The sequence below is a fragment of the Balaenoptera borealis genome (assembly GCF_965194805.1).
Source record: "Balaenoptera borealis genome assembly, chromosome: X".
NCBI classification, from domain to species: domain Eukaryota; kingdom Metazoa; phylum Chordata; class Mammalia; order Artiodactyla; family Balaenopteridae; genus Balaenoptera; species Balaenoptera borealis.
This window is the reverse complement of record NC_138881.1, coordinates 31,359,097-31,909,670: the sequence shown is the minus strand read 5'-3', so window position 1 is coordinate 31,909,670 and position 550,574 is coordinate 31,359,097. Positions and strand designations below refer to the sequence as shown.

General features: G+C 37.5%; 1 long non-coding RNA gene and 3 pseudogenes across 5 annotated transcripts; 2 read left to right on the top strand and 2 right to left on the bottom strand.

The window, feature by feature from the left end:
• Positions 1-18,638: 18,638 nt before the first annotated feature.
• On the bottom strand, positions 18,639-29,514 carry LOC309621170 (small integral membrane protein 12 pseudogene; annotated as a pseudogene). Its single transcript has one exon. The product of its transcript is annotated as a small integral membrane protein 12 pseudogene (transcript).
• Positions 29,515-120,586: 91,072 nt separating this feature from the next.
• LOC309621122 (melanoma-associated antigen B16 pseudogene) lies at positions 120,587-537,466 on the bottom strand (annotated as a pseudogene). 2 transcript variants are annotated; one of them, XR_014249875.1, is made up of 7 exons: positions 527,421-537,466; positions 513,021-513,123; positions 492,666-492,776; positions 328,746-328,814; positions 325,455-325,497; positions 165,437-165,555; positions 120,587-123,752 (listed from the first exon to the last, which is right to left on the bottom strand). The product of XR_014249875.1 is annotated as a melanoma-associated antigen B16 pseudogene (transcript). The 2 variants fall into 2 exon arrangements; XR_014249876.1 differs by lacking the exons at positions 120,587-123,752; positions 165,437-165,555; positions 325,455-325,497; positions 328,746-328,814; positions 527,421-537,466 and adding an exon at positions 527,243-527,413 and having other exon boundaries at positions 484,168-492,776.
• Positions 183,671-191,601, top strand: LOC309621155 (ubiquitin-conjugating enzyme E2 variant 1 pseudogene; annotated as a pseudogene). The gene has a single exon. The product of its transcript is annotated as a ubiquitin-conjugating enzyme E2 variant 1 pseudogene (transcript).
• On the top strand, positions 367,491-380,362 carry LOC309621211. Its single transcript, XR_014239825.1, has 2 exons — positions 367,491-370,122; positions 370,653-380,362. It is a non-coding gene; the product is annotated as an uncharacterized lncRNA (long non-coding RNA).
• Positions 537,467-550,574: the final 13,108 nt, after the last annotated feature.

Genomic DNA, 550,574 nt, shown 5'->3' with positions numbered 1-550,574 from the left:
TTCCCTAACTCTGATTCTTCTGCTTCTCTCTTACAAGGAAACTTGTGATCAAATTGGGTCCAGTCAGATAATTCAGGATAATCTTCCCATCTCAGAATCCTCTACTTAATCATATCTGAAAAATATGCCACATAAAGGAACATATTCACAGGTTTGGGGGATTAAGTCATAGGCATCTTTGGGGGAATATTACTCCACTTGCCACACCATCCAGGATAATAGTATTTGAATGGTTTTATAATCCATCTTTTCACTCATGTTTATATGCTTAAAATTATCAGAGTTTATGGTATGATAAGAGTAATAAATCTAAACTTTATAGTGTTTATAAACTTTGCATAACTGTTGGAGGGTAATATAGCATACAAAAAGATAGACGCTACCTTTAAATATATTTTAATGATGAAATATTTGGTAATCTTTCAAAGGAAAAATTATTGACTGGATGCAGCTAACACTGTGATCTTAATCATTACCATACGTCTTGAAGATACTTTTAAAATATGATATTTGTTATTTTTAAAAAATTAATATTTGATTTCCAGGTAAGTATTTACAATTTTGATCCCAAGTGTTTCACTTCTCTGTAATACCTTGAAATATACAACATGAATATTGAAATTAGACAAAGAAGACACTGGTCATCTATAATTCACCTTCAGTTTATTTAGTCACCAGCCAGATATCTCTTGTTTTTTATGAAACACGAAATAGCATCCCTGCTTTTATGTAGATGTCCACTAATAATTTCAACTAATGACTGTATTTTATTTAGTAATTTTCCAAATTTTAATTCTTTCTACACTTACATCATGAGTTTTATAACTTCAGAATATTTGTTTGAATATTTATCATGCCTTTTTAACAGAATATTGTGCTATGAAAATATTAAAAGAAGAAAAATATTCTCCATCTTCCTGCTAAAGGTCCCAGAGGTCTTTGTTTATTTAAAGAAATGAAGTTGTTGGCTGGGAATTTTAGCCAATATGTAAGAGCAGCTCTAACACTCCATTTATTTTGAATGGGCTATTTTGTGGGTAAAAAAGAACATAAAATCAAAGAGTATTTAGGAGATATATATATTTTTTTTCTTTTGGTATAAAGCAGAATTACTTAGAGTCCCATAGGTATTTTTCACAAAATAAAACTAGGACCATAGAAGACTATAGGTCGGTGAGGAACTTATTCAATCTTATTGGAAATTAAAGTAGACTGCATGTGTCAGGGTTCTCCAGAGGAACAGTACCTATAGAATGTGTGTGACTGCATTATTTTATTTTATTTTTTTTAAAGCAATTGGCTAACTTGATTATGGAAGCAGAGAAGTCCAGACCCAGAAGAGCTGATAGTGCAAATTCCAAGCTGAGTTCAAGACTGAGTCCCAAGGCAAGAGAAGATTGATATTACAGCTCAAAAACAGCCAGGCAGAGGGAGAGAATTCTTCCTTACTTAGCCTTTTATTCTATTCAGGCCTTAAAATGATTGGATGAGTCCCACCCACATTGGGGAGGGCAATCTGCTTTGCTCAGCCTACTGATTTAAATGTTAATCCCATCCAGAAACCCCCTCACAGACACACACAGAAATAATGTTTAATCTACTATCTGGGCACCTTGTGGCTCAGTTAAGTTGACAGCTAAAATTAACCACCACATAGATTTTTAAAATATTCTGAAGATTGTAGAAAATTTAGTTGTTTGCATTTAAAATTAATTGATACTGCTTTCTAATAGTTCACAGTCTAATATGGATCGAGGTTGGGAAAGAAAAAGTAGAAATTCAAATATCTTTCTACAGTAGAATATGATAAATATCATGAAAACAGAGGAAAGCTAGGTAAATACATAATGCCGAATCCCAGTTTTAATAATGGTGGCCAGGGCAAGGCAGATGCTAGCGGACGTGGACTTGTTAAATTCGGCGTCCTGCATGTGAGGGTGGAAGAATCTGTCTTGAGAAGTTAGAGGAATTAAAGGATCATAGAACTGATGAGGGACGCCTGGCCTTGCTCTGAAGAATAGAGTGGGTAAGTACTTTGTTGCAATACAACCCAGCAAACAAAAAGGCACTGATGGACCAGAGTGAATTATTACCCCCTATGCCATACCTCAAATTTAATTCTACTCACAAGGGCATAGTAATACACACTGTGGCAGATACTGTTACTGTCTGGACCACATCTCCTTTGCTCACCTCTCACCTCATCTAAAGCTATAGTGGACTACACTTTACAAACTCCCAGGATGCCAATTTAAGGGCACCATTGTCTCTCTGCTTTTCTGCCTCAAGGCTTCCTCCTGACTGATGATAAGTCCAATCAGGGTTTTAGTGCTCTCAAGGAAACACATCAACCAGTGTAGGATGGGAGTCTGTAGTGAAATGCTCCAGCCTCCTCTCCTATGCGGGAAGCCAATTCCATAGGGAATTCTATATAATTCCTCATAAGGTACACAGGGAGACAGCATATTTGTTCATGGGGAAAACCAGCTCCTTATTGGTTTTCCAGTCTGACATTACATTCCCTGCTCTTTCCTTTATCCTTCCATGGATAACCTGCCAAATAAATATCCTATTCCCTCAAATTGCTGCATGCTCTGCTGTTAGGAAGATCCAAACTAAGATACACACTCAATTTAATGCATGTAGTTCTACTGTATACAAAACTGTTTTATGCTCCTAATTGCCCTCTGAGAGATGTAGGATGTGGTGGGGATTGAGGGACAAGCTCTGGAGTTGTTGTCAACTCCATTTTACTGATGAAGAAAAAAGGACTTTAGATAATCTGAGTAATTCTCCCAAAGTCACACAGCTAATAATAATTGGCAAAGTCTTCTTTGATGTGCTAAATAGAACCTTGGCAACACACAAAAAAGAATGAATCATTTCCCAAAGGAGTTCTGCGTGCTTTAATTTTATGTATAATTTCAATTTAATGTGTCAGATCTTGCTAGCTTAAAGTATTTCAGCTAAACCTCATTAATTTGGACTCCATTAATTTATGCTTTGTGATAACTTGTAAATGTAGGAGTGAAATTTATGTTCTCTGTAAAAATATTATTATCTAATCTAAGATATAAATTTTTAATAAGACCAAATCATTTCCTCAATCCCCACCTTGCCATCATCATTTAATGTTCTATGATATCCAATAAAAAAACAACAGACATTAGGCACACTGAATTTTAGGATTCTTCATTGCTCTCATAATGCTCTCCAGGACCATGAAATCAAGCTCTGCCCCATTTCAAGTTATATTCAGAGAAGGAATATAACTTTGTATATTTTTTCCAATTTTTAGTTTTGTATATTTTTTCCAATTTATTTTGTATATTTGTATGTTTTTTCCAATTTTTAGTTTTTATCAATATTTAATATGTATTTATACAGCACTAACTATATGCCAAACACTATTCTAAATGTTTTACAAATAGTAACTCATTTAATTCTTACAATAACCCTTTGAGGTAATACCGTTATCCTCATTTTACAGATGAGAAAACTGGGGCACAGGGAAATTAAGTGATTTGACCAGTGTCACACAACTAGTAAATGGCTAAGCCTAGATTCAAACTCAGGGAACTTGGCTCTGAAGTCAGAAGTCAGTGCTCTTAGCTACTAACAATGCCTTGAAAATCTTTAAATCCTACCTCATTCAGTCACCATGACAACTCACATTCCACAATAAGCAGTCCTTTGTAAGGAAAAGCTGAAGAGGAGGGTTTTAAAGTACACTTTTCTGGGATGCTCTTGAGTCCTAATTCCACAAAAGTAGTTCAGTTATTTAGGTACCAGTTGCTTCTAGATGCCTTCATGTGCCTTTTAAGACTTTTTAAGTCCATGTCACAGCCCTCTGATGAGGAAACATCGTGACCAAGAAAGGCTTTTGTAACAACAAAGAGAATGGATAAGAACTACTAAGAGGTTTTGGAGTGTTCTTCATCTGAAAAATGAATGACAAAGAAGGGAAAGCCAGCAGATTCAATAGCATTTGCCCATTCAAATCATGTGTAAATATTAGGCCTTCATAGGTTAGTCAAAATTTCCACCAGTATAAGGATTTGGTAGAGCCAGTCAGAGAGAGAAGAATTTTGCAGTTGTTTCTAGAGCTGAGCTAGGAGAACTGTCAAACTGAAAGGAGTTATTTTCCAGACTAACTCCCCTTGCCCCAAAATGCTTCTGTGGATTTTATAACATGTGTTGGGGAGGAAATATTTTCCCTTCTTCCCTTCTAGGTTCATTGGCTGGTCTAATAATGAAATTGACATAAGAAAGGTTAACAGGAGAAAAATAAATTTAATTATGTACCTATGGGAGTCCCACAAAGATATAAGACCCCCAGGCAGTCTGGTAATTGAAGCCTACATACATCCTGAGCTAAGGAGAAGGGGGGTAGGGTTTTAGAACTTCAAAGGAGAGGCAGACAATTCACGAGAAGATGAGAGGAGTAAATGGTATACAAATATTTGCCATGCCATGCAGGTAAGTATTTCTAAAAAAAAAAAAAATTATCTCTGGTAATAGTTCTCTTTCTGGTATAGGCCACCTATTTAAATGCTTTTAGGATGTTAAAGGAGAGCTAAAAACCTCTTCATGAACCTGCAGTGTCTTGATTGCTTTCAGCTCAAAATAATCCCCATGCCAAAGTGGCACATTTTGGGGGTGGTGTATTCTGTTTCCCTTCACATGTCAGTGTTCTTATTTGCAAAAGTTCTTATTTTTTTCACAGTTTGTTTATTTATTATTTTATGGCTGTGTTGGGTCTTCGTTTCTGTGCGAGGGCTTTCTCTAATTGCGGCAAGTGGGGGCCACTCTTCATCGCGGTGCGCAGGCCTCTCACTATCGCGGCCTCTCTTATTGCGGAGCACAGGCTCCAGACGCGCAGGCTCAGTAATTGTGGCTCACGGGCCTAATTGCTCCGCGGCATGTGGGATCTTCCCAGACCAGGGCTCGAACCCGTGTCCCCTGCATTGGCAGGCAGACTCTCAACCACTGCGCCAGCAGGGAAACCCCAAAAAGTTCTTATTAAAAGGCTTAGATTTTCTAAAATAAATTATCTATCTATTTTATTGTTTTATCAACAGTTTTTCTATACGTTATTTTAAGAAAAAAAAATTGCTTTCCTCCTTAAATATTCTTGCTGTTTTCATAAGCCTCAATAACATTTCTCCACACTTAAAGAAATTTGATTGTACAAATTAAGGCCACTAGAATACCATTTACCCTTCTAGAACATTATTTTCCTGAATAAATGATTCCCTAGAGTTGTGAAAGAAGATTAACACACTGAACAGAACACCTTAGCTCACAAGGGAGTCTGATTATTTACTCATTAGGATTTACTTAGAAGATACTATAAAGACTAAAATCCTCAAGATGTAACAGAATTATGTGATGGTACAATAACACTCATTTTATTGATTTGACTTTGATTTGATTTTCTAACCCTGTGTCTTGTGATTGTCTCATTTTCTTATTAAGGATATAACATCATAATGTTAGAAGCTGTGACAAGAATAACAAAGCCCAGCTTCCTCATTTTACATCTAATGAAACAAAAGCCCTTGCTTCCAATCCAGTGCTCTGTCCAGTAAACATCTCTCATTAATCATGACATGTTTATCTTCAAACATAAACTCCTTGGTGAGAGGAAGTGTGTGTTTCAAAAATATATGCAGAAATAAAATATTCACAAATGTTAATTAATTATGGTGTTGATGGAATAAACATCAGTAAAGTAGTTTTATATTTGACTTATTAAGAAACACAGACTGTTGATCTTAGTTGAAATACCAGATCTCAAGGAAATTTTTCAGAAGTGTCTATTTTATAATTCGATACTGATTTTATAAATACATCCCTCTTTTGGGCAGCATTGACACTTTTATTATACTTTCCACTGGAGAAGTTATTTGGATATATGTGTATGTAGAGCAGAAGTGGAGGAGTTTTATAAGCAACCACGCATTCGTTCTGAGAGGTAGCATAAAGGCAACGTAAAACAAATTAGAGATAGAAAAAGTTCAATGAAAGAAAGATAATGTGTTTGTGGTGAAAACCAAAATAACAAAGTTGCTTGCACAGAGAAGGACTATTCCACTCAAAAGGCAGAGAATTCTGACGAGAATCAGATGGTCACAGTGTCTATCAAAGCACAAGGTGATGCCCCTCCCCGCCCCCTCCAGCAAGTGGATACAGAATCCCAACTGGCCTGGCTAAAGATGTGCATATTAATCTATCAGAGACTGATGTCATCAAATGCCTGTATCAAGCCACTATCTTCTCTTGAACTTGATCTTGTATTGATCAAGCAGACTTCAGACAATTTGCCTTCCATCTAAAGAAAGGGGATGTGCTAATCTTATCATTCCGTGCAAATCTCTGTTTCACTGGACAGGTTATTTTTCCTCATGATTTGTTGCTGGGGAGGAAAATTTTTCTTTTTACCTTTCCAGGTTCTGTGGCAGGTCAAACAGTTAAAATGTTATTAACAGGAAAAAAACAAATGTAATTTCACACACATGGGATTCCCATAAAAATAAGAGACCCAAAAGGCAGCCAGGTGATTGAAGCTTATATAACATCCTGAGCTAATAAGGAAAGGAGTGGGGTCTGGGGATACAAAGAAAAGAAGGCCATTCACAGGAAGGCAGAGGAGATGTCTGGAAAACAAAGGTTGCCCTGTTATGCAGATAAGTTTCGTAAGTCAAAAGGTATTTCTAATAATTCTCTTCCTGGTATAGGCCCCCTTTCCAATGCAAATTTTGGCAGTTCAGGATGGGGAGGTAAAGGATTTTTCCTGAATCTGCTGGGTTTTCATTGTCTTTAGCGCAAAATAATCTGTAACTGAGCAGGACCCTATGGGGCCTTCCCGAGACAGGGCTTCCGCCATATCCTCTGCTTTAGCTCCTCTCTGAAGTACCTAGATAACAGTATTTGATGCCCATTTCCTGAGTTGTTTTGCAGATGTGAAAACCCCACCACCAAATGGGAGATGTTAACTACTTGACAACCATGAGCACATAGCCCCAGGCCTCCTGGAACCTAAGGACTGGTAATGTTAACCCCTGTGACACCACCCTGTTACCGCACCATCAGCCAATCAGAGAACTGTGCACAAGCTGATCACATACCCTGCGACACGCCTCCTGGCCTTTAAAAATGTTTTGCTGAACCGCTTAGGGGAGCTTGAGGCTTTTCAGGGCATGAGCCATCCATCTCCTTGCATGGCCCTGAAATAAACCTTCCTCTGCTCTAAACTCCGACGTTTCAGTTTGTTTGGCCTCACTGTGCGTCGGGCACACGAACTTGCGTTAACAAATCTCATGCTGATGTGGGATGTGGCATATTTTGGAGTGGAAAAATTCTGTTCCCCTTCATTGCCATCAGAGTCTTGTGAGTTGACCTAGCAAATTTAGTCTTTGTGATTTTAAATATTTCTATAGTGAGTCTAAATATTTATATGTTGTAAAACCAGGGGGCATAGGTAATACTGTAGTTAATTCACCAAGATAAAGATATATCATGAGGCATTTTGGAAACTGGACATCTACCTTTCTTCATGGGCAAAGAAAGCTTTTCAACTATTTTACTTTCAGGTTTCCAGAATAGATACTTATTCTATTTTTAAGTATGCTTTTGTTCTTCAGATCTATATTACTAATTCATAAGTACACCACCACTATATTTATCACTATGGTTTTATGCCTACAATTGTGTAAAATCATCCAAATTAATGTTTGACACTATGTTACTTATAGCTGAAAGCTTTGGACTGTTGGAAAACTTCCAAGTTTGAGATTTACTAGTATCTTGGAGGTTCTGGTTACCTGAGATGTTGTCCTTGGTAGGTAGACACAGGACCTAAAAATGGATATAATACCTTTTTTTTTTTTTTTGATGGATCACAACTAGTTTCTTAAACTTCCTTTGGAGGAAAGAATCAATGTATTTATAAGAGTGAATATATTTTGTCAAGACTCTCGTATTATTTATAATAAAATCTGATGTCCAATTAAGAGCTTGTATAAAACTTTACTTGTAAAATTAAATTATGTTCCCAAGTAATGGAAATCTGTGTATTCTATACTCTACAACTGTAATATTGTGACTGATAAGAAATATATATTTGGTCATTCAGATGACCAAAATCTATTTCTCATATATATTTGGTCTTCATCCACAGTTCCTGCCTCACGGCTCTCAAAATCCTTGGAATTTCCTGAGAAAATAGCAATGGAATATCTTTTGTTATAATATTTGGTCTCTTGCCCTCAGTTCCTAAAATCCCTTCCGAGCCATAAAAGTGAAATAGGTGTGTTATCATTCATAACAAGTCCCTTTCTACCACAACTGGGTTTATATTAGTGAAATGACTTTTGGAAAGCACCTAAGGATGGAGGCTGGTTGCCAGAGGAACCAACCACAAATAGAGGGGTGGAACTTTCAGTCCCACCCCCTGATTTCTGGGGAGGGGAGAGGGGCTGGAGGTTGAATCAATTACCAATAGCCAATGATTTAATCATTCATGCCTATATAATGAAGCCTCCACAAAAACCCAGAAGGACTGAGCCCAGAGCTTCCAGTTAGTGAACACATGGAGATTTGAGGAGAGTGGTGCTCAGAGAGAGCATGGAAGCTTCGTGCTCTTTCCCTTACCTTGCTGTACTCCTCTCTTCCCCCTGGCTGTTTCTGAGTTATATCTTTTTATAATAAACCATAATAAATCAGTGATTTAGTGAGTACAAGGTTTCTGTGAGTTCTGTGAGCCACTCTAGCAAATTAATCAAACCCAAGGAGGGGGTTGTGGGAACCTCAGGTTTACAGCCAGTCAGAAGTACAGATAACAACCTGGATTTGCAAGTGTGTCTGAAGTGTGTGTGTGTGTGTGTGTGTGTGTTTGTATGCATGCAAATGCACGCGAGCGGAGGCAGTCTGCTGGGACTGAGCACTTAACCTGTGGAATCTGATGCTATCTCTGGGTAAACAGTGTCAGAATTGAGTTGTTTGGTGGTGTGAGGGCACCCCCCCCACACATCAGAATTGAGTACTGATCCAAACAGCAATACATCAGAAAAATCTTACATTGTTATTAATAGCTATAAACATGCATTAAAACGTATTGTTCATATGCCTAGATTATCACTAAATCAACTCTATAGCATCACTTTCTAACAGAAGTTTCTGTGACAATGAAAATGTTCACATAAAACATTGTATCACCTAAGGATGCTACCAGCGAACTACTAGGGCTCTTTAATGAATTTGGTACAGTCGCAGGATACAAAATTAATATACAGAAATCTGTTGCATTTCTATCACCAACAACAAAGTATTATAAGGAGAAATTAAGGAAACAATCCCATTTACCTTCACATCAAAAAGAATAAAATACCTAGGAATAAACCCACCTACAGAGGCAAAAGACCAGTACTCCAAAAAGTATAAGATGCTGATGAAAGAAATCGAAGATGACACAAACAGATGGAAAGATATATGGTGTTCTTGGATTGGAGGAATCAATATTGTTAAAATCACCATACTATCTAAGGCAATCAACAGATTCAACGCAATTCCTATCAAAATACCAATGGCATTTTTCAAAGAACTGGAAGAAATAATTTTAAAATTTATATGGAAACACAAAAGACACTGAATAACCAAAACAATCTTGAGAAAGAACAGAGCTGGAGGAATCAGGCTCCCTGACGTCAGACTATACTATAAAACTACAGTCATCAAAACAGTATGGTACTGGCACAAAAACAAACACACAGATCAATGGTACAGGACAGAGAGCCCAGATATAAGCCCACGCACATATGGTCACCTTATCTTTGACAAAGGAGGCAAAAATATACAATGGAGAAAAGACAGTCTCTTTGTTAAGTGGTGCTGGGAAAACTGGACAGCTACATGTAAAAGAATGAAATTACAACATTCTTTAACACCATATACAAAAATAAACTCAAAATGGATTAAAGACCTAAATGTAAGACCAAATACTAAAAAACTGCTAGAGGAAAACATATGCAGAATGCTCTCTGACATAAATCACAGCAATTACTTTTTGGATCCATCTCCTAAAGTAAAGGAAATGAAAACAAAAATAAACAAATGGGACTTAAAAGCTTCTGCACACGAAAGGAAACCATTGTCAAAATGAAAAGACAACCCACAGAATGGGAGGAAATATTTGCAAATAATATGACAGATAAGGTATTAATATCCAAAATATATAAACAGCTCATACAACTCAACATCAAAAAACCAAACAACCTGATTAAAAAATGGGCAGAAGAACTGAAGAGACATTTTTCCAAAGAGGAAATGCAGATGGCCAATAGGCACATGAAAAGATACTCAACATCACTAATGATCAGGGAAATGCAAATCAAAACCACAATGAGATATCACCTCACACCTGTCAGAATGGCTATCATCAAAAAGAACACAAATAGCAAATGCTGGTGAGGATGTGGAGAAAAGGGAACCCCTTGTATACTGTTGGTGGGAATATAAACTGGTACAGCCACTGTGGAAAACAGTATGGAGGTTTCTTAAAAAACTAAAAATAGAACTGTTATATGACCCAGCAATTCCACTTCTGGGCATACATCCGAAAAAAACCAAAAACACTGATTTGAAAAGATACACGCACCACGATGTTCATAGCAGCATTATTTACAATTGCCAAGATATGGAAGCAACCTAAGTGTCCATCAACAACAGATGAATGGATAAAGAAGTGGTATATATACACAATGGAATATTACTCAGTCATAAAAAAGAACAAAATTTTGCCATCTGCAGCACCATGGATGGACTTGGAGGGCATTATGCTAAGTGAAATAAGTCAGACAGAGAAAGACAAATACTGTATGATCTCACTTATATGTGGAATCTAAAAAGTACAACAAACTGGTGAATATAACACAAAACAAGCAGACTCACAGATATAGAGAACAAACTAGTGGTTATCAGTGGGGAGGGGAGGGAGGTGCAAGATAGGGTGGGGGAGTGGGAGGCACAAACTATTGGGTGTAAGATGGGCTACAAGGATGTATTATACAACATGGGGAATATAGCCAATATTTTGTAATAACTGTAAATGGAAAGTAACCTTTAAAATTGTATAAAAAATATAAAACAACAACAAAAATACAGTATCACCAAAATGGTTGCCCTAGCTACTTATCACTATTGAGCACCTGAAATGTGGCTAAGGCAACAGAATAACTGAATTTTAAATTTTACTTATTTTTATTAATTTAAATGTATAGTGTTATATGTGGCTAGGGGCTCCAGTATGAGACAGCACAGCTCTATAGTACATATAGGGAGACTAGAATTTTGTCTTATAAATGTACTGATTAATTTTAAGAAAAAAAAGTGAGCAAGTTAGAACTAATGTGCGTTTGTAAACAACTGAGTGAAATCCTTACAGATATCAAACTATATGTTTCATTAATTGAAACTGTCTTAAGTTTAAAAGTACTATAAATGTCTAGTTTTGGTACTCCTTTATTTTGAAAAGATAGCATTCATTACTTCTTATATTACTTTTCAATCATTTGTTATATTAATCATGGGGATCTCTGTCAACTAAAATTATGTTTTAAAACTTAAATTATATTTCCTAATCTCTTCATGGTGTATAGAATTTTTGTTAGGAATCTAGAAAACGTTGTTGATGATTACCAACTATATTAAGTGAAAGGGCTTCCCATTACCCAACGTAACATAATATCGAATAATATCTCCTTCTCTCTCTCTCTCTATATATATATGTTATAATCCTGATGATTTTTTAAAAAAACTATCTTCTACATGCTAAATGTCAATGTGTGTATTTATATATGGTAAATCCTAGCCATTTTTGCAAATGTTTTGATCCCACAGGCTTCTAAATAAAAATGTGAACAAAATAAACAGCAAAAGTGAGGAGACGGTAGGAAATTAGAAACTATATGTTTATTTCCCCTGCTTGTTTTTTCTTCCTAGTTAGATGAGCCAGGTATTAGAGGAGAGAAAAAATAGGCTAAACTTGAAAGGTTGGACTGAACTGGTATATACTAGATTGAGAGAACTGAGTTGCATAATATTGAAGCTTCCCAGAATATCACTGATTACTTAACTCTGGAATCTACATAGCAACTGCTATAGTGCCAATTACAAAAGTGCAAACCACGAGATGCAATGCCTAGATAGTACTGTAGTGGCTTCACTCAACCTTGAAATCCATTTTTCCTATTTTTGCAGGAGTACCCAGGAGGAGGGTAGGAAATTGTCAGTAAGAATACTGCATTACCTGTTCCCAGAGGAAAATTTTTCTGATAAATAAAATCCAGCTTCTGAAGGTTTATATAAAAAATGCATAGCTAAAATTGTCACCCTATAAACCAATTTATGATGCAATTTATGACAGGCTTGAAAAGAATGAGAAGGGAAAGTGAAACAGATTGCCCATCTAATTGGTACCATTCACTGGAGAGTATCTTAGGGCCTGAATAATCCTTCCTAAATCAGAAACAGGGTTCGAATTATACATTTTTTTCCCAGTGTTATTGAAAAATAAGTGGCACACCTCATCTATAAGTTTAAGGAATGACAGTTTGATCTACACATTGTGAAATGATTACCACAATAGGTGCAGCTAACATTCATTTTCTCACATAGATACAATAAAAAGAAAAGAAAAAAGAAGAGAAAAAAGGGAAAAAAATTCCCCTTGTGTTGAGAACCCAAGATTTACTCTCAACAACTTTCCTATATATTGTATAGCAGTGGTAGCTACAGTCATCATATTGTACATTGCATCCCTAGTACTTATTTATCTTACAACTGGAAGTTTGTATCTTTTGATCATCTTTCTCCAATTCCCCTTCCCCCCACCGTCCACCTCTAGTAACCACAAGTCTGGTCTTTTTTCTATGTTTGTTTGTTTTTTTTTAGATTCCACATATTAGTGAGATCATACAATATTTGTCTTTCTCTGTCTGACTTATTTCACTTAGCACAATACCTTAAAGGTCCATCCACGTTGTCACAAATGGTACGATTTTCTCAATTTTTTATGGCTGAATTACATATATCGATATCAATTTCTTGAAGAATTTATGCATCTATAGACACTTAGGTTTTTTGCACACCTTGCATTTTTTTTTCTTCTCTTAATTCATTCAACATTTATTGGAAATGACTCTGTGCAAGGCTTGGTCCCTGCCCTCAAGGAACTCACAGTCTAGGGAAACAGACACACGACCGTCATAGTGCCTTGTGTAAATGCTGCAGTAGGAGAGCGGACACAGGGTTAGAGAGGCAGAGGGAACGGCAGTCTCTGCTTAGCTACCTAGGCTGTCCTGTGGTGTAATGAGTTCACCAGGCAGCCAAGGAGGCCCGATGCATAGTGCACCCGGAGGCATCAGGACCTGAACGAGCGTAACACGTTCAGGAAATGGTATCAATACAAAGCATGTTCTGTCCTGGGGATGACGGGAGGGAGGCTAGGGCAAGATGATGAAAGAATCTGCATGGCACACAAGGGCCTTTGGTGAGAGAAGCCATGGAGGTCTTTAAGGAGCGACCTCATTAAAGATGTGTTTTAGAGAGAAAATGCTGCCAGAAACGGGAAGAATTTTCAGGAAGAGACCAAAAGTTTAGAAAAGAGATTATGAGGGCAGGGAAGTGAGATGGAGAAGAGAGGATGAATTCCAGATGAAGAAGTGGGTCACCACAGGTTGGGGGAAGGGGGAGTCAGAACCAAGTTGAGCAACAGGAGATAGGAGATGGAATCCATGCCAAACACCAGGCCAGGTGTTTTACAAACACTCTCCATCTTCACAAGAATCGTCCCCATTGTACAGATGACCGCTTAGAGAAGTTAAGTGACTTTTCTGATCACAAAACTAGGTTACAGAGTTAAGCTTCAAACCCAGGTCAACACCTTTTACTGTCATACAAATCTAGGCAGAGATGTATAGTGAGCTGTTTCAGAGAATGATCTAGAGCTTGGGGGGAAATTCACGACTACAGATAAGGCATCTGGGAGTCCTCAAGGTAGATCAGCAGGTGGTTGAAGCCACAGGTGAGGCTAAAACTGTGCAGCAAGAAAAAAGCCAAGGATGAAACTGGAAGAACACTCACAGTTAGGAGAACAGGAGGAGCCAGTGGCAGAGGAGACGGCTGGAAAAGGAAACTGAGGCGGTGGTGAAGTCAAGACAGAATTCACTGAAGAGTGTCGGACACTGCAAAGCATTAGTATGACTGGGAATGGACACCACAAGTGCAAATCACAAAGGCTTTTAGCCAAACTGGTTTCACCACTTTAGTGGTGGAAGCGGAGAGCAAGCAGCAAGGGCTAAGAGGAGTGCAGGGATGGGGCTGAGGGCTTGACAAGCTTGGTTGAAAAAAGAAATCAGGGACTTCCCTGGTGGTCCAGTGGTTAAGACTCCGCGCTCCCAATGCAGGAGGCACAGGTTTGATCCCTGGTTGGGGAACTAAGATCCCGCGTGCCGCACAGCACAGCCAAAAAAGACAAATAAGTAAGAAATCACCTTGAAGGTTGCATCTGAACCCATATATGGAGAGTGTCAGGCCACACGGTTATGCAAAATTCTCTAGCTGCACTGGACAGTTCAGGCCCAGAAGCAAACAGAAATGGACAGTGGACCTGGGGTTGGAAGTGAAGGAAAAGGGGCAGTGGAGAGGGAAATAAGGGTACAAGGGACTTTGGACTCTTCTAGAGAAAGAACTGCCCTTTCTGGGACACCAGTAAAGATGTTTAAAAATCTCAAAAAGATTTGGAGGACCCATTTGGAACTTTTAAACAAAAAAAAAACAAAGCCAAGGTTCATCTCTGCATTGTGTAAAAGGGATTTGATAAACAGATAACTAATGTTAACAAATTTAATTAAAAAAGAATAGACTGTTTTTAAGTACATCAAGGTACCACTGGAACAGGATGCAAAATGATACACACTAATTACTAATTACTCCTCTTTACTCTTAAAGCTGATTCCCCAAAGACTTCTACTTAGCAAATACTTTAAGAGACTGTTCAGAAAAAGAATAAAGGAGCATTTATGTCTATTCCATTATTCAGACTGGTTGCCATCCTGATTCGATAAAAGGGAGATTTTACTGGGATAGAACAGCACTTGCACGTTTTCGAAGCTCTAAGCTGGCTTCTCACTCTTTTTACACTACAGCAGGAAGGATATCAGCACCCCTATTCTTCCAAGGCCAGAAGAGGTGAAGGGGCATGTCCCAGGCCACCCCAGTCTCTTGCCTCTAAGTCTAGGGCTCTCACCTCTACCCATCCTGACGCATGCTACTCTCAGGCATTCCCCCACACCTCGCTCCGCCCGTCTTGACTCTGACCTTGAGACGGCACCGATGCGGCTACTACTTAGCAACACAGGTTGAAGCCTGCATCCCCGTGGCCAGCCTGGTTCTTGGACAAGGCAGTCTTTCCTGTAAGATACTCCTAAGAAGCCCTCAACCACCAGGCCTGAGAGGGTCCCTGTGAGGGTGGGTCCCTGTGATCACCCTCCCAACCAAGGCTGCTCTCCCCTCCAGATCCCTAGCTCACTAGGATCACAGGCTACATGGAACTGTTTTTCCTGCAATAAAACCACAGCAGCCAACATTTATTGAGCACCTACTTGTTGCCATGGACTCTGCTAAGAACTTTACATATGTTACCTTAACTTTGCAACAACCCAGCAAAAATTGGTACTCTTATCCCTCTTTTACAGATGACGATAACTGATACCTGAGGCTCAGAAAGGCTACGTGACTTGCCCAAGGTCATTCAGCTAGTGGTTGAGGCAGTACTCATAAGTCTGTCAGACTCGAGAATCCACTTTATTTTCACTGTACCACACCGCCCTGGCTCACCACTCTACAAGTGCCTAGAGACCCACACCAGAGTGGAAAAGGAAAAGTGAGGCAAGGCACGAGCCTTTTCATTTTCACTGTCTGGCTCCCAAGTGACTCTGGGGAGGCTAATCCCCTGGTGTTTCACTCGGCCGACGGCCTCACCAGCCCGGGGCCCTGGGAAGCTGACAGGAGTCAAAGGGCCCCCTGGCAGGCTTGTCCTGGCAGCTGCCCAGCTGACTTGAGCTAACACAGCAACAGGCACAGGAAAGGCTCGAGAGAGAGTGGAAAAGCACCAGACCCTGGGCCGCTGAGGGCAGAGAAGTGATCCCTGCCATGCTCAGACGGGATAACGCAGCTCTAAAGCCACCACTATCACCAGGCTGGGAAGAGACCCAGGGCGGGGGCCAGGAGGGGTGGGTAAAAGCCCCAAGCACATCTACTTACTACTGTGTTTCAGTGAATCGTGACTGCTGGGCCAATCCAAAAGAGGGTCACGCGCCTCCGAGGTGAATCAGCAAGAGTGGAAGAAAAGCAGTCCACGCCCTGGTTGGTCCCAGCAAGCCTGGCCCACCTTTGCCCCATCCACAGAAACCCCGCTGCCTGATGACACCTGAGCAGAGGCAAGAAAGCACGCACGATTTCACAGCCCCACGGTAGCAGCAGAGCTCAGCCAGCCCTGGGAAAGAAAGAGCCAGCTGAGAATACTAATAGACTTGCTGGAGGCAAAAATTCAGCGAGGGCAAGCCCGAGGAAATAAAATTATTTAAAAGGGGCACAAAGTGAGACTAGAAAAAGGGAGCAACTTGGACTTCCAAAGATAGTGCTTCTTCCATCAGGCACTGGGAGGACGTACATCAGTGGTGGCAGGGTTATTCCAAAATATCTGAAAACCCAAATATGTCTTAGTCTGTGGGAAAACTTTTTGTGTGTTATTTCTGTAGGTTTTCTGTCTTGTAATGTTTTGCTTAGGCTGATATTAAACTACATATGTGCAGGATGCCCAAAAGTGTTTCGAGGGAAACCAATCCTGGGATCTAATGTTTGCCACAGTTGTTAGATTGCTTAAAAACAAAGCGTATCTCTCAGATTTCATTAGAAGGCAAGGGGCAGCTTGACAGGTGGCATATTGGCCGCCACTGGGTCAAATTAACCCTATGGGTATGTTAGCATGCTTAGAATTTTTAAAAAAATAAATTGTCAACATTTAAAAATCAGAAGTTCAATCTGGTATCTCTGGGCAAGCAGCACAAACTGGAAGAAGCTGCACAGCCACTGCCCCCTTTAGGCAGGCCTGTGCTTTCTAGTACCTGGCCTGGCCACTCATTTAAGCCACCTGACTGACCCCTGTAGGCAAGAGAGTTTGCTACTGGTGGTTTAGCCCAGTGAAGGGATCCCAGGCTTGGTCGCCCTCAGGACTGCCACAGGGGGGCAGCACTGGTCTGCCCATGAGGCCTGCGTCAGCCTGAGCCTGTAACCAAGCTGAGCTTATTAGCACATCCTTTCAGAACCAGAAACGTCATCCTCACTTCAGCAGCAGACCCTGCTTCCCCACGCCCCCCATCGGATTTATGCCCTGAGAAGCAACAGCAACTCCACATTCCCACCAGGCCTCGGCGACGGACGGGGAGCCATGACTCGACCTGCCCCCTCCTTCTCTGCCTACCACGTTCCACATCCCCCCGCTCCTCCCACTCCACAGCCGGCATCTCTATCTGTTCAGGAATTCTACCTTCACCCCCTGTTAACACCACTGGACCTCAGATCCTGAGGTAAGAGGCAGGCAAACACCCTCCCCCTTTTAAAGCAGGTTCATTCTTCATCAAATGCTCATTACTTGCCTTTGCTCCCTCAGGTTAAAGGTCAGTTGACTTCGTGAGGCAACAGGTCTGCTCTCTGCTCTCACCCCTTCCAACCTCACCGACAACATCTTTAGTGGTAGCATTTAGTATAAGTTCCTACTGCCCTTCAGGAAAGACATTTAGTATTATGCATTGAAGCCCTTAAAACCGTTCGTCCCATTTCGTCCAAAATGCCATTTACTGTTCCTACCATTTAGTCCAAAAATGCAGGAAAATCCTTATATAAGATACTCTTTGCATTATTTCTCCTAGTGAAAAACCAGAAACAACCCAAATGTCCAGCAATAGGGAAACTGTTAAAAACAAACTATGCTATATTCCCACTTGATGGGCAATTATACAGCTAATGAAAACAAATCAGGATTATGAAGACCATGTGATAAGATAGGAAAGTGATTATGATATGAAACACTATGTAAAAAAAAGAATATAAAATTAAATGTACAGTAATAAATATCTAAAAAAACTAGTCCAAGAATTACTGAAAGATACCAAAATGTTAACATTTTATCTGTACTAGAGCCCTCAGAGTGTGGGTAACCTTTTTTAAACCCCTACCAAATTTAACGTACATATACTACTTTTATAGGGAAAAGTATGTGTGCATGTGTGTATGAAGTTGGAAAATTTGATAGCAATTGTTAAGCTCCCTGGTCTACTCTTAATGTAGACTTTGAAAGTATATAAGCCTCATGTCATCATGATAAAAAGGCCCTTGGGAACCTGCGCCTCCAGGACTCATGGCCTCCAGGATCCAATGCAGCCACGCTAGTAAAACAAAGCTTCCAGGGCCCCAGAGTCCTTAGTTAAAGGCCAATTTTATATACTACCCGGAGATGACTGCTTTGCCTAACTCCTAGGAGACCACAGCACCACCTGGAAGATAGGATTAGATCAAAATGGTTCTCAGACGCCACTTTAATCAAGTTTTGCACTACACAGTGACGGGGTGGGGGTGAAAGACGGTGATTGTTTTCAAGCAAATTCACCTGCCCCAAGGTGAACAGCCGGGGATCCCAAGAACAGAAGACTGCGTTCCTTCCCAGGGGAATCCCCTTCCTGAGCTGACAGGACAGGATTTCAGGGAAAATGAGCACAAAGGACAAAGCAAGCTAGTTAAGGGAGCCAGGTAGATTTCTGAACTCTTCCCAGTGCAAACTAGAACTAGGCATGTAGGTACCCCTCCTAAAGGTATCACCCCAATCCCAGCCACTCCCACCTGAGGCCAAACTGCCTCCCCACAGGGACTGACAGCCAATGTTCATTTCATCACTGTCCTCCCAGTGGTGCACCTAGCAGCACAGAAGCCTGAGCAGTTGTGGCCACCATCCAGCAGAGGCAGCTTTCAGGCCAGAATCCTCATGGGCCTTCTTCTTCACTGGCCCCTCAGCTAATAGTGTGTCTGCCTGGCCATAGCAGAGCAGCCAGTATGTGTGTGGCTGTGTGGGGCGGTAGGGGCCAGAAGAAACAATAAAGCAAATCAGATGTGGGTTCTGGTTGCTGAGTCGACATGGTGGCAGGACCAGTCTTGGCCCCCAGAAGGACCCATAGGGCCCTGTGTCCTCCATTAATTCTTCTCCGGGCGGTTTCTGTTCAGGACAGCTTTAGGGGCAAATTCCAGCTTGTCCTTAAGGCTCACGACCTGGATGTGGTCCTTGCCTAGCAGCTCATCCAGCTTGCGGTCCTCCCGGAGCTCCGAGATGCTCTTCTCCTCCTCCACAAGCTGGGGATCCTTCCCCCGGATGAACCATTCCAGGTGGTAGCCCACAGCCCCAACCACGAAGGCCACGGGAAAGGTGACATAGGGAGCATAGGTACGCACCACGGTCCAAAGCACAGGCCACATGACATGTGCGCCGCAGCTCACACCTCGCTGTCTGGCCCCCACCCGCCACCTGTGCTCCCACTCCCGGAGCACCGAAGCCGCCAGTCCCAGCGGCCCTCGGGGCCTCGCCCCAGACCCCGCCCACTGGCGCCCGGGATCTTGGCTATTGTAAATAATGCTGCTGTGAACATGGAGGTACAGATATCTTTTCCAGTTAGTGTTTTTGTTTCTTTTGGATATACTCCCAGAGGTGGAATTGCCGGATCATGTGACAGTGCTTTTAATTTACATTTTTATCTCTCAAAATGAATTAGTGTTTTGGAAATATCAGATAACATGATGAGGGATTATCACTTTTTTATTCTTCAGTTCATTCAACAAGTATTTACTGATCACATACTAAGAGCCGAGCATTGTGCTAGATGCTGGTCTGGAACGTCAAAAAAAAAAAAAAAAAAAAAAGCGAGACAGATACCTTACCTTCATGGAAGTTAAGGTTTAGTCAGAGAGAAATTCAATAAGTAAATAAATACAAAATAAATACAGAATCATAAATTGCAATAAGTGTTTTGAAAGAATATACAAAGATGCAATGGAAGAGGAGATCAGGAAAAAAATGGTTATATTTGGGGGCTAAGAAAAATGCCAATTTGAGAAAGTGACAACAGGTTGAGATCAGAAAGATGAGAAGGAGTTAAACTGGGGAAGAGTGAAACATATGGAACCTTCCAGAAAGAAAAAAAAGCAATTTGATAATAAGAGCAATTCAGAGGTATTATCCAAATATTTTTCATTACAGGGCATTAGAATTGTTTTAAATAATGGAAATCAGTAGTTTTTTTCAAGAATCTGTCAACATTTTTTTATTATTAAACCATCATATTATTTAAAGTATTCTTTATAAAATCTTTCAAGAATCAGGCCTTTTTTATTGTAATGAATTGACTGTATCATTTGCTCAATTTTGAGTTAGCATTTAATACTGAAATCTTCTTTTTTTAATATTTTTATTTATTTATTTATTATTTTAGTCTGTGTTGGGTCTTCGTTGCTGCGCGCGGGCTTTCTCTAGTTGCCACGAGCGGGGGCTACTCTTCATTGCGGTGTGCAGGCTTCTCATTGCAGTGGCTTCTCTTGTTGCGGAGCATAGGCTCTAGAGCAGACGGGCTTCAGTAGATGCAGCACATGGGCTCAGTAGTTGTGGCTCATGGGCTCTAGAGTGCAGGCTCAGTAGTTGTGGCGCACGGGCTTAGTTGCTCCGCAGCATGTGGGTCTTCCCAGACCAGGGCTCAAACCCATGTCTCCTGCATTGGCAGGTGGATTCTTAACCACTGCGCCACCAGGGAAGCCCTTGAAATCTTCTCTTCTAATTACTTCCTTGTCATTAGATTAGTAGAATGTTTTCCTAGCTACTCATTCAAAAAATTTTACAGACTTTTATAGTGTTAAGTGACCACTTATTTAAACTGGTTTACAGTAGAGAGTCCATCTGTTAGAAATTTTTAAATTCTATCAGATTACCTAGAAAAAAAGAAAATAGGCATTCCAGGCTGGAACGAAGCTGTTCTTTGTAGATAATCCTTTTGTTTTTTTCAAAGAGTTTTTCCTTAGCTAAAATTTTCTTAAAATTATTTTTTTCTAGGATCAGGAAACTAAAGCAAAGTCTACTTTTGATGTAGGGTGGAGGAGGTGGCATTTGGCCTTGCACAGCACTTTGTTAACCAGTTTTCTTCAAGCGGCATTTTCTTTTGTTCTGAGGTGGCAGATTTGTAGCAGAGTGGCATCCAGAAATCATTGTAATTGCAGCAGTATTTCGTGCAATTGCTGAAGAGTACTCTCTGTTCAAGGATTTCAAAACACTTTTCTAATGGTAAATTACCTTCACAGTATTCTTTTTTGTAAACTGCAAAAAAACTGAAGCACAGAGAGCAATAGTTTATCAAGGTCTAGTGCTGATTTTCTTAGGCAACATATTTGTTAGACATCTTCTGAATGCTGAACCCTTTGCTGGATGCAGTGAAGAGTTTCAAGGGAAATAAAAGATAAGTTTCCTGAAGTCAGTTGTTTGGCTTAATGAGAGAGATACAAGAACCAAAGAAAATTATGCATATGTAGAAAACATTTATACAGCCAATTATAGATGTTCCCATTAAGTGCTTAAGTGTTTAGACTGGTGAAAGGCTGGATAAAGAGGTTTCATTGTATAATTAGGATCACTGGCCTTGAGAAAGTTTTTAATGAGTGAGGCAGATGATTTGACACTGCAAAATGGGGACAACTTCTAGGCAAATTAAGTGGCATATTTAGTGATATAGAGGCCAAAGAGAGGACAGTTTATATGGGGGTTGGCTTGCAGTACTGCCAAATACAGTAAGAGCTGGATGGTCCCAAATCAAGTAGAATAAGAGGCCCTTTGGTTAAGGGAAGAGTTTCTGGCAACAGGAATACCTGGAGTAATTTTAAGTGAAAAGCTCAAAATGACATCAAGGTAAAGTCCTCACTACATTATATGTCAAAAATTGGACAATAGAAGGGGAAGGAGAAATACAGAGGAAGGGCCATCAGCAAGAATTCTCTGGAGACACTTTATGCATTGGGTAGCAATGGGAATGGAGAATCAAATCTTTAGAGAAAAATCTTAGAATCATAGTCATTAAAGAAATCTTGGAGATCATTCAATTCACTCTATCAAATTCTAACTGGAAATGAAATACAGGTTTAGGTACTGTTGTATTAATTCGGAGATATTTCTAAGAAACAGAGATGGAAACAGAAACATAAAATGTTACTGTATAGGTTCAACTGATTATATTTTAATAGAACTAGAAATTTTACTATGACATAATTCCCTCTGTCTCTGTTCAGCTCACCAAGTCCCTCTCTCTTGTCTCATTATATACTCATGGATCACCTGACTGACATTAAAAGCATTGGTCTGAAGCAAAAATCCTTAGAATTCAAACAAAAAAACAAGAATTACCATGACAAACTATTTTTATACTTGTCATTACTACAGTTTGATCTTATGTACAAATTATTCACACATTTACTAACTCAAACAATTCTCATACATACCCTATCATGGTACATCATGGCGTATTAGCAATAGCCTTGGGTAGTAGATTGAGTAAAACAGAACTACAGGATATGGATTTTCTTAAAAAAACTTCCTTGTCAACAACATTATTTTATGTTTAACAACTCTAGCAATAAATATTATTATCAGCAGTATTGGTGTATGCTATTATCAATGAACGATAATAATTCCTATACTTTTTTCATAAAATATATGCAGTTGAGAACTAGTGCTTTATATAAAGTTGCCTAAGTTTTACTTTCTTGTATCAAACTTTTGATGGGGGCTGAATAGCAGAGAATTTGAGATTGTACTTCTTGATGGGGGCTTCTACTGAAGAATTTTATGCCAGGTGTAGGGTTGACATTCTATTATGAAAATTGAGATGCCCAGATAACGTTACTACCTGCATGAAAAACTCCCTTACTTCTGCATAGGAGTGGGCCATATATACTCAAAGGTAGAGAAGTTACCAAGCTTAATGTATCAACATGTATCAGATGGTGAGATGAGCTGACCAAGGTCATTTTATTAATATGTGGTAAGATCATACATCTGTCAAAGGAGTTCTGATGTCAGGATCAGACTGTCTTCTCTACCATCACAGCAACATAGAGACAGCTATGTTACGAGATATAATTTCTACTATCACATTCTTTGTTAGAGTATTTACCCAACAGTCAGAATGAAAAGTACACAAAGTCTTCAGCATTGGGAAAGCTATGACAAAGTTTCCTAATTAAAATATCTGTGTGAACAATTTATTAACTAAAATATGCATTTTCTTCTGTTTGCACACATATTCTTCTCACCTCGAATCAAGGAGATATTTGAAGATAAGATGGTAAACTCTTGGGATTATTATCAGAATTAAAAAATACATAATTCTGAAGAGGACATATTCATGAAAAATATCTCTAGGTATTAACATAATTCATGTAGATGCATTTATTATGCTTCATGTATGTATATAAACATTGTAAGAGCATTAGTGTAAACCAACAATTGGGCATGATGGTGTATAAGGCACAGCTTGAAGAAAAGTAGGGGCCTCTTTTTTTATCCTTTGTGCCTTCTAGAACAGTATTACCCAATAAAAATATAATTTAATATGTAATTTTAAATTTTCTAGTAGCTACAATTAAAAAGTAAAAATTAACAAGTGAAATTAATTTCAAAAAACACTTTACCCCAACATAACCAAAATATTATAATTTCAATATAACACTGCAATAATTTCACTATAATATTAATATATATTAATAATATAATCCAATATGATGTTGATTACATTAAAATTATTCAGCAGATGGTTTACATTCCTATTTCATACTAAGTCTTTGAAATTCAGTGTGTATTTGGACTTATGATACATCTCAATTTAGTCATGTCTCAAATGCTAAGAATTAAAAGATAAACTGAGGCATATTAAAAATTTTAAGAGTTTATTTGAGCAAAAATCAATCCAAATTGGGCAGCAGCTAGTACAGCAGAAAGGAGCTCAGAGGAGCTATACAAAATGAAAAGCTTTTATAGACAGAAGGGAGCAAAAATAGGGAAGCTACACTAGGAAAAAAAGCAGGTCAGTTATTGCAAGCTTACTTTCCTTTAGGGGATGGCAGGTGTCTATGAGGCAGATTACCTAACTAGTGCTGATCAGGCTATTCCTGATTGACTGGTTTAAGATTCCATTTCTGGGAAAGCTGAAACTGTAATTAAGCTGTCTGGGTTTGGTTATATGGGGCTTAGCATAAGTGACTCCATTTTGTGCCTGTTGTCTCAATTTTAACAGAGCATATGGCTACAGTAGTGGATAGCACATCCTCAGAATTTATGATCTTTACCAACAATTTAAAAAAGGTAAAACAATCCCTGAATGTGTGTGTTTGTTTATTTTATTGGCTCTACTCTCTCTACCAATGTCCACATGCAAAAACTCAAAGTGATTTTTCTACTGTTCCAACTTGAACATGTAACTACCTTTTTTGAGGGCTATACAAGTTTCTGGGTAACAATTTGGAGTGGGAACAATGGTTCTTTGAGAGCTTAGTACTAACACCAGTAAATATAATTCCTTTCAATCATCTGGAGGGATAATAACAAAAATTAATATTCTGTAAAGATCTGTACAGCTTAATATCCCTTAAAGGTAGGTATTGTGTTCAAATCAGGAAACTGTGGTTCACATATACTGTGCAACTACTGTTACCCAGGCTTTCTGACTGTGATTTCTATGCTTTGAGTTCTATGTTGTTTTTATTAGAGGGAGAAAAAAATAGTATAAAAAACACATTTGCTTCATTTATTTGTTTGTCAAATGTTTATAGAGTACCAAATTGGCTATTTTAGGGATAACATGAATTCATCTGAACATACAATAGAATTTTTAAGGAAAACAAATGTTTAGAAAGGGAGAGAAAACTTCATGGAACTATAAGTGATATAATATTGGGATATTAATTTTTTAAAGCAAAGTATTTTGAAAATTTACTTTAACTTTTCTTTGGATCCTATGCTGTCATTTTTAAACTTGTAATTTTTCATCAGAAATGACTTCTTCAGTGACCTCTAAAGTCATTGTTAAACTCAGCGTTAATATGGCTTCATATAGCTTTGTTTAATTTTATAACAATAATAGACATAATATTTTTAGTGCAAAAATGATTAAGTTCTTTTTTAGGAAAAATATCCCCTCTCAAGAGGCTTAATTAGTTGAAGTGAATATTAAGCAAGCAGAAATTTTCAGAAAAAGGTTCTCCTTTTAAAAATAAGATTATTATGGAATATGGTTTATTCAGCCTTTCAGTGTCCTCCTTGATTGGAATTTTCATAGCAGAATGAATAAAGGGAAATCAGTTATACCTTTACTTTGTCTCTTTAACTTGCTTTTAAAATAGTCATTATTCTAAGCCTTACCTGTTTCTTCAAAATTATTCACACTATTCCCATCTCGGCAAGAGATACAGCTATGCACTGAAGTTCACCAGCCTGGTCTTATATCCAGGAGGTTCATACTTATGCTGCCATGATTATTGTTTATTGGTGACATCTGTTCTGATTGGTAGCACCCACGGACCAATCATTAAATATTTTGAATTGGACCCTTGTCCTGACCATCTACATCCAATCAAATCAGTCTTGCCTCCTTCCAACTCATCTTCCCTGTAGCATTCATTACACTGCTTCAAAATAATCCATCTAATGATGAGGGTCTCCTCCTTAAAACACTGCAATGACTTTGCATTGTTCTTGGGATAAACATCAAACTCTTTAATATATCCTAAAAGCCCCTGCCCATCTCACCAACATAAAATCTTGTGATCATTCCCCCTAGTCTCCAACTCTAGCCACAGCACCTTTACAGAGCTTCTCCTAGAAATGAATGTTCTTCTTACCTCTGCTCTAATTTTCCCTGCTCCCTACTACTTTTTTGTCTACTATTCATCCTCTAGAGGTCGGTTCCTCAAAGAGGCCGTTCCTAACTCTCCAGCTTATTCAGTGTCCCCTGTTGTATGCCATCATACCAGCCTGCACTTTTCCTTTGTAATTTATCACTGCTCTAGTTAAATAATTCCAATTATAATTAAACTAATCATTATATTTAATGTTTCCCTTGCTAGTATGTAAGTGCCACTAACACAGGGTCATTACTGTCCAGTTGATTTGCTCTATTCTGAGTGTCTATCACAACACCTTGCACAGAGCAGAATTCAATAAATATTTACTGACTAAACAAATGAATAAATGAAATATGATAATATATTTAAAATAACACAATTATAATTTATATGTCCACATAACCATGGTTATGTAACTATTTATCATCATGCATCAAAGAGCAATTACATGTAATTAGCAAAGTGATAAAATGGCAGAAAATAAAGGTGAAATACCAAAAGCAGTTTTGCCACAGATGAAAATTCCAATTTGCTCTTCTTTGTTAAAACTTTTAAACAATGTGGAGTAACAGGAAGATCCCTGGCCTGGGAATATAGGAACCTGGGTTTTAATCTGGCTGTGGTACAAAAAACCTGCATAATCAAGAAGTCACATTTACTTCTATTAAAATGAACTCAACTTAAAAAAAAAAAAAAATCCTAGCACAGGATTTCCTTAACTGTGTTCCCTGGAATTGTAGCTGGATAATTTAATTCAATATGTGTCTAGAGTCTACTACCTCTCAAATGTTTCTTGTCTTTAAGAAAATAATAACAAAAATTATACTATTTTAATTGCTGCAAATACCTTACATCTATTTAAAAATGTATTAAAGGTATTAAAGGTATTAAAATTTCTACTGAAAAGGTTTATAACTTGCAAAGTTTGATATATGTCTGTTCATATTTTAAAATAGTATCCCAATCTTTTCTGATTACTTGAATTTTTTTTCAATTTTCTAAATTTCAACATCTTTTGAATGTCCTTGTTTTAAAATCTGCCCTTCTATGCCACAAGATTGAATATACATGGTATAGTCCTTTAATAAAAGATTATGAGAAATGGAGGCAATTTCTTTGAACAAGCAGAAATTCTTTCGCATAGAATGTTAAGTCATTATGCTGGTTAATCTATTCTTTAAGTACATGTAAGAGAAAAACCGCTTTATAAAGGAATGTTCATGATGAGGAGCGGGAAATTTCCCCCTCTACTCCTCTTGAGTTCTTGTAGCTGGACTGATAATAAAATTGATACAAGACAGATTAACAGGAGAAAAAGAAACAAATTTTAATTCAAACTCATGGAGGTCTCATAGAAATAGGACTTAAGAAGTGGCCAAAGTAGACAGCTTTTATACTTATCAAACAAAGAAACAAAAAATTTATGAGGAATTGACAGGAAAAAGAAACTTAGGTTTTGGGTGTTCAATTAGTGAAGAATCTAAACAGAGTGTGAGCTTGGGGTAGTCAATTAAAGAAGTAGCAAGGTTTGTTTATACAGGCTTCTCTGCCTGAATTCCCCATCTCTGGCAATAAGGGTGTCCTTCTACCTCCAGATGCAGGGAGTGCACCTTTCACATGGAGATTTATTTCCTGCTTTCAGGGAGACAAAGGAGAATCAGCGTGCTCCTTCTGCACTGGCCATTTCTTAAGTAACTTTAATTCAAAATAATCAATATGTCATTGCAGCATATTTTGGGGCAGCCCACCCTGAGCCCCAACATTCTCTATCATTGAACCTAAAAGAGTCCATATGAAGATGAAATACACTTTCTGAAGTCACCATGTACAGTCATTATTATTTTACCTGTATTAAAAAAAATTGGTCTAACAGTCATAAACATAAATTAACAATAAAAGCCCACTCATCAAAGTGGAAGAATAAAAGCCCACTCATCAAAGTAAGCCAAGATACTAGCCAAATATCCAAACATATTAAACTTTTCACAGAAATTCAAAAGACTGTACTTGGTGTACTTCCTGTGTGAGACCCATTTCTCTTAAATGGGATGGGGGCAGGATACCTTAGACAACAAGATAAACTGCTTTTATATATGGAATTTTCTTTATAAATTTTATTTTGCATGGTGTTTGCTCAAGATACTTCTGCATTTCTGGAATGATATAGTTGACATAAGGGAGACGTTCCAAGAATGAATTTATATGTATTTTGGCCATCTCATAAAATGATGAATAACAAAATGTCATTCTCATTTACTTACTGAGTCTAATAAATACATTAAACTAAAGGGTCTATTTTTTTAGAATTAAAAATATTGTTGGTTAGGAAACTAACATTGCCTAAATTAGTTTTGATGTGACAACGTTTTGGCAGATGGATATTTATTATAAAAGTTATTAGTATAATAACATTGCTTAGAAGTGTGATTTAGATATGTTTATATATTCAAACTTGGAAGAAAATAATATTCAAACCATAATTAAATTTAGAAATTATTTTTATAATATTATAGTTAAGTTTGACTTTTTTTTTTAGCCTCATAGAGATTCATTGTGGTTAATTAGAAGGTATAAACTTTTTTTTTCCAATTGTAGAAAACGCATTACAAATTTACCATTGTCAAGAGTTTAGCTAAACTACGCCATGGTATTGCTGCTTCAGCATCCATTTTGTTTGGTCAAGAGGCCTACAATGGCCTTAAGCTGGCACTAGCCCCTCATGCAAGCACATGCCCTATGTAGCAGCCAGAAGAGTCACAAGTAAATATAAGTTTCTGATATGACTTCCCCAACAACCACTGTGATTGAGTCTCCCCAGCCTTCTAGCACCTATATGCCTTATGCATCCCTAAGATAAGAGCCCTGTGGGTCTTACCAAAACCCTGCTCTTTTGGTTTGAATTGACTAGTCCAGCCTTAGCCAAGAAACCTCAGAGCACTCCACCCATGGACCTTAATAAAAGCATATGCTCCAGGTCCTGCCTCTCTCTGTCTGCACTCTGTCTTGACTTCCCTGTGTGGGCCCTAGAGGTTGCCAGGTACTGTGAATAGTAAATTTCTTTATTTCAATTCCTCTTGTGGTCTATTACTGAACTACAGCTCACCATCTGGTACCCTATGCTCCACATAATAATAAGTGCTAATTTGACAAAATCACAACAACCATCTTAAACATTTTCAAGTGTACAGTTCAGTAGTGTTAAGTATATTCACATTGTTGTGCAACAGATCTCTAGAATTTTTCATCTTATAAAACTGAAGCTCTAATTGAACACTAATTCTCCTTTTCTCCCAGCCCTTGGCACCCACCCACCTTTCTACTTTCTGTTTCTATCATTTTGACTTTTAGATACTTCACATGAGTGGAATCATATAGTCTATGTCCTTTCATGACTGGCTTATTACTTCACTTAGCATAATGTCCTCGTGGTTCACTCATGTCGCAGCATGTAACATTATTTTCATCTTTTTTAAATGCTGCATAATATTTCATTGTATGTTTATACCACATTTTCTTTATCCATTTGTTCCTTGATGGACATCAAGGGTTGATGGGTTACTTTCGCCTCTTGGCCATGGTGAATAATGCTGCAGAAAACATGGGTGTGTAAACATCTTTTCGAGATCCTCCTTCAAATTCTTTTGGATATGTACCCAGAAGTAGGATTGCTGGATCATATGGTAATTCTAGTTTTAATTTTTTGAGGAAACTCCTTAATTTTTTCCATAGTGGCTGCACCATTTTACATTCCCAGGAACAGTACACACGGGTTCCAATTTCTCCACATCCTTGCCAATACTTGTTATTGTCTCTTCCTTTGATAGTAGCTATCCTAATGGGTATGAGGTGACATTCACTGCAGTTCTGATTTGCTTTCCTCATACAATTAGTCATGTTGAGCATCTTTTTATATGCTCTTTGGTCATTTGTATATCATCTTTGGAGAAATGTCTATTAAAATCATTTGTCAATTTTTTAATTGGGTTATTTAAATTTTTGTTGAGCTGTAGGAGTTCCTTACATACTCTGGTTATTAACCCCTTATCAGATTATGATTTGCAAATATTTTCTCCCATTCCACAGGGAGCCTTTTCATTTTATCAATTGTTCCTTTGATGCAATTCGGTTTTAAGTTCAATGTAGTCTTATTTGTCTATTTTTACTTTGGTTGCCTATGCTTTTGATGTCATATCCAAGAAATCCTTGCTAAATCCAATATTGTGAAGCTTCTTCCTTATGCTTTTTTTCTACGAATTTAACAGTTTGGGGTCTTCTGTTTAGGTTTTTAATTCATTTTGAGTTAACTTTTTGCATATGATGTAAAATTTTGAGTTAATTTTTGTATGTGGTGTAAGATAAGGGTCTATCTTCATTCTTTTGCATGTAGATATCCATTTTTCCTAACACCATTTGTCCTTCCCCATTGTGTAGCACCCCTGTTGAAGATCATTTAACCACATGGCACAAGGGTTTATTTCTGAACTGTTTTGTTCCATTGGCCTATCTGTGCCAGTAGCACACCATCTTGATTACTGTTATTTTGTAGTATGTTTTCAAAACAGGAAGTGTGAGGGCTCTGACTATCATCTTTTTCAAACTTGTTTTGGCTAGTGTGTGTCTGTGGTACTGCAGGCTCTCTGGTGCTAGTCTAAGGTGCAATGATCTTATTTCTCAGAAGCCTCCAACCAGTTGCATGTTCTTGTCAGCACTTAGGTTCAGGCAAGACTGAAACTAGTCCCTTAGGCAGCCACTCAAAAAGTAAGAATGTTGAATGTTGGATATATGTTCCACTCTTCTCTTTCCCTCTCCAGTGAGAAGCTGGGAATTGGGAATTTCTTCCCAATCATGTAGTGCTGTCCTTTGGTGAGGCACTATAGAGAGTAAATGCCACAACTTTTCCTACTGGACTCAATATGGTTCTTCTTGTCTAAGTGTCACCTGAGGTGCAGGAACTTCGTAACTGGTTTCTGGATTTCTCCTAAAGGCGATTAGCATTGTTGTTAAATTGTTGTTTCCATGGGGAGAGAGCTTCCTATTCTACCAAATGCTGATGTCACTGTAATTAGAAGCTTAAACATTTAATTATAATGAAAAATTTTCTTTCTAGTGAGTCTCTTTCTTATTTAGAAAACCTAGAGAATTAGATTCCAGGGATTCCCAAGAGATTGCTGTGCTGGCAGCTCTAATCAATCAACACTGGCTATCTGAAGGGTTGCTGTGTGAAGGATTTTGAAGGGGTAACCAGACCTACTGATTAGAGTGATCAGTTAGTGATGTTTGCCATGGATGTGGCAAGGATGCCAAGGAACAGCTGTGACATAAGCCCCACAGCTGCTATCCCCATTTCCTACTCTTAAGATTCAGCCAACCATAGAATGTTATAACATCTTTGTAACGTGAGGGCATGCTCCTATTAAATAGGTTGCAGCTCACACCTTTGTAACATGAGGGCATGCTCCTATTAAATAGGTTGCAGCTCACAGAGAAAAGAGTAGGTTTTAGTGGTTTTATTTTGTGTTCAAGGCTTATAAGTGACGATAAGACCTAAGTCAATTCTATATTCCAGTATTTTATTCCTCTTTCGACGAGGATTTTACAATATGCACGTGTCAATCCATGAGTGAATCAAAAGTAGCATTATTTTTGAAGAAATAGACTACAGTAAAAGAGAATAGAAAATATCAGAGAACATCACATGTGGTAAGGGTAGGAATTATTCTGTGATACTTCTGGGGTGAAAACATTTTGAAAATCATTGGCATTTTCACTTCCGTGAAGAAGCTGTAGCATTCTCTTGAACTGACACTGTTCTTCTCTAATAAATATCTGAATATTAGATCAGAACAAATGCCTAGGCACAAATATATCATTTTAATTTTCTCATTTTCTCTCTTAAACCCTAGGCAAAGTTTCTAGGGCAATATATGGTTGATGGTGTTTGTTATTCTGGCATATTCCTTTGCTTTAGTTGTTGATTTGCTTGACCATTGAAACATTCCTTGGAGGCCTAATCCTATACCAATTTTATAAAATATGCCATGTTGATGAGGAAATTAGTCATTGTCCAGTGTTTTGCCTTTTATAGTTTTATTTTTGCTTCTTTATAATTATAAGCATTGAATATTTTACTGTAGTTCTTTGAGCGCCCATTTATCTTATGAACCCATGATTCTAACATCACCTGTAACTATTGTAGAAAGCACTTTTCCATTGTTTTTACAATTAAAACTTATTTATAATAAATTATAATTGCTCAAGTTGAATTGTAAACTTGTGTATATTCTTGATTTCCATCTTTCCTCGCCAGATGTTATTCACTGCCCTAAATTTTGTCTCTAATCTCCTAAAACATATTATTCCCCCACTTATTTATTTGCAGAGGTAACCAAGCATACTTTCTGGGAGTTGGGCCTTCTGAAATGCCTACGGACCAAGCTGTAATGGTCATTTTGAAGATGTGCTTTGTGAATATCTCTTCTGTCACCGCCTTATTATCAAAGTTGTCTTGTCACCTCTGTAATGTTATTTGATAAATGTCAAAATATCTCTTTGTTCTAAATTATATCCATTACCACTTCTGATTTATATCCAAAGTGCCACTCTTCTTTATTTCTTACGTTAAAATGTTCTTTATGAACAACTGGTCTTTCTTAAAATTAAAATGATTTCTGCCTAATAATAGCCTCATGGAATACTGAATTAAATAATTCCTAAATTTCTCTTTATGCCCCCCCTCTTTTTTCCATTTCACTTTCTGAGAACAAAAAATAGAACCAAATGAAAATTATTATATGAGAAGGATCAGACTATTCAATTCCCTTAATAAAAATTAATTTCCACTTAAATTCTCCAGTAATCAGACAGTGCCCGTTTAGAGAACAAGAAAAAATTTAAATAAAAAATGTTAGCAGGTGATCTTTTAGCATTTAATTTGTTTGTGAAAAATTTACTTGTGAAAAGACACACACACACATATATATATGTGTGTATGTGTGTATATACACGTGAGTAATTCAATTACTTTAATAAAATCAATCTTATGATATGTGTTTCAAAATTAATCTCTAAATTATTTACTGCTATTTTAAAGTCCACAAGTGACTTAGGTATGATTTGTACATTGAATTTAATTTTATTCCATGAAAACACCCTTTGTTAGTTTATAAGCTCTTTCAGAGTAATAATAATTCATATCTATTCCCCTAGCACTGATCTGTCATATTATCAGAACGAAGTAATTACCACTTAAATGCACTAATAAATGACTTAATTTGCCAAGTTTTAAAGGCTAAAACTATCTTGTAATTTGAAGCAAAAAAAAAAAAAAGTATATAACTTATTATAATGGGCACTCTTTGATAAACTGCCACTAGAAATATATATAGCCTTGTCTCATCTCCCATATTAGTTTCCTAGAGCTGCTACAAACTGGGTGGCTCAAAAGAACTGAAATTCATTGTCTCCCAATGAGGGGTCCTCATGGTGATGGAATGTGGAATGATGAAATGGTCTATATTTTGACTGTATCAGTGTCAGTTTCCTGGTTGTGATATTATACTAAAGTTTTGCAACATGTTACCATCGGGGGAGATTGGGTGAAGGGTACATAGGATCCTTCTGTATTATTTCTTACAATTGCATGGAAATCAACAATTATCTCAAAATAAAAATTTTAATTAAAAAAATTATTTTCTCCCAGTTCTGGAGGCCAACAGTCTGAAATCAAGGTGTCAGCAGGGTCACACTCCCTCAGAAGGCACTATGGGAGAGTCTACTGCTTCTGGCTTCTGTTAGCTGCAGGCATTTCTTGGCTTGCATCTCCAGCACTCCAATCTGTCTCATGGTCACACTGCCTCAACCTCTTTTCTCTCTGTTTTCCCTTCTATCTCAAATATCCCTCTGCCTTTCTCTTATAAGGACTCTTATAGTATTAAAGGCCTAGAGGGATAATTCAAGAAGATCTCCTTATCTTAAGACCTTAAATTAATTACATCTGTAAATATCCTTTTTCCAAATAAGGTAACATTCACAGGTTCCAGGAATTTGACACAGATATATCATTTGGGGGGGGGTGGCTTTCAACTGCATCTCCCCAATGTGATTGTATGAACTTTGTGAGCAAAGACCAAATCTTGTATTTTCTTTATCAGCCTACATTAAGATATAGTTTTACCTAATACTTATTAACTGTCTACTCTGTTATCTTCATTGTGGCACGTATTTTACACATACACACAGAATATTCCCACAGCACTCATAAGAGGTATGAATGCATCATCCCATTTTATAGATGATGGAACTGAGGCTTGTAGATCTTAATTTACTTGTCCAAATTTGTACAAATAAATAGTGATGGAGCTGGGATACCAGCACAGTTAAGATATTAGTGTGTCACAGGCTCTCTCCACTGGAGCTGAACACATGTTGATTATAAACGGAGCCCTCCAGAAATATATGTCACTTGATAACATTCACATAAAAATATACATGCATTCAATTCAAGAAACCAAATTTGATTTAATTACATTTCCTGTGTTAGTTCAGACAATACATTAAAATTCCTTAAGTTTAACAAGTGTTAATGCCAAGTTCACTATTTTTCTTAAGTAAGAAATGATGAAGTAATCTCCTCACCATAAAAAAAAAAAAAAATGTTAAAAAATACATCACAATGAGCACCGTGTCACAGTGCATTTACCAACAGGGCACCTTAAACCATATAATTCTAACAATTTTGCACTTTTATATCAAAATTATTATGAAAACTACATGTAATGACAAGATTATATACATGTATCTCCTCTAGTTTTGTTTTCAGCCTGATAAAGGTTTAGAGTTGAGATATTTACTGAGATTGACTACTGAAATACCACAACCAACCACAATACCAGAAGTAACTTGTGACCTTGGAGAATAGTTTCTTTTCATGCCATAAAAAAAAAAAAAATAGGGCTCCCCTCGTGGTGCAGTGGTTGAGAATCTGGCTGCCAATGCAGGGGACACGGGTTTGGGCCCTGGTCTGGGAGGATCCCACATGCCGCGGAACAACTGGGCCCGTGAGCCACAACTACTGAGCCTGCGCGTCTGGAGCCTATGCTCCGCAACAAGAGAGGCCACGACAGTGAGAGGCCCACGCACCGCAATGAAGAGTGGCCCTCGCTTGCCGCAACTAGAGAAAGCCCTCGCACAGAAACGAAGACCCAACACAGCCAAAAATAAATAAATAAATTAATTAATTAAAAAAATAATAATAATGCAACAGAGCAATCAGCTAAGAGAGGTGAGCCAGCAGTCCAAATCACATAAATCCAATCAGGAATTGAGATGCTTGAAGTTTATACTGTTAATCTCAGAGGGGATTATTTCATGGTTCCAGTGGAAAGTCTGAAGTCTCTTCTAGGACTCATCCTCCATGATTGACCCTGAAATCATGCCTTCCCCTATGCTGCAGACTTATGAGTTAGCTTAGAGTTCCACTGAACTTCAGTCTTCCAGTTGCTACTTTCAGGATCAATAAAAACATGAAAAGGAAAAATGGCTTAAAATGTTACTTTCATTTCTTTAATCAAGTTTCTCAAAGAAATGTGAATAAAGGATTTTTCTTTATTTATTAGCCAATGAGACAATCAGTATTCTCTGAGCAAGTGACTTTTTACTTTCATTTTTTTTTTTTTATTGTGGTGGTAACACTTAAAATAAGGTCTACCCTCTTAAATTTTTAAGGGTACAATACACTATTGTTAACTATAGGCACAATGTGCTACAGCAGATTTCCAGAATTTACTCATCTTGTATAACTGAAACTGTATACACTTTGAGCAACAACTTCCCATTTTCCCTTTCCCTCAGCCCCTGGCAACCACCATTCTACTCTCTGCATCTATGAATTTGACTATTTTAGATTCCTCATATAAATGGAGTCAGGCAGTATTTGTCCTTCTGTCACTGGCTTATTTCGTTTAGCATAATGATTCAGCAATTCCACTTCTGGGTATATATCCACAAAAGCTGGGGCACCAGAGGCATGTATAAGCTCCTTTCAGGGAGAAAATGGTGACTTGGACCAGGCTAGATAGAGAGCGCAGGGGAGTATCACAGTGGGCCAGTAGATGTACGCTAAATTAGAAGCCAAGCCCTCAGTTAGCAGTTTTGATAGGGATAGAGTAGGATAATTAAATAGTCAGTTTAGAAATCACACTAGGGGATTAAAGACAAAAAGGGAATTTTAAGGGAGTTTGGGAGACTGTTGTAAGCTAATGACCACTCAAGAAAAGAATCCAGTAACCTAGCAACAATCTATACTACCTTGAAGGAAGACCAGGTGCATCCAAGTGCCAGACACATTCAAGCCACAAACCCTGACAGTTAAAACACAAGACAATAGATATGGGGTCTGATTCTTGTTACATGAAGTCAGGGAGTTAATAGCCCTTGAAGAGCAGCATATCTGCATGTAGCCAAGACAAAAATATAGGTGAAAGGGGAAAAAAATTAGGTGAAAGGGGACATTATACCAAAACCTGGGATGAATTACCATATTTTAGTATATGGTGCCACCCTTCTGCTAATATACATATGATTTAAATAGCGACAAGACAGTCCTGGCTAAACCATATAGGGTCAAAGGAGGAACTAACGATATAAGCCTTGACATTTACCCAAGAACAAGGAAGAAAGTGGTCTTCTCCCCCTCTCCATTTTTATTTTGTTTATAAAGTCCTCTCTCTACACAATGGAGGAAAGACAGTCTCTTCAATAAATGGTGCTGGGGAAACTGGTCAGCTACATGTAAGAAAATGAAATTAGAACACTCTTTTAACACCATACACAAAAATAAACTCAGAATGGATTAAAGACCTAAATGTAAGACCAGACACTATAAAACTCTTAGAGGAAAACATAGAACACTCTTTGACATAAATTGCAGCAATATCTTTTTCAAGCCGCTTCCTAGAGCAATGGAAATAAAAACAAAAATAAACAAATGGGACCTAATTAAACTCAAAAGCCTTTGCACAGCAAAGGAAACCATAGACAAAATGAAAAGACAGCCCTCAGAATGGGAGAAAATATTTGCAAACAATGCGACCGACAAGGGATTTAGTCTCCAAAATTTACAAATAGTTCATGCAGCTCAATATCAAAAAAACAAACAATGCAATCAAAAAATGGGCAGAAGACCTAAATAGACATTTCTCCAAAGAAGACATACAGATGGCCAAGAAGCACATGAAAAGATGCTCAACATCGCTAATTATTAGAGAAATACAAATCAAAACTATAATGAGATATCACCTCACACTCATCAGAATGGCCATCATCAAAAAAATCTACAAACAATAAATGTTGGAGAGGGTGTAGAGAAATGGGAACCCTCCTACACTGTTGGTGGGAATGTAAATTGGTACAGCCACTATGAAGAACAGTATGGAGGTTCCTTAAGAAACTAAAAATACAGCTACCATATGATCCAGCAATCCTACTCCTGGGCATATATCCAGAGAAAAACATGGTTCGAAAGGATACATGCACCCCAATGTTCATTGCAGTGCTGTTCACAATAGCTAAGATATGGAAGCAACCTAAATGTCCATTGACAGAGGAATGGATAAAAAAGATGTGATACATATATACAATGGAATATCAGTCATTAAAAAGAATGAAATAATGCCATTTGCAGCAACATGGATGAACCTGGAGATTATCATACTAAGCGAAGTAAGTCAGAGAAAGACAAATATCATATGATATTGCTTATATGCGAAATCTAAAAAAAAAAGATACAAAAAATAAAGTCCTCTCAGTCTTCAGGGCAGAGCTGTCCGTTTGTATCTCTCACTAGTGTCCTATGCTAATAAACTCACTCTTTGCCTGCCACTTTGCCTCATGCTGAATTCTTTCTGCAATTAGACAAAAAGTACCTGAGCTTCAGTAAGCCCTGACACCAGATGAGCAGTTTCCATTAAAAGACAGCGGGTTTCACATGCTGCAGAGCAACTAAGCCCATGTGCCACAACTACTGAGCCTGTGCTCTAGAGCCTGCAAGCCACAACTACTGAGCCTGTCTGCTACAACTACTGAAGTCCGTGCGCCTAGAGCCTGTGCTCCACAAGAGAAGCCACCACACTGAGAAGCCCGAGCACCGCAACCCAGGCACAGCAACAAGACCCAATGCAGCAATCAAGAAAGAAAGAAAGAAAGAAAGAAAGAAAGAAAGAAAGAAAGAAAGAAAGAAAGACAGTGGGTTTGAGTCCCCTCCTAAGTCAGGATCCTGGGTTCAAATCCCAATCTGAGGTGCAGGTGGGTTCAAGTCCCAGCCCCAAACTGAGTTTGGGCTAGGTTGAGTCCCGCCTTAGGAGTGAAGTTTCAGTTTAAGGTATGCAAATAGGCCTCTTTCAGGGAAAGACTGTCTGTTCCCTCTCCGGAGCCCTGTGAGGATAGCTGATTAAGAACTGTTTCTTTGTTTGCCATAGTCCTATGGGACTGGTGAATGCAAGCCCCATTGGCTATCAGAGCCAGGTGATCTAGGGGTCCATCCCTTGGGCAGCAGGTACAAAAGCTGGGCTGCCAGATGTGTGCAAGCTCCTTCCAGAAAGATATTGGAGACCTGGGGCAGGTTCAAGGGAGAAGGCAGAGGTGGAGTTCGCTGTCTTCCCCGGTTTCTTGGGAGAATCACACTTAGTCCCTAGATGCATATTAAAGTAGAAGTGTAACCGTCAGGCAGTAGCTGTTAAGGTATGTAAGCAGGCCTCTCTCAGGGAGACTGGGAGGCAGGCTTCTTTGCCTGCTCCTGCTGCTCCGAGCCTTGAGGTAATAGCCCCAGCAAGTCCTCATGAGCCTTGAGGTAATAGCCCCAGCAAGCCCTCATGAGCCCTTTTAGGAACTGTTTCTTTGTTTGCTATACCCTTGTGGGCCTCATGGACACAAGCCCTATGGGCTTTCAGAGCTAACTGTTTTGGGGTCCTGTCCCTAAGATGGGAGTTTTAAAAGTTGGGCCTCTCTAGATGTGGTGCCCAAAATTCTTCACTCCCTGGGGAGACACTTGGAGTTGGGAGTCTTCTGTCAATTGTATGGCACTATGCTGAGAAAGGGTTTTACGGTGAGTGTCTCAGGCTTTTTTCTCCATTTTGAGGTGGGTGATGTGGGTATTTTCTCATTTACCAGATGTATAAGAGTGAGTGAGTGAGTGTGTGTGTGTGTGTGGTCACCTTGGAGCTTACATAAAATACTTTACAGTTATAACAATCTACTTTAAGTTGAAAAAAACAAGTTCAAGTTCAATCTTGTATACAAATTCTGCATTTAACTTCTCCCCCCATCTATATTTTATCTTACTGTTGGCACCATTTACACTATTCATATTATCTTTTAATATATTTTTTTAGTTATAGTAATGTTTAATACTTTTGTGTTTTAACTTTAAATTCAAACTCATTTACTGATTACAGTTACAGTAGTACAGTATTATGTGTCTGTCTATATATTTACTTTTATCAGTGAGTTTTATACTCATTTACACTATCATGTTGCTGTTTGGCGCCCTTTCCTTTTCAACCTGAAGAACCTTTAGCATTTCATGTAAGGTAGGTCCATTGGTAGAGTTTTTGTTTGTCTGGGAAAGTCTTCATTTTTGGAGGACGCTTTTGCCAGGTATAGTATTTTTGTCTGGTAGGTTTTTTTTTCTTTAAGCACATTTAATATATCATCCCTCTACCTGGTGGCCTACAAGGTTTCTGATGAAAATTCAGCTCAGTTTTATGGGAGTTCCTTATGTATGACAAGTTGCCTTTCTCTTGCTGTTTTCACAAATTAAACTTTGTCTTTGACTTTTGAAAATTTGATTATAATGTGTCATGGTGTGGATTTCTTTAGAGTCATATAATTTAGTGGGTTTTTTTGAGATTCTTGGGTCTGGATGTCCATTTCCTTACCCAGATTTGGTAAGTTTTCAGCCATTACTTCTTTGAGTAAGCTTTCTGTCCTTTCTCTCTCTCTCTTCTCCTTCTGGGACTCCCATATGTGTATATTGGTCTGCTTTATTAGACCCCATAAGTCCTTTAAGTGTTCTTTACTCTTTCATTCTGTTTTGTTTTGGTGCTTCTGACTGAATTATTTCCAATGACCTGTCTTTGATTTCATTGATATTTTTTTTTCTGCTTGGTCTAGTCTTCTGCTCAACCCCTCTAGTAAATTTTTCAGTTCAATTATCGTGTTCAGCTCCATGGTTTCTGTTTGGTACCTTTTAATATTTTCTATATCTTTGCTGACATCTTTACAATGTTCATGCATTGTTCTCTTGACCTCAGTGAGCATCTTTATGACAGTTATTTTGAATTCTCTGCCAGGTACATCATAACTTTCATTGGATTGGTTTCTGGAGATTTATCTTGTTCCTTTGTTTGGAACATTTTTGCCTGATTCTTCAATTTCCTTGACTTTCTGTATTGATGTCTGCAAATTAGACAAAACAGGCACCTCTCCCAGCCGTCCTGGCCTCATACAGGAGAAGATCCTCACCAATCAGTCCAGCCAGAGATTCTGCCCACCCCCTCCAAAATCCTTCCCTCTCCAGGAGGAAGCAGGTAGCTGTGGTCATGTCTTATTCACTCTGTGCTGATCCAGTGGTTGGGGACCGATGGCATCTACCTGTCCAAACCATCATCTATGTTCTCCCCAGGTGTCTAGATTTTTCCATATTTATCAGAGTTCCAAGATGCCAGTTCAGATGCAAGCCAGCAGACAATTCTTTGGGCAGCTCTGGAGAAATTGGGACACAGGACATCTAGATCAACCCTTTCCCCCCCAAGGGAAAAGCTGAGAGCTGGGAGTTTTCATCTTTTCTTTCTTTGCTAAGCAGAGAGAGGGGTGATCTATGACACCTACCAGCCCTAGCCACCACCTATATTCTACCCTGAGTGGCTAGACTGTGCTGCACTCATCAGAGCTCCAAGACTGGCAAACCATAAGCCAGTCCTCTAGGGAGCCCTCTGGGAATAGCTGGGGTACTGGACATGTGAACCAACTCCCCTCCTCCCCTGGTGAATCTGGGAGATAGGGAGTCTCTTCCTGATTGTATGGTACTATGCCAGGGGAAAGGACTCCAGTGAATGGGTGTCCTGAATCTCTCTACTGGCTTTGAAGACTGGTTTTGCATTCACTTGGGATGCAGGGTCCTTTCAATTAGTTTCTGGATTTTTCCAGAAGGGAAAAAGTTCCAAAGGGAACTGTCCATGAATTGGTATGTTTGTGGGAGGAAGGAGGGTCCAGGTCTTCTTACTCTACCATCTTTTGATGTCACTTCTTGACACTTATTTTTAATAAAATATTTTTAAAGGTTTGAAAATTTCCTACATTTAGCATCTTAAATATAGCCCATTTCAATAATCCAGTAGTTTGCTGTCAATGGTATTTATCTTTCTTTCCTTGAAACCATGGAAGATATATTTTCAGTGAATTTCAATGAATTTTTAGCAAAAATAAAGGATTTTGATTGAACTACTGATTAGTTATTTACACTACTTCAGTTAATCTACACCATAGGCCTCTCACATACAGTTATAGAGGAGGCACTTGAGGCCATAGAGGGTAAAGTACTTAAACTGCATGGTTGACAAGTGGCAGAACGAGAATAAAATACAGGTTCATGTAGTAATTTATCTTCTTTGCAATGAAATAGATGGCTCCCTATAAGTAAATATAGATAGATATGGACAGAAAAACAAAGAGACAGAGATAGAGACAGAGAAAGATACCTACACACACCACTTTCTTTTTCATATTAGCTAAGCTGCAAGAATATATGGAGTGCAATTATTTTCTTATTTACTTTTTTTTGGCTAAGACTGATATAAAAATTAATTTATATTCCTGAAGTGTATACTAACTGATAACCCTGTAATATTTGAGGTGTCAGAGGGAGGCCAGCACGAGGTAAAAATACTTGCTGTAGATAAACCACTCATATACATAATGACACTGCTATAAATAAAAAATTTAGTTTTCTTTGTATTTCATGATAATTATCAAAGTTTCTTGAGTATCAAGTGCTATATTTTACAAAGACTGAATTATACTGCTAAATTGTAATTTTATTTTTTGAAACATTATCTGACAAAACACATTAGTGAAAAATAATTGGCTTACTTTTCAAACATGTATCACTCATTCTGTAAATGTTCATATTAAATATTACATTATGCCCACTGTAGCATTTTGATGACAGAAGATACTCTCGCTCTCATTATGTTGTGATGGAGTTGCTGGCTTCTTTCACAACTTCTAAAGTGGTAACTTAATTTAACACCATACAGTCTCAATTTATTCCAGCTGATCATATTTGTACCCTGAATGTGTATGTGATAGGAGAATAAGGAAAACTTCATTGCATAGTAAAAAAAAAAAAGTCATATCTATGCTTAGAATCTTTTGACTTCATCAAGCCTTTGGTTCCCAGTGCTTTGATATGTACCATTGGATGAATGATGCAGTCATCCCTTGGTATCCACAGGGGATTGGTTCCAGGACCCCCAAGGATACCAAAATCTGCAGATACTCAAATCCCTTATATAATATGCTGTAGCATTTGCATATAACCTATGCTCTTCTTTCTGTATACTTTAAATCATCTCTAGATAACTTAGAATACCTAATAAAATGTAAATGCTATGTAAATAGCTGTGAATACAATGTAACTGCTATATAAATAGCTGTAAACTCAAGTTTTGCTTTTTTGGAACTTTCTGGAATTTTTTTTTCTTAATAGTTTCAACCCACTGTTGATTGAATCCACAGACATAGAACCCATGGATATGAAGAACCAGCTGTGCACTATGGGCTTCAAAATAAAAGGTACATTTCTATTGGGGCCTCTGAATCAGCTTAAAAAATTAATCCTGACTTCCTTTTATATAGCCAGTAATTCCGGGTGGTCAGTGTGCTTCGAACACCACTAAACACTGTTTACCAAGGGCTGCTTTACCAATATCCTGAGCAGGCCTGCTGAGAATGAAGAATGTGTGCAAGGCAAGACATTAATCACATGAACATCAACCTTGCCTATACCTAGTACACAAAGATGCTGACTCAAACAATAGTATTGATTTTTGTTCTCTTTTGCTTCTCTCCATATTTGCACAGTTGCTCATACCTCTTCACTTCACTGTAGAGGTATCTGTTCAGTTTCATCCATCTGTACTCAGGAAGGTTATTCATCAGGCTCCAATCAACTTCCACTATGCTAAGATATGATAATGTATTCTTAGACCAAGTCAATTAATTAAATTTTAAAATCAATAAATATTTGTATCACTAGATTGCTTGAATCAACCAGAATCTATACTCAGATTTAAAAGATAGGTATTATAATGTAAATGCCAAATTGCTGGCATTTATGTTAATTTTCTGGCTTGGGTTTTTACTATTCAACTTTTTACGAACATAAATATAAAAATGTAGAGAGTGTGATTTTGCATATGTGTTATTTTTCACTCCATTTCATCTGCACAGTATGCTTGAATAATAATTTTTAAAAACAACAATAGTTAATCAGTTTTTGAGCATCTCTAAAGGTGCTACCTACCAGCCTAAGAATTTTCTCAGTGCATTCTCACTATAATCCTATACTGGAAGTATTGTTTTCAACCCCATTTTATGGATCAGGAAACTGAGACACAGAGAAATTAAGATCAGGCAGCAAGTAAGAGGCTGAGCCAAGACCTGAACCCAGGATATCTGACTTAAGTTTGTCTTCACGACTACTTTTCACAGGTACCTACAGTTTGCCAAGCGATTGTAACTCTCTTACTGCCAATGAAAAATGTAGACAGTACTTAAAGGTATTATTATTCATTTTTTTCTTTAAATCTTGATGGGGAAGAAAGTCAATGGAGGAATGCACTTTATATCTTGGAGAACACCAAAGAACTCTAATAACTCTGCCATCTGAGAGGCAGTGCAATCAAATATAATACAGGAGTCCTAAAATCAGTGCATAGCTTGTGGGTAATTGAAATGTTGCCTTTTCCAAATGTAATTATGTTTTAGAAGAATTGTTTTGAGACTAACAGGTAACTGATTTATACATGACCTCAACCAAATATTTTAGAAATATTCTTGATTGTCCAAAAAATAAATAAATAAATAAATAAAACAGTAATCCTCATACAGAAGGGAAAATATAGAAGAGATTACTTTTTTATACAAATAGATCAGCAGGGTGATTATCAGTTCTGAATATTAATAGCATTAGGAGATCCTAGTCTGGAAGCTGAAATTCTCTACCAAACACAAAAGAAATCAAACAAGTAAATAATCAACTCAAATCTTTTGTGGACCAGTTGAGTACTGGTACTTGATTTCATTCTGAGTATCTTCTCATGAGATGTAACAAATCTCCAACAATTCATCTGAAGCTAGACTTGAATCAATAACTCATCCTTTCAGCTGCTGGATCCAAACTCCTTCAACCTTTTCAATGTATTGCTCTAACCTTTGCAATCTGTCCTGCCCTTTTCATCCCTGAATCATTCTGGTCTTCTTCTTTTATTTAATTCATTTAGTTGGCATTCTTTTCAAACAAAAAGCAGTTCATTGCAAAGTGTTAACTGAATGAACTTTTGAAAATATAGTATATATCAGGTAAGTGCAGACATCTAATGGAGCTTTTTAAAATAAAATTTCAGGGTTTATTTTTCTAGATCTAAGAGTCTGAAATAACTTTTAGCCATCATGAAAAAAAACCTCATTCAGATTGTATTTCTTCTCTTGATTTCACTGATTAAATGTATCTGAACTGACACATACATCTGAATCGCTGACTAATCTAAAATCAACAAATGGCAGTGCTTATAGGATAAGCTTTAACTATTTCTGATCACGCCGCTTGCCTGAACTAGGGAAAATGGCTATGGATTACTATTCGCTTCATTTGTTTCTGGCTTGGATTCATGTAAAGATCTCTGCATTGCAAAATCTTTAGGCTAGAGTTGTTTTGTGTAGATTTTGAATCTTGAAATTAATTTGGTTAAGATATCACAAGTGCAAATATCATGAACTCCTATTATGCTACCAGAGTCTCTAAATGAGACTGCATTACTGCATAACAGGATAAAAGGAACAGTAATAAACAACAAATGTGGGAATTGGGGGCTCTCTTTGGTCTGAAACACTATATTCTGATATTTTCTTTCTTGGTCTTCAGTTGTTCCATTTTTAATTTTCAAAGAGTTGGCATTATTTATTTGATTCTTACTTGATTGTTTGACTCTCTTCACCTAAAGGTCAGAATAGCAAAAATGAGGGAAGAAGATATACAATCAAAGTGTTTTGATAACCCAGCTTGAGTCTATGGTCCTCACAGCCTGTGTCTATGCAAAGCTCTGTTGATTTTCAGCACGTTTTGACATCCTGGAGCTCTGCTCAATGTGTAAGCCAGATTTGCTCTCTCTGCCTCTACTTGTTTTATCTTTTAGAAACAATGGAATTGAAGCTTTAAAGATTTTACTGCCTCTCCTTTAGAAGACTGCAATTAAGATGGGCTAAAAATGTTACTTGTTTTTTTAAAAATGCACATGCTCACCAGGTTACTTTTTAATTTTCTTCTCTACACCCAAGTGGATAATTTAAGCAATGGCTAGGGCATTAGTGGATATTAGTGTTCCACTGCTTATTGTGTTCAATTGCAGAATGTGTCTTAGCAGAGAAGCACAGAAAAACTCCATTATACCAGGACACTTGGGGAAACAAGAAAACATGACTTTCTTCTTTTTGTAGCTTGTCATCGTGATGGTTTCAAGTTACGTGATTTCTGTTATACAGGATTTATTTCATAAAATACCCAAAAAGTAAGCAACCATTTGTTATCTAATTATACCTAAGCCTTTACATAATTATGCAGATACTCAGTGTGCTTCTAAAAATATCTTCACATATTTGTGAGTTAAGCTCCTTAACAAATAGAAGCTGCAGAGACAGACTGTTGGTATTGCAATAAAATAAAAATATGTCAAATATCTGCAATGACTGATTCCTCATGCCAGGGCTCAACAAACTTTATCTGTAAAGGGACAGATAGTAAATATTTTTGGCTTTGCAGCCCACATGGTCTCTGTTGCAACCACTCTGCTGTTTTAGTGCAAAAGCAGACATAGACAATATTTAAACAGATGATCATGGCTACATTCCAATAAAACTTTATTTACAAAAACAAGCAGTGGGCTGCATTTGACCCCTGGGCCCTAGTGTGCCAGCTCCTTCCTTATTCTCTTGATGGTGGACATCTCACTTATACATGTTACTTTATAAATGCACACTTAGCATCATATACACAAATAATTTAAACTATCTGATAGTAACCAAATATGATTTATTATCTTAAATGTTTTAGATGTTTTGTGGGGAAACTTTTAACAAAGAGATCAAATACTTAATAAAGCATTATATGAATATGAAATTTATGAAAATACAGTTGGATCAGTATGTTAACATTAAAAATAAATTGGGAAATAGTTTTTCTTTTTAATATCTCACAATTGGTTTAAACTGCTTTCTACTCCATAGCTAGAAAAAACAGTAAACTTGCCAATCAAAAGAATACCAATGTGTTTCAAGTTCAAAAGTTTCTTTCCAGTAAACTCACTATCTCTAGGGTAAATGTTCAGACTCTCAGAGTTTCTTCTCCCTTTTTCTTCATATAGTGGTGTGGGTAGGAATGAACAGTGTACTGCTGGAGTGCTTTTCTGGTGATGGGAGAGGTAGCTCTACATTCACAGCTGAATCCTCTTACTATTCTTGTGGTCCTTGGTGGTCTTCTCTCTTTAAATCCAAGGCTGGTGAAAGGTTTGAGTTATTCCCTTGTCATAGACAAGTTCTAAGGGCTGAGCAGGCTTTATCTTAGCATGAGAAATCCCACGAGGTTGACTGTAACGCCCATCGGAACCACTGAACAGTCATGAACTGGCCCAGTAGCTTTCAAACAGATGGGCTCTTTGACGCACTCTGTTGATCTCCTTGCACCTCTAGCCTACACCATCAGCTATTTTATATGACCTCAATAGGGCAATAAGGAACTCATGGATCAATTGCACACAGCTGCCACAGGAGACCCTTCGGTTCTATTTCATCTTCCTTCTGCCTGAAATTCTACTTTTCACACTTTACTTTCACTCTGATGTGGGTACCATGTGTTCACAGGCTGCTCACCGTCAGGTGCTCCTCACCTAGATTCGCAAACTCAATGTGGCACAAAATTGCCTCTGAAGTCTGTTTTTCTGCAACAATTATCTTTTTTTCTAATCTTCTCATTTGCCTTCCCCCTCTGAAATGCACTATAAGGAATGGGAGCAAAGAAAGACACCAACCTCCGATATCTTCTCTCTCTCTTCTATATGAAAAGGATCTTCCTTACCTTTTCTTGGTAATGATATCTCCCTCTCTCTAATAACTTACTGTCTTTCGTTTTTTCTTTAGGCACCAACTACATATCTTGTTGTATTCATATTCCTTGGTGACAAAGCCTCATAACGTGGCCTGCATTGTCAAAGGGCTATAGAGAAACATGATGCCAGGAAGAATAAACATGTTTAACATATATGCCAAATGTACTCATTACAAAAGGTACTAATCACTTCTCATTTAAGTACTTGTAAATGTCTTAACATTATTTCAAGAGAGGACTATGTTCTCTCTTGCTGTCTTTCAACAGACAATATGAATGTGCCTTTAGATGGTACAGAAATCACAGGATCTCTGTTAGTGGCAGGTTGAGAGTAAGGTTCATGATATATCAGCAAATGGGAAATTTGTGGATGTGAGTGATCTCACAGTATTTCAGATCCTGCATCTTGCCTGGCTGCCCCCCTTCTACACACACACACACACACACACACACACACACACACACCACTATTTTTCCAAGAAAATAATTTTTGGAGTTGCAAACTCATTATCAAACTTTTAGATTCCTTATTTCTCTAACATCTTTTTTCCTCCTGACATCTTGGCTATTTCCACTTTTACCACCTGTCCCAGAAATATTGCCCTTTGAAAATCAAGTAATCTTTTTCACTTTATTTCTATTTTGTTAACTCTAACTTCTAGATATTTATAATACTTTATTCATGGTCCAGTCATCCAGCAGAGAAGCACTGAAGGACTGCTCTCTCCCATTTGCTATACAAGTGCCTAATACACAAACCCTGCCTTCAAAAGATCTCACAATATGGTGGGAAAGACAAACATTAACTATAATAACAGTGACAAATATTGCAATAAAGGTGTGTATCAGCTGCCACATGATTCCAGTAAGGGAAGTAATCATTCCAGGCTTAGCAGATGCAGAGAAGATCTGGAGAGAGGTGTCATGTACCTTAAGACAGGATGGTACCTGAAGACAGGATGGTACCTGAAGACAGGGTGACTAAAGTTAGGCAGATGAAAATGTGGGGAAAAGAACTGAAGGCAGAAGAAGAGCATGCATAGGTATATGAGAAAGATGCACAGGTCATTTGGGGAAAAGAGAGAGAGAAAGAGAGAATTTACCATTCAATGGGGGAAGAGGTAGTCTTTTCAACAAATGGTGCTGAGAAAAAAGGATGTCCACATGCAATAGAATGAATTTGGAACTCTACCTTACAGTACTGTATGTACAAAAAAATAACTCAAAATGGACCAGTAACCTAAGTATTAGAGCTAAAAATATAAAAATATTAGAAGAAATCCTAGTGACTACAGATTTGGTGATGGATTATTAGATAAGACCTTAAAACATGAGCAAAAAAATAGATAAACTGGACCTTAACAAAAATGTTTAAAAATTGTATATCACAAGATATTATCAAGAAGGTGAAAAGGCAACCTAAAGAATAGAAGAAAATATCTGCAAATCATACATGTGATAAGATATACAAATGGCCAACAAGCACATGAAAAGATGACTGATGTCAACTGCCATTAGGGAAATGCAAATCAAAAACACAATGATACGCCACTTCATGTAATTTAAAAAGAACAGAATATAACAAGTATTGGTGAGGATGTGGAGAGATTGGAACCCTTGTAAATAGATGGTGGAAATGTAAAATGCAGCAGCCACTCTGGAAAACAGTTTAGCTGCTCTTATAAACCTAAACATAGAATGCCATATGACCCAAGAATTCCACTTCCAGGTTTAAATACAAAAGAATTGAAAAAGGATACACAAACAAATACTTGATACACATGTTCACATAGCACTATTCACAGTAGTCAAAAGGTAGAAACAGCCCAAATGCCCATCAATGGATAAATAAACTGTGGCATTACTTTGCAGCCATAGAAGGAAAAGAAGTACTGATAAATGCTACAACATAAACGTGCCTTGAAAACATTAAGTGAAGGAAGCCAGATATAAAAGATCAGATACTGTATGATTCCATTTATATGAAATGTCCAGCAGAGGTAAATCCATAGTACAGAAAGCATACTGGTGCTTGCCAGAAGCTGGAGGAGAGGACCTTAGGGAGTAACTGCTTAATGGGTACAAGATCTCCTTTTGTAGAAGTGACAGTTTTGGAGTTAGATAGAGATGGTGGTTGTACTACATTGTGAATGTGCTAAATACCAACCAGATGTACACTTTAAAAATTGTTAATTTTATGTTACATCAATTTCACCACAATTTAAAAAAAATATCCCAAGTTAAAAATTTTCCTGGCTGTGCTTTTGGAGCAGAAATTGGAGACCTTGGTTACACACTGGTCTGTGCATTAAAGCAGGCTCACAACTATGTCCTAAGGAGATTTTTGACCCCATTCACAAGAACTTCCTGAGTGGGGTGGGTTGTCTTCCACTTATGCATAAATCCTTATTATGCTCCTCAATTTCCACAGGAGGATGTGAACTCAACCTCTAACTCAACTGTTAGTTACGGTATATATTGTTTACTTGTAACTGAACGGCTGTAATTTAGGTGATATACAATAGCTGATATTTAAGATGGGAATTATGACAGGCACTCTACAGAGCCCTTCATTTTTATCCCAGGACATTTTTGGTTTCCTGCATGGAATTTATCTGGGCCATCTTCCAACTGCCAAGAACCACAACTCATTTCCTAGGAGCTTTCTCAGGATGTCAAAGCCTGCTCAGCCTACCCAGGGCACGAACCCTTTCAAATAGGCAATATCTCTGTTTTTACAGATAAGAAAACTGAGGCATAGCGAGGCTTAACAACTTGCTCAAGATCACAGAGGTATTAAGTGATGTTGCTGGCATAAAAACCCAAGACTGCAAAGCTGGGTCTCTGAATCACTTTGCACATGGTCTCTCAGTAAACAGACAGAACACTATCTCACTAACTGCTCACCTAGGTATACACAAAACCTAAAATCTCTACTGAAAAAGTAATACTAGTAAATGATTAGGGGAAAGTCTTGCAATCTATCTATTCCTCTAGGTGCTCTAAAATCTACTCAATGATTAAATCACTGAGCCAAGAGCCCTGTACCTAAAATCTACTATGTCTTCTCCCAACCACACTAAGATTTCATTCAGTGAATACTGTGTTGTGATGTCATCTACCCACAACTTCAGATGACACAGAAATATTCTAAGGGATTCATCTTGATGTTTAGGTAAGGATGTTATCAAAGGCTTTCCAGTCTTTTCAATGAAAACTTAGGGAGAAATGGCTTTCAGATGTTAGTATCAGGAAGAGTAGTTGACTCTTTGAAGCAATTAGTTGGTTTTTATCCCATGGAGCATGATTGTGCCACTCTTCATTTTTCCTCCATACACTGGCTGCTAGAAGAACATTTTGGCTTCTCCAGAGCAAGTGACATGACCATACTATATCTCATCCCTGACTGCACGTGATGTCTCTAATCTTGTTTCAACTTCCTAAAAAATTACTTGTAATTCATTTTTTCTTGTGTTTTGTATCTTTGTGATACCTTTAAAAGTTTTTGTAACAGATGAAGCATAAGTAAATGCACATATGAGCCAAGAAGCACCATAGTTTATTTCAAAACTTTTGATTGCTGCGGAAATATCCTACCCATGACGTGATAAACCAATAGGAGAGGACTGCAGCTTTCAACTTCTTTTGGATTTTTGCTGTCTTATTCACTTTAGGAACAGAAGACTCCAGGCAAGGACACGTACAAACTAAAGCAAAAGAAACATAGCAAGCTCTTGAAAGAAATTTCAGTTGAGCATTATGCAAGGCAATGTAGAGAAAAGATTATGTTTCAGGGGTCCACACATGTCTTAATGCCTACCAACTACAAAACGTGAATGGGGTGGGGTGCCTGGATGGAGATTCAAGGACGCATCAATAAGCCATAACCAAATATTTATCTTCTGGACTATCCATTTGGGGAATTTCGCTTCCAAGCTGGTTGTGGTGCTGAAGCATGACAGAATGCACGCAAAGCTTCTTGCTCTTGGATGGCCACTAGGTGTAATCATTTAAGTGCATAAACCTCATTTTATCTTATGTTATTGAAGTATGTTCTTAGTGCGGGGGGTGTGTGTGTGCATGTGCGTTTGTGTGGATACATCAAGTTATAAGGGTGTGCCTACTTACAGGCCCGAAAATAGGCTGGGTAGACAGCATAGAACTTTGTTTATAATAGCTGTATAATAATTTTTGATAATCTAGCTAGCTATAAGTGCTCAAAATACATTCTTATATTATTTATGGTAATCACTGATGTGCTTTATTAATCTCAGCAATTATCAAAATGCCAGGAAGTTACATATTGAGTCATCTGTGTAATCGGTGAGCATTTGGCTATGCTGTCAAACCTATTTTCTTAAATTCTAACTGCCAGTCTGATTTTAACAGATGTAATGTACAGGGTGCCTATCAGAGTAAAAGATATTACTTTTAAACTAGCTAATACTTCCATCACAACTTTATCACTTTACGTTTCTCTGTAATTGCCTTCCTGGGTTTTTAAATGTATCCCCATTTATGAAGTCAGCAGTATGCAGAAAAATATTTTGGTAAAAATGAATGACAGTTATTTGTCATATTTTGTGCTTAATTATGGCATGCCAATCATGCTGATTCACAGTGACATAGGCCCTTAGGGCCCACAGAAATAATCTGGCACTGGAAAAGTCAGGATTTGAACATCAATTAAAAGCCTAAGATAGCATTATTAGTCCTGGGCAACTTCAGAATTCCAACAGTATTGCTAACTAAAGTTCTGTCATTGAATCTGCTGAACTATTTTTGAAATCTGCATGAAGCACAAGGTGAAAAAAGTGATAACTGGACTTCATTAAAAGCTTTTGTCCCTCGAAAGACATTATTAAGGAAGTGAAAATACCCACAAAATGAGAGAAAATTCTTATAAATCATGTATTGGATAAAGTTTTAATATCTAGAACATATATTTTTGTGTGTGTATATCTATAGCTTTATAATATATATATACACAAACAATATTACAACTCAACAAAAAGACAAACAACTCAACTAAAAAAATGTGCAAAGGACTTGAATACTTAAAACGTAAACATAGTATTATTATACTACCTATAAATTCCACTTTTAGTTAATATACACAAAATCACTAAAAACACTCATACACTGTGTACCATTGTTCATTGTACCATCATTCATAATAGGCAAAGGTAGAAAAACCCTAAGTGTTCATCCACAGATGAAAGGATAAACAAATGTGGGATATACATACAATGGAATATTATTCAGCCCTAAATAATAAAAAAATGAAGTTCTGATACATGCTATAACATGGACAAATATTGAAAATATTATGCTAAGTGAAGCCAAACACAAAGGTATAAATATTATATGATTCATTTATATGAAATATCTGGAAAAGAAAAAAAATCATATAATCAGAATGTAGATTAGAGGTTACCAGGAGCTGGGTGGAGGGGGAATCAGAATTATTGATTAATGGTTACATAATTTATGTTTGAGGTGAAAATAGTGATAATAAATATGCAACATTGTGAATGTAATTAATGCCACTGAACTGTACATTAAAAATGGATAAAATGGCAAATTTCATGTTATATATATATTTCATGACAGTAAAATTAAATGTATAAAATGGTCTGCATATTTCAGTGTAACAGTTCACAACCCTTTTTCAACCAAGATGACCTTTATTTTGATTGTTCCTGGTGTTCTGAAAGATGCTGGCTTTCAAAAAAGTTGTGTTTACTGATTAATCCTCATTTACCTATTCTTATTAAAATATGAAATCATTCAATAGAGTTTCTCTCAAGAGTAAGGGAATAGCTATGTTCCTCACTGAGTTCCTGTAATTCCAGCTACCACACTTCACCTTTTCATTTACCCACATGGCCTTTTTATGGGGAAATGGATAACTGATTTCTACTTGAGCTTTTAAAATAATGCCCATATTTCTTCCTTCAAGTATCCCTAGACATCCAGGGTTCTAAGGATCCAGGGTTGGAAGCCACTGATAGAGTTACAAGGAGCACTTGACTAGGAGTCAAAAAAATGTTCAAATTCAACCCTGTCAGAAACACTATGGGCTTAACACATGTATTAAAAATAATATCCAATCTGACTTACAATCTAAGATACAAGTATATTCTGTATTAAACAAAGTGATTCATAAAGGCTAAAATAAAGGAATATGCCAAGACGTACTAGGCAAAAGGAAACAATAAGCAATCAAAGATTTAATACCTGATATCAAATAAAGTATAATTTGAGCCAAAAGCATTATTCATGGGAAAGAATGGCACTTTTTAATACTGAAGTCATAATCAAATTGTATATATAATAGTTACGAATAACTATGCACTAAAAACAGAGCAACCGGGCTTCCCTGGTGGCGCAGTGGTTGAGAATCTGCCTGCTAATGCAAGGGACACGGGTTCGAGCCCTGGTCTGGGAAGATCCCACATGCCGCGGAGCAACTGGGCCCGTGAGCCACAACTACTGAGCTTGCGCGTCTGGAACCTGTGCTCCGCAACAAGAGAGGCCGCGATAGTGAGAGGCCCGCGCACCGCGATGAAGAGTGGCCCCCGCTTGCCACAACTAGAGAAAGCCCTCACACAGAAATGAAGATCCAACACAGCCAAAAATAAATAAATAAATAAATAAAAACAGAGCAACCACAAGGGATACGAGGAGAAAATAAAAGATAAAAACACACTAATATTATGATACTTTAATACTTCAGTAAGGCTCTAGTACATGAAATACCAAATCAATAATGTAGATCATATGGATACATAGCAAAATTTACACTTTATAATAAAGAATATAACTTAAGCCACATGGAATATTCATTTGTAGCATTTTAAAAAATATTCTGATGTCATTACATTGGTTGTATTTTCATATTAAATTTTAAAATACAGGAATTGTATTCCACTAAGTTGAATGTCATACATATGGTGGTCTTGTTATATAGGCTTTAGTACCTGGATAAAGGCCATAGCAGGTATTATATAAATGAGTCAGATGGCTTATGTGCCTTGGCTCTACATTGTTTACTTCTTATAGTAGCCAAAAGCCTATCGGCACCAAACTTAAATTTTTATATATCTGATTATTTTTAAAATACCACAAATAAAGCAGATTGTTAGCCATTGAGAGCTTTCCCGTTTTGCATACCTCCACAAAACTGAACCCAACATCTGTTAAATCTAGATAAGCTCTGTAGCTCTAAAAGACCCTAGTCACTGCTGCCCTTCAGAGTTCTCTGACTGAAAGACTCCCCACCTTGCTGCTGAGCAATCAATATCACCTACACACATAAACCTCCTGATGCCCCATCTCCCCCAGGAGTTCCCATGTCCTTTTCCCCTTCTGGGGGCAGCCCGTGCGCTGCTGCCTCTGGAAGGTGGCCTGCAGTAAGGGACTTCCCCTTGAATCCAACCTATCCAAATGCTGCCTGAATACAGCTCCTTGTATGCTACTGCCACCTATTGATCAGATCCTTTTCGATCAGCCTCGAAATCCCTCAAACTCACTACCCCCGTGTAAAAAAGGGTAGTTAACAAAATACAGATTACTCTTGACCTGGTGTGATGTAAAGTGTTCTAAAAGATCATGGCTTAGGCCAATGCTACCCAAACTGTGTTTCCTATACCTGTGGAAGTTGTAGTGGAGGCTATTATGTACCACCCAGCAAACGCTTCAAAATGGAAACCCAGACAGTGGGAAGTACTATCTGTTGAGAGAGAACTTGCAGCTCTCAGCCCTTTTGGAGAATTGCCCTTGATTGAAGAGGGCAGCCTTGCACAAGGTTAGGCCTTTTTTCCGCTGGCAGACTGTATCCAAGGACTGGTTGAGGCAGGGATATAAAATCTTGATTCCAACACCTCAATTTAGGACTACTTTGAAGAGTCTTTCTACGTTCAGAGCTTCTTCACGTGAGGTCAGCTAAGACTTTTCTGCGTGTGACTGGATCACAGCCCACCTGCCTAATCGTGTTTCATTCTCTTCCCCAACAGGTGCTGCTCCTGAAAGCACTCCTTAATAAACTTCTTGGAAACTAATCTCCTTTTCAGTGCATGCTCCCTGACATTGAACAGTGTTAATTAAGATAATTCTGAGTGATATACAGACAAATGTTTTACATTTTTATTTTATTAGTTACTTATCTACTTTTACTGTTATATTTTATTTATAACGGTATTGTTTATTGGGTAAGAGCCCAGATCCTGAAGCCAGACTGCCTGTATTCAAACCCAGCTTCAATACTTAATATCTGATTACTTTAGACAAAATGCTTAAACTTATGAGCCTCAGTTTAATTATCTTTAGAATAAAAATGATAACAACACCTAACACAGACAATTCTATGAGGAGGAAATCAATATTTTTATGGTTACTTAGAAGAGTATCTAACATATAAGCTCAATATAAATGTTTATTAAATAAAACAAAAAATAAAGTTAGCCAGTAATATATGTACAAAACTATCAGATAAAAAAGGGTAACATTTTCTAACTCAGATACTTATATAATGGACATGAATAGTATTTAATTAAGGAACATTGTAGCTGGGGTACAATTCAAGGGCATTATTTATATTAGAGATGTGATTCCTGGAATCACAATTGGTGTTAGTTAAATGTGGAAGCTAAGTTTTAATTTTTTAATTGTTCATTCATTTAGTCATCAGGCCTCTACAGAAGTGTGTGGAATACTGTAGGTATCTCAATAGTAAGATCATGTCCCCCCAGTGGCTCCATCAGTTATTGCTACAAATGTGCTACAAAAAAATTTAAAAACACCTTAAAACTGTGATTTACAACGACAAGACTTTAACCCATATGTGTGGGTTAGCTGGGGTTTAGATAATAGAGGTTTGGCTTTTTGTGTCATATCTAAGAATTCACACAAATTAAAAATTCTACCATCACCAGCTCTGTGAGCAAGTCAATTTAGTCTTACAGAATGGATTAGTTTCACATTTTTTTAGCCATCTCATATAAGGGAAATAGTGAATACATTTTATTTTTTAAAAATCTATTCTCAGATTTCCCTCCTTTGGGCACAACGACTCATGACTTTTTGTTCCTGTTTATTCTTCCTTAATTATGGTAGCTAAAATAGATGTCCTTTCCTATAGAAACCGGGCAGGTACTGGGACCACTGCCTCCTTGTTAGAAGTAGACAGAGTAATCATTGAGTTATATTTATCTTTTTATCACATGTAAATGATGTGCTGATATTTACCACAAATTCTATCATAAGGAAAATTGATAGGAGGAAAAGGGCAAATGGTGAGACATTCATCTTGTACCAAGCACTCAATTCCTGGGTATATTAGCAAACTCTCCACATACATATATATATATATATATAATATAGAACCATTAATAATTACATAATATATAATTATATATATACATATTTCTCTATATGTATATAATTTTTATATAGACTTTTATATACATAATATATAGAAATCTATAAAGTATATAATATATATTTGTATATATTATATAATATATATCAGGTCCCATATGACACCTTACAATCATATCACATTTCCTGAGCTTTCTCCCTCTGACCATTTCACACCTTTTCCTCTCTCCTCATACAGCTAAAACCTCTTCCCACATCCTCAGTCTCAACAGTTGATAGTTCTAACTTACTGAGAATACAGAGGCAATCAAATGAGAACATCTAAAAACCCTCAACATCTCAGTAACTCAGACACGTGTACCTGTGACCATATGGTCTTTCTCCTTTTATGGTGGAGAAACTGTCAGAACTTCTGTTTAGGTCACTCTCTCGACCTGTCCACTAGATACCATCCTTACTGGCTCCAGTGATTCTCCTTTAACACTAGCTTCATCAATTTCCCCCCCTTCTAAATCATTCTTATTTGCATATAAAATGCTATAATTTCTCCTATCTTTAAAAAGAACTCATACCCACTGCATCTCCTTCAAGATACCTCCTCATTTCCTAACCCCTCATTTATAGCAAAGTTCCTCAAAAGAGCTGAAGAGACCTCAAGAGCTGAGAGCTCTAATTTCTCACCTCTCATTTCCTGTTGAGCCTGGATTCAGTCAAGATTTGTTACATTTCATCAAACCAACTATTGTTCAGGTCACTATGATTCCCATGTTGGCAAATTCAATTATTAAATCATACTTATCTTACTTCACAGATGATCATCTCTTTTACTCTGGAGCTACATTAGTGAAATGAAGGGGAAAAAATAACCCATGATGTTCTAGATTGATGCAGAAAGCGTATTTGACTAACTCCAACACTCTTTCTTGATAAAAACAGTCCACAAACTAGGAATAGAAGGGAACTTCCTCAAAATGATAAAGTGCATTTATGAAAAACATACAGCTAACATCATACTTAATGGTGAAAGCTTCTCCTCTAAGATCAAGATGAGGAAATTCACCTCATCACTTCTATTCAGTATTATACTGGAAGTTCAAGACAGAGCAATTAGGAAAGAAAAAGTAGTCAAAGGCATCCAAGTTGGAAAGGAAGTAGGAAAACTATTTCTATTCACAGATGATATGACCGTATATATAGAAAATCCTAAAGAATGCACACACACAAAAAAACCCGTTAGAGCTAATAAATAAATTCAGTGAAGTTGCAGGATATAAGAGTAGCATGTAAAAACTCAGTTGCATTTCTGTACACCGTCAATGAACTATCTGAAAAGGAAGGTAACAAAACAGTTCTATTTATAACAGTATGCAAAAAAATACAGTACTTAGAAATAAACTTAGCCAAGTAGATGTAAGACTTATACACTGAAAACTGCAAAAAATTGGGAAAGAAATTAAAGAAGACCTAAATAAACTGAAAGACACCCTGGGTTCACGGACTGAAAACTTAATATTGTTAAGATAGCAATACTCCTCACAGTTATCTTCAGATTCTTTGCAATTCCCATAAAATCCTAATGATCTTTTTTCAGAAACGGAAAACTTGATCCTAAAATTCATATGGAATTCATAAGGAATCCTAAATATCCAAAACTGTCTTGAAAAAGAAAAAATTTGGAGGGCTCACACTCCCAGACTTCTAAACTTACTACAAAGCTACAGTAACAAAAACAGCTTCATACTGTCATAAGGATAGACCTATTGACCAACAGAATAGAATTGAGTCCAGAAATAAATCCATACATACAATGATTTTTGACAATACTGCCAAGACCATTCAATGCGGGAAAAATAGTCTCTTCAACAAATGGCACTGGAACAACAGGATATCCACATGAAAAAGAATAAAGTGGGATCTCTAGCTCACACTATGTACAAACATTAATTCAAAATGGATCAAAGACCCAAATGAACTAGCTAAAGCTGCAAATGTCTTATAAGAAAATATAGGGGTAAATTTTCAAGACCTTAGATTTGGCAATAGATTCTTTTTTTTAAACAACTTTATTGGAGTATAATTGTTTTACAATGGTGTGTTAGTTTCTGCTGTATAACAAAGTGAATCAGCTATACATATACATATATCCCCACATCTCCTCTCTCTTGCATCTCCCTCCTACCCTCCCTATCCCACCCCTCTAGGTAGACACAAAGCACCAAGCTGACCTCCCTGTACTGTGCAGGTGCTTCCCACTAGCTATCTATTTTACATTTGGTAGTGTACATATGTCCACGCCACTCTCTCACTTCATCCCAGCTTACCCTTTCCCCTCCCTGTGTCCTCAAGTCCATTCTCTCTGTCTGCATCTTTATTCCTGTCCTGTGGCAACAGATTTTTAAAAAAATATCCAGCCTTCCTTTTCTCACATAAAATTAATACTCTTTAATTTATGATTTAATTTTATCCCACAAATTTTTTTTACTGTGGTAAAAAATACAATATAAAAGTTATCATCTTAACCATTTTTAAGTTCTTTAACATTAAATATATTCACAGTGTTATGAAACAGATCCTCAGAACTTTTTCATCTGGCAAATCTGAAACTCTATACCCAACTAAAAACAATTCCTCTTTTCGCTCTCCCTCTAGCCCCTGATAATCACCATTTGGAGATTTTTGCCTCTATTTTTGTTATTGATTCTTACTGCAATTGCACTGCAATCAGAAAATTACTCTGAGTTTTATCTCTTGAAATTGTTTGAGACTTGCTATATGGAGACATATATGACAAATTTTTGTTAATGCTGCCTATGTGCTTATAAAGTATGAATTCAGGAATTGTTGGGTATGGTATTCCATACAGATATATTAGGTTATATTTCTTAATACCATTGCTTATATCTTGTAAACACTTAGTAACTTAAAAAAAATTTTTATTTTATTATTTATTTTGGTTGCGCCAGTGGTCTTAGTTGCGGCAGGCGGGCTTCTTAGTTATGGCTCACCGGCTCTTTCATTTGCGGCTCACCGGCTCCTTTAGTTGTGGCTCGCCGGCTCCTTTACTTGTGACACATGTGCTTCTTAGTTGCAGCCGGTGGGCTCCTTAGTTGCGGCTCATGGGCTCCTTAGTTGTGGCATGCGAACTCTTAGTTGCGGCATGCATGTGGGATCTAGTTCCCTGACCAGGGATCAAACCCATGTCCCCTGCATTGGAAGGCAGATTCTTAACCACTGTGCTACGAGGGAAGTCCCAACCCTTAGTAATGTTTAACTTGCTGGTTGTATGTGCTACTGAGAGGGTTTTTTTTTTAATAAATTTATTTATTTATTTATTTATTTATTTATTTAATTTATTTTGGTTGCATTGGGTCTTCATTGCTGCACGTGGACTTTTCTCTAGTTGTGGTGAGAGGGGGCTACTCTTTGTTGTGGTGCACGGGCTTATTGCTGTGGCTTCTCTTGTTGCGGAGCATGGGCTCTAGGCACACAGGCTTCAGTAGTTGTGGCACGTGGGCTCAGTAGTTGTGAGTTGCGGGCTCTAGAGCGTAGGCTCAGTAGTTGTGGCCCACAGGCTTAGTTGCTCTGCGGCATGTGGGATCTTCCCAGACCAGGGCTCGAACCCGTGTCTCCTGCATTGGCAGGCGGATTCTTATCCACTGCGCCACCCGGGAAGCCCGCTGAGAGGGTTTTGTTAATATATTCCAACCTCATTATGTATGTATCTATGTATCCTGATGGTTTTGTTAAGTTTTTTATAGATATTGATTTTTTAATAAATTAGAATTATATCTTCCTCATCAATTTAATCTTTAATAACTATAAAATAGTCCCATTTATTTCCAGTAATCATTTTTCCTTAAAGTCTACTTTGTTTTCTATAAATTTAACTTTACAAACTCTTTTTGGTTCATATTTACAGAGAATTTTTTAACCTATACATTGACTTTCAACTTTTCTGTATCCATATATGTTAGATGTGTCTCTTGTAAACAGTATATACATTGTGTTTTTTTAAATCCCATCTGACAATCTTCATTTTGATTTGTTCATTTCATCTCTTTCCATTTAATTTCTTCATTCCGATTTCCACAGTTTGCATGCAGCATGCAGAATACTTTCCTATCCAATAGTACTTCCTCAATTCCCTGAAGTCTCCTTCCCAAGCCTGGAATTATAAAGCCAGGCATACAGTATTACTGTAGGTAGATTAATGTTCATTATCCCAAATGTAGGTGAGCCTCCCTTACTTCTGGTTGCTGTCTTCTCCACCGAAGGATTCTTTTTTTTTCTTCCAGTTTTATTGAGATTCTTAAGGTGAAACAACTTAAATACATTCATATTTAAAGTAAAAGTTAGAGGAGGAGACACTTTTCAGGATCTTCATTCACTCCTGTAATTCTCATTGTGACCCTGGTTTTCTGGAGATAATAACCATGCTCAACAGTGAGTTTATTTATTTTAGTGTGACTTTCAAGCCAGCTAGAATATAAACATCACTTATTATGAGAATTTTGCCTGTGTAATTACTGTGTGGTGATCTACATCCTCCATTCCCACGTTACATTAATACATATATATATATTTATAATTTAGGAAGTTTATTTGCTATTTTACCAGGTCTTAATTAGTTTTTATGCACCTGTCTTCTTAGGAGTACAATCTAAATGATGTTCATAATGATGAAGATGAGATAATGAAAGATCTCAAAAGCATTCTGAAATTTCCAAATACTATTCCAATTTCTTTCTCCAAACTCTGCCAGTATCAGGTTGCTCTCACATAGGCAGAGCTCTCATGAATTCATTCATCCATTTATTCTTTCAGGGCATACTATGTGCCATGCTCTGAACTGAAAGACTTTAAAACGGCTAAGAAGACATGCTTTCCCTTGAAAAAGCATATTTTACTTTGAAAAAAACTCATAACACTTCTCAGATTAATTCTTTCAACTCTTTTTTAGTTTGCAATCTCTTTGATTTACAATTTTCAATGTCTTTCAAATAGCATTTCAGGATCTCCATGTTGTCCTGTTGCTTTTTTTATTCACTGTTAGAACACATGCATGCCTACTGACTTCTTCCATTTATATTACATCAAAATTATCCCCATCTCCACTTTCCTGTTCAGAATGTTGCCAAGAAGAACAGAAAATACACAGATGTTATGGAATATTTATTATTAGTGAGATATTAAATGAATTTGATAAAATCTCAAAGTTATCTTCAATTTCAAGACTTTATTATTTCTCAGAAGTTGTGAACATTGCACTACAGTTTCACAGGTTAGCAAGAACACTGACTCTTACCCTTTAAGAGTATAATTAAAACTAAAGAAGTCTTATGGTAAATTCAGGGGAAAACTATGATTCTCCTTTTAGATGTGGCAAATAGATATAGGCACAAACATGTTACTGGATTTTTACTTAAATGAGCTTATTTGTCTTGACATCATCATATCCTGCTTTTTAATTAAAATATTATAAGCAAGCATGGTATAAAGAATGGATAACCTTATCTATGCTTTGTCTCCTTAGATTACATAAATGTCAAAGTATGTTTTTAGTGAAAAATAGCTCTTGTCAGTTTAAATGATATTTCCTAAACTTGATTATTTTGAGATGCATGGTTTATTTGAATCAGCTCTTGCTGTTTTGTGTTCCAAAAATATTTTTAAAAGAACCGATCTATTATTGTAGTATAATGAAAAAAGAAGAGGCAGATTTTTTCACAAACTATATACTTCATCAGATTTGTACTTGTGACCTTTGAAATATGAAGTCAACTACATTATTCTTTCATAACCCTGCAAGGGAATTTATAGACTTTAAATTATTAACAAAAGGTCTTTCTTATTTTGCTATGAATGATCAATAATCATAAGTAAAATGTTGATTAGAATGGAAAAAAAAGGTTTAAGAGTCAAGTGGGTCTTACAGATCTATACCAAGATTTTAGTGCATGTATAATTTAATGACAAACATAATATTTTATACTATGTTTATTTTTCAGAAAAAATGTTCCCTTTTTATTAACTGTATGGTATCTCACAAAACAATGATTCATGAAAAATATAGAGCTTATAAAGACAAATTGGAAGATAAAAAGCCTTATATAGATATGCTAGTTAACCTCATACTCTTTTATTGATATCTCTGAAAAAATATATAATTACTGTATCTTACAAGATTTGTGACATTATGCAAATGTTTTAATCTTACTATCTCAATTTCCTATTTATAAAATGGGAATAATTATAGCACTTAACTCATATGAAGTTTTCTGATGATTAAATGAGATGATATAAGCCAAATACCTAGAACAGAGACCAGCACATATTAAGGACTTAATAATTAGTTACTATTAATTACTCTCTGTGGTATATTTAGTAATAGTGAACTTGATAAATTCGCATTTATTAAGGAATAAAGTTAACATTTAGGGGGATTATAAGAATGTTAATTTGGGGAAAATTTCTCTTTCTTTTTTTGACTTTATTAATGGCTTAGTAAAAAGTATCACCTTTGGTGAAATGTCTCTGAATACCGTATGTCTTATTAGAAAGGATAAGAGAAAAATACAGCCAACAGTACTTTAGTATCATGAAGGAAGATGTCATTCTTTTTTAATTTCCCACTGTTACTGACAGTAAAAAAACTCCTAACTTCTGCAACCTCTAAATACCTGTCACAAACATGTTTTTCAAAGTATGCCCCCATGATCATTTGATTCTGAATCTCTTAGTGTGTAATTAAAGCTGTGCCTTAAAATGGCAGCTTCGGGACTTCCCTGGTGGCACAGTGGTTAAGAATCCGCCTGCCAATGCAGGGGACACAGGTTAGAGCCCTGGTCCGGGAAGATCCCACGTGCCACGGAGCAACTAAGTCCGTGCGCCACAACTACTGAGCCTGCGCTCTAGAGCCCACAAGCCACAACTACTGAGCCCGTGTGCCACAACTACTGAAACCTGCATGCCTAGAGCCCGTGCTCCACAACAAGAGAAGCCACCGCAATGAGAAGCTCCTGCTCTCTACAACTAGAGAAAGCCCGCGCGCAGCAAAACAAGACCCAACACAGCCAAAACCAAATAAGTAAATAAATTAAAAAAAAAAAAAAAGGCAGCTTCCTGGACACCAGCCAGGTTGAATGAATCGGAATCTCAGGAGGTGGGACTCATCAGGCTTTCTTTTTAGCAAGCTCCATAGGTGATTTTTATACATACTAAAGTTTAAGAAACCCTAATCTAGTATGACATAAGAAACTGCTATCAATCATTCTGCCTTCTGGCTTTCACAAGAGTGAGAATTTTCCTCTTTCTTTTACAAATAACCTTTGATCTCCATCTTGGATCAGTCAAGGAAATGAACAGTGATTACTGGCAGCAATTTTGAGGCTTCAAATGGAGACCCAGACCTGTTTTACAGTGGAAATACATACACCAGAAACGAAAGTTTTTTCTTTAACTAATGCATTTGGATGTAATTTCTCTTTCTGTGAAGCAAGATAGACTCATGAGTTTTACGGTTCCTTATCTCAGAAACCCCAGCCGTCCCTTATGACATTTCCCAGAGAAATAAGGGTTGACTGTTTTCTAATAGGGCTGATTGATATCTTTTGAGATAAAATGGTAACAGAACACCTGCAATTTATCATACTGTAATTTTTGTTTAAAACCAATTTCTTAAAAAATATTATTTTATTATTGTAAGGATACTTAATATGAGATCTACCTTCTTAACCAATTTTTAAGTGCACAACACATTATTATTGTTGACTATAGTTGCATTATTGTATGGAAAATCTCTAGAGCTTATTCATCTTTCTTAAGTGAAATTTTATGCCCATGGACTAGTAACTCCCCATTTCCCCCTTCTCCCAGCACCTGGCAACCATTTCACACTTTGGTTCTATGAATCTATTTTAGATACCTTATATAAGTGGAATTGTGCAGTATTTGTCTTTCTGTGACTGTCTCATTTTACTTAGCATAATGTCCTCAACGTTCCTCCATGTTGGTGCACATGGCATAATTTCCTACTTTTTTAAGGCTGAATAGTATTCCATTGTTGTATATAGCCCAGTTTCTCTATCCAATCATCCATCAATGGACATTTAGATTGTTTCTATACCTTGGCTACAGTGAATAGTGCCACAATGAACATAGTCATGCTAATATCTCTTCAAGATCCTGATTTCTATTCTTTTGAATAAATATCCAGATGAATCTAAAAGTGATTTTGATACATTGATAATCTCTAAAGGAAGTAGATTACTTACTACTGCTGCTAGATTTGTATTCTGCAAATATTTATCACATTAAAATTAATTTTTAATGCTTTACAGATGTAAATGTACTACCTCTAAGAATACAGGTACTCTGTTACTATTTAGCTCCAACTTTATGAAATTACACAAAACACTGGTAGTTATTCAGATGATGAGTGCAAATGGTAAATTTACGATTGTGATGAACTGGATATAGAGATAAAACATTTAAATAAGAATATCGAGGTGAAATTATTTTAACTAACACTGATCTGATTGGTTTCTTTTACATGCTATGCATATACAATATAAAATTCATGATTTTGTGGTGATGAATTTATTTCATGATGTCTTAAATGATGAGATTTATATTCTCAGAAGGGGAAAATATGTTATTTTGAGTATAGTATATTCCATTGCTGATTTGAAGTTTGAAGTGATGAACAAATTCAACTGTCAGTATCATTCCCAATAAATCATAGTCAGAGACATGCAAGAAGATTCCTTTTAAATTGGGATATTAGTGTCTACTAAGACAATAAATAATCAGTATCCAGAGAACAACCTCCAACAGGTATGTCTGGGAAAAGTATAAGACTTCTGATGCTGGCATTCACCAAGTGATGGAAATCCTAATGAAACACTGACATGACTAGGGGATACTGTGTCACTTTGTGACTCAGAGAAAGTTTCTTTGCACACTTATTCCTCTCCTGTCCTATTCCAGCTGTAGTCCGCTGTCACTTGTTACTTAAAATGTCTTACCGTGGCAATGGGGGTGGTGCTGTTGTGACTAAGGGTCAGAGGCATGTACAACTTACTCGAGTGCCAGGGATGTGGTTTCTTGGTTATCCTGCCTCTCTCCAAATTGCAGCCATAAGTTGAATGTGTAATCATTCCTCTTCTCCATGAGTAGGGTTTTTACACCTATTCAATTATCCCACATGTCATGACTGTCCTCCAGTTCTTTAAGATCAACAGTGCTTGTTGCCCTTCTCCTCACAGAGGCAGGCTACTGTTCTGTATAGGAGCTCCAGGAAAAGAACACTGGTAGAGTTTCTTGCCCCTCCCATATGGCTGTTGCTTCCCTCTAGGGCCTGCACTGCAGTGGCTATTCCTCAGGGCTCTTTCCAATCTTTTCTGCAAGCACCTGTTGGGGTTTGCTGAGAAAGGACATGCAAGGGGACATGGACTCCTCCGATTTCCAATGCTCTCAGGGGTTTCACACTGTCTCAACAGGCCACACTTGGTCTTCACCAATTGTCCTTGCTTGTAGCTGAACTCTTCTTATCGGGACCTGATTATGTCTCCCCCAGGTGAGCGCATGTGCATCTCTTATCTTTCCCTGCAGTCATGGTCTTTCCTTGGATTTGCGACCAGTGACCTCAGCTTTCTGGTAGCTCAAGAAATGCCATGCAATGTGAAGTTGTTCTGGCTCTTTTTTACTGTAAGGGTGGAAGCAGCACTCCTTTCAACTTCTCTAAAAGCCAGCGTGGATGGAAGCCCAAACCATTGCTTATATAGTTTTAATTTTAACAAATGGAGTGAAAATCCACATTTCTAGCAGTACTTTTGACAATAATATCACTTTTTTTACTTGTAGTACTCTTACTTTTGGGCTAAAAAAACATATAGCATATATAAATATTTCATAACTACTAGATTATTTTCAAGATGTTTCAGAAACAGGTCAAAATGTTTTATTTTTTTTTCTGTAGAAGATAACTGATTGTATAGTTTCCACAGAGAAGAAGTTTTAAATTTATAATACTGAGTCATCTAATCAAAGTGATATAATAGAGCCTAGCTATTGCTCTACTGGAATTTTAACAGTAATGTTGCTTGTGTCTTCTGCAGACACTGTTTTTCCCATATTAAAAATGAAAAGAGAAAATTTCCATCTAAAACAAGGCCAATGAGAACACAAAAGTATAAATTTCTTGCACATCATTTTACATGAAAGTTTCAGCACAAGGTCCAGAAAGTTATAGGTGATGTAGACATGTTCCCTTTACTCACTTGGCTTGGTAATTACTTGATTATAAAATTAAATGTGAGGTCTTTATCAAGGCTATGCTGGATTATAGTAGCAAAAACAAGCATTAATGGCAGTGTTGTGAAATAGATGGTATACTAGATACTAAATCATTTTATCAAAGAACTGAAAGATATATTAGTAATTTTTAATCTATAAATGTCCTTAAGAAGCACATTGATGAAATTGTACAGATATGTATCATAGACATTCTGTAGAGCCCAGTCCCCAGTATTTACTTAGTAGATCACTGGAGATTAGCTGTGTACTTTTCCTTTTCAACTGGATCATCTGTTGATATTTTACTTTTATTTATTTATTTATTTCTATGTATCTATCACCTATGTTATCTGCAAACACGGGGTCCAAGGTCCTTTTTTGGTTTTATTTTGTGAGCCACCTTTTCTCTTTGTGCACTCTTATCTTCTGCCCACTGGGAGAGATTATTGGAAAAGGACTTATTCCCTGTCACAGTGGAAATACAATGAAACATGAATTCATTATGACTGAGTGGGTGCTTCCACTGTCAGGGCACTAATTTCTTAAGGACTTATAGGAAAAGATCAGTGACATGATACTAACTGTAACTTTCATCACACTAATTTTCAATTTAATGCTTTAAAAGCCAGTGAAGCTAATTATAATCAGAAAAGCTTATACATATTCTCAGCCATTCCAATCCTCCCAAATTACATCTAACTGTATCTTTATTGTTTATTTCACATATTTAATCTAGGTCTAGAGTGTTCTATATCAACCTGTAAATTTTAGAATAAATATAAATTTTAGATATTATATTACAAATGTGCTACATATTATATTGCAAATACACATAAATTTGAGCACACTTAGCAATTTTGCAGTTTAGATGGATATATGATTATTTATGCCACAAAACATAGTATAATAAATTCAAAATCTCTTATCTGTATTATAATTCCCCTTTTCCCACAGAATGAATTTATATTTTCTGTGCATCTGACTTAATAAAAGTATAATACCTGACATATTGGTGAGGAACCATATTCGTATTTATTTGAACTCTAACATGGCTCCAGAATACTTGAGAGCTAAGGCACAAGGAAAATATTAATACCATGTCTTTGCGTAATTACTGTCTGTCCAGATAAATTATGTTTTTATTTCTCACAAGATCACTGACAATTTCTCCTCCATCTACATAGAAATATATATATGCATTCCATAAAAATGTAATCTTGTGGATCTCCCTGGAGGTCCAGTGGTTAAGACTCCGTGCCTCCACTGCAGGGGGTATGGGTTCAATCCCTGGTCAGGGAAGATCCCGCATGCTGCAAGGTACAGCCACAAAACAAGACAAATCAAAAAACAGAAAATGTGGGCTTCCCTGGTGGCGCGGTGGTTGAGAATCTGCCTGCTAATGCAGGGGACACGGGTTCGAGCCCTGGTCTGGGAAGATCCCACATGCCGCGGAGCAACTAGGCCCGTGAGCCACAACTACTGAGCCTGCGCGTCTGGAGCCTGTGCTCCGCAACAAGAGAGGCCACGATAGTGAGAGGTCCGCGCACCACGATGAAGAGTGGCCCCCACTTGCCACAACAAGAGGAAGCCCTCGCACAGAAATGAAGACCTAACACAACCAAAAATAAATAAATTAATTAATTAATTAAAAAAAAAATCCCATAAAAAAAAAAAAAAAAAAAAAAAAAAAAACAGAAAATGTAATCTTGTATGTAAGCTTATTTTTGAGATAATTAATTACAACTATATTTGTTTCTTCACAATTAAAAGCATAATAGTCTGTTAATTTTATAAATGGAAGAGCAATTCAAAAAATAAAAATTTAAAATATTTTACAAAATTAGTTTAAATAAACATTAATAAGGTACATTTGAATAAGTAGTTTGAGTAAGGAATTATTTGAATAAGAAAAATATTTAAAGCATAAAAACATAAAGCACATTTGTTATAGTGTCACACTAAGTAATACAAAGTTATTATAAAAATAGAGGTTATTACTGTCACAATGACAAAATTCATATGTTCACAGTGACCAGTTGAATTAGTCATATAATTATATTTTTGGAGATTTCCTATGTACTAATCTGGTCTTCTTTAATCTAGTCCATATCTTTCATACATATTTTTTGTAGTAGCATCTTTTTTATATATTATTTAGTATTCATCTCCATAATCCTTTATATTCTTCACCAGTTACCAGTTATCCCTTTTTCTGCAGGCAGAATGTGTGTGTGTGTTCATATATTTATATATAAATTTATATTTATATTTATATTGGGTGGGCCAAAAAGTGCCTTCGGTTTTGTTTTTTTTTTTTTTGCCTTCGGTTTTTAAGTAAAAATAAAAGACACATTTTTCATTTTCACCAAGAACTTTATTGAACAACACATTCACCCTTTTGTTCTACTACCTTCTGCCATTTTTCAGGCAACTTCATAATTCCATCTTCCCAAAACATTTTATCTTTTTGAGCAAAGAACTGTTCCAGGTGCTAAACAGTCTTCCAGGGAATTGAAATTTTTTCCATTAAGAGAATTTTGTTAAGACTAAAATAAATGGAAATCTGAAGGTGCAATATCTGATGAATACGGCAGATGAATCAGAACTTCACAGCCAAGCTGTAACAGTTTTTGCCTGGTCATCAAAGAAACATGCGGTCTTGCGTTATCCTGATGGAAGATTATGCGTTTTCTATGGATTAATTCTGGACGCTTTTTGTCGAGTGCTGCTTTCAGTTGGTCTAATTGGGAGCAGTGCTTGCTGGATTTAATCGTCTGGTTTTCTGGAAGGAGCTCATAATAGAGGACTCCCTTCCAATCCCACCATATACACAACATCACCTTCTTTGGATGAAGACGGGCCTTTGGTGTGGTTGGTGGTTGTTCATTTTGCTTGCCCCACGATCTCTTCCGTTCCACATTGTTGTACAGTATCCACTTTTCATCGCCCGTCACAATTTGTTTTAAAAATGGAACGTTTTCATTACGTTTAAGTGGAGAATCGCGTGCGGAAATACGAAGATTTTTTTCGCTTAACTTACGTGGAACCCAAACAACAAAGCGATTGACAGAACCAAGCTGGTGCAAATGATTTTCAGCACTTGATTTGGATATTTTGAGTATGTCAGCTGTCTCCCGCGTGGTATAATGTTGATTGTTGTCAATTAATGTCTTGATTTGATTGCTGTCAACTTCAACTGGTCTACCCGACCGTGGAGCATCGTCCAGCAGGAAATCTCCAGCACGAAACTTCGCAAACCACTTTTGACAGGTTTGATCAGTCACAGTACCTTCTCCATACACTGCACAAATCTTTTTTTTGCATTTCGGTTGCATTTTCACCTTTCTTGAAATAATAAAGCATAATATGCCAAAAATGTTGCTTTTTTTCTTCCAACTTCAATATTAAAATGGCTACACAAAGATTCACCAATTTTGATAAGTCTTTTTTTAAATGCATGCTGATATGACAGCTGTCACACACAATCTAACAAAATTGTTTTGAATGAAGTTAAAGACAACAAAGTACTACTGGAGCCATCTTACAGAAAACACTGAACGAAACTTTTGGCCCACTATTATACTTGTATAATAGTTATTTGTGTATTTATGTATAAATACCACAGGAAATGACCAGATAATACAAACCAAGGAAGTTTTATATTTCATGACATAGTTTATTTTCTGATATCTCAAGTATGATCATATAAACTAAGAGTCAAAGTAACTGGAAAAATTTCTCTCTAGGAATCAGGTGGAGAATACTGTAGAAGTCACACTGGTGAATTTTTTTTTGAACAATTTTATCTCAAACTGACAGACTGTGCAGTGTTTTATAAAGGAGTTCAGATAATTGTAATGAAGATGTCAAGGGTAAGAGAATCACAATCATGAATCTTCTTTTAAGCCATTAAAAACACAGTTTGCTTGAGTTGCAGAGTGCTGTCCATTTACTTTTTTAATATAATACATCATTTGAGTAGTGTTTAATGAGTGCTCAGTTCTTACATTTGCTGTCTTCACTTCATGGTAACACCCCCAAATGATGGCAATTAAAATTATTAACAGGTTTATAAGACACAGACTGTGATTCTGTCAGCAGTGAAAAGAGGAAAATCTAATAACTGCAATTTCTACTTCCAGCCTACTTTAATTTCTTCCTTTCTCTTTGTGATTTCCTTTTGATTTTAAGGAACATGATTGAGGCCATGTGTCGCAGCCTTAATTTTAGAAATACAAGCTTGGATAAAATGCCTCTTATTTAACGAAATAGAAAAATGAACACAAATTAGATATAATGCCCAAACATTTTTTATAATTAAGTATAAGGCATACATTACATTTAAATTACAGCTTTTTACTCATAAAGTTGATATCTAATTTTGACTCTAAATAATTTGAAATACTTTACCTAATTTTCCAAATATGAGATTTTTCACTTGAAATAAAAAAATATACCACCAACCACACGGAAGACACAGCATTTTGAACAAGCTACTGATTGCTCTTATAAGTTTTGTACTTTTGAATATATATCAAGATATTGATTTGGGGCACTTCATCTTTTCAGGTAAGCATTTTGGTAATGAAATGTTTTGACCCTGGTAGTAGTGGAGTGATTTATGTTTGTGGAAGTCATTATTGCTAGATGTATCTGATGCCTGCTAGGAAGTCAAGCTTAATACCATAATGTTTGTGTTTAGTATAATACCAGTAAAAAAGTAAATAAAAGTCAAAGTGCTAAGATACCAGCAAGGCAATCACTTTCTCCCTCTGGTATCTAAAGTGATCATTCTTCTGAGGTCTGTACAGTGCTCAGCAAGCAGCGTTTGTTTTTAAGCACAGATAGAAGCTACTAATTAGTGAAAGGTCTGTTTTAAACAAATTCAGCTTTAGGATTCAGGTTTTTTGGCCAAACTTGACTAAAAGTGAATTTAGTAAGGACAGAAACCACACACGAGTACAGAAAGACAAAACCATCTTGATTTGAATTTCAGACAGTGAACTTGGTCCCCCATAATCCCTCTGACATTTAGTCTTAAGACTTCTCAAAAAGTTAATATAATCATCTGGCAAAATCAAATCCCAATGATGCAAATTTTATTTTTCAATTGATTTCCAGATGAACTACATTGGAATGAGCCTAATCCACATCAAAAGGGATATTCCTATAGCAGTATTTCATTAAATTCAAGGGGAAAAAAATCTATGGTTATATATTATGTTAAAAGCAAGCGGACCACAAAATTGAACATACAATTCCTTGCAAGAACACAACTATCTTCCCTACTTTGCTTCACTTATATCTATTTTGTTTTACTTTGACCTTAGTTTTATTAACACTGTCTCTAAGTATTTCAATGATAAAAGAAAATAAATGAGACATAACTGAAGGAGTTATGAGAGAGAGATAGTAGTTTTAATATTTTATAATAATTGCTACTTCTATTACTTTACTAAAATTTTCATTTTTAACAATTCAAGAAGTTGCTGAAGTAATATGGATAGCTCCCTCCTCCCACAACTCAATCCAATCCAACTCAGATAATGTTATACCATAAACAATTAGGCACATGATCGTCCATGCTTCCATGAATACTTGAGAGGCAGGAACATTTTTTAAACAGAAAACAAATAAGTCACGGTACATGTTGGTTAGGAATGCACTTCAGCTATTTTACGTGACCAAAAACCAGTGACAAATAAGACAGGCTTATTTCTTTTTCACACGAAAGCCTGGACTTGTGCATGGGTTAGGGAATGTAGTGCCTATGCCCCTTGAGATTTTCAGGGATTCTAGTTCCTTTTTTCTTATTGCTCCACCACCTACTAAGTTGTCCTCATCCACATGGTCAATTGTACAGTCACATCTGCAGTGAAGAGCAAGCTGGTTCCCTTTAAACTATGACCTGAAGAAGCATACATCATTTCTACCTGCATCCCATTGGTCTGAACTCAGTCATATGGATGCTCCCAGCTGCAACTGAGGCTGGGAAATGTTGTCTCTCGGCATGCCCTCATAGAATTGAGGGACCCTCTATATTTAAAAAGGGGAAGGAAGGAAATAAATATTGGGGAAACATTTAGCAGAATCTGTCATACTTTATTTACTATGGATTTATAACATCTATATATCTATCCAAAAGTACTTATTAAGAAGCTATTATACATGAAGTATTTTTCTGTGCCTGGTGACATGATGGTGAGGGAAGCTTTTGCCTTCACAAACTCCCACCTCGTTCCAACCATCAAAGTTGGTGTCCCCATTCTTTAGGATAGAGCCCCAGTCAGTTTCTGGTCAGTATGTCAAATCCCCTACTGAGATGAGAAATCTTTTCTAAGCTCCAGTGTACTGGAATAGGAATAGGGTGACTAGTAATCCCAGTTTCCTCGTGACTAAAACGTTTCCCAGGACACAGAACTTTCAGTGGGTGCTGTCTCTTGCAAACTATAGTCTTGACAAAACACATGGTAGAGTTTAGGAACTATTAAATTTCATTAAGTAAATAAATGAAAAAAGTTGTCAGAATAATTCTCCTCCCATCTTTACTGAAACAGATAATTATTTTTTCTTAAAAGTAGAGAATTATGAAATGAAAATCTCCTATTATATGCACTCAATTATAACCCATAGGTTCTTAGAAATTTCACAAAAAGTTTGATAACTCACACAAATTACATTCTTTTTATTTACCAACTAGATAATAGTAATACACATTATGCAAAAGGAAACAGTATTGTTAGGCTGTACAATTAAATTTTAATAGCTGTTATTTCTTTTAATCTGTTTGAGTAAATAGGGCCAAATTAATCACATAGGGCTTAAATTTATAAATAAAATTGGACTATATCCAGATGGAAAGTACAGACTATTCTATTGCCAACTTTCTCACTTACTCTTTAATGTATGGAATTATTTCCTCAAATTAAAATTGGACAGATAGAAACCAATCCCTCCTATCTTGGAAATATTATAACCTGGATCCAGAACTGGCTTTAGTAAAATAATTAGAGAAATTTTAGAAATACAATATTTAATAAATGGAACCCTGTAAGCCTTCCTTTCTTCAACTAACAGCAAAAACGGATTAATAGGCAAATCAGGGAAGCAGATATTAGAGTGGATTGCCTCCGAGTTCAAATGTGTAACACTGGACTGCCAATTTTACGGGCTAAAACAAATTTAAGTATTTCATGATTAAAATGGAACAAATTTTAATAAGCAGACAAACGACATTTATAGTACCCCAGGAATGACCAGTCTCATTCAGATGTGAAAAGATTGTTTTGTGTCATCCTGTTACACCTAAGTGAAGTTTAATGGTTGATTAAATTTCATTGTAGAAACTTAACTGGGGTTAAGTGTTTAAGGCTTTATTTCTATTGGAAACCTATCCTGAGGAAGGAAAACAGTTCTATATATAAAGGAAGGTCGAATGAATGTTTTTACGTAGGAACCATTGTAACTCACTACTGCCTTGTACGCTTTCAGGTTGTAAACTAAAGAAATATTAAATCTGATAAATTGATTAAAAGATACTACCTAAAATATTTGAAAGTTGCTAAGAGAGTAGTAGGATCCTGAAAGTGCTCATCAAAAGGAAAAAAAAATTGTAACTATATAAGATGATAGATGTTAGCTAAAGTTACTGTGGTAATCATTTTGCAAATATATTTAACTCAAGTCATTATGCTGTGCACCTTAAACTTATACAGTACTGTATGTCAATTATATTCTGTTGGGGCCCATGGTAGGCCACCCCCGAATGTACCTCAAGGGCATATTTACTATTTTGAATTACAGTTACTGAAGAAACGGCCAATGCAAGAGGGACACTCTGACACTTCTGTCTCCCTGAAAGCAGGAAACAAAATCTCTCATGTGACGATGCACTCCCTGCATCTGCAGGTAAAAGAACATCCTTATCGCCAGAGATGGGGAATTCGGGCTGAGAAGTCTATATATACAAACCTTGTTACTTCTTTAATTGACTACCCCAAATCCAAACTCTGTTTAGATTCTTCACTAATTAAGCACCCAAAACCTAAGTTTCTTTGTCTGGTCAATTCATCACAAACTCTTTTGTCTAAAAAGTATAAAAACTGTTTGCTTTGGTCACTTCTTTGGTCCAATTTTTATCGGACCTCCATGCGCATGAGTTAAAATTTGTTTCTTTTTCTCCTGTTAATCTGTCTTGTGTCAATTTTATTATTAGTCCAACCACAAAAACTCAAGAGGGGAAATGGGGAAATTTTCTCCTCCCCAGCAATCTCAATAAAACTTAAACAAAAATTTTTTTTATGTTACTACCTAAAAAACGCTGTACTTTCTCCTAGATAACAGGATCTATAAGGAAAATTCCAATATCATTTTTGAAAATTTGAAAGGCAAAACAGAAAAATAATCTCTCTCAAATAGCTCTTGAAAATACATGTTTTGATATGGTCCTAATTTTACTGCTTCATTGCTTTTCATACTGAAAAATAATACTAAATGCTAAAAATAACTATATGGAAAGAGTACAGGCATATCTTCACCCATAATTCCCTCTGAAATACTTCTTTCTCTGCTTGGTGCTACCAAATTCAACAAGCTCATTATTTTATGGCTAAAGACACTTTAATTTGTGAACGTTTTTGTTCTCCGGAACTATGTCTTGCCATATGGAAGTAGATTTGATCAGTCCCCACCTGACTTTAATATTTTTCTCTGTCTTTATGGTACCTGAATATTTGATAAATCAGCTGACCTCTGCCTTGTCTGGGTTCCGTAAAGGCACTTGGCAATAATGTGATTCCTTTCCCTACCCTTATTCTAAGGGTGTGATCAACTTGCCTGCACTCTTAATAAGTCCCCCTGCTACCCTTCCCTTATGATCTCCCCCCCCCCCACCAACTGGTTTACTTTTTCTTTCTTTTTTTTTTATAGATTTATTTATTTATTTACTTTTGGCTGCATTGGGTCTTCGTTGCTGCGCGCAGGCTTTCTCGAGCAGGGGCTACTCTTTGTTGTGGTGCATGGGCTTCTCATTGTGGTGGCTTCTCTTGTTGTGGAGCACAGGCTCTAGGCACGCGGGCTTCAGTAGTTGTGGCTCCCGGGCTCTAGAGCACAGGCTCAGTAGCTGTGGTGCACAGGCTTAGTTGCTCCACGGTATGAGGGATCTTCCCGGACCAGGGCTTGAACCCATGTCCCCTGCATTAGCAGGCAGATTCTTAACCACTGTGCCACCAGGGAAGCCCTACTTTTTCTTTCAATTAAAGTATAGTTGACATACAATGTTATATTAGTTTCAGGTGTACAACAGAGTAATTTGATATTTTTATGGATTACACTCCATACAAAGTTATTATAAAATACTGACCATATTCCCTGTGCTGTGCATTACATCTTGTAAATTATTTATTTTGTAACTCGTAGTCTGTACCTCTTAATAATCCCCTTCACCTATTTCTCCCTTACCCCCCACTGCTCTCCCCTCTGGTAACCACTCTTTTGTTCTCTGTATCTGTGAGTCTGTTTCTATTTTGTCAAATTTTTTGTTTTTTAGATTCCACATATAAGTGGAAACATACAGTATTTATCTTTCTCTGTCTGCCTTATGTCACTAAGTATAATACCCTCCAGGTCCATTCACGTTGTCAGGGAAATGCCTATCAAAATACCAATCATATTTTTCACAGAACTAGAACAAATAATTTAAAAATTTGTATGGAAATACAAAAGACCCCAACTAGCCAAAACAATCTTGAGAAGGAAGAACAGAGCAGGAGGAATCATGCTCCCTGACTTCAGACTATTCTACAAAGCTACAGTAATCAGAACAGTATGGTACTGGCACAAAAACAGAGACATAGATCAATGGAACAGGAGAGAGCCTAGAAATAAACCCACGCACTTATGGTCAATTAATCTACAACAAAGGAGGCAAGAATATACGATGGAAAAAATACAGTCTCTTCAACAAGTGGTGCTGGGAAAACTGGACAGTTACATGTAAAAGAATGAAATTAGAACACTCCTTAACACCATACAGAAGAATAAACTCAAAATGGATTAAAGACCTAAATGTAAGACCAGACACTATAAAACTCCTAGAGGAAAACATAGGCAGAACACTCTTTGACATAAATCGCAGCAATATTTTTTTGGATCTGTCTCCTAGAATAATGGAAATAAAAGCAAAAATAAACAAATGGGACCTAATTAAACTTAAAAGCTTTTGCACAGCAAAGGAAACCATAAACAAAATGAAAAGACAACCTACAGAATGGGAGAAAATATTGGTAGATGATATGACTGATAAGGGGTTCACATCCAAAATATATAAACAGCTCATACAACTCAACATCAAAAAACCAAACAACCTGATTTAAAAATGGGTAAGAAGAACTGAATAAACATTTTTCCAAAGAGGAAATGCAGATGGCCAACAGGCACATGAAAAGATGCTCAACATCACTAACCATCAGGGAAATGCAAATCAAAACCACAGTGAGATATGACCTCACACCTGTCAGAATGGCTATTGCCAAAAAGAACACAAATAACAAACACTGCAAGGATGTGGAGAAAAGAGAACTCTCCTACACTATTGGTGGGAATGTAAATTGGTACAGCCACTGTGGAAAACACTATGGAGGTTCCTCAAAAAACTAAAAATAGAACTATCATATGACCCAGCAATTCCACTCCTGGGTATATATCAAAAAAAACCCCCCAAAAACCATAAACACTAATTAGAAAAGATATATGCACTCCAATATTCATAGCGTCATTATTTACTATAGCTAAGATATAGACGCAATCTCAGTGTGCATCAAGAGATGAATGTATCAAAGGAGATATGGTGTGTATGTATATATATATATACACACACACACACACACACAATGGAATAAACCCATGCACCATAAAAAGAATGAAATTTTGCCATTTGCAACAACACAGATGGACCTGGAGGATATTATGCTAAGAGAAATAAGTCAGACAGAGAAAGACAAATACTGTATATTTTTGCTTAGATGTGGAAACTAAAATACCTATTTTTTGTATGAAGGGACGAGTTTGGTCACAACTCTGAATAGGATTTTATTCTTTAGCATATGCAGAGGCAAACCAGCTATACTCCCCCTTGAGTATAACTTAATTACAGTTTACTCAGCACATTAAATAGTGTCCAAAAGGGTAATGTTGTCTGTGCAATTTTGTACTTTTTATAGTCTCTTAAATGCCTTATGGTAGAAATGAAAATACTTCACTCTGTGGCTTGGACTGTGATTAGGTGTTAGGACTAACTAATGACACCCTTACCTCATCTGAGTGTAAAACCAACTGAGAAGTAGATGTAGAAATAAGGCAGAGGAAGATTAAAATGTCAGCTAATTATTTATAAAGATGAATTGGATGGTGGTTTGGCACTTTGGACACAACTGGCTTATTAATACTTTCCACCAAAATTGAAAGTATTCACACCAAACTGGCCAGTTGTAGACTTCTTGCAGGAAAAAAAAAACAAAACCTGCACATGAAGGAGGAAGAGGAGAAAAGATGGATTCCTGGATTCAGGTTACTGCGAAAGAAAGAGAAGGCTCCAATCATCCGCTCATGTTTCATTCCTTCACCCAAATTCACTGAACTGATACGTTGCTTTTTCTCCCATGGGGAATCATGAGGGAGGAGGCAGGTTGAAGCTGGGATTTTTTTTTTCTCCTATACTTTTCCCCCTCCTGAGCGAACAGGCTCTTATATGTAAATGTGGTAAGTAGGAGATAAGAATCCTCACCACTCCTTTTCCATCAGCCTCCCTTTATCTTCATTATCTTTGTTCCATCTGTCCAGTAAAACTATCAAGCCTCATTTAATGAAAATGCTAGGACCCCTCTTCTCTCTCCATCCCCACTCCTCACACACATGTGCTCGCACTAACCAGGATAGATCATTTTAACACTGTTATCATTCAACAACAGTTGAGTGTGCATCTTTGCTGCCAGATAGTATGCTCAGTCTCAGGTGCTAAAATGAACAAAACACAGACTCCGTTGTCAAGAGGTTTGATGAACATCTTTCCAACATGTTTTATTTATGCGTCCATTCTATTTAAATCAGTTGGTATTTCCTTGCCAGGATATTATTCTCAGTAGACATTTAGACTTTGTTTCGCCATGTCACTTCTTTAAGATTACAAATCATTCTCTGCAGGCAAAATTTCCCCTATACTTGTATTTCTTCTTCCTAAGTAACTCTTGGTCCAGGTGTTCTTTGTGCCTCCCTGGGGATTAGTTCAGTTACTTTTCTCTGTGGGATGTTCTCTGTGGGAGTGGTTTTACTGTTTAACTGTATGTCAGATTCATGACTCTTCTTTCATTTCCCAGGTGTTCTGTAGCTCGAGGACGTTGTTCTTTGACTAATTTGTCTTTTTTTGCGTCTGATTTGCTGATTTATGAGTCATGCTGGTCTCATTTCACTCAAGGCCAGTCATCTTGTTGTGCTTTGTTTGCAAGCTGAATGTAATCTCCAACATCGGGTTTGGTCTGTAATCACAAACAGCTCCTGAGAAACCTGTCATTGGTCCTCCCATGACCCCACATTGGCTCCCAGACTGTGACCCTTTGCTCCACTCCCCCTCACGTTGTTTCCTCTCATCAATTCACTTTGTTAAGGCTCCCGTCCTCCTCATTTTAGTAGGACTGCCCTTGACAAGACTGCCAACTTTGTCTATTATGCCTCTAATCCAAGGGTCAGATTTGTGTTCTGAGCTCACTCAACCCATCAGCAGTATTTACTGTTTGACCAGCTGAAGTTCTTTCTGTTCTTGGCTTTCATGACTAGCTTTATTAATTATCACCCTGGCTGTCCCTTCTCCATTTCTATTCCTCTTCCTCTGATCTCTGACCTCTTCCTCTGATCTCTGACCCTGAGGGCCACCATACTCCATTGCACAGGTTACAGGTTACATCCTGCACATTTAATGATGCTGATGGCATCTTCTTAGTAGTTGTGCCATATGACAGGCCTGGTATCCTAGGTTGTGACATCTGAAGTCAGACGCCTTGGGTTCTTCCATTTGGTCTCTGTAGGACCTTGAGAAAATTTCTTCACTATAAACTCAGTTTCTTCAACTGTAACGGGGAGATGATGATAGTATCTGTTACAAAGATTAGTTTTGGATATTCAAGGTGCAAATGCATATGGAATCCTTAGCAAGTCCTGGTTCCCAGTGACTGTTCCATAAGTGTTACACATTACCATTATTATCATTTAAGCTCTAGTTTGGTATTCTGTGACAGTGATGTACTAGAGTGCCCATCTTCTAATTTTGGTAAGTTTTCTCAGAATTACACAAAAGAATACTCTATGAAAATAAAGTACAAAACATGAAGCCCAAGTCGTGGATAGAGTCTGAAATTGGATGCTAATCGCTAAAAGCTCAGATAAAATATTTATGTTTCAGAAGTCCCCGTATCTTTCATTTCTAGTATCATTTTTTAGAAGAAAACATGTAAGAAGAGCATTAGATGTGCAGCAACTTTTCTCTCTGAATTTTTATTTTGTTGTTTACTGTTCTTGCAGCCATAGCAGAGGAAAATGTAGTTATTTTAAGTTAATCAAAATGTCTGGTCTTTCAAATGACCTTATGAAAGTGAAGTAAAAACATGTAAATGAAATACCTCTTGAAAAAGATACACAACTTTGTAAAGATAATAAGAGTATATAGGTGGCATTACTTAATTATATATTCAAAGAAAATAACTTCTTGTAGTTCATCCATCATCCTCTATTTTCTCTGAGTACCTTGTAATCTTTATCTTATTTCAAATGTGCCTTCAGTGATTCCATTAATTTCTTATATGCCTATTAAGTTCTCCTGTTAAACAAATGTATATGCTTTATATTACAGCATAGAAAACAACAGAAATTCATGGAAATTACGTGGATAACAATTTCCATTATACCTTGACATTTATTTCTCCATCATTGAGATATTTTTGTTGTTTGCCATAAAAAATATTTCTTATAGATTAAAATGTTTAGTGATTTTGTAAATAATTTTTTATAATTCAGTAGAATTTTAAATTATTCATCACAGGGACTTCCCTGGTGGCGCAGTGGTTAAGAATCCGCCTGCCAGTGCAGGGGACACGGGTTTGATCCCTGGTCTGGGAAGATCCCACATGCTGCGGAGCAACTAAGCCTGTGCACCACAACTACTGAGCCCAGGTGCCACAACTACTGAAGCCCACGCACCTAGAGCCCATGCTCCACAACAAGAGAAGCCACCGCAATGAGAAGCCCACACACCACAACGAAGAGTAGCCCCCGCTCGCCACAACTAGAGCGCGCAGCAATGAAGATCCAAAGCAGCCAAAAATAAATTTAAAATAAATAAAGTTAACAAATTTATCATGTTTGATCAAGTACTCTGTTTTTTAAAATTACTAATATTTTACTGTATTGATTAAAACTCAATCACACTTCCTGAGTCACCCAAATAACAGGCACTCTTGGCCAATATAGCTCCTACTGCACGATATGCTGGCACTATAATATACACATTAGGTTGAATACTAATTATGCAGGGACAATACCTGGATAGGAGACTTACCCCTTTTGTGCAGTATAATGAGTTTGCTGGCACATCCAAATGATTATTACCATTATTGTTTTATGACACTATTTTGTTAGATAGATAGGTAGATAGATAACTCTGCAATTCTCTGAAACCTGTTTGATTAAATAAAAAAAATATATATATACATATATATATATAAAGGGTGTGAATTCAGTACTGAAGTGGTAAGTTCATGATGATTGATGATTCTAGTTACCGGTCATGACTGCTCACATAGCACCTGCTTCATACATAGCAGGGCATTACTTGATCTTAATTAACATGTTCCTTTCACCCTTGTGCAAGTCACTACCTGGCCTGAACTACTGTGGAAACCTCATTAACTTTTCTCCTTGAATCTCCTTTACTCAATTTACCATTAAAAGAACCTCTTATTTTCATATTTAAAACATTCTGTGGCCCCCACTATTATTAGAAGTCCCAAATCTTCACCATACCCTGCATGGTCTTGCCAACTTTGCCTACTTTATCTCTCTCTTTTTTAAAAAAATAAATTTATTTATTTATGGCTGCATTGGGTCTTTGTTGCTGTGTGCAGGCTTTCTCTCTAGTTGCGGCGAGCAGGGGCTACTGTTCGTTGCGGTGCACGGGCTTCTCATTGCAGTGGCTTCTCTTTGTTGTGGAGCACAGGCTCTAGGCAGGTGGGCTTCAGTAGTTGTGGTGCACAGGCTCAGTAGTTGTGGCGCACAGGCTTAGTTGCTCCGCGGCATGTGGGATCTTCCCAGACCAGGGCTTGAACCCGTGTGCCCTGCATTGGCAGGCGGATTCTTAACCACTACACCACCAGGGAAGTCCCTGCTTACTTTATCTCTTGACAAGTTCTTTCTATTCCCTCTGCTCCACCCACATAAGTTCTTGCTCAAACGGGCCAAGCTGGTTTCCACCATGAAAAATTCCCGCATGCTTCTCTGAGGCCTAGAAGGCCATTTTTTCCGTCTCCATGTCCAGCTAACTCTGACTCACCCTTCAGGTTTGGTGTATTGGTCTTCTCATGGTGGATCTTTAGTAGTCAGGGTCCCAGGACCTATGCTCTCATAGCCTCCTTGACTTGTTCATGGTAACAGTTATCACAGTAATCTTATTTATTTATTTATTTATTTATTTCCACAGTAATCATTCTAAAACAAGTTGTGTTATTGGCAGTTTGTCACTTCTTTTCTAGTGATCATAAGCTCCATGAGGACAAGAATGATACTTCTCATTTCAATGAAAGCCCTCAATTACTATTTGCTGAATGAATAAAGGAATGAAAATATAAATCATAAGAAATATATTTTTAAAGTATGTTTAGATATTGGCTGTAGAAAAAATTATCTATCCCATATTTATGAATTTAGCCACAATAAGAAAGTTTAACTGTGGTGGAATCTATAGGTCTTAGTCAGTGGTTCCTGAAGCTCTTCAGAGAATGGGAGACAACTGACAATGGGAGGTGCTTTGAGGAGAGAAGCCAGTGCTAATCATTCTATATTGTAAGATAGAAAAACAAAGAAGTTACTAAATATTTACAACCCTGTTCAAACACAACTGAGGTTAAATATATACTTATTCTGAGTACATATTCACGAAGTGTCTTTCTAAGGATTTGCTAAAGATGGGCAGAAATTTTCTCCAATATTAAAAGGTTCGTTAACAGTAGCACTAAGGACTGTTGACTTGTAACTTTGAATTTTAAAAGTACTATTTTAGAAACCTACATTTATTCTCTTAAAGTTGTCAGCTATGTTTATCATAAAAGATTGATTTTATCTAACAACCAGATGATAATTCAATGACAGCTGTTATCAACCCAATCCACACACTATATAGATTCTGCCAAATTAGAAATACAGTGAATGGCATATTTCTTAATTAAGAATATGACTTTTCAAATAAAATACTGAAACTCTAACAGATCAATTTTAAAACATAATGTGAAATGTCAGTTTATCATAATTTTTGTCAATTGTGATGCTGTCCTTCTTCCTTAGGGGCTTATATCCAATATATTTGAGTTATATACAAGGGGGATGTATGTATCATGAAAATATACTCGCTTGGTTATTACTTGCCTCACCCTCTGCCCACAGCTGACAATCACATCTCTACTTTTGCCAGTGGATATTCTTATAATCAGAATTATTACAGCCATAGAGACAGATCCCCACAGGAGGTTCAATACTTCTGAAACTAAAATTAGCTTCTCATTTCTTAGCTTCATTTTGACACTGCTCATAAAGGCTTCAATAATTAAACAGAAATACATGCAGATATCAACTATATACAGTACTTATGTCTCTGGAAGTAGATTAGTATATCCAGTAGAAATATTAGGCTGAAGGGAAATGGAAAGATCCAGAAGTAAGAGAGAGGAAGAAAATGAGGGAGTGGTTGAATTTTTGTGGAGGTTTTCTCAATTTCAAAATATTTTTTCTATAGAGAGTGAGAGAGAAAGTTATCTCCTAAAAACAGGATTTTGTACAATCCATTTTTGGAGAAACAAAGATAAAGGATCTTAAAATTTTTTCAGGTATAAAATATATACACATTTTTTGAGAAGCAGAGATGTAAACTTTATGCGTTAGTTATCATAGCACAGTACTTTCATAAAACAGTTTATATTTTTCTGATGTTTTATGTGTTAGCTGTTTTTCATAAACATTTGAAAAGATTTTGGGCTCCAAGTACAGCGATCACATGCGCAAATCATACAGCTCACAATTTTCAGTGAAGGTACATGACCTCTTTGCCTCAAGCTGCTGTCACTTTGTTTAGGCAGCATTTGTGTCAAGGAACCCTCCAGAAATTTTTAAATATTCACAGAAAGGAAACTCTGATATAGTAACACAGTACCCTTTAGACTTTTTGTATCTGATGAAAATCTAATTGTATTTTGCTGATTTCAAAGCTCTACATTAGATTTTCAGTGCAGGGATACAAAAAGCTAAGTAAGAGGCAGCAAGTAAATGCTTACAATTGCTTTTGTTTTGGCACGTAGACTTTCTTCCCCCTTGAGATGCTGTAATTATTAAAATATTTTAACTTACTAGATATTTCTTCTGCTTTATGTTTTGGGTTTTTTTGGCCCTGAGGCATATGGGATCTTAGCTCCCTGAGCAGGGACTGAACCTGCACCCCCTGCATTGGAAGGTGAAGTCTTAACCACTGGACCACCAGGGAAGTCCCTTACTAGATATTTCTAATCTAAGTTCATTGTTATCACAGAGGAATCATAGCAAAACAAACCTAAACCATAAATGCTGACTAGAACTGTAAAAGCTGTCCCTAAAATCTGAAAGCAAAACAGAAGATATGAATTATACAAAGTAGCATAGTTTATCATATAAATAAAAGAACTGATCTATACCAGGGTTTCTCAACTTTGGCACTACTGATATTTGGGACAGATAATTCTTTGTTCGGGGGCCTAGCTTATGCATTGTACGATGTTTAGCAGCAGCCCTGGCCTCTGCCCACTAGATACGAATAGCACCCCCTCCCCTATTTGTAGCAGCCAAAAAAGTCTCCACTCTTCACCAAATATCCCCTGGGGGAAGGCAAAAATCACCTCCCCCTCCTTTCAGAATTATTGATCTAGCTAAAAGCCTGTCAACTGGTGCATATGCAGGTGTAGATTTTTAGAAGTAGGATTGCTGGATCAAATGGTAGTTTTTTTTTTTTTTAATAAATTTATTTATTTATTTTTAGCTGTGTTGGGTCTTCGTTTCTGTGCAAGAGCTTTCTCTAGTTGCGGCGAGCGGGGGCCACTCCTCATTGCAGTGCGCGGGCCTCTCACCATCGCGGCCTCTCCCGTTGCGGAGCACAGGCTCCAGACGCGCAGGCTCAGTAGTTGTGGCTCACGGGCCTAGTTGCTCCGCGGCATGTGGGATCCTCCCAGACCAGGGCTCGAACCCGTGTCCCCTGCATTGGCAGGCAGACTCTCAACCACTGCGCCACCAGGGAAGCCCTCAAATGGTAGTTTTGATAGATATTGACAGATTTTCTTCCATAGGGATGTACCATTTTGCACTGACACTAGCAGTGTACGACAGTGCCTAGTACTTCATAATGTCACAGAAAGGTGAATGGTCAAACTTTGATTTTTTTTTTTGCCAATCTGATAGGTGAGGGAAAATGTCTCAGTGTTATTTTCATTTGTATTTTCAAGCTTGTTTTGGCAGGACAATTTTTTATTATTCTGTTGTCAAGGGAACCATCTTAATAGCATTTGTTACTTTTTGAAAGCCATGCTTCTCAAATTTGGTCACTGTTCAGACAATTTAAGGAAAAGAATAAAGTTATTTTCTTCTCTCTCTGTGGGCTTCAATTATTTTTACTAGCCAATTACTAAATTTGTTCAAACAAATATATTAAAAAAGCATATCTTTAGCTTACAGCTTTTATGCGGCTATAAAAATAATCAGTTTATGAATTCAATAAAAAGAAAACAACCAAACCAAAACATTCAAATTAAGAACGCTAATTTAATATGGCCAATGATACACTGTGAACACTTAATCACCACAGACAACATGAATATGGGACTGTTAAGGAAGATACTTGTGTGATTTCCTTTGCCTTTCCTACAGAGTGTCACAGGATATGGCAAGCTGCCCTCCATTACTGAGCCATTCTATCACTTTAGGTCTCATGAAAAGATCCATGCACGCATCTGGCCTTCTTTGGGTGCAAAATTATCATGTATGTCTAAGTCCTTTCTTCTCAGAACCCTCCTCCTCCAAGAGCAGAAGAATTTCTGGTAGCTTTGTCCCCCAGGCTCAGGGATATGTGACCTGTCCTGACCTGTTCAATGGAGGGAACTCATTCTCACCTGTACTATTTTTTTTTTCTCTAATTTAAGTATAGTTGACTTACAATATAAAATTAGTTTCAGGTATACAAAATAATTAGATATTTTTATAGATTACACATTATACAAAGTTATTATAAAATATTAACTATATTCTCTGTGTTGTACATTATATTCTTATAACTCAGCTATTTTATAACTAGTAGTTTGTACCTCCTAATCCCATTCACCTATTTTGTCTCTACCCCTACCCCTCTCTCCTCTGGTAACCCCTAGTTTGTTCTCTTTATTTGTGATATGTTTCTGTTTTGTTATATTTGTTCATTTGTTTCATTTTTTAGATTCCCCATATAAGTGAAAACATGCAGTATTTGTCTCTCTCTGTCTGACTTATCTCACTAAGCATAATGCCCTCATATATTTTGTGATGTGGTATTTTATCTTTCCTGAAAAGTAAGTGGTAGGATTGGTGGGCAAGAGCTTTCCTATCCCCTAAAACATCAAAAGTATCTATTGTGTTTTTCAATTATGACTATAAAGTATCTATTAATGTGGTCATGAATGTACTCAAAATGGCCTTGAATATATATGCCTAATTACTAAATGATACCAGAATAATATTTAGAAAGCAGCAATAAAATCAAGTTTCAAGAAGAACATAAGTTATATGAAAACAAAAGCAAAAATAAACAAATGGGCTACACTTAAAAGCTTTTTATGGCAAAGGAAACCATAAACAAAATGAAAAGACAACCTATGGACTGGAAGAAAATATTTGCAAAGGATGCAACTGGCAAGGGATTAATTTCCAAAGTATATAAACAACTCTTACAGCTCAATATCAAAAAAACAAACAACCCCATCAAAAAATGGGCAGAGGACCTACACATACAGAGGACCAACAGGCACATGAAAAGATGTTCAACATTGCTAATTATTAGAGAAATGCAAATCAAAAACTACAATGAGGGGACTTCCCCGGTGGTCCAGTGCTGAGACTCCCACTGCCACTGGACCTGCACTCCCAATGCAGGGGGCCTGGGTTCGATCCCTGGTCAGAGAACTAGATCCCACATGCCGCAACTAAAAGTTTGCATGCCACAACTAAAGATCCTGCATGCCGCAACTAAGACCCAACACAGCGAAATAAATAAATAAGTAAATATTTAAAAAAAAAACCAAAACACAATGAGGTATCACCTCACACCAGTCAGAATGGCCAGCATTAAAAAGTCTACAAATAATAAATGCTGGAGAGGTTGTGGAGAAAAGGGAACTCTCCTACACTGTTGGTGGGAATGTAAGCCGGTACAGCCACTATGGAAAAGAGTATGGAGGTTCATTAAAAAACTAAAAATAGAACTACCATACGACCCAGCAATCCCACTCCTGTACATATTTCTGGAAAAGATGAAAATTCCAATTTGAAAAGATACATGTACCCCAATGTTCATAGCAGCACTATTTACAATAGCCAAGACATGGAAGCAACCTAAGTGTCCATCCACAGATGAAGTGATAAAGAAGATGTGGTATATATATATATATATATATATATATACACACACACACACATACATACATACAATGGAATATTACTCAGCCATAAAAAAGAATGAAATAATGCCATTTGCAGCAACATGGATGAACCTAGAGATTATCATACTAAGTGAAGTAAGTCAGACAGAAAAAGACAAATATCATATGATATCACTTATATGTGTATCTAAAAAAAATGATACAAATGAACTTATTTACAAAACAAAAATAGACTCACAGACATAGAAAACCAACTTGTAGTTACCAAAGGGGGAAAGACAGGAGAGGGACAAATTGGGAATTTGGAAGTAACACATATACACTACTAAATATAAAATAGATAACCAACAAGGACCTACTGTATAGCTTAGGGAACTACATTCAATATCTTGTAATAACCTATAATGGAAAAGAATCTGAAAAAGAATGTTACACATATATATATGTATAACAATCACTTTGCTGTACATCTGAAACACTGTAACTCAACTATACTTCAGGGAGGAAGGAAGGAAGGGTAAGGCAACAAGATATGATAATAAACTATTACAGTACAAACTGGCTCTAATTCTGCCCCTGGTGTTCCCACTGACTTTGGTGCGCCAGGGAACATCTGCCGGGCTTTGTCTTCTTCGTCTAATAGAATGAGGGGATTAACTGCAGAATTTCTAACATGTCTTTCTGTTCTAACACTCTGTGAATCACGCTCTTTCAGAAAATAGGTAATTCAAACACACACACACAAAGAACTTAAGCTATAAATATCAATATTACCCCTATTTTTTAAATTTTATTTTTATTTAATTAATTTATTTTTAAGTTTGAAATATGTTTTTTTAATTGGGGTACAGTTGATTTACAATGTTGTGCGGGATAGGGAGGGTGAGAGGGAGACGCATGAGGGAGGAGATATGGGGATATATGTATGTATAGCTGATTCACTTTGTTATAAAGCAGAAACTAACACACCACTGTAAAGCAATTATACTCCAATAAAGATGTAAAAAACAAAAAAACAAAAAACTGAATCACTTTGCTCTACACCTGAAATATTACCCCCATTTTATCTTTGATTTTCATAGTTTTCTGTGCTTAACTTTTAGTATTTGTTCACACTTTTAAAAATTGTGTTAATTTAGTGATATGAAAAAATACCAGCAAATACTAGAAGAGAAGGAGATAATATTGGTAAATATGGGCAGAGTCAATGCCCATATTTATACTCAGTCAAATTTTTTGGATTTACAGCTTCTTGGTAAGAATTTGGAAACCAAGTTAGGACAATTTGTGTGCATGAGGTTCATAATTTTCTATGAGTGTTGTGTGACGTTTTGATGTATTTTAACAATTCTATTTTATGCATATATTTACATATTAATTGATTTCTGTCATTCCTTGTTGCAAATGTATTTGATTTGCTTCACTGGAAGAGATACACATAAATAACACCAGTAAATATAAAAGCGATAGTTCAAAATTATGAAAAAATCAGAATAAATAATTATAATAAAACCTCAGCATAAAGTATTAAATTTAACTCTTCTTGAATGGCAAAGTAGAAAATACTATGCATTACATATTTTCATGGTTTGGTAAAGGAAAATGTACCATTGCTTCAGAACAATGTATCTCTTTGATAAATTCTAGGTAACTTTTAGTTTGAATATTTTAAGATACATTGTACTACATAATAATGGTCAATGACCTAAAATTATGTTTTTTAATTAAAGATGGAGGAATATTATTTCCATGGCCTTTGGTCATTTTATATTGATTTTAAATAAAAATCAAAGACGTAATATTATAACGTAAGTCAGTGAAAACATTTTGATTAGGTGCAGATGCATATAGCATTAATCAGTCTGATAATCATTCTAGAACAGGGATCAGCAAACTTTTTCCGTAAAGAGTCAAACAGAAATACTTTAGACTTTGTGGATGCTTCCATGGTAGCATGGAAGCAGGTATAAATAATATATAAGTGAATAAGCATAGCTGTGTTCCAATAAAACTTTATTTATAAAAACAGGTGGTGCGCCAGATTTGACCCATACATATCATCTATCTTGGAATATATTCTGAAATACTAGTTATCTTAACAACCCCTGTAACTTTTTACCTGCTCAAATGATCAACTGTACTTTCCAAACTGAAACACAAAGAAATAAGGGCAAAAATGGAGGGGAATGGATAAACAACTCTGATATATTTATGCAATTGAATACCACTCTCCAATAAAAAGCAATAACTTAGTGTTATGTGGATCAACATGGATGAATCTCAAACATTTCATGCTGTGTGAAAAAAATAGAGAAGAGTATGGTTCCATTCATATGAGGCTGTAAAACAGGCAAAACTAACTCATGATAATTGAAATCAGAAGAGAGGTTGCCTGTGGATGGAGTGATTGACTGGGAAGGGGCATGAGGAAACTTATTTCAGTGGATGCAAAATGTACCTCATTTTTTAAAAGTAAAGAAGAAAGAAAGAAAGAAAGTGAAAGGTAGCTAAGGAAGGCATCCATTTGCCAAAGCCATTCTAATTATATCAGGAATGTCAATAACCTGGGATTGAGGTCCAATTCATAATCTGATTCACAGATACACAGATGGTACTCATTTACATATTCAGAAATTAAGTTTCACATTTACTTACAATTTGATGTATTTTGTTTTTTGTCACTAGAAAAGATATGAGAAAGAGAAGAAAGCTAACATATCTAGAGAATTCATGATATGCCAAACATTGTGTGTGTTACATATGCCACTTAATTGCATACAAATCTCTGATATAAATATGAGTAAACCAAGACTGCATGGAATTATGTAACTTTTCTAAGGGTGCATACAGTAGGTCACAAAACTATAGAATCCATCTTTGTCTAATTTCAAATTCTAGTTCCTCCCAACCTTGACATGACTAGCAGTTCACCCACAGAAGACACAGAGAAGTTACAAGGACGACCACAAATTGTCACTATAAAAGGGATTCTCCTTTAAGTGTGGCTTAAAAGATGTGATGGGAGATCTTGGCAAACCTTAAATACCTGGCTAGGCTAAGCCAGCACTTGAAGCACTTACTTTACACAAAACCCAACCTGCCACACTGATGAGAGTTCTTGGGGCAATTTTCCACGGCAGACAGATCAGTAGGGAAAGTACTGTTTGCATCTGAGGCCAAACATGTTGTTTGCAGCTTCCCCTCATGTCCTTAGGCTTTGACATCACAAATTACTGTCCATGTTTGGGGATGTGTGTCTCAGTAGTATGTGTATGAAAGTCCACAAAGGAATGTGAACTTAGGAAAAGAATGCTGTCCCTAAAAAGATGTTGCAGAAAGCCATCAGTTCAATTGCTGGTAACAGTCAACAAACAAATTTCTTCTTCTCCCTTTTTCATAACCGCCGAATTTAACTAAACAATGTTTTGCCCTACTGTACAGTGGGCTCTACTCTCAGTTCCCTTAACACATTGAAGTGATATTAACAATAGGGTGTTATGCTGGTATGTGTCTGTGGTCATCAGTCATTGTAATTTAACTTAAAAAATAGAAATCTTTCTTAGGTAATGTCACGAGGTTTTGCAAGTATTCACAGAAAATATGCATTTTCTATGTGAAGAGATGAAAGAGTTAAAATGACTATTTTACAATTAGCCATTTTAAACAAAAAAACCCTCATGTATCCTGCCTATTATCCAAATACTTGGGCTTATTTACCAAATCTTTCCTTGTATTCTTTATAAAAGTTTCTGCTGATTATATTTGTGGCACCCATTAGATACAAGCTACCAGCTCTTAGTAAACAAATGGAGCCTAGATAAGATACCCTACAAAATGATTACCCTGAAGGGAACATAACAATTTAAACTGTAGCATAAAAATTATTTCTGAAATCAAGTTTATAGCCACCTGCATTTTTTAAAGAAAACCCACAATGGCTTTGCCAAAATCTCAAGGTTTACATTTTCACCGTGGATATTGATTTAACATGCTATGGTTTTCTTTGTTTTCCTCACAAGCATTTTTTACACATCTCTTATTTTATTCAGTGTCTCAGGTCACACTGATAATAGAGGGCATGATAGGATCTGGAAGTTTCCCATAATGTTGGTCATCACTGAACTTGAAGTGGATAGTGTCATTGACACTGAAAGGCTTGGTTTCTTTAAGTAATCTAGTACTGGCTCTAGGCTGACAAGTCAGAGAAGGTAATATATCAAGAAAAAGTATGTGGCTCATTTTTGCTAATGCAATTTACACTCAACTGTGAAACAAAATTTAAGATGGAAAATCCTATTATGCCTTCTTTTCCTGCTTAAGCCAGAGCAGCATGGCTTCTATGCTCAAACTTTATACATTTAGTATATTTGTTAAAATATAGTGTCTGCAAAGTAAAGACCAAAGAAAGTTGGAGGCAAAAGGAAATAACTAGATATTGATTCTTTAGGAAAATTTTTCTATTGGTTTTCAATGGGCAACCCAATGCATTTTATTTTTTAACATATGTGGGGTTTTTTCCAGTAAGAATTAAAAGTGCGATCTTATGGCTTCACAGGTGAATTCTATCAAACATTTAGAGAAGAGCTAACACCCATCCTTCTCAAACTCTTCCAAAAAATTGCAGAGGAAGGAACACTCCCAAACTCATTCTATGAGGCCACCATCACCCTGATACCAAAACCACACAAAGATACTACAAAAAAAAATTACAGACCAATATCACTGATGAATATAGATGCAAAAATCCTCAACAAAATACTAGCAAACAGAATCCAACAACACATTAAAAGGATCATACACCACGATCAAGTGGGATTTATCCCAGGGATGCAAGGATTCTTCAATATACGCAAATGAATCAATGTGATACACCATATTAACAAATTGAAGAATAAAAACCATATGATCGTCTCAATAGAGGCAGAAAAGGCTTTTGACAAAATTCAACACCCATTTATGATAAAAACTCTCCAGAAAGTGGGCATAGAGGGAACCTACCTCAACATAATAAAGGCCATATGCGACAAACCCACAGCAAACATCATTCTCAACGGTGAAAAACTGAAAGCATTTCCTCTAAGATCAGGAACAAGACAAGGATGTCCACTCTCACCACTATTATTCAACATAGTTTTGGAAGTCCTAGCCACAGCAATCAGAGAAGAAAAAGAAATAAAAGGAATACAAATTGGAAAAGAAGAAGTAAAACTGTCACTGTTTGCAGATGTCATGATACTATACATAGAGAATCCTAAAAATGCCACCAGAAAACTACTGGAGCTAATCAATGAATTTGGTAAAGTTGCAGGATACAAAATTAATGCACAGAAATCTCTTGCATTCCTATACACTAATGATGAAAAATCTGAAAGAGAAATTATGGAAACACTCCCATTTACCACTGCAACAAAAAGAATAAAATACCTAGGAATAAACCTACCTAGGGAGACAAAAGACCTGTATGCAGAAAACTATAAGACACTGATGAAAGAAATTAAAGATGATACCAACAGATGGAGAGATATACCATGTTCTTGGATTGGAAGAATCAATATTGTGAAAATGACTATACTACCCAAAGCAATCTACAGATTCAATGCAATCCCTATCAAATTACCAATGGCATTTTTTACGGAACTAGAACAAATCATCTTAAAATTTGTATGGAGACACAAAAGACCCCGAATAGCCAAAGCAGTCTTGAGGGAAAAAAACAGAGCTGGAGGAATCAGACTCCCTGACTTCAGACTCCCTGACTTCAGACTATACTACAAAGCTACAGTAATCAAGACAATATGGTACTGGCACAAAAACAGAAACATAGATCAATGGAACAAGATAGAAAGCCCAGAGATAAACCCACGCACCTATGGTCAACTAATCTATGACAAAGGAGGCAAAGATATACAATGGAGAAAAGACAGTCTCTTCAATAAGTGGTGCTGGGAAAACTGGACAGCTACATGTGAAAGAATGAAATTAGAATACTCCCTAACACCATACACAAAAATAAACTCAAAATGGATTTGAGACCTAAATGTAAGACCGGACACTATAAAACTCTTAGAGGAAAGCATAGGAAGAACACTCTTTGACATAAATCACAGCAAGATCTTTTTTGATCCACCTCCTAGAGTAATGGAAATAACAAAAATAAACAAATGGGACCTAATGAAACCTCAAAGCTTTTGCACAGCAAAGGAAACCATAAACAAGATGAAAAGACAACCCTCAGAATGGGAGAAAATATTTGTAAACCAATCAACAGACAAAGGATTAATCTCCAAAATATATAAACAGCTCATTCAGCTCAATATTAAAGAAACAAACAACCCAATCCAAAAATGGGCAGAAGACCTAAATAGACATTTCTCCAAAGAAGACATACAGATGGCCAAGAAGCACATGAAAAGATGCTCAACATCACTAATTATTAGAGAAATGCAAATCAAAACTACAATGAGGTATCACCTCACACCAGTTAGAATGGGCATCATCAGAAAATCTACAAACAACAAATGCTGGAGAGGGTGTGGAGAAAAGGGAACACTCTTGCACTGTTGGTGGGAATGTAAATTGATACAGCCACTATGGAGAACAGTATGGAGGTTCCTTAAAAAACTAAAAATAGAATTACCATGTGACCCAGCAATCCCACTACTGGGCATATACCCAGAGAAAACCATAATTCAAAAAGACACATGCACCCCAATGTTCATTGCAGCACTATTTACAATAGCCAGGTCATGGAAGCAACCTAAATGCCCATCGACAGACGAATGGATCAAGAAGTTGTGGTACATATATACAATGGAATATTACTCAGCCATAAAAAGGAACGAAATTGAGTCATTTGTTGAGACGTGGATGGACCTAGAGACTGTCATACAGAGTGAAGTAAGTCCGAAAGAGAAAAACAAATATCGTATATTAATGCATGAATGTGGAACCTAGAAAAATGGTACAGATGAACCGGTTTGCAGGGCAGAGGTTGAGACACAGACGTAGAGAACAAATGTATGGACACCAAGGGGGGAAAACTGCGGTGGGGTGGGGATGGTGGTTTGCTGAATTGGGCGATTGGGATTGACATGTATACAGTGATGTGTATAAAATTGATGACTGATTAAAAAAAAAAGTGCTATCTTACGAAATGCTTTAACTAAGTGGCGATGATTGGGTGACACGTTAATTCCATTTTCTATCTTATTTTCCTGTTTTACTATAACTGTCCTTATTGTACTTGTAATAACATATGCTACGTGACAACATTTCAGCCTGTCTCACATGCACATGTACAGTATATTTTAAGTACACTTTGGTTGACTACAAATGTTCCCTGTTATTTTATATTTGAAATGCTGACTAGGAACTGGTATTAATTATTTTAAGTTTCTTCACCACATGCTAGAGAAATGGTATTTTGTTTGAATAAGGCAGATTTTTCCCTAATGAGGTTTAATTGTGTCCACTGAACACAGACTGCTAAACTTTAGTGGGTGGAGAAATAAGAGGTTCATGTTCCCAAGTCATATTGAATACTTCCCTCATTGGTGCCAGACAAGGTGGGAGATGTACGAATTTGGGAGGGAAGTACCTAATTTATTGATTTTCTTCATTTTACAACTGCCAGAGAATGGTTTTGGCATGACTTGCCTGTCTGTGCTTTGTGGTATCTCAGGATGGTCTCTATCTACCATAGAAATGAACTTTACAAAGGCACTGGGTAGGTATGAATGCATTCTATGGACTTAAGTCAAAAATAATGAGCAGTGAAATGTCTGATCGCCTATCAATATTATAACTGGAGTTCTCATCTTTGATAGCAAAGGCTCTCAGTTAGCCATTTTGAATATGTTACAGTATTGTCATTAAACCATTTTCTTTCAATTAACTACAAATATTGCAAATTATTAGTTTTTTTAATCCAAATATATTTACTACCTTCAAAAGAGTTTTTCAGGCTTAGGGAAATATTTTCAACTGGTTTTACCAATAATCATTGTGATCCCCAGAACAAATGTTAGAAACATTTTGCAATATCAATATTAACAAAGAACAGTTGAAACAGGTCACAAGAAATTATATTTTTAAAATTATATCCGATGTTGAAACTATTTGTTACACTAATTAAAAAAAAATTCAATCACAATTATATCATTTTAGCTTGGATGTTTTTCTCATGTTTGAGCTAATACAATTAGTCTCTTTCACCTCTAATCCACCTTACAGAGTGTCATAAAACTAATCTCCCTTATAGGTACATTGTTATAACATGTCACTTCCCTTATCAAAATCATTCAAAGTTTCCCTGTCACTTACGCAGAGTAGTATTCCACTTATAAATGCTGTCTATAGTACCAGGCTACTCAGACTTGCCAGGTTTCCTCTCCAATGTTTAATACAGATCCTCTGCTTCAATCTATGCAAAGGGTCACTATTTCCAGAGCCTCTTTCATGCATCACTACCTCTCAGCTGCCTTCATTTCTTTAGGCTCCTAAAATTTCCTTCTTACCTCCTTTCCATCTATTGATACTTAAATTCTATTTTTCAAGTTTCACACTTCACTTTATGATGCCAATATAGTGTTAACTTGTTTTATGTATGTATGTATGTATGTATGTATGTATTTACTTACTGAATAGCTCACTTATTTACTATTGGTTGCTTTGTTCTGAGTTTCACAAAGGTATATATTCCTGTAACTGCCACCAGAATAAAGATACAGAAAAATCCCATCACTGCTAAAAACTCCTTCCTGTTGCACATTTGTAAACACTCTTCCTATCCTTAATATCTGGTAGCCACCAACCTGTTCTCAATCCCTATAGTTTTGCTTTGCTTAGAAGGTCATATAAATGAAATTATATAGCATGTAGTCTTTTCAGACTGTCTTCTTTCACTCATCATAATGCCTTTAAGATTCATCTAAATTGTCACGTGTATTAATGGCTTGCTTCTTTTTATTTGTGAGTAGTATTCCAGTACATGGATTTACCATGGTTTATTTATCCATTCACTCTTTAAAGGACTTTTGTATTGTCTCCAGGTTTTGGCAATTATGACTAGAGTTGCTATAAACATTTGTATACAGGTTTATGTGTAAACAAACATATTTTCATTTTTCTGGGATAAATACCTGGGTGTGAGACTGCTGGGCAGGGCTATGCTGAGACACACTGGAGCCAGAGGCCTAAGGGATAATCAGTAACACTGATCCTTTCTCTAATTCAAATTTTGCTGTTTTGTTCTTTATGTATTTTGGCATTAATTTTGATATTTTAAAATATTATATTAAAATAATATTTATTGCAATTACTGAGTTTTTTGACATGCCCTTAAATTTTGTTCTTCAGATGAATGCCTCACTTGTTTCACTCTAGTTTTGACCCTATTTCTGGGTAAGTTTACATTTAATTTTATAAAAAAACTGTTATCCAGAGTGGCTTTATCATTTTGCATTCTCACCATTAAGTGTGGGAATTCCAGTTGCTCCACATAATTCCCAGTACTTGGTATTGTCAGCTATTTAGATGATGATGGTGGTGGTGATTTTAGGCAGTCTAATAGGTATGTAGGGGTTATTCCTTGTGGTTTTACTTTGTATCTTCCCTAATTGTTAATGACGGTGAACTTCATTTGATGTGATTGCCATTCATATATTTTCATTGGTAATATATTTTTGATGATTTTTGTGTCAACGTTCATGAATGATATTGGTATTTACTTTTCTTATACTGTCTTTGGTTTTAGTATCAGGATAATTATGGCCTCATAAAATGAGTTGGAAAGTTTTCCCTCCTCTTCTTTTTTTCTGGAAGAGATTTTGTAGAATCTGTGTTATTTCTTCTTCGAGTCTGACGAGTTCACTAGTGAAACTATCTAGCCTTAAGTATTCTGGGGGTGGGGAAGGACGTTTTTATTACTAGAAATTAAATGGCTGTAATAGAAAAAGGGTCCAACTTCATTCTTTTACCTGTGGATATCTAGTTGTCTCAGTACCACTTGCTAAAGAGACTATTTCTTTCCCAGTTGTGTGTTCTTGGCACCATTGTTGAAGATCAGTTGACTGCAAATGAGTGTATTTATTTCAGGGCTTTCTATTCTGCTCCATTGGATCATCCTTTTTAAAATCAATTCTATCTGCCTTTTAATCGGTGTGTTTAAATCCTTTAAATTTAATTACTGATAAGTTAGAGTTTATATGTGTCATTTTGCTATTTGTTTTTTGTATGATTAGTATCTCTTTACCCTCCATTCTTCCATACTGTTCTGTTTTGTGTTAAATAGATATTTTCTAGTGTGCCATTTAAATGTTGTTTATCCTACTATGTATTTTTGAGCTATTTTCTTAGTGGTTGCCCTAGGGATTACTATCAACATCTTAACCTTTATCAATGTAGTTTGGATTAATACCAATTTAATTTCAATATTGTACAAAAAAATTTCTTCTGTGTACCTCCATTTCCCCTCCTTTCTGCTGTTATTGTAATAAAAATTTATAGATTGTGCGCCCATTAGCAAATATTTATAATTGCTTTATGTGGTGTCTTTTAAATGAGATAGGAGAAAACATTAAAATACAAAATACATTTATACAGCATCTTATATTTGACTGTGTATGTACCTTTACCAGTGTTCTTTATTTCTTCCTGTGGATTCAAGGTACTGTTCAATGTCCTTTCATTTCAGCCTGCATGGAACCCCCCCCACCCCCCAGGCCATTAGTATTTCTTATAGGACATGCCTGCTAGTGATGGGTCTCTGTTTTTGTATATCTGGGGATATCTTAAATTCTTCATTTTTGCAGGGTAGATTTTCTGGAAATAGAATTCCTGGTTTACAATCTTTTTTTTCTTTTATCACTTTGAATACATCATCCCATTGCATTTTGGCCTCTACTATTTCTGGTGAAACATTAGCTATTCATCTTATGTTGAAACCCCTGTATCTGATGAGTCAATTCTCTCTTGCTGCTTTCAAGATTCTGTTTTATCTTCTCACAATTTGATTGTGATATGTCTAGGTGTAGATTTCTTTGTGTTTTTTCTAGTTGGAGTTTGTTGATAACAGAATATGTTTCCATTTTACTATGTCTTTTTAAATTCTTTCACGGATGTTTTGTAGTTTTCAATGTACAAGTCTCTTACCTCCTTGCTAAATTCGTTGTTAATATTTTATTATTTTTGATGCTACTGTTAAGGATTTTTTTTTTCATTTCCTTTTAGGATGATTCATTGTTAGTGTTTTATAATCTTTTTTAGTTGGAATATATCCTTGATTTTCTGTTTACTATATTGATTACTGAGAGGACGTTGATATATTCCCCAAATATAATGTGAATTTGTCCAAGTCTCCTTTCCATTTTATCAATTTTTGTTTCATGTATTTTGAAGCTCTGTTTTTAGATGTATACACATTTTATATTATTATGTCCTTGGTGAATTAACCCTTTTTTGTTATGCAATGCCTTTGGCTACTTTGTCTGATTTTAATATAGCTATTCCAACCAAGTTTAATTTAATTAGTTTTTAGCTTTTGCGTGCTACATTCTCTTTCTATCGTTTTAATCTGATCCTACATATAGCATTATGTTTAAAGTGGATTTCTTATAGATAACATGTTTTAGAATTAATTCCAACAATTTCTGTCTTTTAATTGGTCTGTTTAGACATTTTACATTTATATAATCACAATATTTGAACTTAGGTCTAGCATTTTAATAGTTATTTTGTTTGATCCCTCAGGTGCTACTGGTTGTGGTGGTCATGGAATTGGTGGTCTTCTTCTCCTTCCCTTCCCCTCCCCTCCCCTCCTCCTCCTCCTTCTTCTCCTTTTCTTTGTTCTTCTTCTCCTCTCTCTTCCTCTTCCCCCTCCTCCTTCTACCCCTCTTCTTTCTTCTTTTCTTCTTTCTGTGTTTCCCATTTCTTGCCTTCTTTTAGATTAGTTGAATATTTTAGCATATCCTTTTATATTATATATAAAAATATATAATCCTTTTCACTATATATTTTTGAAGAAAACACTACTAGTTTCTCCAGAGATTACTTTATGCATTTTACTTTTCATAATCTCCATAGAATAGTTTACGACTTCAACTGAAATATAGATCCCTTACCACAATATACATCCCTTCACTCTTCCCCTTTATATTGGAGCTGTCATAGAAATTACATCTACAGACATTTAACCCTACATCAAGCACAGTGGTAACTTCTGCTTTTAACAATAATACATGCTTTAAAGAACTCAGAAGGAGAACTGTCTATTACATTTACCCAGATATATACCATTTCTGTCACTTTTCCTTCATTCATAATGTTCCAATTTTCTCTCCTGTATCTTTTTCCTTCTCTTTTGAAAAATGTCTTATAGCATTCCCTTAGTTTCCTTCATCTGAGAATGTCTTTAATTGAGCTTAATTCCTGGCATTTATATTTTATGGATACAGAATTATGAGTTAACATTTATTTTCACTCAGCACTTCATAAATATATCTGCACTGCCTTTTGACCTCCATGGTTTCTGATGAAAAGTTTACAGTCCTTCAAATTGTTATTCCCCTACATGCAATGCATCAGTTTTCTATGGCTACATTTAAGACTTTATTTCCATTTAGTTTTCAGCCGTTTGATTATAAATTTTCCTGGGCATAGGCTTCTGTGGGTTAATTCTGCTTAAGATTTGTTGAGTTTTGGAGCCTGTAAGTTTTTGTATTCCTCCCAATTTGTAAAATTTTCAGGCATTACTTCTTCAAATATGTTTTATGAAGCAAACTCTTTCTCCTTTCCTCCTAGGACTTCAATGACACAAATGTTAGACGTTTTTGTGTTGCCCCGCATGTTTTGGAAGCTCTGGTTTTTGTTTGTCAATTTATTTCTGCTTGTTATTCAGACTGGACAATTATTATTGATGTATCGTCAAGTTCACTGGTTCTTTACTCTGTCATTTCCATCCTGTTCTTGAGGACTTCGAGTGAATTGTTGTTACTGTTCTCTTGCTTTACACCTACTTGCATGTTGAGATGTCTTGCCTTTAAATTCATTTCGAAAGTATCTTCTCTTACTTATAGTACAGTTATAATGGTTGCTTTAAACTCTTTATTAATTTCAGCATTTGTTTCATGTCAGTACTGGTTTCTGTTAATTGTCTTTTCCCTTGAAAGTTTTTGAAATTTTCCTGTTTCTTTTATGTTAAGTCATTTTAGTTTTTATCCTGGACATTTTGAATACTATGTTATCACAGTCTATAGGTCTAGTTTAATTTCTATAGAAATTGTTTGTTGTTATTGTTGCCATTTTAGTAGGACGTTTTATTTCAGTATAGACTGCAACTTCCAAACTGTATTCTATGGACTGATAGTCTTAGGTCAGTTCATTTTTTCAAAGTGTCTGCAGTGATCTTCAGTTCTATATACCACCCAATGGACAGTCTGGACCTGGCTGGTAATCTATCCCACAGTACAATCTAAAAGCCTTTCATATACTGTTTATAATCATACTGAAATGATAGCATTTCTGTAGTGAGTCCTTGAGTTTATACCAAACTTTGTGTCACTGCTTTGTTGAACTCCTTCCTCACTATCATTTCCCAGCTCAAAGTGGCCATCTTGTGTGGCTGTCTAGTTAGAAACTGGGGCTCTTTCATACACTTCTATGGTTGTGTCTACCTCTGTTTCCAAGGAATGGGAGGGGAGAGTGAGGGAAAAGCAATGGGGATTTTCCCCACAGTCTTGGTATCACATTTCCTCTGGTCACAGAAAAAGGTTCCCTTCCTTCTGAGTTGTAAGGCCTGTCTTGTGCCAATGATTTCACCATTGCCACCTCCTTTGCTGCCTTGGGATTGCATGGGTGATAGAAAAGAGTGGTAAAAAAACTAAAATAAAACTTCACATCTTCTCTACTTTTTCTAACCCTCAGTGGCACTCTTGCTCATTTCTTGGACAAGAAAAAGAGAGGATTCCTTGGAGCTATTTCTGTTCAGAAGTGCTGCTTACTTCTGGGTTTTTGGTTGTCTTTGGCTCCAGGGCTAAGCCTAATGGAGTCAAAAAACAAATAGCAAACTCACCACTAAATCATATTACTTTGAGTTTGGGTTTCCTACCCCAATTTACCTGCTATGATTACTTTTCAGATTATTTCAATAACTTCTTAATGAACTCAGGGTTTTTAGTTGTATTCAGTTGGAATACAGGTTTGAATCTACTTATTTCATTATAACTGAAACGAAAACTTCTTTCTTTTCTTTTAATGACTATAACTTATATCCTCAGCCAGTTAGAAACATTCCTTAGGCAACAGATACAATTTCTCTTTGTAATTATCACTATCTTTTGTAATCTTAGATCATCTAGTATTTGAAATCAATACATGAAAAATAATTTAGAAATAATTCATTCTTTGATTTATTCAACAAAATTCCAAGATAAAAGTTCTACTTAGTCAAATAGGATATAATTTTAATATTAGAAAAATTTGCTATATTTATGTATAAGAAACACAAGATGTCACTCTCCTTTAATATCAGAAAATAAACCAAAATCAAAACTGTGATATGGCCATTAATTTAAAGAACTATGCAATTTTTTATGTTTTAAAAAATGTCTGTAAGTTATTGACTTATAGTGGGTAATCAATAGATGTTAATTTAGTTGAGGTACTATGCTAGTTACTAAAGACAAATACAAAGAAGATGAAGCTTTGTGAAAATCAGACAACAAGAAGGAAAAATAATAATTATATGTATTACTCTTTGTGATATCACTATTGTTGTATAACAGACCACTAAAAACTTTGTGCCTTAAAAAGAATTGTTCTATTATGTTTATTTATTCTGTCAGGAGTTTGAACAGAGAGTGCAGATGGCTCATCTCCCATCCACCATGTCTGGGGTTTCAACTGGGAAGACTGAAAGGCTGGCAGTGACTTGATGATTGGGGCTGAAGTCATCTGGATGTTTGTTTACTCACATATCTGGTGGCTGATTCTAGCTGTCAGCTGGGATTTTAGCATCTACCACATCATCACCTGTGGCCTCCCCATGTGACCCAGGCTTCCTCAAAGCATGGAAGCCTTGAGGTAGCCAGACTTCTTACATAGTGTATCAGAGTTCTATGAATATCTCAGGATTGAATCTCCTTTTACTACTCAGCCTCAGAAATCACACAGCATCATTTTACCATACTTTATTTGTCAAAATAGTCACAAGGTTGCCCAGATTCAAGGGATGTAGTCTTAGACTCTTCTTCTCAAAGGATGAGGTGCCCAAATCGTACTGTGCAAGAGCATGTTGAAAGATTATTACAGCCAGCTTTGGCAAAAATAATCTGCCACAACTCCATAGAATGTGAGCTCCACTGGGTTTATATATTGTTCATATTTGCAAACTCACCACCTACTTTCTCAATATATTCTTTCAGTCAACAGACATTTAAAGCTCAGGTTTGAAGATTAAACAGTTGCTTGCAAGGCATATATAGGAGGATGATGAAGGAATTTCAGGATGAGAGAACAGTGTGTACATATGACATAAGATACATGAAACAATATGTTCTATTTGAAGAATCACAAAGAGTTCTAATTATTGGAATTTATTTACCACAATGAAACTGAGAGCAGATGAGCCTGGATAAGTTTTCATTGAGAAGTCCTTAAAAACATGAGTATATGGGCCCCCAGAGTCTATGATTAGTTCACTTTTCAGGCCTGGTAAGAAGGCAACTGATTTTGGCAATATTCTTCATTCATTTATTCAATAAAGAACTATTATGCACACTCCTGTTCTAGTCCTCTGTGCCCATAAGATCTTTGTTACAGCTACAGCAAATATTACCTGTTATCATATTTATTTCTCTCACTGACAAGAATATGAGTTCCTAGAGCACAAGACGTAACACCTAGTAGAATAAATGACTCATATTAAGATTTGGGAAATATTGATTAGTCAATTCACAAATAAAATTATGAAATTAGAATGAAGAGATCATTCTTGAGGATCAACCTAATCAGGTATTTAAAAATCACAAGAGGAAGAAAACATACATATATCCTATATTTACACACAGTTTATAACTTTTTTCATATATTTCAATTCTTTCTACTTTATAGGTTCAGTATCTATCTGGCTACTTGTTCATTTTTTAAAAACTATTTTATAAATTGTAAATTAAAAATGGCTATTTGGAACTGTGAGAAGGCTGTAAGTGGGTAAGATTTCTCTGCACCTTAAAAATCTTCATAGCAAAATGAACATGTGATCAACTTTCTGTGTGCTTTTAGAGGAGAGCAACAAAAATGAGGCAGTTTCACTGGTGGGATGTAATTTGCTGGTAGACATTTGACAGCTGTGTGGAACCTTAATATTCCCCCAAAAAAGTATAATCAAGTCTGAATCATTGTGGTTACCTGAGAAAAGAGAGACCATGGTGGAAGACTGTCATTTCTTAGGTTAAAAAAATCATTCATCTATTTGAGAAGTATTTAAAGTTATTAGTCTTTGTCATTATTAAAGAACAGGATATAAATATTAATTTAGATTATAGTAGGGATTATGTTAATTTTTTTCAAAAAAATACTTTGGATCAATTTATACCACATGTGACAAACAGAACCTCAAACCATAAGATTTTTCTCAAAAATAATGGGTAATATTTAGAACAGGCAAATACATATGAATAGGTAATAAGGCATAACTTTTTTTGTGTGTGGTAACAGGTCTCAACTTGTTTGGGTTAAGAAATGAGAAAAGCAATTACATTATAGGTCACTTGGCAGGACATAAGCCATGGGAGGTAACTCCCTTGTGCTGATAATAAAAAATGGCAGGAAGCAAGACAGAGCAGTAACAACTATTAGCCATATTGCTTAAATTAACTGTCTCGCTGATGGGTTTATACTCAGAATGGTTACTACCCTCTGCAGTTAGTTCTATCCCATAAGGAAGAACTTAATTATGTAGAAATCACAAGTATTTGGAAAAAATGGCCATAATAATAAGGAAGAAAAATCTGGATATTTTGAAGCATGTAGCTTCAACACTGCTGCTCAGAGACATATCAATAATTGATTCATTCTGAATTGTGCATTGTAAGAAGGTCACTGAAAAGTTCTAAGGCATCTAGAAACACGTCAAAAGCAGAATAAGGAGATTTAAAATCATCTCACCCAGGTTCGGCAGAAGAAAAAGTTTTTAAAAATTGTCCTGTGTGAGCCATTAATTATTTTATCATTCATTAATTTAGTCAATCAAGGTATTAACTACATATCATACAAAAAATGTGAAAGTTTAACTGTGATAACTAAGACAAGAAGTGAACAGTGCTCTGAATACATATAATAAGGAAATTTGGTTCCTCCGTGTAGGTCAGGTAAACTCTACCAGGAAGAGAGATTTGAGGGTTGTAGAGAGGTAAGAAGGCGAAGGAAGAGGAGAAGACTGCAGGCAGAAAAAGCCACATGGGCAAAGGTCCTTTGGTGGGGAGAGAGCAGGACATGGACATGGGACCACTGAAGGCCAGTGTGACTGAGAAAACGAAGCTAAGGAAACGTCAAAGGCAGCAAGTTGCTGGAGAGGCCAGTCAGAGCCAGATGGTGTAAAGAGTGTTCTCGGGAATCAACACACATTGGAGAAAGAAAAAAATGCAGGATTTAGCAGAGGGAGAAATTGCTCTGTGATGCAAACCCAACAAAGATTCATCCAAGCTCTTAACTCTTCTAATTTATCCCAGTTTGGAGTAAGAAGGCCTCGTTTTTCTCTTTCTCCCTTGGCTAGTCACTAACAGGTAGTCCCCCAAGGAAGGAGGGGTGTCTTTGGATAACGTAGCTCTCTTCAGATGAGGGTACTTCCTGGAGAGGCCTGACAGCTTTGTGCTACATTCTCATCAGCTGGGGGAGTAAGTCCTTCATTCATGAAAGGTGACCCGGGCAGAACATCAGTGTCCCCGGCACCTACTGATTTCTACTCATTTCTCAGGTCTCAACCTAAATGTTGTTTCTTTCTGGAAGCATACTGGAGAGCTAGAAGTATGTTCCTATAACACCACCACACCATCATTCTCTTTCGTAATGATCCATGTTGTTGTCCTTACTTGTGCAATGTCTGCTATCATCATGCGCCTGGGTTCGATGAGGGTAGGAACCATGGTCACCCTGTTCACCCACTGTATCCCCAACAACCAACACAGTGCGAAGCATGTAAGAGATGCTTAATAAGTATACCTAGAAAGAATGAAAATCCCCAAGCACTTTGGTTTCCACAATAACTAACAAACAAGTTGGTGATGCTAACTGTTGTTAAATATAAATCCGCCTTGAATATAAATCTGCCTTGAAGTACTCTTGGGAGAAAAGAGAGCCTTGGTATATTTCTTGGGTTTCTGGGAATTTATTGACATATATAATTAATGACTTTTTCTAATCAGAGATTTTGAAAAACTTCAAGTATTTTTAAAAAAGAAGTTGTATGTTTGTTTTATGTTGTGGCAACCCTTATCCTTATTTACTAGATAAAGCCAGTACATCTATATATATGAAGTCTTTTCAAAGTATATTGTTTATCATAAACAACAGGATTTTTCAATGGGTTAATCAGCGCCAAAGAAACACAGCTATGGGCATGAATGAGAGCTCTGCTCCTTCACTAATTGATGAAATGTTCTGCATAACTTTCCCAGTTTGTTCAGGTTGAAAATATTCCCTTTGCAATCAGGAGTGCAAAAATGAATTTCTACTTATTTGGCAGTCAGTAGATTGTACTATACTTGTTTACTCTGAGAAATTTGCCTCTTGGGTAGGAAATCGATTTTCCTTCATTCAGTTCTGTATGTTCATCTGGCCTACATAACACTTGGGATTTTGTTCAGAGCGATTGCTAGTAGGAGTGTATTTTAGATGTTCTACATCACAAGTTTCTAGTGTAGGTGAAAATAAACTAAACATATACCAGATGTATTCTACCTAAAATATAATAAAATAAACTGATTTCATAACTTTTATGGGTCTTTAACAAGTAAAATTTTCTTTATTCTTTCCTGGTTGTAGAAAATAATCCATAGAGTTCAGAGTAACTGAGCTATTATATTGTGCCCTTGTTAATTAATCATCCTGTAATAGTATACTGCATGTAATTCGATGAAAACAGAGCAACCAAATAATTTCTATTAAAATAACACAAGTTCCATCCTCTATTGCCTCCTTGTGATTGCTTTTGACAGATAAAACTAAGTAACTCAATCATCAGTGATAAGAGATTGAAATCAACACAAGTCTCAAAATTCTGGTTGACACAAAGGAAAACTCTCAATAAAGATTTGAAATGAAATGCTTTTTTCTGCAAGAATGCTATCGTGATTATTTTTAAGTTGAAAAAAATTCATTAGTCTAATTTGTCTTTAAATGTGACTGGGAACTCTGCCTGGAGTTAGTTAACTGGAGACATAGAACACAGGCCCATATTTAGGTTCAGAAAGAAGATGAGGAAGAACGGGGGCATATCACATCCTACTGAATATATAATTTAATTCAGATGCCAGTAAGACTTGCTTTCAATTTGGGGGGTATCATCCTAATTTTGATAGACTCTACTGTAGTAGTAATAATACTAATGTTAATATTTTACAGATATGCTGAACATATTATTTTCTATGATAAAAGTGATAATTTTGAATCCATGTCTTGATCAGTTTTTTCAGAGTAATAAATTAGAAGCTCAACTTTTGCTTTCTTTATTCTCCTACATTTATTCATTTCTTCTCAATCCAATTCCAAGTTGATTTTCAGATTACATTTCTACATTCCCTAGGCCTTTAAGAGAACACTAAGACAATTACAAATTAATTTCTTCAGATTGGCATTTGGTTTAATTTCATATTTTCACTGAACATCTTCATGTTTTTAATGTCCTTGTGGTAACTTAGTTATGGGTACCACTGGAAAATATATGACACAAGATTCAGTTTCTTATGTAATAACGTCTGCTTCCTTATGCCCTTGGTATCTTTTTAAGAGAATAAAAGAAGCAAGTATGACAAAATATTTGTATGGAAGAAACAAAAAGAAAGCAATAATTTTGTTTCATACTTAATGGCTGAGTTCATTTTTAAGTAATATTCCTAATATACTGTGAGGTGTTTGTTTCAAATTAGAAGCAACTTTTATCTTTTATTCTGGGGTATTTATGCAAGTACTAATTTTAAAAACACTCTCAAAAGAAATATGAAATAGACCTACTTCATTAATTTTCAATAAACATTTTCCTAGGGAAAGAATGCATTTATCAGGAATTCTATGATATCAAATCATATATGTCAAAGGAATTCAAAATATGAAAGAAAACTGTTTCTTCTGCCCTGAACTCTGATAATCCTTTTATACTGAGTGAATTACTTAGAATTACCAAGTAATCCAGAGTGCCAGCAGAATATTTTATAAAGACTTTAATTTTGTATAACTTTGGCTCTGAGAATGTAATAATGCAAGCCTTATACATACTGATACTGGTAGACTAAAAAATATTCAGTAGCAAATGGGATTTTCCTCCTTTAACTACATTCAATGTGTAGGCTTGGGGTGCATTTTTGGTGCATTTTAATTATTGAGGTTCTTTCATAATTAGGGTTGCAATCCCTTGTTGGTCATGTCCACAGTTATGTTAAGGTTTGACTGGCTAACTCTCATGAATGGCAGTTTATGCTGGTCGTTGGCTGCCAGCTCAGCTGGGACTGTCAACAAAAATGCCTACATATAGTCTAATATGTATTCATCCTTCAGGTAGATGCATTTTCTACATGATGACTGGTTTCCCATAGAGTATGTATCCCAAGAGAACCAGGCAGAAGACACAGGACATTGTCTGACCTAGACACAGACGTTAGGCAGCATCACTTCAGCCACATTCTATTAGTTACAGTGAAGAGAAGGAACATAGGGTCCACCTTTCAATGAGAAAAGAGTTAAGGATATGCAGGCCTGCTACAATGGAGTAATGTTCACTTTAGTGAAGTTTGGCCCAGGGTTGCCAAAGGTTCTGTGGGTGAAAAAGTCTTACTGAGAGGTAGGAAAAGGGGAAGGAGTAGAGGGAGGAGCAGAAAATCTTAAATTTAGGGGCAGAAAAATGAAGTTTAAGGTGAGGAAAGGTCATGTTGAAGGTAGAAAGTTATTGTGGGTAGAAACACATCTTGATAAAAGAGTTGGAAAGAGCAGGAGAGTCTCTAGGCAAATGACAAGGAAAAAGAAGCAGGGGATAAGGAAGGGGAATCCAGGTGAGTCTTGTTCTGTGACCCTTGGGCAGAAGCTGACTACCTTATGATATCAGTCTACTTATTCGGAGGTTCTTGGGATGACTGTCTGCTTCTGGCTGTTGTCTGCTTCTGGAACTCCTGATATAGCCTCAGTTTCAGGTCTCCGGTTAAAATACTTCTCCAGTCTGAATAGCTCTTGTATTTCTTTAATTGTGAAACATGAATGCAAGGTTGAACAATTGATAATTTGACAGGAGTTTTAGCAGAGTAAACTGGAATAAGATCCCTTCCATCTGGGCTCAAGGTGGGTTTTCCAGTGGTGGCATTTCAAGAATACCAGATCACCTATTTGTAAGTCATGTAAAGGATAATCAGGAAATTCTAAGGGGAAGGCAGCCTTCATTTGCTGATATAGGATTGAGTATATTTTATTAACCCTTGAGAGTATCTAAGGATGACAGACTGTGTCAGGATAGAATCTTCTGCAGTCCAAAATGAATAAGGCATCCTCATGGGCCTTCCCATGATAATTTCGAAAGGAGATAGTTTATGCATAGATAGGGGTGAAATTCTGAGAGTCATAAGAGCAATAGGAAGCTCTCATGGCCATAGTAAGTCCCATTCTTCAGATATTTTAGCTAGTTTGGTCTCGAGGTACTGTTGGCTCTTTCTATGGTGACTGATTACTGAGAATGGTAAGAGCAGTGGAGATTTTGACTAATGCGTGTTGCCTTTTCAATTTCCTGTATAATTCTGTCAATGAAATGTGATCTTCTGTCACTAGATATAGTAGAGGGGAAGATTCATTCTACAAAAACTTTGGCAACTGATGTTGCTGAGGTATGTGGCAGGGGACAGCCTCTAACTATTTAGAAAACATGCAGATTAGAGTAGTATACATGGATAGCCTTGTGCTTTTTGTAATTTGATGTAATCTATTTGCAAATGAAGGAAAGTCTGGTGGGGGAAGATCTACTTCCCTTCCTTGCTCCACAAAGGACACACAGTTTTTCCAGGATTATGTTTCTGTCATATGAAGCAAGTGGCAACTACTTGGTTCAAATAAAAGCTAAATGGCCCAAACTATTGTTTGTCTAATATATCCAGCATTTTGTCCTTTCCGTGGTGAGTCATATCATGTAAACTATACACAATGACTTGGGCAGTAGACTTAAGAGCCATCCAGTGGCCATCTTGGTGTTTCCAAAGCCTATCCAAGTAGACTGAACATCCCACTTTTCCCATCCAGTTCTTTTTGAGGCTGAAGCTGTTATATGAGTCATGCAGATATCTGTTATTATTTCCTTGGGAGTCATTCTAAAGAATTTGTTTCCCTCAAGGAAAAGTGAATAATTCCACCAGGCAGGGCCTTGAAACAGACTCCAGGGGCATAGCCCCAAGTCGGAAGCCACTTGAATATCTTAGGTGGTATGGGAAGAGGCTGCTAGTTTAGCATATTTATCAGACAATTTGTTTTCCTGGGTCTTGCTTAAGTTTTTTATACTATGCCCCTCAGTTTTAACCATAGCAATATGCTGGGGTAATAACAATGCTTCTAAAAGTTCTATTACTTCGGGTCTATTTTTGACTGGGATACCAGCTGTTGTCATGAATCCTTTGTTTCCATAACATACCAAAATCATAAACTACCCTAAAGGCATAGCGGCTGTCAGTATAAATGTTAACCTTCTTTCCCTCTGCTTTTATGCAAGTCTGAGTGATATCAATTCATTCAGCCATCCGAGCTGACTTAACATTTAGCAGGGCTTTATATTCAAGAGATTTGTGTTGATCATTGAGGGCATACCCAACCTGGAAGGTCCCATATTCCTTCTGGAGGGAGGTACCATGAACATAAATAATGCGATCAACTTGGGGGAAGTTTTCTGATAAATCTAGCCTACAATAAGATAATTATCTGGTATTAGTGAAGCAATCATGGAGATTCTGTCAGTGGGTAAAGCAAACAGGGTGGCAAGGTTAAGTTTCTAACAGGAATGTATGGTGATGAGAGAGAAGAAGAAATAGTAAGTCAAGATGTGGAATAGTACTGTGTATATTCATTAAGAAATTGGGTTTATATACCATGAGGAACACTTATGTCAAGCAGATGACCTAATACTAAATCAGAGGTAGCATGGACAATTTTGGCAGTTGTGGCCACAGCTCACAGGCAAGAGGGCTGCCTCAGCTACTGGGTCTAAGGCCAAGCTATAATACCCCATGGGTCTCTGGTATCCATTAGTCCTCTGGGATAATACTACAGTGGCATGACCCTCTCATTCATCAACAAACAAGGGAAAAGGCAGAGAGCAATTGGGAAGTCCAAGGGTGGGAGGTGAAAGCAGAGATCCCATAAGGTTCTCACAAGCATCTTCGGATAGGAGATTCGAGATTATTGGGTCTGGGGATGACTCCCTAGTCACAGCATAGAGAGGTGAAGCAATCATAGGAAAATTAGGTATCTACACCTTATAATATCCCACAAGACCCCCAAAATCTCTCAGATGTCATTTTGTTTCAGGGAGAAAAAAAATGTTGGATGGTAAATTCTTGGTCTGCGGAGATAGTTTTTCCTGTGGCTGAGATGTCATGACCAAGATATCAGACATACAGAGAGCATAACTGAATTTTGTCTCTAGACATCTTGTGACCCATTCTTGCTAATGTCTTAAGAAGGTATTCAGTGTCCACAAGGGACCTGTCATAACTGTCAGAACATATAAGGGAGTCATTTATGTACTGGATTACTGTGGAGTCTCCTGGGATTTTTTTTTAAGTCTTTCAAATTGACACTCAGGGTATGCAAGAGAAGGTAGAGGCCTCAGTAAATTCTTGAGGCATAACAGGCCAGGTATATTGTTGGTTTCCCCAGTGAAGGCAAGCAAGTGTTAGGATTCCTTGTGAAAGGGAATACAAAAATGCTGAACATAATCAACGACTGTGAAATATTGGGCGCTGTAAGGGATAGCAGAGAGGATAGTGTTAGGATTAGGCAACAAGGAAAATCTAAATTTGACAGTTTTATTGACAGATGTTAGACCTTGAACTGATATCCTTTCCCATTAGTTTTCTTAATAGCCAAAATGGAAGTATTGCATGGACCAAAAGTGAAGACAAAGTTTTTTGTCTAATAAAGTCTGGAATATTGGGCAAAGCCTCTCAAGTCCTTCTGGTTTTAGATGATATTGAGGAATCCTGGGGAAGAGTGTGAAAGAATATATTTCCACTTTGAGGGATTCTGCATCCTGCATGTGTCCAATATTAGTGGAGTTTGTTGCCCATAAATAAGAAAGAATTTTATCTAACAGTTGATTTAAATCTTCGCTCAAATAAGTGTTAGGCTGAAGGGGGCAAAGAAACTCAGGCAAGTTGGACAATGCCCTTAGGGGACATACACATGAAGGGGAGGAGTTGAGGACCTGTAGGAAGGAGTCTTTTAGAGGCACAATAAATTTTGATACCATAATTCATGAGACGATCCCTCCCTAACAGATTTACTTGGGTGGTAGAACTGAGAAGGAAGTTGTTTTGAGCTTTAAAAGGTCCTGTAGAAACATTAAGAGGTTGCAACAGAAGAAATCATGAGGTAAATTATCAAACCCATCACTGTTAAAGTTTTGGACTCTGAGGAAGGGGGACAGGAAATGAAGTGATGTTAAAAGTGGAACATGCTGCTCCTATATCAATGAGAAACTTGGCGGGGTGCCCTTCAACTTGCAGGGTTATTTTTCTCTTGCAAGTTTAGTGATAGTTGAGGGCAGTGGGCACTTACTTCCTCCGAGGATAGTCAGTCATGCTCTGATGAGAAAAAGACTCGGGCTTCCCCCTCCTCTTGAGGTCTAGACAATCCCAGACCCAGTGTCTTTTTTCCTTAAAATTTTGGCAAGTGTCTTGATGAGTGAGAAACTGTGATTTTGCAGCTTGCCATAGATGAAATTTTTCAGGTTTTTCTGACTGTTTTAATTGCAAGGCCATAAGGTTGCATTGTGTATTCTCCGTTTTCAGAAACACTGTTTTCGTAATGCTGGGCTAATGTCTGGACCTCAGATGTGTTTGCATTTTGCCAGTTAATATTTTCCTATAATGTGTCATGGAGCTCTGGTCTGACACCATTTATGAAGTTTGTGATCAGAGGCTGTTTGGGAAGTCATTTCTAGCTCTGAATGCCTTTCCATGTTCTCTTCAATCAATGGTGATAGCCATAGTTTTATCTCTTTGTTGTGGAATGCCCCCTAGTAATTTTTCTTTTACTTCCCTCAGTTTCCAATGGGAATCGAGTAGTCTGAGACCTCTGAAGGTCTTTAAAGGTGGGCCTTTTGGCTTTTTAAACCAAAGGGAGGCATCTCCAGGTCCAACCAATAGGTGTATAAGTTGATATAAATTGGGGAATCCAGGAGAACATGTTCCTAGAACAATTCTAAATTGTTCAGTAAATCTTTCCCTTTCCTTTCGGAAGTCAGAGAAGCCCTTGGTGATGGCATGTAATTCAAAGCAAAACCAAGGTCCCTAGGCTTCATGTGCAAAAGATGGGGGCCTTGTGAACTTCATGGTTACAGGGAGTTGAAGGGCTGGGGTGTGAACGATGGAGGATATTCTGGGGAAAAGAAGGATTCAGAGGAGAACTAGGAGGGAAATATTTGGGTGCCAAGGGGAAGGGAGTCTAGACAGCTTACTGGGTCAGAAAAACTTTTTCTGTAGAAATTTCAATAGTTTGAGGGAGGCTTGAATTATTTAGCCATTTTTCAGCTTCTTCATACCAAGAGAAATAAGCAGACCACTTTGTGTCCAAGATTTTTGTACCTTTTACTCTAGGGCTCCTTTCAGGTGGATTAATTTGGGGATATCCCAGAAACCCCAGAGGGGCCACTGCAGCTCAAATGAGTGTCTAGTAAACTTTGCCAGGGAGAAAGAAAGTGGATAGTATTAGAGTGTAGTGGTTAAGCATATAGTCAGCAAGAGTTTGAGAAGGGGGGGGTGGTTTTTAATAATTTAAGAATATTCCATGTTCTTGACTAATGATATCTTTATACTTATGGACAGAGAGGCCTAGGACTAGCTTTTATTTGCCTGAGACTCTAATGCAACTTCTAGAGTATATTTGATTCTTAAAATCAATCTGTTCTCACCATGCTTGAACGGATATTTATCTGGAGCACTGGGATTTGGAATCAGATTCACCACTGGATACCAAAATAAGCAAGCAGACTGGAGACAAAAGGCCTTGGTGCATGCTGAGAGGTCTGGGTGTCATGTCTGAGGGTCCGATGGTGGTTCCAATCCAGATCCGAGACACAACACCAAGAAATTGTTAAAGAGAACCAGAGCTAGATACTAGTTAAAGTGGTAAAGACCAATTTTATTCAGAAACTATTGCAATAGGGAAAAAGATAATTCGGTATAGAAATGAGCTCAATTACAAATACAAGTGGGAATTTATAGACAAAGAGCAAGGTGATGGGGTCAGCGGATGAAGAATTACTAAGAGGAGACATCAAGGGTAGGGAGATTTTTGCTAAATTGACTTAACAGGATTCTTACTGAAGGCAGGCCAAGGTGATGAGATAGCAAGGGTGGAAGATTCTCTCTAAACCAACTTAGCAGGATTCTTGCTAGGATTGGACTCAGCAAGGATGGATGGGGAAGCCCAAGGTCAAGTCCTAGCTGAGAAGAGGGCACAGAGGAACCTGTCTAAAGTTTGGTCAAGGATTGTCTTTGTCACCTCCCTCCAGCTCCATTTCAATAGAAACACCCTTATTCACATCCCTACTCTAGCTTAGTGTTCTGTGAATTTCAGATTCAGACCATTCTGATCTGTAGTAGACTAAAGAACACAGGAGATCTGCCAGCTATCTTTTCAATACCAAAATCACCGAGAAAGCTATTAAGCATCTCTGTTCCATTAGAGGTATCTCCAGCATTAGCTTTGGCAGATGTTGGCAGAATAGGTATCCTGCTGAGCAGTATAATTTAAGGAATATCACATAGAGGAAGGGATAATTTCTATAAATATCTGTCATCACATACTGGGTCTGCAATTCTTCTTTCGGAGTGTAATCTTTTGTATTAAGGTTGTTATTTTAAAAAACTGCTACCCTATTCTCTCCCCCAACCAACACCCCCGCCACCAAAACACACACAAACCATTAGTATTTAAAAATAAAAGCTCTATTTCATCTGTTTTATTCATTTGTCTTCTATATAACTTGTTTGAACAAAGGAGTCCATGGCTAAAAATGTAAATCAATAAAACAGAAGTCTTGCAAAACACCAGGTGAAAAAAGGAGAATCTCCCAGAAACCATGCCAACCCCAATTAAAACAGACTGTTGCTGCTATGTAAAAATAATCTTGGTGTAGATGTGCACAGAACTTTACAAGTTTGAAAAGGTCACAGAGCTGAGGCAGCGCCAACAAAAAGCGAGCAAATGAGCTTTGGAACTAGGTCCAGTGGTTTTCAACCAGGGGTCATAATACCCGTCTTAGAGGGTACTTAAAAATTCATGGGGGAGTGTTTGGTTGGGTATTACAGACATTTAAAGCCTTGGAGGAGGAGTACTAAACCTCCCATCCCCATGACTCCGAGATCACTGGGCCTGGTGTTGGGCAGGTAACTTCACTCTATATTGTCTGCCACCTCTACTCTTTCTTGATACTGTCATTTTAAAGACACTGTAATAACTCCCTCTTAGCACCTAGTTCAATGTCACTCCCCTGTACCATCCCTGGCATGGCTCTCCATGACTTCAACATCCCCTGAGATGAGGCATCCAAGTACCATTGCCTCTTGGGCTGTTGTACTCTCTCCATGCTTTCAATAAAAGATCAATTCTTACTCCTCATCTCACTTAACTTGTGTCCATCATCTGGTACCATTCACCACTCCTTCTTTCTTGAACCACTGTGCTCATACCACCCTCAAAGCATCACACTTTCTTATATTTCCTCCTCTGTTACTGCCACTCTTTCTCAGATTCCATCAGTTATCCTTTCTTGTTTCCCTAATTTTGTAACATTGTAATGCCCCACGGCTTAATTTTAGACTTTTGTTTTATCCACATTCCCTCTCTAGGTGATTTCACCATTCTAATGACTTTACCATCTGTACTCTGGAGAAACCAAAAATCCTACTTGCAGTCTAGGCCTCTTCCCTGAACTTCAGGCTCATATAACCAATTACCTATTCAACATCACTATTTGTATGCTAATATTCATCTTTATCAATAATATGGCCAAAAACAGATTCTTGAATTTTTCCCCAAAGTGATTTTTTGAAAAAGTCCTCCCATCTCAGTAAATGGCAATTTTATTATTGCATTCTTTCAGGCCAAGAAACTTTGAGCAAACTTTGATACTCCCCATCTGATCCATTAGCAAATTTGTCGACGTAAGCTACAAAATAGAAACAAAATCCAAGTACTTTTGACCACTACTACTACTGCCATCTTGATCTAACAACCAACATCTTCAGCCTGTATTACTGCAAAGTTTCTTCACTGTTCTTTTTCTACCTAGTCTATTCTTGGAATAGCCAGAGTGATTCTTTTAAAGTATAAGTTTCTACTATTTCTTTGACCAGTCCACCTCATAGATTCCTTTCTCCTGTGAGTTCCTAAAATCCTTATTTTCTACAGCATTTATTTAGTTGTTGATATATGGTATCTTTTCAAATTTTAATTGGTTCTTTTTTTTACAGGTATTTGTCTACATGGCTCATTTTCCCAAGTAGAGTCCAAGCTACTTGAATACAGGAACTATTTGCTACACTTCTATTTGTTACTATCCCCCATTAGGGATATGTAACAAACATAGGGACTCAGTATATTTGGCAATAAATGAAATAACTAGAGGTAATACATGCCCTTAATATTCTAGATGGGGATGTCTTAAGCTCTTGCATTTCCAATATTGTGACCATAACTCCAGCATATCATTTCCCCCATAAAGTATGGTACATTGTAAGGAAAACAAACAAACAAAAAATCAATCTCTGAAAACTCTCAATGATTCTATAAATATAGGATACATTTTCTGTAAATCGATTGAAACGAATTTTGCCACTCTCATACCCAATCTTATAGCATATTATAACTCTAGTGAGGTTAAAGATGAACTTAGCTGATTGTAATGAAATGGAAGTAATGATGATAGAGGAATACCTGCTGAGTGTCTCTGGAATTGTACTTCTCTTGAAAAGTTATACATTTCCCGAACTTCAATTAAAATGACTCTCCAATTTTCTTTAATGCTTTGTTTTTTTTTAATTGGATGAGCATATTTTGCATAGACCAGAGCATCCACCAAAGTCATTTCAGAAAACCCCCTATTTTTTTGTTTCCTCACTATAACTGCAGGAGGCCCATTCACATCATATATAACAAGTTGAAGCTACTGCTTCAACACCGCATTATCTAATGCAACCAGCATTTCTGTATTTCTTCTAAAAGTCAAATTTGACTAATTGCTTCAATTTTTATCCTCGCCCATCATCGGCAATAGCTGACATCTTTAATTTTTGACGTACTTTCAAAATAAAACACTGATTTATTATTGCATATGGGACGACTAAGACAGAATATTATTTCGCTAGGGTTGCTCAAGGATAGGACAGGCTCAGTGACTTGTTACTTCTCCCTCAGTCTGTATAATTCAAATGTTTGTCTCTATTCAGATCACTCTGCTAGTACAATGTCAGTGCTGCTCATGAATCCCTGAGACTACACAAACCATATCTGTCAGTACTAGGGAACAAACGTGTGTAAACTGGGAAGTCAGTTTAAAAGCAGGTATTTAAAAATATTTGTCTCACAAAGGAAATCTAGATAATTCTATCATTAAGCAATTAGGTCTGAACATCATAATGGCAAAACTATAATAATAACTAATATGCTAGTAGCTGTCTGTGTGACAGGGATCTGTGTAAAACCTGAATTTAAGATTATAGGCTGGATATATATTTATACCACATCTATTTTCCTGAGTCTGGGCTCCTCCTGTTTCTTCTCTCTAGCTCTAAAAGGGAGGGGATTTTTGATGTGTCTCATATTTGCCATCCTCTTCCCCTTCCCATGCTGCCTTTGGGGGATGGACATGGCTCTGAGGCCCTGTGAGCTTCCTGAAGAGTCCTTTGTCTGTTCATATTTCTGCCTTCCTCAAGGCCAATGCCACCCCTGCTCAGGCTTTCTCCTCATTTGACAGGGGCCAAGGATTCCAGTGGAGCCTGGAGAAGCTTGCATACATGCATAACCACAGAGGAGATGAAACCAAGCAGGACCCTGTGGGGCCCTCCCACGTACAAATCCTTTCCACGTCCCCTGTTTCTTGTTTGTAGGAAATAGGCTTCATTCAGCCTCCTCGAACTTCCCTGAGTTCCAAAGGGCAGATTCAAACAGTTGCTAATCAAGGAAGGGAGGGAAAGCAGAAACAAGGGAAGAGCAGTCAAGAAACAATAGTGCAGTAATTAAAGCAGGATCCTGGTTCCTCCTCAAGGAATATACATAACAATATCTTTGAGCTCTTCTGCAGCAACTAAGGCCCCTACCCAGGTGGAGGAAGGTAACTTCAGGCTGAGCACAAGATCCCTAGAGCACCGCCCTGTTACCTCACCACCAACCAATCAGAAGAAAGTCTGCACACAGTGTAAGATAACAAAGATTCTGACCCCCTCCCCAAATGATTAACTGCAATTAACTTCCCCTTTCTCCCTTTTAAAAACTTCCACGGTCAAGCAGAATCTTCAGAGTTGGGTTTTGGACATGAGTCTACCTTCTCCCTGGTTGCTGACCTCCTAAACAAAGCAAACATTCTTTTACAAGCAACACTTGTCTCTTGAGTATTGACTTTCCAGCAGTAAGCAGCCGAACCTCAGTTCAATAATGGAGAGAGTAATGGAACACTGTGCTACCACTGTTAGGTAATGACTTCTCCCCAAGTGGTGATGACTGCTTTCACAACCAGCACGTGCTATTGTGTGTCAAGGGCAGACAACCACATCTGGCCTGGGACTAAATCTCCCAATCCATCAGCCCATCTCACTCATTATCAAGAGAGTATACTTGTAGTTTCTTCTATTCCCCTAGGAAATATAGTTCTAGACCCCAGGCTTCTGTCTGACCTTCTCCCTCCTGAAAACCAGTCTAAATTGTCCCCATTTCTGGTTAAAGCTTTCTTCCAAGTTCATTTAAGAGATGTGATTGAAATCTGATGTGACAGAAGTTTAATAAATGATGGCTATTACTTTTATTATCCATGCATAGAGCCATTCATCAGTGATGTTTTTTCCTCAGTTCCAGGCATAGCCTTAATGTTCTGCTTGGATTTTGTTTAAAAAAAAATTAGCAGAATGTATTGAAGAAGAACAAACTGCATAGCTCACTGATGTCCATTGTTTAAAAAAAGAAACCACAGGGCCCAAATGGAGTCACTTGTGCTAAGCCCCATGTCAGCAAACCACAACTTAATAACATAATTGCAGTTTTAGTCTTTACACAACTGAAATTTTAAACCAGTCTGGAATTTCCTGATCAACACTAGTGAGGTAATCTACATGACAGACTCCCACCCTTCCCCCAAAGGAAGGTGACCTTGCCTGAAATAGTCCTTTCTTTTGTTTTTACTTTCTTGCCCCATTCCCTTTCTGCCTTTAAAAATCTTCATTTTGTACAGCTCCTTGGAGCACGTTTCTACTTGCTAGATGTAATGCTTCCTGATTCACATATTGTTGAATAAAGCAAATTAGATCTTCAGATTTACTCAGGTGAATTTTGTTTTTTAACACCATAAACATTTTTTTCCTGAAGATCCCGGACTTGGTTTCTGTGCCTCAACTTTAAGAAATACAGAAAAACGGGTCATAGTTTTCTAAAAACAGTTGCTTTTTAGAATTATACCGAATTTTAAGTTTCTGCTATAAATAACACAAAGCTTCCTTATTAATGAAGGGGAAGAAACTATATCACTCCAAAATATGCCTTTTTGGCATGAGGATTACTTTAGGTAATTTGATTACTTTAAAAAAAAAAAATAGCAGATACAGGATAAGATCTGAAAACTGAGTACAAGTTCCCATTTTGTAAGAGACATTTACATTTATAAGGGAAATGTCCATTTGTAAGGGTGTCTCCTCCTCTGTACCAGGAAGAAAAGGGTGACTCTTACCCTTGTTTACTGTGCTTTTCCTGGTTACCTCCCCAAACTGGCTCCCCACCCCCCACTCCCCACCTCCCGCCACCATCTTCTTTGTCTTTAGCTAAAGATGGTATTTAAGGTGGTGGCCTGGGCCATTTCAGAGTTACCCAGTTTTCCTAGGGCTCTCCCATGTATTCAGGAGGTATACATGTTATTAAACTTCTGTTTTTCTCTTTTTAATCTTTTATTACAGGGTATCTCAGCCAATAACCTAGAAGGGTAGAGGGAAAATTACTTTTCCTCCTGCACATTAACATGTTAATTTTTAAAACTGTTAATAAAGAAGCCTTATTATTCATGAACCTATTATAGAGATGTGCTATAGAGCCCATGGGTATATGAATATAGTTCTGATATCAGTAATTCTTATGTCACTAATACTTATGTACTAGATCTATGGGACTTCTCAGTTCCTAATTTTTTGTAGTTAAGATTGTATTTGTTTAAGTTTCTTGGATATTTTGCATATTTTTCTGTTGGACTGTAAAAGATTGGAAATCACACATAATGAAATTAGTTCAGAGACAGGAAACTTCTTACACCCTGATTATGAAAACATCTCAGCAAAATACTAGGAAGCACTGGGTTACCCCAAGCCACAAACTCTATTCTTAATGACTAGATAACTAGAAAACAAATAAACATTACAACAACATCTCCTAATTGGATCCCTATTACAACTTTAATGGCAACAATTCACTTATATTTTACATACCTTACATTTATCTTTTACATTTTAGAAATGTATGTAAGAAATTTTTTGCTTTTAAATCAATGATTTAAAATACTGCACTAGATTGAGCTTCTTGAGAATGGACACTCTGTCTTATTCATCTCTCATTTATTAGATCATGCATCATTGCCTAGCACTGGTAATGAAATGTTAAAACAATAACAACAATAATGACCATAGTAATATTGGTTAATCCTCGATACTTTTCACATCAAGCACTAATGTGATGGCTTTACATGGGTTGTTAAGTTCATTTAACGGATGAGAAAACTGAGGCACACATTAAGTAAATGACCTGAAGTCATGCCTCTTGACAGAACTAGGGTTCCAATCCAGGCCATCCATATCTACAGTCCACTATCAAAACCTCTGCCATAATACTCAACACACATTTGCTCAATGGATCAGAGAGTCCAAACATAAATGTCCCCTGTCTCTTTTTCTTTGTTTTACTGTTGTACCCATTCTTGAAGGCTGCACTTTACCTTCTACCTACATCTCCCATCAGTTTGAATTTTAAATTCCTTTGTGTACAACCTCCCACACAGTATGCTCCTCCCCTGCTTTATTCGACAAAGAAGTTCCTCAACTTCTTTCACAGTCTTCATCCCAAATGTAATTAACCTTGGCATGAAGATGGTCACTTGAGTCTTAAATGTCACTCACTTCACTTCAGATCACTTTAACCCATCTTCAGGCCCAAGAATTCTCAAGTAGCCTGTAAAGTGCTTCCATCTCAGTTAGCAAATGGAGAGCTAAAGGGAAGTGAGTAAATATCACAATGGAATAGTAGTTAAAACAAAAAACTTATTGAAACTGAGCAGGACCCTGTGGGGCCTTCTTGGGTACCAATCCTTTCCATGGTCCCATTTCTTGTTTGTAGGAAACAGGCTTCATCCAGTCTCCTTGACCTTCCCTGAATTCCAAAGGGCAGATTCAAACAGTTGCTAATCAGGGAAGGGAGGGAATGCAGAAACAAAGGAGGAGCAGTCAAGAAACAATAGTGCAGCCATTAAAGCAGGATCCTGGTTCCTCCTCAAAGAATATACATGACAGATACATCTTTGAGTTCTTCTACAGGAACTAAGGCCCCCACCCAGGTGGAAGATGGTAACTTCAGGCTGAGCACAAGAGTCCTAGAGCACTGCCCTGTTACCTCACCACCCACAAATCAGAACAAAGTCACACACCCTGCAGCCCTCTCCCCAGATTTTGACTATAAAAACTTCTCCCTCAAAACCATCCTGGAGTTCAGGATTTTGGAGCATGAGCCACCCATTCTCCTTGCTCGGCCCTACCATAAATCTTTCTCTGCTCCAAACTTGAATGTTTCCGTTTGTTTGGCCTCACCGTGTGTCGGGCACAGGAACTTGTGTTTGGCAACACTACGATAGCTGTTGTGGTCAGTCATTTTATATATGAATTCACAAATGACTGAATTTTCATATAGGACATTGAGTTCTTCCCTCTTTTACAGGGACATTTTTTCTCTGTACACTATAAATACGTGAAAAAATCTTTAGGATTCCATTTTGTTACTCTGGGAAGAATAACACCTTTCAGTAATTTAAAAAATGCCTCTTGACTGTTATTCTGTAAGTATCCCATAAAGTATGAAACCAAGCAGGACCCTGTGGGGCTCCTGGGCATGGAAGCCTTTCTTTATCCCCTATGTCTTGTGTGTAGGGAATAGACTCCAGCCTCCATGACCTTTCCTGAGTTCCAAAGGGCATGTTTGAACAGTTGCTAATCAGGGAAAGGAGGGGATGCAGAGACAAGGGAGGAACAGTCAAGAAACTATAGTGCAGCCTTGGGACACGATCCTGGTTCCACCTCAAGGGATACACATAACAGTATCTTTGAGCTCTTCTGCAGAACTATAACCCCCAACAAATGGAAGATGTTAACTACTTGATGAAGCATTGTTCATTCCAGAGAGAAGGTCACAGTTGGATAACCTCAAGAACCACAGAAGCTCATCAGGAGACCACCTGAGGCCAGATTAAAGGAATGTAGGCCCTGCACACACTGATCTTTATCAGTAACCGTGCCCTTGAACCACTGCTATAAAACTCCTCACCAAATCCCCCTGGGCTGTGACACAGTTTTGAGGGCACAAGCCTGCTGTGGTCCCCTTTGCCTGGCACAGCAATACAGCTATTCTTTTCTACTTCACCCAAAACTCTGTCTCCAATATTCAACTTGGCACTGATGCACAGAGGCTGAATTTTCGGCATCAGTAACAAGTATCAGGCTCACAGCTGCTAAGTGCTATTGCAGCAGGATACAGTCTCCAGTCATCAAGGTCTCACAAAGAGAATGGGGTAATGACCAAATCTAACAGGTCAATATTTACACTTTTTTTCTAGACTTGCTGAGCAATTCACCACAAACTTCCTACCTGGTAGCGATCTGGAGTTTTGGTAAAGCCTCAGGTTGGGGAACTTCTTCCATTTGACACTGAAGGAACGCTCATCAATGTGGGTTTTAAACCTTGAATGTACAATAGAAAATACAAAGCAACATTAGTAATACAGGGGACTTCTATAAAGGCAATAGTCAAGGATGTTTGATGTCACTAAAAGCATTAAACAAACTAGGGGGGAAAGGTTTAATATTAAAATATTATCTTTCTATAACGTAAGTTTTCAAGGACTTTTTACAGTATAGGTGATTTGAGATATAGATTTTGGAATCTTTTTTTAAGGCATAGGGTATTGTAAGCAAAAAATTGAGTCTGAAATGTTGAGGAAAATTAAATATAAGATTAAATTTTTTTGAATTGAAATAATAAGTATAAAATGAGCCATTAATATAAAAGTCTGCTAAACTATCATTACATTAATAGCAAAGGAAAATACAGTTTTGCAGATTCCACAAGTGGGCAAAATTTCTGTATAAAATTTCCCACATATATTCTACTAAGAACTTTTAGGTTAAAGATAACTTTCAAATTAATTCTGAAAAGATGCCTATTGCCTGTGTCTACTTTCAGTAGCATAGGCACAAAAGACATGTTTCAAGATATAACTCTTGGTGCCAAAGTGATTACCAAACTGTTAGACACTAATTAGGCAGTGTCATGTGCAGAAAAATATGTTGTTACTGTTTTCATGAACAGAGGAAAGAAAAATGTTGAATATAGCTTGAGAAAATTATTGCTGTTTTTCATCTTTCTAAGAGTTCTTACAAACCAGGTAATAAAAATATAAAACTTCTGGAGCCTTGTTGCAAATAGCCTTTTGCCTGCACTGATACTTGATTTAAAGTGATCATGTTGTACTTGCTGGTTAAGAAAAGAGGATATACTTTCCTTCTAAGGAGCTTAAATAATCTCTTAAAGATAGATTTGCAAACTAAAATGACGTTTATTTTATCTAACACACAATGGACATTTCTAAAATTAACTACTTATGAGGATTTATTAATAAAATATGTTCCTGGCTTCCCTGTATTGATATGACAATTAAATCACAGGCAGCAGAACTGAAGGTTTCCTGTGAGACAATAAGTTGGTATATGGCATTGACTGAGAACATGACGTTTGCAGTTAGTCTGAAGTTGAACAATTTGAAAAAAGCTTACGTGGGGAAAATTGAGACTGAAACATGCTTAAGGAATTACTATTTTGTTGATTCTATTTTTTTATGGAAAACCAAATATGTGCAGAAATAGAATAATTAATCTCCAAACACTCATCATCCAGTATGAATACTTATGAACTCATGGCCAATCCTGCTTCAGATACCCACTCCCTTCCCTACCTTCCATACTATTTTGAAGAACATCCCAGACATCCTATCACCTGCAAATATTTCCTAATCTCTAAAAGTCAAAAATCACAACCATAACCAATATCACATCTAAAAATTAACAATAATTACTTAATATTAACACATAAAATACACATTTAGTGTTCAAATTTTCAATTGTTTTATAATTCTCACATTATTTAAGCTTCATTTTAGAATAAGTATAGACTCATAGGAAGTTGCAAAAATAGTAGAGTCCTGTGAACTCTTACCCTAATGTTGTCCCCAATGGTGACATGTTGTATAACTGTAGTACAATACCAAAACAAGGAAATTTACATTGGTAAAATACCATTAACTGGACTACAGACTTCATCCCATTTTCATCATTTTTTACACGCATTTGTTTGTGAGTGTATACGTGTGTTTCTAGTCAATTTGAACTCACATATGGATTTGTTTCATGACAACCACAACAGAGATACAGAACTGTAACAGAGCAGGACCCTATGGGACCTTCCCGCCCCTCCATGTCCTCTGCTTTAGTTCCTCTCTGAAGTACCTAGATAATAGTATCTGATGCACATTTCCTGAGTTGTTTTACAGATGCTAAAACCCCCACAAAATGGAAGAAGTTAACTATTTGATGACCATGAGGACCTAGCCCCCAAACCCCTGTGACACCACCCTGTTACCTTACCATCAACCAATCAGAGAATTGTGTATGAGGTGATTGCATACTAGTGACTTCCCTCCCTCACCTCGCCTTTAAAAAGGCCTCCCTAAAACTCATTGGGGAGTTTGGGCTTTTTGAGCATTAGCTGTCCTGGATTCCTTGTATGATGCCTTACAATAAACACTGCACTTTCCTTCACCACAGCCCGGTGTCAGCAGATTAGCTTTACTGCACGAGGGCAAGCAGACCCAAGTTTTTGGTTCAGTAACTGAACTATTTTATTACCACAGAGGAATTCTCTCGTGCTTACTCTTTACAGTCCAATCCAACCCAGTAACTGCCTACCTATCCCTAGAAACTATTAATCTATTCTCTATCTCTATACTCTTGTCTTTTTGAGAAGGTCATATAAATGGAATCATATACTATGTAACCTTTTAAGATTAGCTTTTTACAACTAAACATACCACCCTTGAGATTCATTCAAGTTATTATGTATATCAAAACCAAGAATCATAAAAATGAGGGTTCAAAGTTTGTCTGTCTGACCCTAAAGCCTGGTCTTAACAACAATACCATGCTGTCTCAGAAGACAAATAAGAACACACATTTAAAAACTAAATCACTATCTAATGAGTATTACTGTAATATTATAATCCTTATTTTTCTTCTAATTTTATTGAGATATAATTGACATACAGCACTGTATAAGTTTAAGGTGTTCAGCATAATGATTTGTTGTAGATACATCATGAAATGATTATCACAATAAGTTTAGTGAAAATCCATGATCTCATATAGATACATAATAAAGGAAAAAAAACTTTTCATTGTGATAAGAACTTTCAGTATTTATCCTTAACTATTTCCATACATAACATACAGCAGTGTTAATTATATGTATCATGTTGTACATGACATCCCTGGCATTATTTATCTTATAACTGGAAGTTTGTACCTTTTGATCACCTTCTTCCAATTCCCCCTCCTCCACCCTGCCTCTGGTAACCACAAATCTTATCTCTTTTTCTATGAGTTTGTTTGTTTGTTCGTTTTTGAAGTATAATTGACTTATAACACTATGTTAGTTCCTGGTGCACAACATAGTGATTCAATATTTCAATACATTACAAAATGATCACCACAATCTTTCATTTTAATCTTGCTGTCTTCTGCAGTTCTGAAACTAAGCAAGACCCTGTGGGGCCCTCCTAGGTACAAAAGCCTTTCCGTGTCCCCATTTTTTTGGTTTGCAGGAAGAAGGCTTCAGCCTCCTAGACCTTCCCTATGCAGATTCAAACAGTTGCTAATTAGGGAAGGGAGGGGACACAGAAGCAAAGGAGGAGCAGACAAGAAACAATAGTGCAGAGATGGGGCAGGGTCCTGATTCCTCCTCAAGGGATACACATAATATCTTTGAGTTCTTCTGCAGGAACTAAGGACCCCACCCAGGTGGAGGATGGTAACTTCAGGCTGAGCATGAGATTCCTGGAGCATCACCCTGTTACCTCACCACCAACCAATCGGAAGAAAGTCACACACCCTGCAGCCCGCACCCCAAATTTTGCCTATAAAAACTTCTCCCTGAAAACCATCTGGTAGCTCAGGTCTCTTGAGCACGAACCATCCGTTCTCCTTGCTTGGCCTGCAATAATCCTTTCTCTGCTCCAAATTCCGACATTTCTGTTTGTTTGGCCTCACTGTGCATAGAGCCCATGAACTTGCGTTCAGCAACATTTTGCCAGTAATTAATTGATTCTAATTTTTCCTCCCACTCTCCTGACTTGGTGTCACTAAAAACTGAAATCTAACTGCCCAGATCCTTACTGAGTCATTTGAAGTTTATATCAAGTCATGTAGCTTCAGTTTGTAGGCCTTCAGGCAAAGGGCAGCTACAAGGCAATCTAGACTTCAAATGACTTCCCAGCACAACAGTTCGGGCCACTTAAGAAGTTCACCAGATCATCCACATCTTCCATGCTCTGTTCTGGGAAATAACCATGACTGTGACACTGATGCCTCACTCCACCATTTAAAGATGTTTCAAGCCCAACATCTAGATATCTTCTCAACTGGCTTCCCTACGTGAGACAGGAAGGAGGCAGGGCACAATCTTTAAAAGAATGACATAGTTTTTGAGGACACAACATAAACTGGTCAGAAATAACCAGGTCTAAGATGGAGGAACATTCAACTTCCAGTAGAGCTTGAGCCTCATTATATGCTCATTGGAATATATTAGCATATGCTAAATGACACACCCACAGGCGCCGTGACAGTTCCGAGGCTAACCATAAAAGGCCAAAAAGTGGGTGCTGACCCAATTCCTGGAAATCTCTTCCCATTCCCCCAAATAGGTGGAACAATCCTCCCACTCATTAGCCAATGAAATTACCCTGCCCATAAAAACTAACCACCCCATATTTTGGGGCCTCTTGCCTTTTGAGTTGGCCCACACTCGGTCTGTGGAGTGTGCTTCTCCCAGGGCTGTTCTCACTTTCTGAGATGGACCGCATTCTGTCTATGGAATGTGCATCTCTCTAAATAAACCTGCTTTCACTTTACTATGGCTAGCTCTTGAATTCTTTCCTGCATGAAGCCAAGAACCCACACCTGTTGGCCTGTCCCAGGGACTTACCTGAGCCCTGGGATGTGACCATCCTCTCATGCCCCACTCTTTCCTGCAATATATGGACTCAGAAACTTGTTTTACAGTCGATTCCAATCATTAATCTTTGTTTTTCTTCCTATTTCCTTGTTCTAATTTCTATTCATCTTGCCCTTTATAGATCTCTTACTTCCTAACTTCCAACCCAATTCCTCTCTCCACAGCAATCCATCCAGCAACTTGTTTTGAGACTTTTAGAGAAATTTCAGATGGGGGAAATATTGGGATTCATAGTCCACCAAAGTGGTACGAAAATTACTTTAAACTGAAAATATCTAAATCATCATCAGCCACTAAAGAAGCATCATCTAAACTTAAGGAGAGTCTCCCCAAAATGCAGCTGCTATTGCCATATCCCTCCCCACTGACCCCAAGGCAGTTTCCTGATTGGGCAAAGACTGACTTTTAGCACTGGGAAGTGTGAATTAAGCTGGGCATTAGCCTCAAAAAGCCCAACAGAAGCTTTTACATTTCCCACTGAAGCCCTACCTCAGAGTTTTGTTAAACTGGCATATGGAACTTTATCTCTCATTGTTCATCAAAATTGCTCATTACTGAGCAACCCCTATGTGCACATGTAAATGAACCTTATGAACCTTGTCTTTTCTCCTGTTAATCTCTCTATGGTCAGTTTGTCCTCAGGCTCCCAACTATTTCAGCCAAACATGGTAGAGGAAAATATTTCCTTCCCCAAAATGCATGCGTGGGAGTGATTGTTTTTTATTTATAATTTGATTAAAGAATGTTAAATATCAGTATAAGAACTATGATTTGGAGGGGTTAATAAAAGTAGGGAGTGGCTGGCATCATCCCCGTGTGTGTGTGTGTGTGTGTGTGTGTGTGTGTGTGTGTGTGCGCGCGCATGGGTGAGATTCACAGTGACTGGCTAGGCCCCAGAGCATTGGACGGGCCAGAGGACCTGAAGCTCTGCTGGAAGCCCTGCCTGCTGCCATGGACATGTCTGAAAATCCCAAGTGTTATGTCTTTATCTTCTGCCCCCTACCCCCTTCCAAAAGCACAGACTAAAAAAGGGCATAATAGAGGTCAAGTAAGTATACATATTTATTTACCACACTTCTATATCACACAAGTTATTTATATATTACCTATCTCTTTTCCTCTCCCATAGTCATTTTGCTCCAGGACCAGGGCTAACGAAAAGGGAAATTACACAGTGATACTGCTCCAAGGGCACCACACCAGGAACCCCTAGAGCAGGAGTATCATTCTTCTTCTCTGGCAACAGGCTGCCTGGTTGTCACTGCCCACAGTTGTCTGTCCAACTGACATCTCAGAGGGCTTGGAGAAGTGTTTATGAGTAACAGGATTACATTTAAAACCCTATAGGTGAAGTGGTGGGAAAGGTGAATCTCTCTGATAACTAGCTGAAAGGCATATAAGACGTTTTATTTCATTTTTTTAACTTTATTTTTATAAAGTAAACCTTGTATTGCTTATTAGCACATAGTGTATTGGATTAATGATATGGTCAACTTTCTACTAACTGATTTTGTGACTCCACTACTGTAAGTCATTCCTTCTAATAATATGAGAAAATGAAATACCCCTGGTCTATTTTGAACTACATTTTATGCTTAGTGTCATCTACTACCATATCTAGCACATCATATCATATAAATAGAAAGATAAATATATATAGATGTAAAATATAGTTCTCTTAATGTAAAATCAGTTGAAACTTAATTGAAATGCACACAATTCAGGCTTTAAAATTAGAATATTTACAGGTTATTATTTCCAATGGGCCCTTGCAGATAGTTTCATATATTAATCCCCAAAAGTATATTATTCAAATTTATCAGGAAATATTCTATGCAGCAACATACTTTATGTTAAGATACTAATATATTAAAAATTTTGGCATCCGCAACTCCATATACATAATGATCTCACTTTTATTATTTTTTTATTTTTTTAAATTTTATTTATTTTTCTTTACAGAAGGTTCTTATTAGATATCTATTTTATACATATTAGTGTGTATATGTCAATCCCAATCTCCCAGTTCATCCCACCACCACTACACCCCCGCCAGTTTCACCCCTTGGTATCCATACGTTTGTTCTCTACATCTGTGTCTCTATTTCTGCCCTGCAAACTGGTTCATCTGTATCATTTTTCTAGGTTCCACATATATGCGTTAATATACAATATTTGTTTTTCTCTTTCTGACTTACTTCACTGTGTATGACAGTCTCTAGATCCATACACGTCTCAACAAATGACTCAATTTCATTCCTTTTTACAGCTGAGTAATATTCCATTGCATATATGTACCACATCTTCTTTACCCATGCGTCTGTCGATGGGCATTTAGGTTGCTTCCGTGACCTGGCTACTGTAAATAGTGCTGCAATGAACATTGCAGTGCATGTGTCTTTTTAAATTATGGTTTTCTCTGGGTATATGACCAGTAGTGGGATTGTTGGTTCATATGGTAATTCAATTTTTAGTTTCTTAAGGAACCTCCATACTGTTCTCCATAGTGGCTGTATCAATTTACATTCCCACCAACAGTGCAAGAGGGTTCCCTTCTCTCCACATCCTCTCCAGCATTTGTTGTTAGTAGATTTTCTAATGATGCCCATTCTAACTGGTGTGAGGTGATACCTCACTGTAGTTTTGATTTGCATTTCTCTAATAATTAGTGATGTTGAGCAGCTTTTCATGTGCTTCTTGGCCATCTGTAGGTCTTCTACAGAGAAATGTGTATTTAGGTCTTCTGCCCATTTTTTGATTGGGTTGTTTTTCTTTAATATTGAGCTGCATGAGATGTTTATATATTTTGGAGATTAATCCTTTGTCCGTTGATTCGTTTGCAAATATTTTCTCCCATTCTGAGGGTGGTCTTTTCATCTTCTTTGTAGTTTCCTTTGCTTTGCAAAAGCTATTAAGTTTCATTAGGTTCCATTTGTTTATTTTTGTTTTTATTTCCATTACTCTAGGAGGTGGATCAAAAAAGATCTTGCTGTGATTTATGTCAAAGAGTGTTCTTCCTATGTTTTCCTCTAAGAGTTCTATAGTGTCCTGTCTTACATTTAAGTCTCTAATCCATTCTCAGTTTATTTTTGTGTATGGTGTTAGGGAGTGTTGTAATTTCATTCTTTTACATGTAGCTGTGTAGTTTTCCCAGCAGCACTTACTGAAGAGACTGTCTTTTCTCCACCATATATCCTTGCCTCCTTTGTCATAGGTTAGTTGACCATAGGTGCGTGGGTTTATCTCTGGGCTTTCTATCCTGTTCCATTGATCTATATTTCTGTTTTTGTGCCAGTACCACATTGTCTTGATTACTGTAGCTTTGTAGTATAGTTTGAATTCCAGGAGCCTGATTCCTCCTGCTCCATTTTTTTCCTTCAAGACTGCTTTGGCTATTCAGGGTCTTTTGTGTCTCCATACAAATTTTAAGATCTTCTGTTCCAGTTCTGTAAAAAATGCCACCGTTAACTTGATAGGGATTGCACTGAATCTGTAGATTGCTTTGGGTAGTATAGTCATTTTCACAATAGTGATTCTTCCAATCCAAGAACATGGTATATCTCTCCATCTGTTTGTGTCACCTTTGATTTCTTTCATCAGTGTCTCATAGTTTTCTGCACACAGGTCTTTTGTCTTTCTAGGTAGGTTTACTCCTAGGTATTTTATTCTTTTTGCTACAATGGTAAATGGGGAGTGTTTCCTTAATTTCTCTTTCAGATTTTTCATCATTAGTGTATAGGAATGCAAGAGATTTCTGTGCATTAATTTGGTACCCTGCAACTTTACCAAATTCATTGATTACCTCTAGTAGTTTTCTGGTGGCATTTTTAGGATTCTCTATGTATGGTATCGTGTCATCTGCAAACAGTGACAGTTTTACTTCTTCTTTTCCAATTTGTATTCCTTTTAGTTCTTTTACGCCTCTGATTGCCGTGGCTAGGACTTCCAAAACTATGTTGAATAATAGTGGTGAGAGTGGACATCCTTGTCTTGTCCCTGATCTTAGAGGAAATGCTTTCAGTTTTTCACCATTGAGAATGATGTTTGCTGTGGGTTTCTCATATATGGCCTTTATTATGTTGAGGTAGGTTCCCTCTATACCCACTTTCTGGAGAGTTTTTATCATAAACGGGTGCTGAATTTTGTCAAAAGCTTTTTCTGCATTTATTGAGATGATCATATGGTTTTTAGTCTTCAATTTGTTAATATGGTGTAACACATTGATTGATTTGCACATATTGAAGAATCTTCGCATCCCTGGGATAAATCCCACTTGGTCATGGTATAAGATCCTTTTAATGTGTTGTTGGATTCTGTTTGCTAGTATTTTGTTGAGGATTTTTGCATCTATATTCATCAATGATATTGGTGTAATTTTCTTTTTTTTGTAGTATCTTTGTCTGGTTTTGGTATCAGGGTGATGGTGGCCTCATAGAATGAGTTTGGGAGCGTTCCTTCCTCTGTAATTATTTGGATGAGTTTGAGAAGGATAGGTGTTAGCTCTTCTCTAAATGTTTGATGGAATTCACCTGTGAAGCCATCTGGCCCTGGACTTTTGTTTCTTGGAAGATTTTAAATCACAGTTTTAATTTCATTCCTTGTGATTGGTCTGTTCATATTTTCTATTTCTTCCTGGTTCAGTTTTGGAAGATTATACCTTTCTAAGAATTTTCCCATTTCTTCCAGGCTGTCCATTTTATTGGCAAAGAGTTGCTTGTAGTAGTCTCTTATGATGCTTTGTATTTCTGCGGTGTCCTTTGTAACTTTTCATTTTTCATTTCTAATTTTATTGATTTGAGTCCTCTCCCTCTTTTTCTTGATGAGTCTGGCTAATGGTTTATCAATTTTGTTTATCTTCTCAAAGAACCAGCTTTTAGTTTTATTGATCTTTGCTATTGTTCTCTTTGTTTCTATTTCATTTATTTCTGCTCTGATCTTTATGATTTCTTCTCTATTAACTTTGGGTTTTGTTTGTTCTTCTTTCTCTAGTTCCTTTAGGTGTAAAGTTAGATTGTTTATTTTAGATTTTTCTTATTTCTTGAGGTAGGCTTGTATTGCTATAAACTTCCCTCTTAGAACTGCTTTTGCTGCATGCCATAGGTTTTGGATCATTGTGTTTTTGTTGTAATTTGTCTCTAGGTATTTTTTGATCTCCTCTTTGATTTCTTCAGTGATCTCTTGGTTATTTAGTAACGTATTGTTTAGCCTCCATGTGTTTGTGTTTTTTACATTTTTTTCCCTGTAATTCATTTCTAATCTCATAGCGTTGTGGCCAGAAAAGATGCTGGATATGATTTCAACTTTCTTAACTTTACTGAGGCTTGGTTTGTGACCCAAGATGAGATCTATCCTGGAGAATGTTCCATGTGCACTTGAGAAGAAAGTGTAATCTGCTGTTTTTGGATGGAATACCCTATAAATATCAATTAAATTTATCTGGTCTATTGTGTTATTTAAAGCTTGTGTTTCCCTATTAATTCTCTGTCTGGATGATCTGTCCATTGCTGTAAGTGAGGTGTTACAGTTCCCCATTATTATTGTGTTACGTTCAATTTCCTCTTTTTTAGCTGTTAGCAGTTACCTTATGTATTGAGGTGCTCCTATGTTGGGTGCATATATATTTATAATTGTTATATCTTCTTCTTGGATTGATCCCTTGATCTTTATGTAGTGTCCTTCCTTGTCTCTTGTAACATTCTTTATTTTAAAGTCTGTTGTATCTGATATGAGTGTAGCTACTCCAGCTTTCTTCTGATTTCCATTTGCATGGAATATCTTTTTCCATCCCTTCACTTTCAGTCTGTATGTGTCCCTAGGTCTGAAGTGGGTCTCTTGTAGACAGCATGTATATGGGTCTTGTTTTTGTATCCATTCAGCAAGCCTGTGTCTTTTGGTTGGAGCATTTAATCCATTCACATTTAAGGTATTTATCGATATGTATGTTCCTATGACCATTTTCTTAATTGTTTTGGGTTTGTTTTCGTAGGTCCTTTTCTTCTCTTGTGTTTCCCACTTAATGAAGTTCCTTTAACATTTGTTACAGAGCTGGTTTGGTGGTGCTGAATTCTCTTAGCTTTTGCTTGTCTGTAAAGCTTTTGATTTCTTCGTTGAATCTGAATGAGATCCTTGCCAGGTAGAGTAATCTTGGTTGTAGGATCTTCCCTTTCATCACTTTCAATATGTCCTGCTACTCCCTTCTGGCTTGTAGAGTTTCTGCTGAGAAATCAGCTGTTAACCTTATGGGAGTTCCCTTGTATGTTATTTGTCATTTTTCCCTTGTTGCTTTCAATAATTTTTCTTTGTCTTTAATTTTTGTCAGTTTGATTACTATGTGTCTCGGTGTATTACTCCTTGGGTTTATCCTGCCTGAGACTCTCTGCATTTCCTGGACTTGGGTGGTTATTTCCTCTCCCATGTTAGGGAAATTTTTGACTATAATCTCTTCAAATATTTTCTCGTGTCCTTTTTCTCTCTCTTCTCCTTCTGGGACCCCTATAATGCGAATGTTGTTGCGTTTAATTTGTCCCAGAGGTCTCTTAGGCTGTCTTCATTTCTTTTCATTCTTTTTTCTTTATTCTGTTCTGTGGCAGTGAATTCCACCATTCTGTCTTCCAGGTCACTCATCCATTCTTCTGCCTCAGTTATTCTGCTATTGATTCCTTCTAGTGTATTTTTCATTTCAGTTACTGTATTGTTCGTCTCTGTTTGCTCGTTCTTTAATTCTTCTAGGTCTGCGTTAAACATTTCTTGCATCTTCTCAATCTTTGCCTCCATTCTTTTTCCGAGGTCCTGGATCATCTTCACTATCATTATTCTGAATTCTTTTTCTGGAAGGTTGCCTATCTCCACTTCATTTAGTTGTTTTTCTGGGGTTTTATCTTGTTCATTCATCTGGTACAAAGTCCTCTGCCTTTTCATTTTGTCTATCTTTCTGTGAATGTGGTTTTCCTTCCACAGGCTGCAGAATTATAGTTCTTCTTGCTTCTGCTCTCACTTTTAACATACACACAACTAATTTAATAGAAATTTGCATTTGAGAATTTGTTCTGTATATATTAGTACCACCACATGTAATCATTTAACAAAAATTGACCCTTTTTAGTAACTGCTAATTATGAAGCAGTTCCTAAGGATATGAGCTATTTGGAATGCTTAGAATTACTGAAAATATAGGAATATATAAACCACTTTAATGGTTAAACATTCAACTGGGCAGTAGTTTCTAATGTAGTTATCTTCATCCTCAAATTTTGTGCATTATAGCCATTACTGTTAACTAAAAATGACATGACTTGAGCAATAATATTATTCACATCAAAGACATTAGTCATTCGGCACCATAACATAGCTATTAAACTGGAGGAATACTGCTTCTCTTGCATTGCTTCCAGAAATCCTGTGTGCAGTCAGATGTAGCAGGTCACTCATTTGTACTAACTTTGTGGTGTGGACGCAGGTCTTTCTTTGTATCTCATTCATTTGTACCTACTAAATGCCAGGTGTGGGTGCTGATCCCTTTACTTAGCTCCTGCATTAAATCCTCACAACAACTCTAGGAGGGAGCTAGTATTACTTTTCGCTTTTAGATGAAGAAACAGAGTTTAAAGAAAAAATTACTTTTCATTTTCATGTAGTAAGTGACTCTGTGGGAATCTGAAACTGGTTCTTAACTATGTGATCAAGAGCAGATGTTAAAAAAACAAACAACCCAATCCAAAAATGGGCAGAAGACCTAAATAGACATTTATCCAAAGAAGATATACAGATTGCCAACAAACACATGAAAGAATGCTCAACATCATTAATCATTAGAGAAATGCAAATCAAAACTACAATGCGATATCATCTCACACCGGTCAGAATGGCCATCATCAAAAAATCTACAAACAATAATTGCTGGAGAGGGTGTGGAGAAAAGGGGACCCTCATACACTGTTGGTGGGAATTTAAATTGATACAGCCACTATGGAGAACAGTATGGAGGTTCCTTAAAAAACTAAAAATAGAACTACCATACGACCCAGCAATCGCACTACTGGTCATATACCCTGAAAAAACCATAATTCAAACAGAGTCATGTACCACAATGTTCATTGCAGCTGTATTTACAATAGCCAAGACATGGAAGCAACCTAAGTGTCCACTGACAGATGAATGGATAAAGAAGATGTGGCACATATATACAATGGAATATTACTCAGCCATAAAAAGAAACGAAATTGACTTATTTGTAGTGAGTTGGATGGACCTCGAGTCTGTCATACAGAGTGAAGTAAGTCAGAAAGAGAAAAACAAATACCATATGCTAACACATACATATGGAATCTAAAAATAAAAGAAAAAAATGGTTCTGGCGAACCTAGGGGCAGGACAGGAATAAAGATGCAGATTTAGAGAATGCACTTGAGGACACGGGGAGGGGGAAGGGTAAGCTGGGACAAAGTGAGAGAGTGGTAGTGTATATATGGACATATATACAATACCAAATGTAAAATAGATAGCTAGTGGGAAGCAGTCACATAGCACAGGGAGATCAGCTTGGTGCTTTGTAACCAGCTAGAAGGGTGGGATAGGGAGGGTGGGAGGGAGGGAGACCCAAGAGGGAAGAGATATGGGGATATATGTATAACTGATTCACTTTGTTATAAAGCAGAAACTAACACACCATTGTAAAGCATTTATACTCCAATAAAAACGTTAAAAAAAAAGCAGATGTTATTTTTGTTACAGTAAACAAGTACAAATGAATATTATTTTTTGCTGCTTTTAATGGACCCAGAAGCATCAAGAGCACTGTAGTAAATGTCTAAACTTAGTCCCTTACTTTATTTTAAAATAGTTCACTATTATTATTCTAAAGTCAAAATGTATTGATAGCATGGTCTTTTCTTGCAAATTATTTTTTTAGTTCATAAATGATTTCAAATGTAATCATTGTACTTTAGATAATTTACCTTAACTCTTTAAATTAATGCTTTCTTTTTAAATAAATTACTACTCTTCACTAAAATGAAAGTGACAATATGCACTATACTAAAAGACACAAAAACAATAATATCAAACATTCACATAATACATATTAAGTCAAAATTCTTTAATTCCATAAATATCAGGGTTACTGAATAATTTTTATTTTCACTCAGTGGTGGATCACTTTCTGTTAAATTCCTACAATTTCTACTGGACTTTTTAGTTAATGTTTTCCTCACAGTGTAACAGGCAAGAGCTAAATCAGACCCCACATTGGATCTGTTTCTTTGACTTTAACCTTTGATTTTCGTTGCTTTTGTTATTCTAATCATACATCATGTCCTGCCTCAGGGAACCCTGCCCCTCTGCTGCTCAGCTCACAGGGAGACAATCTGACCCTGACCACCTGTGGATGGCTGCAAGAAAGAAGAAACTAACACATGCCCTCATGGAGGCTGGCCATTCCAGGGAATATTTGCAAAACTTATGGCCTTTTTACTTTACTTCCTCATCTCCTCTCCCTCTCTGTGCTATAAAAGAAACTGGCATCCAAACCCCGATAAGATGGTTTTTCAGAGACACTAGTCTGCCATCTCCTCGGTCTGCCAGCTTTCCGAATAAAGTCGCGTTCCTTGCCTCAACACCTCATCTCCTATTCATTGGCCTGTCGTGCTGCAAAAAGCAGAGTGAGCTTGGACTTGGTAACAACAGTTCATATTTTCTCAATTATGAAGAAATTATCAGCACAAAAGGAAACTTTCTTTTCCACTTCCTCGAAACATATTCCTCCTTCCTCCTATTCCCACCTCAAGTTAATAAGGCCGCATGCACCCTCCACTGTACAAGAAACTTCTTTATTCTAAAGTCCACCTATGACTGCATTTAATTGGCTCTATCTGCTACATATCTCTTATATTCCCATCCGTCAACTTTCTCTTATCTGATTCTACCATAATATTTAAATTTGGGTTCACACAATGTTTACTATTTTTTTTTTTCTTTTTTGGCTGCACCACAGGGCATGCAGGATCCTAGCTCCCCATCCAGGGATCGAACCCATGCCTCCTGCAGTGGAAGTATGGCATCTTAACCACTGGACCATCAGGGAAGTCCTCACACCATGTTTACTGACTTAATGCAAAAGCCTCCAAACCAATATAACAGATTGTGGTTTCTCCCCATCACCCGTCCCCATCCAACCTCTACACCACCACCAGATTTAACTTACTGAAACATAGCCATGATTACATTACTCCTCTGGTTAAAAATGTTACAGAATCCAAGCTCGCTCTGCTTGCTGCATGACAGGCCAATAAACTGGAGATGAGGTGTTGAGGCAAGGAACACAAGTTTATTCGGAAAGCTGGCAGACTGAGAAGATGGCAGACTAGTGTCTCTGAAAAACCATCTTATCGGAGTTTGGATGCCAGTTTCTTTTACAGACTCAGAGAGGGAGAGGCGGTGAAGAAGTAAAGTAAAAAGGGCCATCAGTCTTGCAAATATTCCCTGGAATGGCCAGCCTCCATGAGGGGATATGTTAGTTTCTTCTTTCTTGCAGCCATTCACAGGTGGTCAGGGTCAGACTGTCTCCCTGTGAGCTGAGCAGCAGAGGGGCAGGGTTCCCTGAGGCAGGCCATTATGTATGATTAGAATAACCAAAGCAACGAAAAGCAAAGTTAAAGTCAAAGAAACAGATCCAATGTGGAGTCTGATTTAGCTCTTTCCTGTTACAAAAACTTCCAACAGTATGTCTCTTGTCAATAGCATTTTCACACTTAACATGCTCCCCAAGTAGATTTTAAGCTCCTCTGAATAAATAATTGTATTTCATTCATAGTGGGTCTTTCAAAAATAAAAATTGAACTACTGTTCTAAATTATTATAGATTGAATTAAAAGAATGAATGAGTGGGCAAATAAACAAAGACTGCAAATCAACTTGAACAGTATTTTTCAATCTGTTAGTGGGTGGAAAATCAATCTAGATATTGCCAACTGGTACAGTTTTTAATTAAGCAAAATAGAATAGAAAAATATTGACAAGAATCACACTTGGTACGGAAAAGTATTGTTCTGTAAAATCCGATTTTGTGTGTGTGTGTGTGTGTGTGTGTGTTTACTGGATTGGATTATGACATAAAATACATTATTAAATTAGGTCATGATAAAAAAAGAACTGAGGTTCCACATCTGGCATGGCAGTGTGAGGAGCTCCACAGACCCACCTGCCATTGAAACTGCAAAAAATTACTTAAAAAGACAACCATTTAATATCTCAGAAAATGGCCCTAAGGGCGAACTACAAATAAAGAACACTTATCCAAGAAAATCTACTACAGCATGGTAAAAATTATGAGAGTCTTTGGTATCTGAACCAAGATCCATGTCTTCCCTCCCCTGGTCAAGGTCAATGAGATGGACACTCCACTTTAGACTGGAGTAAGGAAGAAAACAAAGCTTCCTCACGCCCCAGTACTTCCTAGTCCTAGGAGGGGCAGCTTTACTTCCTAGTCCTAGGAGGGGCAGCTTTTATACATTTTTGGCAAAGAAACAATAAATTTGAGAAGAATTGATAGGACAAAGAAATTTAGGTTTGGGTACTTAATTAGTAAAGAATTTAAGCAAAGTTTGGGCTTGGGCAGTCACCAGTAAAGAAGTAACAAAGTTTGTTTATAGAGGCTTCTTGGCCCTGAATTCCCTGTCTTTGGCGATACGGGTATCCTTCTACCTCCCGATACAGGGAGAGCACCTTTTACATGAGAGATTTAACTCCTGCTTTCAGGGAGACAGAGAAGAGGGTCAGAGTATTCCTCTTGTATTGGTTGTTTCTTAAGAAAATTTAATTCAAAATAATCAATATGCTTCTTCGGCATATTTTGGGGCAGCCCCGCCTTGATCCCCAAAACAAAGAAACTGGAAAGTATAACTCATCTACTGGGGGAAAAAAAAAGTATGCAACAGAAACTACCTGTGAGAGCAACCAGATGTTAGATTTAACAAAGACTTTAAAGTAGCCATTATACATTTCAAAGAACTAAGGAAAACCATCATTAAAGAAGTAAAGAATGGTATGATAACCATGTTTTATCAAATAGAGAAAATTAATAAAGAGGTGAACATTATAAGAAAGAAGCAAACAGAAATTCTGGAGTTGAAAAATACAGTAACTAAAATGAAAGTTTCACTACAGGCATTCAACAGCAAATATGAAACATCAGACAAAAGAATTAGCAGACACATAGACCAATGGGACGGAATTGAGAGCCACAAAATAACCCAAGCATATTCAGTCACCTAACATGTGACAAAGGAGCAAAGAATACTCAATGGGGAAAGGATAATCTCTTCAATAAATGGTGCTGGGAAAACTGGATAATCACATGCAAAAGAATGAAATTGGACCCCTATCTTACACAACTCACAAAAATTAACTCTGAATAGATTAAAGACTTAAACTTAAGACCTGAAACCACAAAACCCCTAAAAGAAATTACAGGGGAAAACAACTTGACACTGATCTTGGTAATGATTTTTTTTGGATATGATACCCAAAGCACAAGTAACAAAAACAAAAATCCACAAGTGGGACTAAATCAAACTAAAATGCTTCTGCATGGCAAAAGAAACAATCAATAAAATGAAAAGGCAACCTACAGAATTGGAGAAATTATTTGCAAACCATATGTCTGATAAGAGGTTAATATCCAAAATACATAAGGTGCATTCACACAATGCAGTAACAACAACAACAACAAAGAATAATAAGCCAATTTAAAAAGTGGGCCAAGGACTTAAATGGGGATTTTTCCAAGGAAGATATTCAAATGACCAAAAGGTACATGAGAAGATGCTCAACATCACTAATAACGAGGGAATTTCAAGTCAAAATCACAGTAAGATATCACCTTATACCTCTTAGGATAGCTATTATCAAAAAGAGAAGTGATAACGAGTGTTGGTGAAGGTTGAGAAAAGAGAACCTTTGTATACTGTTGGTGGTAATACAAATTGGTACAGCTATTATGGAAAACTGTATGGAGGTTCCTCAAAAAATTAAAAATAGAACTATTATATGATCCAGCAATCTCACTTTTGCATATACATCTAAAGGAATTGAAATCACTATCTTGGACAGATACCTGCACTCCCATTTTCATTGCAGCATTATTCACAATAGCCAAGACATGGAAACAACTTAACTGTTCATCAATATATGAATGAATAAAGAAAATATAGTAGATATATAATAATAATGTAATAATAAAATGCACTTTTATTCAGCCATAAAAAAGATTTTGCCATTTGTGACAACATGAATGGACCTTGAGTATATTAATGCTAAGTAAAATACATTAGACAAAGAAAGACAAATAGGGTATGATCTCACCTATAATGAGGAATCTATAAAAGCCAACTCATTGAAATAGAGAGCAGTATGGTGGTTGTCAGAGGCTAGGGGGTAGGGTTAATGCAGACATGTTGATCAAAGGGTACAAACTTCCACTTATAAGATGAATACATTCTAGGGATCTAATATACAGCATGGATGACTATAGTTAACAATGCTGTATTATATACTTGAAATTTGCTAAGGGAATAGATCTTAAATGTTCTCACTCCCTCAAATAACAACAAAAAAGATGATTATGTGAGTTTATAGAGGCGTTTACTAATCTTACTGTAGTAATCATTTCACTAATATATATATATATATGTATATATATACACACATATATATAGGTATCAAATCATCACGTTGTACATTTTAAACTTATACATGTTATATTTCTATTATATCTCAATAAAGCTGGGGAAAAATAAAGCAACAATGAGATATTAGTATACACCAACTAGAACGGCCAAAATTCATAACACTGACAACACCAAATGCTGGCCAGGGATGTGGGGCAAAGAGAACGCTCATTCATTGCTGGTGGGAATGCAAAATGGTACAGCCACTTTGGAATACAGTTGGCAGTTTCTCACAAAACTAAACATACTCTTACCATATGATCCACCAATTGTGCTCCTTGGTATTTACCCAAAGGAGGTGAAAACTTACGTCCACACACAAAACCTGCACATGGATGTTTAAAGTAGCTTTATTCATAATTGCCAAACCTTAGAAGCAACCAAGCTGTCTTTCAGTAGGTGAACGGATAAATAAACTGTGGTACATCAAGAGAATGGATAATTTTTTTAAAAATAATTGTGTATACTCTTTTTTAAAAAATTAATTAATTTATTTTTGGCTGCGTTGGGTCTTTGTTGCTGCGCACGGGCTTTCTCTAGTTGCAGTGAGTGGCGGCTATTCTTCGTTGTGGTACACGGGCTTCTCATTGTGGTGGCTTCTCTTGTTGCAGAGCACAGGCTCTAGGTACACAGGCTTCAGTAGTTGTGGCACATGGGCTCAGTAGTTGTGGCTTGTGGGCTCTAGAGCACTGGCCCAGTAGTTGTGGCTCATGGGTTTAGCTGCTCCGTGGCATGTGGGATCTTCCCAGACTAGGGATTGAACCCGTGTCCCCCTGCATTGGCAGGCGGATTCTTAACCACTGCGCCACCAGGGAAGTCCAAGAATGGATTATTAAGTGCTAAAAAGAAATGAGCTATCAAGCCGAGAAAAAACATGCAGGGAACTTTAATGCCTAATACTAAGTAAAAGAAATCAATCTGAAATAATTGGTTCCATCTGTATGGCATTTGGAAAAGAAGCAAAAATAAAGAGACAGTAAAAAGGTCAGCATTTTCCAGGGGTTAGGAAGAGAGGGAGGAATGACTAGATAAAGCACAGAGATTTTTTAGGGCAGTGAAACTATCCTGTTTGATACTATAATGGTGGATACATGTCATTATATATTTTCCCATGCCCAAAGAATGTATAACACCAAGAGTGAATGCTAATGTATAAACTATGGATTTTGGCTGACAATGATGTGTCAATGTTGATTCACTGATTGTAACAAAGGTACCACCTTGATACAGAATGTTGATGGTGGGAAGGCCATGCATGTGTAGTGGGCAGGGGATATGTGGGAAGTTTCTATATCTTCCATTCAACTTTGCTCTGAACTCTAAAAACTGAAGTCTATATGAAAAATAAGAGAGATTTTAGTTCAATGTGGCAGAGTAGAAGGACATGCTCCCACTCCCTCTTGCGAGGGCACTGGAATCACAACTAACTGCTGAACAATCATCAACAGGAAGACACTGGAACTCACCAAAAAAAGATACCCCACATCGAAAGACAAAGGAGAAGCCACAATGAGACGGTAGGAGGGGTGCAATCACAATAAAATCAAATCCCGTAACTGCTGGGTGGGCGACTCACAAACTGGAGAACAATTATACCACAGAAGTCCACCCACTGGAGTGAAGGTTCTGAGCCCCACGTCAAGCTTCCCACCCTGGGGGTCCGTCAACAGGAGGAGGAATTCCTAGAGAATCAGACTTTGAAGGATAGTGGGATTTGACTGTAGGACTTCGACAGGACTGGGGGAAACAAAGACTCCACTCTTGGAGGGCACACACAAAGCAGTGTGTGCATCATGACCCAAAGGAAGGAGCAGTGACCCCATAGGAGACTGAACCACACCTACCTGTTAGTGTTGGAGGGTCTCCTGCAGAGGCGTGGAGTGGCTGTGTCTCACCGTGAGGACATGGACACTGGCAGCAGAAGTTCTGGGAAGTATTCATTGGCATGAGCACTCCCAGAGTACGCCATTAGCCCCACCAAAGAGCCCAGTAGGCTCCAGAGTTGGGTCGCCTCAGGCCAAACAACCAACTGGGAGGGAACCCAGCCCCACCCATCAGCAGACAAGTGGATTAAAGTTTTACTGAGCTCTGCCCACCAGAGCAACAACCAGCTCTACCCACCACCAGTCCATCCCATCAGGGAAACTTACACAAGCCTCATAGATAGCCTCATCCACCAGAGGGCAGACAGCAGAAGCAAGAAGAACTACAATCCTGCAGGCTGTGTAACAAAAACCACATTCAGAGAAAGACAGACAAGATGAAAAGGCAGAGGGCTATTCACCAGATGAAGGAACAAGATAAAACCCCAGAAAAACAACTAAATGAAGTGGAGATAGGCAACCTTCCAGAAAAAGAATTCAGAATAATGATAGTGAAGATGATCCAGGACCTCGGAAAAAGAATGGAGGCAAAGATTGAGAAGATGCAAGAAATGTTTAACAAAGACCTAGAAGAATTAAGGAACAAACAAACAGAGATGAACAATATAATAACTGAAATGAAAAATACACTAGGAGGCATCAATAGCAGAATAACTGAGGCAGAACAACGGATAAGTGACCAGGAAGACAGAATGGTGGAATTCACTGCTGCGTAACAGAATAAAGAAAAAAGAAATGAAGACAGCCTAAGAGACATCTGGGACAACATTAAACGCAACAACATTCACATTATAGCGATCTCAGAAGGAGAAGAGAGAGAGAAAAAACCCAAGAAAATATTTGAAGAGATTATAGTCGAAAACTTCCCTAACGTGGGAAAGGAAATAGGCACCCAAGTCCAGGAAGTGCAGAGAGACCCATACAGGATAAACCCAAGGAGAAACACGCCAAGACACAGAGTAATCAAATTGGCAAAACTTAAACACAAAGAAAAATTACTGAAAACAGCAAGGGAAAAACGACAAATAACATACAAGGGAACTCCCATAAGGCTAACAGCTGATTTCTCAGCAGAAACTGTACAAGCCAGAAGGGAGTGGAAAATATATTTAAAGTGATAAAAGGGAAGAACCTATAACCAAGATTACTCTACCCAGCAAGGATCTCATTCAGATTCGATGGAGAAATCAAAAGCTTTACAGACAAGCAAAAGCTAAGAGAATTAAGGAGCACCAAACCAGCTCTACAACAAATGCTAAAGGAACTTCTCTAAGTGGGAAACACAAGAGAAGAAAAGGACCTACAAACACAAACCCAAGACAATTAAGAAAATGGTCATAGGAACATACATATCGATAATTACCTTAAACGTGAATGGATGAAATGCTCCAACCAAAAGACACAGGCTTGCTGAATGGATACAAAACCAAGACCCATACATATGCTGTCTACAGGAGACCCACTTCAGACCCAGGGACACATACAGACTGAAAGTGAGGGGATGGAAAAAGATATTCCATGCAAATGGAAATCAAAAGAAAGCTGGAGTACCAATACTCATATCAGATTAAATAGACTTTAAAATAAACAATGTTACAAGAGACAAGGAAGGACACTACATAATGATCAATGAATCAATCCAAGAAGAAGATATAAAAATTATAAATATATATGCACCCAACACAGGAGCATCTCAATACATAAGGCAATTGCTAACAGCTATAAAAGAGGAAATCGACTGTAACAAAATAATAGTGGGGAACTTTAATGCCTCACTTACAGCAATGCACAGATCATCCAGACAGAAAATTAATAAGGAAAAACAAGCTTTAAATGACACAATAGACCAGATAAATTTAATTGATATTTATAGGACATTCCATCCAAAAAACAGCAGATTACACTTTCATCTCAAGTGTGCACGGAACATTCTCTAGAATAGATCACACCTTGGGGCACAAATCAAGCCTCAGTAAATTTAAGAAAATTGAAATCTTATCAAGCATCTTTTCTGAGAACAAGGCTATGAGATTAGAAATCAATTACAAGGAAAAAAATGTAAAAGACACAAACACGTGGAGGCTAAACAATACGTTACTAAATAACCAAGAGATCACTGAATGAATCAAAGAGGAAATCAAAAATAACCTAGAGACAAATGACAATGAAAACACAATGGTCCAAAACCTATGGGATTCAGCAAAAACAGTTCTAAGAAGGAAGTTTATAGCAGTACAAGCCTACCTCAAGAAACAAGAAAAATCTCAAATAAACAATCTAACCTTACACCTAAAGGAACTAGAGAAAGAAGAACAAACAAAACCCAAAGTTAGCAGAAGGAAAGAAATCATAAGATCAGAGCAGAAATAAATGAAATAGAAACAAAGAAAACCATACCAAAGATCAGTAAAACTAAAACCTGGTTCTTTGAGAAGATAAACAAAATTGATAAACCATTAGCCAGACTCATCAAGAAAAAGAGGGAGAGGACTCAAATCAATAAAATTAGAAATGAAAAATGAAAAGTTACAAAGGACACCACAGAAATACAAAGCATCATAAGAGACTACTACAAGCAACTCTTTGCCAATAAAATGGACAGCCTGGAAGAAATGGGAAAATTCTTAGGAAGGTATAATCTTCCAAGACTGAACCAGGAAGAAATAGAAAATATGAACAGACCAATCACAAGGAATAAAATTAAAACTGTGATTAAAAGTCTTCCAACAAACAAAAGTCCAGGACCAGATGTCTTCACAGGTGAATTCTATCAATCATTTAGAGAAGAGGTAATACCCATCCTTCTCAAACTCGTCCAAAAAACTGCAGAGGAAAGAACACTCCCAAACTCATTCTATGAGGCCACCATCACCCTGATACCAAAATCACACAAAGATGTCACAAAGAAAGAAAACTACAGGCCAATATCACTGATGAACATAGATGCAAAAATCCTCAACAAAATACTAGAAAACAGAATCCAACAGCACACTAAAGGGGTAATACACCATGATCAAGTGAGGTTTATCCCAGGAATGCAAGGATTCTTCAATATACACAAATCAATCAATGTGATACACCATATTAACAAGTAGAAGAATAAAAACCATATGATCATCTCAATAGAGGCAGAAAAAACTTTTGACAAAATTCAATACCCATTTATGATAAAAACCCCTCAGAAAGTAGGCATAGAGGGAACTTACCTCAACATACTAAAGACCGTATATGACAAACCCACAGCAAACATCATTCTCAATGGTGAAAAACTGAAAGCAGTTCCTCTAAGATCAGGGACAAGACAAGGATGTCCACTCTCGCCACTATTATTCAACATAGTTTTGGAAGTCCTAGCCACGGCAATCAGAGAAGAAAAAGAAATAAAAGGAATACAAATTGGAAAAGAAGAAGTAAAGCTGTCGCGGTTTGCAGATGACATGATACTATACATAGACAATCCTAAAAATGCCACCAGAAAACTACTAGAGCTAATCAATGAATTTGGTAAAGTTGCAGGATACAAAGTTAATGCACAGAAATCTCTTGCATTCCTATACACTAATGACGAAAAATCTGACAGAGAAATTAGGAAACACTCCTATTCACCATTGCAACAAAAAGAATAAAATATCTAGGAATAAACCTACCTAGAGAGACAAAAGACCTGTATGCAAAAAACTATAAGACACTGATGAAAGCAATTAAAGATGATACCAACAGATGGAGAGATACACCATGTTCTTGGACTGGAAGAATCAATACTGTGAAAATAACTATACTACCCAAAGCAATCTACAGATTCAATGCAATCCCTATCAAATTACCAATGGCATTTTTTACAGAACTAGAACAAAAAAATCTTAAAATTTGTATGGAGACACAAAATACCCCAAATAGCCAAAGCAGTCTTGAGGGAAAACAACAGAGCTGGAGGAATCAGACTCCCTGACTTCAGACTATACTACAAAGCTACAGTAATCAAGACAATGTGGTACTGGCACAAAAACAGAAATATAGATCGATGGAACACAATAGAAAGTCCAGAGATAAACCAACGCACCTATGGTCAACTAATCTATGACAAAGGAGGCAAGGATATAGAATGGAGAAAAGACAGTCTCTTCAATAAGTGGTGCTGGGAAAACTGGACAGCTACATGTAAAAGAATGAAATTAGAACACTCCCTAACACCATACACAAAAATAAACTCAAAATGGATTAGAGACCTAAATGTAAGACCGGACACTATAAAACTCTTAGAGGAAAACATAGGAAGAACACTCTTTGACATAAATCACAGCAAGATCTTTTTTGATCCACCTCCTAGAGTAAAGGAAATAAAAACAGAAATAAACAAATGGGACCTAATTAAACTTAAAAGCTTCTGCAAAGCAAAGGAAACTACAAACAAGATGAAAAGACCACCCTCAGAATGGGAGAAAATATTTGCAAACGGATCAACAGACAAAGGATTAATCTCCAAAATATATAAATAGCTCATGCAGCTCAATATTAAAAAAACAAACAACCCAATCCAAAAATGGGCAGAAGACCTAAATAGACATTTCTCCAAAGAAGACATACAGATGGCCAAGAAGCACATGAAAAGCTGCTCAACATCACTAATTATTAGAGAAATGCAAATCAAAACTACAGTGAGGTATCACCTCACACCAGTTAGAATGGGCGTCATCAGAAAATCTACAAACAACAAATGCTGGAGAGGGTGTGGAGAAAAGGGAACACTCTTGCACTGTTGGTGGGAATGTAAATTGATACAGCCACTATGGAGAACAGTATGGAGGTTCCTTAAAAAACTAAAAATAAAATTACCACATGACCCAGCAATCCCACTACTGGTCATATACCCAGAGAAAACCATAATTCAAAAAGACACATGCACCGCAATGTTCATTGCAGCACTATTTACAATAGCCAGGTCACGGAAGCAACCTAAATGCCCATCGACAGATGAATGGATCAAGAAGTTGTGGTACATATATACAATGGAATATTACTCAGCCATAAAAGGGAACGAAATTGGGTCATTTGTAGAGACTGTCATACAGAGTGAAGTAAGTCAGAAAGAGAAAAACAAATATCGTATATTAATGCACATATGTAGAACCTAGAAAAATGGTATCGATGAACCGGTTTGCAGGGCAGAAATTGAGACACAGATGTAGAGAACAGACATATGGACACCAAGGGGGGAAAGTGGCGGGGGTGGGGGTGGTGGCGTGATGAATTGGGAGATTGGGATTGACATGTATACACTAATATGTATAAAATGGATAACTAATAAGAACCTGCTATATAAAAAATTAATAAAATAAAATTCAAAAATTCAAAAAAAATGAAAAATAATTTAAAAAATGAATTAAAATCCCTTAATGCTTAATATTGGTTGTAGTCTCCTAAGATTCACATACAAAGCCATATCAATCTAGTTTTAGTCTACTTTCTTTATTTTCTTCCATATTCCCTTTAATATAGTAAACTTGACCCTCAAGGCACTACTTGCCATTTTTGGAGTACAATCTTGTATGCCCCACATTTTTTTTTTTTTTTTTTTTTTTTTTTACTTTGCCCACATTGTTGTCTCCATTCTTCTTATTAACCATTTTTTTTAAATTGAAGTATAGCTGATTTACAATGTTGTGTTAATTTCTGCTGTATAGCAAAGTAATTCAGTTATACATATATATATGCTTTTTTATATTCTTTTATATTCTTTTCCATTATGGTTTTCCACAGGGTATTGAATATAGTTCCCTGTGCTATACAGTAGGACCTTGTTGTTTATTTATTCTATATATAATAGTTTGCATCTTATTTACCATTTTTGATTCAGCTTGAGTATTTCCTTCCATGTGAAGCTGACTATATCATGATAAAGTCTTTTCACTCTTCCATATTTTAGTTTCAATTTATATGCATCTGTAATAATGCAAAAAAAATCATTGCATTGTAACTGCTAGTTTATATGCATAGTTTTCCCACCTGACCATTTATTTTTTTCTTAACCAGCTTTGTTCACCAATGCTTAACACTTTATCACATAGTAAAATGTTTTGAATGCACACTTGAATAATATGAATACATTGAAATATCCCTGTTGAATATTTACTGATATGTACTAAAGAACTAATTGTATGCTTTCATAATCTCTTTCTTTCTTCATAAAAACACTAATCTCAGATATTCTATTATCCTCATTTTACAAGTGAGGAAACAATGACACAGATAGTAAAAGTAGCTTTCCCAAGGCCATAGAGTTAGTGTTTGACACAGCCAGGATTTCACACTGAGTCCCAGTACTTACTATATTATAGAATACTATCAGGGTGATGTCAGTAATGATAACTGACACACATTATACCTTTTATTTTCAGCAAAACTGAACATCCTGTTTATCTTCTCTGAGCTTTGCTCATGCCTTGTTTATAATAAAAATAAACACAATTCCACATCGCCAGCTTTCAACTGGGTGACTTCTATGCCATATCTTGAAATCTAGCTACGTTCAACTAATTGTAGTTCCTGAAATTTTATTTCTGCTGTTTAAAATTTTTCTAACTTTTGCGCTTATGGCTTATTTTTTCATTTGTTTATAATTTTTGTTTGTGATCTGGTGTTTAGCGGGACTCTAACTGTGGGAATACTGCATGACCTTGGTTGAAGATGTGTCCCATTATAAAGAATTTGCTTTTAACATTGTTAACCTGAGTCAAATCTATGGTACTATCTTAGTTTGGGCACTTCTCAAATCCTAGTGATATTGTACATTCAAGCAACAGTACAACATGAGGATTTGCATGTGGTTATAAATTCTCAATTTTCCTAATCATACTTTTCTGGCATATAGACTGTATCTAGTCTACACTTTCACTGAGGGTATAGCCCTCCAAGGCCCTTGGCTTTAAATTAGAGGCTCATCTTTGACTCCCTGCCGTGTGGAGACTTGCTTCTCTACTGACACAGCTGTTAAAATCTGGTTACTAAGATCAGCAAAAAGCCCCCAACATAGACTTAGCATCTGCCCTAGCTTATCTCTGTTTTTTCTAACCTTCATTTTTATGTTTATTTCTGACATTTCCTATGAGATTCTTTTATCTCTTTATTTAACATGTTCATCTCTGCATTTGTTACATTTTTTTTAACCAAGTATTGATAGATACTTAGCTAATAATTTTTATTTTCTTTCTTTTTCCAGGGCATCTACTCTGCCATATTGATGGAAAAAACTAAATGTGTTTTAAACCTAATTCTGATGAAGCAGGCATAAGGAAAAGAACTACCATTTAATGAGTACTTGAATTGTTCTATGACAGACATATTTTCTTATTTATTCACTCTGAAAAATAGATGTGATTTACCCTGAGGGAAAGAGCCAACTCAAAGACATAAAGTAGTTTTTCTATGATCACATAGCTTGTGAGTGGCAGAGCAGGAATTTTAACTGAGGCTTATGTGACTGTTAAGTCAGAGTTTATTACAATATACAGGGTATTCATCAATCTAAGATCAAGTGTTAGAACGTCTGGTAGACCCAACTAGTGTTACTGCTTCACAAACACCATGCAAAGTAACATGGATGTGTATTTTCAAAGGTTGTTTCAGAGCTCTCCTTGCCTTCTTATTCTGAACATCTATTTATTCTGGTGAATTACTAAATCAGAGAATTGACCTTAACAGGAAATATTATAGCTCTATTTAAATAAAAGAAAACATAAAAATTTTAAAGTAACTAAAAAAACAGAAACTTTATTATCTGTATCATGCTCAGTGTGTTTAAGAGCCCACTTAATTCGGGGGCTATTTTAAATAAATCATACAAATTCTATTGTGGTTGTACCAACATCCAAGTGTCTTATGTTATCACTTCCAATTTCTCTCAATCAGGTGACAAAATTCAGGAAGGCAGAGTCTTTTCCTTAAAGATTTTTTGCATGCCTTACAACTGCATAGTTCTGGGCCTACAGTAGGATCTGTACAATCTCTTTTAGATTTTTTGCTTATTGGTTATTTATAAGCTTTGGTCTGACAATGTTATTAAGCATACTTTTCCAAGTGTACTTGAACTACTTTTGCCTTCATATTTATTATTCATAGTAAAGTGGCTTCTCATTGCAGTGGCTTCTCTTGCTGCAGAGCACGGGCTCTAGGTACATGGGCTTCAGTAGCTGTGGCTCACGGGCTCTAGAGCGCAGGCTCAGTAGTTGTGGCACACGGGCTTTGTTGCCCTGAGGCATGTGGGATCATCCCAGACCAGGGCTCGAACCCGTGACCCCTGCATTGGCAGGCGGATTCTTAACCACTGAGCCACCAGGGAAGCCCGAAAATATTGCTTTTTACACTGCACATTTCTGATGTGTCATAAGACTATTCCACTAAAGTAATTTTAGTAAGGAATAGGTGTTATTTTTGTAGAAAAACATATATAGTATAAGAAATTTGAATTTGGGTCCGTATTAAAATTTTTTCTGCATTATATTTTCAAGGAAGTAGAAAAATTGAAATAATTATACAGGGAATATACATATACCTATCACTTAATCTATAATTAACATTTACCATTGCTTATCACACTCATCTATCCATCAATCCGTCTTATTTTGAAATCATCCCTCATTCTAGGAAGGACTTTCTGTCAACTTAAAATTAAAAGGAAGCATGGGGAAATAGATCCCCATTACTGATGTTGCTCAAACTCAGGTTGACTTTGGCAGCGAGAGTGTAAAACATATCCAAGTCTCAGGTGAATAGCTGGATTATATAAATAGTTCTTGTAATTGTGATAACCTTCATGTAAATATATGAGGTCAAAGCTTTATTTAAGTAGTTTATGAATGAGGGGACCAATACAATTTTGAGACTCATTTAAAAGAGAAATTGAGGAACTATATAGAAATAATTTAATAAAGGAATATAAAAATTGCTAGATTACATATACAATTGGTTATTGACTCAAATGGTTATAAACTATAACTTCTGGGTTATCTTTTCTACCAATTATTTGAACCTATACTAAAAGAAAATCTATAATTTAACATGGATCATCATCATGTCTGGGAACCTTAATCAATGGTAAACAGTGAGTCAAAGTTCATTCTTCTAAATAATCTTTAGATGGACCTGTGACTCCTATAATATTCAAAGGACATTAAATACCTGCCAAGACACACACACACACATTTTTCCTCTAATTTTGGATAATTCATACACACACACACACACACACACACACACATACACACATATATACACACCAGATAAAATGTATGTCAAGTACCTTGCAAAGCTCTAAAGCCTGGGTTGAGACAAGTAGATATGTGTAGTTATTTAATTTATGTGAAAATGTGGCGTTTCCAAACACAAAACCAATTTGTGGTAGGCAGAATTCTAATATGGACTCTGAAATTCCCCTTCCTGCACTATGTACACAGACCCTCTATAATCCCTTCCACTTGAATGTGTGTGCAGGACTTATATAGTGAGATGTCTCTCCTTGATTAGGTTACCTGGTATCACAAAGGTGAAGAGATTTTGCAGATGTAATAAAGGCTCCTAATAAATTGTCCTTGAGTTAATCAAAAGTGAGGTTTTCCTGGCTGAGCTTGACTTAATCCTGGAGCCCTTTTTGTTTGTTTGCTTGTTTTTTAACACCTTTATTGGAGTATAATTGCTTTACAATGGTGTGTTAGTTTCTGCTTTATAACAAAGTGAATCAGCTATACATATACATATATCCCTATATCTCCTCCCTCTTGCGTCTCCCTCCCACCCTCCCTATCCCACTCCTCTAGGTGGTCACAAAGCACCGAGCTGCTCTCCCTGTGCTATGCAGCTGGTTCCCACTAGCTATCTATTTTACATTTGGTAGTGTATATATGTCCATGCCACTCTCTCACTTCGTCCCAGCTTACCCTTCCCCCTCCCCGTCCTCAAGTCCATTCTCTACGTCTCCGTCTTTATTCTTGTCCTGCCCCTAGGTTCGCCAGAACCATTTTTTTGTTTTTTTTTAGATTCCATATATATGTGTTAGCATACGGTATTTGTTTTTCTCTTTCTGACTTGCTTCACTCTGTATGACAGACTCTAGGTCCATCCACCTCACTACAAATAACTCAATTTCGTTTCTTTTTATGGCTGAGTAATATTCCATTTTATATATGTGTGCCACATCTTCTTTATCCATTCATCTGTTGATGGACACTTAGGTTGCTTCCATGTCCTGGCTATTGTAAATAGAGCTGCAATGAACATTTTGGTACATGACTCTTTTTGAATTATGGTTTTCTCAGGGTATATGCCCAGTAGTGGGATTGCTGGGTTGTATGGTAGTTCTATTTTTAGTTTTTTAAGGAACCTCCATACTGTTCTCCATAGTGGCTGTATCAATTTACATTCCCACCAACAGTGCAAGAGGGTTCCCTTTTCTCCACACCCTCTCCAGCATTTACTGTTTGTAGATTTTTTGACGATGGCCATTCTAACCAGTGTGAGGTGATACCTCATTGTCGTTTTGATTTGCTTTACTCTAATGATTAGTGATGTTGAGCATCTTTTCATGCGTTTGCTGGCAATCTGTATATCTTCTTTGGAGAAATGTCTATTTAGGTCTTCTGCCCATTTTTGGATTGGGTTGTTTGTTTTTTTGATACTGAGCTGCATGCAAATTTTGGAGATTAAAACTTTGTCAGTTGCTTCATTTGCAAATATTTTCTCCCATTCTGAGGGTTGTCTTTTAGTCTAATTTATGGTTTCTTTTGCTGTGCAAAAGCTTTTTAATTTTCATTAGATCCCATTTGTTTATTTTTGTTTTTCTTTCCATTACTCTAGGAGGTGGATAACAAAGGATCTTGCTGTGATTTATGTAATAGACTGTTCTGCCTATGTTTTCCTCTAAGAGTTTTATAGTGTCTGGCCTTACATTTAGGTCTTTAATCCATTTTGAGTTTGTTTTTGTGTATGGTGTTAGGGAGTGTTCTAATTTCATTCTTTTACATGTAGCTGTCCAGTTTTCCCAGCACCACTTATTGAAAAGGCTGTCTTTTCTCCATTGTATATTCTTGCCTCCTTTATCAAAAATAAGGTGACCATCTGTGCATGGGTTTATCTCTGGGCTTTCTATCCTGTTCCATTGATCTATATTTCTGTTTTTGTGCCAGTACCAGACTGTCTTGATTACTGTAGCTTTGTAGTACAGTCTGAAGCCAGGGAGCCTGATTTTTCTTTCTCCAGCTCCGTTTTTCCTTCTCAAGATTGCTTTGGCTATTTGGGGTCTTTTGTGTTTACATACAAACTGTGAAATTTTTTGTTCTAATTCTGTGAAAAATGTCATTGGTAGTTTGACAGGGATTGCACTGAATCTGTAGATTGCTTTGGGTAGTAGAGTCATTTTCACAATGTTGATTCTTCCAATCCAAGAACATGGTATATCTCTCCATCTGTTTGTATCATCTTTAATTGCTTTCATCAGTGTCTTATAGTTTTCGGCATACAGGTCTTTTGTCTCCTTAGGTAGGTTTATTCCTCGGTATTTTATTCTTTTTTGTGGCAATGGTAAATGGGAGTGTTTCCTTAATTTCTCTTTCAGATTATTCATCGTTAGTGTATAGGAATATAAGAGATTTCTGTGCATTAATTTTGTATCATGCTACTTTACCAAATTCACTGATTAGCTCTACTAGTTTTCTGATAGCATCTTTAGGATTCTCTATATATAGTATCATGTCATCTGCAAAAAGTAACAGTTTTACTTCTTTTCCGATTTGGATTCCTTTTATTTCTTTTTCTTCTCTGATTGCTGTGGCTAAAACTTCCAAAACTATGTTGAATAACAGCGGTGAGTGGGCAACCTTGTCTTATTCCTGATCTTAGTGGAAATGGTTTCAGTTTTTCACCATTGAGGACAATGTTGGCTGTGGGTTTGTTATATATGGCCTTTATTATGTTGAGGTAGGTTCCCTCTATGCCTACTTTCTGTAGAGTTTTTATCATAAATGGGTGTTGAATTTTGTCAAAAGCTTTTTCTGCATCTACTGAGACTACCATATGGTTTTGGTTTTTATTGTTCAATTTGTTACTATGGTGTATCACATTGATTGATTTGCGTATATTGAAGAATCCTTGCGTTCCTGGGATAAACCCCACTTGACCATGGTGTATAATCCTTTTATTGTGTTGTTGGATTCTGTTTGCTAGTATTTTATTGATGATTTTTGCATCTATGTTCATCAGTGATACTGGCCTGTAGTTTTCTTTCTTTGGGACATCTTTGTCTGGTTTTGGTATCAGGGTGATGGTGGCCTCGTAGAATGAGTTTGGGAGTGTTCCTCCCTCTGCTATATTTTGGAAGAGGTTGAGAAGGATAGGTGTTAGCTCTTCTCTAAATGTTTGATACAATTAACCTGTGAAGCCATCTTGTCCTGGGCTTTTGTTTGTTGGAAGATTTTTAATTATAGGTTCAATTTCAGTGCTTGTGATTGGCCTGTTTATATTTTCTACTTCTTCCTGGTTCAGTCTTCGAAGGTTGTGCTTTTCTAAGAATTTGTCCATTTCTTCCAGGTTGTCCATTTTATTGGCATATAGTTGCTTGTAGTAATCTCTCATGATCCTTTGTATTTCTGCAGTGTCAGTTGTTACTTCTTTTTCATTTCAAATTCTGTTGATTTGAGTCTTTTCCTTTTTTTTCTTGATGAGTCTGGCTAATGGTTTAACAATTTTGTTTATCTTCTCAAGAACCAGCTTTTAGTTTTATTGATCTTTGCTATTGTTTCCTTCATTTCTTTTTCATTTATTTCTGATCTGATTTTTATGATTTCTTTCCTTCTGCTAACTCTGGGTATTTTTTGTTCTTCTTTCTCTAATTGCTTTAGGTGTAAGGTTAGGTTGTTTACTTCAGATGTTTCTTGTTTTTTGAGGTAGGACTGTATTGCTATAAACTTCCCTCTTAGAACTGCTTTTGCTGCATCCCATAGGTTTTAGGTCATCGTGTTTTCATTGTCATTTGTTTCTAGGTATTTTTAATTTCCTCTTTGATTTCTTCAGTGATCTCTTGGTTATTTAGTACTGTATTGTTTAGCCTCCATGTGTTTGCATTTTTTACAGTTTTTTTTTCCTATAATTGATATCCAGTCTCACAGCATTGTGTTTGGAAAACATACTTGATACGATTTAAATTTTCTTAAATTCACCGACGCATGATTTGTGACCCAAGATATAATCCTAGAGGATGTTTCATGAGCACTTGAGAAGAAAGTGTATTCTGTTGTTTTTGGATGGAATTTCCTATAAATATCAATTAAGTCCATCTTATTTAATGTGCCACTTAAAGCTTGTGTTTCCTTATTTATGTTCATTTTAGATGATCTGTCCAGTGGTGAAAGTGGGGTGTTAACGTCCCCTATTATTATTGTGTTACGGTCAATTTCTCCTTTTATGGCTGTTAGCATTTGCATTATGTACTGAGGAGCTCCTATGTCGGGTGCATAAATACTTACAATTGTTATATCTTCTTCTTGGATTGATCCCTTGATCATTGTGTAATGTCTTTCCTTGTCTCCTGTAACAGTCTTTTAAAAGTCTATGTTGTCTGATATGAGTATTGCTACTCCAGCTTTCTTTTGATTTCCATTTGCATGGAATATCTTTTTCCATACCCTCACTTTCAGTCTGTATGTGTCCCTAGGTCTGAAGTGGGTCTCTTGTAGACAGCATATATACGGGTCTTGCTTTTGTATCCATTTAGCAAGCCTGTGTCTTTCGACTGGTGCATTTAATCCATTCACATTTAAGGTAATTATCTATATGTATGTTTCTATTACCATTGTCTTAATTGTTTTGGGTTTGTTTTCGTAGGTCCTTTTCTTCTCTTGTGTTTCCCACTTAATGAAGTTCCTTTAACATTTGTTACAGAGCTGGTTTGGTGGTGCTGAATTCTCTTAGCTTTTGCTTGTCTGGAAATGTGTTAATTTCTCTGTCGAATCTGAATGAGATCCTTGCTGGGTAATCTTGGTTGTAGGTTTTTCCCTTTCATCACTTTAAATATGTCCTGTCACTCCCTTCTGGCTTGCAGAGTTTCTGCTGAAAGTTCAGCTGTTAACCTTATGGGGATTCCCTTGTAGTTTATTTGTTGCTTTTCCCTTGATGCTTTTAATATTTTTTCTTTGTATTTAATTTTTGATAGTTTGAATAATACGTGTCTTGGTATGTTTCTCCTTGGATTTATCCTGTATGGGACTCTCTGTGCTTCCTGGACTTGACTATTTCCTTTCCCACATTAGGGAAGTTTTCACTATAATCTCTTCAAATATTTTCTCAGTTCCTTTCTTTTTCTCTTCTTCTTCTGGGACCCCTATAATTCGAATGTTGTGCATTTAACGTTGTCCTAGAGGTTTCTGAGACTGTCCTCAATTCTTTTCATTCTTTTTTCTTTATTCTGCTCTGTGGCAGTTACTTCCACCATTTTATCTTCCAGGTCACTTATCTGTTCTTCTGCCTCAGATACTCTGCTATTAATTCCTTCTAGAGAATTTTTAATTTCATTTATTGTGTCGTTCTTCATTGTTTGTTTGCTCTTTAGTTCTTCTAGGTCCTTGTTAAACGTTTCTTGTATTTTCTCCATTCTATTTCCAGGATTTTCAATCATTTTTACTATCATTATTCTGAATTCCTTTTCAGGTAGACTGCCTATTTCCCCTTCATTTGTTTGCTCTGGTGGGTTTTTACTCTGCTCCTTCATCTGCTGCGTATTTCTCTGTCTTCTGATTTTGCTTAACTTACTGTGTTTGGGGTCTCCTTTTCTCAGGCTGCAGGTTCATAGTTCCCGTTGTTTTTGTGTCTGCCCCCAGTGGGTAAGGTTGGTTCAGTGGGTTGTGTAGGCTCCCTGGTGGAGGGGACTGGTGCCTGTGTTGTGGTGGATGAGGCTGGATCTTGTCTTTCTGGTGGGCAGGACCATGTCTGGTGGTGTGTTTTGGGATGTCTGTGGCCTTATTATGATTTTAGGCAGCCTCTCTGCTAATGGGTGGGGTTGTGTTCCTGTCTTGCTAGTTGTTTGGCATGGGGTGCCCAGCACTGGATCTTGCTGGTCGTTAATTGGAGCTGGGTTTTAGTGTTGAGATGGAGATCTCTGGGAGAGCTCCTGCCAATTGATATTACATGGGGCCGGGAGGTCTCTGGTGGTCCAACGCCCTGAACTTGGCTCTCCCACCTCAGAGGCTCAGGCCTGACAGCCAGCTGGAGCACCAAGACCCTGTCAGCCACATGGTTCAGAAGAAAAGGGAGAAAAAAGAACAAAAAAATATAAAAAATAAAATAATTAAAATAAAAAAATTATTAAAAATAAAAAAATTAAAGTCATTAAAAAAAGAAAGAAGGAGAGAGCAACCAAACCAAAAAAAAAAATCCACCAATGATAACAAGCACTAAAAACTACACTAAAAAAAAAAACACAAAAAACTGGACAGACAGAACCCTAGGACAAATGGTGGTAAAAGCAAAGCTATACACACAAAATCACAGAAAGAAGCATACACATACACACTCACAAAAAGAGAAAAAGGAAAAAAATATATATATCTTTTGGGAAGTCTGAGGTCTTCTGTCAGCATTCAGTAGGTGTTCTGTAGGAATTGTTTCACATGTAGATGTATTTTTGATGTATTTGTGGGGTGGAAGGTGATCTCCATGTCTTACTCCTCCGCCATCTTGAAGGTCCTCTCAGGTTTAAACTTTTAATCACATAAATTTTTTCTCACATATAGAAGAAAGAAAAAAGTATTTCAATTTGTGCTTGAGTTATTAAGGTAATTAGCTAATTCTTGAGGAAGATAAGGTTTATTTTTTAATGACAATTGCTGTGAGTTGAGTCCTGTGGAAAGCAGATACTGAGATGGGGTTTACCGTGCAGGAGATAGTAAGGAGTACCTTTAGACTCAAGACACGTGTAAGTAAAGGTAAGGAAGCAGGACCAGATAAAGGAAGAAGTTAGGCTGCAACGCAGTCCCAAAGACAACTTTGACCAACCTCATGAGGATCTCTGCTGCTAGAATATACCTTTAGAGTTGTCTGGAGTAGGGCTGATATGGCCAGGAATTTACACCCTTATATTGACCTGATATTTGATGTAGATCAATCTGGAAAGGGATGCAACCTTAGAGGAGGTCGTTCTCTGCAGTTGAGGCAATTCCTTAAGGGACTAACAGCCAAAGACATTCTTTCTACAGCACTTTTACCAGTTGGAGCATTAAGTCCTTCATTGAGGTGGTATCTGAGTGCACACAGCAATGTTCCCCACATCTATACTACTGAGATGTAAGCTATTACTAGTTTTATGTCAGTAACTCTGAATGTATTCATCTTCTCCCAAAATGTAGTTCATCAAAAAAACTTTATATTAGGTTAGAAACTGTAGCCTACCATTTTTCCTTATATGCTGATAGTGATTTCTGAAAGATGGATCAGAGATTATTCCTCTAAATAACAAATTTTTAGTATCCCTATTAGATACTGTTTATCTTGAGACAACGAAAATGCCATGTCAGAGGTCAGTAATTCATCATATTTTAGGATCTGCCTTTTAAATTGCCAACGTCTGGCATCTAGGATACAAAAGATGTAATCATGGAATTGATTATCTTAGCACACACTTCAGGATCCAGGGGGGGAAAAAGTTCATGAACTCATTCAGAGATTATAGTTATTGATGCTTTTTGACATGTTTGTATCAAATAATGAAAATTATCTTTCTTTATGCTATCACATATTAACACTGTTTCTAGTCATTATCAGTCAAAATAATCAATGAAGAAAGGTTACTGATAAACTGGATTGATTTTCAGTGAAATTGTGCAATATGCTTTAAATGCTTAGTAACTTGGTGCATAGCTGCTGAAAAGTAGTTAATTCATAGAATTTCAGGTCAAGGATTATGCTTTAAAAACCAGGATCTCGGGCTTCCCTGGTGGCGCAGTGGTTGAGAATCTGCCTGCCAATGCAGGGGACACGGGTTCGAGCCCTGGTCTGGGAGGATCCCACATGCCGCGGAGCAACTGGGCCCATGAGCCACAACTACTGAGCCTGAGCGTCTGGAGCCTCTGCTCCTCAACAAGAGAGGCCGCGATAGTGAGAGGCCCGCGCACCGCGATGAAGAGTGGCCCCCACTCGCCGCAACTGGAGAAAGCCCTCACACAGAAACGAAGCCCCAACACAGCCAAAAATTAAAATAATAAATAAATAATAAATAAATAATTAAAAAAAAAAAAAAAAAAAGCAGGATCTCAAAATTGCCTGACAGTTTTTCCAACTGTGACTCTTCTTCTATTAAAATGTATCAGAAGTGACTTTATTATTGCTGTCACTTTTGATAATAGCCTCAGAAAGTTTCAGCTACTGGTATTTTATGCGAGTCCCATCTTTTAAATAAGAAATTAGAAAATAAAGTTATTGATCTGAAAACAACACACAGTGCACCCCTATTGTTACGTTCTTTCTTCCTTAAAAATTGGCTTGTAAGAGTAACTTTAAATTCTGTATTCCCTATAATCATTTTAATACTCATTTATTTTATTCTCTAGACATGTATTTTCATTTTTAAAAGTTTTAAAAAACTAACAAGTAAAAAACCAAAAAAAAAAAGTTACCAAACAAGCCCACTCATTGATTCTAGAGGCACTAAAATATCTTTTTATCTTGTTTACTTTTATTTATTTAATCCATTTTATTGCTATAACTCTCTGATAGGGACTGTCAATATCAGGCTGCCATTTCAGTCCTCTGACACATTCTGCTTATTGCCACTGGTAGCAATGTTATTGCTGTGAAAAAGTTGACTCATCTATGCTCCCCAGAGCACCCTGTCTCCCTTTTGCCCTCTCTTCATATTTCAACTGCTCATTACCTGCATTTGATTCAGTGTTTGATGGAAGAATTCATTTGTCTTTTCCAATATAGAGGAACACATTTTACCCCAGCAAAAGTCTCATAAACTTTTAGGAATATTTTCCTTTATTTTTTCTATCAATGCTACACCAAAGCCACACTGATATCTGACTTACAGATTTTATGGAATGCCTTCTTCCTCTCCTAAGTGCTGATATCTGCTTTCTTAACAGGATAGGGTTTATCTTTTTGATATTAATCACTATTCTAGAAAGGAAACGTAGTTACACATTCTGACTGTGATATGCAGAGGAATGTTGCTTTGCTATAACCACGGAAGTAGCCACCACAAGAAACTGTTTCTTGTTTCCAAATGATACCCCCCACGAAAATCTCATTCATCAACTTCTACCATCTTTGTGTTCACTCTCCTGCCCCATTAACCTCTATTTTGTTTTAGACATAGAAAATATCTTTAGCCTCTATACTGTAAACTGGATATTTCCAATAGAGTTACCTCCAATATAGAGAGAACACATTTCCTAAAATACCAGTTATTTCTATCTGTTCCCTAAAAATGCAGAAGATAACATGGTGCAGACACAAAAATAACATTGAGTAGTAAGTCAGGTGTCCTGCATTTTATTAGCTGCGTGATTTTCAGCAGTTCTTAACTGCTCTGGTTCTAGTTCCTCACCTATAATACATATGTGAAATATCCTAAAAGGAAAATATATAGAGAAAGAAAGAAAGAAAATTAGTAGCTGCCTAGGGCTAGAGGTGGGAATAGGGAGTGATTAGATGGGCACAAACTTCTTTTTAGAGTAATGGAGTTGTTCTAAAATTAGATTCTGGTAGATGATTGTATAACTTTGTAAATATACTAAAATTCATTGTGTTGTACACTTAAAATGGGTAAATTCTATGCTATGTAAAATATCTCAATAAAACTTTTTTTAAAAGCAAAAAAAAAGTATTAAAAAAAAGTTAATCCAAAACAAACAAACAAACAAAAATGCCTGTCACAAATTAAAGTTTAAATGGAAAAAAATCTATTGTGCACTGTAAACTATAAGTCATTTTACAAGCATAACAAATTATTATTACATCAAGTCCAAATCTCTCTACCATTTTTCAAAGCCCTCTAAAACGTGACGTCATGCTATTCATCCAGCATTATTTACCACGCCTCCTCCTTCACATTTAGTCTCTGTTGTCAGCAGACAAGGCTCCTCCTATTCCTTTTCAAAATGACCATCGTCATTTATTTTCATTTCTGTACTTTTGCTCATGCCTTTCCTTTTTCCCCTTACTTTTTCTCCAATTTCTGCTCTACCTATCCAAAGCCTACTGATTTTTCAAGGCTCACCTCAGCAATGAAGCCTTGTTTGAGTACTCTAATTTTGAAGCTTTGCTGCAAATCATTTTATCTTCTTGACACTGCATTTGCTATACACTCAGAAATAATACATACAGTAATATTTCAATTGTTCAAAACACTATATGTAGCTTCACTTTTTGAATTGACATTCAGAATCAGTTTATGACACACATACGCATATAAACACACACACACTCACACATTAAACTGAGTATGCTATAGTCCTAACTTATTTTTGAAATTGTCAAGAGCCTACATTATTTAAATATGCCTATAAAATATTATGGAAACAACTCGTTAAAATTCTAAAGCATTAATTTGGAGTTGGGAAGCATATTTAAAGACATAGCTCCTATAGTTCTTATCCTATAGGTATTTATAGTTTGGGGGAGTAAAATAAAAAATAACATTAATTACAAATCAGAATGTGACAACCAACATTGGGAGAGGTACAAATTGCCATTAATAGTTGAGACAGAGGGACTTCCCCGGTGGCACAGTGGTTAAGAATCCGCCTGCCAATGCAGGGGACATGGGTTCGAGCCCTGGTCCGGGAAGATCCCACATGCCGCGGAGCAACTAAGCCCGTGTGCCACAACTACTGAGCCTGTGCTCTACAGCCTGCAAGCCACAACTACTGAGCCTGCGTGCCTAGAGCCTGTGCTCCACAACAAAGAGAAGCCACTGCAATGAGAAGCACCGCAAGGAAGAGTAGCCCCCACTCGCCGCAACTAGAGAAAGCCCGTGCACAGCAACGAAGACCCAATGCAGCCAAAAAATAAATAAATTAATTAATTAATTAAAAAGAAAAACAAATCAATGCTGTTCCCCTCTCAGATTCTTTAAGAAAAAAAAAAAGTTGAGACAGAAATGGAACAGGGTTCCTAGTGGAGATAAAACATGAATTAGACATTGAAGGATAAAAGACTGATGAAAGGGGACACATTTGAGACAGAAGGAACAGTGTACACAGAAGCAGGAAAAGTCTGGGGTGATTTTGTCAAACCGTGAATAGTTCTCTTCGGGGGTATGCATGGAAGAGTAGTAGGAGACAATTCAGTTCAAATATGGTCATATTATGCAAAAGCTCAACTGGCAGACTACAATGTACATATTTGATTTTTTGGTGTTATTGGCTGTGGGGAGATATCAAAAGATGTTTGAACAGGAGAGCAATTAAAGCAATTGTGCATTAGGGAATTTTAATATGGCTACGACATGAGGATATTATCAATGCAAGAAAAAGACAGCAAATAAAGATAGAGATTTCATCTTATAGGCCATTCGAGGCAATATGAGGCATCAGTCAAACCTGTCTCTACATTTCTGAGCCAGGTTAGTTGTAAAGTGCTGGTACCATTAATAAAGACTGGAAACAGAGAAGTAGATAATGATTTTGTTTCTGTTCATCTAGAGTTTGTTCACATCATTTTTGGAGAGATATATCCAGGAGAATATATCTGGCAGGCTTGGGCTCAAACAACAAGTGAGAACTAAAGTTTTACATTGAGATATATATGTATGCATATATTTATAGCTTGAATGTTCACTGTACATTCCACATGAAACTGATTTAAAAAAAAAAACCTACGCAACATTTTCCAAGGTGTATCCTGAATTTTTACTTCCAAACCCCAGATGCTGCAGCCTCACTGGCATGGTTTTAGTGCCAAATAAAACAAGTAACACGTTAACCTACTATCTTACTATTAGTTTTTAAAAGTACCAAATACCAAAGCAAAATATCAGTTCCTAATGGCTTCCACCTAACTTCTGCTTAGCTAATTGAATAATGTAGGATCCATCACATTCAGCACTCCCTCAGCTGGGTTTGTTTGTGGTGCAATTGGCAACAGACCCAACTCAGACTGGATTAAATAACAAAGTGAATTTTTCGCTCACATTACTGAAAACTCAAGAAGCAGCTTCAACCACGGTTAGATTTAGAATAAAAACAAAGTCATTAAGACTGAATCTCTTTTCATCTCTTGCTCCGTGTAAGCTCCATTTCAAGGTTACACGCGACTGCCCAGCAGTTCCAGTTTCTTCCTTCATGGGGCATTTCAGTACACCTGTTCCATCCTTTCAGCTTCAAGTAGATGGGTAAAGCATTCTAAGAACGTAAATGTTGGCTATGGTACGGAAAAGTGAGTGTGGCCACAGGAGGAAATGAGAACCAGGCTTGAAAGGAAAAAGTTTATAAAACTCACAGATTCCAGAGGGGAGTCACTGCATGCCGTGCAGGGCCAAAGAGGAAGCTCCAGGTTTCGGTCGGGTGGCAAAGACAGGAGCAAGAGGAAACTCGAGGCCAGAGCCTTTAATGGGGTTTCTGAAGGAAAAGTGAGAGAAAGCAGAGAAAGTTGTTTAGAATTGGCTACTTTGAGTAATTATGGCAGCATCTGGGCTATAGGGTGGTCTCTAGCTATCTGTACTTGGCCCTAGGATGAGGCAGAGGAAATACCGGCTTGTCAGTGGGAGTCAGATAAGGAGGTGTTTCGGGCTACAGACTCAGGGCTGGCTGGTTTGTATATAAAAGATATTCTCCTGGCTAGAGCGCTTTGCTATCTCCAAGAAAGGGCTAACCCTGGGAGGGGGAGTCACTCTCCAGCCAGCAAGATTTTTAAGATATCGAAACATCATAAAATACAGAAAATAAAATCATGATTAATGTCTAAAAGGAACATTCCTTTTTTCCTAGCCTTTCCTACAAAACTCCGGAGATCTGCTTTTACTTTTGTCACACGACCACTACTTAAAAATTAACTTGTTTAAGGGAATATAAGGTACTGTCAACCTAAATAAAGAGGTAAACTGAAGCAAGCTCCAATTACCTGAACTTGAGTTCACTCGGAAAGAGCAGAGGAACCAGAACTCCAGAAGACACAATGTTGCAAGTTACAGGGCCAGTCCGTGAAGAGTTCAGGATGGGCTGTATTTATCGCGAAGGAGCACAAAGAGCAGGAAGTCCAGCCAGTAAGCTGTAAGTTCATTGGCTTGAGGATGGGGAGAGATTCACGGCGGATGTTCATTGGTCAGGACATAAGTCTCGGTCTTGGGTAAATCAGTCATTTCCAGAAAGCCAGTCTCAGTTAAGTTCCATTCTTTTGAGGGCGCATGCGTGAGGTTCTCCGGTTCCGTCCGTTTTAGATCGAAATCTTTTCACAGTACTTATTTGAGGTCAAAGAAAGGTCAAGCCCCAATAAAAAATTTAAAACAGGAACTGTGGAGTGACGTCAGCAGCGATGGTGGTGTAAAACGTCCAGCTTTTTGCCCCCCTCCCCCCTTTTAGCAACTAAAACGACATCCATCTACGAACAAAAGTGCCTCTGTGGGAGCTGTGAGATGCAGACCATACGGCCATAGACTCGGCGGGGGCGGTGGGGGGGGGGAATCGGGTAACAGGCAGACAGACCTTGACAGAGGCTGTGGAACCAGCAGGAGCCTTGTGAACCCACTTCAGCCCTTCTTGGCTGTGGTCCCGGAATACCTGGAGGGCACTGACTTATGGACGACGAGAGAGCATCGTAGAAGCCCTGGTTTCCTGAAAAGAGATTCCAGCACTTCGTTGCAGCAAAAAAAAAAAAGTAACCAGTTTGGACGCATTAGACAAGGTAAGTGGAATTTTGACAGCACCGCCCCTCCCTCAAGGTGGCACAGCGTGACTGAACTTGCCCACCTTGACCTCTCCTGGGGGGGAGGAAAGAGAAGTTGGTGAGGGGGTGAGAGGGTGCCCTGCTTCCCCAGCTGTGTGCCATGCTGCTGGAGAAACCCATTTCACTACTGCAGCACCCAGGGTATTGAGGTGGGACCTCCATGGCTCAGGGGTGGGTGAGATCTGGAAAGAGGCAGATAACAATATCTGAGAGCATTAAAGGGACCCACTACCTGCTGACTGCATTCTGCACTCCAGCAGGAAGCCCGCCCCTCAGCCTCTTCTTCAAGCCAACCTGACTCATGAGACTAGAGATGGAACCTAACCCTCCAAAGGTGATTTAAAAGCCACAGACTTAATAACTGGTCCAAAAAGTTCCTTTTTCTCTTTTCTGATTTTTTTTTTTCTTTTCCAGATCCTGTTGATTCATCCTTTTTAGCATCATGAGTAACGATCCCTTTCTTCCTAGGCTCATTGCACCTGCCTTGGTCAGACACCATAGCGTGTCTAGATTGCTATAGCTTGTCACTTTCCAATGCATTCACAGTTTTTGTTTATAATATTCGTCATATTCACAAACTTGTGAAGGTTTTCTCGTCACTTACAGTGTAGATCATCTTCCTCAGCTTGAAATCCAAATCATTCAACAGTCTTCCCCCATTCCCTGCACTGTCTTATCTCCACAATGTTGTGCCCTCTTCTGCCTCAAAGCCAGAGCTTAGGTCACAGTGAATCTCTTGCCCAGTAACTTAGCTTGTGCAGTTTCTTTTGCTTAAAGTACACTTCTGTCTCATACCTGCCCAGCAACATATGTTCCGTCTTTCAAAACTCTGCTCAAATTCTTCTTCCAGCATAAAGTTTTTTAGATGTCAGATGTTTTCCATCTGAATTAACTTGTTTTCTATCCGAGTTCTTTCTCTCTGTGCTTTATACCATTGCAGTTCTTGTCACACTGTGCCTCATTATCACTTGGGGGTGAATGTTTCCCTCACTTTATTTCTGAGCCCTTAGAAGATAGGAACTTAATCATCTTTGTATCTGCCACATTACCTACTGCTATTCGTTATGCATAGCGTTCATTAATTGTCTTGTTATTTGAAGTGAATTTAACATTTGCATCAAAAGTCTTAAGTGAGTAGGAGAGGCAGTCCTGGAATCTGTCTCCCTATTAGTAGTTCAGGGCTTTTTCTACCTGCCATACATTTGGGACCAGTAAAAGCAGTTTCCAAGACATTACCATGGATTTAAATATGTTTATCAAAAGCACCATTCATAATACAGCTCGGGACAGTGCCCTCCATAGTTTGGTTCTTTGTCCACCCTCACTTTTCCTTGGTTGGGCTACAATCACAATATGAGATGAGTCCACAGCTCTGCCTCAGGGGTTCAGGCAGTTCTCTGAGAATGACCGCCTTTATCCAACTCCCAGCCGCTCGCACGCTCACCCGTGCAAGGAATTCAAGTAGCCGCTCTTGTCTGGATTCTCTGATGCTTTTGTTGCTGTCAGGCCTCACCTGTTCTGCCCTCTGAATAGCCTCTTCCAACTGACACCTTGATATTCCACCTGGCTCTTGATTGTATTTCTCCTTCTGACATCATCCCCCATTTTTCACTGTTCCTTTATGCCACACTGTGGTTTACTCCCCACACACCCATGCTTCTTTAGGATGAGAGATGACACATTCAAAAGAGGGAGGAATCTTAACTTCTTATCATATGCAGGGATGATATGATTATTAGAGACCTAGATAAGAATTATTGATGTATCAGAAGTGCTTATTAAGCCAAAGAGCATCAGTCAGACCTGTACTTAGCCCTGCACCCTAAAAGTATTTATTGGATTGCTTAAGCAGCTCTTCGATAGACAAACTGCTGAGAGAAAAGGATTAATAGTGGGTATTTAATTTAGTTTGCTATATGAACACGTGAGAGAAAGATGAAGAAGCCTTAACATCCTTGACTAAAAACAGAAACAAGATGAGAATTGAGACAAAGAGATAAAAACAGAGTGAAATTCTAGCCTTAATCCAGTGGACTAGAATGTATGTCCTCAGGGGACACTCTCTCAGTGTTTGACATCATTTTCATTTAAAAGGCCTTTTTGTACTGTATTTATATATGGGTCCAGAGAGAACACAGTGTGAAAATAAAGTGAAGACAAAGAATCAGTTATAAACCATGCAAAGACCCATAACGAAGTAGAAAATCTCCTGGAGAGAAAGCGTTGACATGGAAAAGCGTAGCACTGTGCTCAACTTGGAAATAATCATTCATGGAGGCAAATATTTCTGAGGATGATACAAAGCTGTGGCATCTGCATAACCTATGTGCATGCATTCATTTACTCAAAAATTATTTTTTACAGTCATTACGCGCCCAGCATGACACAAGGGGTATGGTGTTGGTGTGCAGAACCAATTGAAACAAAGTCCGGGCCCATGAGCTTGTAGTCTGCCATGCAAGTGGAAAATGATTATCTCTGCTAATGTAAATGTATGATCTCTGGGCCCACACTTTTGTGATGTAAACCGGTGCCATGACCAGTCCCAAAGAGACTTTACCATCCTCTCCTTATTCATTCAAATCATGACCTTCAGAACCTTAGTTTGTGAAAATCTTTCTGTTTTTACGCTGTATCCAGCCTTGCTTTTAACTTGGTGAGACCCTGTGAACCTGTCTCTTGAGTGATATTCCTGGCTCTCAAGGCACTGGCCTGGAGGGCAGTTAATTCTGCTTGTTTTTATCAGCAATGGTGGCCTTTGAATTTTGATCTGACACTAATGAACCCTTCTATGCATACACTAGGGAGTGATTATTATATAGACACGAGATGATCAATCAATTTTTAGTCATGTTGCATTGAGAAGAACATAGGATGTCAGGGTAGTTTAATTGGTTGTGATGTATATCTTGTAAAAGTGATCTTGGTACATGTGTACGTGGGATTTTCAAGGTATTCATCAAGAAGATGAATAAACAGTCACACACTGTTGCTACATATTCAATATACTATATATATGTGTGTGTGTGTGTGTGTGTATATATATATATATGTATATATATATATTTTTTTTTTTACTTCTTTGCTGTTTTCTAAAAGGTAACATGCAAGAGTTGTTCTTGAATCCCAGAACAGTCCATTGAGATGACTGGTGTGGGGAGATTTGGCCTATGTCAATGTAAATAGCATCTAGCAGTAAGGGAGAGAAGTAAATCAATACCATAATTTTTAAAATGTGGGAACTTCTCTTGGACTTGGAGGGTGATTCTGGATTCCTCTCTCCACTGGCAGGCATCTGAAGTACAAGCTATTCTAGTTAATATTTATTGTCAAGTGATCTCCCAAAGTCCTAGTCACTGTCAGAACCATATAGCAAATAACTCTCAATCTTTATTTGTTTTATGATATTTGGGCTTCATATTTTGCCTAGTTTATAAATTTGATATTTATCTGAATATCTGAAATGGTCCCCAGTGTAGCCAGACAGCAAGAAATATCTGAATCCTCAAGACTTATGGATCTATGTCACAAGGCACAAAAAGTGTCACGAAGACATAAGAGGCAAGGTCATAGTGTCAAATGCTCTCTGCTCACCCATCATTTGTGGATTATTTTAATATTGTAAGGGATTTGAAATTAGATCAGGAGTTTAAAATGTTCCTTTGGCAGTTTTACTTTTTTCAATTTCCTATAGAAATGTTGGTCAGAATGTCTGTCTTTATATAGCTATGGTCCTAGTTCTTATGATAACCTATGGAGCAACATGAGATCAGTAAAACTTTAAAGAGTCTTCAAGCACGACCAGTCCTTGTTTTTACTTTAAGAATCCAGCGGTGTTGGGAAATGATTCAGGGAGAGGAAAGCTTTGCATTGTATATTTTCACTATTTCTTTGTCCAACACTTGTGAATATCAATGGCTCTTAAAATCAAAGGGCATCAGATCAATTCAGAGATTAGAGCAGTTACACTGGGGAGTAGGGGGAGTAACCAGGAAGAGGTCTACCCATGTCCACAAACTTCTTCTTAAGAGGACAAGGAAAACACTATATTGTGTTGATGTTCGTTGCTTCATATTGAAAAAGGAATCTGAAAAAGCAATAAAAGGTTTTACTTGGAGTTTCTTCTTTGAGGGTCACCAATTTGTTCATTACTATGTGAATTTCCTGCAGAATGGAAGATACGAGTTTTCTGGGAATCTTATCCACATGAAACGTACGCTATCCTTTAAGAAAATACATATGCTGATTTGGAATTTGTAGATTCAATGCACCTTAGTCAGGTATCTATCAGTTTGCTCATGTGTTTATACCCTTACTTAAAAAACAGGTGTTAAGTACTACTCCAAGCTAGGTTCTGTACTCAACCTTGAGATATAAAAACAAGTGAGCCCTGATCAAACCTTTCCTGCAAGTGCTCCCTGACTGGTGGGGAAGACAGGTGCAAGCAAGTAGTTTCCAGATCATATAGAAAGTGCTGTGATTGAGACCTTGGTGTGGAAACATGGAGGTGGGGGCTTGACTGGGGAATGAGAAAAGACTTCAAGGAAAAGATTACTTTTGAAAAGAATATTCCTGGATGTGAAGTCTTCCATGTGAACTCTCAGACTGGCATGTCCGGGAACCAGTAAAGCAATGGTTGGAGCTCAGGATAAATGGGTTGGGGATTGACAGAAAACATGGGAACAAATGTAGGTGGGAACAGAGGAGTTTAAGGTAATTCACATTCTTAGCTCAGGAAATAAAGGGGTTAGAAGAGAGGTAAATATAGGACATTTATATTGAAATGGCCAGTTAGCAGGTGGAACTTAGAACATGGCTTTGATTCTGACATAAATTTTGTGACTTACTGGTGAATTGTTATGAGTCAAAAGCAAAGCTATACATGATAATGCTTACAGAAAGTTTATAAAAGTGGTGGTTCTTAAACTCTAGTATGCATTAGAATTATCTGAGTTGATTGCTAAAAATGCAGGTATAAGGTTCACTCTCTTTCATTGCGATTCAGTGTATGTGGGGCTAGATTAAAGAATCTATATTTTAACAAGTTCTCCAGGTGATTCAAAAGTTCACGTTGGGACAAAATATTCAATGAGAGAAATAGGGCACGAATACAACCCTGAAAAACAGACATTTAAAGAGCAGTGAACAGACAGAAAAAGAGGCAGTGGTGTAAACTGAGAAGAAACTGGTTAGAATGAGAAATATCTAGATTCTGCTTCTGGGGTGAGGGTACATCAGTCAGGGGTCCTGTCCCCACTAAGCCAACCACAGCAAGGCATAGATCCTGAACAGACTGGACAACATGGAGTATTCCCTGCCCCCCCAACCCTCCCCCCACCCCAGGAAGGAAAAGGTTAAGAGGGGATTATAAAGAGTCTGGGGAAAGTTTTGAGACTTATCTAATCTCCCTGTAAATATCTTACTGAAATTTACTTGCAGTAAGAAAAAAATGGCATTTATTTAGGGTCTTCCTTCTAACCAAAGTCAATATTATAAGGTTTGTTTATGGCAACATCATTTAGTCTTTTTATTTCTAAAAAGGTCTTCATTTTGCCCTTACTTTTGAATTACAATTTGCTGGGTATAGAACTCTGGGTTCATATAGTAATTGTTTTTCCTCTCAGAACTTTGAGGCTATTATTCCATTTTCTCTGTCCTTTCTTGTTGATAATGAGAAATACACTGTCTGTCAAATTGCCATTACCATTTAGATAAACTGATTTTTCTTTATTCTAGCTTTTAAATTTTTTTCTTTTATCCTTGATTTCTTGAAATTTCTCTATTATGTATCTACCTGTGGATCTATTATTATTATTTTTTTAAACATTTATTCATTTATTTATTTTTAATTAATTTATTTTTGGCTGTGTTGGGTCTTCGTTACTGCACGTGGGCTTTCTCTAGTTGCGGAGAGCGGGGGCTACTCTTCATTGCAGTGCCTGGGCTTCTCATTGCGGTGGCTTCTCTTCTTGCAGAGCACGGGCTCTAGGTGCATGGGCTTCAGTAGTTGTGGCATGTGGGCTCAGTAGTTGTGGCTCACGGGCTCTAGAGCGCAGAGGCTCAGTAGTTGAGGCACACGGGCTTAGTTGCTCCACGGCATGTGGGATCTTCCTGGACCAGGGCTCAAACCCGTGTCCCCTGCATTGGCAGGCGGATTCTTAACCACTGCGCCACCAGGGAAGTCTCTGTTATTATTATTTTATTGTTACTCTTCTGCTTGGTACTCAAAGTGCATTACTGATTTGAACACTTTTGTCTCTCTTCAATGTCAGAAAATTCTCAGCTAATATCAAATATTCTTTTCATGCCATTGTCTGTATTGTCTGTATGCTAGGACATGTTTTCAAAGAGATTAGTGAAGTTTAAGTGTAAAAGAACTCAATAGATCTTGTGGGAATATTAACTGCTCTTGCATGTATCTCTTTTATCTTTTTACTATGTGGTAGGTGAAGTGTTCAGTGCTATCAGTCAGGATTAATCTTTTCAGTGGTGTTCTGTTTAGAGTTTATCCTATTAATTTTATTTTTATTATATTTTTGTTTCCCATATTTCAATTTAATTCTTTTTTACACCCACCTTCTTTTATGTATGTAAATTTTTGTGTAATATTTTCTTGTTCTTTTTATGGATGTTAGGTCCTCACACCTTTGAGTATCCCAACCATGCTTATTTTAAAACATTTGTCTATTTCATAACATTTACATCATTAGAAAATAACTCCTGTTCTAAGGTTTATTTTTTTTGGCTCTTCCTTAACATTAGATTTCTTCATGCATTTTAGAGTTCCAGATCACAGGCTTATCTAAGGGAAACTTTCTTTTTTTTTTTTTTTTTGCTTTGCATTGTTTTCTCTTTCTCTCTCTAGGTTCCTTCCTCACTGACAAGAAGTTGTGAGGCTACTTCCATGAATATCCTGGGGCCATTAGTTGAGAAACAGCTCTCATAATGAAGGCTTGGGCCTCCTCCCTGGTAGGGGTATGAAGAATATACAGAAATGGTTAGTGAGCCACAGGCAGCTCTGTCCTGAGGCTATGTCCATATCCTCACGGTTACATTACCTGGCAGCCTCATGTAGTTGTAGCCCCAGGCAGCAGTTGTCAGTATTTTTCTCACCTTACTTTTATGACTTATAGCCCCTGCATTTATGCAGTGAAGCTGACTCTGTTTTTCCATTTCACATGGAAGACCGCTAGTCCTTCTTTTCCCAAAGGAGGTGAATTTATACCTCCCACTGCCTGCTTCGGAATATGGATCTTCAGCCTCACTTTATAATTCCAGCTTTCTGTTTTGTCTCTGGTCTCTGAAGATGTTTATCTTATCTAAGGTTCTTCGATTCTTTTTTTATTTTTATAATTTATCTTTCATTGACAAGTTTGTAGAGTAAAAGGGGATACATCAATGACAGAATGTGTGCCATTTTTCCTGGTGTTTCTGGGGTAATTTTAAACTACACATTCTATTCGAGTTTTGCCAAATTAATTGATGAAGGAAATCCAACCACTTTCAAGTGAAAATGGCTGTGGAGTTTCCAGAATTTTACACATATAGATGATAATCAGTTACTAAAATTATTTTGCTCTGTTTTAGGAGATGCTTAACATTTAAAGAGCTATGTAAAATTTTCCAATTCAATCAACTAGTTAAGGATATTGGAACTGGTTCCTCCTCATCAGCTATCACTGAGAAGAGACTTGGTCTCCACATTTTAGGATTAGCTAAGTAATTTGCTATGCCCTTTTCTGCCAGGGTTAGCATATCCTCACTGAATATCAAATTGTTGGATCTTCATATCTCTGCTTATAAATTAACACGTTCCTGAGTAAAACTCTGTTGTGAAGACTTAAAATATTGTGTTTTATAGAGCTTTTAAACTGAGGGCCTTATTTAAAATTATATCTACAGGGAGACAGTTCTTCTGTATTATAAAAAGCTCATTAATCTAAAGCAAAACATTAGCCAGTAATCTAATGTGGCTGTGGGTATGGCTGCATTTTAATGCTTAGAGAGGTTAGCAATTAGTCAAATGAACTAAGACTACAGTCGGCCCTCTGGGCATTCTGCACCCACGGGTTCTACTACGTTTATGATTCATGGCTGGTTGAATCTGTGGATGCAGAACCTGCAGATATGGAGGGCTGGCCGGAGGGCCATCTCTGGGACTTGAGCATCCCTGGATTTTCGTGTCTGGAATGGGTCCTAGAACCAATCCCCTATGGATACTGAGAGGAGGGATGACTGTATGATTGATGGATTAATTCACACCCCTGGACCTCAAAGGTTCCCCTGACCTCAGGTCACTGACCACATGAATCCAATGTCTCCCGGAAGCTAACAAGGCCCTGCTCCCTTTGTGTTCCCATCTGCTAAGATTTCAAGGGGATGAGTCTTACTTAGCTTGTCTGTTACTGATCTTGCGCCATGATCTAGCTGAGAACGTTGCCCCCTCTTCTCCAATGCTTCTTTTTTCCTTCTCTGCAAAGATCAGATCTTCCTCCAGTGTTCAAGCTGTATTCACACTGTGCACCCTGACTCAACTCAGCCAGGTCCATGGTAGACCTGAAGCTTTCTCACGGCTCCTGCTTCTCTCTCTTACCTTTGCCAACTATTGGCCTCTCCTGTTTCCCTCCATCATGCCAGCCCTGAAGATGAGCATTTGGCAATTTATGTCCTATGCCCCTGTCTTACATTGCATACCAAAGAAGAAAACCTTAGGAACTTGAGGGCAGGTAGTTTATTTGGTAATTGATGACAGGAAGTGCCATTGGGGGAATGAGACAGGAGACAGGAAGGGGAGGAAGCCACAGGAAATACATGCTATTAGAGGTTAGTAATATGTACGAGTGTGGCTCAGTTTTGCTGGGGGTAGGGGATGTGTCTGGAAGCCAGAACAGAACACATCTCAGAGTTGCCCCCCTCCTTTGAGTTAGGTCTGGTATTTATCCTCCGCTTCTCATTTGTCATGGCTTAGGGCTGTTCCCTAGTAGCATTATCTTTCTAGGGGCATTAACTTACATTTGTGTGAAAGAAAGTCTTTAGGCAGAAGTTTGCAGTGAGGCATGGTTGTCAGGTGCTTGACATTGACTGTTGAGGGAGTACAGGGGAGATACTAACAGAGGCTGATGAATGACTTTCTTCCCCTACTACTGATACAGAAATGTTTGCCATCTATACAACACGTAGATGAGGGCATCCCCACTCCATGTATAAGCTATCCAGGCAGTGGTATTTTTCAGACTCCAAGAAAGTGTTCATCTATAGCTATGTGCCTCATTCATGCCTGTGATTCTCTTCTTACCAATTTGTTTGTGTAGTGCATCATAGCTTTCAAAAGCTAAATGCCACTGGACTCTAGATCTAAGTCCTCAATATCCATGTTCATCCTCCTGCATGACCCCATAGTTAACTGGATAAAGGGCAGGGAACTGCCCTTGGAAAAAACCATAAGATTCTTTCGTAGGAATTTGGCACTGTGATGGGAGAATCTATTTTGGTACCAAATATTCAGTTAGGTAAATTTGGGAGTTGTGAGACGGCAATGTATGCATCAATAAATGATGACAACCATCAATAAGTCCCGACTTCAGACAGAGAGATAAGGTAACTGTACAGAGAGAGACAAATTGCAGCTGCTATGATGTGTGTTGCTTACTAATACCATTCCAGTGGCTTGTTCGTATCACTGGGGATGTCTGTCTGTATTGCATATCTTTGGGTTTAATGTATTATACCTGGATCCTTCTGACAGATTTCTTCTTTACATTTAAAATTCAGGCACTAATTCTTTACTCTGAATGAGCTTACCAGATGGATTTCCTTCTGAATCTGTTTAAAGAAGAAGCACAAGAATACTAGGATATGGATAAGGGATACAGAAGGTTCATGGCCTCCACTTTTACCACACCAGGGTCAGACAATCTGGGGTGAGGTGGTGAAACCAGACATAGAGAGAACAAATACCTATGTAATGTCCTTTTTCTATATATGAGAGAAATGCTTTTTAGTGGAGATTTATGGTATCTTCGTCCAAGAGAATCTCAGTATTACTCATTCATAATATTTCTGAAGGCAATTTCTGACACAATTTACAAACACATTGTGAATATGATTTTTTTAAATAAACTTTAAAAAAGATTTTAAGGAAATGGTAGATTCGCATGTAGTGGTAAAAATGAAGAGATTACATATACATTTTGCTTAGTTTCCCCAACAGTAACATCTTACAAAATTATAGTATGATATCATAACCAGGATACTGACATCGATACAGACTAATCCCATCATTACAAAGATGTCTCATGCTGCTCTTCAGTGGCCAAGCTTACCTCATTCTCATTCTTACCATCTCTTTTAAACTCGACAACCACTATTCTATTCTCCATTTATTTCTACAATTACATCTTTTCAAGAAGATTATATAAATGGAATCATACAGTATGTGACCTTTGGGTATTGGCTTTTTTCACTCAGAACAATTCTCTGGAGATTCATCCAGACTACTGTATCAACAGTTTGTTCCTTTTTATTGTTGAGTAGCAGTCCATGGTAGGGATGTGCCATAGTTTGTGTAACCATTCTCCTGTTGAAGAACATCTGAGTTGTTTCCAGTTTTGACTTACAAATAAAGCTACTATGAACTTTCATGTATAGGTTTTTGTGTGCAAAACAAAAATTTTCATTTCTCTAGGATGAATAGCCAACAGTGCAAATGCTGAGCTGTATGGCAGTTGTATGTTCAGTTTTATAGGAAACTGCCAAATTGATTCCAGAAAGGCTGTGCCGTTTTACATTTCCTCCAGCAACATCTGTATGAGCAGGTTTCTCCACAGCCTCTCTAGAAATATCGTTGCCAATATTTTTAATTGTAACTATTCTGATCGAGGCATGGTGGTATCTCATTGTGGTTTTAATTTGCATTGTTGTAACATCTCATGGTGAACATCTTTTCATATGCTTGTTTTCCCTCTATATATCCTCTTCATGAACTGCCTCTTCATATCTTTTTAACATTTTCTAGTCAGATTTTTTTTTTCTGGTTGTTGTTTTACTGTTGAGTTTGTGTTTTTTTTAATAAATTTATTTATTTACTTTTGGCTGCGTTGGGTTTTCGTTGCTGCACACGGGCTTTCTCTAGTTGTGGCAAGTGGGGGCTACTCTTTGTTGCGGTGTGCAGGCTTCTCATTGTGGTGGCTTCTCTTGTTGTGGAGCACGGGCTCTAGGCACACGGGCTTCAGTGGTTGTGGCATGCGGGCTCAGTAGTTGTGGCTCATGGGCTCTAGAGCGCAGGCTCAGTAGTTGTGGCGCACGGGCTTTGCTGCTCTCCGGCATGTGGGATCTTCCCAGACCAGGGATCGAACTCGTGTCCCCTGCATTGGCAGGCGGATTCTTAACCACTGGGCCACCAGGGAAGCCCTACTGTTGAGTTTTGAGAGTTTTAATATATTGTAGATAGTAATCCTGTGGGCAGATATGTGGTTTGGTTACAACTATTTTCTTTCAGTCTGTAGCTTGTGTTTTCATCCACTTAACACAGTGTTTTTATAAAACAAAAGTTTCTAAATTTGATGAAATCTGCTATTAGTATTTTCTTTAATGAATTTCTTTAATGGACTGTCCTTGAGCATGTCAAGTCTAGGAACTCTTTGCTTAGCCTTAGATCCCAAAGGCTTTCTCCTTTGTTTTTTCTAAAAGTTTTATAGTTTTAAATTTTATATTTAAATTTGTAATCCATTTTGAGTTAATTTTTGTATATGGTATGAGATTTAGGCTGAAGTTCATTTTATATATTTGCCTGTAGATGTCCAATTGCTCCAGCATCATTTGTTGAAAAGGTAACTTTTTCTCCATTTAATTGCTTTTGCATCTTTGTCAAAAATCAGTTGAGCAACCAGCATTTCCCATACTCCTTATATAATAGCTCTAAGCATTGTACTTAAATCATTGCTAAAAACTTTGCAAAAATGTGTTAGCTTTAGTGTTCTTTAAAAAATAATTATTTCATCTTTCCTGATCATAAACTTACTCACCAAAGTATAATAGCCAAATGCTTTGATTAAATGAAGCTTAAAATCAAGTGTAATATCCATAATTCTGTAAAAAAAGTCTTAGTTTTGCCTCAATATTTATCTCCATCTTAGATAGTCAATAATCATATTTCTTCTGCAGTGACTTCTTATACTGAAATAAATGACCTAAGGATGCCTTATTGCTGACATAGATCAGATTTAGTTGCTAATGAAATAACTCCTTTTTAAGTAACTCCAAATAGATCTGCTGATCCATAAAAGATTCATCTTAAAGGAATCCAATTCATTTTCTGCCTCTACCACTTCCATGGACATGAAACATCTTTTATATTCTACCTTGTTTCAGCCATTCAGCTACTCTCTCTATCCTAAGAGTAGCACCTGGCTTGTAACAGTCTGTTCTAACTGGGAGAGATGATACATTTAGTAAGATGTCATGACCACAATATGAAGGACAGACCCCTCTCAAAAGAAAAATGATATTCAAGAATGTCCTCTGGTGTAAAAATTAATTCCAGGAAACAAGGGTTTGCTCCATTTCAAAGATCAGAAAGGCAGTGCTGAAAAAGCATTCCAAAGACAAACAAAACCCATGACTTAAGCTTCATTCCTGGGAATTAATTCCCTGTGTCATTTTGTATCTGGGGCAACAGAGGATGGTGCAGTACTTTAGCAAAAGCAAAATGCAACACCTCAGCAGATGTCTTCATAGCCGGAATCTCTTCAGGTCAAGAGCACCATCCTATCTTGTGTACCTTTGTAGGAGAGTCCTTTCCAGGTAGATAATAGTAAGCTTGATGGATTTTTACACCCATGAAACCAGCACCTGACATCAAGATATAGAACATATCCAGCACTCCAGGAAGCTCCCTTGTGCCCTCTCCTAGCTAATACTCCCAAAAGTTTTGGCTGTTTTTTTGAACTTGATATGAAAGGAATTATACAGTTTGTCCTCTTTTGTGTTTGACTTTCTTTTGCTCAATACTATGTATGTGAGTTTCATCCATGTATTTGCATATATCGGTAGTGTATTCTTTTTATTGCTGAGTTATATCCCATTGTATGAATATATCATATGTATTTATCCATTCATCCATGGTTGCACATTTGTGTCGTTCTCAGGTTTTGGCTGGGAAGATCATTTTTTGTCCATGCATTTTGGTACATGTGTACACATTTATGTTTGTGTATGTGGCCAAGAGTGGAATTACTGGATCCTAGGGTATTTGTATTTTAGCCTTGCCAATTGCTGTTAAACATTTTTCCAAAGTGGTTTTACCAATTTATTTCCAACCAGCAGTGTGAAGGAATTCCAGTTACTCTACATCCTTGCCAACACTTGGCATTGTCAGTCCTTTTAATTTTAACTATTCTGGTGATATCTCATTGAGGTTTGCAGTTGCAATTCTGATGACTAATAATATTGAGCAACTTTTCATATGCTAATCAATCTGTGTTGGATGCAAATCTTTTAATATAAAAAGTACCATAAAGTAGATGTTTTTATTTTTCTTCTAGATCTTAGATAAAAACAGCTGTCAACTCACAAAATTTCCTAAAACTATTCATTATTATCCCAAATTAATAAACTTGAACAAAAGAAACCAGAATCACATTTTAAAAAGCCACAGGTCAGTGATAAGAAAGTACTATAACTGCCAAGTTTCATCTCAGGTAGCTTTTCTCTTTTTGTTTTTTATTCTGTGCTAATCATAGAAAGTCCAGGGTATAATGTCTGTCACAAATAATCAGAGAGGTACATTATCACACTACGTATATCAGTTATATCTCAAAAGGTGATAACTGTTAGAGCAGTGTAAGGGTTTAGAGTTTAGGATAAAATTTCATAAGATGCCAATGTTAAGTGGCATTTTATTTGACACATGTAGGTATTTTATACTTTTATATTTCTGAGTACTGGATCATAACTGCATATGAATTACTCATAAATGTATAATATAGAGAACTATTTAGAGACACATGGTACTATATATGAATATTCATCTAAAAAGCTCTTGATAGTTCATTAAACTTCACAGTTTGTTGGAGGCACATAAATGGCAAAGACTATCCACATTTCTGAAAGCAAGAGACAGTCTCAGTGAGACTTAGGTCATAAATGAAGAACTCTATCCTCTAGCATGAACATTGAATCAGGTGGTGATGTTGAAATCCTTATGGCAATTAATGTCACTGGAAGTTTGACTGAAAATACAGCCACCTCCACTCCACCAGAAGGTCTGAATCTTACTGGGCCACTAACCACTTAACATTTGCCCACAAGTACTAACATTGTGTCACTGTTACTGGCTACATATATAGAAATAAGTGCAGCCAGTTTTGTGCTTGCTAAAGACTGAATGTTTGCATCCTCCCAAAATTCGTATGTTGAAATCCTAATCCCCAGTATGATGGTATTTGGAAGTAGGGCCTTTGGGAGGTGATTAGGTCATGAGGGTAGAACCCTCATGAATGGGATTAGTACCCTTATAAAAGAGATTCTAGAGGGATCCCTCATCCTTCTACCATTTGAGACAGCAAAATGGCTGTCTATGAGCCAAGAAATAGGCTCTCACAAGACAACGAATCTGCCAGAGCCTTGATCTGGGACCTTCCAGTCTCCAGAACTGTGAGAATAAATGTTGTTTAAACCACCCAGCCTATGGCATTCTGTTACAGCAGCCTGAATGGACTAAGAGAGTGCTTTTGCCTTAAATCAGATGAGTTTGGCTTTAATTAATGCAACTGAATGATGATGATCAACAAGGTAAATTCTGGAGTCAGACTTCCGTATGAGTCCTGGGTGAATCACTTAAGAAGCATGTGAGCCTCCTTTTCCTTCATTGTAATAAAGAAGCTGGTAAACAACTGTCTCTACCTTTTCGTAAAGTTGTAAAGATAATCTACATTAAATAAAACCACAAAATGAAAAATACTAGAGTAACAATACAAGACCTTGTTCTCATTAGACATTTTGGACATCTAAGAATACCTGTCCCCAAGAGAAGAATGCATAAAAAATAAAGTGGTATGTTAAGAAGTTCTTTAGATTGGCTATTGTTGGATGGTTGTTGGTGTTCAATGGATTTATGAGTTCCTTATACATAGTCTTGGGTCCACTTTTGTGTATTTTCAAAATTATCCAAAATGTAAAGTTAAAGATGTTCATTGAAGTAAAATAGAATAGAAATAGAGGAAAATGCTGCAATTCAGTGGTTCTCAAAAGTGGTCCCTGAGACCAGCAGCATGAGCAGCTTTGTGGGATCTGGTATGAAATGCAAATCTTCAGGTCCCACCCTGAAAACTCAATCAGAAACTCTGAGGGTGGGACCCAGCAGTCTGTTTTAAAACATGCCCTCTAGGTGATTCTAATGCACCCTAAAATGTAAGAACCACTGATGTAATGAAAATAATATTGGTCCAAGAGTTAAGAGATATGAATTGTAATTCAGAATTAATTGGGTTTGTGATCTTGGACAAGCCACTTACCGTCTCTGAGCCTGCTTCCTCATCTCCAAATGAAGTCTGGATTGTGTGACCTTTTGGGCCCTCATCTCCAAGTGCAGTTAGAAAATATAATATCATTTCATAAACAGAAAATATTTCAGATTTCCCATTATAAAGGGCATTGGTGTTTGGATTTTACTATTAAGTCTAGATGACTTGGGTTGATTTACTTGTGTCTTTAATGATTCTGCATTATATTTGATACAGAGTGAGAACTTATACTTTCTATAACTAAAATACATTTGAGAAATTTACATGTAAGCTCTGAGTTATAACTATTTATTAATAAAGTCTTAGTATGAATCTTAAAAGTGTTTTTAAAGGTGTTTTAAACACCAAAGCTTGTCACATATTTCTGCAAGTCTGCCACGTTCCTCTATTTCATAAAAAGATGTTAAAAATGCACAGTGTCATGAAACTTGGGGCACTCTGAGTTATCCTTAGGGTGGGCAGAGAGGACATGAACTGAGGGGCAGAAGTTAGGAATAAATTCTATGAAGTCCCACCATCAATTGCCAGGACCTTTCTGAAGCTGAGCATTTGAAAATATAAGCTAAGTAATTAGGAACATGAGGCATGTTAGACTTGGAAGGGTATAAGCAAAGACCACATTCAGAAGCAGAGAGAGAAGCCAGGAGGTCTCTTTTTTTTTTTTTCCAGATGTGATCAAGCTACCAGGAGGAAGGCCAGAGCTTCCTTTGCTGTCATCCCATGTAACTCCCCAGATGCCGATAGCACTTCTTGAGACTTGAAGCCACCAGGGTCGCTCTCAGAATTGAAGCCTTGTTCCTTTCAATCATTATTAAAGAGCAATTTAATGGGAAACCAAGAAAGCGTCATGTGACTGGGCCCTCAGGGTTCAGAGAACGTAATATCCAGGGCTGAGAAAAGGGGTCAGTCCTCAGTAACAATCCAGAGGAAGCCAATTCCTTCCCAGAGCGGTCTGTTATTTGTAGGTTTAGATTGCAGGGGGCTTGAGGAACAACATGGCAGTGAGTTTCCTGGGTTTTTTTTATCACTTCCATACATCTTTGTGACAGGATGCTACAAAAGCTTCCAACACAGAACTGCCAACAAGCACAGATTAAAACAAATCAAAACAAAACAAAAACCTGCTTTCCCTAGCTAAAGGCCCAGAAAATGGGTACCTTAACAACAGAATCCATTTCGGCAATAGCTACCCTACTCCAGTGCAAAATAAATGGAACATTGGAAAAACTGTACCCCTTCCCCAAAGTTCTACTGAAGCCAGCGCAAAATAAATGGAACATTGGAAAAACTGTACCCCTTCCCCAAAGTTCCACTGAAGCCAAGCACAAGCAGATTTTTCACTCTGCCACTCCCCCTTGCACCACAGAGAGGTGGCAGCCCTCTGATTCCCCTGCCCAGTGGAGTTGGCAGGGCTGAGGGGGGTGCTGGTCATCTATCCTCTGCCCAGCATAGGCAGGCTGTGCACCAATTCCCCTACAGGAAGAGTACTGGCGAAGCTGAGTGGAGATCTGATCTTCCATTCCCCCACCGGCCAGAAGCAGGCGTTATTACCATTCTCCCTCCCCCCCAGGATGGTGTCAGTGGGATCCAGCAGTGAACAGACTCTCCACATCTTCCTGGAAGAAATGAGGTGGTATGAGGCAGAGCTAGTCCCCACTAGGCTTTGCAGTCCTTTCCCTGTGTCTGTGGAACACAGTGGGGAGCAGATTCTCAACTCCCCCCACCAGCAGCAATGAGGTAGATGAGGTGATGAGAGGTGGAGCTGGGAGACACTCTGTTTCCCTCTCCTCATGTAGTGTCAGTGGGGTCCAGCGGGGAGCTGAGCTTCCACATTCACTCAGCATCAACGAGGCAGTGAAAGTCAGTGTCACACATCTGCTGGGAAGATGTCAGCAGAGGGAAGGGCTGGCTGAACTTCCACCTCAACTGTCTGCAGTGAGGTGTAAGTGCTCTCTTCCTCTTTTGTAAGGGTGATGCTGGTCGGGTCCAGTGGGAAACTGAACATAACCCCCACCTGGACCTCATGCTACACCTCAACAGGTGTAATAAACTCCGATCTAAATCTCACACCTTATACCAAAAAAAAAAAAAAAGTCAAAATGTTCATGCATTTAAATGTAAAACTTAAAACTATAAAACCTTTATGAGAAAAGAAATACTAGGAGAAAAACCTTGGGATCAGGTCTAGGTGAACAGTTGTTAAACTTGATACCCAAAGCATAATCCATAAAAGGAAAAAATGATAAATTGGACCTCACTAAAATTATAAACTTTTGCTCTGCAAAAGACCCTGTGAAGAAGATAAAATACAAGCTTAAGACTTGGAGAAAATATTTCTAAAGAAGAATATGACAAAGTAGTAGTATCCAGAACATATGAAGAACTCTTAAAACTCAATGGAAACAACAAAGGAAAAATCCAATTAGAAACTGGGATAAAACATAAACAGACACTTAACCAAAGATAATATTCAGATGACAAAGAAGCATAAGAAAGATGTTTGACGTCATTAGCCATTAGGGAAATGCAAATTAAAACCACTCTGAGATATCACTACATGTCTATTAGAATTCCTAAAATTAAAAAAAAAGATAGTGAAGGAGCGACAGCAACACAAGATGGCAGCCACTGCAGGCTCGCGACTAAAAGTCCCTTGCAATCTCCAACTGCTGGAAGAACTCAGCGAAGGCCAGAAAGGAGTAGGAGATGGTACAATTATCTGGGGTCTAGAAGATGATGAAGACGTGACACAAGATGGACAGGGGTGATAATTGAGCCCCCAAGAACAATTTATGAAAACCAAATATACAGCCTTAAAATAGAATGTGGAGCTAAATACCTAGAAGCACCCCCCTTTGTAAGATTTGTAACAAAAATTAATATGAATGGAGTTAATAGTTCTAATGGAGTGGTGGACCCAAGAGCCAAATCAGTGCTAGCAGAATGGCAGAATTCATATAGCATCAAAGTTGTCCTGCAAGAGCTTCAGTGCCTAATGATGTCTAAAGATAATATGAAACTCCCTCAGCCGCCTGAAGGACAGTGTTACAGCAGTGATTCAAAAAGAAAAACCACCAGCCCTCCCTTAACCCCCATTTGATTTAAACAGTCTTCATTTTCCACAGTAGTAAATTTTCTAGATACATCTTGTATACCTCAAAGTACTGGAAAGGAAACTCCCATTCAAAGGCAGTTTATCTTAAGATACTGTAAATGTGATACTAATTTTTTTGTCCATTTGAAATATATAAGTTGTGCCATAACAAATCATCCTGTCAAGTGTAACCACTATCCACATATGAACTTCTGGGGTCAAGAAAGTGTATTTAAATCGATTCCCATCATAACCGGTGGGGCACATCTAACTCAACTGTGAAAAGACACATCACGCCATCACCTTGCTGCTGATTACATGGCCTGGGATCTCTGCCTTCTCCCCTTTCCCTCCCCCTGCCTCCTCCCTCCCTGCAACAGCCCTCCAGCTGGGGGTGGCTTCTTAGAGTAGATGTGAGGGTTTCAGGTCACAGCCTGTGGGACTACTGCTGGGTGTGTGTGGGGTGCTTCGTCTGCACCCCTGGTTTCTTTCTTTAAGTCTTAAATGGTGCCCCCCTTCCAAGCCACCATCCTCTTCCCACTCTCCACTACCACCCTTGGTGAAGCATAGATTGTAACCCCCTCGGCTCCCCTCTGAAATTGGCCTTCGGTGAGGAATTCAGGGCTTTCCCCATATCTTCTCCCTCCACCTTAATCGAGGGTGCTGCTTTGTCCTTCCTCCTCCTCAAGTCCCTTTTTGCACCATCACCACCCAGCACTTTCCATGACACTTCCTTGCTTTGGCCAGAAGCCATCAGGTAAGGTTGGAAAGTGTCTCTGACCTCCCTCATTTAGTTTTGGAACCACACTTTTTACTCTCCACCAGCCTGGGAGATGAATGTTGGGTGCTCAGCCCTGCCACCCTCTGCTGTCGTCATCAGCTGATGCATTTTTTTAGCTCAGGTTTTGATAAGGTGAAAAGAACAGTCACCAGGGTCACAGACCTGCCAGCTCTCAAAGTCCTTGGTGGTTAAACTTGGAGAAAGGCCACAGAAGACACTTGTAGGCACACACAATCCCTCTGAATGAATTGTTTTCTTTTCCTATAATTGCTTTTGCTGTTAAAATTTGAAGAAGTTTTAAACAGGGCTCTCATTGGATCATCCTTGCAATCCATTTGGGTCTAGTTTGGAATCTGACAACTGGAACAAAAAGAACCTTAGATTCAGTGCATACTTTGGTTTCAGTGCTGCTGCTTCTCACGGCCCTCAGCAGGGATAAGAAAGAACTTGTTTGCACCCCAAGTGGATCCCCAAAATTGGTGGGCTTGACTTCCTGGCAAATTGCTGCGTTTTTCCACTTTTCTGTTCAGGACCACTAAATGCTGAGATGTGGATGCATACCAAAATAAAAGCAATTCATTGTATTCTAAGGGTTTGTTTGGTTTTTTTTTTAGTGTTTGTGTAAAACCACCTTTAGAAGCAGCAACCATCAAGTCTGAAAAGCAGCTGATGTTACCATTAATCTTTTTCTGGGGAAAACCTTAGTTCTAAGGACTTAACGTCCTGTAAGTAAAGTTGAACATAACAGTATTCCATAAGCAGCCTTTTCATTTTTCAGACCATTGCCTGATTTTAATACAATAAAAAGAAGTGTGCATTAATATTAAAAAAAAATAGTGACAGCACCAAATGCTGACAATGATGAAAAGAAACTGGAACACTCAAACTTTGCTAGTGGGAATATAAAATTTTACAGCCCCTCTGGGCAACAATTTGGCACTTTCTTATAAATCTAAACATGAGACTGCCATATTGCCCTGCAGTTGCAATCTTGGTTATTCATCCCAAAGAAATGAAAACTTATGTTCACACAAAAATCTGTACAGAAAGGTTCAGAGCAGTTTTATTTGTAATAATTGAAAATGGACACAACCCAGATATCCTTCAAGTGGTGACGGGTTAAACTAACTGTGGTACTTTCTTCCCATGGAACACTTCTCTCAAATAGAAAGGAATGACCTATCGATACAGGCAAAAAGAAAAGTACACAGAGTGAAAGCACCAATCTCAAAAGGTTATGTGCTGTATGATTCTATTTATATAACATTTTCGAAATGACAAAATTGTAGAGATAGATGACAGATTAGCGGTTGCCAGAGGTGAGCAATGTTGTGGGATGGGGTGTTGGCAGTGATAAGACTGTTCTGTATGTTTACTGTGATGGTGAATCTACAAACCTACATATGTGACAAAATTGCATAGAACTAAACACACACACATGAACAAGTAATACTGGGGAAATCTTGCAGGGGAAGTAATACAGGACAGAGTTTCAAGAGAATAAAATTTTAAAACATTGGTCCTTGCTACTCAAGGGGTGAGCCTGGGACCAGCATAATCAGCATCAACTGGAAGTCTGTGAGCAATGTAGACTCTTGGACCCACCCCAGACCTACTGAATCAGAATGCCAGGTCCCTGGGCAATTCGTACACACATTCAAGTTTGAGAATCACTGGTCCATACTTTATAACAAGAGTTAAAGGCTCAGCTCCAAGTCTCTGGATGCTCTTATGAGTATAGGCACCATGTCTGTCTTCTGCAGTACTATGCCTTTTGCCTAACACAGTGCCTGGCACATAGTAGATGCTCAGTAAGTAGTTTATTTTTAAATGAATGAACTCAGTTCCCATGTACCTTGTAACATTTTCCCAGGTCTGGAGACGGGTCTCTGCTCTTAGTGACAGGACACGGTGTACCTGAGAGAGTATGACATTTGTACTCATTAAGCCTTTTTAAATTCAATCTTTCTAGTACTGACTACATTCTAGATACTGTGCAAGGTATGGGGGAACGCAGATTTAATGTATCGTCTTTAAGAAGAATTACCATCTAATAGGAAAGGCAGATATGGAAATAAGTATTATTTGCTGTAGTAGAGTTTATCATCTTCACCTCCTTTAGCAAGAACTTCCAGAAACCTCTTCCCTCCAGAACTCTACTGTAGACTTGCATATGAAGGCACCTGGGTATGGAGGAAGGCATACTGGACCAAGAACAACAAGACTGTGTGTGCTACAGACTGGGTATTTGGTCTTAGGCAAGTTCTTTCACTTTGTAACTTTCATTATCTTCAGCCGCAAAACAAAGATGAAATCATCTCCATGAGACTACTGAAACTATATATTTGGAAATACTGTGTCAACTGAAAAGTAAAAGACCTCTAAAACTTAAATGATTTTTGTTATAAGAATATTCTGGAAATAAGTTCACAATGCTCAGAGGTGGAAATGGCATTGCTCTTTCTATGAGTCTGATATAATAGAACACTCTTCAGTCTATATTAAGCAATTATTTCTTCATAGATAGTATGACTATCCAGGCTACTTTGAGGTTTATAATTTGTAAATATTTGTAAATATATATTTGATGCAATAGAGTTAGCACCATCATTTTCTCTAGCAAGAGCTTTCAGTTACTTCTCCTTCAGAACTCTATCCTGTATTCCCAAATTAAGACACTGGGATGTGTGACATATAAATAATATTTCAAATAGTTAAGTTCCTCAAAGGGACCTTTGACATATTGGGGATGCAAACACATTCTGGGCATGAACAGCCTTTAATGGTCTGGTACAGGCCACATGCAGTTTAGGCGGCTTCCTTCCCAGACATGCCTGTTACTGGTTGAGTTGATAATGAGTTAAATTGTTTCTGGTATTTCAACTCAACCTCTATGTTCTCTTGAGATATTCTGGGCAAAGCCCAAGATTCTACACGTGGGTCATTTTCAGCTAGGTGTAAGCTTTCAACTCACAGGGAACTTGACTACATAAATCAGTTACAGAAGGAGAAGAAGGAAATATGAGCTGTAAAATATTGACTCACAAGGTTTTTGCAAATGCCCTTGGATTTAATGTTATTTGGGGCCTACTTGTCTCTGATGGCCTCAACAATTGGGCAAAACTATTCAAATAGTTCAGTCCTTCCTGGCTTTGGTGATAATGACCAGAGATTAATGGATCAAAAATCATAATCATATTCATGAACACAAGCCTGTGTATTGATCATAAAGTTAGGAAAACATCACTGCTTACCTTAAGTATGGCAGGGTAGGCCTGGGATAAAATTATAGACACCATTGGAATAAATGAAAAGTTCCAGGCAAAATGCATCTGATTTGTATGTGGGAAAAGCCACGTACACTCTCTGGCCAGGGGTTATCCTGAGAAACTCAGAGCAAGCTTTCCCTGTGTTCTTTTAGAGGGCAAAATAGGAGTCAGTTTTTCAGGATAGCAGGGAGGCAAATTCTCAATCAGTGTAAAAGTGGAACTTAGTAAATATTAACACCTTTAACAAATTTATTAAGCACCTGCTAAGTAACCCAGCCCATTATAGATGCTTGTCATTTATTAGTGAACCAAATAGACAAAATCTGCATTTCATGAGGCTTCATTTTCGGTTTCGAAACACGAACGATAAACGATAAAGATAACAACTAAACTATGTAGCATGCTAGGGAGTGCTAAGTACAATTAAACAATGATAAAAGGAATGCAGAGAATAAAGAATGCATATAACTCAGCCACAGAAAAACAAACAACCTGAGTAAAAATGGGCAGAGGAGCTGAATAGGCATTTTTTCCCAAAAAGACATACAGATGGCCAACAGGCACATGAAAAGGTGTTCAACATTACTAATTATTAGGGAAATGCAAATTAAAACCACAGTGAGACATCACATCACACCTGTTAGAATGGCTGTTATCAAAAATGTAATAAATAACAAGTGTTGGCAAGGATATGGAGAAAAGGGAACCGTCATACACTGTTGGTGGGAATGTAAATTGATGCAGCCACTGTGGAAAACAGTATGCAGATACCTCAAAAATTACAAACAGAACTACCATATGATCAAGCTATCCCACTTCTGGGTACTTATCCGAAGATACAAAAACACTAATTTGAAAAAGTATATGCACACTTCTGTTCATTGCAGCATTATTTACAATAGCCAAGATATGGAAACAACCTAAGTGCCCATCAATGAATGATGTATATATATATACAATGAAATACTATTCAACCGTAAAAAAAGATGAAATCCTGCCATTTGCAACATGATAGATGGACCTTGAGGGTATTATGCTAAATAAGTCAGATGGAGAAAGACAAATTATGATTTCACTCACATGTGGAATACAACAAACAACGAAACAAAATAAATGAAAAAAACAAACAAAAACAAACACATAGGTACAGAGAACAGAATAGTGATTACCAGAAGGGAAGGGGCAGGGGGAAAGTGAAATGGGTAAAGGGGAGTCTACTGTATGGTGATAAATGGAAACTAAATTTTTGGTAGTGAGCATGCTGTAGTATAAACAAGAGAAATATAATGTACACGTGAAACTTATATGATGTTATAAACCAATGTTACCTCAGTAAAAAATAATTTTTAAAAATGAGGGCAGAGAGAATCAATGGGAGTACCACATGGGAAAAGTGAGTTGCAACTCAAAAAGGGGTGGTCAATGTAAAGGTAAACTTTGTACAAAGATATGAAGGAGGTGAGGAAGCAAGTCGTGTGGATGTCTGGGATGAGGAATGTTCGAAGCAGAAGAAACCACTGAGCGAAACCCCAAGGCAGGAGTGTGCTTGGTGTGTTCCAAGAACAATGCAGAAGCCAGGGCAACAGGAGTGGAGTAAGAGAGGATGAGGAGAAGGAGATGAAGTTGGAGTAGTCACAGAGGGCCAGACCCCGTAAGAACTTTGGTTTTGACTCAGAATGGACTAGGGAGGCATTGGAGGGGATAAGCAGAGTGATGTAATCTATAATTTTTAAAGGATATCTCTGGCTGTTTTGTTGAAAATCATCTATTGGGGCCTGAGATTGGAAGCAGAGAGGCCAATTAGGAGGTTGTTACTATAATCCAGGCAAGAGATAATAACCGTGGCTCCAACCAGGATAGCAGTAAAGCTGGAGAAAAGTGGGCATATAGCAGATGTATTTTGATGTTAGAGTCAACAGAATTTCTTGGCAGTTTTGATGAGGCTTGGGAAGGAAAAAGAAGAGCCAAGAGCAACTCTAAGGTTTTTGGCTTGAACAAGTGAAATAACAGAATTGCCCTCAACTGAGATGGTGAGTAAAGTATGTTTGGGGAGTGAAATTTTTAACAAGGAATGAGAGATGGTAACTGGTCTTGTTGCAGTGATCATTTCATAATGTATGAAAAATACTGAATCACTGTGTGGCACACTTGAAACTAATATAATATTGTATGTTAATCATAACTCAATAACAAAATTAAAATTAAAAAAGAACACACTCAATTTGAAATGTATGTTAAACAAGTAGAACTGTTGGATGTACAACTTGTATATATAACTATGAAGTCCAGGATGGAGTTCAAAGCTAGGATATACATTTCAGTGTAGTCAGTGTAGTTAGATAGTATTTAAAGCCATGGGAGTTAAGTTCACCAGGGGCAGGGACAGGGAAGGAGTTGAGTATAACATTGAATATAAAGTTGGGACCAAGGACTGAACCCTGGGGCAATCCAAGGCTAAGGGGCAGAAAGAAGAGAAAGAAACAGAAAAGGACTGTATAGCATGAACCCCGTCGTGGTTGCATGGTACTTTCTAAACCTGTTCAGTGTGTCAGCATGCTCTGTGGGTCTGTGCCATTAATTACAATAAGGGATGCTTAACCTCCCAACATTCGGTTACACTGCAGAATAAGAAATCTTAAGTCCCTTTGCATACAGTGTCTGCCATGCCTGTGGGGGCCAGGGAGAGGTGAGGAGCAGAGGTGGATGTCATATAAAGCTGCAAACTGGTCACCCTCTCAGGATTATCACCTTGTGTAAGTCATGTTGTGCTGGCATCTGGTCTCAGCTTTTCGGGCATAGAAATGAATGCAATTAATATACCCAAAGACTGGGCTTCCCTGGTGGCGCAGTGGGTGAGAGTCTGCCTGCCAATGCAGGGGACATGGGTTCGAGCCCTGGTCTGGGAAGATCCCACATGCCGCGGAGCAACTGGGCCCGTGAGCCACAACTGCTGAGCCTGCGCGTCTGGAGCCTGTGCTCCGCAGCGAGAGAGGCTGCGATAGTGAGAGGCCCGTGCACCGCCATGAGGAGTGGCCCCCACTTGCCTCAACTGGAGAAAGCCCTCGCACAGAAACGAAGACCCAACACAGCCATAAATAAATAAATTAATTTAAAAAAAATCTTAAAAAAAAAAATATACCCAAAGACTAGTCACTGCAATGGATTCACACTAAATCACACAAAACTATTATGTGAAAGAGAAGCCAATTTGTTAATGTTAATGGGCAATAGTTTCCCCAGAGACCATCATGTCTAATAAAGCCAAAGAGGGATGTATTCAACAACAGTCCATAGATTCAGGACTTCCCTGGCGGTCTAGTGGTTAAGACTCCGTGCTTCCACTGCAGGTGGCACGGGTTCAATCCCTGGCCTGGGAACTAAGATCCCACATGCCGTGTGGCGCAGCCAAAGGAAAAAAAACACACACACACAACAACAACACTGTCCAATCCAAAGATTCCTTTTTCACTCTCCAGACATCCTGGAAGACAAAGTATACATGAATTTGCTTTGTGAGGATAAACCTAGAACAATGTGAGTAAAACAGTTTAGGGGGATTTATGCCTAATAATTGGAAGGACCCAAGAAATATCTCTATCCTACAACAGAGTCTCACTCATTCAACACAAGTTGATTGAGCATCTATGATATGCCAAGTGCTGTCACAGGCAAGATATCTACTTATTTGGAGTTAACATTCTTCGAGCAGTGGGAGGTATGGTAGACATAAAACAAACACTAAATAGAGTAAGTAAATTTCTGGTGATAAATATTATGGAAAATAGTAAAACTTCAAGTGAGGTAAAGAGAACAGACTGCTGGCCATTTATTCTTAACGTGATCAAAAGAATTTTCAGCACCTTGGGAGATAAAATATGCAGTACCCATGAATTTGTCTGCTGCCACAACTGCATAGAAGAGGAATCCCACTATTTATAGTAATTCTGGGGCTAACAATATAAAATCTGCTCTAAAAATAGCCCATTGTTCACTAAAACTTTTCCCCAGTTATGGAAAATCTAATGCTTGTCATCGCCACGGTACATCTTATGTTTTTAAAAATTTGGGAATCGAGTTGTTTTAAAAAGGAAATCAAGTTCCTATAGAAAGAAAGTTAAATAAGATATTGAACAGATTTATTCTGATTTTTCATGAAGTTCAGTATGGACCTTCCTCCCTTCTAAACTGCAGAGGTAACTTCAGCAAGTGCCCTAGGCCAGGGCTTTCCAAAGTGCCATATGCATAGAAATCCCCTGGGTATCTTGTTAACATGCAGATTCTAATTCAGTGCGTCTGTGGTGGGGTCCAAGATTCTGCATTTCTATCAAGCTCCCAGGTGATGCTGGACCATGCACCATAGTTTGAGTAGCGAGCGGCTAGATACGCTGAAGGGACAAATATTGTGCCCAGAGCCCCGGTAGGAACCAGCTACCTTAACCCTTCTCCCGTTCCATTTTCTGTTTCAGCTTGGCATGGGCAAAAGTGACCCATTTGGGGATAAAATTGTGCAGTTCAACTATAGCTTTAGGTGCTCTGAGGCAGAACCAAATATAATCTTTTGTGTGCGTGTGTGAACTGTGCAGAGAGTTTGGGCTCTCGCTTCCTGCTGCCCAAATGGCCACATTTAGCTTTTTGCGCTTAGCTTGCTTTGAATTGGTCCTCGCTAATGCACTCTGCCTCCTCCCTGTCTTGCTCCTAGAACTGTAAGAACTCAAACAGCTGCACCCAGCACAGCAGCCATACATTCTTCTGAAAATCCAACAGAACACACTCAAAATGAGAAGCGAGTTGTGAAATGTGTTTGAGGCCCGTTATCTCCTCCCTCTCATCGCTGTTTATTTTCTTTGGACACTTGCGCAGGGGAGCCCAGGCTTTTCTGATCACTGTAGTCCCAAAGATATGCCACTGGAGAAGTTGTTAAGTGCCTCTACAAATGGTCCTTCACTCTGACCGGGGTCTTTCTACAGTTCATCGCAGTTTGCAGTAATTTGCAATGGTGAGCATGACAGTATTTTGATTTAGTTGTACCAAAGAAAACAAAACAAAACGAAAAAGAAAAGAAAAACTGGAGCAGTTCCTATAGAAAGAAAGCTGCTAAGACTTTTTCCCCCCCTCACTACCAGAAGAGAGGACATTTCATACAAACCGAGTTGATTGGCCTTATAAAGCTTTCTCATTACAGGCTAAGCTGGTAGCTAACAGAATTCAGTTTCTCCAATATAGTGTGTCTCCTAAAGGGACCGGCAGCACATGCAATTTTCGGAGGAGATGAGGGAGAAGGGAAGAGGGGATATCGTTTACAAAGGCGCCTACAAGAAAGGCCACAATGCAGGAAGGAAGGAAGACTACCCGACGGGCCTCCTCTGTGTATGCTGCAAGGGATGCCGTGAGCAGTGGTGCTTGGAGGCGACGTAACTGGCAGGACATACACTGCCCACAGCACTCGACTGCTGTTAGGAAATCACATTCCTAAACAAAATTAAAGGAAAATGCTGGAGCCTTTTCATTTCCTGGGCATTATCCGTGTGTGCCTGACAATTACTGACAGCTAGTCAGGACGTTGTTTTGTGTTCTTTGCTCTCTGGGCAATTCCTAATTATGAATAATAATCCCATTCATCATGCACTTGAAACAAGTGAATTATCCCGCAGAACATCATAATCAGTTGCACCAAAGAGCCTTCCAGGAAGCCCCCGTGTGGCTCTGTTTCAGCTTCCCCATTGGCAGCTCTCCACGGCTCCCCTCGGGAAGTCAGGAGTCAACGGCTGTCTCCTGGCACAGAAGGGCATCCATCAGTGGACACCTTTGCAGATGAAGCCACATCCTCTGAAACAACTGTTTCTGTTCACTTATTTAGGTTTAATGGCAGCCTCATGACTCGCCAGACTTGAAAAGGACAGGTTCTTCCTTGGCGGCTGCTAAAGGTTCTGACATTCACGTTTCATCCTAGCTACCACCTGGACCTCCCTGTTGTGGTTAGATGTCCTCATCATGGAAGTAAGCTTCCACCAATCATAAAACTGTCCTCAGCCCACTGATAAAATGAAAGTTGTTATTAAATTTACACAAAGGAGCCTTCCAACCTTCATATTTTTCTAAATAATTATTTTCTATAACCGTCCTCCTTTTCTTCCTTCTTTCTTCCCTTCCTTCTTTTCTGAATTTGTGTTGACATATGAGGGCTTGGCTCCCTCAATCTGTAACATATCTTGCTCCCAGCCTTGCTCTCCAGTGTGGTGGGAGGAAGGTTAGCTTGCTGGAGATGTCACTGGAGTGGCAGGTCCCGGAAAATGGCTCTTCTGTCTTTTTTATATACAGCATTTCTTCTTCTTAGCATGGTTTTATTTGAATTATCTCTTACCATTGGGGATTTTTATTCCTTCTTTCATAAAGAAGAAGACTGACAAAATATATTGATTTCAAAACCAGATTCAGAACCACCAGCAATACCAAGTCACTCAAAGACTGTTTATATGGACATGGAGTAAAGGAAAGAAGGGAAAACATTCTGTAATCAGTCATTCTATTACATACAACATTTACTGTCATCCTCCTGGGCAACAGATGCCCTGTCAGGCCCTGTATTTTTTTGTGTAGGGGGTGAGAAGATATAAATATGAATAAAAGATATTCCTTTGTTGTCAGAGAATCAGCACTTTATTTGACCAAAAAGAAGCTGAAATGTGACACAGAATCGAGCCAAGTCACACAGTGCCTCCAGTTCCATGTTTACTAAATTGACTCTTCTTAACACTTGAACATGCTGGGTGTCCAAATGGTACTTGGCTGTATAGAAGTGGTGGATGAATATCTAATGAGGCATCACAAAGCACTTATTACACTTGTAAAATTAACAGAAAAGCTGGGGATGCAGATATTTAACTTGAGATCAGGTGTGGCAGCCAGGGATATGCACTACTTAGATCTCCTTTCAAGAGAGAAGTGCTGTTCAGCTGCAAGGGATGCACTTGGCTGACAGCCTCTAGCTGCACTGCCTTCAGGATCCGCCTCAGCTTTCCAGAAAATGCCATGGTCTTCCTGGGTAGCCCCCAGTCAATGGCTGGGCAGTAGTATTACTAGAACCTGGCCATTTCTGCCCAATGCAGGGGACTAACAAGTAATCCTTGTTCCCAGCTCCCTACTGGGTTGGCTGAGACTTTGTCAGATCTGCATTGTAAACTAAGGCTCTCTCTGCCCAGTCCTGCCCCCTCCTTATCTTTCTCAGGCATTATTCCACAGTAATCATCTGTGCTCACAACTCTGTCTCCATGTTTGCTTCCCCAATGATCCACTGTATCTGCCTCAACCTGTAACTAATTTAAAGAAAAATACAAATGATTTTAAATCAAAGCCAGAAATTATAAAATGTCTACAAAATTCTCCACCTTTAATACATTTTCTTTTGCTAGGAAAAGAAGTTTTATTTCTTTGGGCTGGTCACAGTGCAAATGAATTTTTGGGGAGTCTCAACTGGCTTCCTGTATCAAGGGAGGTGTGGTAGGGCCTGCTCCAAGACCAAGCAGTCAAGGAGTGCATTGTCCCTGGAGGAGAAAACAAAACAATAACTAAGCCAATGAAAAGTAGGTATGCTTTTTATTATCAGCCTGGGTCCAGTAATTTTAAACAACGTCAGTAATAAAATCGCTTGCCCTGTCTAGGCAGACTGCACCCCTATCGCCCACTCCCCACCTTGATATTCTGATATGAACTGTTTAAATTGTAAATGTGAAATGGTCTTTATTTTAACTACTCTCAACCATGAAATCTCAAATTCTCCTTTATAATATAATATTGGGCAAATCCTTTATTTTTGAATAGTAAAATTTTTCTCTAGTCCTCTTTCAAACTCTAATATCACAGTTGTTATTCTAAAGATATTATAGTTAATGCTGGGTTTGTATCTAAAAAGGACTGGAGTTGTAGAGGTTGTGATCTGTTCCCCTTCTCGTACTTCTTTCCCTCAATGTGACACCGTGTGTGTGTGTGTGTGTGTGTGTGTGTGTGTGTGTATGTTGGTGGGATATTCTCTCTACTTCCCTCCTAAGCATATAGCTCCTCCAGGTTTGGAAACAGGGAGGAGAGTCAGGATGTAGTGATGTTTGTATGTAACTGCTGCCTTTTGGAGCCCCATTTCTCACTTTGATTTGGTCTAATTCTTTCTGTGGTTACTGGTATGTAGGTGGAATGGTGATACTCAGGTTATCAGTGATCCTTACCCAGGATCACTCCATCGCTGAGGACCCCTAGAGAGCAGTAGTCCCTTATCTCCCCCTGGCCTCCTGCCAATACTCCATACTCCCAATCCCTTCTCTGGGCTGAATATCCCAATGCTTGGCCTGTCAGTGGCTTGAGAAACCCTGGAGCTCCTCTTGGAACCATAGGAACTGTGTTGTCTCCTTCTCCAAGGACTGTGGAAACTGGGGTGAGGTGAAGATGCCTCCAAACTTTTTCCAAGCCCTCCTACACCATGATCTCTTAAAGCCTTGCTGGTCTTGACCCCTGCAATGGGACTCTCATCTTCAGAAATCTCTAGATCAGAAAGTGGCATCAATCTTTCTCTTCCATATGCCACCAACCTCCAAAGAACACTTATCAAACTATTCCCAAAATTTGTTACTGACTCCCCTTAGGGTATGGTACCAGGACATCCAGATGAGAAAGTAGGAAAAGAGATCTCAGTCTCTCCTTCTCGCAGACTCAGCCAAAATGTGTGATTTATTCTCTTAATACAAACCCATCACTGTCAACATTTGGATTTAGGAGGAAAAACTTGTAAAAGGAAGGAAAGAGCCTTTCTTTGGGCACCTGCACGCTCCAAAAACTGTCCAGCGTGACTCTCTTTCCTCCCGTCTCTAAGTCTCTGCTAATTCTGGGATGGGAGGGTGCACAGTAGTAGTAGAGCTAATTCTGTTGCCTCTAAATTCCTTCAAGAAGATGGTGTTCATAGAAAGGCCCTCTTCAGATGAAGTGGATTCGTAGGGTCTTTTGTTACCAGATGTTTTTCCTAATAGCCAAGCCTGGACTAACAGGAAAAATCCCATTCAATATCTTACTACTCCAGTTTCTTACCTATAAGATGAAGGATTAGACAAAAATAATCCCTAAAACTTTACTTCAATTCTAATAGAGTATGGGTCAGGTATCTCTTACCAAGATTACATCACTCCATCCCCACTAAAGCTAATTTATTTACTCATCACATTTACTGAATCTTAACAATGTCTCTGTAACACATCACTAAACTATCTGTTTACATTTTGTCTATTATACCATAAGGCCCTCAATGGCAGCAGAACTGTATTTCATTCTTGTTGCATCCTTATCACATATGGGCCCTCCATAAATCTTGTTTGAAGGAATGTGTGGTTCACATAATTTTTTAATGCAAATTACAGATAACTGAGTTTTACCACTGGCTTGTTGTTAGAAAAATATCAGTAAATAAGTCAGTGTTTATCATTATCTTTCTATGAATCTAGTACCATGGGCTAATTCTGGGAGATTCAGAGGAAATAGAAAATATGGTTCTTGACCTCATGAAGCACAAACTCTAATTGGGAAAGCAAAATGAGACTAAAGAAGACAGAGTTGAGTCTTAGTACACAAGCTAAGGAAGATTTCCTAGAAAATAGGTGAGCAAGAGTTCAAAAAGCAAATATACGTCAGCCACATGTTCTGTGACTAACAGGATAGGATGTAAAATAATTGGTCTTCTACTGAGGGGGTGAAAGAATAACCGTTTATAATCGAGGACCCTCACATCACAAATAAATACAACATACTCACTAGTAGTTGGTGCAGCCTGGTGAAGTAGTAAAATGTTGCAGTTGGGCTCATAGTCTCCGGAGCCAGCACACACCTTATTACATTTGTTATCTGGGGAAAGATAATAATCCTCTTTGTGCCTCAGCTTTCTCTTATGGGAAATGGGAATAACAGAATTTTCCCCATAGGGTTGCTGTGAGAATCAAGTAAGTAAATACAAGAATATGGCTTGACACTCAGTTACCAAAATATCAATGTTTTCTGTTCTTCTTCTTATTGAATATATCACATTACTGAGTTTGTGAAAACACTAATGCAGAATTTCTGATTTTTTTAAATATAAATTTATTTATTTATTTATTTTTGGCTGTGTTGGGTCTTCGTTGCTGTGCGCAGGCTTTCTCTAGTAGCAGTGAGTGGAGGCTACTCTTCGTTGCAGTGCGCGGGCTTCTCATTGTCGTGGCTTCTCTTGTTGCAGAGCATGGGCTCTAGGCACGCAGGCTTCAGTAGTTGTGGCACGTGGGCTCAGTAGTTGTGGCACACGGGCTTAGTTGCTCCATGACATGTGGGATCTTCCCGGACCAGGGCTTGAATCTGTGTCCCCTGCATTGGCAGGCGGATTCTTAACCACTGCACCACCAGGGAAACCCTCTGATATTTTTAAGGAACTAAAAATCAGAGTCCTTGGTAGGGGTTACATATACACACACACACATTCACATGCATACACGCAGCTTTTAAAGACACTGAAAAAGTTTTACGGACAATATTGAGGTGTATAATTCTGGTGATTATACTATGGATGAGTCTGAGTGGTCAGCAAATTCTTCTGGAATTTCCAATAATCAAGCTTCCTTCGCAAGAATTTTCACAATAAATTGGTTTAATAGATCATGCTTTTTATTCCCTGGCATTATAATAAGGCTGTAGATTATGTTCCTTCCTTTCAAGCAAAAATCAAATACAGATGCAATACAGGTATTTCAAGTTTTAGTCCTAGAGCAACTGTACAAAATGATACAATGTAACTATTCCCAGTCTTACTCATCAGGGCCAACATGTGAGGAAATAATATATAATCAGGCATTCTACTATCAGCTGGTGAACTCCCCAGGAAGCAAATGGTGCTTCAGCATCAACAGGGCCCCGATTCTATGGACTTCTGATAATGCTGAGAGTTTCTGGGAGTTGTAGAGTATTGTCGATGGAGAGAGGAAACCAGACTGTAATCAGGAAACCTGTTTAAAAAAATCATTGCTGATGGATTTCCTAAATTTTCTCAGAGGAAAGAACCTGAATTTCTAAGACTACAAACATTTGTTATTTATTTTCTCATCTTAAATAAATATTCAATTTCCTGCTTAACTTTGTATTCATAATTTTGTATTTTTTCCCCTTAAAGGAGCACCCCAAAATTGTATAAACTTCGGATCCTACAAAATCCAGAGCTGCTATTCCTACTGACCTCTTAGCTTTTGCTCCAAATTCTACTTTTTATTTTTAGACCCTTTCTCCATCCCATCCATCCTATTTAATTTCTGTTGGTCTCCCAACTTGTAATTAGTGGAAGGAAGGTAAATGTTCCCAAGTTATTTTCTTTTTCATGAATCAATTAGAGTTAATGTAAACTGGGACTGTACATTTGATCTTCAGTGAAAATAGATATTGGTCGATGTTAAAAATTGCATTGTAGTCTGTTTTTGCTACTTCTATTGAAAATAACATTTGAAGTTCTAGCCAGAGCAATGAGGGAAGAAAAATAAATAAAAGACACTGAAATTGGAGGAAGTAAAATTATCGCTGTTCATAGATGGCATGATCTTATATGTTGAAAACCATAATGATCACACACACACATGCAAACTTTTAGAACTATTAAATTAATTCAGCGAAGTTTTAGGACACAAAATCAACACAAAAAATTAGTTTTGTTTCTCTACACAAATAATAAACAACCCAAAAAGGAAATTAAGGGAAAAAATTCCATTTATAATAGCATCAAAAAGAAGAAAATGCCTAGGAATAACTTAACCAAAGAGGCAAAAGAGTTATACACTGAAAACTAAAAAACATTGATAAGGGCTTCCCTGGTGGCGCAGTGGTTGGGAATCCGCCTGCCAATACAGGGGACACAGGTTCAAGCCCTGGTCCGGGAAGATCCCACATGCCTCAGAGCAACTAAGCCCATGTGCCCCAACTACTGAGCCTGCGCTCTACAGCCCACGAGCCACAACTACTGAAGCCCACATGCCACAACTACTGAAGCTGGCGCACCTAGAGCCCGTGCTCCACAACAAGAGAAGCCACCGCAATGAGAAGCCCGTGCACTGCAAGAAAGAGTAGCCCCCATTCACCACAACTAGAGGAAACCCGTGCACAGTAACAAAGACCCAATGCAGCCAAAAATAAATAAGTAAAATAAATAAATTAAAAAAAAAACAAACATTGATAAGAGAAATAAGACATAAATTTATGGAAATATACCCTGTATTCATGAATTAGAAGACTTTATATTGTTACGATATTAATACTACTAAAGCAATCTATAGATTCAATATAATCCCTATCAAAATTGTAATGATGTATTTTGAAGAAACAGAAAAATCCATTCTAAAATTCATATGGAATCTCAAAAGACAAAGAATAGCCAAAATAATTTTTAAAAAGAACAAAGATGGAGCACTCAGACTCACTGTTTTCAAAGCTTATACAAAGCTATACTAGTCAAAACAGTGTGGTACTGCCATAAAGACAAACATATAGACCAATGGGGTAGAATAGAGAATCTAGAAATAAACCTTTACATGTATGCTCAAATTATTTTCTTCAAGGGTCCTAGACCATTCAACAGGAAAAGGAGAGTCTTCAACAAATAGTGTTGGGAAAACTGGACATTCACATGCAAAACATTGAAGTTTGGAACTTTATCTCACATCATAAACAAAAATTAACTCAAAATGGATAAAAGACTTAAACATAAGAGCTAAAAATATAATACTTTTATAAGAAAAACAGGGAAAAATCCTCAGGACAATGGATTTGGCGATGATTTCTTTGATTTGACATCAAAAGCACAAGCCACAAAAGAAAAAAAAATGATAAATTGGACTTCATCAAAATTTTTAAAAATGTATGCATCAAAGGACATTATCGACAGAGTGAAAAGAGAATCAACAGAATGGGAGAAAATATTTACAAACCATATATCTGATAGTGGATTAACATCTAAAATATATCACTCTTACAACTCAACAATAACAACAACAAAAAAACCAATTAAAAATAGACAAAGGGTTTGAAAAGCCATGTCTGCAAAAAAGATATACAGATATTCATGGCCAATAAGTACATGAAAAGATGCCCAACATCACTAATCATTAGGGAAATGCAAATCAACTCCACAATGAGGTGCCAGTTACCATCCATTAAGATTGCATATGAAAAAGAGAAAGATTGAATAATAAGAAAAAAAGGAAAGAAAGAAAGAACATGAGAAAGAAAGAAAGAAAAAAAGTATTGGGAAGGATGTAGAGAAATTGGAATCCTTATACATTGCTGGTGGGCATGCAAAATTGTGTAGTCACTGTGGAAAACAGCACGGTAGTCCTCAAAAAATTCAGCATAGGATTATCATATGATCTAGTAGCTCCACTTCTGAGTATTTATGCAAACAAATTTAAAGCAGGGACTCAAACAGATATTTGTACACCTATATTCATATAAGCATTACTCACAAAAGGTGGAAAGAGTCCAAATGTGCATCAGCGGATGACTAGATAAACAAAATGTGAATATATACATACAATGGAATATTATTCAACCTCAAAAAGAAATGAAATTCTGACACATGCTACAGCATAGATGAATGAACGAACCATGGAGACATTATGCTAAGTGAATAAGCTAGTCACAAAAGGGTGAATCTTGTACTATTCCACTTATATGAGATACCTAGAGCAATGAACTTCATAGAGACAGAAAGTTGAATTGTGGCTGCCAAAGTCTGTGATGAAGAGTGAATGGGAAGTTATTGTTTAAAGATACAGAGTTACAGTTTGGAAAGATGAAAAAGTTCTAGAGAGAGTGGTAATCCTTGTACAACAATGAGTGTACTTTAATGCCTTTGAACCATACATTTAAAATGGTGAAAATGGTAAATTTTGTTAGGTATATTTTATAATAAAAAAAATAAATTATAAAAACTGAATTATATTCAAATTGATGCTTAATTTTTAAAAAATCACAAGTGATCTAAATTAAATAGACTTTAAATAAAAGAATGTTACAAGAGACAAGGAGGATACTACATAATGATCAAGTAATCAATCCAAGAAGAATATATAACAATTATAAATATATATGCACTCAACATAGGAGCATCTCAATACATAAGGAAACTGGTAACAGCTATAAAAGAGGAAATCAACCATAACACAATGATAGTGGGGGACTTTAACACCTCACTTACAGCAATGGACAGATCATCCAGACAGAAAATTAATAAGGAAACACAAGCTTTAAATGACACAATAGACCAGACAGATTTAATTGATATTTATAGGACATTCTATCCAAAAAACAGCAGATTACACTTTCTTCTCAACTGTGCACAGAACATTCTCCAGGGTAGATCACATCTTGGGTCACAAATCAAGCCTCAGTAAATTTAAGAAAATTGAAATCATATCAAGCATCTTTTCTGACCACAACGCTATGAGATTAGAAATGAATTACAGGGAAAAAAACGTAAAAAACACAAACACATGGAGGCTAAACAATACGTTACTAAATAACCAAGAGATCACTGAAGAAATAAAAGAGGAGATCAAAAAATACCTAGAGACAAATTACAACAAAAACACAATGATCCAAAACCTATGGGATGCAGCAAAAGCAGTTCTAAGAAGGAAGTTTATAGCAGTACAAGCCTACCTCAAGAAACAAGAAAAATCTCAAACAATCTAACCTTACACCTAAAGGAACTAGAGAAAGAAGAACAAACAAAACCCAAAGTTAGCAGAAGGAAAGAAATCATAAAGGTCAGAGCAGAAATAAATGAAATAGAAACAAAGAAAACAGTAGCAAAGGTCAATAAAACTAAAACCTGATTATTTGAGAAGATAAATAAAATTGACAAACCATTAGCCAGACTCATCAAGAAAAAGAGGGAGAGGACTCAAATCAATAAAATTAGAAATGAAAAAGGAGAAGTTACAACAGACACCACAGAAATACAAAGCATCCTAAGAGACTACTACAAGCAGCTCTATGCCAATAAAATGGACAACCTGGAAGAAATGGACAAATTCTTAGAAAGGTATAACCTTCCAAGACTGAACCAGGAAGAAATAGAAAATATGAACAGACCAATCACAAGCACTGAAATTGAAACTGTGATTAAAAATCTTGCAACAAACAAAAGACCAGGACCAGATGGCTTCACAGGTGAATTCTATAAAACATTCAGAGAAGACCTAACACCAATCCTTCTCAAACTCTTCCAAAAAACTGCAGAGGAAGGAACACTCCCAAACTCATTCTATGAGGCCACCATCACCCTGATACCAAAACCAGACAAAGATACTACAAAAAAAGAAAATTACAGACCAATATCACTGATGACTATAGATGCAAAAATCCTCAACAAAATACTAGCAAACAGATTCCAACAGCACATTAAAAGGATCATATACCATGATCAAGTGGGATTTATCCCAGGGATGCAAGGATTCTTCAATATACGCAAATCAATCAGTGTGATACACCATATTAACAAATTGAAGACTAAAAACCATATGATCATCTCAATAGAGGCAGAAAAAGCTTCTGACAAAATTTTTATCATACCCATTTATGATAAAAACTCTCCAGAAAGTGCACATAGAGGGAACCTACCTCAACATAATAAAGGCAATATATGACAAACCTACAGCAAACATCATTCTCAATGGTGAAAAACTGAAACCATTTCCTCTAAGATCAGGGACAAGACAAGGATGTCCACTCTCACCACTATTATTCAACATAGTTTTGGAAGTCCTAGCCACAGCAGTCAGAGAAGAAAAAGAAATAAAAGGAATACAAATTGGAAAAGAAGAAGTAAAACTGTCACTGTTTGCAGATGACATGATACTATACATAGAGAATCCTAAAAATGCCACCAGAAAACTACTGGAGCTAATCAATGAATTTGGTAAAGTTGCAGGATACAAAATTAATTGATGACTAATAAGAACCTGCTGTACAAAAAAATAAAATAAAATTCAAATATTTAAAAAAAAAGAGAGTAAACATGCATATAAAGAAACAAAAGTATTAAAGTTAAAAAAGTGGGAAATATATAGCAGATATTTTCGAACCAAAAGAAAGCCCCTGCATTAATGTTAACATCAAAATAAATCATAAGGTAAAAAGCATTATTAGGAATAAATAAATTCACTACATGAGGGCAAGTATACAACTCATCAGAAATAGGCAATATTGAGGAGACCTTCAAGATGGAGGAGGAGTAAGACAGGGAGATCACCTTCCTCCCCACAAATACATCTACATGTGGAATACAACTACATGTGGAACAACTCCTACAGAACACCTACTGAACGCTGGCAGAAGACCTCAGACTTCCCAAAGGCAAGAAACTCCGCACGTACCTGGGTAGGGCAAAAGAAAAAAGAAAAAACACAGACAAAAGAATAGGGACAGGAGGGAGCTGTGAAGGAGGAAAGGTGTCCACACACTAGGAAGCCCCATCGCGGGCGGAGACTGAGGGGTGGAGGGGGAGCTTCGGAGCCACGGAGGAGAGCGCAGCAACAGGGGTGCGGAGGGCAAAGCGGAGAGATTCCCGCACAGAGGATCGGTGCCGACCAGCACTCACCAGCCCGAGAGGCTTGTCTGCTCACCCACCGGGGTGGGCGGGGGCTGGGACCTGAGGCTTGGGCTTCGGAGGTCAGATCCCAGGGAGAGGACTGGGGTTGGCTGCCTGAACACAGCCTGAAGGGGGCTAGTGCCCCACAGCTAGCCGGGAGGGAGTCCGGGAAAAAGTCTGCACCTGCCTAAGAGGCAAGAGACCATTGTTTCGGGGTGCACGAGGAGAGGGGATTCAGAGAACCGCCTAAACGAGCTCCAGAGACAGGCATGAGCCACGGCTATCAGTGTGGACCCCAGAGACGGGCATGAAATGCTAAGGCTGCTGCTGCAGCCACCGAGAAGCCTGTGTGCAAGCACAGGTCACTCTCCACACCTCCCCTCCCAGGAGCCTGTGCAGACCGCCACTGCCAGGGTCCCGTGATCCAGGGACAACTTCCCTGGGAGAACACACGGTGCGCCTCAGGCTGTTGCAACGTCATGCCGGCCTCTGCCGCTGCAGGCTTGCCCCGCACTACGTACCCCTCCCTTCCCCTAGCCTGAGTGAGCCAGAGCCCCCTAATCAGCTGCTCATTTAACCCCATCCTGTCTGAGCGAAGAACAGATGCCCTCAGGCGACCTACACGCAGAGGCGGATCCAAATCCAAAGCTGAACCCCAGGAGCTGTGTGAACAAAGAAGAGGAAGGAAATCTCTCCCAGCAGCCTCAGGAGCAGCGGATTAAGTCTCCACAGTCAACTTGATGTACCCTGCATCTGAGGAGTACCTGAATAGACAACATCATCCCAAAATTGAGGCGGTGGACTTTGGGAGCAACTGTAGACTTGGGGGTTTGCTTTCTGCATCTAATTTGTTTCTGGTTTTATGTTTATCTTAGTTTAGTGTGTAGATTTTATTATCATTGGTAGATTTGTTTATTGATTTGGTTGCTCTCTTCCGTTTTTTAAAAAAAATATATATATATATATAAAATGGTGAAAATGGTAAATTTTGTTAGGTATATTTTATAATAAAAAATTAAATTATAAAAACTGAATTATATTCAAATTGATGCTTAATTTTTAAAAATTCACAAGTCATCTAGGTCCAAGGTCATACCATGTATGCATCAATTATAACCTTTCCTGCTGATTTCAAGATTATCCTACAAACTAATTTTAATCACACAATTCTCATTAAGTTTTGTTCTTGAAGAGTTACATTTCACTTTGCAGTTTGTACCTCTGATTATACAAACCCACTGGCAGTCACAAAGCTAACTTCTGTGTACACTCAGAAGACAGATGATGGCAAGGAAGCATGTTGATGCCAAGGGTAAAGGTAAATACATGGCATTATGCACTGTATGGTCAGATACTGTAGTATAAATGCAGTTTGTCACTTGTTTCCTAGATTTTCAAAATCAGTCTTAAAACCATGACTGTCTCTATATCAAGTTAAGAAAATCAGTTTTTAAGTAGAGAAAGATAAGCTTTTCTAATTTGGAGTCAGAGCACTGGTATGAGAAGAAATGAGGAACAGCCATCCAAAGGCCTCCAGTGTGAACTGTGTGGTGCAATTAGGGTTTGACAGACTTGCACTTTCAGGGGAAAGTCACTACCCAGCAATGCTGTGTGGGCAAAAATTGGGTCATCACATTTCCTTCGTTTCCTGACAGTGTTCCAGAAGATTTATTTTCAGACTGTAACCCTGATCCATCAGTTTCTAAAAGACTCAGCTGAAACTGTTTAAGGGAGAACCAGTAAACATTGTCAGCCATATTCCAGTAGCCTAGCTCAGAGAAAATAAAGGTCCACATATGTATTCACATACACATAGGAACACATCCATTCTATTTATTTTAAGCAAGCATTGGAAATATACTTATTTTTTCATACTTGGAACACTGACCCAGGAGTACCACAGATACCTTTATGTAAATTCTTTTGGAAATGTACACTCTAAAACCACAACTATCTAAAACAGTCTCACCAAATGCATAGATGATTTTCCCTGCTAAACTCAGAGCTGTGCTGACATAATCATAGTCACTTTCATCCTTTCCTTGGTGGGGACTAATACACAGAGTATTCCTCTCTACTCCTTTTGATAAAATAGCTGTTGACACAGATTGACTGATTTCTCCAGTTAGCCTAAAATTCCTCAAATTCTACGCACTGATGAAAGAATATGGACTCAATACCTATTGAAATATATAAGATGTCTGCTTTTATTATCATCATTATCATCATCATCATCACCATTACTATCACACATTATACATATAAAATCACCAAACATATTCAAAGAATAATGATGTGAACAATACAACTGCTAGCCAATACAGTGCCTTTGTGTGATTAGAAAAAGCTCTGCTTCAGGCTGTGTGTCAAACTGAGGTCTTCCCCTGTGTATCATTTTTGGACACAGGTTGAAGGGGCAATGGCTACCTAGTTCATATTCTTCTCATGGAAGAAATCTAAATTTTCCCAAAGGTTGGGTGGAAACGCACAATGCCTCTTAAGACCTAGGTCTGGAACTAGCAACTTGTTACTTCCACACATTTCTTTTGGCCAAAGCAAGCCATGTGACCAAGTCCAGCCTCAGTGGGATGGAGATATGGAAGTACTCGCTTCTCAAGGAGGAACCAGTAAAAATTCTCAGTCATGTTTCAGTAGCCTAGCCCAGAGACAACAAACATCCTCATATACATTCACATATAGGGGTGGGAGATATATATTTGCCAAACAGTATAGAATTTGTCATAGTCATAATCATGATAATATATTTCTTTAATCATATTAAACATGAGTCTGATAATTCCAATATCTGTAATCTTTGTGGATCTGATACTGAAGTTTAATGTTTTTATCAACATTCATTTATGGTACTTTCTGTGTGTGTGTGTGTGTGTGTGTGTATTACTGTGATCTTATATGTCACACAAATTTAACTGGAGTAATTTTTGGACTTCAAAGTACAATCTTCCATAGAGAATTGGATTTACTTCAGCTAAGTAACTGATGAAGTATTCAGCCACAGAAGTTGTGGTTCCCATACTTTTTGGAGAAAGAAGCAGTTTGTCAGGAAAGACATAGACAAATTAGTAAAGGAGCCAAATATTCTTCAGAGAAAACATATACTGGGTTGGCCAAAAAGTTTGTTTGGTATATCTACATCTATCTATCTATCTATAAAACATATGACTCCTCATTTGGGATCCCACATTCTCAGAAATCTTTTTATAAATGAACTGGGCAGAGAGCAGTAGAAAGGAATTTGGAGTGGTAACTAAGGCTTAATCTGGCCTTAAATTACCAGGATGTATTAGACCAGGAAGGTTATGACTGTAATGACCAATGACCAGCTCCCAAATCTCAGAGGCTTAATATAATACCGATCGAGTGCTGGCTTATGCATTAGTTTAACATGGGTGTTTGATAGGTGGCTTTTGATGGAATGATTTCAAATCCAGGTTCCTCCTTATAGCACTGCTGCCACAGAGGACTTCAGGTTCTCCTGCTGTTTTTTTTTTTTCTTCTTCTTCTGTCTGCCATAGGAAAGTGGAGGATCAAGAGATATTTTGTTGTGTTGGACCTGAAAGTGGTTGGTGTTCATCACTTTCATCCACAGGGCCTCACCTGTTGCAAGGGAGGTCAGAAAAGGTGACTGTGAAGAAATGGAAATGGGTTTGGTAAACAACCAGCCAGTATCTCTGATGCATGGAGTTCCAAGCAAAATAGGTTGAATCTAAACATTTCCTATGACTAAATAACTCAAACACCACATGGGATGGCTCTGAGATTAATGGCTGCATATTAATAGTAAAATAACAGGTTATAATGTAGGTTATAACATAGTTTATATGTGGTAGCCACAGCTGATCGTGACAGTGGGAGGAGAGAGAGCATTTTATCTCCACACTCTCATATCCTCCTCACCTCCAATAGGAACAATAGGAACTCAAAGAAAAAACAAACCAGCGAAAGTATTACTATATCAGTAAACAGGAATGACATGGGACTGTTCAAACCACCTGATTTTTAACAGTGACACTGTGAGGTGGAGATAGTGTGGAGTCAAATCTGGCCCTCTGTGTTCTGCTTAGAGTGAGTCACTTTGGCATGACAGTAGAGGTTTGGGAATGGCCTCCCCAGATTTCCATGCGTGGGCATTAGTCTCTGGCTTTACTGTGAGCTGACTAGCATCTGCTTCCAGTAGTGGATGCAGAATTCCTCAATTTATATTTGGGTTTCAACTCCAAACATGAGGTAGTTCCCACAGAATACAACATTCCAGTATGTGGTCTCTGATCCATATGCTAGAAGTGGGATGATGCTGGTGATGAGCCCACAGGGGGAGGGATGGATAACCTTGCAGTGCTGATATGAGAACTTACAGAAATATTGAGTGGATTATTAAAAACCACTGTGACCTTATTTGTACCCCTAGCATGTGAAGAGGGCTGTTTGTGGTACAGTTACAACTAGAACAAAATTACTGCTGCCTGTTACATGGAGAAGGAAATGGATCATCACAAATATGCTCCAATTTTATCTCCAGAATGATGTAGCTGTGCACTTCCACAGTTTGCATGTTTGCTTGGCAGGGTTGTGATTCCCTCATAACTTCTGAGTCCTCTGAAGCGATACATAGATGTCTGCAGGGGCTGGCTTTCTTTTACTAGTGAGAAACTGACCTTGAACATTGTCATCAGCTGGCAAAGTAATGATCCCATTTCTTGTTGAAACAAGCTATCCATTTGCTTCAAAAATGTCTTTTGAAGAAAAGGGGGAAAAAAGTTTTTTAAAAAAGCCCTGAATCAAGAAGGCTTGAGTTCACAAATAGCATAGTTTGTACCCTGCATGTTAGAGGTACTGTCTCATGCCAGTCCTTCTACCTTTGATTGTTTCAAAGGCTGCCAAGGCCATGTGGTAGAAGGAAGATGAGCCAACGGATCTCCTAGAATAAATCTGGCTGAGGTCAGTTTTTATTTGTATATCCTGCTTACCCTTTCCCCAGTATTTCACAGTTGTATTTTTCCATAGCAATTACGGGATAAGGATCTATATTTCTATAGAACCAGCCTCTCATAACTCACCAAACTACTCACAACTTGATGGATGCTCAAGAGAGTGCCCTGATTTATTATAATGAACCTCCTTGTCTCTGTCCTCTGAGACTTGTTGACATGAGTAGACATTGTAGATCATGTACAACTAGAAATTGGGCTCTAGAATTTGAGTTCTAGGCATCCTGAATTGAATTTTGAAAGTGTTCCTAAGGCAGAGAGAAGAACTAGATGGGTTCTTAACCAAGCAAGAGAGATCCAGATCTCAAATTTTCAGAATGAGATGTCAGTGGGTGCTACATAAAATAAGAGGATTGCTTCCCGGGAATGCAAAAACACCAGGACGTTTGGGGCTCCTCCTTATGCAAAAAGCCACCAAGATTTTCTATGTAAACGATTCTAGTTGACTGTAAAACAGAAAAGCACTAACTGTATTCCAAGTTCTCTGTTCTCCATGCCATGGAGATGAAGCTCAGCGGTTGAATCAGCCCCAAGTGAGGGCCAAGTGAAAGGGAATCCTATGCAGGATTTATAAGAGAAAAGCGATTGAATAGGCCAGCATGTGTGCACTCAAGGAATTAGTCCCCAGAGAAGACCACATGAAAGGGAATCCTACACTGGATTCCTAAGAAGAGCATACAGGAAGTGGCCACCTTATGTGCACTCAAGGAATCACAGATGAGAAAAGGCATGGTGAAAGGGCATCTGATGCAGGATTCCTAAGATTTAGGGGTAGGAAGATGTCTGCATGTGTGTTCTTTGGGAAAAAGTTTAAGAAAAGGCCAATTGAATGGGATCCTGACCTAGATTCCTAAGAAGTAAGCATTCCTAAGAAGTATCCTGTCTGTTGGCACTCAGGGAACCAGCCCCAAGAGAGGGTCAAGTGAAAGATCTAGGTTGGGTTTCTAAAAGGAAAGGGTGGGGAAAAAGAGAATATGAGGGTAGGAGCTCTCTTCATCTGTTATCAATTAATGAAAAGAATTTGTGCAAATGATATATAGAGAAATGAGGTCCAAAATAAATTTCTTATTATTTTAAGCATAGTTGATATACAATATTATATGTTACAGTCCTACAATATAGTGATTCACAATTTTTAAAGGTTATACTCCATTTATAGTTATTATAAAATATTGGCTATATTCCCCATGTTGTATAATATATCCTTGTAGCCTAGTTTATACCTAATAGTTTGTACCTCTTAATCCCCTACCCCTATATTGCCCCTCCTCCCTTCCCTCACCCCACTGGTATCCACTAGTTTGTTCTCTGTGAATTTGCTTCTCTTTTGTTATATTCACTAGTTGTAGTTTTTAGAGTCCACATATAAGGGATATCATACAGCATTTGTCTTTCTCTGTCTGACTATTTCACTTAGCATAAAGCCCTCCAAGTCCATCCATGTTGCTGCAAATGGCAACATTTCATTCTTTTTTATGGCTGAGTAGTATTCCATTGTCTCTATATACCACATCTTCTTTATCCTTTCATCTGTTGATGGACACTTAGGTTGCTTCCATATCTTGGCAATTGTAAATAATGCTGCTATGACCATACTACGCAAGGCAATCTACAGATTCAGTGCAATCCCTATCAAAATACCAATGGCAGGGCTTCCCTGGTGGCGCAGTGGTTGAGAATCTGCCTGCTAATGCAGGGGACACGGGTTCGAGCCCTGGTCTGGGAAGATCCCACATGCCGCAGAGCAACTGGGCCCGTGAGCCACAACTACTGAGCCTGCACGTCTGGAGCCTGTGCCCCGCACCAAGAGAGACCGCGATAGTGAAAGGCCCGTGCACCGCGATGAAGAGTGGCCCCCGCTTGCCGCAACTAGAGAAAGCCCTCACACTAAACGAAGACCCAACACAGCCCAAAAAAAAAAAAATACCAATGGCATTTTTCACAGAACTAGAACAAATAATTTAAAAATTTATATGGAAACACAAAAGACCCTGAATAGCCAAACAATCTTGAGAAAGAAGAACAGAGCTGGAGGAATTATGCTCCCTGACTTAAGACTATATTACAAAGCTACATTAATCAAAACAGTATGGTACTGGCACAAAAATGATCAATGGAACAGAATAGAGAGCCCAGATATAAACCCATGCACTTATGGTCAATTAATCTACAATAAAGAAGGCAAGAATATACAATGGAGAAAAGACAGTCTCTTCAATAAGTGGTGCTGGGAAAACTGGACAGCTACATGTAAATGAATGAAATTAGAACATTCTCTAACATGATATACAAAAATACACTTGAAATGGATTAAAGATGTAAATGTAAGACCAGAAACCATAAAACTCCTAGAGGTAAACATAGGCAGAACACTCTCTGACATAAATTATAGCAATATTTTTTTGGATCTGACTCCTAAAGGAAATGCGATAAAAGCTAAAATAAACAAATGGGACCTAATTAAACTCAAAAGCTTTTGCACAGCAAAGGAAACCATCAGCAACACCAAAAGACAACCTACAGGATGGGAGAAAATATTTGCAAATGATATGACTTATAATGGGTTAATATACAACATATATAAATAGCTCATACAACTCAACATCAGAAAACCAAACAACCTGATTTTAAAATGGGCAGAAGAACTGAATAGAGATTTTTCCAAAGAGGAATTGTGGATGGCCAACGGGCACATGAAAAGATGCTCAACATCACTAATCATCAGGGAAATGCAAATCAAAACCGCAATGAGATATGACCTCACACCTGTTAGAATGGCTAACATCAAAAAAAACACAAATAAGGAATGTTGGTGAGAATGTGGAGAAAAGGGAACCCTCGTATACTATTGGTGGGAATGTAAATTGGTGCAGCCACTGTGGAAAACAGTATGGAGGTTTCTCAAAAAAGTAGAAGTAGAACTACCATATGATCCAGCAATTCCACTCCTGGGGACATATCCGAAAAAACCAAAAACACTAATTTGAAAAGATACGTGCACCCCAATAAATTTCTTATTTCAAAAGCTAGTTTGCTGGTCAGAAACCAATGGGATTCTTAGAATTTTAACTGGAACTACATACACCACAAAACAACTTTTTGGTACCATAGTGCCTGACAATAAGTTCTTTCTTTGTCCATATTCCTTCCATCTTTGTGCAAGATTATTCTATATCAGAATATCCTGATTTATACATCTTTGTTTATAATTTTTAAGGTTAATTTTCTATGACACTCCTTAGTTCCTGTTGCTTTAAAAATTGGCTAGAGGGGGACTTCCCTGGTGGTCCAATGGTTAAGAATCTGCCTTCCAATGCAGGGGACGTGGGTTCGATCCCTGGTTGGGGAACTAAGATCCCACATGCTGTGGGGCAACTAAGCCCGTGTGCCACAACTACTGAGCCTGCATGCGCTAAAGCCCGTGTGCCACAACTAGAGAGGCTGCAGGCTGCAACTACTGAGCCCATGTGCTCTGGAGCCCGCACGCCACAACTAGAGAGAAGCCCACATGCCGCAACAAAGAGCCCATGCGTGCGCCACGACTAACACCCCATTCAGCCAAATAAATAAAATAAAATAGAAAATTGGCTAGATATATAAATGTATTATAAAGATCATCCTTGTGTTTTCAATGCATTTCCAATGAGACCTCTAGGTTTCAAAGCTGACTGACATGGTATAGATCCCAGCTCCACTACACACTGTGCTGTTTGGGGGAAGGTTTTTAATGTCACTAAGCCCCTATTGGTAAACTAAGAACAATAATATAGCCCACTTTATAGCATTGTTATGATGAATAAGGACATTATGTAAAGGAGTCTGGTGCATAATAAATGCTGAATAACTGTTAGAAATGATGATGATAATGATGATGATGATAATGACAATTACTATGTCATTGTCATAGTAATGGGGAGGGGGGGGGAGGCTGATGTCACACCATGAAGGGCCTGGGAGTTCAGACTAAAAGGTTTTATTTAGATATAATGTGCAGTTAGATACTATAGATGGAAACATATAAAGTCACTGTGATATTTCAAGTCCAGGAGAGGATAACACCATGGGCAACAATGGGTAATCAGAAAGATGAATCATGGCCTGGCCAGTGAGTGCCATGGGTGTTGTCCGTTCACTGGGATCATGACATAATATAGATAATACTTAAGCAACAATGGGCCTGGTGCTTTCATAATCAACCAAGTGTCACTGGATCTCACTCCTTGTAATTTCCACTTAAGTTCATCACAGAGAACTGCTTAAAATGTATAATTCATAACAGCAAAGAACACTAGGAATTTTGCAATTCACGGAATGGGTAAATAACTGTAGCTGTCTCATATTATTCAGATAACTAATTTAAGAGAATACCCTGTGTTTCCAGGCTCTTTCATCTGAAGGGGTAGCACCCAGCCAGTAATCTAGTCCTTTAAAAATAATCGTCTTGTCTTGATAATTACCAGCCAGTTCAGTACAGTGATGTTCTTCAGCCTTTGTAGCCACTGGAAAATAAAGGTCCTTTTTGTGGGATGCAAGCATTTGATTCTGGCTTTTGCTTAAAAGGATTCTGTATACTAAACTCAACCTGTAGACCTCTGAACTGCCCTCTCCTCTGGCCTGAGTGTGTGAGTCCCCAGTTGACTTCTGTCTCTGTGCTCAAATATCCCTCTGACTAACCTCATTACTCCACCTCTAATCCACTGGTTATAGATTCCATAAGAACCCATCTTGGCCCCTATTCCAGTTCTCTGTCATCTCCTATTCTAAGCCTCAACTCTAGCCTTCCATCCAGTCTCCCATCCAGAGATTCCCAGCATCTCATTTAGGACATCAGCTTGATTGCTATCCCTCCTTCAATACCTCTAATACAAAGCTTCTTCTCTGACATAAACATAAGACAGTAAATAGGGTTGACATGTATATCCCAGAATATGTAATTCCATAGTGCATTCCATAGTGAAGGGGAGAGAGGCTGGAACACGAGGAAGGGGAGATGGAGGTTGCTGCAGCTTATATGGAATCCATCCATCAAACAGCATGCCTAGTTACTGTTCCACGCAGCTGAGACTGGGTGTTAACCAAGAGTAACTCAGAAGAGGTTGTAAAGTCTACGCTATTGAAAAATTACAAAAGTGCATGTAGTGTGTATGTAACTTATTATAGAATGGCATTCAGAGATTTGGGAGTCCAATATGAATAGGAAAGGAAGGAAATGAGAGGAAAATGAGAATGATTCACCACTGCTTTGGAATTTGATATATAGCATTCAGGATTAATTCCTACCATGTGTATTTTGTATATGGAGTTTTACTTCTGAAGATGGGACAAAAGGGCTTTTAATGAAGTCATTAGGAATTTCAACATTATGTTCTCTCTCTCTCTCTGCCTCTCTCCTCAGCTGGATCAGCAAGAGAATAAATTCTCTTATCATTTATCTTTTGTTAAACAAGGCAGCAACTTTGAAACGTGATATTCATAGCCTTCCTTAACAAAAAGGAAGTGACAAAGTGTTGAGCAAAAACACTTTTGAAGGGAGAGATGCAAAATGGCTTTCACTAATAAGTTGTGTTTTTTCTTAATTATGCTGACTTAAGCAAAGCCACACTTGAAATGTTTGTCTGAAGCTGGGAAAAGAATGAGGCAAGATTATCTGCAAAGATATTTGTGTAGTAACTGCCACTGAGCTCTTTGCTGTTGACATTTATTGTAAGACTGAGATAAAACGGCTTCACAATGGGAATAAATGGAGTCAAATTGCTTTCGGTCCACTTGGCCATATGACTAACATGACCCCATGCACGTGGTGTTTAATGATTTCTGTACCCCCACTACCAAAAATTCTCCTCGGCTAGCAGTTGTCATGGTGACCATCTAAATTCTCTAAGCACACTTCAACACATGACACATGATATGTATAGTTTCTTCTTCCCTATGTGTAGCTCCTTGGAGGTGTCTAGACTTTGGGTCAAGCCGTGTGCTAAAGACTAAGAAATGACCTCCCCTCCCAGATTTGTCATGCTTGGGTCTGAGACTGTAACTGCTGGTGAAAATGTAGTTTTTCTCACTTATTAAAAGGAGCAAGTCTTGAGACCTGATTTTAGATTGCACCTCTGGCTGATGGTGTGATACCTTTCTGTTGTGATTTACTTTCCTCTTTGGATGGAATATAAAGTATGATTTTTTTTAATTCATTCCAATTCAAAACACCATTCATCCTTGTTTTGGAAGGAACAAAGGATGATTTCTTGTGCTGAGGCTGAGCAGGGGGAGCAAGTGCTGCCACGACACTGCTTTGTCCACCAGCAGTGCTCTCTATTGCCCTTAAAAATAAGCATTTGACAGGGCATTCCAATCCTCAGAGTCTATTACCATGAAAGCTGAACAAAACACTTGAGAGACTGAGTCATACCATACTCCCTTTATAAAGCCAGTCAGTCAAAAGTGGAAACTGTGCTTGGGGCCCAGAACTAATGAAAGAGAGTAGAGTGAGAGTCAGAAAGTTCAGCAGGAGAGCCGTCTCTTTTCTTGCTTCATCTTCCCTAGTTAATTTTAGTTCATTTTATTTTATTTATTACTTGGGTTTCTACTAATCTCTTGACTCTCTCCATCAGTGACCATCAGCCCTTCTTTATTCGTTGGTACGTTTGCCTTTTGACACCAGAGTGAATGGGTTTGGTCTTTGACTCACTGTTTGCCTTGTTCTTTGACACCACATGCACACCTACTACCTAACTGTCCACCAGACTTCTGGCTTCTTCTTTCATCCTCTCTTTGGTTCACATGTGTATCTGGACCACAGAAATTCTAGCTTTCCTTCCTAACTACCCCGCACTGAGTCACATCCTAACTTCTCAGCCCAGGCCATTCTCAGTAAATAAATCTCAGGACAAAATCACCTGCTCTTAGTATCCTCATCTCTTCTAACCCTTTTCTCTCTCATTCTACCCTGGTCCTCCCCATCTCCAGCCACATATTTGTACGTAAAGGTTTAAAAAAGAGTCAAAGAAATCATAGAATAAAAACCTACATCTCTGCAGTAGCATGGACTCCTGTAAATGGGGAGAAGCTTCCCTTCCCTGAAGTTAGGGCAAGAGGATTAAGAACTGATTAAATGTATATACCTTAAGATTATCTTATATGGAATTTACCACTAATAATATGCTAAATAAACAAATTGAGAAGTGCCTCAAAAGTAGGCAAACTCCCTTTCATCATGGATATTATTATTTGAATTCTAGAAGATCAATAAGAAATTGAGCTGAATTCAGTTGTATAAATCATGAGATATTGAATAGTTTAGTGAAATGTTACAGACATATTATCTAATTTTCTTTCAATTTCTCTCCCTTGCTTTTTCTTTGGATAATGTTGGCTTAAAAGGCAAAATGTAATTATTGCTTAGCATTTAAATTAATTTCTTTGAGAACAATTTATAGGATGGACAATCAACATGATAGTTTCTAACTATATGTAACATTTATGCCCCGAAGTTATGCATATGAAAGATATACATAGATTCAGGAATGGTTTAGATACACTGCAAATCACATATATAATGGGGAAATTGAGGATGCTAACATATCATTTATTTTTGAGAATAATATTATGGACAGGACTATCATTCTCCTAAAATCTGTCCCCTGCAGAAAACCACTGGGGCCAGATGGACTACAGACAAATTTAATGTAGCATTTTCCCGTCTGTTTCGGTTATCTGTTGCTGTGTAAACAACTGGTCCAACTTAGTGGCTTATAAAACAATGTTTTACTATTTCTCACTGTTTTGTGGATGACTGGGACTCAGCCGGACAATTCTTTTGCTGGTCTCACTTGAAACCTCTTGTGCTGCTCCAGCCAGATTGTGGCTTGGAACATCCACGATGTTTCCCTCACAGGTCCAGCTCCTGGAAGGCTGGGGTCTGCTGAGATACCAGGATGACTGGGTCTCTCTCTCTCTTTCCCTCTCTCTGCAGTCACAGAGCCTCTACCTCTCCACATGGCTTTTCTACACATTATTTCCATATGGAACCTCCCACAGGACTCCTTCCCAGGGTTCCATGAGCACAAAAGCAGAAGCTTCTAGTAGTTTTCAAGTCTTACGCCCAGAACTGGAATAGTATCACTTCTGCCACATTCTGTTGATTGAAACAAGAAACTGACCCAGCCCTGATTCAAAGGGAGAAGACGACCAAGGGTGTGAATTCATTGGGGGCAGCCAATATCACAGATTGGGGGCAGCCAATATCACAGACTACGTCAATGTCCTTGTTTAGTCTCTGGGGACTGGCAATGCTGACTCATCTATATTCTCTTCTTTGGAGGGCTCATCCACTTCCACAACTTATCTAACACCTCATGGGGATGAATCTCAGTTCCTTAACCAGACTTCTCCGGTAATATATTACCAACTCCCTGTAATTAGCAGCTAACGCTGATTGAATACCAAGTGTGGGCTAGATTTTTCATGTAACTATTTCTAATTTATTGAATGCACTGTATTTAAAAATTAAGAAAACTGAGGCTCACAGAACCTCAGTTTATAAAAGGCATATGGCTAGTAAGGGGCAGATCTATGACCGAAACCCAGGTATATCTTTGTATAAAGCTCTGGCATGTTCTTCCAAGGTTCCACACTGTTGTCTCTCTTTGCTCTCTTTTTGTCTCTGTCTCTCTGTCTCTGTTTCTCTGTGTCTGTCTGTCTCTGTTTCTCTCTTTCTCAGTTCCAGGACAAAATAAGAATCTACCTCTTTTACTTAATTTCCAAAAAAAAAATAGGAGTAGGGTAGTCTCTCTTCCGAACCCATCTTTTTTTGACCAAGAAGCAGAGGTTTGCCCTGAGGTCAGACTGGTGTGCATTATATAACTTGTTTTTTGGAAGAAAAAATAACCCTGGTTCCAGGAGAAGGGCAGTTTGTGTATCTGGTTATTTTTGAATAGGATTTTTTTTCTCTCAGGATAAAGTGAATTTTGGCTAAGCTCTTTTGTTTCCTCCATTTGTGTGTGTGTGTGTGTGTGTGTGTGTGTGTGTGTGTGTGTGTGTGTATGTATTCAGGAAGTGAAGGTCAGAGCTATTGGTCCTTTGTTGACTTTATTTCTGTGAGTTCACAGTATTTAAAATTATGGGGCATGTTTTCTTCTAGTCCTTTGATTAAACATAAAGACTTCAAGTCAAAAATATTTCAGGAGACAGTACATTGATAATGCATTTCCCAGGCAGAGGGGAGCAAGTCACAATGAAGAGATAAGCCTTAGACTGCAAACTCAGCCTGTTGAGAGACAATTTTCCCTGGGACTCTCATGTGTCTGGATATCTTGTGAGCAAAGGGATTGCATTTCTTCAAGGATGCTTGTGTAGTGACCAGCCTTGCAAGACAGATGTAGTGTCTTCCATTGGATCAAAGGAGAGGTTAACTTACTTTCCACTATAATAATGACAAGGTCTTTATCTAGACCAAAGGGAGGGCATGCTTACTGCCCATTATAAAAAGATTCAGGTTCACTAAGCTTACGGTCGGGACTAATCTGTGCTGCCCTTGTGGAACTTTAGGCAAGGAAAACTGACACAAATATGGTGATGATTACGCTATTTATCGTGCTGTGAGTAATAAAGTTATTTATCCCTAACCCAGGAATCTTATGCTTTACGCCAGTATCTATGAAATAAAAATAGGCTAGCTTATTAGCTTATAAACAATGTAAATCTGAGATCCTTTGCAGTTATTGACACAGCTGCAATGGGAACTACAGTCCAAAGCTCAAATATAAGCATATTTGTGATTCTAAATCACTTTCACTTTAGGGTATTCCCCCTGTGGTTCAAAGTAATTTTTGTTGCTAACCAAGAGCTCAAAATCTATGTCTTATATGTTATTCTATTAAATATTTACATATGACAGTGTTGAACTGTTACCTCATTCAAATTGTTAACCTGAAAATAAAGGATACGGTATAATTTGAGTGACAAATTTCCTGAGAAAATTTAAATTATTCTATGTCTAGGCTATAATATGTTTATATTGATACCTAGGAATGAATGATTCAAGGGCATAGATAGAAGGGCAATTAACAAAAGGAAAGTCAATGGACATAAAGTACTTATACATTTAACTTAGATAAATTCAATTTTATCTTTTTAGGAGAGAGAGGAAAGGATTAATAGTAAGATAGATAGTGAGGATGAGTTGAGAAGGGGAAAGAGAGAGAGAATAAGAGATAGGGAGAGAATAAAAGTTCAAATAATGTGGGCAATTCAGTCCACCATTCCAATCAGTAAACATACAGCCTACAGAGAATATAAAGTGAGAAACCTGAATTGGCTCCCATAAAGTGAATAGCTATCTGTATTGAGTGTGATTCTAGTGTTTAAAGATATGTATTTTTCATATAATATGTCTTTTGAAAGCAAGCCATGCACTTTATCTGGTGCTAAACCAAAGAAGCAGCAACCTGCTCCCATGTTTTGGAAAAAATCATATGTTGAACTTTTAGGTAATACTTTGGCCCCTAATGTGTTACCTTATGAAGGATTTTTCAAGCATCATTTTGACTTAAAACAATGACTTTCCTTCCTAACTCTCCAAATCCTTCCTCCTCAGCATAAGATATGGATCTGTGACTATATCCATCAGAAATCAGTCAATAGAAGAGATGCCCCCCTACCCATCTCAAGTGGAAAGTGGTTTAATATAGAGAATTAGAGTAATAATCATCAAAAGTGCTGGAGAAGTAAAATTCAAAGAAATAACACTCCTGGCTTTCAGGAAATCTGGAAATATAAGAATCAAGTGGAAGCCACTGATGATAATCTAAGCTGCCAGTAGGACTAAAGCAAGGACCTCACTCTAAATCTAATGCAAACTCATGTTTACAATTTCCCAAGAGTCTCTTTTTAATGTGCTGGGCAATAATGGCTTCTACTTCACTTCTGCCTTTCAAACAGCATGTGGATTCTTCTTACTGGCAAAATTTAACCCTGAACTCTGTTGTCAGTGAAGTCTCAGAAATATAGTTTTGAAGTTTCCCCCTGTGATGTAGAATCAAGCATAAATCAGTGTATGGATTATACTGATCTGACACAGATAATCTGATACAGTCTACTCCTTTGACAATTCAATATGCACACACCCCTTTTGCCCATATTTAACTTTCAAATGACAAAAATAGCAACAGACCCTGCTTTCCCATAACATGATGTGACTATATCTGATGTAAAGAAAATGCTTTCCCCTTCTATCCCCAAAATGAAACAACTAACTCCCAATAAACTTTGTCCATTACTGGGCGATATTTTTTCCTCTTCTACCTCAGTCACAAACTCCCTTTGATATTTTAAAATTTTAAGCTAAAATGATGTTTACCTACAATGAATTATAGAAAATAGTAGGCAAAGAGAAGATAAAAAACATAAATTGGTATATATATTTAAAAAGCAAGCAGAATAAAACTTGCTTACATTCTAAAGTCTTGATTACTGTAATTGGTCACAGTGTCATAGTTGGCATTTATAACGTTATTCTTCCTTAGTCAATATTTCCTTTGCTCTCACACTGGTCATATTTGTTTAAGTGGAGATGTGACTCAGAACCTTTATTCCTAAAGGGTTAGAATCCTTAGAGTTCTGCCTGCATTGGGTTGCTATATCTTGCATTAACTTTTACCACTAGATTCAGAATTGCAAAGAAGAATCATTTGAATTCCACACTTAATACATATCCACCTTGATCCAACTGTGTAGCAGCCCCCCTGTTTCCTCTTAATCATCAGGATCAACTAACAGAACCAACAGAGAAATCTTTCTGTCTTTCCATTAACTGGAATGCTGAATCCTAAATAGGACAGTGGCAATTTCAGCTTTCACTTTACTGGAAGAATTCTTGTGACCCTAGTGGAAGTATTCCTTTTAGGAGGGGGAACTAACGCTCTAAACCAGGGAAGTACAAAGTTACTGTGGCAGGAAGCCACATTTTTATTCATGTCTTATCACTGGTAATAGTGAGAGAGGGCACTTCCATTTCTACCTCTTGGTACATCGCCTTGGGAATTCTGGCTGTGAAACAATTGGCATCCTATACTGGTCATTGGTTCAGAGCACATACTGAGCCTTTAAGTGCAGATACCCAACTCACAATGTGTTGTCATCCAAGGGCACCATACTGAGCCTTCAATAGGTTCTTCACAGTTTAGCTTATTTCTGTGTGTTGTGAAACATGGTAAAATCAATGAATGAACAGGACAAAATTCCTTTACCTCCTTTGCTGTGAAATAGATTTTACAATGTGTGTGTGGATACCATGTTGATGAATGAGGGATTCTGTACATCCATTGATGGCGGTAATGGTAGAAGGACAAATCACTGCTCCCTAAATGATGTAAGGAATTAATTATAATCAACTTGCCACCAGGTAGCTCATTGTCTTCTCCCTCAAAATGGTGCTATGTTGGATTCTGGGCATTTGTCTTTGCTGTTAGCAGGTTGCACATTCAGACGTAGGAGTAAATAATCAATAGAAAAACTGAGAATTGATGACTTATTTAAAGTAAATGGAGAGTCAGGCAGCGAAAGCCTTTTTCTCATACTTGGGTCTCCTCAAACCTATATTATTATTATTAATTAATTTAGTTATTTATTTACGGCTGCATTGGGTCTTCGTTGCTGCGCGCGGGCTTTTCTCTAGTTGTGGTGAGCGGGGGCTACTCTTCATTGCGGTGCGTGGGCTTCTCATTGCGGTGGCTTCTCCTGCTGTGGAGCATGGGCTCTAGGCGCGCGGGCTTCAGTAGCTGTGGCTCGTGGGCTCTAGAGCGCAGGCTCAGTAGTTGTGGCGCACGGGCTTAGTTGCTCTGCGGCATGTGGGATCTTCCCGGACCAGGGCTTGAACCCGTGTCCCCTGCATTGGCAGGCAGATTCAACCACTGCGCCACCAGGGAAGCCCAAACCTATATTATTTCTCATATTTATATAAAGCTCTGTCTCCATCAAATATGAAAAGCTGTGAAAAAAATATTTGCAACTTCTTTCCCATTCACACCTCACTGGTTCCCCAGGAAATTGGCAGACAAAAATCCCCTTTACAATTGTACAGGCAAATTATTCTATGCGAGTTCAAATGGCTGGATCACATACCATCTTCTGGATTTCTCATATTGAAGGCCAGAAACTTGTCTCAAAATAGAAAATTTGAAACATGTCTCAAAACAGATTTTTTTTTATTATATAAGTTTCAAGTGTACAGCATTATACCTCAACAACTGTAAAAATAGACCAATTTCCATGACTACAATACTGGTATTGCCAAAATAATTTTAAGAATAGTAATATCAAACAACTCCATGGCGCTTAAACTGCTGTAAATTCTTTACACACAATGACTAATTTAATCCTCATAACACTTTGAGCGAGGTAGGTACTAAGTCACTCTCATTTTACAGACAGAGAAACTAAAGTACACTGGTTAAGTCACTTGTCAAAGGTCACACAGTTACAATCTGGTGGAGTCAGATTCACACTCAGGCATTTTGGTTTCAGAGTGCATGCTTCTATCCTGTTAGTTATATGTCTCACGCTCAGCCCCCCACTGGTACTTTTTGGTAAACTCATTTTGAACTTTCATAATTAATCTGCCTCCTAGTTTGTTGTTGAATCTGTCGAAAAGAAAAATCAGTACATAGACTGAAAACTGGCATTTTTAGAAGAGGTTTAATAAATCCATATTTTGTATTTTATCCTAATTTAAATCTTGAAGCTTTTTTTTTTTTTTTTTACTTTAGACATTGCTGTCTTATTGTTTGGATCATCACTGCAGCTGCCAAAAAAACCTCTGATTTTATTTTAGCAGTACTCAAGTTCCTTATAAATCAATTCATAAGATATAGTCTCAAGTAGAATTGTTATTTGTAGGCTCAAAGCCCCGATTTATCTAAAGATTTATTCCTTCACTTAAAAAATTAAGCGTTGTGCTATTTTAATGGCACAGTGAAGATTCCACTACACATTCTTCACCAATCTCTGAACCTCGGTATCTAAAAAGGTTTGTGATAATTAAACTGATGAAAATAAAAGCATTTCAATATCACTGATTTCATAAGTGAGCCCTGATTTGTTAGAGTTTTGGTGTTGAGAATTGTTTGAACTTGAAATATTAAATTAGTGGAAAAACTGATAGAATGGAAACCAAATGGATGTTTACCAAATGTATAGGCTTTTGTCTTCCTCATTGCTATTTTGGAATAGTCTTTCAACTGAGAGAAGCAAGAAACTCACAAGAAATATATTGCCACATTTAACCGGTACATTCTATCCCTGCCTAAGGCCATTTGTAAACAATGTAAAGACCATGCCAGAAACATTAATTGAGAATGTTAGTCTCAAATTGCCTAGAGCATACTGCATCAGTGGATGGCCTGAAGGAAAACAGTATTGCCAATGTAGCTGCATCTATATTTGAAGAGCAAAATCTAAATGATGATTCTACAATGCATGGAATTGAATTACCCTCAGGTGCTTTGGCAAGCCCATAACCACAGATCAAGACTCCTTTTCCTTCCTAAAGCAAGCAACAAGCTGTACCCCTTTTTCGGATTAAAAGCTGTACTAGCTCTTTGAATACTAATAAAATGGTCACACTCAACAAGCCATCTGCAAACATTATTTTCAAAGGAAGAATATTGTCATTTAATCTTGGAGACAGTCATACTTAACAACATTAAAAATTCTTATCATTGCTGTAAAAGAGGGAACTATGGCTGATGTGTAAAAGGAACAAAGAATACCATCCCTGCAGTCAAAGAGAATTCTTACAGGACAAATGGCATCGGTGTGAAAGCCTGATGAAGAGTCCAGTGTTAAATATTCACTGAGTTATTTGTTTGACCTAGATTGCATCTTTGACCTATATAAATGAAATACAACAAACACAACTTCCTCTTTTCTCATTTTGCTTATTTCCGTTCTCATCTCTCCTTTCTGCTCTCTTAATCTACCCAACTTTACCCCATTTTTTACATCTATAAAATTATTCTCCTCATTTTGTTTTTTAAATCTTCTGGTGTCGGACCACAATAATAATCAGAGACACTCATTTCATCCCTTTCAATATGATCACCACCCAAGAATTCCTCACTGTCTAGAATTTCTGCTGATAATTTTCTAATTCTAGCTCACCTCCATAATATATTTTATCTACTATTGCTTCAAGCCACCATTCATTCATGAAGAAAGTGACAAAAGGGAATTAGTTCCAAATCAAAGGCATGCTCTCTAACCTCAACTAGACCATTATTGCTACTCTTTTTTTTTTTAAATATGTGCACTGATTGTTCTTGTGATATCATGTCCATTCCATTGGTTATCCAAGACTTCTAACTTCACTCCTCAAACCCCTAATTTGACTTCTAAAAATTCTTCTAATTGTCTTAGTGGTAAGCCAACTCTACAGGGAATACTACAAAACATTGTTGAAAAAAATTTAAGAAATCAAAACAAATGGAGAGTTATAATATTTCCATGAGTGGAAGATTCAATAAATTGAATAAGTCTATTCTTCCCAATCTGATCTATTGACTCAATATCAATCAAAATCTCCAGGAAGGAGCCTTTTACGGGGATAGAAATTGACAAGCTGATTTTAAAATTTATAAAGTTAGAAATTAGATGAGTAGTTGCTCACAGAGGAGTACTGATAGCAAACGGGACAAAAGATAATTTTCTGGAGTGACAGAAATGCTCAGTATCTTGATTGGAATCATGGCTATATAAGTACAAATATTTGACAGAACTCATCAAACTGTACACTTAAAATGGGTGCATTTTATGTCAATTATACCTCAATAAAGATGAGTCAAAACTCACTGAACTGATTGAACTGTAAAATTTTAATGGGTGCATTTTATTCTATGTAAATTATACCTCAATAAAGTTAACTTAAAGAATGTTGCTGTATTTAAAGAATGTTAAAGAATGTAATTGAAGAAAAGAACAAATATTTATGTTCAAGAATATTCACCTCATATCACTTTCAATAACAAAAGCATTGGGAAAAAATGAAACATTTAAAGTCATGGTGGATCCATAAAATGGAATATTATTCTGGAATATTAAATTGGAATCATATTATCAATTATAGTTGAGGATACTAGATGCATATATACTATATGATTTTCCTGAAGTATAATTCTATACATAGGATAGATACAAGAATATAACAATGATAAAAATAGTCATATTTTAAGCTTTGTGGGCCATATGGTCTCTCATGCAAGTACTCATCCCTACTTCAGTAGTGTGCAAACAGCCATAGACAATATGCAAACAAATGGGCATAGGTGTGTGCCAATAAAACTTTACTGACAAAAGTAGACAGTGGGGACTTCCTGGTGGTGCAGTGGTTAAGAATCCGCCTGCCACTGCAGGAGACACAGGTTCTAGCCCTGGTCTGGGAAGATCCCACATGCTGCTGAGCAAATAAGCCCGTGTGCCACAACTACTGAGCCTGCACTCTAGAGCCCATGAGCCACAACTGCTGAGCCTGTGCGCCACAACTACTGAAGCCCGTGCTCCTAGAGCCTGTGCTCTGCAACAAGAGAAGCCACCGCAATGAGAAGCCTGCACACCACAACAAAGAGTATCTCCTGCTCTCCGCAACTAGAGAAAGCCTGCGCGCAGCAACGAAGACCCAACGCAGCCAGAAAAAAAAAAAATAGTGTGCTGGATTTGGCCATAGACTGCTGAAACTGCTTTATTTACTTATTTATTTTTATTTAGTGATTTTTTTTAATACAGCAGGTCCTTATTAGTTACCTATTTTATACATATTAGCGTATATATGTCAATCCCAATCTCCCAATTCATCCCAAACACCCGCCCCCATTTCCCCCCTTGGTGTCCATACATTTGTTCTCTACATCTGTGTATCTGTTTCTGCCTTGCAAACTGCTTCATCTGTAGCATTTTTCTAGATTCCACGTATATATGTTAATATACGATGTTTGTTTTTCTCTTTCTGACTTATTTCACTCTCTATGACACTCTCTAGGTCCATCCACATATCTAAAAATGACCCAATTTCATTCATTTTTATGGCTGAGTAATATTCCATTGTGTATATATACCACATCTTCTTTATCCATTTGTCTGATGATGGGCATTTAGGTTGCTTCCATGACCTGGCTATTGTAAATAGTGCTGCAATGAACACTGGGGTGCATGTGTCTTTTTGAATTATGGTTTTCTCTGGGTATATGCCCAGTAGTGGGATTGCTGGGTCATATGGTAATTCTATTTTTAGTTTTTTAAGGAACCTCCATATTGTTCTCCATAGTGGCTGTATCAATTTACATTCCCACCCACAGTTCAAGAGGGTTCCCTTTACTCCACACCCTCTCCAGCATTTGTTGTTTGTAGATTCACTAATGATGCCCATTCTAATCAGTGTGAGGTGATACCTCATTGTAGTTTTGATTTGCATTTCTCTAATAACTAGTGATGTTGAGCAGCTTTTCATATGCCTCTTGGCCATCTATATGTCTTCTTTGGAGAAATGTCTATTTAGGTCTTCTGCCCATTTTTTGATATGCTTGTTTGTTTTTTTAATACTGAGATGCATGTGCTGTTTATATATTTTGGAGAGTAATCCATTGCCCATTGATTCATTTGCAAATATTTTGTCCCATCCTGAGGTTGTCTTTTCGTCTTTAGTTTCCTTTGCTGTGCAAAAGCTTTTAAGTTTCATTAGGTCCCATTTGTTTATTTTTGTTTTTATTTCCATTACTCTAGGAGGTGGGTCAAAAAAGATCTTGCTGTGATTTATGTCAAAGAGTGTTCTTCCTATGTTTTCCTCTAAGAGTTTTATAGTGTCCAGTCTTACATTCAGGTCTTTAATCCATTTTGAGTTTACTTTTGTGTATGGTGTTAGGGAGTGTTCTAATTTCATTTTTTTACATGTAGCTGTCCAGTTGTCCCAGCACCACTTATTGAAGAGACTGTCTTTTCTCCACTGTATATCCTTGCCTCCTTTGTCATAGATTAGTTGACCATAGGTGTGTGGGTTTATCTCTGGGCTTTCTATCCTGTTCCATTGATCTATATTTCTGTTTTTGTGCCAGTACCATATTGTCTTGATTACTGTAGCTTTGTAGTATAGTCTGAAGTCAGGGAGTCTGATTCCTCCAGCTCCGTTTTTTTTCCCTCAAGACTGCTTTGGCTATTTGGGGTCTTTTGAGTTTCCATACAAATTTTAAGATTTTTGTTCTAGTTCTGTGAAAAATGCCATTGGTAATTTGAGAGGTATTGCATTGAATCTGTAGATTGCTTTGGGTAGTATAGTCATTTTCACAAGATTGATTCTTCCAATCCAAGAACATGGTATATCTCTCCATCTGTTTATGTCATCTTTGATTTCTTTCATCAGTGTCTTATAGTTTTCTGCATACAGGTCTTTTGTCTCCCTAGGTAGGTTTATTCCTAGGTATTTTATTCTTTTTGTTGCAATGGTAAATGGGAGTGTTTCCTTAATTTCTCCTTCAGATTTTTAATCATTAGTGTATAGGAATGCAAGAAATTTCTGTGCATTAATTTTGTATCCTGCTACTTTACCAAATTCATTGATTAGCTCTAGTAGTTTTCTGGTGGCATCTTTAGGATTCTCTATGTATAGTATCATGTCATGTGCAAACAGTGACAGTTTTACTTTTTTTTTTTTAACATCTTTATTGGAGTATAATTGCTTAACAATGGTGTGTTAGTTTCTGCTGTATAACAAAGGGAATCAGCTATACATATACATATATCCCCATATCTCCTCCCTCTTGTGTCTCCCTCCCACCCTCCCTCTCCCACCCCTCTAGGTGGTCACAAAGCACCGAGCTGATCTCCCTATGCTATGCGGTTGCTTCCCACTAGCTATCTGTTTTACATTTGGTAGTGTATATATGTCCATGCCACTCTCTCACTTCATCCCAGCTTACCCTTCCCCCTCCTTGTGTCCTCAAGTCCATTCTCTACGTCTGCGTCTTTATTCCTGTCCTGTCCCTAGATTCATCAGAACCATTTTTTTTTTTTTTAGATTCCATATATGTGTTAGCATACAGTATTGGTTTTCTCCTTCCTCTGGTCCATAGTCCTCTGCCTTTTCATTTTGTCTATCTTACTGTGAATGTGGTTTTTGTTCCACAGGCTGCAGGATTGTAGTTCTTCTTGCTTCTGCTGTCTTCCCTCTGGTGGATGAGGCTATCTAAGAGGCTTGTGCAAGCTTCCTGATGGGAGGGACTGGTGGTGGGTAGAGCTGGCTGTTGCTCTGGTGGGCAGAGCTTAGTAAAACTTTAATCCGCTTGTCTGCTGATCCGTGGGGCTGAGTTCCCTCCATGTTTGTTGTTTGGTCTGGGGTGACCCAACACTGGAGCCTACAGGCTCTTTGCTGGGGGTAATTGTGGACTCTGGGAGGGCTCATGCCAAGGAGTACTTCCGAGAACTTCTGCTGCCAGTGTCCTTGCGGTGAGCCACAGCCATCCCCCGCCTCTGCAGGAGACCCTCCAACACTAGCAGGTAGGTCTGGTTCAGTCTCCTATGGGGTCACTGCTCCTTCCCTCTGGGTCCCGATGCACACACTACTTTGTGTGTGCCCTCCAAGAGTGGAGTCTCTGTTTCCCCCAGTCCTGTCGAAGTCCTGCAATCAAATCCCACTAGCCTTCAAAGTCTGATTCTCTGGGAATTCTTCCTCCTGTTGCCAGACCCCCAGGTTGGGATGCCTGATGTGGGGCTCAGAACCTTCACTCCAGTGGGTGGACTTCTGTGGTATAAGTGTTCTCCACTTTGTGAGTCACCCACCCAGTGGTTATGGGATTTGATTTTATTGTGATTGCACACCTCCTACCATCTCACTGTGGCTTCTCCTTTGTCTTTGGATGTGGGGTATCTTTTTTGGTGAGTGCCAGTGTCTTCCTGTCGATGACGGTTCAGCAGTTAGTTGTGATTCTGGTGTTCTCGCAAGAGGGAGTGAGCACACGTCCTTCTACTCCACCATCTTCTGAAACTGCTTTAGATGACAGCTCTTTTATCATGTAAAAATAGCTTTTATTATTAGGTCTTTTACCCATTGTTTAAAAGAAGGTCCTACAATTTTCTCAATGTGTTAGGGGCATAATAGACACATTTGATTTCAAATAGAATATATCAACTGATGAAAGTTTGCATGATTGATTTGCTGAATTTAAAAATGCATAACCTGTAAACAATGAGTCATCAAATTCCTTTAAAAATCTATTTATACCAACTATATTTTATTCATATTATTTTTTCTGCACAGAACAAAGGGATTATAGTTGTTTGTCAGGAAAGCAGAAACCAAGACAGAAAACCTTAATAAACATGAAAACTCACTGAGCAAAATAATACCCATTTTTCATCCTACATATATTTCAGACATTTCCATTTGTATTTTGAACTATGAAAAAAAAAAGGCTAAGGAAAAGAAAAGACAAAGTAACAATGATTTACAATGGAAAAGAAAGTATATCTTTTAATATTCAGAAAACCTTTAAGTAGTCTAATAGGGTCAAATAAGCTCTTTCAGTTTCCCCAACAAAACTGAGAATGGATAAGGATAAGAGAGGCAAAGATTCCTGAAAGTGTAAGAGTTGTTTAGGCACCTTCAGAGCTGGCAGAAGGCACACACCATGTACACTATGTTCACCAAACAGTGAACATACAGCTCCCAGCTCCTGCACCCACATCAGTATTAAATTTACCATGAATAACTCAGACTTGGTAATTGCTGATGGCTTTCTTATTTCAACTTACATCATAGTTACAAAATTATGTCAATGTCAATAATTTCTATGAAATATAGCATATATATATATATGTTTGCCTCGGGTTTGATTGCACAGGGACTAAGAGATTACGTGTGAGCCCTTAGGAGTTTCTTAGTCAAAGGCCAAGACTCTTTCCTATATCACTTATAAAGTCACAAGTTTAGCTTCTGTGTTAGTTATGGACCCATAATGTAGCTCCATTGGTATGTCATCTTAAGCAACGTCAGACAGTTGACCATTTCACTAAGATTATTTGCAGACTCTGTCTTCACCAGGCAAAATCTCAGGTATGGAGAGTTGAGTAGTTCATTAAACTCCTCAGCTTAAAGTACATTAACCTCCCCCATCGGTGGAGTTTAATTGTAATCTTCCCTTTTCCCCTATTTTCAATCCCATTATCTTCTATTCTGTAACATCTCTGCTAATGAACATCTCTGCTAATGTGTTTGACATATGTCTTTACATATGTGTAAGTCCTTACAAAATATACTGTGGCATGTGTGTGTGCATTCACATGCTTATAAATTTAATTTTATACATGAGGAATATGAAGTTCCTGTGCATGCACTTGGATGGAGGTGACACTAAACAAGTAGATATACAGGCTTTTAACTCAGAAAGGTGATTTTAGAGAGAACACTGGGGAGTCATCAGCTTTCAGATGAAAGTAGGAAATGAGGGGCTAGTGTAGAAAATGCATGCAGTATGCATGAAACAATGCAGTGGGTTGAAAATAGTCTCATAAATGTCTGGGCTGAGGCGGATTCTGTATCTGGAGAATATGGTGAATTAAACCAGAGGAGAAAGAAGATATAAGAGTGAATCTGAGTCACAGAGGAGGAAGGATGCCAGGAATTAGGGCTGATTAGTTGATATTAAGCATCAGATTAACGGGAGTATGGCAAGATCTCAAACAGAAGATGGTAATAAAGAGGACAGATCATTCATGCAAGAAATTTGAGTATGAAGTGATGGAAATATTTTTTAAAAAACACAGGGAAATAATTGCATAGAACATGAAGCTGAAGAAGCTTGTTGCATTTGTTTTTGTTTTGTTTTTTACTGTGTAAAAGATAAATAGCAAACTGATTGAGGGTATAGAAAAGTAATGATCTGAGATACTTGAAGAGACAAGAGAAGTGAATCCAAAGCACTGGTGCGGGACTAATCTTGGACAGGATATAAGGTTCACGCCCTGGAGGAAAAAACTGAACTAGATTCATTATCTCAGCAAATGGCCTCATCATTTCCCCAGTGCCAAAACCAGAAATCAGGGAGTGGAACCTGTCTCCTCTTTGGTCTTCTCTCTTTTTCCTGCATCCAAGCAGACACCACATCTAGACTACTCTAGGCTACATCTAGACTACCATGTAATTGCTCTTAGACTTGAAATGAAATGTGTTTCTTTTATTTTCCTTTTTTGTCTTCTCTGTTTTCTTAGTACTGGCTCTCATCAATTTTGATCTCAATTTCTACACATGCTGACACTCATTCCTCATCCCTTCATTATCCATTCCCTTCACTGTTCAAGAGACAGCCTTCTAAAATGCAAATCTGGTCATGTGACTTCATGCTTAAAAAAATCCTTCCATGGCCCCCATGACCTTTGGAATAAATTCATCTCTTGAGTATCACTTAATATGGTCTTTCATGAGTTGTCCCCTGCTAACCTCAGACTCATTTTTTATGTCCCAGAATCCCATTGTTCCCTCTGCTCCAGCCCTACTCAGCACCTTAAGTTTCCCTGCACACTCCAGATTCTCTAACCATCCATGTTTGCACCTGCTGCTGCCCCTGCTTGGATGCCTAAAACCACAGAGAAACTCAAAGAACAGACTCATTTATTATGTGAGCAAAAGGAATGATCCTTGGTCTAGACCCCTAAGGGGATTGGAAACACAGGGACACAGAAGGCATGAATAGTTTACCCAGGGAGACAGATGAATGAATGTCTTCTTGCTTTCTTACCTAGGAACTTAGAACACGTGGTTTTTTTTGTGAACTTAGATATAGCTTCTTCTCATAAGTCGTCACTGATTTCCTGTACACTTAGTTATGACTTGGGGCCCCTCTAAGGGCTTTGCCTCACTCTTTGCCATTATCCCGATGAGTGGGTGTAGAGCAATCTATTTTTATCTGTCTCTCCAGCAGGGCTATTCATTCCTTATATGTCCTTGTGATTCCAATCCCCATAGAAGTACAGACTAAGTATTATTCATTTTGCTCAAAAAATAAATTAGTCCATCCTTTGAGTTTCTCTGTAGTTTTAGCACAACTTGTATGTTTGGATAATAACATTTCTTTTTTTTGCAAGAAGCAATACCAGACGTCACCTGGTTCATTTCTTCATATTTTGCAGTGGAAACATACACAGAAAGTTTAAATGACTTACTCACTGCCAAAACCCACAGGGACATAAACTCTGGTATCTTCCCCTGGTGCTGGCTCTGATACACCAGAACTCATATGCTTAAACAGCTCCCTCAGCAGAAGCAGCAACAGCAGCCAACAGGCAGAGCTCTGCATTTCCAGTGTTTCTCCCAGAACCTTTGTGTGGGACTTGACCCGCGGCAGTGGGCAGTGTGGATGAGAATGGAATGTGCTAAATATTCTGTTAGGTGAATTTAAGATGATTATATGTTTAAACTCCTTAGCCTTGAGACTGGCACATACTGGGCACTTAAAATATGTTGGTCCTCTTTTTCATGTACTTTCAGGTTTCTGCCACTGAAATCTCAGCTTACTGTCATGGATAATTATTGTTCATACTCATGATGATTGACAAAGGTGAATGTTTTTAATATGTATTCAAGATATTGTGATTTGTCCCTTCTTCTCTTGTCTCAGCTCCCTCACACGCCCTCATGTATCTTTTGCTCTGTAAGCTCCATTCTACTTTTAGTTCTTTCAAACCTCCATGCCTTCATACAATACCATGATTTTGTAAATGCTATTCCCTCTGCCAGAAATATCTTCTGTCCTTGTCTTCCTAATAATCTGGGACTGCCACACTTAGCTCAAACCTCACCTTCTCTGAGAAAAGTTATCTAAATGTTCTTCCCCCAAGGGGTTAGGGGGGAAAAACTCCTCTGTGCTTCTGTCTCCCTCATATAGTCCCATCTTTCTCAGTATGTCCTAGGATTGTTGGGCTGAGACATTAACATCTTACTTGTCCATCCTTATCTCCAGTGCCTAGAATTGTTCTCAATATTTAATAGATATGTTTTTAAAGAATTTCCATTGACTAAACTAATCTCTGTCACTGAATGTCAAATATATCTGATTGGAAAACTGAAAAAAATCATGATACAAATACTTATGATATAGAAATTATGTAATATGTGATGAATACACAGAATTCACTAGTAAATCAAAGGCTAAAGTCAGGAAAAGTAGAATAATTTGAATATTTTTTGTTGAGTATTCTGTATGCAGTGCAGTTCAATGAGGGGAAGTGACGAATACATCAATCAGAGTTAAAATAATATCAGTTTATACCCACCATTTAATGCTCAGAAGAAGCTTATGAGGGAGGTACTATTTTTACCGCCATATTGTAGATAAAGGAACTGAGAACCAAAGTCACACTGTTCATAAATGATAGAACCAAAATTAAAACAGAGGTTTTTTTTGACTCTAGAATAATATGCTAAAATATTATGCTAGTTCCTAAAGGAACTGTCTCCAAAAATATCAAAGCAGCATTACATGAAATGAACAGATAAGCCAAGTTCAGTTCAGTTTTTTGGTAAGTTGAGAAGAGTTAATCTGATGGATCATCTCACTTAGCTAAACATCCCATTCTACTTAAGGATACATGTTTAAAAATAACATTATGAATCTTTCATAATTTGTTCATTTGTATCATTCAGAATTTTGCTAAAACAAATGTAAACAATGTTCTGTCCACCATGTTCTCACCACACTGTTTAGTTCTAAGTGTTTTTTCTCCTAATATGAGTTTCTGTGTCAGGACTTGGACTGGACTGTTAACCACTGGCCTCTCTCTGGGCAGCGCTCCTGTCATGCCTGCAAACACTGTGTCACATGAAATGAGATCAAATGCAGTAAGGGTATCTTGTTCTTGTCAGCAGTGATGAATATAATACCAGTTGCCTAAACCTGCATACCTGAAAATAGAAACTGGCTTGAAGATCCTCTTAAAATCCCAATTCTTAGTTACATACATTGCCAGGAACTTGTGAAAGTATTTTTCTGTTTGTTTTCTCTAGGCTCTGTACAGCTTTATACTATTCACCTAATGTGTTCAGTGATACAGTTAAAACTAGGAAATGTAATAACCAACACATGAGCCCAGCACTACTCCCATCTGTTTGAAGTCATACTCTTCAAAGTGTGAGCTTTGACAGAATGTTCTCCACAGGGTTCTTGTGAACCTCAGCAGCTAGTGCATTGATGAAGGATGTTGAGTAAATCCCACTTACTGAATAGGAAATCCCAACAGGTTCCTAATGTCCATTAACCATATGGCTTTGATATAACTTTGATTTTCTCTGCTCTTAGCCAGAGAGCCCAAACTACCAAGGAACATCATTTCTTTCAACTCTAGAAATGCACAGCATAAGATTATACCACTTTCCAGCTTTGGATGGATATTAGTGAAAAATTAAATCAAAGAGTGGCAATGGCCCCAGACTTTCCAGTCTTGCTCTTGCCATTAGGCAATGATATTGGGTCACTTTTGTTTGGTCATGTTATGTAGTTGGTTTCCCATGAAATCTCTTCACTAAACCAACATTAGAGAGAAGGAACAGTAGGACTGCAAACCCTTGGGGCAATAATATAATAACTAAGCAAATAGATCATGCTACAATTCCTGGGAAAGGAACACTCAGGAAGCAATGTGGATGCCATCATAACATTGAGTTAAAGAGACAGAGCTGGAAGACCAAGGAGGCCAAAACAGCTGGAGTTCATAGGACAGAGTACTAGAGACAGAATTCTGGAGATCTGCACAGTCCCAGGTGAATACTGATCAGCAAACACATGTGAAGTAACTCCTTAAGACCAGAGAGAGAATTGCCTAAAGTTATTAGAGTCAGCAATCCCTGGGGCTCACACAGGACTAGGACGGATTCCCATTCCCATTGGCCAGAGTAAAAAACCTCATAATTATTGGGGCACAGAGTATTCAAAAGTGTCTTGCCCCAGTTGTGGTTAAAAATTAGCCATAGACTAAACACTCATCTGGTCCTTCTCCACAAACCTGAAAATTAATGCCTAAGAAGATTGGTTTTCAAGTAACTTAATTGCATTCACGATAAAAGATCAAAAATAGTTCAGGAATACAACTATACAAATACATCTAATACCTAACCAGGTAAAAACTGCAATGTTGGCATGCAATAAAAAATGAACAGGCATGCAAAGAAGGTGGAAAATACAACCCTTATTGAGAAGAATAACTGTTTAATCATTTAAAATGGAAACACACCCAGAATTGACACAGACGATAGAATTAGGAGACAGGGACATTATAACAATTATTGTAATTGCATTCTATATATCCAAGAAGCCAGAGGAAAGATGGAACATCTTAAGTAGAGACATGGAAAAGTATAAGAGACTCAAAATGAATGTCTAGATATAAAGTGACTACGTATAAGATGAAAAATACACTATATGGGAATAACAGCATATTAGACATTGCAGAAGAAACTACTAGTGAACTTGATGACATAACAATGGAAAGTATACAAAATGGAACACAAAGGAAAAAAGAAAGACTGGAAAAAATTTAATAAATCATCAGTGAGCAGTGGAACATCTTTAAGAAGTTTCATTTTTGTAAATTTGATGAAAATTATAAACGCACACATCCAAGAAGCTAAAGCAGAGCTTAGAGGAAAGTTTATAACATTAAATGACTAACTTTTGAAAGAATAAAGGTCTCAAATCAATCTCATCTTCCAACTTAAAAACTACAAAATAAAGAGCAAATAAACTCAAAGTAATTAGAAGAAAGGAAATCACTCAGAGTACAGTAAAAATAAATGAAACATATAACAGAAAATATATAGAGAAAATCAATGAAAGTAAAAGCTGATTCTTTGAGAAGATGAATACAATTATTGTGTTTAACCAGTGTGATCAGAAATAAAGTTGAAGGCATACATTACTAATGTCAGGAATTGATAGTTAACATCACTGTACATTCAACAGTCATTAAAAATGATAATAAATGAATATTAAGAACAACTTTATGCCAATAAATTTGGCAACTTAGTTGACAATGGGCAAATTCCCTGAAAGACACAAACTATCAAAGGCAACTCAAGAAACATAGAACCTGACTTTTACTCTATTAAATAAATACAATTTGTAGTTAAAATTATTTCTGCAAATTGAATTGCAGGAGAAGATGGCTTCAATGGCTTCAACAAATTTCAGCAAATGTTTCAGGAGGAAACTATATTAAGTCTACATGAATTCTTCCAGAAAATAGAAGATAAGTGAATACATAATAAGTCATTCTATGAGGCCAGCATTACTCATATCAAACCAGACAAATACATTACAGATAAAGAAAACCATAAGCCAATATCCCTCAAAATTAAAAAAAAAATCAAATTCACTGATATCTAAAAATGATAATACATTACAACAATTTGGTGTTCATCCCAGGACTTCAAGACAGATTCAAAATTCAAGAATTAGTCAATATAGTTGATCATATTCACAGACTAAAAATAAAAATAAATATTTCAATAGATGAGGAAAAAACGTTTGAAAAAGTTCAACATCTATTCCTGATGAAAACTTACAGAGTACTAGGAATGGAAGGTGGAATGGACTAAATGTGTGTGTTCCCCCAAAATTCATATGTTGAAATCCTAACCCCCAATGTGATGGTATTAGAAGGTGGGGCCTTTGGAAGTTAATTAGGTCATGAAGATGGAATGCTTATGAATGGGATTAGTGCCCTTATAAAGAGGAACACAGAGAGCTCTCTTGCCTTCTTTCTCCTATGTGAAGATACATCAGGAAGTCAACAGTCTGCAACCTGGAAGAGGGAATGTCTCCCTTTCAAATGTCTCTATAAATAGTGCATATATGATTTACTTTGGACCTGATAGTCTAGAGATATGTTCTTTCTCATTTATGGGGTTTTAAAAAATACTCAATGGAAGCCTGTGTTGCTTTGGATTCACCAAGGGAGCAGAACTTGAGACAAGTATTTTATTTGGAAGTTGATCTGAGGAAACATCATAGGGCCTAGGGAGGTGAGATAAGGAAGGGAAGAATCATAAGTAGTCTGTTAATATGGTAGTAACTACTGTGCAGAGCAATGAAAGCTCAGGCCATAGACGTGATGGACCTCTGGCCTTCCCATCATTGGTTGAGAGCTGCTTGTTGGGTGTACTAACTCTCTTGAGCACTTTGGTCTGCCCACTACAGAGACTCAGCTAGCTTCAAAGAAAGCCCTCATTAAGAGAGTAGCAAATGTTTGCAGTAACCAGCTTTTCTCACGTTGAGGTGGATGCTAACAGTAAAGAAATAGGACACAAACAGCATCAACTAAAGGGCCCAAACCAAAAATGAGTTGAGAGCACAAAAACTTCCATTTCCCACCCAGAACAATCTAAATGCTATGAAATATTTGAAAGTTTGTCTTCTGCGAGGTCATTAAATGTGCCGGTTGTGTTTCCAATTGTCAAATATGACACAGAAGGGAGACGAAGGCCAGTTCAACCTTGTGCAAAATGTATTGCCATTTGTAGAGTGTACTACAGACACATACCCGTTTAGGAAATTTGCTGCTTGTAAAGTTTTCCCCTGACATCTCACAGACTCACTAGGCATTTCCAGTGTGTGCCAATTCCTGAGCCATACTCTTAGCGCACAGTAAAAGGTGATTATTCTGTACCATGGTCCACTGCTTAACCCCATCTGCCAATAGCCAGAAGGATGGTTTTCTCCCCCACTAGCTCTGCCAGATGAGAAAATTTCCCAACATTATTGTTATTGTCTTTGTAAGTTGATTTTCCATCAGGGTTAGACCTTTGGGGAAAATAGGTTTCAACTTTTTTCCCAAGAAAGAAATCTATTAGAAAGTTCAGCTCATAGAAAACACTGTGTTGTTACTGATAAAAATTAGGTATCCAATAAATGTGTAAATGTAATTTCTCTGCAATTTGAAGACTTTTTAAAAATTCACACACATTTTTATACCAGGTTCACTAATATTTTGGCTACTAAAATATGAGTTTTATTCTAGCATTGTTTTATAAACAGAAAACAGTTAAATGTGTAATGACAAGTGCAGTGACTCATCGCCTGTAAATCTTATGGAAGGTGATCCTGGAAAACACTTTTAAGGGATTGGGAAATGACAATGGAGACAATTTTGTTGATTATATTAATTTTGAAATTTTTGAATTGTATCCATCAGTATAGCCCGTGAAAATAAATCAGATTTAATAATCTCACAATAGTCCCTTTCCCATAAAAAATTCTATATTTTCTAGAACCACAGTTCTAGGGTATACGTTTTCAACCTGTTCATGAATTGTCCTGTTTACTTACTGCTCTAAGTGAAATCAATAGGTATGTTAGCTGTAATTTATTTTGTAGATACTCTTTATCAAGTTGATGAAACTCCCCTCTATTTCTAGTTTTCTAAGAGTTTTTAATCTGAATGGGTGTTGAATTTTATCACATTTTTTTTCTGTATTACATAAATCACGGGATTTTTCTTGTTTTTCCTATTAATATGGAGTATTATATTGATTGTTTTTTTGAATACCTACAAAGCCTCGTATCCCTGGAATAAACACAAATTTGTCATCCTGTAAAATTCTTTTTTATATACTGCCAAATTCTATTTTCTAATATTTTGTTAATAATTTTTTCCATCTATATTCATGATGGATACTGGTCTATATTTTTCCTTTTTTCTACTTTATCTGTTTTTGCTATTAAGGTAATACTAGCTTAAAAACTGAGTTCAAAGTGTTACCACTTTTTTTCTGGCAGAGATAGGGTATAATTGTTGTTAAATCTTCTTTAAACATTTGGTCAAGTTCTCCAGTGAAACTATCTGGATCTGGAGATTTTTTTTGAGGGAGTTTTTTAAATTAAAAATTGATTTCCCTTAATAGTTATACAGCTATTAAAATTATCTATTTCAGATTCAGTGTGGTATGCTAGTTTATACATTTTGAGTAATTGGTCTCTTTCATGCAAATTATCAAATTTATTTTTGTAGAATTGTTCAAAGAATTCAACTATTATCTTTTTGGTGTTTGCAGGACCTACACTGTACCTCCTTTTTCATTCTTGATTTTAGTAGTATGCATCGTCTCTCTGTTTTTCTTTTTTCTTTTATTGTGGTAGGAACATTTAACATGAGAGCTATCCTCTGAACAAATTGTAAGGGTACAGTACATTATTGTTGACTATAGGTACAATGTTATACAGCAGATCTCAAGCTAATTCATCTTACTTAACTTAAACTGTAGGCTTTTGATTAATACCTCCCCATTTCCTCCTCTCCCCAACCTCTGGTAACCACCATGCTTGTCTCTGATTTTATGAATTTGACTATTTTACATAACTCATATTAGGCCACAAAACAAGCCTCTGTAAATTTAAGAAAATCAAAATCATATCAAGCATCATTTCTGATCACAACACTATGAGACTAGAAATCAACTACAAGAAAAAAAAACTACAAAAAACACAAACACTTGGAGGCTAAACAGTATGCTACTAAACAACCAATAGATCACTAAAGAAATCAAAGAGGAAATGCAAATCGAATCCAACAATACATTAAGTGGATCATACACCATGATCAAGTGGGATTTATCCCAGGAATGCAAAGGTTTTTCAGTATATGCAAATCAATCAATGTTATACACCACATTAACAAACTGAGGAATAAAAACCGTATGATTATCTCAATAGATGCTGAAAAAGCTTTTGACAAAATTCAACATCCATTTATGATGAAAACTCTCCAGAAAGTGGGCATGGAGGGAACCTACCTCAGCATAATAAAGGCCATATATGACAAACCCACAGCTAACAACATACTCAATGGTGAAAAGTTGAAAGCATTTCCTCTAAGATCAGGAACAAGACAAGGATGCCCGCTCTAGCCACTTTTACTCAACAAAGTACTGGAAGTCCTAGCCTCAGCCATCAGAGAACAAAAAGAAATAAAAGGATCAAAACTGGAAAGGAATAAGAAAAACTGTCACTGTTTGCAGAGGACATGATACTATACATAGAAAATCCTAAAGACACCACCAGAAAACTACTAGAACTCATCAATGAATTCGGTAAAGTTGCAGGATACAAAACTAATATATAGAAATCTGTTGCCTTTCTATGCACTAACAACAAATTATCAGAAAGAGAAATTAAGGAAACAATTCCACTTACCATAGGTTTATTCCTACCTATTTCCTTTTATTGCTAAGGAAATAAAAAACCTGTACTCAGAAAACTATGACACCAATGAAAAAAACTGAAGGTGACACAAACAGATGGAAAGATACACCGTGTTCTTGGACTGGAAGAATTAATATTGTTAAAATGACCGTATTACCCAAGGCATATACAGATTCAATGCAATCCTTATTAAATTACCAATGGCATTTTTTTCACAGAAGTAGAACAAACAATTTTAAAATTTGTATGGAAATACAAAAGACCCTGAATAGCCAAAACATCTTGAGACAGAAGAACAGAGCTGGAAGAATTATGCTCCCTAACTTCAGATTATACTGCAAAGTGACAGTAATAAAAACAGTACAGTACTGGCACAAAAACAGACACATACATCAATGGAACAGAATAGAGAGCCCAGGAATAAACCCATGCAATTATGGTCAATCCATGACAAAGGAGGCAAGAATATACAATGGAGAAAAGACAGCCTCTTAAATAAGTGGTACTGGGAAAACTGGACAGCTACATGTAAAAGAATGAAATTAGAACACTCCCTAACACCATACGCAAAAATAAACTCAAAATGGATTAAAGACCTAAATGTAAGGCCAGACACTAAAAAACTCTTAGAGGAAAACATAGGCAGAATACTCTATGATATAAATCACAGAAAGATCCTTTTTGACCCACCTCCTAGAGAAATGGAAATAAAAACAAAAATAAACAAATGGGCCCAAATTAATCTTAAAAGCTTTTGCACAGCAAAGGAAACCATGAACAAAACAAAAAGGCAACCTACAGAATGGGAGAAAATATTTGCAAATGATGCCACCAACAAGGGATTAATCTCCAAAAGATGCAAACAGCTCATACAGCTCAATATCAAAAAAAAAACAACCCATCAAAAAATGGGCAGAAGATCTAAATAGACACTTCTCCAAATAGACACATCTCTATACAGATGGCCAAAAGGCACATGAAAAGATGCTCAACATCGCTAATTATTAGAGAAATGCAAATCAAAATTACAATGAGGTGTCACCTCACACCCGTCAGAATGGCCATCATTAAAAAATTTACAAATAATAAATGCTGTAGAGGGTGTGGAGAAAAAGGAACCCTCCTACACTGTTGGTGGCAATGTAAATTGGTGCAGCCACTATGGAGAACTGTATGGAGGTTCCTTAAAAAACTAAAAATAGAATTACCATATGACCCAGCAATCCCACTACTGGGCATATATCCAGAGAAAACTCTAATTCGAAAAGATACATGCACCCCAATGTTCACTGCAGCACTCTTTACAGTATCCAAGACATAGAAGCAACCTAAATGTCTACTGACAGCTGAATGGGTAAGGAAGATGTGGTACATATATACAATGGAATACTACTCAGCCATAAAAAAGAATGAAATAATGCCATTTGCAGTGACATGGATGGACCTAGAGATTGTCATACTAAGTGAAGTAAACCAGACAGAGAAAGACAAATATCATATGATATCACTTACATGTGGAATCTAAAAAAATGATACAAATGAACTTATTTACAGAACAGAAACAGACTCACAGATGTAGAAAACAAACTTACGGTTACCAAACAGGGAGGGAGCAGGGATAAATTAGGAGATTGAGATTGACATATACACACTACTTTATATAAAATAGATAACCAACAAGGACCTACTGTATAGCACAAATATAAAATAGATAACCAACAAGGACCTACTGTATAGCACAAAGAACTATACTCAATATACTATGTACAACTAAATCACTGTGCTGTACATCTGAAACTAACACGATATTGTAAATCAATTATACTTCAATTTTTAAAAATTAAAAAAAATAAAACAAACCAAAAAAGACAACCTATTGAATGAGAGAAAATACTTCCAAATGATATGACCAATAAGGGGTTAATACCCAACATATATACACAGCTCATACAACTCCACATCAAAAAAAAAAAAAGCTATTTAAAAAATGGGCAGAAGAACAGAATAGACATTTTTCCAAAGAGGATACACAGATGGCCAACAGGCACATGAAAAGATATTCAACATTGCTTATCATGAGGGAATGCAAATCAAAACCACAATGAGATGGCACCTCACACCTGTCAGAATGGCAATTATCAAAAAGTCCAAAAATGACAAGTGTTGGTGATGATGTGGAGAAAATGGAACCCTTGTATGCTGTTGGTGGGAATGTAAATTGGTGCAGCCACTATGGAAAACAGTATGGAGGTTTCTCAAAAAACTAAAAACAGAACTACCATATGACTCAGCAACCACTACTGGGCATATATCCAGAAAAAACAAAAACACTAATTTGAAAACATACACGCATCCCAATGTTCATAGCAGCATTATTTACAATTGCCAAGATATGGAAGCAACCTAAGTGTCCATCAAGAGATGAATGGATAAAGAAATGGTATATACATATACAACAGAATACTACTCAGCCAGAAAAAAGAATGAAATGTTGCCATTTGCAGCAACATGGATGGACTTGGAGGGCATCATGCTAAGTGAAATAAGTCAGGCAGAGAAATCCAAATACTGTATGATATCACTTATATGTGGAGTCTAAAAAATACAACAAACTAGTGAATATAACAAAAAAAGCAGACTCACAGATATAGAGAACAAACTAGTGGTTACCAGTGGGGAGAGGGAAGGCAGAGGGGCAACATAGGGGTAGGGAATTAAGAGGTTCAAACTATTAGGTATAAAATAAGCTACAGGGATATATTGTACAACACAGGGAATATAGCTAATATTTTATAATAACTATAAATGGAATATAACCTTTAAAAATTGCGAATCACTAATATTGTACACCTGTAACTTATATAAGATTGTATATCAACCATACTTCAATAAAAAAAAGAAAAAATTTAAAAGGACAGTCTAAAAGTATTAATCTTGTTCATGAAATGAATAGAAATAGAAAAAAATCGCACAGCCAAAAATATAGCAAGAAACAGAAAATTCAAAGCAAGGCTTTTCCACTAATAACAACCCCTGCCCCCCAAAATTGAAACACATGAAATTGAAGAAAACTGTAGCCCAGCCCTCTAAATTGAATTAAATATCCTCATGCAAACATTAGGAGATCTTGAATCAGAAATACAAAATCAGTTACACAAGAATAAAATAAAAGAAGCATAAAATAAGAGTTGTTTAAACTAAGGAAAGAAATAGAAGTAAAAGATAAATTTATATTAGATAGGAAGATTAAATTACAAGTTACCTAAGGAATAATAAATTTAAATGAAAATTTAATAAAAGTATTGAAATAAACCTGGAAAAATCCAATAAAATAAATTAGAAGGAAGAAAGAAGTAAAGACTGTCAGAGAGAAAGTGATAGAAATGGAATACAGAAAGCAGAGCTCCAAAATATTATAACTGGGTCCCTGTAGAAGAAATTCAATACAGTGCAATGGAACTAGTATTTAAGATAACAATCCCAATCTCTCCCTCCCCCTGCAAAACAAACAAATAAACAAACAAATTAAAAAACCCTGAATACAATGTTAAAAGGCAGTGGGTAAAACTGAACTGGAATGATCAAGACAGAGAAATATCCTAATACAACAATTCAAGTTTAAAGATGAAGAAAAAAAATATCCCTTGGTCCTCCAGGCCAAAAAAAAAAAAAAAAAAAAAAGACAACAAAAGAAAAGTAAATTTCAAAGAAAAGACGATTAACTTGTCAGAATTCTCAAAAACAACATACAAATGAAGGCAATAGTGAAATGGCACTTTCAAAAACTTAAGAAAGTACAAATCATGAATTTTACATAGTCAAACTTTCTGTTATGTGAAAAGCCTGTAAAAACTAATTTTGATTATACTGGAATTTTGTACTCAGAACCCCTTCTTGCATAATCTACTAGAGGATAAGATTCATCCAACTAAGAGATGACTGAGAAAACTTTTGAAAAAGGACATATGGTGAGAATTCCATATATTTAATTATATATCTAAGACTAAGACAAAGGTTAGTACTTGGATAGAAGGATAATATTTAAACTATGTGTTCTTAGAGAAAAAACTCAAGTGAAACATAGGAGAAAAGGAAAACAGAGAAAGACCATTGACTGTTATATAGGTTAAAGGCAGGAATCAAAAGATTCAAAACTGAAATATTGGTTAGTAAACATTTTATAAGAAAGAAAAGATGGATTAAGGGCCCTTTAAAATGTATTAATATAGTGGTATCTACTTTTTATTAATAAAAATTTTTCCTTAATACAAAAATGAATAGAAATATTTTTAAAAACCAAAAGCAATGTTGTTTGAAATGAGCCAAGAAGAAGCACCAAATAGAGAAACAGTATACAACATAAAACACACAGTAATTAAAGCAAAAAATATGACAGAATTGAGACCAACCATATCCATTATATCAATAAACATCAATGAACTTAAACTGCCTAAAAATTTTTTTTAATTAGTTTCTAAAGAAAAATCCAAGAGACAAAATAAGACACACATCTAAAATGCAGTGATCCAAAAAAGTTAAAATTAAAGAGATGGGCCAAGATTTACTAGGTAAATGGAGATGATATAAAAGCAGAAGTTGTTACTTTGGTAACAGACACAACAGAATTCAGGAAAAAGATCATTAAATGAACTAGAGACACTTTATTATGCTAAAAGTTTTATTTCACAACAAAGATATAACAGTTATGGACATCTATGCATTAAATAACACAGTAAACACATATAAAACAGAGGTATAGGAAATGCAAGGAAATGCATAGAAATACAAATTAATACAGAAGATTTTAATATACTACTCTTCATACAAGAAAGATCAAGTAGGAGAAAAAGTAAGCATATGAAGATACAAACAACATAATTAATCAGGTAGATATTTTGGTTATATATTGAACTCCCTACCCTAATAATTGACATTATACTTTCTCAAGTACACATGGTACATTCACAAAAATGGAATGCCTATTAGAGTATTAAAAAGCATTGGTCAATTCCATAAAGTAAAACTATTAAAACAACATTCTCTAACTATAATGCCAACAAACAGAAATCAAAATGGAAACCATAAAGCATAATTACATGAAACATAATAGAAAACAAGAAAAGTTTACCTCCCTTGGGAAGAAAAAAAACACTATTAAACTTCTCCTGGATTACAGGAAAAATACAAACAGAAACTACAGAATTTCTTTAAAAAAAGATAAAAATCTCAGTAAAGATAGTTTCATATAAAAAATATGGAGTAGTCCTACTTATTAATTTTTGCTTCTGTTGCTTGTGCACTTAGTGTCATATACAAAAAATCATACTAAAACTCTTCTGCATAGCAAAAGAAACACTCAACAAAATTAAAAGGCAACCTATAGAATGGGAGAAAATATTTACCAATCATATATTTGATAAGGGGTTAATATCCAAAATATATAAAAAACTCATATAACTCAATAGCCAAAACAAATAATCAGACCAATTTAAAAATAGGCAGAGGAACTGAATAGGTATTTTTTCAAAGAAGATATTCCAACAGGCACATGAAAAGATGCTCAATATCACTAATCATAAAGGAAATGCAAATCAAAACCACAATGAGCTATCACCTCCCACCTGTGAGAATGGCTAGCATCAGAAAGATGAGAAATAACAAGTGTTGAGGAATATACGGAGAAAAAAGAAAAGGGAACCCCTGTGCACCTTTGGTGGCAATGCAAATTAGTACAGCCACTATGGAAAACAGTAGGAAGCTCCTAAAAAAATAAATAATAAAACTATCACATGATCAAGCAATCCCACTTTAGGGTATATATCTGAAGGAATTGAAATCACTATCTTGAAGAAATATCTGCACTCCTGTTTTCATTGCAGCACTATTCAGAATAGCCGAGACATGTAAACAACTTACATTTCCATTCACGCATGAATGGATAAAGAAAAGGTGATACACACACACACACAATGGAATATTATTTAGCTATGAGAAAGAAGGAAATCTTGCTGTTTGTGACAACATGGATAGACCTTGAGGGCATTATGCTAAATGAAATAAGTCATATAGAGAAAGAAGAATACTGTATATCACTTATATATAGAATCTAAAAATAAAAAAACCTGTTTGAAGAAACAGAGAGTAGAATGGTGGTTACAGGGCTGGGGGGAGTGGGGGAAATGGGAAGATGTTAGTAAAAGGATGCAAACTTACAGTTTAAGATGAATAAATTTGGGGGATCTAATGTATAGCATGGTGATTATAGCTAACAATATTATATACTTGAAAGTTGCTAAGAAAGTAGATCTTAAATATTCTCACTACAATGAAGAAATGCTAATTATGTGAGGTGATGGAAGTGTTAGTTAAAGAACATGTGGTATACCTTAAACTTACACAATATTATATCTTGATTATATCTCAATTTAAAATATGGGGCAGGGGACTTCCCTGGCGGTCCAGTGGTTAAGACTTTGCCTTCCAATGCAGGGCATGCGGGTTTGATACCTGGTCGGGGAGCTAAGATCCCACATGCCTCTCAGCCAAAAATACAAAACATAAAAAAAAAAAAAACAACCAATACTGTAGCAAATTCAATAAAGACTTTAAAAATGGTCCACATCAAAAAAATCTTAAAAAAAATACATGGGGCAAATTTAAAGCAGTGATCAGAGAAAGTTTCAAAGCCCTAAACACTTACATCAGTAAAAATAAAAGAATAAAAATTAATTAAATCTCCAAATTAAAAGGCTAGATAAGGTATAAAAAATTAAATCACAAGAAAGCACAAGTAAGGAACTAATATAAAAGCAAAGATTAATAACGACAGAGAAATAGGAGATGAAATGAATAAATCAGAAGTGGTTCTGTGTAAAACTTCAGTGGTACAGAAAAAAAAACCCATTAATTTAATCAAGAAAAGAGGAAGAAAGCACAAACTATATGTGAATTAGAAATAACTATTGATACAGAGAAAATAAAAATAATTGTAAGAGACTACTTTGCACAGCTCCATGAAAATAAATTTGAAAACATAGTTTTGATATGAATTGTATACTTTGTAACCTCATTAGAAAACTTCCTTGGTAGCATTCTTGGAGGGACTGGAGGGTATGTTAAATGGAATCGTGAATACTGCCCTTCTCTCAGTAGCCAGTTTTGTGAAGTGGAGCTTTCTAGATTCTTTAAATGCAGCCAGGTACCTTAATGGAAAGAGGATTAGGGGATGACACTGAGTTAGTCTCATTCAAATATTAGCTAGCTTTGGGACATCAGGGATTTTCTTTCCCTCGTAATTTTTGTAGACTTTGAAGAGCTCTGCGAGTTACCTACAAAATTAGCCAATGAGTTCTCAAAGATCCTTTCTATTACTAATATTCTATATTTTCCTATCAGTAAGCTTTTTGTTTCTTACATGATTTTTTTTCTGGACCTATTTTATAAGCTTCCCACTGTTTTTACCCAGCGCCAATTTACAATTCAGTGGATTTGATAACACCCAGTTCATGATGAACAGCTCTAATCACGAGGTAACTTGATGTCCATGATCGGTTGTTCAGTCTTTACTAGGATCCAGTAGCATACCACTAGCATCATTCTTAAAGGAGAATAGTTTTTTATTGTGTAAAGCAGGGCTGGTCAATAGAACTTCCTATAATGATGGAAATATTCTACATCTACACCACTTAATATGGTAGCCACTGGTCATATGTGGCTATCGAGTATTTGAAATGTGGGTAATGAGACTGAGGAATTGATTTTTAATTTTATTTAATTCTAATTTACTTAAATGTAAGTAGCCACAGGTGACTTGTGGTTACCGCATTAGATAGAACAGGTGTAGAGCGTAGCTTTTCCCCAGAATTAGGGGTCCACTCTGTGACTCTCCTATCAAGGCCTGCCAGAGACTCCACAAAGTATCCGTGGCATGCTGGAACCTCCAGCACAAATGAACATGCTAAGTCATATTTCCAAAATGGCAGGATAGCTTGTATCTCACTCTGCACCTAGTCAGAGCCTTCCCTTGCTCTGGGTGCCACTCAAAACTGGCAGGCTTCTGTGTTACCAGATAGATGGATAGTGGTTCCATGAAGGGCAGTATATGCCCTGAACACACACGTGATTATATGGTGGTGTATCCTTAATAGCTAGAAAACACTGGTTTGGAAATAGAAGTGGGATATAGGATAGGCACATCTCATCACCTCTCACACTGATCCAGTTGTGCAATTTATGATTTCTGATCCACAATTTTAGCCTCTCATTGGTTAGAGGCCATGATTTCCAGAAGGGAAACACTCTATGAAGTTAGCAATGAAAAGTAAGGATGCTACTGCACAATGGGAACAGAGAGAAGTATATCTTACATCTAGAAATTTCCCTGGGGCATCTTTTAATGTTTCCAGATTAGTATAGGTCAGGAATTTTAGCAACACCAGATCAGCAAGGGTTTAGCCCTTGGGGATGAATTTCTGGCTCACCCTACCAGGCAAGCAACCCAAATGAGACTAAATGCTTGCAGAGGGTGATAGTAATCTAGAATGGTGGTGAAGATGAATGTCTATTATAGCCTCAGGACCAGGTACAGCAACAGTCCTAAAAGTCTTTGTAACTTTTTAGGAGATTACAACTGACAAAGATTGGATCTTTACCTCTACTTTCAGGGTGCATACTGGGGGATTCGATTGGTTTACACAGTTTACGCACCTCCTCAGATTCTCTTGGCACTATATGCCACCCTCTCACCCCCACCACCTAAAGACTTAACCACCTACTAGTGGAGAACCTCATCCATCACTGTCATGGACACATCTCCTCACACTGCCATCTGTCTCAGCCTCCCAGGGTGATAAAAAGCTTCTACATGTATCAGAACAGGAGCCACCACAGCTCATTCAACCCTGTCCTACAACCCATAGAAGCTATTGCTACTTCCATCCCTCTGGGTTTAGATGATCTCTTGCAATCATGAATAGGGGAATTTGACTGTCCCAGTAGTTTCCTGGAGAAGCTCAGTAACACAACCTGGAGGGTTAGGGAGTTAATGCTTTATGTGGCAAGCCTGAGCCAGTGTGATACGGTAAACAAGAAGATTTTGTTAGATAAATCCCATCCTTTTCTTCTTCCCATGTATTTTCTGAGGTGCAATGGCTCCATATCGTCTCTCAGGGAATGGTCCATGTGACTGATCAAATAATTATGTTTTCTTATAAAGCTATGGCCAATCGAATAATTTTATATATTGTATTTTCTTTTTTCTTGCCTCAGTTCCCTTTTATGAATTATTCCTCCCTGGAATTTCACATGCTCTTCCAACCCCCCACCAGTAAAATGATACTATTAATCTTTGCTATCGGCTCTGTTTTCTAAGGAACTTGGGCTGAGATAGGAAGGTTTAATGATTCTGCATATGCATTCAATGGACTGTCTATAAGAGGGGATCCTGGGAAGATGAGGGAGACTTCTTGTCATGAAAAGTAACCAGGAGGTCAATTGTAAAGAAAATCACAAAGAGAAATGAAGTGATGTGACATGCATGAAACAGAAGAAGAAAAAAACCAGAAATATAAGTAGCATGAAGATGGGAAATTGCTCACCAGATTTAAGCATTAAGCATCCCTTGAATTTTCTTTCAGGGACAAGGAAGGGTAACAAATTTGGGATATTAAATTAAGAGTGTTGTTGTTGACAGAAAGAGAACAAATGAACTCCCAGAAGAGAGCAGGCTGTCGGGAAACTGTCTTCTTTCTTATCTTTGTAGCCTTCTTTAGAATTCCATGAAGATACTCATATCAAGGCCAACGTTATTGTAAGTTGAGATAAAGAAAAAACATGGTGTGTGACCTTGGCTATTTATTTGTAAAATGAACAAGAAGCAAAGAAAATAATGGAACTCAAAGAATATTAAAAGCATCATGCTGTGGTGTTGTGGTCCTGGCCCTTTTAGGGGTTTTCTTTACAAGTCTGTTTGAATCCTGATTTAGGGACACCAATAGATAGACTAATTTCCAAAACTTTATTTATAGCCTAATCAAGGCAAAAATTTCTCTGGGGGCAAGAGTGTAAATATATAAGTCAATGTCTTTGTCTTTGTGTTATTTTTTCTCAAGCTTTTACATGCATCAGAATCACCTGGAGGCTTGTTACAACACACTGTGGCCGCTTCCTCCCCAGAGTTTCTGATTTGGTAGGTCTAGGCTAGAGCTGCAGATTTTGCATTTCTAACAGGTTCCTAGGTGATGCTGACATTGCTGATCCCAAGAACAAACTTTGAGAATCACTGTTCCATGTTATTTGGAGGAGTGATGTTATAGCCTAGTCACAGATGTAATTTTAAGAACTATGATGGTCATAGAATAGTAGGACATTCTCCATGGGGACTGTCAGCAGAATGTATTTGAAATTTATGGTCAATCATGTCCTATAGAGTTTTACATTTTAATGCAAAAAATATATTCCCACTTAGTTCATTTGAATGTTGGAAAGAAATTTTTTAAAAGGTGTTTCATAAGCAGCTAGCATTGATGTTGCCATTCTGTGTAGTCGTATGAATTTTTTTCTACTCTATAGGCATGAAGATTTTTTCTTAAAATGACTCTGATACCCCAAGGTATCACCCTGACTATCTGTCAGAAATCTAACAGACATTGAAAAGTTGCTGTTTGGGATGATTAACTACAGTGGTAGCAACTGTATCATAAGGTAGAGTTTATTTAAAAATTCAAGCTGCATAAAGAAAAACAACTCTTCTCCTCCATGATTCAAGAGGAAGCATGTAAAAAAAGTCTAGGCCAGTGATCTTGACCTTGGCTGCATATTACAATAACATGGGAACTTTTAATAAACATGATTCCCATGCACCATTCCATACTAATTAAATCAGCCTGGGAGTGTGCGTTGGTTTTATATTGCTGCATAACGAATTACCACAAACTCAGAGTCTGCAAACAACATAAATATGTTACATCACAGTTTTCCATGGATCAGGTTAATTGGGTTCTCTAATCAGGGTCTAACCAGGCTGAAATCAATGTACCACCCAGAACTATGATCTCATCTGAGGCTTTGAGTCCTCTTCCAAGCTCACTGGTTGTTGGCAAAATCAGTTCTGTGTTGTTGTTGGATGAGATTCTCAGCTCTTAGTGGTTAGCCACCATTCCCTGCCATGTGCCTCTTTCCGTAACATGGCAGTTTGCTTCTTCAAGGCTAATAGGACAGCATGTATGCTACTTTTAATCTCTCTAACTTCTCCTATATCTGATCTATGGACCCTATTTAAAAGGGCTCACCTGATTAAGTCAGGTCAACCTAGGGTAATCTCAGTACTTATTAATTATTAATTTAAAATCAATTTATTAGGGACTTGACTACATCTACAAATACCTTCGCTCTTTCCATATAATGTAACCTACAGGAGTAATATCCCATTATATTCACAGGTCTCACCCACACTCAAGGGGACTGAACTATATATGCACCCAACATTGGAGCACCTAAATATGTTAAGCAAATACTAACTGACCTGAAGGGAGAAATAGACAACAATGCAATAATAGTAGGGGACTCCAATACTCCTTTCATTGATGGATAGATTATCCAGACAGAAAATCAACACGGTAATGTCGTACTCAAACCATACATTAGACCAAATGGACCTAACAGACATTTCTAGAACACTCCCTTTAATGGCAGCAGAATACAAGTTCCTCTTAAGTGCACATAGAACATTCTCCAGGATACATCACATGATAGGCCCCAAAACAAGTCTTAGCAAATTCAAGAAGATAGAAATCATACTAAGGAGCCAATAATCAAGGTAAAATGGAAGAATTAAAAAATACTTGATTAATCCAAAAGAAGACAGGGTGTGTGGGTAAGGTTGAATACAAAAGAGTTTGAGAGAATTTTGCGATTGATGGAACTGCTCTATACGTTACTCTGGTTTTAGTAACACAACTGTGTACATTTATCAAAACATATGGAACTATGTACTAAAAAAGGTAAATTTGACTTTATGTAAATATATATGTTATATTTTTGTAAAAGTTGGAAAAAGTTGATTTCCTATTACTCTAATGCAAGAATATTTCATTAAAATAAAACTTGAGCCCGAATCACTAGGACCCAGTGTGTGTTTACTAAATAAATTGACTAATGAACAAAATGAAGAATACATAACATATGTGGTTTTCTGGAAACTATTAGAAAGTCCTATTATTCTCCTAGGGGAAAAAAGGGAATAGAAAAACCATTGGCTAAATTTAGGTGATTTTGTAACAGGTTGATTTAGCGTGACTAAATTGATGCTAACAAAATGAGTCGGCATTGCTGTGGTAGGAATCTATCATGGGGCCATTTCCATAGATCTCTGTCCTCATCACTTCCCTTTTTTTTTAACATCTTTATTGGAGTATAATTGCTTTACAATGGTGTGTTAGTTTCTGCTTTATAACGAAGTGAATCAGTTATACATATATCCCCATATCTCCTCTCTCTTGGGGAGATCACTTCCCTTTTTATTTGTATCAGTTCTTTTGATGAAGCCTTATAGGTCTTTTCTATGTGTAGATCACAGTAATTGGTGTGATATACACTATATTAAATATCAGAATAGAAATAAAAATTTAAAAAACCTTGAAAGTTGGAAAGGTGAAATGGACCTAAATATAGTCCTATTTGTATTTATTTTTTAGTGCTACAGAGAGACAGGTTACACACACACTAAGAACTATTTTAAGGGTAGAATTGATTGCTCTGAGAGGCAGTGCTTTCCTCTGGCATTTGTTGGAGTATTATTGGGTTAAAGCCAGCTAGTGGTTGATGACGAGAAAAATCAAGAACTAACAACATGGCTTAACTAGCAGGCTTTAAGGAATCTTCCAATTCTGATAATGTTCAATATTTCTGAAGTGCCTACCATGAGTAGGTCATTACTTCCAGCCTTGTAGTGGATTCAGACGAGCACAGAGCCTTGGCCTTTATCTCTCCCTCATGCTGTTCCATGAGGATGCCCTGTCAGCTCTGCCTTCACAAGACACCCAGCGTCTGACCACTGCTCAGCATCTCCCCCGTCACCAACCTGGTCTGAGCTCATCTCTGGTCTGAACTCCCGAGTTCTTGTTCCTGAACAGAGCCCCCCACCTCTTCCACACCCCCTTCCATCTGATCTCAACAAGGCAGCTTCCGGACTGTTCTTCAAACATTGCAGGCAAGCTCCAACTTAGGACCTTGGCTTTTGCTTTACCTGAAATACTCTTCTGCCATATGCCTGCCCAGCTTCTTGATCCCTTCCCTCGTCTCTACTCCAAAATCCCATCTCTCTAGTTCAACTTACCTGGCCACCCGAACTTGAAAGTCAACTCTCCACACTGACATGTCACAGCTCCCTCTTTGATTTTTTTTTCTCTTTAACACATCACTACCTAATATACTACTTATTTTATTGACATTTTAAAATCTTGTTTGTGTGTATCCCCATCAGCACATAAGCGCCATGATTTTTATGTTTTGTTTTCTGCTGTATTCCCAGTGTTCAGAATGGTGCCCCGCACAGAGTTGGCTATCAGTACACGATTGTCAAAGGAATGGAAGAAATGATAAAAGTCCATAGTGGAAACAGCCACATTCATTAAGCACTGGTTCAGGGTCTGGCACAGTGCTAAGCACTTTGCATGCTAATGTGTCCCTGAGTCCTTGTGACAACTGAGCCCCAGGTAACAGGTGAAGAAACCAAGGTTCAGAGAAGTCAAGTAAGTTGTCCTAGGTCCCACAGCTGGTCAGTGCTGGGCCTAGATAATGTTCAAGGGTTCACAGCGCCACCGTTGCCCAACTCACTAAATCAAAAGTGTATCCCATCTCACTCTTCTCATCGTCCTCAGCTTGATCAGAGGGGTGAGGCATGTGTCACCCAGGGAGAGCAGACCTATCAACTGTGATTCTGTTACGAGGGCATTTGAGGGATTGAAGACATTTTCCCAGCATGGATTTGGTAGATTTTATTTGTTACTGCATCTCAGGAAGTCAGGACCTGCGGGTTGCCATGGTAACGGAGAGCAGCTGCTCACAAACTCATTTCCTGTGGAGTGATAATCCCTTCTCCATAGTTTGAACTGGGAACAAATCTGGTAACTTGTTATGATGTGGCTGTTGCCAGTGCTGATGGTTCTATTTAGACCTACATCTAATATTTTTTTTCTCCTTTTCACTTTTAAAGTTAGTTAACCACATTATAGAAAATTTAGAAAAGAAAACAAAGAAAATTCACAATCACCTGACCCAACACAAACTCATTGTTATTTATTCTCATATTTATTTTTCAGAAGGCAATTCTGGTTCTGCCATCTACGAGTCATTTGACCTTGGGGAAATGTCCTAACCTTTGTAAAACAAAGTAAATCTCAACTCTCAATGATGCTAATAATCATTATTTTATAAATTTTTAGTTTTATCTTTCTTTTTAGTTTTTATCTTTGAGGATTAAATGAAATAAAGTATGTAATAGTCTGGTGCTAGGGGCTTCCTAGGAATGTTTGTGTCTCTCTTCGGATTTCCTTCTTTTTCTTCATATTATTCCCTAACCTGCCATGCTACAGATACCACCACCCCCCAATGAGCACTTTTAGAGGTATATTTGAAATGTTTAATTATTGGAAAATAATATATAACCAATAGGAAGACAGTGCTGATATGTGATAGCTAAAACTCTCCTTGTGAACTTGACTTCTCTAAATGACAATGTTTTCAAAGCCCTTTGCCTCTCTGCATTGTTAGTGCTAAGTACATAGGGTCTGCCTATGCCTCAGAGCCAAAATATCACCTGAAGCTCAAGGGTCTGTCTTGCATACCTGCACTGCACTCACAACCACCATCTTCAGAACTTATTTAGACACACAAGTATCTCTTGTCCTCTGTTCTGTGTTCAACATTCTCAAACCTCTGAAAGTAGCATCCCAGCTCTGTCCCGTATTAGCTGTGTGACTTCAATGCCTTGGTCTTCTCATCTCTAATATGCAGATGATAATAGGTGTAAGTTCATAAGTGTTGCCAGGATTGCGATAATGCACGAAAGTTCTTCACCCAATAGCTGGAAAATACTGCCTACACACAGGATGAACATCTGAGCCTTCAGGAGAGAGTAGGGGAAAATCTTGCTTGCCTTCTCTCACTATTCACCATTTCTTTTCTTTTTCACTTACAGACTGTTTGGCCCATTTCAATCTTTGCTAGGTTTTCTTTACAGAAATAACTTTATTTCCTGCTGAGTCTTTGGCCCATTTTCTAGTTCTCTGTCTCTGCAATCATTACATGTAATCCACCATCAGGACCACCACACACACGGGTGCAAATTTTGATGTGAAGGAATTTTATCTTCTGTTATACCAAAAATATATATTAAACACCTTGTAGATTGCCACACACTGTTTCTGGCACTTTAAGGAGATGTTCAGCCAAGTTTCTTCCATTTTTGAAGCTTAATTTTTGTAGGCGTTCACAGCCCTCAGTGCTCATATGCTTTCTGTTCCATATCCTGCCTCAGTTTACTGACATCCCTCTGTCTTGGGTCCCATCCCCATTGGAAATTTTTTTATGATCTTGAACTCAGGACTTAACCCAAACTAATGTGCTTAAGAGTCATGCCATTTAATGAACATTTCATTCAGCAACTGTTTATTAGGCCCCTGCTCTATGCCAAGCTCCATGTTATTCCCTCTATGTAATATGTATTCATTCTTACAAAGCCTTCTAGAAAATAGTACTTTAACCCAAAGTATATCAGTTGAAAAATTCAGGCAGGTTGGGAAAATAACTATTCAGGAGGTAAACTTTTAAAAATCATTTTTGTGTCTCACTAATAGGCATTACTGTATTTCACACTGGATTTGTCAACCCCTGATGCCATGTTTTGAACTGATATATGTGATGACGGTGATCAGTGACATTCAGAGGAAGAAAATAAAATGAACGTTTTTAAAGTCAAAGAAGGTCATGGCATTCCAAAGCAAACAAGAGATCTGAAACTTTCAAATGGCATTTTCTTCAACTAAAATTTGTGTCGAGTGTACAACAAAGGGGAATCGTTGCCAGTGGGGTTATCAATTCTGCTTGAGCTATTAACTTAAGATATCAACTTGTTACCAGTCAAGTATCCATCTTGGAAATGTCTCCCCTGCAGAGTAATGGTTGCGTATAACACTACAGGCTAAACTAATCCTGTTGCCATTTGGGGTTCTAAAATCCACCACACATAAAGATTCTATCCGAGCTTCCAGCTCATACAAGAGTTGATGAACTAGGAGCTTTTCTAATAACAGTGAACTCCACATAAATGGAATGTTCATTCCATAAGCTCCATGGTTAATCGGATAAAACCACTTTGAGTAAATCAAACTAATAGCACTTTCTTCTAATTGATGCTCAAGAGCCACCTACTTCTTCTGTGCAGTAAGACAACAGTAAATTAGTGTTGTTTTCAACTTGCGTGGGATGCTTTCCTGAGACTAAGAGATTTGTTCAGACTTTCAGAGCTTTCCTTGTCAGTTAACCTCTGTTAACTTTCTATCTACCTACTTCCTCAGGAGCCTTAACCCAGGGATGTGCAGGGATTTGTGAGTATGCAAATATCAGACTCTATTTCCCTTAAAGCTAAAGAAGGGCTCCTAACTGGCCATGCATAGGTACCCACCTTCACTATGATGGGTCGCAATCTCAACATTTTAAAATAGCACCTTGGCATTTCCTTTTTGCCGTGAGGGATGACAGTGGATTTAGTTCACATGCCCTCAAATGAGAAGCTCCAAGATTTGTCTGTGGACAAGTAAGCCTGTAAAAGGATGAATTTATCTACCTGTGATTGATATGTCATGTTCACAGTTTCCTCAGAGATGACTGAAGCCAGTGACATTTTTGTCACAGTTGGTCCATTATTCATTTGCCTAAAACATCCCCCTCATCTGTAAATTAGAGATGATAACCAGAGTCCTTTCTAGAGATACAGTGAAAAGAATATGAAGCAAAGCATGCAGAGTACTCTGCCAGAGGCTGGTCCACAATAAGCTCTCACAATGACCATTTACATTATAGCAATTCTAGATTTAAAACAATTACCAGATTTTTCTCAATGCAGATTGTTTTGATGCCTCCAAGATTGTTTCAAGGCAGGCAAAATGGTAGAGAAAACAGCACAAAATCCTGCAGGATGCAGCCCTCAGTTCTAGTTCTAGTTCTGTGGTGATTAACCATGGGGATGCTGGTAAATCACAATACGTTTTAGAACTTGAATTCCCTCCTCTGTGAAACCAGGCTGACCAATGCCTACATTACATAGATGCTGGAAAAATCAAACAGGATAACTTATGTAATGCTATTTTGAAAAATACATAGAGCCACATGTAAAGCATTATTGGGATTTTAGGGTTTAACTTCTGTTGAATGAAAAATCAATAATCTCTTTGAAATATCTCTCAGAGGACTGAAAACCCATTAACTTTATTTTTATCTATAACATTATTTTGTCTGGTAGAGGTTTTAAAATGGTTAGCTTACGAATTGCAAAACCATCAAATCAGAGCAAGACTACCAAGGGTGCAACACAGAGAGCTAACATATGTCCATGGCCTTGCCTTATCTTCTCTCTGCAACTCATTCAGATTGCATTCTGCCTTTCTTATTAGCGAGTATAGACATGTGTTTCTCACCACTAATGTCTTTCACTTTCTCGCACGTGACAACTATAAAGGATGCTCAGGGTCTTGACAAGGCCTTAAAGAAAAGTAGAGAAATGTTTTACTTTTTAATTGACCAATGCAGAATTTAACTTGGAAATGCTCATTTAGTTTGAAACATCCAAAAGTGAGAGCTACAAAAAATGGTGTATAATTTATTGTTTTAAATATATGCCTTCATTATATTTTTCAATGTCCCATAATAATACAAAACATTGTCATAACCATCCTCTTGCAGAAATGAAATCCTATTAAATGAAAAAGACATTTAAGAGCTTTAAGGAAACTCATTTTTCAAATTATCTTCTTTAAACCAATTGGCAGTGCTTTTTTGATTTAAATAGGAAGTACTGATAACACAGTCAACTGATTCCGAGACTATTTTGATATAATATTTTTAACAGTAGTTTAAAGATGCACACTCAGCACTTGTTGTGGTAACTGATGATGCTAAAAATACTTTCGAATCAGAGGCCGTTTACTTGTGTGAGTCCCCTGAGCCTTAGAATCCTTTTAGAAGTGAAGTAAGAGGGTAGAAGGAGGAAGTGTGTTTCACACCATGGTTTTGTCCTGTGATTGTTGCAATGCTTCTTTCTATATGTGATGTCTTTTTCCCCCCTCATCTTGTCGCAGAGAAAGGGCTGTGGGGAATGTGCATGCACTAACATGGCCCAGAGAGTTATTTGGCCAGGACCAACTATGGTCTGCCATGGACATGTCTTTTTTCTGTTTCTCAGTCCTTGACTCTCAGTTCCTACCCTGTGGTTGGCTTCTACTCCTTCCTCTCCTTTTTCTTATTCCAATACTAGGATCAGTTGACCTGTGCTTTCTCCACTGGGCTGCCTTTGGTCCATCTGTGTACACTGTTCTTCATCTAAAATATGGAAATAACATCTCTTATGTTGCAGAAGCATTGGCAAGATTAAGTGAGATGATGCTTAGCCCCACATTTGGTATATAAGCTCAATAAGTTACAGGTATTGTGACATGGATTATCTACTCATATTGCTACCAAGTCTGCTAAACCAGTGATTAAAATGCAAATATCTTCCTCTGCAACTCATCCAGATTTCATTCTGCCATATAAGTCAGACAGTATGTTTCTCACCACTAATGTCTTTTACTTTCCCACATACGACAACTATAAAGGGTGCAGAGGGCCTTGAATTTTATATTGAAAGAGGTTATCTCCTATTTTATTTTTACTTTCCTTCTACTAAGTCTCCTTGACTTTGGGTCTCACTGTGTTGTATTTTCAAGGTTTCTCACTGTACCAAACAATTTATTTAGGTTATCTTGGTATCTGATTCCCAAATTCCCATTTGCTTTATCATGTGACCCTTTATTCAGTCAGAGTTTGAACACCTATAACCAATTTTGTTTTGTGATCTGATATGGAACTTTTTTTTGGTAAAATGAGTTTGCCTTTAAACTTGGTGCTTTGTGACCACCTAGAGGGGTGGGATAGGGAAGGTGGGATAGGGAGGGTGGGAGGGAGACGCAAAAGGGAGGCGATATGGGGATATATGTATATATATAGCTGATTCACTTTGTTATAAAGCAGAAACTAACACCCCATTGTAAAGCAATTATACTCCAATAAAGATGTTAAAAAAAAATAAAATGAGTTTGCCATTAAATAAATCCATGCAACGAGTTAATTTACAAGTTGTTAAGATACATCATCATAAATTGCTAAGTCTGACACCTCAGTTGATAAAAATAAAAATTTCTTCTCTCTTTCATCTCTTTGAACCTTTTTCCAAATATAGCTTTTTAAAATTTGAAACTTTCTATTGGACTATGAAATACATACCAAAAAATTTCATAAATTATAAATGCACTGTGCAAAGAATTTCACAATCTGAACATACCCATGTGGCCTCCCCACCCGTCTAACTCTTGAATGCATGAGCACAAGTCCTTGCATCCAGTAGTGCTCTTTCTCCTCTGCAACCACATTCAGAATCTGAGAACACTTCCTATGAAAACTTAGAATATCCACAGAGTGGTGCATTAGTGGGACAAAGAGGAAGTCTTGAAGTAAATGGCTGTCCTATGTTTCCATCAAGCTTGAGTATAGAATCTCACTTTCTAAACAAGAACAACAACAGTACATTGTAGGCTTTGTTATGTGTGTAAGAATAAAATGCATGCAAAGAGGAGAAATGGAAGTACACCAATATTAGGTTTTCATACCATTTGTGAAATGGTTGTAATCAATACAGAATAATGACATCAAGCAATGGAATAAGTGGAAAAAAGGGGGCCCTCTTTAGGATGCTTCTATTTTAAATCTTGAAGTGTCTATCCAAAATGATTGCTTTGGGCAATCAGCTGTTCTTGCAAATTTGGATGGAAAGACTCAAGGTAAGAATCTGAGTAATGTCTACCCACAGAGCTAAAGATAATATTTAGCTCTGCCTCCTTTTCTTCTTTTGGATCCTATCACTCATCTTTCCCGAGAATTTCACTAGTTAAACCACACTTTTATTGGATATCATTAAAAAATTAAGTGAAAATTGGGACGAATTTTGCTGTGGGCCCGGAAGAGTAACTGTCCTTCTATTGTCAGGGCAGACCTAACATGCAAATGTCATTAGAAATGCTATACTTTAGCTACCTACAGGAAAGACACCCTACAACTAGTTGAGCTTCCTTTGTTCTTATATGTTAAATGCCTGGCATTCTAACTTAAACGAAAAGCACAGGAGGATCCTGATCTAGGCACTAATAATGAGGCCAAGGTTGTGAGTAGGTTTTATAGAAGAGGCATGGTATCATATAGATCAGCACTAAGACAGGATGCAGTTAAAAATGCACATGGACCAGAGCCCACTGGCAGAATTGGCAGAGCTCAATAATAGTGAAAAATAAACTCAAAGGATACCGGAAGACCATGGCTAATAGTGTGCCTGTAGAGGTTTATCAACAAAATGACGTGTATTTTCAAATTATCTTTGTGTAGTTTCTATGATAGGTAACATGTCCATATCATTCTGAACCCGATTAACCTAAAATGCAAGGAGTGATATGGGTACCTTTTTAAAAATGGTAATTCAACATAATATTGTACCTCAACTCTATTTCAATATTTTTTTAAAAGGAATTTTTAAAAATTATAATTCTATATTTGGAAAATATTTGTTCTTTTTTTTTCATTATAACTATTATTTTTAATCTACTCAGAGCTTGAACTAAATCAGGCACTTGAAATGACAGAAATGCCTGACTGTTCAAATATCTCATCAAATGATAGACAGAAAAAGACCTCCCTTTGCATAGATTAAGAATAAATGATTACAGTAGGTCCTTTGAGGGATAGCCATTATAAAAAGCCAAATCCTGAACCCCTTAGATATTTTCTAATGCTCTCCATTATCTTAGGTGATACTCTAAGTAAAAATGCATTAAAATAAGAAAAAATATTCAGATTTAAAAATTAATGCAAAGAGGAAGACTAGTTTTCATCATGTAAAATGTCAAGTCCTGGCTTGTGTTGTTATAAACTGTTTCCCCTCCCCCCAAGCCATTTAAATATTGTGTATCTTGGGCCCAAATTAAGCTTGCTCAACCATCCACCATCACCATCACAGATTTCCCCAGAGTGTATGGACAACTAATGACTAATGCCATAAGATGTACTTCTTGGGTATACTTCTGATTCAGGTTTCTGTATGTGGAAAGGGTTCATTTTAGAGAGAGGAAAGAATGAGGCCAACTCAGAAAGAAAATTAAATTATGGACAAAAACTGAAGAGGGATCCTGAGCTTTTCAAGAACTTGTATTCTAGTCATTTCTGAGGCCTTATATGCCCTAGCATCTCTGACACAGCCAGAGAAGCAAAGAAACAAGGGAAGACTATTCATTTAGGATGTATCTTGGGAGAGATGTAATTTTATATAAAATTATAAAATGTTTGGTGGTTTTAGTGAAAAAACGTTAGCAGAACTGAAATTAACCTAAGTTCTTCTCTTGAAAAAAAAATTATCCAATAAAAAAATGCATGAGTGTTTTTTCATGTTCAATCTCTGTATATACTAGATTGGGTATTACTGACTACCTATGCTTGCAAAAATGTTTCTCTAGTAAATATCTTTCCTAATCAGATTCATCTGTCAGTGCTAAACATGAAAATATATTATGTGCATGTGAATGTCTGTGTGTGTATATATGTGTGTGTGTATTAAATATACATACGTGTATATATGCATTGTGTAGATATACATATATATGTTGATAATTATGCAGAAATTACTATTTTAAACTGATGACAAGCTCTTCCAAGGAGCTAAGGTTTCTATAGGACTAAGTAAAAAATGGTTTTTGGAATTGGAAATTGTTTCAAAGCGGGTAGCTATAATACCTGCAGGCCTTGAGTTATAAGGCAGGAAAAAGAGAACTATCTTTACATATGAGAGAAGCGCATTACAATTTAGGAAGTTTTCCCATACAGAAACATATTTGACTTCCTTAACATTGTATGAAGGCTGGCCTAGTTACAATTACATCTAGTTACAGATATGCACAACAAATACTAAAGTTTAGTGCTGTAAAAGAACCATTTTATTATGCACATAGATTCTGTGGGTCAGAACTTTGGAAAAGGCACAATAGGGAATACTTGTTTCTTTTCCATAGTGTCTGGGAAACTTAAAGGCTGAGGATGAACTGATGGCAGGGGCTGTTATTAGGAGACGCTCATTCATCTGGGCTGGCAGGACTTGAAGACTAAGGCTGCCAACAGAAAAAAACATCTATACATGGTCTCCCTCGTCACTTGGCATCCTTACAGCATGACAGTTTCAGTGTAATTTGACTTCTTACATGGTGGCTCAAGGATCCAAGAGCTCGTGTTCTAGTGAAAAAAGGCAGAAGGAGCTTTGCTTTCTATGACTGAGCCTTAAAAATCAAGCAGCATCACTTCCATCCCATTCTATTTGTTACAAGCGAGTCACAAACCCATCCAGATTAAATAGGAGTGGTAATGTTCTAGAATGGCATGAGGGATATGGGGATATTGCTGCAGCCATCTTTTGCAAATACAATATGCCACAGAAGCTAAGGTTCAAAGAGGTTGAATGACTTGCTGAAGCCGAACAATTGGTAAAACCAATACTTGGTGTTTGACTAGAAGACAGCATTTGTGATCTGCAAATCATTGTTCAAGGTCTGCAGCAAAACACGTGAGATGAAATTGTATCGCAGCTACAAAATGGAGGTGTGGACCTCAGTATAGTAACAATATTTTAAACTTTCAAAATTCAAAACTTTACTTCTGATACCTATTTTTCTCTTGAGGACCCTACTTTCTCCTCTCTCTACATTAAAGTCCTATATCCTGGTTGTTCTGAGCTGTATTCAGCATTCAGGAAATATCTTAATCTAATGCAATGTTAGAGCAGATTTTCCATTGCCAAACTCATAAAATGAGACTTGTGTTGTACAATTTAATGATATCTGGGGGGACTACTTCACAGCAGACATACATTTTCCCTGAGGGTTTTCATCAGTGCCGAGTCCAATTTTGTCTGATGTGCTGCTTATTTCTTAGAATGCTGTATCTTGGGAGTTCTTCCCCTGTAGCAACTGAGTGTTATCAATGAGGACATACGTCTTAAATAAGAGCTCTCTCCCATGATGGTATTCAAGATCCTAAGGGGGAAAAATGACCCCTCACTGGAGGTGCAATTCTAGAAGGACCACAAGGATTTTCCAACTCAGCAACTGAAGTGGAAAGCTTCTAGTTCCCAGAGCAACAGCTGGCATCACTGGGGGAGCCCCGGCATGATGTTTCCCAGATGAATTGATGATGGGGTTAGTAGTGCCCTGGCATGTGAGGAAAGGAGGGATTCAATGGCACAAGGCCATATCATGGCTCTCTGACTTACAGAAGCAAATGTGTTTCATGTCTTCCTTATAAAATGAGAGTCCATTCAATCATGTCATTAAACCCATATTCAGGTTACTTCAGCCATCATAAACAGAGGACCTACAGTCTTCCTGCCATCAGTGGATGCCTAAGAAGTACCAAAATGAAGAAAAGATTGTTCAAATGGCTCTCTTTATGTTCTTTTATATGACTTCTTTCTACCGTCCTTTTACCCCACACATAGGATTACCAACCACATCTGTTTTGCCCAGGATATGGCTGTTCTTATCAGACAGCCAATATTTTTCTCAGCCTCAATAAATACAGAAGAGCTACTGCTATTTGACCTAGATGGATGTGTAAGAACTTCCAGAAGGATAAAAACTAATAGGCATACCAAGGGCTTAACCTTTTACAAAATTCAGATGCATTGAAACATAGTGGATAAATCACAAATTTGGGGATAAGTCTGTACTTTGGTAAGTTCCTCAGTCTTGCTGAATTGTAGTTCCTCCTTTTTAATATCAGTTTTAAATGTAATACATAGAATTGCTATAAACTTTAACTTAGGAAAATATTTCAAAAGAATGTTACATGGCCTAAAAATGTCTGTGTGTACTATTTACTCAGTAAGTTTGTTAAAACTGGTGATTCCTTGTTCCCACTCTCAGTATGTCTGGGACAGGGCCCAGGAATCTTCATTTAACAAGCTCCCCGGGCAACTCCCATCTTAGAATAATACCGTAAGTAGGACGTATCACTCAAAAGAGACAGAAATAAAGAACAAAAATAATATCTTTTAAAAGTATAGAAAAACCAAACATGAGAAGGTATCTTTTCAGGAGCTTTAAAAAGTAATGCAAGAGTCACACAGCTGTGAATGAGCATGACTGCCACTGGACATACTCACATGCCTTTTCTTTATAATCAAAAGAGATGCTTCACAAGAAAGCAAAATGTATAAACTGCTTTTCTATAAGTTGACCCTGGACTCAAGTAAATGTAGCTTCCTTCTGGGCATTAAGGGTTTCACTACACTTTATGTTCCACCAGATTTTGGTTTCTTTGATGACAGAATTTTGTGAATCCCCATCCCTGATGCCAGCTATTGATGAAAGATCAGACTCTCTTCAGGTAGTGACATCAATGCCCTTGACGTGTCCCCTCCCTTCTACACTCTCTCACTCTCTCTCTCTCTCTCTCTCACACACACACACACACACACACACACACACACACACACGCTCAGCTGTCAGCCAGCACTAGGGCTTGTGTCTGTAGTTACCACTGCCTCCCTGGACAGTTCAAAATGCCCAGCTGTCTCCTCTCCCCCAACAAGTTCAGCAAACTTATGTTGAACACAGATCATGGTCTTTTATTTCTGGCTTCTAATGGTGAGAGGAGATTTGACTCACTGGAGGAAAAGGAAGAGAAACATTAAATGGTGGATCCAGTCAGAACTTGACGATCATGAATATTCACTAAATGCAAAGTGGAGTTAAGGATCTAACACAGACCCCCTCTCCTGCTACATAGTGTGCTCTTTACCTGTATTTTGTAAATTTTTGCTACGACATTATGAGGACCAGTATGTTCATACTGGTTTTACAGATGAAGAATCTGGGGCTTAGAATGCTAATTACAAAATGGAGGTGAGGAAACATTTTTGAGGTCATTGACTTGTGCATTATCTGGACTGTGATAATGGCTTTATGGATATACTCACGTACCCAAGCTTATCAAACTGTGTTTTAAACACCTGCAGTTTATTTTATGTCAACTACACCTCACTGAAGCTGGAAAAAACAAACAGCATGCTACATAACCTGTCTAGGACAACACAAACAGAACAGTACTTCTACCGTCTCACCTCTGAAACCTAGGTTCTTACTCAGCAAGCCTTGCAGCAGAACACTGGGGGAAGACGTCACAGCCTAGCTGGGAGGAAAGGAGATGGAGTGAAGAGGAAGATGCGCACGCATTTTGGTTTCCTTAGAATATTAGCACCTCCTCCTGACCTGCAAACCAACTTCAGGAGAAACTGAAGCCCAAACTGCGGTCTTTGGATTCTAAGTTGCCCAGGTGGATCTGCTGTGTCGTTTGTTTCTGGGGTAGAGACGCTGGCAGCCTTGGCCCATTCACCCCCAATAAGATCACAGCTCTAGTATGGAGGCAGCTGTGAGTCCAAGGAGGTTGGGATGACTGTCGGCCTTGGAAGAAGGAGAAAAAGTGCAAACTCAAAACCGCTAAGCGGTGATCTCTGCTGGGGCTCAGGTTGTGAATGTCCCATCACAGTTGTAACCCCCCTAGCACTCATGGTGTGTAGTAGATGCTCAATAATTAAATTGAAATAAATGACCCAATGAATCACCAACTCTAAAAAATTACATCCAAGTGGCTCTTTTGCCGTTAGATTTATATGGAAAAGTTACAACACTATAGATATGGTACAATAGTTATTTTGGGAAAGGTAGAGATAAATATCTAAAATTAAAGTGTGGAAATGATCTAAAGATTTCTATTACCTATGCTTCCCCTCTGGGCTAAAATCATATCATTTACATCATAATTAACTTTCCTCTGCAACTGCTTTTTGCAGTAAACCTCTGGCTTTTATTAGGGGCAGACTGATCTGCATTAGCAGACAAAATAACATCACATTAGCGTTTAGCTTGCTCTGCTTATTTTCCCACAAAACTCAGCTCATCATAACTTCTCTAAAGAAATAACACTTCCATTTTTGCCAATATTCATAATTAGTTGTATTTACATATTCATTGATGGATAATGGACATTTTAGACAGTCTAGCTACATTATACATTATAGGACATGAATCAAGTAAATCACAAGGTGTGTGTGCCAATGTAATTTCAAAAAATGTAAGAAAATTTTACTTTCTACTACCCCGCTATAAAATTGTTAGTTCAGTTAAAAGGGGTCATTTTATTCCTTAATGATGGAGACTTACAGAAATTGAAAGGCTATTGAAAACCTGGCAATTGGCCCAGGTTTTTTCCTTGTCAGTTCCACAGGTCACACATGTTTGTGTGATAGGTAATATGAATTCACTGCGTTGGGAGGTCTGAAGCTGCTAACTTTCAAAACCTCTCTTAGCAGACAAGTTCAATCAGCATGAAGAACACAGTGAGGCACGGAACTGTTATGTTGCATCAAGCAGCAAAGTAATTTATTCCTTGAAACACCTGAAAATGAACAAATGCATTTCTGAGGCATGAGAACATGTGTTCTACATTGTAGGCTAAGATTCATTTAGCCTGACCAACAAAGTTTCAAAATCATATTGGGAAGTATGCCTGATTAGATGGGTTGGGTGTAAAGTTTATGATATTAGAAGGGAATAGAGGATACTAGGCAAGAGGTAGCCAGGACAGAAATCAGGGATTTCATAGTAAAGAACCCCTTACTGTGAAATTATTGAGACCCTTTTCTCTCCTGTCCATGCTGGGGAGATTTTGCCGTTCCATAAGTTTTTCTGTTTAAAAATGTACTCATGGTGGAATTTGAACTTTTGATTAAAAAAACAAATTGGATTGTAAAAATCCATCAGATTGGCTCTATAATTCCTTTGAAGGAACAGTTCAACTGTTTTTTTGTTTGTTGTCTCTTTTGAATAATAACAATGTTAGGCTTCTTTATTTTTTTCCTTTGCCATTTTCCTGCAGTGAGATTCTTTCCAATTTAATCCTCTTTCATCCGTAATTAGTAGTGGATAACAACAGCTTGATATTCTCTCTCTCCTTCTGTTTTGCCTAAACAAAATGGTGTGATTGGCAATATGCATTTAGTAATCCATTTAGGAAAATGTGGAATGTGGAAGAATTTGTTTTTTTGTCCTGCCTGGCTTCCCTATACTAATCCTCCTACCCCTTACCAAAGGGGGAAAATTAAGGCAAAGATAGTTCACTTTTGATACTGAAGGGGCCAGAAGGTGTGCTGTGGAATGTAGTTTTAGCCTTAAGTAGACCATATTTGTATGGACGAAGCCCATCAAAATGAGAAGGAAGGAGGGGAGGGAAAGGCGATGAGGAGAACCCATTTCTCCAGCATTGAAACTGGACGCTGGTGCTCTGAGTATGTTTATCAAGGCGCCTGGGGTGTTGAAGTTACCAAGAGGCCAACAGAGGATGTTCAGTGGGAAGCCGATGTGCAGTGCAGGTGATGCCGATCAGAGAATAAGCTAGAAAAGAGGCAATTACAGCTGAGGATGACAAACTGACAAGCACAACTGAGAATGTGCAAATGCACAGACAGCAGCCAACGCAGCGTCTCCACAGGCCGTGGCCAGAGACTCGGGCTCCTCCCAGCGCGAGTCTCCCCGGGCACGTCCTGAAACCTCATGTTAGATCCAAACAAGTTGCCACAGCTCCATCTTCCCCTCTGGAACCACTGCCACTGCACTAAAACACAGTCGCACTTGATAAAGGCCGAGATGAAGCCAGCACTGCAGCCCCTTTGCTGGACAGCTGACTTTCTCTCTCACACGCCCATTTCAGTTGGCAGGTCCAGCAAGTGACTGAATTAAAGAGACCTGCCTGCAAAATTCACGAGGGGCCCTCGCAGGCACTGCCCCTTTACCTCTCAACATCCGAGCAAATCATGCCTGTCTAGACCGGCAAGCACCACAGGAAACTGCTTCAGAGGCTGTGTCTGCCGGGTGTGAAGGGATAATGAGGAGACCTCCGGTTTGGGTGAAATGAGCCCTGTTTACGGCATCAGACTAAGTGAAAGGAGGAAACTGTATCCTGCCTCAGGGAGAATTTTCACAATTACATCACATCACCTTCGCTCCAGCGTCCTTATTTCACCCTGTGTCCCCAGGATGAGGGCTCCTCTGCAAACCAGACTCCTCTGTTGTGCTCCCACCCGGTGATTTTCACAGCATTTGAATATTAGCACTTTCTCTTTTTAACATCTTTATTGGAGTATAATTGCTTTACAATGGGGTGTTAGTTTCTGCTTTATAACAAAGTGAATCAGCTATACATATACATATATCCCCATATCTCCTCCCTCTTGCGTCTCCCTCCCACCCTCCCTATCTCACCCCTCTAGGTGGTCACAAAGCACCGAGCTGATCTCCCTGTGCTATGCGGCTGCTTCTATTTTACATTTGGTATATATAAGTCCATGCCACTCTCACTTCGTCCCAGCTTACCCTTCCCCCTCCCCGTGTCCTCAAGTCCGTTCTCTACATCTGCATCTTTATTCCTATCCTGACCCTAGGTTCTTCAGAACCTTTTTATTTTTAGATTCCATATATATGTGTTAGCATACGGTATTTGTTTTTCTCTTTCTGACTTACTTCACTCTGTACGACAGAATCTAGGTCCATCCACCTCACTACAAATAACTCAATTTTGTTTCTTTTTATCGCTGAGTAATCTTCCATTGTATATATGTGCCACATCTTCTTTGCCCATTCATCTGTCGATGGACACTTAGGTTGCTTCCATGTCCTGGCTATTGTAAATAGAGCTGCAATGAACATTGTGGTACATGACTCTTTTGGAGTTATGGTTTTCTCAGGGTATATGCCCAGTAGTGGGATTGCTGGGTCGTATGGTAGTTCTATTTTTAGTTTTTTAAGGAACCTCCATACTGTTCTCAATAGTGGCGCTATCAATTTACATTCCCACCAACAGTGCAAGAGGGTTCCCTTTTCTCCACACCCTCTCTAGCATTTATTGTTTGTAGATTTTTTTTTTTTTCATTTCATTTATTTATTTATTTATGGCTGTGTTGGGTCTTCGTTTCTGTGCGAGGGCTTTCTCTAGTTGCGGCAAGCGGGGGCCACTCTTCATCGCGGTGCGCAGGCCTCTCACCATCGCGGCCTCTCTTGTTGCGGAGCACAGGCTCCAGACGCGCAGGCTCAGTAGTTGTGGCTCACGGGCCTAGTTGCTCCGCGGCATGTGGGATCTTCCCAGACCAGGGCTCGAACCCGTGTCCCCTGCACTGGCAGGCGGATTCTCAACCACTGCGCCACCAGGGAAGCCCTGTAGATTTTTTGATGATGGCCATTCTGACAGGTGTGAGGTGATAGATACCTCATTGTAGTTTTGATTTGCACTTCTCTAATGATTAGTGATGTTGAGCATCCTTTCATGTGTTTGTTAGCAATCTGTATATCTTCTTTGGAGAAATGTCTATTTAGGTCTTCTGCCCATTTTTGGATTGGGTTGTTTGTTTTTTGATATTGAGCTGCATGAGCTGCTTGTATATTTTGGAGATTAATCCTTTGTCAGTTGCTTCGTTTGCAAATATTTTCTCCCATTCTGAGGGTTGTCTTTTGGTCTTGTTTATGGTTTCCTTTGCTGTGCAAAAGCTTTTAAGTTTCATTAGGTCCCATTTTTTTAATTTTTGTTTTTATTTCCATTTCCCTAGGGGGTGGGTCAAAAAGGCTCTTGCTGTGATTTATGTCATAGAGTGTTCTACCTATGTTTTCCTCTAAGAGTTTTATAGTGTCTGGCCTTACATTTAGGTCTTTAATCCATTTTGACTTTATTTTAGAGTACGGTGTTAGGGAGTGTTCTAATTTCATTCTTTTATACGTAGCTGTCCAGTTTTCCCAGCACCACTTATTGAAGAGGCTGTCTTTTCTCCATTGTATATTCTTGCCTGCTTTATCAAAAATAAGGTGACCATATGTGCGTGGGTTTATCTCTGGGCTTTCTATCCTGTTCCATTGATCTATATTTTTGTTTTGTGCCAGTACCACACTGTCTTGATTACTGTAGCTTTGTAGTATAGTCTGAATTCAGGGAGCCTGATTCCTCCAGCTCCATTTTTCTTTCTCAAGGTTGCTTTGGCTATTCGGGGTCTTTTGTGTTTCTATACAAATTGTGAAATTTTTTGTTCTAGTTCTCTGAAAAATGCCATTAGTAGTTTGACAGGGATTACACTGAATCTGTAGATTGCTTTGGGTAGTACAGTCATTTTCACAATGTTGATTCTTCCAATCCAAGAACATGGTAATCTCTCCATCTGTTTCTATCGTCTTTAATTTCTTTCATCAGTGTCTTATAGTTTTGTGCATACAGGTCTTTTGTCTCCTTAGGCAGGTTTATTCCTAGGTATTTTATTCTTTTTGTTGTAATGGTAAATGGGAGTGTTTCCTTAATTCCTCTTTCAGATTTTTCATCATTAGTGTATAGGAATGCAAGAGATTTCTGTGCATTAATTTTGTATCCTGCTACTTTACCAAATTCATTGATTAGCTCTGGTAGTTTTCTGGTAGCATCTTTAGGATTCTCCTTGTATAGTATCATGTCATCTGCCAACAGTGAAAGCTTTACTTCTTCTTTTCTGATTTGGATTCCTTTTATTTCTTTTTCTTCTCTAAAACTTCCAAAACTGTGTTGCATAATAGTGGTGAGAGTGGGCAACCTTGTCTTGTTTTGATCTTAGTGGAAATGGTTTCTGTTTTTCACCACTGAGAACGATGTTGGCTGTGGGTTTGTCATATATGACCTTTATTATGTTGAGGTAACTTCCCTCTATGCCTACTTCCTGGAGGGTTTTTATCATAAATGGGTGTTGAATTTTGTCAAAAGCTTTTTCTGCATCTATTGAGATGATCATATGGTTTTTCTCCTTCAATTTGTTAATATGGTGTATCACATTGATTGATTTGCGTATATTGAAGAAACCTTGCATTCCTGGGATGAACCCCACTTGATCATGGTGTATGATCCTTGTAATGTGCTGTTGGATTCTGTTTGGTAGTATTTTGTTGAGGATTTTTGCATCTATGTTCATCAGTGATATTGGCCTGTAGTTTTCCTTCTTTGTGACATCTTTGTCTGGTTTTGGTATCAGGGTGATGGTGGCCTCGTAGAATGAGTTTGGGAGTGTTCCTCCCTCTGCTATGTTTTGGAAGAGTTTGAGAAGGATAGGTGTTAGCTCTTCTCTAAATCTGTGATAGAATTCACCTGTGAAGCAGTCTGGTCCTGGGCTTTTGTTTGTTGGAAGATTTTTAATCACAGTCTCAATTTCAGTGTTTATGATTGGTCTGTTTATATTTTCTATTTCTTCCTGGTTCAGTCTTGGAAGGTTGTGTTTTTTTAAGAAATTGTCCATTTCTTCCAGGTTGTCCATTTTATTGGCATAGAGTTGCTTGTGGTAATCTCTCATGATCCTTTGTATTTCTGCAGTGTCAGTTGTTACTTCTCCTTTTTCATTTCTACTTCTATATATTTGAGTCTTCTCCCTTCTTTTCTTGATGAGTGTGGCTAATGGTTTATCAATTTTGTTTATCCTCTCAAAGAACCAGCTTTTAGTTTTATTGATCTTTGCTATTGTTTCCTTCATTTGTTTTTCATTTATTTCTGATCTGATCTTTATGATTTCTTTCCTTCTGCTAACTTTGGGGTTTTTTTGTTCTTCTTTCTCTAATTGCTTTAGGTGTAAGGTTAGGTTGTTTATTTGAGATGTTTCTTGTTTCTTGAGGTAGGATTGTATTGCTATAAAAACTTACCTCTTAGAACTCCCTTTGTTGCATCCCTTAGGTTTTGGGTTGTTGTGTTTTCATTGTCATTTTTTTCTAGGTATTTTTTGATTTCCTCTTTAATTTCTTCAGTGATCTCTTGGTTATTAAGTAGTGTATTGTTTAGCCTCCATGTGTTTGTATTTTTTACAGATTTTTTTTCTTGTAATTGCTACCTAGTCTCATAGCATTGTGGTCAGAAAAGATACTAGATACAGTTTCAATTTTCTTAAATATACCAAGGCTTGATTTGTGACCCAAGATATGATCTATCCTGGAGAATGTTCCATGAGCACTTGAGAAGAACTTGTATTCTGTTGTTTTTGGATGGAATGTCCTATAAGTATCGATTAAGTCCATCTTGTTTAATATGTCATTTAAAGCTTGTGTTGCCTTATTTATTTTCATTTTGGATGATCTGTCAATTGGTGAAAGTAGAGTGTTAAAGTCCCCTACTATGACTGTGTTACTCTTGATTTCCCCTGTTATGGCTGTTAGCATTTGCCTGATATATTGAGGTGTTCCTATGTTGGGTGCATAAATATTTACAATTGTTATATCTTCTTCTTGGTTTGATCCCTTGATCATTATGTAGTGTCCTTCTTTTTCTCTTGTAATAGTCTTTATTTTAAAGTCCATTTTGTCTGATATGAGACTTGCTATTACAGATTTCTTTTGTTTTCCATTTGCATGGAATATCTTTTCCATCCCCTCTCTTTCAGTCTGTATGTGTCCCTAGGTCTGAAGTGGGTCTCTTGTAGACAGCATATATATGGGTCTCATTTTCATATCCATTCCATGAGCATGTGTCTTTTGGTTGGAGCATTTAATCCATTCATGTTTAAGGTAATTATCGATATGTATGTTCCTATTACCATTTTCTTAATTGTTTTGGGTTTGTTATTGTAGGTCTTTTCCTTCTTTTGTGTTTGTTGCCTAGAGAAGTTCCTTTAGCATTTGTTGTAAAGCTGGTTTGGTGGTGCTGAATTCCCTTAGCTTTTGCTTATCTGTAAAGGTTTTGATTTCTTCATCGAATCTGAATGAGATCCTTGCTGGGTAGAGTAATCTTGGTTGTAGGTTTTTCCCTTTCATCACTTTAAATATGTCCTGCCACTCCCTTCTGGCTTGCAGAGTTTCTGCTGAAGGATCAGCTGTTAATCTTATGGGAATTCCCTTGTGTGTTGTTTGTTGTTTTTCCCTTGTTGCTTTTAATATTTTTTCTTTGTAGTTAATTTTTGATAGTTTGATTAATATGTGTCTTGGCGTGTTTCTCCTTGGATTTATCCTGTATGGGACTCTCTGCACTTCCTGGATGTGATTGACTATTTCCTTTCCCATATTAGGGAAGTTTTCAACTGTAATCTCTTCAAATATTTTCTCAGTCCCTTTCTTTTTCTCTTCTTCTTCTGGTACCCCTATAATTCGAATGTTGGTGCATTTAATGTTGTCCCAGAGGTCTCTGAGACTGTCCTCAATTCTTTTCATTCTTTTTTCTTTATTCTGCTCTGTGGTAGTTATTTCCACTATTTTATCTTCCAGGTCACTTCTCCGTTCTTCTGCCTCAGTTATTCTGCTATTGATTCCTTCTAGAGAATTTTAAATTTCACTTATTGTGTTGTTTATCATTGTTTGTTTGCCCTTTAGTTCGTCTAGGTCCTTGTTAAACGTTTCTTGTATTTTCTCCATTCTATTTCCAAGATTTTGGATCATCTTTACTATCATTACTGTGAATTGTTTTTCAGGTAGACTGCCTATTTCCTCTTCAGTTGTTTGGTCTGGTGGGATTTTTCGTTGCTCCTTCATCTGCTGCATATTTCTCTGTCTTCTCATTTTGCTTAACTTACTGTGTTTGGGTTCTCCTTTTCGCAGGCTGCAGGTTTGTATACCTGATAAATATCAGGAAATAGAAACATGATAGTCTTAAGACTATCAGATGAGAATTTGTAGTCCTGGTAGGGAAACTATATAGAACCAAAGTATTACTTTCTCCACTACCATCCTTCTTTTAGGTCTAGTATAGTTTTTAAATTTGGGGAATATAGGAGCTATATATTTGAGTTTCTTACTATAATACGTTTTAGGAAAATGGGGATATTGCCCAAGGCTCTTCTGGAATTGACCTCTGAGCTCAACCATCCAAGAATTAATATTCTGCAGGTAGCATCTTTAAAAGCAAAGCCAAATTTCCTATTTTTATTGAGAATGTGAGTTGAGGCAAAGTTGAAAATTCAAATATATTGTAAAGCTAGTAACAGTGTAATCCTGGACCTCACTGTCAAATGGGAAACTTATGAAACAATGAACTTTGTAAAGAGCAAGCTCTTGTTTATTAACATTTTCTATTTTCTCCATTGGGAGAGATAGTGTCAAACTCCATGAAATGACAGTGTAAAGAGAAAGATGTGAGAACACGTCAAAGAAATCTAGTTACTCTTCTGGCAAATCCAAGACAGAGCTAAAGGGATGCAGAAAGAAGGGTGATATCCAAAGAATATTAAAAAGAACTGGTGAGGTCAATCTTACTCTTGATGAGATGGTTAAAGGATGACAATCAAAAATGGCCACACACTTCCACCTCTATTCAAGATCCATTAATGGGCTGAATTTACCCTCCTACATGAATGAACTGAAAACACTGGTCAAAATACATGAAGCAGAATTCTTAAGGTATTGAATATCCAGCAGTGAAGGACTGTGATTTCTAAGACTTGGGAAACAAACTGGTTAACCTGACTGTTGATAAAATGGGTAGGGTAAAGGATGATGCTTTTTAAAAGTGGCACCAGATTTCAGAGGTAGAAATATGAGAAAGGTCACATACTATCATAAATGATGGAGGCACATCGGCAAGCAAGATGGGGAAAATGGATGAAGGGGGGTGATTCTTCGGCTTGAGGTTTTGGGGTTTGTTGGTTGGCTGGTTGATTTTTTTTTGTTTGATTTCTTTCTGTACTCTCCTGTCACATTCTTCGGGTTTAGGGATTAGATGAAGAGACCCTAAAAACAATGTAATTTGTGGTCAAAGATCAGTGAATCAAGGGCCAGGAAAGATGAATTTAAAAAATGATACATAGACTGCTGATAGCTATACTTTTAAAAGAGATATGAGTTCTGCAAGGGAGCTCAAACCAAAGCAGTTGAACGTAAAGACAAGTCCATTTTCATTAGGGGGTTGGTGAGACATATTCTACCTTATGCTAAATCTCTATATCTCAAACTGTAGTGAAAGAATGGCAATTGTCCACTGAGTTGAGGTGGTAAATAACTCAGCTTGCATCCCATTATGCCTTCAATTTTCTAAATAATAGAAGTGAAAAGAAGACGTGTAAGAAATATTCCTCATTTGCCCTTGTTTGAGGTATTTTCTTTTTATCATTATCAGTAACCTAAGAAGAAATTTAACAAGCTATTAAAATTTAAATATTCATAAAAAATAAGACAACTTTTTTAGTTCCAACATAAACATACAGGCACCCCTTTCCACTAAATGTGCTCTTGTCTTTATGGCTTTCATTTGCTCACTTATAGCTGGAATTTCTGCCAAGTTTCTAGCGAAATAAGATGTGTTTATGACTAAGACTGAATTTCACAGCTTCAAAAAACTTCAAGTAGATACTTAAGAAACTTTGTATCTGAAACTAGATACCTGAGAAATATGTCTCTATGGAACTTGACAAGTGAAGATTTACTTTCTAACCTTGCAGTGTGTCCAGCATGGGCATGGATGAAAAGAATGAGCTCAGGCTTAACAGCCTTGAACATGACATATCACAAAGGCCAGCATCGAACCCTGCTGTAACTACACTGGCCAGAACTGTCACTATGGAATCCCAATGGCTTTCATGCTGTGGAATTTATAATTTAAAGGCCATTTAAGAGAACGAACATCTGAAGAGAGTAGCACAGAGTGTACCAAGAGTTCTAAGAACCTTTTTACCCTTTTAACTTTTCCAGAGACTCCATGAGACAGCAGTATGAAAAGTGGGCAGGAAAGGGACACTGCTAAGTTGGCCACAGGCTGTGGCATGCGGGCTGAGGCAGGGACACAATTGCTCTTCTCTGAAGAGGACTTTGATAAGTCATCCACTTAGGGATATATCTGTCCTATTTTTTTTTTTTGACACACCAAAGATGAACAAAAAGTGTCCTTCTAAAAAGGAAGTAAGAAGATGTAACTTCCCTTTAAATGATGGAAGCACTTGAGTGTTTAATTTTGCACTATGGTGTTCCTTAGCAAACGATCTGTAGATGAACTCTTAGAGAGTATAAAAATCAAGAGGCACCAGTGTTAAATTATCAAGAAAAATCAGTACCCCTGGTATGGTTTCTAAGTGAAGCAAATATGGTTTGGGAAGATGAGGCTGTGAAAAAAAGAAAATTGAAATAGAGGCATGGGGATAATGGTAGTTTTAAGTGTCCTCAGAGACAGCTCAGATTTGTGGTATTTGTTGAAAACAAATGATATATATGTTTTGTCAAAATGGCATACCAGTCTGGGCAAGATCAGAAAGACAATATGAAGGTTAAAAAAAAAGAACTGAGTACAAGCTTTGAAAGCCAAACAAATGAATAAATGATTTAAAGAACAGTACAGACATTGGTTTGTGCTGGTAACATAGAGCATGCTGACTTAATGCAAATCACAGAAGGTTGTAGGCAATGCATGTCATGGTGCCAATCAGGAGACTCTATAATTCTGATAGAGTGCCATTCTTTGCTTTCTGAGACTATGTGTTGCGTTTTATTATTTAAGGATGCATTCATAATGCATTCCTGCATTTTCTTTTTCTTTCTTTCTTTTTTTCCCCCCCATTTAAGGCTATAGTATCTTAAATCTATGTACTTTTCTTTTGCATTAAATATGTCATCATAACTGGACTATAAAATCCCTTGAAAAGAAGATAAGATAGAGAGATGTAGATATCAGAGATGATTTTCAGTAAGCCAGTTAGGTAAATGGAGATTAACATTGATGCTAATGCAGTTTATGTGCACATCTCCTCGTAACATACGTTCTTGTAATCCTCCAAGGTCATATAGTCTCCAGAGGACAAACCCCCATATTGAGGAATTGGTCATTTGCAGTTAAGTGGTCAAAATTAAGTGTGTAAATTTGTTCACATATCCTCTTATTATCTTTTAGATGCCTGCAGGGTCTTTAGTAATAGCCCCTGTTTACTCCTGATATGGGTAATTTGTGTCTCTTTTTTTGTCATTCTTACTAGAGGTTTATCCATTGCATTAATCTTTTCAAAGAACCAGCACTTTATTTCATTGATGTTCTCTATCATTTTTCTGTTTTCAATTTCATTGATTTCTTTTCAATTATTTCCTTCCTCTGCTTGCTTTGGGTTTATTTTGCTCTTTCTTTCTTACATTCTTTAAGTGGGAACTTAGATTATTGATCTGAAATTTTCTCTTTTCCCAAATTATGCATTTTGTGCTATCACTTTCTGTCTTATCCATGCTTTAGCTGTGTCTCACACACTTTGATATGCTGTATTTTCATTCATTTTTAGTTCATTATTTTTAAAAATTTTGCTTGGAATTTTCTCCCTGACCCATTGGTTGTTTAGGAGCATGCTATTTAGTTTCCAGGTGTTTGGAGATGTTATTGGGTTGGCCAAAAAGTTCCTTCGGGTTTTTCTGTTACATCTTACGAAAAACCCAAACAAATTTTTGGCCAACCCAATATATTCATTCGTTTTATTTTTTAGATTCCACATATAAGTGAAAACATACAGTATTTGTTCTTCTCTGTCTGACATTTCACTACACATCATAACCTCCAAGTCCATCTATGTTGTTGCAAATGGCAAATTCATATTCTTTCTTATGGCTGAGTAATAGTCCATTGTACATAAATACCAATTCTTCTTTATCCATTCATCTGTTGATGCACACTTAGATTGCTTGCATAACTTGGCTATTGTAAATAATGCTGCTGTGAACATTGGGGTGCATATATCTTTTCAAATTGGTGTTTTTGTTTCCTTCAAATAAATACCCAGGAGTGGAATTGCTGAATTGTATAGTAGTTATATTTTTAATTTTTTGAGGAACCTCCATACTGTTCTCCATAGTGGCTGTACCAATTTACATTCCCACCAACAGTGTAGGAGGGTTCCCTTTTCTCCACATCCTCACCAACACTTGTTATTTGTTGTCTTTTTGACAAGAGCCATTCTGACAGGTGTGAGGTGATGTCTCATTGTGGTTTTGATTCACAGTTCCCTGATGATTAGTGATGTTGAGCATTTTCATGTGCCTGTTGGCCATCTGTATGTCTTTGGAAAAATGCCTATTCAGGTCCTCTGACCATTTTTTAATCAGGTTGTTTGTATTTTTGATATTGAGTTGTATGAGTTCTTTTTATATTTTGGATATTAACCCCTTATCAGACATAATTTGCAAATATCTTCTCCCATTCAGTACGTTGCCTTTTGTTTTTTTCATGGTTTCCTTCACTGTGCAAAAGATTTTAAGTTTAATTAGGTGCCATTTATTTATTTTTGCTTTTCTTTCCCTTGCCTGAGGAGACAGATGCAAAACAAATTGCTAAGTCTATGTCAGAGTGTACTGCATATGTTTTCTTCTAGGAGTTTTATGGTTTCCAGTGGTACATTTATGTCTTTAATCCATTATGAGTTTATTTTTGTATATGGTGTGAGAAAATGTTCCAATTTTATTCTTTTATGTGTAGCTGTCCAGTTTTCCCAGCACCACTTATTGAAGAGACTGTCTTTTCCCCCACTGTATATTCTTGCCTCCTTTGTCCTAGATTAATTGACTATATATGCATGGGTTCTTTTCTGGGCTCTCTATTCTGTTCCACTGATCTATATGTCTGTTTATATGCCAGTACCATACTGTTTTGATTAATGTAGCTTTGTAGTATAGTCTGAAGTCAAGGAGCATGATACCTCTGACTTTGTTCTTTTTTTTTCTCAAGATTGCTATGGCTATTCAGGGTCTCTTGGGGTTCCATAAATTTTCGAGGATTATTTGTTCTAGTTCTGTGAAAAATGCCATTGGTATTTTGATAGGGATTGCATTAAATCTGGAGATTGCTTTGGGTAGCATGATCATTTAATTATTAATTCTTCCAATCCATGAACATGGGATATCTTTCCATTTATTTGTACCATCTTCAATTTCCTTCTTAAATGTCTTACAGCTTCCAGCATATAGGTCTATCACCTCCTTGTTTAAAGTTATTCCTAGGTATTTTATTCTTTTTGATGCGATTGTAAATGGGATTGTTTTCTTGCTTTCTTTTTCTGATAGTTCATTATTAGTGTAGAGAAAAGCAACATATTTCTGTACATTAGTCTTGTATCGTGCAACTTTACTGAATTCATTTACTAGTTTTAGTAGTTTATTTGGTGGAGACTTTAGAGTTTTCTATTTATAGTATCACATCATCTACAAATAGTGACAGTTTTACTTCTTTCCTTCCATTTTGGATGCCTTTTTATTTCTTTTTCTTGTCTGACTGCAGTGGCAAGGACTTCCAATACTATGTTAAATAGAAAAGGCGAGAGTGGGCATTCTTGTCTTGTTCCTGATCTTAGAGGAAAAGCTGTCAGCTTTTCACCACTGAGTATGATGTTAGCTGAGTTTTTCATAAATGGCCTTTATTATGTTGAGATATTTTCTCTCTATACCAACTTTGTTGAGAGTTTTTATCATGAATGGATGTTGAATTTTGTCAAATGCTTTCTCTGTGTCTATTAAGAGGATCAAGTGATTTTTATCTTTCCTTTTGTTAATGTGGTGCATCATATTGATTGATTTGTGGATAATGAACAATCCTTGCATCCCTGGAATAAATTCCACTTAACCATGCTGTATGATCCTATGTGTTGTCAAATTTGGCTTGCTAATATTTTGTTGAGGATTTTTGCGTCTATATTTGAGATACTAGCCTGTAATTTTCTTTTTTTTGTAGTGTCTTTGACTGGTTTTGGTATCAGGATAATGGTAGCCTCATAGAATGAGTTTGGGAGTGTCCCCCTTCCTTAATTTTTAATGATGGTTTTGAGTGTTTGTCTTTGTATAGTTTCTTTAATAATTGCTCTTAGTATCATATTACATATGTATAATGTATCACAATCTTCTGGTGTTATTGTTTAACCAGTTTGAGTAAAGAAATCTTACCTCCCTTTACATCTTTTATCCTCTCCCATTTATAACATGATTATCAAATATTTCCTCTACATGCATCCAGAACCACATCAAATAGTATTATAACTTTTGATATTCCACTGTCATACAAAATTTAGAAAACTCAAGAGGAGAAGGAAGATTTATTGTATTTACTCATATTTTTGCTTATCATGCATTTTCAACCTTCCTGATGCTCCAAGGTTTCTTCTTTCATCATTTTTTTTTTCTTTTTAGAAAACTTATTTTAGGCACTCAAGGTAAGTATGCTGGTGAAAATGTTTTGGTTTTATCATATTGTGGATTGGGAATGCTATTTGTATACTGTTTGTAATTATATGAATGAGATGTGTGTGTGTGTGTGTGTGTGTGTGTGTGTGTGGCTTAAGTAAATCACAGTCAATTTTCATGAATTTTCCATGTGCAATTGGAAATAACATGAATTCTTGATTCTCAGAATTTGATATTTATATCAATAAGATCTACCTGATTTATTATGTTGTTAAATTCTCCTACAGACATAACATTTTTTGGTTTACTTGATCTGTTTTTGTGAAAAGTAAATCTCCTGGTGATACTCAGTTTCCCTCTATTTCTCTTTATATTTTCACGTTTTTTTCTTATGAATTTTGTTCTGCTGAGTTATTAGGTGCATAAATATTAACACCTGTTTTATATTCATTGAGAATGTCACCTTAGCATTATAAAGTATTCTTATCTATCTCTTTTTATGTTTTGTTTGATGTCTACCTTCTCAGATATCAGGTTTAAGACCTTTACTTTCTTTTTATTTGCATTTACATGTTTCTCCATCGTGCATTTGAAATTTTTTATTAGCTGTATTTTCTTTATACATCATAGTGTTATGTTTTACTTTGTAAGTGAATCTTATTTTTTCTCTTTAAAGTAGGCATGTTAAGCCTAGTTGAATAATTTTACATTGTTTAAAGTACATACACATATATACATATAGTTTTGCACTATGCCATTTTGCTCTCTTTCTCTCTGTCTCTCTCTCTCACATGCACACATTTTGGATTCTTTTGGTATAAAGGTTATATCTTTTGCTCTAATTGACATCATTAAAATATGACTTTTTAATAATATTTTTATTCCATCCAATTTTTAGCTATTGTCTTTTAGTTCTGTATTATGAGCAGTATTGAAATTAGCTAAAATTATCTGCTCCCTACCATCTAATATGAGGTAACATATTTTTATTCGGTTAATAGCTATAAGGCAATAAGTGAACTTATTCTATTTTATTTACACTTTCTTCATTTCCCTACCACTTTTAGTATTTATACTCTATCTAGAGTGTCAGGAAGTATCAATATAATCATTACATACCATCCTTTCTTCCTTATAGCCACAATTTTGATTTATGTTTATAGGTAAAAATGAACTCAATGCTTGTGTTGACATTGCTCCTGTCATTTTGATTGCCTGAACTTATTTCTTTACTTGGTTCTTCAGGAAGGACTTGTGAAAATAATATTCTCTGAGCCTTTACTTTTGAAGATAAGTTTGGGTGGTGTATTAGTTTCCTAGGACTGTGATAACAAATTACCAGAAACTGGGTGGCTTAAAACAAGAGACATATATTTCCTCATAGTTCTGGAAGCCAGAAGTTTGAAATCAAGATGTCAGCAGCTCCTTCCTAAGCCTCTAGGAGAGAATCCTTCTTTGCCCCTCCCAGCTTCTGGTGGCTCCTGGTGTTCCTTGTCTTGTGGCAGCATAATGACCACCTCTTCTTCTGTTTTCACATGGCTTTCTTTCCTTTATGTCTTTGTGTCTTCTTGTTTGTATGACAGATGTCATAGCCAGATTGCCCTCACATCCTTGTTTGTTTCTTGTAAGGAAACATCGTTGGATTTAGGGTCCATTCTAAATTAAGTTAAAGATTTTGAGATCCTTAATACATCTGCAAAGACCCTCTTTCCAAATAAGGTCACATTCCCAAGTACTAGAGTTTAGGACTTAGACATATTTTTGAAGGCTGTTATTCAATCACTACAATTCACCTTCTGGCCCCCAAAACTTTATTTCTGTCCCATGTGCAAAATACATTCACACCATCTCAACATCCCCAAAAGTCTCAACCTATTACAGCATCAAGTCTAGGTCTAAAATCTCATCTAAATATCATCAGCTCAAAAAGTGCCAAATCTCATCTTCTAAATCAGGTATGGGTGAGACTCTGGGTATGATCATTCTGGGTCAAACTCCCCTCCATTTGTGTACCTGTGAAACTACAAAACAAGTTATCTGCTTCCAAAAAAGAAAAATGTGGGGCACTCCTTGGTTAGACATTCCAGTTCCCATACAGAGAAAGTGGAGGTAATAAAGGAGTCATTGGTTCCAAACAAGTTAGAAACCCACCAGGGAAAATTCCATTACATTTTAAGACCTGAAAATAATCCTGTATGCCTTGAAGTTCTACCTTCTGGGACAATGGAAGCTCTCTGGGCCCACCTCTCTGGCTTCTTTCTCTGTATCCACAGTTCTTCCCTTGGAGACATGGTTCCTTTCTCTTGAAGGATATCACATGTTTGTAGCTGATTATCTCTATCAGCCTGACTCCTGCCTATAGAATTTTTGAAGTTGATTACCCTCTTTCACTTTGTCCTATCTCTGTCCCCTTCAGTCCAAGCTGGCAATGTTTTTGCTGATACAACATACTCAAAAAATACTGTGGTTCTCAGTATGGAGGTTCCTTAAAAAACTAAAAATAGAGTTACCATATGACCCAGCAATCCCACTCCTGGGCATATACCCAGAGAAAACCATAATTCAAAAAGACACATGCACCCCAATGTTCATTGCAGCACTATTTACAATGGCCAGGTCATGGAAGCAACCTAAATGCCCATCGACAGACGAATGGATAAAGAAGATGTGGTACATATATACAATGGAATATTACTCAGCCATAGAAAGGAACGAAACTGGGTCCTTTGTAGAGATGTGGATGGACCTAGGGACTGTCATACAGAGTGAAGTAAGTCAGAAATAGAAAAACAAATATCGTATATTAACGCATATATGTGGAATCTAGAAAAATGGTACAGATGAACTGGTTTGCAAGGCAGAAATAGAGACACAGATGTAGAGAACAAACGTATGGACACCAAGGAGGGAAAGCAGGGGTGGGGGGGTGGTGGGAAAAAAAATCTTTTGAAGTCTTATAATTTCCATTTTGGAGTTCACCCATTTCATTAAAAGTTATCTGCTTTACCTGTAAAAAAAAAAATACTGTGGTTCTCCCATGCTTTTCATGGGGATCTATGCCATTAGACAGGAAGATCCTCCACAAATCTTTCCTAGGTAACTCCATATCTTGCCCTGGCTTCTGTGGAGATGGTTGAGTATATCCATTAGTCACATGCATAATCTCTCAGCAAAGGTTGTCCAGGCAACCCCATGACCCTCTCTTCAGGTCAGGCTTTTCCAGCAGTGAGTTTGTTAAATTTTAGCTTCATGTGCAATCTGGATAGGTCAAAAACCTCCCAAATCATTGAATATTGGTTTCTTTTTGCTTACTACTTCCTTGCTCAATTTAGTTCTTTCCTCTCACATTTTACTACTTTGCTTGGAAATCTCCTCAACTAATTTGTTTTTCGTTTTGCTTTGTAAACAACAGAACACAATTCAGCCAAGTTTTATGACACTTTATAACAAAGATCACCTTTCCTCTAGTTTCCAATAACATGTGACCTTATAAGAAGCACTTTTAATATCCATATTTCCCTAAATCTCTTCAAGGCAATCTAGGCTTTTTCTATCATGTACCTCAAAATTCTGGAAGCTTCTACCCATTACCTAATATAAAAGCCACTTCTACATTTTTAGTATTTGTCACAACAGCACCCTATTTCCAGGTAGCAAAATCTATATTAGTTTTCTAGAGCTGCCTTAAACAAATTGCCACAAACTTAGGTAGATTAAAATAACAGAAATGTATTCTGTCAGAGTTCTGGAGGCAAGAAGTCCAACATCAAGATACAGGAAGGGCCACACTCCTTCCAGAGCTCTACAAGAAAATCCTTCTTTGCCTCTTCCAACTTTTGGTAGCTCTTGGAGTTCCCTGGCATGTTGTAGCATAAAAACAATCTCTGCCTCCACCTTCACAATACCTTCTTTTTAATGTGTCTCTCTGTCTTCTTTTATGTCTCTTAAAGAATACTTGTTATTGGAGTTAGGGCCTGATCTAAATCCAGGATCATGTCATCTTGAGATCTTTTACTTAATTACATTGGCAAAGACCCTATTTCCAAACAAGTTCACATTCACAGGTACTGGGGGTTAGGACTTGGACCTATCTTTTGGGGGCCACTATTCAACACACTACAGATGAATATATAAAATCCTTTGCTATCTTTTTACTTTCTTTTGTGTTTCTTAACTTCATCGTTTCCTGACATAAAGGGGGACTGTTTAAAAGCTTGATGACAATTTCATTGTCTTTTCTTTGTGAGTTGATCTTTTTGCCTAGATGCCTAAATGATTCGTTTTCCTTTAAAATATAAATATTTTAGTAAAAGATATCTCAGTGTTGAATGTTTTGTATCAGTTTCCCCATATATGTAGAATGCCCTTTCAATATGTAGTTTCAAAACTTTAAAGCAGTTTTTCTTGAATTAAAAATTGTATTAATTTTATTGTTTTTCTAATCCAATGCTTTGATTTTCTTTTTCTTCCTATTATATTTTGGATTTTTTTCTTATCTTCTGTATCTACCATTTTATCTAAACTCATTATATCTTTATTAATTTCTTTTTAATTAAAAAAAATTTCCTCCTTTTAATCTTCTACTTATTTTAAGGCAATTTGCATGGTGCTTATTTACTAAAGTTTCTCTTGGTTTACTCTTCACTTTATATTTTAAAATATTATTTCCTTTCTGTCAGCTCACTTTCCCACATCATCTGGTTGAATTTTCTAATTCAGACTTAAGTTTTTGTTTTATATTTTCTATATAATTTTAAATAAAAAGTTAAAAGATTAAAACATTAAATGTAAATTTTAAATTTTATTGTATTTTTAAAATATTAGTTTATAGTTTTCATCTGTTTTGTAGCCAAAAATCTCTAAAGTTCCTTCATTTAAGGCAAGAATGTAATTTTGCTTCCAAAAACTCCCCCCACCAAGAATTGAACAAGAGAATTTTAAACAATGTTGAAATAATCAGGTCAAAAACTAATTATTATTCTATTATATTTAATGACTCAATTTCATAGGATCTTTAAAAATAAATAGTCACAACGTGTCACAATATGTACACATTTATTTGTATAGAGGATGACTGAAAATCCAAACATGTTTCATGTAGTAATGCATTAGAATGACTTATGTCATCTATCATTTATGGGCCAAAACATATGATTCTCTCAGCAAGACTGCAAAGTTATTACTTTATCCATTTTATAGAAGACACGTTTAGATCTGGAAATACTAATTCACTAACCCAAGATAACTCAGCAAGCAAGGGGCAAAGCTCAGATTTGGTTTAAAAATCCAATCTTCCTCTTTTTGTTGCAATGGTAAATGGGAGTGTTTCCTTAATTTCTCTTTCTGATATTTTGTTGTTAGTGTATAGGAATGCTAGAGATTTCTGTGTATTAATTTTGTATGCTGCTACTTCACGAAATTCATTGATTAGCTCTAGTAGTTTTCTGGTGGCATCTTTAGGATTTTCTATTTATAGTATCAGGTCATCTGCAAACAGTGATAGTTTTACTTCCTCTTTTCCAATTTGGATTCCTTTTATTTCTTTTTCTTCTCTGATTGCCATGGCTAAAACTCCCAAAACTATGTAGAATAATAGTGGTGAGAGCGTGCAACCTTGTCTTGTTCCTGATCTTAGAGAAAATGCTTTTCGTTTTTCACCATTGAGAATGATGTTGGCTGTGGGTTTGTCATATATGGCCTTTATTATGTTGAGGTAGGTTCCCTCTATGCTCACTTTCTGGAGAGTTTTTATCATAAATTGGTGTTCAAATTTGTCGAAGGCTTCTTCTGCATCTATTGAGATTATCATATGGTTTTTATCCTTTGATTTGTTAATATGGTGTATCACACTGATAGATTTGTGTATATTGAAGAATCCTTGCATCCCTGGGATAAACCCCACTTGATCATGGTGTATGATCCTTTTAATGTGCTGTTGGATTCTGTTTGCTAGCATTTTGTTGAGGATTTTTGCATCTATGTTCATCAGTGATATTGGCATGTAATTTTCTTTTTTTGTGACATCTTTGTCTGGTTTTGGTATCAGGGTGATTGTGGCCACGTAGAATGAGTTCAGGAGTGTTCCTCCCTCTGCTATATTTTGGAAGAGTTTGAAAAAGATAGGTGTTAGCTCTTCTCTAAATGTTTGATAGAATTCGCCTGTGAAGCCATCTGGCCCAGGCCTTTTGTTTATTGGATGATTTTTAATCACAGTTTCAATTTCAGTGCTTGTGATTGGTCTGTTCATATTTTCTATTTCTTCCTGGTTCAGTCTTGGAAGGTTGTACTTTTCTAAGAATTTGTCCATTTCTTCCAGGTTGTCCATTTTATTGGCATATAGTTCCTTGTAGAAATGCCTAGGAATAAACCTACCGAAGGAGGCAAAAGACCTGTATGCAGGAAACTATAAGACACTGATGAAAGAAATCAAAGACGATACAAACAGATGGAGAGATATACCACATTCTTGGATTGGAACAATCAACATTGTGAAAATCAGTATACTCCTCAAAGCAATCTACAGAATCAATGCAATCCCTATCAAATTACCAATGGCATTCTTCACAGAACTAGAAAAAAAAAAATTACAATTTGTATGGAAACAAAAACACCCCGAATAGCCAAAGCAATCTTGACAAAGAAAAACGGAGCTGGAGGAATCAGACTCCCTGACTTCAGACTATACTATAAAGCTACAGTAATCAGGACAGTATGGTACTGGCACAAAAACAGAAATATAGATCAATGGAACAGGATGGAAAGCCCAGAGATAAACCCACGCACATATGGTCACCTTATCTTTGACAAAGGAGGCAAGAATACACAATGGAGAAAAGACAGCCTCCTCAGTAAGTGGTGCTGGGAAAACTGGACAGCTACACATAAAAGAATGAAATTAGAACACTTCCTAACACCATACACAAAAATAAACTCAAAATGGATTAAAGACCTGAATGTAAGACTGGACGCTATAAAACCCTTAGAGAAAAACATAGGAAGAACACTCTTGGACGTAAATCACAGCAAGATCTTTTTTGACCCATCTACTAGAGTAATGGAAATAAAAACAAAAATAAACAAATGGGATGGAATGAAACTTAAAAGCTTTTGCACAGCAAAGGAACCCACAAACAAAACGAAAAGACATCCCTCAGAATGGGAGAAAATATTTGCAAATGAAGCAACTGACAAAGGATTAATCTCCAAAATTTACAAGCAGCTCATGCAGCTAAATATCAAAAAAACACCCAATCCAAAAATGGGCAGAAGACCTAAATAGACATTTCTCCAAAAAAGACATACCGATGGCCAACAAACACATGAAAAGATGCTCAACATCACTAATCATTAGAGAAATGCAAATCAAAACCACAAGGAGGTATCACCTCACACCAGTCAGAATGGCCATTATCAAAAAAACTACAAACAGTAAATGCTGGAGAGGGTGTGGAAAAAAGGGAACCCTCCTGCATTGTTGGTGGGAATGTAAATTGATACAGCCACTATGGAGAACAGTCTGGAGATTCCTTAAAAAACTAAAAATAGACCTACCATATGAGCCAGCAATCCCACTACTGGGCATATACCCTGAGAAACCATATTTCAAAATGATACGTGTACCACCATGCTCCTGGCAGCACTATTTACAGTAGCCAGAACATGGAAACAACCTAAATGTCCATCGACAGATGAATGGATAAAGAAGATGTGCCACATATATACAATGGAATATTATTCAGCCTTAAAAAGGAATGAAATTGAGTTATTTGCAGTGAGGTAGATGGACCTAGAGTCTGTCATACAGAATGAAGTAAGTCAGAAAGAGAAAAACAAGTACTGTATGCTAGTGCATATATACAGAATCTAGAAAAATGGTACTGATGGTGGTAGGGCAGGAATAAAGATGCAGATGTTGAGAACGGACTTGAGGACACACGTGGAGAAGTGGAGGGTGGGACATAGTGAGGGAGTAGCATTGACATATATACACTACCAAATATAAAATAGATAGGTAGTGGGAAGCTGCTGCAAAGCACAGGGAGATCAGCTCAGTGCTTTGCGACAACCTAGAGGGGTGGGACAGGGAGGGTGGGAGGGAGGCTCAAGAGGGAGGAGATATGGGAATATATGTATGCATACAGCTGATTCACTTTGTTGTACAGCAGAAACCAACACAACATTGTAAAGCAATTATACTCCAATAAAGATGTATTAAAAAAAAATCCAATCTTCTGAGACACTGTTAGAAAGCCAGTTGCCTAGGCAATCCTCAAATCTATTACAAGGATACAAGGTGCTATTTTAGGAATAGTTTCTCCTTCTTTGGAGTACTCTTTCCAGCATCCTGGGGCATTAGCAATTATTCTATACAAGTAATGTCCTAGCTTTACTTAACAAGGTCTGGCAAGATAGGATTATACAAGAGATTTCAGAAAAGCACATGCGTACACACACACACACACACACACACACACACACTGAAAAATCGTAATTATGTAGGTGACTAACACCAAGAAATTTACCAGGCAAATTCCAATCTTAACTGTCCAGCAGCATGTCAGTTTTACATTCAAACGCATCTTCAATCTGACCACTTCCCAGCACCTCCACAGCTATCACGTTTCGTCCAAGATACTTCCATCTCCCCTTAAGTTTTCTGCAATAGCCCCTTAAATGGCCTCACTACTTCCACTTTTGCTGTACAGTTAGCTTTCCATATTGCAGCCAAGGTGATCTTTAAGAACATAAAGCAGATTCTATCAATCATCTTTCAAAATTTTCTAATAGCTGCTCCAGTAGACAATAAAAGACGAATCCTTGTACTAATCTAACAGCATTATTGGATTTTTAATTGTTGATTTCTAAGAGTTATTTATAAATTCTGGATATAAGTACTATATCAGAATTATGAATTGCAAATATTTTTCCTCATTCTTGGGTTGTCTTTTCACTTTCTTTATTGTGTCCTTTGAAATACAGAAGGTTTTAATTTTGATTAAGTCCACTTTATTTTTTTCTTTTGCTGCTTGTACTTTTAGTGTCATATCTAAAAAGGCTTTTTTTAACTCAAGGTCATAAAGATTTACTTTTCCTTCTAAGATAATTATAATTTTAGCTCTTACATGTAGGTCCATGACCCATTTTGAGTTATTTTTTGTGTATGGTATAAGAAAGGAGGTGCAACTTCATTATGTTGCATGTAGATATCCGGTTGACCCAGCGCCGTTTTTTGAAAAGACTTCAATTGTCTTGGCATAATTTTCAAAATCCAATTCACCAAAAATGTAAAAGCTTATTTCTGGATTATCAATTCACTTCCATTGACCTGTATGTCTAACCTTGTCAGAACCTGACTGTCTAGATTACTGTAGCTTTATAGTAAGTTTCGTAGTTGGGGAGTGTGAATCCTCCAAATTTCTTTTTTCATTCTCAAGATCATTTTGGCCATTTTATATCCCTTGAATTCCCATATGAATTTTATGATGATTTTGTCAGTTTCTGCAAAAATGTAAACTGGGATTTTGACAGGGATTTGACTGACTCTATAGATGAGACGATGGAAAACTGACATTTCTTTTTTTAACATCTTTACTGGAGTATAATTGCTTTACAATTTTGTGTTCGCTTCTGCAGTATAACAAAGTGAATCAGCTATATGTATACATATATCCCCGTATCCCCTCCCTCTTGTACCTCCCTCCTTCCCACCCTTCCTATCCCACCCCTCTAGGTGGACACAAAGCACCGAGCTGATCTCCCTCTGGTTTGCGGCTGCTTCCCACTAGCTAACTATTTTATATTTGGTAGTGTATACATGTACATGCCACTCTCTAACTTCGTACCAGCTTACTCATCCCCCTCCCCATGTCCTCAAGTCTATTCTACATCTGCATCTTTATTCCTGTCCTGCCCCTAGGTTCTTCAGAACCATTTTTGTTTTTTTTTAGATTCCATACATATGTGTTAGCATATGGTATTTGCTTTTCTCTTTCTGACTTACTTCACTCTGTATGACAGACTCTAGGTCCATCCACCTCACTACAAATAATTCAATTTCCTTTCTTTTTATGGTTGAGCAATATTCCATTGTATATATGTGCCACATCTTCTTTATCCATTCATCTGTTGATGGACATTTAGGTTGCTTCCATGACCTGGCTACTGTAAATAGAGCTGCAGTGAATACTGTGGTACATGACTCTTTTTGAATTATGGTTTTCTCAGGGTATATGCCCAGTAGTGGGATTGCTGGGTCATACGGTACTTCTATTTTTAGTTTTTAAAGGAACCTCCATACTGTTCTCCAAAGTGGCTGTATCAATTTACATTCCCACCAACAGTGCAAGAGGGTTCCCTTTTCTCCACACCCTCTCCAGCATTTATTGTTTGTACACTTTTTGATTATGGACATTCTGACTGGTGTGAGGTGATACCTCACTGTAGTTTTCATTTGCATTTCTCTAATGATTAATGATGTTGAGCATTCTTTCATGTGTTTGTTGGCAATCTATATATCTTCTTTGGAGAAATGTCTATTTAGGTCTTCTGCCCATTTTTGGATTGGGTTGTTACTTTTTTTGATATTGAGCTGCATGAGCTGCTTGTAAATTTTGGAGATTAATCCTTTGTCAGTTGCTTCATTTGCAAATATTTTCTCCCATTCTGAGGGATGTCTTTTCGTTTTGTTTGTGGGTTCCTTTGCTGTGCAAAAGCTTTGAAGTTTCATTAGATCCCATTTGTTTATTTTGGTTTTTATTTCCATTTCTCTAGGAGCTGGGTCAAAAAGGATCTTGCTGTGATTTATGTCATAGAGTGTTCTGCCTACGTTTTCCTCTAAGAGTTTTATAGTGTCTGGCCTTACATTTAGGTCTTTACTCCAGTTTGAGTTTATTTTTGTGTATGGTGTTAGGGAGTGTTCTAATTTCATTCTTTTACCTGTAGCTGTCCAGTTTTCCCAGCACCATTTATTGGAAAGGCTGTCTTTTCTCCACTCTATATTCTTGCCTCCGTTGTCAAAGATAAGGTGACCATATGTGTGTGGGTTCATCTCTGGGCTTTCAATCCTGTTCCATTGATCTATATTTCTGTTTTTATGCCAGTACCATACTGTCCTGATTACTGTAGCTTTGTAGTATAGTCTGAAGTCAGGGAGCCTGATTCCTCCAGCTCCGTTTTTCTTTCTCAAGATTGCTTTGGCTATTCGGGGTCTTTTGTGTTTCCATACAAATTGTGAAATTTTTTGTTCTAGTTCTCTGAAAAATGCCAGTGGTAGCTTGATAGGGATTGCATTGAATCTGTAGATTGCTTTAGGTAGTATATTCATTTTCACAATGTTGATTCTTCCAATTCAAGAACATGGTTTATCTCTCCATCTGTTTGTATCATCTTTAATTTCTTTCATCAGTGTCTTATAATTTTCTGCATACAGGTCTTTTGTCTCCTTAGGTAGGTTTATTCTTAGATATTTTATTCCTTTTGCTGCAACGGTAAATGGGAGTATTTTCTTAATTTCACTTTCAGATTTTTCATCATTAGTGTATAGGAAGGCAAGAGATTTCTGTGCATTAATTTTGTATCCTGCTACTTTACCAAATTCATTGATTAGCTCTAGTAGTTTTCTGGTAGCATCTTTAGGATTCTCTATGTATAGTATCATGACATCTGCAAACAGTGACAGCTTTACTTCTTCTTTTCTGATTTGGATTCCTTTTATTTCTCTTTCTTCTCTGATTGCTGTGGCTAAAACTTCCAACACTATATTGAATAACAGTGGTGAGAGTGGGCAACCTTGTCTTGTTCTTGATCTTAGTGGAAATGGTTTCAGTTTTTCACCATTGAGAATGATGTTGGCTGTGGGTTTGTCATATACGGCCTTTATTATGCTGAGGTAAGTTCCCTCTATGCCTACTTTCTGGAGGGTTTTAATCATAAATGGGTGTTGAATTTTGTCCAAAGCTTTCTCTGCATCTATTGAGATGATCATATGGTTTTTCTCCTTCAATTTGTTAATATGGTGTATCACATTGATTGATTTGCGTATATTGAAAGAACCCTTGCATTCCTGGGATGAACCCCACTTGATCATGCTGTATGATCCTTTTAATGTGCTGTTGGATTCTGTTTGGTAGTATTTTGTTGAGGATTTTTGCATCTATGTTCATCAGTGATACTGGCCTGTAGTTTTCTTTCTTTGGGACATCTTTGTCTGGTTTTGGTATCAGGGTGATGGTGGCCTCGTAGAATGAGTTTGGGAGTGTTCCTCACTCTGCTATATTTTGGAAGAGTTTGAGAAGGATAGGTGTTAGCTCTTCTCTAAATGTTTGATAGAATTCGCCTGTGAAGCCATCTGGTCCTGGGCTTTTGTTTGTTGGAAGATTTTTAATCACAGTCTCAATTTCAGGGCTTGTGATTGGTCTGTTTATATTTTCTATTTCTTCCTGGTTCCATTTCAGAACGTTGGGCTTTTCTAATAATCTGTCCATTTCTTCCAGGTTGTCCATTTTATTGGCATCATATAGTTGCTTGTAGTGATCTCTCATGATCCTTTGTATTTCTGCAGTGTCAGTTGTTACTTCTCCTTTTTCATTTCTACTTCTATATATTTGAGTCTTCTCCCTTCTTTTCTTGATGAGTGTGGCTAATGGTTTATCAATTTTTTTTATCTTCTCAAAGAACCAGCTTTTAGTTTTATTGATCTTTGCTATTGTTTCCTTCATTTGTTTTTCATTTATTTCTGATCTGATCTTTATGATTTCTTTCCTTCTGCTAACTTTGGTGTGTTTTTGTTCTTCTTTCTCTAATTGCTTTAGGTGTAAGGTTATGTTGTTTATTTGAGATGTTTCTTGTTTCTTGAGGGAGGATTGTATTGCTGTATACTTCCCTCTTAGAACTGCTTTTGCTGCATCCCATAGGTTTTGGGTCATGATGATTTCATTGTCATTTGCTTCTAGGTATTTTTTGATGTCCTCTTTGATTTCTTCAGTGATCTCTTGGTTATTAAGTAGTGTATTGTTTAGCCTCCATGTGTTTGTATTTTTTACAGATCTTTTCCTGTAATTCATAACTAGTGTCATAGCGTTGTGGTCAGAAAAGATACTTGATACAATTTCAATTTTCTTATATTTACCAAGGCTTGATTTGTTACACAAGATATGATCTATCCTAGAGAATGTTCCATGAGCACTTGCGAAGAGAGTGTATTCTGTTGTTTTTGGGTGTAATGTCTATAAATATCATTTAAGTCCATCTTGTTTAATGTGTCATTTAAAGCTTATGTTTCCTTATTTATTTTCATTTAGGATGATCTGTCCATTGGTGAAAGTGGGGTGTTAAAGTCCCCTACTATGATTTTGTTGCTGTCGATTTCCCCTTTTATGGCTGTTAGCATTTGCCTCATAAATTGAGGTGCTCCTATGTTGGGAGGTCACTTATCCGTTCTTCTGCCTCAGTTATTCTGCGATTGCTTCCTTCTAGAGAATTTTTAATTTCCTTTATTGTGTTGTTCATCATTGTTTGTTTCCTCTTTACTTCTTCTAGGTCCTTGTTAAATGCTTCTTGTATTTTCTCCATTCTATTTCCAAGATTTTGGATCATCTTTACTATCATTACTCTGAATTCTTTATCAGGTAGACTGCCTATTTCCTCTTCATTTGTTAGGTCTGGTGGGTTTTTACCTTGCTCCTTCATCTGCTGTGTGTTTCTCTGTCTTCTCATTTTGCTTATCTTACTGTGTTCGGGGTCTTCTTTTTGCAGGCTGCAGGTTCGTAGTTCCCGTTGTTTTTGGTGTCTGCCCCCAGTGGCTGAGGTTGGTTCAGTGGGTTGTGTAGGCTCCCTGGTGGAGGGGACTAGTGCCTGTGTTCTGGTGGATGAGGCTGGATCTTGTCTTTCTGGTGGGCAGGTCCACATCTGGTGGTGTGTTTTGGGGTGTCTGTGGCCTTATTATGATTTTAGGCAGTCTCTCTGTTAAGGGGTGGGGTTATGTTCCTGTGTTTCTATTTGTTTAGCATAGGGTGTCCTTCCCTGTAGCTTGCTGGTCGTTGAGTGGAGCTGGGTCTTAGCATTGAGATGGAGATCTCTGGGAGAGCTTTCGATATTACATGGGGCAGGGAGGTCTCTGGTGGTCCAATGTCCTGAACTTGGCTCTCCTACCTCAGAGGCTTGGGCCTGACACCCGGCCAGAGCACCAAGACCCTGTCAGCCACATGGCTCAGAAGAAAAGGGAGTACGAAAGAAATAAAGAAAAAAAAATTTTAATAAAATTATTAAAATAAAAAAAAATAGAAGAGAGCAACCAAACCAATAAACAAATCCACCAATGATAACACGCTCTAAATACTAAACCAAGATAAACATAAAAATCAGAAACAAGTCAGTCACAGACAGCAAACCCCAAGTCTGCAGTTGCTCCCAAAGTCCACTGCCTCAATTTTGGGTTGATTCGTTGTCTATTCAGGTATTCCACAGACGCAGCGTACCTCATGTTGATTGCAGGGATTTAATCCGCTGCTCCTGAGGCTGCTGGGAGAGATTTCCCTTTCTCTTCTTTGTTTGCACAGCTCCTGGGGTTCAGCTTTGGTTTTGGCCCCACCTCTGCGTGTCGGTTGACCTCAGGCTTCTGTTCCACCCAGACAGGACTGGGTTAAAGCAGAGGCTGATTAGGGGGCTCTGGCTCACTCATGTCAGGGGGGAGGGAGGGGTACGGTAGTTATAATTGGAATATGGGGTGAGCCTCCAGTGGCAGAGGCCAGCATGACGTTGCAACAGCCTGAGGCATGCCGTGTGTTCTCGTGGGGAAGTTGTCCCTGGATCATGGGACCCTGGCAGTGGTGGGCTACACAGGCTCCTGGGAGGGTATGGATAGTGACCTGTGGTTGCACACAGGATTCTTGGTGGCTGCAGCAGCAGCGTTAGAGTTTCATGCCCGTCTCTGGTGTCCAAGCTGATAGCCACAGCTCGTGCCCACCTCTGGAGCTTGTTTAGATGGTGCTCTGCCTCCTGTGGGCAGACAGGGAAGGAATCCCCTCTCCTCGCGCACCCCGAAACAATGGTCTCTTGACTCTTCAGAAGTTCCGGACTTAGTCCTGCACTCCCTTCTGGCTAGCTGTGGCACACTAGCCCCCTTCAGGCTGTGTTCACGCAGCCAACCCCAGTCCTCTCCCTCGGATCTGACCTCCGAAGCCTGAGCCTCAGCTCCCAGCCCCCACCCACCCCAGTAGGTGAGCAGACAAGCCTCTCAGGCTGGTGAGTGCTGGTCAGCGCCGATCCTCTGTGCGGGAATCTCTCCGCTTTGCCCTCTGCATCCCTGTTGCTGCGCTCTCCTCTGTGGCTCCAAAGCTTCCCCCCCTGCCCACCCGCCGTCCCCACCAGTGAAGGGGCTTCCTAGTGCGTGGAAACTTCTCCTTCTTCACAGCTCCCTCCCAGAGGTGCAGGTCCCATCCCTATTCTTTTGTCTCTTTTTTTTTCTTTTGCCCTCCCGAGGTATGTGGGGAGTTTCTTGCCTTTTGGGAAGTCTGAGGTCTTCTGCCAGTGTTCAGTAGGTGTTCTACAGGAGTTGTTCCACATGTAGATGTATTTTTGATGTATTTGTGGGGAGGAAGGTGATCTCCATGTCTTACTCCTGTGCCATCTTGTAGGTCCCCCTTCGAAAACTGACATGTTAACAATATTAAATCTTTTGCTCCATGAACATGGGATGTCCTTCCACTCATTCAGGTGTTCTTTAATTTCTTTTAAAGACAGTATTTGGAGTTTTCAGAGTATCAGTTTTATACTTCTTTTGTTAAGTCTATTCTAAGTATTATATTTTTCAACATTCTATTATAAATGAAATTGTTTTCTTAATTTTCAAATTTTTTATTGCTAGTGTATAGAAATAAAATAGATTTTGTGTATTGATCTTGCAACCTGGATGAAATCAGTCATTTGTGAATTCTAGTATTTTGTTTTTGTTTTTGTTTTTTTTAGTGGATTCTTTATAAGTTTCTATGTACAAGATCATGTTATCTGCAAAGAAAGATAGTTTTACTTCTTCTTTTCTGGTCTGGATTTCTTTTTTTTAATTGTCTTGCCTAATTGCCCTAGGCAGAGGCAATACAATGTTAAGTAGAAGTGGTGAGAGTGAACGTCCTTGTCTTGTTTCTGATCTTAACATAAAGACATGCAGTCATTTAACACTAATTACAGTGTTTAATGTGGACGTTTAATGTATGGGTCCCATTTTCTTGTTTCGTTTCTTGGATACTTAACATTTTAGATAATGTATTGTAGTAGCTCTGGATACTAATACCCCCTCTTGGGTTCATTGGTATTGTTTGCTTGCTTATTGGTTTAGTGGCTTGGCTGGACTGTTTTAGTGAAGTCTATTTTCCTAGCAGGATATACCCTGTGATGTAGCTCTTCATAGGGCATAGCCCTGGACATGCACACATTTGCCCTGGAGTAACAATGGCTTCAGCTTGCTCTCTTTGTTTCTTTCCCTGATCTCTCTAGGCTCTCTGCTACAGTTAGATTCACGTGCAGCTGTTAGACTGATGTTGCTATTGGTTTCAGTACTGCCCTTAGGCATAAATTTCCCCACAGTCTGATCCCATTAACAGTCATCTCTTTGTAGAAGTAATCTTTGAGGCCAGTCTTTGAGCTCTGTTCCTACCTTAAGAGGACTCTTCTTAGAGCTACCTCCTTCCCTGATTCTCTATGATATATATTTAGTTGGTTTAGAGTTTAACTTACTGTTCTCATTGAGCAACCAGCTTTTTTGTAATTGTACCACTGAAAACCTCCGCTGGTTTGGGGAGCACCCTTAGCCTTGAACTACCCATGTTTTGTTCCAAATGAAGTAATTTCCCTTGGAAAGAGCTTTAGAGCTCTTTGTTCTTATAGCCTGCCTCTTCTCCTGAGCAAAACCATGCTGATCCAGAGCTGGGGGCATGAAATGTGGCCTGATTCTCTCAGGGACACCTCTGCTTCATGAGCAGGGTACTGGGCTGAGGTACCACCCTCTGGACTTCTTGTTTTGCTTCTTCCAGCCCAGAACCTTCACCCAGTGAGTGAGCTGGGGTGATGGTGACTGGAGCCCCAGTATTGTTGGCCTGCCAAAGCTGGAGTAACACTCTGTCCAAGAAGTGGGAGCTGGGTAGAAGAGATTTCCCAGGTCTATCAGCCTAGTCTTTCCTGGAATAGAGCCTCTGCAACTCCAAGCTGCTGAGACTGAGAAATGCTGGTGGCCTGTCCCCCTGTGGGAGATACCACTGTCCTGAACTGGGACCTGGAGGGAGAGAAAGCCCTGTGCTCTTGTCCATATTCTGTCATAAGTGGAGCTCCCATCACTCTGAGTTGGGACGAGGATATAGGGAGGAGGTTGTGGTTCAAATGCCACAGACTCTTACTGTACTTATTGAGATTTGGTAGTTATTCTTGAAATTATTTTTTTAATTTGATACATGTCCTTAGAACAATTTCCAGAGATGTTAACTGGTTGCTTTAAGACAATATATAATTTTCACCAGTTCTGGTTGTTTCACTGGAGAAAGGATCCACAAAGCTACTCATCTCCTCATGTCATCATTCCAGAAGTCATTTTGAAATTCTTAATAAGCTTATCTTTGAATTCGTGTTTTTAAGTGGAGCCCCATGGGTCAATGGAGGATGTGATAGTGGTTGAAGCCTCCACTCATATTGTCCCACCTCTTATCACCTCCTGGCCTCTCTGGTAGAGCCTAATTCCCATCCCCAGTGCTCTGGGCTCCACAGAGCCTCTCCCTCATCCCACCCATGTGGCAACCACTGCTGCCTTCTACCCCGTGGGGCATGGATCTGGACAGAGGCACAGAGAGGGTTGGAGTCAGGTGACTGTGCTCCATGGCATTCTGGGACAGGGTATGGCAATGGCTATCCATGACCCAGGCTAACAGTGCCACAGCCCATTTAGAGTCAATCTGAAGGGGCCAAGACCTTCAGCCATGCTTGATTCAAGCAATAACCAAGTGTGTCCCAGCATGGAGGTTGAAATCCCTTTGGGGCTGCTCATCTGTGACCCATGGGAAGCTAGATGCCTGGCTCAATTTCCCCACTTTCAAAAGACTCATTGCTTTGGCTGCTGGTGGGAGATGGAACAGAAAGCCAATGGGCCACATGTGCTCCCAACCTCTGGCCAGGCTCCCCGGTGCCTATGAAGGTCTGCAGGTTTGCACTTGCCCTGTCCATGTTCCCTTACAGGAGGAAAGGTGACATGAACTAACAGAAAATGAAAAACAAACAAACAAAAAACACCATGACAGGTTGAGAAAGAGACCATGGAAGGAAATTTTATATTTTAATAACATTAAGAGAATTTTTTCCTGCTTTTTTTGACCTAGAGGTCTCACATTTTCATTTTGCACTGGGTCCTGCAAATTATGTTGCTGCACCCATCTTTAGACCTTGGCATAGGCTGTCTTCCCTGCCTACAGTACCACTTTCCCTCATTCTCCCTTCCCCATTCACCTGATGGTCACTCCTATTTATTCTTCATGGTCTTGCTTAGAAGTCAATTCCTCTCAGAATCTTCCTCTCCAGTTGGATCAAATACTGCCACATGCTCTGATACAGTCTCTCCTTCCCTGATCTAATTACCTATGTTCAAGTGTCTATTTGCTCAATTATATCCCATCAAAACTCTTGAGGGCGGAGATTATTTTCTTGGTCATCATTGTATCTCTGGATTCTCACACAGTGCCTGGCATCACGTGTTTAATACATCACCCTTTAATGATGACTAAATAGAAAAAGAAGCCTCTCAGATGTGATGTCTTGGCTGATTTCTGAAAGAGGACAAGGAGATGATAGGAGGTAATGTGAGAGGAACTTGCAAAGGCATAGAGGAGGTGTGGCGTAGCCAGTGCATCCAGGGGGCAGCCAGCTGTTCCATGGGACTGGAATGCATGGCACAAGTTGATGTGCACAGAGATCATTGTGCATGGTATTAATGAGATTGGCCTCCATCTGGAAGGTAATACAGAGCCATTGGAATGATTTAAGATGTGAAGTTAGCACATCTTAGTGAGATCACCCTGGGTCTAATGCGAGAAAGCCTGGCTATTGCGGTCACTAACAGGGGAGGAAAAAGAGGGCCTGGGTTAGGGCAGTGGGGGTACTGAGCAAGGAATGGATTAGAGTGGCCCTTAAATAGGACTCAGTGACTGTTGGAACATGGAATATGAAAGAGGAATGGCTACAAGTGTTCTAACTCAGGTGTCTGGGTGATGGAGATGCAGCGAGTCAGGGTAGAAGCAGAAAGGGAAGAGCGGGTGTGAGATCAGGAGCAGAAGGGAAGATGGGGACTTTGTTGTACACGTGTTGGCTAACGTGCCTTTGGGACGTGTGGGAGGTAAGCTTAGTGTCAACCAGACATACATGGCAGTGGGGACCCAGAAACACTGTTCCTCAAGCACACAATGGGCGCATGGGCTTAGGGGATGGGTTTGGGATGCCATTGCTGCCTTCTGTAACACTGCTTCTATGGGTGAACACCTTGTGAGTCAGAACAGCTAACTTAGAAATGGGTTTGGGGACATAATGTATTTATAAACTGGAGTCAGTCTATATTGGGATTTATAGTCGAACACTGGGGTTGACACTGAGAGCAGTATAAACATGCAATACTTCAAAAAATAATAAGGAAGTCACAATGCAAAGATCTAGCACAAGATGGGCTTAGAAACTGCCCCTCTACCTCAGTTCTCAACTCCTTCCATCTCTCTCTGGATTTATGCCTATATGCTTGGTTCTTTTTTTTTTTTTTTTCCTGTTTGATGTTCTTTTTCATGGGGGAATAGAAATGTTTCATGTGCCTTGTCTGCAGTGGGATTTTCCCCTATGCCCTGAAAACATGTGAACATCGTATTGAGCCAGGTGACCTACAAGGTCACAGACTTATCTTCCATTATATCATCACTGCTGCATGTGTGCAAGTGCGCACACACACCTGTACACACACACATAACTTGCTTCAGACCATCTAGTCTATCTTCAATTCTTTCAATGTACTAAGGTCCCTTAAACCTCCAAATCTTTGGCCATGCTGTTACATCTGCTGGAATTTCTTTTCCCCCTCTTCTGCCTGTATGCTGATCTTTCTGGCTAATCCTTACTTGACCCGCAAGAATCGCCTCACTTGATGCTAATGGGTCCCCATAAGCATCTTCACAGTCCTCAGGCTGACTCAGAAGATGCTCCCTTTTCATCTCATCATACAGTATGACAATGACTGATGTTCTTCCACATGTCCTCTTCTCTATGCTGAGCATCTTGAAAGTCAGGGCTGCTCGGTGCCTGGCCTTTAATATGTACGAAATGAGTGCATGAGCCGGTGATGCTCAGGAATGAGAGGCTATGGGTGAAGGTTTAGGAAAACCTTCAAAGTGCTCTTGGAGTGAAGGAACGGAAAGTCCACAAGAAGAAAAAAAGTCAACAGGGAACGAATAAACTTGCTTGGGATAGTCCACTAAATTTCTACACCCTTTTCAGAAAAAAAGGCTTGATGACACAAGTAAAAGCATAAGTTTCCAGAATTGATAGGCCCAGATCCAGTTTTATTCCCCAGGAATAGAGTATTAAATTTCATTGTAAGAAGAGCAACAGGAAGCCTTATCTGCTGGTCATACCTATTGGTAGGTATTTGCAGGGATGTTCTTATGACTTATTATTCATCAATTGCTTCTTATGAACAAGCAATTCCCACCCTAACCAGGTACCAGCAGCCTGTTAGTTGGCATCTGATGATAGCTTCACATCTACTAGATCGAGAAGGAAGTGGGCTTTCTCTGCTTCCCTGTAAAGGACCCATGGACATTTACTGCCATAAGGGGCTGCTATACTTGGTGTGCATTCATCAGTAAACCAGGCACTGAAGTCTTGACTTTTATCTCCTCACTGCACTCACAAATGATTCATCTTTTCACAACCATCTGTAGCAAATAAAGAATAAAGTAACAGAACCTCACTGTTAAAACCACTTGTGATTACCAGGGAGAAAACAGGGATTCATTGGCTGCAAGAGATTATACTTAGAGAGGGGAGAAGTGAAAACTGTGAAGCATTTGCAGATTCAGCCTATATGGCATGTTTCCTCAGCACAAGCTCCTTGAGGATGTTTCTGTGATGCAGAAATCAATCTGTGGCATCCAAGTTGGCCCTTTATGACCTGTTCAAACACCCATCATACGGAGCTTCACCTTTTCGTGTGCCCTATTGTCATGCAAATACCTCAGCACACTGTGCTGCTCAGCATTTCAGATTATCCCCCTTTGGTCAAACAAACCAAAATGCTATTTCTGGGATTTTTTTCATCCCACCATCAAGATTCCTCCCTCATTCTGCTACATCCTCCAGTGAATTTTTTCTTTTATTGCTTTACAGTTCATGGATAATATTTCTTTTGGAAAGAGATCTGTAAATCTTCACATTTCATTTTAGCACTAAACTGATGTTACATAAGAAGAGAAAAATCTGTAATCCATCATATGAATGGAAATGAGAATGAATGCAGCATACACCATTCTATAAAATGGTTTTATCCTGCCTGTAGGGAATAAGTTAACCAAACTGACCTGAACAGATGCCTTAAATAGAAAACATCACAAGCAAGATTCAGCTGTGTACTGGATGGAAGCAAGGAGGGGGAGAAAACTGCAGGGCCCAAGCAGTCATTTTAAACCAAGGACTTCCAGGTGAATGATCTTTCAAAGAAAAATGATCATGCCCAGATAGAAAACTATGTATTTAACTCCAAACAAGGCTGTTTTAAACTTTCTCCTTGAAGTGGAATAATATCAGGGTGAAAAATGATTTTGAGAAATGCTTCATGGGATATTAGAATCCATCCACACCTTTCTGCCTCAACTAAACATAGGCCCAGTGGATTTGGGGCACTTGCCTCCCAATCTATTTTTATCTCACAAAATACTTGCTATTAACATTCAAAGCATAAGCAGCAGTCTTTTGTGCTTAGAATAAGGAAAACACCCTTTCCCTGCAGCTGATGCAAGCAGTGAAGGCACGCTGCCTTTAGCAATAGAGTGAGGATCTCAAGCTTCTGAGTATCCCAGGCATTAGAAAAGCTGTGTATGGCTGCACAGGATGCATTCAGCCAAACATGAATGAACCTGCCAGCCTTTGCAAGTCTAGAAATATCTAAAGCTCTTCTCAGCAGACATTCCAGGAGCAATTTAAATTTCTGAGGGCTTTGAAAATATCTATTTTTGGTTATCTCACATGGGAAGTGTGCAACGACGAAATCCTACTGTCTTCTTCCCAGCCCACTGGCTCCCCACTCCTAGCCAGCTCAGGTAACTTCTTTGGAGAAGGCTTAAATTCCCCTCAAGCTCTTGCCCTAGCAGACCTCCAAGAGAGTCATCAGGAAAAGGTCAACATGAGAATGGCTAAGAGCTCTCTGAAGTCCCCAGACTCTACCCTAGCACCTGGTCTAAGGGTTCATGGTAAAAACTGGTAAGGCCACAAGTTTTTGCCGATCTGAATTCAACAGTGTCTGTATGGCCTCAATTTCTGACAGGAATCCAGAAATGTTGCCTCCCTTGGGAGGTAACTTAACTCCCACCAAACAAGACTATCCCTCATCTACCAACAAACTCAGTCATATTATCATGGCCATTATTTCAACTCCTGTTATAAAGCTTGTAGCAGGAACCCCAAAGGGAATTTGATCCAGCCCTCTATTTTCAGAATGAAATGTTATATTAGCTTCATTGAATAGAGATTGGGATCATTTAGCGAATGTAGAGGACATGGTAAGTGCAATAAGAGGTTTCATTCATTATGAGATGAGTGTGTGCCAGGCACCATGCATGAGGCACTTGATATTAAATATCCCATTTTTCATATCAGAAGACTGAGGCTTAGGGAAGACACATCACTTCTCCATGGTCGTGTGGACTGGAAACTAGAAATTCAGAACATAAATTCAGGCAGGCAGACACCAAAGCTACCTCTGTATATATATTGTTCATTTTTCCCCAGCAGTCCCCATCCCTTTCTCTATCATCTGGAAGCAGCACCTCTAATCTTATGGTACAATCATCTTTCTTCTTTCACTGCAACAAAGGATCCTAGGGGAGGCTGCCAATCACAGGCGTGCATCTTCCTAGACACAATGACAGGTACAGACTCTGTGCCAGGGAGTCAGAGTGCTTCTCTGGGATTTGGGCTCTGCTCAGCCCCTCTCTGATGGTGAAGCTGTGAGGACAAGAGCTGTGAGAGCCAGGCTGAAGACCGTGTGGAAGACGCTGGCTTACAGAAGATAAAGGAGCCCACCGCAGAGAAACAGAGCCTGGCAGAGACAGCACCACTGTTCCCACTGTCTCAGAGGCCTGGCCGCACCACTGCCCACCTTGCCTTGGCTACTGCAGCAGATCGAGTCCCTTTGTGCCTCAATTTGTTCAAGTTGAGTTTCTAGGACAGTCCCTGACTAGGATCTTTAAGATAAAATTATCGACTGCATTTGTTTTTCCTTTAGTTTTCTTTTGTCTTGTTTTAATCTACTGCTCCTAATACAGTGTTTGGCATGGAGTAGAACCTCAAAAACATAAAAAGTAAAATAAAATGAAAAGTAGCCTAGAATACTGACCCCTACACATCTTCTTTCTTGAATGAATATTCATGGTAAAGTGATATGCTAAATACACTAATAATCCGAATAAAACAATTACTTCTAAATGAAAATAAGACATTCGACTTTACAAAGGAAGATAAGACTTATATTCTTTACTCTTTCAGCAAATTTTCATAGAAGATAAGGGAAGTCTTTGAGACAGGCTTCAAAGAGGCAGAAGAGGCAATAGGCAAAAAGATAAAACAAATCCAGATAGGAAACTTGTGTCAAGATGTGGACACTCCCTGTTTTATGATAAGAATCAAGTCACCGGGAGAAGAGAAATAAGTGTTATATTCTGACTATAATAATAGCTAACCTTTTCTGAATGCTTGCCATGAGCCCAACACAAGGTATATAATGAAATTTTTACAACCCTATCAATAAGGATTCCAAACAGCAATTCCCTGCCCCAATTTAGCAAATAAGGAAACTGAAAGAGAGACTTTAACAAAGTGTCCTAAGGGTGCCTTTCTAGTCAATGGTGGAAATGGGTTACCACAAGGTAAAGTCCACAGCCCATGGGTTTAACAAAATGCTTCAAAGTCTTTAATATTAGAAACTGTAGGATTAGATAAAAGCCAAAAAACAAACAAAAGAAAGCAAAACAAAAACCAGAAGATGATTTAGTTAAGTGAGGTAACATGAATTTTATTGCTTAATATCTTAAGAAATTAAAAAGTCACAAATAATAAAACATTAAATAACACAATATGACAATACATACAAAACATCATTTTCAGAAGTTCCTAGACTACAGGTAAGGAGAGGTATTTATTTATCTATCTATCTATCTATCTATCTATCTATTTATTTTTATTGGGGTATAGTTGTTTTACAATGTGTTAGTTTCTACTGTACAGTGAAGTGGAGTTCCCTGTGCTATACAGCAGGTTTTCATTAGTTATCTATTTTATACATATTAGTGTATGTATGTCAATCCCAATCTCCCAATTCATCCCATCCCCCCTTTCCCCCCGTGGTGTCCATATGTTTGTCCTCTACATCTGTGTCTATTTCTGACTTACAAACTGGTTCATCTGTACCATTTTTCTAGATTCCACAAATATGTGTTAATATACGATATTTGTTTTTCTCTTTCTGACTTACTTCACTCTGTATGACAGTCTCTAGGTGCATCCATGTCTCTACAAATGACCCAATTTTGTCCCTTGTTATGGCTGAGTAATATTCCATTGTATATATATATACCACATCTTCTTTATCCATTCGTCTGTCGATGGATATTTAGGTTGCTTCCATGACCTGGCTATTGTAAATAGTGCTACAATGAACATTGGGGTGCATGTGTCTTTTTGAATTATGGTGTTCTCTGGGTATATGCCCAGTAGTGGGATTGCTGGATCATATGGTAATTCTATTTTTAGTTTTTTAAGGAACCTCCATACTGTTCTCCATAGTGGCTGTATCAATTTACATTCCTACCAACAGTTCAAGAGGTTTCCTTTTCTCCACACCCTCTCCAGCATTTGTTGTTTGTACATTTTCTGACGATGCCCATTCTAACTGGTGTGAGGTGATACCTCATTCTAGTTTTGATTTGCATTTCTCTAATAATTAGTGATGTTGAACATCTTTTCATGGGATTGTTGGCCATCTGTATGTCTTCTTTGGAGAAATGCCTATTTAGGTCTTCCGCCCATTTTTGGATTGGGTTGTTTGTTTTTTAGATATTGAGCTGCATGAGCTGCTTATATATTTTGGAGATTAATCCTTTGTCCATTGATTCATTTGCAAATATTTTCTCCCATTTTGAGGGTTGTCCTTTCATCTTGTTTATGGTTTCCTTTGCTGTGCAAAAGCTTTTAAGTTTCATTAGGTCCCATTTGTTTATTTTTGTTTTTATTTCCATTGCTCTAGTAGATGGGTCAAAATGATCTTGCTGTGATTTTTGTCCAAGAGTGTTCTTTCTATGTTTTCCTCTAAGAGTTTTATAGTTTCTGGTCTTACATTTAGGTCTTTAATCCATTTTGAGTTTATTTTTGTGTATGGTGTTAGGGAGTGTTCTAATTTCATTCTTTTACATGTAGCTGTCCAGTTTTCCCAGCACCACTTATTGAAGAGAAGGAGAGGTATTTAACTTAAAGGTGAATTAAATCTGGTAGGTATAGTATTAAAAAAGGAACAGATTTCTAGTAATTTCTGCATGGGATCATAGTTCTGTCTCCTGCAGTAATCCTAGATGCCCATTAGAGAAGCCTTGATTAAAGCATTATTAACAAGCCCTGTGTCTGTTTGGCCATTGGAGACTTCCGTATATGCTTGGGGATAATTTTCCAAACCCAATTAGATGTAGAGAGTTAAGGCATATTAGCTTCTCCCAGGATAACTTCATGTTGGACCCTACAAAACCCAGTGAAACATTGTTAAGTGGTTTATCCACCTCCTCACAGCTCATTCAACTTCTGAGTGGTTCCCAATGACTTGAGAAGTTTTCTCTCTTCCAAGACTCAACTTTGCTATATTCTCTAATTATTGCAAATCATGAGAGCAATTTCTATGGCAGATTATGTTGGCAAATTCTCTTCAACTACCTCCTTTTTCTTTATTATTCATTTTGCTATCTCTTTTTGTTGTTGTTAGAATTTCACCTCTTCCTATAAAATGGAGAAGGTTGATGGGCATTGGCCAGATATTTTCATTAGATATAACTTTTGTTCCAAATACTGCATCTAAAGTTCCCAGAGTTAGAAAATATTCAACTCATTTCTCATGCATTAGAAAAATCATGAAAAGTGTAATAGATGATTCTGGGTCAGAATTTTAAAAATTAGCACTATGTTTCCTGTTTATAATTTACCACTTTTTTGATTACCACTCAAAAAGAACTTAAGCACAAGCTAGTAGCCCCCCAGTTACCCTCCTTGCCGGCAGCCCCTCCTCTTCCAATCTTCCAAATTAAATTTCATAAAGTGAAAATCATTATTAAAGGTAAAGAAAAAAAGTTAAACATGTTCCCTAAAGCAGTTTCTAATAATCCCACAATATACAAGCAAGTAAATTTATATGGATAATATTTTTTAAAAATCAACATTATAGCAAAAATTGAGTAGAACTTGAGATGTGATTATTCAATGTTTCTGAACAGAGGCAGACCTTATTAATTTAGAAGAAAAGCAAGAATATACATGAGGGAAGATCAAGTTGGTTAACTGCTTGCATTGCTTCCCACTCCCTTAGCAGATGTTACCATTTCACCCACTTCTCTTAAAAATAAAATGAATAAATGCTTTTCACTGGTTCTTGGAAAATCTTTTCTATTTATTGAGTGCCATTTAACTTCCCTTCATAATACCCTGTGAAATATTATAAGGGAATCTAATTTTAGCTTTAATATTAGCAGGTAGGACTATGGCTAAGTAACTCGTCTCCAGGTTACAGAGAGGCTGTCAGAACATAAGAGTATTCAAGTCTTCTACCTCCCAAAATATTCACTTGGCAACACAAAAATAAAATTTTAACTATGGATATGTCTACGTTACATCAAAATAGCAGATTGATTCAGCTGGGGAAAAAGCATATGCACATTTATGGCATTGTATTGTCAAACATATGAACTGATTTTTTTTAATATTTTCATTTTGATTTGGGTGCTGTGAGGACACAGCTGAAATGTGACAAACACTAAGTTAGCAATTGAAATTCAGAAGAGCCAATTTTGAAAAACACTCATTATGTTGATCATCCACACATATACTTTTGGACACACATTTATTAACAAAACCTGTTTCCTATCACTCCTATATGTCCTTTTAATGACCATCATGATCAAGCGTTTCCTATGCTTCAGATACAGCAGGGTGTGAAATGCAACTAATTTCTTAAGATGTAATAATTTCAGAGCAATGCATAGAGAGTAACAGGAGTTTCATTCATATCATGGTGACAGCTTGGCTCTCCTTGATTTTACATACACTAGAGAGAGTGTATGTAATGTATTGAAAAAGAGACCTGGCTTGGGTGGTCTCCTTGTCACAGCTCTGTCATCACCTTAGTGGAGGAATGTAAAGAATATCATTTAGTCCCTTCCAGCCTCTTCTGCCTTGTCATTTTCAGAAGAAGGGAAAGAAGGCAGAAGGGAAGGAGGTTGGTAAGGAAGCTGAAAAAGAAATGAAGGGAGGAAAAGGATAGAGGGAGGGAACATATAAAGGGAAGGGAAGGAAAGGAAATAATAAAATAGTGGAGGGAGGAAGAAAGAAAAGGAGAAATAAGACAAGCATAGTTAGCTGAATAATGGCCCCGCAAAATACCAAGATCAGATCCTGGAACCTGCACATGTTACTTCATATGGCAAAATGGACTTTGCAGACGTGATTAAATTTAGAATCTTGAGAAAGGTATATTATCCTGGATTATCTAGGCAGGCCTAAAAGTCCTTATAGAGAAAGGCAGAGGGGGATTTTACAAACAGAAGAGAAGTAGGCAAGTGTGACCACAGAAGCAGAGACTGGAGTATTGACCAAAGAGTTCCAACAGCTACCAGAAGCTGGAAGAAACAAGAAATGGTTTTTCTTCTAGACCCTTTGGAGAGATCATGGCTCTGTGGACACCTGGATTTTGGCCCAGGGATACTGATTTTAAACTTTTGCCCTCTAGAACTGTGAGAAAATAAATTTCTATTGTTTTAAGCTACATAGTGTGTGACAATTTGTTACAGTAGCCATAGGAAGTGAATACAACAAGGGGCAAAAATGTGTTGTTGTTGTTATTATTATTACGATTAGTTTGCTGGGGCTGCCATAACAAAATATCATATACTGGGTGGCTTAAACAACAAAAATTTATTTTCTCACAGTTCTGGAGGTTAGAAGTCCAAGATCAAGGTGTCAACAGATTTGGTTCCTTCTGAGGCCCGTCTCCTTGGCTTGCAAATGGCCATCTTCTTGCTGTGTCCTCACATGATCACTCCTCTGTGTGTGTGCATCCTTAGTATCTGTGTCCAAATTTCCTCTTCTTGTAAGAATACCAGCCAGACTGAATTAGGGTCCACCTTAAGGACCTTATTTCAATGTAATCACCTCTTTAAAGGGCCTATCACCAAATACAGTCACATATAGTATGGGGGGTTAGGGGTTCAACACAATAATTTCAGCAGGGCACAATTCAGCTCATAACAACACATAAAACTCATATATTATTTTCTGCCTCACTCAACATATCCACTGAAACAGAAACAAGATACATTCAATCTCTTCATCTGTTCAGCAAGCATTTATTAAGCACTATATGCCAAGTGGCATGCTTTGTGCTGAGAATAACATGATAAATGTGACAACATACTTCCACTCAAGTTTTCAGAGTGTAGCATAACTGATAAAATCATTACAATGAAGTGTTGTATTCTAAGTGCAGTCATTGCTTACAAAGAAGAGAATTCAATTGTGTCTGAGGTTTGGAGGCAGTAGGGTATAAACACTGTAGATAAGAGAATTATTGATTTGGATCAGGAATAGCAGTAAGATCTCACCCATGGAAGAGCTAAGGAATGGTGATCCTCTGAGAAAGAAAATGTTCAAAATATGGAAGAGAAGAACATGTAGAACTTTAAATAGGTCAGTAGAAGCTAGATTCTTGGATTCAAAAGGAGGTAGGGCTTCCCTGGTGGTGCAGTGGTTGAGAATCCACCTGCCAATGCAGGGGACATGGGTTCGATTGCTGGTCCGGGAAGATCCCACATGCCGCGGAGCAACTGGGCCCGGGCGCCACAACTACTGAGCCTGCGCTCTAGAGCCCGTGGGCCGCAGCTGCTGAGCCCGTGTGTCACAGCTGCTGAGGCCCAAGTGCCTGGAGCCCGTGCTCCGCAGAAAAGAGAGGCCACCGCAATGAGAGGCCCGCGCACCACAACGAGGAGTAGCCCCAGCTTGCCACAACTGGAGAAGGCCCACGCGCAGCAACGAGGACCCAACACAGCCAAAAATAAATAAATAAATAAATAAATTTTTTAAAGGAGGTACAGAGTAAGAAATGAGGTAAAAATCTATTCATAAATGGCCTATTTTGCCACCGTTTGAGTTCTCTTGCAGGCAATGATGGATAAGTGAAAATATTAAGTAAGGAAGTAATATGATTAGATTTTTATCTTAGCAAGATATTATGAAGGATGAAGTAGTATGGAAAAGAATTGAAGTGAAATAAGGTGGATGCAGTTAGAAAGTAAAGAGGCCAAGGGAGAAATGATCAGGGCTTCCATTAGGGAAAGATCAGCACAAATGAGGGAAGAGTATGGATGTGAAGGATGAAAAAGAAGAAAATTGAATTTAGAACTTGATATAAAATAGAAAGGGTGAAAAAAAGAAAAAAAAAATAGAAAGGGTGAAAAAAAGAAAAAAAAAATAGAAAGGGTGAACAGAATGAGGTCAAGCTTCCTTGGATGATGATATCCTCAAGGAGAATAAGGTATATTGTTTTATAATGGACTTATGATGGAACTAATCAACTCAGGTCTAGACATGCTGAGTTCAACACACTTATATCTAGGGGTGGGCCCTATCTGCTTGGCAGTGGGATTTATGGATATCAAGGACCCAGGAGCCATATCTGTGATAGAGATTTAGATTTAAGAGTCATCCAGGTATAAGTGGCTATTAATAACATTATTGTAGACATAAGTCACTGAATGAGAGTTTGTAGAGTAACAATTAGCGCAGGGTTGTCTGAGGAATTCTGAGGGAAATCAACTCTTCAGATATAAGCAGTAAAAAAATCAAAAGTGGTTAGAGGAGCTGGAAAAGAACTGGAATAAAATGGTACCCCAAGAAATCAAGGTCAGTTAACATTCAAGAAGGGAATGGATTCTGGTGTCAAGTGGAGAATAGGTCAGGAAATATGACAACTGTGTCCACTGCATTGAGAATTAGGAGATCATTAATAATACTGGCAAGACCAATTACAATGGAGTCATGAGGGAAAAATAATTACAGTGGGAATAAAGAAAATGGGAAAGGAAAAATTGATTTTTTTCAGCCAGCTTTTAAAGGTTTTTGTTATACGACTAATCCATAGATACAGTATTTTATAAAATATCTATGCATTGCATCACAATCAGACACAAAGCAAACTTAAAATTCTCTCTTCATGTTTCCCCCTATATTTCTCTCCTTAGATGTAACCACCATTAACAAATTGATGTGTAACCTTCTATTTTATTTATTGGACCTTTATGTGAATATATGTATTAAGCACATATTTATTTTTAAAGCAAAACACAATATCTAAAAGCCATAAAGAAAAAGATTGACAGAACAAGCCTTATTAAAATAGACTTTTATATTCTAAAGTAATTCATAAAGTTTGAAGATAAAAGACTGTAAGATGGTATTTTTTATCATATTCAGCAGACAGGGATGGATAGCCAGAATGAGTGATATGTAAATACTCACAAACTAAATGGAAAAGCCATACAATTCAATAGAAAAATGACCAAGACTATAAACATGAAATTCACAAAAAGCAAATATAAATGATAGATTACCATATGAAATATATTCAACCTCATTGATTATCAGGGAAATTCAAAATGAAACAAGAGTTTTATTCACCTATAAGATTTACAACAGTGTGATAGCTTGTTGTCATCAATTATTGGTGAAGCTGTAAGGAAAAGGGCACTCCCACATACTCTTGTAAGAGTGTAATAGGATAATTTTTAACAGGCAATTTTTGCAATACCTACTGAAATGTTAAACACACATATGTTTTGGCCCAGCAATTATCCTTCTAAAAATACTCACATGGGACTTCCCTGGTGGTGCAGTGGTTAAGAATCCGCCTGCCAATGCAGGGGACACAGGTTTGATCCCTGGTCCCGGAAAATCCCACATGCTGAGAAGCAACTAAGCCCATGCGCCAAAACTACTAAGCCAGTGCTCTAGAGCCCGTGAGCCACAACTGCTGAGCCCGTGTGCTGCAACTACTGAAGCCCATGTGCCTAGAGCCCATGCTCCACAACAAGAGAAGCCATCGCAATGAGAAACCCGCGCACCTCGATGAAGAGTAGCCCCCTCTCACCGCAACTAGAGAAAGCCTGTGTGCAGCAACAAAGACCCAACGCAGCCATAAATATAAATAAATAAATAAATAAATAAATACACATATATACAAAAATATAAGTACTAGGATGCTCACTACTGCATTATTTGTAATGGCAAAAAAAGAAAAAGAATAGAGAATCAAGATGTCCATCAAAAAGAGAGTGGCTAAACAAATCACATTCTCCACTCAAGGAGTCACAGACACTAAGACAGAGAAGTGTGAAGCCCTTGTCTCCGCAAAGCCAGGAGCAACAATACCAAGAAGAGTATCACTGAAATTCAGCAGCTGTCTGAGGTCATATCCTTTTCAAGACTCAAGGCATGACTTGCAGGGATGGAGGAAATGGGCACTGAGACTCCCTTCTGTTACAAGAGTGAGGTATCTATGGTAAGGGAGCAAAGAATGCGGACTGTAGATGGAAAAAAATGTAAAGGGAAAGAGATCTCAAAAGTAGAGGTAGAAAGGCGGAGAATTAAGAAAAAAGAAAGCATCCAGATGATATTTTTTTAGAAAACCAGAGTCTATAAAACAATTAACTAAGTAATTCAGTAATGGTTTGATTTATTTTTCACTGGAATATCCTGTGCATATGAGATTGAGGGCATGTGGGTATCCCGTACAAGTAGAAGGAGATCCTATCATCTATGAGTACTTAAAAAACATTGGTGTGGAATAAAATTTGGGAGGAAGATTAGTCTTCAGAGGACAGCCCAGCAGGAAAACAGGGATTTGATCACACAATCCAACCATTCTAAAATTTTAGCATGAATCAGAGGGCTCATTTCAATACAGAATGCAAGCTCTACCTTAGGCAACTAGTGAAAGAAGAGTAAAGTAAATCTAAAGTAATAAGAAGAAAGAAAATTATACAGTTGGTGCAGAAATCAATAGAAAATAGAGAAAATCAATGAAAACGAAATCTGGTTCTTTGAAAAGATCAACACAATTAATAACCATTTAGCCAGAATAACCAAGAATAAAAGAGATAAGATACAAATCAACAATATCAGCAATGAAAAAGCAAACATTACTGATTCCACTGGCATAAAAGTATTAATAACTCTATGCCCTTAAAGTCAGTAACTTAGATGAAATAGACCAATTCTCTGAAAGACATGAACTACCAAAAATCACTCAAGGAGAAATGGGTAACCTGAAGAGTCCCAAATCTATTAAAGAAATCGAATGTGTAGTTTAAAATCCCTCCTCCCCTTCCCCCCCAAAAAACCCTGCAGTCTGAGTGGTTTCACTATAGAATCATCACCAAAGTTTAAGGAAGAAGTAAGATCACTTCCACACAACCTCTTCCAAAAACCAAGAGAACACTTCCAAGCTCATTTTATAAATCTATCAGTACCTTAATACCCAAACCAAAGGCATTAAAATTAAATATAGCTATATACTAATATCTCTAATTAACAAAGATGCAAAAATCCATAAAAAATATTAGCAAATTGAATCCAGCAACATATAAAAATGAAAATACATCACAACTAAGTGGGGTTCATCACAGGAACTCAAGGCCAATTCAACATACAAAAAAATTAATATAATTCAGCATGTTAAAACACTAAATTTTAAAGTATGATTCTATTAATAGGTGCAGAAAATCATTTGACAAAATTCCACATTCATCCATGATAAAAACGCTCAAAAACTAGTAACAGAGGGGAGTTTCCTTAGTCTAATTGAAGGTATCCACAAAAAACCCTACAGCTAACATTATACCAGAAGGTATGAGATTGAATGCCTTCACCTTAAGATAAGGCAAGGAAGCCTTCTCTGACCACTGCTATTCAATATTTTATTAAAAGTACTGTCTAGATTAGTAAAGCAAGAAAAAGAAATACCAGATATACAGATTGGGAAGGAAGAAATAAAACTTTATTCTCAGATAACATGATTGTCTATGTAGAAAATCCCAAAGAATCTACTACAAAACTAGAACTAATAAGTGAGTTTAGCAAGGTCACGTGATACAACGTCAGTACACATAAGTAAATTGTATTTCTATATACCAGCAAAACATAATTGGAATTTAAAATTAAAAAATGATAATGCCATTTATAATTGTACCCCCAAAATGAAGTACTTGGGTACAAATCTAATAAAATACGTGCAGGATCTATATGTGAAAAACTACAAAACACTGATGAAAGAAATCCAAAATTTAACTCAAAAAGAATCATATGTATATTATAACATATATATTAAGTGTACCAGAGTCTATACTGATATAATAAATAAATAATTAAATTAATTAATTAATTGGAGGAAGACAAATCTTCCTTACAGAATAATTCCAAGTAATTTATGTCAGTATGACCCAGAAAGTGCATTTAAATTCTCTTAACTTCCCTTGAGTGTAGCCTGGACTTAGTGACCTGATTCCAAAGAGAAGGGTATGGATGCAAGGTAGAGTAACTTTACAATGGAGAAACCTAGCATAGCAAATTGGGTCCAGGGGTCAAGGTTAAAATCGCCAATGATAAGTCATGCTGATAGCATGCACACATCTATATAATGTCATTAGAATGACATTTCACCTATGTGGTATTCTTTACAAAATCCCATAACCCAGTCTAATCATGAGGAAACATCAGATAAACTCAAAAGGAGGGACATTCGACAAGGTACTTGACCAGTACTCCAAAAAACTGTCAAGTAGTCCCATGGCTACTTTGGCACTTCAACAGAAAGCAAGGAAAGTCTGAGTAATTGTCACCGTCCAGAGAAGACCAAGGAGACATGACAAATGTAATGTGGTATTCTGGATTAGATCCCGGAACAGAAAAATAAAAATTGATTTGTGCAAAACTAATGAAATCCAAATGAAGTCCATAATTTAGTTATAAATAATGTGCCACTGTTGGTTTTTTTAGTTTTGGAAGGTGTATCACAGTTTTTAAGACGTTAATAATAGGAGAATCTAGGAAATGGGGGATACAGAACCGTTCTGTAATCAAGGTAAAATTATTCCAAAATAAATTTTATTTTAAAAATTCTTTCAAACTTAAATAAAAATAGTTCTTAAGACTCCTGAACACACACACACACTTACACACACAAAATATACACATAACATATACACAGAGATACACAGATTGCTGGGCCTCAGGAGGCTGCCCCAATAGTTATCCTGACTCAGACATTTCTCCTAATGGTTCTCACCTGCCTCATCTGGCAGTACAGGCTATGGAGCTCACCACACAGATTTTTGACCTCCTGTCTCTGTATTCACAGGGATCCATAAAAGGAGCCAAGAAGAGATGGTTTGGGCTGATACCAAGATTCACCCTACTGCTGGACCTGGTGATATACATCTGTTCCCTGTTTTATTTACCTGCAAAGTAATTAAACTCTATACAAACCCCTGGGATGCCAGGGCTTTTGAGGCCCAAACTTTCTTGCCATCTGTGTTTTCTGAGAATTATTGTGAGACAGATTATGCTTGGAAGGCATTCTCCATTCTCCAAGCAGGCATCTATCAATCAGCAAATTCAGTGATTTCAAACTCTCCACTGAGCAAACATCACAGCTCATTTTGCAGGCTTGGAAGACAGTTCATGCTTCCAGGAGCAGGCTCAGAAATACTCTGGGAAATGTTTTTACATGCCGTCCTGCCAAATCCCCCAACAGACAAGTAATGCTCACTTCCTACTCACTGCCAGACTATGTTCCAAAGCCAAGACCGGGAGACAGACTGTTTGCAGCCTCCAAAGGAAGGAAGGTTCAACTATTAGAGACAAGCGATTGAATAAATAAACCCTACAACCTAAACCGATTTGTTCACGCACAGCTATTAGTTTGCTTTTGGTAGATACACAACAAGAGCAGCCACAGTTCTGATGTGGGTAACGGCTGAAGAAGCCCCAAAGCCTCACTTCCAGGTCATACTAAAAGCCAGCTTTGAATCAAACTCTAGCATATACCCATTTATTAATTACCCATTATCAAGTGTCCATAAAGCAGTTCAGGCAACTTGGGAGTGGCACCTGATAAGTGCGTTTTTAACAAGCATATTAGATGATCCTGAAGCACACAACAGTGTTAAAACCACTGCCTCAAGTTGTGCCTACATCAGAGACGATTCTTGCCTTAGCTGCCTCCCATTTGGTCTCCGGGAGCTGGAAGAGACCCAGAAAGAGCTGCTGGAAGGACGCCCAGGGAAGGCAACATTTGAGGCAGATTGAAGGTGCATTACACATGCTCTTGAGCTTGTTTATTTTATAAAGCATAGAAAGTATCTGAGGAGACTATTTTTAAATACAGGGTTATGGAACGTACCCCCGACATGCTGAATCTGCATGCTTGCTGTGGGAGAGTCATATATATTTTTCAAAATCTCTGTGATCAATTCTAATGCATGTTTGTGAATCATTGGTATTGAGCTAGCCAAAAGTCCCTTTCCATTTCTCCTGCTCCAGTTCTAGAAGCTTCCAACAATAGAAAAATATTGCATTTTTTTTGTACCCAGAGTTGCTATTATCACTGGGTTCTCAGGCAAGTCATTTAACACATCAAAACTTCAGTTTTCTCACAAGAAAATACACTAATATAGATACCCTGGTAAAATGTTATCCCAATTCCAATCATCTAATTAGCCACAAAGTTTTGTTTGCAGGTGTGTCAGGGGACAATATTTTGATAATAACCAAGGCTTTTCTTTCTCCCATTTTCTTGATAATCTGAGATCCTTCACCCATTGGGTCACTGGCATTACATGAGTCAGAGGAAGGCTTATCCACCTGAGAATAAAGAAATTGAGTTTCTGAGTAGATATTTTAAACTGGTAGAATATACGAGTTATGAAAACCTGGTACTCCAGTAAACTCAGCCTTGAAGGAAGCAGAACTAGAGTTTATGCTATATGTATTCTATTCAAAGGGTTGTATAAGGATGTGAGAACAGTTTCCTAGCCTATCCTGATAAACAATCCATGTACTTGCTTTAGGGAAAGAAAAATAATTGACAGACTTGATCAAGGAAGTTAAATTGTGGATTAAATGTCCCCAGCCTGTTTCCTAGGGCTTAGGGTTAGTGGGACCCAAACATAAGAGGGGTTAGGGAAAGGTCCCTGGAGAAGTCCCATGGCTACTTTGGCACTTCAATTTAGAGTAGTTAAGTTATGAGTATATGTTCTCAATGTGGTGGTTGGAGGAGCATCCAAAAGTGGTTTACACCTTTCAGAGGGACATAAAAATGGCTGAAAGTATACTGGCAACTTGGTTAGACCCCAAAATGAAGAAAAATGAACACACATATTGAGCTGTAATAAACTGGGCACCACAGAGCAGGGGGGCATGGACGTTTGAGTTACAGAGGCAGTTGATAGATGTCAACCAATAATACCATTTAAGTTTATTCATTTCAGCCAAAGTCAGTATTTAGTTGGTTCCACTGCTAAGTTATACATAATAAATGACATATATTCCCCAAGCGCCACCTTATTTATAAATCCCCTTGGAACACAAATCACCTCCAGGGCAAAAAGAAGGAAAGGAGAAACAGGAATTTCCTGAACTAGGAGAGTGCTACCCTAAAGAAAGTTGAGTTTCAATCCAGAATTTACCTTCAATTTAAAAGAATACAGTTTTCACTACTGAGCTGAAATGGAAGCTCAAAATCTAATTTTAGTTCAGGCAAAAAGATAAAGACATATTAGCCCTTTTGTGGTTAGTGACTACACTCTACCTAGGACAATTCTGCTTTCCTGATTAAAGAAAAATTATTTATTTATTATCAGATATTTCTATTCTGATGAATATGTTAATCAAGTTTCTGTCCAGAATATAGTACCCCCAAACAGTGACTATTTTATGCAAAACAGCTCATACAGTATAAGTGAATTTTTTGTTTGTAACTCTTTTTTCTTTCCTACATAATTTTAAATGCAAATATATAAAACAATAATTATACATCTATATTAATGTGCACACAATGCACAGAGATGTAATTTGTGACAACAATAACAAAGGTGGAAGGAGCTGTGTAGGAGCAGAGTTTGTGCATGCTATTGAAGCCAAGTTGGTATTAATTCAAACTAGACGGTTTTAAATTTAGCATGTTAATTGAAGCTCCCATGGTAACCACTAAGAAAATATTTTACAAATATACACAAAAGGAAATGAGAAAAGAACCAAAGCGGTACACTTCAAAAATTAAACATAAAAGAAGGCAGAGGTGAAGGAAATGAGGGGAAAAGGGAATAAGAAATCCAGAAAAAAATAGCAAAATGGCACAGGTATATCCTTCCTCATCAATAATTACATGTATGTGGGTTAAACTCCAAAAGCAATAAACAGAGATTTGCACAATAGATTTTTAAAAAACCCATAATCCAACTATATGTTCTCTACAAGAGACTCACTTTGGATCCAAAGACACAAATAGCTTAAAATTGAAAGGATGGAAAAAGATGTTACATATAAATAGTAACCAAAAGGGAGTTGGACTGGCTATACTAATATTAGACAAAATACTACTATAGGGGACAAAGAAGATTTTATATTGTGACAAATGGATCAATTCATCAATTAGATCCAAAGAAATTAATGAAGACCTAAAGAAATGGAAAGATATCCTATGTTCATGGTTTGGAAGACTTAATAGCAAAGCTACCCAAAGTAATCTACAAATTCAATGTCCTTACTATAAAAATTCCATTCATTTTTTTTTTTTGCAGAAATGGAAAAGCCACCCCTCAAACTCATATGGAATTGCATGGGGCTCCAAATAGCCGAAACAATTTTGAAAAAAATAAAAAAGAGGACTCAAACTTCCTGATTTCAAAACTAGCTGAAAAACTACAGTTAATTCTAACAGTGTGCTACTGGGATAAATACCAAAGGAATAGAATTGAGAGTCCAGAAATAAACCTATATATCTAAAGTCAACTGATTTTTGATAATGATGCCAAGACCATCTGTCTTAGTCTGCTAGGGTTGCCATAACAAAATATCACAGACTGAGTGGCTTAAAAAACAGAAATTTGTTTCTCATAGTTCTGGAGGATGGATGTCCAAGATCAAGGTTCCATCAGGATTGGCCATTATCCTTGGCTTGGAGATAGCTGCCTTCTTGCTGTGCCCTCACATAGCCTTTTCTTTGTAGATACCAGACATATTGGATTAGGGCTTCACACTTATGACCTCATTTAACCTCACCTCTCTTTAAAGTCCTATCTCCAAATACAATCACGGGGGGTGGGGAGTTAGGGCTTAAACACATGGGTTGTGGGGGAATACGATTCACTCCGTAACACTATCCAAAGTAGAAAGATTATTCTTTTCAACAAATGCTGTGGGCAGAATTGAATAACAATATATGAAACTGAAATTAGACCCTTATTTCACCTCATATACAAAAATTAACTCAAAACAGACAAAAAATTAAATGCAAAAGCTAAAATTATAAAGTCATTACAAGGAAATATAGGAATAAATTTCATGACCTTGGATTTGCTCATGTATTCTTGGACAAGATACCAAATGTATGACCAACAAAATAAATAGATAAGTCAGACTTCATCAAAATTAAAAACTTACCTTATCAAGAAAGTGAAAGACAACCTATAGAATGGAAGAGAATATTTGCAAACTATATATCTGATAAGAATCTAGTATCCAAAATATATAAAGAATTCTTACAACAAAAAGTCAAATAACCTAATTTTAAAAATGGCTGAAAGACTTGAATAGACATTTCTCCAGAGAAGATATACAAATGGACAAGCACATGAAAAGATGCTCAACATTTTTAGTTATTACAGAAATGCAAATCAAACAACTCTGAGGTGTGACTTCACACCCACTAGGATGGCTGTAATCAATAAGACAGAAAATAACAAGTGTTGGCCTCTATGAAGAGAAACTGGAATCCTTGTGCATTGCTAGTTAGAACGTAAAATGGTTCAGCCATTATGGAAAACAGTTCTTCAAAAACATTAAAAAAAAAAAAAAGTAAAACACAGAACCACCATATACCCAACAATTCCACTCCTAGATATGTATATACCCAAGAGAATTGAAAGCAAATACTCAAACAAATGCACGTATTTACATGTCCATAGCAGTACTCACAATAACCAAATGTGGAAACAGCCCAAATATATATCAAGAGATAAATGGATTAACATATGTACATACAATGGAATATTATTCAGCAGTAAAAAGGAATGAAGTACTGACACATGCTACAATACAGATGAACCTCAAAAGCATTATGCTAAATGAAAGAAGCCAGACACAAAAGGTCACATATTGTATGATTCTATTTACATGAAAAATTCAGAATAGGTATATCCATAGAGACAGACAGAAGATCGGTGTTTGCCAGGGGCTGGCGAAAGAGAGGAATGCTAAGCAACTGCTGAATGGCTACAGAGTTTCCTTTGGGGGTGATTAAAATGTTTTGGAACTAAATGGAGATGGTGGTTGCACAATTTTGTGAATATATTAAATATCACTTAATATCGTTCAGTTTAACATGATTAATTTTATGTCATGTAAATCTCACCTCTATAAAAATGAAAAATCTTTGGATTCTCAGACCAGCCCCCCACTTAGGTTACTACATTAGCACAATCATAACATTTGGTGTGCAGAGATATAACTTGTGCAACCAGGTAAAGCACCAAATTTTACTATTTTCCAATTTGCAGAGCAAATGATACATAAATTGAACATTTATGGTAAACTCAGCAATTTCTGGATTTTTCTCAGTATTATTTAAGAAGGAAATGCCAGATTTTCATCTTTGCCATCTGTTTTCCTCTGGGCTACATATACTGTGGTTGGTGGAGTATTTTATATTGTCACATTAGGGTTTGTGTTTGGTCCATAGCCACTTTCTGCTTTCTATGGCCTCTGCTGAGATGCCTCTAACTTTGTCATCAATCCCATCTTGTTGACTGCTCTTTGATGCCAGATCTATGCAAGATATGTCATCCTCCTTATCTAAACACTGAGTCCCTTCAAATCCACTGAGACTTCCTCAAAACTGTCTCCTCTCAGGGACACTAGGAATCTCTGGGTATTCAAAATCTGTCTCATTCTCAGAGAGCCAACTATACTGCAAGAAATTTGGCAATGCAAGCAACTTGGGACAGGGAGGAGATATGGGGATATATGTATACGTATAGCTGATTCACTTTGTTATAAAGCAGAAACTAACACACCATTGTAAAGCAATTATACTCCAATAAAGATGTTAAAAAAAAACCCAACACAATTGCTTTATAATCACACCCTTCCTGTGGCCATTTTTACTGTGAGGTTGCACTCCTGGAGTTCCAAATGGGAAGTGGTCAATAAATCATGTCTGATCTTATTTCATCATAAATCGGCTCTACCTAGCAGCATCCCTTTCTGCAGAATGTATTTCAATGACTTTCTTTCTCTCCTCTCCCAGTTCTCCCTTCTCTCCCACTGAGCTGCATTCCAGGGGTAGAAAAGACCAACTCTTTCATAGCTATGGGTCCTTTCAAAAGTATTGTTCAGCACTTTGGGTCTCACCTCTCGGTGTTCAAAGCAGAGCTTCTGGAAGTCAATAAACATTTTCTTTCCTCAAGCAGCTCAACTCTTACACTCAAAAAACTTTGGATATCAAGAATATTGTTAGAGTTCTAAAATTCTTTGGAAATGGAGTTAACTTTTTTGTTTTTTGCTAAAATGCTACATTTGTTGAATTTTAATTTCTGGTTAAGGTGGGCTAAATTATTTAGATCAACTCTTGCACTAAAAATAACTTAAAACATCAGATAAAATTTATGAGACATCACTTTAAATACACCAAGGAGCAGGTAAGAGCATGGAAAAATCCCAGGCCAAGGTTGTACTATAAAGTGAGAACCCAGGAAGCTTAGCAGAGAGCAAAGCAATTGGTCTCACGTCACAGCCCCCTCAACTCTGAGACGCTTTGTGTTTCCCTCATTCTGGAAGTTAGATTCTCGGGCTTGAGTAGGGATGAGGGAAAGAAGGAAGGAGGAGGGGAATAGAGAAGGCAAGACTCAGGGTCTGCCCAAGGAGGGGAGTCTGTGATCAAAAAGGGCTACATCCTTAGTACTAGAGAAAACCAGAACTAACTTATCCCCAGAGGATACAGGAAAGTTATCTTGGCACTGAGCAGAGAGAAGAGAGAAAAAAAAAAATCAATTAACATATGCCATAAATAGCCCTAATGTAGATTTACTAAGGCAAAAAAGCATTACAAGAGATAGAGAATTCAAAAAGCTGAATGACTCATTTCATCAGGAATATAAAACAACAGCATAAGCTCAACACACACACACACACACACACACACACACACACACACACACAGAGGCAAAATATACAAAATTACAATGAGAAATGGAGAAATGGATAAACCCCATAGGTGTGGAAGATTTTAGCATACTCCTACTTTGGTAACAATTACAGAAAAAAATCAATCAGGATATAAAAGATTTGAACACTATTAACAAACACAGCCTGATAGTTATGTGTGTGTATATGAATGTGTGTAAATCACTTCACCCAACAACAGCACAATACACATTATTTTCATTAACACATAGAATATTTACAAATATTCACCGTAAAGTTGATGTACTTAATTGTTATGGTAATAAAAAGGCAGCAAGTGACAACCATAACACACAGGATGTTTTGTATCGGTCTCAGCCTGTCCATAGTGATGTTATCGGCTAGAAATGCCTGGGGGCACTCATCAGGGCCCATACTACTTGTGGGAGCCCCACAGACACTTCGCCAACCAGGGCCAGTGTCCTGGCTGGACTGGCCCTTGTGGTTCTCATTATGATTGCAAGACGCACCTCAGCAACAGCCATAAGGGAAATTTGAAAAAAACAAAGCTTATTTACTCACAAGTCCTGGAGAGTACACAGCATGCCTGGGCCACACAGTGAAGCTGCGGGTAGAGAGACAGAGTGAGCAGGCACAAGCAAGTGAGCACGCACAGTCCCGGGTTCTGCCTTTACTGGGATCTACTGTGGGGTGCTCAGGGTTTCACAGGTTCACTCTTTATTGGTAAATTTAAAACCTAAGAGTGGGAATTAAAGCGCAGGAAGTGAAAAACAAGCGGTCAAACTGGTCAATAATACAAGGTCAACCAGAGCTTTCTAAAAAGGGGAACTTTGGGACTTCCCTGGTGGCACAGGGGTTAAGAATCCTCCTGCCAATGCAGGGGACATGGTTTCGGGCCCTGGTCTGGGAAGACCCCACATGCCGCGGAGCAACTAAGCCCGTGCGCCACAACTACTGAGCCTGCGCTCTAGAGCCCACGAGCCACAGCTACTGCGCCTGCGTGTCTAGAGCCCGTGCTCCGCAACGGGAAGCCACTGCAATGAGAAGCCCGCGCACTGCAAGGAAGAGTAGCCCCCGCTTGATGCAACTAGAGAAAGCCCGCGCAGCAACGAAGACCCAACACAGCCAAAAATAAATAAATAAATTTATAAAAAATAAATAAAAAGGGGAACTGGGGCAGCCTGGCTCTTCACCTAGTTGTGTAGCTGGCAATGTGTTTATTCGAGATGGATGTCTTTAAAGTGGATGCCTCAACAATCGAAAGCTTAATGTCAGGCACATATATCACAATCAAGAAAGCTCATTGTCAGGTGCTTACACTACACAGAATAAGCTTTACACTGTCGGTTGTGATTGGTAGGGAAATGGAACGGTTATACAAGTATTCACTTTTCAATTTTCTATTAAACTATGCATTTGTGTTTTATGGATTTTTCTATAATTGCATTACATTTCACAATAAAGTTGATTTAAAAATAAGGACAATTAATACTTTCACTTTCTTCCCAAGTGATACAAGGAGTTTAATGTACTTTAATTTATCCCTTCCCAACTTATTATTATTGCCATGCATTTAATTCTATATATAAATCCACTAGACATTATTAATATTTTAGCACAGTCAGTGTGCATCTGCCTATGTACTTAACTATTTTTTGCTCTTACTCCCTTCTTTCACCTTGGACCTTCCATCTGGAATCTTTTTTCTTTTTGTTCTGGAGAGGTGTACATGTAGTCTTAATGTTCTGGCACTTTCTAGTTCTTGACCAGATGTTTACATTTTGATCATTTATTACAGTGTGCATGTATGTTTTCTGTTTTCTATATGCAATATAGTAATATAGTAATAAAATCAGAGAAGGTAAAAAATAATAACCTTAGATTTTATTTCAAATATTTTTTGGATATGCTAGTTTAACTCTCATCCCATTGTTGGCTGAATATAACATACATATTTTTCTGTTGTCTCCCTCCCCAGTATGTATTTTGTAACAATGAAATATTTCTTTACTAAATTATGATGCTTTCCTTAGACACCACAATATCCAAAGAGACAGAATTGATTGAGTCAGTGTGATATATTTTTGAGGGTCATGGATTTGGAACCTGAAGTTTTAGGTTCAGATCTGAGCATTACCATTTTCGTACCTGTCTCAATTTACAAAAATTCTTTAACCTATCTGAATTTCAAATAGCTCATCTTTAAAATGGAGTAAATAGTACCATTTGTGCCCATTCCATTTGTGTGTTGAGAAGTACTAATGAAACAAAATATGTGAATCTGCTTTATAAAATGGTTAAGTAACATGACTTTAAACTAGTATTATTTATGTGTATATGGAGAAGAAAAAAAATGAAAATTAAATGTTTTGTGTAAAGTGGAGATGAGGACATATTTAGGTATGCGGAAAAAAGCATTGTGGTATAATGGACACAGTAGGATTTTTTGAGTCAGATATAATAAATTGTAATAATTTGTGTTCCTGCTCTACTGCCTGCTAGCTCTAGAATGTCTTGCAAATTAACTTTTCTTTTTTTAAATTAAATTTATTTATTTTTGGCTGTGTTGGGTCTTCATTGCTGCATGCGGACTTTCTCTAGTTGTGGCAAGCGGGGGCTACTCTTCGTTGCGGTGCATGGGTTTCTCATTGAGGTGGCTTCTCTTGTTGTGGAGCACAGGCTCTAGGCACGTGGGCTTCAGTAGTTGTGGCGCACAGGCTCAGTAGCTGTGGCTCACGGGCTCTAGAGCTCATGCTCAGTAGTTGTGGCACACGGGCTTAGTTGCTCCACGGCATGTGGGATCTTCCTGGACCAGGGATCAAACCCGTGTCCCCTGCATTGGCAGGGGGATTCTTAACCACTGCACCACCAGGGAAGCCTGCAAATTAACTTTTCTGAGTCTCAATTTCCTCATCTGTAAAAAGGAGTAATAATGCTTCAGCGATACCTCATTTACTGTGAAGATCCAATAGGATACTATGTCTATAGCATCTGAGGTGTAGTAATTGCACCCTCAATGTTAGTCTCTACAATGAAAATACAGTTTAAAAAAAAAAAAGAATAGAATGCAATTATGGTGTTGATAGAAAATGGTCTATTCAGATAGGATTCTGCCTTGGAAGTGAGAATGAACTGATAAGACTAAATTTCAAAATTATACAACTGTAGACTCCAGGAGTCCTTGGGCATTTTAAAAACTGTCCTTTGGGTATACTTGTGGCCTTTTTTGAAATGTGACTAATCAGCTTGATCCAAGGTTTCTTTCCTCTGGTGTTCTCTGGCTCCTCCTGACTAGACAGGAGACATTCTTGGCCAGGGAGTCAGCCTCTTCTACAGAGGAAGCAGTGGGTAGGACAACATCTTCCCAGTTTCACCTCGGATTGGGCCAGAATCCTTTCTTCACTCCCAGACACAATACTCTACTGTGGCAATACAAGAAGATGCCAATGGCCTGTAATGACTAAAGAGATGATAAAGGAACATCATGGCCCTAAATTCATATACTAACTCTGAGTAAATGCAAACCACTATCTTTCAGTTTCCCCACTTCAATGAAATGTTGAACTTTTATACATGGTTCAATCATAGAGAATGTAATATTAATATGATAATACTATAACATTGCTTATCAGACTTGAATGGGCACATGAATCCTCTGACAATCTTGTAAAACTGCAGATTTTGATTTGGCAGCTCTGGGGTGCTGTGGTCTTGAATGTTTGTGTCCCTCCAAAATTCATATGTTGAAAACGAATCCCCAAGGTGATGGTATTAGGAGTTGGGGTCTTTTGAGGAAGTGGGCTGAAATGGTGGTGTGAACAAATAACAAATATTACATCAGAAAATTTTTACCTTGAGGCCACTCTGTTCTCAGGAGGGCTGTGTGCTGGCTCAGGCTGGGGTGGGTCAAATGTCAGGAGCCTGGGAAAAGGAAAGATGCTTCACCTAAGTTTAATTAGCAAGCATTTGATTCCTATTGATCAGTTGGAAGAAGCTGTTCAGCTAACCATTTACGAGATAAAAAGTAGGAATTTGGAAGGCCTGTGTCTGACTTTGTCTTAGGTAAATAAAGGAAGCACCTGTGAGTCTTATCTAAGTCATATGGGGAAGGACGTTTCTTTGTAGTAAAGCATTTTCTGAACACTTAGCCTGAACATTTCTGAACATTTAGCCTTCATTTGCTGAAATGCGACACTGAAGTCATAGTCTTGCTGTTAATATTTGTTAGGCTGTGTTTGCTCTTTAATTATAGTTTATTCATGTCCCAGTTAAACCCTGGCTGGTTTCTGATAGTGAGGATAAAAGGAAATAGCAAATTCACCAATTGAGATTCTCTTTACCTTTCTGTTCCCAAGGCTAACCAACTACTAAACTGACAGCCTCAGTCTTGATGCCATTACCTAGGATGATCCTTACACTCAAAGGGAAAAGCAACACCAGATCCATGACTCAAACTGCAGAATTTTATGTTTACTTTTATTCACTATGGGATGTGGTCGAGGTACAATATAACTAAAACTGGTGTTTGGTTGTCATTCTTTGACAGGCAAGTGCCCAGGGAATCTTGTAGAAGATCTTGTTCAGAGATGTAGACAGACCAGCAGATATTGGGACTTGGGGAGAACTCTCAGTAGGTGCCGGACACCAGCCATAAACTTGGGTTTCTGGTCAGGACACCAGTACTTAGTAAGGGAAATAGCAAGAGTACATATGGCCCCAAGTTCTAAGGGGGGGCCTCAATATTTGTAGGCAATTATTATGGGAAGGTTGGAACAAGGATTAAGACAAAAGCCCAGGTGGGAGCAGGACAGTTAACTCAATTCTGAGCCCTGGTGTGTTAAACTTTGTTTTCCCCTAAGAGAAAGCAAAATAAATCTACTTTCATTATTCTTTCAGCCTTGGAGCAGTTGTCAAAAGGTGGAAGAGAGAAGTAATGAAAGTACTAATCTTACTAGCCAGAATCAACATTGGCTTTGTACTTATCGTTCATTGTAGAAGAAATAATCTCTGTATTTGTTTAGAGATGAATGTGTTAAGAGTCACAAATTTATTTTCACAAAGAGTTTCAAAAGGAAAAAAATTTAGATTAAAAAGCTTTCTGATGGACAAGTAAATCGATTCCACAATATAGTGGATGCATTACAACATTTAGCAAGGATGGGCATAGACATTGAACTAAACATCAGAGGGCTAGTGTGTACTTTAAATGTTGGTGAGTAAATTCAATTTCCTATAATAAACACTCTAACAGATAAGATTTTCTATAAAAAAGCATGTACAACAAGCCCTGAGTAATTATAGTCTTGAGGTTAAGGATTACATTGCACTGAAGATAAAAATAAAACTCTGAGAATGCAAACAGAGTGTTACTAGAGAATTTCTTCCATTTGTAACAAACTTGCCCCCAAATCAATTTTACAACGGCAGGATAAAGAATATGTATAGATTTAGTTAAATCAGTACATGGCTAATGCTGTTTATACCTTGCGCTTTTATGGTAATTGATCCGTAAATATTTTTCAACCTTCTCTATTATCTTTTCAATAAGGATTAGTGAAGAGCCCTGTATCCTGGATACTCAAAAGCACTTGTGTCAAAAACAGTTATCCCTCCTAAAGGTTTCTCATTAAGTATTGTTAAAACATCTAGTTTATGGTTTTATTTTAGCCAAAGTGAATCACAATGTTTGGTGCTTAAATATGTCTAATTCCACATTATATTCTAGGTATACAGAGTATTATCTTATTTCATCTTCCCTAAACCTTATGAGATAGGTATTCTTCATTCCCTTTTATAGGTAAGGACACTGAGGATTAGAGAGGAGTTGCTTGGCTAGCACGTGCCAGAGCAGGGATTGGAACCCAGACACCCTGCCTCCGAAGTCCTTCCTCTGAGATGTAGCGGAGAGTGGCCCAAGACAGCATGAAGCCCAATGGAGACAGAAACCCAGCTTGCAAAAGTGCACTCATTGTACAGTGCTCCCCACAGAGTATGGTCTCAGTAGATACTTGTTGAATAACATAGCAATGCCACCTATGTGCATTCGACCAAATTCAGCTCTAGCAGACTTCTGGATTATCTGCTGAATGTCTGATTTTATAGATGAAATTGTTCCCAGTGCTTTTGTGAATTGACTTACGAACTGTAGGGAACTGATGGCACCACATCTTTGAGTAGTTTGCTTCTTTTTTTGCAGGGCTATATCTAGGCTGCTTTTCCACAGCAAAATTCCCAAGGGAAAAACATACCACATATGACTTGCTTGGATTACATGAATCCTTGGCGACTGAGACGATTTATAAGCATTCTTTAATGATACTGCTCTTTCCAGGTTAGTAATGAGGTTCCTTTACTTTAGAATCACTATGTTGCTGACAAACTTCACTATATCATTTCTGTACATTATACCCCATTTTAATTGAATTTTAATATAATATCAGAGTAATGTTTGTGTCAAGATGTAATAATATCCCATTTAAGAATGTAACTCATTTATTTAAGGAGAAAGATGACAATTTGGGGATGACATTTGAATTATACTCTAATTTATGTCTTTAGAAGTTAATAGCTTAAAGTCTATGCAGAAAATGAGTTCTATCCATTGGAAGAACAGGAGTACTAAGTGATTTTTGAGGGCCCTTCTGAACTTCTATTTTATGATTATATTTTAAAAAGAAACTTATATAGGGGTCCTGACAATAGACCTGGGGAAGAAATATGAGGCTGGGAGTCAGGAAACTGATATTCTAATCACAAGATTTTTACAATAACTGAGGAATCTGGAGGAAGTTATAGCATTATTTAAGTTCACTTTCCTATATTCAATATTAGGAGACTGAAGTAAAGCATTTCTAAGATGACATTCAGCTATAAAATTATAGAACTTTAAAACATGTGGATCTCATTTCATTCACATGGTTTTAGATCACTTTACTCCTGAGTTAATGATTTTCAATTTCCATGTCAATAGTGTAAAGGAAATACAGCAATAAATAACACTTTTTCCCCTCAATTTTATGTACCTACATGGCTGTTCTGTGAATAGAATTACAGTCTATATTTACAAAGACATAAAAAGTAGGTGACCAATAGTATATAAAATGCATTTATACAAAAAATTAACTCATAATGAATGCAACCTGGGAGGCATGTAAAATATTTAGACATAAATACCAATAGTCTGGGTGAAAGAAAACATCTGATATAGATATGAAGAATACCCTCCCTTGCTCCTAAAAGAAAATACACATATAGTTGTGGGTTTCCATCAATATTATTGGAAGTGTAACAAAAGATTTGAATAAGTGTCTCAAATAATACCTAGCACAAACCATTTGATATTATGACAGAGATAAAGCAGTTTCAGATTTCTGAGAAATCTCACAGAGTACATACATCTATGAATGCCAATTTTCAGAATGTTTCCCCAGTATCTTGCCATCATGACCCACTGGCATTTCCAGGATCTCCTTCGTTCACCTGGAGGGCAATCCAGGCTACCCTGGCATTGACAGCACCATGTGAACACCGTTATGAGATGGTCAACAGCACTTTCTTGTCTTGAGACTAAGTATAGCATTCTTTGAATGTGGTCTCAACACGAACTTTTGTATGTCTCACTTAACCCCATCAGGGACTAAGATTAGACTCTGGCTATAGCTATACATTATTAAGAATAAGGTTTCAGAAAAATAATCAACTAATTTGTTTTGCTGATGCTGACTGGATTAACCACAGTTCTCCCTACTCCCTTCTGTGTGGAAAACCCTGCCTCCCATCTTGTTTGGCAAATTCCTATTTACTGTTCCATGCAAGATCAAATGTTACCTCTTACAGGAAGTTTCCCAAATTCCCTCAGGATCAATTGTCTTCTTTCCTGTCATCTCATAGCATGTTGCACACAGCTCCCTCAGAGCACTCGCATGCTGCACTATAGTTAGTCTTTTATTTATGTAGCTTCTCACTGCTCAGAATTTGATCAAGGAATGGTCCATCCAAACATACTTCTGGAGAGTGCCAAGGTATGAGGGCATGATAAAATACTACTGTAAAAAACAGAATTGGCTTGCTACTTAATTCAGGCTTGTCCAAAACTATTTGCACAAATGCTGGGATATAAACAGTATACTGCAGTCCAGAGTGGAAATTACAAATGAAAAGATGAAAGAAAGAAGTGAAAAAAGTAAGGAGGGAGATGGGAGAATGGTAGGGAGAGAGAAAAGGAAGAAAGGAAGGAAGGAAGGAAAAAAGAAGGAAGGGAGGGAGAGAGGGAAGAGAAACCTTTGTCAGTTTGTAATTCTTATATTTAGTGTCATTCACATGTGACTTCATGGTGTAGCTTCATGACATTTTACCATCCCTGATATTAGTCAGCTACTAGTTGAGTGCAGTCAATAGCTGCAGCCACTGAAATTCTGAAATCAAGTAATGCAAAATTAAAATTCTCTTTTTGGGGGGGGAATGAATGATTTATTTTCTTACCTTATTCAAAGTATTTTAATGTGTTTTTAAGGTGTCTAGTTCAGAAAACTGAAAAATAGAAATTAAAATGGAGAATCAGATATCAGAAAACCTATGTAAAACTTAGAAATATATTGCCAAGTGGAAAATCAGGGAAAAAAAAGTTTTAAGCATACTTTGTTCAAGACTTTGCAACTACCTCCATGTAAGATGATTTTATCCTTGGTGAAAATAACTAATGCCATCCAGTTGTAAGTGTCAGGAATAAGAGATAATTCCAAATAAATAAAAATGTATGCATGTAGTATTAAATCTCTCATTTTAAAAACTTTAAATAAATATGAGAATAAAAGCTTGTAGCCAAAAATTTGGCTTGACCCATTTCTAATGAAATGATGTTAATATTTGAAGTCTACAGGGTGCTCATTTTTCTCAATCCTGCTCTGCTCTTGCTAGAGTGGGACATACTTTATTTCTTTTTGACCTCAGGACCCAAAAAAGGTAAATGTTTGATAAATGAGTGAATGAATTGTCATTGTCTTAACTTTTCTCATTTCAAAGACAAGGCCAAGACTCATTACTTCATTGCCAATATTATTGTCATCATCATCAGCTTCAAATTAATTAGATCCAGTCTTCTGCAGATAAATGATTGTGGTTGCTGACACAGTGAAATTTGCAGAGCATTGTGAAAGCCCTTTCCATCAAAAATAACTCCTTGATTCTACATTAGCCAATTTAAAAGGTGATATTTCCTTTAAAATTGCTTTGTATGGGTCTGGAAATGCTTTCAGTCCTAGAAGGCTAGTGACCTGTTCTTTTTGATGAGCACGCCTCTGCAGAGAAGTTCCATATTCCATAGATTCAATGGAGCATGGAATTGGTATGGCATAAATGCCATTATTATAACAGATCAGAAAAACTAAAAAGAAAAGTATGATTTTTGAATCATACATTCAGGTTAAGTAAAACACTTTATGAAGCTGCAAGCATTGATTTGTATAAGAGAAGTAGAGATATTTCAAAGTAATCCTATCATCAATCCTCCCCCCTAAAGTTAGTCCTTTCTGTGTCATTGTCACATGGATTATTTTGCCATTCTACTTATTAGCCTAAGCGGAGTCTTCTCCCACTTCACTTGCAATGACTTCTGGGTTAACTTTCACATTTTCTGGCTTCATGTTATATCCCAAACACATTGAGATAAGGGTCATGCAGCATTTTTATCAGTGTTTCCTGTATGATATATGTATTTTTCTGGAAGGGCTGATCATGAGGATTTGGGGAGGCAATCTGATAACTCCTCTGATTAATGATGTCACCCCAGGTTTCATTCATTTCTTATTATATGACATCCTTCTTTGATGAGAATTTTGACCTGTACAACGAATTACTCTGCCTTCCTTTCCTGAGGTGGGCTGCTCCCTTTCTGCAAACAAACTCCCAGATGTTGGCTTTGTTGCCAGCTATTGCTGATGTTAATACCATAATCACTGGAGATATCTGCGAGATTTAAGTTCAACAATGGGCAACAGTGCCACTATCCAGTGGAAAGAGAGTGGTACCTATTAGAGAACAAAGCAGATTGTTCTCACCCAGAAGGCAAACACTGATGTTAACCTCTGCCAGTAGAGTATGCACGTTGTGCATTATCAGTTTGTGAAAAGGTAGTAACCTATTTCATCACATCAGATTTCAGTATTGGAGTCTGGTTTAAGATTACAGCTTGTTGGCTTCGTGGCAGCAACTCGGCACACAGATGGGGCCAAGAGGAGTCTCGCAAAGTTAAAATGTCTAATCAAATTACTTGGACCTCTCAGGTGGCTGGGTGTGATGTCAGGAATCTTAACAATGAAGGGCATTCCAAACAAAGCGTTCACAATTTTGTATCTTAACTAAGAGCTGAAGTGGAAGTAGAAGCACTATTACAGGGACCGAGGAGTCAGGGGACCACTTCTTTCCCATTGCAGCTTCTGATGGACATCATTACTGATGTTCTGCCATCATTGAAGTGACAATGGCATGGTTATGGGGCCTGGGCTACATTTTAGTTGCATCACTCCTGTAACAATGAAGAGGTCATTTCCACCTCTTAGCACCTCAAATTCATGCTCTGTAAAATATGACCTACAAGCCCTGCATTTTTATTGATACACGAGTATTGTGAAGAGTAAATGGAGTAATTATGCAAACACATTTTAGAAGCACTAAAATGGTATTAAAATATAGCTTATTATTAGCCATTCACACATTCCTCACCCATGCAATATTTATTGAGCATCCACCGTGCACCTCTGGACCTTTCCTTTTGTCTCTCAGGTCGCTGACAATCCCTCCTCCCTCCCTGGCCCTACCCATACCCACCACCTATGTCCTGATTATCTCTGACTCATCCTTCAAGACTCTGGTTAAATAGTACATTTGCTTTTCCTATCCACTCATGCCCCTCTCCAGACAGTTGATTATTCCCTCTTTAGTGCTAATGCTCTACCAAGTGTGCACCTAGGATTTTATGCTTTATTATAATTGGTTTTGGTCCCGCTTGTATTTGTAAGGTCTTTGCTCTCAAAGACTGTAACATGTTCATGTTTGTATTTTGTATTAACCTTTCCTTAATGATACGGTTTTTTAAAAAAAATCTAAATACTAGTGACTCATTTTCTAGAAGGGAAATATATAAAGGAGAACTGAGAAGTATTCATATGCCTCAGAGAAAGCAGATTTTTACTATATATACAAGCAATATGCCCCTTTTAAGGGATACATAGGAGAATTCTTTCATTTGGATAAAACAATAAATATTGCTGTGAACACTTGCTTAGAGCCCTCACTGAGTTTCATGTCTCTGCATTGTTCTGTTCTTCCTGTGCTTTGCTGGTCTTTCTTTACATGAAGAGGGAATACTGATCAATTCAGTTTGAACAGGGATAGAGTTTATAAGCAAAGGGGAGCACAGCTCAAATACTTTAAGAGCTTCTCACTTGTAAAAAAGGAAAAGGAATACAACTTTTATCTCTAATTTATGGCAATTTTGCACTTATCTTTCAATTCTGTCTTCCATATCAATTATAGATTATATGCTGTAAGAATTCATATAAAACTCCTGGAAATTTTATAGACAAATTCTTGTTTGTGCCTAACTTAATTTGGGGGGATCAATTTGTGGTCAGTTCAGTTAATTGGAACAATTGCTCTGTGATCATAATTGAGAGACAAGTGTATCATATTAACTCCTTATGGTAGAAGTGTCCATTTTGAGCAAGTATTTGAATATGTAAAGAAAGTATATTTAGTGTAAGCTTTTTCATACTAGTAACATTGAAATAGCATAGGTACATTTAGTCAATCCCATGAAGCAATTTGAAACTTTAGCTAGTTTTTTCTATTGGGTTAATGTATCTTTAGGACTTGATATAATTGGTTATGCATTAGAAAACTTTCTAATTGACTGTTTCTAGGTTAGACAAACTTTTAGTATGGTACAAGTACATTTATCTTTGTCAATAACTCAAACACCAAAATACATATTTCTTCTGGGTAACTCTAGTATTAAAAAAAATCTAAAATTCTAACTTATGCATATATTTTGTTCTTTCTCCTCTTTTTTTCCTCCAAATCCTTACACTTAGGCAAAAGCCTACTTTTTCTCATTTCACACTGTTCTTCCCAGAGAATTTCCATTTAGGAAACACTATTTCATTATTGAATATGACAATTTTAATATGCAGTTGTTTCTTTTTTCTGCATGGTCTCATCTACTTAGATTCTATCATTATTCCAAATACAAGCATTACTTTGCTCCTGCTAAAATCCATGTTTGCAGTAAATGAAAATCTTTTATACGGCAAGTTTCAAATCATAAGAGTGTCTTTGTAGTTCACTTCTCAAATGAATTAATTGGCAATGAGGAGCCCATATGTCTAATTACCTGATAAGACTAATTGGGCTAATTATCATTTCTATTTCCTGGGGGCAGAAAATTAGAGTCAGCTCCTAGACGCATAGTTTTTGTTGAATCACTTGCATTTTCAGAAGTCTATGCATTGCCAATTTTTGCTAGCCAACCTCCTCCAAATTGTGGTATTGGTTTAATTCTTTAATGTTATTTTTAAGCAGCTTTATTAAAGTATAGCTGACATACCACAGACTGCATATATTTAAACTGTACAATTTGCTAAGTTTTGACATCGATGTGTGAAAACATCACCACAATCAACATAAAGAACACAGCCATCACCCCTAAAAGTTTCCTCACTCCCTTTTGCAATCCCTCCCTCATTCCTCTCCTTACCCCATTCCTATTGCCAAGTAACCACTGCCCTTTCTATCAGTGGATATTAGCTTGTAATTCCTACCATATTATAATAAATGGAGTCATACAGTGGGCAATTTTTTTTGTCTGGTTTCCTTCACTCATCGTTATTATTTTGAGATTCATCCATGATGTGACATGTACCAATAATCCAATCATTTTATTGTCAAGTAGTATTCCATTGTACAGATATATGACAATTTGTTTATTCTTTTATCTATTGATGGAGGTGATGGATATATTCTTTATCTTTATTGTGGTGATGGTTTCATGGGTGTCTGAATATAGCCAAACTCATCTAATTATATACATTAAGTATGTCCAGTTTTTTAAAGTGTCAATTATAGGTCAATAAAGCTGTTAAAAAACAGAGGAGGAGACTGGGTGTGGGATATATGAGAACTATCTTTTAAAAATAAATCTAAAACTATTATTGAAAAATATCTATTCATTTTATTGATGGGTAGTATTCCATTGTATACATACATGACAATTTGGTTATTCCTCCACCTATTGATGGACCCTGCAATTGTTTCAATTTGGGGGCTATTATCAATAAAGCTGCTATCAACACTCATGTACAAGTGTTTATATGGATTTATACTTTTATTCCTTTTGGATAAATAACTGGGAGTGGAACAGATATGATAGCTGTTTAAGTTTTAACTGCCAAACTGTTTTCCAAAGTGATTGTGTCATTCTTTTACACCTCCGCCAGTATACTTTAGAGTTGAAGTTCTTGCATATACTAACATTTGGTATTATCAATTTTTAAATAAATATTTTAGCTATTATGATAGATGTGTAATGTTACATTGTTGTGGCTTTATTTTGCATTTCTAGAATGACTATGAAGATATACATCTTTCCTGTGCTTGTTTGCCCTCTGTATATCTTCTTTAGTCAGGTGTCTATGCAAATCTGTGCCCATTTTTTATTGGATTTGTTAATTTATTAACAATTACTTTTAAGACTTATTTATATATTGGGACACAAGCCCTTTGTCAGATGTGCAATTTGCAGATAATTTCTCCCAGTCTGTAGCTTGCATTTTCATCTCTTAATGAAATATTTCACAGAGCACAAATTTTTCATTTTGATGAAATTCAATTTGTCAATTTGTTCTTTTGTGAATCATACCTCTGGTGCAATGTCTAAGAAATCTTTGCCTAACCCAAGATCACAATTTTCATGTAGAAGTTTTGTAGTTTTCGGTTTTACATTCAGGCCTATGATGCATTTTGGGTTGTTTTTGTGTATGTATAGTACAAAGTATGGATCAAATTCCATTTTTTGGGCACATGGATATCCATTTGTGCCAACACCCTATATTGAATAGATTTTTTTTCCTCCACTACATTAGCTTTGTACCTCTATGATAAATCATTTTTTGAAATATATCTGAGCATAGTTCTGGAATCTCCATTCACTTCCATTGATCTGTCAAATTTTATGCCAATCCCACTCTATGTTGATTACTGTACTATATGTCAGTCTTGAATTCAGCTAGTGTGGTCAGAGAGTATACTTTCTGTTACCCGAATATTTGTGAATATATCAAGATTTGTTTTACGGCCCAGAATGTGGTCTACCAGGGTAAATACCCATTATACACTTGAAAAGAATGTGTAGTCTGCTGTTGTTGAGTGGGGTGTTCTATAAATGACAGTGAAGTCAAATTTGTTGACAGTGCTGTATTTTCTATATCTTTACTGATTTTCTGTCAAACTTGCTCTTTCAATTATTGAAAAGGCAGAAGTGAAATCTCTATCATTTTTGGATTATGTAATTCTCCTTATAGTTGTATCAGTTCTTGCATCATGTATTTTGAAGTTCTGTTACTAGATGTATGAACATATAAGACTGCTATGTCACCTTGATAAATTGACCGCTTGATTATTGTGAAAGCACCATCTCTATCCCTGGTAACAGTCTTTGCTCTGATATTCTCTCTGGTATTTTTTTTAATATATAAATTTATTTATTTATTTATTTTTGGCTGCATTGGGTCTTTGTTGCTGCGTGCGGGCTTTCTCTAGTTGCAGTGTGTGGGGGCTACTCTTTGTTGCGGTACGCAGGTTTCTTATTGTGGTGGCTTCTCTTGTTGCGGAGCACGGGCTCTAGGGCATGCAGGCTTCAGTAGTTGTGGCGCAAGGGCTTAGTCGCTCCGCGGCATGTGGGATCTTCCCAGACCAGGGCTCGAACCCATGTCCCCTGCATTGGCAGGCAGGTTCTTAACCACTGTGCCACCAGGGAAGCCCTCTCTCTGTTATTGATATCACCACTCCTATTTCCTTTTGACTAGTGCTACCATCATATAACTTTTTTCATCTTTTACTTTTAATCCATTTGTATCTTTAGAATTAAGTACATTTCTGGTAGGCAGCATGTACTTGCATCTTACCTTTTTATCCAAACTGACAACTTTTGTTTTTTAACTTAGGTATTTAGACCATTTATATTTTTTAACATTTTTGAAATAATTACATACATTTTATTCAGTTTTTCCAAATTGTTAAATATTGCAAAATTAGAGTACAATATCAAAAACAGGAAATTGACATTGGTAAAATATTTGTGTGTAATTCTACATCATTTTATGACGTGTAGAACCGTATAACCATACCACAATCAAGATACAGAAGCATTTCATCATGGCAAAGACCTTCCTTATGATACCCCTTTACAATTGCACCTGCCATTTCTATAATCTCTGCAATCAAAGCTCTATAATTTTGCCATTTTGAGAATGTTAATAAATGGAATCTTACTGTATGTGACCTTTCAGACTTGCTTTTTTCATTCAGAATAACACCCTTGAGATCCATCCAAGCTGTTGTGTATATCAAAGGTCTACTTCTTTTCATTGTTGAGCAGTATTTCATGGTGTGGATATACCAATGTGCTTAACCACTCACCTATTGAGAGATATTTTGTCTCCTTTGAGTTTTTGAGTAATACAAATAAATCTGCTAGGAACAACATATACAGGTTTTTATGTAGACCATATGTTTTCTTTATCTGTGATAGATGCCCAAGAGTATAATTGCTGGTTCTATGAGTTGTATGTTTAGATTTTTTAAAGACACTGCCAAAAAAATTTTCAGAGTGGCTACAACATTTTACATCTCCACCAGCACTATATGAGACATCCTGTTTCTCTACATTCTTGCTAGCATTTAGTATTCTCACTAAATTTTATTTTAGTTGTTCTATGTGTTATAACATCTCATCATGGATTTAATTTGCATTTCCCTGAGATGTAGTGATGTTGAATATCTTTTCATGTGCTATCTACTATATGTATATATTTTTCAGTGAAAAGAATCTTCATGTTTTTTGTCCATTTTATAACTAAATTTTTGCTTTGTTTTTAATGTTGAGTTTTGAGACTCTTTTACACACCCTAGATGCGTCTTTTGTCAGATATATGGTTTGCAAATATTTTCTTTCAACATGTAGCTTGTTTTTTCATCTTCTTGACTGGATTTTTAACGAAGCAAAAGTTTTTCATTTGTATGTAGTCCAATTTATCAATTTTATCTTTTAGAGATGATGATTTTGGTGTCAGGTCTAAGAATTGTTTTCCTAGTCACAGACCTTGAAGATTTCCTCCTATGATATTTTTTCTAAAAATGTTATAGTTTTGTGTTTTACATTTAAATTTGTGCTCCATTTGAGTCAATAGTTGAATAAAATGTGAAATTTAGATCAAGGTTCTTTTTATTTTATTTTATTTTTTTACCTATGTATATCCAGGTGCTCAAGCACTATTTGTTGAAAATACTGTATTTCTTTGATTGACTTGCTTTTGCACCTTTGTCAAAAATTAATTGGTTACAAATGTGCAGGCTATTTCTGGGTTCTCTATTTTGCTCATCTATTGATCTATGTATCTATTCCAGGATATGGTCCAACTTGGTATGTGTACCATGGGTGCTTGAAAAAATGTGTATTTTACTGTTATTGAGTGAGGTTTTCTATAAATGTCAATTCGATCTTATTAGTTCATATATTGTTGAGTTAATATGTTGTTGAATTATTCTATATGCTTGCTGATTTTCTGTCTAGTTATTCAAACAATTGTTAAAATAAGGACATTGACATCTGCAACAAAATTGTGGATTTGTCTATTTATCCCATTTCTATCAGTTTTTGATTTACCTAGTTTGCGGCTTTTGTTTTCTTTTTGTTGTTTTGGTATATACACATTTAGGATTGATCTATCTTCTTGGTGAATTTACTATTTTATTATTACGTAATGTTCCTCTCTTTGCTGTAATTCTAATCTTTCTAATTTTAATATAGGAACTAGGAACTCCTGCTTTATTTGATTAACGTGTGCCCAGCATATTTTTTACACCCTTTCACCTTTAACCTGCCTATATTGTTATATTTTTAGTGAGTGTCTTACACACATAGTATAGATGGGTCATGTTTTTAATCACTCTGCCAACTACTGTATTATTTGCTGCATTTAGACTTTCCACATTTGATACATTTGGACCAATTACTTAATGTAAGTATTAATATGTTAAGGCTTAAGGCTGCCATTTTATTTGTGCTTGTGTGTGAGTTTTGTTTATCCATTTTTCTTTTCTTTTTCTGTTTACTTTTTCTTGCTTCACTCTGGAATACTTGAACACTTTTATGAATTTAATTAGATTTATATATAGTATTTTTTAGTGTGTCTCATTATATAGACTTTTTACTGGTTTCTGGTAGATATTATATTTTATAGACATAATATCACAATCTATTGGTGTCAACATTTTACCAGCTAAAGTGAACTGTATAAACATCATCTCACCTCCCTTTACTTCCCTTTACCTTTTCTCATTTATAATTGTCTTAAATATTAACTCTAGTTTCATTCATAGCCAGTTAAGACATTATTATAATTTTGCTTGAACCATCAATTATAATTTTAAAAACTCAGAAAGAGAAGAAAAATCTATTGTTTTTACCTATAATTTGTATCTTTCTATTATTCTTCCGTCTTGATGTTTCAAGTTTTCATCTTTTCATTTCCTTTGTGTTTAGAGAACTTCCTTAGCCATTATTTTAGGGTACTCTGCTGTAAAAAATTCTATTCATTTTCCTTAATCCAAAAATGTCCTAATTTTCTTTCATTTCTGTGTTTTCACTGGACATAGGATTTGGGGTTGACAGTTCTCTTTCAGCACTTGAAAAATGGTGTGTCACTTCTTTCTAGCCTCAGTGGTTTCTGGTAAGAAATCTGACATCATTATTTTTTTTCTGTAAAAAATACCTTTGGTATTTTGATAGGGGTTGCATTGAGTCTGTAGGTTATTTGGGGTAGTACTGTTATCTTAACAATATTGTCTTCCAATCCATGAACATGGGATGTGTCTCCATTTAATTGTGTCTTGTGTAAGTTCTTTCATCAAAGCTTTATTGTCTTCAGCATATAAATCTTTTACCTCCTTAATTAAGTTTATTCATAAGCATTTTATTCTTTTTGATGCTATTGCAAATGGAATTGTTTTCCTAATTTCCTTTTCAGATAGTTCATTTTTAATGTTTAGAGCAACTGATTTTTGAATGTTGATTTTGTATCCTTCATTGTTACTGAATTCTTTTATTAATTCTACCGTTTTTTTAATGGAATTTTTGGGGTTTTCTATATATATGATCATGTCATCTGCAAACAGGGATAATCTTATTTCTTCCTTTCTGATTTAGATGCTTTTTTCCCCTTGTCCAATTGCTCTAGCTATGACTTCCAGTACCATGTTGAAAAGAAATTGCAAGAGTGGGAATCGTTGTCTTGTTCCTGATCTTCGAGGAAAAGTCAGTTTTTCACCATTGAGCGTGTTGTTAGCCATGGGCTTTTCATACACGGCCTTCATCATGTAGAGATATTTTCTTTCTATTCTTCATTTGTTGAGAGTTTTTATCCTGAAAGTGTGTTGAATTTTGTCAAATGCTTTTCTCTGCATCTATTAAGATGATCATGTGATTTTTATCCCTTATCTTGTTGAGGTAGTGTATCACATTAATTGATTTTTGTATATTGGCATATCCTTGCATCCCAGGGATAAATCCCACTTGGTTGTGGTGTATGATCCTTTCATTGTGCTGTTGAATTCAATTTGCTAGTATTTTGGTGATGATTTTTGCGACTACATTTATCAAGGACGTTGGCCTGCAGTTTTCTTCTCTTGGGGTGTTTTCATCTGGCTTCAGTATCAGGGTAATGCTGGCCTCATAAAGTGAATTTGGAAATGTTCCCTCCTCTTCAATTTTTTCGAACAGTTCTAGAAAAATTGCTGTTAATTCTCCCTTAAATGTTTGGTAGAAGTCAACATGAGCTCGTACTTCAACATGAGTTCGTACTTCATGTTGAAAGGGAAGTATTTTGAATCTTGTATTGTAGTGTCACTTTAGCTTGTCTACTTGTTTAATAAATCACCATGTATCAATATATATTGTGAAAGCAATTAAAACTGCCAAGCTTCAATCTTTAAATCGGAAAATTAAACAAACCATCTGGTGACTTTTCTGTAATGTAATGCTTTTCTGTAATGTAAATCTATACAGAAAAAAATTGTGATATGTACTGCCCTCTGCAGTCTAAATTCAAATTTTGTATTTTGGTAAACTTTGAAAATTGTTTAAATTGCTAAGTAAAACACTAATTTTTGTTGAAGGGAAGTTCCAACATAAATAGGAGTGCCCAAAGGTGATGAAACCCACTTTTGAGTACCTGGTAGTGCCAAAGGGGGTAAAACTGGGTATCTAGTGTCAATAGAACCAGTAACAGCATGTCATCTGATCTTGACTGTACTTGGCCAGTTCCTGCCCATTTCTGAGCCTAGTTCTCTATCCTTCCAGCTGAGTCTCTGCTTCTCTTCTAAAAACGTATTTTTCTGCCTAAGTGAACCAAAATTGTGTTTTGCTGTTTTCAACCAAAAATCTTGACTGAAATCAATAGTAAACAGGAATTTATTTAATTGCTGACTTATAATTGCAAAGCAAAATGCTTATGAGCAGATATTGACTATCAAAATATTATAAATAAAATGCATTAGAGATGATAAAATATACATTAAAACTCGGATGCTAATGATTAGAGCTCGTACTTCATGTTGAAAGGGAAGTATTTTGAATCTTTTATTGTAGTGTCACTTTAGCTTGTCCACTTGTTTAATAAATCACCATGTATCAATATATATTGTGAAAGCAATTAAAACTGCCAAGCTTCAATCTTTAAATCGGAAAATTAAACAAATAACTAACTAAATAAATAAATACTGAGCAATTTTGGAAACATTAGAAGGTGGATTTCTAGAGTTTTTACATCTTTCCCTGCCTTAGATTACAGTTGTGTGCGCTTCCAAGTAACTTAATTATTTCCCATCCATCCATTCAAGTATCCCCAAGATGAAAGAACTAAAATAGAAGAAAAAGAAAGTTTTACTAGTCATTAGGTTACTTGAGAGTGAATATTATTCTCTAGTAGATATAGAAGAAAGAAAATGATATTTTCCATAATATTCATTTAAACAGATTCAGCTTAGTTTTTCTTCCAACTGTAGAAACTAAAACAGATCTAAAAAGCATCTGCATTACATCTCTATAACCTGAAGCTTATGAGCATTATTGCAACTGTTGAATTTCTGGTGGAATGTATTTATTAGTTATCATATTTCAGGAGAGTTCATAGTATGTACATATCTGTAAGAATGTGATTGTCTTAAAAAAGATAAGAAAAGGAAAGAAAACCTGAAACAGTGGCTTACATACACAGGGAGTATTTTTATCAGCTAACCTGTCAGGAAGTAACCTGTGCAATGGAAGCCATCAGGGAATCATGGCTCCTTCTATCTTCCTACTCCACTATCCTACCCTCATGTGTCAGACTGGAAGAAGAGGAGGGGTTAAAACACTCTCCTCCTAAAACTTTTCTTCTTCTTCTCCTTCTCCTCCTCCTTCTCCTTCCTCCTCTTCCTCTTCTTCTCATTCTCCTTATTCCTCTTCCTCTTCTTTTTTGAAAGATTACTGCATACTGCATACATCTCACAAACCAACAAAACTACCTCTCATCTGGCCACCCTGGCTAGAAGAGAGGCTGAACCAGTGACTAATTTAGCTTTCCACTCTCTTTAGTAGAAGGAAGCAAGGGAGAAGGGGTTGTAAATAAACAGCTTTTGAGTAGCCAGTCCACAATATCTGCAGCTGTGTGTTTACCTGTTAGAGCAAGTTCAAAGCACTTCGAATGAACTGAAACAATTAATCATACTTGATTATTTTCATAATTGATAGTAGGTTTAGCTGAAAGAACCAGATCAATTAGTTGTTTTGGCACCTGAGGAAATAGCTTGAGAAGGACTAGTGCCTTTGGGAAAATTACACAACAGCAAAATCTTTAGAATGTGCTGTGTGATCATGGCCAGGAAAAGATTCTCACAGTATTGTGCTGTTATTGTGAGGTAGAAATGTGAGAAAATCTTCTGGCTCAATGCCCAATTTCTGTCAGGTTTTACTAAGGCAATTTGTACCATAACAAAGTGTGTATTTTTGTTTCTTAACTAACTGAAGGTGTAGACCAAGTCCCATAATGCCACACTTTTCAATGAAGCAAAGATAGTTCATTTGAAATTTGAAGGTCATTTAATACTCTCTGTCCAAGACAACTAAAATGTGATTCTGTGAAATAAATTCATACTTTCAGAATATGGATACTTTTGAAAGAAAGGTCTAGATTAAATGTCATTCATTACTTTAGAGATGAAATAATAAATGAACTCAAAGAACAGTTTTCTGAGGCCCCAAAGTTTACTTTATTCTATTTTTTCCCAAAGAACTGTTCTTTTTTTTTTTTTTTTTTTAATTTTGCCTGCTGACTGTGTTGGGATATAACATGCTGGGCTTGTGTCTCTCACTGTGTTATGTGATGTCACCCAATAGGAGGTCTGCATTACTGTGCTGTACTTCCCTTTGGGTATGTCAAACCTGTGGCATTAATTTCTTCTTTGTCAGTCATGACCATGAGAACAAATGGTCCTTTATGTCCAAGGAACATGTACATGTCACAGCTGCTCCCCGCAACACACACACATGTGTGGAAATCAAGGAAAGTGAGTCATTAGAAAGCGTTTGATTTAATATTTTTATAAATTGGTCTTTCTAACATGTTTGATGAATTCTAATGTCTTACCTTCTTTGAAACCAAACCATAAAATAAAGAGTGAAGAAGAGATATCTCTTCTTGACAGTAGAATTCTAATTAATAGTTGGCTAAGAAATGATGGAAATAGATAATATCCATTAGGTAAGCCCCAGAAAATCATTATTGGATGCTAAAATTAATAGGACAAAGTATGACAAGAAACAGGATATTTGCCTAGTTTTAAAGTTTCTCTACACAAGATACATATTAATAAAAAGGAGGAAATGATACCTTCACAGTAATGGAACCTGACAGATACCACCTGAACTAATGGATCTAGGTTAACATTGCCAGTCATGAGACATACCGTCTTCCTGCACCTCCTCATGCTTGGATGCACTGAGAAGGGCCAGCATCCCCTCGGACATCCTGGTGGCTCTCTCTGCATCCTTCCCTGTGCACTCTGGGCTCCTTCACTTCTCCTTCTGCTAAGATGACCTCCAAGTTCCTATACCTTATAGGTCTATCTAGTCTCGTGACCATTTCCCCAGGAAATTTCTAGGTGCATCCTTCATTCAGAAGGCTGAGTTAGTGTAATGGGGAATATAAAAAGAATAAGACACACCATTGAGCCTCCACAACTTCAGAGCTTGGCCAAGAATACATAAATATGAGCACATAAATATACAACAAATGTAACTAAGTTCTATGATGTAGGTAGAAGCAATGTCACTGGCACCGGTGAGCTGGGCTTGGACGAAATGAGCACTGGCTAGTATATTTAGAATCTTATATCTATCACATTCTCAGGGAGGACATGCATCCTCAGATAAGAACCATTAAAACACAAGACCGCATGTGTAAAAGGAGATAAAACAGAAAGTTCCACACCCCTGCTTAATTATCATTCTGATATTGTATCAAACGTTTCTCCCCTTTTATTTCCCTTCAATCATTTTTGCCCCCGAATTGTCCCTCTATGATCTCTTATTCCTTCTTAAAATCATCCCTTCTATTTTTCTGCTTTCGATATGTTCATAAAAATACCATGTAGATGTTGATAATGGGAGGAGACTATGCACATATGGTGGCAGGGGTTATATGGAAAATCTCTGTACCTTCCACTCAATTTTGCTGTGAACCTAAAACTGCTCTAAAAAGTAAAGTCTGTTAAAAATTAACATAATTTCTTAGGTATAGTGATATACATGGCCTCATAATTTGCATATCATTTAGGCATAAACATTGTAATTTTTTTATCTGTAGAATTGTTAATTACTGAAAAGTTTATGAGTGTGTGTGTGTGTGTATGTGTGTGTGTGTGTGTGTGTGTAATCTGTTTTCTTTTGGGTCCATCAAAATGAAATTACCATCTGTGTTTAAGACTGATTTAAATATTTTCTTGACTGAAGGCCAAAACAGTAGCAGGAAGAATCCTTGAAGCGCCTTCTAACATTGCACTTCCTTCCATTTTAAGGCATTTTGGCAAAGCATCACCTTGTTCGTACACAATGACAGTGAATATTGGTATCACTTATCATCGATTAGTAGACTGTTCCTTGAGATCTTGGTAGCAATTACATTTTACTGATAGTATTAGAAGACCAAGGATGAAAGAAAGTCATTCAGATGTCTAGACAGTGAGTTACAGAAGTTAGGGTCCCTGGGAGAATGTGAATTAAAGATTAGCAAAGAGAATGAGTATAGTATGCAAAGAAAGTCATCAGTTTGCCCTTGAAAAGAGGAGATGAAACAAAAATTACAAAACAAGCACCATAACTGTCTAAATTAAATTGTCTCATTTTTTCTGGGCAGATCAGGTCTGTATACTGGTCAGATCTTTGTCCTGCTTTATAGCAGTTTTTAAAACAAATTTTAATGAGTACTCGTGTGGTGTTTTACCTTGTACAAATGGCTTTCTCTCACACTATCTCATGCATTTCTCCATGATTCTATGAGATAGGTATGAGAAACACTCTCACTTTATAGACGAGAAGGCTGAGTCTCAGCAAGGGCTGGTATTTTGTCCCAGTTAACCAGGTCTAGTACATAGGGGACCAAGTTCTTGGATCACATCTCCTGCTCCAAGGTCCAAGATCTTCCCACAACACCGCTCAACTACTCGGAAACTAACTGGGGAAACAAGCTGTCAATAGCCACTGTCTGAAGGTTTTTGATCTAGCCTCTATGCTTAAAATTCTTGACTCTCAAAACACCCAAAAATGAATGATAAGTGATTTCTAGTATAACCTAAGAAAATACAGCCTTGAAGGTGATCTCCTAGAATAACATTAAGAATTAATTGAGGGGATGTCTTGCCAAGCTAAAGGCCCCTTGTCTATCCCAAGGGCTTCAGGGAGTAACCATCTCTTTCTTCCTCCACCCACTCCCCTCATGTTCCTGCTCAGCACCAATTCTGGATACCATTGCCATTCTGGGGCACCAAGGGGGCTGACAAATGTGTTACTCTTCCTTCAAGCTGCTCATTACTTTATCAAACTTAATTTAAATAGTGAGTATGTCTTCCAAATGGCACTTAGGTATCTGTTCCTTTTCTACTATTCTCTAGGAAAGACAACATGTGATTCAGACAGTTCAATAGATTGTTTTCATGAAGCTGCCACATCTTCAAAGGATGACAAAAATGTGCTGCAGCCTGAGAGATAGGAAAGAACAATACAGAACAGTGACAAAAGGAACCATACAAATGTCCTTTCACTCTTCGATCAATAACTACCTTCAGATATGAAATTCAGTTCATAGCATTAAAATGCATAATTACTCTGTACAGCATAATTACCCCATACAGCATATTGTTGGTGAAAATATTTCTCAAAGCTGTTTCGCATTTTTTTAGACTTTAGTATGGTATCTCCATAACTTCTTCCTTTGAGGAAAGTGTTGATGTCAGATTATTTCTTCTAAAGCAGTGCCCTGATATTAAGTGGAGGCTCATTCCATACTCAGGCTTTCCCATAACCACTCATAATCTCACCTTCTGTCTGACTCATCCCTAAGACTCCTGAAGCTTCTCTGAACCAATCACTAGTCATACAGAGCTTTCATCAACTATTTACAAACCCTGCCCACCAGGAACCACCAATTAAAGGAGATGATTTAAGTGTGGAGAGTATCTGAAGGTTATGTGATCACAATAGCAAACATGATGAGAATAAGGAGAAAACAAAGGGATGACATTCTATCATCCCATGTTCTAATTCCTCAGTGACACAACTTTTCTGGTTCATATTTTCTATGTGAGTAGGTCCCCATTTCATTTTATTTTATGTTATGCATATATATATATATATATATTTATTTATTTATTTATTTCATTTTGGAATTAGAGGCCCTCATTACTCCCCTTCCAGTCTCATCCTTTTCACTACCATTCCCAGAGCCACATGTACACTAAGTGAGACTAAGTTATTTTAACTGCTATTTCCAAAGTCATCACAGATTCCTGTAAAACTTCTCTCTCTTAGTCCTTGTTTAGTAAATTAGACATCCTTACTGTATCTGTTGAATCTCACTGTAATGTGGAGTCAATTCATCACATTTGAGTGGAAAATGTCTCATAGAAGCTAGAGAGACAGTTTAAGGCCTATATGGGAGAAGAATCTAAAAAAAAAAGAAAAAAAGAGTGGATATATGTATATGTATAGCTGATTCACTTTGCTGTACACCTCAAACTAACAGAACATTGTAAATCAACTATACTCCAATAAAATTTTTTTAAAAAGTGAAAGGATTTTTTTAAAGTTTTTAAAATTTTGACTGACTCACTTGAATGAAGTCAATAGCCTAAGATAGGATGGTTTCAATAAATTGATCGGCACTGGTTTACCTATGACCCAGTCTTTTCTTACTGGAGGCTCTGTAGAGCTTTACTTTGGTTAATTGATAAAGTAATGAATACTCCATTAACCACCATTTCCAGGGGATTCACAGCAGCTGTTTTATTATGTTGCTATCTCCCATAACACTAAATGTGTGTCATAAGAAATAAACATTTGGTAATTGTTTATTGATTTTAAGTCTTTATGAGGAAGCACCTTTGTTTTCAAAATTATTTTTTCAATGTTTTTCTGTTACTTTTAGTTTTCATTTTTAAAATACAGAAGATAATACCTTACCAAAGATGATATACAGATGGCAAATAAGCACATGAAAAGATGCTCAACATTGTACTTCATTAGGAAATTGCAAATTAAAACAGTGAGATACCATCACATACCTATTAGAATGGCTAAAATCCAAAACACTGACAATACCAAATGCTGATGAGGATGTGAAGCAACAGGAACTCTCACTCATTGCTGGTGGGAATGCAAAATGGTAGAGCCACTTTGGAAGACAGTTTGACAGTTTCTTACAAAACTAAACATAATATTACCACAAGACCAAACAATCACACTTCTTGGTATTTACCCAAATGAGTTAAAATATGTCCACACAAAAACTTGCACACAGATGTTTATAGCAGCTTTATTCATAATTACCAAAAGTTGGAAGCAACCAAGATATCCTTCAGTAGATGAATGCTTAAATAAACTGTGGTACATCCAGTGCTAAAAGAAATTAGCTATCAAGCCATAGAAACACATGGAGGAAGTAATAATGAATATTACTAAGTGACAGAAGCCAATTTTAAAAGGTTACATACTGTATGATTCCAACTATGACATTCTGGAAAAAGCATAACTATGGAAACAGTAAAAAGATAAGTGTCAGAATTTTTAAGGGGGGGGGAGGGATGACTAGGTGGGGCACAGGGGGTGTTTAGGGCAGTGAAGCTATTCTGTATGATACCATACTGGTAGAATCATGTCATTATACATTTGTCCAAACCCATAGAATTTGTCCAAACCCATAGTGTCCAATACTAAGTGTGAACCCTAATGTAAACTATGGACTTTGGGTGATAATGATGAATCAGTGTTAGTTCATTCATTGTAACAAATGTACCACTCTGGTGTAGGATGTTGATGGTACAGGAGGCGGTGCTGGGGGGAAGGGGAGGGAATATGTGGGAATTCTCTATACTTTCTCCTCAATTTTGCTGTGAAGCTAAATCTGCTCCAAAAATTATAGTCTATATATGTAGAAAAATACATAAGATAAACATTGTATTTGATAGTATTTTATAAAGCATGCACCTATATTATTTTCTTATGGCATGAATTCATACATTCTTTGGGTCTAATATTGATATTTTACTCCAAAGATAACTATGTTTTTTGATTCTCAGCTCACATTCATAGGTCAAAAATCACGGATCTAATACACACACACACATAAACACACACACACACACACAAGCTTTATAGGAAATAAGTTTTCTAGATGGCATGGAGGTAAATGGGTTTATTTTTGGATTTCTCAGGTCATTTAAATATGCTCATTTGCTTCATGACTCTCCAAGGAGAGATGTGGTATGCAGGGTTTCTAAACATATCTTGAGAGATTAACCCCTCTGTCAAAGAGCTTCTTATATGCCAGGTGGTCAAAAAATAAAATTGAGAAAACCAAATAAGGATAGGGATACCAACTGTCCCAGAACTGGATGACTCCACAGTTCTCTCATTTCTACCACTCGCAGAAATTGCTCTTGTAAGGTTATCTGTTGTTATGTCTTCATTTTTAAATCCAAGGACCATTACTCAGTTCCCATCTTTCCTCTTGTAGCATTTCACACTATTGATCACTCCTTCTTGAAACTATTTGGCAACCAGGTCACAACACAGCCTTATTTTATCCTACTACCTCATTTGTTGCTGCTTCTGTTAACTTGGTTGGAATTCCTTGACCTCTAAATTATGTTGAAAAAAGCTTTGGAGCTCAGGTCTCAGATCTGTTCTTTTCTCTATCTATGTTTACTCTCTTGGCAATCTCATTTAATCTAACTTTAAATGCTCATCTATATCTGAGGATCCTCCAAGATGCATATGACTGCATCTTCATCATTCAGCAAGTCAAGAATGGAATAAGAATTAAGAAATATCAGGCTTTACATTACAAAATTCTATGCTGCATATTCCTTTGAAATAAATGTTGCAAACTGTATTTCCTATTACATACTACCTGTGATGGTTAATTTTGTGTGTCAATTTGGAGGGTGGTTTTGGATGAGATTAAACTTTGAGCAAGCGGATTGACCTCCGAAATGTGGATGAGTGTCATCCGTTCAGCTGAAGGCCTGAATAGTGGAAAAAGATTGGCTTCCCTGAGCAAGAGAGAATTCTTCAGCAGACTTCAGACTGTTTCCCTGGAGAACCCTTACTAATACACCATCCAAAGATTCAAAACAGAGTGAACAAACAAAAAAGAAGGAAGCTTAAATTTACTTAATATCTTCTACTTAATTTTCAAAGCTCTGATTATGTGCTTTGAATTAAGCTGTCTTCTATGCAGCTGTGAGATCACAGGCAAACATCAAGGACAAAACATCTTTTCTTTCTTTTGAGCTCTTCTCTTTTACTAAAAACAGGCCTCACTTGGGGGTAAAAATATGTGTTCTACCATGAAAGGAAAAAAAGAAAAAGATGCAAAACATCAACAATGAATGTGCTTATTCTGAAGAACAAAGCCCTTTGAGTGCTGTAATACATAAGTGAGGAAAGAGTAATTTTAACCCATTTTGAGAATTTTGAACTTGATAAGGAAGTCTATTACTGCCTTGGAATCTTTAATTTCTGGGCTGGACTGACAGCAAGTATGGAAACAAGAACATACAGGTATACCTATCTTGAAAAAAAACTTAGTTACTGCTTCTTCTTTGGAGAATTTACTGGTTTTAGTATGTAATATTCACTCCTGGGTATATTTGAGATATCGAATATCTTTTGCAGAAGTATAAATAACAGACAACAAGAAAACGTTAACAATTATTTGAGTCTTACTATGTGACTGGCTCCTTGTTAAACACTATTATACGTTATTTCACTTGGAATTTATACCACTGTGAGACAAGTACCATTATTTCCCCCATTTATAAATGATCATAGTTAGAAAATTTATTAATGGTCATTTGTTAATTTCACTGATATTTCAGTTGAGGAAATAGGTTAAAAGTGGTTAGGTGAGTTGTCTAATGATACATGGCTGGTTAATAGTAAAGTTGAGATCAAAATGCTGGCCAGTAACTACTGTTTGGTTAATTCATGGTAAATCATTATTGTGCCATTTATTTTGCATTATAGCAGCCTTTCTCAACCAGAGTTTCGTGAAAGAATTCAGCCTTATAGTCCTAAGACATCCATTGTATTTAATGGATAAAATTATCTTCTCTATGTCTAGAATTCATCCATTAACATCTGGCCAACTCCCGTTTGTCTTTTATAAATCAGTTTCAATGCCACTTCCTTAGGGAAACCCTCCCATCCCCCAGGACATGCTAGATCCCCCTGTTATTCCTTCTCACAGCCCACACTTTTAATTCACAGCCCTTATCACAATTAGGGCTACTGTGATCTGTGCCTGTCTATCCCTCCACCTCCATCCATAAACTACGCTGAAAGCTCTGTGAGGGCAGTGGCCGAGTCTGTTTACCACTAACTCTCAGCACCTATCCCCTGGCCTGGATACAGGAGGCACCCAAGTATATGGAGTGTTTGATTCATGAATGAAGTAATGAATGGACTAATAGAACCAGGACAGCACAATGCAGGAACACTGCAGCCCCTTCTCATTTTGCCTCATTTGGCTAATCTAGCTTGGGTATGCTGGGAGGCTGACATTCCATCTCCTATACTTGGGCAGGGAATCCACTGTTTCCCAAAGATCCACATTGTCGTTGTTCCAGCCTCATAATGAACAACAGTCATTCCTCCCCAAGAATAAAGCCATCTCCCTGGAATCAACATAAAACCCAAAGGAAAGGCAACTAACATTACATACCTACTATTTGCCAATCAATTATGTATCTTATCTGATTTTCACATCAGCTCTGCAGAACAAATATAATTCCTATATTTAAAGGTAATGCAACTGAGACCCAGAGAAGTTAAATGCCTTCTTATGATCACAAAAAAAGGCTAATCTGAAACATGGACCGATGTATGTGTGGTTCTAAAGCTATGCTATTTCTCATATACCAAGCTTTGGTGGAGGAGGGTATCATGGTGAGCTATCCTTAGTTTGAGTGCCACTGGGAGTGCCCATGACTGCCTCTCTGTTTGCCTCTAAAAACTAAAGGTATAGAAGGGAAGAACCTCTTAAAAAGGGAGGAAAGAGAAGAGTATACATAAAGAAATAGGACCAGGTGTACTTCTGCTTATTCCTCAAATCATTATTAAGTACCTATATCAGGCACAGAGGCTGGGGACAAATTATGATTGTTTTTTAAAAAATAACTTTAGATTTACAGAAAAGTTGTAAAGATAGTCCAGTGTTCCCTGTCTACCTTTCACCCAGTTTTCCCAAATGTAAGTACCTTATATAACTATGGTACCTTTATCAAAAACTAGTAAGTTAAGGGATGCAACTAAGAGTTTGCATGCCACAAGTAAGAGACCACATGCCACAACTAAGAGACCGCATGCTGCAACTAAGACCAGGAGCAGCCAAAATAAATAAATAAATATTTTTAAAAAATAAAGCATAAAAAAACTAGTAAGTTAACATTGGTATATCACTATTAACTAAGCTATACATTTCACTATTTTTTTTTCACTAAATCTCACTGCATGCTGAGAAATTATTTCCTAGAATGTTCATACTTATAGAAAATGTTATTTCAAATACACTTTAGTAATATTTAAAGGAAAAGACCTTTGTTTCATGATGGAAATACATAGTTTTAGTTTCAGTGAGAGATAAATTAGGTTTAATTTAATTACACATACAAGTACCTGGGGATATGACTCTACTGAGTTGTGAAATTGACAATATGTAATATCATTGATTTATATAATGCATTAAAAAATGGTGAGGTTCATGAGTGAGACCTTCTAACTTCACCCTCCTGGACAGATGTTTCCAAGTTGTGTGATTATAATAACATCATTGAGAACAACAAAAATAATATCTGATATCTACTGTGGAGGAGGAAGAATTTTTTCTGTATCCTTCTAGGTTCTTCTGACTGGTCTAAAAATTAAATTGACATGAGACAGTTAACAGGAGAAAATCAAACAAAAATTTAGTAGCACGTATACATGGGAGAGACCCTGAAGAATTAAGTAACTCATCACTGTGGCTGAAAACTTCATGTTAAATACCATCTTCAGCTAAAGACAAAAGAGGGTGTTGGGAGGAGTGGTTTGGGACCTCAAAAGGGAGGAAGGCAACAGACATAGAGATGGAAAAGCAAATGTTTGGTAAACAAATGTTTGCTGTGCCATGCAGAAACAACGGGACACAGAGAGGAATTATAACAGACTTTGCTAGGATCCTCCCTGTCTACAAACTTAGTTCATACTATAGTTATCTATGGTACCAGTTCCCTTGCTGGAACGGTCCTCTATCTACATTCTTTAGGCAGTTAGGGGAAAAGTCAAATTTTCTTCCTGAGTCTCTTGGGCCTTGATTGTTTTTAGCTAGAAATAATTCACATGCCAAAGAAACATTTTGGGGTAGCAAATTTCCCTCCCCTACACTCCTCAGAACATAGTATATGCCAATTATAGTTCTTATTTTATTTTTTTCCAACTTCACTGAGATATGGTTGACAAATAAAAATTGTATATTTCTAGGTTGTACAATGTGATTTTTTAACATGTACAATGTGATGATTTAATATACATGTACACTGTGAAATGATTATCACGATCAAGTTAATTATGATATTATGATTGGTAAAAAGAAACATGTATTGGGTCTTCAACCCCTTTCCTGGCACAGGGCTCCTAAAACCCTTGGAATTTTCTATGATAAGAGCAATCAAGGAGTCTTTTGTTATGTTAATGAAGTGACTTTTGGAAAGCCCTTGAGTAACCTAGGGAATGGGGGTTGGTTGCCAGGAAACCAACCAAAATTAGAGGATTGGAACTTTCAGTCCCACCTTCCATGACCTTCAGGGAAGGGAGAAGGCTGGAGGTAGAATCAACTGTCAATGGCTAATGATTTAATCAATCATGCCCATGTAACAAAGCCTCCAAAAAGCCCAAAAGAACAGGTTTAGGAGAGCTTCCAGATTGGTGAACAAGTGGAGGTTCGGGGACAGTGGCGTGCTCAGAGAGGGCAGTGGAAGCTCCACACCCCTCCACACATGGCTGGCCTTAAGAATCTTTTCCATCTGGATGTTCACCTGTATCCTTTATCGAATCCTTTTTTAATAAAGTAGTAAACAGTAAAGTCAACAGTTTTCCTGAATTCTGTGAGCCACTCTAGGTAGATAGTGTCAGAACTGAGCTACAGTAAGTCCCCTACATACGAACCTTCAAGTTGTGAACTTTCAAAGATGTGAACGTGCGTTCCATCAATGTCAGGCGTGAGTGATTGCAGCTTGCCCTCCGTCTCCTATTGCTGACGATCCTTCAGCTCTATCATCTCCCACCTCCTCTCCCTCCTCCAGTCAGTAACTCTTCTTGCCTGTTCACTCGATGCCAGCCCTTGTATGCCAGCTGTTGTACTGCACTACTGTACTTTTCAAGGTGCTGTACTGTAAGATTTAAAATGTTTATTTTTTGTGTTTGTTTTTTATGTATTATTTGTGTGAAAAGTATTATAAACCTACTACAGTACTATATAGCCGATTGTGTTAGCTGGGTACCTAGGCTAACTTTGTTGGACTTACAAACAAATTGGACTTACGAATGCACTCTCAGAACGGAACTTGTTTGTATGTAAGGGACTTACTGTAAATTGTAGGGCACACAACCTGCTTGTGAGAATCGCTTGGAAAACACTCCACATTTAGTGACCAGAAGTGTCAGAATTGAAGTGTTCTGTGTGAGTGTGGTAGTAGTGTAAATCAAAGGAGAAAGACACATAGGAGGGAAGAACTGGAGTATTTCCTAATATTCAATTGGTGATAGTGGTGTGTTCTTCTACTTCATAATTAAACATATCCGTCACCTCACACAGTTACTATTTGTGTGTGTGTGTGGTGAAAACACTTAAGATTTGCTCTCTTAGCAAATTTCAAAGTATATAATACTGTTGTAAACAAAGAAAAACAAAGAGCTTTGCTCATGACCCAGTTCTACAAGGACTAAGTCATAATCCACTGCAGTTGCCCACCAACAGTGCACTCTGAGAGGAATTCAAGATGAAAAACAGGATGAGGCACTCTGTGCTTTGGAAAAACAGGCCCCATAGATAGTTCAATGCATATCTCAGGAAGAATTTTAATGAACCCAGATTCTTATATCTTCTCATACATAGAAAAGCACTAAAGTCATTAAATTGAGATATCTGTTCTTTGTGAATACCAGTAATCTTTTATCAAGATGCATGTTTGACTGCATGGATTCCCTAGCCAAAAATCACATATAAGATGTTTTCTCTCCTACCTCTTTGGAGCAGTGCCCTCAGAGCTACTGAGAGGCTGTCTCTCAGGCTATAGTCCTCAGTAAGACCCTGAATAAAACTTAAACCTATAACTCTTACATTGTGCATTTTTCTTGAGGTCTACACAGTACTACTAACTATAATCACCATGCTGTTCATTAGACTCCCAGAATTTACTCATCTTATAAAAGAAAGCTTACACCATTTGACAAACATTTCCCCATTTCCCCCACCCTCCAGCCCCTGTCAACCACCATTCTACTCTCTGGTTCTATGATTTCAAGTTTTTTAGATTGTAGAATCTAAAGGGAGATCATATAGTCTTTGTCTTCCTGTGTCTGGCTTATTTTGCCAGCTACTGTTCTAAGTGTTTTATGTCTTAATATATTTAATCCTCAGAACACCTATCTATGCAAATTAACATTAAAGTTAAAAATAAATTAATATTCAAAAGGAAATGGCAACTGGTGAGTTGAAGGCAAGATAAATATTTTGCTCAGTGTTCAGTGAGTTATGATGTTAATTAGAATGAGAGAACAGGGAAGTATTTAAGAAACATCTCCTTTGTCTCCTAATTTACAGGTTAGTGAACTGATGCCCAGAGGTGACAGGTAAATCACAGTGGTCACATAACAATTCTGAAACATAGGGTTCAATTTTGGTATGTTGTAACTTTTACATAATCCATAGTTTGTCTCCTCTCATCTATACAACCAAAGGTCGAGAAATAAATAGATCAATGGAATAGAAAGGAGAGCTTATAACCAGACCTGTGTGTCAAAATGTAAGATATGGTAACTGGAGATAGAATTGATTACTTAGTTCAGTGATTTTTTTAAAAATTTATCTTTATTTCTTTCTGGCTGCATTGGGTCTTCATTGCCATGCGCGGGCTTTCTCTAGTCACAGTGAGTGGGAGCTACTCTTCGTTGTGGTGCGCGGGCTTCTCACTGTGTTCACTTCTCTTATTGCGGAGCACGGGCTCTAGGCATGTGGGTTTCAGGAGTTGTGGCACGTAGGCTCAGTAGTTGTGGCTTGTGGGCTCTAAAGCACAGGCTCAGTAGCTGTGGCACACGGGCTTAGCTGTTCCACAGCATGTGGGATCTTCCCAGACCAGGGCACGAACCCTGGTCCCCTGCATTGGCAGGCAGATTCTTAACCACTGCACCACCAGGGAAGCCCTCAGTGATTCTTAAGGTTGGTCCCCAAAAACATGGGGGCCTCTGATACTTCTTTGGGAGGTCTGAAAAGTCAGAAACATTTCTAAATGAATTTATAAATAAATAATTATTTTCAGTTTTAAAGTATACTGCTATAACCCACATGGACAAATAATTTTTAGTTGCCTCAATCAAAAAGTATAAAGGCTTGCTAAGACCAAAGATCTTGGTCTGGCTTAGTGATGGTCTGCTTACTTTGGGTTTAATTGGTTCAGTCTTTAGGGAGAAATAAAGCTAGACTCTATAAAATGTATAAAAGAAAAGTCATACAAGCATAAATCACCACTATGCATTTTATAAGCATATTCAAGATGTCAAACTACAGTGAATATTTGTTTAATGGAGGAAAATAGGAAAGAGATTTTGGGGCTCGAGATAGGGAAACAAGAGGAAAATGCTGCTGAAGTGGACAAATGATAGTGTAGCATGCCATAACTTAAATGTATTAGTTAAACTACTTTCTGCAACTGAAGTTATGAAAAAAAAATCAAAGAAGTCAAGTTTTTGCTGTATTGAATAATAAGGATTTAACTCTCCTTGTTAGCAAATGTAAGAGAATGTTAGAAGACAAGAGTCTGGTGTAAAAATTGTTATGATCCTGTCTATGAAAATGTCTCATAAATGAAGTGCTTAAACATTTACAGGTAAATATTTATGACTTGAAGATTAGTTAGAGAGTGATTCACCCATGCCTGAAAAACCTCACTCAGCCCTCTCATTTTTCCTACAAGCTGATGATAAGGTTCTATTCAAGAACTTCTACTATACATGATATTATTCTCAAAACTCTCTTCTTATCTATCAATAAAAAATCTCTCTCTTTACCAGAATCAAACAAATGTCATTTTGTTTTCATACTAAGAGTATTAAATATTAATTAAGAATAATACAGAAGAGTAAGATGTGGAGATCACCCTCCTCCCCACAAGTACATCAGAAATACATCTACATGTGGAACAACTCCTACAGAACACCTACTAAACGCTGGTAGAAGACCTCAGACCTCCCAAAAGGCAAGAAACACCCCACGTACCTGGATAAGGCAAAAGAAAAAAGAAAACACAGAGACAGAAGAATAGGGATGGGACCTGCACCTCTGGGAGGGAGCCATGAAGGAGGAAAAGTTTCCACACACTAGGGAGCCCCTTCACTGGCGGAGACTAACGGGGGGTTGGGGGGTGGCAGGGTGGGGGGAGCTTCGGAGCCACGGAGGAGAGCGCAGCAACAGGGGTGCAGAAGGCAAAGCGGAGAGATTCCCGCACAGAGGATTGGTGCCGACCAGCACTCACCAGCCCGAGAGGCTTGTCTGCTCACCCGCTGGGACGGGCGGGGGCTGGGAGCTGAGGCTCCGGCTTCGGAGGTCGGATCCCAGGGAGAGGACTGGGGTTGGCTGCGTGAACACAGCCTGAAGGGGGCTAGTGTGCCACAGCCAGCCGGGAGGGAGTCCAGGAAAAAGTCTGGACCTGCCTAAGAGGCAAGAGACCACTGTTTCAGGGGGTGCGAGGAGAGGGGATTCCTTCCCTGTCTGCCCACAGAAGGCAGAGCACCACTTAAACAAGCTCCAGAGATGGGTGCGAGCTGTGGCTATCAGCTCAGACAACAGAGATGGGTATGAAACTCTAACGCTGCTGCTGCAGCCACCAAGAATCCTGTGTGCAGGCACAGGTCACTATCCACAACCCCCCGGGAGCCTGCGCAGTCCGCAACTGCCAGGGTCCCATGATCCATGGACAACTTCCCTAGGAGAACACACAGCATGCCTCGGGCTGTTGCAACGTCACGTCAGCCTCTGCTGCTGCAGGCTCGCCCCACATTCGTACCCCTCCCTCCCCCCGGCCTGAGTGAGCAAGAGAAACATAATCAGCCGCTCCTTTAACCCCGTCCTGTCTGAGCGAAGAACAGACACCCTCAGGCGACCTACACGCAGAGGCAGGGCCAAATCCAAAGCTGAACCCCAGGAGCTGTGCAAACAAAGAAGAAAAAGGAAATCTCTCCCAGCAGCCTCAGGAGCAGTGGATTAAATCTCCACAATCAACTTCATGTATCCTGCATTTGTGGAATACCTAAATAGACAACGAATCATTTCAAAATTGAGGTGGTCGACTTTGGGAGCAACAATATATATGTTTTTTTCCTTTTTCTCTTTTTGTGAGTATGTATGTGTATGCTTCTTTGTGTGATTTTGTCTGTATAGCTTTGCTTTTACCATATGTCCTAGGGTTCGGTCTGTCCGTTTCTTTTGTTGTTGCTGTTGTTGTTTCTTTCTTTTTTTTTTAGTATAGTTTTTAGCGCTTGTTATCATTGGTAGATTTGTTTTTTGGTTTGGTTGCTCTCTTTCTTTTTTTTTTCTTTTTATACTGCTTTTTAATTTTTTTATTTTTAATAATCATTTTTTATTTTAATAACTTTATTTTATTTCATTTTATTCCTTTCTTTCTTTCTTGTTTTCTCCCTTTTCTTCCAAGCCGTGTGCCTGACAGGGCCTTGGTGCTCTGGCCGGGTGTCAGGCCTCTGCCTCTGAAGTGGGAGAGCCGAGTTCAGGACACTGGTCCACAAGAGACCTCCCAGCTCCATGGAATATCAAACACTGAAAGCTCTCCCAGAGATCTCCATCTCAATGCTAAGACCCATCTCCACTCAACGACCAGCAAGCTACAATGCTGGACACCCTATGCCAAACAACTAGCAAGACAGGAACACAACCCCACCCATTAGCAGAGAGGCTGCCTAAAATCATAATAAGGCCACAGACACCCCAAAACACACCACTGGACACGGTCCTGCGCACCAGAAAGATAAGATCCAGCATCATCCACCAGAACACAGGCACCAGTCCTCTCCACCAGGAAGCCTACACAACCCACTGAACCAAACTTAGCCACTGGGGGGCAGACAGCAAAAACAATGGGAACTACGAACCTGCAGCCTGTGAAAAGGAGACCCCAAACACAGTAAGTTAAGCAAAATGAGAACACAGAGAAACACACAGCAGATAAAGGAGCAAGGTAAAAACCCACCAGACCACACAAATGAAGAGGAAATAGTCAGTCTACCTGAAAAAGAATTCAGAATAATAATAGAAAAGATGGTACAAAATCTTGAAAATGGAATGGAAAAAATATAAGAAAGGTTTAACAAGGACCTAGAAGAACTAAACAGCAAACAAACAATGTTGAATAACACAATAAATGAAATTTAAAATTCTCTAGAAGGAATCAATAGCAGAATCACTGAAGCAGAAGAATGGATAAGTGACCTGCAAGATAAAATAGTGGAAATAACTACTGCAGAGCAGAATAAAGAAAAAAGAATGAAAAGAATTGAGAACAGTCTCAGAGACCTCTTGGGCAACATTAAACGCACCAACATTCGAATTATAGGGGTCCCAGAAGAAAAGAAAAAGAAAGGGTCTGAGAAAATATTTCAAGAGATTAGAGTTGAAAACTTCCCTAATATGGGAAAGGAAATAGTTAATAAAGTCCAGGAAGCACAGAGAGTCCCATACAGGATAAATCCAAGGAGAAACACGCCAAGATACATATTAATCAAACTATCAAAAATTAAATACAAAGAAAAAATATTAAAAGCAGCAAGAGAAAAATAACAAATAACATACAAGGGAATCCCCATCAGGTTAACAGCTGATCTTTCAGCAGAAACTCTGCAAGCCAGAAGGGAGTGGCAGGACATATTTAAAGTGATGAAAGGGAAAAACCTACAACCAAGATTACTCTACCCAGCAAGGACCTCATTCAGATTCAACGGAGAAGTTAAAATCTTTACAGAAAAGCAAAAGCTAAGAGAATTCAGCACCACCAAATCAGCTTTACAACAAATGCTAAAGGAACTTCTCTAGGCAGGAAACACAAGAGAAGGGAAAGACCTACAATAACAAACCCAAAACAACTAAGAAAATGGGAATAGGAACATACATATCGATAATTACCTTAAATGTAAATGGATTAAATGCTCCAACCAAAAGACATAGACTGGCTGAATGGATACAAAAACAAGACCCATATATATGCTGTCTACAAGAGACCCACTTCAGATCTAGGGACACATACAGACTGAAAGAGAGGGGGTGGAAGAAGATATTCCATGCAAATGGAAATCAAAAGAAAGCTGGAGTAGCAATTCTCATATCAGACAAAATAGACGTTAAAATAAAGACTATTACAAGAGACAAAGGACACTACATAATGATCAAGGGATCCATCCAAGAAGAAGATATAACAATTGTAAATACTTATGCACCCAACATAGGAGCACCTCAATACATAAGGCAAATGCTAACAGCCATAAAAGGTGAAATCGACAGTAACACAATCATAGTAGGGGACTTTAGCACCCCACTTTCACCAATGGAAAGATCAACCAAAATGAAAATAAATAAGGAAACACAAGCTTTAAGTGATACATTAAACAAGATGGGCTTAACTGATATTTATAGGACATTCCACCCAAAAACAACAGAATACACTTTCATCTCAAGTGCTCATGGAACATTCTCCAGGATACATCATATCTTGTGTAACAAATCAAGCCTTGGTAAATTTTAGAAAATTGAAATCGTATCAAGTATCTTTTCCGACCACAACGCTATTTGACTAGATATCAATTACAGGAAAAAATGTGTAAAAAATACAAATACATTGAGGCTAAACAATACACTACTTAATAACCAAGAGATCACTGAAGAAATCATTGAGGAAACCAAAAAATATCTAGAACCAAATGACAATGAAAACACGATGACCCAAAACCTATGGGATGCAGCAAAAGCAGTTCTAAGAGGGAAGTTTATAGCAATACAATCCGACCTCAAGAAACAAGAAACATCTCCAATAAACAACATAATCTTACATCAAAAGCAATAAGAGAAGGAAGAACAAAAAAACCCCAAAGGTTGCAGAAGGAAAGAAATCATAAAGATCAGATCAGAAATAAATGAAAAAGAAATGAAGGAAACAATAGCAAAGATCAATAAAACTAAAAGCTGGCTCCTTGAGAAGATAAACAAAATTGATAAACCATTAGCCAGACTCGTCAAGAGAAAAAGGGAGAAGACTCAAATCAACAGAATTAGAACGGAAAAAGGAGAAGTAACAACTGACACTGCAGACATACAAAGGATCATGAGAGATTACTACAAGCAACTATATGCCAATAAAATGGACAATCTGGAAGAAATGGACAAATTCTTAGAAAAGCACAACCTTCCAAGACTGAACCAGGAATAAAAAGAAAATATAAACAGACCAATCACTAGCACTGAAATTGAGACTGTGATTAAAAATCTTCCAACAAACAAAAGCCCAGGACCAGATGGCTTCACAGGCGAATTCTATCAAACATTTAGAGAAGAGCTAACACCTATCCTTCTCAAACTCTTCCAAAATATGGCAGAGGGAGGAACACTCCCAAACTCATTCTACGAGGCCACCATCACCCTGATACCAAAACCAGACAAAGATGTCACAAAGAAAGAAAACTAAAGGCCAAGAGCATTGATGAGCATAGATGCAAAAATCCTCAACAAAATACTAGCAAACAGAATCCAACAGCACATTAAAAGGATCATACACCATGATCAAGTGGGGTTCATCCCAGGAATGCAAGGTTTCTTCAGTATACGCAAATCAATCAACTTGATACACCATATTAACAAATTGAAGGAGAAAAACCATATGATCATCTCAATAGATGCAGAAAAAGCTTTTGACAAAATTCAACACCCATTTATGATAAAAACCCTCCAGAAAGTAGGCATAGAGGGAACTTACCTCAACATAATAAAGGCCATATATGACAAACCCACAGCCAACATCATTCTCAATGGTGAAAAACTAAAACCATTTCCACTAAGATCAGGAACAAGAGAAGGTTGCCCACTCTCACCATTATTATTCAACATAGTTTTGGAAGTTTTAGCCACAGCAATCAGAGAAGAAAACAGAAATAAAAGGAATCCAAATCGGAAAAGAAGAAGTAAAGCTGTCACTGTTTGCAGATGATGTGATACTATACATAGAGAACCCTTAACATGCCACCAGAAAACTACTAGAGCTAATCAATGAATTTGGTAAAGCAGCAGGATACAAAATTAATGCACAGAAATCTCTTGCATTCCTATACACTAATGATGAAAAATCTGAAAGAGAAATTAAGGAAACACTCCCATTTACCATTGCAACTAAAAGAATAAAATACCTAGGAATAAATCTACCTCAGCAGACAAAAAAGACCTCTATGCAAAAAACTATAATTCACTGATGAAAGAAATTAAAGATGATACAAACAGATGGAGAGATATACCATGTTATTGCATTGGAAGAATCAATATTGTGAAAATGACTATACTACCCAAAGCAGTCTACAGATTCAATGCAATCCCTATCAAAACACCACTGGCATTTTTCACAGAACTAGAACAAAAAATTTCACAATTCATATGGAAACACAAAAGACCCTGAATAGCCAAAGAAATCTTGAGAAAGAAAAACGGAGCTGGAGGAATCAGGCTCCCTGACTTCAGACTATACTACAAAGCTACAGTAATCAAGACAGTATGGTACTGGCACAAAAACTGAAATATAGATCAATGGAACAGGATAGAAAGCCCAGAGATAAACCCACGCACATATGGTCACCTTATCTTTGATAAAGGAGGCAAGAGTTTACAATGGAGAAAAGACATCCTCTTCAATCAATGGTGCTGGGAAAACTGGACATCTCCATGTAAAAGAATGAAATTAGAACACTCCCTAACACCATACACAAAAATAAACTCAAAATGGATTAAAGACCTAAACGTAAGGCCAGACACTATAAAACTCCTAGAGGAAAACCTAGGCAGAACACTCTATGACATAAATCACAGCCAGATCCTTTTTGACCCACCTCCTAGAGAAATGGAAATAAAAACAAAAATAAACAAATGGGACCTAATGAAACTTAAAAGCTCTTGCACAACAAAGGAAACCATAAGCAAGATGAAAAGACAACCCTCAGAATGGGAGAAAATATTTGCAAATGAAGCAACTGACAAAGGATTAATCTCCAAAATTTACAAGCAGTTCATGCAGCTCAATATCAAAAAAACAAACAACCCAATCCAAAAATGGGCAGAAGACCTAAATAGACATTTCTCCAAAGAAGATATACAGATTGCCAACAAACACATGAAAGGTTGCTCAACATCACTAATCATTAGAGAAATGCAAATCAAAACTACAGTGAGGTATCACCTCACACCAGCCAGAATGGCCATCATCAAAAAGTGTACAAACAATAAATGCTTTAGAGGGTGTGGAGAACAGGGAACCCTCTTGCACTGTTGGTGGGAAAGAAAATTGATACAGCCACTATGGAGAACAGCATGGAGGTTCCTTAAAAAATTAAAAATAGAACTACCATACGACCCAGCAATCCCACTACTGGGCATATACCCTGAGAAAACCATAATTCAAAAAGAGTCATGTACCACAATGTTCACTGCAGCTCTATTTACAATAGCCAGGATGTGGAAGCAACCTAAGTGTTCATCAAGAGATGAATGGATAAAGAAGATGTGGCACATATATACAATGGAATATTACTCAGCCATAAAAAGAAACGAAATTGAGTTATTTGTAGTGAGGTGGATGGACCTAGAGTCCGTCGTACAGAGTGAAGTAAGTCAGAAAGAGAAAAACAAATACCGTATGCTAACACATATATATGGAATCTAAAAAAAAAAAAAAAAGGTCATGAAGAACCTAGTGGTAAGACAGGAATAAAGACACAGACCTACTAGAGAATGGACTTGAGGATATGGGGAGGGGGAAGGGTAAGCTGGGACGAAGTGAGAGAGTGGCATGGACATATATACACTACCAAATGTAAAATAGATAGCTAGTGGAAAGCAGCCGCATCGCACAGGGAGATCAGTTTGGTGCTTTGTGACCACCTAGAGGGGTGGGATAGGGAGAGTGGGAGGGAGGTGCAAGAGGGAGGGCATATGAGGATATATGTATAGCTGATTCACTTTATTATAAAGCAGATACTAATACACCATTGTAAAGCAAGTATACTCTAATAAAGATGTTTACAAAAATTTTTAAAAAAGAATAATACAAAGCAGGTAAAAATGGAAGTGCAGAGGTATAACAGGACTAGGCCATAGTAAGTGTTGGTAGTAAAAAGTTTGTCTTATATGTGTTTTTGGTGTCCTTGGAATATTGATAAAATTGTTTCCTTAAAATTTATAAATTTATTTTTGTCTAGAAAGGAAAGAGTTAGCCTTGTTCAGCTTGTTCCATCTGAGCCTAACCACTGTATTCTCAGAAACAGACCAACTTAGAGCAATGGTATCCAAAATAGAGATTGCAAAAGAAGATCTATTGGAGTGCAGAAGGAAAATAATAAGTCTATTTATATTAGTTTTTATCTCATTCTTTTACAGTTCTATATGAATTTTTATGCCTTTTCTACTTTCATGTGTGTGTGTGTGTAAATGTATATATAACTTGAATATATTAAGGGGAATGTTCAAAAGTTTTTATCTGATGAGACAAATGATTTTTAAAGTTTTCAGGGCACTTCGTAGTGCACTTAGATTCTTCTTATTATTGTCGAATTTTATTTAGGAGATTGCTGGGTGCAGTTAGGTCAGCAATTCCAATTCCCCTGCCTAATAACCTTAGCTCTGCTCCAGCACATGAGAACATATCAGAACAGTGGTCCTAGGTAAAGCATTTGTCCTAATCCTTGCAGCAAACACAAGTGTAGCTTCAAGGTCTGATAGCACTCAGCTTTCCTTATTGCTCTTAATGTGGTTCTGTAGAAATCTATTTCCATCATCTCATCCATGTTACACCTCTGTTTCTGCCCTACCTGAGATTCATTTTTTCTAATAGTTCCATTGGCATCACTGCCTTTATGTATCATTTTTATGGTCTTCTAATTTGTTGGTTTCTTTTTTTTAACACTGATATACAAAGGACTAATCATATTTAATGTGTACAATTTGATGGGTTTGGACATATGCAAACACCCGTGGTACCATCACCACAATCAACGTAATAGAAATGTCTTTTAATTTCAAAGAAGTTCCGTATTTGCGGAAAGTACGCAAATTGAGAGAAGAGAGGGCAAAAATTAATAAATAATAAAATTAGAAAGCACTGATTGAGGAAAGAAGCACAGTTATCCATTTATGAATTGAAATAACTATTCCTAAATAATCTCGACATTTAAATAATATATGGAATATAGCCTCAGTAAAGATCCAAGGCTAATTTCTTTTTAATAGAACATGATAAATGTACAATTTCCAATTAATTGGGAGGAGCCTACGTCTACTCATGAAAATGTTGAGATATCATTAAATTATTTCCTACAATCACAGATACAGACACCGAGTTTTCCTTCTGTTATATATGAGACATTTCCTTCTTTGTCAAGAATTAACATGAATTCAGGTTAAAAATAAGAGAATGCCAATCAAGATATATTACAAATAAGAGACAGGGTACAAAACCTTAGTTTTCCTGAAAAAAATGTGATTAGGAGATTTGTTAGTTTTGATGGAGTGCTTCAATGTTTGTAGTGACTTAAGATATGATTTTGAACAATATAGCCTTTTTCATCTCTGCTCATTTCTGAGAACTTTAGATTGTGAGCACCTCAGGGACAACGAGTAGGGCTTGTTTAGATTTTATTTCCCCAGGCCTAGCAAGCACAGTGACTGGCATCATAACAACAGCAGCAAAACACTTAATAAATATTAGTTGAAAGAAAAAAAAAAAAAAGAAAGGAAGGAAGGGAGAGAAAGAATACTATTACTATTGGAAAAAATGGTCACATAGCCCCATGTTATGCAGCAAAACTATAGCTGGATCAAGGTCAATGCTCAAATTAGTACTAATCTCCCACAGGTGCTTTCTGTCAGAACCATAGGGATACTGATGAACTGGCGGGTCAGTGGTTCTTAAAGCTGGCTGAATTTTAGGGCCACCCAAGGAGCTAATACTGACACCTGGGCCCTATCTGGGATTGGGGACCAGGTATTGGTAGTTTTCACATGTCCCCAAGTGACTCTACGGTACACCAGGTATGAACCTCTCAGAAGCATTTTGCTGCATTTCACACTCTTACTTTCTCGTCTGACGTAATTCCCCTCTCAGTAATCAGCAGTATTGGTGTTGTTTTACTCTACTTTCTGTGATACGTCATTTCAGAAGGTCTTGTTCATCTTCATGTTCTTGTTTCAAATGCTGTTGGATTTTTCCTAATCATCTGTTTCAGAACAAGAATTTCCTGTGCTCCATCCTGTGGCGGAGTCATGTGTTGGCACTACAAAGCACTGATCTGAAGGGTAATAAATAGGCACGAAAAAGGAAACTAAGTCATTTCCATCAGGACCTGAAAACATTAAGTAAATCCTCCTTTTGTTTCTGATGCTGGGGAATAGGCTATCCTGACAAGGTCCATCAGAGAATTATACCCGAGCCACAGTTTGAGGATTTGAAGATCTGAAGAGTGGAGTTCTCCTACACGCATTATAATTTGTCTTTTACCATACAAAGATTACTTTGATTTCACTTTGCTAAATTGAGGACTGCAGAAAAATTGAAACCTCTGTGTTTTGGAAGCATGCACATGGTAATTCTGAGAATATAAGTGGATATGTTTCATGTAAAGCTCTTAGTCTGAGGTACTGGTGGGCTGCCAGATTAAAATTTTCTTCGATTATAAACAAAATATCCATGGACTAAATTTGAAATATAGGAAAAATAATTCTAATCCTCACAAATACAAACTTCAATTCTGAAGTGAATTTCTGACCAAGAAATATTAGATTGTCTAACTTTATATCATTATATAGAAATGTGTTTTTTCTCTTGCAGAGTTGCCTTTTTCCTTTTAAATATTATTTGCTTAAAATTATGATTGAACAATCACAATTATGTAAAGACATTTGCTGGATGTAATGATTTTTACTAGAGTATCTCAGAGAGAGGTTTTCAATCCCATCAGAACTAATTCCTCAATTTAAAACACATATTTTATCACTTTAAAATAAAATTCTTAGGTAATACAATCTAACGGCAACATACTTGTATATGTGTGTTAATACCATAATGTAATGTAAAAAGAAAAATAAATTCATAGCAGTTTTTTTTTTTCCTCAGCACAACCAGACTGGAAGACCTAATGGCTGTAGTCAGATGCTTATTCTTGGACGGAGAATCACTGTGTATACAACTGTCTGAAACAGCTGTGCAGTTGGGTGAGTTAATTATGATTGGTACATTCATGGACAATATATTCAAAAATGGTGAACCACTGCACACATTCTTCCTTTGAAGAAGGTTACATTAGGTTCTAGGCTCAGATAGTCAAAGATTGGATTTTTACCTGCAAGAATATCCAGTAAGATCATTGAAATTTGTGTAGAGAATGCGGGAAGGTTTTGTTGCGTGAGGCTGCCCAGTGTACAACATTGATGATTCCTCCCACTAACTGCCAACTGTACCTTCTGATCATTCTGGCAACAAAATTGTCACTCAACATGTCCCAAGCACCTCTGCGAGGTGATACCACTACCGTTGGAAATCATTGATATAGCCTTCCCCTTTGTTTCAAATGAACAAACTCTGGTCAACTCAAAGGCAAATTAGGTTTAAAAACTGAACAAGAAAATATTTCAACTTGCTATGGTCCACTTTAAATATAGCAACTCTTCAATATGCAGGTTCCTCTTGCTTTCATCTTGTCTTGAGTTCCTATCACACCTTCCTAAATCCACTGATATTTCTAACCTAGTATTCCTTCTTGCCCATTATATTTCCACTTCACTTATGAGTCCCATTCCTTCCTTGGCCCATATTCAAGTCCAGGGTCTCCCACTTTTTTGTTGTGTAGCTTGGTTATATTACTTAACCTCTTTGATTCTCAGTTTCCTCATATACACAGCTAATAGCAATACTTATCTCATAGGATTGTTATGAAGATAAACATGACAAAAAGGCTTCTAAGAGTACTGACACTCAAAAGAATAGTGAGAACAAACTTCCACTTGCCCAGTCTAGGCAAAGGAAGCTGACATCTGAGAGATGGTTCCCCCAGTACACAGACATGCATGAGAAGATAAATAAAAAATTAGCAGAACAGAAAATTATCGGAACCCCAAAAGGCAGTTATATACTATGAATAGTTGATGGCATGCATCAGTTTGAGATAGTGTACAAAAGTAATAGACTTGCTGATGGGACTTTAATGGCTCAAGTTCATGGGCCAAAATGGTTCCTTCCCTGAATAGAGCTTTGATAATCATTGCCAAAGTTTCTCTCTCCTTGCTTTACACATCCACTGTTGACCTGCTCCACCTCTGAATAACACATATTCTCTTTATTGTGTCTTTGAATAACATTCAGAGGACCATTATCATTTCTCTTATGTTCAAGGAGTACTCTCTCTGCTTCTCCCCAAATACTGGCTACAGGTATCATTGCCCAATTATTTACAGGAGTAAACAGGGGGTTAATATTCTAATACTGAACCTCGTTCCTTTATTCATTCAACTAAACTGTATTAATCTTCTAACAATAATCCATCTCTTCAGGTGATGCTATTGTTTATTGATCTGGGGACCACACTTCGAAAGCCATTGTATTGATACCATGGTCTGGGAATAGGATGGTAAATGATAAGAGTCTCATTATTCAAAAATCTTTCAGGTGCAATCATAGCACCTGTGATGATAACCTTGTGTTATAAGAGACTCAGTATGGCTATTTCAGTGTGAAAAGGAAGCACAAAGCAAAGTACCCAAGCCAGGTGAGAAAGAGTTAGCAAAAGTTTCTCTGAGGAGTTGACATCGTGTAAAGACCTCATTGGTGGAGAGGGCACTATCAGAGACCTAAGTAGTGGATGTGAAGTTGGGGAAGGGTAAAAAAGCTTAAGAATGACATAACCTCACACACACTGCAATGTGCATAGTAAAGGCACTCCTTTGGGAAGGACTGATTGATGTAAGACATTAAACCAAGTCCAGCAGAAATTAGGTCCGAGCAGGTGGAAAGCAAAAACTAGAGTCTATAAAATAAAATTAGAGCTGCCAGAAGTTTAAAAGGAAGAAAGGCAACCAGATATTGATAACAAGCCAATAAAGTGGATCCAGGTGAATTTATGTGAATGGTATTTGCTAAGGCACATTTAAGTCTTTGCTCAACACATTCTAAGCTTTTACCATCAGATAACTTCAGTTGGGAATGTTTGCCTCATGGAATCTCTGGGGGAAAAAACACAAATGAGATAAAAATCCAAACATTATGCCAATCTTTGACATTTTGTTACTTGGTCTTTTGAATGCCTGACAAATGTAAGATTAGAACCTGTTTTGGGAAACACAAGGAACTTTGTATTTCTGTTTAGAATCTTTGGATTAACCGGGAGGCTAGTGAGAAGGAAAAAAAAAGGTCTCATATGTTACAGATTAGAATGTACTCCAAACCAAGATAACAAAAATAAACCATCCTCTAAAATATACCACCCCTGGGTATTAAACAGGAACTGTAATTGTACTGAAACATGAGTCAAAAACTGGAATGGACCACAATAATTTGCTGAACTCTGGAAATTTTTTTGAACTGTGGACTAAACCTGCAAATTAAAAAACCAAAGGCCAACCATTTAGTTCACCCTGTTTAAACTAGATTTGAACCTATATTTTGTCTATACTTATTTAAATGTACAAACAAAATATTTTCCAAACTAAATGGTGCAAATCTGTAGTAGATTTAAGTTCACTCAGGTAGCAACTACTGCTGTTTTAGGATCCTTGCTGGAAAATGACTTCTGGTCTCTGAGTGGCCCACTGCAAGGCACTGTCTTCAAAATGAATATGCCAGGGAAGGCTCATTGTTCATGTTAATGAATAGCCCATCTTTGATCAGCTGATGGGCTTTGAATAAATGACCACACAGAAACAGATAATCAGATGGATAACTCAGTCTCTCTTCATAGGGACTTCTTTTCCTTTCATACATAGCTGGTATCAGTTTTCATTCTGCTGTCCTTGAGGAGGATCCCATCTTCTTTCTCACAGGTCCAGCTTTTTATTATACCCCAGGATTAGCCCAGAGTGATGGCTACAGGGTGATGTCTGGTAATGGTGAAGGGAAATAGAAGCGATGAGAAAAATGGGCTGTTCTATTGATATTTTTCAGGTATAGAGACTGCCAACAGACTCAGTGGTATCTCCTTACTTCCCACTCCCATTTCTTACCCCAAATACTCTTCTCCAAATGTTTTCTGTGCCCTTATTTTTATAATTAAATGGCAGGAACTAATTAATCCAGCTGTTTTTCTAAATGTAGGTAAATCGCATTTCAGTATCTTCATTCACAGAATTCCACCAATAACATCCAAGTTTTTACACTGTCCTCTTCAAATTTAACTTTTGGAGGAAGGAAGAGAGGGAGGCAAAGAGGGAGAGAAGGAGAAAGAGAGAAGGAGAAAGGGAATGGAAGACGAAAAGTGAAGAAGGAGGAAAAGTGTAGTTAAAGTGGCTTCTTTATTATATTGTTCCATCATAGCTAATAGTATAAACTTTTAGAAAAACTCCCAAGTGCTAAATGATTTCTTTAGGGATAAAAAGAAGGGAGAACATTTATAAGAGAATATTCTATTTCTAGAGGCCCAAGGAGAAGAAAAACTTTGGTAATCTGCAACTACTGGTGACTGAGGGACATGGAAAAGCAGATCATTCACTGGAAATGGTTGACAAAATAAAAGAAACCAGGTATTTAGGAAGCCATTTAGAAGAGAGGGGAAGTAGGTTTAAGTGGATTAGGCCCTACTTCTATACTAGTGCTTCCCAAACTTTAATATGTATAGAACTCACTTGAGAATCTTGTTAAAATGCAGATTCAGATTCAGTAAATCTGGGATAGGGACTGAGATTCTTCATTTCTTTCCTTTTCTTTTTTTTTTAATGACCATATAACCTTTTATTAAGAGAGCAATCCAAAGTCATTTCCAGTGTTTATTTCAGGGGCCTGGAGAATTTTCCACCCACTGAATAAATTATAAAGGGAGACAAAAAACCCCAATTTGTTCAGTATCATCCATTTCAGCACAAATGTTTTTATTATTATTATATAAGTTTCAGGTATAGAGCATTATAATTCTACATCTGTATACACTCAAGGTGATCAACACCACAAGTCTAATTATCATTCATCACCATACGTTTGACTCCCTTCATCCATTTCACCTACCCCTTCCCCTCTGGTAACCACTAATCTGTTCTCTGTTTTATTTTGTTTGTTCGTTTGTTTTGTTTTTTCAGATTCTACATATGAGTGAAATCATGCTGTATATGTCTTTCTCCATCTGACTTATATCTCTTAGAATAATAACTTCAGGGTCCATCTGTGTTGTCACAAATGTATAAAGTTAGCTATAGGTTTCTTGTAAATGTTCTTTTCTTTTTTTAACTTACTAGATCACCAGTATATTATGAAATGATATATATAACTCAGGAATAGCCAGATGGAAGCGACACATAGGGCAAGGTCTGGGAAAAGGGTGATTACATTCCATGAACTCTCCAGGCATGCCACTCTCTCAGGACTTCCACCTTTTCACCAACCCAGAAGTCCTACATGTTCTTTCTTAAGTTGACATAATTTCTTTCTATTTTAACGTCCTAAGAGCTTTTAGAATCACAAATAAAAATGTTTTAATTTATTCATTCTTTTTTTTTTTACTGTCAAATGCTTTTTCTACATCAATTGATAAGATCACAAAATTTTTTTTTTAGCCTGTTGATGTTCAAATGATGAACTAAACTTGCATACCTGAAATAAGCCCCATTGGGCCATGGTATATAATTATTTTTTGGTTCACCTTAATAATACTTTGTTGAGGTTTTTGGCATCTAAGATCATGAGAGATATTAGTCTGCAGTATTCTTTTTTTGTACTGTCTTTTTTCAGGTGTTGGTATGAGAGTGATACTGTTCTGTGTTGAGAAGCATCTCTCACTCTTCTATTATCTGGAAAAGATAATGTAAAGTTTGTGTTAATTATTCTTTAAATGTTTGGAATAATTCTTCAGTGAAGCCTTCTGGACATGGAAATTGCTTTTTCGGGAGCCTTTAAATTACAAATTCAAATTCTTTAGTGGTTATGGGATTTGCTGATTTTTTGTCTAGTTCTATCAGTTGCCGAGAGGCAGGTGTTGAATTCTTAAGTATAAATGTAAATTTGTTTTCTTCTTCTTTTACAGCTATCATTTTTACTTTTTGGAGGCTCTCTGGCACATACACATTTAGGATTGTTATGTTTTGCATTCTGGTAGATTACTTGCATATTTTTTAGGATTTCATCTTGATGATTTATAGTGGCTTTGAGTGTGTTTCTTTGTATATTTTTCATAGTTGTTGTTCTGGTTATTACAATATCTATGACTAACAGTCTATTAGTATCAACATTTTACCATTTTGTGTGAAGTGTGCAAACCTTACTTCCATTTGGATCTTCTTGCCTTCTTTACTTTTAAATATCATTGTTTTGAGTATCAGATGTTATTACAGTTCTCTTTCAGTCATCAAATATGATTTATAAATCCCCTGAGAAGGGTAATCAATTGGATATAGTCATATTTCTTCTCTTTTCATTGTTTTTTTTTTAATCCTGCCAGATGCTCCAAGGTTCCTCATTTTATTGTTTCCTTTTTGTTAAAAATTTTTCCTTTAGACATTATTTAACAATAGGTCTGATAGCAACACATTCTTTTAGTTTTTCTTAGTCTGAGAAAGTCTTTCTTTCCCCTTCATTCTTAAAAGAGAGTTTCACCTGCTCTAAAATTTAGGGTTGACAGTTATTTTCTTGAAAGATGATATACTGCTAGAGGGGACCATTGAGAGGAGGTGACCACTGGTTGACCCATGACTTGGACCCGGGCAATCAGAGGCTCCTCACCCTCTTCCCTGTCCTCAGAATGTGCCTTCTGCTGGCCTTCCCTGCACTAGAAGCTGCCCCAAGGACACTGCCTTGAGATACTAATGTATTGCTGCAACCATCTGGATAGTACATGTGACTGAACCCCATTAAGGCCTCTATATAGACTTTTAAGATTCTGGTGGTCAGGGGCGGAGATCTGCTCATCTTGTGGCTACCCAAGATAAGCATCATAAGTTACATTCTCTTGCCTCTTTCTTCAGTCTCTCTTTGCCCTCCGTGCATGGGGGCAAGTTTGTGAATCAACAATTGGCAAGCCAGCCCAGAATCTGAATAAATGGGTCTTGGGAAAGAGGTATCTGCAGGGAAAATCCTGAGTTGCCCATCTATCTCTATGTGGGGAGGGGTGGTCTGAATGTCAGATGCTTGCAGACTGCCACATGAGTATAGGGCACTCTGAAAACGCCAGCTGGTTTGATGTGCTTGTTTGAAGAGCTACACATAGCACACTATAGCACTGAAGGGAAATGAATGGTTGCTGCTGCAGTGGTCTGGCCCCTCCTGTGGGCAGTTTGCCTGAACACTGATGCCTGACTAGAGGCTGAAATCTGAGTTAGAAAATTAGAATAAGAGCTGAGATTAGAGAATGACATGCAGGTGTCCACTACCCTGCTAGCTTCAGGGCTAGTAGACAAGGTAGAAGAGCAACAAATTAAGTTGGAGAACTTAATGTGCCATTTTGCAAAGCTAGGAGGGCACAACTACTGCCAGGGATTAAGGTTCGAGCACTTGTAACAAAGCCTGATTGGGACGCTGAGAGGAGGAATCCTGGGAGAGTGAGGAGAGTGAAGAGGAGGCAGTTGTGGTGATTGACAGTGAAATGGATGAAATGCCCCATGCCATGTGACCCCTAATATAAAGGAAAGCAAAAACACAGCAACAACTCCCCAGCCAGCAAGGCAGCCCCCAGTTAAGGAAATTTTCATCATGAGAGAATATCCTCCCACTGAGCTTATTGATATAGTTGCCAAGTTCCAGCACAAGGCCAGGGAAAGTATCCAGGTGTGGTTAATGTTGGGGGAAGGGGTGGCATTTCTCTGACTGGGTAGGAGGGAGAGAAAATGAGCAACATCACCACACATCCTGCCCTCGAGCAGCACCTGCATGGTGCTCGGGTGGGTTCAAGGGACTCGCTCCCTTATAGATTAGATTACTCCAGCCTACAGGGAGGCGTGGCCCAATGAGGGGGCTCTCCCTGGGCATGTGGGACCCTGGAAATCTATAGAAGAGGTACAACAAATTCTTAGGGAGTTTGGATTGAGACAGGCCATCTACACCTCTGTCTTTGAAGGCCCCAATTGGGCCACATTCACTGCAGGAATGAAAGCCAAGATACTCCAGTCTGCCCCATAGCACCTGGTATGGGGCACTGATATCCATGCTGAGCCCAGTCACGGGACAAGATATTGACGATGTTGGGCAATCCTTGCTGATATGGAGGGGGGAAACTGACAAATCTCAGTAAAGGGTACTGGCTGTGGGGAAGACTCAAGGCAGAGAGGGAGCTAGGGGAATTTCCGCTGATGCCTGGGTATACAGACGGATCTAGTTGGGGCAATCCGTCCACATGGACGGCAGTCACTCTTTAGCCCAACAGCGACACTATCTAGAAACAGGAAGGAACCACAGTAGCCCGTGGGCTGAACTCAGAGTACTTTGGCTGGTGATCACTCATAAGCCCCGGTTGTTAACTCTTTGCACTGACAGTTGGGCTGTTCTAAAGGGATTAACCCTATGGCTTGGATAATGGGAAGCCAAGGGGTGGATGATCATGAATAAGCCCTTGTGCCCCCCTGGCCACCCTCTTGATGTTTCTGGGTGGTGGAGAGGAGTTTTAGGCCCAAGGGAATGGGAAGGCTTCCTGAGCCATGCTACCTGTTATACCCCTTTGCTAGTACATCTTTACTATGCAGTATCTCAGGGTGGAAGAGAGCAATCACAGGTCAAATAATGAAGGAGAAGACTACCAGTAGCCACTTGTTGTTAGTGGGGCCCTCCACTAAGCCCCTTGCCAGGGCTGCCATTTTCACATGGTGTTTTTGGTGGGACTTCTGTTCACTGAAGGATGTGTGGGAATGGGCATTGTGTTAACCTGGGATGCCTTCAGTTACTAGCTTAAGTTAGGGGGTCAGGATATACTAGGCCTCAGTAACCTTTTTCTGTTGGGTGGGAGGGTCATAAAATTCCCAGCAGTTATGTTTTTGTTTTTGCTCCATTTCTGGAGTCCCAAACAAGTCTGACCTTCTCTTTTCACCTTTTAGAGTTATGTTTAGATTTTCTCTTGCATTAGTACCAAAGGAATTTATAACTTCAATACTCTCTCAACTTGAAACATTAACAATCTTTTGTCTTATGCTCATAATACCCCTTTTTTTCATCACTCTATCATAAGCAAATATAGTACCCCTCCAATATGTATACTATCAGCTTTAGTTGTATCTTAATAGAAAAGATATAAAGTCTATGTGATCTCATGCATTAGTTTTTTCATTCCAATTGCTCTGCTAAGATTCATCAATTTTCTTCCATGTAGCTGCTGTCCAGGCATTTCAACCACTGTATAATATTCCACTGTATGAAAATGTTGTTTTTATTTATTTATTCTTTTAATGGTTGTTTTTAGATTTTTACTGTTACAAAAGAGCTATAATGAAAATTCCTATGTATTTCTCCCTGTGCGAGAGCTTCTTCTGGGTATATGGCTGGTAGGGAAATTGCCAGGTATGTGAATTGTCATCTTCACAAGATATTGCCAACTGTTTTTCAAAGTGGCTGTACTAATTTATACTTCCTCCCACAATCTAAGAAATCACAGAAATTCAGATCTTCTCCAACACTTGGTATTACCAACTTGGTATGATCAGATTTCTTCCCTTCACCAATAAAATGGGGGCAAAATGACATCTCATCCTGGCATTGATTTGCATTTACTTGGTCACCAATGTGGCTGAATACCATTTCACATGTTTTTCCCCTACATATGTTTCCTCTTCTGTGAAAGGCCTGTCCATGTCTTTATATCTTCTATTTTGCTTATTTGTCCTTTTCCTCAAATAAGAGAAATTTGGATTGAAAAGTAAAAGACACTTCAGAGAAAGAGGACAGCTGTTAAGGTCAAATAAAGAGACCTCGATTTCAAAGAACAAACAGCGTTAGTAGCTGCTGGCCAGTTGGTGTTAAGCTGAACTGTGGTGTAAGGAATAATTCCAAACTGGTTTAGGGTGATTTTTAAAAAAGAATTTCCCATTACCTATTTGTTTCTATCTGGGTCCAAATCTGAGACCTCTGCTTGGTGTTAAGAAAAGAGAGACAGAAATGACTGGAAATTATTTTGTTAGTGAGGTGGAAAGGGCCAGGGCTGGGCAAGATTGGGGGGCAGGCTACTTGTTAATGTTCCCTATTGATCTCTATTTCTGGGCTTCTCATTTTTTTCAGTTATCCAGAGTCCATATGGCTCCTCATGCCTTCCCAAGAGTTGTACGATGATACCTCATCCAGATCTCTCCTCAGTGGGCACCAGTTCAGGCTCTAATAATTTCCCTGTCCCTTTGCTTTGCTATTCACTCCCCAACCCCCTCAGCCCCATAACCATCAGAAGCTTTTCCTACTCAAGTGGTAATAATAAAAATGCACATATCTTAAGGACTACCTCTTTACTAAACACTATTCTAGAAGTTTCACCTGAATTTACACATTTTATCCTCAAAACAGTTCTTTGAAGTCCCAGTTTGCTGTTATCATCACAAATCATGGTCTCTTTCGTAGAAAGAAGAAATTTAGTTAAGTAACTAGCCCAAAGTTGCACAGCTAGTAAGTAGCAGACTTAGGATTCAACAAATATACAGAATCTTAATTATACTTTAAAAAGAAAACTAAGGTCCATCTCATGGCTAACCTAACCACCTTACTAAAACAGTTCTCACAAAGAAATTTGGACTTCAAGTTACTTCTTAATATAAAAGCAATTTGGAAGGATGAATATCATCACAGATATTACAGGCCAGGTAGTGGCTTCCTGAGGCATCACAATTTCAGAGTAACTATTTTCCAGTGGGCAAGACAAGCTGAGAGAGAATCCTAGGTGACCGAATGGCTTGAAGAAGATAACAGAAAATAGGGTTGAAAGTGAGACTTTCAATGTCTGAGTGTTTATGGCACACATTTTAGTACATTCATTTGCAAAGTGTGGACAATTCAGTATCTATCTTAAACAGTTACTGGATGAACTAAATGGTCTAATATAAATAAAAGTCACTCAACACAGTCACTAGAACAATTTACTTACACAATAAACGGCAGGTGTCATTATTATAATTGTTCCAAGAAGTGTCTTCATGCATGTTTATTTAGATTTCTCAATACCAAACACATGAGGATGAGACAGAGATGGAGAGAACAACTTTCTCCTGTTATCTGTCTAAGGCACACCTTCTAAGTTCCCATTTTCTATCCGAGCACCCATCTAGGATGTCTGACCCCTCTAGGAAGACCCTGCCTGCCCTATTCTCACAGAGGCGTGACCTTACCTACTAGCCTCCACACTAGAATACAGCATAAACCAAACATCCCTGAGAGAGACACACATAGGGGGAGTGTGCTTCACTTCAGAAGAAAGTCCACTGTTAAATTTCCTTTATAGCCAGACTTAACTCACAAAGCAAGGCTTTATACAACCCATAGAAAAGTCCTTGTTATATTACAAGATATATCATCTCAACATGGACTGCTCTATTAGATTTATTTCACTAAAACCCATATGGACTATAAGATGCTGTCTTACTGAAGGCTCCAAGTAGAAGAAACCCACTAGTGTCTATAACTTTAAAGGAACTGTGCATGTCAGTCTAAAAGGTTGATTCACGGCAATCTCCCGACATCTTTCACTGGCACAAATGGCCTCCTTATTCCTTTTCCTTCCTGCTCTATAATCATAGAGCCTTAGTGCTGAAATCATGGGCTCTGGCACATCAGTAGGTAGGGGGAAGTAAATATCTACCTTTTTTTGGTCTACAGGTCAATTTTCTTTACTGCATCTAATTTCATCATTATTAGAAACTCAGACTAGTCAATTGTCTGAACAAAAAGCCACAAAAATCTTCTCATCACTTTTTTTTACTATTTTACACTGTTGCCTCCGTGAATCACACCTATTTCCAATTCAAAGTTAGAGAAAGTCCTTGGGGAGAATTAGAAATCTAAACTCTATGGGGAGCAAAGTCTACATCTTAAGATTCAGAGGGATTTCTACTCAAACATAATTATTTATTTTTAAAATTGAGATATCATTCACATACTGTAAAATTCAATATTTTAAAGTGCACAATTCAGTGTTTTTTGTATATTCTTAATGTTGTACAACCATTACCATTATTTAATTCCAGAATATTTTTATCCCTCCAAATTAGCAATACTTCCTATTCAACCCTCCTCCTGCCCTGTGCGATCTGATCAACATTCTGTCTCTATAGATTTGCCTATTGTAGACATTTCATATAAACAGAATCATACATTATGTGGTCTTTTATGACTGGCTTTTTTCACATAGCATAATATTTTCAAGGTCCATTCATGCTGTATCATATATCAGAATTTTATTCCTTTTTATGGCTGAATAACATTCCATTTTGAGACTATACCACATTTTATCAGTTCATCAGTTGATGGGATTTGAGCTGTTCCTACTTTTTGGCTATTATGAATAATGCTGTTATGAACATTTGTGTATACAAGTTTCTGTGAACATTTGATTTTTAATTCTCTTTAGAATATACCTGGGAATGGCAGGGCTGAGTCATATAGTAACTCTATGTTTAACTATATGAGGAAATATCAAACTGTTTTCCACAGTGGATGAACCACTTTACAGTCCCACCAGAAATGTTTGAGGGATCTCGTTTCTGTACATCCTCACTAATGTGGGTTTTTTTAACTTCATTAAATTATTATTATAGCCATCTTAGTGTGAGTGAAGTGTTGTCTCATTGTAGTTCTTATTCGCATTTCCCTATTGACTAATGATATTGATCATCTCTTCATGTGCTTATTGGCCATTTGTATATCTTATTTGGTAAAATGTCTATTAAGTAATTTGTCCATTTTTAAATTGGTCTGTCTTTTTATCATTGAGTTCTTATTGAGTAAGAGTTATATATTTGGGGTAGTAGATCCTGATCAAATATAATATTTGCAAATATTTTCTCCCATTATGTGGGTTGTTTTTTCAGTTTCTTGATAGTGTCCTTTAAAGCACAAAAATTTCTAATTTTGGTAGTCAGGTGTCATATCTAAGAAACTGTTGCTGAATCCAAGTCACAAAGAATTCTATAGTTCTTCTATCAGTTGTATAGTTTTAGCTCTCACATTTAGGTTTTTTATAGAATTTGAGTTAATTTTTGTATATGGTGTGAGCTAGGAGTCCAACTTCATTCTTTTGTATGTGGATATCAAGTTCTCTCAGCACCATTTGTTGAAAAGCCCTTTCTTTCTCCTTTGTATTATCTTGAAACCTTTGTCAAAAATCAGTTGACTATATATGTATGGGCTTATTTCTAGACTCAATTCTATTCCATTGATCTATATGTCTATCCTTACACTAGTACCAGACTGCCTTGATTACTGTATCTTTAAATTAAATTTTTAAGTTGGGCCTTTTGCATTTCCATATTAATTTTAGGATAAGCTTATGAATTTCTACAAAAAAGCCAGCTGGGATTTTGATAGTGATTGTGGTGAATCTGTAGATCAATTTGGGGTATTGCCATTTTAAGAATATTAAGTTTTCTAAAACATACGATGTCTTCAAACTTATTTAGGTCATCTTTAATTTCTTTCAAAGATGTTCTATAGCTTTCAGTGCACAAGTTTTGCACTTTTTTGTTAAATTTATTCCTAAATATTTAATTCTTTTCATACTGTTGTAAATAAGTTTTCTTAATTTCATTTTCAGATTGTTCATTGCAAGTGTATAGAAGTATAACTGATTTTTATGTGTTGATCTTGTATCCTCCACTTTTCTGAGTTCATTTATAAATTCTACTAGTTTTTTGTGGATTCTTTAGGATTCTTTCTAAATAAGATCATGTCATCTTTGAATATAGCTAGTTTTACTTTTCCTTTCCAATTTGGGTGTCTTTTTTTTTTTTTCTTGCATAATCACTATAGCTGGATAGTTGGTATGATTTCAGTCTTCTTAAATTTGCAAAGACTGTTTTGTTACCTATCATATAATCTATTCTGGAGAATGTTCCATGGGCACTTGAGAAGAATGTATATATTTTGTTGCTGTTGAATAGAATGTTCTGTGTATGTCTTCTAGGCTCATGTGGTCTAAAATATGATTCAAATCCAACATTTCCGTGTTGATTTTCTGTCTAGATAATCTGTCCATTATAGAAAGTGGAGTACTGAAGTCCTCTGCTATTATGATATTTGCATATTGTTCTCAGTTCAGATCTGTTAGTATTTGCTTTATGTATTTAGGTGCATATATATTTATGATTATTATATCTTCTTAATGAATTGACCCTTTTATCATTATAGTGACCTTCTTTGTTTCTTGTTACCATTTTTGCCTTAAAGTCTATTTTGTCTGATATGAGTATAACTACCCTGCTGTCTTTTGGTTTCCATTTGCATGGAATATCATATTCCATCCCTTTACTTTGAGCCTATGTATGTCCTTAATCTTGAAGTTAATCTCTTATAGGCAGCATATAGTTGGGTCTTGTATTTTTTTAATCCATCCACCCACTCTGTGTTTTTTCATTGGAGCATTCAAGCCATTTACTTTTAGAATAATTATTGATAAGTAAGGGCTTACTAATGCCATCTTATTGTTTTCTGTTTAGTAGTTCCTTTGTTTCTTTCTTCCTCTCTTGCTGCCTTCCTTTATGAATTGATGGTTCTCTTTAGTGTATGTTTTGATTCCCTTCTCTTTTTCTTATGTGAATATACTGTAGGTTTTTGCTTTTGGTTACCATGAGCCTTATGTGAAACATCTTATAACAGTCTATTTTATGCTGATAACAACTTAACTTCAATGTGGTACAAAACTCTGTCATTTTACTCCTCCTTTTTATGTTTTTGATGTCACAATTTACATCTTTTTATATTATTTCTCCATTAAGAAATTATTGTGGCTATAACTATTTTTAATACTTTTTGTCCTTTAACCTTCATACTAGAGTTAAGTACTTAACACACTACTATATTACAGTATTAGCATATTCTAAATCAGACTATATGCTTACCTTTACCAGTGCATTGTATATTTTCATGTTTTTATGTTATTAATTAGCATCCTTTCATTTCAGCTTGAAGAACTCCTTCAGGATTTCTTGAAAGACAGGGCTAGTGGTGATGAACTCTGTCAGCTTTTGTTTGCCTGGGCAAGTCTTTATCTCACCTCCATTTCTGAAGAACAAAACTGTTGGGTAAAGTATTCTTGGTTGCTGCTTTCTTTCTTTCAGGATTTTCAATATACCGTGCCATTCTCTCCTGGCCTGCAAAGTGTCTGCTGAGAAATCTTCTGATAGTTTTATGGGGGTTTCCTTGTATGAGAGTTTTTTTTTCTTGTTGCTTTTAAAATTCTTTTTCTTTGATTTTAGACAGTTTTATTATAATGTATCTTGGAAAACATTAATTTTGAATTGAAATTTTTAGATGACCTATTAGCTTCATGAACTTGAATGTCTAGATGTCTTCCCAGGTTTGGGAAGTTCTCAGCCTTTATTTCTTTAAATAAACTTCCTGCTGCTTTCTTCCTCCCTTCTCCTTCTGGGCCTCCAATGACACATTTGTTGGTTTCCTCAATGGCGTCTCACAATTCCTGTAGGCTTTCTTTATTCCTTTTCATTTATTTATTTATTTTTTTGGTCCTCTGATTGGATAATTTCAACAGTTCTAACTTCTAGCTCACTGATTCTCTACCATTTGATCAAATCTGATATTGAAGGTGTCTATTAAATTCTTCAATTGAGTCATTATATTATTCAACTCCAAATTTCTTATTGGTTCTTTCTTATGTTTTCTATCACATTGTTGAACTTCTCCTTTTCTTCTTTTACTGTTTTTCTAATGTTGTTAACTTGTCTACCTTTGCTCTCTTTTAGCCCTCTGAGCATCTTAAAATAATTATTTTGAATTCTTGTCAGGCAATTTCTGATCTGCATTTCTTTGGGGTCAGTTACTGAAGGTTTCCTGTATGCACTTGGTGGATTCATGTTCCCCCTGATTCTTCATGTTCCCTGTAGCCTTGCATAGGTGTCTGCACATTTGAAGAAGCAATCACCTCTTCTAGACTTTGTGGACTGACTTCAGTAAAGGAAGAATTTCACCTTTGGGTGGGGCCATGCCGGAGCATGCTGTGACCCTGGTTCTAGTGGTACAGGGCACAAAGTGCAGGGTTGTGTGGCAGCACCAGGTCTTGGGAGGGGGGCAGACTGGTGTCTCTTTGTCTCAGGCTGTGGGGTCCACAGCATCGACAACTGTGTGGTCCTTGGCAAACATTGCAAGTTGCCTGCAGTAGCCTCAAGGGCTATTGTGGTCCTCAGCAACACCTCCAGGTTTAGTGGCTAGAGACCACTGAAGGCAGCAGTGGTGGCTGAAGCTGGTGGTGTCCACACACTTGGTGTGGGGGCCAGCAGCAGGTGCCTGGGCAGTGGCAAGGGCTGAGGCCAACTACAGGTACCCTGGCTGTCAGCATGCTCTCCTGTGACTGTATAGTCTCCCCTTGGGCATGCACACTGGTGGCAGGTGTCAAGCTGGTGGTGTGCAATTGCACAACTGGAGGAGCTAGCCCTGAGTGTGTGCATGACAGTGGGGATCAGATGCAGAGGTCTAGGCTGGCATTTTTCACTCATGCAGCTGCAGAGGCCTGGGCTGGTTGCCAGTGCTGTTCCTTTCCGGGGGGGGGGCGGTAGTGGAGTGGGGGAGGAACTCAGGTGGCTGGCATCATCAAAGATGAATACTTGATGGGGGAAAAGCTGGTGAAATTGGTAGGGGGCCTGTGATAGCTGTGCTGGCTGTTAGCTTCTTCACTGGCAAAGTCTGCTTGGTTTGTCTGCAGAGCAGGTCAACATGAACCACAATCACTCCTGCTGTGTGGCTGCTCTTTGTAGACTCTGCTTTTCTTCCCTGTTTTCAGCCATCTCTATATGTCTCAGTTTTGCCAATCTGGGTGGAGTAAAACCAAACTGGGACCTTCGTTCAGTGTCCCAAAGACTGGGGAAGCTGGTTGCTCACCCCACTCTTCCTTTCTTGGTGAGGGGACCTGTTTCTAGCTGGGAAGTTTCCTTTTCAGGCTTAGCAATGCCAGCTTGGGGGATGGGATGATGCAGGCAAAATGAAGCTTCCTTCTCTTCTTGTGCTGTTATTCTCAGGATTTTTTGTACCACTGTGTTGCTGAAGTTTCTTAAGTGGACTCCAGAGCTGTTTTCATTTGTGGATAGCTGTCTAATTGTTGATCTTTTCAGGGGAGTTGGCGAGAAATGAAGGCCAGGGTCTCCTATGTGGCCACCTTGGTGATGTCCTTGGACTGTTCTTACTTACTTTCATCCACCTGATGTATCCTGTATTGATAATGGTATGTTAAAGACTCTATTGTTATGTTTCTTTTTCTGTTTCCTTGTATCTTTTACATTTTTGGCTTACTATGCTTAATTTGCTTAATATTTTGTTTCTCTACTAATTGGTGAAAGATATTTAGATTATCTCATCTTTTTATGATTTTTGCCTCTGAGCAATAAAATTAGACTTATCTTTCACATTTAATGATGTTTGCTTTGAATTCTAGTTTGTCTGTTATCAGTATCACTACTCTCCCACTTTATTTTCTATTTTCCTGGAATATTTTCTTTACCTATCCTTTTATTTTTAGTCTTTCTAAATCATTTTATTTTTTGTGTGTCCCTTTATACAGCATAGAGATTTTTCTTGCTTTGTAAGCCAAATTAAAAATCATTTTCATTTAATAAGTAAAGTGAAGCTCATTTATGCCTATTGATAAGACTGCTCTATTTGGTCTCAACTCTGTTTTGCTATTTATGTTATAATTATTATGTGTATTATGTAACATTTGCTGTGGTTCTTACTCTACATTTTGTGTTTCTTTGTCCCTTTAGTTTTTAAATTTCTTCTGGTATTTAAATGTTTAGTGGTTACTTTTACATTTATACCTTCTTAATACCTTTATTCACTTGTTCCTTATTCAATCCTTACTGTCTCATTTGTTACTTTTAAATCATATCCCTTAATCTTCCAGTTAAAACTATTAAATAAGCAATGAACTTATTCTATTCTTTCATTCCCTCTCTGAAATCTCCCATTTTATTTGCATTCTTTTTACTTTGCCAGATCACACAACACATAATATGTAAAGTATGCAAAATATTATTCTACCATTGTCCTCATCTCTGCTTTATTTTTATATCATCAAGCATATTGTGAAATGCTCTACATTAAGGATGTGGCCCTAATTATCTCTTGTTTGGATCAAGTTCATCTTGTAGTAGACTCTTCATGAAAGGATGATAAATACAGAATTCTCTGAGCTCTTCAATGTTTAAAAATGTTTTTCTGCAGCTTTGATATTAAGAGGAGATGTTGGCTGGATAGAAAATCCTTTTTTCAAATTTTTTATCCTTAAGTATTTTGAAAGTGCTGCTCTATTGTCACTTTGTATGTCTTTCCTGAGAAGTGTGATTCCATTCTAACTCTCTTGCTTTGGAAAGTTATTTGATCTGTTTGCCTGTATATTCTGAGGATCTTCTCTTTTGTCTTAAAAGTCTAATAGTTTAATGAAAAACAGTATGGATGTTCCTTAAAAAACTAAAAATAGAGCTACCATATGATCCAGCAATCCCACCCCTGGGTGTATATCTGGAAAAAATGAAAACTCTAATTTGAAAAGATACATGCACCCCAATGTTCATAGCAGCACTATTTACAATAGCCAAGACATGGAAGCAACCCAAGTGCCCATCAACAAATGACTGGCTTAAGAAGATATGGTATATATATACAATGGAATATTATTCAGCCATAAAAAATAATGGTATATTGCCACCTGCAGCAAGACGAACGGACTTAGAGAATATTATACTTAGTAAGAATATTATATTATTCAAAGAATATTCTTCTTAGAAGTCAGAGAAAAACACATATTATATGATATCACTTATATGTGGAATCTAGAAAATAATACAAATGAATTTATATACAAAACAGAAATAGACTCACAGACATAGAAAACAAACTTATGGTTACCAAAGGGGAAATAGGGGAGGGAGGGATAAATTAGGAGTATGGGATTAACAGATGCAAACTACTATACATAAAAGAGATAAGCAACAAGGATTTAAAGGGAACTATATTCAGTATCTTGTAATAACCTATAATGGAAAATAGTCTGGAAATAACTGAATCACTTTGCTGTACACTTGAAAATAACACAATATTGTAAATCAACTGTACTTCAATAAAAAAGTCTAATAGTTTAAATACTACATTGAAGTTCACCATTGAGGTAATTTTTTCCTGGTAGCTGATGACCTCTTTTAAGGTATAAATTCAAGTATTTGATTTTTTTTCTTGGAAGCTTTTCTTAGATTAAATTGTAAGTATTAAGTTCATTCTATTAGCTTCTTTATCATCTTCAGAGACTCCAATTATACACGACTTCTAACATCTTTGCCTATTTCCCATTTCAGCCACTTTCTCTCTGACCATTTTTCTCTCTCATTTTCATTCTTTCGTTACATTTTTATCCTTTTCAATTGTCCTTTTATGTTTCATTCAAATCTATTCTTTCTTGTTCAGCTTGTAATTTAGTCTTCATTACTGATATGATTTTGTCTTTTCTTCTCTAAGTATTTAGTGTTCATCAAGTTTATTTACTGTCTCTTATTTTTGTATATTTCTGCTTTTAGTTTTTTAATTTCTGCTTCAAAGTTTGTATATATATATATATATATATGTTTGTGTATATCTACATATGTATATATTCAAAGACTCACTTGAGAATGTTTACTTCATTTTGGAATACTACATTATGAGTTCTGCTTTTTCATCAGATATTTGAGGAAGTTTTTTTCAGCTGAATCATCTATGTTCTGTTTGATTTTTTACAGTAGTTTTGACCAGGGGAAGAATGTCAGTCCATATTTCCATGAACCATGCTGGTGATTTAGTGTGTTTTATAAGATTCCTAGTTCAAGCACACACTTTTCCATAGTGTAGCAAAGGATGGTTTCCTTACTGAGTCATGTTTTCTTTCTCTTTTAAGGGTGAGAGAGGTGAACACAGGATTTGAGTGTCCTTAATTTCCTTTTTTTTTTCCCCCCTGGTCTTTAGAGATCATACATTTCTCACTTTGCTTTCCCCTTTTACTATGCAATTTTCATAGGGCAACTCTCCCTTTTAATCGTCTGCTCTTCTTCCCCTATTAAAACCTTACCTTTCCAGGATTGCCTGCTTGAATCATACACTTTTAAATCTCTACCCTTTAGTTAGTGTTCTGACCTAGCATGTGCTTTTCTTTTCTTTTCTTTTTTCACATTGGTGCAAACTTTCTCTTTCTGGAGGTTGTTTTACTTCCCTCCTTATTTTTTCACATAGTTTTCCCAAATTGCCCTTGTTCTCTGACAAGGCTTACAGGAAATGTAAGGCAGTTAGCTCACTGGGATTTGGTGTTTAGTTTTCTTTTTACAGGTAATTTAAAGTTTGACCATTCTACACCTTTTAGTTATGTCACGGGCAAAAGATGTGTGTGATTTTACTTGTTGCTCTAGTTTTTCTTTACTGTTTTAGAGGATATGCTGGGAGTCTTATAGTTATGCTGATGCTTCCCAGAAGTACCCATTTTACTTTTTAAATCACTCTTTATTGAAATAAAAAATTTACAGAAAAAAAGTAAATAAAGCATAATTTAAGAGCTCAATTGTTTTTAAAATCACTACAGAGATCAAGGAATAGAACACTGCCAGAATCCTAGAAGCCCCACTTTGCTCCTCTCCCAATCCCTATTCCCTTCAACCCAAACGTGAACACTATTATCATTTATATAAGCATATATAATGTTGTTTTTAACCTTTATATCACTTCAGTAAGGTTGTAAGCATCATTATGTGCCTGGTTTATTTCTCTCAAAATTATGTAGTGAGATCCACCTTTGCAGCTGGTACATAGTAATGTTCATTTCTCTTCATTGCTGTCTACGTATGTCAGTTTGAATTGAATTCTCAGTTTGGATCCTTGATCCTTTGTAGGTCCTTGCTAATATTCAGTCCAGTTTTGAATGTGTGAAAGTGGAAACTAAAGTGCAAAGATTAATGATCTCATCAAGATAATCTTGTAGGCCAGTTATTAAATGGGACTAGAATTCAAATTTGCTAACTCTTTGTTGAGATAACATTTTCCCACCACATAATGATTTATGAAATAAAAAAAGCAATTAGTCATTTTCATTCTTTCCCTAAAGTTATCACAGAGGCTCTTCTTCACCTTTAAGTATTTCTCAAAAAACCCATATCCTTTTTTTAATTTATACATTATGATTTTTGCCAGAGACATTTTTTTAAAAAAGAACTATAATCCATTTATCCCTACATTTCAGCTATAGAATTAATTTGCTTGTGATGAAACATATCCTTAAAAAAATCAGATGCCCTGTAAAAATTCAAGCAATAAACTCTGATTTATAAATGTTATTCAAATCAAGTTAAAATCATATTTGGAAAAACTACATTTGTAATTTTCCATATCCATATGTCACCCTCTAGGCTGCTAGGTATTTTTTAGGAAGGAACTACCTTGTCCCTGAAACATATGAGAAAGAAAGAGAAAGAGTAATATCAACAATTTTCCATTTGAGTTCTAGAACTTGTTAGGGATTCTAAAAATGTTTTATTCAATTTTAAAGTTTAATGTAATATTAAACTATTTTTAAAATGTAAAACACAACCATTCAAATGTATTATAATTAAATTTGTAACCTAGTGGAGACTGACAGATCAGTATCTTGAGCTGACAGATTAACCAATTTTGGATACAGATTTTAAAATGATGTTTTCTTTTAACTGTGCATTGATTATGAATTTTGTAGCTTGTCACTACTCTTTAATAGAAATAAAAGAAGAAAGGAAGAAAGTAAAGGAGAGAAGGAGGAAAGAAAGAAGGGAAAGACAAAAAAAGGAAGTCATCAGCTGTGGTCTTGTCTTTTAAGCCAATTTCACTCTTCCACATTATACATGCACTATTATGTAAATTCCCGGGAAAGTTCAGACATATCCATTTCTTTCTTTCTTTGTGATAAAACAATCCTGTGCTTGTAATAACAAATAAGGACACAGATTTCTTTCTTTTTTCAATTATTATTAACTATAGTCACCATGCTGCACATTAGGTCTAAAGAACTTGCTAATTTTATAACTGAAAGTTTGTGTACTTTGATAAATATCTCCCTTTTTCCCCTATCCCCCAGTCTCCGGTAACCACCATTCTACTCTCTCTTACTAAGAGTTTGGTTAATTTTTTTTTCTTTTTTAAGATTCCACATATAAGTGAGATCATACAGTATGTGTCTTTCTGTGTCTGGCTTATTTCACTTAGCATAATGTCCTCCAGGTTCATCCACATTGATGCAAATGGCAGGATTTCCTTCTTTTAAAAAATGAATAATATTTCTGTTTGTGTGTGTGTATCGCATTTTCTTGGCTACTGTGAATAACGCTGTAATGAAGATGGGATTGCACATATCTCTTCAAGACAGTGATTTTATTTTCTTTGAATAGAAGACACAGAATTCTTATACTTCTAATATAGTATAGATAGTTTTGGCAATTATTTTGAGATAGTTATTTACGCTTTAAATTTTGATGTTTATGAAAAAGAATCCTATACATTATTAAATATTTGAGATTTATTTATTTAATACACATTTACTTAATCCCTATGTGGTGGCAGGTACTTTTTAGATGCCAGGCAGAAGGATCTCATGAATCACGAGGCTCTCACAAATATGTGATGAATATATAATGTGGCATCATGTAATGATGAATGCTGTAAAGAAATATCAAGCAGAGAAGGGGGCTAAAGAATGACAACATGAGAATATGTTTTTTAGATGATGTATCCATGGAAATCTCCACCAGGGGTTTCTTCTGAATAGAGACCAGAAGGAGGTTGGAAAGGCTATGTCAATATTTGAGGAAGACCATCATAGAGAAGAAGGTTTGAGTGTTTTGTAAACAGTCAGAAAGTCAGTGAGACTGAAATGAAGCAAAGGAGGGGGAGGAGTAAGGAAAGAAAGCTGAGGCCTGTCATGGTAGGTCTATTATAATTGATGTAATTACCACCCTTCCCCCACTGAAAAGACTCAGGGATCTGGAATCAATGCTGACTCTGGGGCTGGACAGGGAAAATACTGATATACCTTGTTGCATAAAGAAAGGAAGTGCTTTAGAAAACATATGGGGCTATGTTAAAAAAAGGATGGAAGCCACTTTGAATGTGATTCCACAGACCAAATATGGGAAAATTGGAGCATTAACACTAACAATACCAATTATAAACTACAGCCCATTAAACTGATTCTATACTGATACTAAAATAATATAAGAAAAGAGAGGAGAAAGAGCTTGCTTCACAGAAGAATTCCAATTAATAAATCTAGAAAGGATGATAAATTTGGAAAGTTATTATTTTACCATGATCATAGTAATAATTGCTTCAGCCACAAATGGAGTACAGCCATTGGGTAAAAGGTTGCTAGGGAACCAGATATTCACATGTTTTCTTCTATTAGTTTTATTTTGTTTTGTGGTTAAAAAAATAACATGAAGTCTACCTTGTTAAATTTTTACGTGTACAGGACAGTATTGTTAACTATATGCACATTGTTGTAGATCAAATCTCTAGAACTTTTCCATCTTGTATAACTAAAACTCCATACTCACTGAACAGCAACTCGCCACTTGTTCCCCTCTCCTCAGTCCCTGACAACCACATTCTACTCTCTGCTTTTAAGAGTTTGACTACTTTAGATACCTCATATAAGTGGAATCATGCAGTAGTTATCCACCTGTGGTTGGATTATCTCATTTAGCATAATGTCCTCAAGTTCCATCCATGTTATAGCATGACAGGACTTCCTTCTTTTTAAAGGCTAAATAATATTCCATTGTATGTATTTACCATATTTTCTCTATCCTAGAAGTGGGATTGCTGGATCACATACTAGTTTATTTTTAATTTTCTGAGTAACCCCCATACTGTTTTCCATAGCAGCCACACCACACCATTTTACATTCCCACCGAACATGCACAAAGGGTTCCAATTTCTCCACATTCTAGCCAACACTTACTATTTTATGGTTTGTTTTTTTTTATAATGGCTATCCTAACAGGTGTGAGGTGATATCTCACTGTGGTTTTGATTTGCCTTTCCCTGATGATTAGTGATGTTGACCATGTATTCATGGGCTTCTTGGCCATTTGTATATCTTCTTTGGAAAACTGTCTATTTAAGTTCCTTTGGTAATTTTTCCCCCAATTTTATTGAGGAACAAAGGACAAATATAATTGTATATATTTAAAGCGTACATGATTACCTGATATACATATATATTGTTGAATGATTACCAAGAACACACATCCATTACCTCACATAGTTAACTCTTTTTTTTTCTTTTTGTATGTGGTAAGAATGCTTAAGATCTACTCTTAGAAACTTTGAAGTACACATACAATACTATATTTTAAACTACACTCACCATGCTGTACATTATATACTCAGAAATTATTCTTCTTATACCTGAAATTTTGTACCCTTTGGCCTACATCTCCACATTTCCCCCTCCCTTCAGCCCTAGGTAACCACCATTCTATTCTCTGTTTCAATGAAATTGGCTCTTTTTTTTGATTCCATATATAAGTGATACCATACAGTATTTGGGTTTTCTTTTCTTTTCCTGTCTGACTTATTCCACTTAGCATAATGCCCTGCAGATTCATCTATGTTGTCGTAAATGGCAAATTTTCCTTCCTTTGATGGTTGAATAATATTCCATATATATCATATTTTATTTATCCATTCATCTGTGGAAGAATATTTAGATTATTTCCGTATCTTGGCTATTGTGAATAATGCCACAATGAACATGGGAACACAGATATTTCTTCACGATACTGATTTCATTTACTTCAGATATCAATCCAGAATTGGGATTACTAGATCATATGGGAGCTCTATTTTTAATTTTTTGAGGAACCTCCATACTGTTTTCTATAGTGGCTGCACCAATTTACATTCCTACCAAGAGTAGATAAGAGTTCCCTTTTCTCCACATCCTCACCAACATTTGTTATTCCTTCTGTTTTTGAGAATGGCCATCCTAAAAGGTGTGGGGTGATATTTCATTGTAGTTTTGATTTGTATTTTCCTGATGATTAGTGAAGGCGATCACCTTTTTACGCACCTGTTGCCATTTGTATGTATTTGGAAAAATGTCTGTTTGAGGCCTTTCTGCATCTTTTAATAAGATTGTTTTGTTTGGTTTGGTTTGGTTTGGTATTGGGTTATATGAGTTCTTTATATATTTTGGATATAAATCCCTTATCATATGTATGGTGTGAAAATATTTTCTCCCATGCCATAGGTTGACTTTTCATTTTTTGCCTGCCTTCTCAAAATCACCCTTTTTGGCCCTGGGCTCCACCAGGGTTTTGCAACCTCCTACCTGGATCCCAAAGCTCTCAGAGTGGTACTTTTGTTTGTGGATAGCTGCCAAATTATTGTTGCTATAGGGAGATACAAGTGGGGGACCTACAATTTTGCCATCTTGGTGACATCACTGTCTGATAACTCTCTCAGTATTAGACAATAGTATTTTATGAGTGCTAAAATTTCAGAGTGAGATTTTTTCTGTGGTTGTATGAGAGAATCACTTTGTCTTTAAGAGATATATGTTAAAATACTTATGCATGAGGTTTCATGATTCCTCACAAATGTTTTAGCCAAAAAAATGAAGATATATCAGACATAAAATGACAATATGTTACATATTTTCATTTTTTAGAAACCTATGCATATACTCAGTATGTGTGCGTGTATATATATATATATATATATATATATATATATATACACACACATATAAATAATGTATATATGTAATATACATACATAAATATGTGTGTGTATATATATATATATATATATATAGTGTGTGTGTGTTTGTGTGTGTGTGTGTGTGTATGTGTGTATAGGCAGAGCCAGAGAGAGGCAGAAATTGGGTAAGATATTAACAATCTAGGTAAAAAATACATGTGTGTTTATTTTATTATTTTTGCAACTTTTCCATGTATTTGACATTTTTCCAAAATAAAAAGCTGAGGGAAAGTTTTTATTTTGTATATGTGGATTCTGTAGTCCAGGCAAAAACTTCCCAGTTTTAAAAATTATTTTGTTATTTTCTTCAAGAAGGCTGAGAATGCCATGGATGCTTTGGGCCACATTTCAGTAAAATCCGTAATCACTGAGTACAGGTATCCCCTGCTTTTCAAAAGTTCGCTTTATGCCACTTCGCTTTTACAAAAGACCTACATCAGTACCTGTTTTTTCACTAGCCCAAAGATATCCGAAGATGATTTTTGCTTCTATGAAAAAAGGCCAACAGCAAAAACAGCATTCACCGTTAGTTTTGCAGGGATCCATTATAGAGGCAGTGCACACCCAGAGCAGCAAGAGCGGCCCTGCCAAGCTCCTTCCCAGGAACTGCACTCGACATCTCAGCATCAAGCCTCCACAGCTTCAACTGTGTCTGGGAGCATCTGTGCTTTATCTTGATTTATTTTGTGCATCCTTAGCAAGATGTGTCCTATTATAATTGCTTCTTCACTTAACACCTTTTGGTTTATGAAAGTTTTCATAGGAACACTCTACTTTTGGATAACGCGGGAAACCTGCACTTCTTCTTTATTAGCGCTTCAATAAATTCATCTCCTGCATTTCTGCTTCTTTCACTCCTCCCTGTTCTTCCTGAAATCTTCTCAGATCAAAGAGAAATGGTTGGTAAATCCTACTTTATACACAGTTTAATCATTTTTTTTATTGGCTTTGAGCTTTTTTTCTTTTGCCTTGCCTTAATTATGCCTATCACCATGTCTTAAATTTTAATACCATATCTTGATCCATTCATTGAACAAACAGTTGTGTGTTCACTGTGCTTCAGGTACTGTTCTAGGAGCTGATGCCTTGCTCTTTATATTCTTTCCAGTAACTCAATTTCTATACAAGCACCTGAGACATAACCACCTACGTGTTGTAAACTTTCCTTCCTCCCTTACTCAAAATATAGAATCTAGTATTTGAAATTTCCACCACAGGAATTACTCCTTTGAGTTGTCTTCTTGTCTCAAGAAGACTGTCTGGCATATAATAGAAGTTGAATGAAAATGAATGAATAAATGAAAATACAAATAAATTACTTGGGACTGTTTGTCAATTCAAGCGTTACAGATTCAACCAAAAGAATATTCAGTGCAAAGGATATTTGTTGGAAGAACATGGTATAGGTAAAAATATTGAATAAATTGTACCAAACTTGGACTCAGAAGGGCAAAACTGGGCAGCTGTGGGGAGCTGGGGAACAGGAACAATGTCTATAAGGGTAAATGCAACGTTGCTACTTTCTATCCTTCTGTTTCTTTGGTCAAGTTTTAAATTTTAGGGAGAGAGGCTCTGATGGGCCTGTCTTAGGTCACATGTTCTCCCTTGGCCAGGGGAGGTCAAGGCATCGTGATTGCATGCAGTGGGGATGGGAGGGGAGTCCAGGATAGTACTTCACATTAAAATACACAAACATTAACCAGATGAAGTGAGAAAAGATGCTGTTTTAGTTTTCTATTGCTACTGTAATGAATTATTACAAACTTAGTGGCTCAAAACAACCAGATTTATTATCTTACAGTCCTGTAGGTTGAAAGTCCAACAAAAATCTCACTGGACTGAAATAGGGTGTTAGCATGGGTGCATTTCCTTCTGGAGTTTATAGGGGAGAATCTACTTCCTTGCCTCTTCCAGTTTCTAGAGGCCACTGCATTCCTTGGCTTATTGTATCCTTCCTCCAGCTTCAAGGCCCACAAAGACCAGCCAAGTCTTTCTCACATCACAGAACTGACCTCTCTGCCTCCTTCTTCCACTTTTAAGGATGCCTGTGACTACATTGGCCTCACCAGGATAATCTCCCTATTTTAAAGTCAGCTGATTAGCAATCTTAATTCCATCTTTAACTTTAGTTACCTCATCAACAGTCACTTTGGTCATCAGTGAATCTTGAACAATAAGAATCCTTGGAAAAGACAACACATTTTGAGCAGTAGGTGTAAAGATAGGTGATCTTTTGACACAGTGCTGGGGTCACAATACAGCCCAAATGGGAGGGGATTTGGGGACATCACAGAAGCTTAGTACCGCAAAAAAAGCATTAAAGCAAAACTTGTACAGATCTGCCTAGGCTCCCCCTGGGTATAATAATTTTTCATGTATGACGAAAGAAGCTGAATGCAATCTCTCTACAAAAATACTTAGCTCCTGATGCAACCCTTATGTTATCATTTATTTTAATCAATGATATGGAAGAATATAGTGTTCCACTCTCCAAGGAAACACGTCATAACCAAATAAATATCTTACATCATCTGTTAGAGGTAATCAGATAATACAGGAAAGTACTTAAAGATTAGAATCTAATATCCATGATGAAGCTAGGGAAATCCTATGTCATATATGAGTCTATGGCTACTTTTCAGAATCTTTTGCCTTGGGTGATCATCGTCATTGCCTAGTCATTGCCTATGGGAAGATTTTAACTACCAGATATGATCTAGAATCCTGTTTCTGAAGAATTCTCAATACAGTACTGATTATATTTAGCAACAAAGGTAAATATTATAGTTTCATATACTTTTAGAGTTTCTGGTAAAATAATTTAATCCAACCTGTTCATGTGAGCAGACAGAGGCCCTCAGAGATTAAATGACTTGACCAAGGTCATCCAAACTACCTGTGTCAAAGTTAACAGGAGCATCTACCTCTTGTCTGTTACCTTAATGTATATGATCCATTAGGTTCCTATCTAAGATGTTTCAAGCTCCTTGACACACACTCGTGTGAACACACACACACACACACACACAAATCAGAAACAAAGGAACTAGGAAAACAAAAACATGTCTATATAATTGAAATCATCTATTTAAAATAATAAACTTAGAATCATTCTTCTGTGGGTATTGGGGGGCCATGAGTACACTGAGTTCATGTATACATATAGCTATAAAAGAAGTGCTAACAGGAGGTGGCATTAGATTATAAGAGATAATCATTCCTCAGCTATCTAGACTGACAGATCAGAGGGAATGTATAGACATAGTATACCTTAATTTCATCAGGAATCCTGATGAAATCTCATGGTTATATCATGGGCAATGTGGAAAAGATGCTGGCAGGATGAACAACACGTCCAGTTTATCTAAAGGCTGATCGAGCAGCAAAAACTCAAAATTAGTGAACCTATCTCAATCTGGAGGAGGATTAAGAAATGTTCACCCTGCTGCATTTGGGGTGAATATCCTTGAACTAGTTTTTAAAAGACAGATTGCAGAATATTTCAAGAGCAACCCATAGGGAAGATATTTGGGGGGGGGCACAGTGGTGAGATTTTACCCTACTTACAGGCTGACAAGTTAGTCTGCCATATTTTCATGGATGTTGGCAGAAGATAAACTACTTCTGGGTCAGAGACAAAGGACTTTATTACCCACTGCACAGCAGGCAGCATGAACTTCATAGTTGCGTTGGTTCCCCTTGTCCCCCAAGTCCCACTGGATTGATATGGAGGGACCCAGAGGATGGTGCACACACAGTAGGTCTGTGTCATAGCTGAGGAACCAGAATCCTTTACAGAGGATTGCCAACAAATCTGCCTAAGCTTTGCCCCAAGGAAGACATTATCTTTATGGTCCTGGAGAGCTAACAAATCTGCCTTCTGACCAAGGTATGAGACACTTTCTCTGTCATCCAAGGCCATTTGCTTATACAAACATCCTTGAAAAGAGAGTCCAGGGCAAAACTCTCAGTGCCTCTGCTCAAAGACAGGCAGAAACGTGAGTGGTCCATGGAAAACTGCTTCCCAACAGGTGGCTGTGGCATCGGTCACTCATGAATGTGCCCAGATTGCTCCAAGTGAACTTTCCCTCTAATTGGGCACCTTTTCTACTTTGCTGGGCCAGAGGACGGATGTGACAGCTGGCACCTGCCTTCAGGAGCACCCATGTAAAATCAATAAACCGTAAACCCTACATGCTACCCCACATGCTGTAACACTCCAAATGGCCAGGCCTGTCACTTCTACAAATTCCTCATTCTGCACTGATAGGAACAAGAAAAGAAAGAAAAGAGGAAGAATGTTATGATATAATTATTTTATTGTCCGTGGTTTTATGAATTTCCTCCCAGGATTTTTTCTGGCTTCCAAGGCGAAGCTGGGGTGTGCCACATGGAGTCACACATCGGCCACTTTCTGGAGGAGGGAGGGAAATTAACCCATTTCTCTGCCTGAGGGATCTGGGGTGACAGGGTCAGAGACCACGAGGTCAGATAACCACCAAGTCAGCCACTGTCGTTTTTTACTGGATTGAATTTAGGGTTTACCCAGTTAGAGCTTTATACAGGTTCATCATCTGTGTAAGGAGGTAGTAGAGGCAGCAACGTAATGAGCACAGAGCCTCCCCAAAGAGCCAGAGAACCTGGCCCGCCACCATCAACAACAGCCAGATCTGCCTTGGTAAGACATACAATAAATTCAGAGTTGGAGGAAATTGAGAGTAAGAAATAGGTGTACCATCCTTAAAACAGTTGTTTATTAAGAAGTCTCCAATCTATTTTCTGATTTCTGGCTCAAGGGTTAGAATTCTTAATTATTTGCCCCTTGCCTATGGGGCAACTGGCACGTTTAAGACCCTCTCACTCTCCTACCTAATTATAGAAGATTCACATACAAGAAAGCAGCCCAAAAAAAGCCCACTTGGTCCCTGATAGTATTTTTAGTTCTTAACAACTCTGTGCTTATCATTATAAAGTATTAACAAATAAGAAAATACTTTATTTTTACTTTTTAATAGAGTATAACATCAAGCAAAGATTTAGCTGAAAGGTCTCTACCTTCTTTCCTTTGTCACTTTCCTCAGCAAGGACATGCTTCAAATTTCCTTGTAGCATAAAGGGCAGATACACTGCTTCATTATCAAGTTAGAAATCACATTCTGAATATAGAGATACTTTTGCATCTGTTGATGTCAGTCTTTCATCTAAATTAGCTCTTATGTTTCATATACAAACTAGGTAATTTCTAATGTGGCCAATTTCTGGAAGATTTTACTTTTCAATGGCACGTAGGATGTTTTAACATATTTTTTTCTTAACTGATACATGCCTTGACTTCATATTTGTACATGGTGCTTTCAGAAGGACGAGATCTCTTTTCAGAAGAATGAATGATCTTCATAATGAATCAGTTAATCTTGTTTAAAATCTGTTTTACACGTGAAGATGGAATATATATCTGTTACCAAAGAGAGACTAGAGCTGAACATTCATTGAATTTATGTTAGGAACACCCTGCATTCATGTGAATTCTTCGAAGTCTACATCCCATAGCACCTCAGCATTCATCTTTGCAAATCAGTACTCACCTCTGTCCATGCTATGTGTTATCACTGTATTGGGGAAGACAGAAATGGAGAAAACTGGGTAGAATTATGTTCTCTTTTTTTTTTTTTTGCCAAATAACAAATTCAGGAATAGATGATTGGACTGAAACAGATTTCCTGTGTGGTTTTGAACAACTTCTTGACTATTTATTGCCCCCATCTACTAACATAAACTAAGCATCAAATTGGATTTGGGGCTGAAGTCTAGGATTTAGCAATATTTTGTTGCCATCGCTAGATCTAAATAAACTGTGTAGTTGGTAATATTAATGATTTTTCTGTGTGAAAAAAGGTAGGGAAGTTTTTACCCCAAAGGCACAGAGTAGTGATTAATAGACTCTTCAAAGTCTATGTAAGAAATCCTACTTTACAGCTACGCAAAATTTATTGAAATGTCGACCTAGTTTCCAAATGACATAATAGTGCGATAAATGCAAATTAAACTTCAATTCAAAATGAAATGGCAAAGAACCTATTTTAAAATCTCCTGTGTGATATAATTTTTTTCCTCGTTTCTTCGGTTCTGCTTTTTGTTTTAACACGTATGATAACTTTAATAGATGAACTAGTTTCAACTGAGATAGGGATTTGTTTACCTTGCTTAGCTGAAATCAGTGTTAATGGCCCATATTAGCTGTATTTTCTGTGCCAATTGACAAGTTTACAACTCATGATATCTGACATCACATCAGTGAAGAGGGAGGAAACTTAGGTTGCCAAGTCTTGTTCGTATTTATTCCAATGAATCTTTTTTAAAATCCCTTTAGGGACATTTTGCTATTATTCAAGAGGTTGGAGACTTGCCCAGCATCATGTGGTCATTTTGTGTAAGAATCTGGATTCTTTCCTGGGTTTAGCTGCCTCTAAAGCCTGTTCTCTTTCCACTTCCCCATCTTGCAAACTGTCTTTGCTCTTGTCTTCTTATCTGAGCTGCCTCTCGGCTCACTATGCTCAGCCACAGTTTCTGCTCAGAAAAGACATACAGAGCGATTTTCAAAGAGGATATATTCACACCACATTTCTTTGGTATTTCCTTTCTTTAAACCTACTTAACATATTTTAATCCATCTTTAATCATATATCTTTTCCACAAATGATCTGTTTTTTAGTTTTAAACCTCAATGGGCCATACTGATAAAAATGAAAAAAAGATGGTAATTAGATTTTATTCAAATGTCAAAAAATTCCCAAAAAATGCATTTGCTTTAAATAGTGTACTTTTATCTAATGCCAAAATGCCACAGCAACGGTGAAGTTACCCAGCTTGATGTCAGCAGCCAAAAAAGAAATCAAAAGGTGTAATCTCTTTCAAGTGCAGCTCTGATCTCTGTTCATCAGTCCACATTGCTCTATTCTGCTGTTGTCCTTGGAGAGGGGGGAGGAGAGGAGACACCAGGGTGATCTGCAAAGAAACTGATGCTTGGTGCTTCATTTACTGAAGAGCGAAAAACTGACTGCAAGACCACGGGAGGATTGCAAAGTGTGGTCTAAATTAGATCCAAATACCTTCTAATCCTTCAGAATACTATTAACCAGGCTACTATTGAGTAAATATTTATTGAGTACCTACTGAGGAGACACCCTAGATGGGTACTGGGTTGACAAGATTAGTCCCCACCCTTGAAGATCTAATGATCTTGGGGGGGGGCGGGGGGGGCGACTGGCCAGGGTAATAGGTATAAACATTGACGAGTCTTGTGATAAAAGCTTGTTCCTTCAAGCTCAGGGCTCACACAGCTGAGCTTTAAAGACATATCCAGCAGAGAAAGAAAATGGAAAAGCAAAAAGGGCAAATCCATGTTAGAAGAGCAGTCACTAAATGGAGGAAAAAATAAAAGTGACTAATATATCACTCTTGGGTATTTTTCCCTGAGCACGGAATCGGTCTGATGTCCCTGATTTGCTCTTTTATCCTGAAGCTCTGTATTTCCTAAACTTTACTGTTAACCCAAGAATCACCTGTGGGTCCCACCTCACATCCACTAGATCTGAATCTGTGTGAAATGAGTCTGGGAAACTCCAATATTAACAGGTGCCTCTGGATGATTTTATCAGGAAGTTTAGGAAACATTGCTGTAGCTGGTGGTGCCTGAAACTCCACCATGTGAGCTTATCTCTTTTGCGCAGCAGATCTCAAACTTTAACTTGAACAAAAGAACTGAATCTCCTGCACTATTTGAACGTAATCCCTTTAGTTTGACAGATCCTCTCAAAGGTTAGGGGACATTCATGCTAAGAATGTTCAAGTTACTGCACCCCACCCTCTAGAGTTTAACTGAGAGGGCCTGCTGTGGAGCCCATTAATGTTTGTTTTGACAAGCATGTTAAGAGATTCTGATGGAGGTGATCCTTAAAAGGCACTTTGAGAAATACTGGCCCTCTCAGGATTTATTCCTCTTGAAAATAAACACATTTCACTCTTATACTTCGGTGTAAAAGAACGATTTGAGGATTGGATTTAATTTCAGATTATAAGTCCACTAGGATAGAAACTCTGAGAGGACAGGAGTAATTTTTTTTCTGTTTTGTTCAGTGATACATGCCTAGTATCTGAAGAATGGCTTTTACATAGTAGATGCACACAAACTATTTGTTGACTTAATGAATGAACTAAAGGTGAAAAGAAATCATATCTCTTACTCTTGCATTCCCAACATACCTTCTAAGGCCATGTTATAATCAGAAAATATTCACAGATGAATCTGCAGAAAACAGGAGGGTGGTGGCAGGAGTAGAGAGGAAAAATCTAAATCACTTTAGAACTTCAGGAGGGAGAAAAAAGTGTCCATAAAGAAAAGCTGGGAGGGATAGTGGACCCCATCCCACCCCCCCCAACTCTGCTGACCTCACAGAACTATCTAGGGTGACTGTAATCTTGGACACCCATCACTGTTTGACCCTGGACACTTTGGGTTGCCCCCTCTGAAAGAGAGAATCCCAGAGGGCAAGGTGAGGTTCTGATGAGGAAATATACAAGAAGCGAAATTGTAGCTTTCTCCTCTCCCATTTCCTCCCTTATTTTCTGAGCTTTCCCTATGCATGTTGGGACGTACAATCTCATTTGGTGTGTCAACAGGTGGGTGAAGCCATGGCATCACATGAGTTGAGTTCACTACCCCACCTCAGTTCTTTGCACCTCTGTATGGAATCCTGTATCTCTTTATTCAGCACCTGAGTGTTCACTTGCTCTTATGTTAGGGAAAGAAAAATTTTGAGTGTTAGGGACCTCACCAGCTGAGGAAAAAAAAAAAAGGCCAGCCCCTGATATGCAGCTCTTATGCCTTCTTCAAGGGTTGCTGCCAGCAAGGAATGACTTCAAGGGGTTAGAATGGTCCCCTGCAGACACCATCTGTTCCTGTCTTAGCTCTGGGTGTGAGAATTGTTACGGGGACACAATAATGGCTCCTCCCAGCTGTTCCAGGATCTGGGACTGTATCCTTTGAGAGCTGCATATTTTCAGGCGCTAGGGGAGGGGGTAGCATAGAGATTTTAAGAATGAGATTTGAGTCTAACAAATGGAATGCTTGGCAGAGTGTGCTGTATTCACAGGAGATATTTTCCCCCTAATTATTAAGTGCCATGTGAAGGATGAGTAAACAATGGAATGGGATACATTCAATGAATCATGTTCATGCAGCTCTATCCTGATGCTTTCTGAATATATCGACTCTAAGAAAGATTGTACAGGTGTTTTTCTTATGGATCTTCCATGGCGGGGTCTAGGGCCCCTCCTGGAACGTGTAGGATGCCAGAGAGTTTCCCTTTGTTCTAAAAAGATCTGCATTGTGTGTGAGACTCTCCAGAGCATAAAAAGCCTTATGTCAAAACTTAGTACAGTATTTCTTTTTACCTATGACATAAAGGTTTTGAGGAAACTAGCTTTGTTAGTGACAAAGGGAACACAGGTAGCTCTGGTGTTCAGAAAACAGGGTTTGGTCCTACATCATTTCATTTTTAATAGCTACCTCAGAGAAGCCACTTTCTTTAGAACAATTGTACCATTCGTAGAGCACTTGATAACTTACCAAGCATCTTCACATATTTTTGTGTTTTGAGCCCCACAATGAACTTGAAAGACTGGATTTATTGTTCTACTTTTTCTTAAATTAATTTTTATTGGAGTATAGTTGCTTTACAATGCTGTGTTAGTTTCTACTGTACAGCAAAGTGAATCAGCTATACATGTACATATGTCCCCTCTTTTTTGGATTTCCTTCCCATTTAGGTCACCACAGAGCATTAAGTAGAGTTCTCTGTGCTATATAGTAGGTTCTCATTAGTTATCTATTACTGTTCTACTTTTTATAGTATGAAAGGGAGGCTCGGAGATTTTAAAGAAATTTCCAGCCAGTGGCAGAGCATACAACATACAAATCTTATTCCAAATCCTGTATTTTTCTCCTAAGAGTAGCTTATGACTCTCTACTGTTGAATGAATAGAGATATAGAATCCCAAATTTTGAGCAAGATGTTTGGGTAGAATGTGCCAGCGTCCTGCTCATGATGGCATTTGGATGTCTAGAAAAATTAGGCAGTTACTCAGATTGTTTAAAGCAGTGGGTCTCAAGGTGCGGTTCCTGGATCATCAGCAGCAACGGCATCACCTTGGAGCTTTTTCGCAATGCAGAATCTCAGTCCCTACCTGAGACTTAATGAATCAGAAAATCTGGAGGTGGAGCCCAGGAATCTGTGTTGTAAGCCAGTCCTACAGGTGATTCTGATGCATGCTACTGTTTGAGAAATTCTGACTTGAAGGATACAATCTCATGAAGTCCTACCCCCAACCCCTTATCCCACAGTTTAACCTTAATTTGAAAGCCTTTTTTGATACACAATAAACACACTGTCATTTAGTACATCAGGAAGGTTTTCTCTATAAAAGTCAGTGAGAAACAGGCACAAATGCATTGAGAATTTGGATGGGTGAGGAGGGTGAAGGGAAAAATTATGAGTTGAGAGCATAGAGTTTTTCTGGAAGGCCAGGTCTTGGGACTTGAGATTTGAGAAGAGAAAGCAAGAAAGAAAGTGAAGAAAGGACTGAATTTACACTTTCTAAATTTAAACTTTCCAGTTGTCTAAGACTAGTTCTATCACAGTCAGTTACTTTTCCTGAAATGCCATTGTCTTTGATAATTCCAACCCATTGGTTCAACTAATCAATTGATGCAATCTACTAAGTTTAAAAACACAAATAGTTAGTGACTCTCTCAGTAGAAATCATCTTTATCAAGGAAAGGGACATCCCTTCTTTAACTTTGGAAAGGACCTGGGGAATGCAGAAGTAAAAAGCTTATGTCCAATGGAATATGTCCAGGCCAGCTCCTAAGAACTCTACAAATGTAGCACTCAGGGAGACTCTGTGGCTTTGGGGGGACCAATAAAAGAGTACAAAGTTACGGCCAAGAGTTGCTTGCTCCTCATAAAGCCCACCTTGCACAGAGTGAATCCTCTTCAGGAATGTTTTCCAGTCCTCAGCTTCTTTCATGAGTATTTGCCATCCAATTTAACAGTAACAACCAAAAGATTTACTGGGTAGAAATCACAAGGATGCTCTTTTTTGTCCATTTAAAAAAATTAAAAGAGAAATGCCATGTTCCTACACAGTATTGAAAGCCCTTTTCCCGTTCACTTTGATCCATATTTGGGCCAGGGTAGGAGACTAACTTCCATGGAACTTTCCACTATGCCAGGAAGTAGCTCTGTTCCTGAATCTGACAGAAGGTGCGTCCCTTGCTAAACCTTTTGAGTCCCTAATGCTAAATAGGGGTCACTTACATAAGTAAATTTTATCTGATAATACAGGTATTTTCATTTTATATGTCCAAAAGAAAACTATAAATCCCTTGCTATAAAAAAAGTTATTAATTTCTTATAGATATGTACACAAACATTTGGAGAATAATTTCTCTCGGATCAGCTACGCTTAGTTTCAGAAGCAGCCTTCACTCCTTTCTAGAGCAGGAATCCTAACTCAGAACACTGTCATTTTTCACCCCCTCCTTTTTTTGTTTTGACCACATGTATGTATTTGTGATCATACACATCTTTGAACACGTTACACAAAGTCCTCCAGTCTCCAGCCCACCTTTCCAGATTCACTGACGTTTCCTCTGAAAGCCATTTTCCTACAGGCCATATATTTTTTTTACCAGTTTTGTTGAGATATCATTGACATATAAAAATTATATTTATTTAAGGTATATGCTTGTTGTTTTGATATACGTATACATTGTGAAACAATCACCACAATCAAGCTAGTAACATTTATCAACTCATATAGTTATCATTTGTGTGCTTGTGTGTGTTAAGAAGATTTAATTTAGGAGCTATCCTTTTAGCAAATTACGAGTATACATAACAGTATTGTTAACTATCATCACCATTGCTGTATATTAGATCCCCAGAACAAGTCAAGTTGTTAAACTATTTCTCAGTCACAATTTTTTTAAATGATCTGGATATCAATCCTTGGAGAAGAAAAAATCTTACATTTGAATAAACAACAACAACAACACCTTTGCTCCTTTGAACCTCACCTCGATCATCTATAACATTACCTACCACTCTCATCATTCACTCTCCTGCTCATCCTGCCCAATTACCAAGACTTTTCCACCCGGCTTTTTTTCTTTTTTTCCATCCCAACTCCTCCATCATCCTTGATGATGCTAACGTCCTTGTAAGTAACTGCTTCATTGCTCCCGCCTCCTACTCCCTTCACAGGGTGGGACAAGCAGGGACAGACCATTGCCCCCAGAGGGTTCACTAGGGGCCAAACTCCAGTGTAGAGAGGGAGTAATGCTTACACAAACTCAGCCTAAAATCACACATGAGCTGCTTGCTTATTTGCTTTGTTTCATCTTGGAGCTATCATGTCTCCTAGTTGATTGATATTGAGAATGTGTTTTCTCAGTCAGTGAAATTCTAGAAAATCAACTGCTTGTCAGAAAATCAACTCTATGGTCTTACAACCAACTGGACTGTGCTGTGAATCACATGACACAGGGTCAGTTTGGTGACATAAGTATTCTATCCAGGTTTCCTGGTTCTGTTCCAGTCGGGATTTACCTTATCATTGCTTTAGGGAAAGTGATTGAGAATAGTTTATAATTGGTTTCAGTACAGAAAGAATCCATGGAAAGATTTAACTTCCCATGGTTTGCGTTTTACACCCCGTTATTACAAAATTGTCCCCAAAGCCAGCTGTTAAACAGAAATTAGCACAGGAGTGTTGAGACGACAGAATGGAGGAGGAGATGCATTTAGAGCTCCCTGGCAGGGAGGTGGTGTCCAATCTGATCAAAGTAACCTGATGCCCTATGCTAGCTATTAATTGAATATTTATAGATGCCAGGCATAAATTATATATTTTCAATCCTCCATCTATAATGTATGTAATCTTGTTTTGTCTATTTGTCAATGGGTAGAACTAAAAGAGAAGGAAAATAGCTTGCCTGAAATGTTGGGGCCGAGACTCAAATCTAGGTCTGCCTGAGTCCAAAACTAATTGTTTTAACCACCCTATTCTATCTTAGTACTTGATGCTACTCCAACCCCAAGCTTCCTTCCTGAAGCCCCAAACCCCCAAGATCATTGAAAAAGAATCTACATCTGAACCATCTTTGTATTTCTCATATTGCTTCACTCAATGATCTGTATATAGTAGGTGCTCACTATTTGATTATCAAATGAATGGATACATTTTTATAAAATGGATCAACATCAGTTACTGATGTTTGTAGGAGGCTTGTACACAAAAAGTATATATATAAAACAAAACCTCTTCCTTCTTTGTCAATAATGTTTTAATAGGTAACATGAAAAGGGAAATATTTAACTCAGTGATGGGTAGGGGTGTGTTTTGTTTCGTGGGGAGACTATGGTAGCTGAAGGACAGACTCAAATGTTGCAGCCCTCCTTGTACCTACTGCCTTACAGTGGCCTCATCGTGGGCAGAGTGCGCCTCCCTGACCTTTGACTTTCTGCTTGGTCCTCAGGCTTGCTCTGGCTTACGGTATGTAGGTGGAGGTGGCCCTACAAGGCCTCTTGTGTTTCTTCTTGCCCTCTTGCACCTCAAGCATCAGCATGAGAAGAGCTTTCGCCAGGTGGTGCACCTTCAACCTGGGCCCCGAATGAGACATGAGTAGAGCTGAGTCAGCCCAGCCTAGATTGTGTGACTCTCAGTTATTTGACTCATCCGATCCAACTGCAGATCCAGTAAAATAAAAATTTCTGTTAAAGCCACTGAGTGTTGTGGTAGAGCTAATGAATACAGCACATGCTCCCATTATTTTCAGAGTTAAATGTCTAATTCAACAATATGCTATAATAACAGTTTACGATTTGCTCACTAGCTTCCACCCTTTACTTTTTAAAGAGAGTCAAACCTCAGAGGTGGCCTGAGGCTGAGAAGCTAGGACAGAGTCAACCAACCGAACAGCCAGAGACATTCACCAATCTGTCAAGAAGAGGAGCCTCCCTGAGCGAACTCCTTCATGTAGAGATTAGATCTGTTTGACAAGTTAGACTCGGGTGTTCATAAGAAAATTTCTAATATTGTCTGCAATTTTCTTTAAAATGTTTTAAATGTGGTTTGTGTAATATATATATATATTATGTAATATATATAATATATATTATATTATGTAATATGTATGTTAATATTACATATTATGTTATGTAATATATATATGTGTGTGTTGCCTTTCAATCTGTACCCTGGAGATCATCAGTGAGCATTTGAAGACACTAAATCAAGAGCATTTGCTACTGGGCCTTGTTACTTAGGATTTCACAGTTTGTATTCAGAAGTTTCAGGCTCTGCCAGTGCCCTTCAACTATCTTTATCTCTGATCAGCACCAGATGGTTTGTTAATTAGTATAATGTAAGGACTGATCTTAATTGCTGACCTGAGTGGTTTCAACATATGTGGATTGGCTAGAAATGTTGTCTCTATTACTGCCTTTGCATGAATTGGGATAAGAGGTCTAGAGAGGCCACAACCTTTACAAGTGGAGCCCCAGGTCTCTGGTTATGTCTGAATCTTGTGTGGAGCCACTTCGGAGAATTCTGAATAGTGCCATATCTGCCTTGCATAAAGATTTGAAGCAAAATGTTTACTGAAATGCCTAAAAAGACAAAGCGATGACTACTTTCTCATAAATATGGTATGACGTAGATCACCGGCAGTGAGATCCTGAGAGCAGAGACCTAGAGACCTTTTCTTGTCTCTAACTGCTGGAGACTACCCAGGTCTACCACGACAACCTATTATTTGGGTATCACCAATTTGCCTTAGTTCAGTTACAACTGCTTCTTTAAACAATTCAGTTAAAAGCTCATCAGGGGTGGAATGAATAAACAGAGTGGCATATTTCTTTACTGAAATTCTATTCAGCAACATAAAAACATTGCTATATGCAACAATAAGGGTGAATCTCAAAGACAGTATGTTGAGCTGTATATTTCACATTAGGGCATTTTGCTGTATATATATTCTACCCCAATTAAAAAATAGCCATAAGAAAGATATCAAGATAATCAGCAGATCCATGGCAGGCCAGGAATGGTCTTTCCTAATCAGAACTGTGGCCCCTGTCCAGAAATTCTCCTTCCTATCAAATTCTAGAATCCAAGCTGCCACCTTCTCATTTTTCCATTCATTTTTGAAGCTCCCAGAAACTTGATTTATTCATCTAAAAGGACAAATAATTGCACTCCAGGAACTCTTTTGTACAAATCCAAGGGTGCTATTCCACAGACTCTGAAGTGAATTTGTGAACAGCCCTTGCTGGAATTGTACAATGACAGGTGGCAGGTCCCTATGTGACCATCGTGGAGCTGTCTTGGAGAGGCTGAAGTGACTTAGCTAAAGGCATGTATACAGCTAACCACAGCACCCAACTAGAAGGTAGAACTCTTTCTACTTACAGTATATTAAAATATAAAATTTTCTTACAGTTTCAGATTTTGCATCAAGGTAGTCATCCCTTCAGTATCTATTGTGTAAATTCAATTTTAAATGAGTAATATCTTTTTAAATGAGTAATATCTTTACTGATAGTTTTTGCAAGTAATTGGGGATTAGATGTAAAATTTTAAATGTTTAGAAAGTTTACTTTTGACTTTAAATTCAACTTTACTAATTAAAAAAATAAATTTTAAAAAATAAATAATTTATAAACAACAATTTTAATTATAATTCATACTTTTAACAGTTTAGTCTAGTCTGTCCAGGCTTAAATTTTATTTTTCTTATAACCTTTCTAGTGCAGTTTACATTTATGTGAACTTTAGAACTCTGAGGCTTTTTCCTTCAACATCCCTCTCATTAGTATTTCAAGACAGGCTCACACAGCCCCAGCCTGGGTCAAAGTGAAGTGAATATTGATGCTAATATGGCATGCTTTGGCCTATGTCAATCAGGATACTGCTTCACCAAAGCTTAAGAGAGATGAGTATCTGAAGAGAATGCAGACCACAAAAACAAAGATGAATGATATGTCTAAAGTAAAGAAAGTTTAAAGAAATGAAATGATTTACCCTGAAGAAGAGAGGCTGAAATCAGAATTCTCAGATTTGGCTTCATTTGAATAGAATTTTTCAAGAGATGTTTTGAAATTCTCATAGATTGTACATGTTACTTTTTCAGGTTTTTATCTGCAGTAATTTTAGGCTTACAGAGAAGTTACAAAAATAGTACAGAGAACTCTCATACACCCTTCACCCACTTTCCCCCAATGATCACATCCCACACAACCATAACATGATTGTCAAAAGTAAGAAATTAACAAAAGACATTAAATTACATCTAAATAAACTACACCTTGTGCATATTCACCACTCTGTCCACTAATGTCCTTTTTTCTGTTTCAGGATCTAATGTTGAACACCACACTGATTACATTTAGTTCTGTTTCCCAAGTCTCTTCCGATCTGTGATGATAGATAGTTCCTCAGTATTTCCTTGTCTTTTATGACTTTGACACATAAAACTAACCATCACAGAGTTAAGAGTCTAACCATCACAGAGTTAAGAGTCTAACACCCATTATTTATTTTGTGACCAACTGTTCTAGATTTGGCCACTGGGAACTCTTTTTAATTGATTCCTCTTGTCCTTTTGCCATGCTCCCAATCTAGTTGATTAGCACTTCCCATCCCTCTAATACCCCCAGAAGCTCTATGCTTGACTTGCGTTTTCCATTCCCAGCCCTAGACCAGCCCTAGATCAGGGATCCAAGGAGCCCTCATTCCTGTTATTAAAGAATGGCATTTAGGAGTTTGGGATTAACATATACACACTACTATATATAAAATAGGTAAAAAACAAAGACCTACAGTATAGCACAGGGAACTCTACTCAATATCTTGTAATAACCTATAATGGAAAAGAATCTGAAAAGAATATATATATAATATGTATCTGTAAATATTATATATATATATATATAACTGAATTACTTTGCTGTACACTTGAAACTAACACAACATTGTAAATCCACTATACTTCAATTAAAAAAAAAAAAGAATGGCATTTAGAAGCAAAGAGCTGGGAACTAGGTATGCTCATTGCTACCAAGTTGTCACTGCTTCTATCTTCTCTCAATGGATAAAGCTGGGCCATACGTGTTTGCACAGAAACCCATATATACACACATATCTCTATTCATTTCCATCTATCTATCTATATACTTATCTATCTCTCTATGTATATGTGAGTTCAAAATGATAGCTTTATCTCTAATTCAGTAACACATGGTTCATTCTAGCTTCATCTCCCCTCTTTTTGACTGAGAAATTGACTATAATTGGCTGGAACATATTTACTTATTTGTTCAAACCTGGTATACACGTAGGGTCATTTCAGAATTGCTAACCTACATACTTAAATTTGTAAATTAGGGTACAGAGTTTGTGTACCAATTTTTTGGTCTTTAGTCTTACAGTAACCAGTTAAAATCATGTTTTTTAAAGTTACGTGGTACAGCTTATTTCTTCACCGTCTCATTCACTGTGGTCAGAGCACTCATTTACAATACATAGAAATTCATTTGTCATAGTCTACTCCATTTTGGTTTCCCATAATATCCTAATTATTTTTAACTTACATATGAAAATTCATCCTTTGTGGTATATAGTTACATGAGTTTGGACAAATGATTAGAGTTGTGTGTTCACAACACAGAACAGTTCCATCACCTCAAAATTTCACTTGTTATGCTCATTTGTACTCAAACCCTCTTCCCACCCCACAAAATGGGCAACTACCTGTCTTTTTTCAGTCCCCTTAGCTTTTTCTTTTCTAGCATGTCATGTAAATGGAAAAATACATTATGTAGCATTGTAGGTCCAGCTTTTTGTACTATTTTTTCTTCATTAAGGCACCTGCCCATTCTCTTTCATAGAAGATACATCCTCCTGCATATATTTCAGAACAAAAAGTCAGAATCCTTATTTTTTGTTTCTTATAGAAAAACATCTCCAGAGGTACACTATTTTCCAAATTTTTTCTATGCATTGTTTCTTATTCCTTAAGCTGCAGTATCTTTTGTATTGGATTCACTGTGTTGGTTTCATATTTGTTTTGTTTTGTTTAGTTTTCTTAACCTTGAATCAGTAGAGAACCATTCATTCCCTGATTTTCTCAACTGAGATGAAAAGCTTTGGCTCACTGATTTCACACTTGGGCAATTTCAGTTTCTAAGACCCAAACCTGAAGATCAGGATGATATACATGCCACCTGGGTCAATGTGAAATGTCCAGAAGTGGGATATTTAGTGAGGAAGTCAGACACTTAGTGAGAGTATGCTTCAGAGAAGCTGGATCTTCTCCTACTTTGATTTTCAAGTTCCACACATCAGCAAATGATTCAGATGCAATTTTCAATTCTTTTTTGAAAAAAATGAAGTATCTAAAATATTACACTCTGTTTCTTATACTACTCCCAAACTTTCCCTATGTCTTTCCTTGCTTACAATGCTGCTTCTTAGGCAACCAAACATATTTATATGAAAAAGATCATTTCTAGTTACTCTACACTTTGTTCTGAATTGCATGTTAGGATGTGTAATTTCTGAATAAAGAGAGAATAGGTCCTTACAAAGTAAACTTGGGTTACTGATTTTAGGTCTTTTTTCTTTTTTTTTTTCTTTTTTCTTTTTTAATGTAGGTGTTTGCAGCTATGAATTTCCCTCCCAGCACTGCTTTCACTCTATCCCATATGTTTTAGGATGCTATGTTTTTATTTTTATTTATCTCAAAGTATTTTCTAGTTTCACTTGTAAGGTTTTTGATCCTTTGATTGCTTAAATGTATTGCTTAATTTTCACACATTTATGAATTTTCCAGTTTTTCTTTTGTTACTGATTGCTAGTGTCACTCCATTGTGGCCAGAAAAGACATTTTCTGTGATTTTAATTTTTAAAAATTTATTGAGACTTGTTTTATAACCTAACATATGATCTACCCTGCAGAACGTTCCATGTGCACTTGAAAAGAATGTGTGTTCTGCTGCTGTAGATGGAATGTTCTGTATATGTCTGTTAGGGTGCTGGTTGTAGTAGCAGCACACCCTGGGGATGGTGAGTCTAAGTCCTGACTCCAGCCTCAGGGGGCATGCGTGGAACAGCAAAGGTTCAGTTACAGGGCTGTTGGGACAAAGCCACAATTTAGACCCTGGGGCAGGGCAGTGTGCAGAGCAGCAGCAGAGTGGACAGTGATGGCGGGTAAAGTCTTGCCTTAGCACCTAGGGGCAGGGTGCAGAACAGCAACAGTGCAGCCCCTGGGATGAGAAGTCAAAGTCGTGGCTTAGGACCCAGGGGTGTGCAGAGCAGCGGCAGCACGGACCCCGTAATGGCAGGTCAAAGCTACGACTTGGGACTTGGCGGTGGTGCACAGAGCAGTGGCAACTTTGGTCCCTTAAATGGTGAGGTGCTGCGGCATCCCAATCCCAGAGAGCAGGGGCACAGAAGCAACTGGAGCCCCCCAGGGACAGGATCACCACAGGTATCACTCCCACCCTGGGGAGGAGATGTAGAAGCCACACCCTGAGCAGCTCCATCAGCTGGAATCAGCACTGGTGAAGACTATGAGGGTGGTCCTTGGTAGCAAAGGCTGCAAATTTCCACAGTGGTGAGGCTTTCTGGGCTTCTCCTACTCTTCTTTTTCTTGTAGAATGAAATCCCTCCAAAGGGATCCCTCTTGGCATTGAGCTGCTCGGGACTGGGGGATGGGGTGACAGAGGCAAAATGTATCCTATGCTTTTCTATGTGGCTATCCTTGGTTTTTAGCCCTGCAGTGTTTCTGCTGTTTCTTCATTGTAGTCCAGAGCCTTTCCCAGAGCTATTTTTGTTAGTTTATGCTTGTTTATTCATTGTTTTCGTTGCTTTTGTGGAGGAGACAAGTACTGGGGCCTCCATCTTGCTGACATCACCTTAATTGACCTTTTTCTATTGTACCATTTTGATTAAATTCAGAATAGGTGACAGATGAAAGAAGGAGGGAGAGGAGAGGGCTATGATTGCTTCAGGATTTAGTTTCCTCTTGGTAGAGAAACAGGCATATTACTCTGGCCACTGCAGCGTGGAATTCTGGAATTAGGTTAATACCATCTTAGGGTCATCTCTCTTGTTCTATATTTTTTTAAATGTGTTTCTCAATTCATTCCCCTTGGAGATGCAGTTAGTGAAACTGTACTTTGATCTTATTTCAATGTCTTCTCTGATCTTTGTCTTAGGATGCTGTCATCAATTTGGGGCTCTAGATACATTTCATGGGTATTTTAATGGGCAGAGGTATTGTGCATCAATTTTCACCAGAATGAGGTTCTCAAGTTTATCTCTCCAAGCCACTTTCAGTCCTTGTATGGTTGGGGCATTTTCTTGAGGGCCGGTTGGTCTCATGTGTGGTTCATGAAGGCAGTGAGAGGTGATCCCTTAAGCAGAAGCCGGGACTGATCTCCAAAGTCAGGACAGGGACCGTACAGATATCACAGCTTAACCCTTATGGGTATACGGCCAGCCCCAGCTCTGATGAGGTCAATTCAGCCAGGGAGAACCAACAAGACCTGACCAAGGCAAGAGAGAACAACTCAGGAGCCACACTAGCTACAGCAGGTAAGCTGCAGCCAGGTGGGTAGAAGGCATTGCCCCTGGGATCAAAGGAGAGAGTAGGCATCAGCCACAAGGACCTAGATTCTCTGCTTTGCCAAAATTCAGTGTTAAAGAAAAGAGTCATGGGCAGGAGGGCAGGAGGAGCTGAAAGACCAAATTTCATCAAATGAAAGTATATAAAAGGACTTTATAAATTATTTATATCAAATAAGTTTAAACCATATTATATACACATACATGAACACACACACATATAACTGCTTCCATGTGCTTTTAGTTATATCCCCTCCTGGACTGAAATTTCACTGGAAGGTTTAGCTTCTAGAAAAATCAAATGTATACAGTGGGTACTCAGTAAGTAGTTTCTGAATGATTTACTAATTAAGATCGATTCTCTATTTTCTGAAGATGAGAGAGCTGAGTTTGAATTGCAGTTTTACTGTCACATAGTCAAACAGTAGAAATACCTCTACGCTCTCCCTTTGACAAGATAAATAATGGAAGCCTCAGGAGGGAAGGGAAGTCTCTACTCTTCTGCATGACTCCACTACTAAAGGAACACCGCCCCAAGGTGAAGGATATTTCCTCAGAGCACAGGAAAGATAGGAACATCTCAAAGAAGATAAATACAAAATCCTAGTAGTCAGAGAGCCTTGATTTCAGACTCAGAGAGCCTCCTGGAGTCCTGAGGGTGAGCAACCATGCGGAGTTTTCGTCTTCAGGGAGGAAAGCGAGCAATGGCATCCAGCAGTACACCAAGCGCTCATATTGGCTGCAGGCCCGTGAATGAATTAGGCTCAAGAGCTTGGCTGTCTTTGCGTAAAACAACTTTCAAGGAAATACCGACAAGAAGCATAATCACATTCACACAATGACCAGAGGGGAAATCAAGTTTTAGCAAGAACATGACAGCTGTAATGTATATTGTTTATTAAACATGTAATCAATCATCAGGAATTTTCATAGGGAGAATCCAGAAATATGACAGGAAATTCCATTAGAGATGAATCTTGATGCATCTTTCTAAGAGATGTGAAAGTAGTGATTGTCTTTTATTATTGCAGAAAACTGTATAATTTCTATGTATGAATTTCAAGTTGGCTGAACTCTTGAAGTAGGTCTCTTGCTTATTGTAGGAAGTGAAAGATCCTTTGATAGAATTTTCAAGTAGAATGGACCTTCCACCACAATTCTATACAGTAACTGATTGCTATAACTCTTAAGTGCTCAGGCATTTCACTATTAGATTCTAATTTGTTGCACTATAAATCACATTGAGGTAGACATATTTAATAGGAAAAACAAATAATTCTGCCAAATATCTGTCAGTACTCTACTACCTGATACCTACAGCCTCCAGCTTGTTGAGCAACACTACATTATCAAGGACAGCATCATTAAATAAAGGGGGAGATGAGGTACCTAGGGCAAAAGTACTGATCTGATAAAAGCTCCTGAGTTTGATGCCCTTAATAGTATGCATCAAGGGAAACTTGTAAACCTAATAAATTGCACTACATTAAACAAATCAGGAGGGTTTATCAATCTTGAAAAACAACTTTACATGATTTACCAGTAATGAAAGCAAAACTGTACCAAAAAGAAGTGTGCTGCTGGCAAACTGTCAAAACAATAGATTTTGATCAAATTAGAAGGTTTTTTAGTCTACCTCTTTGGCGAAACTTGGTTTATTTAAGGTGAAAAAGTGCAAACCATCTTAACACTTCTGTCAAATGAGAAAAAAAAATTCCTCTATTAGACAAACCTATAATTTCAGGGTGCAGATGCTTCTTTTAGAAACCTTTTCTGAATCAATATTGCAAAGCATGTCTCCTAAGAGAGTGTAAAAAAAATCGTTCCATGTCTTTATAGACTTTAGGGTGTCAGAAGCCTGAAATACCATAGGGATCCATGTCATCACAACATTTTTAAGGTTGGAAAAAATCATATAAAATTTAAATTATCTGATCAATGTCATAATTAGGTGGCAAAGTCAGGACCAACAACTGAGAACAGCAAGCATTCACTGAGCACTTACTTTGTGCTGGATACTGTCCTATGGACTTTGCATAGTTAAATGACAGTAACCCTATGAGGCAGATTTCAAAGGGTATGTAACCTCTCCAAGGTCACACAAATAGTTACTGGGAATCCCAGGATGGAAACCCAGAGAGTTTGGCTCCAAACCTTTTTTACTTAAAATCTTATTTTTGGAGGGCAAGAAGATATGATTTCTTTAAATCAGCCTAATCCTCACAATTTACATACAATTTCACCAAATTTAAATGCACAAATAAGTGTGTTTTGACAAATGTAATACAGTTATGTAACCACCAGCACAATGAAGATATAGAACATTTCCATCATCCTAAAAAGGTCCTTTGGTACTCCTTCGTAGTCAGTCTCCTTACCTGACTTTTTGGTCCTTGGCGACTGCTTATTTGATTTCTTTCACTATAATTATGACACTTGAATTGTTACAAGGTTTTGGCTACTGTGAATAAAAGTACTATGAATACTCACGTATAAGTTTTTTTTTTTTTTTTTAATAGACATGGGTTTTCAGTTCTCTTGGGTAAATACCTAGAAGTGATTGATAAATAATGGGTGGTAGTGGCCTCTCATTATGGTTTTAATTTGTGCTTTCAGAATGCCTAATGAATTTGAGTATATTTTCATGGGCTTATTGGAATTTCACATAGCTTCTTTGTTGCAATGTTTGTTCAAATCTTTTGTCCATTTTAATTGGTTTAACTGTCTTCTTATTAATGAGCTATACAGGTTCTTCTACCCATTCTAGATACACAAATCCTTTATGACATATATCTTTTCAGATATTTTCTCACAGTCTATGGAGAAAATAGACTTTTTCTTTTCTTTCCTTTTTCTTTTCTTACCAATGCTAATGATATTTTTTTGAAAAGCAAAACTTTTAGTTTTTTTCTTTTATGGTTTTTTTGTTTGTGTCTTCTTAAGAAATTGCTGCCCTGACCCAGGTCACAAGTGTTTCCTCCTAGAAGTTTCATAGTTTTCACTTTTACACGTAGATGTATGATCCATTTCAAGTTTGTTTGTGTATGGGGAGAGGTAAGAGTGGCAGTGTATATTTTTTCCATGCAATATCTAATAATTACAGGACAATTTGTTGAAGGGACTATACTTTTTCCACTGAATTAATGGGCATCTTTGTCAAAAATAAATTCGTCATATAAATGAGGTCACTTTCTGGGTCTTGTATTCTGTCCAATTCTTCTAAATGCCAATAACACAGTCTTGATTATTATAGCTTTATAATAAATCTTGAAAGCAGATAGTTCACCAACTTCGTTCTTCTTTTAGAAAGAATTTGAATTGTTCAGTCAGGTCCATTGTATTTCCATATAAATTTTATAGTTTGCTTGTCAATGTCTACTGAAAGAAATTCTGGTATAATTTTGACTAGGATCACACTGAATACGTAGATTGACATGTGGAGAATTGACATCATAACAATATTAAATATTCTAATACATTAACATGGGATATATCTAGTTTTAGGTCTTTTTAAATTTCCTTTTGCCATGTTTTGTAGCTTTCAGTGTGCAGTTCTTGCACATGTTTTCTTAAATTTATCCATAAATATATCATATTTTGGATGCAGGTATAAATGGCATTTTAAAAAATCTTGCTTCGAGTGGTTGTATTCTAGTACATAGAAATGTTACTTTTTATTGTATATTGACCTTGACCAGTGATGTTGATAAAATCATTATTAATTCTAGCAGTATTTTCTAGATTCTTTAGAAATGTCTGCGTAGGCCATCATGTTGACTATGATTAAACACAGTTTTACTCCTTCCCTTTCAATCAGTATGCCTTTAATATTTTTCTTCTTGCCTTATTGCATCACTTAGAACTTCCAGAACAATGTTGAATAGAAGTGGTGAGAATGGACATGCTTGCCTTGATCATGATCTTAGGAAGAAAGCACTCAGTTATTTATCATTAAGTATAATGAGCTAAAGCTTTTATAAAGATTTTCTTTACCAGTTTGAGAAAATGTCCCTTCTCTTAGTTTTAGGAGAATTTTTATGATGAATGAGTATTTAATTTTGGCAAACACTTTTTCTGCATCAACTGATAATGTTTCTTTTAATAATATTATTATTTTAATTTTGAGTGTCAAACCAACCTTTCATTCTTATTACAAACCTCATTTAGTCATAAAATATTATCACATGTATATCTTGCTATATTCTCTTTCTAATACTTGGTTTAGTATTTCTCCATTTATATTCTTGAGGAAAATCTGTTTACATTTTTTTTTTTTTTTACTGTTTTTGTCCAGTTTTGGTATCAGGGTAATGACATCTTCATATGTTGAGTTGAAAGTATTTGATCTACCTCTATTTTCTGAAAGAATATGTACAGAATAAATATTAATTTTTATTAAATATCTCGTAGCATTCACCAGTGAAGCCATTTGGGTCTTGTGGTAGCTAGTGACCCCCAAAGATATCCAGACTCAAATCTCAGGAACCTGTGAATGTTACCTTATATGATAAAAGGTACTTAGCAGAAGTGAGTAAGGATCTTGAGATGCAGAAGTCATTCAGAATTATACAAGTGGATAGTAAATGTTATCACAAGTGTCCTTATAAGAGGGAGGCAGAAGTTAGATTAGAATACACACATGATGTCAGAGCAGAGGGAAGGAGGGAGAGAGAGATTTAAAGATGTTACCCTGATAGCTTTGAAGATGGAGGAAGGGGCCATGAACAAAGGAATGCAGCTGTAAAAGCTGAAAAAGACAAGGAAACAGATTCTCCCCTAGAACCTCTGAAGGGAACACAGCCCTGCCAACACCTTGGTTTCAGACCAATGAAACCCATTCCAGATTCTCACCTCCAGAACTATAAGATAATAAATGTGTGTTGTTTTGGGCATATATCCAGACAAAACTATAATTCAAAAAGATACATGCACTCCTATATTCACAGCAGCACTATTCACAATAGCCAAAACATGGAAACAACCTAAATGTCCATCAACAGATGAATGGATAAAGAAGATGTGGTACACATATACAATGGAATAGTACTCAGCCATAAAAAAGAACAAAATAATGCCATTTGCAGCAACATGGATGGGACTAGAGATTATCATACTTAGTGAAGTATATCAGAAAGAGAAAGACAAATACCATATGATATCACTTATATATGGAATCTAAAATATGATGCAAATGAACTCATGGACAAAACAGAAACAGACTCACAGACATAGAGAACAGACCTGTGGTTGCCAAAGGGGAGGGGGCATGGGGGAGGGATGGAGTGGGAGTTTGGGGTTAGCAGATGCAAACTATTATATACAGAATGGATAAACAACAAGGTCCTACTGTATCTTCAGCAAGTCCCCGTCAGGGAGAATCATTCTAGATTAAAGGTACCCAAGAACCATCACTCCAAGTGCAAGTGGGCGTGGTGAGGACTCCGATTCAAACAGGCCAACTGCAAAAAGATGTTTCAGTTACAATGGGGGAAACCTGAATGTGACCTGCGTCTTTGATGATACCGAGGAATTATTGTTAACTTTATGTAAGTGTGATAATGTAAGAAAGTTTGTGTATTTTTTGGAGGTATACTGACGTGTCTGGAATGGAATGACATGATGCTTGGGGTTTGCTTTAAAATTCTTCGGGGGAAAAATAAAGGCTAGGTGAAGCAAGTGTGATAAAATCTTGAAAATTCTGGAATCTGGGTTATGGTTACATGAGGGTCCATAATATAATCCTCCCTACTTTTTGTATATGTTTTGACTTGCTCAATATAGAAAAATTTTCAGTGGTTATCAAGATGATGTGATGAAAAAAATTTAATGACATAATATTAAACGAAAGACTCTATATCCAAAATATATATATATAAAGAATGTTTCTATGTGTATAACGGAATCACTTTGCTGTATGGCAGAAGTTAATACAATATTGTAAATCAACTATACTTCAATAAAAAATAAATAAATAAATGTGTGTTGTAGTAATCTTTTTCAGCAGTAATAGGGAACTAATGTAGGCCTGTAGTTTTCTTTGTCTGAAAAGATTTTAGTATCAATACTGTCCTTTAATAGATATAGTGCTATAATGGTTTTTTTTTTTCTTGAGAGATGTGGTAAATTGCATCATTTACTATTCATCCATTTTATTACATTTTTCCATTTTATCTAAGTTGTCAAATTTATTAGCCTAAGTTGTTTATAATATTTCTTTATAATCTTTTCTAATATCTGTAGGATCTGTAGTGATATAAGCTCTTTCATTCTTGATATTGGTAATTTTCATTTTCCAGTATTTTCTTACTCAACTTACGGTATGTCAATTTTATTAATCTTTTCAGTGAACCAACTATTGGTCTCACTAATTTTCCTCTATTTTTGTCAATTTTCTATTTTATTGATTTTTTTTCTTAACTTAACTATTTCCTTCATTCTGCTTCCTTTGAGATTAAATTGCTCTTCTTTTCCTGAGTTCCTAAGGTGGAAACTTAGATCATTAGTATTAGATTTTTCTTCTTTTATAACAATCATTTATAGCTATACTCTCTAGGACTACTTTAGCTGAATCTTACAAATTTTGACATATTGTGCTTTCATTTTCATTTACAAAATATTTTCTCATTGAACTTGTATTTTATTTGTCATCCATGTACAACTTAAAGTTTGTTATTTAATTTCTAAATAGTTGGAGATCATCCAGATATCTTTCTGTCAATGATTTCTAATTTAATTTCATTGTGGTTAGAATACTGTTGGGCCGCACCCCACAGGCCTACAAGCCCTGTACTTGCCCAGCCTCAAGACTGAAGAAAGAGCCTGGAGTCATCAACAAAGACATCGATGGTCTAATGGATAGGGGGCTCTTAAATGTCTGAAGCAAGGTCCTGGAGTGAATCAGTGACACCCCACTGTGTGCGGCAGGCAGGCATGACATGGTGCAGGGCGGGAGGTTACCAGTTATGGGGGAATTGACACTGACGTCAGGTTGGCTCATTGGTTACCAGGGACAGGGAAACCAGTAGAGGAGCACTACCCTCACTGCCCCTTTGATAAGCTACCATGGTGGAGATGTTCTAAGCTAGAGATTAGAACAAGCACTAGCTGGGGCTGGGGCCAGTATGTCTCTATGATTAAGAGGGAAGGTCAGTCATGTGAGTAAGTTGTAGGTGAAGCAGGCACTGGTCGGGCAGGGCATGTTACATACTTTGTACAATCTTTTAAAGTCTGTTAAGAGATATTTCATAGCCCAGCATATGTCCTATTTTGGTAAATGTTCCAAGTGCATTTGAAAATAATGTGTATTCTGCTGTGTTTGAGTGGACTGCTCTATAAATTTCAGTTAGATCAAAACTGGTATATAGTATTGTTCAAATCTTACTGATTTTCTGTCCGTATGTTCTATCAATTATTCATCTCAAGATGAATATTGATGTCTCCAATTGTAACTGTAGAATTACCTATTTCTTTTTTAATTTTTTTTTTTACATCTTTATTGGAGTATAATTGCTTTACAATGTTGTGTTAGTTTCTGCTGTACAACAAAGTGAATCAGCTATATGTGTACATATATCCCCCATCCCCTTTTTTTAATTTTAATCTTATTTTGCTTCATATTTTTTAAACTCTAGTTGTGTGCAACCACATTTAAAATTATATCTTCTTGATAATTTGAACTTTTTTCACTATGAAATATTTCTTTTTATCTATTATAGTTCTCCTTGTTCTGAAGAATAATTTGTATAATAATAACATAGCCACTCCTCCTTTCTTTTGATTAGCATTTGCATAGTATTTCTATCTCTTTACTTATAACTTATCTGTGTCTTCATATCTAATGTTGGTTTTCATAGATAGACTATAAGTAGTCTTTTTTTTAAAGGGGATTCTATTTTATCTCTACTATTGATATACATCCACATATTTAGATATTATATTTTAGTCTGTATAAGTTCCATTTTTGTATTTTTTATATCATCTCACTAATATCTGGGCTCATCTTTTGATTAATGGGTCATATTTATTTCCTTCTTTACATGCCAGGCAATTTTTGATTGGATGCCTGGAATTGTGAATTTTATTTTGTTGCATAATGGATTCTGTTACATTTCTTTTGAGAGTGTTTGACTTTCTTCTGGCATAGTGTTAAATTACTTGTAATAAGTATAATCCTTTCAGAAATTAATTTTAAACTTTGGTAAGGAAGGTCCTGAATAGTCATTATTCTGAGGTTAATTAAATCTCACTAAAATAGTGACATCTTTCTGAGGTCTCTCCCCTTTAGCTGATGAAAACACAAACTATTCTCATCCTGTATGAGCTCTAGAACTTTTAGATAACTGTTTATGGTAGTTCTTTCCCCAGACCTTTGTAGCCCTGTCTCTATATAGTTCCCTCCTTTTCCATATTCTGCTCTTCAAATTCTAACCACCTCAATCTTTATGTACATTGCTATCTGTCTTATCAACTCAGTGGGATCACTGGGGTCTATTTGGTTTCACTCTCCCCACACTGTTAATCCTTTTACCAGGTCTTTTTAGTTATAATATTCCACATATTATGTCAAAATCTAAGTTGATTTCTGACACTACTAGCTGAGTGATTTGAGCACATTGCTGAAGTTTATTAAAATTTATCTGGGATATCTACGTGAATACTATGGAAGTGTGTCCTAAATCAGTTTAGAATTTTAATTAAGAAGTGAAAGTCCTGATGAGTGGCTGAGTATAAATCTTAGTTCCTCGGGAAATTAATGAATATCTCTTACCTTCAGTTCTATATTTTTTTCACTTGTTATAAAAACAGTGCCTATTTTAAAGAATTCTTGTGAACCGTAAAAGGGGTAATGTATATTGAAAACTTAGTGCAATAAATACCTGGCACATTTTCGTGCTCATTTTATGGAGACTATTATTATTTTGAAATTAACTGTCTATTAATATGTTTTATGGAAAATATGCTACAGAATGGCTTAATATGCTTTCAGATTGCTACAAGAGGAACAATAGAGATTAATGTACTGACTCACATTTTTTAGCCTAAGTTATTTCTTGTAGGATTTGAGTATAAATTATTGTAGGGCTGAGCAAGTTTACTGTTTAATTTCCATATGGATGGCATTTCAATAAAAACTTATTGAACACATTATATATGACACTGTGCTGGGCACATAAGATAAGCAAATACTGATGAGTCACTGGCCAGGCCATCAAATACCTTACACTCTAAGAGTCAGTTATTTGAAAGAGCTCCTCTATTCACACAAGCACATAACCATCTTAAACTATCCTGGAATAAGACCTCTAATTATTTTTTTAATATTTCAAGTTACTATGCTGTTTTGATTTTCACCTGAAGTACCCCTGCCCATCTTCTGTTATCTGTGGATTCACTTTTTTCATGACTATTGTAGCTTCCAAGAGGGATCTCTCCTTCCTGCCCTATGTATCTTTGTGCTGACCCAAGCTGCTGCTGGCCTTAGAGCACTACATTTTGTCCCTCATCAGCACATAGTCAATATATTTTATTATTATTTTAAACTATTTTCGTTCTTTTCATTCCAAGTCCTAACCCAAGTTTATCATCAATTTTTCCTTAATTTCATTCAAGAAAGATATTTAAGGAACTCTGCAATAGTCCAAGTAACATATAGGTAGAGTGACCAAGTTTTGTTAATAGTCCATCCTTCTATGTCGGTACCTAAAGCTCATGATGGAGGGAGAAATGCTAAACAGACATCATGTGTCTGTAGAGTGGAAGGAAGAGTCACTCAACTCAAAAAAAAAACAAAAAAATTTGGAAAATAAAACAAACTAATTTGGAAACAAACATGATGAGCACATTATGCTTCTAGCTAACCCAAAACCAAAACAACATTTCCCCAGAGGAACTTCTTACAAATGACTGAGCATACTTTCATCTATGTGCTGATTTCCTGTGTCGTGCTTTCAAGTCTCATCCATACCCACTCCCAATTCCCTGAGATCTTCAAGTTATTACAGACAATTTCCTACAACTCTAGTGTCAAGGGAGAACTTAACACATAACAGCATGAATGCTTGTGTATGAAATGTTCTATATGTTTCTTGTATATATGTGGAAGAATGGGTTAACCTCAACATAACACATTTTGTGAAATAATGTGGTCCTTTAAATGTTTAACTGCACTTTGCATGCAATTACATATTTGCTGCTATTGTTTTACTGAACTTGGTCTCATCTTTTATTTGTCACGCTCTCTTGTACACGGAGTTTGCTCACAAGTCATGCTTTGCTTCTTTCCCTCCTTATGACATAATATTATTCACATGATACCGAAAACTCCACCCCCTGAAACTTCTCACACCATACTCTGCCTTCTACACAGACTCCTTAGATTCTGATGCTGTCTTGCATTTATCTATGCCTTTTGCTTTCACGAGTTTGAAACTGCACTTATGCTGTCCTGATAGGGGTATCTCTCAATATCCATACACATACAGAATGATTTCTTTCTAGCGTTAGGTTCTTGTCTCCAACTATCACTATAGTGATATCACTATACCACTTACACCACCATGTGCTTCAAACTGGATGATTATATCAACATCAACTTCATTTAGTTTCTGCAGTCTCCATATTCTGATTCAGAGCACACTATGATTTTTAAAATCATGAAGATATATATTCTTCAGGAAAATAAGGGACAAAGACTGAAAAAAAGGATTTATCAGTGTCCTTTACTCCCTTCTTAGTTTCAATGCCTAAAAACACCTAGGTATTTCCCACATGAGGTGCTAACATTTATCTCCAGGAGGAGATATTTTATTATTCAGATCATTCCTGGGTCCTTGACCTGTCATGGTGCAGTCAGATATCAATGACAAGGCATAGGCATACCCTTTCTTACAGCAGGTACTGTTTCTACAAAGACATGGTGGGAGAGAGGGGTACTCACTTTATTACTTTGTGTGGGGCAGAAATGATGGACTAATGGTGACTTCAAATTGTCTTACATGTGAAACAACAGGACAGGAAAGTGCTCTGTGATTTTTCTACTTTTCTAAGGATAAAGAACATGTTCCCAAAAGAAGGAAAAGGGGCATTGGTTAGCCCAACCATGCCAACAGGACTCTGAGCCACAATCTTTGCAGCAACCTGAGTAGGAAGCCAAACCTTAACATCTATGACAATTAGTCCAGACTGGTCATAACTTGGTCAATCACTAGAAGCTTCTCTACATTTTTCACCTGCTTCCAACTCAGGAACAACCAGAGAAAGCTAAACACGTTCCCCAAAACACACAAGATACTGTGCTTCTAGTTAGCCTGCCTTCGGCTTCTCCATGCCAACAACTTCAGATCAGAACATACTTGAAGCCTTTCTTTTTGTAAACCACAAAGCTTTTCAACTCCCCCCCTTGCCTTTGAGGCTCTGCCAAATCCAAGTGATGCTGGCTGACTCCCTAGCTATAGCAAGCCCTGAATAAATAGCCTCTGCTTATTCTCAATGGGGTTGTCTTCACTTATTTCCACACATAGTATTGCCGACAGGTTTTAGGATTTATTTGAAATTTGGGGAAGGATTCCTTATTACACCATTCATTCAGATCAGGTCTAAATACCATGTCCTTTCTGAAGTAGTTCCTGTTATTTTACAGGGAAGTGACTACATCCTTATTTCAACTTGTATTAAGTGGGATCTTGTAGCACTTGCCATTTCATAATGTAAGCTCCTTGATGGCAGGACGTGTTACTTATGTCTTTGTAGCTTCCAATGTCATTACCAAAAATGCTTTTAACATATTAAGTGCTCAAATTTAGGACTGGACCTGGGGAGCCTAAGATTCAGATTATGAAACTGGACTGTATCACTAGGCTACCTAATGTTCCTAAACCCCACAAATCTGGTGCTGATGCATAATGCAACGTCGCAGGGGAGTAAGGTAACCAACTGTCTCGGTTTGTCTAGGACTTTCCTGCCTTTAGTACTGAGAGCCTCATGTCCTGGGAAAGCCTCAGTCCTGAGCAAATGGGGGCAGTCAGTCACCCCCATTTGTAGGAGTTAACAAAACAATGTGAGTAGCACACTGTCTGGCATATTATACGTGTCAAAGAAAGGTTATTTGCTTCTGCTTCTCTTCAGTAAATACTTAGCTGACAATTTTAGAATTAAGCTAGCATCACCATCATTATGTCGCATTGAAGCCAAAATTGCACCAAAGTTCAACAGGCAAGGAAGACTTTACACCAGCTATTGCAGTAAGAGAGAGCGACTGAACTCAAACCTGCTGAAACAAAAGGTGGGAGAGTATTTAAGCACTGGAGTGAGCTAATGGAAAAGTATTGGAGGATGTTAGGGAGGAAGTAAGTCAATGGGATGTGTGGAACACACTGAGTTATTCCTGACCTTGCAAACAATCTTCACTGTGTTTAGGGCATCTGTGTTTGCTAATTGACACCCATCAAAGTTAGGCTCCTACCTTCCCACAGAGACTGGGAGATAGGGGCGCAATCATCCTATCATCTTTGATGCTTACATTTTAAAGAGATGCTTCCCAGGTCCTGTGAGCAAGATATTTCCTGGGTTGTAAAACTGGGCATGAGGCTGGGAGAAGATTTACATGCAGTTCAAAGGAGTAGAGAAGGAATTTACAATTGCTAGTTCTCTAAAGTAAATACTCTAAGAAAGGGAAGTCAGGGGTCCAACGTTAGGAAGAAAAATATCTAAAGTTTAGTCAAGCTGAAGGGAATGATAAGACAGTCTTGGTCAGTAGACAGTATCACTTCTTTCCTTCAGAATCACTGGCGCTATTTTTTTCTTGAAAAGAGCCTAAATACCATTCCCTTCTCTTTTGTCCTGCTAAAAGTAGAACATGCTTTTAAGCTGCAGTCAACATTTACGTAAGGGCACTGTGATATTTTATACTTAAAAAAAGAGTCTCCCAAGAGTTTCGTAAATACCACATAATGAAGACAGAATATTTAAGAACTTTTATTCATGTACATTACACACTTAAGATTTAACAGCATTTGTAACGGTTGACAGGCTTAGGAAACACTCCAAAATTTCTAGCTGAAATCTCTGTCTTCTCGGCTTTATCCTTAGAGGAACTGTTAAAGCACTCCGATAAAAACACTGAGCACTTGGGACTTCCATCAGTCGCACGGTAATGGATGTTTAGATAGTGCAGGTGCCCATGTCACAAAGGGAAGACAGATCATAAAGAAGGTGGGTGGCAAAAATAAGGCTGAATTCCAATGTGACCAACCAGATGTTTAGCATCTTGAAACAGCGTTATTGGACTTCATCCAGAAGGGCTCTTCTTTGCCCTGGTGTCAAGTAAGTTCATGTTTTGGATTATTAACAGTGGCTAAATGTTACATTTCTGAAACTGCTTATATTTAACAAGTCTATTCACAGATTTTAGAGCTTGATTGCTTTGGCTCCATTTAGATCTTGTCCTTTGCAGTATTATCTTCTTGGTCAAGAACAGATTGACAGGCTCATGGAAGAATGGATGAAATGTTAGTCTAAAAACAGAACAGATTTGCTTAACTGGAATCAACCAAACAGAAGCTGATACGCAAGAACTTCCACACTACAAGCCTGTGTCCTGAAAGCAACTGGTAGAGGCTGAAGATGGCACTGGAGACACAAAAGCCCATATGCAAACCTGCCCTTTGGCAGATGCATGTGCTTGGGCTGCCTTTGAATAGCCAGATGGGTCCAGTCTGACTTCAGAGCATTGAGATTGGCTCAAATTACAGATAACGACATTTGCATTTAAATAGACCCAAGGAGGAAAAATTCAAAGTAATGTACCTATTAGAACCTGATTATGAGTGTGCATATTTGAGAAGTTTGACAAGAAAGCTCGGAGCAGCACAGAAATTAGTAACTCTAGTTCTGTGATGGGTTATTTGTTAATTTTCTATTTATAATAAGGCATAGTGCCTTGATATTTGCAATACAATGAGATCTCTTTCAAAATGTGTCTTTAAAATAATTCTGATGGTAATAATAATAAATGTTTTAGAGCTGTAAGTATATGATAAGCACCTCAGTAGATATTAATATGCATTATCTTCTTTAATTCTATAAACAACAATATAATGACTAAAATTTGAAAAGAAAGAACAACACCAAGCATTGGTAAGGATACAGAACAGCCAGGATTTGATTTGACTGTGGATATGAGTGTAAATTTGTACAACCTCTTGGGACAATTTCTTGGCAGTATCTACTAAAATGGCACACAAGCATACCTATGACCCAGCTGTTCCACTTCTAGGTATATACTCAGCAGAAACATATACATGTGTTTACCAAAAGACATGTACAAGAATATTCACAACAGTTTTATTGTTAAAAGTACAACACTAGAAGCAACTCAAATGCTCACCAATAGACAGAAGCATGTCACAGGGAGTCTGACATAATTTTTTGCTGTTTGACTACCAACAGCTTTTATGACTCACCTCTCCTTCCTCCCCCAGTGCCCCACATCTGGGAAAGCTATTAAAACCTGGATGCTCCCTCCTTTGGAACAGGCAGGAGATCCAAACCATGCAAACCCCTCCTCCATGGAAATTCTCATTCCCGCCCCACCCCCTAGACAAAATAAAAATCCAGGTCACTTCTTTCCTTGCTCTCAAGTCATTTCAGAACAGTTTGAAAGGCTTGCCCTGCTCTCCCTGGAAACCTCACCTAAGTAATAATGCTTTTTATACCCTCTTGGTGTGTGTATGTGGTATCCACATTCTCAGAATCTGAACCAAATTTTCTGTGAGGGTCCATCTGCTCCTGCAGGTTACCGTAACAATGGGCACACTAACATATCACCTTGTTCCTGATTCTTAAGGTGCCTGTCTTGAATTATAAATGTCTGGTACTAGAACAAAGCTTCATATGAAATTATGAACTTCTTGAATTCAAGGTTTATGTTTAATTCATTTATGAAAGCCTATATATGGCACATATTTTTTTCACTGAATATTTAACTTAAAATTCTGTTAAAAAAACAAGTCTTCTGAGAGAATAAGAGTGAGTTTGGTGACTGTTATTAATTAGATGAAAAAATAATTAAAGGCCAGAGCAATAAGGCAAGAAAGAAACAGAAGTCATCCAAATTGGAAGGAAAGAATTAAAATTATCTGTTTGCACGCGACATGATCTCATATGTAGAAAACCCTAAATATTCCATAGAAACATTGTTAGAATAAATGAGTTCAGCTAAATCAAAATATAAAATCAGTCACAAGTCCATTGACTAACAATGAGCAACCCCAAAAGCAACAATTCAATTTCTAAGAGCATCAAAAGAATATAATATTTACAAATAAACTTAACCAAAGAAGTGAAAGACTTGTACACTGAAAACTAAAAAATGTTGCTGAAAGAAATTAAACAAATGCAGATAAATGGGGAAAACATCCTATGTTCATGATTGGGATATTTAATATTGTTAAGATATCAACTGTGCCCAAAGTGATCTATGAATTCAATGCAATCTCTATCAAAATCCCATCAGCAATTTTCTCAGAAATAGAAAAATCCAACCTAAAATTCATATGAGATTTCAAGGCACCCTGAATAACGAAAAGAAAAAAAGAACAAAATTGGAGGTCTCAAACTCCCTGATTTTAAAACTTATGACATGTACACTGCTATATTTAAAATGCATAGCCAACAAGAACCTACTGTATAGCACAGGGAACTGTGCTCAATATTATGTAACAACCTAAATGGGAAAATGTGTAACAGAATCACTTTGCTATACACCTGAAACTATCACAACATTGTTAATCAACTAAACTCCAGTATAAAATAAAAAGTTATAAATAAATAAATAAATAAAACTATAAAGCTACAGTAATCAAAACAGTGTGTAAACAAAACTGTGTAAAGATAGATCAATGGAATATAATAAAGAGCCCAGAAATAAATCCTCACATATATGGTCAAATATTTTTGACAAAGGTACCAAGACCATTTAGTGGGAAAAGAGCATTCTTTTTGACAAATGATGTTGGGAAACAGGATATTCACAGGCAAAAGAATGAAGTTGGACCCTTACTTTTACCTCATGCACAAAAATTAACTAAAAATGGATCAAAGAACTAACTTGTAAAAGCTAAAAAATATAAAACTCTTAAAAGAAAACATAAGGAAAAATCTTTATAGCATTGGATTTAGTAATAATTTCTTGGATGTGATGCCAAAAGCAGAGACAACAAAAGAAAAAAAAATCGATAACTTGAACTTCATCAAAATTAAAACCTTTTCTATGCCAAAGGGAACTATCAACAGACTGAAAAGGTAACCCATGGAGTGGGAGAAAATATTTGCAAATCATACGTCTGGTAAGGGATTAATATCCAGTATAAAGAATTTCTAAAACTCAAGAATAAAAAAAACAAAGAACCTAATTCAAAAATGAATAAACATTTCTCAAAAGAAAATATACAAATGACCAGAGGGCAGACAGCAGAAGCAAGAAGAACTACAATCCTGCAGCCTGTGGAACAAAAACCACATTCACAGAAAGACAGACAAGATGAAAAGGCAGAGGGCTATATACCAGATGAAGGAACAAGATAAAACCCCAGAAAAACAACTACATGAAGTGGAGATAGGCAACCTTCCAGAAAAAGAATTCAGAATAATGATAGTGAAGATGATCCAGGACCTCGGAAAAAGAATGAAGGCAAAGATCGAGAAGATGCAAGAAATGTTTAACAAAGACCTAGAAGAATTAAGGAACAAACAAACAGAAATGACCAATACAATAACTGAAATGAAAACTACACTAGAAGGAATCAATAGCAGAATAACTGAGGCAGAAGAACGGATAAGTGACCTGGAAGACAGAATGGTGGAATTCACTGCTGCAGAACAGACTAAAGAAAAAAGAATGAACAGAAACGAAGACAGCCTAAGAGACCTCTGGGACAACATTAAATGCAACAACATTCGCATTATAGGGGTCCCACAAGGAGGAGAGAGAGAGAAAGGACCAGAGAAAATATTTGAAGAGATTATAGTTGAAAACTTCCCTAACATGGGAAAGGAAATAGCCACCCAAGTCCAGGAAGCGCAGAGGGTCCCATACAGGATAAACACAAGGAGAAACACGCCGAGACACATAGTAATCAAATTGGCAAAAATTAAAGACAAAGAAAAATTTTTGAAAGCAGAAAGGGAAAAATGACAAATAACATACAAGGGAACTCCCATAAGGTTAACAGCTGATTTCTCAGCAGAAACTCTACAAGCCAGAAGGGAGTGGCATGATATACTTAAAGTGATGAAAGGGAAGAACATACAACCAAGATTACTCTACCCGGCAAGGATCTCATTCAGATTCGATGGAGAAATCAAAAGCTTTACAGACAAGCAAAAGCTAAGAGAATTCAGCACCACCAAACCAGCTCTACAACAAATGCTAAAGGAACTTCTCTAAGTGGGAAACACAAGCGAAGAAAAGGACCTACAAAAACAAACCCAAAACAATTAAGAAAATGGTCATAGGAACATACATATCGATAAATACCTTAAATGTGAATGGATTAAATGCTCCAACCAAAAGACACAGGCTTGCTGAATGGATACAAAAACAAGACCCATATACATGCTGTCTACAAGAGACCCACTTCAGACCTAGGGACACATACAGACTGAAAGTGAAGGGATGGAAAAAGATATTCCATGCAAATGGAAATCAAAAGAAAGCTGGAGTAGCTACACTCATATCAGATACAACAGACTTTAAAATAAAGAATGTTACAAGAGACAAGGAAGGACACTACATAAAGATCAAGGGATCAATCCAAGAAGAAGATATAACAATTATAAATATATATGCACCCAACATAGGAGCACCCCAATACATAAGGCAACTGCTAACAGCTATAAAAGAGGAAATCGACAGTAACACAATCATAGTGGGGGACTTTAACACCTCACTTACACCAATGGACAGATCATCCAAAATGAAAATAAATAAGGAAACAGAAGCTTTAAATGACACAATAGACCAGATAGATTTAATTGATATTTATAGGGCATTCCATCCAAAAACAGCAGATTACACTTTCTTCTCAAGTGCGCACGGAACATTCTCCAGGATAGATCACATCTTGGGCCACAAATCAAGCCTCAGTAAATTTAAGAAAATTGAAATCATATCAAGCATCTTTTCTGACCACAACGCTATGAGATTAGAAATGAATTACAGGGGAAAAAACGTAAAAAACACAAACACATGGAGGCTAAACAATACGTTACTAAATAACCAAGAGATCACTGAAGAAATCAAAGAGGAAATCAGAAAATACCTAGAGACAAATGTAAATGAAAACGTGACAATCTAAAACCTATGGGATGCAGCAAAAGCAGTTCTAAGAGGGAAGTTTATAGCTATACAAGCCTACCTCAAGAAACAAGAAAAATCTCAAGTAAACAATCTAACCTTACACCTAAAGGAACTAGAGAAAGAAGAACACACAAAACCCAAAGTTAACAGAAGGAAAGAAATCATAAAGATCAGAGCAGAAATAAATGAAATAGAAACAAAGAAAACAATAGCAAAGATCAATAAAACTAAAAGCTGGTTCTTTGAGAAGATAAACAAAATTGATAAACCATTAGCCAGACTCATCAAGAAAAAGAGGGAGAGGACTCAAATCAATCAAATTAGAAATGAAAAAGGAGAAGTTACAAAAGACACCACAGAAATACAAAGCATCCTAAGAGACTACTACAAGCAACTCTATGCCAGTAAAATGGACAACCTGGAAGAAATGGATAAATTCTTCGAAAGATATAACCTTCCAAGACTGAACCAGGAAGAAATAGAAAATATGAACAGACCAATCACAAGCAATGAAATTGAAACTGTGATTAAAAATCTTCCAACAAACAAAAGTCCAGGACCAGATGGCTTCACAGGTGAATTCTATCAAACATTTAGAGAAGAGTTAACATCCATCCTTCTCAAACTCTTCCAACAAATTGCAGAGGAAGGAACACTCCCAAACTCATTCTATGAGGCCACCATCACCCTGATACCAAAACCAGACAAAGATACTACAAATAAAGAAAATTACAGACCAATATCACTGATGAATATCGATGCAAAAATCCTCAGCAAAATACTAGCAAACAGAATCCAACAACACATTAAAAGGATCATACACCATGATCAAGTGGGATTTATCCCAGGGATGCAAGGATTCTTCAATATATGCAAATCAATCAATGTGATATACCATATTAACAAACTGAAGAATAAAAACCATATGATCATCTCAATAGATGCAGAAAAAGCTTTTGACAAAATTCAACACCCATTTATGATAAAAACTCTCCAGAAAGTGGGCATAGAGGGAACCTACCTCAACATAATAAAGGCCATATACGACAAACCCACAGCAAACATCATTCTCAATGGTGAAAAACTGAAAGCCTTTCCTCTAAGATCAGGAATGAGACAAGGATGTCCACTCTCACCACTATTATTCAACATAGTTTTGCAAGTCCTAGCCACAGCCATCAGAGAAGAAAAAGAAATAAAAGGAATACAAATTGGAAAAGAAGAAGTAAAACCGTCACTGTTTTCAGATGACATGATACTATACATAGAGAATCCTAAAAATGCCATGAAAAAACTACTAGAGCTAATCAATGAATTTGGTAAAGTTGCAGGATACAAAATTAATGCACAGAAATCTCTTGCATTCCTATACACTAATGATTAAAAATCTGAAAGAGAAATTATGGAGACACTCCCATTTACCATTGCAACAAAAAGAATAAAATACCTAGGAATAAACCTACTTGGGAGACAAAAGACCTGTATGCAGAAAACTATAAGATGCTGATGAAAGAAATGAAAGATGATACCAACAGATGGCGAGATATACCATGCTCTTGGATTGGAAGAATCAATATTGTGAAAATGACTATACTACCCAAAGCAATCTACAGATTCAATGCAATCCCTATCAAATTACCAATGGCATTTTTTACAGAAGTAGAACAAATTATCTTAAAATTTGTATGGAGACACAAAAGACCCCGAATAGCCAAAGCAGTCTTGAGGGAAAAAACCGGAGCTGGAGGAATCAGACTCCCTGGCTTCAGACTATACTACAAAGCTACAGTAATCAAGACAATATGGTACTGGCACAAAAACAGAAACATAGATCAATGGAACAAGATAGAAAGCCCAGAGATAAACCCACACACCTACAGTCAACTAATCTATGACAAAGGAGGCAAAGATATACAATGGAGAAAAGACAGTCTCTTCAATAAGTGGTGCTGGGAAAACTGGACAGCTACATGTAAAAAATGAAATTAGAACACTCCCTATCACCATACACAAAAATACACTCAAAATGGTTTAAAGACCTAAATGTAAGGCCAGACACTATCAAACTCTTAGAGGAAAACATAGGCAGAACACTCTATGACATAAATCACAGCAAGATCCTTTTTGACCCAGCTCCTAGAGAAATGCAAATAAAAACAAAAATAAACAAATGGGACCTCATGAAACTTCAAAGCTTTTGTACAGCAAAGGAAACCATAAACAAGAAGAAAAGACAACCCTCAGAATGGGAGAAAATATTTGCAAACTAATCAACGGACAAAGGATTAATCTCCAAAATATATAAACAGCTCATGCAGCTCAATATTAAAGAAACAAACAACCCAATCCAAAAATGGGCAGAAGACCTAAATAGACATTTCTCCAAAGAAGACATACAGATGGCCAAGAAGCACATGAAAAGATGCTCAACATCACTAATTATTAGAGAAATGCAAATCAAAACTACAGTGAGGTATCACCTCACACCAGTTAGAATGGGCATCATCAGAAAATCTACAAACAACAAATGCTGGAGAGGGTGTGGAGAAAAGGGAACCCTCTTGCACTGTTGGTGGGAAGGTAAATTGATACAGCCACTATGGAGAACGGTATGGAGGTTCCTTAAAAAACTAAAAATAGAATTACCATATGACCCAGCAATCCCACTACTGGGCATATACCCAGAGAAAACCATAATTCAAAAAGACACATGCACTCCAATGTTCATTGCAGCACTATTTACAATAGCCAGGTCATGGAAGCAACCTAAATGCCCATTGACAGACAAATGGATAAAGAAGAAGTGGTACATATATAAAATGGAATATTACTCAGCCATAAAAAGGAACAAAATTGAGTCATTTGTTGAGACATGGACGGATCTAGAGACTGTCATACAGAGTGAAGTAAGTCAGAAAGAGAAAAACAGATATCGTTTATTAATGCATGTATGTGGAACCTAGAAAAATGGTACAGATGAACCGGTTTGCAGGGCAGAAGTTGAGACACAGATGTAGAGAACAAACGTATGGACACCAAGGTGGGAAAACCGCGGTGGGGTGGGGATGGTGGTGTGCTGAATTGGACGATTGGGATTGACACGTATACACTGATGTGTATAAAATTGATAACTAATAAGAACCTGCAGTATAAAAAAACAAACAAACAAAAAAAAACAACTAATACTAAACTTTCTTTCGGTTGTATGTATGGAAATATGTTAATATAAATGTTTCAGACATTACATGACATTTCTAAAAATCTTATATGTTCTGGTATAATGTTATAAGTCATAATTCTAGTTATTACTTTAAAATGTATATCTCAGAAATAACTAAATTTCCTTGTCAATTGTAAAAAAAAAAAAAAAGAAAATGTACAAATGGTCAATAAGTACCTGAAAAGATGTTCAATATCAGTAATCATTAGGGAAATGCAAATTAATACCACAATGAGATATGACCTCATACCCATTAGGAGAGTTATTATAAAAATTTTAAAAATAGAAAGCATTGGCACAGACATGAAGAAATTAGAACTGTTGTACATTGCTGGTGGGAATGTAATAATAGTGCAGCCACTGTGGAGAACAGTATGACATTCCTTATTAAACACAGAATCACCATATGATCCAGCAATTCCAATTCTGGATATATACCCAAAAGAATTTAAAACAGAGACTCAAACAGATATTTGCACACCTATGTTCATAGCAGCATTATTCCTTGAAGGACATTTGCTCCTACCCCAAAACATCCATAAGACATTTGGTCCACTCCAACAGGTCCTTTTTATTTGGTCCTGTCCAAAACGTCCATAAGACATTTGGTCCATACCAAAAGGTCTCAGATATTTGGTCCTGTCTGAAACCATTTGGCATGGACCAAATATGTTCATGGATGTTTTGGATAGGACCAAATTTCAAGGACCTATTGGCATGGACCACATGTCTCACAGACATTTTGGACAGAACCAAATATTGCTAACTGCATTATTCACAATAGCCAAAAGGTGGAAGCAACCCAAGTGTCTAATAATGGATAAATGAATAAACAAAATGTGGTATACTCATACAGTAGATTATTATTCAGTCTTAAAAAGGAAAGAAATTCTGGCACATCCTACAACATGGATAAACGTTGAAGACATTATGCTAAGTTAAATAAGCCAGTCAAAAAAGGGACAAATACTCTATGATTCCACCTATATGAGGTATCTACAGTAGTTAAATTCATAGAGACAGGAAGTAGAATGGTGGTTGCCAGGGTCTGGGGGAAAGGGACAACTGGGAGTTATTACTTAATGGGTTCAGAGTTTCAGTTCGAGAAGATGATGAAATTCTGGAGATGGATGGTGGTGAAGATTGTACAACAACATGAATGTACTTAGTGCTACTGATCTGTACACTTAAAATGATTAAACTGGTAAATTTTATGTTATGTGTATTTTACCACAATAATAAAAAAGTAAATGTAATCTTCTTATTTGGAAGATAAAAGAACCAGAACCACAGCGAATTGGTCTCATTATTTGTACCATTAATAAATGTGTACTAATAGGCTAAAACATCTGAAATAAAATTAACACAAAGGAATGTACTTCTGCTTTGCTATATTTATGTTGGTGTTTTTAGATTTATTTTCTGAAAGAATATCATTGGTCATCCAAAGCAAAAGAAAATGCAGAAGGACATCAATTATTAAAATCTATTTTAAGCCTTGAATTATCTACTCTGTTTCCCTTCAGTCATCAAAGTGATGTGACAACTACCAGATATAAGTTTCCTTTGGTGCTCAATAAACCAAGAACAATCCTGATAATATGATTGATTAATGAAGGACTGCTTTGTCTTTGCATATACTTCAAGGGATTTTTCTTTTTATGTGGTTGATTATTACATTACTGAGGAAAAATTAGGGTTTGTACAACCATGGCTTAATATTTTACAGTTGGTACCTTGAAGCACAGATATGTTATTTCACAAAATTTCCTTTGGAACTGCTGTTAGAATTCTTTGTTGGGTGGATTTTGGTCCAAGTAAGTCTATATTTGTGTATTTATATTCATGAGCTCAAATAATGGGCAAAGAGTTTCTAGAGATCCGAAGCAAACCCATGCAGGACTAGCCATGAAGAGTTGAATGAATGCTGTATACTTGAGCCAATGATGTAACTCTGGAGTTACTTATTCACTGCCTATTTTATATGTTTAAAAATAGAAAATATATGAATGGTTAAATAAACTGTGGTGCATCCAAACAATGGAATATTATTCAGTTCTAAAAAGAAATAAGCTATGAAGCCATGAAAAGACATGGAAGAACCTTAAATACATGTTACTAAATGAAAGAACCCAATACAAAAAGGCTATATAGTGTATGATTCCAATTATATAATATTCTGGAAAAGGCAAAACTATGGAGACAATAAAAAGATCAGTGGTTAAGAGGGGTTAGGGAGGAGGGATAAATGGAGCACATGGGGATTTTTAGGACAGTAAAATTATTCTGTATGATACTACAATGGTGTATAACCTGTCATTATACATTTATCCAAACCCATGGGATGTATAAAGCCAAGAGTGAACCCTAATGTATAGTATAGACTTTGGATGATAATAATGCATCAATGCAAATTCATGGATTGTAATAAATGTACCACTGTGGTGCAGGTATTGATAGCTGGGAAGGTTGTGCAAGTGTGGAGACAGGAGATATATGGGAACTCTCTCTACTTTCCTTACAATTTTGCTTTGAACTAAAAACTATTCTAAAAATAAAGGCTATTTTATTTATTTCTAAAACAATTTTTTATTGAAGTATAGTTGATTTACAATGCTGTGTTAATTTCTGCTGTACAGCAAAGTGACTCTCATATATATATATATATTCTTTTTTATATTCTTTTCCAATATGATTTATCCCAGGATATTGAATATATGTTGTTTATCTATTCTATATGTAACAGCTTGCATCTACTAACCCCAAACTCCCAGTCCATCCCTAATAAAGCCTATTTTAAAAATTAGAAACTACTTAATGACAAGCAGAAAGTTAAATGCTTCATGGATTTGACTGACTCATTCATTTGTTTTAGAATTACTTAGCACCAGTCTTGGCATTTTAAGACACTGAGGATCTTCCTTTAGACAGTTAATATGTTACTTGATACTGTGTAATTTTGGGCAAGTCACCTAACCTAGCTGAAAAGAGAGAGAAAAATTTTACACTCAGTTTAACGGTGTAATTAAATACAATGGCTAAAATATATATAACATATGGAGTATTTAATAAATACTAGCTTTTATTTTGTTGTATTAAGGTCTAAAGGGGAATCTATATGCACTTCAGATCTTTAAAACATTTCCCATAACGGTCTTTCATGAAAATACCTTTCATTATATGAAACAAAGAACTGATGAAGATAATTTCATGAAAATAAAGGTCAAAAAAGCTGCTTTCCTTGACAACTTAATTCTGTTTAAATAGTTGATTTGGGCTCTGCCCATCTCTGTGTCTATAGACCAGATCAAGATTAGATCACCCCAAGTAGGTAGTTGTTTACATTCTAATTCTCAGAATGCTGTACTGGAGGAGATTTCACATTGATTTACACTAACACATTCAAACCAGAAGTTTTACGCTTTTAAATAAGAACTTGACATTCAAATATTCTACTGGCAATAATCACTATAACATAATAAACCATCTGAACCTAACTGACCACATTGAAAATGCATCCCATAGTTACTGGCAACAGAATAATAGCATGTGATTATAAAACAACAGCAGCTGCTCTGTCTGCTTTCCTATTCTCTGAGAATTTAATAAAATACTTAGGATAGTTATACTACAAAAAACCCCAAAGTTAATTGTTAAGCTATTATTACAAAATAATCTAGTTAGTAGTTTCATGATGAATACTATGGTTACACAGTAGTATTTTTGGTCTCAACGTATAGTGATGTTGTGTACTTCTTACAAGCTCTTGTAAATTAAAGTGGAGAAAAGGAGAACTTTAGGTTTTACAAGAAACCTGGGCAAAATAATACATAACTGGGGTCTTAGGTTGTATAAATTAGAGCCTGAGATGACTATATTAGTTCTAATATATTGAATGATATATTTACTTTTCAGAAAAAAATTGCAGAGCCAAGGTTTTTAATCTATTTCACTCATGGTCTGACTGATCTCTCATGTCAAATAGATAAAATAGAAATAAAACCATATACAACACTTCAATCTGTTCTTCTACTGACTGAATTTTTTTTTAGTAATTCCCTTTGCATGCAAAGGGAATAATTTTATTTATTTCAAGAGTAGGCACTGCATTCTCTACTATCTTGATTTTTATAACAATGCCAAGGTTGGTGGACCCTGAGAGTTCTTGGTTCTTGTGTGTGTTTGTGTTCGGGGTGAGGGAACTGGGTGATTAGGAGAGCCTCTCTGGGCACACAACAAAGAGATTTTGCTGTTTGTTGATGCACTTAGAATCTCCAAGGGTCAGGTGGTAATTTCACTCTGTGAATCACAGCCTTGGACTGCTGCTGCATGTGGTAAAGGCAGCCTTGATTTCATTTACAGAAAAATAAACAATGTTCCTCTTCTCTGCAAAGAAGCTCCAAAATTTTCCATTCTTTATATCCTGGAAGCCACAAAACTTGTGTCAGCAAATTTAATATCACACACTTTCTGAGGAAACACACACACACACATATGTACATATACATAAAATAAAATTCCAGTGTTAAGTAGTCTTAAGAGGAAGCTCTAGTAAGTTAATGACTATGTATATGGACAAACTTTCCACCTCCTCTCACCCAGTCCAATTAGATTTATCTCTCTAAGAAAAAGGCACCACTGGGCTCCCTGGCTGCCCACTTCAGCTCCTGGAATGCTCATCTTGCTCTAGCGATAGGTTCACAGAAGGATGCTAATAATGATCATAGGAAAAGTAAAATACTCTTTAAAATAAATGTGAAAAGTTGCAGGACTAAATTCAAAGAACAGTGAAGATCACAGGATCACATTTATAGAATTATGCGAGTATTACTAGTATGACTAGGAACTCATGTCTTCAATTATGATATGTTAGATCCGGATATCACTTTTGAAACCTGAAGAGAGTTCACTGAACCTTGGAACGCTCTTCTTTTCCCTTGTTTCCTGCTCTTACTTCATTTCCTTTATATAGAAAAAATGTACATTGCTACAAATGAAAGGGCAATTGAATGATAGAGCTTATCACAAGAGATGATACTTTTCTTTCTAAAACTATAAAAGTATGTGCAAACTGTAGAAGTATGTGCGAGCAAGATGCACAGAGAAGGCATTTCTTGGAATTTGGGGGCATGATGTTACTTAGTGGAATTATGCATGGCACAGGTTTGAACAACAGCAATTCAAATTGATGTAGAAAAAGAGAAGTGAAATACAGTAGCTGAATTTTATAGAATGGAGATAGAATACATGGATTCTATGGATTTAGAATTCTATAATCAGCATGTTGCTTCTGATAGCTATAAGAGAACAACCTTGCATGGAGCTGGACTGGATGAAGAATTTGATACCTCCTGTCAGACAAGGCAATCCAGTATCAGGGCAGGGCAATGCAAGGAGAAAATCCCGAAGACAATACCTTAGTCCTCTCCACATCCCAGAAAGAAGTGGTGGTTAGTTGCCACTCCAGCCACAACCGAGTTAGACTTGCACTAACTTGCAATTTGTTGCATATATATAAATGCCTGCATTAAGTATGTTTCAACAATATATAGATTCTTCCTTGGCTTGTTTGTTGTGGTGATCGCTCAATAAATATTTGTTAACTGTCACATTTTTTCTTGTTGCTTAACCAACAGTAGTATGCAGAGGACACAAAAAACTTCTGATCATAATATTCAGTATTTACAATAAAAATAGAAACATTTTAAAACACTGAAAAGCAGAAACACAGCTATTTAAAAAAATAAAAATATAAAAGGATTCAACTCTCCATCTTTGCAAATTTTAAACAGAGTAATTCAGTGCAGTATACGGGCATTGTTAGAATCTAAGTGAGCCAATTAATCTTCTAATGAATTTGAAACTTAATTGTTGTTAGAAAGTGATGTACTACTTTTGGGGTGTTTTAAAACTGTGGCTCATAAACCTTTTTATGTAAAAACATTAAAGAATATTTTAGGCACTTACCCAAAAGGAAAGAGATTTTGTTATTAGGGTATGGGAAGGCTGTTTCTCTCACTTTTGAAAATTAAACTTAGGTAATCATATTGAAGTTTAATTTCTATTTCATTATAAAAATATGTCATAAAAATATGGTAGTTCATTAGAGCTGCCATAACGAAGTACCATAGACTGGGTGGCTTAAACAACAAAAATTTCATTTCTTACAGTTCTGGAAGCTAAAAGTCCAAAACCAAGGTGTGAGTTGGCAGATTTGGTTTCTTCTAAGGCCTCTCTCCTTGATTTATAGATGGCTGCCTTCTCTTTGTGTCCTTACATGGTCTCTCCTCTGTGTGTGCACACAGGTGGTGTTTCTCTGTGTGTGCAAATTTCCTCTTCTTTTAAGGCCACCAATCAGATTGGATTAGGACCCACCCTAATGGCCTCATTTTACCTTAAGGGCCTAGCTCAAAATATAATCACATCCTGAGGTATTGAGTGCTAAGGCCTCAACATATGAATTTTGAAAGAGGGAGGCACAATTCGGCCCATAAGAATAGTCATGCTCACTGAAAATAATTCAAAATAGACAGAAAGTTATATTCTTCCCTGACCCATTTACCAGAGGTAAGGTGATTAATATATTCCTAAAAATTTGTATAAGAGATTAACTAGCTGTTGACTAAGCCTATTCTTTCTTCTTCCGGGGCAAAAAGCTAGACTATATTTCCCAGTCTTCCTTACAGTTAGATGTGGCCATATAACTACATTTTGGAAATGTGATCCTAAGTGCTGTGCTACATGTTTAGGCCAGACCCATAAAAATTCCCATGTGTGTACTTTCATGTCATTCCCCTTGCATTTGATAAAAAATCACAATGTTGAAGATGGCAGAGTCATGCTTTAAAGGATGCCGAATCACTGCTTAGAAGACCGACGCTCACTCAGAATAGAAAAACACATTCTGAATTCCACATGAGCAACAAATTAACCTCAATTGCCTTAAGCTACTGAGATGTGGGGACTTATCTGTTACGACAGCTAGCATTATCTTAACTAAAACTATAGATACATTCTAATTTACACACATGTATGCATCTGTGCCCCATCATGCTACACACTCGTTTCTAAAACTTGCTTTTTAAAGAAAATATAACATAAGTAACTTTCTGTATAGTTACATAAGAATGTCTTTTTTAAAATGTAGTAAAATGCATAAGATTTATTATTTTTAACCATTTGAAAGTGTAAAATTCAGTAACATTTAGTATGTTCACAATATGTTTAATCATCACCACTATCTTGTTCCAGAAAATATTTATCACTCCAAAAGGAAATACTGTCCCCGCTAAGCAGTCACTCCCCATTATCCCTTCCCCTGCAGCCCCTGACAACCACCAACATGCTTTCTGTCTCTACTGGTTTTCTTAAAATTTATTGATGAATTTAATCACAAAATACATGGTCTTTTGTGTCTGGATTCTTTCACTTAACAAAATGTTTTCAAGGTCCATTAATGTTATATCATCTATCAGTATTTCATTCCTTTTTTATAGCTGATTAATATTCCATTGTATGAATATATCATAATTTGTTTATCCATTCATCTATTGATGGTCATTTGGGCTGTTTCCACCTTTTGGCTATTGCAAAAAATGCTGCTGTGAACATTCATGTACAAGTTTTTGTTTGAACATCTGTAACATCTGTTTTTAATTTTGGCAGTATATACCTATGAATGTTAAATCATACAATAATTCTATGTTAAACTTATTGAGCAATGACCAAACTGTTTTATTTTATTTTTTTAATTAATTTATTTTTTTGGTCATGCTACACGGCATGCAGGATCTTAGTTCCCAGATCAGGGATTGAACCCATTCCCCCTGCAGTGGAAGCGCAGAGTCTTAGGGAACGGTGGTTTTGTTTTGTTTTGTTTTGTTTTGTTTTTGGCCATGTGGCTTGTGGGATCTCAGTTCCCTAAACCTGGGCCTCAGCAGTGAAAGCCTGGAATCCTAACCACTAGGCCACCAGGAAACTCCCTATAACCAAACTGTTTTATACAGAAGCTGAACCATTTTATATCCTTATATTCAGTGTATGAGGGTTAAAATTTCTCCACATACTCACCAACACTTGTTATTATCCTTTTTAAAAAGTGATAGCCATCTTAGTGGGTATGAAATAGTATCTCACTGTGATTTTGATTTGTAGTTCCTTAATGACTAATGATGTTGAGCATCTTTTAGTGTGTTTGTTGGTCATTTTCATATCTTCTTTGGAGAAATATTTTCAATATTTGTCTATTTTATAATTGCGTTAGTTGTCTTTTTGTTGTTGAGTTGTAGAAGTTCTATGTTCTCTGCTAGATTCCTATCAAGTACATGATTTGCAAATATTTTTTTTGTTTTCTGGGTTGTCTTTTCACTTTCTTAATAGTGTTCTGTGATACACAATTTTTTTAAAAAATTTGATGAACTTAAATTTATTTTTTTCTTCTGTTGCTTGTTTTTGTTTTTGTTTGTTTGTTTGTTTGGTGTTATATGTAAGAAATCATTGCCAGATCAAAGGTCATGAAGATTTACCCTTATGTTTTCATCTAGGAGCTTTATGGTTAGCTCTTATATTTAAGTATTTGATCTATTTTGATTTAATTTTTACATATGATATGAGGTAGTGGTCCAGCTTCATTCTTTCACATGTGGACATCCACCTGCCCCACCACTATTCACTGAAGAGACTGTTCTTTCTGCATTGAATGGTCTTGCTAAAAATCAATTTATCATAGATATATGGGTTTATTTCTGAACTCTCAGTTCTATTCCACTGATCTGTATGTGTATCCTTAAGTCAGTACTATACTTCTTTGATTATTGTAGCTTTGTAGTAAGTTTGAAGACAGGATGTGGGGAAGTGTGAGTCTTTCTGTGTTCTTTGTTCTGTTTTTTTTTCTGTTTGTAGTCTCTAAAATTTCATTTGAATTTTAGGATCAGCTTTTCTATTTAAAAAAAAAGGCAGTTTGGATTTTGACAGAGATTACATTGAATCTGTTGAATTTTGAACAGATTACATTGAATTTGTTATCATTTTGGTAACCAACAATGGATAAGGAGGACCTGTTTGGGGAGAGAAAAGCATAAGAAAAGACACACAAGCAAGACTTACAGTCAATTTGATTCTGGCGTTGGGCAAATACATGATAACATGGAAGCTAAGCTGCAAAAAAGACTGTGTACAATATAAGGCATTTATGTACAGAAATAAAGAACTGGGACTCAATTTTGGAAGTAAGTAGGCAACTATTCATAGCTTTTGATCAGAGGAATGAAACAATCAGAGCTGTAATTTCAGCACGTTAACTCAACAGTATTGTGAAGAAATGAAAGGCTAGGCTCATCATTAACACTTGGGGAGCAAGAGTGATAGTATAAGGGAGAAATTATAAAGTTCTGAACCAAGGTTCTAATGAAGGGAATGGCAAAGAAGGGATTATGTGAGACACGGAGGTAGAATTTCTAATATTTGGCAGCTGATTAGATGGTGGTAAGGGTTGTGTGTAACAAATTACTCCAAAAACTTAGTGGCATAAAACAAAAATATATATTATCTCTTACAATTCCTGTAGATCAGGAATTTGAGAGTGATTTAGCTAGGGGGAAGGGTTCTGGCTTGGGGTATCTCAGAGGTTATGGGCAGATGTTGGCAAAGGCTGCAGTTATCTGAAGGCTCGACCAGGGCTGGACCATCCGCTCCCAAGGTGGCTCATTCATATGGCTAACAAGGTAGTGCTGGCTGTTGGCAGGAGGATTCAGTTGCTCCCCACAAAGGCTTCTGCATAAGCCAGCTTATATGTCTTCACATTGTGGTGACTGGTGTTCCGCAGAGTGAGTAACTGAAGAGTCTAAGGCAGAAGCTGTAACATCTTTTATAATCTAGCTTCAGAAGTCTCACACTGCCACTTTTACAACATCCTATTAGTCACATAGGTTAGCCATAAATCAAAATGAGAGGGGAGTATATAAGGGTACAGATACCAGGAGGAGAGAATGGTTGGGGAACATCTTGGTGACTGTCTACCAAAGTGTGGTTTTGTTTGATACTTCATATCCCCGGATCCTAGTGCATGACCAATGTGAAATATGAAAGATGGCTTTGAGCTTTTGAGCTTGTAAAATTGAGAGAATTATAGCTCCATGCTTCATAGAAATAGAGATGAAGAACCTTGTTTGAAAGGGAAGATTATAAGTTTGATTTCTTTTTATACATTTTCCTTGAGGAGAGAGATACATAAAAGAATGTATTTATTTTTTTAATCCCTCAAATCTCAAATGCTAATTGAAAGAGACAAAGTTCAACACGTACTCTTCTATATTCAGTCCCTTCCAAGTGCATGAATTCTGTTGTGAATAAGAAGTGGCATGAACCATGGATTCATTTTAGATGGAACTTTTTGCTTTTTGGCAGATGCTATAATATTGAAGGAACTTGAAAATTTTTTTTAGGAGAGCTTCTTAAGAAGTGCAGTGCTCATGGAGATGTGATGAGGGATTTTCAAAGGGGCAAAATAGAGATGATTTTGCTTTCTGTGCTATATGAAAGTTAACAAATTCGAAGAAAAATTGTAATAAGACTTTTACTTTTTAGAGATGCATTTTTCTTTGCCATAAACCCAAATCCCTAATCTCTGCTGTCATTTTATGATGATAACAGGTAATATGACTGCATGTATCTACTCTAATCACACAGAACCAGACATTTAATAACACACAGCCTCAGGGCTGTCTCCTGGCTTGCTTAACCTTGATGGGTGCTATTCTTAAACTCTGGATGTAAGGCTTCATTATTCCTCTAATTACTTATTAGAATTGCAAATACTACCCAGAGACTTTTAAATGTAAATATGAGTGTTTAGATGAGAGATAATCTAATAGTTTGCTTGCATGTATATATATCTCATTCCTTTGAAAAGCATCATGGCTTTGTGTTGTTACAGCAGGTATATAATCTGTTCATTGATATATAATTTTTGAGAACTGCAAGATAATTTGCTCTAAACATCCCACCATCAACAGGAAAAGAAAACTGCCTTAGAGGATAACTTGCTACCACTCTCTGTCCTGGACTAAGTGACATAAATGATTTATTATACTGTAATGGCTATTTGTCTGTGAGGGGTGTTCCTTTAATGCATACTAAAACAAACTGCAGATTTTATAACCTAACCAAAGAGTTGTCTAGTTTCCTCTTATTGATGTAATTTGAATAGAAGAATATTTCTTGGAACATCCATTTTAGCACAGGACTGATTTCACGTATTCCTTCCGAAGATTATAGCATCAATGTACACTACCTGCCCAATCTGTCACTGGCTACCATGGGGGAAATTTTAGGTGACACTAATGAATCTTGCAAGTGCAGGGGAGCTGAACAGGCATACAGCCAAGTGGCGAAGCATCTTAGAAATGGTTAATGCAGGAGCTATTCTGTCTGAGAGGAAAAGACATAAAAGCTGCTACTAACATTAAACATAGGGCTTTTGTTTTTCTTTTCTGTTGTTGTTTTCTATTTTCCTTTGTTTGCAGTGCTTCCATTCCACTGCATTTAACTAATTTAACAAGTATTATATAATTTTAAGGAGAATAAGGCACACATTTAACAGTACTAATTTTGGGACCATAGATTGAGAAAAAATGACTGCTATAAGCCTACAGTGTTATTAATGATAAGAAGCAGCCCAAGGTATGTATTTCCCAGGAGAAACTTGAAGATCTTCCAACAGTAATTGGAAGACTGAGAATGAAGTGGTTTGGACAATACTCACTTCTGACGTACTTCTCAAATACAAGTCAAGTTACTCTGAGGGTTCATCTGAGGCTCTTGTCCACTTTAAAATCTCCCTAAAAATGACAACCAGGTGGATTTGGTCACTGGATTTATGAATAAAATCTGTGTGTGAAAGCTTTTAAGTTTAATTAGGTCCCACGTGTTTATTTTTGCTTTTATTTCCTTTGCTTTAGGAGACGGATCCAAAACTATTGCTGTGATTTATGTCAAAGAGTGTTCTGCCTTTGTTTTCCTCTAGGAGTTTTATAGTATCTGGTCTTACATTTAGGTCTTTAATCCATTTAGAGTTTATTTTTTTATATTGTGTTAGAGAATGTTCTAATTTCATATTTTACATGTAACTGTCCAGTTTTTCCAGCACCACTTATTGAAGACACTGTTTTTTCTCCATTGTATATTCTTGCCTCCTTTGTCATAGATTAATTGACCATGAGTGTATGCATTTATTTCTGGGCTCTCTATCCTGTTCCACTGATCTATGTATCTGTTTTTGTGCAAGTACAATACTGTTTTGATTACTGTAGCTTTCTAGTATAGTCTGAAGTCAGGGAGCATGATCCCTGCAGCTCCATTCTTCTTTCTCAATATTGTTTTGGCTATTCGGGGTCTTTTGTGTTTCCAGATAAATTTTTAAATTATTTGTTCTAGTTCTGTGAAAAATGCCATGGGTATTTTGATAGGGATTGCACTGGATCTGTAGATTGCCTTGGGTAGTATGGTCATCTTAACCCTATTAATTCTGCCAATCCAAGAACATGGTATATCTTTCCATCTGTTTGTGTCACCTTCAGTTTCTTTCATCAGCTCATAATTTTTCAAATACAGGTCTTTTACCTACTTTGGTAGGTTTATTCCTATATTTTGTTTTTGTTTTTGATGTGATAGTTAATGGGATTGTTTCCTTAATTTCTCTTTCTGATAGTTCGTTGCTAGTGTACAGAAATGCAACAGATCTTTGTACATTAATTTTGTATCCTGCAACTTTACCAAATTCATTGATGAGCTCTAGTTTTCTAGTGGCATCTTTAGGATTTTCTATGTATAGTATGATGTCACCTGCAAATAGTGACAGTATTACTTCTTCTTTTCCAATTTGGATTCCTTTTATTTCTTTTTATTCTCTGATTGCTGTGGCTAGGACTTCCAAAACTATGTTGAATAAACGTGGCAAGACTGGACATCCTTGTCGTGTTCCTAATCTTAGAGGAAATGCTTTCAGCATTCCAGTATGATGTGAGCTGTGGGTTTGTCATATATGCCTTAAAAGCTTTTGCACAGGGGACTTCCCTGGTGGCCAGGGAACCCAATCCAGGGGGCCTGGGTTCGATCCCTGGTCAGGGAACTAGATCCCACATGCATGCTGCAACTAAGAGTTTCACACGCCGCAACTAAGGAGCCTGCATGCTGCAACTAAGGAGCTGGCGAGCCACAACTAAGGAGCCCGCCTGCGGCAACTAAGACCTGGAGCAACCAAATAAATAAATAAATATTAAAAAAAAAAAGCTTCTTCACAGCAAAGGAAACCACTGACAAAAATGAACACAACCTACTGAATGGGAGAAGATATTTGCAAATGATATGACTGATAAGGGGTTAATATCCAACATACATAAACAGCTTATACAACTCAACTTCAAAAAACAAACAACCCAATTAAAGAATGGGCAGAAGAACTGAATAGAAATTTTTCCAGAGAGGACACGCAGATGGCCAACAGGCACAAGATGCTCAACATTACTAATCATCAAGGAAATGCAAATCAAAACCACAATGAGGTATCACCTCACACCTCTCAGAATGGCTATCATCACAAAGAACACAAATAAGGAATGTTGGCGAGGATATGGAGAAAAGGGAACCCTAGTACACTGTTGGTGAGAATGTAAACTGGTGCAGCCACTGTGGAAAACAGTGTGGAGGTTTCTCAAAAAACTAAAAATAGAACTACCATATGACCCAGCAATTCCACTCCTGGGTATATATCCAAAAGAAACAAAAACACTAATTCGAAAAGATACATGCACCCCAATATTCATAGATAGCATCACTATTTACAATAGCCAAGATATGGAAGCAACCCAAGTGCCCATCAAAAGATGAGTAGATAAAGAAAAAGTGGTATATATACACAATGGAATACTATTCAGCCATAAAAAAGAATGAAATTTTACCATTTGCAGCAACATGAATGGACTTGGAGGGTATTATGCTAAGTGAAATAAGTTAGAGTGATAAAGACAAATACTGTGTGATATCACTTATATGTGAAATCTAGAAAACACAACAAACTAGTGAATAAAACAAAAAAAGAAGCAGACTTATAGAGAACAAACTAGTAGTTACCAGTGGGGAGAGGGAAGGGGGGAGGGACAATATAGGGGTAGGAGGGAAGAAAGGGTTATTATGGGATTATATGAAATCATGTATGTGAAACTTTTGAAAATTGTAAAGCACTATAAGATTTAAACAATTTTTCATTCAATTAAAAAATTTTTTTAAATCTGTAGGTGGTTCAGAGAGGGAAAATGACCCAGCATGTACTTTCCCTGTACACTTCAGATGATGTTTTGCATGACTCGCTCTGTGGGACTGGAGACGATCTGGAATCCTATCTGCCCTCTTTGTGGGGAGATGGGAAAGGAATTCCAACATTGCTACTGTCCAACCAGAAACTTCACAGAATGATTCTTGGTTTTCCTACTGTGTAAATTACTGTAACCTCAACCTCCAGAGTCTGAATCATTTCTGTCAATTTAGTGTCTGAGTTTTGATATAAATATGAAAGAAACTTCAAAATAGAATTTCAAATTTTTACCTCTAGAAGCATTTTTCTGGAATACCATTGAGATACTTTGGACTGACTGACACAATTTACACTGGGAGTTGATGAAAGGGAGCTCTGTCCTGTGAATGATAATACCAACTCTTCACTGATGGGAAATGCATGATGCTTTGAGAGATTTTTTCCTCTCCTGTTGTTTCACCTTCTTTGGTCCAGTCCTCCTGTGATCAGTGATGCTGACTGTAGAATGGCTGATTGGGGTGAATGGCACAGTCTGTGCCAATGGAGATGAAACAAATTAACTGATCCTTTTGGGGATGGAATGTGTGGCATTTTACTTATTAGTGGACGGAGCAAGCCAATCACAGACAGTGCCACAGAAATGAGTGTGTAAAGTCCACTTTATTAATGTCCTAATATGGGAGCAAATCAGATGAAATGGAGGGGGAGAGAATGTCAGAAATAAAGAATTAACATCACCACCATCCATCTCCAAAAGTCTTGTAATCTTGCAAAACTGAAACCCTGTACCCATTAAACAGTAACTTCCCATAACCCCTCCTCCCAGTCCCTGGCAACCACCATTGTACTTTCTATTTTTCTTTTCATCTCCCCTTTTCCCCTCAAGCCCCAGCCTCAGCCTCTGGTAATCACCACTCTACTCTCTGTTGTTACAAGTTCAGCTTTTTAAAAAAAAGATTCCACATATAAGTGATATCATATAGTATTTGTCATCTTTCTCTGTCTGGCTTATTTCACTTTGCATAATGTCCCCCAGGTCTATCCATGTTGTCACAAATGGCAGGATTTCCTTCTTTTTCATGGCTGAATAATATTCTGTTGTATACATACAACACATTTTCTTTATCCATTCATCTGTTGATGGACATTTAAGCTGTTCCCATATCTTGGCTATTGCGAATAATGCCACAAGGACCATGGGAATGTAGATATCTCTTCAAGATAGTGATTTTATTTCCTTTGGATATATACTCAGAAGTGGGATTGCTGGATCATATAGTAGTTCTATTTTAGTTTTTTGAGGAACCACCATACTGTTCTCCATAGTGACTGCACCAATTTATATTCCCACCACCAGTGCACAAGGGTTCCCTTTTCTCCATATCCTCACTAACACTTGTTATCTCTTATCCTTTTAGTGATAATTATCCTAAAGATATAAGTTGATATCTCATTGTGGTTTTGATTTGCATTTCCCTGATGATTAATGAAGTTGAGCACCTTTTAATATACTTGTTGGTCATTTGTATGTCTTTGGAAAAATGTTTATTCAGGTCCTTTGCCCATGTTTTAATTGGGTTATTTGGCATTTTGGTTTTTTTTGCTGTTGAGTTGTAAGTGTTCCTTATACATTTTAGATATCAACCCCTTGTTAGATACATGATTTGCAAATATTCTCTCCCAATCTGTAGGTTGCCTTTTCATTTTGTTTATTGCATCTTTTGCTGAGCAGAAATTTTTTAGTTATGACACAGTCCCACTTGTTTATTGTTGCATTTGTTGCCTGTGCTTTTGGTCAGATCCCCAAAACCATTCCATGACCAATGTCAAGGAGCTTTCCTTCTATATTTTCTTCTAGGAGTTTTACAGTTTCAATTCCATCAGGATTGTGTGTATGCTTGGCTCTACCATATCTGAGCTTCTTTATGACCATTTAAGGTTAAGTTCATCTAAATTACAAAGAGTTTTAGGAATCCCTCTGTAGATGTCACCAATTCAACCTTATCAGTAATAAAACTATACTTTGATTAATCTCCTTTTGATTTTTTTGCCTGTCTCTTAACTAGTTTCTAATTTGGGTGCAGGGAACAAGAATGCTATTCATCAGCCACCTAGTATCTCAACATCTTGGGTCTTTGACTAGAAATCTTGACCTGATATTTGGGGAAGAAAAAAAATCAGGCTTCTGGTACAGCCTGGGTGAGAGGCACCAGGTTTCAATGCATGTATGTCATGTGAGGATTTGACCTTAGTGGGTTGCAGCAGTTTATTTTGCAGTAGGTTTTAAACTGGATCAGGCAGGACAGGCCTCAGTAAGCATCAAAAATGGGGAATTCTGGCTGCCCTTGTCCTGACCCACACTGACTTAGCTTTTAACCAAGCAGGGTCTGCTGACACAAGGATTAAATGATCAAAGGAAAAGGACTTTTAGTCCTAAAGGCCTATATCAAAACAAACTGAGCTTTCAAGTGTTTGAGTTTTCCAAGTGTTTGTGTGTTGGGTAAAATGGGAAAAAAATAAAACTTTTGTTGTTTTCTCAGGCAAATATACATGTTGATTTTTTTGAGATATAATTGACATAACATTGTGTAAATTTAAGGTGCACTACATGTTAATTAGATACACATATATTGCAATATGATTACCACCATAATGTTAGCTAACACATCCATCCTGTCACATGATTATCCTTTCTTTTTTGTGGTGAGAACATTTAAGATCTAGTCTCTTAGAAAATCTCACATATATAATACCGTCTTGTTAAATATAATCACAATGCTGTGTATTAGATCTCAGAACGTATTCATCTTTTAACTGAAAGTGTGTTAGACCAACATCTACCAATTTCTCCCATCCCACCCCACCCCCCAGCCCCTGGTAACTACCATTCTACTTTCTGTTTCTACAAGTTCAGCTTTTTAAGATTCTACTTATAAGTGATATCATAATCCCACTTCTGGGTATCTATCCAAAGAAAATGAAAACAGGATGTCGAAAATATATCTATACTCCCATGTTTATTGCAGTATTATTTACAATAGCCAAGATATGGAGATAACCTAAGTGTCTGTCAACTGATGAATGGATAAAGAAGATGTGATACACACACACACACACACACACACACACACATATATATATATATATATATATATATATATATATATATATATAAAATACTCAGGCATGAGAAAGAAGGTAATGTTGAATTTTTAAACTTGCAATAGCAGAAAGAATCACACTGGAGAGAGGCGAACAGTGTGTATATTTTGTGTCAGGCATAAGTAAGTAATGCTAGTCCAGAGGACTCCAGTTCAGTTCCTCTTAATATCATTTTGAACTATATTGAGGGCTAAGGGGAAAAAAAAACTGGATAGCCCAATCTTTTGGAGTTAAGTGGCTTTTCCATATGCTCAAGTCTAAGACATTACCACATCCTCTCAACTGGAACCGTGATTGATTAATACATTTGGTCCAAGGTTTTAGTGCTCATAGACCCAGACTGTCTTTTCACATAGAAAAGGAGGGCAGATTTTGTTCATGAAAAACTAGAAAGAAATAGATATTTAAAATAAGGACAACATGCTACTTTTTGTTGTTAAGGTAAAGAAACACCTGAATGAAATTGAAGTACCAAAAGTTTAGAGGACAAAAATATCTGTTCCTCCAATACTGTCTTAGAGAATCAAATTTATTCAAGAAATCAAGGAAGATCCAGGATGGTTTGACATCTATACTTCAGACTTACTATCTGCATATGAGCAGTAGAAAAATAAAAGAAAAATAAAGGAATAAGGACAGATTAAGCTGATAAAGAGTTACTTTAAGAACTTAGAACCAGGTGAGGCAGATATAAAAGATAAAAGAAAATGCTTTCATTTCTAATTGTCCTTTAAGGCAGTGGGCCTTAATGATAAAATAGAAGGCACGAGTACACAGTTTCACTAAATGAGCAAAAGTTAAAAACAAGATTTGGCCAACACCATAAAATGAACCTCTAGGATATAAGAATAAATTGGAAGTGTTGTTTTAAAGCTACTACTTATTATAAAATTATAATTAAAATTTGGTAGTCATTTTTAAGCATAGCAAACTTCAGGGCTGCTCCAGTAATCACTCTATTGCTTATTTGTGATGCTAACATATTCATGTTCAACTAGCATTTCTGGAGGAACATCTCACACTTTCTTCTTCTTAACCCTCTTTTTATTCTTTATTATATATAGTACATAATTTTGGAGTTTTTCTTAGGAAAAAAATGGGGTGGCAAGTTTAACATTCTGCTTTTTCTTCATCTTCATAAGATACGAAGAATTTTGAAATGGTACTTTTATGTGAATGACCCATGGCCTGATTGGAATTAAATAAATCAAACTAAAGATGTTCATAAAGCTTATTTCTTTATGAAAGCAAGTATGCAAAATAACATAATAGTCTCTACTATTACAACTGGAATTGATATTTAAATTTAAATACAATTTATTGGCTCAAATTGGATGTGGTGTCCTCCATAAAGTTTTCTAGCAAATGTTCATATTGGTAATCTATTTGCTTTTTAACTATTTGAAAATTCTTAACAACTGTTTTTGTGTGTCATTCATATCATTAAATTTACTCTTGCAAAAGTGTATATAAACTTACACATCACTGAATGACAAAATTTCAAAACATAAAACATAAGATTTTTGCTTCAAGTTATACTTATTATGAGAACCTATCATTGAAAGTAATTACTATTTAAATGTTAAAAATAAATCTATATGATATGTCTTGTGTATATTACTGATTATTACACTGATGAGAATGAAGTAAGTAGGTAATCACATGATCAAATACAATTCAAGAATGCCAGAGACAACAATGAAGTAGATAGACACGTTTAGCACCTCGGCCTTCCAAATTCCAAGACTAAAGCTGAAACCAAATAGCAGTTTTTAGCCAAATCCTGAGGTCTATGTGAACCCAATTGAGAGGTATCATATTACAACTACAGATACATTGTGCATAGCATAGCAATTGTGGAATAACCACTGGAAGATTGCATTCTTCTATACCATTTATTTTTGCTCAATATTATGCCTCTAAATTTCCTGTGCCCTTTACAGTATTCCACTAAATATGCAACTAGTTATCTATCCTTCAATTAATGAACACTTATGGATATGTTGGCTATTTTTTCTTTTTCTTTTCCTAGAAATGCTGCTTTGAACATTCTTGTCCATGTCTCTTTGTAAACATGTGTGTCTTTGGAGTATACACTTAGAATTGTAATTTTTGGTTTGTAAGGTTTATGCTTCTTCCATTTGTCAGGTCATATAAAATTGTTTTCTAAAAGGACAGTAAAATTTACCTGCCTGTAGGAGAGACTTATAAGCATATACAGTATCTATTTCCCAGTTTCACTTTCAGCTACTGGCTGAGTTCAGATCAATAAATAAAATGCAAGCCGAGGTGGTATGCAATTTCAAAAGAGAAAAATGCAGTCTTCTCCTTCCCATTCTTTTCTTCTGGCTGGAATGAAGAAAAGATGGCTGGAGGGGGAGGAATCTTAGATCATTAGGAAATAACTATCCCTTGAGGATGATGGGAACAAAATTAAAAAAAAAAAAAATAGAAGTAGCTGGAGTCCCAGATGATAATAGAACTCTATATTAGTGATGGACTTCTAATGTTAATGTGAGAGAGAAATAAACCACTAGTTAGGTTAAGTCACTGATAGTTTAGGTTTTCTGACACTCTCAGCAGAACCAAATGGCAACTAACATGCATTCTCAGCAGTACTTTATAAGCATTCCCATTGGTCTTCATTCTTGTCAACACTTGTTATCATATTTTCTCCAATTTTGAGTATTTGATGAATCTAAAATAGTCCTGAATTAGGGCTTTAATTTTGATGTCTTTAGTATTAATGAAATTAAGTATCCCTTCATATGTAAATAGGATATTTCTATCTATAACTGTTCTTGACCTTTGACTATTTTTTTCTAATGAATAGTTTTTATTTTCATTGATTCTTAAGATTTTAAAAATATATAATCTAGATACTAATGTTTTGTTGGTTATATACTTTGCAACTATCCAAACTCAGTTTCTGAATTGTATTTTCATTTCTGGATGATGAATAGAACTTCTTAAGGTAAACTAGTTATATTTATTAGTCCTTCCATTATGATTTATGCTTTTTATGTCTTATATACTGTGATGTCCTAAATTACATTTTCAAATTTATCTTCCAAATATTTTAAACTGTTCTTTTTGCATTTCAGTCTTTAGTACATCTGGAATTGACTTTTTGTGTGTATAGTATGAGAGAGGGATTGCATTTACTTTTGTCTCATGAATTTCTTATTATCTCAACACCATTTCTTGAACAGACATATTTGTTCCCATGAATACAGAGTAATCTTTGTCATAAATCAACTGACCCATACAGGTCAGTTTTGTGATCTTTATTCTTTAGGTCTATATATCTGTACCAATATTACATAATTTTAATAGTAAATATTTAGAGCAAGGCTTGATTTGAGGTAAGATAAGTATCCCAATATCTTCATAAACATTTTTCCCTTCAAGCTAATCACATTTTAGGAATCTAAAATTGTACACTCACAAATATAAAATAATATGCAAAAAAATATGTAATTTTGTTAGAGGTTTCCCAGTTTACCTCCATCTCACTTATCCCATTTTAAACTCTCAGTAACAGTGTGTGAGAGACATCGTTGACCCACTGGTTTGCCTTTCCTTTGAAAATAACTGAAAGTTTCTTAGTTACAAAACAAAACAAAAATTTTAATATCAGTTTGGAAGTGTAATAACTGGGCAATTGTATTCTTAGAGAACCAAGAGAAATAAAAACATATAGCAACAAGAATACATGTGACAGGACGTTCATAACAGTTGTAATCACTTTAGCAGAATTTGGGAACAATCCACGTGTTTATCAATATTGTACTATATTTATTCAAATGCACTACTAAAAAGGTATAAGATTTGAACCTCTGATGTTCACAACAATGTACAGGAGTCTCCAAAACACAATGTTGATGAAAATAAATCAGACACAGAAGAGTATATACTATATGCTTCCTTTCACATGAATTTCTAGATATGAAAAATAAGTGATGATGACAAATAACAGAGTTTGCCTCTGTCTGGATTGAGAGATTTCTTAAAATACTAAAGGGGGGGAATTTCTGGAGTGACAAAAATGTTCATTATCTTAATTGGGATGGTGGTTTAAATGGGTGTATATATTTATCAAAGCTCATCGAACTGTATAGTTTTAAAAGGTTGAATGTTCTACATGCAAATTACACAACGTAAACAATTAATATTACATAATTTATTTATTTGTAGTAGAATAAAGTAAATTTTGGAAACAGTCCCAGGGCAAGATCATGATTTTGGCTTGTTTGAGGAACAATTCTCTATAGATCTCTCTTATTTCTGCATGTCTTGTGACTGAGGTACTATACTAACTGTTCTTTCTTCCAGACTATCTTTTCAATAAGATTTCCAATAAATTCCCTTTTGATGTCATCTAGCCCAACTAAGTTTCTGCTCCAGCTGGCTCATGACTTTCAACAGAAAAATACTAAAGGAGATGGAAAAAACTGTTACTTTGATAATGTTTTTTTTTTTTGTAAATCTAAATCTCAAATAGGGATAATTAACAGATGTTAATATGCAACTTTTGGAGGAAAAAGTGATGGAGTGTAGTTCTCTGGTTCAAGGTGTGGAGTGCAAGAAGTGAAAGAAAGATATATCTGTTAATCCGTGACTACTTACAATTATTACCAAAGTTATAACAAATGCAAAATCCTTTTGGAAAAATACTTAGGGCATAAAAGAGTACAGTTAAAAGCATTTAATAATATGTGTATTGTTCTATCTTTAATATGAATCTTTATACACATTTAATCTCTAATTCCTATTTACATGCCAATTGTATCCATTATATGTACATATTGTACACCTATTAGATATATTTAATAATGAAAATGATGACTATGATTTATCTAGTATTTCTATGTACACACATAGATATACTAATGTTTTTCTTTTTTTTTTTATTCAAACAGAAAGTCACAAAAATTATAATCATCCTCATCAGTTCACTCAGTCCCATGTAATTAATTTTTTTTTATCTTGATCTTTTGTTAGCCCTTTTATGAGTTCATCAGTTTTCCATTAGAGTTCTGAAAATGCTTATTCATTCAGTTCAGCAGTATAGTCAGTTACCAGAAACCTGTACTTGTCAGAGTCTTTTCCATGAATTCCTTGAAGATGAAACCCTTTTATAGGAACATATTTGCAAAAGCATCAGAGTACACATAGATATACTAATGTTTTTCTTTCTTTTTTTTAATTTATTTTTTAGCTGCATCGGGTTTTAGTTGTGGCACGTGGGATCTTCATTGAGGCATGTGGGATCTATTTTTTTCACTGCAGTGCATGGGCTCTTCATTGTGGCATGCAGGTTTTGTTTTTTTTTTTCTCTCTCTAGTTGTGACGCTCGGGCTCCAGGGCACATGGGCTCTGTAGTTTGCAACACACGGGTTCTCTAGTTGAGGCGCACGAGCTCAGTAGTTGCGGCACATGGGCTTAGTTGCCCCACAGCATGTGGGATCTTAGTTCCCAGACCAGGGATTGGACCCCCGCATCCCCTGCATTGGAAGGTGGATCCTTTACCACTGGACCACCAGGGAAGTCCCCTATACTAATGTTTTATCAACAACAACATCCTGGTTATTCTCCTCTTCATATTCGATGCAAGAGAGACTTAGAGTTGTTAGAATCTCACAGCTATTAAGTGTCAGACTCAAGGTTTTCATTGAGGTCGATTTAATTTCAAAGACTGCAGTTTTTCCATTACTTCATACTGCTTCTCCAGCAGTAAGCATAGGAGTGTTAAAGATGGACTAATTATTATAAATAAGTTGATATATCTTTTAACTCACTATTGACAACTGCTTCCAAATTTTCTTTTGCATTTTTATATTATTTTTCACCATAAGAAATACAAAACTGGTTTCCTGTATGTCAACTCTCTTTATCCATGCCTCTCTATCTTCAGCTTCTTCTCTTTCAAAGTGAAAATTACATTGCTAAACAATGGCCTCCCTGGCTCAGAATCTCATCTAGTGCCAATTTTGTTCAGAGACAGATGTACGTTGATAAGAATTTCATCTCTGAGAGTGTCTATCAAGTCCACAGATGCTTCTTTACACAACTGGCTGCCTCATAGTTGGTGAAAATAGGGTACTGAATAACAATAGCCAAAGCCCTGTTACATTTTGTCCTCCAGTAAATTTATAATGAGAAATCAATGGAAAGGAAGAACAGTCTGGAATGGATTAATAATAATGGGAAGATTTACCATGACTCAAACTTCAGGGCCCTTCACTTGCACAGGTCCCTTCCAAAGCTCTGTCTGGTTATGATAAATTTATAGAATTTTCCTTAAAGAGTACCCTCATCCCAAATTATATAAGCTTTATGTTCCATAAAATCTAGACTCTTTCCTGAGAAATCTGTAAGTAATGGGGATATTTCTAGCTCAAATACAAGATCAACATCAAGGGAAAAAAGAAGATAATGGAAAGAAGAAAAGGAGAGGAGCAATAAAGGGCAAAATGACAAAGTTGATTTTTTTTTTAATGGAAAGTTTGGGAATAATCAAGAAATCACTAAGAAGAAGAGACTAAGAAACAAAATACAATGAACATGAAATTAGGGTCTAAAGAAATATTTGTTTCATCTTTCACTTGGGAGCATTCCTTTGGCAATAAAATTTCCACATCAATTCCCCACACAATTGATCTCAAGTATATTTAAATTTCACTTTGTTATAGAGAATATTGTGTAAAATTTTAATTGGGAGTTGTTTACCGTTCTATAATTCTTAGATATATACACAGAAGCTAAAACTCAGTTGCATATCAAGGGCACATCATAGGTAAATAACAAAATAGAACAGGCCAAAAAATGATAGAAAAGTAGCCTTCATCAGAGAGATCCTGAGCCTTCTGATCTCCCCTGACTTATGAACAAAATCTTGAAGTCATCTCAATGCTGAAATGCAGTTTGTTTCCCTAATGCATGCACTCGAAGAAATTCTTTTCTTCTTTTTTCCTTTTTACTGAAATTGGAATAACTGAAAATAAAAGAACAGAAAGACTCCTTTTTGCCTGAGCATACTCTTGTTTTGTTCTAATTTGCAGTAATGTTTTGTCTCTATGTTACTTTTCTATGATCTTTGTTTATTTCATGCAAATTTTATCTCTACTGTTGCTGTATCTTTCCCTAGTTTTGCCAACTCCTGAAGGCCTTTGGAAAAACCACAAACAGAAATGCATGAAACCACAATTAATGACAGTTAACTCAATTATAAAGGCCTTTAGTAGCTAAACAATGGATATTCCATTTTTCTCAAATGACAATTTGCACAGAACCCAAAACTCTTTTTTTTTTAATAAATTTTATTTATTTATTTATTTATTTTTGCCTGCATTGGGTCTTCGTTGCTGCACATGGGCTTTCTCTAGTTGCAGTAAGTGGGGGTTACTCTTCGTTGTGGTACACGGTCTTCTCATTGCAGTGGCTTCTTCTCTTGTTGTGGAGCACGGGCTCTAGGCGCGCGGGCTTTCAGTAGTTGTGGCTCGCAGGCTCTAGAGCGCAGGCTCAGTAGTTGTGGCACATGGGCTTATTTGCTCTGCGACACGTGGGATCCTCCCAGACCAGGGCTCGAACCCGTGTCCCCTGCATTGGCAGGTGGATTCTCAACCACTGCGCCATCAGGGAAGCCCAAACCCAAAACTCTTGGCTACTGCAGTAAAAAGTCCTGTTTCAAAGCAGAAGAAAGGCTGGATTGGGGAGGGGTCCATAAATTTAAAAGGTATTTAACAGAAAAGTAAAAGAGTCAAAAAGCACCCATCTCCTGAAGAGATATAAAGGATTTGGAAGAGTAGGGAGAATTTATGAGCCCAGAGAAGGAAGATTAATTTCACCCAGAAAATTATAGAAAGTGATTTGAACAAATTAATATGGAGAAGAAATTTCTTATAAATAATTCTAAATCATCCTATGGAATGATCTGTTAAAAATTTTTTGTTAGTTTCAAAGACTCATAATCAGGGTGGTCTTATGTATTTTAAGCCTTCTACCTAGTGTCTGTACTGGTTTCCTTCGTGTGTGTGTGTGTGTGTGTGTGTGTGTGTGTGTGTGTGTGTGTGTGGAAGAGGGGAGTGACAATCATGCCTAGGACAGAAAAAAAGGTTTGTCCTACTTTATTGAGAAATATTTGACATATAACATTGTGTAAATTTAAGATGTACAACATGTTGATACTTATATATCGCAAAATCATTATCATCGTACAGTTAGCTAAAACCTCAATCATGTCACATAATTACCATTTATTTTTGTGATGAGAACATTTATATCTACTCTCTTAGCAACTATCAAGTGTGTAATACAATGTTGTTAACGATAATAACAACATGGGGTAAGTTAGATCCCCAGAACTTATTCATCTTATAACTGGAAGTTTTTACTCTTTGACTAACATCTCCTCATTTCTCCCACCCCCAAGATCCTGGTAACCACCATTCTGTTCTGTTTCTATGAGTTAGGCTTTCTCAGACTCCACATATAACTGGCCATACAGTATTTGTCATTCTCTGCCTGACTAATTTCCCCTTGCATAAGGAACTCAAGGTTCATCTATGTTGTCACAAATGGCAGAATTCCTTCTTTCTCATGGCTGAATAATACTCCAGTGTGTGTGTGTGTGTGTGTGTGTGTGTGTGTATGTGTGTGTATCACATCTTCTTTATCCATTTATTGACAGACACTTAGGTTGTTTCCATACCTTGGCTATTATGAATAATGCTGCAATGAACATGGGAATAAAGAGATCTCTTCAAGATAGTGATTTCATTTCCTATGGATGGAGATATATATATATGTATGTATATATCGAGAAGTGGGATTGTTGGATCATATGGTAGTTCTATTTGTAATTTTTTAAGGAATCACTATACTGTTTTCTATAGTGTCTGTACCAATTCACATTCCCACCACCAGAGCACAAGTGCTGTCTTTTCTCTACACCCCTGTCAATGCTTGTTATTTCATGTCTTTTTGGTGATGGCTGTTCTAACTAGTATGAGATGATCTCATTGTGGTTTTGATTTGCATTTTCTTGATGATTAGTGATGTAAAGCATCATTTTATGTACCTGTTGGCCACTTGCACATCCTTGGAAAACTGTCCATTCAGAAATAAAGAAAACAGTTACATTTACAATAGCATCAAAAAATACTTAGGAATAAATTTGACCAAAGAGGTGAAAGATCTGTACACAGAAAACTATAAGACATTAATGAAAGAAACTGAAGAAGACACAAATAAATGGAAAGCTAACCCACGGTCATGGGTTGAAAAAATTAATACTGTTAAAATGTCCATATTTCCCAAAGTTATCTACAAATTCAATGCAATCCCTATCAAAATTTCAATGGCATTATTCACAGAAACAGAAAAAACTACCTTAGAATTTTTATGGAGACACAAAACCCCTAATAAGCCAAAACAATTCTGAGACGGAGAAACAAAGATGAAAGCATCATACTTCCTGATTTCAAACTATAATACAAAGCTATAGTAACCATAACAATATGGTACTGGCATAAAAATATACACATAGACCAATGGAACAGAATCAAGAGCCCAGAAATAAACCCTCACATATATGGGCAACTAATATTTGACAAGGGAGTTAAGAATGCTCAGTGAGGAAAGAATAATCTCTTCAGTAAATGGTGTTGGGAAAACTGGATAACCACATGCAGAAGAATGAAATTGGATCAAAATGCATTAATTAAAAATAAGACCTGAAACCATAAAACTCCTAGAAGAAAACGTAGGGAAACAGCTCCTTGACATTAGTCTTGGCAAAGATATTTGGCATAAGACACCCAAAGCACAAATAACAAAAGTAAAAATAAATAAGTGGGACTACATCTAAATAAAAAGCTTCTGTACAGCAAAGGAAACAATCAACAAAATGGAAAGACAGCCTATGGAATGGAAGAAAATATTCGCAAACTCTGTATCAGATAAGGGGTTAATATCCAAAATATATAAAGAACTCATAAAACCCAATAGCAAAAAAGCAAACAATCTGATTTTAAAATAAGGTATAAAACAAGATTGTGGTAAAAGTAATTATAAAAAGCTGATACACATTACCATGTATTATATTCCAGACATTTTATACCACTTCATTATTTAATTCATATAACACCCCAATTCAACTGTTATGCATGAGAGAAATGAGGTACATATCTGTTCACTACCTTGTTCAATGTCACACAGTGAAGTAGTTTAGAAGCACTGTCATGACTTTAGGTCGTTTTGATACCAAATGCTGTGTTTTTTCCTTCTTACTAACTCTAGCTCATCAAGAGTGTACGTCTATGCTCCAACAGAAGGAAAATAAAAGTAACATTTTATACTGGGTAGATACTTGCCAATAGCATCCACCCCACACATCCTCCTAGCCATTCATTCATCTATTCATTCATTTATTCAACAAATACTATTTTACGATTAATAATGTACTAGGCTCTGAGAAAATCATGTTAGGCCAAGAAGAGAAGATCTACCACGTTTTGAACATGTTTTAATATTGTCTCGTTTAGAAGATCCAATTTTGCTTATTATTCTTCATGATTAATCTCTCACATAGAAAACCCAAATTAGATACTTATTGTGTAGGACAGTACATTTAGGGATTTTAAAGTGCTAAATATGATTACATCCTCACCTTCATACCCTTTTCCCCTGCCCCAGTAGCATATGCTAAAGGCTTAACATTAATGGAATTGAGAGTTATGAAGGGATTTTATTTGCTTTGTATCCATGAAATTGCATAGTTCTCAGTCATACAAGTTCAATGAAACCCTCTGAGTATAACACCCCTGGTTACATATTCCATTTCATATACTACATAATTAAATCACACAACTAAGCATATTGGGGTTGTGCCAAAGTACATGAAGCCACCTCAAATTTCCCCTGGGCCCATGGGATGATTACATGTTACCCCTTTTATCTGGGGGAAGCTGGAAGAGAGGGGCGGGATATATGACTAGTCATGGTCAGCAGACTCGAGGTTGAAGTTATGAACATGAGTTCTAGACCTGTATCGTAAATTATGTACCATATTTAATATAAGAATCTCTTGTCTTTTCCCCTTTCACAGCAACCTTGGAGTTCACATGTACAGAAGAGCTGCAATAAAGAGTCTGACTCAATTCTTCATGTGTGACTGCTAAATGCTTTCAAGCTCCACCCCTCCTTTTTTTCCTTCTGACCCACACTGGGGGCAAGCTGATAAGAAAACCTGGGTTCTCCCTCCTTTAATTCAAGTGGTAAATTCAAACTATGACTGGCTCAGCCCACATGAGGAAATGTTCACCCAGCCTAACTTTCTAACTGCCTAAAAATCCTGTGTCAGTCACCACTCTCTGCTCAGTCCTTTTGAACCTGCTTTAGGAGACTTTCCAGCTTTCCCAATAAAGCCTCAATATGTGAGTGAAAATCCTTCAGGGGGTGTTTGTGTTTGTGTGTGTATGTGTGTGTGTGTGTTTTCAACAGTCTTGACTTCTGAACCAAATTCTGAGTGAGGGTCCATCTCATCTCTAAAGAAGGATCAAAGCAAAGATGAAGTCCCTACATGGAAGAATCCTGAGTCTCTGAGTTACTTAACAGAGTGGAGCTTTCCATTCCTCACCTTATTGAACTCTGATATGAGTGAGGAACAATTTTCCACTGATATTTAAGCCCAATCTAATATGAATAATGCAGAAATTAGAAGCCTGAAGTGGAGTGTTTCTGTAACAAAGCTAAAGTTTGCCATTTGATGTTGAGAGTAGGAATGAGGTGGCAAGGAACCTAACATCAGAGACTAGAAAGATGGCACGCTGTATATTAAGAAACAGTCAGTAAAATTGGTGATTGAAAAAAATAGGAGGCGGACCAGAGACCACTGAGTTTATAGCTTGAGGGAAAGAAGTTGAAAAGCAAAACTTTAATAGTGCAGATTGTTTGTTAGTAGGTTTATTTGGTTTAAAAAAATGTGATAGGGCTGAGCTCCGGAAATAATGTCTATTTTAAATATAAATGAAGTAGTATAGAATACCCCCCAATTCATAGTCTTAGAGTTTTGGAAAAAAACAAAAGTGTCTGGATTCCAAATGTATATGAGAGTAAAAAGGGCTTTGATCAACAAAGATCTAATGAGATTTCTCAGTTGAACAGAGTGACTCTACCTTATAACCAAAGGTCAGATTAATGGTATGCCCTCCCCCACTGAAACATGATAGTCTCAAGGTATCTTCCATTACATTGAGAGAAAGATACAAGGGGTGAATGAGCACAGAAATAAAGCGGGTATGAAAACAATGACTAGGAAAGAATTGTGAAAGAGGTCACTGGCATATGGAACTGACTGGAAAAATGCAGATTAGAAACCTACCAGGTTTTTGAGGGAATTCTATCACCAAATCAACCAAAATTTTCATTTGCAAAAGAAAAGCACCTTTCCAGAGAGTCTTAAAATAATCATGGCAGAGGAAGGAAACTACAACAGTTGCACAGCACTCTAGGAAGGCATACTCTCCAAAACTTAATTTTGATGTCACCAAGAAGAATCATGGATGGAGAAGAATCTCAGAGAAGTAAATCCAGGGGCTAGGAGGAACAGTGGACTGTGAAGGTCTTCCCGCAGATGAGGATCTGGACTTTCACGATGTCTATTCATTGGAATTTTATAATTGAATGCGCAAAGCGCTGCTGTATGTTTCCATTTGTTCCTTTATAATTAGGAATGGTTATTATTGTGATTGTGTCTCTGTTTCAACATTTTTTAAAGATGTGGTGTGGAGAGCAGTCTACTTCTCTTTTGAGCTCATGAGTTGTCATAAGACAAGGATTCTCATCAGTGTTGCATGTACAGGACTATGCATCACCCAGAGATCCTAAACTTTGAACTGGATAGAGCAACTGGTGGAACCTTGAGTCTCTCCCTGGAAAAGTGGAATATGCTTTCTAGGGATGGAGGGAAAGATACACGTGATCACCAGAAGGATAGACTCTTGTAGAAACTGACTGGATACTCACCAAACCCACTCCTTCTGCTGAGGCAACTGGAACTATATTCTACTTGCTAAACTAAACTCCCCAGCCTCCTTGAATCTATGTGGGACCATATGGCTAGTTCTTGCCAATGGAAAGAAGGTGGCAGTAGTATGCTACTTCTGAATGAAGGCACTTAAAAATGGGTGTGACTCATATTCACTCTTCACACCCACTCCTTCTGCTGACTGGATGTTATAATGGCAATCATGAAATCATTTGTTCAGGATGTGGTTACTCAGCATGAAAGGAGTTTGGGGACATCCATCACCTGTGGAGGAGAGCCACCTGACCAGGCTTTGTATGCATGAGAATTAAACCATTATTATGTTAAATCCCTCAGATTTGTGTGTGTGTGACAAAAAATAATGTTAACTGCCTAGACTGTGCCACCACAAATACAGTTTTTTTTTCCATTAAAAATAGTAGTTATGGGCTTCCCTGGTGGCGCAGTGGTTGAGAATCTGCCTGCCAATGCAGGGGACACGGGATCGAGCCCTGGTCTGGGAAGATCCCACATGCCACGGAGCAACTAAGCCCGTGTGCCACAACTACTGAGCCTGCGCGTCGGGAGCCTGTGCTCCACAACAAGAGAGGCCACGATAGTGAGAGGCCCGCGCGCTGCGATGAAGAGTGGCCCCCACTTGCCACAACTAGAGAAAGCCCTCGCACAGAAACGAAGACCCAACACAGCCAATAAATAAATAAATAAATAAATAAATAGTTATATTGGTAGTGGTGGAGTCTGGGGAACGTAGCTCTAGCTTTTGTCACAAACAACATTAAAAAGGTAAAGCGCTACAAGGTGTCCGAAAGCAGTAATTTGAAAATATATATTTCTCTATACAGATACAAGTAGCAGACAAGTTCATGGAGTTAAGCAATGTTTTCCTTAATTTTCCCTTATTTCATGTTTAAGTTCCATTTCATTAAAGGCCCTTCAACAAGACAAATGAGCCCTGATACCTCATGTTCGACAGAGTGTGTACTGGATAGGATGAAAGTAGTTACGGTACTGTAGATCTAGCACCACTGAGATCCTGAACATGTGCTCTACTGGTTTGCCCAGTACACTAACTTGCCCTAATAAATGCCTATTTATGTTACTCTTGCCTCTTTGAGAAACTGTCATTTTCAGAATATCACTATAGCCTACCGAATATTCCTTAAAAGCACTGCCAGGCTTTTAGGGCATGGAACTAACAATTCATAGCACCATCTTCTATTTTTGTGCCTAACAGTAGGGTATGGTGGCAATCTTCTGGTCAATAAATTCATGTTTTATCATCTCCCCCTTTTTCTGATGTGTGACTCACTGGCTGCCCTTTGCAAATTTAAATCCCTTTCCACCAAACAACTGGCTACATTGTTTTCTCTCTTCATCTTTCTATAATCTGCAGTGAATATGTGGCATTAAATGGAATGACTGATCTGGTAACCCCCTAAAAATGACCACTGTTGGGGTTTAGATCTCATTTCAATGACAACAGAGCACACTGAGGATTTTTTCTTTTATAGGAGAAGAATAAAAATATCCACACTAAATTTACAATTGGCTATATTTAGATCTCTCCAGTATAGGTAATTCCTATCTTTAAATATCATTAAATGTCAAAATCATCCATCATTTGACTTTTTTTTAGCACAGGCAGGAAAAGGTTTGACTTCTCCTTAAAACTGAAACAGAAAAAAAAAATGTACATATGTCTGTGTCTCCATACACACACATATTTTACAACGTATGTAAGCACCACAAGCAGAAAGCACTAGAGGCAGCACAGAGTGGAGGTGGCTGGCACACTGTGTAGCCAGCTAATCGATTTGTTGGGAATTAATTAGGATCTCCCAAGCTAGGAGGTGAGGAGGAGGAGGAGTCAAGAAGGTGTTATGATCCACAATTCCTATCTAGTTTGGGCAAAACATTCCTGGAAATTTCCTGGATGAGGAAAATAAAGAAAAACAAAAGTGATCCAGTGTTTTTTGCCTTGATGATAGATACTTCGTGTTCCTTCATTTCAGTCCAAGGACTGTTGTTTTCATGCTTGTTCAGTGATCCTCTCTTCCCTGATGAAGACCGGTTGTCTGGTATTGATGATAATTGTGTACTATGTCTGACTAACAGTCTCTAGGGATGTCTCCTTGGCAGAGATGACAAGAAACAGCAGGGAGACTTATTCAGTATGGAATGGAAAGAATACAAAAGTGAGTTTGAGCACAAAACAGGAAAGCAGGGAGAGCAGTAAGAAAAAGGAGTCTCAGAATGTTAATGCTTGATACATTTTAAAGACTATTGGGTTTTTCCATCTGAGGAAACTGAGACCCAGAAATAATAAAGGAATCGCTCAAGACCACAACTATTTCCAGATTTGATATCTTTTTATTACTCTCAGTTACCTGTAAAAACTATCAGAGAACTTATTTCAAAGCTGACAATTCTACCACTGAGGAAAAGTTTCCCTCTTAAGACAATTATGTCTCTGCTCACTCATGTGTTCTTACTTTCTCCCTCCAACTCTCAGTGATCAATTTTGAATAATTCTGCTTACCAGAACTATCATTTTAAACGGTAACTCTTGTTTCAGGCACCAGAATGTCACAAAAATACCTCACTGCTTACCTCTATGCTACCTTCCTAGACACGAGAAAAGGCCATTTGAAAGAAATAATGTAGTTTTGGTGATTTTTTGGTTATTTTTTCTGGTTCTCTAAACAACACCAATGTTGATCCACTTCAAGATGTAAGCATCCTACTGCTGGAAAACCAGATACAGATCTGTGAATTAGTGTCAGGATCCCATCTCTGGCACCTGTACTACCACAGTCATTTCCTATACTGAGGGAGACTGAACTGGGCAGGTGTGAATACTGAGACTCCCAGGCCAACCCCATGGTGCATGGCTTTCCTGTCTATAGCTGTCTTGTTTGAGGGCAGAAATTAAACCTGTTGTTTCCTTCTCCCTTATACCGAGATCCAGTCTTTTTAGGATGTGCTCTTAGAACACTTTGATCCTTCCTAATGATGATAATCCAGGAATATTCCTTATGTTCACTGGCTATAGAATTCTAGTAAAACTCCCAGATGCTGTGCTGACTTTGGTTCTACCAAAGTTTTTTTGTTTTTTTTTTAAATCTTGCTTGATTTTTATTCTGACAATAGCATTCATTGACCTTGATATTGGCCTTGTTATCTTTTACCTCTCTTGGGTGACAAAATTCTGTGAAAAGATTAATAAGCTCTTTCTTACCAAGATCCTTTAGCACTAACAAAACTTCTTGAACTATGCTGATGAAATCATTTTTCACTTCAAAATTTGGTCCCACTATTCTCTATCTAATTGGAAAATAGCAAGCTCCCATAGTTGAACTATAGTTGTAGATATCAAGTTCTTGACAAAATTGCTAAATCGCTGTGTTTAACTGAAACAACTGCTTTCCGGACTTATAATCAGGAATTATTTAAAGTGTTCTAAGACCACACATTCACTAACTTATAGAACAAATAGGAAGGCATATATGAAATATGCTGCTTCAAATCAAATGTGGCTAAAATATTCACTAACATTTTTACTCAAAACTTTATTTCAATGAACAATTGTTTTAATTTAATAAAAAGAGAAATTACGAGCACAGAGCATCTTAGTTTTTATCTTCTGACAAACGGATTATCTAAAGTATAAGTAACCATACTATATATACAGAATAACGCATACATGACATAATAGCAATGCTTACAAAGTGAAACAGAGAGCCAAGAATTATTCTTTTACACTTAGTTTCTTTGAGAATGACGAGACAATATAATTTGAAAACTTCTTATATTCAAAACTCATATCTGATTTTGATGAATATTTAATTACCTGAGGTCTTTTTGGAGGTTTAAACTTTTAGATCACTTCCAAACATGAAGCTAAAATTTAAAATTCTATATCATAACTTTCAATATCTCTATGATGATATCATGAAGAATGATAATTTTATCCTCTAAAACTTAATCTTGGTTCCTTTTAAAGAGAGCTAAATTTTCTAAAATAAAGTGTCATTACAGAAGTTCTATTTTTAAAAATCGCTAGGACACTCTCTTACACCATATACAAAAGTAAACTCACAATGGATTAAAGACCTAAGTGTAAGACCAGATACTATAAAATTCCTAGTGAAAAACATGGGCAGAATACTCTAACACAAATCACAGCAATATTTTTTGGATCCAACTCCTTAAGTAAAGGAAATAAAAGCAAAAATAAACAAATGGGACCTAATTAAACTTAAAAGCTTTTCCACAGCAAAGGAAACCATCAATAAAACAAAAAGACAACCTACTGAATGGGAGAAAATATTTGCAAATGATATGACCAATAAGGTATTAATATCCAACATACATGAACAGCTCATACAACTCAACATCCTAAAAACAAACAATGTGATTTAAAAATGGGCAGAAGAACTGAAAAGACATTTTTCCAAAGAGGACATGCAGATTACCAACAGGCACATGAAAAGATGTTCAACATCACTAATCATCCAGGAAATGCAAATCAAAACCACAATGAGGGACTTCCCTGGAGGTCCAGTGGTTAAGACTTCACCTTCCAATGCAGGGGGTGTGGGTTCAATCCCTGGTTGGGGAGCTAAGATCCCACATGCCTCACGGCCAAAAAACCAAAACATAAAACAGAAGCAATATTGTAACAAATTCAATAAATACTTAAAAAAAAATGGTCCACATCAAAAAAAAAAACTCTTAAAAAAAAAAAACCACACAATGAGATATCACCTCACACCTCTCAGAATGGCTATCATCACAAAGAACACAAATAAGGAATGTTGGCGAGGATATGAAGAAAAGGGAACCCTAGTACCCTGTTGGTGAGAATGTGAATTGGTGCAGCCACTGTGGAAAACAGTTTGGAGGTTTCTCAAAAAACTAAAAATAGACCTACCATAGACCCTGCAATTCTACTCCTCAGTGTATATCCAAAAGAAAATACTAATTCTAAAAGATACATGCACCCCAATGTTCATAGCAGCATTATTTACAATAGCCAAGGTATGAAAGCAACCTAAGTGTCCACCAACAGATGAATGAATAAAGAAGAAGTGGTATATATATACAATGGAATACTATTCAACCATAAGAAAGAACAAAATTTTGCCATTTGCAGCAAAATGAATGGACTTAGAGGGCATTATGCTAAGTGAAGTAAGTCAGAGAGATAAAGACAAATACTGTCACTTATATATATCATATATCATATATGTCATATATCATATGTCATATATATGTCATATATCACTTATATGTGGAATCTAAAAATTACAACAAACTGGTGAATGTAACAAAAAGAAGCAAACTCACAGAGATAGAGAACAAACAAGTGGTTAACAGCAAGGAGAGGGAAGAGAGGAAGGGCAATATAGAGGTAGGGGAGTAAGAGGTACAAACTATTAGGTATAAAATAAGCTACAAGTATATATTGTAGAACATGGGAAATATAGCCAACATTTTATAATAACTATAAATGGAGTATAACCTTTAAAAATTGGGAAAAACACTACATTGTACACCTGTAACTTATATAATATTGTACAGCAACTATACTTTAAAAAAATAAAGTAACTTAGCCTGAAAAAAAAGAATCTCTAAATTCCAGTTTTTTTCTATCATGTAGAATTTGCAGCTGTAATAAAAAGAGGAAACTTTCTTTTAAAATATAAAATAAAAATCATTAAACAAAATGTGACTATCTATTGAAAGTATTGAGCCCAGGAGTGGTAGATCCACAAGGAAAGCACTCTAGCATTCATACAGTAGTCAGAAACCTGAGGTAGATGCTTAGATTATTGATTTTAGACTTTTCTTCCTTTTTAATATACATTCAATGCTATAACTTCCCTCTAAGCACTGCTTTCGCTATATCCTACAAATTTTGGTAAGTTGTGTTTTCATTTTCATTTTGTTCAAAATATTTTTAAATTTCTCTTCATATTTCTTCTTTGATCCATGTGTTATTTACAAGTGCATTGTTTACTCTCCACATATTTTGGGATTTTCCAAATATCTTTCTGTTATTTATTTCGAGTTTAATTTTATTGTGGTCTGAGAACAGACATTGTATGCTTTCTATTCTTTTAAACTTTTAAGGTGTGTTTTATGATCCAGAAAGTGGTCTATGTTGGTATTCACCAAGTCCATGTGAGCTTGAGAAGAATGTATACTATTCTCTTGCTGTTGGATGAAGCAGTCTATGGATGTCATTATACCCAGTGGATTGATTGTAGTTTTGAGTTTAGCTATGTCCTTACTGATTTTCTGCCTGCTGAATCTGTCCTATTTATTTAAAATTTGTTATTGGTTTATAACATAAGTTTCATGTATTCAATATTATATTTTGGCTTCTGTATACACTACAGTGTATACAGTGTATACATCACCAAAAGTTTAGCTTCCATCTGTCACCATACTGTGGATCTGTCCATTTCTGAGAGGTATTGAAATCTCTGATAGTGGATTCATCTGTTTCTCTTTGCAATTCTATTTGTTTTTGACTCACATAGTTTGATGCACTGTTGTTAGGCACATACACGTTAAAGATTGTTATGTCTCCTTGGAGAATTGACTCTTTTACTATTATGTAATGCTCTTCTTTATCCCTGATGACTCTCCTTGCCTTGGAGTCTACTCAGTCTGAAATTAACATAGCGACTTCTGCTTTCTTTTGATTAGTATTAGCATGGTGTACTTTTTTCTATCCATTTACTTTTAATTTATATGTGACTTTATATTTAAAGTGGGTTTCTTGTAGACAACATCTAGTTGGTCTTATTTTTGATCCTCTCTGTTAATCTTTTAATTGGTATATTTAGACTACTGAAGTTTAATGTGATTATTGATATAGCTGGATTAATATTTACCGTATTTGTTGCTGCTTTCTATTTGTTAACCTTGTTCTTTGTTCCTATTTTTGTCTTAGACTCTTTTTCTGCTTTCATGATTTTAATTGAGCATTTTATACGATTCCATTTTCTTTCCTTCCTTAGCATATCTGTTACACTCCTTTTTTTATTTTAACTTCTTTTTAGTGGTGCAGGCATTCATTTTAATTGGTCAGAGTAGAGGACATATCAGTTGTTACATATTTTGAATATCGCTGTTACGTGGTTCTAAATATCCAAAGATATTTATCCAAATGATTCCATTTTATTTGTTGATATTGATTTTTTTTCTAAATACTGCTTCAACTATTACTATTACTGTATCTATTACTCAAATTTATTCAAACCTTGGTATATTTCTTATTACAACTCTATAAGATATATATTATTAACCCTGTTTTGTATAGGAGGAATCTGAGGCTCAGCAGGGATAAATAATTTGCCTAAGGTCACATGGCTTCTTGGTGGCAAAATAAAGACACCAATTCAAGCTTATTTGACTCCTAAGTATGTGTTAATATTACTGAAATATCCAGATTTTCCAGTGAGTGAGTGAGAAAGGGAGAGAAAGAAAAAGGGAGAAATACAACAGCTTTCATAAGTCAAATTAACAAATATTAAAATTAGGCCATCTTATATATATGAGTGTAACATAAATGGCACTTCCATAAATAAGGGATGGCATATGTTTTACTCAATATAGTAGTTTTAGTAGAATGAGGATGGTAATGCAATGCAGGATAATCCATTTGGAAAGCAGTCTGACGATATATACCAAGTATCATAAAAATATTATTATACTTCATTTAATAACTATATTTTTAGAAATGTTTCTATATAAAATATAATTAAATATTAAAAATGTACATGCATGAAGTTAGGTGAAATCTGATTTGTAATAGCAAAGAATTGAAAAACCTAAAAAGTTAAAAATAGTATTGGTAATAAAATCAGGTACACCTTGTTTGATTAAATATTATAAAGTCATTTAAATGATATTTCTAAAGAATGTTTAAAATATGGAAAAGATTTCTGTTATAATGCTAAGTAAAGAATAAAATCAGGATACAAAATTGTGTATATGCTATGTAAGCATACTTATGTAAAACAAAAACCTCTGCAGACATAGGAAGGAAATACATTTAATGTTAATAGCTTTACTTTGGTGGTACACTAGAATTGAGTGTTTTAATTTGTTCACCTTTATATATTTCTGCTTCAAGAAAATTATTTTGGGCTTCCCGGGTGGCGCAGTGGTTAAGAATCTGCCTGCCAATGCAAGGGACACAGGTTCGTGCCCTGGCCCGGGAAGATCCCACATGCCGCGGAGCAGCTAAGCCGGTGCGCCACAACTACTGAGCCTGCGCTCTAGAGCCCACGAGCCACAACTGCGGAGCCCAGGTGCCACAACTACTGAAGCCTGTGCGCCTAGAGCCCATGCTCCACAACAAGAGAAGCCACGAAAATGAGAAGCCCGCGCCCCGCAACAAAGAGTAGCCCCTGCTCGCCGCAACTAGAGAGAAAGCCCACCCACAGCAACAAAGACCCAACACAGCCAAAAATAAATAAATAAATAAATAAATTTATTTTTTAAAAAAAGGAAATTATTTTGATTAATCCTTGCATGGTCATCAGCTTTGTGTACCATTATTCCTGCCTCTGCTATATCTATGTATGAGACACTTGTCATTTGCTTATAACTGAACTTTGAACACTTAGAGGACTTTAGGGTAATGTTCTTCTCTCTGATACCATTTATCCAAATAGATAATACTATACTAAGGCAGCCTTGTTTGCATAGTACAAGACACCCATGGTCTATATTTGTCAAAGACTTTTCCAAACCTTATTATACATGTGAACGTAATTACATAATACTACTTAGTAACAGAGGTATGTCTTATGGGGAATATTTTTATAGTAAGTTACAAAACTTTTTAAAATATTTTAATTATTATCAACTATCACTTAATCTAACTTGGAGCTTACACTCAGATATTTATGAAACTAAGGATTTATAACCATTTTATTAAATGTAAAACCTTCTATGTAATTAGGATCTAAGGTTGGGAGTATGCGTCCTGGGAACAGACTCCCATACTAAGTAACTGGAAAAGTCACTTAGGTTCTCATTACCTCCGATAGCTTCTTTATAAAATGGAATTGTATCTATCTTGTAGGATTGTTGTAGGAATTTAGTGAGCTAATACCTACATGACATTTACACGTAGAACAGTTCCTGGTAATAATAAAAATGTTCAGTGTTTGCTATTACTATTATTCCCTCCAGTTTTGAAATTCATTTCGTGTTCAAGTATCTCTGAAATGTTTCTCTCAGCTGCTGTCAGTGTCTCTGTAATTCTTCCACAGTCAGGCTATTTATCTTTTTTTATTCTGTTAGAGGTGATTGGAGTAGGGATTCTCAGTTGCTGCCTTTTCACTCAGCACCCACTAGTGATATAGACACTTGGTCATTAGTAACAAGGCCTCACTGGAACAGTGGTTCTCAACCTTAGAGCCACAAGCCATACTGATCAACAATGAATGAAATCAGTATATTCAGTTCAAATTTCTGGAAGCCCAGCTTGGCTAGGATTTTCCCTGCTGCTATCTTACTTTTTCTACCTTAAGAATTCTAGTTTTCTCTCCCCTATGACATGAAAATGAAGAAAAATAATCTGTTCAAAAGACTGGCTCCAAGAGTAAATAAAATTTTCCATAGCCGGGCTCTATCCTGTCAGAAAAAACTATTTTTCTCATCATTCTTAAAGAAGAGTAAAAAAGCCTTTTCCCCATTTTCTCTTTTTCTTCAAGACAGTCATTTTTTTCCTCCCTAGCTTTTACCATTAGGAATCCCTAGCTAGAAATAGTTGGAATCCAATATCTTCTTAGGAGCACTTAGAGCACGCTTAGGCCCTCCTTGACCTTTTCCTTTCCTTTGGGTGTCAGGCTCCTTCTTCTGATGCTTTGCTCCTGCTGCTTCTGTAAAAGTCAACTCAGCCCAGATGACTTTTTTCCACAAACCACCACACTATTCTTTCCATAATACCTTGTCCTGGTGAGGATGGCCCTCACAAAGAAATGCGGTGAGAAAAATAAAGGTTGTTTGCCATAAACACATGTAGTGGTTAGAGAATAGTATAAACATCCATTAATACATCCTTGGGAAGTTTACCTTGGTTACTCAAGGGGATCCAAAAATCTGCTATTTTAAAGAGATGAAAACCATAAATATGCTTATTGAATCTGGCTCAACAAAGTTGTCTTGAGTGAGAGATTATAGGACCTTCTCAGGGTTTTCCTGGGCACGTGCACAGCCCTGCACATGCATGTGGTCTCTAGATTCTCACAATTATGTCAGAGCTTTTCAAAGCCCACTGTGGGTATCTCATTACCCAGATCTTCCTTTTAAGTTTTTTGGTCAGCCTCTTGTCCCAAATGGTAGTGCCTTCTTAGGCAGTTGTGGTGTTAATCCATTGCCACTGATTTCTTCTGTTTGTTTGTTTTTGGACATATGCCCTTAGTTTGGGCTTTTCCCACTGAATGTGTTCTGAGATGGATCAAATTACATGAAGCCTTGTAAATGGGCTTTTCCCAGGGAGCTGCCAGAGGGATAAAATAGTGGCAATTCTCTAGGGAGGGGGCTTTATGAGGAGCTGCAAACCTTTTCTACTTATTCAAGTGTCTTCTAGGCTACTGGTTTTCACAGCTGTGAAGGTTGTTGAAGCTGCCTGTTGTCAATATTACCTTGGAGGTGTGGAGAGGGGGATGAAGATAGGGAAAGTTCCATCACCACAAAATTCGCCTTTCCTTCCCAGATTCAACTGTTTCTCCTGAGTAAACGCTCCTCTGGTTACAGCAGGACTTTAATTGTCAAGGTTCTGAAAAGGTTGATTTTGACAATTTTGGCCAGTGTTCTTTTTGTTTTTACAGCTTTTTGGTCATCCTTCCTCTATCATTCCAGAGCTCCCACCCTTCCTCTTGCTTTTTGAGCCCTGCTGGTACCACACATTGGTCAAATATGCAAGCAAAAGACAAATAGCAAGGGTTTCAGGTAATGCAGCCCAAAATCATTCTTCTAGAACAAAGAAAAAGGTTAAAAATGAAAGGAGTATGTCTGGAGGAGCAACTGGAGATTATCCACCACATCATTTTTGTAGAAACTGATGTGTACACCAGAATACCAATTTCTGCCTTCACAATCAGAAGTAATTTTCACATGCACATGCACTTGCAATTGAAATGACTAGGGCATCCTCTCTCTGTATGCAGGAAGCAAACTTATAATCAGCAGTCTGCTTGTTGGCAGGAAATCGAAAAATACAAGTAAATAATAATGTCAAGTTTAGTTTGCTAACAACTTCTGTGTCTGAAGTAGGAGTATGTCTGGCAACAGAACCATCTTCTCCCTACAAAATACTTGGATGGGTAGTGCTAATGGCTTTTTAAAAATCATTCTCCTTTTCCTATACTTTATCAGCTGAATAAACTCCATTCTCATCAACACCATTTTTCAGATGCACATTTACTCAGATAGATTTAAAGTCTTACCAAAATGGAGACATTCCTCTCTCAAGTTTTTTTTTATATCTTCAAATAATTTTTCATTCACTGGTTTTATGCTTAAATTCTCAGAAAATTATCTTATTTTCCATGTTTTAAAGTTATTAGGGTAAGGTAGTTCCATGTTTGCTTTGGATACTGTCTATATTGGACTGGTTATGTGAGCCCTTGTGTACTCAAGAAGATCCATAAATTTACTATCGAGAAGATAAGAATCATAAATGTGTTCATTAAAGCAGGCTGAAGAAAGACGTCTAGACCAAAAGAATCCTTATTAGTATTTTCCTATAGCACAACTGAGTAAGGTGATCTAGAAAACTCAACACAAATACAAATTTAACAAAAGATTCTTTTATCTATATTGTAGTTTTATATGGATTTGTCACTTTAAAGACCTACAGACTGCTAACATATGAAAACTAATTGCTTGATCATAAAGCAAAGTTACAAAATAGTTTTTATAAGTCAGCTTAGGCTAAATTTTGCTAGAGCAACTTCCAACAGAAAAATATCAGTGGTTTACTATAACAAAGATTTATTTTTCACTCAGTTTACATATCTATTATGGGTCTGATGTGACTTTATTCCAGGAGTCCTGCCTAAGATACTTCTAGTCTTTCAGCAGGTAAAAAAGATATGAATATTAAGGCACATTCTGGCCAAAAACTCTTCTCAGAAGTGACCCAGTTCACTTCTACTTACAAATCATATGGCCAAGCTTAATTCCACAGTACAGATAAGTGTATTTTTCCAGTGGGAGAGGAAACAAAGTGCAAGGAAACATGGTGAATATGTTTGACAATAAAGTGATATATCATACTCTCCTAGTCACTTACCTCGAAAACCAAAGTTACAAGTGTTTCCAAAAAGCATCTATGGTACCTACTATATCCTTCTTATTAGGCCTTATAAGCATGAATTATTAATATAGCACATTAATTGAATGTTCCATAAAAATTTTAAGATAATTAAGGTCCCTGTGGACTAACTTAGTGAATGGGAGTTGACATCATAGATCTGAAGTGAATTGATGAAGTAGCACTGCTATCCATGCCAAGTGACAGCTTGCTATTCTTCTGTCCTCTCCCTTTTAAAACAGGGGGACAAAATGGTTGCTAGATCACAAGCTGCACATCAAGCCTGTGTTTTGTTTGCTTAAGCAAAGAAAGCACGTCTCTAACAGTAAACAGATTTACCATTATTCACTGTTATTCTTCACAAAAATGTTTACCTTATGCTTGGTCAAAACAAGGCATGATAAAGAGGATGTAACAGAAATAATGACCTCTGCACAAAGAATTCACTTTGGCTAACTTAAGTAAAAGTGGTTTATTAGAGAATATTGGGTAGCCCTTGTAAGGCTGAGAGAAAGTGTAGAGGCTAGCGCTCTAAACTGAGAAACAGGATTGTCTTATTCGGGAAAGTGCTGCTGCAGCTATGAGAACAAACACCACCAGCAATAATGACTAAGAACTTGACTTTACAGCCACTTTCCAGCACCAGTGCCATTTCTGTGACAGCAAGTCATCCCTTTTCTGAAAACTAGATGCCTCTTCTGCCAAGAAAGCCAGATAGAATGGAAGCTCCATACTGGTCCTGTTTTCTCACACTGCTCACCTTTGAATCAAATTCACCCATAGCGCTCCTGGTCACATGCATGTTCCTAGCTGAAAGGGAGGTTTGGAACATGACATTCTGCTTTCTATGTCTGTGAGATATATAAACTTCACAATGAAGGAATTTCCCTAAATATAGTAAAACTATTATTAATTAGAATAATGAGCAATCATGAATATGTCATATACTTCTACACATGGAAGTAATGGACTAAATATACAAGAGAAAACTAAATGCTAAACCTACAAGAGAGAAGCTAACATGAGACAGAATGATTGGAACAACAGAACTCTGGAAAGCTTCAATAAAAGGAGACAAGTCTTTGAAAGCATTGCTCACCAGGTAAATTTAAAATAATATAATTGGGCAGCACTATTTACAATAGCCAGGACATGGAAGCAACCTAAATGTCCATCCACAGAGGAATGGATAAAGAAGATGTGGCACATATATACAATGGAATATTACTCAGCCATAAACAGGAACAAAATTGTGTCATTTACAGCGACATGGATGGACCTAGAGATTGTCATACTAAGTGAAGTAAGTCAGGCAGAGAAAGACAAATATCATATGATATCGCTGATATGTGGAATCTAAAAAAATAGTACAAATGAACCTTATTTACAAAATATAAATTGAGTCCCAGATGTAGAAAACAAACTTATAGTTACCAAGGGGGAAAGGCGGGGAGGGATAAATTGGGAGATTGGGATTGACATATACACACTACTATATATAAAATAGATAACCAACAAGGACCTACTGTATAACACAGGGAACACTATTCAATACTCTGTAATGACCTATATGGGAAGGGAATCTAAAAAAGAGTGGATATATGTATTTGTATAACTGACTCACTTTGCTGTACAGCAGAAACTAACACAACATTGTAAATCAACTATACTCCAATAAAAAAATTAATTAGAAAAAATAAAATAATCGGTTGTATGTTTGTAAAAGGGACAATTTGACCTTATACCTGTCAAATAGAAAACAAATCCAAATAAATCCAGACTTGGTAAGGAAACACTTTATTCAAAAGGACTATTGCAAAGAGATTGTTGCAAATAGAATGTTCTGACCATTAAGTCTGTAAGCATCTTGAGAACTTGGCAAAAGGAGCTTTTCTTCTATAGAGAGGAGTAAACAAATTGGGAATGGGGAAGAGGGAAGAAAAAGTGGCAGTCAAACAGATCAGGGAATGCTTTATTCTGAGTCCAGCCTATTCTCAGGAGATGTTGTTAAGGAGGGGCTGTATCTAGCTCAGACTGAGGGTGGGTCAAAGTCCAGGGACCAACCAACAGTTTGGTTAACAAGCATTTTGTTCTGATTGACAAAGGGGAGGAATAAGCAGTTCTGCTAATCATTTATGAGACAAAGAATGAGAATTTGAGAATTTGGAGAGTGTGTGCCTGGCCTTGTCATAGGTAAACAAGGGGAGCATTCTTGCATCTTACCTAAGTCGTACGGAGAAGGGTGGTTCTTTGCAGTAAACCCTTGTCCATAACAAAATGGTAGGGAGGATTCCCTTATCCTTTACTGTTTTTCAGGAACACAGAAATCAGCTCTAATTCAGCACTGTCAAATCCAATGCCCTAGCCAACAGAGTGTGGATACTACTCCACCCCTGCACTCTAGTTCTAGAGATTTATTCTCTCCAGAGTTAAACCAGAGAGGATATGCATTTGAGGATACCAGGCACAACTGAGAACAGGAGTGAGATGTTATAGTGAAAACATGGGAATTAAGTGAGACCTGTTAATAGAATGGTGAGAACCCACTGCTCCCCACAAGCTCCCTTCTGCATTTACTCTGAGAAACTATAAAATAGGTCCTAACTAGCCCAGGAGCAAAGGCCTACAAATACTGCCATTCATAGAGCCCCTGATGAAATGACTGGAATCCTAATCCACCAATTTGTGAAGACTGATATTTTTTAAGGCACATCCATGCAATCAGCATACTTTTATCTCACTCCTAAATATAAATGGACAAACAAGGATTCTGATACTTGGGAAAACCTCTAACAAGAAAAGTGTGTGTGTGGGGGGGGGGGCAGAGATGGAGGGAGGAAAGAAGGAGGGAAGGAGAGATAAAGAAGAAATTTATTAAAAACAATTCAGGGAAAAGAAAATAATAATAATATTTTTAGAAAAATAAGGAAATATTAAATCTATTGAAGAAGTAATAAATGCCATCAAATTAAAAAAAAGTTGAGAGACCAAGAAATGGAATAAAAATGTCAATAAAAATGTTTAGAAGATATTATCAAGGAAGTATTTCACAAAATAGAAGAAAAAGAGTTGCAAAATAGGATGAAGAAAATTTTTTAAATTAGGGGATAAATCTGGGATGATTAAATCTGAATAACAAGAGTTGAGGAAACAAAGAAATGGAGAAAAAAAAAAAGATGTCAGGGAATTATAAAAGAAAATTGATCCAGAAAACTTTCCAGAAGTAAAGGACATCAATTGCTTGAATTGAAGGGGCCCACTCAGTGACCAGAAAATTAAAAGGAAACAAACACACACACAATTATAAAACACCAATAATAAAGAGAAAAGTCTTAAAATATAACGGGGGGGGTGTATGAGAACAAAAATCACGGATCAGAATGGCATTGGATGCCTCACTGGCAACATTGGAACTAAAGAGAGGATAATGAAGAAACACCTAACATTTTTAAGGACAAATTATTTCCAACCTAAAGTATTGTACCCAATCGTATTATCAAATATGAGGATAGAATAAAGGTATTTTACAATGTCAATGGTCACTCTCTAATAGATAAGGAAAATTACTGGAGGATCTGTCGTACCAAAAGTTAGAAAGTAAATGATGAAAGAGCAAGAAATGGAATGTAGGAAATAGGGGTACAACACAGTTAAGTGGTGAATGAAACTCTGAGGCTGATGCTGAAGGGAAATTCCAGAAAGACAGCTGTAAGCAAGCCAAGAGAATAATTAGTCCAGATTGGAGAAGAAGGATGGAATGTTTAAGGAGAGACAAATCCAAGAAAATGGTGAAACTGATAGGATATTTGATGCATTTGAACACTTGATTGGAAGTTTAAAGCTCTATTGAAAAGATTGGAGATGAGTTCATGGGGAGATATTTAAGTAAACATGTGATTATGTTATAAAGAGGCAGATCTTATAATTAAGTTCTACACTAAATACTTTGGAATTTATAGGGGGAAACAAATCTGCCTGTGGAACTCCTTGCAAAGAAGATGTGACCATTCATTCAATCACTTATTCAACAAATGTTAGTTAGGGTCTAATACACATCAGGCATTACTCTAGGTGCTGGGAACACAGCAGGGAATAGCACAAACAGTTCAGTTGGGGAGAAGGAAAATTAACAAAATGAATAAATAAATGTTAAACGCTAAGAAGTAAAATAAAGCATCGTTTAGAATGCCAAAAGGGTGAAGCATGGGAGAGGAGAGTGGGACTTAAAGGAGCAGCCATTGATGGATAAGGGAGCCTGCTAGGCTGAAAAGGGAATCCATCGTTTAGAAGAGCCTGCCAATTGCACAACTATCCATTATGCTGCTCCATGGATGATTCAAGCCACTTGTTCTGAGATCTGGGAAAGTCTTGTCAGTCCTATAACTGACTGAATAGCAGTATTTTCATCATCCCAGCCAATCGTTAAGCACCAACTGCAGACATCTATTGGACTGTTTCCTAGAAACAAGCCTTTCGGGTAGTTCTCGGACCAGGGAATTAGCTTGAATAATTTTGGTTGAAGTATTACCTCAAATTGGTCATAATTTGGTATAAAGATTTTCCAAATGGACTTTGTTATCAACAGATATGAATTTAAAATTCTAGCTCTGCCATTTACTCTCTCATTGATTTTGGACAAGCTTAGTGGACTAGGTTCCCCAGGCTGCAGAATGTAACATGGAGTTTGGCAAACAGGATGTTTAGTAAGGAGTCCCCTGGGGATCAACAGCTGGGGAAGGAAGGGGAACGAAGAGGGATTAGGTAGAGGGAAAAGTCATGCTTCAGTGCCATCTTGGAGACCCCAACCATTCCCACTGGGAGCTTGGGCACTGGGAAAAACCCTTCAGAAATGTCCCAAGTTGGGCCAAGATAGGTATTTTTGCACTCATTTTTTTCCGTTTATTTGAAAGGAGATTTATCAAGTACAGAAAATCCATTTGATTGTTTGACAGAACTAGGGTTATGTTAACATATGGATACAATATACTGGCATAGATTATTTTGAAACATTCTGAATAACACAAAGGTAACAAAAATAAGGAAGTAACCTTTTACATAAAGGGAGATTTTTCCACCTGGGGATTTTACATCAGGATGAGAAATTTAGCCACAGCTAGCATTTAAAGGCTACCCTGAGTGCATTCAGATATTTGAAACTATTTTTAGGCCTCATTGTCTCCCTGACAATGCGTTTCTATATTGAGGTCATAGGAAAATTGGAAACCATCCTGTATAGAAGTTGCATTTTAACTTGTGGCTTATAAAATACCCATTTCTAGACAAAAACAAAGCACTGTAATCAAATTTATTTAAAAATAAAAATGCTGCTTTGTTTTTAGAGGAGGATGTGCTATAACTACCATTAATAATTCAGTCCATTAATTATAGAAATAAACTAATGGTTTTCATTTTTTCTTTCATGAGTCATAAGACCAAATAAGACTAATATTTAAAAGAAATGAAATCTAATCTGCAATTGTTGTTCTTGCAGATATACGCAAATGGAAATTCCTCACTCCATACATCAATAATTGACAAAATTAATTAATAAATCTATATACTGACAAATATGAACTGATAAACCTCTGTATATTCTATACTGTTCTGGGCATTATGATGAAATTCACCTTAAATATAACATATAGTCTCTGTCCCTTATATTCCTTATTACATAGTTATTCAAGACCCAAAGAACCTGAAAAGAGTACAGCCATCCCTTGGTATCCATGGGGGATTGGTTCCAGGACCCCTGCAGATACCAAAATCTGTGGATGTTCAAGTCCCTTATATAAAATGGTGTAGCATTTGCATACAACCTATACACATCCTCCCATACACTTTAAATCATCTGTAGACTACTAATAAAACTTAATATAATGTAAGTGCTATGTAAATAGTTGTAAATACAATGTAAATACTATGTAAATAGTTGCCAGGGTATAGCAAATTCAAGTTTTGCCTTCTGGAACTTTCTGGATTTTTTTTTTCAAGTATTTTCCATCTGCAATTGGTTGAATCTGCAGATGTGGAACCCATGGATACAGAGGGCTAATTGCATAGTTAAAAACTGATATGTATCTGTCAGGGTTTTGTGTTGCAAACTGAAACTGACTTTGGCTTACTTAAGCAGAAAATAAATGTATGGCAAAGATATCTGTCAGCTTACAGAACTGACAGGACGTCTGGAGAACCAAGCTCAGAAAATGAAAGTACTGGGAGGCTTGTATAAGAATAAAATGATACAAGCTTTTCTCACTGCTGCTGAACTCAGCCCCTTGTGCCAGATGCTTCCATAGCTGTACATCTAATTGTTCCTTTCCTTCACATTTGTGACACTCTCAAAATTCACGTTCTCTAACCAGTTAAGTTGCGTTGTGTTGGTTGCCAGGGGCAGAAAAAAGGAGATTCTCCTTATTTGGTCTTTTCAGTGGGAGTTTGGGTCCTGTCCTTCACAAAGATTCCAGTTAGGGACAGTTACTCCAAACTAAAGCGGATAATTGGGTGCTGGGAAGTCAAAAAATGACAAATGTTTGCTACAATGTGAGCATTTTGAAGTTTGTTGGAGTCCAGTGGACAAAGATGAATAAAGATGGAGTAGCCAGTAAAGGACTTCATGGAGAAGGAATGAATTAAGATGCATTGGCCCACTGTTTGACACTGGGGTGAATGGAGTAGGGCAAAGCTGAGGAGAAGTGAAGCTTGGCAGTCTTGCATGTATCAGAAGCCCTGATTGCTGCAATTCAAGGAGAACCAGTGATGAGATCTACAACTTCCTGACATGCTTTTAACCCTCCTTCTTCTGCCACTCTGAGTGGGTATGTGCCCCCAAGTCACGATGGGTCATTATTCTGCAGCCTGGTCATAGAAACCCAGGTGTTTGCAAGTTTGATGAGACCATGGAGATCACCTGGGCTGAAAGAAGTTCCTTATTTTACAGAGGACAGATCTGAGGCCCAGAGAGGGAGAGTTACTTACTCAAAACTGGTCAGTCAGCAGCAGAGTCAGAATCAGAACCCAGCAACTGGGCTCCAAGGCAGGTGCTCAGTCTACTAAATTTGTTAGGTCTGTCACATCCTCATTACACCAAGGGCCACTGCCTTGTTCAGGTCCTCACTTTGACTGTCGCTTTGGCCTCCTAAACTGTCTGTCCCTCTTGGGTTACTCCAGCTCTCTGCGGCTGTCAGATTTATCTTTAAAAATGGAAGAACTGACCATGCCTTAACCTGCAGTGATTTCCCAAATGAACGAAGTTCAGACTCCTGAGCCTAATTCCTGAGGTGCTGGCTGCCCCTTAGACCTGCAATACCCAAGTTTCACTCTGAGAGTCAAGTCCTTGTCAAGCTCCTTCCATTGTTTGTAGTTGCATATGCTTTATCCTCTCCCTGTAATTCCTTCATCCCTTTCCTTTCTGTGAACTTCTTTACATTTCAATAATCAATTCAAATCTAATCTTCCCAAAGAAGATATTGTTGAGTATCCCACAAAAGCTTTGGCATAGCCTTTTCTATGGTCCCATAGCATCCTCATACACATAGCCATTGCAGTCCCAACTGAGTGTATTTGTTTAAACATTTCTCTTCCTCTCTCTATTTGAAATGTCCAGGAAACATATTGAATCCTCACGCCCAGGTCAATTTTTAGAAAACAACAGGCATTCAGTGAGTAATTCTGAATAAGTAATTGAATCAATCCACCTTTCATAACTTCCAAGAACTTCTATGGGCCCAGGAACACGGACTTGAGAAACATCTTCTGTGTTTTGACTTAAATTTCACCTGCACCGATCAAAGATCATTTACACTTCGAAGTTCTAACCCAATTTTAACATCTTTAGCCTTTTACAAGTCAAAGAGTAAATGTTTCCACAAATATAGCTTTGTCAGCATTTTCATTTTGAGAATGGACTCAGTTTTACACATTTTTTTATGAGAAGATGGTTCCCCAAACTGAATTAATACAATAATCTATTAAGACTCTGAATCATGTCATGAGAAGTAGGTCCAAAATAAAAGTTGAACTCCTTAAAACTAACTAGTGTAAGGATTTGAGTACTTTTAATATATAAATTCTAGAGGCTTGCGGCACTGTTTAATTTCTAATTTATCAGTGTTTTATGTACTAAACAGACTTTAATATGGTGACTGTTCAAGAGAGCTGTTAGTAAGAACTATACTGTTATACCTTCCCTTTCCCTTTCTCTACTTCCTAACACTAACTTAAAGGAGTAAGAAGTAAAGAAAAAAGAGAGAGGAAGAGCTAAGAGCAATAGGAAATGACTGGCAAAGTGAGCACCTGGGAGAATTCAGTGTCTCAGCCAGAGTTATTCTGATTTCAGAAGTGTATGGATTTGGGAAATAAAGATTTTACAGAAGTGCACAGGTTCTTGAAGAATAGAGCTAAACTCTTATTTTCTATTCCAGTAATAAGTGGCATATGTTGCCCCCATCAGAATCTGGGAATATAAAATGACTAAGACCAGTTACAACACTAAATACCACAATGGCATGAAAACCACATTGACGAGTTTATGAGGGCTCTTCAAGGACAGCTGTGCCTCCCTGCCACCTTTCCATGGAATCCAAATCAATAGAAAATGGCATTTCAGCATTGCACTCCTGCGAATATTAAATATCAAATACTCCCAATGCTGGCAGTGAGTGAGCCGCATTGATTTTTTCTCCCAACTCCACTAGCATCCTGCTAATGACGCCTGCCTCTGTGGACTTTTACTGTATGTGCTAATATGCACCACGGGAAGGATGCATCATATCAGAACACCTAACCCTGTGAGAGCAGTTTGTGGATAAAGGACATGTGCTCTTAGAACCACAGCCCCTATTAAAACATCTGACTTAGGAAAGAATCATACCTGCCACAAATTTATATCTTATCAAAGTGAGTTTGCATCTTTGGAGGTCTGTGTTATGTCAGATCTATGTGTGTTATAGAGGTATAAACTATATAATAAAAGATATTGAAGAGATAGTCCTCAATAAGGCTGTAAACGATCCTCTAAAGCAGTGATTCTCAAACTTGGCTGCACATTGGAATCACCTGCAGAGTTATAAAACTCTGTCTATTGGACCCAACCCACAGGGATTCTGATTTAATGGTTTGGGTTGTGTCCTTAGCATCCGGATTTTTAACTATTTTCCAAGTGATTCTAATGGGCAGTCAAGGTTGAACACTACTGATGTAAAGAGTATGTGCTCTAGTTCAAGTCTAGAGAAGGTATTCTTCCATCACATTAGTCACTGATTACGATTATATTTGTTTGTGCCCTGGTTCCCTCACACTCATATTCACATGCTTGATATGCTTACCCAGCATATAGTACTGATAGTGCGTGCGTGCATATGTGTGTGTGTGTCTGTGTGTGTGTGTTTAGGGGAGGGGCGTGTGTACCACCAGAATTTGAGAAGGAGCTAGTCATTTAGAGTATTTTGCTTTGTTCATACTTAACTTGATACTTTTCTGGAAACTTAAAATGAGCGTAGACTATTTCAGAAAATGTTGGTGACAGATGGTCATCTCTTTAGACTATTTATTGGTATAAAACTGGAATTGATTGTCAGCTTGAACAATGAGTAGGCTCGTCATTTAAAACAAATGGTTTGGGACAACAAGAAGTGCTTGGTCTACTTCCTGGAATTCACCATCTGGGTGCTCAGCTGACTACAGAGGAAGATGGCTTAGAAGGGTAGAGAGACCCTTCCTACCTATTTCCAGTACCGTCTGGCCTGCTTTTCCTAGAATCAAAATATATACTGACTCTAATGAGGCCATAAGAGGGTCACAACTGAATCAGACAATTGTTCCAAAACCAAATAGTTTGGGATGGGGTGTGGATGGGGAAGGGTCTAGCACCACTGCTGTACTGCACACAGAGACACGCCATACTGCCTGGGTCACTGTGAGCCGTGAGCCGTGGGTGAAGGATGGGAATGGAGGGTCCTCCCAAGACACTCCAGAGGCCTCCTCAAGCAGACACATGATCTTTCTCAGTGCTCCTAACTTGCTCATTCCAACTCCTTTCCCTCATCTTCTCTCATTCAGCAATTGGCTTTCTGTGCTTTCAATTGCTCCAATCTTCCAGGCTATCATCTCAGCCTAAGGAAATCAATTTGGCCCCTTAAAACTTGCAAATGTGGCACTTTGGTTACAATGAATGTGAATGGCATTTGAACTGCCCAGTTACTGCTGGTTCTGCCCAGAGGGTTAGTGGTGAGGGGTTTCCTTTGGTCCCAAGAATGGGGTTTGAAATAGTGAAAGGCTTCCACTCTATTTCTTTTTCTTTAAAATATGCCTGAAATTATTCATATCTCAACTTGCAGGAGACAATTTCCTTTCAAATATTCCCACCTGGGTCACAAAAGAAATTCTTCTTCCTTATCTACTTTGACTTTGACCTGATTTCTAACTAAACAGCATCTTCTTATATTAAGAGACTTTTTCCCCTTTCCCGGATCTGGGGATGTTATAAGTTTTCTTGTATTAACTATTAATGAAGGGCATCATGCCCAGATTGCTTCACTCTGATCTCTAAATCCAATGTGTCTAAGAGAGGCAGAGAAACCTCGGTTCACCCCCCCACACTACATTATCAACATAGTCCACCATTTTTTATCACTGATGTTTACTTAAAGGTATGGAGTTCAGTCAGAAAATGACAGAGGATAATAAAGTAAACTGCCTACTGCTCAAAACAAATATTATCTATATGATGAATATAAATGCAAAAGGACAGAGACTCACTTGCAATTTTAACAGGAACAATAGGTTCCACAACTACCTCACTATCTATGCTTTTGTAGCTAATAATGATGACAAATCTCTCTTGGTACTCTTTTGTAAGAAATAAAAAGCCAATAATTAATCTGTCATCACACACACAGACATAATAAAGGGATTATCACTTAGCATAGGGTCCTGTGTAGAATAGGCATTCAAGAAATACTTGTTTAATGCATGGAAATCAGAATATTTTGCTAGAGTAATTATGACTTTGGTTTTGTTCACAATTTTGAAAGTACTGCTTCCAATGAGTGGAATCAGCTACTGAGCATGTTGACAATTTGAAGACATTTGTGACCCACCTTCATTTGATTACATTACAAAATGAATTGCTTGGAATCTTATGTGTGTACAGAATGCAAAAAGTGGAGAAAACACCGTATGGATTCAAACTGTTCAAGATCAAAGACATGAATAATCTTTCTAAAAATGAAAAAAATTATGGGGAAAGCTCATTCACTTGAAAGAGGACAGCTGTCATTTTCTTAGCTATCTTACGCGCAGTATATACTAAAGCCTTCTGTATGGAAAAAGAAATGGATGTAAGACTGCTACTGATCTTCTGGGATTAGTAGATAATGAAAAAATTAGAAAAGAGTGAATCCCACACTAAGCTACCCGTACATACATGACTAAGAAGCCTGAATTTGCAATTCAATCTTAAGGGAATAAGATTTCCCCTTCTCAAAATGACTCAGGGAACAGGTAGTTCTATATCAAGCATCTGTTGTTACAACTCCTCCTTTACGTTATTTGCAACACATCACCAGATACGACCATTTTTGGAAAAGCATTTGAATTTACCTACCTCTGTTGAGATTAAGGAAACTGTCAAAAGGAAATAGTTTGGTTTGTGATGGCTGCAACTCATTATATCAACATAAACCACATACCCCTAACACGTACATGATTTAGGCTGAAATATTAGAAAAATTATTAAGGGTGCTATCTTAGTCTTCTAAGGCTACAATAACAAATATCATAGATTGGGTGGCTTATAAATAACAGAAATTTATTTCTCACTGTTCTGAAGGCTAGGAAGTCCAAGATCAAGGTGCTGGCAGATTCAGTGTCCGGTGGGAGCCCACTTCCTGGTTCATAGACAGCAGTCTTCTCACTGTAGCCTCATATGTCCTAAAGGGCAAAGGAGATTTCTGGGTTCTCTTTTATAATGGTACTAACCCCATTCATGAGGGCTCGGCCCTCATGACCTACTCACCTCCCAAAGGCCCCACCTCCAAATACCATCACACTGGGCTTTAGGATTTAATATATGAATCGTGGGTGGGATGGACACATTTAGTCTATGGGAGATGCCCTGACATAGATTGTTGGCCATTAAGAGTTGCTGACTTCTCATTTCATGTTCTGCTCTAGGAGTCAATTCCAATAAATGGCATTGGATATCAAAGTTGGCCTCAATCATATTTGTCCAGCCTCAGTTGAGAAGTTATGTCATAAAAAAGACAATTTTCAGAAAATAAGCCTTAATTTATCTTCTTCAATCAATTATATCACAAGAACTAAATCTTCTTTAGGAACCATGAATCTAGATAAGGTGGTTCCTGGCACATGAATTTTTGATTGTTGGGGGCAGTAAGCTACAAGGAACATGTGAAGAAAAGAGTATGTTTGGGACCCTGTCATGCCCAGGGGTATGCTACCTATGGGTGCTAAAAATGCATCAAACATAAATGGGCAGATGAAGCATACCTAGAGAAAAGTTGGTGTCAAACCTAGGAAATTTGGGACCATATATATCAGGAGAAACAGTAAGATAAAGAAATGATGATAAAATGAAATAAAAAGTTTGTTAAACAAGAGAAATAAAAGAGAAAAAATAAATCTAGGAGAGAGGTAGGGTCAGATAGGAAAATAGTTTGTTCTTTTGTTCTTGGAATTATTACTCTATATCAAGCTCTATATTAAGTATTCAGAAAACTTAATGGACAAGAAAGTTATGGTCTCTGTCCACAAGTCCTTGGGTGAGTCTTTTATTTGGGATCCTACTTAGGTCATCTCTTAAATGTCAGGTTCAGCAATGTATTAGGGTCAGAAGACCTGTTTCTTTCAAGGCACAAAGTGCCTGTAGGTCACTGTGCAAACATTTCTTTAAAGGTGACTTGACAACAGTAGTCCAATTAGTGATACCCTTTCTGGAATCATTAGACTTCTTTTTTGCTGTACTTGTAGCTATTTATTTTTTATACCTCTTGAGGACTCAGCAGGTAAGAAAGTAAAGGAAGGGCTTCCCTGGTGGTGCAGTGGTTAAGAATCCGCCTGCCAATGCAGGAGACACAGGTTCGAGCCCTAGTCCGGGAAGATCCCACATGCCGCGGAGCAACTAAGCCCGTGCGCCTCAACTACAGAGCCTGCGCTCTAGAGTCTGTGCTCCACAACAAGAGAAGACACCGCAATGAGAAGCCCGCGCACCGCAAGGAAGAGTAGCCTCCACTTGCCACAACTAGAGAAAGCCTGCGCGCAGCAACAAAGACCCAACGCAGCCAAAAATAAATGAATAAAATAAATAAATTATAAAAAAGAGAGTAAAGGAAAAAATTTTTCTAGTATGTTACGGCATCTAGTGAGAATTCCACTATGACAGCCTTGCAAAAGGAATCTCCTTGTTTGGAAAAATATATACCAAATAGAAAAAAAAAAAAAAGATATACCACATTCACTCAAGTGTATAGTATTTGGATCATTCTATAAGGTTTGATCCTGTTAAGGTCCCACTGTTGCTGACTTTAACAATTCTAGGAAACTAAAAGGTTAGTCAGAGACATGCAGTAAAAAATAAATACTGCATTTTAAAATCTTGCTCTTTCATTCTTTTAAATTTGTTTTTCTTCTTCTGAGCAAATCAGAACAATGTTCTGCTTGAAAATAAATTCCCATGATGAAGAGTAGTTCTTGGGAAAAAAAAAAATCAGTAAATCCAGAGAATTGGTGGTGTTATCTGGGCAGTTGGCCAATCACTATGTTATCTAGACTTAACAACGCATGCAGTGATAACACCAGATGGTCCATTTTCCATCTGTCCAGAGCCACTCAAATTCTTTCCAAAGAGAAACATTTGGGGATTCCCAACCTTGATATGCCCAAAGACAAACTGTGAAATGCAAGTGGAAAATAGGAAGAATGAAAAGTTCCCTTAAGGGTGCTTTTTTGTAAGTCACCAAAAATTAATGAGAATTCGCACTGTGATTAAATTGCTAGTACTCTTTTGGGTTACCAATGAATATTGACCAATAATCATTCTATTCACTGTGTGCTCCTCAGCTTAATAGGGAGTGTTAATCCCTCTCTTATCAGAGTTTCACTCAGCTGCACACACTGAGATTGCTCAAATTGTATGCTCAGCCACATCTAGTTTCTGATCTTGACTAGATTTTGACCACAGCTGGTAACCTATTAGCTTCATACCCAGGTCTGGCAAAATATATTGCCTCTTTAATCCTCGTATCTGATGTACCAAGGGTGCCCGAAGCTGCAGGCTCCCTACATTTGAGTTTCCCAGACACACAGTGGCTTCTGCTCTGGTTGCCTATTCTGTACTCTAGTTTTCTTTCTCTCCCTCCCTCCCTGCCTTCTTTTTTTCCTTCCTCCCTTCCTTCCTTCGTTCCTCCCTCTTCCTTTTTCTCCTCCCTTCCTTCCTTCTTTCCTTCCTTCCTCCCTCCCTCTCTCTTTCTTCCCCTCTCTCTCTCCCTCTACCTCTCTCTTTCATAAGGCTAGTTTGCCTCCTTTCAGTTAAATCCTGAGGGACTTTAACTCAGATCTTTCACAGATAGCTGTTCAGCTCTCTGCTTCTCTTAGCAACCTGCCTACCCCAGTCATTAGTGAAGGGATGCCAAGACACAGGAAGGGATGCTCAGGCCATTCTGGACTCCTGAGGTCTTCTGCCGATGTCCCATGGGGTGACAGCCTATAAACCCCTCCCGCTTCTGAAGAAGCACTGACACAGAAGCACCTCACAGGACAGCCAAATGAAAAGACGGCCCCTTTATAGTCCCACCCACTGTCAGTGAGGCACACCAGGGCAATATACAGGATAGAGGATTTTATCCATCACACACACTATATTTCATTTCCCTTTTTGCTGCTTTCTTCCTGCCTGTGCTTAACTCCTTAAAGATACATTCTTGAATTTTATGCCCAGACTTCTACACTATTCTCCTGATTCCCCAATTTTGGCTCATTTTGGGGGGTACAGCACTCTGGAATGAAAACTATAAATAGTGACACCCCGTTTAGCATGCAGCAGGTCTTGGCTACTTCCTCCTCTTATTCCTATCCTCAAAGGCAGTGTCCTTCACAGGTAGCCCTGGTCAGCAAGCTGTACATAGAGAAACAGTTCTTCTGGTTGGTAAAATTGACACTGATTGAAGAAAGCTAAATGGGAAAACAGTAAAAAGTTAATGGTTAGACTAAACTACCATTAATTTTTCCAAAGTATTCTACAGTCTATGATTCTATAGAAATGTATGCTATATAGGAACTGATGAAGATGATTTCTGGTCAAGAATTCAGGATTGGGGAGTTCCCTGGCGGTAGTTAAGAATCCACCTGCCAATGCAGGGGACATGGGTTCGAGCCCTGGTCCGGGAAGATCCCACATGCCGCGGAGCAACTAAGCCCATGCACCACAACTACTGAGCCTGTGCTCTAGAGCCCACAAGCCACAACTACTGAGCCCACATGCCACAACTACTGAAGCCCGTGCGCCTAGAACCCGTGCTCTGCAACAAGAGGAGCCACCACAATGAGAAGCCCGCGCACCACAATGAAGAGTAGCCCCCGCTCGCCGCAACTAGAGAAAGCCCGCACGCAGCAACGAAGACCCAACGCAGCCAAAAAAAAAAAAAAAAAAAAGAATTGAGGATTGTACCCATAAGTTTGGAATGATTTATTCAAAGGTTGTTAGGTTTAAAAGGGGGACCTCATTTCAAGGGATTAACAAAAACAGAATTTTCAGGGTAAAAAGATAAAGAGAGATAAGGACAAATATGTTATTGACACTTTGTAGGCAGAAATGTTGAAGGTTACAAGTTTATATCCAACCCTGGGGTGCTCCTGAATTTCTGTGAGTGACAATGCAAAATATCTAAAATGGCAAATGGAAAATAATTTTAAATTATATCGTGGTTTAGAGAAAGCCAGAGTCAGGACTTGGACAAGGAGCTTTGCATGAAATCTAGCACTGCCACAGAAAATATGGCTAGACTTGGCAACTGGCTGTTCATGTGGGTGAAAAGAAATTAAATGTAAAGCTGATCTCAGGGCTTCAGAATTTAGAATGTCTGGCTGTAGGTGATCCCTTGAAGATAGAGGGTAGGGAATGTATAGATAGAAGGTTCTGGGTCTACTCCCCTTGAAAAAATTCTTACTAAATGCATTTGCTGTATTCTCTCTGTGACAGTTATTAGTGAATATTTTAAAGCCTACATTCTACTAATGATAACTCTATTTGCATAGCTTATACCATACATTTCTTTATAAGAACCGTTGGATAAATGAGAGTATCAGATAGGCGTCCAGAAGTAGAGAAAAGCCTCCATCAAATGGTCAAATTTAACATAATGAATGGACAATTTTCATAGGTTTGGGCAGGTTTAAAGAACAAACAAGCAATTATGAAGTCCCCAAAGACTAATGTCAGCTGAGAGGCATTACTTCTTATGCCTGAGGTGGCACAGAGAAGAAAGGGTGTTAGGAGAGTCTGGTAAGAACTAGTCATGCACACTAGCGGCTATCAGAAATGAGGCATGGCCTTAGAGGGACACAGGTATTGCCAAAACCCTGGTGACATAAGGAAGGATCTGGTGATGGGAAGGAAATAAATCAGCTGTGTTTCTGTATGCTAACAGTGATCTATCAGAAAGAGAAATTAAGTCAACAAATCCATTTACAATAGTATCAAAAAGAATAAAATACTTAGGAATAAATTTAACTGAAGAGGTGAAAGATTTGTACACTGAAAACCATAAGACATTGATGAAAGAAATTGAAGAAGGCACAAATAAATGGAAAGATACTTCACGCTCATGGATTGGAAGAATTAATATTGTTAAAATGCCCATAATATCCAAAGCCATCTACAGATTCAATGCAATCCTTATAAAAATTCCAATGGCCCAATTTCATTTCTTTTTATGGGTGAGTAATATTCTATTATATATGTGTACCACATCTTCTTTATCCGACGTGGATGGACCTAGAGTCTGTCATACAGAGTGAAGTAAGTCAGAAAGAGAAAAACAAATACCGTATGCTAACACATATATATGGAATCTAGAAAAATGGTACACATGAATCTATTTGCAGGGCAGGAATAGAAAGGCAGACGTAGAGAATGGACGTGTGGACACAGCGGGGAAGGGGAGGGTGGGCTGAATTGGGAGATTAGGTTTGACATAAATACACTACCATGTGTAAAATAGATAGCTAGTGGGAACCTGCTGTATAGCACAGGGAGCTCAGCTCGGTGCTCTGTGATGACCTAGATGGGTGAGATGGGGGGGGGAGGTCGAAGAGGGAGGGGATATATGTATACATATAGCTGATTCACTTCACTGTACAGCAGAAACTAACACAACACTGTAAAGCAATTATACTCCAATAAAAAAAAAATGCCAATGGCATTTTTCACATAGAAAAAGCAGTTCTGAAATTATTATGGAACCACAAAAGATCCTGCATAGCTAAAGCAATCTTGAGAAAGACGAACAAAGCGGGAGGCATCACACTTGCTGATGTTATTATATATATATATATATAAAATATATATATATTATATATATATACACATATTATATATATAACATATATAAATAAAATATATAATTGAAATATATAAATTATATATATATATGCATAAATAAAATCATGTCTTCTTTATCCATTCATTGTTGATAGAAACTTAGGGTTTTTTCCCCGTATCTTGGAAAAATGCTTTTCTTATGGAAAATGCTGTAATGAACTTGGGAGTTCAGATATCTCTTTGAGATCTTAGTTTCATTTCCTTTGGATATGTACCCAGAAGAGAGATTGCTGGATCATATAGTTAGTTCTATTTTTAATTTTTTGAGGAACCTCCATAATATTTTCCATAGTGGCTGCCTGATATACATTTTCATCAATAGTGCACTAGGGTTCCCTTTTTCCACATCCTCACCAATACTTGTTAACTCCTGTCTTTTTGAAGATAGTCATTTCAACAAATGTGAGGTGATATCTCATTCTGATTTTGATTTGTATTTCCATGATGATTAATGATGTAGAGCACCTTTTCATGTAGCTCTTAGCCATTTGTACATCTTCTATGGAAAAATGTCTATTCTGTACCTCTGCTCATTTTTTGATTAGACTGTTTAATTTTTGGCTATCAGGTGGTACAAGTATATGTTTTGGATACTAACCAACCCCTTATCAGATATATAATTTGCAAATATTTTCTCTCATTTCATAGGAATGGAATTTTGATTTTGTTGTTGGTTCTCTTTGCTGAGAAGGAGGTTTTTAGTTTGATGTAGTCCCACTTATTTTTGCTTTTGTTGCCTTTTGACGATCCAAAAAATCACTGCCAAGACCAGTGTCAAGGACCTTTTCTCCTATGTTTATTTTTTGGGTTTTATGGTTTCAGGTCTTAAGTTCAAGTCTTCAAACCATTTTGAGTTGATTTTTGTGTATGGTTTAAGGTGTACGGTATCTAGCATGGATAGACCTTGAGGACAGTATGCTAAGTGAGGTAAGTCAGACAGAGAAAGATAAATACTATATGATAAAAGAACCCAATTAATAGAAATAGAGACTAGAATGGTGGTTACCAGTTGCTGAGGGGTGGAGGAAATGGACAGATGTTGGTCAAAGAGTACAAACTTCCAGTTATAAGATGAGTAAGTTCTGGGGATCTAATGTACACCATGGTGATTATAGTTAATAATACTGTATTATATGCTTGAAGGTTGCTAAGAGAGTAGCTTTTACATGTTCTCATCACAGAAAAAGAAATGGTAATTATGTGATGTGATGGAGGAGTAAGCTAATGCTATGCTGTATAATCATTTTACAATATATAATTGTATCAAGTCAACACACTGTACATCTTAAACCTATACAATGTTATACGTCAATCATATCTCAATAAAGCTGGAAAAAATATAAATAAAATTAAAAATTCAGTTCCTTAGTCACACTAACCACACACAAAAAATGCAATCACATGGCAAGATGCTCAAAATTAAATACAATGAAAGAAATACAAAATTGAAATACAACTTTCTCTGTTTAGATGGGTACATAAAATCCAGGTTTGGTTAGGGATGTATAGACAGGAGAACAATTTTAACCCAGCAGACGGTAAGTGTTGGGGCTTTCTATTGAGAGGTTTTCTTGGTGAGAAGATGCAAATAAGTCATAGAATCTGTCAAAATGTCCATATGGTGACAAGGGAAGATTACCCAACTTACCCTTTTGACTGGTTTTCAAGCAGCTTTGGGCTACAAGCCTTAAGTTGTATATTGGTTAAATCCATGAGTCACCCAAGATATACACACACTCACACACACGCACGCACGCACGCACGCATTTAAGGCAGCTTAGAGTGGTTAAACAGTGAGACTCTGAAGCCACGCCCCCTGGGCCCAAATCCCGGCTGTATTTCTAACTACAGGACCTTAGCCAAGTTACCCAATTGTGCAAGGCTTCTGATTCCCCACTTGTAAAATGGAGGTAATGATATACATACAAGTGGGGTTGGGTAAACAGTAAATTAGTTAATACATTTAATACTTAAGACTGGTCTGGCACAAAGAAAACACTTAACCATTATTATTATTATCATCATTAGTTCTATAATAAAAATATGAAAATATATAAAGTATTAACGTTGGTTAACTGTGGATATTGGAACAATAAAGTCATAGGTACATCCTTTAAATCTGTTCTCACTCCTCTAGCTTATCTAAGTTCCCTAATAATATTATTTATATAATCATGAAAAATCAATGTGCTATTTTTTAAGGTGCTAACAATTCTGAGGAGTAACTCATTAAACGGTGAGCCCTGCTTGGAGCCAGAGTTGAATCTATGATAACACCTAAAATTGTGTGAATGATCATTTTAACAGTATTTAATATTTGAATAATTTCTACATTGTGGAATGTATAGAACAACACAAAGAAAATGGTAAAAATCACAAAATCCAAGACAGACACCATTACATTTTTCTTGTAATATAATTCTAGGAGGCTCCTGTGAATCACAGACACCTGAGTTAAGTGCTGACACCTCAGGACTTTCCCAGCCCCAAATCCCCAGAAATCTCTCATCTAAGGCTTTATCAGCAACACTTGCGGTAAACGCTGTAGGCCAAAGAGGGAAATTCTTTCCTGCTGCCCCTGTCTCAAATTTCTTTTTTTCGAACCAACTTTTCCTAATTCCTCTGCCTCTGTCTCTGTCTAACTTTCTCCCCTTTTCCTCCCAATCAAGGTTAAAGGAATAATAACTGATTATTAAGTAACTGAACCTTCCCTTCTGGGAATGATTTAAATTCGAAAAGTGTTAATACAACAAATACAGGTGTGTGTGTGTATGCCTATATGATAATTAATCTCAGGGAATTTTAGGGAAACTCCTGTTTTTTGGTTGGAGAGACTAGAGAAAGAGTTCAGAAGGTCGATGCTGCTCAAGTACAGATTTGCCAGTTCAGATACTCTGAAAAAAAAAATCCTTCATTGTAATGAATTAGAATCCTACTCTTGAAGTATTGGACTTTAAAATTCTTTTTAAAAATATTGAGAGAAGGGGTTAAGTTGTTGCACATAAGGTCAGAGTATATACTATATATGCCATACCGTATATACTATATATGATCTACCATATATATAATTAGTGTATATAATATATATAATAATCTGCTATACTTCTAATGAACCTCCGAGAGTGTCCTGCTCACTCTGAAGCCAGACTGATAGTTTCTCTTTACCAACAATAGAGTGTGTGTAATAAGAATTCACATTTATGAAGAGGAAGAAGGGAAAATGCATTAGCACTCTGCTGTTTCAAAAGGCCGAAAAGGCATTTGATCAGATGATTGATTCTCCTCTGTCATGAAAAGCTTTCTTATAAAGAAAAAAAGAATCTCACTATGTTTCTAATAGTAAAATGGCCGATTCTCATTTCCTGCCTAATGAATTATTTACATACTCCACCGAAGGCCATTTACACTCAGTCTACACTTAGGCGATGCTCCAGACTACGGTGTGCTCATTTACAGGAGACTCTTGCTCTGAATTCAGTATATCCTCTTCATTTACTCTGAAAGCGGTGACGTGCTCCACCTCAGACAGGAATGAAGATCCAGTTACGATACATCTGCCCTTCTGTGATCACGGAGCAACGGGTGGAGTGAATTTTTGCAAGGATGCCATTATTCAATCAATGAAAATAGACAAAAAGGATAACTCAGGACCAAGAAGAAAGAGCCGTAGTAACTCGAAGGCAAGGCTGAGCCTCTTATCCCGTGTATCTTCGTATCTTCGAGTCCTGTAGCCATTTCCTCACTCTCCCCCCACATTCCTCCTCCCTGACCGGCTCCTCCGGGCACTAGAGGTCCCTGACCTAGTGAACTTCGGGAGAAATCGGTGGAGACGGTGGCCTTGAAACTGAGGATGCTGCTTTAATATCTTGGGAAATCTGCCAAGTGAGCTGGTTATTATTTTTAGGCTTCCTTCTTTCCGAAGGCTTTACTGACAACATCTAGCTCATTCGTGCATAGAGTAGCAGGTTTTCCCCTCACAGAAAAGCGCTGTTTTCTCTCTCCGCGGGAGGTAGGAAGAAGGATGTATCTTGAAAGCCCTGCTGGTTCCTCCAGTCTTCTGCCCTCAGCACAGAGATGGACTGGGGGCCTTACAGTCACAGTAGAGGTCGCAGGCTGGTCCCCAGCCAGAGGTCCCAGCGCAGCAAGGGTAAATACCAGTGAAATGGAGATCAGCTGCCTCTCAAATGCTCAAAATGCCTTGAGTTTCTCATTTCACGTTGCTGGCAGAGTTAATTTCCCCATTAACACGTCAGCTGTGAAAATGTATTTTTAGTTTCTCGAGCAACTGCTTGTGGACAGCTTTCCTCATTTTAGAGTGACATATCACTTCCGGTTATCAATCTGACATAGGCATTGAAATAAAATGTACCTCTGTGTGGAGTAAAGATGTGATGGTGAAACTAAAAGAGTAATAGACAATAGTATGACTGCTTTGGTGGATTAACACATTGCAACAAGGAGTTCCAGGTGTGATTCGGTAAAATGTGATACAAGTCGAGACCCTTTTCTGGAGTGGTAAAGTTGACCACATTTTAATGTAGCTTGGAATGGCCACAATCTCCTGAGGAATTCATCTGAAAATTTAGCATTTTGGTTGTAAAAAAAATTTAAATTATTAATCCAATGGCTCTACATCTCTAAATATTTTCTGAATTTTAATAATTCAAGTGTCAAGATTGTAGCTATAAAGTTTTACTTTTTATTATCAATAAATTTAAAAGTTACAAAATGTTTCATTTTGTCACTTCATGGAATTTATAAGATATCCTTAGAGGTAAATTATTTTTATTATTTTTAAATAATCATGCAGTAAAATTGATTTTTTGTTGTACAGGTCTATGAGTTTTAACACATGTTTAGATTTGCGTAACTACCATCATAATCAGGGTTGAAAACAGTCCCATGCCCCCAGAAAACTTTTTCACACAGCCTATCTGTAGTCAAATAGTTTCCCACCCAAACCCCTGACAATCGTTGATCTATTCTCCATCCTTATAGTTTTGTCTTTTTCTGAATGCCATGCCACATATATATATATATATATATGGTTATATGTGATTATATATCATATATATGCATATATATATACATATATAATTACATATTGTATGTATATATAATCATACAGTGTATAACTTTTGAGACTGGCTTCTTTCACTCAGCACTTATCCAAGCTGTTGTGTGCATCAACACTTCTTCCATTTCATTGCTGAGTAGTAACTTGTTGTATGAATGTACCATACTTTGTTTATTCATCCTCCTATTGATGGACATTTGAGTTGCTTCCATATTTTTTTTTTGCTATAAGCTGTAATAGACAGACTAAAAAACGACACCTAATGATCCACACCCTTCTATAATCCACACATCTTGTGTGGGAGAGACTTGTGAATACAATGAGATATCAACTCCATGATTAGTTTATCTTATATGGCACAATTTACTCAAAGAAAAGGAGATTATTCTTAGCAGATATATTAGTCTGCTCAGGCTGCCATAACAGAATACCACTGACTTGGTGGGTTAAACAACAGAAATTTATTTGCTCACAGTTCTGGAGGCTGGAAATCCAAGATCAGTGTGCCACCAGGGTTGGTTTCTGTCGGGGCCTCCCTTCCTGGCTTGCAGATGGTTGCCTTCTAGCTGTGTTCTCACATGGCCCTTTCCTCTGAGCACATGCTTTTCCAGCATCTCTTCCTTTTATAAGGACATCAGGCATATTAGATTAAGACTCCACCCTTATAAATCATTTATCCTTAGTTATCTCCTTAAAGGCCCTATCTTCAAATACAGTCACACTGAGAGTTAGGGCTTCACCATATGAATTTTGGGATGACACAAGTCAGTTCATACCTGTGGGTCTGACTTAATCGGTTGAACCCTTAAAAGGGATTATCTCGGAGAGGCAGCAGTGAGCGGTTGCTTGAAGCAAGATCTTAATTCCCTACCCAGGAACTGAACCTGGGTAGCTTGAATGAAAACCAGGAATCTTAGCCACCAGACCCCCTGGCTCTTGCCCCCAGTGAAAAATGCATTTCTCATGGAGGCAAAAACTGTAAAAACAGGTACAAAGTTTATTATTAGAGACACAGCACAACAACAAGTGGGAGAGCACACAGAAACAGTTTGTTAAGACAGAAGCAAGGCAGAGATGCACACCCGTAGAGAAAGGGTGTGGGCGTCCTCCCTAATGAGGAGGAGCGCAGTAAAGAGGCGGTCAAGTCATTTATATAGGCCAGTTCTTCTGGGGCTTTGTTTACCTTCTGGCCAATCATCTTGTTTTGTACCCCTGGCTAATTTGTTTTAGGACCCTCCCCCTACGTGTGCATGCACCCTTCAGCCAAGATGGATCTCAACACAAAGGCATCTGGGAGAAGCAAGACTCATTATGGCCTGGCATTGTCCCCTGACTTTTGACCCCCAAGGAGCCTTTCTGCGCATGTGCAGTGTCTCCCTTACCCCAGGGATGGGAAATATATGACCTCTTGATCCTTTACTCAAACAGGGTCTAGCCCCTCTCTGTCCCTGCCATGACTGTTATCTTAAGGTGTCCACAGGAGACAAAGCCTGGTTATTTACCCTGTTTCTGTTGTTACTTCCATTTCAGAGAGCAAACAGGAGGCTGGTTGTAAATATCTAACCTGGAACCCACCTATCCCCTGTCTCAGGAAATGCAAACAGGAGGCTAGTTGTAAGTGTCCAGCCTGAAGCCCATCTTTTTCTCGCCTCAAGAAATGTAAATAGGAAATAGGAGGCCAGTTGTAAATGTCCAGCCTGGAGCCATCTATCTCCTGCCTCAGGATGGCACTCTTCCTGGTAAGAGATTCAAAAAGTGAGAGGGATTTGATACAAAGGAGCTTATCTATTGCTGGCTCTGAAGATGGAGGGTACACACAGCAAGTAATGTAGGCAGCCTTTAGGAGCTGAGAATTGCCATCTGCTGACAGCCAGCGAGGAAACAGGGACCCAGGCCTAAACTGCAAGAAACTGAATTCCACCACAACCTCATAAGCTTAGAAGATGACGGAGCTCCAGATAAGAACATAGCCTGACTGACATCTTGATTTTAGCCTGATGTATGTGTGTGACTCTGAGCAGAGAGCCCAGCCATGCTGTGTCTGGACTTCTGAACTACAGAAAGTGAGCTAATAAATGGATGTCATTTTAAGCTGCTAAGTTTGTGGTAACCTGTTATGCAGAAATCAAAAACTAATACATATTTATTTATTTATTTATTTATTTAACATCTTTATTGTAGTATAATTGCTTTACAATGGTGTGTTAGTTTCTGCTTTATAACAAAGTCAATCAGTTATACATATACATATATTCCCATATCTCTTCCCTCTTGCGTCTCCCTCCCTCCCACCCTCCCTATCCCACCCCTCTAGGTGGTCACAAAGCACAGAGCTGATCTCCCTGTGCTATGCGGCTGCTTCCCACTAGCTATCTATTCTACATTTGGTAGTGTATATATGTCCATGCCACTCTCTCACTTTGTCCCAGCTTACCCTCCCCCCCCATATCCTCAAGTCCATTCTCTAGTAGGTCTGCGTCTTTATTCCCATCTTGCCCCTAGGTTCTTCATGACCATTTTTTTTTTTTTAGATTCCATATATATGTGTTGGCATACGGTATTTGTTTTTCTCTTTCTGACTTACTTCACTCTGTATGACAGACTCTAGGTCCATCCACCTCACTACAAATAACTCAATTTTGTTTCTTTTTATGGCTGAGTAATATTCCATTGTATAACATATTTAGTTTATGTATTAACTAAACTTACCTGGAAATGATTTTTATGTCTATGCTTTTGCCAATACCAGGCTGCCTTGATTACTGTGGCCTTATAGTAGATCATAAAACTGGGTAATGTGAGTTCTCTAGCTTTGTTCTTCCTTTTCAGAATTGTTTTGGCTATTCTAGTAATTTTGCCTTTTTGTGTAAATTTCAGAATCAGTTTATAGATATCTTTTTATAAAAGAAGCTTACTGAGACTTTCATTGAAATTGCATTAAATCTTTAGATCACATTAGGAAGAGTTGACATTTTAACTGTATCAAGTTTTCCAATCCATGAACACAGATTGTCTAATTATGTGTATCTTCTTTGGTTTCTTTCTTCAGTGTTTTGCAGTTTTCACATATAGACCCTGCACATATTTTGTTAGATTTATACCCAAGCACTTCATTTTTTTGGTGCTGTTTTAAAAAGTACAGATTTCTTAATTTAAAATTCAAATTATTTATTGGTGGTATATAGAAAAGCAGTTGACTACTACTGTACATTGACTTTGTTTCTGAGACCTTGCTAAATTTGCTTACAGTTCCAGGAGTTGTTTTGTTTTTAAGACGCTTTCATGTTTTCTATATAGACAATTATGTCATCTGCAAATAGACATATTCTTATTTCTTTCTTTCCAAACTGTATACTTTTACTTCTTTTTCTTGCCTTATTGAATGAGCTATGATTTACAGAACAATGTTGAATAGGAGTAGTGAGAAAGGATATCCCTGTCTTGTTTCTAATTTTTATTTTTTTATCCATGGATTCCAAATTAAGCCAGAAACATTCTTCAGTAGTCTATTCTTCCCTGCTGATCAGCAAATATTCCTTGTCCTTTTTTTCATATATGGAGTGCCCATATATGAGTTGGTCTGTTTCTGTGTTCTCTTTCTATTCTATTTGGTCTATTTTCTATCCAAGCACCAATTCCACACATTCCTGATTACCGCAGCTTTATAATAAGCCACATCTAGTCAGAAAATTTCTGCACCTTATTCTTCTCTACGAGAGTCCTGACTTTCCTTACCACTTTTCTCTTCTATATAAATTTTAGAATCAACTTTCCATCTTTTCATATTTCACAAAAGTACTTTCAAGATTTTGACTGGGATTCCACTGACTCTATAAAACAACTTGAGTAGAATTGATATATTGACAATATTGAGTTTTTCAATTCAGGAAAATGTATGTCTCTCCATTTATGGGTTTTCTTAAATTACTTACCTTAAGGCTGTGGAAGTGAGGACCAGCCATACAATGTTGAATAACTGTGTAGAGCATCCTTATCTCAAATCGAAATCTTTCAAAGTGTCACTCTTTAGCAGATTGAAGAATCTCTGTTCTACTCCTAGGCTGTTAACAAGTTTTTTTTTTTCCCTTTTTAAAAATTTTATTGTGGAAAAAACACTTAACATGATATCTAGCCCTGAACAAAATTATAAGTGTACAATATTTTTTCCTTTTTTAAATTCTGCATGTATGTTAAATTTTATAGAGTGCTTTCTTTCATTACTTATATGAATTTTCCGTCTTGTAATACTGCAATAATTTACATTAATTGACTTTCAATGGTAAATTAACTTGCTCCAGTGTATTCATCCTTTTATACCTTGAAGATTCCACTTATATTATTATTGTGTCTAGGATTTTTGCATCTACGTTCATGAGTGAGGTTGGCCTTCTTGTACTTTTCTCCTCAGGTTTCTGTATCAGGGATCTGGTAACATGAAACTGAATTGGGAAGTCTTCCCTTGTCCTGTCCTTTGGAAAAGTGTGTGTGAGATTAGAGTCATTTGTTCTTGAACATTTCAGAGCACTTCGTATGAAGCCATCTTTTGCTCATCATCCAGGCAGTGGTATTCCTTGCAGTTCCTGAGGGTGTATACAGAGTAGGCAGCTTTAACCTTAGTTTTCGGTTACCCTGCCCTTGTGGTATCAAATTTACAAGGGGAAGAGTCCTACTTGTCTCCAGCCTCTGGGAGGCCTGCATTTCGCCCTTTGTATCCTAAACCAAGATTGTGAAAATTTAAAGTCAAATTCAGCAAATACCCTTAGGGCAAAACTGGCTTCTATGCTCAGGCTAATTATCTGGTTCCAGCCTTAAGTTTGGCCATATCATTCTTTCTGTTTTATCATCTAGGCAATGTTTTCAAGAAGGTACTTTTAATATTTCATCTGGCAGTTTTGGTAGTTTTTGGCAAGAAGCTCAGTCTAAACACCTGACCAGCTCTGGTACCAAATTAGAAGTTAGATTTGAACATAGATTTCCATGAATTTGGTCAGTTTTTCCTTTCTAGAAAAGGAATTCATTTTGGATAAAGAATTTCAATTCACTTCAGTCCCTATTTTATGCCAGCCACAGTATTGGGCTATGGATGGTACATTTATAAATAAGACCTTCAGAAAATTCCATTCCAACAAATATAACAAACATTAAGGTCTAGCAAGAACTTCAATTCTTTTATATTACTTTTTAAAAGACTTTATTTTTTAGAGCAGTTTTAGGTTTACAATAAAATTGAGAGGAGGGTACATTGTGCAGAACATCCTCACCAGCAATTGCTGTTGTCAGGGTTCTGGATTTCAGCCATTCTAACAGGCATGTAGTGGTATCTCACTGTTGTTTTAATTTGCATTTCCCTGATGACATATGATACGGAACATCTTTTCATATGCTTATTTGCCACCTGTATATCTTTGGTGAGGTATCTGTTAAGGTCTTTGGCCCATTTTTTAATCAGGTTGTTTGTTTTCTTATTGTTGAGTTTTAAGAGTTCTTTGTAATTTTGGATAACAGTCTTTAATCAGATGCATCTTTTGCAAATATTTTCTCCTAGTCTGCGGCTTCCCTTCTAATTCTCTTGATATCTTCTTTCACAGGGCAGAAGTTGTTAATTTTAATGAAGTCCAGCTCATCAATTTATATTACTTTTTATTTAGATCTCATTTGTATTTCCATTTCTCCATTTTATTTTTCATAATTGATTTGCTATAGGTAATTCCAACATTACCCCCTGCTCTTGGGTGCAAGACTCAGGTGAAGATTCAAATTCCCGATTCAATGATTAGCTTAAATTGTGCTATCCCCACAGCAATATACAGAGGACACATTATAACCACAGAGAATGCAAGAGAATATGTGCAGAGCTGTCAGGAGTATGACAGTGTTCAGCCTAGTTTGAATCCTGGGTAATGAAGGTTTAGGAGTGTGAATGTTTCAGGGTGAACTCCCTGGTGCAGTGTACTGTGAACACTGGTTTATAGGAAGAAAGAGAGGTGGATGACTATAATGTACTTTTCAAGCTCCAAAACTGCAGGGGAAATCCACAGAGGTGGGATTTGGGGAAAACCAAAAATCACTCTTTGTAAAAAGGTTCTTTCTATACCAAATAAACAAGGAATTTAAAACATAAGCCTGTGTGGAACTGAGCTGAGTCCCCATAGGTTGGTGAATTCCTACTGACAACTGGGAGAGGGTAAATTCCTTTAAAGTTTCTCAAACTTTGTATCTTCAAACAGGCCAGATTTTATACTTTCCTACTGCTAAAACAAACTAGTCAGTATTGACTTGAAATAATCAGTCTTTTATAAGTTTTCATTTCCTCACAGTTCATGATTGAGCACATGCAAGTAATTTAAATATTAGTCTATAAAGATCTATCAATATATCATTTATTTTTGGCAGCCGTTTATACAGAAGAATTTCAAAAACTGATTAAGAATTAGTTACATATTCTTATGGGGTATTTTTCTGGCTTTAAGCAAATAAAAGCTTATATCTGTAAAGTTTAAAAGGATTTTTCTTGTCTGTCAACTTCACATTCAACGAGGATTGGAAGCACAAGCACACATATCCATTTTATCAAGCTAGCTAACGTGAATACCTTAGTATTTTTGATTGGGAACTCATTTTGAAAGTCTTGCTTACATTTAAGAAAATAATAATCTAAAATCTGCAGTCTACTAACCAGAAACATACGTGAGGTAAGCCTACCTGACATCTGGAAACTTTGCACAAAGGAAGTTATTTCTTAAAAGGAGGTATGCTTCTCAAAGCAGCTTCCGGCTTCAGAAGAAGCACTTACTGGGCGAGGGTAAATTGATCTAAGAACAGGTGGAGGTCCAAGTACTGGAGATCTAAGAACCGAGTAGCTAGGAAGGGGTGAAGAAACATTTCTCTTTCTAGCTCTCCTAAATTAGCACATTTTTTCCATAAGCAAATAAATAAATGTAAACTAAGACTCATTAAAGCGTCACTTCCTGAGCTTTTACTCTGTATTAGGCAAATTATCTACGTTAGTTCTAATCTTTACCACAACCAGGAAAAATAGGCACGATTATTACTCCCATTTTACAGATACACAAAGTGTCACAGACAGGTTGTCCAAGGTTACATAACCAGTAATGGTAAAACTAGAACCTGAAATCATTTCTTGCTGACTCCAAATCTTGAATTACTTCCACTGCACTGTTAGCTTAATGTTTAATGTTGTGATCAAAGAAAATGCATAGCTTCACTTGATAGATATTTCAAACTGCATATGAGAGCACACAAGTAACCCTGTTTAGTATAGTTTTACATAAACTGTATTTCTGATGTTTCCTCTTTCTCTGATATCTATACCTTTCAGTGTTGAAAACTACTATCTGAAATTAAGTGCAGTTTAATCTTCTTTTTCACATTAAATATCGAAAGACTTAGGTCCTACTCAATGTACCTTTCTCTGAATTCTTTCCTTCTTGCTCTCTTCTGAATAGCCAGTTAGAAATAACTGCCTCAAAATGCCAAAGCAGAGAAGAAACAAAATATTTGACAGAAACTTCTTCTCACTGTAGTCATTTTACTGAAAGGTATAAATAACATATTTGATCTTTCTCTATTCCGCAGAAGGAAGAAAAATGTGATAGAGAAGTATTCAGGAGGAACAGAACATAGAAAAGTGATGCAAAAGATATTGAGACAAAATATAATGACTTCCCCTTTAAAAGACCACAGTGCTCACATATGGATGAGAGAATTTTGGCATTCCTGGTGATATGAGTTTACTGCTTATTTGGAAAATATTTTGAAGGGAATTTTTACCAAAACGGAGAGATTTCTGGACTAGCAATTGTAAACAGACTTGATTAAACAAGAGAATGGACTTGATTAAGCGTAATGATGTATGTAAACATTTATGTTATCAAGTAAGGACCCAATTAACAAATATTCCTACTTCTTCTCTTCTTCTTTATTTTTAAAAAATTATTTTCTCTAGAACCTCTGATCTTGTACAAAAAGTATTGTTTGGGTGTTAAACAAAACTTTTTTTCGTATCCTTATTCTATCTCCCCATAGCTATACGATACAGGGTAAGATACTTAAATTCTCCAAGCCTCAGTTTCTTCATTTGAAAACTGGATCCACAGGGTTATTATGAGGCCTTCACATGACACGTATGTGTGGAAAATACATACTAAAATGTCTGTGACTGGATTACAATTATTCAATGGCACACATGTTAATAAGGAAATAGATTGCTCAGAAATTAATTTACATTAAACCACCTATTTAGTCTCCGTGAGGTTGAAGGAAAGATTCAGGATCTCATGACAGACCTTGAACCAGCCAGAACTATCCAGCTAAGCCACTCAAATTCTTAGCCCACAACTCACTGTGAGATAATAAATGTTTGTTGCTTTAAGTCAGTAAATTTTGGGGTAATTTGTTATACAGCAATATATAACTAATACAAATCTCTTAAAGGATGTTCATCATGTTTCCGAATGTAAATGACTACAATTTGTGGATATGTTAAAGTTACCAGTGAAAAAAAGGCCTAGATGATTAATGAAGTGATGTAGGTATGAGGAACGGGATGATAATTTGAGAATATAAATAAAACTGTCTTCAAGGATATAGATTAACCCCTCTTGCTATTGTTTGTATGTTTTATTTCAATAGCATTTCAAAATAAGGGTGTTCTTTCAGTAAAAGAAGTATCTTTTGACAAAAGATGCGGTTTATGTTACATGAATGATATTTTTGATGGTCAAAAGGAAGTGTCAAATCCTAGTAGTCAAAGAGCCAGGCACATATCTGCAGTCAAAGTCAGATTTATTTAGTAGGCTGTAGCAAATGAGGACATACCCCACATGAAACCTTGGGGCACCTCATAATGGTGATTTAAGAGGGGCTGTTTATAGGTGTGGACTTGTGCTTGATATTTCCAAGGGAGATCATGGACTCCTGTCTTGGATAGGGTCTTGTCAAGAAGAAGGAGCAGTTTAGTAATTAGATTCTCAGTAATCTTTTTTCATGAGGTAGGGTAGTAATGCTGGCCTGGGGACATCACTGATAAAAAAAGCAAAAATCACTTACAAAGAGGGGTCATTAGTCCTATTTTCAGTTGTGGTGGGTCCTTCTGTGTATAAACACTGTTTACTTGACTTTGTCCGTGTCCCATTGGAGGCACTCTTTTACTAGCAGTGCTAATTTTCACTTTCTCAAAAGGATAGTGTGACACAACCATGAAGTGAGGAGTTTTAAGAGCCAGCCAGCATAGGTCCACTGGATTGGTGCATACTTTTACCTGACTTCTGATCAGCTGAAATAGTAAAGCAAGACAAGACCTTAGAAATCATTATTTATGGATGGGGAGACTGGAGCTTAGGGAAATGGTGATTAGCTCAAGATCACTCAGGCGGTTTGTACCAGAGGGAGGATTATAACCTAAATCTCCAACAATTCGCCCAGGACCCTTCACATGAAATGAGTCCACCCTCATACTCACAGTGACTGAAGCATCAGGGTCAGATATGAAGTGCTTGAAAGTGATCTGTTGCTGATCAGAGTTAAAATACTGAAGTGGTTGGTGCTCTATAACCATTTTCACACTGTAAAAATTTCAAACATACTGTCAAAATAAAATTCTCTCTTGAATTCCCTTCAATTCCCTCTCTCATCCCTACCACCATATAATTTTCTTATGAGTTCATCCCATATGGATATAAACGTGCATTTGACTGTTATATAAATGTAATAATATAGTAGTACATATTGTTTTGCAATTTGCTTTCCCCCCGATTAATAACACATCTTAGAGATTGTTCCGTATCAGTATTCATGAAGTCTGGAAACACAGACAGCATTATTATTTTACAGAGTGAAGATGTCCTTGATTATATTCTACATATTTTTCCACATCTCCAAGCTTTATGTACACTCTATAAATAGACCTACCTTTTTTCTTATATTAAAATAGATAGCTAACCATTTAATTAAAACATTCACAAGTACTTTCATTCAAAAATTATCTTGAGTTGTAAAGGTATGTGGATACATAACTAATGTGCTATGTATTGTTCATGGGAATTGGTAGGCTATTTTTCCCATGGGTCATGAGAAAAATGAGAAAAAAAATAGATAGTTTGAATATTGCTTATCTTAGTCAGTTGGAATTGCTATAACAAAATACCATAGACTGGGTAGCTTATAAACAACAGAAATTTATTTCCCATAGTTCTGGAGGCTGGAAAGTCCAAGATCAGGGTGCCAGCATGGGTGGGTGGGTGAGGGCCCTCTTCCTGGATGTATCTCCTGGTTGTATCCTTACATGGTGGAATGGGTCAGAGACCTCTGTGGAGTCTCTTTTGTGAGGCACTACAAGATTAATACAATTAATTAGGCTCCACCTTCATGGCCTAATTACCTCTCAAAGGCCCTGCCTCCTAATACCAGCACATCTGGCATTAGGATTTCAACATATGAATTTTGGGGGAACAGAAACAGACCACAGCACTGCTACATTATATCTTTCTGTCATATAAACTTATCTCTGCATTTCCAATTATTGATCTTCAAGGTACAGTCCACAAAATCCTGATCATAAAGAAATATAATAATAAAATATCAAGTAGCAGTTTGAGAAAGACACACAAAACATGATATCATAGTTTTGATTTCCAAAAGCTTAAATGCTCCGCTATTGAACACAGCACCAGTGAGGGAATTTTCCATTTGTCCCTTGGGAGCTTGTTATATCATTGTTGTGCTGTATTTGGGTGAAGCAGTTTAACCTAATCCATCTCACCCGTGGAATCATTTTACAGCCCTCTAGGCTTATTTTACTGTATTTACATTCCTTTTCTGAACCTAGAAACAAGAGTAAAGCCAGCCAGCAGAACCAAGCCTCTAACCTTTGAAGTCCAGATTTTATGTTTTTATTTCATTTTTCTTCATCCACCTCATGTACTTCATTATTAATCCAAAATACTTTGTCCTTCTACATGTTTCTTTATTTCTTACACAATGATGATTTCATAGAAAGAGATCTTTTATAAAGTATGTGGAATTAATTACATCATGGAATTTTAATAATTTCTTCTTCATTTGCTCCCGTATTTGACTCTACATTATGCTTCATTATAAAGCAATTAAGCTTTAAAATGGATAAAATACAGAAGTAGATAGTGTAGCATTACGTCATTTAATTTAGGGTGTTTAATGGCACATTAAACACAAGCGATTCACAATGACCATGATATACGTCAAGTAAAAAAATTGGAATAGGTACTTTTTTTGTAAATATAACCAATGAACTTCTAACTATAGCTACTTTTAATGTGTTCACTGTTCTAGAAAACTATAACATGGCAAATGTCATTGGAAACCTGCTCTATTAATAACAGCAAATCAGGAGTATTAAATTAGTTTCTCTTAGTTACTGAGATTAATATAAAAAGTCAAAAGTGCATACTACTCATATAGCTCTTTAATTAAACTGTCTATGATTACTGTGTCATAAAATGGCATGCTACATACTTTATTTAATTTGCCCATGCCACTTTATGTAAAGAAATTACCATTGTATTTGCTTTCACTAGGTACTCTCTATCCCCTGTTTCACATTTTTAAAAAAGTATTTTCTAGAGCAGCAAGTAGGTCATTGAATGTTAGGTTACAAAGGCTATGTGCCCATGCAGAAGTAGTCTACCTTAACTGACCATCAATTGCTTATAAACAGACCAGTAACTAACTGGTTAGTATCAAGCTGACTGAGTTGACTGGTTTCTCACAGAAAATGCATTGATCACAAAAATGATGAACTGACATACTGTAAACTAAGAATTAATAGTTCACTGAATTTTAGAGACAGTAAGACCTTAGATCAAGGTTTCTCAATCTCAGCACTAGTGATATTTTGAGCTGGATGATTTGTTGCTGTAGGGGCTGTCCAGGGCATTTCAGGTTATTTAGCAGCATCCCTGGCCTCTACCCACTAGAAGTACCAGCAGCACTCCTCCTCAGTTGTGACAACCTCAAACGTCTCCAGATTTTACCAAATGTGTTCTGGGGGATGAAACTGCCTCCTTTTGAGATCCACTGCCTTAGAGAATATCTGATCCAATACACTCATTTATCAAAGGAGAAAACTGAAAGCCAGGTAGATAAAACCACTTGGCAAAGATAACTGAATTATATGAACAGTATTCTAACTGAATGATCATTTAACATTATTACAACCAATTCTATACTCATATTTTATAAAGCTCATGTAAAAAGCATATTCACTTAATTTGGGGGCTACTATCTGGACTGTGAATTTGAAATAAATCTCTCTCATAATGTAGGTTTAGCAGATGATATTCTCCCAAATGAACTAAGGTTTCAGATCCAAGTGTTTTTAAGGATTTACTCCCAGGAGAAACTATTCAGGGAGTGAAGGAGGCAGGATAGAAAAGGAGAAGAGGCCCAGAAAGTGTATAATTTTTGTTGAGGTCTTAGACTCACCCTAGTTCTACAGGGGCCCTGGAGCATAAAATACACCTCAAAGTTATTTCAGCTTTGAAGTAAAGGAGCTGTTCTGTCGTTGGCTAGGGACCGTTCAGAGATTGGATGTGGGAATGTGAAATTGCTAGGCACTTCCAGTTCTCTGTACTGGGAAGGAGGCCATGGATTGTCTGGGAATTTTGCAGGGGATGGGAGGGATATAAAATTGCTAGACGTTCCTGACTCTGTGTGAACAAGGAGACTCCAATGCCCAAGGGTAATCCTCTGAAGGTCAAATATATGACACCTCAGTGGCAAGGCATGCAGAAGCCTGGAAAGGAATGCACAAAGCTGGTAAGAAGTATCTGAGAGTGTCTGGGTAGGGCATTAACAGTGTCTACTCCAGTGGTACTGTGAAAAAATCAGGGACTTTAGACAGAGAAATATATATTCAGGTTCTGGCCATGCTACTTACTGCATGAATTTATAGACCCACAGTTTCTTTATCTTTAAACTCGAGGCAATAACACCTATCTCACACGATGTTGTAGGAATTAAAATATAAAATAAATACAAAATGGAGACCACATAACAATGTTCGCTTTGGGTTTTTGTTTTGTTTTTTTGTTTTTCAGTTCATGAAAAAGCGTATCTTCCCAATTATTTAAATCTTTAAAATTTTTCCTCAATAAGGCTACAAAATTTCTTTGTAAAGATCATATAGGAGAGAGGAGAAGATGGCGGAAGAGTAAGATGCAGAGATCACCATCCTCCCCACAGATACATCAGAAATACATGTACATGTCGAACTGCTCCTATAGAACACCCACTGAACGCTGGCAGAAGGTGTCAGACCTCCCAAAAGGCAAGAAACTCCTCACGTACCTAGGTAGGGCAAAAGAAAAAAGAAATAACAGAGACAAAAGAATAGGGACGGGACCTGCACCAGTGGGAGGGAGCTGTGAAGGAGGAAAGGTTTCCACACACTAGGAAGCCCCTTCGCAGGCAGACACTGCGGGTGGCGGAAGGGGGAAGCTTCGGAGCCACGGAGGAGAGCGCAGCCACAGGGGTGTGGAGGGCAGAGCGGAGAGATTCCCGCAGAGAGGATCGGTGCCAACCAGCACTCACCAGCCCTAGAGGCATGTCTGCTCACCCGCCAGGACGGGCCAGACTGGGAGCTGAGGCTCAGGCTTCAGTCCGATCCCAGGGAGAGGACTGCGGTTGGCTGCGTGAACACAGCCTGAAGGGGGCAGTGCGCTGCCGAACAGGCAAGAGACTTTTTCTTGCCTCTTTGTTTCCTGGTGCGTGAGGAGAGGGGATTACGAGCGCCGCTTAAACGAGCTCCAGAGACGGGCACGAGCCGCGGCTATCAGCGCGGACCCCAGAGACGGGCATGAAACGCTAAGGCCGCTGCTGCCGCCACCAAGAAGCCTGTGTGTGAGCACAGGTCACTCTCCACACCGCCCCTCCCGGGAGCCTGTGCAGCCCACCACTGCCAGGGTCCTGTGATCCAGGAACAACTTCCCCAGGAGAACGCACGGTGCGCCTCAGGCTGGTGCAACATCACTCCGGCCTCTGCCGCCGCAGGCTCGCCCCGCATCCGTACCCCTCCCTCCTCCCGGCCTGAGTGAGCCAGAGCCCCCAAAGCAGCTGCTCCTTTAACCCCGTCCTGTGTGAGCGAAGAACAGACGCCCTCAGGCGACCTACACACAGAGGCGGGTCCAAATCCAAAGCTGAAACCCAGGAGCTGTGCGAACAAGGAAGAGAAAGGGAAATTTCTCCCAGGAGCCTCAGGAGCAGCAGATTAAATCTCCACAAACAACTTGATGTACCTGCATCTGTGGAATACCTGAATAGACAACGAATCATCCCAAATTGAGGAGGTAGACTTTGGGAGCAAGATATATTATTTTTTCCCCTTTTCCTCTTTTTCTAAGTGTGTATGTGTATGCTTCTGTGTGAGATTTTGCCTGTATAGCTTTGCTTTCACCATTTGTCCTAGGGTTCTGTCCATCCGTTTTATTTTTTTTTTACATTAAAAATTCTTTTTTCATTAAAAATTATTTTTTATTTTTTATTTTAATAACTTTATTTTATTTTATTTTATTTTATCCTGTTTCTTTCTTTCTATTTTTTCTCCCTTTTATTCTGAGCCATGTGGATGAAAGTCTCCTGGTGCTCCAACCAGGCATCAGGGCTGTGCCTCTGAGGTGGGAGAGCCAACTTCAGGACACTGGTCCACAAGAGACCTCCCAGCTCCACATAATACCAAACGGCGAAAATCTCTCAGAGATCTCCATCTCAACATCAAGACCCAGCTTCACTCAACGACCAGCAAGCTACAGTGCTGGACACCCTATGCCAAACAACTAGCAAGACAGGAACACAACCCCACCCATTAGCAGAGAGGCTGCCTAAAATCATAATAAGGCCACAGACACCCCAAAATACACCACCAGACATGGACGTGCCCACCAGAAAGACAAGATCCAGCCTCATCCACCAGAACACAGGCACTAATCCCCTCCACCAGGAAGCCTACACAACCCACTGAACCAACCTTACCCACTGGGGACAGATACCAAAAACAACAGAAACTACGAACCTGCAGCCTGCGAAAAGGAGACCCCAAACACAGTAAGATAAGCAAAATGAGAAGACAGAAAAACACACAGCAGATGAAGGAGCAAGGTAAAAACCCACTAGACCTAACAAATGAAGAGGAAATAGGCAGTCTACCTGAAAAAGAATTCAGAATAATGATAGTAAAGATGATCCAAAATCTTGGAAACGGAATAGACAAAATGCAAGAAACATTTAACAAGGACCTAGAAGAAATAAAGAGGAACCAAGCAACGATGAAAAACACAATAAATGAAATTTAAAATACTCTAGAAGGGATCAATAGCAGAATAACTGAGGCAGAAGAACGGATAAGTGACCTGGAGGATAAAATAGTGGAAATAACTACTGCAGAGCAGAATAAAGAAAAAAGAATGAACTGAGGACAGTCTCAGAGACCTCTGGGACAACATTAAACGCACCAACATTCAAATTATAGGGGTCCCAGAAAAAGAAGAGAAAAAGAAAGGGACTGAGAAAATATTTGAAGAGATTATAGTTGAAAACTTCCCTAATATGGGAAAGGAAATAGTTAATCAAGTTCTGGACGCACAGAGAGTCCCATACAGGATAAATCCAAGGAGAAACATGCCAAGACACATATTAATCAAACTATAAAAAATTAAATATAAAGAAAATATATTAAAAGCAGCAAGGGAAAAACAACAAATAACATACAAGGGAATCCCCATAAGGTTAGCAGCTGATCTTTCAGCAGAAACTCTGCAAGCCAGAAGGGAGTGGCAGGACATATTTAAAGTGATGAAGGAGAAAAACCTACAACCAAGATTACTCTACCCAGCAAGGATTTCATTCAGATTTGATGGAGAAATTAAAACCTTTACAGACAAGCAAAAGCTGAGAGAGTTCAGCACCACCAAACCAGCTTTACAACAAATGCTAAAGGAACTTCTCTAGGCAAGAAACACAAGAGAAGGAAAACACCTACAATAACAAACCCAAAACATTTAAGAAAATGGAAATAGGAACATACATATCAATAATTACCTTAAATGTAAATGAATTAAAGGCTCCCACCAAAAGACACAGACTGGCTGAATGGATACAAAAACAAGACCCGTATATATGCTGTCTACAAGAGACCCACTTCAGACCTAGGGACACATACAGACTGAAAGTGAGGGGATGGAAAAAGATATTCCATGCAAATGGAAATCAAAAGAAAGCTGCAGTAGCAATTCTCATATCAGACAAAATAGATTTTAAAATAAAGACTATTACAAGAGACAAAGAAGGATACTATATAATGATCAAGGGATTGATCCATGAAGAAGATATAACAATTGTAAATATTTATGCACCCAACATAGGAGCACCTCAATACATAAGGCAAATACTAACAGCCATAAAAGGGGAAATTGACAGTAACACAATCATAGTAGGGGACTTTAACACCACACTTTCACCAATGGACAGATCATCCAAAATGAAAATAAATAAGGAAACACAAGCTTTAAGTGATACATTAAACAAGATGGACTTAATTGATATTTACAGGACATTCCACCCAAACACAACAGAATACACATTTTTCTCAAGTGCTCATGGAACGTTCTCCAGGATAGATCATATCTTGGGTCACAAAACAAGCCTTGGTAAATTTAAGAAAATTGAAATTGTATCAAGTATCTTTTCCGACCACAACGCTATGAGACTAGATATCAATTACAGGAAAAGATCTGTAAAAAATACAAATACATGGAGGCTACACAATACACTAGTTAGTAACGAAGTGATCACTGAAGAAATCAAAGGGGAAATCAAAAAATACCTAGAAACAAATGACAATGGAGACACGACGACCCAAAACCTATGGGATGCAGCAAAAGCAGTTCTAAGAGGGAAGTTTATAGCAATACAAGCCTACATCAAGAAACAGGAAACATCTCAAATAAACAACCTAACCTTGCACCTAAAGCAATTAGAGAAAGAAGAACAAAAAAACCCCAAAGTTAGCAGAAGGAAAGAAATCATAAAGATCAGATCAGAAATAAATGAAAAAGAAATGAAGGAAACAATAGCAAAGATCAATAAAACTAAAAGCTGGTTCTTTGAGAATATAAACAAAATTGATAAACCATTAGCCAGACTCATCAAGAGAAAAAGGGAGAAGACCCAAATCAATAGAACTAGAAATGAAAAAGGAGCAGTAACAACTGACACTGCAGAAATACAAACGATCATGAGAGATTACTACAAGCAACTCTATGCCAATAAAATGGACAACCTGGAAGAAATGGACAAATTCTTAGAAATGCACAACCTGCCGAGACTGAACCAGGAAGAAGTAGAAAATATGAACAGACCAGTCACAAGCACTGAAATTGAAACTGTGATTAACAATCTTCCAACAAACAAAAGCCCAGGACCAGATGGCTTCACAGGCGAATTCTATCAAACATTTAGAGAAGAGCTAACACCTATCCTTCTCAACCTCTTCCAAAATATTGCAGAGGGAGGAACACTCCCCAACTCATTCTATGAGGCCATCATCACCCTGATACCAAAACCAGACAAAGATGTCACAAAGAAAGGAAACTACAGGCCAATATCACTGATGAACATAGATGCAAAAATCCTCAACAAAATACTAGCAAACAGAATCCAACAGCACATTAAAAGGATCATACACCATGATCAAGTGGGGTTTATTCCAGGAATGCAAGGATTCTTCAATATACGCAAATCAATCAACGTGATACACCATATTAACAAATTGAAGAAGAAAAACCATATGATCATCTCAGTAGATGCAGAGAAAGCTTTCGACAAAATTCAACACCCATTTATGATAAAAGCCCTGCAGAAAGTAGGCATAGAAGGAACTTGCCTCAACATAATAAAGGCCATATATGACAAACCCACAGCCAACATCGTCCACAATGGTGAAAAACTGAAACCATTTCCATTAAGATCAGGAACAAGACAAGGTTGCCCACTCTCACCACTATTATTCAACATAGTTTTGGAAGTGTTAGCCACAGCAATCAGAAGAAAAAGAAATAAAAGGAATCCAAATCGGAAAAGAAGAAGTAAAGCTGTCACTGTTTGCAGATGACATGATACTATACATAGAGAATCCTAAAGATGCTACCAGAAAACTCCTAGAGCTAATCAATGAATTTGGTAAAGTAGCAGGATACAAAATTAATGCACAGAAATCTCTTGCATTCCTATACACTAATGATGAAAAATCTGAAAGTGAAATTAAGAAGACACTCCCATTTACCATTACAACAAAAAGAATAAAATATCTAGGAATAAACCTGCCTAAGGAGACAAAACACCTGTATGCAGAAAGCTATAAGACACTGATGAAAGAAATTAAAGATGATACAAATAGATGGAGAGATACACCATGTTCTTGGATTGGAAGAATCAACATTGTGAAAATGACTCTACTACCCAAAGCAATCTAAAGATTCAATGCAATCCCTATCAAACTACCACTGGCATTTTTCACAGAACTAGAACAAAAAATTTCACAATTCATATGGAAACACAAAAGACCCCGAATAGCCAAAGCAATCTTGAGAACGAAAAATGGAGCTGGAGGAAATCAAGCTCCCTGACTTCAGACTATACTAGAAAGCTACAGTAATCAAGACAGTATGGTACTGGCACAAAAACAGAAACATAGATCAATGGAACAGAATAGAAAGCCCAGAAATAAAGCCACGCACATATGGTCACCTTATCTTTGATAAAGGAGGCAAGCATATACAGTGGAGAAAAGACAGCCTCTTCAATAAGTGGTGCTGGGAAAACTGGACAGGTACATGTAAAAGTAGGAAATTAGGACACTCCCTAACACCATACACAAAAATAAACTCAAAATGGATTAAAGACCTAAATGTAAGTCCAGACACTATCAAACTCTTAGAGGAAAACCTAGGCAGAACACTCTATGACATAAATCACAGCAAGATCCTTTTTGACCCACCTCCAGAGAAATGGAAATAAAAACAAAAATAAACAAATGGGACCTAATGAAACTTAAAAGCTTTTGCACAGCAAAGGAAACCATAAACAAGACCAAAAGACAACCCTCAGAATGGGAGAAACTATTTGCAAATGAAGCAACTGACAAAGGATTAATCTCCAAAATTTACAAGCAGCTCATGCAGCTCAATAACAAAAAACCAAACAACCCAATCCAAAAATGGGCAGAAGACCTAAATAGACATTTCTCCAAAGAAGATATACAGATTGCCAACAAACACATGAAAGAATGCTCAACATCATTAATCATTAGAGAAATGCAAATCAAAACTACAATGAGATATCATCTCACACTGGTCAGAATGGTCATCATCAAAAAATCTAGAAACAGTAAATGCTGGAGAGGGTGTGGAGAAGAGGCAACCCTCTTGCACTGTTGGTGGGAATGTAAATTGATACAGCCACTATGGAGAACAGTATGGAGGTTCCTTAAAAAACTAAAAATAGAACTACCATATGACCCAGCAATCCCAGTACTGGGCATATACCCTGAGAAAACCATAATTCAAAAACAGTCATGTACCAAAATGTTCATTGTAGCTCTATTTACAATAGCCAGGACATGGAAGCAACCTAAGTGTCCATCATTGGATGAATGGATAAAGAAGATGTGGCACATATATACAATAGAATATTACTCAGCCATAAAAAGAAATGAAATGGAGTTATTTGTAGTGAGGTGGATGGAGTTAGAGTCTGTCATACAGAGTGAAGTAAGTCAGAAAGAGAAAAACAAATACAGTATGCTAACACATATACATGTAATCTAAGGAAAAAAAAAAAGTTCATGAAGAACCTAGTGGCAAGACGGGAATAAAGACACAGACCTACTAGAGAATGGACTTGAGGATATGGGGAGGGGGAAGGGTAAGATGTGACAAAGTGAGAGAGTGGCATGGACATATATACACTACCAAACGTAAAACAGATAGCCAGTGGGAAGCAAACGCATAGCACAGGGAGATCAGCTCTGTGCTTTGTGACCACCTAGGGGGGTCGGATAGGGAGGGTGGGAGGGAGGGAGATGCAAGAGGGAAGAGATATGGGAACATATGTATATGGTAACTGATTCAGTTTGTTATAAAGCAGAAACTAACACACCATTGTAAAGCAATTATACTCCAAAAAAGATGTTTAAAAAAAATCATATACACATTGTCTTGGATATATTCCAAGGTACTTGGAAGTTTTAGTCCCGTTGCAGATGGTGTTTCTAATTTTATATTTCAGCTTTTTCCCTGATATGTAGAAATACAGTTGATTTTGTTATAAGGAATTAATATCCAGAAAACTCTTATTATTTCTCATACATTTTTCCTTATTTCTGATACATTTTTCCTTAGATTAAGTTTGGATTATTCACATACAAAATCATTTCATTTGTGAATAATGACAATTTTGTTTCATCCTGTACAATTTCAATATATTTTGTTTATAGTCTCTTAGCTTTATTATGGAGGTGAGGATCTGCCATACTATGTTGAATAGCCGCATAGAACATCATTATCTCAAATGAAAATCTCTCAAACTTTCACCAATGACTGATCATCTTTAGCAGGCTAAAGAACTTCCTTCTATTACTAGGCTGCTAAAAGGATTTTTCCTTTTTTTTTTTTATCTTGAATATATGTTCAAATTGATCAAATGCTTTCTTTCATTAAAATGATTATATGAATCTTCTTACAATAAAGCAATAATTTACATCACCTGACTTTCTAATGATAAATTAGCTTGCTTCAAGTGTTTTATTCTTTTTATATGTTGCAGGTGAAATAAACTATTATTACATCTAGGAGTTTTGCATCTATGTTCACAAATGAGATCAATCTATATGTTGGCCTTCTTGCACTTTTCTCCTTAGGTTTCTGCATCAGAAGTCTGGTAGCATGAAACTGAGTTGGGAAAAGTGCCTTGAGATTAGAGTCATTTGTTTTTCACCATTTGAGAGCACTACAAGCCATCTTTTGCTCATCATCCAGGCAGTGTTCCTTGCAGTTCCTGAGGGTGGGTGAGTGTTGAGGCAGCTTTACCTCTTGTTCTCCCTTACCTAGGGCTGCCAGATTTAGCAAATTAAAACTCAGAGCACCTAGTTAAATTTGAATTATTTTAATTGTCTGTAGTAATTTGCTAGGGCTACCATAACAAAGTACCACAGACTGGGTGTCTTAAACAACATAAATTTATTTTCTTATAATTTCAGAGCCTAGAAGTCCAAGATCAAGGTGGTGGCAAGGGCTGGTTTCTTGTTAGGCCTTTCTCTTTGGCTTGTAGATGGCCATCTTCTCCCTGTGTCTTCAAATTGTCTTCCCTCTGAGTATAGGTGTCCTAATTTCTTCTTCTTACAAGAATACCAGTTATATTGAATTAGGGCCCACTCTAATGACCTTATTTTAACTTAATCACCTCTTTTTAAAAACTATCACCAAATACAATCACATTCTGAGGTACTGGGGGTTAGGACTTCAACATACGAATTTTGAGAAAACACAATTCCACCTGTAACATTTTCTATGCATATACACATTGAAATAAAAAGAAAAAAAACATTTCATAGGATATACTTATACTAAAACATTATTTATTGTTTATTGGAATTAAATTACAAACACCTAAGTTATATGCCTCTTTCTTTAGTTATATTCCCCTGATCTGATGATTTACCTCTCTTTAAGAGCTCCTTGTTTCACAAAATTTGCTTATAAAATTCCTTGCAGTTTCAGTCTGTCTTCCAGTTACATTGTAGCATAGCTTTCATAGCTTTTACAGTGGTCACTTTCAACTTACTTCATTATTTTGTCCTTTGAAAATTAATTAATGAGAACATATGCTCAACATTAGCATTATGAGCTGGTATACTAAACAGGTACTGGCGTAGTTAACAATTCTGAGAACTGCTCTTCAAATTTGCTTTGTCGAATCACGTAATACCATCTTTACAGCGTAGCTCACTTTTCCATTGTTCAGGATTGTGTTGCATCTCAACTTTTTTTCTTTTTTTAATGTCATCCATTGACAAAAAAGATCATAATCATCAATCGTTATCCTCTTCTTGTTCCTGTGCTGGAAGACTATTCAGTAACATCCATGGTACTAAATCAAATTCTTCAAGTGATGAGATCCATTCCAAATGATAGTCTTGACAAATTCCATAATAATTACCCATTTCAAATCAGAATTTCTTTTCATGTTCATAAGTAATGGTGTTAATCTTAAGAACAGCCTTGTCACACAAAGGGAAACATTTTTCATCAATTCTTTCTCTAACACATTCAACAAGTTCCTTTAATCAATGGAGTACTTTAATAACTGCTTGATCTTCTTTCAATGCACATAATCCTAATGCTAGATAAATATTGATAACTATGAACAAGAAATAAGTAGACTTTGCTCTGTGGCTTATTTAAGAAGTCAACAAGAATGGGGGGGGGGGCGTCCTTTCTTCAGAATTAAAGTATCACTGCTTCAAATAAACTGAAGATTCTTTCACCTGCATTTGTTTAAGAGAGCCAGTGGATATTTGAATGCAAACTGAAGAATTCTGAATGCTAACAAAATCACCAAAATCCTTTAGTAATTCAATTCAAAGAATATAAATGCTGAAGTAAGAATCATTTTATGATTATTACTTCAATTTCAACAAAAAGGACATCAGGTGCTGTTTGAATTGCATTATGTAGAATATGGGCAATACAGCCAACATAGACTCATGCATGCTTTATGTCAACTTTAGCCCCTTTAATTCAGTAACTCCTAACTAAAAAAAAAAAAAAAGGAACTCTGCAAAAATTTGCTACCGTTTCTGAAGTCACATTTGCAAAGGACTTTACTCACAATAACTTTATAAGAAAGCCTTTTTTCACAATAGAAAGGCTTTTTTCACAATAGAAAACTATTTCACAAGCGAAGGAAAAAGGTATTGTTATTACATGCATCTGTGGCCATGACGTAAAAAGGTGAGGAATTTAGATCTTTGATAATCTCTGTAATGTAAATTAAGCTATTTTCATTATTGTAGTAGATCTAATCGTGGCACTTGAAAATTTGCTTCCAACTTTAAGTGAAAGATTGATGATGATATACAGTGTAGAAGGTCATTTTAATTTCTGCTGTGATTTTATCTTCGTAATCTGAATGTCTCTTAAACAAAAAGAGTACATTATCTTTTTTTTAATGTCACTGTTACTAGTTGATGGAATCAAACAGCTAGCATGCTCAGCTGTAGTATATTTACTGGTTTATAACTGATTTTCCACAATTTTCTATATTGAATGAACAGCTGCATACTGCACAAAAATCTTTGAAAGGACTTGTTTCTCATTTAATAAAGTTGCACTGTTCATAAAATTCGTCACGACATTTACACTTGTGTTTGGGCATTTCGAGGTTCAAATGTACACAAAAGAAAATACATGAAAAAAGACTGAATTTGAAAATCTCAGGGCCACAGTCAGTGTGTTCGTCACCCACAAGTCCGAACAAGTTAGTAACAGGAGCTGAATGGTTGAAAGGGCTGTGAACTCAGGAACTATGAATAAACTGAACTTGATATTTGATGCAAAAATACCCCTCCCGTTTCCTTATAGGGGGAGCAGTACTTACCAGGCGCAGTCTTCCAGAACAAAGCCAGAGCCTATCCTATACAAGGTTTTGGTTAGCTTGGGGATTCAAGCATTGCCGAGCACTTAGAAGCGGGAGTGTTTAGAGACTGACAGACTTTCAGTGGCGGCACTAGAATACGGCTGCTACGGGCCCGCTGACTTCCAGAAGCGCGGCTTACCTGACAGAGGAACTTGCTGATTGGACGCTGTCTGGAAATGTGAGGCTGTTGCTGATTGGCTGATGTTCAGGACTGTGTGGGTGGGGGTATCACTGATTGGCTGACACCCAGGATGGGGCTCCTGGGGATATCACTGCCCGGCTGATTTTCAGAAGCCTGGTGCTGTCGTTGATTTGCTTTCAGAAGCTTAGGTACTGCAAGAGAGGCAGTCACTGACAGCTGATTCTACTGATCCTACATCTAATTAATGGTGGTTACCTGTTCACAACTTGGGACTATGGCCAAAAAAAGCTTTTTCTTTCGTGAAAATTTCCTTTAATTCTAAATACTGCCCCCCGCCCCCGCCCCTGGCACCCCTTTGGCTCTTCCCTCAGCCAAACCTGCAGGAGAGACCAGATCTTTATTTGTGGAGGTATGATTTTCAGCTAGTGTCGCCTTAAGTGATTTAATCGCCAATTACTGTGGTTGAAAAACAGCTCTAACTGCTGAATTGTTGTAACTTATTGAAAAAAGCTGAATACAGGACATTTAGGGTGTCCTGACAAAGCCAATATAGAATGCAGGACAAAGTCACATCGAGGATGTGTCCTGTGTGTTCAGGACGGCTGGCAACCCTAGATGAAGTCCATGCCTGAGGCAGGGTCTTCTAGCACCAAGCTTTCCCAGCAGTGTTCAGGCAGCACCCAAGAGTTCTGTGGGTGTCAGGGCCCACTGTCCTCAGCGGGAAGAAAGGGCTGTGGGCTTGCAGTCCCCACTTTACCCAGACTGCTCGGCCTTCCTTATGTTCATGGATCGGATTTCTGGGGAAAGCTTCAACTGGAATGAGTGGGCTCATATCTAAAATTTTGACAATCACAGTCTCCCGGTTAGATAAAAGATATGTCATGAAATTCCAACTTCCAGGGACATGGGCCCAAGACTGCCTCCAGTCCTTTGCTCTCTATGTCATGAGAAACTTGAGCTACTGCAGAGTTGCCAGCTGCCTAGAACAGACACATTAGTTAGAGCAGATAACTGTCTGTGTATTGTGGGTGTAAGCTTAGCCTTGAACAAAGGCTATCAAGAGTAGAAGACACCTGAGAGGGCGGATCTGAGATTGAAAATTCATGCTATATAACTTTTTATATACTATAAGCCACAAATACACAGGCATGGGCAATTTATAGGCAAAGGCACAAGTACATGCTTAAAAAAGAGAGCTACAGGAAACACAGGAAAACTTTCTCTTACTGATGGTTTTCTGGGTGAGTACTTTCTCCCTTTAAACTCTTCCCTGGACTTATTAAGTTTTGTGTAATTTTGGTTTCCAACAGTGTTTGCAGGGGAGGAGACAGAATATAGGCCACTATATGCACAATACTTGATTTTACCTCCACCCATGGCCTCACATGACCTCTCCAGATGCAGCCAGGGACCCTCTCCCGATAGCCAGGACTATGTTTTCTACTGCCCACTGGACGTCTCCACCTGGACAGCCTGCAGAACCTCACCATATGTGGCCCACACTGACCTCATCCACCACACCCTCCTTCGTCTCTACCTCCAACTCACATTGCCACCAACTCTTCCTCCTCCTTTATCCTCAGTCTCAGCTAAGAGGAAGAGCTTCTACCTAGTCAGCTAACCTTCAGAACTCAGGGTCATTACAGACTCTCTCCCACCCTTTCACATAGTCCCCAACTCCTAAAACTCAATCTGTCTCCTCCTCACCATCCTCACATCTACAGCCTGAATCAAGTGCCTTGCCATCTCCTTTTGTTCTGTTTACTTAGTGTTTGCCTTCAGCATAAGTTCAATAAGTGCTTTCCAGGTGAATCAATGACTCAGAGTACCAGAGGTAACATTCACTGATTCAAAATAATCCTGGTAGGGTCTCTGCCTCCACAGAGGAAACCCAAAGTGTTACAACTCCTTACCTAACTTGAGAATTCCCATGGGTGTCTCCTTTCCAAGCCCTAACACCCTCATCTTGGAGGTGGGGATGCTGCCAACAGGATGGTACATAATGCTTCCCTCTTTGGACCTCACATATCTCCATAATCTCCTGTCAGTTTAATAAGGAAGTGTGCCATCTCTATAAGTGCACCACACACTCTGCAAACGTCTGACCCTTTCCCAATCCCCTATCCAAGGCAGTATCTAGTCGCAACACAGGCCAGCAAACACAGCCCCAGGACACTTACCTCTGCTATGCCAAAAATTCAGGAAGCATAGAAGGCAGTCTGGGTTTAAGGATACCCCCTGATTGTTTTTTAAGACATGTCCATACCTAGCCTCTTACAGTCACTGAGCTAACTAGCCACTAAGGCATCCCCCCTCCAATTTCCCCCTCCTTGAAATTGTATATCCGTTTCTACTACGCATGGTACTCATGGTCTGCCTCAACTGTCTGCCGTCATTCACTAACCCCATCCATTTACAAAGCCCCATCCTCAGTAGAGGAGGTACACTGCATACAAGGTAAGAAATAGCTGTCTCCAGGAGACATAAAGATAGTTCCCAGCCCAGTTACGTTGGTTGTTTGCTTACACAGTGATCTCCATGACCTTGCCCCATTTGCCTCTTAAGGGGGAGGCCTTGGTTTTTGACCACCAACGTATGCTCACTCATTGCTGTCTCTTTTCAGTGGCTAGTCTCAAATATGGCACCCCATTAAAATCCTACTGCAAACGTCAAAATGGTTACATGGTTTCAAAAACTTCTCTTACTTCAGGTTTACATCCCAGGAACTAGTATGTTCTGTGCCAAGAAGCCCATAGGAGATTGACCATGTACCTAAACTTCACTGTTCAAAGAGAACTTTACATAGAAGGGGCTGTTGCTATCAGAGGGATCCCATAGTAAATGTCAGCCAAGAATGCTTGCAGGAAGTTGGAATACTCTGTCAGGGAGAAGGAAGGTGGTTCTGGGCTGTCTGTTCTACTGGGATCAGGATGCAATGTTCAGAGGAGGATGCAGTGAAGGGCTGGTCAGCAGATCAGGTTACAGAGTTAGCCAGGAAGGCACACTGGGGAAGACCCAGGGGAAGGGAGCTGTAATGTGGGAAAGTGTTGGGACTGAACACACGTGCCAGCTACTGATCAGAGGCAGCTCTCAAGGAACCTTGGTGTTGAGGTAACAGCACCCTGGGCAAATGAATCCAACAAACAATCTCCAAATTGTGTTTGATTCTCATTTTCACATCCTTTCTTTATACCCACTTTTAGTACTTTGGCTACAAGGTACTTTTTATCCCCTGAGAGGCATTATGGAGTAGTAAGAAATGAGTTAACAGACAGAATGGTGACCTCAGGCTAAGAGGAGTGGAATAGCATGGGCTCTAGAAGAATTCAAACCAGAGGTCTAGTTCCAACTCTGTCACATATTAGGCCTGTGAACTTGGGAACATTCCCAAGCTCTCTAAGCCTCGTGTTCTTCATCTGTGAAAGGGTTTTGTATGTAGGACTGTTAGAATGTATGTATTGTATGTAAAGCCCCTGGTACAGGGCATGGTATGCAATGGGTTTTTAATGATGGCAGTTATTATTATGATTATTTTAACCCCAGAAACTAGCACTTTCCCCTCTGGGATTTATTTATCCAGCAGATGTCAGAGAATATGCCCTGCTCTGGGACATGGCACACCAAATCAGCCAAAATTGCTGCTTACCAAGAAAGCCTTACTAAATCTTCTTTATTAGGGGATGCATTATTTAATTTGGGTTTGGGGGAGTATTTCCCAACTGGATCCTAGAACTTGTGTCAAGGACCAACTCCTTCCCTCCCTCCCAGTTGCCCTTCCAACAGTCCATCCCTATTTTCATTCACTTGCCTCCTCCAAAAATACAGGCCTTGCTTAGATTTTGCCAAATTTTACTGAACATAACCTATTTAAAATGTCCCTTGAATGGTGCGGACACTGCACCTCCCAGCCCAAGGCAAAGAGTGCCAGCCCAGTGGCCTCTAGGTATCTCAGCTCAAGAAAGTATCACCTTTATTTCTCACAAACTCCTTGTTCATGATAATCATAAAATGCCTAATTTGTGTACTATGTTCAACTGCATTTGGACAATAATGCAAGGTATCTTCTTCCATTCTTATCCCAGGAGGGATCTGGTTTACCCATGATCCCAAAGTAACTGGTAAGAACAGTTTTCCATTCCATTCCAAGTCTCTCAACTCTGAGACACACCCCTGGCTCACCACTTCCCCAGCCTCATCTAGTGTATCATAGAGCTCAATTAACATATACACACTACTATATATAAAATAGATAACTAACAAGGACCTACTGTATAGCACAGGGAACTCTACTCAATATTCTGTAATGACCCATATGGGAAAAGAATCTGAAAAAGAATGGAGATATATATATATAAAACTGATTCACTTTGCTGCACATCTGAAACTAACACAACATTGCAAATCAACTATACTCCAATAAAAATAAAAAATTAAATTAAATTAACTCCCAATGGAGTACTTGCAGTTTCCCAAGGCCTCAGCCTGCCTTGTCTCAGGACATTTATATTTGACAGCTCTCATATGGACTCCCCAGCTCCTGATTCCTTTTTAATTTTTCTTTTGGTATTAAAGGATATCCACCATTGTCTTTACATGATTCCTGCTCCTAGGCTCTAAAATTCTATGGGTGGGTAGTAAGTCTTGTTTATCTGGGCATGCTCAGTACTAACACAGTGCTTTCCAAAGAGCACATGCTGATTTAATGTTTGGGGAATAAATGAGCCATTGTACACGAGGTCTAATTTATTAAGATTTATTTCTCTTACATTCTTAAACAAGATAAGCAAAGGCATATATATGTCATCTAATTTTACAGAACAGCAGATTAAACAGGATAAGGGAAGCCAAGAATTGACCATCTTTTAGTTTTTTCTTGATCCCAACTATTTTACTGCTGAGTTCTTTGACAGTGCCAAGGAAATGCCTATTCTAATGTCATGTTATCTTTTCCAGATCACAAAAGAAGATGGTCAGTTTTACAATTTGTTTTACAAACAAACTTGTATTCTTAAATTCCATAAATAGCAATAAATGTATGACCAATGTCATTCATAAACTTAGATTCTGAAGCTAATGAAATGTTATATTAAAAGGAACATATGAAAACTAACTCACTCCAAAAAGAAAATAAACCTCCATGTTAACTATATAGAAGAGGGACAGAAAGTATACAGTTTCCCAACAGCCACACTCCAGCTCTCAACTACTTAGGAAGTTGACTGCTCTCTTCAATGACAAAGTGAAGAATTGGCCTCAGACCTCACTAGGGGTGGGAGGAGCTACTGGATATGGCACTGGAACGTTTCCTGGCCATGGCAGCACTGCCAGCCCTGGTTGCAACTCTAGCTGAGGCTCTCTCTACTTCATCTCTCAAAGCCTCCTCATACTGGGATGGGAAGCAAGTAGGGTCAGATCCATGGATCTTGGTCAAAAACTCTAGCAATTTCATTTTGCTGGCTTCAGCATGGGCTCTTGGACCCCACAGGAATTCATAGCGTGGAGGATTGCTACTGGGTACCTGGCGGTACTCCAGGTACTTTTCTCTCACTAAATCTTGGGTGATAAGCTTCCTGGGCTCCCCAAAGATAAAATGCCTCCTCCCAGAATATAAGTCCATCATATTCAACACTTTCCAGATCTCCTCCTCAGTGGCATGATTGCCCTTCATGAAAATCACACCCAGGATAACTATCAGGAGGCCAGTCTTGGGCGTGCCCTCGTCACCACTGAGCCTCACATCATAGGTGAGGCCTAGTTTGTTGACGAGGGCATAGCTGTGGCTGCTGGGATCCACTTCCTTCACATCAATACCAAGGACCAGCCCTATGCACTCAGAGGCTCTCCTGAGGATCTCAAGGAAGTCATCCTTGTACTCTTTGATAACCTCATCAATCATGTCTGCCTTTGTGATCAGCTCTCTCATTTGATACTTTCTCAGCAGGAACTGCACCAACAAAGTCACCTTCTCATCTAGAGGGTCTGTGGGCAAGTCCTCAGTTTCTGACAGGGGATTTGAAGAAGCTGACCCAGCCTCCTTTTCCTGGCTGCTGGAGCACTCCTCTGATTTGCTTGATGAGATGGTTGCAATGACAATGTAAGATAAGTAGGTACTCTGAGGACTGTGGGGAGTGCTGGGTGCCCCAGCAGCCAGAGCCTCCTTCAAATCGCCAGGCATTAGAGGATGGGAGGAGGAGGGAGAGGTCTCCTCCACAGCCTCGGAGACCTGTGCAGCCTCCAGGCCCTGGGGTTCACTGAGGGCATGGTGTTGTTCCTGCATGCAGTGTGGAATCTCTTGACCCTGAGACATGTTCACTCTGGTCGGTGGCAGCAGGCAGGAATGTGGGCAGGAGAGTGGGTACAAGAGGACCACAACCTAGGGAGAAAGGGAGGATGTGAGTGGCCTCATCTGTTAACTCAACTGTGGCAGCTCCGAAAAGAGTGCCTTCCATCCATCTTTTCCTGAGGGCAGTACTCGAGCCTCACAGGTCTCCTGTCCTGAACTGTAGGAAGCAAAGGAGAGAGCGAGAAGGCTCTTCAGGGTGCAGCCAGCCAACCTAGCCCAAGGCTTCCTAAAGCTGATAACAGGGCAGGTGGGGTCAAGCTCTGTGGGATCCCTTCTGTTCTGCGGTGGGTGGTCCCCTCCGTCTTTGTTCAGAGTCCTCACTGTGATCCCAGGGAGTATCTGGGACTCCTTCCTCTACTGACCCAAGGATTGTCACCTCAAAAAGAGGCTTAAATCTTCTTGAGACACTTGACTTACAACGAAGAAAGGAGGTGCCTCACACTGACAGCTTTTTTCAGAGCCTCTCAGCCAGGAAGTCACAGAGGAGACAGACAGGGGAGAGAAGTGAGGGGCCGCTCATTGGGCCATACCTGCCTGGGCCTCCCAGAAGTGACAAAGGAGCACAGCTGTCTGTTGGGGCTCTGTTGTTCTGATGTGTGTGGTCCCCACAATCCTCACTAAAGGTCATGACTTTTGACCTTGACAGAGACTGAGACACCTCTCTCTGTTAACTTGAGACAACAGCCCTCAGATTCCCAAAACCAAAATCAGAAAGCACGGAAGTCTGACAACTATTCCAGGGCCTACCTACCCAGTCTGACAACAGGGACAGGGTTCTATGGGGCCCCCACTGTTCTCCAGGGTGTGATTCCCCCAGTCCCTGCTCAGCATCTTAACTTGATTCCTGGCAGGGCCTGATTACTTGGGGCCACACCTCTCAGAACAATATCGTCATCATCCTCATACCCCAAAAGTCAGAGGAAGTCACTCCTGGCCAGCTCCTCCTCCTCCTGGGACTCACAGAAGAATTCTGAGGACCCTTCTCCATCCTGGGGAAGAAATCTCCTCAGTCCCACTCAACATCTTACCTTGACTCCCGGCAGGGTCTGAGGCTCCTCCCTCCGCTCACCTGAGGCAGCAGTCCCCAGAACAGGCCTCACTTTCCTGCAAACCCAAGGTGGAAGTCAGGGAGCAACTCAGTCTGACAGTTATTCTCGCGGCGCCGAGGGCTGGAGCCGGGGGGCCGCACTTTTACCTGCAGCGTCCCCTCTATTCTGCGGAGCTGGTCACCTCATTCCCCTTCCCCACCTTCCCTTGAAACTCCCCCGTGCCAGGGCCTCCTCCCTCTGCTGACTCGTGGCCACGCCCCGAGCAGCCCGCGCTGCCCTCAGATTACTGAGGCCCTAGTTAGTTACTCGGGGGGCTCCCCGGGATTACAAAAGGGACGGGGCTTTACTCAGCGGGCCGCCCCTTTCTTCTGGGGTGGTTAGTTCCCTCGTTCAATGTCTTCACCTTAACACTCGACCACTCCCAGGGCGCCTCCTTCCGCGAAGAGAGCCCTCAGCTTTCGATATCTGCCTTCGCCAACCGTCCTCCCGGAAGTCAGGGGGTGTTCCTTCCGCTCTGCTCCCCCTCGCCTCCTCCCCCCACGCCAAGTGGTGCCTGGCTCTCGCGAGGCCGACAGCAGGCGTGAGGTTCTGTGGGGCTCCTTATATTCTGGGGTACTTAACGCACTCGGTGTCTTCACCCAGAATCACTGCAGGAGCAAGGATTCCTCCCTCCGCGGAGCTGAGGTTGTACCCCATACACCAAGACCCTCACCCGGGTCAGACTCGCGAGAGGACGAAGTCAGAGGGAGCCTCTGTCTAATAGTCATCCCGGAGCTCCCCATCGCCAACGTGGTGGCGGAACTCTTAGAGTGCCCTCCATTCCTCAGTTCTGACTCAGTGTCTTACCCGGGGCTTACATGGCCTGAGGCTCCTCCCTCTGTTAACCTGAGGCTGCACCTCCTCAACTCAAGGACCTCCATCACTACCTTTAGATTCCTGAGGCCATTTCTAGCCACCTCTGCTGGGAGTCTTCCAAGCTTGACAACAGGAGCAGGCTCTGTGGGGTCCCTCTCTTCTGGGGTAAGTGGTTCCCACAGTTCTCACTTAGGGTCCATATCTTGGCTCCAGTCTTTTTAATTAATTACTTCCTAGACGATGCCACCTCCTTGCCAATCTCTATGCATTTGCCCCCCCTGTGTGACTCTCATACAGACTGAGTCCAAGTTCAGGCTGGATGCTGGGTGGTGAAGATGAAGCACCGTGAATTTAAAAAACAGAAACATAAACAAAACAAAACAAAAGTCACCTTCCCATTGGGTCCCTTCTCCAGCCAGTTGGAAACCTTTTCTAAAAGACTTAACTTTCTATAGGAAAGAGCCTTGTATAGACACATTGCTAAGTGGTCTTGCCACTCCCATTGGAAACACTGTATCACTTCATATAATCATGTAGTGGAGGAGTGCTAAGAACCAGCATGGGCCCACTAGGTTAATGTGGGCCAGACCCAGTTGCCGCCTGACATCTGATCACTGGATAAATAATTAAAATAAGCAGGAAAGAACCTTAGAAATTGTCATTTTATGGATGAGGAGCCTGGAGCATAGGGAGGTGCTGAAATGTTTTGCAAGTGATTTGCTACTGATGAGAGTTAAAGTACTAAAGTGGTGCTCTATGACTGTTCTCACTGCACACATTTCAAACAGTACACTCAAAACAAAATTCTGTCTTGCCTTTTCAATCCTCTCTGTTACCTGCACCACCATATAACCTTATTATGAATTAATTTTGTATGGATATAATTGTGCATTTGCTTTACATAAACGAAATTTAGGTAAATAACATAAATGTGATAATAAAGTACATATTGTTTTGCTATTTGCTTTTTCCTCTAATTAATAATCCGTACTGAAGAGTGCTGCATATCAATCTTCAGTGTCCCTAAATTTTGAAAAACAGATATTATTTTATTGTTATTTGCAAATTGAAGATGTCTTTGATAGCATTCTACAGTGTCTATATTTCTTTTTTTTTAATTTTTATTTATTTATTTTATTTATTTTTGGCTGTGTTGGGTCTTCATTTCTGTCCGAGGGCTTTCTCCAGTTGCAGCAAGCGGGGGCCATTCTTCATCGCGATGCGCGGGCCTCTCACTATCGCAGCCTCTCTTGTTGCGGAGCACAAGCTCCAGACGCGCAGGCTCAGTAATTGTGGCTCACGGGCCTAGTTGCTCCGCAGCATGTGGGATCCTCCCAGACCAGGCCCTGAATCCGTGTCCCCTGCATTGGCAGGCAGACTCTCAACCACTGAGCCACCAGGGAAGCCCTACAGTGTCTATATTTCTAGACTCTATAACTGGATTACATATAGATTTGCCATTTTTCTTTTATTTAAAAAGTAAAAGAGGAGAGGAGAAGATGGCGGAACAGTAAGACGCGGAGATCACCTTCCTTCCCACAAATACATCAGAAATACATCTACACGTGGAACTGCTCCTATAGAACACCCACTGAATGCTGGCAGAAGACGTCAGACCTCCCAAAAGGCAAGAAACTCCCCCACGTACCTGGGTAGGGCAAAAGAAAAAAGAAATAACAGAGACAAAAGAATAGGGACGGGACCTGCACCTCTGGGAGGGAGCTGTGAAGGAGGAAAGGTTTCCACACACTAGGAAGCCCCATCGCGGGCGGAGACTGCAGGTGGTGGAGGGGGGGAAGCTTTGGAGCCATAGAGGAGAGCGCAGCCACAGGGGTGCGGAGGGCAAAGGGGAGAGATTCCCGCACAGAGGAGGGGTGCCGACCGGCACTCACCAGCCCGAGAGGCTTGTCTGCTCACCCGCCGGGGCGGGCGGGGCTGGGAGCTGAGGCTCGGGCTTCAGTCGGATCGCAGGGAGAGGACTGGGGTTGGCGGCGTGAACACAGCCTGAAGGGGTTAGTGCACCACAGCTAGCCGGGAGGGAGTCCAGGAAAAGGTCTGGAGCTGCCGAACAGGCAAGAGACTTTTTCTTGCCTCTTTGTTTCCTGGTGTGCAAGGAGAGGGGATTAAGAGCGCTGCTTAAAGGAGCTCCAGAGACGGGCGCGAGCCGCGGCTATCAGCGCGGACCCCAGAGACGGGCATGAGATGCTAAGGCTGCTGCTGCCGCCACCAAGAAGCCTGTGTGCAAGCACAGGTCACTCTCCACATCTCCCCTCCCAGAAGCCTGTGCAGCCCGCCACTGCCAGGGTCCCATGATCCAGGGACAACTTCCCCAGGAGAATGCGCGGGGCGCTTCAGGCTGGTGCAACGTCACGCTGGCCTCAGCCGCCGCAGGCTCGCCCCGCCTCCGTACCCCTCCCTCCCCCCGGCCTGAGTGAGCCAGATCCCCCGAAACAGCTGCTCCTTAAACCCCGTCCTATCTGAGCGAAGAACAGACGCCCTCAGGTGACCTACACGCGGGTCCAAATCCAAAGCTGAACCCCAGGAGCTGTGCGAACAAAGAAGAGAAAGGGAAATTTCTCCCAGCAGCCTCAGAAGCAGTGGATTAAATCTCCACAAAAAACTTGATGTACCTGCATCTGTGGAATACCTGAATAGACAACGAATCATCCCAAATTGAGGAGGTGGACTTTGGGAGCAATATATATTGTTTTTTCCCCTTTTCCTCTTTTTTTTTTTTTTTAAACATCTTTATTGAAGTATAATTGCTTCACAATGGTGTGTTAGTTTCTGCTTTATAACAAACTGAATCAGCTACACATATACACACGTTCCCATATCTCCTCCCTCCTGCATCTCTCTCCCTCCCACCCTCCCCATCCCACCACCCCAGGCGGTCACAAAGCACTGAGCTGATCTCCCTGTGCTATGCGGCTGCTTCCCACTAGCTATCTATTTTACATTTGGAAGTGTATATATGTCCATGACACTCTCTCACTTCGTCCCAGCTTACCCTTCCCCCTCCCCGTGTCCTCAAGTCCATTCTCTAGTAGGTCTGTGTCTTTATTCCCGTCTTACCACTAGGTTCTTCATGACTTTTTTTTTTCCCTTAGATTCCATATATATGTGTTAGCATACTGTATTTGTTTTTCTCTTTCTGACTTACTTCACTCTGTATGACAGACTCTAACTCCATCCACCTCATTACAAATACCTCCATTTCATTTCTTTTTATGGCTGAGTAATATTCCATTGTATATATGTGCCACATCTTCTTTATCCATTCATCTGTCGATGGACATTTAGGTTGCTTCCATGTCCTGGCTATTGTAAATAGAGCTGCAATGAACATTGTGGTACATGACTCTTTTTGAATTATGGTTTTCTCAGGGTATATGCCCAGAAGTGGGATTGCTGGGTTGTATGGTAGTTCTATTTTTAGTTTTTTAAGGAACCTCCATACTGTTCTCCATAGTGGCTGTATCAATTTACATTCCCACCAACAGTGCAAGAGTGTTCCCTTTTCTCCACACCCTCTCCAGCATTTATTGTGTGTAGATTTTTTGACGATGGCCATTCTGACCGGTGTGAGATGATACCTCATTGTAGTTTTGATTTGCATTTCTCTAATGATTAATGATGTTGAGCATTCTTTCATGTGTCTGTTGGCCATCTGTATATCTTCTTTGGAGAAATGTCTATTTAGGTCTTCTGCCCATTTTTGGATAGGATTGTTTGTTTTTTTGTTATTGAGCTGCATGAGCTGCTTGTAAATCTTGGAGATTAATCCTTTGTCAGTTGCTTCATTTGCAAATAGTTTCTCCCATTCTGAGGGTTGTCTTTTGGTCTTGTTTATGGTTTCCTTTGCTGTGCAAAAGCTTTTAAGTTTCATTAGGTCCCATTTGTTTATTTTTGTTTTTATTTCCATTTCTCTAGGAGCTGGGTCAAAAAGGATCTTGCTGTGATTTATGTCATAGAGTGTTCTGCCTATGTTTTCCTCTAAGAGTTTGATACTGTCTGGACTTACATTTAGGTCTCTAATCCATTTTGAGTTTATTTTTGTGTATGGTGTTAGGGAGTGTTCTAATTTCCTACTTTTACATGTACCTGTCCAGTTTTCCCAGCACCACTTATTGAAGAGGCTGTCTTTTCTCCACTGTATATGCTTGCCTCCTTTATCAAAGATAAGGTGACCATATGTGCGTGGGTTTATCTCTGGGCTTTCTATCCTGTTCCATTGACCTATATTTCTGTTTTTGTGGCAGTACCAAACTGTCTTGATTACTGTAGCTTTGTAGTATAGTCTGAAGTCAGGGAGCCTGACTCCTCCAGCTCCGTTTTTCTTTCTCAAGATTGCTTTGGCTATTCGGGGTCTTTTGTGTTTCCATACAAATTGTGAAATTTTTTGTTCTAGTTCTGTGAAAAATGCCAGTGGGAATTTGATAGGGATTGCATTGAATCTGTAGATTGCTTTGGGTAGTAGAGTCATTTTCACAATGTTGATTCTTCCAATCCAAGAACATGGTATATCTCTCCATCTATTTGTATCATTTTTAATTTCTTTCATCAGTGTCCTATAATTTCCTGCACACAGGTCTTTTGTCTCCTTAGGTAGGTTTATTCCTAGATATTTTATTCTTTTTGTTGCATGGTAAACGGGAGTGTTTTCTTAATTTCACTTTCAGATTTTTCATCATTAGTATATAGGAAAGCAAGAGATTTCTGTGCATTAATTTTGTATCCTGCTACTTTACCAAATTCATTGATTAGCTCTAGTAGTTTTCTGGTAGCATCTTTAGGATTCTCTATGTATAGTATCATGTCATCTGCAAACAGTGACAGCTTTACTTCTTCTTTTCCGATTTGGATTCCTTTTATTTCTTTTTCTTCTCTGATTGCTGTGGCTAACACTTTCAAAACTATGTTGAATAATAGTGGTGAGAGTGGGCAACCTTGTCTTGTTCCTGATCTTAGTGGAAATGGTTTCAGGTTTTCACCATTGAGGACAATGTTGGCTGTGGGTTTGTCATATATGGCCTGTATTATGTTGAGGAAAGTTCCCTCTATGCCTACTTTCCGCAGGGCTTTTATCATAAATGGGTGTTGAATTTTGTCGAAAGCTTTCTCTGCATCTATTGAGATGATCATATGGTTTTTCTCCTTCAATTTTTTAATATGATGTATCACGTTGATTGATTTGCATATATTGAAGAATCCTTGCATTCCTGGAATAAACCCCACTTGATCATGGTGTATAATCCTTTTAATGTGCTGTTGGATTCTGTTTGCTAGTATTTTGTTGAGGATTTTTGCATCTGTGTTCATCAGTGATATTGGCCTGTAGTTTTCTTTGTGACATTTTTGTCTGGTTTTGGTATCAGGGTGATGGTGGCCTCGTAGAATGAGTTGGGGAGTGTTCCTCCCTCTGCAATATTTTGGAAGAGGTTGAGAAGGATAGGTGATAGCTCTTCTCTAAATGTTTGATAGAATTCGCCTGTGAAGCCATCTGGTCCTGGGCTTTTGTTTGTTGGAAGATTTTTAATCACAGTCTCAATTTCAGTGCTTGTGATTGGTCTGTTCATATTTTCTATTTCTTCCTGGTTCCGTCTCAGAAGGTTGTGCTTTTCTACTAATTTGTCCATTTCTTCCAGGTTGTCCATCTTATTGGCATATAGTTGATTGTAGTAATCTCTCATGATCCTTTGCATTTCTGCAATGTCAGTTGTTACTTCTCCTTTTTCATTTCTAATTCTGTTGATTTGAGTCTTCTCCCTTTTTTTCCTGATGAGTCTGGCTAATGGTTTATCAATTTTGTTTATCTTCTCAAAGAACCAGCTTTTAGTTTTATTGATCTTTGCTATTGTTTCCTTCATTTGTTTTTCATTTATTTCTGATCTGATCTTTATGATTTCTTTCCTTCTGCTAACTTTGGGGTTTTTTTGTTCTTCTTTCTCTAATTGCCTTAGGTGCAAGGTTAGGTTGTTTATTTGAGATGTTTCCTGTTTCTTGAGGTAGACTTGTATTGCTATAAACTTCCCTCTTAGAACTGCTTTTGCTGCATCCCATAGGTTTTGGGTCATCGTGTTTTCATTGTCATTTGTTTCTAGGTATTTTTTGATTTCCTCTTTGATTTCTTCAGTAATCTCTTGGTTATTTAGTAGTGTATTGTTTAGCCTCCATGTGTTTGTATTTTTTACAAACTTTTTCCCATAATTGATATCTAGTCTCATAACGTTGTGGTCGGAAAAGATACTTGATACAATTTCAATTTTCTTAAATTTACCAAGGCTTGATTTGTGGCCCAAGATATGATCTATCCTGGAGAATGTTCCATGAGCACTTGAGAAGAAAGTGTATTCTGTTGTTTTTGGATGGCATGTCCTATAAATATCAATGATGTCTATCTTGTTTAATGTATCATTTAAAACTTGTGTTTCCTTATTTATTTTCATTTTGGATGATCTGTCCATTGGTGAAAGTGGGGTGTTAAAGTCCCCTACTATGATTGTGTTACTGTTGATTTCCCCTGTTATGGCTGTTAGCATATGCCTTATGTATTGAGGTGCTCCTATGTTGGGTGCATAAATATTTACAGTTGTTATATCTTCCTCTTGGATGGATCCCTTGATCATTATGTAGTGTCCTTCTTTGTCTCTTGTAATAGTCTTTATTTTAAAGTCTATTTTGTCTGATATGAGAATTGCTACTCCAGCTTTCTTTTGATTTCCATTTGCATGGAATATCTTTTTCCATCCCCTCACTTTCAGTCTGTATGTGTCCCTAGGTCTGAAGTGGGTCTCTTGTAGACAGCGTACATATGGGTCTTGTTTTTGTATCCATTCAGCCAGTCTGTGTCTTTTGGTTGGAGCCTTTAATCCATTTACATTTAAGGTAGTTATCGGTATGTGTGTTCTTATTACCATTTTCTTACTTGTTTTGGGTTTGTTATTGTATGTCTTTTCCTTCTCTTGTGTTTCCTGTCTAGAGAAGTTCGTTTAGCATTTGTTGTAGAGCTGGTTTAGTGGTGCTGAATTCTCTTAGCTTTTGCTTGTCTGTAAAAGTTTTAATTTCTCCATCGAATCTGAATGAGATGCTCGCTGGGTAGAGTTATCTTGGTTGTAGGGTTTTTCCTTTTCATCACTTTAAATATGTCCTGCCACTCCCTTCTGGCTTGCAGAGTTTCTGCTGAAAGATCAGCTGCTAACCTTATGGGGATTCCCTTGTATGTTATTTGTTGTTTTTCCCTTGCTGCTTTTAATATTTTTTCTTTGTAGTTAATTTTTGGTAGTTTGATTAATATGTGTCTTGGTATGTTTCTCCTTGGATTTATCCTGTATGGGACCTCTGTGCTTCCTGGACTTGATTGAGTATTTCCTTTCCCATATTAGGGAAGTTTTCAACTATAATCTCTTCAAATATTTTCTCAGTCCCTTTCTTTTTCTCTTCTTTTTCTGGGACCCCTATAATTTGAATGTTGGTGAGTTTAATGTTGTCCCAGAGGTCTCTGAGACTGTCCTCAATTCTTTTCATTCTTTTTTCTTTATTCTGTTCTGAGGTAGTTATTTCCACTATTTTATCTTCCAGGTCACTTATCCGTTCTGCCTCAGTTATTCTGCTATTGATTCCTTCTAGAGAATTTTTATATTTCATTTATTGTGTTGTTTATCATTGTTTGTTTGCTCTTTAGTTCTTCTAGGTCCTTGTTAAACATTTCTTGTATTTTCTCCATTCTATTTCCAAGGTTTTGGATCATCTTTACTATCATTACTCTGAATTCTTTTTCAGGTAGACTGCCTATTTCCTCTTCATTTGTTTGGTCTGGTGGGTTTTTACCTTGCTCCTTCATCTGCTGTGTGTTTCTCTGTCTTCTCATTTTGCTTAACTTACTGTGTTTGGGGTTTCCTTTTCGCAGGCTGCAGGTTTGTAGTTCCCGTTAGTTTTGGTGTCTGCCCCCAGTGGCTAAGGTTGGTTCAGTGGGCTGTGTAGGCTTCCTGGTGGAGGGGACTGGTGCCTGTGTTCTGGTGGCTGAGGCTGGATCTTGTCTTTCTGGTGGGCAGGACCGCATCTGGTGGTGTGTTTTGGGGTGTCTGTGACCTTATTATGATTTTAGGCAGCCTCTCTGCTAACGGGTGGGGTTGTATTCGTGTCTTGCTAGTTGTTTGGCATAGGGTGTCCAGCACTGTAGCTTGCTTGTCTTTGAGTGGAGCTGGGTCTTAGTATTGCGATGGAGATCTCTGGGAGAGCTTTTGTCATTTGATATTACCTGGAGCTGGGAGGTCTCTGGTGGACCAATGTCCTGAACTCGGCTCTCCCACCTCAGAGGCACAGGCCTGACACTCGGCCAGAACACCAAGACCCTGTCAGCCACACGGCTCTTTCAAGAGGCAGCCACGTGAGGGAATTCAGAGCACAGGAAGTCATCAGGCAGAACTGGGTACAAGCTTTGATTCTCAGAGCTCCCATTCTCCCATCTATAAAACAGTAATGATGGTGCCCATGTCTTGGGATTGCTTACATGACCAGACTCAGACTACAGTAGGGTACAATAATAATCCACATTTTAATAAGCTCAGGAAGACACAATGTAAGTACCAGTTCTTCATCAAATTACTTTACCAGTCTCAGCCTCAGTTTCCCCTTCTAGGGTAGATGCCACTGGATGGACACTTGTGAGAAGAGCTCAGAATTATCAAGATAGTGGTCATTGGCAAGTGAAACCACAAGAGAAGAGGCCTGTGCTATGCCTTGTCCTGCTGAGTAATTTTCAGACTTCAGCTCATTCTGGCAAGAGGGCGACTGGGTTGGCGAGGCAGGACGGGCATGAGGCGTGCAGTGCTCAGCTGGTGCACAGCCTGAGGGGCCCGGTCGAAGTCCTTGGGGAAGGCCGACAGCGGCCAGGACTCCGGCCTCCTGCGGCTGCGGCCTCTTTGGGGTCTCCCTCCCGGCGTCAAGTCGTTCTCACTCCTGCTTTGGCGGCCGTGCCTTTACCCTGAGCTTCTTCACTAGGTGAGCGCTCCCTGAGGCGACACGCAGCGCGGGCTTAGCTGAAGCTTGAGAAACGGGGGCAAAGCCACCTATTCTCACTGTTTTATTTTGATTTTTCTCCCTTTTCATTGCAGACAACTTCACTTGCTTGAAGAATGCTTCTAATTCACATCTTACTGGAAAAACTATCTCTACCCCAGGATTAACTCTGGGATTAATTTTCACATCATAAATTCACATCATATACATATATACGTATATATGTATACTATTATGTATGTATGTATATTGAGGGGACTTAGCAGCAAGTCTGCCACTAGTAAAGAAAGAGCCTAAGGCATTTTCCTGCTCTAGTTAGCCAGATCCTGGCAAGCAGATTTGAACTCTGGACCTTTGATTAATTTCCCCCATAAGGGTATTAAGAAAAAAAATTAAATTTGATTAGCTTATTTTATTTCTTAAAATAATTAATGTTGATGTACCAGGTCAAATTTAAATGGAGAAGCCATGTAAGATAAGTCAGAGCTTATGAATATATTGTTCATTGCTGATTATGAGGGAAATTTTAACTTACATTCACTCTGGTAGGCCACAGAAAAGCTTATAAAATTCCCTTTTATTAGATTGCTCTAAAATCTTCTTTCTTATAATTCATGGGTCATTTGTTTCTCTTTAGATATTGATGGCTCCAAGATAGTGCTTCTCAAACTTATTCTGTGACCCTAGTTGGGACATTCACAACCTCCTATGTCAAGAAACGTTTATTGAGAACTTGCTTATGGTGCAGTGATGAAGATGATCTCATCTCATTTCTCATTAATTCTCAATACAACCCTATGAGTTAGAGACTATAATCATCCCAGTTTCAGGAATGGGGCGACTGAGGCTAAGAGAGGTTAAGTAACTTGACCATGGGCATATAGCTAGGAAAAGGCAAAACTAGGATTCACACCAGGCCATCTGAAGCCAGAGACTCAGCTCCAGCTTCCAAAAGGAGAAAAACGTTTGAAAGTCTGTATGTATTAGAACTCATGGTTCTCTTTGGGGAGCCCAGCCTACTTTAAAACCTGGGAAGATGAAAATACAGAGCAGAGGCTCTGCTCCTTAAATTAATATAACCTCCATCCCCAGCCAGACAAATCAGAAAATTCTTTACTCTCCGTAACTTTCTCAAGATATCCTACTGACCTATTCTTCACTCCTAACTCCAGCAGACACAACCACTTATTGTGAAATATCATTACGAGGGTTTGCACAATGAAAACACTTGAAAGCCCCACTTGGACGACTCAGACACAAAAGAAGAGTTAACTTAATCTGAACAAATCATTGGAGGTTTGAGGTTCTTACAGTAAAGCAAAACGTTTTAAGAAAGCTTTTCACTTACTTTTAAAAAGACAGATTTTAAACAACTTTATTTTAGCAGCTCAGTCCCTTTCAATAAAAATAGAGCACTAGACAAGTCCTAATTATGTCATTTTCACTAACAAATAAGTTAAAACAATTTCCCTGCCTATAATATGGGTATGTAATGATTGAATGAGAAACTCCATGAATTGATAAAGGAAGCAGCACCAAGTACAGGAGGGCAAAGAAGTCAGCAATGAGAAGCTGTTGGGCTCACAGAAGAGGCACACATGCAAATTCTCAAGTCAGACCGGGGTCTCAGTGGACTGAATTAGAGGTTAAAACTGGCTCAGAGCTGGCATTAGAGAGAAAGGCTTGCTCTTCATGGGGGAACTCTTTACTTCATCCAAAATGCCAGGAATATACTAGGAAGAAATATAAATCCTGCACAAAACAGACCTCTAAGTTGGAAGTGTTAATCTGAGCCAAGTAGCAAGGTTTCCTTCTAAGTATTAATTATGGGGATCCTGGGGGGAAATGGATTTGGGGTAAACAGCGCCTGTACTGGCAGCTGAGAGAATTCGACAGGAGAATTTGGCTTCTGAACCCCATGACACACGCTGCATTGCAAGTGGAATCTGTGAATTACATCTGTCCCAAGACTGAGGTTCCTTACTGCTAAAAATTCATATTGACAGACCAACTATAGATGGAAAAGACTCACTCATTTATCTAAGCTGGGCCCCAAGCTGCCCTGTGCTTCTATCACGTGATAATTTAGTTGAGGCAATCTAATTCCTCATGCTGGACATACATCATGTTCCCAGTTTTTGTCCACCATCCTTGCTCCGGTCAAGGAAACAGGGAATAAAAACAGGTGGGATATGAGTCAAGGTGGGAATTGGTAGCATCAGTTACCTTGTTTTACATCCTCATACATACAAAATTGGGAAGTAGAAACACTATTTTCATGGCCATGCTGGGGTGACTGCACAGGAGAATTCGGCTAGTCCTGGCAACAAGCTACATGAGTAGTAAAAGAAACAGGACAGAAAGCCGTATTTCCTACTGAGATTTATGATGGAAAATTGTTGCTGCCAGGACCATGGGTTATACTGAGACATTTTCTGAGCTTCCTCTGACTTTTTGGACAAGACCAGTTTTGCAAAGTCTGAGAGCCATAGAGTTGCTGTTCCATTTTCTTGGTTAGGAGCAGTTAATCATGGTTGTATGCCACCGACAAAGAAAAATATTTCTCTTTTAGACAGACAGGAAAGTTGGAAAGGAAGTCAGGAAGACTGTTCCATTCTAAATACATCTTTATTTATTTTAGATTCAGTGCAGGATGTTTTTATTTTATTAGCACACTTCCAAAAAAGAAGGCTAAAAACTCCGAGGCAAAGCAGGTCCGTTACACTAGAGTCCTGTGGTTGCATTCACGCCCTCTTGCTAATTCAGGGACATCCTTAGTGCATTCTTCTCACAATAGTAATAATAGGAGAGGCATTTTACTTCAAGTAGAAAAACACAAGCATTCCCAGATCTGTGCAATCCATAGATCTGTGCCTAGGTGTCTGGTTACATGTACCTTTTCTCAACTAATATTTTACACAAACTAGGTACAGTTCTGCTTATGAATTTTTAAGAGAAAATTTCACACAAACTTGTGCCAGTGTGCTTTAAGTGCCTTCCAATAAAAAGTACGGACTTTTTTTTGTTTCCTTAATGAGAAAAATGAAATTTCAAGACCTCAGACTTCACTCCTTCCTGGTCTAGCTTTGAGGTTTGGTAATGAATAGCCACTCTGGAAGACAGCACATGGACGCTGGCAGCAATCTTAACTGCCTGGCTTTATCCTGTGTTGTCCACTCGTGGAAACAGCTGGATTGAAAATTATAGTTGAACTATGAAATTTCCAGTGTCTGCAACTTAAAAACAAGAACAAAAAACAAGCACACAAACAAACCAGCCTCACCTGGAAGATATGTCTTCTTTAGCATAGAGTGTGAAGCAAAGACTGATAATATGGTATTTTATTTATCTATTTTTTGGATGAGAGAGAAATATTAAATGAGGTCTACAAGGTCTATTATTTTTTATTATTACTATTTACTATTATTACTTATTTTGTTTTATGCCTCAGAGATTTCCAAAAATGCCCTGTAAACTGCTGTGTTTAATATTGTCCTTGCTCTCTAGCAGTAGACAGAAAATTTTCACTTATATTTGATTTCATTTGTGTAACATTTCTGCTTTAATGAAGGCTGTCTGACCTGTGGTTAAAGTGAATGGGAATAAAACTTAAAAATGCATTTATTTCACAGCTTGAAATGAAATGATCCTTGTATTCAGTAACTTGCAAGGATTTTTTTTCATCTAAGTTGCCCCCAACAGGCTTACACCTAAGTTGTGATGTTTCATGAATTCTGGTCTCAGTGCAGATAAAGTAAATTCTGTTTTTGCTTTCTGTTTTCCTGTCATCCTCCAAGTGTTTGTTAAATATCCATTTTGAGTAAGTCACTTAGATTCGTGCTTCAGAATCCCTATTTCTAAAGGAAGGTATTGGACTAGATAATGTTTAAGATACTTTGAACGTTAATGTTGCCTTTACAAATTTGCTATAGGCTCAGGATCTTTCTAAACACCAAAAAGGGTTATATATAGGAATAGATATCATGACCCAGTGGAAAAGATAATAGACTTTGTAGTAAAAAGACCACGTTCAAATCTAAGTTCTGCTTTTCTGTGACTTCTGTGAGCCATAGTTTTCTCACCTGGCAAATGGTCCACTACTACTGTCTTCACAACATTGTGTGGAAAATTAAATTAGAATAAGTGGCAAAGTATGTAACACATAGTAGCTCAATAAACAATACTGGCTGATCTCTTTTGCCTTTGCTTAAACTGTTTATACTCCAAGTAGTGAGACAGGATCTGTGCAAACAGAGACATATAGCAAAGCAATGTTAGAAAATGCTGTATGAAATGATCAATTTATTCATAATTGACATCTTAAAATTGTTTTGCAACAAGGGAGTTTAAATGAAGCTTAGCTGCCCAGGCTTGCTTAATTCTTTTTTTTCCTTGAATTTATTTTTTAATTTTTATTTATTTTTTATTGTTTTGTTTTGCTTTTTATTGAAGTATAGTTGATTTACAACGTTGTGTTAGTTTCAGGTGTACAGCAAAGTGACTCAGTTTTATATATGTATTCTTTTTCAGATTCTTTTCCCTTATAGGTTATTACAAAATATCAGCTGTGCTTAATCCTAACCTCTCTGATCCTTACTTATTCCTGATTATTGCTTTGAGTTTACATTTGTTTTTGGTGATCCTTATGAACCCTTTTTATAGTAATTAATCAAGTGAGGTCTGAATCCATTTCCTCACACCACCAGAGTTAAGAAAATTTAGATCAGATGTAGGAGCTGTGGATAGGATGGGGAATTTAAGTTCTTAATTGGGAGGTAGAGCACCTGCTGAAAGGAGAAAGCTTGGCGTCTGAACACAGCTAGAAAGTCCACTTCTTCAGCCTGAGCTTCCTTTATAAATTAATTAATCCCTGCTGGCTGAGGCAGCCTGTTTCCTCACTGGGCCGGGACAATTCATTAAAGATAGAAAAAATGAAAATAAAGAAAAGTCAGGAGAGCAGAATTCTTTACCAAAACTTTCTAATGGGAATTTAACAAAAAAAGTAACAGGGCTTTGAGACACTTAGAATAAAAGGTATTGCAAAAAATACTGACAAAAATCCAGAGTTATCAGTAAATCAAACTGACAACTCTCTTATCAGAGTCATCTGTAAATCAAACTATGTTGTTGGTTCTGCATAATTTTGGAGGGCTTCCCCAAATCCCAGAATTGTGACATTTTAGAATAAAAGGCAGTCCAGTCTATTTTACAGATGAAGAAATGGAGACCCACAGAAATTAAGTGAACTGCAGACTAGCACGTAACTCCATAGTTAAGAGCAAGGATCTGCTCTGCTATTTCTTACCAATGTGATTTTGGCCAAGTACATAGCCTTTTAAAATCCAAGGTACTTACATGTGAAATGGGGCTGGAAGTACTAATTGGTAGAACACATGTAAAATGTTTAGCAAAATGCCTGACATATATTAAATACTATTATCATCATTATTAGTATGGGGACTAAAATCTGGCATTATAATGACTTATAATCTGAAATAATGAATAGGAAGACTATATATCACTGAAGTTGAAGAAAATTTTATCTCATACTTATGATCAACCTTTAAACTTGCATATAGTAGAGATAGCAGTACAGAATATTTTTCCTAATATCTTCCTCAAAGACAAATGTCTTCTTGCTAAAAGCCTTCTGTTACAGCAACGTTCAGGGAAATTCCCCAGTAGATATAATAACTATTTAGAAGAGATGAAATTTGTTTCCCTGTAAGTTCATAATAAATACTTATTTACCCTGGAAAATCTAGATATACTTAGTGATGCCAATCCCCTACCTAAAAAGAAAATAAACCCAATAAAACAAATGAAAGAAGAACAATAAAGGCTTCAAATATTATTCTTTTATGGTATTGAGGAGTCCTTTGT